The following is a 558277-nucleotide window of genomic DNA, read 5'->3' as shown; positions in this document are numbered from 1 at the left end:
CTGATACTTACTTCCATTTCGAGGTAACTTCTGTTACAGTCCTGCCTTGCTCTGCCCTTTTACTCCTTCCTGAGTGAGGAAAAATGAAAGAAGAGAATTACAAGATGCCTTCTTATAGAAATATATGTTCTGTTTTGCCTTTCCATGCCTTTGGTTTATAAGGACGGGCTCCATGGGAGAGGCTTACAGTTGTCCCATGCTGCCAGTGGATGACAAAGTCTGTCTCAATGCAGTGTTAAGAAGCTAGCTGTTGCCACAGACATAAGCCATGTTCTCTAATATGTTTCATCAGTAATAGTGATATATCCATCTGCCTGAAGGCCTGCGCCTATTTCTGAGTTAGTAGAAACAGAAGAGAATGGTGATGTTTCTTGTGCTTCCTCAAACCCCAGCTCAACAGTGCTTGCTCGTTAAATAGTATGGACAGTTTATAAAATAGCAGCTCTTTGGAATTCTAATCAAAAAGGAGGGCAACTCTGACCATTGTGAATTAACCTAGAACAACATGCCTTCTCTGAATGCAGTCTGTTTTTCTGCTATACAGTGTAAACATTTTTAAACTTAAGATTTGTTTTGCTTTTAGACGTTTTTCTTGGATGTCCGACTGGTCATTTCGTTTTTATTTGACATCATGCTAAAACAGGTAACACAGCATCCTTGTAGGCTTCCTGTATAAGCAACAGCCAGTTATAAAATATTATAGAAAAAAGATCCTATTTATAATACCATAACTTCAAAAAAAACTATTAGTAAACAAAATAAAAAATTATTACCACCTATACAAATAAAACTTTATAATATTACTAAAGAATAAAAATGAAGACATGACCATCTATGAAGAGAATAATAGTGCTTATGTAAGACGATTCAATATTATAAAGGTGTCACTGCTTCTTATATCAAATTCTAATGTTTATAATTTCCATAAACATACCAAAGGAGGTTTTATTTTAACTAGTGAAGCTGATTCTAACACTCATACGGAAAAATGATCATGCGAGGAGAACCCAAAAAAATTGTGAAAAACAAATGAAGTTATTAACTCCTACTAAGTACTAAAATACATTATGAAACTATGTAAATTAAAACAGCATAGTATGGGCATATGAGCAGAGAAACTGACGAATGAAACAGAATAAGGTCCAGAAATAGACCTATATTAGAGTAAGGACATCTGATTTAATAAAAAGTAACTAATGTCTCATACAAAGTGCAAGTTTATTTCTCATTTTCATAAAGTCCAGAATGTGTTTCTGCTCAGCAGACTTTCCTCTTCACAAGGATTCTGGACTCAGGCTCTTTGCATCTTTGGCTTTCCCATCCTTAACAAGTGGTTTTCAAGGTTTTCTTAGAGAATATCTCTAATCCACCTAGCAAGAAGGCAAAGAGGATGGGGCATCTTTTGGGAGGCTTTTATCTGCCAGGCCTATCAGTTCCTAACTGCAGGAAACCTGGGAAACGTAACCGGTTGTATGCCCAGATAGAAGAAAGAGCAGGTTTGGAGAACACCTACCTTTCTCTCCCACAAGACCCAAGTACATATGGAATTTGGTATACAATCCAGGTGGCATTTTATATCAGTGGGGAAAGATGAGTTAGGAAGTTGCATTCCCAATTTACTCCTTACAACAAATTAATTACAATTGAATCAAATTTTAATAAAGTGAAAGAAAAGAAGGAAGGAAACTTTCTAGATCACAGGAGAAAAGGAAAGATTCTTAATAAATAAGCATGCTTGGTTTTTTGTTTGAGACAAGATTTCACTCTGTCACCCATGCTGGAGTGGTGTCATGATCACAGCTCACTGCAGCCTCCACCTCCCAGGCTCAAGCAATCCTTGCATCTCGGCCTCCCAAGTAGCTGGGATCGCAGGTGCGTGCCACCATACCCAGCTTTTTTTTTTTTTTTTTTTTTTTTTGTAGAGATGGGGTCTCACTGTGTTCCCCAAGCTGGTCTCTAACTCCTGGGCTCAACTGAACCTCCCACCTTAGCCTCCTAAAATGCTGGGATTACAGGCATGAACCACCAGAGCCAGCATGTTTTTTTCTTTTCTTTTTTTTTCTTTTGTTTTTTGAAGATTCAAATGAATATGGGATTCAAGATTGTGTAGCATGATCATTCCAGGTTTCACAGTCCTACTGCTTCCCTTTCTGGGCCCTGAAGTTAACATAGGACATCTGCCCTGGGTGTGAATTTGGCATCCGTTGCAGTGCTGACATTTTTATGATTATATTCTGAGTCTAATATGCAGCATACTCTGCACTCCTGCAGCAAGAGATGAGGATCTAATTAAAGTTGGCCATGAAAGCCTTTGGCTTTCATAGCATGCCCTGAGTTGATAATTGGCTTACCTGCTGTTCTCTGTGCTATTCTCTTCAAGGACTCCAGAAAAGTTTACAAAAGGCAGCCACCTCCACAATCCTTCCCTAGCCGAGTGCTTCCCCTTCTGCCTGTACCTCATCCTAAATAATCATTGGTGAAATTCTTAGTAAACATGCTAAGCCACGGGCTATCACTTCCCCCACTTAGACCAGCAGTGAGGTTCTTGTTGCTCCTGACCGGGGCGTGAGCAAATTCTCATATCCCATTCTGAGGGTCTCCTTTATAGGACCAGCTCTAGTACCATCCGTCTTAGTTTAGGTTTCCCCAAAAGCAGACATTAAGGCAAGGATCTGGGTGAATGTAGTTTATTTGAGAGGTGATAGCAAGAAGTGAGGGAGTGGGGAAATGAGATAAGGAAGGTAGCAAAGTGATTAAAGGATGTACTAACAAGATTACTGCTTTAGCCAACAAGAGCTCAGTTTCACTAGGATCCCCAAAAGAACTGGTAGGAACATGCTTCAGAATTGCCTGCTGAGACATGGGAATTTTGCACATTTATCCGTTGGTTCTCTTTCCTCTTTGGTTGAGGGTTGTCTCTGAGAAGCTGATAGGTTGTTAATTCCCAGCCACCCTGGGAAGCCCACCCTTGGATGGGCTAAGCAAGTTACTGTGACACCTCAAAATGACTCAGGAAAAGAAGCAGAAAGATACAGACACACGTTGGATGCTGTCAGGATGGGCAGTAACCATCCTCTGCAGGTAAACTTGGAAGGGAGATGGAAATACTGGATGGGACATCTGCAGCATCTGCTATAGCAAGAATTGAGAGGCCATTTCTGTATTCCTTTCTGGCAGTTTTAAACCGAGTGTGTTCCTGAAGGTGTGGGAAAACAAGCATGCTGATATATTATTGTTAAAAATACATATTGGTGCAGCCTCCGGAGGGCACTTTGGTGGTAGCTATTAACATTGAAGTATACTGCATACACTTTTAAATTCAGATTTTAGGAATTTCACTTCCAGGAATTTATCCTGCAGATACTTGTGCAAAGACTGACACCACCTTTGCAAAGATTCTCACAATGAGAGAAACGTGACATGGCTGGCTCCATCTTGCTTCTAGCCTCACAGGCTGTTTTTGCTCATTCCTGAGTGTAGGCCAAGCTAACCATGAGAGGAATTTAGTTTACAGCTTAACTTGGAAGCAAGGATGATAATAGTCCCTCCCTACAACTAACCTCTTCCTTGCTCAGGGACCAAAAACTAATGAAAGTCCACGAAATTAGCATTATGGGAGGGGACGGAATTCTGCTAAAATGTGGGCATAGTTTTTATAATCCCCTACTGCTCAGGAGTCGTGTGGCCAGAGGTCACAAGGTTTGTGACTTCCTCAATTGCTCCTATAGATAACAACACTATTGTAGAACCCAAGACTGGCTTTTTTTTTTTTTTTTTTTTTTGAGATGGAGCGAGCTCTGTCGCCTAGGCTGAAGTACAGTAGCACAATCTCAGCTCACTGCAACCTCCACCTCCCAGGTTCAAGCGATTCTCCTGCCTTAGCCTCCCAAGTAGTTGGGATTACAGGTACCTGCTACCACACCCAACTAATTTTTATATTTTTAGTAGAAATGGAGTTTCATCATATTGGCCAGGCTGGTCTCGAACTCCTGACCTCAGGTGATCCACCTGCCTCAGCCTCCCAAAGTGCTAGGATTACAGGCATGTGCCACTGCGCCCGGCCCCAAGAGTGGTCTTTTGAGATGCTTTTCAGACTTTTGCATTCTGGCAACTGACTGACCCCATCCAGACTCGTGACCTATGACTCAACCAGTCCTGTGGCCCCACACCCAGAAGAAGGCTCAGTGCAAAAGGACCATTTTCCACACCCCTATGATTGCATCCCCAACCAATCAGTAGCATCCATTCCCTAGTTCCCTGCCCATCAAAGTATCTCTGGAAAACCCTAATCTTCAAGCCTTTGAGGAGACCGATTTGAGTGATAACTCCAGTTCTTCTGCTTAGCTGTATTAGTCTGGTCTCACATTGCTATGAAGAAATACCCAAGACTGGGTAGTTTATAAAGAAAAGAGGTTTAATTGACTCACAGTTCTGCATGACTGGGAAGGCCTCAGTAAACTTACAATCATAGTGGAAGACAAAGGGGAAGAAAGGCACCTTTTTCAAAGGGCGGCAGGAAGAAGTACCAAGAAAAGGGGCGGAAGCCCCTTATAAAACCATCAGGTCTTGTGAGAACTCACTCACTATCACAAGAACAGCATGGGGGTAACATCCCCCATGATTCAATTACCTCCCACTGGGTCCCTCCCACAACACGTGGGGATGATGGGAACTACAATTCAAGATGAGATTTGGGTGGGGACACAGCCAAGCCATGTCATTCTGCCCCTGGCCCCTCCTAAATCTCATCTCCTCACATTTCAAAACACAATTATGCAGCCGGGCACGGTGGCTCATATCTGCAATCCCAGCACTTTGGGAGGCCAAGGCGGGTGGATCACCTGAGGTCAGGAGTTCAAGACCAGCCTGGCTAAATGGTGAAACCCCATTTCTACTAAAAATACAAAAATCAGCTGGGTGTGGTGGCACATGCCTGTAATCCCAGCTACTCAGGAGGCTGAGGCAGGAGAATCGCTTGAACCCAAGAGGTGGAGTTTGCAGTGAGCCAAGACTGCATCACTGCACTCCAGCCTGGGTGACAGAGGGAAACTCTGTCTCAAACACACACACACACACACACACACACACACACACACACACACACACAATTATGCCTTTCCAACAGTCCCCCAAAGTCTTAGTTCATTCTAGCATTAACCCAAAAATTCAAGTTCAAAGTCTCACCCAAGACAAGGCAAGTCCCTTCCACCTTTGAGCCTGTAAAATTGAAAACAAGTTAATTACTTCCTAGATACAATGGGGGTACAGGCATTGGGTAAATATACCCGTTCCAAATGGGATAAATTGTCCAAAACAAAGGGGCTACAGGCCCCATGCAAGTCTGAAATCCAACGAGGCAGTAATTAAAGCTCTGAAAAAATCTCCTTTGACTCCATGTCTCCTATCCAGGTTATGCTGATGCAAGAGGTGGGCTCCCATGGCCTTGGGCAGCTCTGTCCCTGTGGCTTTGCAGGGTACAGCTCCCCTCCTGGCTGCTTTCATCGGCTGGCATTGATTATCTGTGGCTTTTCCAGGTGCTCAGTACAAGCTGTTAGTGGATCTACCACTCTGGGGTCTGGAAGACAGTGGCCCTCTTCTCTCAGCTCCAGTAGGCAGTGCTCCAGTGGGGACTCTGTGTTGGGGAGCCAACCCCACATTTCCTTTCTGCACTGCCCTAGCAGAGGTTCTCCATGGAGGCTCCATCCCTGCAGCAAACTTCTGCCTGGATATCCAGGCATTTCCATACATCCTCTGAAATCTAGGCAGAGGTTCCTAAACCTCAATTTTTGACTTCTGTGCACCCACAGGCCCAACACCACATGTAAGCCACCAAGGCTTGGGGCTTGCACCCTCCAAAGCAATGGCATGAGCTGTACATTGGCCCCTTTTAGCCACAGCTGGAGCTAAAGCAGCTGGGATGCAGGGCACCATGTCCTGAGGCTACATAGAGCAGGGGGGCCCTGGCCCAGGCCTACAAAACAATTTTTCCCTCCTAGGCCGCTGGGCCTGTGATGAGAGGGGCTGCCACAAAGATCTCTGACATGTCCTGGGGACATTTCCTGCATTGTCTTTGCTATTAACATTCAGCTCCTCATTACTTATGCAAATTTCTGTAGCCTGCTTGAATTTCTCCCCAGAAAATGTGTTTTTCTTTTCTATCGCATCTTCAGGCTGCAAACTTTCCAAACTTTTATGCTCTGTTTCCTCTTGAATGTTTTGCTGCTTAGAAATTTCTTCTATCAGATACCCTAAATTATCTCTCTCAAGTTCAAAGTTCCACAGATCTCTAGGGCAGGGGCAAAATGCCACCAGTCTCTTTGCCAAAGCATAGCAAGAGTCACCTTTGCTCCAGTTCCCAATAAGTTCATCATCTCTATCTGAGACCACCTCAGCCTGGACTTCATTGTCCATATCACTATCAACATTTTGGTCAAAACCATTCAACAAGTCTAGGAAGTTCCAAACTTACCCACATTTTCCTGTCTTCTTCTGAGCCCTCCAAACTGTTCCAACCTCTGCCTGTTACCCAGTTCCAAAGTCACTTCCCCATTTGTGAGTATCTTTATAGCAGCACCCTACTCTCTGCTGTATTAGTCCATTCTCACACTGCTATGAAGAAATACTTGAGACTGCGTAATTTATAAAGAAAAGAAGTTTAATTGGCTCACAGTTCCGCATGGCTGGGAAGCCCTCAGGAAACTTACAACCATGGTGGAAGGCGATAGAGGAGAAGGCACCTTCTTCACAGGGCAGCAGGATGGAGAAGTGCTGAGCAAAAGGGGAAAAGCCCCTTATAAAACCATCAGATTTCATGAGAACTCACTCACTATCATGAGAACAGCATGGGGGTAATCGCCTCCATGTTTCAATACCTCCCACTGGGTCCCTCCCATGATATGTGGGGATTATGGGAACTACAATTCAAGATGAGCTTTGGGTGGAGACACAGGCAAACCATATCATTGGCCTTGCATTAAACTTTCTTTACTGCAGTACCACAGTCTCAGTGAATTGCATTTGTCTGTGCAGCAGGCAGGAAGAACCCATCAGGCAATTGCAAGACTTTTATACAAGGATTTTCATTGTGACAGTAAAAGACTGGGGAGGAAGGTCTTTCAACAGGGACTAGTTAAGTTATCAGACATCCATATGGTGGTACCCTTACCACCATAGAAGGGGGCTCCTGTCTGTGTACTGATATTGAAAATTCCACTAGGAGGAAGAGAAAATATAAAATGATTAATAGTATATACAGGATGCCACTATGTATTTTCTTTTTCTTTTTTTTTCTTTTTTGTGTGTTCTAGGAGGCAAGGATGTATTTTATTTTTCTTATAACTTTTCTGTCATTCCTAGGGATTTGAGATAAGAGGGGGAGGCTCCAGGGTATGATTAATCTACCACATGATAGATTATGAAACTAATATGATGAAAACTTACAAATAACAACAAAGTTCAACAAGGTGGCTTAGATAGCAGATGGACATTCATAAATTAGTAGTTTTGTGATACACCAGTGATATGGTTTGGCTGTGTCCCCACCCAAATCGCATCTTGAATTGTAGTTCCCATAATCCCCGTGTGTCATAGGAGGGACCCAGGTAGTTGTCATAGGAGTTAATTGAATCATGGGGGTGGTTATCCTCATGCTGTTCTTATGATAGTGAGTTCTCATGAGATCTGATGGTAAGGGACTTAAGAGTGCCCTTTGCTCAGCACTCACTCTGTCCTGTCATCCTGTAAAGAAGGTGCCTGCTTCTCCTTTGCTTTCTGCCATGATTGTAAGTTTCCCAAGGCCTCCCCAACAATGTGAGACCGTGAGTCAATTAAACCTCTTTCTTTTATAAAATACCCAGTCTCAGGTATTTCTCCATGGCAGTGTGAAAACAGACTAATACAAATAGCAATAGATGGAAAATGTAATGGAAAAGAATTCACAACAGAACCTAAATAATAAATATAGAAGATCTTTACAAGGAAAAATGTAAACTTTATGAGATGTAGAAGAAATCCAAAATTGAGAACATTATTGGTTATAGACGATAAATTTCAGTATTTTAACATGCCAAGCTGGGTGCAGGGGCTCATGCCTATAATCCCAGCACTTTGGGAGGCCAAGGCAGAAGGATCACTTGCGCCCAGGAGTTTGAGACCAGCTTGGGTAACATGGTGAGACCCTTTCTCTACAAAAAATACAAAAATTAGGCCGGGTGTGGTGGCTCACGCCTGTGATCCCAGCACTTTGGGAGGCCGAGGCAGGTGGATCACTTTGAGGTCAGGAGTTCAAGACCAGCCTGGCCAACATGGTGAAACCCCATCTCTAATAAAAATACAAAATTAGCTGGGCATGGTGGCACACACCTGTAATCCCAGCTACTCAGGAGGCTGAGGCAAGAGAATCATTTGAAACTGGGAGGCAGAGGTTGCAGTGAGCCAAGATCATGCCATTGCACTCCAGCCTGGGCAACAAGAGTGAAACTCCATCTCAAAAAAAAAAAAAAAATTAGCTGGGTGTGGTGGTGCATGCTTGTAGTCCCAGCTACTGGAGAGCTTGAGGTGGGAGGATCACTTGAACCTGGGAGGTGGAAGTTGCAGTGAGCAGAGATCATGCCACTGTACTCCAGCCTAAGCAAAAGAGCGAGACTGTCCAAAAAAAAAAAAAAAAAAAAAGCCAGCTCTCTGCAAGTTGATATGTAAAATGTAATCCCCAAAATAACCCAACAGTCTTTAGCATACAATTTGGCTAGCTAATTCAAGAATTCATAAGTAAGGCTAGAAGTGTATGCGTGTATGCATAGCTTAGACAATTTTAGAAGGAAAAAATGGGAGAAACTTGCCCTGGCAGATATCAAAGCATGTGTTTAATATTGTTTAAAATGTCATATTGATGCATGAATAAACAGACAAAATTAGTGAAACATGATGAAGACTTCAGAAAAAAGTTTCCACGTACATAGGAATTTAATATCTAATAAAGGTTGAAATTTATCAGCGGTGAAAGGCTGGACTACTCAAGAAATAGTATTGGGAGAATTGGCCATGCATTTAGAGAAAAAAACGGTTGGTCTCTAACTCACACTTAATAAAAATCAATTGCATATGGATTATATATCTCAGTAAGATTATAAAAGTATTATATAAAAACATAGGAGACTGTGTTTATGACTCTGGGGCAGAAAAGCCTGAATTAAGGAAAGTTGCAAGAGAAGAGATTTGCATAACCATGTCTAAATTTAAACCTTGTAAAAACCTAAAGGCATAAGCAAACTTAAAATATAAGTATTAAAAAAGTGCAAACTAGAAATAAATATAACATATAACAAAAAAATTTAATTTGGATATGTATAAGAATAAGACAACTCAGCAGAAAAATGAACAGACAAGGTGAACTGTCAAGTCACAGAAGAGAAAATATGAATGATCAGTAAACAAAGAAATAAATTTTATTCTCCCTAGTCATGTACAGACATGTAAATTAAAGTAAGATGTAACTTCTCACCATATAACTGGCAAAGCATTAAAAAAAGTTGGTAATACTAATCAAGAATGTGGAGAAATGGTACTTTCCTACTAAAACTGGAATAAATTACTTCAGCTTCTCTGAAAAGCAACTTGGCAGTAACTCAAAATAGTAACTATTCTCAGTGACCCAGTGATTCCATTTCTCAGTATCTATCCTATGGAAATACACAAATATGTATTTGAGGTGGCATGCACAAAGATTTTTTTCTGTATAGTTTGTAGTTGAAAAAAAGTGGACAATAACCTGAACATTTACCAATACATAATATAGCAAAGTTTAGAATGTGTTCAATAGCATTGCATTTATGAAAATATAAAGACCTCAAAAACTATATTATATGTTTGTACAGGTACTTACATACACAAGTGTTGGGGCTCAGAAATTGATGCCCCAAAGTATGGTGCTTTGGCATGCTGAGTGCTTTTCACTAAAGGAAAATCAAGGTCTGTCTCCCTCCTTCCCTCCCAAAGCGCCAGAGTATGGCTTTCTCTGAAGTTGCTCTAGAAGGAATACAATTGTGAGTCCCTCCCTATAATCCCATTGAACAGGGAAGATTAACTCACAGGAAAGGAGCCTAAACACAGGCCTAAAGTATTCTTTCGAAGACTGCTACCTGGAAGACTATCTGCATTACAACAAAACCTCTGCCAGACATTTTCAACCTTAACCTTCCATAATTTGATGCCACCTCCCCACCCCTGGAAACCCCAAACTACTATTTCTTTCTGTAGCCCAAAATGCTATTTAAGCTTCAGCCATCTGGTCCTTCTTTGAGTCTCATAGTTTGTGGGACTCCCATGCATATGCACATAATCAATCTGTACGCCTTTTCTCCTGTTGATCTGTCTACTGTCCAATTTATTCCAGAGACTAAAATTATCAAACCTTCAGAGGGTGGAAATAAAGTTCCCTTTGCCCCTGAACATAAGTATATATATAGATATGCATATATATATATTATATATATGCATATATATATAATATATATATATGCACACACACAGACACACACACATATTATTTTATTTTATTTAACTTTATTTTATTTTTTGAGATAGGGTCTTACTCTGTCACCCAGGCTGGAGAGCAGTGGCACGACCTACAGCCTCAACCTCTCTGGGCTCAGGTGATCCTCCCACCTCAGCCGCCCAGATTGTTGGGACTGCAGGGGCAGGCCCCCATCCCTGGCTAATTTTTTATTTCTGTATTTCGTAGAGACAGGGTTTCACCATGTTGCCAGGCTGGTCTTGAAATCTCGGGCTCAAGCATCTGCCCACCTCAGTCTCTGAAAGTGCTAGGGTTACAGGCATGAGCCACGGCACCCATCTTATATACATGTATATATATATATTTTATTTTAAAGGATATTCACTGTTTAGGGTGATAGCCACTAACTGTATGTAGCTATTTTCATTTACACTCGAATTAATTTAAATTTAATTTAAAATTCACCTCCTGGTCTCACTAGCCATGATTCAAGTGCTCAGTATCCACACATGGCCTGTGGCCACTGTATTGGGCAGTACAGACATAAAGCCCTTCCAGTATTTCAGAATATTCTATTGAATGCTGATCTCAACTCTTAGTAAAAATCTATAATCTTCCTTATCAAAGAGGGCTCCATAAACCTGGAGCATCAGCATCACCTGAGCACTGGTTAGAAAGACAGAATTGCAAGCCCCTCCCAAACTTACTAAAACCAAAGTCTACATTTCAACAAGATCCTTGGGTAATCTGTATGCACATTAAGGTTTAAAAGCACTGCACTAGCATCATCCTCATGAGCTTTGAGAAGCTCCTTTAGCAGTCGATCCTCTTTTGCACCTGGCAAAGACTTTCCAGAGACAAAGTATCTGGCCATCTCCCACTGCTTATCAAGCAGTAGCAACCTGGTTTGAATTTGCTCAATTATATGAGTTTGAACAACTTTGCATGCTTTGTAGGATGGAATTGATAAAAATTAGGTAAAGAAATTCACACAGATTTACTAATTATTCCTAGAAGATGGCTTCACAATTGCAAGATATTATAAATAAGCCATTCACAGAGATCGCTGAAAAGAGATACAGTAAGTGGTTGTTTTGTAGATAATGAGCAATATATGAGTACTTGGCTCAGAACAAAATTTCCAGCAATATCATCACATACAAGTTTCTACTCTCTTGAAAATTTAGATGGACTTGAAGATGATGGCCTCTTGAAATGTGTTAAAAGACTCAAAAAGTGATGATGAAACTACTGATAACAGGCATTTCTGCTACTAAACAGCTTTCTATAAAAGACTTATCTTCTGCAAACTTGCACACTAAAAATAACAGGGCTTATGGGGGAAAAGTGTTGAAGCAGGCCACTCAAAGCCTATACAGTTTTATAATGAGAATTCTTTAAAAGCAGAACCCTGTAAGAAATACTAGCATAATAATAAGCAACACAGTAAACTCTTAATAGAAAAATACTACAGTAAGTATAGAATCTTACCTTTAAAAAAAAGAGCTGAAAGTAGCTTGATGGAAGAATGTGTAGTAAGGAATTGGGGCTTCTGGGATGTACAACAAAAACAAAATGCACAAAGATGGTGGAAACAGTATTTTGCACAGCCGAGACACAGCATGTGACCGAAATGAGCAAACAGGAAGAAGAGGATGTGAAAAAATGCAAAGTATGAAAGAGTTAACTATGCCGGGCGCGGTGGCTCATGCCTGTAATCCCAGGCACTTTGGGAGGCTGAGGCGGGCGGATTGCCTGAGCTCAGGAGTTCGCGACCAGCCTGGGCAACATGGTGAAACCCCCGTCTCTACTAAAATACAAAAAATTAGCTGGGCGTGGTAGCGGGTGCCTGTAATCCCAGCTACTCGGGAGGCTGATGCAGGAGAATCGCTTGAACCCGGGAGGCGGAGGCTGTGGTGAACCAAGATCGTGCCATTGCACTACAGCCTGGGCAACAAAAGTGAACTCCGTCTCAAAAAGAAAAAAAAAAAGAAGAAAAAAAAGAAAAAAAGAGTCACTATAGCATGCTACCCTTCATGTAAAAAAGAAGTGGGGGTGGGGGTGGGAGGAGCCAGGCACGGTGGCTCAGGCCTGTAATCCTAGAGATTTGGGAGCCCAGGCAGGAGGATTGCTTGAGCCCGGGAGTTCAACGCCAACCTGGGCAATGTAGTAAGACCCCATCTCTAAAAAAAAAAAAAAGGAAAACAAAAATTAAGAAGGGAGTATAAGAGAACAGATTTCTTATTTGTGCAAAAAATATACAGAAAGATAAATAAGAAACTAAAGAGATTGTTTACCTACAGGGTATGGGTAGCAAAGGGGTGAAAAATGGAGAAATTCGAAAGGAGTTACAGAGAAGGGAAGGAAGTAGTAATGACTGAACAAATTAAATATACTACAAGTGACTCATGACCATACAGAAGGAGATGGGGAAGAAAATAATTAAGTAACTTTGAAAAACAGTATTTTGCCTGGATACTGAAAAGCTAATGGCAAAATGAACTATTTACAAATACTGTACTCGGCTGGCCGTGGTGGCTTACACCTGTAATCCCAGCACTTTGGGAGGCCGAAGTGGGTGGATCACTTGAGGTCAGGAGTTCGAGACCAGCCTGGCCAACATAGTGAAACCCTGTCTCTACTAAAAACACAAAAATTAGCCGGGTGTGGTGGCACACGGCTATAGTCCCAGTTATTTGGGAGGCTGAGGCAGGAGAATTGCTTGAATCCGGGAGGTGAAGGTTGCAGTGAGCCAAGATTGCGCCACTGCACTCCAGCCTGGGCGACAGAGCAAGACTCCGTATCAAAAAAAAAAAAAAACCACAAATACTGTACACTAGTTAGTAAATTAATTTATCATAGGGCTATGGATTAGCAATTCAATAAATACTTTGTGTATATACTAGCAATGAATAAATAAATGAACATTATATATAAGAGCCATGTGTCTCTCAAACAAATAAGTTACAAGGAGGGAAAGGGAGATGGCTAGAAAGAGCCTTGTGTTAAACTGGAATCAGATATATCAGTATTACGATCATTTTTTTTTACATTTTGTATTTATTATTTTTATAAAGATGGGGTCTTGCTATGTGGCCCAAGCTGGTCTCAAACTCCTGGCCTCAAGCAATCCTCCCACTGAGGCAGGACTGGTAGTCAAGGAATTGACCATGTTCTCAGGACAAACAACCATGGTGAGCATACAGTCAACACAGTAAGCCTCAGCATTTGCACTGGGCTCACTCAAGCAAAGCTGTCTTCAGCAGGGACTTTCCCTTCTAGAGCGCATGCATATTTGGATTTTACCCATCCTCAAACTGACCCTTTGCTCATTATAACAGTAAAAAACACACCCCGGGTGGAGATTTAAGATGCTAATGAGACATGCAACATATGAACAAGCATGTACAGTTACTGCGCACGTGCACCCAGAGGACCCCCTAGTACATGCTTACTAGCAACACCTCTTTCCAACTCCTTATGAATAATCATGGGAGACTCCCATAAAGGAGTCTCCCTAGCGCCAGTCCCTGCTGTCTCATCCTTATGAGCAGCCCGCCCTGAATCCTCTCACTCGGTGTACTGTCTATTCTGTACCTAACTTCCAAAATATTCTTTTTCTTTTGCAATAAATGACTCTATGCTGCACTTCTTTTGCTGTGTGTCTCTTGCTTAAATTCTTTTAAACAAAGAAGACAAGAACCAAGTTATCACATCAGCTATCAACACCACTTCGGCCTCCTAAAGTGCTGGGATTATAGGCATGAATCATTGTGCCCAGTCCAAAATAATTGTTTTTAATATATCAAATATACACATACACACACCTTTACATTTAGATGTGTGTATATGTATGAGTTAGTATACATACATAAATGTCCTAGCTCTGTCTGCTAAGAGTGCCTAAAGGCAATGGTACTCCAATGGCTATAAGCATACCTAGATCCTAGGTCATGAGCTCCAAACACCATTCTCCTGTGAAAGGAACCAAGTCTCCTTTGCAAAATGCAAAATGAGCCTGGAATAGGTTATTGCACTAGAAAATAAGGAGGTGCTTGAAAGGATGGAAGCATGTTGAGAAGACACAGGAACTAATGTGAAGGAGAGCTCTCAATGGACAAAGCTGGAACAACTGGCATAACCAAATTAAAATAGTATTGGATTTTAGCTCAGAATAAAATAAATTTCCATGAGTCCACACTGATACAAATAAGTGATTGAATAAATAAATAAATGGGAGAAACAGGGTATTTATTCCTTACAAATAATTCTAATTTTAAAACATAGAAGGAATAATAGAAATACAAAATTACTAGGCAAACACCACCATAATTGTTGCAGGCATGATTCATCTGATGGATGCTAAAATCGGTCATGAATATTGGAGGAGAAACAGGATATTTCGCAGTATCAAAGTATCTCTCTGAGATATTTATCATTTACAGAAGACATTTCGTGCAGAACGTTATTGAGAAACCACAGTAACAAAATTATCAAGGTTAACATCACCAGTAATGAGTCTCATTGATGTCATTATGTTCTGACATGACACAACATCACTTCTGGGGTAATCTTACCAAAAATGCATAATCTCAATCTAATCATGAGAAATCATCAGAGGAATCCAAATTGAGACATTCTGCAAAGTAATCATTAGGTCATGAAAGACAAGGAAAGACTGAGGAACTCTCACCGATTGGAGGAGACTAAGGAGATGCATGATTTAGCAACATGGGATCCTGGATTGGATCCTGAAACAGGCAAGGGGCTTTAAGGGAGGAAACTGGTGATATGTAAAGTCTGGTTAATAGTATGGTACCAATGTTATTTTCTGGTTTTGATAATTGTGTAAGTTAAAATTGGAAGAAGCTGGGAGAAAGGCATATGTGAACTCTTTGTGCTATTTTTGCAATAATTCGGAAAATTATTTCAAAAGGAAAAAGGAGGGCATGGAGAGAAAGTGCACTGGTTTCAATACTGTACTCCTTTGTATTTGGGGTATTCAGCTGTGCTCATGTGCTTGCATCCTGCTGCTCTTTCTTGGCGGCACAAAATATTACATGCTGGGCAATTTTGCAGATGAACCAATATAGTTTCCACAGCATACTGACCTAATTTCTCTACTTTCAATCTCATAGGAGCTAATCCACCTTAAATAACTGTAGCAGAATAAACCATATTAAAATTGCATGTGATATGTTTAAAATGGCATCATTGGCCAGGCACATCCTAGCACTTTGGGAGGCTGAGGCAGGTGGATCACTTGAGGCCAGGAGTTAGAGACCAGACTGGACAACATGGTGAAACCCCGTCTCTACTAAAAAAAATACAAAAATAAGCCAGGCATGGTGGCATGCGCCTGTGATCCCAGCTACTCAGGAGGCTGAGGCACGAGAATCACTTGAACTCAGCAGGCAGAGGTTGCAGTGAGCTGAGATCGTGCCACTGCACTCCAGCCTGGGTAACAGAGTGAAACTGTGTCTCAAATATATAAATTAATTAATTAATTAATTAATTAAAATAAAATGACATCATGAAGAATAAGTGGAGGGAAATCAGTATTTTAAAGTTAATATATGAGCACAAATAGCCAAAACAATCTTGAAAAGAAGAACAAATTTGGAGGACTCACACTTCCTAATTTCAAAACTTGCTACAAAACTAAAGTAATCCTAACAGTGTGGTACTGGCATGAGGGCAGACATGCAGACCAAAGGAATAGACTAGAAAGCTCAGAAATAAACTCTCACATATTGGTCAATTGATGAAAACTGACCATATGTAGGTGGGTGCCAAGATCATTCGATGAGGAAGGAACAGTTTTTTTTTAACAAAAAGTGCTGAGAAAACTGTATATACATATGGAAAAAAATGACATGGAATCCTTACCTTACACCATATGCAAAAATTAACTCAAAATAGATCAAAGACTTAAGAGTTAAAACTATAAAACTCTTAGAAGAAAATATAGGGGAAAATCTTCATGGCATTAGCATTTGCTAATAATTCTTGAATATGACAACAAAAGCATGACCAAGAAAGAAAAAATTGGACTTCATCAACAACTTTCATGTGTCAAAGGACATCTGCATTAGGGTTCTCCAGAGAACCAGAACCAATAGGAGAGAGATTCACAAACACACACACTCATGCACAGAGAGAGGGTGAGAGACAGTAAGGAATTGGCTCATATGGTTATGGAGGCTGAGAAGTCCCACAATGCACTACCTGCAAACTAGAGACCCAGTGGTGTAGTTCTAGTCCAAGTCTGAAGGTCTGAGAACCAGAAGAACCAATGGTGTAAGTCCCAAGGACAGGAAAAGAGCAATATCCCAACTCAAGCACTCAGACAAAGAGAGCAAATTCTCCCTTTCTCCACCTTTTTGTTCTATTCAGTCCCTCAACAGATTACATTATGCCCACCCACATTGGGCAGAGCATTCTGTTTAACTCAGTCTATCCATTCAAGTGCTAATCTCCTCCAGAAACACCCTCACAGACACACCAAGAACTATCTGGACACCCTGTGACCCAGTCAGGTTGACACATATGCAATCAAGAGAGTGGAAAGAGAATCCACAGAATGGAAGAAAATATTTACAAATGATATATCTGATAAAGGATTAATATCAAGAATATATAAATAGGGCCGTTTCAGTGGCTCACGCCTGTAATCCCAGCACTTTGGGAGGCCAATGCGGGCAGATCACAAGGTCAGGAGATCGAGACCATTCTGGCTAACATGGTGAAACCCCGTCTCTACTAAAAATACAAAAAAGTTAGCTAGGCGTGGTGGCGGGTGCCTGTAGTCCCAGGTACTCAGGAGGCTGAGGCGGGAGAATGGCATGAACCCGGGAGGCAGAGGTTGCAGTGAGCCGAGATCGCACCACTGCACTCCAGGCTGGGCGACAGAGGAAGACTCCATCTCAAAAATAAATAAATAAATAAATAAATAAAAGAATATATAAATAGCTCCTACAACTCAACAACAAAAAAGAAACAATTCAAAAATGGGCAAATGTCTTGAATAGATGTCTCTATATAACTGGCCAATAAATACATGAAAATATGCTCAGCCTCATAAATCATTAGGGAAATGCAAGTCAAAACTACAATGAGGTATAACTTCAAACACATTAGGATGGCTATTATCAAAAAAGCAGAAAATGAGGAGTGTTGGCAAGAATATGAAGAAACTGGAACTTTCATGAATTACTGATGGGAATGTAAAATGGTACAGCTTCTGTGCAAAAAAGTCTGGCAGCTTCTCAAAAAGTTAAACATGGAATTACCATATGGTCCAGCAATTCTACTCTTACATATATACCCGAAAGAATTGAAGCATTATTCACAATATTCAGAATGTGGAAACAAACCAAGTGTCCATCACAGATGAATGAATGAATAAAATGTGGTGTGTGTATATATATATATATGATGGGATATTATTCAGCCACAAGAAGGAATTAAATTCTGATAGGCTACAACATGGATGAACTGTAAAAGCATATGCTAAGTGAAATAAGCCAAACACAAAAGGACAAATATTGTATGAAGTACCTATAATATGAGGTACCTATAATAGGTATATGATATGGTTTGGCTGTGTCCCCACCCAAATCTGATCTTGAATTGTAGCTCCCATAATTCCCACGTATCATGGGAGGGACCCAATGGGAGGTAATGGAATCATGGGGGTGGGTTTTTACTGCTGTTCTCATGATAATGAGTAAGCCTTATGAAATCTGATGGTTTTATAAATGGGAGTTCCCAAGCACACTCTCTCTCACCTGCTGCCATGTCTTTGCAGACATGTCTTTGCTCCTCCTTTGCCTTCTGCCATGATTGTGAGGCCTCCCCAGCCATGTGGAACTGCAAGCCGATTAAATCTCTTTCCTTTATAAATTACCCAGTCTCGGGTATGTCTTTATTAGCCGTATGAAAACACTAATGAGGTACCTATAGTAGGCAAATTGATAGAGTCAGAAAGTAGATAAAGCCTAGCAGGGGCTGTGGGGAGGGAGCAATGGGAAGTTATTGTTTAATGAGTATAGAATTTCTGTTTGGAATGATTTAAAAGTTCCAGAAATCTGCCAGGCACAGTGGCCCATGCCTGTAATCCTGGCACTTTGGAAGGCAGAGATGGGTGGATCACCTGAGGTCAGGAGTTCGAGATCAGCCTGGCCAACATGGTATAACCCCGTCTCTACTGAAAACACAAAAATTAGCCAGGTGTGGTGGCGCACGACTGTAATCCCAGCTATTCCAGAGGCTGAGACAGGAGAATCACTTGAACCCGGGAGGCAGAGGCTGCAGTGAGCAGAGATTACACCACACTGCACTCCAGCCTGGGTGACAAAGCAAGACTCTGTCTCAAAGAAAAAAAAACAAGTTCTAGAAATGGGGAGTGGCGATGGTTGCATGGCATTGTGAACGTACTTAATGCCACTGAATTGTACACTTAAAAATGGCTAAAATGGTACGTGTTGTGTTTATATAGAGTATAAATATGTGTGTGTTTTTATATAGTAACACTATAATTTGATTTAAAGTGCATATGTATAATCATAGTAATAGTAATTATAAGTTGGTATTTGTCTGTTTTGTCCACATACCCCAAAGTCTATCCATTCTCGTGTCCAAAAAACATTTTGGGGAACCTATTATGGGGAAAATGAGGGATCTCCCAGATAGTGTCTGTCTTATCTACGAGCGTGCAGGGGTTTGTGGATGATGACAAATAGAAGAAAGGGGAAGAGGGTGCTGGCCTCTCCATAACTGAAAGAAGATCATCCTTTTTGCCCTGCCTAGGAAAAAGGACACTACCATGGGAGACTTTGAGAATGCTCCAGGAAAGAGGGAAAGCACACATTCCCAACCTCAAACAGAAGGAGGGGAGATCACCACAAAGCCTGCGGCAGTAGCTTTATGCTGATAAACGTGACAAATCAGATGAAAGGAGTTTCTTGAAAAACACAACTTACCAAACTGATGCAAAAAAAAAAAAATTGAAAATCTGAATATATTAATTTTAAAAGTTGAATTGAGAATTGAAAGCCATCCCTCAAAGAAAACTGAAGACCCAGATGGTTTCCCTTGGGAATTCTCCCAAACATTTAAGGAAGAAATAATACTAATCTTACACAAACTCCTTTTTTTTTTCTTTTTTTTTTGAGACAGAGTCTCCTTCTGTCACCGAGGCTGGAATGCAGTGGCGCAATCTTGGCTCGCTGAACCTCCACTTCCCAGGTTCAAGCAATTCTCCTGCCTCAGTCTCCTTACAGGCGTAAGCCACGCTCCCGGCCACAAACTCCTTTAGAAAACAGTTTCTTGGCCAGGCCCAGTGGCTCACACCTGTAATCCCAGCAGTTTGGGAAGCTGAAGTGGGAGGATTGCTTGAGCCCAGGAGGTCAAGGCTGCAGTGAGCCATGATCACGCTACTGCACTCCAGCCTGGGCAACAGAGTGAGACCCTGTCTGAAAACAGAGAGAGAGAGAGAGGAAGAAGAAGAAGGAGAAGGAGGAGGAGAAGGAGAAGGAGGAGGAGAAGGAGAAGAAGGAGAGAGAAAGAGAGAAAGGAAGGAAGGAGAAAGGAAGAGAGAGAGAAAGAGAGAAAGATGGAGAGAAAGAAAAGAAGGAAAGATAGAAAAGGAAGGAAGGAAGAAAGAAAGAGAGAGAGAGAGAAAGAAAGAAAGAGAAAGAAAGAAGGAGAAAAAAGGGTGGGAGGGAGGCAGGAAGGGAGGGAGGGAGGGAGGGGAGGGGAAGGGAAAATAGAGTGTTGAAAGGAGCAATACATGAAAAGGAAGGATAATACATTGTGACTAAGTCGGGTTTACTTTAGGGATGCAAAGTTGCTTTAACACTTGAAAATCAGTTGTTGCTATTTGTCACACTAACAGAATAAAGGAGAAAAATCATATGATCATCTCAATAAATGCAACAAAATGCCTGTGACAAAATTCAATAATAGCCATCATGATTTAAAAATGAAAATCTTTTAGTAAACTAAGACCAGAAGGGAACTTCTTGATAAAAGTCATCTAGGAAAAAACCTAAAGATAATAGCATACTTAATGGTGAAATATTGACTACCTTTCCCTTATGGCTGTGAACAAAGCAAGAATGTTCACTTTCCCCACCGTTATTCAGTATTATACTGGAGGTCTTACCAGTGTAAAAAGGTAAGAAAAATAAAGTCATACATATTGGAAAGGAATAAATAAAACCATTACCATTTTTTTCTTTTCTTTTTTTAATTTTCCAAAGGGCCAGGTAGGCATTACCTTTTTTTTTTTTTTTTTTTTTTTTGAGACGGAGTTTCGTTCTGTCGCCCAGGCTGGAGTGCAATGGCACGATCTCGGCTCACTGCAAGCTCCGCCTCCCGGGTTCACGCCATTCTCCTGCCTCAACCTCCAGAGTAGCTGGGACTACAGGCGCCCGCCACCACGCCTGGCTAATTTTTTTGTATTTTTTAGTAGAGACGGGGTTTCACCGTGTTAGCCAGGATGGTCTCGATCTCCTGAGCTTGTGATCCACCCGCTTCAGCCTCCCAAAGTGCTGGGATTACAGGTGTAAGCCACCACGCCCAGCCGGCATTACCATTTTTAAAAGCATTAAAATTTACAAAATACTTAGGAACAACTTTAACAAAAGACATGTAAAACCTCTACAATGAAAACTATAAAACACATACTGCCAAGACTTATGCTAGCAATTTAATGACTGCTGTTTATTAAAATACTTTAATAATTTTAATTATTAAATATTTAATTAAATTATTTTAAATAATTATTGTTATACTTATTGTTAATTACTAAATTTATTAATTAAAATTATTAAATTTTAATTAATACATAACTTTAAGGAGGTTCTTGGAGGTAATGTTTTCATGAAGGCTTCCTTAAACTGGAGAAAAGCCTTACATAGGTCCTGGAAAGACTCTCTTTACCACTATCAGCACTATTAACAGTTGCTAAAGCATTTTTATAACAGAAATAATTGAATACTCAATTATTATTAACAGTTGAATATTCTAAAATGATTCAATTACTTTGAATAATTCAATTCTCTTTTTTCTCATTCTACCTAGATAATACTGATGTCCCCTTACCATAGCCCCTTATATATGACATTCCAGAAAAGGCAGGGCAGCACTGTTGAAAATCCAAGCACTTTTTCTGGCTGATTTTCCATTGAAGTTAGATGAGCATACACTGCCTACATTCACAGAAAAGAGAAGGACGGTGTTTATCTTCCTCACTCTGAAGGCCACTTCAGGAGCAACCCATTCAAATCTCCTGGGTATGGAGGGTCACTCTTGCTCTTGCTGGCCAATGACCAATATATGCAGGGTGTTCACCTGCTACTGTGATGAAGAGGTACAGGTAAAAAACAGACCCCCGTTATCTTCCTCTTTTCTCCTTCTTTATCCCTTTCAGAGGTCCCTATTTTTCCATTTTTGTGAGCTTCATTCTAACTAGTTTGCAGATAAAACCATTTTGCCCAGTAAACAAACAAACAGACAAACAAACGAAACCTTCTACTTGTGTGCTTCGTGTACTATCAAGCAGTATTTGGGCTTACACCTGTCTTTGTCAACTTGAATTAATTTAAGATAAACATTTTTTAATATTTAGTTTGGGTTTTTCTAGCTAAGATTAGTAAAGAAAGCATAAATAAAAATTCACTGTGGGGATTTTTAAACCCTTGGTTAATTTTACAGGCATTGGCAGAAGCAATGTTTCTCTTCCTGTTCATCGATTCCAAGTTACAAATAGGGACAGAGAAACAGTTTAATGTCTTTCCCATTTAACTGAAACTTAAAAAGTAGCATATTTGCCTCCAGAAAAAACTAATGGACTCTACGATAGGCAAAAAATGTCTTTTCCCCAAAGAGGGCCTTATCCAAATCTCCAAAACCTGTGAATAGGTTACGTTATAGGGCAAGGGAGAATTAAGTTTGCAGATGCAACTAAGAAATCCACTGATGACCAGGTGCAGTGGCTTATGCCTATAATCCCAGCACTCTGGGAGGCCAAGGAGGGAGGATTGCTTGAGCTCAGGAGTTTGAGACCAACCTGGCAACACAGCAAGACCCCCATCTCTGTTAAAAGAAAAAAAATCCACTGACTTTGAGATGGGGAGAGTAGCCTGGATCATCCAGGTGGGCCCAGAGGTAGCGTCAGAGGGGTGCATCATGGAAAAGACTCAGCAGTCATCACTGGCTCTGAAGACAGTAGGGGACTGACCGCCAAAGAATTCAGGCAGCCTCTAGATGGTAGAAAGGGGAAAGACATGGATCCTCCTCTACGGCCTTTAGAAGGAACAGAGCCCTGCTGACACCTTGATTTTAGAGACCCATTATGAACATATGACCCTAGAATTATAAAATAATAAACTTGTATTGCATTAAACCACCAAGTTAGTGATAATTTTTTACAGAAGCAATAGGAAACTAATACAGAATCTTTGTTCATTAACAGGTGCATGCCACCACACCTGGCTAATATATTTTAAGTTCTAATCTTTAATTGTGGGAATATCTTCTTTTAATTAGGGAATTTCAAGTTTAAAAGAGTAAAGCACTGTCCTGCTTTCTGTTTCTATGGATTTGCCTGTCTGGACGTCCCATAAGTGGAATCATACCAGGAAAAAAAAGTATCCTTTTTTCTTTGCTAAATAACGTAATTAAATAGTTTGGACACCAGGTGGCCCTAGACTACCAGATTTATCAAAGGAGTGCTTTTCAGTTTTATGATCTTAACATATTACTATAAAGGCAATGATGCAATTTTCTTTTAATAAGAAGAATGTTAAAAAACATCCCATTACATTTGCATCTAAGTTTTTTGACTATTGCTGGTCAGTCACTTAAATTAGTCTTGACAAATCTTTAAGTTGGTTTCTGACAATTGTTGTGTGTGTGTGTGTTTTTTTAATCTAGAAAGATGAACTAAAACTGAATAGGTGTCACTAGAATATGACACAAGGGTAAGAACTTTTTTGGTTCCCAGTGCCTTGAATACTGACAGCATCCCATAGCCGGCACCCGATAAATAACAGTTGAATGAAAGAATAGCTCATGTCCAGTTTGCACATATAAATTTGTTTCTGAATAATCTGGAACTTGAAGAAAATCCTTTTGTCCAAGAATTTTTAATTTAGCACTATTCATAGAGCACTCATTTCTTTAAATGTGCTTGCAATGCATTCTCCTTTATGCTAGAAATGAACAGCCATTCCTCATTACATGATTACGTGCAGTCCGGCCTGCCCCCGACCCAGGTGTTTCCAGTTCTAACCCAACACCCCTAGGCTTCCTACTCTCCTCCCAGTGTCTGTGAGTGATCTTGGGGGAGAGTGTGGTCAGGTCCACAGTGGACCAGAAGTCACCCACCTCCCTGGATGCAGGGGCTTGCACAGTACCTAGCTGTGCCCTTGGATACTTTGTGCCCCTCTGCATTAAGCCCTCTCCTGTTGCCTGTCACGCCCTCCAAGTCAAAGTGAAAAAGTGTCCGCTTCAGAGACTTCTTCCCAGTTGCAGGGATGGAAAAATAATTTTCTCTCTACCCTTAATAGGTCTTAATTGGGACTACCTCTAACAAAAGAGAGATTAACATGAGAAAAACAAACAGTTTATTACCGTATATGCCTCATGTATATTTGGGAGGAAACTCTGAGAAATGCGTCAATATTTAGAGTGGATCTCAAAAGAAGCATTTAAACTTCAAGCTTAAATATCATCATTCCGGGAAAAAAAGAAAGAAGGGTTTGGGGAAAGGTCTGGAAAACACCATAAAACAAAGGTAAGGTTTTTTGTGCAGATTTAAATGTAAGCCTTCTCCATTGGTTATGAGTCTCTACTGATTTACTCTTCCTTTTTCCCTGGTGCAGAGAGAGACACTGTTACAAATGGAGACTGCCTTTAAAGATGTAAATTTCTTTTTTAAAGGGTAACTTTTCAGAAATACTCCTGTGTCTGCACTTTCTCAAAATAACCAGCTCAAAATAAGCAACATGCCAAGGAGGCATATTTTGGGGTGGCATATTCTGGTCTCTTACAGTCATATTTGGTGTGGTATGTTCTGAGCCCCAACACAATGTACTCTGTCTCCAGATATCTTGTAAATTCTGATTCCTTCATAGTACTTTGTTCTCACTGTGTTCAAATTGTTTTATATTTAGTTGTGTACAGTGGCACCAGATTATAATTTCTGTAGATAAAGGGTAATACTTTATCCTTTTTTATATTCCCAGTACCAAGCCAATATTGGGAATAAATAGGAGGAAAAGAGAGGAGAGGAGAAAGGAAAAAGGAAAGGAGGAAGGAAAGGAAAGGAAAGGAAGGGAAAGGGAAAGGGGAGGGAGAGAAGGCTGTCCTATCATCAGGCTCAGACTGCAGATGGGTAAAATAACTGCTGCTGATTTCTTAACATTTAAATATGGGTGTGTGGCCAGGTGCGATGGCTCACACCTGAAATCCCAGCACTTTGGGAGGCTGAGACAGGCAGACCACCTGAAGTCAGGAGTTCAAGACCAGCCTGGCCAATGTGGAGAAGCCCCATCTCTACTAAAAATACAAAAATTAGCCAGGCACGGTGCCTGTAATCCCAGCTTCTCAGGAGGCTGAGGCACAAGAATTGCTTGAACCCAGGAGGTGGAGGTTGCAGTGAGCCAAGATCGCGCCACTGCACTCCAGCCTGGGCACCAGAGCAAGACTCCATCTCAAAGAAATAAAAAATATATATATGTGTATGTGCATATATGTTTAATCCAGGAAAAGCATAAACAGAATTACATTTATCATTTCGATATAATTTCCATTTGCAAACTCTTGGATGGTAAATATAATGAGACCTAAAATTAATGCTGCCTTTCCTCTTTAAAAAAGATAAGGAAGGAATTTGAATGCAAATTGTAATATTTTTCTTCAAAGGGGAATGATTTGCCACTCTTTAATTTGATAAAGTTCTTTATGCTTCAAATACATATCCAGGCTTTAAATATTAATAAACCTCAGAAAGCAGAAATAAAATCCTTAACCCTTCATGAATTAATTACCACAATTTAAAAACTCCAGTTTTACAAAGCATATCACAAAGTGCAAAATGGCTTTGCCAAATCATGTCTTCTTTGTGGTAATAACTCATATGATTAAATAAAATTTTACATGTGTTAAACTGAACATCAATGCTATAATTCAAAATTCTGATTTTGTGATATTGTATAATTTCAACTATAAAGTTTTGCATCATATAAAATAACTGTAATTATTATTTTTAATCAACTTTTATTTTTTATCAAAGTGCTATACTTGAATAGTATGAAAAATCAAAGATTGATCAGTGCAGTGGCTCACGCCTGTAATCCCAGCACTTTGGGAGGCCAAGGTGGGCAGATCACCTGAAGTCAGGAGTTCGAGACCAGCCTGGCCAATATGGTGAAACCCCATCTCTACTAAAAATACAAAAATTAGCCGGGCGTGGTGGCGTGCACCTGTAATCCCAGCTACTCTGGATGCTGAGGCAGAAGAATCACTTGAACCCAGGAGGCGGAGGTTGCAGTGAGCCGAGATTGTGCCACTGCACTCCAGCCTGGGTGACAGAGTGAGACTCTGTCTCAAAGAAAATCAAAGATTACGAAAATTGATTTTTACAAAATAGCCCCTTCTCTTCACTAGCCTACTGCCACCATTCACCAGTAACTAATTTCAATTTTTGTAAGTTGTTTTCACTGATTTTACTTTTTTATTTCTAAGTAATGTGTACATACTGTTGTTGTCTCTTGGTTCATCTCAGTAGACATATCCATTGATTTCCAGTTAGGAGTAATAAGGATTTTAGCTTACTTATATCTTTTCTTTTCCTTTCACCACCTTCCCCAAAAAATAAAATCTCAAATATCTATTTATTTATTTATTTATTTGTATTTTATTTACTTATTTTTTGAGACAGAGTCTTGCTCTGTCACCCAGGCTGGAGTGCAGTGGCACAATCTCGGCTCACTGCAACCTCTGCCTCCCAGGTTCAAGTGATTCTTATGCTTCAGCCTCCTGAGTAGCTGGGATTACAGACATGTGCCACCATGCCCAGCTAATTTTTGTATTTTTATTAAAGACAGGGTTTTGCCATAATGGTCAGGTTGGTCTCGAACTCCTGACCTCAAGTGATGCACCTGCCTCAGCCTCCCAAAGTGCTGGGATTACAAACATAAGACATTGCGCCTGACCAAAATCTCAAATATCTGTAAAATTTATATTCAGTGTTTTTATAATTTTGTCTATGTATATGTAGTATGCAGTTTACTTCTGAGCCTAGTAGCATGATTATATATCCTTCCTTATGCAACTTGGTTTTTTCTGGGGTTAATGATTGCCTAATTTAAAGACAGTTTCTTAATTTTCTTTGGACAGCTGACTATTTCCACACCCTCAACAGCTCTGTAAAATGATTTTCAATTAAACTTTATACAAAACATGTCAGATAATTAAAGAATTACATCACTGTCTGCCCTGCTTCAGTTCCAGACTCTTCCTAGTGCCCCCATGTTCCTATTCCAATCTGGATGGTTCCACTGTGGGCTTGTTGCTTAATTGTTGCATTGGAACTTCCATTTCCCATCACCCGGGAAATTCTTTTTGCCTCTCTTGGATCCTCTGTTTCTTCAATCCCATGTATTCCAAAATCCCAATATCTTCCTCTTAATTTAGTTTTTTTTATGTGTGAGAGAGTGTGTGTGTGTGTGTGAGTGTATGTGCATATATGTGAATGCTTGGACACATCCTTAAACAGCTTTCTAAGAAAGGCAATTGGGAGTGTCAACCTTAAATAATGAGATTCAGAAAATACGATGAAGAACAGAGTTTGTTTGAATGCAAGGCTTAAGGATGACCACCCGGGAACACTGACTCCAAACTAACAGGATTGGCATTCCGGAGTGGAGAAGTTAAGGTTTCACTAATACATGCAGAGACAGAGAAATTTTAGCAGATTACATTTTCCTTAAAAGACCAGTGCATGCATTACAGTGATTTGATTGGTTATGGATTGTTACATTCCAAGGCAGATTACTTTATACTCTGTGAGAAGGAGTAGTGAGAGGGTCTTTCCTCTGGTGATATTTAATCTTCCTAATTATTTACAGAAGAAAAAAGGCAGAAGTTGCAGCTGCATGCGGCATGACTCAGGCCACATAGCCACATTCCTCTCAAGGCTCAGAATAATTTAAAGTTCCAACAGCTTTAAGTTTGAATTGTTTAATTTCACATTTCCCTCTTTTCATCGATCTTTTGAAGAAACCATCATAGATGAACTCAAATAGTTTTGGTTCCTTTTAAGTTCAGGAGCTTAGTCCTGTGTTGCTGGGTGGGCTCATTCCTAGAGTGTCATATCCCATGGCAGGAGGAATTTGTCAGGCAATAAAACTGTTGGGGTGGCGGGGCAGTGGCTCCTGCCTGTAATCCCAGCACTGTGGGAGGCTGAGGTGGGGAGATCACCTGAGGTCAGGAGTTCGAGACTGGCCTGGCCAACATGGCAAAACCTCGTCTCTACTAAAAATATAAAAATTAGCCAGGTGTGGTGGCGTGCGCCTGTAATCCCAGGTACTCAGGAGTCTGAAGCAGGAGAATCACTTGAACTGGGGAGGCAGAGATTGCAGTGAGCCGAGATTGCACCACTGCAGTCCAGCCCAGGAGACAGAGTAAGATTCCATCTCAAAAACAACAACAACAACAACAAAACTGTTGGGGTGTAGGCTGAATTTAAAGCAACATGAAGGAAGTGATTTTGTGACCTGAGTCAGGCTACATAGTTGCATCTTCGATTAATGCAATTCTTTGAGCAACCATTATTTTAGTTTTTTCAGTTGTATGTTGACTCCATTGCAAACCAATGCCACAGAAGTAATACAGACAAAAACAGGACAAAATACAACAAATGCTTATAATTCCAAGAACGCATAAGAGCTTCTGTGGCAAAGTTCCCCAAGATCTAAACCTGCTTCTTAGCCAATCATTTAGAGTGGGTGTAGGATCTTAAAGTTTAGTTATTTAGGTTTTCATATCAGCCATTAATTTAGTGATGTTATCTGATTCTTCCAGAACAGAAACACAACACTTTGTCTTTATGATAACATGGGTTCCCCGTGTATTATCACAGGGGATACAGTGAGTATGTTTAAAGCCATATGGTTCTGTAATGCAGCCTTTCTCTCTTTTGTTTTTTTGAAACAGTCTCATTCTCTTGCCCAGGCTGGAGTACAGTGGTGCAATTTCAGCTCACTGCAACCTCCACCTCCCAGGCTCAAACAATTCTCCTGCCTCAGCCTCCTGAGTAGCTGGGACTACAGGCGCACACCACCACACCCAGCTAATTTTTGTATTTTTAGTAGAGACGCATGCCCAGCTAATTTTTGTATTTTTAGTAGAGACGGGGTTTCACCATGTTGGCCAGGCTGGTCTGGAATTCCTGGCCTCAAGTGACTCGCCCACCTCAGTCTCCCAAAGTGCTGGGATTTGAAGTGGTGTTGTTTTCCTGGGATAATACGGGAGGTTTGTTGTCGGATGACCATGGAAAACTAGGTCGCACACACACAAAGAGTGAAGTTAAGAGTGGAGGTTCAATAGGCGAAAGAGAGAATAGCTCTCTCTTCTGCAGACAGAGGGGTCCCGAATGGGTTTCTGCTACCACCATGAAATGCAGAAGGATTTATAGATGGGTTTGAGGAGGTGGTGTCTGATTTACATAGGGCACGAAAGATAGGCCAGGCCATTGCGCCATTTGCATGGCACACAAAGAATTGGTTAGGACTAGGTGTGATGTTTGCATAGCACCCTGATGAAGCTGGCCGCCCCACCCTAATCTTTTATGATGCAGATGGGTTCTCTACCCAGCCATTGCCATGTTGCCTACCTTTTTTTTTTTTTCCTTTTTTTTTTTTTTGAGACGGAGTCTGGCTCTGTCATCCAGGCTGGAGAGCAGTGGCATGATCTCGGCTCACTGCAAGCTCCACCTCCTGGGTTCATGCCATTCTCCTGCCTCAGCATCCCGAGTAGCTGGGACTACAGGCGCCTGCCACCACGCCTGGCTAATTTTTTGCATTTTTAATAGAGACGGGGTTTCACCATGTTAGCCAGAATGGTCTTGATCTCCTGACCTCGTGATCCACCCACCTTGGCCTTCCAAAGTGCTGGGATTACAGGCATGAGCCACCACGCCACGCTTTGTTGCCTACCTTTTTACTATACACGTGGTGACAAAGAAAAGGAAAGATGGGGCCTCCATGTTGAACATACCTGGCTTCCAGGTAGCCCTTTTCTATTGGCACAGCTGGCCAGCATTCACCTGTGCAAGCTTCCAGCTTGCTTATCTGTGTCTGCAGCTTGATTTTTTCAGGCTGCTCTTTGTTAGAAAAGAAATAATTTTGTGGCTGCTTTTTGTTAAAAGGGAAATTCCACCAAGAACTCTGTTGCCCTTACTATCTAAATAATTTCTTTCTACCTCCTGTTTCAGGGTTACAGGCATGAGCCACTGCACCTGAACAATGCAGCCTTTCTCATAAGAGAAACTTTATTGTTTAATAACAAGATAATCATGAAACTATCATTTAATGTCTTTTTTGTGTAATTGGTTAAGGCCTTTACATGCCAAAGGACCTCTTCAATACCCCATTGTGGCAGAAAGATGGAAGCTAATTGATCATACCAATGAAATACAGAACAAACCCAATAAGATTATAAATGAAGAAGATTTGCAGGCTTTGTAACTTACAAGACTGTAAATTATGCAATCTTGTGCCCAGGCATAATGCAAAGAACACTGCTCTAACCATCCTGGGAGTAACCATGGCCATAGTTTGATGCCACATAGTCAAGATGTCCAGTTTGGAGCTAGCCAGTGTTGGAAATAAATGCTCAGTGCTGCAAAGAATCAGCCCTCCGGCAAAAAGCTTTCTCAGCAAGTGAATTTACCTCTGCAGAAAGGTGTCACTTGCGCCTGGCATGGTCACAAGAGCACACTGAGTGGGATAGGGCAGGGGTTTTTATCTCTAACGCAGCAGCTCCTGTAGCTGTGTCCTTTCCCCACTGACTGGAGTCAGACCACACTATCTAAGCTGACCTGGTTGGCTACTGTTTAAAATTGAACAGGGCTAATTAGGTGGGAAGGGTGAGGCTGTTTGTTACAGTACAAGGCATGTTTGGTCATGTTGGGGCACAGTAAAGGTGGAAGGATGTTTTGGTGGGAAGGACAATTGCAGAATGGGTAGCTGAGGGGATAGATGTGAATTACAGATTAGGGCTGGCTGGAAGGTTATTTACCATAACTAGGGGCAAGGAGAGGTACAAAGAATGAGGAAATTAGGCTTGAAAATAGAGAACAAGGAGCAAGGAAGCTGAACAAGCTGACTCTTTGAAGAGGAGCTTACTGTACCTAACACCAGTAAATACCTGTGCCCCTTCAGTGGCATGTCAATCAATACTGTGTAATATAATGGTGTGGATGCACTGTTCCTTGAGTATCCATCCCATATCTCTTGTACTACTGGGCTGTGTATCCTTGGTGTAATTCTTTCATTCTCAACATTTAGGGGCAAGCTGACTGAGCTGACTGAATAGGGAGTAAGCCAGATAAAACCATCCCAAATTTGCGTTATACTATCTTGAAATTGAGTTGTCTTACCTCTCATTTTGAGCAGTACCAGCAATAAAGCTAATGAACTGGACTCTTTTTCTGAAAAGCCTTCCTATGTCCCTATGTCCTTTGCTCCTTTGCTTTTAATGTTTTGTTTTGTTTTGTTTTGTTTTGTTTTAAGACAGAGTCTGGCTCTGTCACCCAGGCTGGAGTGCAGTGGTGTAATCTCCTCTCACTGCAACCTCCACCTCCTGGGTTCAAGCAATTCTCCTACCTCAGCCTCTGGAGTAGCTAGGATTACAGGCGTGCACGACCACACCTGGCTAATTTTTTTTTCTTTCTATATTTTCAGTGGAGATGGGGTTTCACCATGCTGGCCAAGCTAGTCCCGAACTCCTGACTTCAAGTGATGTGCCTGCCTCAGCCTCCTATAAAATATTATTAAAAAGGCCCAGACATAGTGGCTCATGCCTGTAATCCCAGCACTTTGGGAGGCCAAGGCGGGCAGATCACTTGAGGTCAGGAGTTTGAGACCAGCCTGGCCAACATGGTGAAACCCTGTCTCTACTAAAAATACAAAAATTAGCCGAGTGTGCTGGTGGCCGCCTGTAGACTGAGCCCGGGAGATGGAGGTTTCAGTGAGCCAAGATCATGCCACTGCACTCCAGCCTGGGCGACAGAGTGAGACTACTTCTCAAAAAAAAAAAAAAAATTATTGGCCGGGCACGGTGGCTCACACCTGTAATCCCAGCACTTAGGGAGGCCGAGGCAGGCAGATCACCTGAGGTCAGGAGTTTGAGACCAGCCTGGCCAACCTGGTGAAACCCTGTCTCTACTAAAAATACAAAAATTAGCCAGGTGTGGTGGAACATGCCTGTAATCCCAGCTACTCAGCAGGCTGAGGCACAAGAATCGCTTGAGCCCGGGAGGCAGAAGTTGCAGTGAGACAGGATCGCGCCATTGCACTCCAGCCTGGGCGATAAGAACAAAACTCTGTCTCAAAAAAAAAAAATTTATTAAAAGGCCAGTGATACTTATCATTTCTAGTCATGCTAGTGTTAAGCACCAATGAGTATTCTTGAGAAATACAGATATATTTCTTTCTTTCTTTTTCTTGCTCTGTTGCCCAGGCTGGAGTGCAGTGGCATGATCTTGGCTGACTGCAACCTCTGGTTCCCAGATTCAAGAAATTCTCCTGCCTCAGCCACCTGCGTAGTGGGGATTATAGGCACCTGCCACCATGCCCAGCTAATTTTTGTGGATATATTTCTGACATTCTATCCAATTTTGTTCTTGGAAAGGAGATATCCACCATGTTAAGCCAAAACCACCAGAAAAGGTCATAAGACCACACACCCAACAAGTGTTTTCTGTAATCCATTTGCATTGTCCTGAGCCTACTCCAAGAAGAGGTTTGCTTCATGGACAATAGCTTGTGACAGTAGCAGCAAAACATAAGAACTAGGAATGAAAAGAAAGAAATTTGATAGGTGGGGCACAGTGGCTCACACCTGTAATCCTAGCACTTTGGGAGGCCAAGACAGGCAGATTACGAGGTCAAGAGTTCGAGACCAGCCTGGCCAACAGGGCGAAACCCTGTCTCTAATAATAATACAAAAATTAGCTGGGCATGGTGGTGGGTGCCTGTAGTCCCAGGTACTCAGGAGACTGAGGCAGAAGAATTGCTTGAACCTGGGAGGCAGAGGTTGCAGTGAGCCGAGATCGTGCCACCAAACTCCAGCCTGGGTGACAGAGTGAGACTCCATCTCAAAAAAAAAAAAAAGAAAAGAAAAGAAAAAAAAGAAAGAAAGAAATTTGGTGAGAACTTGCAAGTGAACACCTTCTCCATCTATTAGTCATCATTAACATTAAACATTTTCCGGCAGTAAATGAGTTTAATAAAATTAAATATTCATTTAGAGATACGGGCCTCGTCCAGTGTCTTGGGAAAGCTGACTACCTCAGATGTCATCTTTTTCTTGTTCTTGTTGGTTCTGGAGAATTTCCATTTTAGCTCACTGGTTTGAGATGAAGTCCAAATTGGCAAAATGGCTTTCTTTACATGGTGATGTATATCCAGGAATCATTGGTTGGCACAAGAATTTTTGGGGCACCTGATAAGATTCCTTCCACCTCGATTGGTAAGAGTCCTTTAAAAGTAGCGTTTCCAATCAACAAAATCTCCTGGTTGAAGTCCATGGTCCTTGAGTTTTTTTGTCTCCTGGGAGCTCAGTGTGGAAAGAGTCTTTTACTAACTTACAGTTTTTAGTTAGCTGCCTTATAAGGCTACTGCAATAATAGAACATATCCCCTTTTAATATCATAGATTCACGGTTTCCTAGAGACAATTTAATAGGTGTGACTGTAATAATTTCAAATGGAGACAACTGACATTTACCAAAAAGGGTCAATCTTAGGTTAAGCAAAGCCAATGGAAGAGCTTTTGGCCAAAGGAATTTCTCTGTTTTTTTTTTTTTTAGATGGAGTTTCGCTCTTGTTGCCCAGGCTCGAGTGCAGTGGCACGAACTCGGCTCACCGCAACCTCTGCCTCCAAAGTTCAAGCAATTCTCCTGCCTCAGCCTGCCGAGTAGCTGGTATTACAGGCATGTGCTCCCACGCCCAGCTAATTTTGTATTTTTAGTAGAGATGGGGTTTCTCCATGTTGATCAGGCTGGTCTCGAACTCCCGACCTCAGGTGATCCGCTCACCTCAGCCTCCCAAAGTGCTGGGATTACAGGCATGAACCACTGCACCCGGCCTTGGCCAAAGGAATTTTTAAAACCTCGGTTAATTTTTGCCAGTTGAGTTTTGGTGATTCTGTGTGTGCATTTCCCTGTCCCAGGTGACTGGGGGTGATAGGCACAATGGAAACATTGGAGAATGAGCAAGATTTTACATGCTGACTGGATTATTTGTCCAGTAAAATGAGCACATCTGTCCACTGTCACTGTGAAGTTGTAAAGGGACTACCCATGTTGCAATAATTTTTTTCTAAAAGAATTTTACTTATCACTAAGGCTGTTGCTCTTCTGCATAGAAATACTTCCACCCTATGACAAAACATACAAACCATTACTAGAACCTACTTATATTCTTGTAATGGTGGTAGCTGAATAAAATCTAGTTGCCATACCTCAATTAGGCTTTCTGGTAAAGGAAAATGACCCGGAGAACTATGTAAAGGTTTCCCTGGATTATGTTTTGGACAGATGTGGCAGCAATTATATATCTTATGAGCAACAGTTGGAGATTTCTAATAATCTTGTTTTTCTCAAGCAATCGTCTTATCAGGGCTCCAATGAGTTAAATCATGCACATGAGTTAAGAAAGATAACTGTAATTTGGTTGGAAGCATAAGTAGACCATTTGGTCCATATCATAGCCCAGTCTCAGAGAAGTACATTCCCCCTTTACTTTCCCAATTTTCTTGTTCTGTTTTTGGAGCTTTGGATTGAGCTAATTTTATATCAAAATCAAGTGCTTTCTTAAAAGCTAAAATGGGTTTTCTTGTTCAGATGCACTTAGTACAGCCCTTTTTGCTGTACTATCTGCTAATTGATTTCCTTTGCTTTATGAAATATTTGACTTTGAATGGCATGGAAACTTGATAAAGGGTAAGGATTTGGGCAATAATATAGCTTCCAATAATTCTGAAATAAGGTGTCTATTTTTTGTGGACTGACTGGAAGAGGTTAAAAATCATCTTTATTTCCATAGCATTCCAAAGTAATGAGCTACTCTAAAAGCCTATCAGCTATTTGTATATATATATTAGCAGTTGTTCCTTTTGCCAATTGGCAGGTTTTAATTAATGCTATTAACTTTGCTTTTTGAGCTGAGGTCTCTCCTGGAAGATAAGCATTTTCTATTTCCTCAGTCAAGGATACTATAGCATCACCTGCATGGTAAATTTCAGATCTACCCTTTAAGTAAGATCCATCCGCAAACCAAATAACATCAGCATTAGTAAGGAGGGTTTCTTGCAGGTCCATCCTAGGAGAGGAGCTGGTTGGTTAAGATTATGCAATCATGTGGTGTTTCATCTGAAGGCAGGGGCAGTTGAATTTAGAAAAATTTAGACTTTTACATCTGGAGATTGATTGGGGAGCAGAAAGAAGAACTTTTTATGAGAAGCCAGTCTACTAACTAAATAGTGTTAAATGTGGTGCAAGTTAAGAAGTGCTTCCACAGAATGTGGAATGAAGACTGAGGGGAGATCCTATCACTGTTTGTTTGGTCGCTGTAGGGACAGTAGCGGTTATTGCTGTCATGCAAGGTTGCAGTTCTTTAGCTGCGGGGTCCAGTTGTTGACTGTAGTATCCTACAAGTCTATTTTGATCTCCATGTTTTTGAGTCAGAATGCCTAAGGCAGTCCATGAACAAACAACGAAAATGAAATGTTACAATTCAGATAACCTAACACTGGGGCATCTATAAGACTCTTAAATTTCTTCCAGTGTTAGCCAGGGTTGGTGGCTCACCCCTGTAATCCCAGCACCCGAAGTCAGGAGTTTGAGACCAGCCTGGCCAACATGGCAAAACCCCATCTGTACTAAAAATACAAAAATTAGCCAGGTGTGGTGGCATGCACTTGTAATCCCAACTACTTGGGAGGCTGAAGCAGGAGAATCACTTGAATCCAGGAGGTGGAGGCTGCAGTGAGCTGAGATCACACCACTGCCCTCCAGCCTGGGCAACAGCAAGACTCTGTCTCAAAAAAAAAAACAAAAATTTCCAATGTTAACTGATTTTCCTCTGTTCATTCCAGGGGGTCTAGTTTACCTTATTTAAAAAGAGTATATAAAGGTTGAGTTTTTAAGGAGAAGTTTGGAATTCAGTTTCCTCAGTATCCTGTTAACTCCCAAAATTCTCTCAGTTGTTTCTTAGTTTTGGGGGTAAGGAAGGCCAATATTCCTTTTATTCTTTTTTTTTTTTTTTTGAGAAGGAGTCTCACTCTGTCACCCAGGCTGGAGTGCAGTGGCGCAATCTCAGCTCACTGCAACCTCCGCCCCCTGGGTGCAAGCCTCAGCCTCCCGAGTAGCTGGGATTACAGGTGCCTGCCACCACGCTCAGCTAATTTTTGTATTTTTAGTAGAGACAGGGTATCACCATCTTGGCCAGGCTGAGTCTTGAACTCCTGACCTCTTGATCCACCTGCCTCGGCCTCCCAAAGTGCTGGAATTACAGGTGTGAGCCACCGCACCCAGCCCAATATTCCTTTTATTCTAGCTGAATTGATAAAGAGGCTTTCCTTTGATATTAGGTAACTTAAATATCTTACTTGTTTTTGACAGAATTGAAGTTCTTTCTTTGAGGCTTTGTGTTCCTTTGAAACTAATCATTGTAATAAATAAATTCCATCCTCTATGGAGGTTTGTTTATCTCCTGAGCAGAGAAGTAAATTGTCTCCATACTGTATCAAGGTGTATTTCTTAAGGAAGTCAACATCTGAAAGGTCTGCTATTAATATTTGTGAAAAATAAGTTGTACTATCAGTATATCCCTGAGGCATAACTGTTCATGTGTATTGTCTATCTTCCCAAGTGAAGGTAAAGAGAAATTGATTATCTTTATCCACAGGAATGCTGAAGAATGAGCTACATAGGTCTCTTACAGTAAAGAACACACCTTCAGTTGAGATGGCAGTCAACACGTATGCAGGTTTGGTAACCATTGGATGTGAGGAATGACGATGTTATTAATTGCCCTCAGATTCTGTGCAAATCTCCACCCTCTACTGTTTGGAGTATGAGCTTCTATAAAAAATAATCAAGCCTCTTTTCATATAATCCAATAGGTCTTATCCCTTCCTATGCCTCTGATCTTAGAGAATATTGTTTAAGGTTTGGAAAAGGTTTTGATGGATTTATTTGAATTTTAATTGGGGCAGCTAAGATAATTTTTCCAATATTGGTGGAGAATTTTGACCACAATGGATCAAGTACTAGTTTTAATCTTTAAAAAAAAAACTTTTACTAATATAAAATATGGAACATTTCATGAATTTGCATATCGTCTTCATGCAGAGGCCATGCTAATCTTCGCTGTCATCCCAATTTTATTATATGTGCTGCTGAAGGAAGCACTCAAGTACTATTTTTAACAGCTCTTGTTACATAATTCTTCATTATTTAACAGTCTACTTTCCTTCATGACAATATTAATTGCTAGTTGTGATTTAAAAGCATCAGAATTTGAGAAAATTTTGGACCTAATAATTCTATTTTATCTTCTAATTCTAAATACATCCCCACCTCCTTTTCGTTTGAGATGGAATCTTGCTCTGTCACCAGGCTGGAGTGCAGTGGCACAATCTCAGCTCACTGCAACCTCCCCTTCCCAGGTTCAAGCGATTTTTCTGCCTCAGCCTCCTGAGTAGCTGGGATTACAGGCGCATGCCACCACGTCTGGCTAATTTTTGTATTTTTAGTAGAGACAGGGTTTCACCACGTTGTCCAGGATTGTCTCAATCTCCTGACCTCATGATCTGCCAGCCTCAGCCTCCCAAAGTGCTGGGATTACAGGCATGAGTCACCGGACCCGGCCTTCCCCCTTTTGAAAGAAAGATATGTGAGTATTATATAACTCTAGGAAATCTCTCCCTATCAGATGTTTGGAGGCTGAGGGGGCAAAGAGGAAGACATGTTAGGTTCCCTCTAGGGGAGCTAACTGAAAAACTATAGGTTGAAATTGATGTAGTGATACAGGAGTATTTATTTCACCCATGATTTGTATTGGTTTTTTACTCTGAGGAATGTAACCTCATAATAAGGTGAGACATATCACTGATAATGTAGCCCCAGTGTCATTAAGAGTTTGTATTTGGTCTCCATTTAAATTAATTCTAACCTTCCCTAAGGTATTTATAAGGAGGTAAGAAAAGGTCCATTTGGTTTCCTCAGAGCATCCTTATTCTTTTTCTTTGACCTGTTGCTGTCATTTCCATTTTAGTTTTCTACAATCCATTTTGAAATATTCAGGCTTTTTGCAGTAATTGCAAAGCAGGGGATTGGGTCAGTTTGGGAACTTTTTAGGCTGTTTAGGGGTTACAAATTGGTTGGACAATTGTTTTAATTGTAAACTCGTGATCTTATTTGCTTTTCCTCCCTGCTTAACTTCCCTTTCCTTTTATTTCTGGGTTAGGGTACAGGACATTTGATCAGCAAAATTAACTAGATCATGAGTTTGAGAGGTACCCCAAATAGGGCATTGTCTTTTTGTTATAACTGCCAATTCTTCACTTAATCCATTTACAAAGCTTGAGTTAAGGAGAATATCATTTTGGTGATTAGTATAACTTTCTTCTGATAAGCCTGAATATTATTTAAATGTTTTTCAAATTTTTCATAGTATGACATTACAGCCTTATCAATATTTTATTTGCATTGTTGTATTTTGCTCCAGTCTTTAGAAACCAAAGGGAATAGTGGCAAGTAAAACTTTGGCAGTATTGCAGACCCATTCATGATCCTCTAAAGGATTTCTCCAACTTGCCTTTGCTATCTAATCTTTGGCTTTAATTTCTTTTCTTTTCTTTTTTTTTTTTTTTTTTTTTTGAGACGGAGTCTTGCTTTGTCACCCAGGCTTGAGTGCAGCGGAGCGATCTCGGCTCACTGGAAGCTCTGCCTCCCAGGTTCACACCTTTCTCCTGCCTTAGCCTCCCAAGTAGCTGAGACTACAGGTGTCCACGACCACGCCCGGCTAATTTTTTGTATTTTTAGTAGAGACAGGGTTTCATCATGTTAGCCAGGATGGTCTCGATCTCCTGACCTCGTGAACCACCTGCCTCAGCCTCCCAAAGTGCTGGGATTACAGGCGTGAGCCACATGCCCAGCCTGGCTTTACTTTGTAACACTAAATGTGAACCAACTGATATAAATCAGAAAATCTAGGATCATAAGCGTGAATGTTTAATTCAAATTCTCTAGCAAATTGTGCTCACTTCGGCAGCACATATACAAATTCTCTAGCAAATTAACCAGGCATTGTGGTGCATGCCTGTAATCCCAGCTACTTCGTAGGTTGAGGTGGGAGGATCATTTGAGCCCAGGAGGTGGAGGTTGCAGTGAAGCGAGATTACACCACTGCACTCCAGCCTGAATGACAGAGCAAGACCCTGTCTCAAAAACAAAACAAATTCTCTAGCAAATCCAGTAGGGTCCTGAAGAGGATCCAGGAATTCTTTAAACCAAGGCAGATTCTCCTCTACTGGACATAGGGTATTCCCAAAATGGAGTCAGAACAGCAGAAGGAGGAGGCAGAGGTGAAGGAAGGGAGGAAGGGAGGAAAGGAGGAAAGGAGAAAAGGAGGAAAGGAAGAGGGAAGGAGGGAGGGAGGGGTGAGGAGAGAGGGAAGGTAAGTCCAAACAAAGAAGTTTTGACAAAAGAGAAAGAAGAGCTGAAGAAGGAGAAATTTCAGCAGTCTTTTTCAATTTAAAAATTGTTTTAGGGCCGGGTGCGGTGGCTCATGCCTATAATCCCAGCACTTTGGGAGGCCGAGGCGGGCGGATCACAAGGTCAGGAGATCGAGACTATCCTGGCTAACACGGTGAAACCCCATCTCTACTTAAAAAAACAAAAAATTTAGCCAGGCGCGGTGGTGGGCACCTGTAGTCCCAGCTACTTGGGAGGCTGAGGCAGGAGAATGGCGGGAACCTGGGAGGCAGAGTTTGTTTGCAGGGAGCAGAGATCGCGCCACTGCACTCCAGTCTGGGCGACAGAGCGAGACTCCGTCTCAAAAAAAGAAAAAAATTGTTTTAGGCACTTTTGTTTTCTCCTTGCAAAGAAATGATTTTATCAGAACCTCTTTTGAAGCTTCCAAGTACCACTGAAAATCAATCTGCCAGTTGCTTTATTTTATTTTAGTGCCAGCTTTTTCTAATTGAGTGTGCAGACTAGGTTAGGTACTTAAAAGGTACCCCCATTTGGCCATTATAATTTGGTCATTGTGAGTTGTGTGAGACCATTTTTCTAAATATTTGCATATAAAGATGCCATAAATATTAAAAATGAATCTAGCTGATGTTTCTAAGGGTGGATCTCTCCATAAGGAAGAAGACTCAGTTTTAGAAGTATGATTGCTCAGAATTTAGACTTTACTTTTGAATGACCAAAAAGACCTAGTGGGAGGTGTTTTGGATTGAGTGTGCTGATTGTGGGAATAGCTCTTCAAAGTATCACCCTGGAGTCAGTTCTCCTCGTTTATGTGTCTTGGTGGTCCCAAGACACTTGAGTGCTTAAGGCACTAGGTGATCAACTTGTATGTGTGCTCACAGGATTAAGCAAAGTTCCCCATATATTCTTCTGAAGGGATTCCCTTTAGAACAGTTTATGTCATCAGCGATAAGCTCCAACACTCCCTCAAGACCTTACTCACTAAAGGTGCCTTTTGGCTGGGAAAGACAATGTCTCTTATCTTCAGGACTTATCTTATCCTCATAGAGAGCCTTTTGTAATATTGTCACTCCAAAAAAAAAAAAAAAAAAAAAAAAAAGCTTAGATTTGTCAATTGAACCAAGCTTCAGAATCTGACCAGCTCTAAAGTTTATAAAATTTTCACTTAAGCCACAGAGATTCACTTCCTCTTTTCAGAGAAACTGTTTTCTCCCTAACCAAAATTTGGTACAAGAGAAAAGGTTGAAAAACTCCAAGCAGTAGTTCCAAATAAAACCTTAAGCTCAGAGAAAAGTGAAAATTACAAATCTGCAATTATCAGAATCTCTAGAGAATAACAAACCAAACTCCTACCTTGTTGTAGAACTTCAGTTCCAACCCCATTGAGTTAGGAATGTGTGTAATGCAAATAAAGTCTGCATCCTCAACCAATCCAGGAAAACTCAAACTTGAAAGGGGCCTTACCAGAGATTTGCATAGCCTGTGAAGTCAGGAAAATGAAAATCATTTGTGCTGGTACCAAGGCTCAAGTTGTTGACAAAGCAATGAGGATTGCTGAAGTTCTGCTTCAAGTCCCATCATGGTCGCCAAAATGTCAACCTTAAGTAATGAGATACAGAAAATATAAACTTGTACAGAGTCTATTCAAACACAAGCCTTGAGGATGGCCGCACGGGAACCAGTGACTACAAACAAACAAGGTCAGAATTCCAAAGTGGAGAAGTTAAGGTTTCAGGCCAGGCGCGGTGGCTCACGCCTGTAATCCCAGCACTTTGGGACGCCGAGGCGGGTGGATCACGAGGTCAAGAGATCGAGACCATCCTGTCCAACATGGTGAAAGCCTGTCTCTACTAAAAATACAAAAATTAGACTAGTGTGGTGGCATGCACTAGTAGTCCCAGCTACTTGGGAGGCTGAGGCAGGAGAATCACTTGAACCTGGGAGGTGGAAGTTGCAGTGAGCTAAGATCGCGCCACTGAACTCCAGCCTGGCGACAGAGCAAGACTCTTGTCTCAAAAAAAAAAAAAAAAGTTAAGGTTTCACTTATATAGGCAGAAACAGAGAAATTTTAGCAGATTACAGCATTTTCTTTACAAGACCATTCCCTATATGAGAGCAATTTGATTGGTTACAGATTGCTACATCCCAAGGAAGATTACTCTATTGCTCCATGAGGGAGGTAGTGATCTGAGGGGGTCTCATGTCTGAGGCCATTTGGTCTTCTTAATCATTTACAAGAAAACAAGGCAGAAGTTGCAGCTGCATGCTGCGTGACTCAGACTACATAGCCACCCTCCACTTGAAGCTCAGAATAATTCAAATGTCCAACAGCTTTAAGTTTGAATTATTTAATTTCACAGGAGGTACATTTTTTGAAGACTTGTATGTGTAAAAATGTCTCTTTTCTACCCTTTTACTTGATAGCAAATTTGGCTAAATATGTAATTCTTGGTTAAACAAAAAAATAACTTTCCCTTGGAAATTTGAAGGTATAGCTCCATTATCTTCTACCTTCCATTTCCATGAGAAGTTTGATGCCATTCTTATTCACAATCTTCTATTCATTAATTTTCTGTCTCCACCCTATTTCTCCACTCCTACCAGAGCTTTTAGAGACTTCTGTTTATCCCTAGGGTTTGAAATTTTGTAATAATAAGTCCTTTGTTGTCACTGGTTTATGTTATTTGATGGTAATTTTTTTTTTTTTTTTTTTTTTGAGACGGCGTCTCACTCTGTCACCAAGGCTGGAGTGCAGTGGCATGAGGATGGCCCATGGCAGCTTCGATCTCTTGGGCTCAGGTGATTCTACTACCTCAGCCTCCTGGGTAGCTGGGACTACAGGAATGTGCCACCACGCCTAGCTAAGTTTTTGTATTTTTTGTAGAGACAGGGTTTCACTATGTTGCCCAGGCTGGTCTCGAACTCCTGTGCTCAAGCAATCCTCCTGCCTTGGCTTCCCAAAGTGCTGGGATTACAGGCGTGAGCCATTGTGCCTGGCCTTGTGGGATATTTGTTTGTTTGTTCATTTGTCTTTTACTCATTGGGCTAGATACCAAAAAGGTCTTTTTGAGAAAAGGCTCATGTTCTTCAGCTCTGAAAAATTCTCTTACATTATTTTATTAATACTTTTCTCCAGCAGTCTTTTCTGTTCTCTTTCTGGCACTCCTATTAATTAGCTGTCAGGCTTCCTGGATTGAGCATCTAATTTCTTATGTTTTCTCTCTTATTGTCCAATTATTTGCCACTTTGCTCTGGTTTTGGATTCCCTAACTGTACCCTCTACTTTACTATTGAGATTTTCATTTCTGCCGTCTAATTTTTATTTTCCTGATGTTTTTGTTGTTGTTATCTGAATACTCTTAAGTCCATTTATATTTGAGAATGGAACACAGAAAAGCTGAGAGCTGGCCGGGCGCGGTGGCTCACGCCTGTAATCCCAGCACTTTGGGAGGCCGAGGCGGGCGGATCACGAGGTTAGGAGATCAAGACCATCCTGGCTAACATGGTGAAGCCCCGTCAATGCTAAAAATACAGAAGAATTGGCTGGGCTTGGTGGCGGGCGCCTGTGGTCCCGGCTACTCGAGAGGCTGAGGCAGGAGAGTGGCGTGAACCCGGGAAGTGGCGCCGAGATCGTGCCACTGCACTCCAGCCTGGGCAACAGAGCAAGACTCTGTCTCAAAAAAAAAAAAAAAAAAAAAAAAAAGCTGAGAGCTGTGTTTGTGAACAAGTGTGTCGAGAGTGATCAGGTGTGGGCAATGACCATTATCTCAGGGAACTCCCAAAGGCCAAAATGTGGAGGTCTTTTCTCTATGACTATTTAATTTCTCTAGAGGAGGAACCTGTAATTTCTTGCCAACCTGGTAGATAACCTTGCTGCTGGCCTTCTGAGAGAGAAAGAGAGAGTTGGGGTAGAGATGGGAAGAATAATAGTCATGTTTCTTCTTGATCATCCTACAGCAAAGAAGAAAAAGTGACAAGCCACAATAACAAACCTAGACTTCCCAATTATCTGTTCAATACCTCACTTTAAAAAATATGTACATTTGTACAGATAATCAGGGACCCTAGATATCTGTTTTTACATCAGTTCTGTTTTCAGTCCCACTGCTTACTCTTGTCCACCAATGTATGTCCACTCTTTGCTCCCAAAGTTCTTCAGGGTTCTATCAGTCAAATAATCTTCCTTTTTGCCCATAATTTCCTCTGGAAACCCTTTAAGATATGCCTACCTCTCACTCTACATCAACAACCACTCCTTTGTCTGGTGTTCATCAACTGATAGCCCTTCTACCCTTTATATCATCATTTGGGCTTACATATTTTCCTTTCATTAGCTGTCATTACAGAGGAGTCTCAAAAGAGACAAAAAATAAACAAGTAGATCAACTATTTTTCATCAAAAATATTTAGAAACAATAAGATCTTTTTGCAGAGGGTCATAGCATGTTTTTTGTTTTTGTTTTTTGAGACAGAGTCTTACTCTGTCTCCCAGGCTGGAGTGCAGTGGCACAATCTTGGCTCACTGCCACCTCTGTCTCCTGGGTTCAAGCAATTCTCCTGCCTCATCCTCCCGAGTAGCTGGGACTACAGTCATGTGCCACCACGCCCGGCTAATTTTTTTTGTATTTTTAGTAGAGACGTGGTTTCACCATGTTGGTCAGGCTCGTCTCAGACTCCTGACCTCAAATGATCTGCCCACCTTGGCCTCCCAAATTGCTGGGATTATAAGCATGAGCCACCGCGCCCGTAGTGTCTTAAGTGTCTTAAGCCCATAGTGTCTTAAGATTGCAGTCAAAGAGAAATACTTTAACGAAAGCAATATTCTGTATGAAAGCATATATGCTAAGTTATTCATTCTGGCTTTACTACCTGCTAGTTATACGATTTGGAGCAAATTATTGGATCTCTCAAGAGCCTCAGTTTCCTGCACTTTAAAATGCAATTCATAATACCTCAAGTATTGTCAAGAGTTATGAGCACATATAATGTGTTCAGTCAATATAAGTTCCCTTTTTGCTTTGAAATGAACAAGTAAAAGATGACAAGGAGTGATAAAGCTCATCAAGACTGGACTTCTTTGGTAAAAGCAAAGCTCAAAAGAGTAGGTTGATGACTACTTTACTTAGTGACATCTTACTAGGGGGTCCATTGCAAAGAAAAGAGCATTTTCTTTTTGATGGGTTTTACTCAGTTGTTTTCTTGTTAAGTGTTGCCTTTAAAAACCACATTGTTCCTTTCTCTTCCTCAAGCCATTTTCTCCCTTCTTTTTTCTGCTTCACTAGTCTTACTTGTTTGAAATAAAGAGAGATGAAGTGTGTCAGCCATGATCCCAGCAGAAAGCAGGCTTCACTTAACCTAGTTCCAAAGACAGGACTTTAGTAAGGGAATTTTTTTCAGAGATATGGATAAAGGAACCAACAAAGGTTGTGGAGACACCCAGAGGCTAGCAAGCAAGAGTAGCCATGACCACATGAAGGGCAAAGGAGACAGGGGGGAGGAAATAGAATTCCTGGAGTCTGGTGAGAGCTGGAGATGGGAAGGTGCCATCCAGCAGAATCGATAGTTGTGGAGAGGTGTCACTACTATCAGAGGCCTAACACCAAAACAGAGAGGAAGAGGGGAACAAATAACCCATATGTTTCTCTTCTCCCACCTTCTGATCTCCTGCTAGGGTATCCCATTGGCTACTGCAAGCCAGTTGTCAAGAAAGCCTGGGATGCTGGGCACAGTGGCTCACGCCTGTAATCCCAGTACTTTGGGAGGCTGAGGTGGGCGGATCACCTGAGGTCAGGAGTTCAAGACTAGCCTGGACAACATGGTGAAACCCTGTCTCTATTAAAAATACAAAAGTTAGCCAGGCGTGGTGGCGGGCACCTGTAATCCCAGCTACTCGGGAGGCTGAGGCAAGAGAATCACTTGAATCTGGCAGGCGGAGGTTGCAGTGAGCTGAGATCATACCACTGCACTCCAGCCAGGGTGACAGGAGCGAGACTCTGTCTCAAAAAAAAAAAAAAAAAGAAAGAAAGAAAAGAAAGCCTGGGAGATATCCTCCCAGGGCCCTGAGCAGAGCTGAGAGAGCCTCTGCAGGGGACAAAAGGAGAATATCAGTATATGAAGATTCTAAAAATATCTGTTGCATTACTTGGGGGGGAATCAAGATGTGTGAAAAGCCTAAACATTCTCAGTAATATAAAGTGGTTGAAATAGAAAACGTTAAGCCATCTTATGAAAAAAATATTATTCACTTTACCTTTGATGCCTGTCATATGTAGAAATAGATTAGAACAGAAATGCAGGAATTTCTATTTAGCAAATAATATTTTTTCATATTGCATGTTTCATGCCTTAAGGTGACTCCTAATTTATCACCTCAGTGAGGGAACCAACTGCCACTCAGGGAAAAAAAACTCAAGAGCAAAGGAGTCAGCTCTGCCTTAGTGGAACAGACCAGGTTAAGGTGTCAAGCAACTGTTTCTATGAGTGCAATTTCAGGAAATGTCTCAGCCCTGTCGTGGATGTCTCTAAGGATTTGTTTAAAAATTCAAATGCCATTGATTTATCTATTGTATGCTGAGAAATCCACTGTGCCTTCAGTCATAAATTCTAGATGATGCTTAGTTTAACTTGCTCCTGGAAGTGAGACAATTTATTCCTTGCATTTTACTTAAAGCCTAATGGTATGCCAGGCTGCTTTCCCCTTTATTGACACAAAAATCTATTATAATATTTTATCTAAAAAGTATGCCCCGCTTTAAAAAGCTGTGGCTAACATTTTGGTGCATTGTATCCAGTGAAACTATCTGTCAAACAGTGTGTCCTCTTTCAAGCTAGTAGTGTTTTGTTTTTGTTTTTTAACCAGGAATCAATAGATGGGACACAGAGGCTGGGAAACTCCAAAAATTGATTGCAAAATGTTTGGCATGCATGCAGTTTTTCTGGGAAAAAAGCTATTGTTCCCATAAATACTCAAACACTATGCCTTCCTCTGCTTCTAAATCAATGAGCACTCCTCTATCAAGTTTTCATCAGCCGATGACCTGTGTACCTTTTATTTCATTATTTTGGCTTATATACTTTTCATTCATTAGCTGTCATTACAGAGGAATCTCAAGAGAGAGGAAAGATACACAAATATAATCAGCTCTTTTTAATGTTAAGAGCCATGGCTGAATATAAATATATTGAAAGGAAAACATGGGTGAAGGATGAGAAACTAGAAAAAGCTTTTTTTTTTTTTCCGCAAAATGGGAATAAAATATGTAACAAAGATACCCTTCCTGACAGTCTTATTGGCTGGCCTTACAGTACTTTATGTAAGAGAGTTTGGAGTATAAGAAAATAGCCAGGTGTGGTGGCTCACGCCTGTAATCCCAGGACTTTGGGAGGCTGAGGTGGGCAGATCACTTGAGGTCAAGAGTTCGAGACCAGTCTGGCCAACATGGAGAAACTCCGTCTCTACTAAAAATACAAAATTAACCGGGCGTGGTGGTGCATGCCTGTAATCCCAGCTACTTGGGAGGGCGAGGCAGGAGAATCACTTGAACCTGGGAGGTGGAGGTTGCAGTGAGCAGAAATCATGCCACTGCACTCCTTGGCAGCAAGAGCAAAATTCCATCTCTAAATAAATAAAATAAAAAGTGAGACAATATTTTTGCTGAAAATAATGATTTGTCCCTGAACAGGAGTAGTCTCATGATTCTGGATTATAACCCATTCTCCTTTTGAGACTTCCATCATATTTATTCAGGGGTTTTACATGATGGTTGGGTGATATTCCTCACCCTGACGAGATAACTCTAGGCAGTCCCATTGATGAAACAGTTCGTATACCTAGGAATAGTGCATTGATATAAAGCAATTGCTTTCTGCTTTGGCAGGTATTATATAGACATGGAATAAGAAAGGGATCTCAAACTCAAATGCCTATTGGGAAGCGGGGCCCTTATGAGGTAGGCAAGTAGTATTGAATTAAAGAATTTATGCTGCATCTGAAGGGGGCAGCCTTTACTCAACACCATTTTTTTGGGGGGATAAAAAATTACAATGTGCAGAAGTTGGCATCTAATTCAAAACATTTTACAACACTGTGTGGGATGAACATATGTTTTGAGGGTGTGTTTGGCCCAAGGGCTGCTGGTTTGGGTCTCTGGTGTAAAGTAGTTGTTCCCAAGCCTGGCTGCAGATCAGAATCATCTGTGGAGCTTAAAAAACACAGATGCCCAGTCCCCTCCCCAGATTTGCTGAATAGAATCTCTGGGGGTGAGGCTGAGGCACAGCCAAGATTAAGACTCACAAAAGCAAAGAACCGGTGGATGAAACAGCATTTACCATCATTAAAACTATAAAACTTAAAAATGATCTCAGTAAGTCCAGGCGCAGTGGCTCATGCCTGTAATCCCAGCACTTTGGGAGGCTGAGGCAGGCGGATCACCTGAGGTCGGGAGTTTGAGACCAGCCTGACCAACATGGAGAAACCCCGTCTCTACTAAAAATACAAAATTAACCGGGCATGGTGGTGCATGCCTGTAATCCCAGCTACTTGGGAGGGTGAGGCAGGAGAATTGCTTGAACCCAGGAGGCTGAGGTTGTGGTGAGCCAAGATCATGCCATTGCACTCTAGCCTGGGCAACAAGAGCGAAACTCTGTCTCAAAAAAAAAAAAAAAAAGATCTCAGTAAGGGAAGTCGGAAGACAAGTGAACAAACTGTCCCATGGAAGAGAAAAAACGGTGAAGGACTATAGGAGTGCCTTTAAATATTTTCCTGTTTCAAATTTTGTTTTTCTCATCCTATTTTTATAGAGCTATGCTTTCCAATATTGGAAGGCACTAGCCACATTTGGCTACTTAAATTTAAATACAATTTAAAGTTCAGTCCTTAGTTGCACTAGCCACATTTCAAGTGCTAAGTAGCCACATGTGGCTCGTGGCTCCTGTACTGGACACAGGTATAGAGATTATATATGAATATCAAGAGAACTTTATAGACCTTTTAAGCCATTCTTGTGGGACTCTGATATTTCAAGGTCTGCTAATTTTTTTTTTGTTTTTTTGCTTTTGTTTTTTGTGTTTTGTTTTTTGTTTTTTTTGTCTGAGACAGGGTCTTGTTCTGTTGTCCAAGCCGCAGTGCAGTGGTGCCATCTCAGCTCACTGCAACCTCTGCCTTCTGGGTTCAAGCGATTATTGTGCCTCAGCCACTCTAGTGTCTGGTAGCTGGGATTACAGGTGTGCACCACTACACCTGGCTAATTTTTGTATTTTTTTTCAGTAGAGATACGGTTTCACTGTGTTGGCCAGGTTGGTCTCAAACTCCTGGCCTCAAGCAATCTACCTGTCTCAGCCTCCAAAAGTGCTGGGATTACAGGTGTGAACAACTGCACTTGGCCAAGAACTGGTAATTATTAATACAGAATACAACATTTCTAAAGTTCACAAGGATTTTTCCCCTTAGAAGCAGTAATGCTGGCTGGGCAGGCACAGTGGCTCACATCTATAATCCCAGAACATCCGGAGGCTGAGGCAGGAGGATCGCTTGGGCCCAGGAGTTCTGGGCTGCGGTGAGCTATGATTGCGCCACTGCACTCCAGCGTCAGCAACAGAGGGAGACCCTGTGTTTAAAAAAAAAAAAAAGAAGAAGAATGCCTCATTTAATGCAAATTAATTAGTAAATGTGGAGATATTTTTAAAGTAAAAAAAGGATTTGTGCAATCACTGGATAAATATTTACCCAGTGCTTTCTAAATGCCAATCACTCTGCTTTTTGTATTTTGATTCGTGGAATCAAGGTTAAAAATTGGCTTGGGCAGCTTCCAAGGGATATTCCCAGGTATGCATATTACCCTAGTTTTTGGTCTACATTTCCCCTTTAATTACATGGAATTTCCCTTAATACAATAGCTATAATTAGGTTAAAACATGTTGTTTGGTGTATGTAAAGTAACCTAATGGTTAAAAGGAAGGTGAGAAAAGCAGCAATGGCTAACAGCAAAGAAGTGTTCTCTTCGTCAAAAAGTGCACCTTTCCTAGTGATGAGTTTTGATCTGACCATGGCTAGATGTAGATGTGACTCTCCTCTACCCAGCAGTGACCTTCTAACACCATCTAACTAGAGTAGCATTCCACAAAGCCATTAGTCACAGCCAATGCATATATCTGACTCCTATTCAAACTATATTCTGGAGGATAACAATCTATAAAGATAGACAAGACAGGTAGAGCCCTAAAGTTAAGGGTTTCAAGCGTTGGGGTTAAGTGTACACTTTTAAATTTGTACAAAAATCTGGATTATTGGGAAGTAGAGCATCTTAAATTTAAAAGCAGACTTTAAAGTACAAAAAGAAATCATAAAATGATATAGGAGAAAACACCATTGGATAATAAGAACCGCTTAATATAATACATCTTTATGGAGATCCTGATTAAGGTAAGACCAAGGTGAGTGAGAAATAGCTGCAGGGCACAGGATAGGAGTAAGGGTGATGCTGCACGGTGGCTCACACCTGTAATCCCAGCACTTTGGGAGGCCAAGGCAGGCGGATCACATGAGGCCAGGAGTTCGAGAGCAGCCTAGGCAACATGGCAAAACCTCATCTCTACTAAAAATACAAAAATTAGCCGAGTGTGGTGGCGTGCGCCTGTAATCCCAGCTACTCAGGAGGCTGAGGCAGGAGAATCGCTTGAACCTGGGAGGTGGAGATTGCAGTGAGCTGAGATCGCACCACTGTACTCCAGCCTGGCGGACAGAGAGAGACTCTGTCTCAAAGAAAGAAAAAAAAAGAAAATGGAATGGCTTGGTGCCTGGGAGTCTTCTCTAGTCATGAACTGTTAATAAATTCCTCAGGGACATATGGACTAAAATTTAAAATGGCCTAACAAGTTAATGTATTTTTTGTCGGTGGTATAAATTTCATTGAATATTTTATAGTCTCTATGTGACTCTTAGGATCATGATAAAGGCTGAGGCTGCTTCTGGGATGCAGTTAATACTGGAGTCCTTATGTCTGACATGGTTATGTGTCTCTGATAGTGTCAAGGTGTCATTACTAAGGAACTTAATTCTGGAGTTTTGCTGCTAGTCTCCTTTTATATTAGAAACTTTGGTTCTCTAATCTTATTTGAAGTATGAGCTACTTTTTTTTTTTTTTTTTTTTTTTTTGCGACAGAGTCTTGCTCTATTGCCCAGGCTGGAGTGCAGTGGCGCGATTTCAGCTCACTGCAACTTCCGCCTCCCAGGTTCAAGTGATTCTCCTGTCTCAGCCTCCCGAGTAGCTGGAATTACAGGCATGTGCCACCACGCCCCGCTAAGTTTTTGTACTTTAGTAGAGACAGGGTTTCACCGTGTTGCCCAGACTGGTCTCAAACTCCTGACCTCAGGCAATCCACCCGCCTTGGCCTCCCAAAGTGCTAGGATTACAGGCGTGAGCCACTGTGCCTGGCTTTTTTTTTTTTTTTTTTTTTTTTTTTTTTTTTTGGTAATGTCAGCCAGATCTATGGGTTCACCATCATCAATGAATGACTTGCACAAAATAAGTACCATCGTCACTTGCATCTCTCTCATAAACACATGTGCTTACATCTATCTGTATTTATAATTTACATGACACACCAGGCTCGGTGATAGGTGATGGGGGAAAATATCCACAAAGTACAGACCCTCTCTTGAGGATTTCATATTCTTAAAGGGGAATCCTATGTGTGAACAAATAATTACAATATGAGGAGGTACAACATTGAGGGGATGACATAAATACACATAGGTGGAGATTGTGGAAAATAAGTCCTCTTTGACTTGATGTTGAGTTTGCAACAGAGATAAAGAGCAACAAGAATGGGGGTATTTTGGTGTATGTTCAGTCTAAGGCTGCACAATCCTGGTTTAAATCTTGGTCATCATCCTGGATTGAAATGGCCCTTAAACCTCCTGCACATAGACTGAAAGCAGCTGAAGGAAGAACCTGAAATGAGGCCAAGAGAGAACTAAGTAGTGAATGGGAACTAAAGTCTTAAAACCCGGAAATGTCAGAGATATAAAACACCAAATAGGTGAGCCTATTATTTTGGCCGGACAAGAGAGGGTGATACTGGCAATGTGGAGTGGCACATGGTGAAGAAATACTGTCAGGAGTAGTTCCATGGACTTGTCTTTCAAAATAGCAAGTGGGGAGCTGACTGGTTTATTGTGAGGAGCAGTGACATGGAATGGCACAAAATGCAGCTAGATCCATTGAGCAAGTTTACACAAATATAATTCAAGAAACAGAGGCAAAACCCTGGGTTTTGGCTAAATTGCTAAGTGACATTATTCATGTTAGGTAAACTTGGCCATGGGTGAATAGTCATGTTTGTATCCATAGTATGAAAACCAGTGCTATTGGCCGGGCACGGTAGCTCACGCCTGTAATCCCAACACTTTGGGAGGCCAAGGCGGGTGGATCACAAGGTCAGGAGTTCATGACCAGGCTGGCCAAGATGGTGAAACCCCATCTCTACTAAAAATACAAAAAAAATAGCAGGGCGTGGTGGCCGGCGCCTGTAATCCCAGCTACTCGGGAGGCTGAGGCAGAGAATTGCTTGAACCCGGGAGGCGGAGGTTGCAGTGAGCTGAGATCACACCACTGCACTCCAGCCTGGGTGACAAGTCGAGACTCCCTCTCAGAAACAAACAAATAAACAATAAGCAAAACATAAAACCAGTGCTATCAGCTGTAATTATAAAATATGGGTGAGGTAAGAAGCTTAAATAAATCTTTTTTTTTTTTTTTTTGAGATGGAATCTTTCTCTTTCGCCCAGGCTGGAGTGAAGTAGTGCAACCTCGGCTCACTGTAACCTCTGCTTCCAGGGTTCAAGCAATTCTTCTGCCTCGGACTCCCGAGGAGCTGGGATTACAGGCACCCACCACCACCCCTGGCTAATTTTTAAATTTTTGATAGAGACAGGGTTTTGCCATGTTAGCGAGGCTGGTCTCCAATTCCTGACCTCAGGTGATCCGCCTACCTCAGCCTCCCAAAGAGCTGGGATTACAGGTGTGAGCCACTGCACCCGGCCTTAAACAAATGTTTACTAACTGAGAATATCCTAAGTCCTTTACTTTTTCTCAGCTGGACAGCAAGAACTCTTGCTAGGAACTGTTTGTTCCCTGAGTGGTCTTGTCCCTGCCACAGTTCATCTAGTGTTATCACGTTGTCTAGGATTGAGAGTTCTCAAAGGTAGAACTTGTCTTTCACATGTAGCACTAAGCTTTAAATATCCCCAGACAAGGCATGTGAATCCTGTTATCTGTTTTTCTGCCCAGTATTCAACCAGCATGCCCTGGCACCACATTTAGGCTAGGTGTGTTTTGATGGCTGGGTGTACTCGCTGTACCAATTGTTGAATATTTTGAATATAATAAGTCCTCATATAATGTAGTTGCTAGGTTCTTAGAAACTGCAACTTTAAGTGAAATGATGAATAATGAAACTAATTTTACCCTAGGCTAATTGATATAAACAAGAATTAAGTTGCTACGACATATTTCTGGTAACAAAAACATTACCAAATTTCTTTTTTTAAGACGGCGTCTCATTCTGTTGCCCAGGCTGGAGTGCAGTGGCATGATCACGGCTCACTGCAGCCTCAACCTTCTGGGCTCAGGTGATTCTCCCATTTCAGCCTCCAGAGTAGATAGGACTACTGGCTCACACAACCACATCTGGCTAATTTTTTAGTTTTTTGTAGAGATAGGGTCTCACTGTGCTGCCCAGGTTGGTCTCAAACTCCTGCCCTCAAGCGATCCTCTCTCCTCTGCCTCCCAAAGTATTGGGATTACAAGAGTAAGCCACTGCCCAGGTTGGTCTCAAACTCCTGCCCTCAAGCAATCCTCTCTCCTCTGCCTCCCAAAGTATTGGGATTACAAGAGTAAGCCACTGCCCAGGTTGGTCTCAAACTCCTGCCCTCAAGCGATCCTCTCTCCTCTGCCTCCCAAAGTATTAGGATTACAAGAGTAAGCCACTGCACCAGGCCCAAACGTCTAAAAAAAGACCAAAACACTTCTAATTTTAAATACTGAAATAAATGTGAGCTATACATACATTTAAGAGAGACGATAAAAACAAGTAAGATCATCGCTTATTCCAGTTTGGGGTCACAGGTGGCTGGAGCATCTCCCGGCAGCTCAGGGTCCAAGAGGAGCACCAGCCTGGATAGGACGCCATCCCATCACAGGGCTCACTCACACCTACATCCTGACTGGGACCATCTAGACATGCCAGTTCACTCACTTTCACAACTTTCAGATGTGGGGGAAACCGGAGTACCCGGAGAAAAGTCACACAGACATGGGGAGAACATGCAAACTCCAGACAGACAGTGGCCTCAACCAGGAATCCATTTTTCTTCTTATGAACATTATAATGAAACAACATTGAATGAAATAACATTATTTGAGGACCTGCTGTATTCACCTCACTGTATTAAGAATAGGTAGGGATGTATATGATATGGAAGAATAAAATAAGGCAACTACTGTTTTGTTTTGTGTTTTTTTTTTTTTTTTTCTGAGACAGAGTCTCACTGTGTCACCCAGGCTGGAGTGCAGTAGCACGATCTCAGCTCTCTGCAACCTCTGCTTCCTGGGTTCATGCAATTCTCCTGCCTCAGCCTCCCAAGTAGCTGGAATTATAGCCGTGCACTACCATTCCTGGGTAATTTTTTGTATTTTTTGTACAGATGGGGTTTCACCGTGTTGGCCAGACTGGTCTCAAACTCCTTACCCCAAATGATCTGCCTGTCTTGGCCTCCCAAAGTGCTGGGATTACAGGCGTGAGCCACCATGCCCGGCCAGCAACTGCTTTTAACAGATACACTTAAATTTGTACTTTCAACTTGACAAACTTTAAAATAATTTTCTTGGATGAGTCCTTTTCAGAATATTTTAAAAACAACTTTAAATTTTTTTCCTTCAGATATTCCTGGAAGGAAAAGATTCATTTGGATAAGTTGTGGCCTGATGGTTAAGAAGAAATGATTTATAGTATTTAAAGTTGTAAGGCCAGGCACTGTGGCTCATGCCTGTAATCCCAGCACTTTGGGAGGCCGAGGTGGGCGGATCACCTGAGGTTGGGAGTTTGAGACCAGACTGACCAACATGGAGAAACCCCGTCTCTACTAAAAAATACAAAATTAGCCGGGCATGGTGGTGCACACCTGTAATCCCAGCTACTCAGGAGGCTGAGACAGGAGAATCGCTTGAACCCAGCGGGTAGAGGTTGCGGTGAGCTGAGATTGTGCCATCGCACTCCAGTCTGGACGACAAGAGTGAAACTCCATCTCAAAAAAAAAAAAAGAAATAAAGTTGTACTTGTTTTAAATCTCATGTTGTTAGATCATGGTCGGATCATGTTGTTAGGAACTGCAAACACCTTTCTTTTGAGCTGCACCCTATGCCGCAGAGATGGAAAGTAGATCACACACTGTGACAGTGTTAAGTCACCCCTAAATATAAGCACTAAAACAAAACAACACTGAAAGAGCTAAAAACGTGTAATTTTTCATCTTTGTGCTGGCGCAGACATATTTGTGGCTGAGAGAAAATGTAAGAAGCTACCCTTATTCAGTCTGTAAGTTCAGCTCTCTGCTAACTCAGGTGAAAATCTACCATGAGGATCTGTACTCCTCATGCTTGCTATCTGAGGAAGTAAGCATGAATTCCCATTACGAGAGGGGCAAGAAGAGAGATAATTTGGCACGGGTGTGTTGGCTCCAAATTCCCAGCAATTTTTGAGGCTGAAGTGGGAGGAGTACTTAAGCTTAGGCATTTGCGACCACCCTGGGCAATATAGTGAGACTTCATCTCTACAAGAAATTAAAAAATTAGCTGAGTGTGGTGGCCCCCCAAAGTGCTGGGATTACAGGTGTGAGCCACCGTGCCTGGCCCTTTACCCTCTTTTTATAGATAAGGAACCTATGACTCATGGAGGCTGAGGGATTTTACTCATGGCCACACATTCAATGTGCAGCTGAGGACAGACCCAGGACCCCAGCTCTCCATAGTTCTACAATGTTCCATGGAAGTGAGCAATAAGGAAGTCCAACCCCAAGGTCCATTAGGTAACATGGCTGGTTCTGTACTGGATCTGTGGCTACTGCCATGGCAGCCAACTGAGCTACCCTTTGGTATGGAAGAGTTTCATGCTTGCATCTCAGGCTATTCTCTGCCCTCTTGCAGAGTCAGGACTTACACTGTCTTAGTATATGCCCCCTAGTTCCTAGCACAGTGCCTGGCATATACGAGGCACCCGACAGGTGTTTGAGTAAAGACCTTGAAATGTTGCCAGGGCATAAAAGAGAGAGCTGGCCTTGCTACTGAGCTCACACAATCCAGGCCTCAGCTGTTAGCACTCTATGGGTTGACCCACATTTTGCCAGCTCAAGATGTCTCCTTCCTTGGACATTGGGGCAGGAGGCAGAGTTGCTTTCCTTTTTAACCAGAGGAGAGTAATTGTGACTGGTCTCATCACTGCCCAAGTACTGGCAGCCACGCGGGAAATGAAGGAAGTCCACTCAGTAAGTTTTCATTCATTTGGAAATTTGGCTTTGTTTACTCAGTCCCAAGGGCCTTACTGTAAATGTAAGATGAGAGAGCAAGGTCTCCAGAAGTTCCTCCATTTACAGTGGGCTGCTTGTGTGTGCGTTTATGGATGGGCCGGGGAGTCAGACATCCCCCTCTGTCTTTTGGGAGAGCCCACCCTGGAGGCTGTGGGAGTGTCTGCAACACCAGCTCTGCCAAATGAACTCAGCGAGGGATACCGCATTTACGGAAAGAGCTCGCAGAAGCAGGGAGAATTCCCCATTCTATGTCACATCAAACTTCACTTTTTAATTTGCTGCTCTACATTGCTACCTAGTCCTAGACCACTAACTGCCAAGCTGTCGCAATAAAATATGCCTGTACCATTAACCCAGTTTTGCCCTGTATAAGCCGGAAGTTACTCTGGGAGAAAAGTTGAAACATGGGCCAAATTCCAAGTTGCTAAGAGTGCTTAGGCAGTCTCCAGCTTCAAGATGGTATCTCTGACACACACACCTCTTACATGACATCAATAATTCTTTTTAAAAACTGTTTTAAGTCTGCTGTGGTAGTGTGTGCCTGTAGGCAATCAAAGCTCCCTGCACCCTCGAACTTTTGGGCTCAAGCACTCCTGCCTCAGCCTCCCAAGTAGCTGGGACTAGGTGTGCACCACCACACCCAGCATTTTTTTAATTTTTTTTTTTTTGAGACAGGGTCTCTCCATGTTGCTCAGGCTGGTCTCAAACTCCTGGCCTCAAGCAATCCTTTCCAAAGTGGTCTCCCAAAGTGCTGGGATTATAGGCGTGAGCCATTGCAACCACCCAGTTTTTTTTTTTAAGGACTAAATGTTTATTTTATTTTATTTTTTATTTTTTATTTTTTTATTATACTTTAAGTTCTGGGGTACATGTGCACAACGTGCAGGTTTGTTACATAGGTATACATGTGCCATGTTGGTATGCTATACCCATCAACTCATCATTTACATTAGGTATTTCTCCTAATTCCATTCCTCTGCTAGCCCCCCACCCCTCAACAGGCCTTGGTGTGTGATGTTCCTGGCCCTGTGTCCACGTGTTCTCATTGTTCAACTCCCACTTATGAGTGAGAACATGTGGTGTTAGGCTTTTTCTTCTTGTGTTACTTTGCTGAGAATGATGGTTTCCAGTTTCATCCATGTCCCTGCAAAGGACAGGAACTCATCCTTTTTATGGCTGCATAGTATTCCATGGTGTATATGTGCCACATTTTCTTTATCCAGTCTATCATTGATGGGCATTTGGGTTGGTTCCAAGACTTTGCTATTTTGAACAGTGCTGCAGTAAACATATGTGTGTATGCATGTGTCTTTATAGTAGAATGATTTCTAATCCTTTGGGTATATACCCAGTAATGGGATTGCTGGGTCAAATCTTACTTCTAGTTCTAGATCCTTGAAGAATCACTGTCTTCCACAATGGTTGAACTAGTTTACACTCCCACCAACAGTGTAAAAGTGTTCCTATTTCTCCACGTCCTCTCCAGCATCTGTTGTTTCCTGACTTTTTAATGAACACCATTCTAACTGGTGTGAGATGGTATCTCATTGTGGTTTTGATTTGCATTGCTCTAATGACCAGTGATGATGAGCATTTTTTCATGTGTCTGTTGGCTGCATAAATGTCTTCTTTTGAGAAGTATCTGTTCATATCCTTCACCCATTTTTTTGTTGGGGTTGTTTGTTTTGTTTTGTCTTGTAAATTTGTTTAAGTTCTTTGTAGATTCTGGATATTAGCCCTTTGTCAGATGGGTAGATTGCAAAAATTTTCTCCCATTCTGTAGGTTGCCTGTTAACTCTAATGATGGTTTCTTTCACTGTGCAGAAGCTCTTTAGTTTAATTAGATCCCATTTGTCTATTTTGGCTTTTGTTGCCATTGCTTTTGGTGTTTTAGTCATGAAGTCTTTGCCCATCCCTATGTCCTGAATGGTATTGCCTAGGTTTTCTTCTAAGGTTTTTATAGTTTTAGGTCTAACATATAAGTCTTTAATCCATCTTGAGTTAATTTTTGTATAAGGTGTAAGGAAGGGATCCAGTTTCAGCTTTCTGCATATGGCTAATCAGTTTTCCCAACACCATTTATTAAATAGGGGATCCTTTCCCCATTGCTCGTTTTTGTCAGGTTTGTTGAAAGATCAGATGGTTGTAGATGTGTAGTGTTATTTCTGAGGCCTCTGTTCTGTTCCATTGGTCTATATATCTGTTTTGGTACCAGTACCATGCTGTTTTGGTTACTGTAGCCTTGTAGTATAGTTTGAAGTCAGGTAGCGTGATGCCTCCAGCTTTGTTCTTTTTGCTTAGGATTATCTTGGCTATGCAGGTTCTTTTTTGGTTCCATATGAAGTTTAAAGTAGTTTTTTCCAATTCTGTGAAGAAATTCAGTGGTAGCTTGATGGGGTTAGCATTGAATCTATAAATTACTTTGGTATTTTATAGTATGGTCATTTTCACAATATTGATTCCTCCTATCCATGAGCATGGAATGTTCTTCCATTTGTTTGTGTCCTCTTTTATTTCCTCAAGCAGTGGTTTGTAGTTCTCCTTGAAGAGGTCCTTCACATCCCTTGTAAGTTGGATTCCTAGGTATTTTATTCTCCTTGTAGCAGTTGTGAATGGGAGTTCACTCATGATTTGGCTCTCTGTTTGTCTGTTAATGGTGTATAGGAATGCTTGTGATTTTTGCACATAGATTTTGTATCCTGAGACTTTGCTGAAGTTGCCTATCAGCTTAAGGAGATTTTGGACTGAGACGATGGGGTTTTCTAAATGTACAATCATGTTATCTGCAAATAGAGACAATTTGACTTCCTAATTTTTTAATAATAAAAAATTGTTTTTGTTGTTGCAGCATTACCATTTGTATCTTCAAACTACAACAGTTCTTGGCAACTACTAGCAGCTCACAATGATTGGCTTGAGCATTCTAGCACGAGTCATTGTTTTTCCTCTTCTTTTCCTCTCAAATCCCCACTGGAACTCTTCAGTGGATTCTATGGGCATGGAAAGCCTTTTGAAGGACTGCTAGAAAATAGATAAGTGGAAGGAGAAATTATGCTTAAAAAAAATCTCAGGCTGGGCGTGGTGGCTCACGCCTGTAATCCCAGCACTTTGGGAGGCCGAGGCGGGCGGATCACCTGAGGTCGGGAGTTTGAGACCATCCTGGCGAACATGGTGAAACCCCGTCTCTACTAAAAATACAAAAAATTAGCCGGGCGTGGTGGCGGGAGCCTGTAGTCCCAGCTACTCAGGAGGCTGAGGCAGGAGAATGGCGTGAAGCTGGGAGGCGGAGCTTGCAGTGAGTGGAGATCGTGCCACTGCACTCCAGCCTAGGCAACAGAGCGAGACTCCGTCTCAAAAAAAAAAAAAAAAAAAATCTCACTGTGCTCATCTTAATTTCTGGGTCAGTAGATTTCCTTCAGGGAGCTTTGATTTTTAATTAATAGCAAAAGCATGAGCCTTGGTCAAGACCCCAGGTGCACATATAAACCACTGTGGGAAGATCCTGTGAAAATCACTGTCATTTGAACATTGTAAGGCACCTAGCCACAAAAACACAACAACAAACCCCAGTGCGTTGTGAAAGCCAGGAAGCCCTGCCTTGTGATGTGGGCAGAGTGAGATGTGGCGTTAGCGTGTGCCCCTGGGTCGCGCAGCCCCTACATTAGTGAAACTGGCTGGCTGTCTACATCTGTAATTGCACTAAAAGGCCATTAGCCTAGGCTGCTTCCAGTATTCCTCTCTCTAGGCAGCTATACCAGAGAGTAGGAGCAAGGAAAACTCAAGGTTATTTCTTGAAAACAAAACAAAACAATGCAAAACTGGGATTATTGTGACAGGCTGGGCTTTACCTATTGGTCTTGGTCGGTAGTTGTGGGGAAGACACTCATAGGATAACAAGCTGTTCCCAGGCATGGGGCTGGCAAAGGGGCTGGACTCATCTTTGAATATCTCACAGGGAAAATACACAGGGGTCCTCTCATCCCAGCAAGGAGCGTGAGATGCCCTCGTTTCCAGCCATGGGAAACCAGAGTGACAGGCAGGGCACCTTGTGTTGTCAACTCTTGATGCCTTCTCCAGTCGGGAGCCACAGGGAGCTGGCGCAGGGCTTAGGCTGTTCACAGCAGCACCTTGTTCTGAGTTCGGAAGAGCTGTGGAGCTCTTTGTTTTTTGGGTGCCTCTGAGGAGTTGCCCACACCTAGCAGAATTCCTCAGAGGCTCGGGAGAGAAAAAGGAACTCTGTTCTGTGCCCAGGGTCTGTGGCTTTGGTTTACTGAACCACCTGACCTAGCTCACACTTGATCTTCCTCCCAACTTCAATCCCCTGTTCCCCTGGGCGATCCAGCTACAGCGTTTGCTTCCCCACCTCCTTGCTCAGAGGCTGCCCTCCCCTCCCTTCTCTGCTCATGGCAGCCTATCTCCTCCTGTTGTTTGACCTCAGCACCACCCCGCCCCCGCCCCGCTTTCATGCAGTCATTTCTTTTCTCAGAGTTTTCACACCCTGTGAAGAGCCTCTGGGTCCTGCCTCTCTCTGGCCCCTGTTTGCGCTCTTCTATTCTTATTAAAAGTTGATTCTCTGCCGGGCACGGTGGCTCATGCCTGTAATCCCAGCACTTTGGGAGGCCAAGGCAGGCGAATCACTTGAGATCAGGAGTTTGAGACCAGCCTGGCCAACATAGTGAAACCCCGTCTCTACTAAAAATGCAAAAAATTAGCCAGGCATGGTGGTGGGTGCCTGTAATCCCAGCTACTCAGGAGGCTGAGGCAGGAGAATCGCTTGAACCCGGGAGGCGGAGGTTGCAGCGAGCCGAGATCCATCTCAAAAAAAAAAAATAAATAAAAAGTTGATTCTTACAAAGTCAGCACAGTTGTCACTTGATTCTACTCGGATGCCTCTCTAGGTGCTAGAAACTGCTTTTTTCACATGTGGGCAAGTACAGAGGATTTGTGCCACTTGGCTTCCTGTGCCAACCTAACATGGCTGCCCAGGTAGGTAGCAACAGGTCTTGGCCAAAGATATACAATGGAAGCTGCCTAAGGCTGTGCATAACCTTTGTTTTTTTGTTTTGTTTTGTTTTGCTTTGTTTTGAGGCAGAGTCTTGTTCTGTTGACCAGGCTGGAGCGCAGTGGTGCCATCTTGGCTCACTGCAACCTCTGCCTCCCGGGTTCATGCGATACTCCTGCCTCAGCCTCCCGAGTAGCTGGGGTTACAGGCGTGCACCACCATCCCTGGCTGATTTTTGTATTTTTAGTAGAGACGGGGTTTTACCATGTTGGCCAGGCTGGTCTCGAACTCCTGACCTCAAATGATCCACCTGCCTCGGCTTCCCAAAGTGCTGGGATTATAGGTGTGAGCCACCGCACCTGGCCTGTGTATAACCTTTGGCTCAGGAATGATTAAAGATGGGAAATCCCCTCCTAGTAAGCTGGGAGTTCTGGGATGGATTCAGCTACTAGAGAGATAGACGTTCACCTTGGCGTTATTCCTTCCCAGCCCACAGCCCAACTCTGCCAGGCCGCTGGGAAGCTTCAGGTGGAGGTGGGACATAGTGATGCCAGGCTGGATCTTTCTTCCTTTGGCAGAATGAAGTGGCTAATCACACACATAGAGGGAGGGGAACTTTTAATTGTGAACTGAAGATCAAAATGACCAAGGACCCAGTGTCAGTGAGGCCAGGAAGTCCATGTAGAGAGAAAACACCAAGAGCGGCTGGGAAAAAGTGGGCCTTCATGGCAGGTGGTAGAGATGGTAAATGGAGAAGGGAGTGTGTCCTGAGCTGAGCCCTCTAAGAAGTGGACTCTGAGATGGAGATTTGCATGTGGTAAGTTGATCAGGGAGTGCTGCTGGGATCAACATCCGTGGAAGGTGGGGAAGGAAGCAGAACTGGGCAGAGGGAGGAGTTGGTCTGTGATGTGGTCTCAGCAGAGGTCTCAGCTAACCTTCCGGGGAACTCAGAAGCTGGGATAACTCTGGGACAACTCTTCCTGAGCTAGGGCAGGCAGGGGCCTGGATCTCTATTGTGCCTTAGGAAGCGGGGTGTGTCCTTGGGCAAGGCAGCTCTTTTTAGCTAAGGTAATTCCCACAGAGGGCTGACACCTGAGCGTTATCCCTGAAAAGCGAGATCACAGAAAGCAGTGCATGGCAGTATTCACTGCACTGTGGAACCTGAGGACTAGCGGCCAGGACACTCAGAAAAAGGAACTCTCTAGAAGCACTGTAAAGAATTAACGAAGAGGCCAGGCGCGGTGTCTCACGCCTGTAATCCCAGCACTTTGGGAGGCTGAGGCAGGCAGATCACTTAAGGTCAGGAGTTTGAGACCAGCCTGGCCAATGTGGTGAAACCCCGGCTCCACTAAAAATACAAAAATTAGCCCGGGTGCGGTGGCTCACACTTGTAATCCCAGCACTTTGGGAGGCCGAGGCGGGTGGATCACCTGAGGTCAGGAGTTCGAGACCAGCCTGGCCAACATGGCGAAACCCCATCTCTACTAAAAATACAAAAATTAGCCAGGCGTGATGGTGGGCACCTGTAATCCCAGCTACTCAGAAGACTTGAACCAGGGAGGCAGAGGTTGCAGTGAGCCAAGATCGTGCCATTGCACTCCAGCCTAGGCAACAAGAGTGAAACTCCATCTCAAAAAAATAAAAATAAAAACAAAAATTAGCTGGGCGTGGTGGTGCACGCACCTGTAATCCCAGCTACTCAGGAGGCTGAGGCACGAGAATTGCTTGAACCCAAGAGGCAGCAGCTGCAGTGAGAGTGAGCTGAGATCATGCCACTGCACTGTGACCTGGGCAACAGAGCAAGATTCCATCTCAAAAACAAACAAATAAGAGAGTTTAGAGAACCGTGGGGGCCAGAAAGGTCTTCCCCACCCTGTCTCTCTGTGTCTTGTTTTCCTTGGTAATGGAAGCAATGGCAATATGGTTAGAAGGAGAGTGGCCTGCCAGGATTTTAGCTTGCCTGGGATCAACAGACAGTTTTTGACTTCATAATACGCAGGGAGTCACTCCCTGATGTCCAGGTTCCTGACATTGGGTTTTCTTGTATGACATCTTTGTATGACATCTCTCAAACTGTCAATACCACAGGTTACTAGAAGATTGCCAGTTTTCTATTGTTTAGAGGGCCATTTTGGGATAAAGATGAGTCTGAATGAATTCTTTTACCACCCAGCTTCCATGTGCCAGGATGTGCATGTGAAGAAAATGCCCTGTTTCATCTCTCCGTCTGTCTCCAAAGTAACCTCCCAACATCACCTGTGATCAGGATCAGGGCTGGACTGGTAACTTTTCATAGTGCACTTTAATAATTGATATCACAGGGCCGGGCATGGTGGCTCATGCCTGTAATCCTAGCACTATGGGAGGCTGAGGCGGGTGGATCAGGAGGTCAGGAGTTCAAGACCACCCTGGCCAAGATGGTGAAACCCCGTCTCTACTAAAAATACAGAAATTAGCCAGGTGTGGTGGTGGGTGCCTGTAATCCCAGCTACTCAGGAGGCTGAGGCAGAGAATTGCTTGAACCCAGCAGGCAGAGGTTGCATTGAGCCAAGATCACGCCACTGCACTCCAGCCTGGGCAACAGAGTGAAACTCCGTCTCAAAATAATAATAATAATAACAATTGATATCACCTATGTTTCAATTGTGTGTGTGTCTAAAGCAATGCTTGTCCATCACAAGCAATGCCACAGCCTTCATTTTGTGTATGATTTTCTAGCGGAAAGTTCTTTGCAAACATATTAGACAGCATCATTCATTTTTCCAAAGATCTTATATTTTTTTGACATTTAAATCATTGTTTTTTGAAACCCACATTCTGTAACCATCCTTGTTGATTTTTCTTCTCTGAAAGTGTACTGTTTTACCCAGTTTGTCAATGTTTTTTCTCTGCATTTCCAGCAATACTTTAAAACTTTTATCTACTTACCAGATACTTCCCAAACACATTTTTTTTTTTTTTTTTGAGACAAGGTCTTGCTTTGTCGCCCAGGCTTGAGGATAGTGGCATCATCACAGCTCACTGCAGCCTGCCTCCACCTTCTGGGCTCAAGCCATCCTCCCACCTCAGTCTCCTGAGTAGCTGGGACCGCAGGTGTGCACCACTAAGCCTGATTAATTTTATTTTTTCTAGAGACAAAGTCTCCCTATGTTTCCCAGGCTGTTCTCGAACTCCCTGACAGGGACGCATTTGAGAATGTTCTCCCATCTGGCTCCTCCAGGTTTCTTCCACCATTCTGCACTTGTGTCCTCCCACCCCTCACTGTAACGTAGTAGTCTCTGTCCATATCATTTGCTACTGATAGTTTCAAATGTAAGGAGCTCCCTTCTGATGATGGATGTTTCCTTTCTTCAGTCTTTCTAGCCTCTTCATGACTCACTTTAAAAAAATCACAAATCATCATTTTGAACACTTGAAGCATTTTTGAATGATTTTATTGGTTTCTGAGCTAGGATTCAGTCAGTTTATATGAAACTGAATGTCATCTATAAGCTCGATGGGTCTTGGAGAGCCAGACAAAGGGTGGATATTTCACAGGTGCCACACACACACGGCCGATGACACTCATGTGCATATTCCCTTCTGTCCTCTGCCTTGTCTTCCATTTATTTATAGAGTTGCCCATTTATTTATAAAGTGTGATAGAAAGAAAGATATTCGGCTGGGTACCGTGGCTTATGCCTGTAATCTCAGTACTTTGGGAGGCCAAGGCAGGTGGATCACCTGAAGTTAGGAGTTCGAGAGCAGCCTGACCAACATGGTGAAACCCCATCTCTACTAAAAATACAAAAATTAGCTGCGTGTGGTGGCGCGCGCCTGTAATCCCAGCTACTTGGGAGACTGAGGCAGGAGAAGCGCTTGAACCCGGGAGGCAGAGTTTGCAGTGAGCCGAGATTGCGCCACTGCACTCCAGCCTGGGCAACAAGAGTGAAATTCTGTCTCCTCAACAACAACAACAACAACAAAAGACATTCCAGGGTGCCTTGGCCTCACAAAGGGCATGTAACTTGTTTTGGGTGACTTAGAGGTAATGGAAACAAAGGGAAGTCCTTCTTTGGGACAGAAATAGTGCAGTGGTTAAAAGCATGGACTTGAGGGTCAGGTTTCTGAGGCTGGAATAGAGCAATTAAAGTCAAGCCATTTAAGATGGATTAAAATTTCAAGTGAGGCTTTTTTCTTTTAATGAAAAATGAAGCTATAAATTATAAAAATAACATTTCATCTCATCCAGTAGAACATAGATTATAATTGCAACTATGTGCTCATTCTTAGAATGAATAAAAATAAATCTCATGTGGATTTTTTGGCATAATTTTTAAACTAAAATTATACGATAGCATGATACAACAGCCTTCACTTTGTCTATGATTTTCTAGCAGAAAGTTCTTGGCAAACATTAGAGAGCATCATTCATTTTTCCAAGGATCTCTCATAATTTTTCGACATTTAAATCATTGTTTTTTTGGAAACCCACAGCCTGTTACCATCCTTGTTGATTTCTCTTCTCTAAAAGTGAACTGTTTTACCTAGTTTGTTAATGGTTTTTTTCATGCATTTCTAGCAATACTTCAATGCTTTTATCAACTTCCTAGACTTCCACATCTTTTGAAGTAATTGCAAAGATACTTTGTAATCAATTTGCATTTTATTTGCATTGCATTGTTTTTCTACTTTTTATCTTGAAGTAGTTTTAGACTTACAGAAATCTGCAAAAACAGTACAGTTCCTGTATACTCTTTTCCCAGATGCCCTAAATGGTAACAATTTTCATAATCAGAGAACAATGATCAAGCCCAGGACATCAACACTGGCACATAATTTTTTTTTTTTTTGAAACAGAGTCTCACTCCATTGCCCAGGCTGAAGTGCAGTGGCACAATCTCGGCTCACCACCTCCCAGGCGCAAACAATCCCCCCATGCCAGCTGCATGTTACCATGCCTGGCTAATTTTTTGTAGAGATGAATTCTCACTATATTGCACAGGCTGGTCTCAAACTCCTGGACTCAAGCAATCCTCCCACCTTAGCCTCCCAACCTGCTAGGATGTAAGCATGAGCCATTGCGCCTGGCCACTGGTACATAATTTTTATCTCAACTACAGGCCTTATTTGAATCACACCCGTTGTGACACTAACATGCTTTTTCTGTTTCAAGATCCAATCCAGGATCCCCCGTTGTGACACTAACATGCTTTTTCTGTTTCAAGATCCAATCCAGGATCCCACGTTGTGTTGAGTTGTTGTGTCTCCTTGTCTCTCTCAATCTGTGACAGCTCCCCAGGCCTTCCTTATCCTTCCTGGCTTTGGCATTTTGGAAGACTACAGGCCAGTTGTTTTGTACACTGTCTCTCCATGTGGGTATTTCTGAAATGTTCCCATGACTAGATTGAGGTGACAGATTTTTTGTAAGACCACAGAAGTGATGTGTCCTTCTCTGTGCATCCTGTCTGGAGGCACATGGTGTTGCTATGTTTTACCATTGATGAGGTTAACTGTCTGCTGGGTTTCTCCACTGTAAAGTTACTGTTTTTCTCTTTGTAATTAATGAATATCTTGAGAAAGATACTTTGAGAGTATAAAGTAGGTAAGTATCCTATTTTTCCTTAAATTTTCATTCTCTAATTAATAAATGTAAAGGTAATGAGGGAAATAGAACATGCCAGACACCACAGTAATAATTGTTGCTTGTGATGCATAGGTGGACCTTGGATGCAACAGTTATTACCATGGTGTTTGACAAATGGTGGTTTTCTATCCATTTCCCTCATTCCTTCTACATTGTTTTGTTGCTGGTGTTTGTTTTGTTTTCTTTTGTTTAGAGACAGGGTGTCACTCTGTCACTCAGGCTGGAGTGCAGTGGCATAATCATAGCTTACTGCAGTCTCAAACTCCTGGGCTTAAGTGATCCTCCCACCTTAGCCTCCCAAGTAGCTAAGACTACAGGTGTGTGTCACCACCCTGGCTAATTTTTCATTTTTTTGTAGAGACAGGCTATGTTGTTCATGCTAGTACTGAACTGGGCTCAAACAATCCTCCTGCCTTGGCCTCCCAAGGCAAGAGGCCTGCTGGGATTATAGGATTGAGCCACTCTGCCCAGCCTTCTACATTATGTTCATTGAAATTTGGATTTTGAAGACTTAGTACAAAAAATGAATGTAAAATAGCTTATTAATAATTTTATATTGATTGCATATTTAAATGCCAGTTTTTAAGGTGTATTTGGTTAAGCAAAATATATTACTAAAATTAATGATCATGCCACTGCACTCCAGCCTGGGCAATGGAGCCAGACCCTGTCTCTAAAAAAATTAAATTAGGTTTCCTTGTTTCTTTTTACTGTTTATAATGTGGCTACTAGAAAACTCAGAATTACATCTGTAGCCCAAATTTGTGGCTCGCATTATATTTCTATAGGACAGCACTGTTCTGAGGACTTAGATAGTGAACTCTTGTGCCTATTTCATAGGACTATTGTGAGAATTAAATGTGAATTTTATATAAAGTATTTGGCATAGTGCCTAGAACATAATAAATGCTCAATAAAAATTAGCAATTAGTACTAAGATATGAAAGGACAGCCACTCTTAAGGACTCTTGACTGTTCTCTGGGGAACCAGAGTGTTTTCATTAAGAATATCAGATGATCAGGACTACCCTAAGAGGAGGATTGCTGAAGACACTGAGCTCCTCCTCAGACCTGGAGGCCTTGTGTTGTAGTTGAAAGCCAGTGAGTGGCTGGGCACTGTGGCTCACACCTGTAATCCCAGCACTTTGCGAGGCCGAGGTTTGCGGATCACTTGAGGCCAGGAGTTCGAGACCAGTCTGGCCATCATGGCGAAACCCCGTCTCTACTGAAAACACAAAAATTAGCTGGGTGTGGTGGCCCACACCTGTAATCCCAGCTGAGGCTGAGGCAGGAGAATCACTTGAACCCAGGAGGCAGAGGTTGCAGTGAGCCAAGATAGCACCACTGCACTCCAGCCTGGGCAACAGAGTGAGACTCCATCTCAAAAAAAAAAAAAAAAGGGAAAAAGAAAAAGAAAAGAAAGAGAGAAAGAAAGCCAGTAGAGAAAAACCAAAACTTGCTTATAGAAAGCTGGGTGGGTCATTGATTTGAAATGGGAAATTGAAGAAGAGGACAGAGGGAAGAGCACACAGTAATTCAGCCTGTTAGGAGTGCAAAGATGCATTTGCTCGTGGGACGGATGCCTAAGTGAAAAGACCTTTGTGTATGATGGATGGGGAATCACACTAGGCCTTCAGTCAGCAGTGAGGGATGTCTGCTTAAAAGGCCTCTCTTCACTGCATCAGGCCTGTAGGTAAGGCCACCTGGTGCTTCACCTTATTCTTTGGGCATAACTGATTAGCTGCCAGGCTGAGGCCATGGACCAGAATGTGCTTTTCCAATTATCAGCATCCAGTTATATTCTTTTCCTGATGACAGCGAAGACACAAGCCAAATTCCCTTGATCTAATAATTGGCAGTGCTAGCACAGAGGATCTGTTATTTCATCCCAGAAGTTATTTGGGCTACAGCCAAAAAATGTTAAAAAAAAAACTGATCAACATTCCAGATAAGTCTATCTAAAGATACATGAATAATTACTAAAATCACTATGTTACTGAATGACTTACACAGTCTTTACCACATACTAGGCATGTTCAAAGTGCTTTCCTTATAATAAATCATTTAATCTTCATGTCAACCCTATGAGGTAGACATGATCATCATTCCTATTTTACAGATAAGAAAACAGAGGCACAGAGAGGTTACATTACTTTTCCAAGATCACACAGCTAGTTGCTAGCCGACTTAGAATTCAAATACAGGCAGTCTGGCTTTAGAGTCCATGCCCTTAATTACAACTCACACTGCCTCTGTATGGGACCTACCCCCTGCCTAATAAAGGAGATATAACAACATTAGTTTTGCATTTGAGGTTCTTAAATTGAGGCTTGTGGAGATTTTTGCTCACCTTAATGGGTGGTTGCTCACCTTTCTGCCAATGGGTAGAACTCCATTTTTTCAGAGAGGGAAATTGAGATACACAATAGAGTGATGGGTTGTCTGTGATTTGCCTGAAGCCTTGGACAGTTGCTTTTAAGACAGAGAATTGATTCGTTGGGAGGATAGAGGACCTTCCACACTGGCTGTCTCTTGGCTCTAAAGAGTGAATCGGTTCAGCTGGGTGGATATGTCTCTCTCTAGTTCTTTGGCTGTCTGCGTTTTGTGTGTTATCATTTGCTAAAGATATGACAATGTGCTCTTTGCTTGGGTTTGCAGCTAGGAGACCTAGGTGTGTTTTCCCACTTCCCCCAGGAACGCAGCCAGAAAAAGCAATGACATCCAGGAGCCATCTGGGAATGCTTCCCAGACCTGCTCTAAATTGGGGCACAGAGCCAGCTGCACACTCCTGAGCTTTGGAGTTCACCTGGATTAGACTCACTGCAGAGGGGTTTATCATCAAGGATGATTTATCTGGGGTCCCAGCTCTCCAGCTTTTGGTGGGTGGTCCTCTTAGAGGGAAGTAGCCATGATGTAGCTCTGAGCTCAGTGGGTAGGGTTCGGAGAGGAGGAGCAGCTCTGACTTTGCCACTGCCAGCCTCTGGAAGCATGGGTTCATGCCTCAGATTGCTTCCAGACTCCTTTGGCCTACTGAGAAATGGGAATAATGGCACCTAACCTCATGTGACATTAACTAAGCTTGCAGACGTACTCAGACTACCAGAGAGATCTACAGAAGCAGCAAGCACCTCTTGAAATATTTTCATTATATTTATTTAGGTGATGGAATTGTATGAGTCAGGGTTCTATCTGAGAACAGTGTGCACACTCAAGCAGGGATAATTGAAGAGAGTTTAATTGGCAAAGGTGTGGACAAATTAAGAGAAATCAGCGATAATGGAGCCTGCCACATCTAGCGAGGGCAGGGAGCTGTAACTACCACAGGCTAGCACAAGCAAGAGGAAGGAGTACCTGCAGAGGGAGGGCCCGGGAGAGTGGCAGGTTAAGGAGCCTCCCAGTAGGAGCTATGACCTTAGGTAGTGGGGCAGTCACTGTCAACCTGCAGCCCAGGGGAGGGGAGAGGTGGGAGAAGATTAATATTTTCTCCTTGCTCTCCTTCTTCCTCCAATCTCTCGCCGGTGGTACCCATTGGTCAAACCCAACCAGAAGGCAGATGTCAAAGGAACATAACAGGATGTCAGCCTCCTAGGACATACAGCAGGGTAGAGAATAGAGGGCTAGCAGAAACCACTGCACAGAAGAGCCACGCGTTATTATGATTTTAGGCTCCTGGGCTTGGATACTTTTTTTTAAGGTCTCACACTACGAAAAGCCAATTATGCCTGTTATAGATGGCCAAAGAGAAGAAATCAATTGAAGAACAACTCACACTCCATGTTACAAGAATAAAATGTATTATTGGTCCTCAGTTTTTTGCCAAATCAAGAAATCCAGAAGTAATTCGAAGTCAGGGCATCATCATCGTCGTCATTAAAAATATAAATGGTCTCTACTTTTGCCAGGACTAAGCAATTAACTAAATTGAATGTGTATATTTCCTCCCATTATCCTCACCACAACCCTATAATGTTATTGCCAATCATCCATTTATTCAATAAATATTTTCTGAGTATCTGTCATGTGCCAGGCTGTGTGTCAGGTACTGAAGATTACTTTTCTGAATCAGATAAACAAAGATTTTTCTATCATGAAGTCTTCAGTCTAACCACACAAGCAAGTATTAAACAAATCATTTCAAAAAATTAAGAGCATTTGAGATAAGAGCTTTAAAATAAAAGTGCAAGCCAGGGATGGTGACTCTCATCTATAATCCCAGCACTTTCGGTGGCCAAGGTGGTGGATCACTTGAGCCCAGGAGTTTGTGACCAGCTTGGGCAACATGGTGAAAACCCTGTCTCTACAAAAAACCCAAAAATTAGCCGGGCGTGGTGGCGTGTGCCTGCAGTCCCAGCAACTTGGGAGGCTGAGGTGGGAGGATCACTTGAGCCCAGCCAGTCAAGATTGCAATGAGCCATGATCATGCCACTGCACTCCAGCCTAGACAACAGAGCAAGACCCCTATCTCTAAATAAATAAATAATAAAAGTTCACGCCCAAGGCAGTGGCTCACACCTGTAATCCCAGTACTTTGGGAGGCCAATGTGAGGACTGCTTGAGCCCAAGAGCTCAAGAACAGCCTGGATGACATAGTGAGACCCAGTCTCTATAAAAAAAATTTTTAAAGAAATTAACTGGGTGTGGTGATGTGTGCCTGTAGTTCTAGCTACTTGGGATAATGAGTCAGGGGAATCCCTTGAGCCTAGGAGTTCAAGGCTGCAGTGAGCTATGACTGTGCCACTGCACTCCAGCCTAAGACCCTGCCTGTAAAATAAATAAACAAATAGGCCGGGCACGGTGGCTCACACCTGTAATCCCAGCACTTTGGGAGGCCGAGGCAGTAGGATCACCTGAGGTCGGGAGTTCGAGACCAGCCTGACCAACATGGAGAAACCCCATCTCTACTAAAAATACAAAATTAGCCAGGCGTGGTGGCGCACACCTGTAATCCCAGCTACTCGGGAGGCTGAGGCAGGAGAATTGCTTAAACCCGGGAGGCAGAGGTTGCGGTGATCCGAGATCGTGCCATTGCACTCCAGCCTGGGCAACAAGAGTGAAACTCCATCTCAAAATAGATAAATAAATAAAAATGAAATAAAAGTACGTAGTGCTCTGAAACAGGGCACCTAACCTAATCTGAGAGAAATAGAAGGCTTCCTGGAGGAAGTGAGGTTTAATCAGGGTCCTAAAGACTAAGTAGGAATTGGATGAGGGACAAGTGAGAAAGAAAAAAGAGCCTCCAAGGCAAAAGAAACAAAGTATTCCCAGTTCTGTGGTGTGGAAGAGCACAGTGCACTGGAGGGATGGAAAGGCAGACAGCACTCTAGCACTGTTGGACTAGGCGAGCAAGGAGTATACATACAAGGTGAGGGTGGAGAGGTAGACACAGGGCTACTCATGTGGAGCCTTGCAGGCTGGACTAGGGACACTGCATTTTATCCTGAGCGTGATGTTTGTGCTCTGATGAGTTTCCGAGGATGGTGATAAGACGTTTTAAAAAGATGTGTGAGAACAGAGTACAAGGTTTGGTGCACGATGCATTCAGGACATTCTTGCAACTTCTCCTGTAAAGGAAAAGCTAGTAAATATTTTCAGCTTTATGGGCCTCATGGACTCTGTTGCAACTACTCAACTCTGCTCTTAGAGTGCATGCAGCCATAGACAGTCCATAAATGAATGAGCACAGCTACATTCCAATAAAACTTGTTTGCTGGCCCAGTGCGGTGGCTCACTCCTGTTATCATAGCACTTTGGGAGGCCGAGGCAGGCAGATCACCTGAGGTCAGGGGTCTGAGACCAGCCTGGCCAATATGGTGAAACCCCGTCTCTACTAAAAATACAAAAATTAGCTGGGCATGGTGATGCAGGCCTGTAATCCCAGCTACCTGGGAGGCTGAGGGAGGAGAATCACTGGAACCTGGGAGGCGGAGGCTGCAGTGAGCCGAGATAGTGCCACTGTACTCCAGCCTGGGTGACAAAACGAGACCCCATCTCAAAAAAAAAACAAAACAAAACCTGTTTGCTGGAAAAAAAAAGCTTTGTTTTGAAACAAACATTAAAGAAAAAACTTTCATTTATAGCAGAAGTTCACCAACCTCTGCTGTAAATAAAAGATGAAGGTAGCTTGGACCAGAGAGGTTTAACCAGCAAGTACTTGAGAAAGAACTGATAGGATGCACTTTTTGGATATGAGACGTGAGGGACACTGAGACTTTTGGTTTGGACAGCTCGGAGTATTAGGACCCTCTTACTGGAATGGCTAACAATAAGGGATAGATTTTGTGGGGGGAAAGTTCATGAATTCAGTTTGTACTTCAGTAGTTTGAGCCATCTGTGGAATATCTAAGTGGAGAGATGCCACCTCCAGGAAGGAATAGGGAGGTGGTCGCTTGAGCCCAGGAGGCAGAGGTTGCAGTGAGCCAAGATCACGCTGTTGCATGCCAGCCTAGGTGACAGAGTGAGACTCCACCTCAAAAACAAACAAACAAAAAAACCAAAAACAAACAAAAAAACAAGGGAGGTGGGTGCTTATTCAGGGAATACCTACTAACCTGGAGGTAGAAAGTTAAGGGGTTCCTATCTGATAACTTTTATCTGGGCATTTTAAAATAAGGTCATCTTCAGTTAAGAAGAGGGTAAGAAGAAGGTAATACAAGAGGAGTCAGAAATTTTACACTATGCAGAAGGTTTGAAATACTTATTGCATACATGGGGGAATGGGTTGATTAGAGAAATGGTTCCTGGACATTGTTGAGAGCCAGTTGAGATGGGCAACCAGGAATTCACCATTTACCCAGGTACATATTTTTTTTCCATCAGTGCTTTAACTTCAAGGTACAAGCCCAGGGAGGGCAGGTTTCATCCTAGATTGCAGTTATCCAAGTAGATGCAACCAAAGCACAAGAGAATTTAGATAAGAAAGTGATGGAAATGAGAGGCCATGGAACATATGGGCATGGGAGTCCCTCACACCACTCCTGACCTTGAATTATAAGGTAATGTGTGTTGTGATCAAATAAACAGACTAACTAGAGAGAGCTGCAGGGGAGGCCATGTCTTCATTGAAGGATGAGGATCTAGAGATGGGAAGGAAGAGGAAATGGGATACGTGTTAATTACAGCAAGGGAGTGCTAGTTGGTGCAGGGGTTTGGGAGGCAGTGAGGGAGAGGAAACTGCATCAAGGTCGAGACAGAGCATTATGGGGATGAGAACAAGGCAGACGGTGCAGAAGCAAGGCGTACAGCAGGCATGGACCAATGAAAACATTTTCAATGTCTCTCGGAGGCTGCTGAGCACTCCGCCTACCAGCACTCCATTGAGGTGTAGAAATTAGAAAGCATGTGTACAGTGCTGCCAGACCTGCCTCTGCGAATCATCTGTGCAGTGTTGACAGCTGCGTGTTGCTCGGTGGCCTGTATGTGGTCATTCACGAGGGAAGGAGGGAGGTGAGCAGGGCAGGCAGCCGCAGCATGGCATCATGGGGTTCTGTGTCTGGATCCAGCCTGCCCAAGGTCAAGCCCACAGTCACTGGCAAAGCCCAGGCTGATCTCTGTGCTGTCAATCACTATTGCTACCCTCCCCTCTGCTGATCAGCGCCCAGACCTTTCAGGATGTCTTCTGCATTCTAAGTGCTCTGTCAGAGAACCAGGACCAAGGATAGGGTTATGCAAGAGAGGAAGCTAGGGAAAATTTGAAGGACAGTGAGATGGGAGGAACAAGTTCCAGTATTTGACAGCAGGGTAGAGAAATTATAGTTAACAATAATTTATTGTGTATTTCAAAATAGCTACAATAATTATGTTGTTCTCAACATAAAGAAAAGAGAAATGTTTGCAGTGATCGATATCCCATTTACCCTGATTTGATCATTACACATTGCATACAGGTATGAAAATATGACGTGTACCCCCCAAGTATATACAACTATGATATATCAATTTTAAAAAATGTTAAGAAGGCATTCATTCTCAGTGTTGTCCACCCACTCTCAGGGCTGACTCTGAAAGTGGGTGCCTCCTTAAATTTTGTGCCCTAGCACCTCTCTTGCCTTGCCCTGGTTCTGACCCAGCAAAGAACTGTAATATGAAGTGGTGTCTATGGGACTATTCACTTTGATTTTACGTAAAGGTTTGTCAATTAACAATTCCAGGAAAAAAAGTACCTTTTTTTTTAGTAGATTGTGAGCCCTTGTTAGAAAAAAAAAATTATGTGTCTAGAATAATTCTCAAACTTTGCTATATGCCATTCCACATTACTGCATTTTCTGTGGACTCTTTTGATCTCTAAAAGCACTATCTTTCAGATTCATGCAGAGATACAATATTGATAAGCCCCATGACATCCTGACTGATAGTACACATCACGTAAGACTTTAATAAGAAAAACATCATTCTTTGAGGAGCATTTGGAATTTATCATAAGGAATTAATTTATAAGTCTGCTACCTTTATTGGAGAATATTTCCTCTACCAGGGCATAAAGCAGAGATACATGTGCACCCTTCAATGACAGGGAACAGGAATGACATTAGTCCTTGAAGTCAGTCTCCATCTTCAGAGCCCACTGTCCTGAGACGTGGCATCTTGACTGTGAAAACCAGGCATTGGATATTATGCAAGAGATAGAATTAGCATGGCCAAAATGATGGGCGGAAAGAAAGGTCACCTGATCCCACAGGGTCTTTCTTCGCCACCTTTCTAAAATACATGCTGTGTCCCCATGAAGAGTGCTTCCTAGGCAAGCCACAGAACCAACCTGGGCAACGTGATTCCTACGATGTCTCCTTTGGGCTCTAGAATTCTGGGATCTTGTCATCTTCGGAGTGGCCTTCATTCTCTGGTTTCTCCTTTCTTTATTTCCAGGTGGTCTGATTAGGTAAATTACAATAGCAAATTATTTAAAAGCAGTTTGGGCTATTTGCCTGGTTGATAAGCACACAGGAAAGCAGAAAAGATGATTCACAAAAAAAATCAACAAATAGAGAAAATGGGCATTGCAACATTTTTTGTGGCATTCTGTTAACTAGAAATGAGAGTGACCCTGTGACTTAAATAAAGGCCAACCACGAGCACTATTGGCTAGGTTTTTTTCAAGAAATAGCTCAATTGGGAGACCATTCCAATGGGCAATTAGAGAGGAGGTGGTTGTCAGCATTTGCTAAAACCAAAATAATAATAAACATTCCTATATATCTTCAAATGGACAAAGACTTTGCTTTTACCAAATCTGGCTTTTTCAAGTCTCCTCTAGCATTTTCCCCAAGGTTGCACTTTCTGTGGATTTCATTGACCGGTGCTCTTGAGTACAGCAGAGATGTAAAATGCATTTCTTGTTTGGCTCGCTAATTCATACTTCATGCAAATAACTTGTGAATGATGATTTATCAATGGCCTCATCAACTGCACTTGGTAATTCTTGCTGTACATTGAGATGAAATGTAAACCATCTTATTCATGTACATTTTAGGACAAATTGTTATCCCAAGAGCTGTTGCTCTCACATTCTCTCATTTGAAGAGACCTTTAAATTTTTCCAAAGTACTTTCCCATTTATGATCTTGCTGTGGACCCAAGATCCTAAAAGACTTTTAGAGATAGGTATTATTATTCCCATTTTACAGAAAGGGGCCCAATGTTACTCAAATTTTACTGTGTTATTGTGATTGGTCACAGAACACAGCACTGGGTCTCTGTTGCTTTTTGGGCTGGGTATCATTAAGCTGACTTTTAGTTCCATGTTCATGTTAGCTCTACCAATAAAGGCAGGTGCTAAGAGAGGCAAAAAGATACAAAGAGGAGTGAAGAAGTACAATTTTTTAAAAATTTAAAAAATGGCAGGGTGTGGTGGCTCACGTCTGTAGTCCCAGCACTTTGGAAAGCCAAGGCAGGAGGACTGCTTGAGTCCAGGAGTTCAAGACCAGCCTTGGCAACATAGTGAGATCCCTTCTCTACAAATAATAAAAAAGTAGCTAAGAGTGGTGGGATGCACCTGCAGTCCCAACTACTTGGGCGGCTGAGGTGGGAGGATCGCTTGAGCCTGGGAGGTTGAGGCTGCAGTGAGCCATGATCATGCCACTGCACTCCAGCCGGGGTGACAGAGTAAGAACCTGTCTCAAAAAACAAACAAACCAACAACAACAACAAAAAACTCCAAAGAAAATGGAATAGATACATAAGAAATATAATTTATTTTTATAATTACTTTTTTTGAGATTATTCAGTGGAAAATATCTGGAAGTAGAAGTATCTGATGAAGGAGTAAAAATAGCATGTGATTGACTTAAAATAATCCCTTTCCATAAGTAAGTAATGCAGAACAGAACAAGAATGATCAGCAGGGGAGATAGGAATTAGGGATGAGAATATGTTGTGCAAATAGCTTACCTAAATCCTGTGGTCTACAAATTTGGATACACGGTGATTTGACTGAATTCTAACATCCAGGGAACAGGGAATGGGGGAGAACCCAAGCTTCCCAACTTTGCGGGGGGCACTACTGTGCCTGGGTGACAGAAGCTGCAAGCCCCAAGAAGACTCAGTGCCATGTCCTGTCTCTTGTGTAAACCAAAATAAAGACAAAGGCCAAGTATAAAACAAAACCTATGTGTGTGTATAACTAAAACAGCTCTCTTTAGATATACTGATAGCAGAGTACTGGTTATGCTAATCAGAACTGAACCTCTGTCTTTCTATCTTTTTTTTTTAGTAGGTTTGTTTTGCTAGTGTCTTTTGTTTTTTGAGATGGAGTCTTGCTGTGTCTCCCAGGCTGGAGGGCAGTGGTGTGATCTTGGCTCACTGCAACCTCTGCCTCCCAGGTTCAAGCGATTCTCCTACCTCAGTCTCCTGAGTAGCTGGGATTACAGGCACCTGCCACCACACCCAGCTAATTTTTATATTTTTAGTAGAGATGAGGTTTCGCCATGTTGGCCAGGCTGGTCTTGAACTCCTGACCTCAGGTAATCCACTCACCTCGGCCTCTCAAAGTGCTGGGATTACAGGTGTGAGCCACCACGCCAGGCCTGTCTTGCTGGTGTCTTAATGTGTGTTAAGCAAGTAAACTCAAAGGTAAATCACATCCCACCACAGTCCAAAAGAATCTACTTGGATAAACACTACACTCTATCCTATTGCAAAATGATTGAATCATCTATATAAATTGTGAAAGTCATACGTGGTCTGTAGTTACTAGTTTGTAATTCAGTTTTTTCTGCCAAAAATTGTATAAAAAAATTACCCTGGCAACCAATGCTTCAATAGTACAAATGGAAGGCTGAGAGACAAAGATATAAAATAATGGGTTGGCTTGTAAGGGGAAGCCCAGGAGAAAATTACAAATTCTTCATGTGCAGTATTATTAGACCACACTGGAAACAATAAAACACATTTGCATAAAATCCAACGTCATGCTCATGGATACAGTGAAACTCATTTTCAATGTACATGGATGAAAAGTGCTTACTTAAACCTTTCCCCTAAATATATATTTTAAGACAGTATGGGCTGGGTGCAGTGGCTCACGCCTGTAATCCCAGCACTTTGGGAGGCCGAGGCAGGCGGATCACCTGAGGTCAGGAGTTTGAGACCAGCCTGGCCAACATGGTGGAACCCTGTTTCTACTAAAAATACAAAAATTAGCTGGGTGTGGTGGTGGGCACCTGTAATCCCAAGTACTCAGGAGGCTGAGGCAGGAGAATCACTTGAACCCAGGAGGCGGAGGTTGCAGTGAGCCAAGATCACGCCATTGCACTCCAGCCTGGGCAAAAAGAGCGACACTTCATCTCAAAAAAAAAAAAGAAAGAAAGAAAGAAAAAGAAAAAAACCAGTATGCATCAAATGCAGGTCCTTTTTTGTGTTTTGGCTAAATAAAATATTTCATCTGAGACGGGATAAATATTACAACATTTTTATCAATGTTTAAAATAAAGTCTTATCTCTACAGTACTATGACCAAACACTGGAATGTGACCTTGGGCACCCTCTCAGCTGTCATGTCACTCTACTTCAGTGTTTCTCCAAGTTATCCTGTGTGGGCCACCCAAATTACAATCACTGGGGTTCTGGTTAAGGGGCATCCAGGGGCTCCCCAAAGACCAAGTATATAGTGATCTCAGGGGGTGAGTCTGGAGTTTTTAAAATTTCCAAATCTTCTGGGAATCCTTAAGCGTAGTCCAGACTGAGATCCACTGACTTAATGTTTTACTACCATCGTCACTCATTTGTTCTTTTTTTTTTTTTTTTGAGACGGAGTCTTGCTCTGACTCCCAGACAGGAGTACAGTGGTGTGATCTTGGCTTACTGCAAACTTCACCTCCCAGGCTCAAGCAATTCTCCTGCCTCAGCCTCCCCAGTAGCTGGGATTACAGGCGCCTGCTATCATGCCCAGCTAACTTTTGCATTTTTAGCAGAAGCTGGGTTTCACCCTGTTGGCCAGGCTGGTCTCGAACTCCTGACCTCAAGTGATCTGCCCTCTCGGCCTTCCAAAGTGCTGGGATTACAGGCATGAGCCACGGCACTTGGCCTCATTTGTTCTTTTTAAGCCCCTTTCTTGGCCAGGGGATGGCTCGTTCTAGCGTGAGGTCATGAATGGAAGAGTTAGTGGCCAGGAATTTGTGGAAGAAAGAAAAAAGGGTAATTCGCTAGGTAAACAGGAAGCTAGAATCTGTTTTGGAGATAAAATGAACCCACAGAGGCTGGGAGGAGAAAGGGAATTGAGCCAGTTGTTGACTAAGGCTACTTCTCCTCCCTTGAAATTTACTTGGAAGAGCAGCTGAGGCGGAAAGATGGAAAGCAGTCTTTTCAAGAGTTGGTAAGCAAACCTCCAGTTTTAGTTTCAGCTGCCTGGTCTGTAGATTTTTCTTCATAGAGGGAGAAAGCTCAGAAGTAAACCACATGGCACTGCAATCCATGAGAATCTACTTGGACTCACCTAAACCACGCTACATTCTGTCACTGATATAGCTTGGGATCACACATTTTTTCTTTGTTTATCATTTTAATCTTCCTTTGCTCTGAAGTCTTAGATATTCTATATACAGCCTCCTCCTCCACATCACATATATTATGAGCAATAAGTTAAAATGGCAACTTTGATAGAAATACTAATCTGTGACTAAATGTTTAACAAGGGGGCAAAAAGGATTTACATTTTGATCTTCAAACATTGGAAAATAAATGCCCTCAGTTGTCAGCTTTCCAAATTGACAAGACTGCAAGGGCAAAACAAAATTTCCATGCATTTGATTGACCTCTGTGAATTGAGCTATTATTAGCAGATGAGAACTTGCCAAAAATATCTGGAAAATATCAGCTGAAAAGTGATTGAAACGAAGTATTTAAAGCAGGTCAGCAGGGCCACGTCTGAAGGAGACAGATTATAAAATACATCTGCATATATTGTATTTATACATAATATATGCCACATATAACATACATATATATACCTAACAATTCATTTTAATTCAGCAAATATTTATTGAGTGGCTATTGGGTCGGACACCATGCCACCCTAGGCTTTGGGAACACAAACAATAAGCTTTAAGTTCTCTTACCTCCAGGAACTCACAAGCTAGAAATATGTGAGACAAAACGCCATAATTCCTACAACATAATACACCTGACAAGGGTTAGATGAGCAATTTACATAAAGTGCTACCATTGCAGCAATTAACAAGGCAGAGGAAATGTGATGTTTGTTCTGATGATCAGAGAAGCCTTTCCAGTAGAGATGACATTTACCTCCTTGGGATTTCAGCAGACACAGGAGAGTGAGAATGTCACTCTGGCAGAGGAAACAGAATTTACAGATTAGGAGTACATGGCTGGAATGAAAGAGTTGGGGATGGAGTGGATAAGAAATAACAGTGACTACAGTTTGAGTGATACATTTCTTTGCATATTCATTGATTCAGCAAACTTTTCATTGGTGCTGAGGGAGGTAGGCCCAAGGTATGTGCTGGGTACAAAGGCTGAGAAAACACGGGACAGAGTGGTGGAAGATGGGCCTCGGATTGTGAAAAAAACAGAAAGCACCAGCCCTGTTTGATCCTTCTAGAAGGATTTTTTTGTGGTGTCCCAATGATACCTTTCATTGATAATGGTTACCATTTCATTGAGCACCTCCTAAGTGCTGTGCTGAATAGCTGTGTTACTGCTAGTTCCAGCAATCCTGCATGTTAGGTGTTTTCTCTATTTACACATAGGAAGAGAAGCTCTGAGTGCCTGAGTGCCCAGCTTGTCATATACGATGCTTGGATTTGGGCAAGCATTGATCTCAATGGCCTGGTAATTATAAAAGCTGAAGAACAGCTGAAATCAAGAACTTCTCCACCCCAACCCCTGAGGAGAATACCACCTCCAAATGCCATGGGCCCACTCTGGTCTCTGGTATGGTGGGACAGCGCTGTCTGGTCTGCGCAGGTGATTTATGTCTGCCTGCTTTTCGGAGAGGCCAGAGTTTATTGCCTTGCTGGGCAGAACTGCAGCTGGGGCCTGCCCTGTCCCATCCCCATCCCCCCGAAAGCAAAGATTTCCAATTACTGTTCTGTAGAAAATGTCAAAAGCATTATTCAACTATTCATTATCCCAGGTTTTGCAATTTTTCATATGTTTTTACTCTTATCTGCCAGCACTTGAAAAAGACCAGCTTTTTCCTCTTAAGAGAGCTTAATTTGCAGAGCTGTGCAGTCTTCCTATTATGTTCTTATCATCCTCTCCCTGTGGTAGGCAGAATGACAAGGATGACAAAAAAAGAACCAAAAATATTTGAAGGCCTTCCTGAAAATCCACCGGAATGAAGGATCCCAAAAGCCTGAGGCTCCGTTCCTCGAGTGACCTGGACGGGAGCCAAGGGCAGCTGGCATTAGCTCTCACAGTCCACTCGGCAGGAGCTCGTGGCTAGTGCTCATGGGACCAAAACCACCACCCCAGGGCCATGGGATTTCCCCCAGGGGCTTAACTGGGGGATTAAGCAGCTCTGAGGTGCCAAGAGGTCCCCTCTCCCCGAAATCCTCGTACCAGTGCTAAATTACCTTTGGTATCCCAAGGACCAGAGGCTAAGGGTAGCCTGGGGTGAGTGGTTAGCTCTTCCCCCATCTCCTCTGGCCCCTCCGCCCCATTCTTTGATAAGGTAACTGACATTTTTCTCTTTGCTATGTAAAGTGCATTGCAGAGGCAACTTCACGTCCCCTAGCTCGCTCTGTTCCACCTAGATGGCGCCCTAAGCCCCGCCTGTATGGAGATTCGGAGCAGCCATCTCCCTGGATGCCTTCCTCCCACGATCCCCAGGTTTCTGAAGCGGGCGCACCAGGACTCCTGGCTCACCCAGAGAGACGCCTTGCCCGCGGCGGGGCTTGCTCGGGGAAATCCCCGCCCACCTTGTTATTCCTGCAGGGGAATCCCCGCCCCCCGTCCCTGTCACTCGGGGAAGAGAGTTCCCGCCCCTCGAGTCAACCAGGGGGAGGGAATCCCCGCCCATCCTGGAGGCTCGGCGGCTCCCCTGCGCAGCGAGGCGAGGAGCGGACCCCAGCGCCGGTGCGTGCCGGCCCCGGGCAGCGGGACGCGGCGGGGCGGCGGCTGCAGGCAGCCGAGGAGCCGCAGGCCGAGCCCAAGGCACCGGGATTGCGCCTCCCGCGGCTGCCGGCGAACCGCGGCTCTGCAGCTCGGGGCAGGCGCGGCGGCGGCACCGGTGGTGGCCGCGGTGGCGGCAGCTGCGCGGGGACCCGCCGGGCGGCGCCTGGGTCTGGACGCGCGAGGAAGCCGCGGGAGCCTCGGCCAAGCCGCGAGCAGGTGAAGCGACCGTCCCGCTGCAGCCGGGACGCGCGGCTCCGGGTGGGCAGGGGATGGGGGAGGCCCGGCACCCCCGAGACCGTGTGTGCCCAGGAAAGTTTAGCGACAAATCCGGGTGCGGGAATCCCAGCCCTGGCAGGGCGGGGAGTGAGGACGCCGAACCGGGGTCCCACGTTGGGCGGCGCAAACTCCTCTAGCATCCGGCCGGGGACGGGGAGGGCGCAGCGCAGGGGAGGGGGCTAGACAGAGCGGGACCGAGACAGCGGGACAACCGGAGACGCACTGCCGGGGGTACTCAAGACAGGGCCGGGACCTCCTGCCCGGGCGCGCATCCCGGGTCCCCATCCCTGGGCCGTCTTCTGGTCCCTTCCTCCGACAGGAGTGGAGGTACTCAGGTACTCCGGCCTCAGGTAATGTCTTGGGGACCATCCTCCCTCGGGCTTGTTTCATCTCTCAACCCCCGCCTCTTTGCCCAGATGAGACGTTAGACGCGGGGCGAGGGAATGCAGGGGGCGCGCAAAGATCAAGGGCATCTTAGGGCCGGTTATTGGCGTCTGCCGGGGAGATGGGGAACATAGTGATAGGGAAATCCTGCTCTCTCTCTGAAGTCGAGTTTCTCCTAAAATCTGGTTTCCCCCTCCCTCTGTTCCTCTCTCCCTCCCTCGGGTTTGCGTTTGTGTTTTAAGTCTTTGAGCTGCCTGTGGTCCCCGCTATTTGGAAAATCCATTAAAGCGCAAGGCTGAATTCAGCAGCAGGAGGGTCCAGGACCCCTGGCAGGAGTTTGCCAGAAGCTGTCCTCGGCAGCCCAAATCTATGCAGAGACCTTCATAAGGGACACTGGAGTGGGAAGAGGACAAGGTCTGGCATGGGCTGGTCGCAGAGACTGGAATGGCAGGCACGAGGGCATTCCAGAGCTCCAGACCTGCCCTGGGACTGGCCGTTGGGCAGTGTTGGGGGATGGAGCTGAGTCTGAGTCTGACCCCTGCAGCTGGCCTAACCTCTTGCCTCCACCAAAGGTAGGGTAGGTGGATATGTTTGCCTTGACAAATCGCAATGAAACTACTGGAAGTGGTTGCTGAGTGGCTGCAGTAAGTGATGCCCTGATCTGTCCTTGCAGAGAGACCCCCTGGACCTTCAGGGCCTGTTCTCCAGTGGGGTCTCTTAACACTGGAGGGCTTTAGGGGCCTGGCATCTCTACTGGGCCAGCTTTTGTGGGTTGTGACTTCTCGGTGGTGGCCAGATAGGTAGAGGTTGGCAGGTGTGAAGTGGGAGTGCTGCTTGTGGGGGCAGAAGAGAATGTCTCAGAACACACCCCTGGCTGTAGGTGGTGGTTCTGGCTTCATGAATTCCTTCTTCCATTAGGATGGGCCCAGAGCTGCTGCTCCTATAATAACCACCTAGTTGTGTGAGTGAGTGTGTGTGTTGCGGGGGTTAGGTGTAGGAGTAGGGGGGTGGCAGGTGCTAGGAGAGGAAAAATCAGAACCATGTAAAGTATATAAATGTACCTACCTTGACATAGTTAATATGCTCCTGGAAAAATATTGAATTATACTTTAAATCTATCACTGAAATTGATTTTGCATGTACTTTATGGCAGTTTACTATTTAAGGAAACTTATGATAATTTCTCTGTTCATTTCAATCATTTTATTTTTGGAATACCTGTGGTTTGCTGTGCTGGAGGCTGAGGAGGCTTCGAGGTTCCAGGATATGCTTAGATGAAAGATGCTCCCTCGCTGCTGTCAGTTTGTCAGTTTCTGTCCAGCAGGAGAAGGGAGAGAAGCCTGCTAAGCACTATGGTGCAGACCAGTGCACATGCTGCATGTAGTAGACGCCGTGTGTTTATTGGATGAAGGAGTGAAGAGATAATTAAGTGAGTAAAGTACCTGAAGAGTGGTCCAAATAAAACATTTTGGGAGTATGGAGGAAAAAGAAGTCACTTATGCCAGAGAGGATCTGAAAGGCTTTGTGGAGGAGCTCTTAGGTAGAAGTCGAGAGGTTGATCCTGAGTTAGGACTCAGTGCTAAGGACTCAGAGGAACTAAGGACTCAGAGGAACTTAGTTCTCCAGATAGTAGGGAGATGTGTGGGATATTTTTTTTTTTTGAGACTGGGTCTCATTGTTGCCCAGACTCAAGCAATCCTCCCACCTCAGCCTCCCGAGTAACTGGGATCACAGGTGTGTATTACCACAACCAGATAATTTTTGTGTTTTTTGTGGAGATGGGTTTCACCATGTTGCTTATGCTGGTCTCGAACTCCTGAGCTCAAGTGATCCTGGTGTCTTGGTCTCCCAACGTGCTGGAATTACAGGCATGAGTCACTGCGTCCAACCTGGCCCCTCGTTCTGCTCCTACACAACCCTTTAGCACACTCACCATGCTGCCCTGGGTGTGTTTCTTTAGGGCCTTATTTTTTTCATACCCAGATAAGGCCTGGAACAGTTGCTAATCAACTTCCTCAGGTTGGACAGGAAAAGAGGCAGAGGGAACACCCCAGACCCCACTACCCCCGGCTGATCATACTGTAGGGTGTTGTGGAAACCCTCTCCCAGAGGCTCCAGGCCTGGTGAGCTAAACAAGATAACACAGAGCTGTGGATACTCCCTTGCCTTTGATCATGTGGGCCTAAGTGACTCAGACCATGGTGGTGGGGGCATCTCTGTTGGAAGGTGGCTCCAGGTCTCTCCTACTGCACCATCCACAAGGGGACAAATTCCAAAGATGAACCCACAAAAGGTCAGGAGCAAATCCAAAGAGAGGCTGAATCTCTTTAAGAAGACAGACTTAGAGACTCAAGTTTTCAGCCTCTTTCTTCTGCCCTCAGACACATCCCCGCAGCACCAGGGAGGATGCTGAGGTCAGAGTTGAGTTTCAAGGACAGGAAGAGCTATGCAGACAAGCCCATGAGAGAGGTTAGCAGACAAGTGGAGAGGCAGGGATGTCTCAGAGACGCCCATCCCCAGAAGGATGATAGGAAAAGGCCACTGATAGAACAGTGTCTGCAAGGGGTGTTCATGAAGCCAGGCTGCAAGGGAAGAAGGAGACAATGATTGCCAAGACAGTGAAACTGCAGGTATAGACACTGGATCCAGAAGTGTGCTGTTTGAAAATAATCCACAGAGTATTTTGAGGAGGTTGTAGCATTGAAGGAGGGTTTATTCATGAGAGTCCCTCCATTCTCCCTCCCAGGCATGTTTGGTAAACAAAAGAGATGTGGGAGAGAGTAGAGAAGCTAGATCAGGGGTGTTTGGGCTGGAAGAGGTGAGCAAGTGCAGGGAAAGAACAATCCTGGCATCTGCCTTCTCTGGAAGGCCAGAGGGAAGCAGAGGTTGGTGAGGCCCTGGAGAGAATGAGGAAAACAGGGGAGGCATTTGCTGAGACCTGGGGTCACTTTGTGAAGCTGGGGCCTGGAGGAAAGGGCTGCAGTACTGCTGCCTGCCAGGGGAAGCAAACCTGGCACCTGGCACCAGTGGAGGCAGCCAGGAGGGAACGGAAGGACTCCTGAGTTGGGGTCAGAGGCTTTGGCTGGAATCCTAGCAGTGCAGAGAACTTCCTGCTGGGCCAGATGATTAGAAATGTTGAAGCCTCCATTTGCTCATGTATAAAATTGATGCAGTCGCTACTTCACAGGGTTGTTCTTAGGAGGAATCGAAAGAGGTACTAAGGTGTGTTTGGAAGGCCCTCCATGACCGCATCTGCTGTATAGGGGGTCCTTTTGAATAGTGTGTCCAGAAATGCATAAACCTCTCACCAAAGTCAGTGAGAGCCCAGTGGAATGGAAAAGGCAGGAGTTTTTAGCAGACTTGCCTGAAGCTTTCTTTCAGCTGTGGATGAAAAGTTTTGGACTACTCTGAGCAGTTGGGTCTCCCTGTTTGCACCTTGACAAATCCTTCAAGATTTCTGCCTTTTAATCCATTGGCTTGTTGCAGTGCTGCGTCTAAATTTGATGTCCCTCTCTTTTGCAAAGATCCAGTTACCAAGTGCAAGGCAGGAAGAGGCTGGACAGTCTCCTCTGTCCTCCATGGTTTGGAAGGGCATCATGCACTCACACTCGGTAACACCTGCATTTGAGGAAGCTAAGGCCCAGAAAAACAGAGAACTTGCCCCATTAGACAACCAGAACTAGAGTCACAAAACACAGTTGCTTGATCTGGGGAACTCTTGTCTTTCAATAGCAGTGGTGTTGGCCAAGATGCAGGTGGCTGAGGAAGAATTAAAAATCTGCAATCCCCCTTGGTTTTATTAATGGGTCTTTGATTATAGTTGAAAAGATGAAAAAACAGTCTCACTTATTAGTGAAGCGGGAAAGAAAAGGAGCATTTGACTTACTAAACACTAAGTAGATATGTGCCAAATTAAATGAAATTGGGGAAAATGTGAATAATTTTTTTTTTTTTTTGAGACAGGGTCTCACTCTGTCACCCAGGCTGCAGTGGCATGACCACAGCTCACAGCAGCCTTGACCTCCCCGGCTCCAGTGATCCTTCCACCTCAGCCTCCCAAGTAGCTGGGAAGCTGGGACTACAGACACCACCGCACCTGGCTAATTTATTATTTTTTAAAAATTTTTTGTAGAGATGGGGTTTTACCATGTTGCCCAGGCTGGTATCAAACTCCTGGGCTCAAGCGATCCACCCACCTCAGCCTCCCAAAGTGCTGGGATTATAGGCATTGAAGAATGTTTTTTAAGGAAATTAAAGTATAGAATTATCTGGAAAATTTTCTGAAATTATTCCTTATTTTCCAACCGGATGGTCTATGTCTAGATTTGGACCTATGCATCGGTTGCATATAAAAGGATAGATATTTTTATGGTATCTAGAAATTTGACAATCTTGATCTCCTATTATCCATACTTTAGAAATAGAGAAAAGATGGAATTGGAAAAGAATACATTTCCCATGGGTTCTAGCGGGGAGTGTTTGAAGCCAGGTAGGTCATCCGATTCAGTCTGATTGTCTGAGAGCTAAAGAGTTCTGCGTTCTATTTACAAATGTGTTCAAGAAGACACTGGGAGCATTTACAATTTGAAAACTTAATAGTTGAAGAGGCCTTTTGTGGTCTGATAAGGCAGCTGAGCCGAGAGATGGTTTGTTAAGACACTAAGCATGCGGAGAAGACACATTTGTCTTTTAAGCCTTTCCGGCTCCAGGAAGAGGCCTACCCCTGGCCGTGGCCTCTCTCCAATGCCAGTAGTGTGTTCACCTCACACTCTTGATGGGGCCAGCAAACAATCTCCATTCTGAAAGTTCTAGCTGCTCCATGCATGCATTCCCTACCAGAATGTGTTCTGAGTGAATAATGAGTGGTCTATGAACTTCCAGAAAATCAGAAACTTAAGATTCTCAACTCTCTTTATGAAGCCATTGAATGAAACCAGATAGCATTGAACACCTGGCTGACAAAGTTATTCTTGGATTATAGGTTTTTATATACAGTGTTTCTGGGGCTCATCAAGCCCTCTAGGAGGCCTGAAGAGGTTTTGGAGAAGCAGCGTTGGGGGAACCGACTTCACAGCACAGAGGATTAATTTTGCACACACAATTGTTGCGAGCTCTGAATGAAATAATAGCAAGGAGATGGGGGAAGTTTTGTTGTCTTTTAAGTCTAAGAAGCAGCCTGAAATGCCTAGATATCCACAGGAGGATTTTAAAAATCACAAATTCTTAAGGATCTGCAAGTCCTTGAAAGGGCATTATCCAATCTCTTGCCTTCAGGGAGGAATAAACTTAGCTCATTCCAGTTAAGGATCTATGGTTTTAACAGCTTCCTGAGGAAGGGGCGTCCATGGCATATTTGGCCCTTAACACAGTGATGCCCCAGACTGGTTCTTTGAGGTGTTTTAGCAGGAGTCGAAATGGATTTCAGAGGGGTTACTCTTGGTCTCTTTTTTTTTTTTTTTTTTTTGAGACGGAGTCTTGCTCTGTCGCCCTGCCTGGAGTGCAGTGGCGCGATCTTGGCTCACTGCAACCTCTGCCTCCCAGGTTCAAGTGATTCTCCTCCCTCAGCCTCCTGAGTAGCTGGGACTACAGGTGCGTGCCACCACACCCAGCTAATTTTTGTATTTTTAGTAGAGACGTGGTTTCACCATGTTGGCCAGGATGGTCTTGATCTCTTGATCTTGTGATCCGCCTGCCTTGGCCTCCCGAAGTGCTGAGATTACAGGCGTGAGCCGCTGTGCCTGGCTGGTCTCATTTTTATCAACACTTGGACACCTCTAGTACTTGGCTTTGCAAGCCCTAGACTTTATCATCCAAGTTAACACAACAGACCCTGTTGTCCTGGCCTCAGGACAGCCATCATCCTGCTTGGCTAAAAATAAAGACAGCACTCATATAGTGTAGAATTAGTATTCCTACCGTGAGCAGGGGCATGCTTTGTGCTGTGGCTACCCCAAAGTCAATTCCCTGGCTGGGACCTGCCAGCTCAGGCAGTGGGAGTTGTACTGGGAGGAGGGTGGGAGAGATGGTAAGTTTGGATCTCAGTGTACTTAGTAGGGGGAAAGCGGGTGGGGAACTGGGCTGCCTTACATGGGAGGCCTCCGGGCATTCCCAGGCAGCTGGTGGGAGGAGAGAGGGTGTCAGGGAGCTTTGCACTGCGGGGGGCCTTCTCACTACTGTCACTCCTAGGGAGATCTCAGGATACCTAGGGGGAACAAAATAAACACCAACTCTTTTGTCCCTTTCACCAAAGGCCAGCATTTTTCCGATGCCTGTCTAAGGTGAGCCTGGCTTGTCCTGTTTACACGTCCTGGGAAGTTACTGTAATTCCAGTATTCCAGAAGACTCTGTTTCTGGAGAGTGGAGAGGCAAGTGTATTTTGGGGTAGCCATAATATCTTGGGTTGGTGGGTACAAGTTTGAACACCTAGTAATGCCCCTTACCCCTGAGGAATTCCAGGGACTGAGCCACCACAAATGTCTTCAGGAACCTGACCCCTCCATGTCATGAACACTAAGTAGCTCCTGACACTGCTTATGTTTGCATGCAGGTGATCAAATGGAATCATACACTCTCTCCAAGAGCACGAAGGTTTCTTTTTCTTTTTCTGTTTAATAAAGCAAGATGTCAATAAACTCTACATTTTTGTGTGTTGGCCAATGGACACTTATAAAATGTCTGATTTCAGCTGTGTTTTCAGTTGAACACCCCCCACCACCCGCCCAACACCCTCTTTCTGGCACAGTGTGTTTTATGGAGATTTGGGTAAAACTAGATTGTGCTATATGGGTCTCCTGATGAAGAGAATTCACTTCCAAGGCTAAAGCAGCCATGCAAATATTATTACAAAACCACTCAGCATACAAAATTGGCATAGCTTTCCTCCACAGTTTGCCACTGCCCACTCTCCACTCCTACCCCGCCCTGGCCACCTTAATTCCCAGTATCATTAGGCTGAAAGAAGGGACAGCTGTCTCCAGAAAATGTGCTCCGAGTGTCCCCATCAGCGTGGATTCCCAAGAGAGAGCAGGCAGTGAGATGGCACAAGGAGAGGAAGGTACTGGAAAGAATTGCATTAACTCCTCTCTGGACTTACTGCTCGTCTTTAAAAACCTAAGCAGATGTCAGGCTTATTGATTTCTTTATTGGTGGCAGCTGTGGAGCTGCAGTCCACTATTTTTGGCACCTGGGAGATGCACACGGCCCCTGAGCACACTTCCCGCCTTCTGATCCCTCACCTGCTCAGCTTCCCAGGCTCCGTCTTTATCTTGAGGATCTCTGAAGACTGCCTCTTCCCCTGTACTCTTCAGGATCCAGTACAATGCCTAGTACATGGGTAAAAATTAAAATTATTTGAATGTTCACTATTTGGCAGGCACTGTTCTAGACACTTGCCACATACAGCTCATTCAGTTCTCATAATCTGATGAGGTACATACTGTTATTACCCCATGTTCATTTCCTGGGGCTGCCGTCAGAAATTAGCACAAACTTGTTGTCTTAAAACAACTGAAATTTATCCTCTCACAGTGTCCTCTTCACAGGTCGGAAGTCTGAAATCAAGGTGTTGACAGGGCCGTGCTCCTTCTGGAAGCTCTAGGGGAGAATCCTTCCCTGCCTCTTGCAGCTTCTGGGAGCTGTGGACATTCCTTGCACTGCTTCAGCCCAGTCTATGCCTTTGTCTTCACGTTGCTTTGTCTGTGTGTCTGTGTCTTCTCTCTTGTCTGCATGTCTCTACTTTGTGTGTCTCATTTATAAGGACATTTGTCATTGGAGTTAGGGCTACCCAAATAATTCAGGATGATTCCAACTTGAGATTTTTAATTTAATTACATCCGCAGAGACACTTTTGCCAAATAAGGACACATTTGCAGGTTTTGGGATGTGGGTATGTCTTTTGGGGAGCGACTATTCAACACAGTACAACCCCTTTTGTGATGGAAAAATGGTGATACATTGTGGTTACGGAATTCTCTGAGGTTACACAGCCAGGAGTTGGTAGAATTGGAATTTACACACAGCAGCCTGGCTCTAGAGCTTGCATATGGACCACTACTCTCTCTTGCCTTTTAGTAAATGTGCTCCGTGATTGTTCACGGTATGAATGGAGGGCAGCATGGGTGGGGAAATAGATGGATAAAAAGATGCTGGTAACAGTAGTTGGCCAACATTCTCCTTCTCAATGTATTGAAAATAGTAACAACAACTGATATTCATTGTTTTATGCTCTTGACCCGGGACTCGTCCTTGGATCCTCTTTTTTGGCTATTCTAGGGAGAGCTCAACTATCTCGAGGCATTGCCTACCATTTATGCGCTTCTGCCTTCCAAATTTATGTCCGTAGCCTTGATTTCTCTGCTGTGTTCCAGACTCATGTGCCCCACTGCCCCCTTACCATTCCAGTGGGGGCGTTATAGGGATCTCTAACCTAACACAACAGAATGCAATCCTTGATATGTCTCTTTCAAGCTAGTTCTTTCCTTCTCCTCCTCCCGTCTCAGTAAATGGCACCACCATCCACCCAAAGGCTCATTCCCAAAACTAGAAACCACTCTTCATTCTCTTTTCCCGACACTCTGTATCCAAATCCAGGAATAAGTCCTGTTGGCCCCACCTCCAGCCTCCACCTTGTTCTCCCGCCTCCACAGCAGCCGCCCTTGTTAAAATCACTGCCATCTCACCCCTGGACCCATGCTGCAGTCATCTTCTAACCGGGCCACCTGAGGACACTCTTGACCCCAGTCCTTTTCCTCCGAGCAGCCAGAGGGGTCTTTTATTTTTTTAAGACTTTTTTTTTTTAAATATAGCAATTTTAGGTTCACAGCCAAATTGAGAAGAAATTACAGAGATTTCCTGTATACCTCTTGCCCCTACACATGCAGAGCCTCCACTCTCATCAACATCCTTCACCACATAGTTCATTTGTTACAGTCGATGAACCTGTGTTGGAACATCGTTATCCCTCGAGTCCATAGTTTACCTTAGGGTTCACTCGTACGTTCTATGGGTTTGGATAAATGTATAATGTCATGGGTTTGGATAATGTGTAATGTCATGTATCCACCATTATATTATATGAGTAGTTTCACTGGCCTAAAAATCTTCTGTGCTCTGACTCCTATTCATCCCTCCTGCCCCGCTAACCCAGAGGGGTTTTTTTGTTTGTTTTTTTAAGAGATGGGGTCTCACTGTGTCGTGCAGGCTGGTCTCAAACTCCTGGGCCCAAGCGGTCCACCCGCTTTGGCCTCCCAGAGTTCTGGGATTACAGACATGAGCCACTGTGCCCAGCCAGAGGGGTCTTTTAAAAACACAAGTCGTATCACTCCCTGGCTTCAAACTGGACATTTCTCGTTGCCATTTCAGTGTGATTCAGGCTCCTTGCCCCAGTCCACCTCTCCTATGACTCCTTCTCTTAGCACTCATTGCCCTCACTCCATGCCTGATATGCTGTACTTCTTTCAGTTTTGGAACACACCAAGTTCTGTCCCATATCAGGGCTCTTCTTCTGCTTGGAAACATCTTCCCCCAGATCTTCACAAGAACATATGATCTAACAGGAAACAGGACCACCCCCAGGTACTCCATCACATGACTCCTGTTTGAAATAAAATCTTTGATTTATTCATTTATTATCTGTCTTAGCTGTTGGATCATACGCTCCATTAAAGCAAAGAACTAGTTTGTGTATGTCACATGCTGAAAATAGTTCCTATTTCTGCCTTTCCTTTAAGGGTTCAAGGAAGAGGGTTTAAAATATCAAGTCTCGGCTGGGCGCGGCAGCGCATGCCTGTAATCCCAGCACTCTGGGAGGCCAAGGCAGGCAGATCACGAGGTCAGGAGTCCAAGACCAGACCAGCCTGGTCAATATGGTGAAACCGCGTCTCTACTAAAAATATAAAAATTAGCCAGGCATGGTGGCGCGCGCCTGTAGTTCCAGCTACTCAGGAGGCTGAGGCAGGAGAATCGCTTGAACCCGGGAGGCGGAGGTTGCAGTAAGCTGAGATCACACCACTGCACTCCAGCCTGGGCGACAGAGTGAGACTCCGTCTCAAAAAAAAAAAAAAAAAAAAATTAAGTCTCAGGGCAAATCGGAAAAAATCTTGAGCCTCAAAGTAGAGAAAAAGAAATGATATTCTTAGTGTCTCAAGATTAAGTCCCAGGCCAACTAGAGAAATAGTACATTGGGAATCTGAGTGAGTATATTTCTTCCCTCTGTTAATAATCTGAGTGAGTATATTTCTTCCCTGTGTTAACAATCTGTGTCCTGGGTTTATGAGCAGGAAAATGAATTATCTAATAGACACTCAATAAATGTCTGTTGAACCAGTCAAGCACTTAAAGCATTTCAGGCACTGTTCCCAGTTATCCTTATTTTTCAGATGAGGAAACAGAGGCTTGGAAAGGCTAAGTGACTTGACTGAGGTTACATATCTATTAAGAGTTGGAGCAAGAATTTGAATCCAGATCTCTCTGTCTACTAAGCCCCTATTCCCAACCACGATTCCATACAGAATCTCTGAGAAGCAGGAACTGCCTGGGATCCCTAAAGTCTCTACAGAGCCCTGAGTTTACTAATTCCTTTTCCCGCTCATAAACCCAGGACACAGATTGTTAACACACAGGGAAGAGATATACTCACCCAGATTCCCAGTGTACTACTTCTCTGAAAAGTTGGCCTGGGACTTAATCTTGAGAAGCTAAGAAGTTCATTTCTCTTTTTCTCCACTTTAGGAGTTTCAGGCTCAAGACTTTTTCTGATCTTTCTTGCAACTTGATGGTTTAAACCCTCTTCTTTAAACCCTTAAAGGGAAGGCAGAGATGACCAGGTTGAGTCCTTATATGCAAAGGTAGAATTTTTCTGTAATCAGAAAAAGCTCTGAGGTCTTCTTCCTCCTGATGTTCCTTACACATGAAGACTTTTATGTAGTTTGGTCTTTTCGGCCTCCGCGTTTCTTCCTAGCTGATAAGAGCCCTAGGGTGAGAGCCTGGACTCCATTTTCAGATTGGCTATTAGCGAGAACCTCTCCATTGAGTCTTGCTAAAAGACTGGTCCATTTCTTGGTCACTAGCTTTGAGCCAGTCATGAAAGAAGACAAAGGACAGGTTCTTGCCAGGTGTAGGGCTCAAAGTTTGCAGACTAGGGAGAATGAGAAATCACCTATTCATCTCTTTCCCTGTTGTTGGACCTCCTTTTAAAAATAACTTCCATCTTGAGAATTACATCAGCATCCCGTAAGTAAACATTGGACAAAATACTACTATTTCAGGCAAATAGTAATTGTGAGGATGTCCAAGACCCATAACTGTAGGTTGGGCTTTTATTCATAGAAAGGTCTATAGTGGCTAATTTTTAGTGTATCTGGCAAATATAGCTGCTCTCCTGCAGAAAGGTAGAACTCTGGCCATTTGATATATCATGCACTTCACCTCTGCTGTCATGAGTGGGATTTGCTATGGTAACTAGAACTTTGCCCGAGGATTGTGCATGTAAGGTGTCACTCATTGGTAGTACTCTTTATTTTTAGCATAAACCAAAGAGGAGCTGCTCATTGTTCCTGCTAACATGCAGGTGGGTAGTCACAGTGGAGCCTGGGAAGAATTGTATGTGCTGTTCTCATGGGGAATGTCACCACCCACCACAGTTCTCATTTGTTGGAGCAAGATGTGCTTCTGGATTTCCATTGGTTAAAATCTGTGCTGAAAGTTGTGCACTAGGATAGTTGGACTTGCTTTATTTATTTATTTATTTATTTATTTATTTATTTATTTGAGATAAGATCTCCCTCTGTTGCCCAGGCTGGAGTGCAGTGGCATGATCTCGGCTCACTGCAGCCTCAACCTCCCAGGCTCAAGTGATTCTCCCACCTAAGCCTCCTGAGCAGCTGGGACTATAGTATGCACCACCATGCCTGGCTAATTTTTTTGTTTGTTTGTTTTTGTTTGTTTGTTTGTTTTGAGATGGTGTCTTGCTCTGTCACCCAGGCTGGAGTGTAGTGATGCAATCTTGGCTCACTGGAACTTTTCCTGTCTCAGCCTCCTGAATAGCTGGGATTATAGGTGCGCACCACCATGCCCGGCTAATTTTTGTATTTTTTTTTTTTTTTTTAGTAGAGACAGGGTTTCACCATGTTGGCCAGGCTGGTCTCGAACTCCCGACCTTGTGATCCGCTCGCCTTGGCCTCCCAAGATGTTAGGATAATAGGCATGAGCCACTGCGTCTGGCCTGGGTTTTTTTTGTTTTTTGTTTGTTTGTTTGTTTGTTTTAGAGACAGTGTCTTGCCATGTTACCCAGGCTGGTCTTGAACTCCTGAGCTCAAGTGATCCTTCCGCCTTGGCTTCCCAAAGTGACAGGATTACAGGTGTGAGCCACCGCCCTGGGTCTGGACTTGATATTTTAAATAACTCTTTCTCAACTGCTCCTCCCCATCTTCATCTTAGCATAGCATGTAAGGTTTGCCAACAATGGCGGTCCTGCAGATAGGAGGTGGGTGCTTTCCATAAAGCCACTGGAAACTATGAAAGCTTAGCAAACATTTGAAGGAGGTAGTATTATCTTCTCAACATGACACTCATTTCTTTCTGAGTGCTTATACTTTGTCCTCACTGCCCCCAAATCAACTTTTTTCCTTTTTTCATCCAACTAATGTTTATTTAGCACATGCCACATAGAGAAAAGATATATATACTTCATATTCTCAGTACAGGGAATAAAAATAAAATTCAGTTTGCCTTGAATTATCAATTGCATCAAATTGTTTGGCTGTCTTCCGGACCAGAGGGAGGAAAAATGGTGAAAACATTGCTTCAAGAACATAGTGGCCAGGCGCAGTGGCTCACGCCTGTAATCCCAGCACTTTGGGAGGCCGAGGCAGGCGCATCACTTGAGGTCAGGAGTTCGAGACCAGCCTGGCCGACATGGTGAAACCCCACTTCTGCTAAAAATACAGAAAAGTAGCTGGGCATGGTGGTACACGCCTGTAGTCTCAGCTGCTTGGGAGGCTGAGGTGGGAGAATCGCTTGAACCTGGGAGGTGGAGGTTTCAGTGAGCCGAGATCGTGCCATTGAATGCCACCCTGGGTGACAGACTGAGACTTCGTCTCAAAAAAAAAGACCAAAAAACAAAAAAACACGGTGAGCCTCCTGAACCTCACTTTGCTGGTGACTTGGAACTGGCTGGGATCTCCTGTGCCATATTTGCTGATAGATATGTATATCTAGGACCGAGTGAATCTGGAGCCATGTAACACTGTACTCCATCACCTGTGAGTTTGGTTGAGGATGCAAACTAGTCCAAAGTGAAGCTGCAGTTCTTTTATCAGTTGATATCAGCTGTGGGGCAGAAACACTAGACTGGAAGGTTCTTCCAGGCACAGACTATATCCTGTTTGATGCTGTGACTCAAGTACCTAGTGCAGTGCCTGTACTATAATAGGCCCTTCATGAAGGTTTTTTAATGAGTGAGATTAGCATCAGATTGGCACGTCTGGGTGGGAGAGAAGAACCTGGGCTATACGTCAGGTCCTACTTATAAGGAATCCATGAAGATCCCCATAGTCTGAAATAGTCCTGTCCTTCAAAAACATATAATCTAATGTGAGAGGGAGGACCTCTGAGGCAGCGCTAGTTATGACTTAGGATGTATGGGAAGATGAATCTTCTGATAAAAGCATCTTAAGAATTATCCTGACATCACCAGTTTTCTTTTCAAATGGAAAGATTTCACTTTACATACTGATCATTTTAGATGATTTCATAAACTATCACACTTGTGCAGCCCAATTCATTCATTCAGTAAATCAGATCTTTATTTGACACCTACTATGTGGTACCCCCTTAGATTCTAGTAGGGAAGACAGACATTCAGTATATGTTTTTTGTTTGTTTGTTTGAGACAGAGTCTCACTCTGTCACTCAGGCTGGAGTGCAGTGGCGCGATCTCAGCTCACTGCAACCTCCACCTCCCAGGTTCAAGCGATTCTCCTGCCTCAGCCTCCCGAGTAGCTGGGATTACAGGCGCCCGCCACCACACTCAGCTAATTTTTTATATTTTTAGTAGAGATGGGGTTTCACCGTGTTAGCCAGTATGGTCTCGATCTCCTGACCTTGTGATACGCCCACGTTGGCCTCCCAAAGTGCTGGGATTACAGGCGTGAGCCACCGCGCCTGGCCCCAATATATGTTTTAAGCTGAGTCCAGAACATGACCCCATAGAGAAGTGGTTCTCCACGCCAATGCACATTAGAAACTGCTCCTATCGTTGTTGTGAATGACATCCATGCCAAGGATCAATTCTGAGCCTTTTACTTGATCCCTCAAAGCATTTGACACACACACAGGTCATCCCTCCCTTATCATTGAAACACTGCTTACCTTGGCTCTCTGGATACCACACTCTTCAGGTGTTCCTCCTGGTGCCACAGGAGCATTCCTTCCTCGGTTTCTAGGCTGCCTCCTCTTCCTCCTGACCTCTTAATAATGCTGGAGGGCCCAGGACTCAATGGTTGCACTTCCTGTCTTTTCTCTCTGTGATTCCTGTCTGCGATGTCTGTCATCCTGATGGCTTTAAATGTTATCCGTAAGCCGAGAACTCCCACCGATCTATCTCCATCCTGTACTCCTTGCATGTATAATTATCTACTTGACCCTCCTGCTGAAGGGTCATCTCAAACTTTAACATCTGAAACTGAATTCTGATTCCCACCCTGCCCCTTCCAGATGCTTCACCTCTTGTTCGCTCTTTAAAAATCATTCTTTAAAATACAAGCATTGCTCCTCACTTCTCCCCTCATGGAAGCTACACTCATCTCTCAATTGGGCTATTTTAGGAATCTCCCAGTTGCTGTTGTTCCCTTTCCTCCTCATAGTCTATTCTCAACAGAGCAGGCAGAAAGATTCTAGTAACATGGAAATCATTTCCTGTCAGTTCTCTGCCCAGACCTTCCCAGGAGCTTCCCATCTCACTCAGAGGAAAAGTAAAACTCATTACATAGCCCACCAGCCCCTTGGTGGGTTCTCCCCTCCCCTTGCCCTTCCTGTTCTGATTTCATCTCTTGCATCTGTCCCAGGGCCATTGCACCTGCTATTCCCTCTGCCTGGAATGCTCTTCCTTCATGTAGCAGACTCTCCCTCACTTCCTTCAGGTCTGATTCAAATGTCACCATCAGTGGAGTCTTCCGTGCTACCCTACACTAGCCCATGGCTTCATATCCCTCTTCTCAGCTTTATTTTCTCCATTGCACATTATCAGTTTTTTGTTTTGTTTTGTTTTTGTTTTTGTTTTGAGACGGAGTCTCACTCTGTCACCCAGGCTGGAGTGCAGTGGCGCAATCTCAGCTCACTGCAACCTCTGCCTCCCGGGTTCAAGCGATTCTCCTGCCTCAGCCTCCTGAGTAGCTGAGATTACAGATGCACACCACCACGCCCAGCTAATTTTCTGTATTTTTAGTAGAGACGGGGTTTCACCATGTTGGTCAGGCTGGTCTTGAACTCCTGACCTCATGATCTGCCCTCCTGGCCTCCCAAAGCGCGGGGATTACAGGCACGAGCCACTGTGCCCGGCCTAGTTTTTTAATATATCATATATTTTACTGACCTAATTTGCTTCTCTGCTTGCTTCTCGCCATTACCATGTAAAATCTATGAGGGTATTTTTTTTTTAGAAGGTGGTGTCTATTTGGTTCATTGATGTATCATCAACACTTAGAACAATACTTGGCTTATAGCAGGCACTCAGAAAATACTTGTCGAGAAAGTGAATCAGAATCATTGGTATTTTTCATTTAAATACTGATGCCCCAGGGAGGGTGATTTCATTGGTATGAGGTATAGCCCAAGCACTGGTATTTTTTGAAGACTCCCCAGGTGATTCTAAAATGAAGCCAGCATTGCAAACCACTGCTTTCCAGATCTGAACTCTGTTGTTTTTCTCCTTTTAAGGACTTTGCCTCTGTGGCATATGTTGTTGCATTCTTAGAAAATCCATTAGTCTCAAAACTTAAATTGCAGTGGATGGTAAAAAGGAAGTTTGTGTTGTGTGTGATAGCATATTAGGGTTTAAATTGGATCATCTCATTAGAGTAGTTGGAGTGGACATTCTTCCATTTATGAAACCTAGGCTGAACTTCGATGCGGAGGCATAGACCCCGTGCCGCAGAGTCGAGTGTGTTCTTTGTTAATTTCCCAGTTGAGCCTCCGACTTTTGTCTCTACGTTCAAAGAGAGAGAGGGGGTTTGAATCTGGCTAATTATAAACTTCATTTGCTCAAATGGGCTATGCGCATGTATTCCATACTCCCACCCAGAATGTTCACCTGCCCACCTGCCCACTGCCTAAATTCTGTCCATCTCTGAATGCCCAGGGAAAGTCTCATTCCCTTTGAAAAGCCTTCCCCGCCTTCCCTGGCTGGCAGCTTCCCCCGGAACACCTGGCATTTTTACTTGCTACCTAGCACATGTTGCTTTGTTGGTGAACCTTTTGATGGAGGTGTCTTCTTTTTTCCCTTCCCTCCCAGACTCAACTGGAACTTCTCCAAGGGCACTCAGCCATCTCTTTCACCTCTCTGTGTCCCCAGCAGCAGTCAGTAAAGGGATGTTGATGGATTGGTTCGACTATTCTTGTTTAATGTATTGGCAGCGTCTAAGCACCATTGCCGAGGGGAAGGGATGTCACTCAGCGTAAACACCTTGGCATTGTTCCCTCTGGTTTATCGCTGATCTGTAGCATTCTCATTTTATGATTTTTTAAAGCAACTGAATACTTAGCTTTTAAGATTTAAAATCCCAAGGTTTCAGTACCATGTTTGAAAATGATGTATTCAAGAAAGCTCAGATACAATCTCTTTTGGCTTTGTTTTCTAAATCAGATTCAAAGTAATAAAATTTTAACTGCCTTTTAGGGGCTCTAAGAGGAAGCTCCAAGACAGAGCAAAGGGGCTGCTTTATAGGGCCCCTCTCTCTCCATTAGAAGTAGTGGCTTTTCTATTGTAGTCTTATTATCAAGTTAACATTCTTCACCTCAACAGCCTGGGAGATCAGGTAACCCGATACACTGGAGAAGGAGGAGGGTTTAGAAATGAAGTTCTTAACATCTTTGTGGCCCTTTGTAGCCCTCAGCTCGGGGGTGGAGGGAGTGATGTCATACTGAGACAGGAAATATCATAAAGCTGGAAAATGTCATAAACCGATCTCCATCTGGTCGTAGATGTACAAGAAACAGCAAAGAAAAGCACATTGTGTTTTTATCCAAAGGGGATAAGGTTACTAGACCTGTATATCATGGGAAAGCTGTTGATGTAGCCTATCTGGCCTTTTCAGCAAGGTGTTTGGATGGTCCTGTGCAATGTCTTTGAGGGCAAGATGGTGCTATGTGGACTGGACAGTAGCAGCATGTGGTGATTTGCAGCTGACCCTTGAATGCCTGGACAGTGGATGGCGGACAGGTGTTCATCCAGAGAGAAAGTTCCAGAGTGAGTCCTGCACAGCTCTACCGTTGGCTTTATCCTGCTCCTGTTCAACATTTTTATCAACGATTTGAATACAGACGTGGATGACATGTTTATCCCATTTGCTTATGACCCAGATCTGGGAAACACAGTGACCTCATTTCACACCAGAATCAGAATCTAAATAGGCTTACAGGAAAGGCCAAGCCTTGCAAAAGTCAGCCAAGGGGCTCAAGTGAAGGTCCTGCACTTGAACCTGAAAAAAACCACCTGCATTTTTTATGGGATGGTCAGGAGCCTGTTTTAACAGCAGCCTTTGTGTAAAACATGGAGGCAGGTCATGAGACCGTGTGATCCATGTGCATCAGCACTGGGATGTGACTCTGAAATAAGAGCAAATTCCAGGTTTGAGGGGGCCAGGGACAGAGTGTTGACCTCGGCGCTAGTCCTGCACATCTTGACTATTGTGTGCTGCTCCCAGCAACACCCGCAAAGGAGGCATTAGTAGAAGAGATGTACAGGAAAGATAATAGCTGCCTTCCAAGTCCTACTCTTTCCAGCCCATACCCCTAGGAACCATCGCTTTATCTACTTCTTTGCCAATACTCTAACCGTCCTATCTTTTTTCCTTTAGTTGCCCCCATCCAACAAAATCTCTACACAAAATAAGTTCAACCACTGGCATTTTCTGCCCCTATGTGCTAGCTGCTAAGCATTTCTATGAAAGAAAAAATAATCACCCAGCTATTTGGATTGGTGCAATCGCAGAATAATGGTCTCTAAGCTCATCAGATCCACAGGCTGGCAGACAGGTGGACGGACAGTCTTCGGGGCCCCAGCCACCCCAGGGTCTATTCTAACTCTTCCCCTCCCCTTCAAACTTTGACCTCCCTATCTCCTCCCTCCCTCTCAGCAAGGAATCTTCATATTTTCTTCACAGAGGATGATCAGCGGAAACTCCGTTCATCCTGTTCCCTCACTTACAAAGGATCTATTTCCACCTCCAGCCTGCGCTCTTTCCTTCCTGCTTCTGAGAAAATTTCCCTCCTTTTATCAAAGATTTCCCCAGGAGCTCGGGAGCGTGTCTCCTCTCTTGCCTGTAACGATCATATTTGATCAGTATACTTTCTTTTCTGCCGTTAACCTCTCTGTGTCTGTGTTTCCTCTCCACCATGTTTAAACCTCCCCCTTCTTTAACTAATACCCCTTTGTCTTTATATCCTTAACAACCCCATGATTTGAAAATTTGGTCTATGTGGGCTGTTTTCACTTTTTTTTTTTTTGAGACGGAGTCTCACTCTGTCGCCCAGGCTGGAGTGCGGTGGCGCAGTCTCGTCTCACTGCAACCTCTGCCTCCTGGGTTCAAGCGATTCTCCTGTCCCAGCCTCCTGAGTAGCTGGGATTACAGGCACACGCCACCATGCCCAGCTAAGTTTTTGTATCTTTAGTAGAGATGGGGTTTCACCATGTTGGCCAGGCTGGTCTTGAATTCCTGACCTCGTGATCCGCCCGCCTCATCATCCCAAAGTGCTGGGATTACAGGCGTGAGCCACCACGCCTGGCCTGTTTTCACTTCTTAAATCTCTCATTAATTCCACAATGGATGGTGTAGTTTGATTTTGCTCCCAGTTCTTCCTTGAAATGCCCTTGCCGTGTTCACCAGTGGTCCTCTTCCCCTGCCTCCCACTGAATCTTTTCCATACTGACTTTGGTTGGCACTGCTCTTTTATGAAACTCTATTCTCCTGGCTTCTCTGACACCACTTCTCAGACACTGCTTTTCTCCTACCTCTTTAAATAATACTTAGTCTTAATCTCTCTGAGCTCCTCTCCATGGAGCCCTTTAATTTACTTTTGCAAAACCTTTATTCTCCCTCTACTTTTTTGATTGGTTTCATACTTTGCCTCTTAAACAAAGGTTCTCATCTCACCCTCTGGCAATTTGAGCCACATCTTCAACTTCAGTCACCACCTATGTACTGATCACTTCCAGATCTGTACCTTTAGACCCAACCCTCCTCCTGAGCACTGACTCACACATCCAAGTGTCTACCCGCCATCTCCATCTGGTTGACCCTCAGCTACTCCAGAGTAACAATGTCCCAAGCCAAGCTCACCATTTTCCCCATATAAACCTCTTCCTCTGCTCCCCAGCTTGGTCAGTGTCACCCCCACTCAACTAGCCCCCGAGATAAGACACTCAGACTCATTCCTCACCTCTCTATGGCTCTGTATACTTGTACATGGGGAGTTTGCAACCACTATCCATTGGATAAACTATTTCAGTGGCTTTTCTTGTATAGGACTGCTAAGACTTATTCTCATTTCTGGTCTGGAAGCCAGAATAAGGGCCAAAGCATTGAAGTTAAGGGAAAGACATACAGCCCTATGCCGGGCAAATTTTTCTGTCTGTTGTACCTGTCTCCAACTGGTGTGGAGTGCCTTGGGAGGTTGTAAGTTTCCTTTTCCTGCGGCAGAGGTTGGAGGATTGATGTTACAAGACTGAGCTGGGTGGCTTCAAATGCTGATACCAACTTTGAGGTTTAATTCAGCAGCTAATAAGCCCATCCTGCATACTTTGTCGACATCATTTCATTTAAGCTCCCTAATAGATTATTAGCCCTATCGAATTGAGAAGAACCAAAAGCTCAGAGGATCAAGTAATTTTCCTAAGGTGACCCAGCTGGGTAGTCAGACTTTTAAAGGAGACCTGGTGTCCCCACAGTCCACTGTTTTTGGTAAGCCACTGCTTTCCACTTGGCGTTACAGACAAATTTCAATTCAATAGATTGGAATCATCTGCATATCCTCATTGGCACAATTCAACCTTTAGGGATAATAGAAAGGAGCAATTCTTTGATTCATAGATTAAATAAATTTGGAGCCCAAGTTCTCCTTAAATATGTCCCCATATCTATTGGCATGTTATTCTTCCTCTCCATTTCTATGGATACTTTATTGTTATAACAAGTAATTCTTTTAAAAATTTTTTTATAAAAAAATTTTTTAGAGATGGGGTCTGTATTAGTCCATTCTCACACTGCTATGAAGAAATACCTGAGATTGGGTAATTTATAAAGGAAAGAGGTTTAATTGACTCTCAGTTCCGCATGGCTGGGAAGGCCTCAGGAAACTTACAATCAAGGCAGAAGGGGAAGCAAACATGTCCTTCTTCACAAGGCGGCAGGAGAGAGAAGTGCTGAGCAAAGAGGGGAAAGCCCCTTATAAAACTAACAGATCTTGAGAGAACTCACTCACTATCATGAGAACAGCAGCATGGGGGTAACTGCCACCATGATTAAATTACCTCCCACTGAGTCCCTCCCATGACACATGGGGATTATGGGAACTACAATTCAAGATCAGATTTGGGTGGGGACAAAGCTAAACCATATCAGAGTCTCTGCTGCCCAGGCTGGAGTGCAATGGTGTGATTATAGCTCACTACAGCTTTAAACTCTTGAGCTCAAGCAGTCCTCCCCCCTCAGCCTCCTGAGTAGCTTAGACTAACTACAGGCATGTGTCACTATGCCCAGTGAATTTTTTGTTTTGTTTTGTTTTGTGGAGATGGGGTCTTGCTATATTGTCCAGCCTGGTCTTGAACTCCTGGCCTCAAATGATCATCCCACCTTGACCTCCCAAAGTGCTGGGATAACAGGCATGAGCCACTGTGACGGGCCTATAAGAAGTAATTCTTGTATCCAAGTGCAATTTTCTTCATAAGCCACCACCTCCAGTTTGCAGAGGCTTGGAAAGAAACAAATGAGAAAGGGTTAGCTCTTCCATTTGCTTCGTATGGCTTTTAATTAAATGCAGGTCCTGGCTTCGGAGGTTCTGGGCTGCTGCTAAAATAGCAGCCTGTTGTGTGGCTCATGCTGAGGAGGTCAGTCCTGGGTTTTATTTTACAAACTCAACAGAAAAGATGTCATACATTACAGGGGAATTGGCTTGAGGTATAGGAAGAATATGTAAGCAAATATTTACCTTATTTTAACTTTTGCCTCTAACACATTGTCCCGGTAGGAAGCAGAGGACTGATTAAAACAGCAGATACGCATCAAAACAGGGAGGAATCAGCTTGGGACAGTCACCAGGTGGGAGGAAAGGAGTCCAAGGGGACAGCCGAGCCAAGAATCTGAAACCCAAGCTGTAGAGACTCAACTTGCAGATAACCTGTGAGTGGTTATTTTTATAGCACCCATTAGCTGACACTCTTGAAACACTAAGGAGAACTTATCCTCTCTTCTCCTCTTACACGCTCTAAAGTATGTGATCACTTTTCCATCTTGCACCTGATCCTAACTTTGTTACGTGACTATTCAGAGAGTTTCTTAGCCTTTGGGCTTGAGGATTAGGGACAGTTTGAGTAAATAAAATCCAGCAATAATCCCCAAGGCTAAAGATAGATAGAAATAAGTAGTTCCTCCCTTGGTTTTTTTTTCTTTTTTTCTTTTTTTTTCATCAGAGATATTCAGGGGCAAAAAGGTAAATGTCGTAACTGTACAAGGTGCAGGCAGGGGAAGATGATGGGAGAGTGAAAAGACTCCTGGGTGGCCCAGACACCAACACTCTCAGCTATAGTCCAGACACGTCATCCTGGGTGAGGTAGCTGGCCTCTTGAGGTCCTAGTTTCCTCACCCTTAGAAGGAAGCAGTTGCAGTTAATAATTCCTAAAGTCGGCTGGGCGTGGTGGCTCACCTCTATAATCCTAGCACTTTAGGAGTCTGAGGTGGGCAGATCACCTGAGGTTAGGAGTTCGTGACCAGCCTGGCCAACATGGTGAAACCCCGTCTCTACTAAAAATACAAAAATTAGCTGGGCGTGGTGGTGCATGCCTATAATCCCAGCTATTTGGGAGTCTGAGGAAGGAGAATCACTTGAACCCGGGAGGCAGAGGTTGCAGTGGGCTGAGATCACGCCATTGCACTCTAGCCTGGGTGACAAGGATGAAACTCCATCTCAAATAAATAAATAAATAAATAATTCCTAAAGCCTCTTTTATCTGTAAAAGAAGAAAACGTCCTGACACACAGTTGGAGCTCCAGAATCCACATGCTGCCTGTCTTAGTCCTTTTGGGCCACTATAACAAAAATTCCATAAACTCAGTGGCTTATAAATAAAATACAAAATAAAATTTATTTCTTGCAGCTCCGGAGGCTGGGAAGTCCGAGATCAAGGCACCAGCAGATTTGGAGTCTGGGATGGGTTTGCTCCCAGGCAGGGATGGTGCCTTCTAGCTGCATCCTCACATGGGGCAAGAGGTAAGGCAGCTCTCTTGGATCCCCTTTCTTTTTTTGAGACGGAGTCTGGCTCTGTAGCCCAGGATGGAGTGCAGTGGCGCAATCTCAGCTCACTGCATGCTCCGCCTCCCAGGTTCACGCCATTCTCCTGCCTCAGCCTCCTGGGTAGCTGGGACTACAGGCGCCCACCACCACGCCCAGCTAATTTTTTTGCATTTTTAGTAGAGACGGGGTTTCACCGTGTTAGCCAGGATGGTCTTGATCTCCTAACCTTGTGATCCACCTGCTGTGGCCTCCCAAAGTGCTGGGATTACAGGTGTGAGCCACCTCACCTGGCCAAGGCCCCACCTTCTAATGCTATCACTATGGAGGTTAGGATTTCAGCATATGAATTTGGGGTTGCGGGGTGGGACACAGACATTCAGACCACGGCACCACCTCTCACATGAAAACAATCATCCCTTTCCTGCCTCTCACTACTAAAGATCCATTCACGTCCACAATGCCTTGGACCTCACTTTCTGTCTTAGATGAACAAATTGATCTAAATTAAGCTACCCATAAAAAATATCCTGTTTCTGTTAGGAATAAGTTCCATTAATAGTAAAAGACTTGCAAGGCATGAAAAATTCAGTTTCCCTTCCACTGATGATGATTTCTTCCTCCAACTTTAGAGATTGTCTATTCTAATCTTGTATGTTATAAATGAACAAATCTCAACCCAGAGAGCTGAGGTGGCTTTCTAAGGGTCACACAGTGAAGACCGTTTGGTAGGACTTTTCCCCACTGCCCCAAATGGCAAGATACAGGTACTTGGCATTCAGTGTTTAAAAGGTAATTATAGAACTACTTTTAAACAGGAGGTTGTTTTACCTTGGCATTTTTTTAAGAAAAAAAATAAACAAGTGTACTAGATTTGTCCTTTTAAGCCAGTTTAAGAAGCGTGCCTTCTCTGTGCTGTTGAAATTGGCAGGCCCACATCTTGCAGACAGACTGTTCTGGTCTACTTGGTTAGTTGTTATCCCAAATGCAAATCTGACTCACGGGTGAGATCATGAGAAATCTGGGCTATTTTTCTTGATGACTTTTTCTTTCCTCTTCCAATTTTCTTTTGCGGTATTTGGCTCCGTGTGATACCCATGCTGGGGAACAGAACCTTGAAAGGGTTGTTCCTAGGATGGTCACTGCTGTCGTATGAATCACAAGACAGCTGGGGCAGGCTTGGCCCTGAACTGTTTGTGGCTTTGGTGTGGAAGTTTAGGGTGTGTGTGTGTGTGTGTGTGTGTGTATGTATGTGGGCACAAGTGTGTGCTTGCACATGTATCTGTGTGTGAGTGTGATGGCATATGGCAAAGTAAGAAGATTACTGCTTACTAGGATTTGAGCCCTTTTTCTAACCAATGGACTATTTTTATTCAACATGTGTTCACTTAATATCCAGCTTTTACTAGGCGGTGATGATATAGAGGGGTCTCTTACTGTCTAGAGAACATTATCTACAATTAAATAAGTAAATATTACCTAGCCTGTGTATTAGGGTAATGATAGTTGCTGTTGCTGTGACAATTAAACCTCCAAGTTTTTTTTTGTTTGTTTTTGTTTTGAGATGGGGGTCTTGCTGTGTTGCCTAGGCTGGTCTTGAACTCCTGGTCTCAAGCAGTCCTCCCACCTCAGCCTCCTGAGTAGTCAGGATTACTGACACGCACCACCGCACCCAGTTCAAACCTCCAAGTTTTAACGGCTTAACATAACAAAAAATCATTTCTCTCTCACAAACAGCCTAGTGCAGGGCTCAAATCCCAGGAAGCAGAAATCTTATACAGGCCAGGGCCATCACACTCATACACAGACACATGCGCATGCATGCATACACACACACACACAGGCGCATGCATGCGTACACACACACACACACACAGAAATACATGCACACACACACTAAATTTCTACACCAAAGCCACAAATGGTTCACAGCCAAACCTGCCCCGGCTGTCTTGTGATTCATACGACGGCAGAGGCCATCCTAGGAACAACCGTTTCAAGGTTCTGTTCCCCAGCATGGGTGTCATACAGAGCCAAAAACCACAAAAGAAAATTGGAAGAGGAAAGAAAAAGTCCTCAAGAAAAATAGCCCAGATTTCTCATGATCTCACTCATCCTTGGTCAGCAGGTGGCTCTCCTCCACATGGTGATTCAGGGACTCAGATTCTCTCCATCTTGTGTCCCCACCAATGTCCTAGGGCTGCGAGTACTCTGCCCCCAACTGGTGGAAGGGAGGAGATGGTGGCGAGAAGGTGCATCTACTTCTGAAGTGCCTTGGGTTGGAAGTGAAACACCTCACGTCCTCTCACATCTCATTAGCAAGAACTAACCAAATAGCCCTGCTCAGATGCAAAGGGAGCTGGAAAAGGTAGCCCGCAAGGAGTCTACACTATGAAGGGGGAATATATGGAATTGTGGTGTTTGCCTGCTATTTCTGCTACTGTCTGATAAGTACTTTACTGCAGGGGTTGCACTTGGGATACCACCCAGGCGGGTAAGAGAGGCACCTAACCTGGATTTGGTGCGGGGAGTCATCACACATTGTTCCTTATTTCCCCTCTTCTCCTCCTGAGCTTGATTTCACCTCTCCAGCCTGCCTCTTCCCCCGTGTGTGTCTCTCACACCATTGCACCTGCTCTTTCCTGTCCCTGGAATTTTTCTCCCACTTCACCTTGCCCTTCCTGTGGCTAGTGCAGTATTCCATCAGGGACAAGCGTGGAAAGCATTCCCCCAAGAAGCCTTTCCTGGACCCACAAATTCAGCTTGTGTTCTGGCCTTTTATGGAGGCAAAGAAAGGCGATTTTTATTTATTGGGGTTTGAAAGCTGATATGGTTTGGCTCTGTATCCCCACCCAAATCTCATCTCAAATCGTAATCCCTATGTGTCCAGGGAGGTACCTGGGGGCAGGTGATTGGATCATGGGGGCGGTTTCCCCCATGCTGTTCTTGTGATAGTGAGGGAGTTCTCATGAGATCCGATGGTTTAAATGTGTTTGGAAGTTCCCCTCCCCCCCTCTCTCCCTTTCCTGCTGCCTTGTGAAGAAGGTTCCTGCTTCCTCTTCACCTTCTGCCATGATTGTAAGTTTCCTGAGGCCTCCCCAGCCACGTGGAACTGTGAACTAATTAAAGCTGTTCTCTTTATAAATTGCCCAGTCTCAGGTAGTTCTTTGTATCAGTGTGAAAAAAGACTAATCCAAGAGCCCATGAAAAGGCATGTCTGCTAATCAAATGGAAGTTTTACACACATAAACTTCAGCCTCTAGAGAAAAGAGAGGCAGGGGAGCCATAAGGTGATAGGGAAGTGAGGACGGGACCTCATTCATTCACACGTTCAATTTTCCAATAGCTTAGAGGGGAGAACTCCAGCCCTTTGGAGGTGGAGAGGCAGCGTGGGCTCCCAGATCACATCAGTTCAGGAACCTACACTTCTACAAGTGGGTTTTATGAGTTGTTTCTGAGGGTTTATTTCTAGGGAATAAACGATACAAATTTTCAAATGCCAGTTGAGGAGTGGGACACCGAGATCGAGGCAGGGCCCTTCCTAGGGAAAGCGTCCTCTTTGACCAGGGAGGAGAAGGACATGGTTATCCAGCCAGCCTCAGTCTTGGAGCAGAAGGTGGAGGGAAAGTAGACTCCTCTAGGGTCAGAACAATCATGGAATGCATCTTCCAGTTCCAACAGCCCCAGGATCTTGTAAAGGAGCATGGGGTTTTAATTTTTAAATACGAGAAATGAGCATATTTCTCCTGCAGCCGAGCTTATCTCCTTATTAAAAAAAAATATTTTCTTACTAATTATTTCTGATGATCTCAAGGGAAAGCGCCTTTTGCGATTATTTTGACAAGTTCATACATGCAAGGGGCTTGCTGATCCTGCATTTACAAGGCGATGGCTGCTTCTACTGTTTAGGTTACCATTAGAGTTCCCTAAAAATAGAACCATGAGCTGGGTGCTCAGAAACAAACTTGGCAGAATGGTTTAGGAAGGGGACTGAGCTAACCTCATTGGGACAGAATACAGTCGGTTTCTCTTATTCTACGCTCCAGTCTGAAAGCATGGTTTTCTGAGGCCACGCGCTGGGCCTGTATACCATAAGAGAGTAATTTCACTGTGAGCGTAATGATAGATGCAGAAACTGCCCGCAAAATATCCAAGATATGGGGTCCATCTTTAAGATCAGATAGAGCAGTTCTTGATTAGCAGCCATTCAGGAACCCTCAGACTCTCAGCCTGTGGGTGGTCCTCAGTGTTTCTTGTGACTTCTTAGCCCAAGCCCAAACATTCACTCATTCACCAAATATTGATAGAGTACCTGCTGTGTGCCAGCCAGGCGCGGTGGCTCACGCCTGTAATCCCAGCACTTCGGGAGGCCGAGGTGGGTGGATCACGAGGTCAGGAGATTGAGACCATCCTGGCTAACACGGTGAAACCCCGTCTCTACTAAAAATACAAAAAACTAGCTGGGCGTGGTGGTGGGCGCCTGTAGTCCCAGCTACTCAGGAGGCTGAGGCAGGAGAATGGCTTGAACCCAGGAGGCGGAGTTTGCAGTGAGCTGAGATCGCGCCACTGTACTCTAACCTGAGTGACAGAGCAAGACTCCGTCTCAAAAAAAAAAAAAAAAAAAAAAAGAGTACCTGCTGCCTGCTGTGTGCCTGGTCCCCTTCTTCTAGACACTAGGGATACAGGGGTGAGTGAGACACTCAAAACGCCCAGCCTACTTAGCACCCACATTCTAGGAGGTGGGAGGACAGACACGAAACAGAAACCAGAGAATGTGCAATAAAACTTCAGGTGGAACTAGGTGCTTCTGGAAGAAAAATGAGGCAGGTTAAGGGACTACGGAGGGATGGAGGGGACCTTGCTGGATAGTGGGGGCTGGGAAGGCTGCTCTGAGAAAGTGACAATGAGGAGAGGCCTGAGCTATAAGAATGAATCAGGCAGGCACAGATTCCAGGGCAGGAGGGCCACCAAGAAGGAACAGCCAGTGCAAGGGCCCTGAGCAGGGAAAGCAGCAGTGCCCACGGTGATGGAATGGGACGTGCCTTTACCTGGACTCCCCTTCATTGCAGCGATCCTGCCCCTCAACAGCTCACTCCTGAAGGCGTAGTCATGGGCTCCCTGACCCCTGCTCACCAGAAGGCAGGAGGCAGTGGGGCAATGTTGCTGGGCCCTGCTCAGGAAGGTAGAGGGGAAGTCTGCAGAGAACAAACTGCCTTTTTTTTTCCTTTTTTTTTTTTTGAGATGGAATCTCGATCTCTCGCCCAGGCTGGAGTGCAGTGGCGTGGTTTCGGCTCACTGCAACCTCCATCTCCTGAGTTCAAGCGATTCTCCTGCCTCAGCCTCCCAAGTAGCTGGGACTACAGGCGCCCACCACTACGCCCAGCTACTTTTTGTATTTTTAGTAAAGACGGGGGTTTCACCATATTGGCCAGGCTGGTCTTGAACTCCTGACTTTGTGATCTGCCCACCTCTGCCTTCCAAAGTACTGGGATTACAGGCATGGGCCGCTGCACTTGGCCCAAACTACCTTTTTTCATTGTGTTGGTGAATGCGTGCAGAGATGGAGGTCTGCTTTCCAATCTTACAGGAATTTCCTTTTCGGTGAAAAGGAAGGAATTGATGAACACAAACAGCCTTGTGGCCCCTGTTCAGAGAAAGCCAATGGAAGTTGGTGGAAGACCAAACCACTCCTTTCTGTTCCTTAGAACCACGGGGCTGCCCACCACCGGGCAAGTGTCTGGCTCGTGAGAGTGTTCTGACTTTTCTGCAGAGAACTTCAGGTCTCATTGTCCCATAGAGCAACTTTGACCATTGCCCAAATAAATCCTTGGATCTGGCTGGTTAACAGCAGCTCTGTTGCTAATAAATCCTTTGAAATCTTTTGCCTTGTGTTTTTCATGACATATTTGCATGTCAGGATCATTTGGGTTTTGGAGTTGAGGTCTCCTGCTGTTCCTAACGTCATAAACGGATAGTAATAACCCAGGAGGGGATTATGTTTTGGGGTTGCAAGTAGATGAGCTTTAAAAACATTAATCTTATTTGTGGGCAAATATGGCTAATGATAGACTGGGGAAAACAAAATAATTCAAAATCTGCAATGAATGCTTGGTTATTTCCAAAGGGCCTGCTTTTTAATGAAGTGCAGTAAATAATGAAGAATAAGAGGGGAAAAATGTAGAAACAGCATCCCAGGAGTTTCTTGGTGTTGTTGTTTTTGTTGTTTTAATAAAAATTAAAATTAGACAAACCAAGGCAAGGGAGTAGCATTGACCTCCACTCCCAAGTGGGGCTGGGGCTGGACCTCAGGGCCGGATCCTATCTGTGGGTCACTGGTAAAAGCAAACCTCCATTACTGGGGTTCTCTGCGATGGGCGACTTTGCCCCAGGGGACACTGGCAATGTCTGGAGACATTTTTGGTGTCCCTGGGGGTGCTAAACATCTAACAGTGCACAGGACGTCCTATCTTAACAAATAATTATCCAGGCCGTGCGTGTTGCTTTATGCCTGTAATCCCACCTCTCTGGGAGACCCAGGAGGGAGGAACACTTGAGGCCAGGACCAGCCTGGGCAGCATAGCAAGACCACCTCTACAAAAAAATTTTAAAAATTAGGCAGGGGTAGTTGCATGCATCTGTAGTCCCAGCCACTTGGGAGGCTGAGGCAGGAGGATCACTGGAGCCCAGGAGTTTGAGGCTGCAGTGAGCTATGATTGTGCCTCTACGCTCCAGCCTGGGTGACACAGTGAGACCCTGTCTCAAAAAAAAAAAAAAAAAAAAAAGATTTATCCAGCCCCTAATGTCAATGTTAGGGAGAAACTCTGCTTCCCGGCTGCCGCCTGTCCTGGCCTCATCTCCCGTGTGGATTGGCTCTTGCCACACTTTTCCTGGGAGTTATTTCATCTCAAAGTGAAGCCTGCAAGGGGCCTTAACATTATCTAATACTAAGTTTTACTGGTAGGACTTGCAGGACTTCACATAGATTGAATGGCTTTCCAAAGTTCACAGTAACAGAGGTGGGATCAATCAACAGGAAAAATTATTAGGAGCATTTGTAAAAGAAGAGGCTTTACAGGCTTTTTACATTCTACTCTTGGATGCTTACTTTGCTGATGCTTACAAGAACTGTTTGTTGAGTGTCTGTTACCATCTATCTGCTCTGCTACCATCTATCACCCGAAGAAACATGAAGGCTGTCTTAAATGGGCCGTAAAATAATAATAATAGTAATAATAATGTTGAGAACATTTGCTGAGTGTTTACTCTGAGCCAGGACTATACTAAACCTTTTAATAAATCCTGGATCTCATTAAATCCTCTCCATGACCCTGCAAGCAGGCACTATTATTGTTCTCATTTTACAGGTGATAAAACTGAAACGCAGGGAGCTTAGGAAGCAGCGGGTGAGGAATCTGAGCCTTGCTCTTCTGGATTGCAGAGCGGGCACTCCTAACTGCTAAGCTCACCCCTTTTCCTCCCTGATGATTAGCAATTCAGTTGTTCCTGTAGTTAGGAGGCATTGTTTTCAGGGTGTTTGAACCTAAACTCAAGGAGAAGAAATGTACATACATTCTTCTGGCTCACACTGCTCAGGCCATCAGTGGGGTTTTTGCCAGTGTTTTGGTTGCTGCTGGTTTTGGATTTTTCAGTCATATCAGGACTTTAGTTTGACTTCCACAAATACTTTTGGTGAAGATTTACTGTGCCCAGGAGGTAGCTAAACATTGGGGGTTCAGCACTGAGCAAAATACTTGTCTTAGTTTGCGTTTATTTTATTTTATTTTATTTTATTTTATTTTATTTTATTTTATTTTATTTTATTTTATTTTGAGATGGAGTCTCGCCCTGTCGCCCAGGCTGGAGTGCAGTGGCGCGATCTCAGCTCACTGCAACCTCCACCTCCCGGGTTCAAACGATGCTCCTGCCTCAGCCTCCTGAGTAGCTGGGATTACAGGCACCCGCCACCACGCCCGGCTAATTTTTTAAATGTATTTTTTAGTAGAGACGGGATTTCACCATGTTGGTCATGCTGGTGTCGAATTCCTGACCTCGTGATCCGCCCGCCTCGGCCTCCCAAAGTGCTGGGATTACAGACGTGAGCCACCGCGCCCAGCCAGTTTGCGTTTCTTTTAAAGCAGACCTTGAGATGAGGATTTGGGGCAGGAAGTTTACTTGGGTACAGAAATGAGGAGGAAGAGGGAGGTGACAGAAAAGGGAGAGAGCTGACAAAGGGTGTGCTAATGCGGCAACTGCGGTGACAACCAGGGCTCAAGCCCTCTGTGGATCTCCAAGAGTCTATGTGGAACACATCTCAGAATTGCCCCACCAAGACCCCTGGACTCAGGGTTACCTATCAACTCCCACCCTTATTCCTTCATTGGGTGCAGGTTGCTTTTGGGGGCACGATTCCTTGGTACCTCCCAGGCCTGAGAGCACCCCCAGGGAGAGAGGCAGAACTGTCCTTAGGTGATCCAGGCAGGGTGGGTTGGGAGCTAGGACCACGATGTCTGCTACAATCCATTCCTACTCTCGAGGAACTCTCAGTCCTGTGGGCCAGGAGGATTCACAGAAGTCAGTCACAGTACAGTCAGACAATGGGAAGATAAGCGCAAGGAATGGAGTACAACCAAAAAGAGATGATGATTTCATCAGGGGCATTAAGGAGGGCTTTCCAGAGGAGGTGACATAGAAAGGGTAAGAGCAGATTGAAAATAGTTCCCTGTCACCAACGTCTTCCTTATTCTCACTGCTAGGGCATAGTGTGTGTAACGCTGTGTCCATGGTTGCCGGCATTTGTTGTCTGAGAGCTTTGAAGGCTTCTTTTCCTGTGCAATGTCATGTCAGGACACTCCTGCGGTCAGCATCAGGACTGGGAGCTGGCGTGCTGTGCTCATAGCAGCGGCACAACCTCTAAGCCATTGTCCTTGAAGTTGTGTCTCGAAGAGCCTGGTGCCAGTCCCACGGCCCCCCACATCCACTAGTGCGGCCCTCCTTCACATTCAGATCATGGTTGCTCCTGCTGTGAAATCTTGGGCAAGTGGCCAGCCTGGCTGAGCCTGAGTTTCCTGATGACTAGCCAAGGCCAGGCACCCGCGGCCTCCACTAATGCTTCTCAATGCAAAATTCAAGAAACCAGAAAGCCTGCATGCAGATCACATGGAGAGCTCGTTGAACACCGATTCCTGGGGCCCACCCCTGCAAAGGCTCTGAGTCTGTAGTTATGCGGTCAGGTCTGAAGCTTTGCATTTAAAGGGCTCCCCTCTCTGCTGAAGCTGCTGGTCTGCAGTCCTCACCTGGAGGGGTGGAGCTCTAGGACCTCTCCTCAGTTCTCTCCTGGATGTTTTCACCTAGATCAGGGGATTCTCAGCATTAGCAATTCTGATGCCTGAGGATGGATAATTGTTGTGGGAGCTGCCCATGAACAGTAGGAGGTTTAGCAGCATCCTTGACCTCTAGCCACTAGGTGCCATTAGCACCTCCCAATAGTGATGACCAAAAATGTCTCCAGACATTGCCAGGCATCCCCTAGGAGGCAAAATCACTCCACCTCGAGAACGACTGTCCTAGATGTTCTGGAATACTGCTTCTCAGACTTGAATGTATGTAGGAATCACCTAGGGGTCTTGTTAAAATGCAGATTCCAATCGGTAAGTCTGGGGAGGGGCCTGAGAGTCTGCATTTCTGTTGCCCTCCTCGCCAAAGCTGCTACAGCCAGTTGGTGGGTCACCCTCTGAGGAGCAGCAATCTACACTCCGGTGAGTGGCATGCTTTGGCTGGACCCAAAGGCTCAAAGGTGTACCTGCCAGTGTGGGATTTGGCCAGTCCCTCTGATTCCCCCAGGCTAATGGAATCCATGGCTGCTGCTTCTCTTCCCCTGCCAACCCCACCTCCAGCCCAGGGCCTCCTGCCCCACTTGTCCAGGGAGAAGCTAGCCTTCCTTTCAAAAGCGACAGGAAGTCAGTGTTCCTTCAGGGTGCATAAGGATCTCTCGGGCCCTCTCAGTACCCAAATAACCCACTTTGGAGTCTAGTATTTTTTCTTTACTCAGAATTTCTAAAGAGGAAAATAGGAGGAAGGGCACCTTCCTTATGGACAGTGACAGGCACAGGTCTGCCAACCTGAAATTCTAGGAGGTTTAGAGGAAATTGTCTCTGTGCAGTAGGGTGAGCAGGTGGTTCTCAGAGACAAAGAAGAAGCAAATATGGAACATGAAGGGCCTAAGGCATATGGGGTTGGACAGAGCGAGGGCTCCCTTTACATAACACTGAACCCCAGGAATTATTCTGATAACGAAACACTTTGTAGACTTCTAGAAATGCTGTCACTTTGCCCATTGTTATTTTTAGCCATTGTTTCCTTATTGGGAATAGGAAACATTCTTAGGAGACCTTTTTTCCATGGTTTAGTGAGAAGGTTTGAGATACTACGGGGAAAGAAAAGTGGCTACTGCCCTGTAGAGCTCCTGTACGGAAGGTACTCAGGTGTGAGGAAAGGGGAAGGGGCAGCTGACCTCTAAAAGTCAGTGGCAGGGCTCCCCTGGGACATCTCAGGTGGGAACGTGGGCTCTTTTCCAGAGCGACACGCTTCCCTCTGACCACTGGTTCTGTGGGGCTGTGAGGACAGGCCCGCCCTGCACAGGACAGTTCTGTACTCTGCACAATACAGAGTGAGTATGTATGTGTTGATGTGAGGGAGTCTTCCCCATTCCATGTTTGTATGGGGGAATGCACTGCGAGCTCCAAAATGCCAGCTGTTACTTTGGGACAAGTCACCTGCCTGGACCTGGGATGCCATGTTTGATAAGTCCTACCTAGAACAAGAGGTTATGGCTCCTTGGTTTTCCCATAGGAAGGGTGTGTGTGCATGAGGTGAGTTGGGGAAAGATTGGTGTGGGATAGAGCAGATGGGGATTAGTTAGTGCTACAAACTGAATGTTTTTGTCCCCCAACTTTATATGTTGGAACCTCAGTCATCAATGGGATGGTATTACGAGCTGGGGACTCTGGGAGGTAATTAGGTCTTGAAGATAGAGCCCTCACAATGGGATTACTCCCCTTATAAGAAGAGATACTAGGCAGGGTGCAGTGGCTCACACCTGTAATCCCAGCACTCTGGGAGGCAGAGGCAGGTGGATCATCTGAGGTCAGGAGTTCAAGACCAGCCTGGCCAACATGGTGAAACCTTGTCTCAACTAAAAATACAAAAATTAGCTGGGTGTGGTGGTGCACACCTGTAATCCCAGCTACTCGGGAGGCTGAGGCAGGAGAATCACTTGAACCCGGGAGGCAGAGTTTGCAGTGAGCTGAGATCACGCCACTGTACTCCAGCCTGGGCAACAGAGCAAGACTCCGTATCAAGAAAAAGAGAAAAGAGTTACCAGAGAGCTTGGTTCCTCTCTCTCTCCACCATTGAGGTCATAACCAGGAAGAGAGCCCTCAACAAGAACTGAATCTGCCTGAGCCTTGATATTGGACTTCCCAGCCTCCAGAACCATGAGAAATACATTTCGGTTGTTGATAAGCCACCCAGTCTACAGTACTTTGTGATAGCAGCCCAAGTGGACTAAGCCAGTCAGGAAGATGGCTTAGACCAACAGGCTTCAAATACAGTCTGTGAAAAGACAGGTACCGGTCAGCAGTGAAGTTTCAGTCTAGTGAGAAATGAGAAAAATCGAGTCAAGACAGTGACTAATGAGTAAGCTAATTACTCGCTTTAAAGAACAGAGCTTTATGCTACACTTACGGCCTTTCTCCTTTGGAGGAACTTGAACTGTCTTGTCATTAATGAGAGTATGGTGTTTCTCAATGATATTTATTTAGTATCTTTATTAGCCAAAACCAAAAACACTTAGAAATAGTTTGGTTCCAAAAATAATTTGTAAAATGTTTATTGGCCTGTGAAAGCCAGATGTCTAGAAACCGCTGAATTGGGCAATTAGAACAGTGAAGGCGCAAGATGAGAGCAGTCTGGTCTCGGGTGGTGGCTGTAGGAGTGGGGGAACCGGGGAGGGAGGACAAGATAGAATTTTGTGGCTGACTGGATGCCTCTGAATCTGGGCGACTGAGAGTGATGATGGGACCTTTTATGGAAATGTGTAAGTTGGAGAGGGAACAAGTCTGGGGACAAATGAAACACTTGGGAGTCATAAGACATGAATGGCTGCTCTTTGTGGCGGGTATGGTACTGTGAGCTCCATTTTCCATTATTTCATGTAATCAATGTGACCGCCCTTCCAGGTGGGGGCTGTTGTTGCCTCAGTGTTACAAATGAGAGCAGAGAGAAGGAGAGGCACATTGTCCTCTGACCCAGGGGGGTGGAGGACTCAAGTGTGGGACTGTGGGATCACGAAGCCCCAGAAGGCACCAGATCCCTGTTCTGTGTTAACCACCCTGTATGTGGGAACCGGGTGCTGTGGAGTGGATGGGATCTGAGGAGAGAGGATGGAAAGGGTGAGAACAGAGCTTAGAGTAAGAAAATATTTGGCTGGGGGACCCAGAAACCCTCAGATCCTGTCTCCTATCAGCCAATCCTCTAAAAGATGAGAACAGGGTCCACAGAGGGCATTGGCTGGCAAGTGGGACCATTTACTTCTGGGCACTTTTGCTCTCATTGTGCAGCTCTTTGCGTCAGTGTTGGAGGTAGGCTGAAGCCCCAAAGCTGGTGGGCTCGTGGGCTCCTTCTCCCCGCTCCCACCCATTTTCCAAGTCTGCCCTGAGTTCTGGATCTTACAGTAGGAAGGAAAGGCTGTGCTGGCCATGCCCACCAGCAGGAAGCAAAGCTTGTGGAAAGGCCTTTGGTAAGATGGCCTCGGCTGCCCAGCTCAGGGCTGCTCAGGCCCTGTCTGCGTTGGCTGCCAATCCTATCAAAGGGATAATAATAATAATAGTAGCAATGATTTTGATCTAGGCATTGTACTAAGCACTTTGCATGGAATAGAAAAAATGCTCCAAGAAAGAAACAAGCCAGAAAAGCAGTTGTTCCAGAATAGGTGCCCTTTCCACTAAGGCCTTGCACTCCAGAATCACGTGGCCCAATCGATGTCTTACATTCTATCAGTCCTTATCAGCATTCTTATCCCTTGAAGGACTTTTTTATTTTTTTATTTTTAGACGGGCTCCCACTCTGTCACCCAGACTGGAGTGCAATGGAGTGATCTTGGCTCACAGCAACGTCCACCTCCTGGGCTCAAGTGATCCTCCAACCTCGGCCTTGCAAGTAGCTGGGATGGGACTATGGGCACGCACCACCATGCCCGGCTAATTTTTCTATTTTTGGTAGAGACACTGTTTTACCATGTGGCTCCGGCTAGTCTCAAACTCCTGGGCTCAAGCAATCTGCCCTCTTAGGCCTCCCAAAGTGTTGGGATTACAGGCGTGAGCCACCGTGCCCAGCCTCCTTGAAGAACTTCGAATTCCTTACCCATAAAAACTTAGTTGAGCACTCTATGTGTTCCCAATTCATCACAGGAAAGGAAAATGCCTATTTTATACTCTTAAGTTTATCCTTTGAACAAACATTGGACTGGCCATGAGTTAGCCTTAAGCTGTTTTCATTCATTCATTCATTTATTCATGTAATTATTTATTCATTTAACAAGAGCTCATTAATCACTCAGTGTAAATCCACAGCACAGAGGGTGAAATAAACAAAAGTGTACAGTATGATCCCTGTATTTCAAGCACTCATAGGTCTTAACCTACTTGAAAAGACAGAATGCACAGGATTCAATGGACAGCACCCTTGTTCTGACACATACACCGAAGGCCTCAGAGGTCAGAAGGAGTGACAAGTGGACAAGAGGGACTGAGAGAGGCAGCATGCACTTGAAATAGACTTGAAGGCCAGAGAGATTGGGGTATGATGGAGATTGTGGGGAGGGCAGGAAGAGACATTGTAGGAAGATGAGCAGAAATATAACAGCAAAAGAAAGGGACTTGTAGAACAATTTCTTTGCTTTCTCTTTTTTTTTTTTTTTTGAGACAGAGTCTCGCTCTGTCACCCATGGCATGATCTTGGCTCACTGTAACCTCCGCCTCCTGGGTTCAAGCGATTCTCCCTCCCTCAGCCTCACGAGTAGCTGGGATTACAGGCATCCACCACCATGCCCTGCTAATTTTTGTATTTTTAGTAGAGACAGGGTTCACCATGTTGGCCAGGCTGGTCTCCAGCTCCTGATGTCAGGTGATCTGCCCGCCTCGGCCTCCCAAAGTGCTGGGATTACAGGTGTGAGCTACCGCGGCCGGCCCTGTAGAACAATTTCAAGTGACTCGTCTAAGGCATACGGCTTCCCCAGAGGAGATTTTTAAAAAGGGGGGTTTGGCTTTGAGGACTGCTTTCCCCAAGGCCAGAGACATGGCGGATCCTTTTCCTTCCCCTGCCAGGTGACTTAACTCACTCCCTTGTTCTAGGCCTTTGTGTCCCCTCGATAGGGTCAGCCCTATGAAAAAAGGATGAATCTATCTAGGAGCAAGGCCCTGCTTGGGGAAAAACAACCAAAATGAAAAGTGGTTCATGGCTGATAAGAGCTGAAAGCTTTGAAAGCTTCGGTTGCCAGGAAGGGTTGCATTACTGTCAAGCCGAGGCGGTGGGGAATGACAGCGGATTATTGTGTCCTGCCCTCCCTAGCCTTGCACTGGGTTTCAGGGGAGCTTCTGGGACAAAACCATTCAAGAGTGAGACCCTGTCTCTAAAAAAAATTTTTATTTGTTTAAAAAGGAGGTATATCCATGTGATGGAGTACTATTTAGTGATAAAAAGAAATGAGCTGTTGACACATGCAACAATGTGGATGAATCTCAGGATCGTTATGCTGAGTGAAAGAAGCAAGACAAAAAAGAGTACGTACGGCATAAATGCACTTATATATAATAAAATTCTAGAAAAGGCACGCTGATCTTTAGGGGTAGAAAGCAGACCAACGTTTAGGGGGTCGAATGGGGATGGTAGGACAGCAGCAGAGGAGGAAGGGGGGAGGACCAAGGGAAGGGAGGGACTTTGGGGGCTAATGAGTATGTCCGTTATCTTAGTTGTAAAGATGGTTTCATGGATAATGATGGTTTTATATATAACCATGTGTAAAGATGGTTTCATAGGTTAAAAGTTATCAAACCTGTATGCTTTAAATATGTGTGGTTTATTACATGTCAATTATACATCAGTAAAGGTCTTTATAAGGACTCCAGACATGGGGGACAGATGGTCAGCGAGCATTTCCCTAGGGCAGGCCTTGTGTGTTGCAGGTTGGATTCCTGGGGAAGCCAGCTTCTAGTGAGAATACCCTGGAGGAAGCTCCTGGCCAGTACCCGTGTGATGAGACCAGCTGCAGTGCATCCGCCAAGGACTCAGCCTACTCCCACTCACCCCAGAGCTCTGGGCTAGCACAGCCCTTGAGAGTTGTGATCTGGGATCCAAGGCTCTATGTCCCTATGTTGGAAGCAGCAGCTGCTGAGGGGAATTCCCTGAGAGAGCTGGCACCTGAGAGCCTTGTGGTGATACTTCTGGAGCCTGGGGACAGTCAGTTCTGGTGGGGGACGTCTGGAGCCTGGGGACAGTCAGTTCTCAGGGACAGCTGGAGCCTGGGGACAGTCAGTTCTGGTGGGGGATGTCTGGAGCCTGGGGACGTCAGTCTCTAGGGTGATTCATCACAGCACCCCCTACAGCCTGGGTGTTTTCAGTGGAATTTCTTAATTAATTAATTTATTTATGAGACAGGGTTTCGCTCTGTCGCCCAGGTTGGAGTACAGTGGCACAATCTCGGCTCACTGCCTCCTGGGCCCAAGCCATCTTCCCACCTCAGCCTCTCGAGTGTCTGGGACTACAGGTACTCGCCACCACACCTGGCTAATTTTTGTATTTTTTGTAGAGACAGGATTTCACTATGTTGGCCAGGCTGGTCTCGAACTCCTAGCCTCAAGCAATCTGCCCACCTTGGCCTCCCGAAGTGCTGGGATTACAGACAAGAGCCACCATGCCCAGACTACATTTCTTTTTTTTCCCCCCTTTTTAATTATGTCAAAGGGAAAAATAGCTAGGGTCCCACCTCATTAGGTAACTCTCCCCACTCAACTACTTTTTTTCTTCTAGACACTTCGTGATGTCAAAAAAATTTTCCCTACCAGACTATTTGGGGAAGGGAGGTATGGGCAGGATAGTGGCCTCTGACTACAGAGCCCCCCTCCACTGAACTGACCAAGGAGAAAGGCTTTCTGTTTTGTGGGAGACACTTCTCAGGGTGTTATCTTCATAGTAAGATGAATTGACAGGTGCCTGTTCTTTTCCCTGCCCTTGACTGAAAGATCCATGCTGGATTGGCACAGATTCCAGGCTTTCTTATGGAAAGCAAAATATTCTTTCGCTTTTGCGAAGCAGCTTCTGCATAAAAATATTTCCAGTAGCTTATGTTTTCAAAAGGTTCCCTCTCCAAAGCTGAGGATTTTAAAAAGTGGGTTGAAAGGCGTGGTCTCTGAGGAGGACACTGAGTTTCCCTGCAGGTATCTTGTGGGACATTGTGATCTGAAAAGATGCTTCTCGTTGTACTGTGTTGTGGTGTGTTGTGTTGTGTTGAGTTGCATTTTTTATTTTTGTTTTATTTTTATTTATTTTTGAGACAGGGTCTTGCTGTTGCCCAGGCTGGAGTGCAGTGGTGCCATCTTGGCTTACTGCAACCTCAACCTCCCAAGTTCAAGTGATTCTCCTGCCTCAGCCTCCCTAGTAGCTGGGATTACAGATGTGCACCACCACGCCCGGCTAAGTTTTGTCTTTTTTTAGTAGAGACAGGGTTTTGCCATGCTGGCCAGGCTGGTCCCAAACTCCTGACCTCAAGTGATCTTCCAGCCTCAGCCTCCCAAAAGTGCTGGGATTACAGGCATGAGCCACCATGCCTGGCCTGAATATCAGATTTTTGAAGGTTCCCCCTGGAGGTTAAGTTTCTTAGATCCTGTAGTATTGAGACTATGTAAACCTAGGGTTATTAAACTCACCTTCCAAGTGTCTGTGGAATGCCTAAACTTACATAAAAGCACACAGTTTGTAGAATTTTATCAAATCTTCGAACACCGCAGTCCTCAAAATGTTTAGCTCCAAAAGGTTTAAATGCATCTTCTAGAGCATTTTTCTTGGATATCTGATATGGAATTATTTTATATTTATAATGCCTCGCATTCATGAAATGATTGAGAAGTCTTGTCAAGTCCTCACTCATTCATTTGCTCTTTAATTCATTCATGGATGGAGTAGGTGTCACCAGAAAACTGAATGGACGGTGGGCTTGGGGAGGACAAGGCCCTCGGCTGATTGTCACAAGGATCTGCCTGGGTCCTAGGGGACAAGTCTGATGGTGACTCTAAGCTTCCCTTCACAGAAAGGCTCTTGTCAGATGGAAGGATGGAGCCGGTGGGGAAATGGCAAACTTTTGCTTGGTAGACGTTGCAAAAGAAAGACTTCCATCCATCTATCTGATCAGAGAGGAAATTAGAAGGGTTCTGGGCTCAAATAAAATTTCCGAGACCAACTGCTAATGAGAGGTGAGGATGGCTGGCTGTGGGATTCAGCCTCCTAAGATTTGAGGAGGAACTTCGCACTTGGGAAGCCAATTAAAAAAAAAAAATACTCCTCATTTATGCCAGCCTCAGGAAGCTAAGTCTTCCTCTGCTGCCCTGAGGGGCTGGAATCGACCTGCATGTGGCTCCCGTTTCTGTGGCCAGACCCTGGTGGTGAACACATTTCAGGCAGCCAGAAACAGGCTTGTTGTGGCTCTGCAGCCAGACCTGCCAGCCTTCTCGTCAGGACGTGCGAGCTTAATTATTCCACTGCCCTCTGGAAATGATGCCGGCTTGTCCTTGAAATCCCTGACCGGGCGCCAGGCCCTGCTGGATTTGTAGATACTTCCTGTTGTGGGTGCACGGAACCTCTGCCCAGCCCAGCAGCTTTTTCCCTGCAGCTCTGAGAGATGCCTGCCCCACAGCGACGGCCGCAGATCTAGCTTGTGCTTCCCTAGCCGGCCTTGGCCCCTCGGACAATTGCTGACTGTGGACACCCATTCTGGGGACTGGCCAGATCTGAATTCCTTCCCAAGATCCCCCCACCTACCCCCACCCAACTTTCTTGTCCTCAAGTCAACACCTGTAAAATAATTCCCACCATATATGCAAATAATTTTGCTTTTTCCATGAATGGAGACCATTGCCAGATATCACTAAATGCTTCTGAATATGGGGCTGCAACTTGGATGGAAAATTACTGTTTTTTTCTTTCAACATGTAATGAACATTAAAGGCTTATGACTGTTGAATCATCAGTACTTACAACATGTTTTATTTGTTTTTGTTTTTACTTTGTTTTGTTGAGACAGAGTCTCACCTTGTTGTCCTGGCTGGAGTCCAGTGGCACAATCTCGGCTCACTGCAACCCCCGCCTCCCAGGTTCAAGCAATTCTCATGCCTCAGCCTCCCGAGCAGCTGGGATTACAGGCATGTGTCACCATACCCAGCTAATTCTTTGTATTTTTAGTAGAGACGAGGTTTCGCCATGTTGGTCTGGCTGGTCTTGAACTCCTGACCTCAAGTAATCCACCAACCTCGGCCTCTCAAAGTGCTAGGATTACAGGCGTGAGCCTATACATATGTATAGGTTCCTCATATACATATACACATTATATATGTATAATATAATATATATAATATGTGCGTATGTGTCTATGTCTATCTTCCTGTCAACACCTCTCCTACCATATTGGATCACAAAATGCTATGTGGAAGAGTTTTCGAAACTATAAAACTTCTCAAAAGTTAGTTCTTATAATAAAAAGTTTACCTTAAGACAAGTTAAATGAGAGTTTGAAGATACTGACAAGCTGATTTTAGCAACTGTTTTTGCTCTCAGGGCATGTGATGCTTTTGGTGACCATAGAGACTCCATTTAAATACCCCCAGCTCCCTTGAGCTAGTTTCTCCTAAGAAAGGAATAATACGTTTAAAAGAAGGAATGCTGGAGAGGAGTTTACTCCAACTAAATATATTGTAGTGGCATAGCTTAGATTCCTTACCAGAAGCGGAAAATGCATAGTATAGGACCAAAAGAGGGCTATAATTTTTTTTGGAACATCGCATTCTTTCTTCTCCCTAAGATGCATAGATAGATATAATTATATGATTGGAAAATTAGACCCAAGTGGCGAGTTTAAAGGAACTGGGGCTGGTTAAACTAGAGGCGAGAGTGAGGGTAGCAATGATGGTCTGAAGCAGCTGCTGTGTGTTTCCTGGAGGACCCACGGGAAGGGGGAGAGCTACTACACAAGCTTCGCAGAGGGGCTTAGGCAGGGGTCAGTGTTTGAATTGGACACTCTCGCGTCTGTGGTCTGTTTTAAGTTTGGGTGTGCAAGGCCAATATGAACAGTTTTCTTTCTTTCAAGTCCGTGGTTAGGGCAAACTGTCCCCCGGGAGAATGTCGGTGCCTTAGTTGATAGCTTTGTGTTTCCGGAAGCCTGGCTTCCAATAAAGGTGGTTAATTGGGAGAAGTAGAATGGTACATTCTTGCTTTCCAATTAAGAACAAGGCTTCATTACAACAAATAAGGCCAGCACAATCCAATACTATTAACTTTGTATTTAAATAAGAGTGTAATTTTAAAGGTTAAAGAAATGTGAAAATAAGCACTAATCTCCATTTAAAGTTCTTAATAATGGTTTAATTGAACTCTGTTAATTTTCTCCTCCAAGATTAAATAGAACTAGCGCATTCTCAGTCTTTCGGCTGTGTGTGTGTGTGTGTGTGTGTGTGTGTACATGGTTTACACATTTTGGGATTTCAGGACAGCTAACCCTCAAAAGACCTGCAGGTGAATTTTTACGTAGACCAAGACGCTCCATTTCCACCACAAGCTACCTTGTACCTTTTGTATCCTCCACCCCTCCCTTTCCCCTGACTTTCCAGCCATAAGCTTACGCAGAAAGACCCCTTCTCCCGATCATGGGGAGTGTGCACACCAGCTGTGTGAACCCCGTGACACTCTCACCGCCCCCAAGTCAGATGGGAGTCATTTTTCTCTGGACCTGACCAGTACTCTGACTTTATCTCTTTGAGGCCATCTCCCCCTGACCCCTGCCATCTGGTGTTTGCTAGTAATTTGCATTCGGCCCTTAAGTTTTGCTCATTAAACACCCTCCTTGGCAGCTCTGTGGCTCCCCTGCAACTTTTACAGCTTGGCTTTGGGTACAGGCTGCTTCCAACAGAGCCTGAAGGTACAAAATCTCAGTGAGATCAGAATGTTAAAAAAAAAAAAAAGAAAGAAAAGAAAACGAATTAGAAAAGAAGGTCATAAGATTGTCCTGTAGATTTAAAGTGATTTGTCCACAGTCTTAGTGGGGATGTGGGATCATATTCTTGGAAGTTTTATTTTCTAGTAATATTTGTAAGGGTGCTTTAAAAAAATACATTCCAAGAAGTATAAAGAAAACAAAAAGGTGACCCATAATTTCACCGTTCAAATAGTCCCTACTGGTTTTTTTAAATGGGAAATATGTACATGGTTACAAAATTCAAACTACTTTGGGAATGATAAAAGATGAAAATCAAAAGACTTTGTACATGGACACTCATACATTTACATAGAAGGTTAATAAAGCACAAGAAGTTCTGTTTGCTAATTTTTCACATAACATGCCTGGGAGATAGTTTGATATCAGCTCATAAAGGTTTCCTGCATTTTTTGTATCCTCTGCAAAGTAGTCTGTCTTATGGACGTTTGATAATTTATTTAACCAGTCTGCTGTTGAGGCAGGCTTTGCTTGTTTCTAATTTTTTACTGCAAAGAGTCTGCAGCGGACATCCTTGTATCTACATCCCAGGAAATTCTCGTATGTATATCTGTTGAATAAATTAATCCAAGTAGTAGGATTAGTGGAACAAAGTCAATATGTATTTTAAATTTGATACCCAGTGCCATATTGTCCCTAAGAAAGGTTGCACAAATTTACACTCCCACCAAGAGTGTGGGAGAGCCATTTGCCACATAGACTCACCAGTATTTTTTTTTTAATTTTTGATCCATTTGGAAGTTATTTTGGAACTTGGGTGTTTTTCCCCAAAAGCAAAGGCAATTGCCTCAACACCAGTTATCAAAGGATCCCTACAGATCTATTTTCCCTGTAGATCTGAAATGCTGTCTTCATTGTATCTTTTGCTGATGCCCCCGTACAAATTTACAGGTGAGCTCCATCCTCCTGTAGCAGCCACCTGCCTACTGACAGTCCTACTTGGGTGTCTGATAGGTGTCTCAAGTGATGGATGGATATGACACTAGAGTCCTTGATTTACTGTCCCATGGGCCCTGCTCATCTTCTCTTTCTTGACTGATGGTGCCATCATCTACCCAGTTACTTTGACCAAAGCAATGGGAGTCATCCTGGATTCCTTTCTTTTTCTCCACTTCTAAGCCATCAGTATACTGGCACTGTGTTAAAGCCATATTTCAAACCAGACCACTTGTCACCATTCCTGTCACTTCTACCTCTTTTATCCCAACATCACCTCTTGGGTAGACCATTGCAAACTGGAAGTGCATTTCCAGAATATTCTTGTCGGTATAGAACCCTCTGTCTACATAGTAGCTAGAGCAGTTTTTTTTTTTTTAATGTTAAACAGATACATCGCTCTGCAAACTAAAACCCTTTAAAGTGTTTTCCATCTCAATTAGAATAGAATTCAGAGTCCTCACCAGCCACTGCAAGGTTTATATAATCTAGCCCCTGCCTATCTTCCTTGCCTCTTCTCTGTTACCCACAACCTGCTTTTTGTTTCATGATGTGTGAACTCATTTCAACCTTAGGGTCTTGCTCTTGCCTCTTCCTTTGCCTAGAATGCTTTTCCCTTGTCCTAGATCATCTGTGTTATGCTAGTTTTTAGGTCTCAACTCATGTCACCCCCGTTGCCCTTTATCTCATTGTCTTGCTTTATTTTCTCTAAAACACTTAGCACTATGTAGATGTTCTTATTTATTTACTTATTTAAGGGTAGAATCTTTGTCTGTTTTGCTTGGTGCCAATTATTCAACATGTTGAATAGTGCCTGGCACCTAGCAGGCACTGGAGCCTATTTCTGGAATTTCATGTTGCACCATTGCCCTCTCTGTTTGTTCTCCATTACTAAATTCCTTTCATTATTGTAGCTTTATAAGTTTCAATGCTTGTAAGAGCAGGCGTTCTCTGCCCTACCCGCTTGACCCCCTTCTCTTTCCTAATTTTGCTGGCTATTATGGTTATTTTTCCAGAGGAGCTTTCTAAAAATACTCCTTGTTGGTATTTTAATTGGGTTTACATTGAGTTTATAGATTAATTTGAAGTAAAAAAAAAAATCATCGAACCTTTTTATTTAAAAGCAAGCTAGACTTTTAACATTTTCTTTCAGTTTCTCAACAGGTTTTTTAAAAGAACTTTGTAATATGGAAAACTGAGAACATACACAAAAGTTGTGAAAAGAGTAAAATGAACCTTCTTGTATCTATCACACAGCTTCTACACCATCAGCCCATGCTGCCTCGTCCACATGCATACCCACTACCCTTCGTATTTATTTTATTATTATTATTTTTTGAGACAGGGTCTTACTCTGTCGCCCAGGCTGGAGTGCAATGGTGTTTTCTCAGCTCACTGCAACCTCTGCCTCCTGGGCTGAAGCATTCCTCCCACCTTAGCCTTCCGAGTAGCTGGGACTTCAGATGTGCACCACCATGCCTGGCTAATTTTTGTATTTTTTGTAAAAACGAGGTTTCACCTTGTTGCCATGGCTGGTCTCAAACTCCTGGGATCAAGCAATCCACCTGCCTTGGCTTCCCACAGTGGGATTACAGGTGTGAGTCACCGCACCCAGCCCATATTATTTTCAAACAAATCCCAGACATGGTCATTTATCTGTCAGTGTTTTTACTATGTATTTATGAAAGATGAAGACTTCTAAAAAATAGCCATAAGGTCAGGCGCAGTGGCTCACACCTGTAATCCCAGCACTTTGGGAGGCCAAGGTGGGCGGATCACAGGTCAGGAGTTCGAGATCAGCCTGGCCAACATGGTGAAACCCCGTCTCTAATAAAAATACAAAAATCAGCCAGGTATGGTCCCAGCTACCCTACTACCCTACCCTACTACCCAGGTAGTAGTCCCAGCTACTCGGGAGGCTGAGGCAGGAGAATCACTTGAACCTGGGAGGCAGAGGTTGCAGTGAGCCGAGATTGTGCCACTGTACTCTAGCCTGGGTGACAGAGCGAGTCTCCATCTCAAAAAAAAAAATAGCCATAATACCATTATAATACAAAAATTTCATATTTCTTCATTGATAGTTTTTAAGTTATTTTCTAACAGGTTAGGCATGTTTCTTATTGAATATCTATATACATATTTTAATATATAAAAAAAGTTTTCTTTTTTTTTTCTTTCTGAGACGGAGTCTCACTCTGTTGCCCAGGCTGGAGGGCAATGGCGTGATCTTGGCTCACTGCAACCTCCACCTCCAGGTTCAAGCGATTCTCCTGCCACAGCCTTCCAGGTAGCTGGGATTACAGGCACCCACCACCACACCTGGCTAAATTTTTTTGTATTTTTAGTAGAGACAGGGTTTCGCCATGTTGGCCAGGCTAGTCTCGAACTCCTGACCTCTAGTCATCCGCCTGCCTCGGCCTCCCAAAATGCTGGGATTACAGGCGTGAGCCACCGTGCCTGGCCAATATATATATTTCTTACCGAATATCCATATATCAAAGTTTTGATGTATCTATGTATCAAATCTTTTACAATCTTTTTAGTTTCTATTGAAAATAGGGATATGGTTTTCCATTATATTTTTCAAACTTATTTTTGCATATATTACAATTAACTTTTCATATGTTAATTTCATAATCTGCTACCTTATTGAATTGTCTTTGTTTCTAGACTTTCCTAGGCTTTTCATACCTCTTTGGAGGGTTCTGGAACAAGTTTGGCAAGTGCCTAACCACTCGGAATCTCTGCTCACCTGCCATGCGTGCAGGGCTGTGGAGTTGGTGCTGTGAGCCTAAAGAGGACCCCAACGAGGCTGTTATAGACACCAGAGGGAATTTTATTCATCTGGGGTGGGACATAAAAAGAGGCAAAATGATACACTCATAGATGTAAAAAAGTTCATCAGTAAATCCAAGCTACATAAACAAGTTTCCAGAAAGAATTTCAGAGTATGGGAGTGTTCATACCAAAGTCAGGTTAATCGGTAAAGGCTCCCAGGAGCTGATGGACCAAGTCTGGCAGAGAAATGCAAGAGTGTATATGAGTCCACTCAGGCTTCCATAACAAAACACATTTCTGCCAAGTTCTCTGCCACTTTATTATCTATTTTTAAAAAATAAACCCATAGTACCTAAAAAATTACAGATGCACTTTGCCATGTTATGACAAACATGGCCTTTCCTCCAGTTTCCAGTAACATAGTTCTGATTTCTGTCTGAGACCTCACCAGAATGATCTTTAACATCCATATTGATGTTATTCAGTTTACATCAATCTAGGCTTTTTCTAGCATGCACCTCCAAACTCTTCTAGCCTCTGCCCATTACTACCCAGTTCCAAAACTGCTTCCATATCTTTTGGTATCTGTTACAGCAGCACCCCACTTCTTGGTACCAAAATCTATATTGATTTGTTATGCCATAACAAAATACCATAGACTGGGTGTCTTAAATAACAGAAAAGTATTTTATCATAGTTCTGGAGGCTGGACATCTGAGATCAGTGTGCCAACACGGCCGGGTTCTAGCGAGGGCCTTCTTGGCTTGCCACCTTCTCTTCTCACTGTGTCCTCGCGTGGCAGAGAGAGCGCGCTGATGTCTCTTCCTCTTCCTATGAGGGCACTAGTTCTATTGGATCAGGGTCCCACTCTCATGACCTCATTTAACCTTAATCACCTTCTTCTTGTCCCTGCCTCCAGTGCAGTCACATGGTGGGTTAGGGCTTAAGCATATGAATTCCAGGGGACACAGTTCAGGCCATAGCAATATTTAACCTTGGAACACAATTTCATATTGGAAATCCTGAGGGCCTGAGCTGTTTTAGAACTCAGCTTTTTTTGAATCTTTAGAAAGGTCAAGCAATATATATACTGTGTTACGTAACATATCCAGTGGGGTCTGGTGTAGCACCTCACAAATAAATTAATATCTCAGCAGCCAAATGTGGAACTATTACAAGAGTAGGATAAATAAAGATGATAAATGGCCTCAGGGTGGTTGAGATCAGGCAAAGTTTTGCTGTCAGGTGCCTTACAAAAGAAAAAAAAAAAACTCAGTTGTCAAAGGTTTTTGGATCTGGAGTTGCCGATAGAAACTGTGGACCTATGAAAGTAAAGGCCCTGGTGAGACTAACCAAGTCCTCTGAGGAGGTCTTAAAGAGATAAATAGGGCTGATCCGCTTCTTTTCGGATTGGCTTCCATTGAATTAGTTGACCCAGGCTTTATAGTCTCCAGCTGTAAGCCACGAAGAGCAAACCAGCACCTTAGGCTTCTTATTGCTCCTTATCATTCTTTCCCCCTCTGTGGCAAAACCCACGGGGTCAGGTGCTGAGCTTCCAACCCATTGTCCTACGAGGTGACTCAGGGTAGGTGACGGATATAGTGCAGGCTGCACACACACATGCGCACATGTGCACACACACACATCCGGGTCCTGGGGTGCTGAGGGGATTGCTCACCAGGCTGTCTTCTCACTCCAGAAAGCTGAGGAGAACCACCTTGGAGGTGCTGATTACCTCCTGCATCCCCTCCCTTCCTTTTCTCCTCAATGAAGAGTGAATGAATATACTGCAGAGTTGACTTAATATTTGCTCTGCTTGAGAGCATTGGGTTTCCCCAAGCAGGGGGTGGTCAGCCAGGTCGCAACAGGCCAAAACGACTCTTTTGGTTTTTGTTTCCTTTCCAGGCTCCCCTGGGGGTAATTAGCATTTCCCAAGCAGCAGCATCAAGGATGTTGCCCTGCATATGGAGGCTGGCCAAGAGCTGGGAGCTCAATGGCCTAGCATCTGTGGGATTCAGGATGGACTTGTCCAGACCCTATTTCCAGATGAAGCCACATGTATCCACAAGGTTTTTTGTTTTCTTGAGTTTTGGGGGGGGTTTTATTTAGATAGAGTTTCGCTCTTGTCACTCAGGCTGGAGGGCAGTGGAGTGATCTTGACTCGCTACAACCTCCACCTCCTGGGTTCAGGCAGTTCTCCTGCCTCAGCCTCCTGAGTAGCTGGGATTACAGGCACTTGCCAGCATGCCTGGCTAATGTTTGTGTGTGTGTGTGTATACATATATACATATATATACATGTATACATATATATACATACACACATATATACATATATATACATATACACATATATACACATATATATATATATATATATATTTTTTTTTTTTTTTTAAGTTGAGACGGGGTGTCACCGCATTGGCCAGGCTGGTCTCAAACTCCTGACCTCAGGAGATCTGCCCGCCTTGGCCTCCAAAGTGCTGAGATTACAGGTGTGAGCCACCACGCCCAGCCTGCCCACAAGGTATTGCTGTACAAGCAAAACTCTGTGTTAAGTCAGCTAGCCCTTCATATGTATGTGATATGTCTAGTAAGTTAAGAATATTGGTGTCAGATTTAGCCCCTAAAGTTCCAGCCATTTGGTCTGGATTCTACTGAGGCTTGTCATGGCTGATTGTATCCTTAAAGTCCTGGGTGGAGCTAACCCTGACCTTTGAGATTCTATTCTCTGTTCCCAGAGAGGGTTCAAGACTCTTCTCTGGTGCACTGCCCTCTGGGCCAGGGAAACTTCTGGAAGGTTATGATGTTCTCCTTGTGAATCCAGTTTCCCATAATTTCTGTTCAAAAAGAAGGCAAAAGTACTCTGATATTTTTCTGCTCTGATAGTCAATGCTGAAGGGTCTCTGGGTGGGGTCTTGGCTTCAAAGTCCTTCCTTAGGAAGGAGAAAGAGAAATTCCCATAGGCCCATGTGAGCTATCTGGCGCTGGCAAACTCATCAAAACCGCTACTTGGGTCATTTGAAACGGCGTGTCCTGTCCCCACAGTTACTCATTCCCTGACTTTTACAAAGAGCCAAGTCTCAGAGACAAGTCTGGTAAAAAGATCATTTGGGATCAAAAGCAAGATCAACTCCTATGTGCAAATCCCTAAGGTGGTTGCAAATAAGGGAGACACTGTCAAAGTGCTTTTTGGTCTTCTACTTGGAGAAAGCACCCATAGAGGGTTGCATTTCTTCTGGGTCCAAACCACCCTGGCCAGTTCCTCACTAAACTTCGGTTTGCTCCTCTGTTAAGTGAAAACAACTTGTGGATTTGTTGGACAGCCTTGCCAAGTGTCTGGTGCCTGGAATGTGCTGTGCATGCTCAGGATGTGCTTAGGAAGGGCCATGGCAGATGACGAGGATGATGGTCAGCATGGTGTCCTGGGCATTTGTGTCCTGGAGCTGCAATGACAAATTTCCATAAACTAGGCGACTTCAACCAACAGACATCTGTTTCCCAGTTCTGGAGGCCCAAAGTCTAAAATAAAAGCTTTAGCAGAGACACGCTGCTTTTGAGACTGTCTTTGCATCTTCCAGCTCTGGTGGCCATACCTGTTCCTTAGCTGTGGCCAGATCACTCTAGTGTCTGCCTCTGCGGCCATGTTGCCCCTCCTCTTCTCTGTATACAAAGAGGAGAACCTCTTTGTATCTCCATGTATCCTCCCTCTGCCTGTCTCCTAAGAATCTGTGTCATTCATTGCATTTAGGGCCTGCCTGGATAATCCAGGATAAGCACCTCCTTTCAAGATTCTGAAGAACATTTGCAAAAACTTTTTCCAAATAATGTAACATTCACAGGTTCTGGGAATTAGGATGCAAACATATCTTTTTGGGGGGCCACTGTCCAGCCCACTACACTCAGTGAATGCTACCCATGATGATGATGATGATGATGACCATGATGCCACTGCCAATACCAACACAAAGCAGTAAAAAGTACGGGCGAGTCTAGCAGGAGTGTAGGGCATGGACAGCAGTGGCACCACAGAGGAGCCTAGGCTCTGGCCTTGTGTCCAGAATTGGTGGGTTCTTGGTCTCACTGACTTCAAGAATGAAGCCGCGGACCCTCATGGTGAGTGTTACAGTTCTTAAAGGTGGCGTGTCCGGAGTTTGTTCCTTCTGACGTTCGGATGCATTCGGAGTTTCTTCCTTCTGGTGGGTTCGCGGTCTCGCTGGCTCAGGAGTGAAGCTGCAGACCTTCGCGGTGAGTGTTACAGCTCTTAAGGCGGCGCGTCTGGAGTTGTTCGTTCCTCCCGGTGGGCTCGTGGTCTCGCTGGCTTCAGGAGTGAAGCTGCAGACCTTGGCGGGGAGTGTTACAGCTCATAAAGGCAGTGTGGACCCAAAGAGTGAGCAGTAGCAAGATTTATTGCAAAGAGCGAAAGAACAAAGCTCCCGTAGTGTGGAAGGGGACCTGAACAGGTTGCCACTGCTGGCTGGGGCAGCCTGCTTTTATTCTCTTATCTGGCCCCACCTGCTTTTATTCTCTTATCTGGCCCCTGCTGATTGGTAGAGCCCGGTGGTCTGTTTTGACAGGGCGCTGATTGGTGCATTTACAATCCCTGAGCTAGACACAAAGGTTCTTCACGTCCCCATCAGATTAGCTAGATACAGAGTGTTGACACAAAGGTTCTCCAAGGCCCCACCAGAGTACTAGATAGGGAATGTCAATTGGTGCATTCACAAACCCTGAGCTAGACACAGGGTGCTGATTGGTGTGTTTACAAACCTTGAGCTAGATACAGAGTGCTGATTGGTGTATTTACAATCCCTTAGCTAGACATAAAGGTTCTCCACGTCCCCACAAGACTCAGGAGCCCAGCTGGCTTCACCCAGTGGATCCCACACCGGGGCTGCAGGTGGAGCTGCCTGCCAGTCCTGTGCCCTGTGCCCACATTCCTCAGCCCTTGGGTGGTCGATGGGACTGGGCGCAGTGGAGCAGGGGGTGGCGCTCATCGGGGAGGCTCGGGTGGCACAGGAGCCCACAGAGTGGAGGGGAGGCTCAGGCATGGCGGGCTGCAGGTCCCGAGCCCTGCTTGCGGGAAGGCAGCTAAGGCCCGGCGAGAAATTGAGCACAGCAGCTGCTGGCCCAGGTGCTAAGCCCCTCACTGCCCGGGGCTGGTGCGGCCGGCTGGGCGAGTGCGGGGTCCGCGGAGCCTACGCCCACCCGGAACTCGCGCTGGCCCGCAAGCACCGGGCACAGCCCCGGTTCCCGCCCGCGCCTCTCCCTCCAAACCTCCCTGAAAGCTGAGGGAGCCAGCTCCGGCCTTGGCCAGCCCAGAAAGGGGCTCCCACAGTGCAGTGGCGGGCTGAAGGGCTCCTCAAGTGCCGCCAAAGTGGGAGCCCAGGCAGAGGAGGTGCCGAGAGCGAGCGAGGGCTGTGAGGGCTGCCAGCACGCTGTCACCTCTCAGCCTGACTCATTTTCCAACCCTTCCCTTGCCTTCTGCACAATCCCCTGCTTCCCTAGCTCTGACATCCTCATGACCTTCTGTCTCCAGCATTGTCAGGCCCTTGGGCCAGCTCACGGCAGCCAGGACACAGAGGCATTGTGCCATTCCTAGACCAGCTGAGGGACGTGGACAGTGTGAGGGCTCAAGCATGATGATATTTCCAACAGGCCTTCTTGTACATGCAGGACAGGCCAGGGCCCGTTGCCAGCACCTGAGAGGAGCTGTGATGCAGCTCATGATCCAGTGATCGCATCCAACTGGCTGCCGGCTGCTGTCCAGGCCTCCGGGAGGACCCGCAGCCTCTGTCCGGGTCAGGGGAATCGGCGTCTTTCCCAGACCACCATGAGGGCTGGCGTTCCTGCTCAGCTGTGAATGCTGCTGTTGTTATGGCTGCTGCTTGGCTTAGGTTAAGCGGCTTGTTTGTTTTCTAACTTCAGGCTGGGAAGAGGGAGCGTTTGGATCTGGCAAGGACCTTGGTGTGCAAAGTGAAGTCCCTGATTGGAAGGACGCAGCCTGGCAGGGGCCTGCTGCTCTGCTCATGATTGGATGTGAGGTTTCTGGGGCCTCTGCAAGCTCGGAGCTAAGAGTGGTGAAGAGTCTGGGTGTGGGGGCGGGAGGACAGGGAAAAGAGGACAGTCTGGGGTTGGGGGCAGGAGGTTAGTGGGAAAGCACTTTTTTTTTTTTTTTTTTTTTTTTTTTTGAGACGGAGTCTCACTCTGTTGCCCAGGCTGAAGTGCAGTGGTACGATCTCGGCTCACTGCAACCTCTGCCTCCCGGATTTAAGCGATTCTTCGGTCTCAGCCTCCTGAGTAGCTGGGACTACAGGTGTGCACCACCACGCCTGGCTAATTTCTGTATTTTTAGTAAAGACGGGGTGTCATCATATTGGCCAGGCTGGTCTGGAACTCCTGACCTCGTGATCTGCCCACCTCGGCCTTCCAAAGTGCTGGGATTATAGGCATGAGCTACCGCGCCTGGCCGAAAAGCACTTTTTTTTTCTGTCTCCTTTAGTGATGAAGCTTTGGGGCTGTACAGTCTCCTGTCATCCCCAGCAGGGAGCTCAGAGTCAAGCCCAAAGTGTCTGTGTGCACTCGTGGCTTCCAGAGATCAGCTTGAAGCCAGGAGTTACTTTGTTAGCAAAGTTTAGATGTAACTGGGAGAAAATTGCTCTCCAGTTCGCTGGCATATTCCCCATATGTAGTTAATGAAGGGACCGTCAGTCTCTATTCAGGAGCTGGGAGACTTGGATTCTAGTGCCAGCTCTGCCCTTATGGTCAGAAAACTTTGAGGAAGTTGCTTAAATGCTGAATTTCAGATTCCTCACCTGGAAAATGAGACATGAGAGAACTAACTCCTTCCTGCTTCCCAGGCTGAGGAGGAGCAAAAGGGATTTCATATGTCAAAGCCCTTTTTGAAATAGATCATCATTAACTGCGTCATAACTGCCCAGGATTGAATATTGTTTTTAAAGAAAATGGTAGAATGTACGCCACTCCTAAATAAAATGCTTCGTAATCATGTTAGCATTTAGAATGTCAGGAACAAAACAGTGCTTGTAGGCCGGGTGCAGTGGCAATCCCAGCACTTTGGGAGGCCGTGGTGGGCAGATCACTTGAGGCCAGGAGTTCCAAGACCAGCCTGGCCAACATGGTGAAACCCCATCTCTACTAAAAATACAAAAATTAGCCGGGCGTGGTGGCCAGTGCCTGTAATCCCAGCTACTTGGGAGGCTGAGGTGGGAGAATCATTTGAACCCAAGAGGCGGAGGTTGCAGTGAGCCAAGATCGCGTCACTGTACTGTAGCCTGGGCAACAGAGTGAGACTCCATCTCAAAAAACAAACAAACAAACAAAAAAACAAAAAACAATGCTTGCAGAATGTTAAAAGCTGGAAACAACCACAGGTTTGGCTGTCTTCAGCCATAGGGTGTCTTGGCTTTACATGAGCTCTTTGTGGGTAGTGATTGTATCTCTACATTTTCTCGTGTTTTTGAATCCACACTACCTGGTGTGTAGGAGATGCTTCATGAGATGCTGAAGCCTCAGCACCTGTGAGGAAGGAGGCCTTGGAGAGGAAATGGGACTGGGCACTGTGGCTGCGTCTTTCCCCAAACACACTCTGTCCTTCCAGTCCCTATACAGGCTGGGCCTTGGCCTAGATTGCCTTTACAATAAATGCCTTTTTTTTTTTTTTCATATGTTACATCCTGGATTTTATTTTATTTTATTATTATTTTTGTGTGTGTGTGAAAGCAAGTTTATTAAGAAAGTAAAGGAATAGGCTGGGTGCAGTGGCTCACGCCTGTAATCCCAGCACTTTGTGAGGCCAAGGCGGGTGGATCACCTGAGATTAGGACTTCGAGACCAGCCTGACCAATATGGTGACACCTCGTCTCTACTGAAAATACAAAAATTAGCCAGGCATGGTGGCGTGTGCCTATAATCTCAGTTACTCAGGAGGCTGCTGCAGGAGAATTGCTTGAACCCAGGAGGCGGAGGTTGCAGTGAGCCGAGATCGCACCACTGCACTCCAGCCTGGGTGACAGAGCGAGACTCCGTCTCCAAATTAAAAAAAAAAAAAAGAAAGTAAAGGAATAAAGAACGGCTACTCCATAGGCAGAGCAGCCCATCCTGCTGATTCTTCCAAGTCCACCTTGAATACTGTGTCTTCAGAGAAAGATTTTGGTCTGCCCGTTCCTGGGTGCCCCCGGCTCAGGGCTGCTGAGGAGATCTAGATTTTGGGGGCTGCCAAAACCTCAGTCATCAAAGTCAATGATATTTTGATGCCACATTTCAAAAAATAAAAATTAATGCCAGAAAATCTAGGTTGAACTGAATATTTATGTTTGAAATCAAGACAGAATCTGACCTCACACTTGTACAGCTCAGTTTCACTTACTTCAGTGTAATCCCAGTCCTGTTCTCAAATCCAGTTTTTATTGAAAATATTGACAGTTTGTTCATCATGCATTTTTGTACTAACTTGGATTTTGTCAAAAGCTGCATTGAAATATGAGTCGTCCTGAAGACTGAGTTTTCTGATGCTCCTGAAATTTTGTGCCCAAGGCCCTCTCAGCTCCCTTCTTGGTGCACACCACCTTAGGGGCTGGCTTATTTACAGGGCGTCCTTCCGCTGCACCATGAACCCCCAGGCAGGGGCAGCCTCTTTTTATTTGGGTGTAATAAAGATCTGATTGGGTCTCCTTGGTCAGCCTTTGTTCTCACCTGCCTTCTATCTTGAGAGCAGAATGTAGCACTTCCATGGTTCCTACCCAGTTCAACTTCAGAAGCCTTTGGGGAAGGGTGTCTGTTTTTCTGAAGACATGGCGAGGGAGACAGAGGTGCATAACGTCTTCAAAATTCTACCTTAGGCATCTTTTGATTCTCTTCCCCAAAGTTCTCCTCTCTTGCCAGCTGTCTTATCTTTTTTTCACCCTTCTCTATTTCCATAGCCTCTTTAAGACTTCCAGCGTTCCAGTGCCCCCCTCAGCTTGTACACCCACTGAGCAAAACAAATGCCCCACCACTATTACTCCTTAAGATTTCCTCGAGCATTGGTGGTGATGGGAATAGTGAGAGAAAGGTCCCAGTTAATCATACAGCATGTGGATGGGATGTAACATCTGCACCTAGAGGGGTTCAATCAGTGACTGATGAATGAATGAATTAAACAACAAAGTTAAACAACAAAGGAAAGGGGGTTTTACTATGGGAGGAGTTCTTCCACACCTTTTTTTGTTTTGAGAGATAGGGTCTCACTCTGTCCCCCAGGTTGTAGTGCAGTGGCACAATCATAGCTTACTGCAGCCTCAGACTCCTGGCTCAAGCAATTCTCCGGCTTCAGCCTCTTCAGCTGGGACTACAGGCACACACCACCACACTCAGCTAATGGTTTGTTTTTTTGTAGAGATGGGGGTAGAGGTCTCACGCTATTGCCAGGCTGATCTCAAACTCCTGGCCTCAAGTGATCCACAAGTCTTGGCCTCCCAAAGTGTTGGGATTACGGTGTGAGCCACTGTGCCTGGCCACCTCTCCTTAATTGAGCTGAAAATACCCTTCACAAGAGACTTGAGGGGCTTTGGCAAGTTGCAATGGTTCTCTCCCTTGCTGTCTTTCAAAAAGGATACATTTCCCTAGAAACCTGTCCTTTGGCCACACAGTGAAGTCTCTTAGCCTCAACCCCTTTCTCCTCTTTACAATTTCCAACTCTAGGCTCTTCTCCCCTACAAGCACTGACCAATAGGGACAGCTTTAGGTACCCTGAATGAGCCTCCATCCTATGTTGGAGAGACAGTCATCGTTCAGTTCACCTCTCAAAGGCTTTAGTGGTTCTGCTTGTTCATCTGAAGGTTCCAGGGTCATTGCAGCCTCCTTGAATCCCAGGCCACAGAGTTCTGAGTTTCCACTGCCAGAGACTTCAGAACAGGACGGGATGTTACAATTTAATTGTACTCATAGGGGCATAACTCGCCTGGGGGCCAGCCTGCTCTCAGCCTGAGAAAGGCCAGAGAAACTGGTCCTTTATTAAGTATAATATGGGCCTTATGCCTGTTTTCAGACCATAGAAGCATTCACTGTAGAAAGTTTAGAAAATAGGAAAGAACACAGCTGGGTGTGGTGGCTCATGCCTGTAATCCCAGGACTTTGGGAGGCCAAGGTGGGTGGATCACCAGAGGTCAGGAGTTTGAGACCAGCCTGGCCAACATGGTGAAACCCCGTTTCTACTAAAAATACAAAAATTAGCCAGGCATGGTGGCGGGCACCTGTAATTCCAGCTACTCAGAAGGCTGAGGCATGAGAATCGCTTGAACCCTGGAAGCAGAGGTTGCAGTCAGCTGAGATCGTGCCACTGCACTCCAGCCTGGGTGACAGAGTGAGACTCCATCTCCAAATAAAAAAGAAAAAGAAAAAGGAAATCGGAAAGAACATAAAGAAGATTTAAAAATCACCTGGAATCTTGCCCCTGGAGATAACCACTTACTGTTGACATGTCCTCATGTTCTCTTTTAGACTTTCTTCTGTGTCTCTTTGCAGAAAATAGTGATTTCCAAAGTGAGGAGGAGCCCACTGCCCAATCTGTTCCTCTGGCCCTGAACCAGCAGGGCAGGGGCAGAGGACATTGGCACGAAGCCCCTCCAGCTACTCCATGGTACCAGGAGACCTCTGAGATTACTGTGCTCAATAATACAACCTCCCTTCAAGCCAAGAAGCCACAAGACCTTTGGGTCTGGTTGGGATGCCCTGGCAGTGGCTGAGCACCTCTGGGCTGCAGTCCAGAAAGCAAGTCTCTGCCTCCTTCCTTATTTCTTTATTATTATTATTATTATCATTTTTAATCATTTTTTTTGAGACAGAGTCTCTCTCTGTCACCAGGCTGGAGTGCAGTGGCGCGATCTTGGCTCGCTGCAACCTTCATCTCCCAGGTTCAAGTGATTCTTCTGCCTCAGCCTCTCAAGTAGCTGGGACTACAGGTGCGTGCCACCGCACCCAGCTAATTTTTTTTTTGTATTTTTTAGTAGAGACGGGGTTTCACCATGTTGGCCAGGATGGTCTCGATCTCTTGACCTCATGATCCTGCCTCAGCCTCCCAAAGTGCTGAGATTACAGGCGTGAGCCACCACACCCGGCCCCTTCCTTATTTCTTAGATTGAATCTCACCCAGCAGGAGCTGCCTGAGTGCATTGTGAATACGAATTTTATTAGGTTCTGCCTCTGTTCTGGCAATATTGAAAAAGAGAAGGCCAGGTGCGGTGACTCACGCTTGTAATCCCAGCACTTTGGGAGGCCGAGGTGGGCGGATCACGAGGTCAAGAGATTGAGACTATCCCGGTTAACATGGTGAAACCCCATCTGTACTAAAAAATACAAAAAAAATTAGCCAGGCGTGGTGGCGGGCGCCTGTAGTCCCAGCTACTCGGGAGGCTGAGGCAGGAGAATGGCGGGAACCCAGGAGGTGGAGCTTGCAGTGAGCCGAGATTGTGCCACTGCACTCCAGCCTGGGCGACAGAGCGAGACTCTGTCTCAAAAAAAAAAAAAAAAGAAAAAGAGAAGGCTGGGTGGAACCAGCGCTGAATGTCCGCAAAGCGCTAAATGTTTTACATACATCATTCCATTTACTCCTCATCACAATATCGTGATGTGTGTTATTATTTTCCTTATATTATAAATGAGGACGCCAAGGCCCAGGAATTAAGTAGGTGGCCCCAAGGTTACACGAGGAAGTACCTGCACAAGGAAGTACCTGCAGATTCGGGCGGCAGCCTGAGGTCATCTGCCTTCAGAGCTACCTGGTTTGTGACCCCATCCGTCTTCCTTGCTGTGGTTTGTGGCAGGGCTGGAATGGCAGGCAGAGGATGTGTCTTTGCCTGGAGTATTTTCTATTCCCTCAGCAGTGGAGAAGATCTGACCCTGGCCATGAACCTGCTTTGGGGTTTGGTATTGTTGTGTGTGGACAAGGCTGCTGGTTTTCCTCCATTTGTTAAACAGATATTTGTAATACGCTGCAAGCCCTGAGCTGCCATTAGGGATAGGGAGTCTAGTATTTGTGAAGACCCTGTCTTCACTGATTTTATATTCTGGTAGGGAAGAAAGACACGTACCCAACCCATCCCGTTCATTGTGGTAAGTGCAGTGGTGCAGGGTACTGGGGCAGGGAAAAAGAGAAGCATCTAAATCAGAAAAATCTCAAGAAGGTGGTGGGCGAGGGGTGGGCTAAGGAATGGCTTCCCAGAGGAAGGAATTTTTGAGCTGAATGTTGAAGGCAGAGGCACGAAGCAGCACGGACTGTTCAGGAAAGTACCTGTGGCTCATTATGGCTAAAATTGAGGCTAGGAGTGAGAGGCAAATACGGTCTGGGGAGCTCAGAAGTGCCAGATTAGAAAGGAGGTTGAGGCCAGGCATGGTGGCTCATGCCTGTAATCCCAGCGCTTTGGGAGGCTGAAGCAGGTGGATCACTTGAGCCCAGGAGTTCGAGATCAGCCTGGGCAACATGGCAAAACCCCATCTCTAACTTATTTATTTATTTGTTTTATTATTATTATTTTTTGAGACAGAGTCTCATTCTGTCACCCAGACTGGAGTGTAGTGGTGTGATCTTGGCTCACTGCAATCTCCACCTCCCGGATTCAAGCAGTTCTCATGCCTCAGCCTCCCGAGTAGCTGGGATTCCAGGCGTACTACCATGCCTGGCTGGTTTTTTGTTTTTTTTTTTTTTTGTTTGGTTTTTTTTTTTGGTATTTTAATAGAGATAGGGTTTCACCATGTTGGCCAGGCTGGTCTCAAACTCCTGGGATTACAGGCATGAGCCACCGCACTTGGCCCTCTATTTTATTTAAAAAGAAAAGAAGAAAGGAGGTTGGGAGATTTAACTAAAGAGTCTGAATGCCATCCTGAAAGCTTGGGGAACCCTTGAGGAATCTTAAGGATCAGCTCTGTGAGTTAGAAGGACCACTTTGGCTTCAAGAGTGGAAGCCAGCCTGGAGTGGGACAGATGGAGACAGGAGTCTGTTGCAGTGCACAGGTGATTTGGCTCGAATGAGAGCCAGGCAGAGGCCATGGGAATGGACTGGGGGACACGAGATGTGAGAGAGATTGGGAGGAGGACACCATATGATGAGAAGGCAAGTTAGGCCTAGAGGGAGTAGAAGAGGAAGAAAGCCGAGATGATAATGCCTGATTTCGGGGCCAGGAGTGTATGGTGGGGCCTTTCAGGAGGCAGGAGGGAGGAGAGACAGAGGTGGAGGCTGAGGAGGAGGTGGGGTGAGGAAAGGGCTGGCCAGCAGTTGGTGGAGGATGAGCTTGGGATGCCTGTGTTAAAGAGATGGTTTCCAGTGGTTGATGAGGAGTTGGAGGTCTTTGCTTTCATCCCCTCTCCCTTTGTTCCCTTCCTATATCCCTGCTTCCTTTCTTCTCCACCCATGTCCTGCTTAGGTGGCCCCTGTCTCATCCTTGTGTGCAGTTTGTTCAGGCCAGGGTTGCCGCATTCCCTGCAAGGCCCTGCCTGCTAAGATCCCCAACATCCCTGTGAAAGAAAGTCTTATAGCCTTTCCCTTTTGCAGATACAGAAACTGAGGCATGGAAAAATGTTAAGCTGTTTGATAATAGTTTCCCAGTGAGGGAAGGGTGAAGCCATTACGTGGCTGAGGAGGAAAAGGGAAGAAGGATAGGACATTTTAAGGTGACCAGCTCATCCTAGTTTGTCAGGACTGCCATGGCATTAGCATAGGAGGGTCCCACATCCCAGGAAACCTTTCAGACCTGGGTAGACCAGGAGACTTGGTGACCTTAGCTTGGGAGGGGAAAAAGAAGGGAGTTCTTCCGAATGTCAGGAGCTAGACGTCTCTGAAAGTGGGCTCCCATCTCCTGGGGGGCTGTCTTCTTCCCAGTCCCTCTGTCCATAGGACACAGTCATCAGCTGAAGGACAGGCTGCCTCTGGCTGTGCCCAAGGGGGGACAGGTGTGCTTCTAGTGCTGGAGCCACTTGCCATCTGACACCTGAGTCTCCATTCTCCAGAGTTGAGCTGTTGTACAGACCCAGTGCTGAGCACACAGCGGATCCTCCATGAATATTTGTTCCATGGCTAAAACCTGAATTTTATATGGAAAGGGGGCAGGCCTGGAAAATATATATATATATTTTTTTTGAGGCAGAGTCTCGCTCTATTACCCAGGCTGGGGTGCAGTAGCGCAGTCTCAGCCCACTGCAACCTCCACCTCCTGGGTTCAAGTTGTCCTCCCACCTCAGCCCCCTAAATAGCCGGGCTTCCATGCGTGTGCCACCATGCCCAGCTAATTTTTTTGTATTTTTTGTAAAGACATGCCATGTTGCCCACGCTGGTCTTGAACTCCTGAACTCAATTGATCTACCCACCTCAGCCTCCCAAAGTGCTCGGATTACAGGTGTGAGCCACTGCGCCTGGCTGAGAAGTCCTTTTTCCTGACCTATTCAATGGGAGACGTCTAGCTATACACACAGGTGTCTTTTTGCTCACTATCCCTTCCACATCCTCAGACATGAAAGCCTTCTTCCTGTCTTATTTAGAAAACCCACTGCCTGTTCTAATGCACTACCTCTAATCTCCCGAAGCCCCACACTGTGCATGGGGCGACCAGTCCCCGAGGCAGCTTTGATGCCACACATTTGCATCTGGGAACGCAACTCTGGTTTTCTCTCACATTCGGAAACCATGGGGATAATGAGCAGATGTTTCCCTAATAACGAGAAGATGTGCAGGCGCCGACACATGAGAATAGTTTCCAGTCCATAAGTTAATTAGCAAGCTGGGGAGCCCAGATAAATAGAGCTTTCTGTTTCCTTTCCTGGAGTCTAAAATATCTGATCTGGAGGTTCCCTCCCTGCTTTCCCCTCCACCTCAGACATCAGGATTTGAGGGGAAACAATTAAATGCCTGATAATCTGTGTGCATGGAACTGGCTTCTAAGCAGCCACATGGCCTGTGTTCCTGAAGAAACTGCCGCTTATAGATACACAGTCAGTTCTCAGTGATTTGCTGGCTGTCTCTCTATCCCCAACACCCCCAACCCTGGCTCATTTGTTCTTCATATTTACTTTCTCATGGGCTCATGGCAGCATTCTTGGGAGTAGAGAGGGGATGAGAGTTATGGAGTTTTATGTGCCAAGCCCTTTGTTAGTGGCGTTTTTTTTCTTTGTCTCATATAATCTTTAAGCCATCCCATGAGGGAGGCATCATTGTTTTCCTTTGCTGTGCAGATGGCAAAACTAAGTCTTAGACAAGTTAAACTACTATAGCTGTTAAGCGGGGAAAGAGATTTAAAGCTGGGTTTGACATAGCAGGGCTCAAGTTCCCTACCTTAGGCCTTGGACCTGAGAGTTCAACCAGTCCGATTCTCCCTTTATTTTAAAGGTGCCCATACAATTCCCAAGGACACGCATTGACGATGATGGATCTAAGGGCAGAAGTCGGCCTTCCAGACCTCAGGTTCCACTTTGCCCACTCTGCGGTTCCTTCCCCCTACCCTGCCTTTAAAAAGTCTGCCCTACTGCTCTTCTCTCTTTTCTTTGCAAAATGGTTAAGAATAGGAAAGGTTAGTGTTTTCAAGCAGGTTAAACAGTCTCTAGAAGTCGGAGAGATAGCCCGAGATTATCTCGAAATTTCTTCCAGCCAGAAGACCCAGTGTTTCTTTGTAAAACATATAATACTCAGCATTTGAGACTCAGAGTCGAATGAGTGTGTTCCCTGGTTGATAGTGTGTTTACTGACTATCGGTGGCTGTTGCTAACAGTCCTTTGAAACAAGAGACATGTGTTTTTAATAGAATTGCAAGTTTTATGCCTTGTTAAAAATACTGCCATGGCTGCTGGCTGGGGGAATCAGGGAGCTATGAATTCCATCTTCAGTCTGCCGGGGCAGGGGAGAGGGCCTGACTGAGGATGGCCTCTGCCCTCACATTTGCTTTCCTTCCTGTGGCCCTCCCTGTTTGCTCTTGGGAATGACCACTGGTCACCAGCTGGTCTTCTCAGCTCCACTCATACATAGAAGAGCACTGGGCTTCATGCTGTCTGAATGGGAAGAACAAAGCACTTGTTTTTATTTTCAGAGAAGCTTTTGCCTTAATTGTAAAGAGCGGCCATTAGATTTTGTGGAAAGCCTGAATTACAGAGTGCTTTAGGGAAACCAACCCAAATGCCCATTGATGGTAGACTGGATAAAGAAAATGTGGCACATATACACCATAGAATACTATGCAGCCATAAAAAAGAATGAGTTCATGCCCTTGGCAGGGACATGGATGAAGCTGGAAACCGTCATTCTCAGCAAGCTAACACAGGAACAGAAAACCAAACACCGCATGTTCTCACTAATAAGTGGGAGTTAAACAATGAGAACACATGGACACAGGGAGGGGAACATCACACACCGGGACCTGTCGGGGGGTCGGGGGGAAGGGGAGGGAGAGCATTAGGACAAATACCTAACGCATGCGGGGCTTAAACCTAGATGACGGGTTGATGGGTGCAGCAAACCCATGGCACATGCATGCCGATGTAATAAACCTGCACGTTCTGCACATGTATCCCAGAACTTTAATTAAAAAAAGAGAAAGAAATGCGTCCCTCTGACTTAAGGGAATACTTTCTGCATGCTAGGACCTGGGGTAAAAGCCAGACCCCAAGCAGGATAACTGGTCATTCTCACATTGCCCAATGCAGCGCCTGTCCCCAAAGTGATGCCTAGAGGTCCTTATTTGACTTCAGCTTTCAACACAATATGTGTTCTTTTTTCCTGATTGTAAAAGAAATCACTGTATAAACATAAAGTAAATTTTCATAAATAATTTTACCCCCATAGATACTGCTCAATTTCTTTCCTTTTTCTCTCTCTCTCTCCTCTCTCTCTTTCTCTCTCTCTCTCTCTCTTTCTTTCCTTTCTTTCCTTCCTTCCCTTCCTTCTTTCCTTCCTTTCTTTCTTGATCTTGCTGTATCACCCAGGCTGGAGTGCAGTGGCACGATCATAGATCATTGCAACCTCAACCTTCCAGGCTCAAGCAGTCCTCCCTCCTTAGCCTCCTTGGTAGCTGAGACTACAGGAATGCACTGTCATGTCCAGCTAATTTTTGTATTTTTGGTAGAGACAGGGTTTCACCATGTTGCCTAGGCTGGTTTCAAACTCTTGGGCTCAAGCGATCTGCCAACCTCAGCCTCCCAAAGTGCCAAGATTACAGGCATGAGCCACTGCATCGGGCCAATACTGTTCATTTCTAAGACATTTCTTCTAAATCTTTTTCTCCTGTGTGTATGTATATATGTAAATAGAATGTCTATAACACTGGAATCATAGTCAACATTTCATATACTGCCTTTCCCACAACAAACAGCACACTGTGTGTACCTTCTCATTTCAGTAAGGACCCTTCAAAATGTGTTTCTTTAAAATAATAAGTGCATCCATCCAGTGGACACGCCACAGTTGACTTAACTAGTGCTCTTTTCCTCAAATATTTTGACTGCAGATTTTTCCTATTATAGAAAATACTGTAATATTCTTGCCCTTTGCTCTGAATTACATGAAATGTTTCTTTTGTTGGAACTATCATTGCCTTTTTCCCCATGCTAAATGATGAATGTGTTCTAGCAATGGAAATCAAATTCCCTTTTACATGCAGAACTCCCCTCACCTAAATTAAGAAAACTGGTATTGTTTGGCAAAGAGGGCCAGATCTTAAAAATAAAATAGAGAGTAAGAATCAAAGAATGCACATTACTTCGGCTCTTACAGAAACCTGGATTATATTGTGCAAATTACGAATATTGGCTGGGCGCGGTGGCTCACGCTTATAATCCCAACACTTTGGAAGGCCGAGGTGGGCGGGTCATTTGAGGCCGGAAGTTCGAGACCAACCTGGCCAATGTGGTAAAACCCCGTCTCTACTAAAAATACAAAAATTAGCCAGGTGTGGTGGCATATGCCTATAGTCCCAGCTACTTGGGAGGCTGAGGCAGGAGAATCAGTGGAACTCAGGAGGCGAAGGTTGCAGTGAGCCGAGATTGTGCCACTGCAATCCAGCCTGGGCGACAGAGTGAGACTCCATCTCAAAAAATACATGTATACACACACACTCACACTCACTCTACTGGCTCTGTTCCCTCCAGAAGTTTACCGTCTACTCCCAAGGAAGCCTGATACACACACGGGAGAGAATTAGAGAATAATTTATGAAAGACGATAACAGGGTGTCAACATGCTGGATGAATTTGTACTAAGAAGATAGAAAACGAAGAGAAAATCCTTGCATTTTCTGGTGCCATTAAAGACTCCTAGAAAGAGATAGAATTTGAGGTTGGTCTTAAATATCTAGGATTTAAAAAGACAGAAAACTACCTTGTATTGAGCTCCTACAATGTGCTTGGTATTTTATACATATCATCTAATTTATTTCTTACAGTAACTCCATCTAATTATTGTTAAAGGCAATTAGACCCTTACGAAAAATATACAGTACCATAAGTTATAGATTTGTATAATAAAATAAGATTGGAAATACTGTCAAATACAATATGACTGAAATAGACACAGGACAATAAATATTTTAGAAATGGAAGAAATCAGGGCAAAGAGAAAGTATGAACAGGAAGAATAGGATAGGAAGAATGTAAACTCTATGAGAGGGGCCGGGCATGGTGGCTCACGCGTATAATCCCAGCACTTTGGGAGGCTGAGTTGGGTGGATCACCTGAGGTGAGGAGTTCAAGACCAGCCTGGCCAACATGGCGAAACCCTATCTCTACTGAAAAATACAAAATTTACCTGGGCGTGGTGGCGGGTGCCTGTAATCCCAGGTACTCAGGAGGCTGAGGCAGGGAGAACTGCTTGAACCTGGGAGGTGGAGGTTGCAGTGAGCCAAGATTACACCACTGTACTTCAGCCTGGGCCACAGAGCAAGACTCCATCTCAAAATAACAACACCACCACCAAAAATCCTCTATAAGGGGAAGGATTATTTGCTGGTTTTATTCACTGATGGATCCCACACAACTGGATTAACGGCTGAACGTAGTAGGTATTCAATAAATATTTGTTGAATGAATGAATGAGGTGGCCAAGATGTTTGCTGTATGGTCCTGTGTACATTGCTAGTGGCCAGATGTAGTTTTGACTCTGAGCTTCCTTGTAGACAAAGCACATGGAGTAATACGTTCAGCAAAGACCTCAGTTTACGAATAAGGAACAGGTTTAGCAGGCAGTGGGGACAGGTTTTGGCCAGGTTACATCTGGGAGAGATGGGGATCTATTGAAGGGGGCAGGACTGGTATGGGCAGTAGGGGCTGGTGCGCAGGGGAGGCAGAGAAGCACAGTTCAGCAGGTAGGCATGTGGTGAGTGGGGAGGATCCTCTTGACTGGGGCCAGGAGCATGGTGAGCAGCTACCAGAGAGAGCCTGGGCAGAGTTATTTAAAAGCAAAAGCAGGCCGGATGCAGTGGCTCACACCTGTTATCCCAGCACTTTGGGAGGCTGAGGCGGGTGGATCATGAGGTCAGGAGATCGAGACCATCCTAGCCAACATGGTGAAACCCCGTCTCTATTACAAATACAAAAATTAGCTGCGTGTGATGGCAGGCGCCTGTAATCCCAGCTACTTGGGAGGCTGACGCAGGAGAATCGCTTGAACCTGGGAGGTGGAGGTTGCAGTGAGCTGAGATCGTGCCACTGCACTCCAGCCTGGCAACAGAGCGAGATTCCATCTCAAAAAAAAAAAAAAAAAAAAAAGCAATCCTGTCATTTCCTTCCTAGACCTATAACCTCTGTTTTGAACTCAATTATACCTGCCCCTCTACAAATTCATGTGTTGAAGCCTTAACCCCCAGCGTGACCATGTTTGGAGGTAGGGCTTTTAAGGAGGTAATTAAAGTTAAATGAGATCTTAAGGGTGGGGCCCTCATCCAGTAAGACTGTTGTCCTTCAAGAAAGCAAACACCGCATGTTCTCACTCATAGGTGGGAATTGAACAATGAGAACACTTGGACACAGGAAGGGGGACATCACTCACCGGGGCCTGTCATGGGGTGGGGGGAGGGGGGAGGGATAGCATTAGGAGATATACCTAATGTAAATGATGAGTTAATGGGTGCAGCACACCAACATGGCACATGTATACATATGTAACAAACCTGCACGTTGTGCACGTGTACCCTAGAACTTAAAGTATAATAAATAAATAAATTAATTAATTAATTAAAAAATAAAAAAGGACTGGTGTCCTTATAAGAAGAGGTAGAGAAACCAGTGCTTGCTCTCTTTCTGCTCACGCACGGAAGAAAGGCACAGCAGGAAGTGACAAGCCAGGAGGAGCAGCCTCACCGGAAGCTAGCCCTGGCAGCACCTTTATCTTGGACTTTAAGCCTTCAGGACTGTGGAGGAAGTAAATTTCTGCAACAAGTCACCCAGTCTGCAGTATTTCATTATGGCTAATATGAGTAATACAGTCTGTATAGAAAGATAGAGCCACACCCACGTGGAGCTACTGCAAAAGTGAACTTGCTTTTTTTTATCGGGGCTTCACTCTGTTGCCCAGGCTGCAGCACAGTGATGCAATCATACTTCACTGTAGCCTCAACTCCTGTGTTCAAGTGATCCTCCTGTCTCAGCCTCCTGAGTAGCTGAGACTACAGGCACCCACCACCATGACCAGGTAATTTTTGTATTATTTTTAGAGACAAGAGTTTCCCTACGTTGCCCAGGCTGGTCTCAAACTCCTGGCCTCAAGTGATCCTTCCGCCTCAGCCTCCCAAAATGCTGGGATTACAGGCATAAGCCACCATGCCCAGCCAGGATGTTCAGTTTTAGAAGAGACTTGAAACAACCAATTCTGAGATGCTCCTTTTCTGTCCCAAAATATATGAGAGCTGTCTTACTCCCACCTTGATAGTAACAGCAGCTCCCGGGCCCTCATTCTCAAGAGATACGTAATAATACTAGGCTGGGGGAGGCAGGAAGGGCATACCCATGTAGTTGAACCAATCAAGTCCAATCTCTTCAATTTTGGTCTGGCGTTTTTCACTGTATCTTTTGCAGCCTATTTATCTAAGTCCCTGGCCCTTTGTGGCCCTTCCCTGCCCGCCTCTGAGCACATATATGACTCACCCACAATTATAAATTAAAATTGTACATCACGGGAATAGATGGTGGGGGGACAGCAGTGGACACTGCATACCCCTCATTTACAGCATCTGGTCCCAACCATAAATGGCCCATGGGAAACCAGTGTCCTAGAAGAGGGGCCACGTGGCAGGAGCCTGGCCGTTTGTTTTTCTTTAGCTGTCTTCTGGGCTTAAATTATGCTTATTCTTTTTCAACTGACTTCTGTAGCCCCCAAAGCTCTTTCTTTCTTTTTTCACTTTGCATCCACTGAAGATCCTCCAAAGGTCTCAGAGTTATTTCAAGGAGAAATTGATGCTTCTGTTTTGTCCTAAGAGGAAATGCTATTTCTGAAAATCATGATTTATTTGTAAAGTTGGGCCACCATGTACATTATGCACTGACCAATTCAGGGAAGTAAAATTCACCCAGTCTACATCATGAATGGAGCCCTCTAGAATTGTGCAACACGATGGTCTGAGACTAGACTTTCACATGGTATTGGGCCAAAGTCAATTTGGGGTCACCTTCAGCTCAGAACTAACTGTGTGCTTTTCTGATAACCCATTAAGGGAAGCCCAGTATGTTGTCTTTTCTTTGCAACTTGGATCTTGATGGCCTGGGTAGTCCTCAGCAAATGTGTTTTTTTTTTTTTTTTTTTTTTTTTTTAATTTTTTTAGATGGAGTCTCACTCTGTCGCCCAGGCTGGAGAGCAGTGGTGTAGTCTCGGCTCACTGCAACCTCCGCCTCCCGGGTTCAAGCGATTCTCCTGCCTCAGCCTCCCGAGTAGCTGGGATTACAGGCACGCACCACCAGGCCTGGCTAATTTTTGTATTTTTAGTAGAGACGGGGTTTCACCATGTTGGCCAGGCTGGTTTCGAACTGCTGTCCTCATGATCCGCCCACCTCAGCCTTCCAAAGTGCTGGGATTACAGGCATAAGCCACCACACCTGGCCTTCAGCAGTTATTTTTAAAGATTATAATAATAAGGCCAGTTGCTGTGGTTTAGCACTTTGGGAGGCTAAGGCAGGAGGATTGCTTGAGCTCAGGAGTTCAAGACCAGCTTGGGCAACGAAATGAGACCCCCATCTCTACAGAAAAGCAAAAAATCAGCTGGGCATGGTGGTGCATGCCTGTGATCCCAGCTACATGGAGGCTGAGGCAGGAGGATAGTTTGAGCCCAGGAGGTCAAGGCTGCAGTGAGCCTTATGGCACTGCACTGCAGCCTGGGTGACAGACCAAGACCCTGTCTCAGGAAAAAAAATAAAATAAAAGGTGAGAGAAAAGGTGAGAGCTAGGGTTTGTCCTGGGCCAATTTTCTCTTCAGCACAACTTAAATGATAGGGAAATGTGGGTTCAAAAGAAGCACCTCCCCCCACAACTCTAGGGCTTTGCCTTTACCAAGCTTCCTTCAGTATCTTTTCCAAGGCCATAAAGTCATGTCGGCTGGGTGCGGTGGCCCACGCCTGTAATCCCAACACTTTGGGAGGCCAAGGCAGGTGTGTCACCTGAGGCCAGGAGTTCAAGACCAAGCTGGCCAACATGGTGAAACCCTGTCTCTACTAAAAATACACACATTAACCTGGCATGGTGGCACACGCCTGTAATCCCAGCTACTCGGGAGGCTGAGGCAGGAAAATCGCTTGAACCTGGGAGGCAGAGGTTGCAGTGAGCCAAGATCACGCCACTGCACTTCAGCCTGGGCAACAGAGTGAGACTCCATCTCAAAAAAAAGAAAGTCACATCAACACATTTCTCTAAAAACTGGTTGAGAAAGAGCCACTTTTGGAGAGTGTGCACAGGGGAGCGGCTGCTCGCCCCTGACTCTGTTCCTATGTTGGGGAGGAGATTTGGGGCTAAATGTTGAAAAGTGAAGAACCTGTGAAGGAAGTGGCTTAGAGGTAAAAGGGAATTCAAAGAAAAATAACTGGTCCACGAAATTTGGTTTGAAAAATGCATGTAAAGAGCATGAACTACTCGAACTCCCTTTTTGGTTGCTGGACTGTATTTCTGTGATCCCAGTAGCACTCTGAGACTGTCACATGGGTGACAGTTTTGCGTATTTGACATGAATTACACTAGTGAATGATGTGGAGGTAAGTGTAAGTAAATTAGTGCGGGTTTGTGGTATTAAATAAAGTTTCAATAAATCAGCGTCATTATTAGTGCAAAATCCATGCAGAACGTGGATTTTGGAGTTGGCTGAACTTCTATCCAAATTCCGGCTCTGCAGCTTACTGGTCACCTTGAGCTTGTTTCTGGCTTCTTTGACCCCTAGTTTCCTCATCTATAAGGAATAGAGATATGGCCAGGCGTGGTGGCTCATGCCTGTAATCTCAGCACTTCGGGAGGCCGAGGCGGGTGGATCACCTCAGGTTAGGAGTTCGAGACCAGCCTGGCCAACATGGTGAAACCCTGTCTCTACTAAAAATACAAAATTAGCTGGATGTGGTGGCACATGCCTGTAATCCTAGCTACTCAGAGGCTGAGGCAGGAGAATCGCTTGAACCTGGGAGGTGGAGGTTGCAGTGAGCCGGGATCGCGCCATTGCACTCCAGCCTGGGTGACAAGAGCAAAACTCCATCTTGAAAAAAAAAAAAAAAGAGTAGAGATATGAGAGGCTACCTCATTAGGTTGTTATGGGAATTAAAGGAGATAACCTATTTGCAAAGCACCTAGTACAGTGTCTGGCAGGGAGGAAGGCTTCATTTATAATAAAAAGTACATGTTGTAAAAAGAAAAAAGACACACACAAAAAAGTACATGTTGCAACAATTTCCATTCACGCCTTGTGATAGTAACTGTTGTTTGAGGACCTCTTCCCAGCTGCCGAGTCTCTCTGGGATGCCTCCAAGCCTTAGCATTCAAGCTGGGGTCAGACAGCTAAAGGCATTTCTAGACACCAGGGTCCACGCCAGATGTTCATCATGGATGGATACTGGTCAAGGGATCTGGACTGCCCTTTTTCCTAAAACAAAACCAGCAAGGCTCATTCCTAATGGCTTTGCACCAGAATTTGCAGTCCAACCTAATTAAAGGGCAGAGGGTCCATGTGCACACTACTAAACCAGAACATGTGCTGTGTCACACATGTACTGTGTGTATGTGTGACAGGGGATGGGAAGGAAAGTTAAAAACAGAGGAGAGGGTCTCTTTGCTCTTGCCTAGGGTGAGCTTTTCAGTGAACTCCTGCATAAAGACCCCAAAGCATAAGCAAGTCTATGCTTGACTGCACATGTGGCTTAAGCCAAGGGGACTTTAAAGGACACGCACAAGCTGGAGCGTGTGCAAAAGAAGCATTTCCCTGGAGCTGTCAGTGCAGAGAGGTGGAGGGAGGTAGCAGTCACTCCTGAACTCAGGGTGGGTGTTTGCTGCAGTCTCCACCCACTTCCTCTGTGACCCTGAACTAGACACGCCTCATCGACAAGCCTCAGTGTCCTCATCTATAAGATGAGCCAGATGGAACCTGTGAACTGTAGGGCCATGGCAAACTTCAGCAGGACAAGCCCCTCCCCGATCCACGATTGCCCGTGGCTGGAGCAGGGTGAGGGTTATCTGCAGCAGGCCTGCAGGCTTGTCTTTGTAAATCTGAACCAGTCACTGGCTGCAGCTCTCAAAGTCACCAGCCTCAGAAGGAGGGGGAGTTTGCCCTTTGTATTCCTTAAAAATAGAATAACAAATAGACAACACTTGGAACCTTTGAGTCTGGAAGTCAGTAATTAACTTGAGTTCTTGAGAAATTGTACATGTCAGCTTAAAGGAGGGAAATTGGTGGTGAGCTGAGGCCCAGGCTGTGTGTGATCAGAAGTGTGGCGTCTCGGTCCAGGATGCAGGTCCCTGATTTGGGTTGGACATGGTAAGGCCAGGGCACTTACAGGGATCAAGGTAAGAACCCAGAGCCCTGAGGAGCACTTGTAGTTGCCTTGGAGTGGGTCCCGTGAACAGATCATCCTGGTTATCTGTTGCTGCAGTAGAACCCATGCCAAACTCAGCGGCTGAAGAGAACAGTTATTTTATTGCTTATGATTATTTGGGCCAGGAATTTGGGGAGAATTTGGTGGGGCAGTTCCCTGCCTCACACGGCGTTGACTCGGATTCAGCTCATGTCTGGGCTGGTCGAGAAGCCCTAGGAATGTTTTGCTCTCAGGTCAGAGACCTTGGCAATGAAGAGCTGGACGACTGGATTCAGCTGGGGCACTGGGATGGCTGGGCCTGCCTCTCTCGCTCTCTCTCTCTCCCTCTCTCTCTCTCCCTATAGTCACAGGGCCTCTCCTTTTCCATCCAGTCTCTCCAGGTGGTCTCTTGAGTGGGGTCACTAGATTTCTTACATGGCAGCTCATGGCTCCCCAGAGAGAGTAAGCAAAGCTGCTAATTCTTCTAAAGGTTAGGACCCACATGGCACAGTGCATTTTTGCCATATTCCATTGGCCGAGCAGTCACAGAGCAGCTCGGATTGAAAGGAGTGGAGGAATACACTTTACCTCTCAACAGGGAAGTGACGTGTGCACAGAAAAGCGCAGGAATTGAAGGCAGCTGTCTTCAGGGGTAAAGCTGGAAAAGGATTTGGAGCCTGGGGTCGCGTTAAGGGCAATGGAGGGTAATGACGCCAGAGGGTCTTTGCGTGTGCAAGGGTGTCAGCCTAACTGTGCCAGAAGATCAAAACTCCTGACTGCAGGAGTGAGATGTACCCAACATGAGCCTTCTTTGTTCCTTGCATTCTGTAGTAAATAATTCTGACCCGGTGATCTGCTAACTCTGACTATGGCTGCCTGGACCACAGTGTTGAGAAGGATTCTGAGACTTTGTCAAGCTTCAGTGCCATAATGTATTGGTCATGTTTCTCTTGGGTATGGAATTGAAGAGTGGCCTTGTGTCATTTAGATTTATTCCATACCTGGGTCTGACCATGCTCTGGTCTCACCAGAAGGGAGACAGGTATATTCATTGGTCTCAACATTTGCCATGTGTTTTCCCAAATGCCCTGTTTGCAGGGCTGGCTTCCTTCTCAGCGACTGCCTGCAGCCTGCCTGGCCTTCGAGGTCTGCCTCCTTCTCTACGCTCTGCTGGACGACCCTAGCTTCTGGATTTCTATAACCTTGGGCTAAGTGATTTTCCACCATGAGATACTACCGTGCATTGTTAATTATCTTTTCATCTGCATACTAATTATTCCCAGTTAGGCTGCTTGATCATTGAAATCAAGAATACATCTTGGTATCTGCTATGGTTTGGATATTTGAGCCCTGCAAATCTCATGTTGAAATTTGATCCCTAACGTTGGGCCTAACTGGAGGTGTTGGGGTCATGCAGGTACATCCGTCATGAATGGCTTGGTGCTGTCCTTGTGGTAATGAGTGAGTTCTTCCTCTATTAGTTCCTGTGGGAGCTGATTGTTAAAAAGAGCCTGGCACCTCCCTCCCCTCCTAAGTAGCTGGGACTACAGGTATGTGCCACCACACACAGCTAATTTTGTATTTTTAATAGAGACAGGGTTTCACCATGTTGGCTAGGCTGGTCTCAAACACCTGACCTCAGGTGATCCACCTGCCTTGGCCTCCCAAAGTGCTGGGATTACAGGTGTGAGCCACCACGCATGGCCACTCCACTTTCCATTTTACCATGAGCAGAAGCATCTTGAGATGCTCACCAGATGCAGATGCCAGCACCATGCTTCTTGTACAGCCTGCAGAACCATGGGCCAAATAAACATCTTTTCTTTATAAATCACCCAGCCTCAGGTATTCCTTTATAGCAACACAAATGGACTAAGATGGTATCCATCCTTCTGATACTCAGTAAGTACACTGGCATTTCTCTTTAATCGCAGTGACTAAAGACAAGCATCAGGAGAAGATTTGAACCTATTGAATTTGTCTTTCCCTGCAAATAGGCATCAGTGATGGAAATAGGTTTGTAGCCACTAGGTTGGCTCAGTAAGTTTTTCCAGGAAAGTTTGCCTGGATTGGACATAAGGTTGGCCAGCTAGGGCTGAAGCAGAACTGTGGGTCAGGTACCCCCAGAGGCTGGTTCCGATTGAGGTTGTCAGGCAACCAGGGCTGATGCATGAGTGATTCCTAATGCTGTATCTGTGGGTTCCGCTTGTGTCTCGGCTTCCACAGTCCTTGTTGTTTGAATGATCATGTAGATGCTTCCATCAATATTCTGGTAGATGGATGGGGGATGTTTAAAGACTCCAGAAAGGGAAATAGTGTCATTGAGGAGGTAGGAGAAACTTTTGGAGGTGTTATGGGAATGGGAACAGGTGATCAAGCATCCCTGTTATGCAACCTCATACCGTCCAAGGAAAGGTTTTGTTTCTTTGTGTTGCTGGAGAGCTAATGTTTATCTGGTGCTTATAATCCCATATCTGCAACTCAAAACTGAGAGAGTGGATTTGGCAGAATTCCTTTGAGTCATGTACTGCTCTATTTGAGTTCATCTGTTTGGGCATATAAAGTCCCTAGAGACAAATGTGAAGAAACAGACACATAATTTATGTTACTTTATTTCTAAGAAATAAAATGCCTGGGGCCAGGCGCAGTTGCTCACGCCTGTAATCCTAGTACTTTGAGAGGCTGAGACGGGCGGATTACGAGGTCAGGAGATTGAGACCATCCTGGTTAACACGGTGAAGCCCCGTCTCTACTAAAAGTACAAAAAAATTAGCCAGGAGTGGTGGTGGGCGCCTGTAGTCTCAGCTGCTCGGGAGGCTGAGGCAGGAGAATGGAGTGAACCCTGGAGGCGGAGCTTACAGTGAGCCGAGATCTCGCCACTGCACTCCAGCCTGGGCAACAGAGCGACACTCTGTCTAAAAAAAAAAAAGAAGAAGAAATATAATGCCTGGTTCTGTGGAACCTGGGTTGGTCCATGGGTTGATAGGGCAAGGTGGGAAAAGTCAACATCTTCATTTTGGGCAGGACTCTTAGATATCCGATTTCTGTCTGTTCCTCTCTGGTCTCTGGTAGAGAGGGCTTTGTAGTAGAGAGGGCTTTATAGAAGAAGTTTCTTGAAGAAACGAATTCTTCAAGATTAGACTGGTTCTTCCCTGGAGACAAACACACATGGCTGACATACCTGGGAAGGTTCATAGGTTTTTGGATGCCCCATGGGAAAGTCATGCTTCTTTCTGGTCCAGTGATTCTATGGGTCATCCAGCATCCCCACTGAGTTTCCTTGTGCACATCCAGGAACCAAATAAATCAGGATCTATTTTGTGATCATTAAGATACAGAGGCAATTAATGTTATTTATGACATACTAGAAGCTGGATGACATCTTAAAGTAAATTCAGAATCATCAAAGGAAGATAAAATTGTATGTGGCTCAGCCACAATGTCAAATGAATTAATTTTATTGACTTTTTGGTAGCTGGTCACCTAAAAGTTGTTCACTAGAAAAGCCACTTAATCACAGACTCCATTTTACCAATTGCTAAGAACAACAGCAGTAACAAGTATAATTTGTTGAGCATTCAAGTATAATTTGTTGGTACCAGCCACTGTGCCACATGCTTTGTGTACCCACGATCTCATTTCATCATTCTGGACTAACGGGAGTTTCTGATGCCACCATTAAGAAATAAATACCATAAAAGAGCTGATTGCTTCATCTCTTTGTTTGTTTACATGGCTTTTGTGAAGTCATTCCTGAAAAGGTTGATTCTTGACTTTGATGTAGCAAATGTTGACTGAATCTTCCTGCATTCTCTCAGCCCGTGCAAAGCTCTACAGGGTATATGGAGAAGGCCCCTCTTCTGCTATTTCTTTGCTCTTCATTCTTGCCCCAAATCCATGATCTCACAGTAGATTAGGGACTGCCTATATGTGAATTTGGCCCATCTTCTCCCAAAACTAGCTTTCTCTCTCACTTCCATTCAATTTCAACATAATGACAGATAGAACCAACGCCTCTTTTCTCTCTTTTGAAGAGGATGTACTTTGCACTGCTTGGAAGGAATGAGTTGTTAATTTACAGTTATTGAATGCTTATTCACATTCAGCCATCTGTTTTAAAATGTACCCGGGATTTGTTTTAATCAGGTATGGTAAGAGACACAGACATGGAAATGGCTGTCATGAAGAAAGAAGCTTATACTCACAGATCCTTAGAAACAGAGGCCCAGAATGCCACACGGGGCCACACCGGGTCAGGAGGCAGAAGGAAATTGAGGGGAAAGTGTGGGGAAATGTCTTTATTGTGGTTTTTGAGGCAAAGAATGGGCAAGGCAGGGTAAGCAGGTTTAGAATTGGCAGTTTGTTATAGGCCAGGCGCGGTGGTTCACACCTGTAATGCCAGCACTTTGGGAGGCCAAGGCGGGCGGATCACTTGAGGTCAGGAGTTCGAGACTAGCCTGGCCAACATGGTGAAACCCTGTCTCTACTAAAAATACAAAAATTAGCCGGGTGTGGTGGTGGGCACCTGTAGTCCCAGCTACTGGGGTGGCTGAGGCAGGACAGTTGCTTGAATCCAGGAGGTAGAGGTTGCAGTGAGCTGAGATTGTGCCACTGCACTCCAGGCTGGGTGACAGAGGGTGATTCAGTCTCGGAAAAATATAAAAAATAGAATTGGCAAGTTTGAATAATTTTAGTGGCCTTTGGGGTGCAGGGGCTGTCCCTAGTGGTTTAATACCTGGCCCTGGATGATTAGGGCAGGGGGCCCTGTGTGAGAGTTCAAAGAGGTCGTTGGGGTGGGGTGGCGGAGAGAGGGGATAGGAAGGCCTCTTGATTGATCGGTTAACATATGAAAGGTGTACGAAGGTAAGTGGTTTTTTATCTCTAAGAATTGGCTAGCTCTAGAAGAGGAAGTCTCTCCCCAGCCAACAAGGCCCCAGATGCCAAAACATTAAGAATAAAGAAAATAAGAAAAAAGAGTCAATAGATCATCCTTTAAAATACTTATCCAAGAGACAGCGTGTATTGAGTGCCGGTTGTATCTGGCCTTTGCGAGTCTAGACCCAGTGTGGTATTGGAGCTAGTCCTGGGTGTGTGGAGGCCCTCAGTTAATGTTTGTTCCATACGTGCTGAATGAATGCTTCAAACTTGTGACTGGAATACATAGATGTGCCTAAATCGCTGTCTCTGCCCTCAAGGAGAATGCAGTCTAGCCTGGGAAAGAGATGCATACATATATTTATTATAACATGATCATTGCCCTATTAAAAGCCACAGTCATGTCCAAACCTACTTCTCCTAGGGTCTTTGCTACCAGAGAAAGGTGCCAGTAGCTTACCTGGCCACTTAAGCCAGAACTTGAGGGATCTTAGCTCCTCGCTTGTCCCTGCCTCCCTCCCCCTTAACCTCCCCAGCCTTCAAGTTTGGTGCATTCTACCTTCTGAAGCTGTCCCTGAATTTGTCTCTTCTCCATCTCCACTGACAGTAATGAGAGATGCCATGTGGCTGTCCTCCACCAGCCCCTCCTAGAGGCCTGGTTAGAGTGGGATGTCCCCATTCCGTTGTCCTCTGTGCCACGCAGGGCCTGAGCACTAACTCAGAGCAGCTGTCACCAGCTGCTGGTGGGCATCTGGGAGGGGACAGTGCAGGAGGGAAGGCGGGAGCCCTTCCGGGGGCTTTGCCACCCAGGGAGTCTTGCTTCAGATGCTCTGTCGTCCCTGGAAACCACTGTCTCTGGAAGGAGCCTGGAGCCAGCACAAGTCCCAGGGACAAATTTGTGGTAGACAGTTTGGCTCGGCCCCTCCCAGCTCCTCTTTGCCTCTTTTCCTCGCCTCTCCTTCTCCTAATTTCCCTTGGGGCCTTCTGAAGGGGTCTGGTTTGACAGTCCTGTCAGCTCCTCCCTATAACTCATTCTTGCATTAATGGAATTTAAAGGTCACTCTTTTCGCTGGTTTTGGTGCTGTAAAAGAGCAGAGGAAGGAAGGTAAGATGCTAAGGAGGGCAGGATGCGTGTGTCAAGGAGTGACTTCCCAGTGGGGTTGGTGAGTTGGGAATCTGCTGATTTATGGAGGACAACCCTGTGTGTTTCCCAGTGCAGGGCTGTAATTTGATCTTCCACCTTCCCAGCCCAGGGTGTGGAGAATAAACTGAGGCAAGAGGCAGATGGGCCTGGGGGAAGAAGGTTTGGTAGCCAGAAGCTTCAGTCCAGGTTGCATGGTCTGAGTCTGCAGGCTCCAATTTGAGGCTGGGAGGCCTGAAAGAAAGGCATCTTAGTCTGCCTGGGCTGCCATAACAAAGTACCACAGGCCGTGTGGCTGAACAACAGACATTTATTATCCCACAGTTCTGGAGGTTGGAAGTCCAAGATCAAGGTGTTGGCAGGTTTGGTTTCTTCTGAGGCCTGTTTCCTTGTCTTGCAGATGGCCACCTTCTTGCTGTGTCTGCTTCTGTGCTTACGCATCCCTGGTATCTCTCTCTGTGTCCTAATCTCCTCTTCTTATAAAGCCACTAGTTAGGTTGGATTAGGGCCCACTCTAACAGCCTCATTTTTTTTTTTTTTTTTTTTTTTTTGAGATGGAGTCTTGCTCTGTCTCCAGGCTGGAGTGCAGTAGCACGATCTCGGCTCACTGCAACCTCCACCTCTTGGGTTCAAGTGATTCTCCTGTCTCAGCCTCCCGAGTAGCTGGAATTACAGGCGCATGCCACCACACCCAGGTAATTTTTTGTATTTTAGTTAGAGACAGGGTTTCACCACGTTAGCCAGGATGGTCTCCATCTCCTGACCTTGTGATCCGTCTGCCTCGGCCTCCCAAAGTACTGGGATTACAGGTGTGAGCCACAGCACCCTGCCTAACAGCCTCATGTTAACTCAGTGACCTCTTTAAAGACACTATCTCTAAATACAGTCACATTCTGAGGTACTAGAAGTTAGTTTCAACATATGAATTTGTGGCAGGTGTCACAATTCAGCTTGTAACAAAAGGGTAGCACGGTGTTAGGAAGGCCTTTGAATTGGTGTTCTCAGAAATATTCAGGTGGCCAATAATTTGTGAGTCAATGGTGTCTATTCAATAAAATGTTGAGTCATTGGATTCCACTATATGATCTAGGAGCAACTTTACTAGCGGAAAATAGGATGCTGTGTGAAGTGTGCAATCTATTAGGTAAAATTCCAGCAAACAGAATGGGCACAGAAAAGGGGAAAACGTTGAACTAAGCAGACTAGAGGTTTTGAGTTTTTGCTGTAATACTTGCTTACTTGCACAATTATTTTTTCATCCACTGAACTTGCTGACAAAACAGTAGCAGGTGCCAGAGTTTTAAAGTTTCTGAGTGACAGCTTGAAACTGACAAAACTCCTTGTACTAAATAAATTATTTCTATATATTTGGAAAAACTCACTATTATTCAGTTTTAGCAATAGAAACATCACTAGTATTCCAAAGGAACATAGTTGGAGAATCATTAAGGGAAGCAAAATCCCTGTGTCTTCTCTAATTAGAAGATTTAGGGAACAAATAGTACTTTTCAATGATTACTGAAAGAAAGAGGACTTGAGAAGCTAATCATTTACAGTCTAGCTTCTCCATCCATTTTTTTTTTCATTTAGTCATTTAATCAGCAATAATTGATTGAGGGCCTTGAATATGCATAACATTTTGCTAGAGACTAGTGATAGAGAAGTAAATGAAACTCGATCTCTGCCTTGAGGACCTCAGTTACCAGTTAAGAATTTTAGTTGCAAAACACAGAATCAACTCTAGTTGGTTTAAGCAAAGAGGTTATTTATTAAAGCAGCTCCAGCAGAGGCAGAATTGGCCTGGAAGCAAAGCAGCCAGTCCAGGCAATGCACTGCCCCAGTGGAGATCTTTCACTCATATCAGTACCCTGGCACCAATGCTGGATGCTGAGTACAAGACACTACTTTAACCTGCTCAGCTGTTGTCTCCTGAAGTTGGGTGTCTGTAACTGCCTTTGCCAAAATGGCTTCCAGAAGACAATTGCTTCTCCACCTCTCTCTCTTCTAATTGGCAGAGCCCAGATCACGTGTCTACATCTTAGCTGCAAGGGCAGCTGGGAAAGCAAGTTTCTGGCATCTGCCTTAAAGATGTGCAGAATCAGAAGAAGGGAACTTCTGCAAATAGAATGTGGAAAGGCAATGAGTAACCAAAAAGCATAGCAGGTATCCATTCTAAGCTCCCAGTCTAATGGAATAAACAGACATACATTCAGAAACATCACAACATAGTGAAAAAGATGCTATACTCGAGGTATGCTTATGTCATGATGATATAGGGAAACTTCCCCTTTGCCTCTGAAGATTCACTGCAAATCAGCTGACAAAGGGCAGATTAATAGGAGAAAAAGAATACAAATTTATTTCACCATAGTTTTATGTGACACGGGAGCCTTCAGAATGAAGACCCAAAGATACAGGGGAAAGTGTCCATTTTCATGCTTAGGTTTAACAAAGTTTGGACCGCCATGAAGAAATATGATTGGACAAAAAGCATATGATCTAGCATGAACTGACTGAGTGGGGAAACCTAGCAAGTCCTATCTGTGTAACTTCTACTTGGCCTCTCTGTGCAGTGTTCTTTCCTCCTGGGGATGGGGCAGGACCCTGTCTGGAAGGGGAGTCTTATGACCTACAATCAAACAAGATAGGTCAGATAGTTTCTTTATGGACAGTTTTTACACAAAGGTTGGGGAGAAGGTGGGAGTTAGGGTAATATTTTTAGGTTTTATGGCTGGCTTTGAAGAATAGGGGTTCTGGTTTCTATGAACCACCTTGGGGAAAAGTCATTCTAGTTTCTGTGGGTAGCCTTGGGCTGGTGGGGGAAAACGAGAGAGGCAGAGACAACAAGGCAGGAGGAGGTTGGAGAGCGCTGCTTCCTATGCTTTCATTTTGGGTTATTTTCTGAGCCCCAACAGTGAAGACCAGTAAGGGAGTTGTTAACAGACTGGCGTGGTCAGGGAAGTCTTCCTGGAGGAGGTGATGGATGACTGAGCACATCCTGATGGATGAAGCAAGAGAGGAGCAGCTTAGAGTTAAATAAGAACAAGGACCCTCACTGTCTGACTTTAAGGTGCCTCCACAGTGAGTATGCCAGATTAGGAAAATGGAAACAGATGAAGCCAGAAGAAAAGACAGATTGGAGAGAACCCGTGTGAGAACTGCCTGGAAAGTGCTCAGGCCCTCCCCTCATAGGGCTGTCCACATAGTTGGCTTTGCTTGTGTCCTTCTCACTCCCAACTCTGTTTTCTTCAGATGTCCTAACAGGTTAGGGCTTCCAGTAGGAAATACACAGTGCCTTTTCAGAGGGGCTTTTTAGAAATGCAAAGCCTGACTCCAAATAACTGCCTCTTTTTTTTTTTTTTTTTTAGAAAAAGTATTAGGAAACTAATAAGGAAAGGAAAGGATAAAGTGAAACGTACAAGTCGCTCCATAACTAGCATGTATATATTTATGGGCTATCTTTAAAAAAGTAACCAACCTCAAATGCAATTAAATTATGCCTAATGCTTTGCAATTTTTTTCTGCCTTCCCTATCTTAGATTTCTTTAAAAAATGAGTCTTAGCTGTCTCAAAAAAAAAAATGAGTCTTAGCAGTGCCTTGCAGTTGTGTTTGGTCAATAAATATTTATTAATAATGAGGAGGCTAAGAATGAGGATATTTTAATGGCGGAGATCAGTTTACAGAGCTGGTGTATGGGACTCTACTTCCCCCTAAATCTGTTTCTCCTCTGGATTTCCTCATCTCCATAAATTGCATCCCTTAGTAATTGGCTTAACTCAGACACATAGCCCAGCCTTCGTTCCTCCCTCTCTCACCCCACAAGCTATCCATCAGCAAGCCCTGTCTGCTCGAGCTCAACATCATCTTGAATGTCTTCTTCTCCCCAGGTGCACTGCTTCCATCCCCAAGCAAGGCTGCTTCCTCCAGCCTAGACAACCTCACATTGCTTTTCTCTAGACTGTTCTCACTGTAGCCAAATATTTCACAACAAAAATGTCTCTTTTGCATAAAACTTTCCAGTGCTGGTTTCCCATTGCTCTTAGACAAAATTCAAGGCCTTGCGTGAGGCAGCCCCTCACCACACCGCACACTCTGCTCCTCCCTCTCACCTTGGCTGGCTGGCCACACTAACCTTCAAGCCATTCCTCAAGCACGCCCTTGGGTTCCTGGCTCAGGAGCTCTCCCACTGCCTGGAAGGACAGCCTGCCCCCTTCCCTGGAACCCTCCCACCCTCTCCACTCTGTACAGCTGATTTCTTCTTATCTTTTATGTTTTTCCCCTTCATTTTGTTTTTATTACAGCATGTTTTCTTAATTTACAGCAAGCAGAAAATAAGCTGGGTCTTGTTTTGATCCAAACATTGATGTTTTAAAAGTTGTACACAAGATTTGTTAAAAAGAACGTATAAAAATGCCTTTTTAGAAGCTTCTGCAAGAAAGAAAATACAAAGTTTAACCCCACAACTTTCCTCTTTGCTAGAACTGCAAACTACTGCTACAGTTTTTTGTGGGTTGTTTTTTTTGTTTTTTTTTTTTTTTTTTGAGACGGAATCTCATTCTGTTGCCCAGGCTGGAATGCAGTGGCGCGATCTCAGCTCACTGCAACCTCTGCCTCCCGGGCTCAAGAGATTCTCCTGCTCAGCTGCCCAAGTAGCTGGGATTACAGGTGCCCACCACCACACCTGGCTAATTCTTGTATTTTTAGTAGGGATGGGTTTCACCATGTTGTCCAGGCTGGTCGTGAACTCCTGACCTCAGGTGATCCACCCTCCTCAACCTCCCAAAGTGCTGGGATTACAGGCGTGAGGCACCGTGCCTGGCCCACTGCCACAGTTTTAAATAGACTTTTTGTTGTTTAAACTATACATCCAGGAAAATCTAAAGAAACGTGCATATGAATGATTGCATAGCACAACATGAACATTAACTGAAAACAGTAAAGAAATGAAAGTTAGAAATACTCTCAAATATACAAAGATTCTAGAATCAATCCTTTAAACACATTCCGCAAACAGTATTTAAAAACCATTGTTTTGTTCTTTACAGGCAAAGCCTAGATTACTAACACCAAAACTGAAAAAAATAATCCTTTAAAAAGAATCATTTCTTCATGATAATTCTTACTTATTTCTGTAAGCGAGCAATCTGAGATTTTTTAAGATGCTAGTTTTTTGTTTTGTTTTTTTGTTCTGGAATGAGATTGGACATGTCAAGTCACTTTTGTCCCCAAAACAGTCTTTCAGAGAAATACTAGAAATTATCAATGGTTAAAGGTATTACTTCTTTATTTTTAGTCAGGTATTACACTGATAACCAAAAACTCAAAAGATGTGACTCTTGCTTAAAACTGACTGATCCTTTTTCCAAAATTATTTTAAATTTCATAGCACCACAGAATCACCTAGAGTGAGAGTGTTGTCTTTCAACTTGCCTCTTATTTTATTATTATTATTTTTTTTTTTTTTTTGAGACGAAGTCTCGCTCTTGTCACCCAGGCTGGAGTGCAATGGCGCGATCTTGGCTCAGTGCAACCTCTGCCTCCCCGGTTCAAGTGATTCTCCTGCCTCAGCCTCCCGAGCAGCTGGGATTACAGGCGCCCACCACCACTGGCTAATTTTTGTATTTTTAGTAGAGACGGGGTTTCACCATGTTGGCCAGGCTGGTCTCGAACTCCTGATCTCAGGCGATCCACCCACCTCGACCTCCCAAAGTGCTGGGATTACAGGTGTTAGCCACCGTGCCCAGCCCTCAACTTGCCTCTTTTTGAATAAACTGAGGTGTGAAAGGCAAGCCTCTCTCATGAAGAGGCAGGAAATTTTGATATAAATGCACAGGCCAAGTGCTGTAAGCATCAAAATTTCAATTCTTTTACACTATGCACACACACACAGAACCTACTTTGAAACAATTTACTTGCTTCTAACAGCTGTAAGAAAACTAAGCAATATTATGGTCAACAATACTCCTTAAACTTTAGCGTAACTGCATCATCAACCTGCTCAAATTTTAAGGTGAGCTTTTGTGATGTTTTCTATGTTCCAAATCTTCATGGGAACCAGAAAAAAGTCATGAAGTCTCCATGTTTCAGTCAAAGACTCCATCTCCCTAAAAGGCCGGGCGCAGTGGCTCACGCCTGTAATCCCAGCACTTTGGGAGGCCGAGATGGGCGGATCACCTGAGGTTGGGAATTCGAGACCAGCTGACCAACAGGAGAAACCCCGTCTCTACTAAAAATACAAAAATTGGCTGGCCGTGGTGGCGCATACCTGTAATCCCAGCTACTCTGAAGACTGAGGCAGGAGAATCGCTTGAACCCGGGAGGTGGAGTTTGCAGTGAGCCGAGATCGTGCCATTGCACTCCAGCCTGGGCAACAAGAGTGAAATTCCGTCTCAAAAAAAAAAAAAAAACAACAACTCCCTGAAAATACTGTGTAACCCAGTTGGCATCATTCCCCAAGACAGTGGGGTTAACAAAAAAACAAATCCACACTGCATCATAAATAATGATCATGGGCCTAGACATCTTGACAAGACATAAAGGTCCACCCTGAACCTAAATGCATCTGGCCAGTCAGTGTTGTACTGTGGCTACCACCTCACTTTTGTATCATTCTGTCTTATTAGCAAGCTACATTTCTAGGTTAGCAGTTCTACCAAATATGAATATGAAAGTTTATTTTTAATAAGACAGTGTTGCAAATTATGGTCAACTAACATCTTTTCACCAAATACTTCAAGCATAAAACATGAGAATTTTTATAGAAATATACAGAGACACCACAAATTGGTAGCTGTCCATGACATTAAACAAACTGGACTCCTAAGAGTGGCTTCTCAGCCGGGCACGGTGGCTCACATCTGTAATCCCAGCATTTTGGGGGGCTAAGGCGGATGGATCACCTGTGGTCAAGAGTTCGAGACCAGCCTGACCAACATGGAGAAACCCCATCTCTACTAAAAATACAACAACAAAAAATTAGCCGGGCATGGTGGCGCACGCCTGTAATCCCAGCTACTTGGGAGGCTGAGGCAGGAGAATCACTTGAACCCGAGAGGCGGAGGTTGTGGTGAGCCGAGATCATGCCATTGCACTCCAGCCTGGGGAACAAGAGCAAAACTCCATTTCAAAAAAAAAAAAAAAAAAAGAGTGGCTTCTCAACAGCATATCGTTTTAATTATAACCATTGCCTGATACAGGGAAAACTAACAAGTGTTTTTTAAGCATCATTGCAACATTGTATTCCTGATAATTTAAGTAAATAAAACTATGAGTAAATGAATGATCCATGTCTAAAAATGATCATGGTTTATACTACCAGGGGCCACTGGACTTAGGACTAGTCCAAGACCTTGATCTAGATTTTGACCTAGACCTAGACTATGATCTTGACTGAGATTTGGATCTAGGTGGTCCTTTTTTCCTTGATTCCTTTTCATATCTTGAGCCAGACTTGTAATGTGCTTTGGAATCTGTTTTTAGAGATGCCTCTAGTTTTGGTATGAGATGCAGGCCTGCAATGTGATTTAGCCTTCATTTCTTTCTTGGGCTGGGACTTGGACCATGATCTTGAATTGGATTTAGATCTTGAAAAAGATCCACTTTGGTGTTTGAATCTCTCATTGCCGGAATGGCTTCTGCTACGCCGTGGTCTTCCAGTTGGTCTTTTTCTAGGACTATACAATCTCTTCTCACAGGGCCGTTCCTCCAGCTGCCTGGGTCTCCACTCTCTGCCGCATGCGTAACAGATGATGAAATAGGCAGTCTTGGATACTCCTGGGTCTTCCCTGCAGATGCATAATGGAGTAGAAAGCGTGCTGAACCGTGAAGGCAGGAGCACAGCTCTGGAGCCCTACTGCCTCCCCTTGGCTGTGTAACTTGGGGAAACTCACTCCGTCCTGAGCCTGCCTTTCCTTATCTGTAGATTGTGAGAAGTGCCTGCTCTGAGTTATCTTCCAGGGCCAGGGAGTGATGCTTGCACATGCCGTTGCCACCTTTTTATGCGTACAGTAGTAGTATATTACCCAGCATGGGCCGGGCGCGGTGGCTCACGCCTATAATCCCACCACTTTGGGAGGCCAAGGCAGGCAGATCACCTGAGGTCAGGAGTTCAAGACCAGCCTGGCCATCATGGTGAAACTCTGTCTCTCCTAAAAATACAAAAATTAGCTGGGTGTGGTGATGCATGCTTGTAATCCCAGCTACTCAGGAGGCTGAGGCAGGAGAATCACTTGAACCCAAGAGGTGGACGTTGCAGTAAGCCAAGATTGTGCCATTGCACTTCAGCCTGGGAGACAAGAGCAAAACTCCATCTCCAAAAAAAAGTATATTACCCAGCATGCGTAGGTTTCATTTGGGAAGAGGAGGATCAACTTGAAGATGAGAAACCCAGATCAAAGTTGCCTGGACAAAGTTTTTGTACCCCTCAGCAGATCTGGGAGGATTGCAGGAGGACAGAGGGTGGGCAGGGCCGGCCTGGGCTTAGACCTGGGGAAGACCATCCTATTTGAGGCTTTGACCTGTACACTCCACTGTGTTCTAGAGCACAAGTTTGGCCCAGAAAGCTATCTACCATTCAGATAGTAAGGAGCTGTAATAGGCCGTTGTCCCATTGCTATAAAGAAATACCTAAGACCGGGTAAATTATAAAGAAAAGAGGTTTAATTGCCTTGTAGTTCTGCAGGCTTTACAGGAAGCATGGTGCCAACATCTGCTCAGCTTCTGGGGGGCCTCAGGGAGGCCTTTACTCATGGCAGAAGGTGAAGCGGAAGCAGGCACTTCACATGGCAGGAGCATGCGAGAGAAAGGGTGGGGGTGCCACACAATTTTAAACGACCAGATCTTGCAAGAAGAGCTCACTCACTATCACGAAGACAGCACCAAGCCATGAGCGATCCACCCCCACCGTCCAAACACCTCCCACCAGGCCCCACCTCCAGTGCTGGGGATTACATTTTAATATGAGATTTCAGCAGGAACAAATATCCAAGCTATCTGAAGAGCCAAGTGAGAAATTCCTTGCCAAGAATAGGCATGAGCTTGATGTCTGCTTGACTTGGACTGTATTTCTTCATCTTGGTGAGATGCCTTTTGGGCCACTGTGAGAGTGGGGTTGGTTGAAATTCTTCTTTCCTCCAATACTACCTCCCACTGCAAATATACCAGCCTGCATTTAATGAAGCTGGGCTCTTGCTATAAGGTCACATGGCCGGGCGCGGTGGCTCACGCCTGTAATCCCAGCACTTTGGGAGGCCGAGGCGGGCGCATCACCTAAGTTGAGACCAGCCATGGTCAACATGGTGAAACCATGTCTCTACTAAAAATACAAACAATTAGCCGGACACGGTGGTGGGCACCTGTAATCCCGGCTCCTCAGGAGGCTGAGGCAGGAGAATCGTTTGAGCCCGGGAGGCAGAGGTTGCAGTGAGCCGAGATCGTGCCATTGCACTCCAACCTGGGCAACAAGTAGCAAAGCTCAATCTCCAAAAAAAAAAAAAAAAAAAAAAAAAAGGCCGGGCGCGGTGGCTTACACCTGTAAACCCAACACTTCCGGAGGCCGAGGCGGGCGGATCACGAGGTCAGGAGATGCGAGACCATCTTGGCTAACACGGTGAAACCCCGTCTCTACTAAAAATACAAAAAATTTTGCCGGGTGTGGTGTGGGCCCCTGTAGTCCCAGCTACTCAGGAGGCTGAGGCAGGAGAATGGTGTGAATCCAGGAGGCAGAGCTTGCAGTGAGCCAAGATCGCACCACTGCACTCCAGCCTGGGCCACAGAGCCAGACTCTGTCTCAAAAAAAAAAAGATCAGGCAGAAGACCGTCGCTGACCACCTATGGGCATGTGCTATAGTTGCAAAGAAGTCGAAAATTTCTTCTCTGACTCTAAAGCATGATTTCTCAGCATTATTGACATTTTGGGTGGGGTGATTCTTTGTTTGGCTGGGGTGAGGGACTTGGCAGCATCTTCTGGCCTCTATGCACTAGATGCCAATAGCACAGCACTCCCCCATGCCCCCATTACACAGACACACATGACCACTGAGTATGTCTCCAGATATTGCCAAATGTCCCCCTGGGAGCAAAATCACACACACACCCCTTGAGAAATGCTGCCCTAAGGAGAGTAATGACCCAGTAAAGAGGATGGACATTTTGGATCCTCTTCATTTCATTTGTTTAGCTTTTCTGTTATTTTTCTCTACTTACATGTATTCCTGTGAATAAATCCTTGTTACATTAAAAAAAAAGAATTTGGAAGAGGAGAAAAGGAGAAGGAGTGGCGTATTTTAAGCTGAATGTAAAACCCAAATGCTCTTATGCAAGTCATCTGGCTGTCTAGATGTTGAAGGGCACTTGATTTTGGATGCTCCTTGCGAGTGCTAATGGTGGTGGGGCAAAGATGATAGTGACCACATTCAATCTGATGCTTCTTTATAGCTTTGATCTAGCCTAGGAAAATTCAGAGAGTTACATGCTTCTTGGTTGCACAGATTTGTTTACCCATGGACATTTGTTGCAATGGCCATGAAATGATATTTCATTTATAAAATGACTAAGAGAGTTGTTGGGAGGATTGAAATGATGTATGCAACAAAGTTGGCGTCCTATTCATAGCTATTTTATGCATCATTATTGATTAATTTCTATTCCATGTGGTATTTTTATTATACCTATTATGCAATGTGCATCTTGTTTATTTTATTTTATTTTATTTGAGACAGAGTCTGTCTCTCTCTCTCTGTCACCTAGGCCGGAGTGCAGTGGCACAATCACAACTCACTGCAACCTGTGCCTCCTGGGTTCAAGCGATTCTTGTGCCTCAGCCACCAGAGTAGCTGGGATTACAGGCTGAGCCACCGCGCCCGGCCGCAATGTGCATCTTCTATGGTCTATTAGTATTTATAAATCAAATGAGATACATAGCCTTACATGAGAGTGATCGAAATCTTTTTTTTTTTTTGAGACAGAGTTTCAGTCTTGTTGCCCAGGCTGGAGTGCAATGGCACGATCTCGGCTAACTGCAACCTCCGCCTCCTGGATTCAGGCAGTTCTTAGCCTCCCGAGTAGCTGGGATTACAGGTGCCCGCCACTACACCCGGCTAATTTTTGTATTTTTAGTAGCGACGGGGTTTCACCATGTTGGTTAGGCTGGTCTCAAACTCCTGACCTCAGGTGATCCACCCGCCTCGGCCTCCCAAAGTGCTGGGATTACAGGCATGGGCCACCGTGCCCAGCCGAGAGATTGAAATCTTACATGATCCTCACAATCACCCTGCAAAATAGGTGGCACCATGCCCACTTTACAGATGGAAAAGTGAGATTTGGAAAGGTTTAGTATGTTGCTCGGATCACACTGCCTGTATAGGGTGGGAATGGTGTTTGAACTCAGAGTGTTGTACTTTCTAGACCTGCCTTTTTTCTACTACCCTGGAAGGAATGTGAGATTAGGAGTTAGGGGACTGTCCTTAGCTTTTTTTGTCCATCCACCAACTTCAGAACAATCTTTTTACCTGAGGGTTGTTTTTACAAAATGAGTGTATCTGTTTATGATATACATGACTTTTCTACCCAAAGAACTGACAGACTCCAAGAGGACAGAGAGTGTATCTTGTGATTCTTTGTATCTCAAGAGTCATACCTAGAGTTAGTTCTGTTGTTTTGTTTTGTTTTGTTTTGTTTTGTTTTGAGACTGAATCTTGCTCTGTCACCCAGGCTGGAGGGCAGTGGTGCGATCTCGGCTAACTGCAACCTCTGTCTCCTGGGTTCAAGCAATTCTCCTGTCTCGGCCTTCTGAGTAGCTGGGATTACAGGCACATGCCACCACGCCCAGCTAATTTTTGTATTTTTAGTAGAGACAGGGTTTCGCCATGTTGGCCAGGCTGGTCTTGAACTCCTGACCTCAGGTGATCTGCCTGACTCAGCCTCCCAGAGTGCTGGGATTACAGGTGTGAGCCACTGCACCCAGCCCAGAGTTAGTTATTAATAACTATTTGCTGTTTAATTTTCCTGACTCCTATGTACTTCTAGCAAGATTTAGTGTTTGAGGAGTAAAAACTCTTCGTGCTTCTTAAGGGGTGGAAATTCTGTCTTACAGGTAGGTTAGCTCCAGGAGTGAATGATTTCTTGTTGCCCTCTAATTTTAGAGCCCATGAGGAGCAGCTGTTAAAACAGTACTTGAGTCAGTATTGCCACATCATGCACACATCAATTACTATTTCCACAGGACCTAACTGTATTATCTATGAGAGGCAGAGTACATGTGATTTTGCAAGGAATTGTATCTCTGTTAAGATGGGCCACAGGAGAGGGTCGGCCCTCCAGCCTCCACTCCGCCATAAGGACAAGTCAGCCAAGGAATAAATAAATACTCCAGGAAACCAAGCCACCAGGGGTTTGTGTGTGTGTGTGTGTGTGTAAGGGAGTTGGGGTGGAGGAGAAATCTGTACTAGGTGAATAGCTACAGAGTCCTCCCACACAACAGACCTAGGGGATCTGTATTTTCAGGACGGTCTTGGAATGAGTCTCAAAATGAGAAAGTCACCAGCTTTATCATGAGATGGATGGTGAAATTATTTACATTTTAAAACATTTGATACATTATTGGTTTAAGAGGAAAAAGAAGCTTTGATTCAAGGAATCAAAGGGTGGATATTTGGGAGATAGTTCTCTTGGCCAAGCCAGTTGCTGAATCTGCCTAAATGAAATAATTGATTTTGAGGCCTTTAAATATTATTGTGTCTTCTCAAGGTTGTATGTGTCATAATTGGTCCAAAATGAATTTCTTTGCTTAATTTCTAGTTAAAGCGAAAATACTTCTCATGCCTCTGTTTGAGCTCCCAAGGTATTTGCAAGCCTAAATTGCTTGGCCTTTTGACTTGCAAGTGGTTAATTTATTTCTGCCTCTCCTGTTTCCAGCCTGCAGTTTGGGTATTCAGAGGCTAAAGAGCCTTTTCAGGGTGGCTGGTATTTTTGTTGATGTTGTTTTGCTTTGTTTTACATTTCCAAATCCAGGAAACGGCTGTGGTTAAGAGGTTAAGAGGCCCAGAATGATAGGGCTCCCATATTTACCAGGCAACCATGGTACCCAGCGCAGCACAGAACCTGCTTACTCAGGATTGGTTTTATTTATATTTTTTTAAATTGAGGTAAAATTAACCATTTTAAAGTGTACAATTCAGTGGCATTTAGTATGTCCGCAATGTTGTGCAACTGTCTGTGTAATTCCAAAACATTTTCATCATCCCTCAAAAGAGACCCTGTATCCATTAAACGGTCACTCGCTATTGGCCCCTCTGCAGCTCTTGGCAACCACTAAGCTGAACCCTGTGTCTATGGATTTAACTCTTCGGGATGGTTTATATAAGTGAAATAATACAACCTTCTGTGTATTATTCCACTTATATGTATTCTGTGACCTTCTGTGTCTGGCTTCTTACGCTTAGCATAATGTTGTCATCTGTGTTGTAGCACGTATCCCAACCTTCATTTCTTTATGTGGCCAAATAGTATTCTATCATGTGGATGCACCACATTTTGTGTATCCATTCATCTGTTGATGAACATTTGGGCTGTTTCTACCTTTTGACTACTGTCAACACTGTTTTGTTACTATGAACATCCATGTTGAGTATTTGTTTGAGTAACTTATCAGTTCATTGGGGCATATACTTAAGAGTGGAATTGCTCAGTCATATGGTTATTCTGTGTTTACCTTTTTGAGGGCTCAGCATTGGTTTCAGTGGTTTAGCTCCTGGGCTGCCATTAGGGCCATTAGAGGAGCTTTGCTAGGATCATGAAATCTGAGCATTAGAAAGAACCTTAAAAATCATGTAATCTGTCTTCTCACCCATCACAGGAAGTCTGTCTGGAACAAACCTTGTAGAGGCCCCTCATGCTCTACATGCGTAATTCTGGAGCAGAGGAGGGGCGCCTTACCTCCCAAGCCTGGCTATTCTGTCTATAGCTAGCCTGACCTGATGGCTTGCCCTAGTTCTGCCCTACAGAGAAGCTTTTTTAAACCTGGAATCCATGGACTCTTAGGGCTTATCCACAGATGAGCTTCAGTGTGGAGAGGTGGGGTAAGAGTTTGTAACTTTCATTACTGAGGGGTCCCTGACCACATTTTGAGGTGACTCAATGATGTCATCTCTTTGTCCTACCCATGAGCTTTTTGCAGGTTTGCTAGCAAACCGTTGCCTGATTGATGGTTGTTCTCTGCTCACCTTTGACCTCAGATGCAAAGACCGGCACAGGGAGATGTTTTCTCAAATGCCCACCTCTAAGAGGATGAAGCCCAGGCCAGAAGGCTGAGCAGAAGGAGGTGGGAGGCCAAAAAACATGGCAGGTCCCTCACATGGGCCCCACTGCCTATGAACTTGGCCACCTGTGGTTTACTGCAGATGCTTGAAAGAATTTGCTATCTAAGAGATTGTTTCCTTGGAGAAGGCCATTTCTAAGAGAGCTGAGAAGGTTCTTGAAAGTTCCATAATTTATGATGTTCATAGAGTAGGGAAAATATCAGGAGCAGCTTTTTATTTTTATTTTATTTTTTGAGACAGAGCCTCACTCTGTCACCCAGACTGGAGTGGAGTGGTATGATCTCAGCTCACTGCAATCTCTGCCTCCTAGGTTCAAGCAATTCTCCTGCCTTAGCCTCCTGAGGAGCTGGGATTACAGGCAGGAGCCACCACGCTTGGCTAATTTTTGTATTTTTAGTAGAGACAGGGTTTCGCCATGTTGGCCAGACTGATCTTGAACTTCTGAACTCAGGTGATCCGCCTGCCTTGGCCTCCCAAAGTGCTAGGATTATAGGCGTGAGCCACCGCGCCCGGCCGGGAGCAGCTTTTTAAATAAACTTTTTATTGAATTATAATATGCACACAGAAAAGGGCACAATCACAATATAGTACAAGCCGTGATTCCATTTATGTGAAGTATCAGAACAGGCCAAACTTACCTGTGCTGTTAGAATTCGGGGTGGGTTACCTTCCAGTGGATAGTGCCTGGAAGGGAGTACAGGGGCTGCCCTGGGGTGCTGGTGATGTTCCAATTCTTGATGGGAACAACGCTTTGTGATTTAACAGAATTTCAAACCGTATTTAGCATGCATCAAACTGAGGATGAAAAAATCCTGGGGGTTCAAATGGTTGACAGCTAAGGCTTGTGCTTTGGGGATATCTTTCGTTTCTGTCTTTCTGGCATCTTTCCCCCGTTCTCTTGCTTTGGAGCTCATTCTTTCTCACTCTCAATCCACGTGCTGCGTGTGGTCTGACCCACACTCTGGTCCCAGGAGCAGGCAGAAAACTCAGGGACTGGCTAAGTGATAGGCACATGATCCAAGTCAGACAATGAGTCTATTCTGGGACTTTTTCTGGAACCAGTGTGAAAGAGGCACATGCTCTCAGCTGGGGTTTCCAAGCTGGTACGATAGAAGCTTTGCCTTCTGGTGGCTGTCTTTACTCCCATGTGCAGAGTGCCAACTGGGAACGAAGCCAGTACATTCAGAAAAGTCGCGATTCCTGGTGACGGTATATGCAGATCCAGCTGTGTTGAGAGCTATCGCTGTTCCTGTAATGCAGGAAGATCCAAACTGTTTTCTCCTACTATCCTCTCACTCAACACAACACAGAACACTTCTGTAACCAGATATGGGGATTTCTTCATACACATGAATTCTCCAGTGGGCACCAACTAGGTGTCTTGCAATTTAATTCAATTCTGACACTGTCTACCTGGAGTTACCGTCAGACCTCACAGGTTAAGCGCACAGTCTCCCAAGACTTTTCCCATTTCAGATACCAATATGAAGTCCCAGGTTTTCACCAGTACTTCTGACTGACCAGCTGTAAAATCAGAATTTCCAAAACCCCCTTCTTGGGTTCCATAATTTGCTGCAATGGCTCACAGAACTCAGGGAAATACTTACGTTTACAGTTTATTGTCCAGTGAAAGATAGGATAAAGGATACAGATGAACAGCCAGATGAAGAGATGCATAGGGCGAGGTATGGGGGAAAGGGTGCTGGACTTCCATACCCTCTCGGGGTGTTCCACCCTCCTAAAAAAACCTCTGAATGTTCAGCAATCTGGAAGTACTCCAGACCCTGTCATTTTGTTGTTGTTGTTGTTTTGTTTTGTTTTTTGAGATGGAGTCTCGCTCTGTCTCCCAGGCTGGAGTGCAGTGATGTGATCTCAGCTTACTGCAGCCTCTGCCTCCCGGGTTCAAGCGATTCTCCTGCCTCAGCCCCTTGAGTAGCTGGGATTACAGGCACCCGCCACCACACCCAGCTAATTTTGTATTTTTAGTAGGGACAGGGTTTCACCATGTTGGCCAGGCTGGTCTCGAACTCGTGACCTCAAGTGATCCACCCGCCTCAGCCTCCCAAAGTGCTGGGATTACAGGCATGAACCACCATGCCTAGCCCATTTTGGGTTTTTATAGAGGCCTCATTATGAGGCTTGACTGACCTTTGGCTTCATTGACCATTGGTGACCAACTCCAGCTTCAGCCCCTCTCCCCTCCCCAGAGTTTGGGAAATGGGGCTGAAAGTACCCAATCACGAGGTTGGTTTCCCTGAAAACCAGCCCCCATCCTACAGCTATCCAGGAGCCCTCAGCCACCAGTCATCTCATTAGCATAAGAAGAAACATTTATCATTTCAGAGACTTCAAGCGTTTTAGGAGCTATGCCAGCAACGAAGAGCAAATATGTATTTCTCATTGTAAATGACAATATCACAATTCCTCGAGGACTTTTCGTTTACATGCATCAGTAAATTCCTTTGTCTGTCTCTGCCCTTCAGAATGGTTGCTATCCCTTGGCTCCAAGGTTCTGACTACATAAAGAGATTCATTTCTCGGTCAGGTCAGTTGGAACTGCTAATATACTTGTCCAGCGTTGAACCCTCCACTGTATCTCTCAGCCTCTCCATGAGCCGTGGAGCGTGGATATGATGGCAGCTCAAGATTGGTGGGAGAGTGCGGTAGAAGGGGAGGGCTTCAGAAGTAGCTGGTGGGTTGGAGGGATGAGCTGAAGGGGCTGGTTCTGAAATTGTGTTGGCACAGCTCACGCACTATTTTTGCCTAGTGTGTTTATTTGGGATGGTGTGGTGGGGGCACTTCGTGCTGTCACTGGGTCACTGCTGCCTCCTATTCTCCTGGTAGTTGGATCTCGATGCTTTTTTAAAATCTGTAAGATAAAAGTGTAAGAGATGAGAGTATGTAGCTTGATGGGAGCTTACCATCTGGTAAAGCTAACCAAGAAGAGCCCAATAATGACCTTCCATGACCCATTTGTAAACTCTGTATTTTAAAATATTCCAGGCTGGGTGCAGTGGCTCATGCCTGTAATCCCAGCACTTTGGGAGGCCAAGGTGGGGTGGATCACCTGAGGTCAGGAGTTCGAGACCAGCTTGGCAAACATGGCAAAACCCCATCTCTACTAAAAATACAAAAATTAGCCTGATATGCACCCGGGCTCAGTGGCTCACCCCTGTAATCCCAGCACATTGGGAGGCCAAGGCAGGCAGATCACGAGGTCAAGAGATCGAGATCATCCTGGCCAACATGGTGAAACCCCGTCTCTACTAAAAATACAAAAATTAGCTGGGCATGGTAGCATGCGCCTGTAGTCCCAGCTACTCGGGAGGCTGAGGCAAGAGAATTGCTTGAACCTGGAAGGCAGAGGTTGCAGTGAGCCAATATCGCACCACTGCACTCCAGCCTGGGGGATAGAGTGAGAATCTGTCTTAAAAAACAAAACAAAACAAAAAAAACTCCAAATTATATAGAGCACAAAGGAATTCTAAGGTGACAGTTTTCAGAATACAGCTGTTAAGGTGGTCCTATCTGGGGGCAGAGGGATGCAGTAAATAAAAATCATCTAAAACGGAGGTAATGCTAACAGTATCTTGTGTTTTGCTATGCAGTTTTCAGCTATTCACTGGGTGGAAAATATTCTTCAATAAAATATTTGATGATTTGAGGCAACTTTGTCAGTAAACATAAAAAAGAATATCATTAAAATAATCAATAGGCTTCCTTATTTTTGGCTTATCTTCCTGTCACTGCTCGCGTTCTGCCTGGAAGTCTGCACAGGGCTCGTGGGTGCTACGGCAGTGTATGAGGATCTGTTACAGGCTCGGCTGTGAAAGCCACTCAATAAGGACCTGTTGGCTTGACCTAGTTTGATGCAGGTTTTCTGCAGTGAATCCACAAGTCTACCAACAGCCCATAATCTTGTTTCAATTTCTCATTCTACCTTCTTTGACCCATTTGCCCACCCTAATGTGAACAAAGAAAACATTTCACTAAATCTACAGGAATAAATATTTTAGATCTTAAAACTGTTTATGCAGATGGAACTACATATTCTTATAATACTGAAAAGTTTAGAGATGAGCACTGGTTAATTGCCTTATTTTATTGGTGAGGGGAAGTGACTTGCCAAATCAGTGGCAGAACAAGGTTAGACCTCAGATCTATGGTGCTGCCTAACCTGAAGGTATGGCCACTGATAGTGTGGATATTTGTCCCAGCCCAAATCCCCAATGTTGGAGGTGGGGCCTGCTGGGAGGTGTTTGGATCATGGGGGCAGATCTATCATGAATGACTTGGGCCATCTCCTTGGTGATAAGTGAGCTCTCACTCGGAGTTCACACAGGATCTGAGATCTGGTGGTTTAAATGTGTGTGGCACCTCCCCCCAATTCTCTTTCCCTTACTCCCATTTTCACCATGGGACGTGCTTGCTCCCACTTCACCTTCCACCATGAGTAAAAGCTTCCTGAGGCCTCCCCAGAAGCAGATGCCAGCACTATGCTTCCTATACAGCCTGCAGAATCATGAGCCAATTAAACCTCTTTTCTTTATAAATTACCCAGACTCAAGTATTTCTTTATAGCAATGCAAGAATGACCTAATATGCCCACTTACACCTTAGCACTGGGGTGGATGCAGCCATTTTATGGAATGTCAGAGCAGTCTACTTCTTTTTTTTCTTTTTTTTTTTTTTTTGAGATGGAGTCTCGCTGTCTCCCAGGCTGGAGTGCAGTGGCGCAATCTCAGCTCACTGCAAACTCCTCCTCTCGGGTTCACGCCATTCTCCTGCCTCAGCCTCCTGAGTAGCTGGGACTACAGGCGCCCACCACCACACCCAACTAATTTGTTCTATTTTTAGTAGAGATGGGGTTTCACCGTGTTAGCCAGGATGGTCTTGATCTCCTGACCTCGTGATCCGCCCGCCTTGGCCTCCCAAAGTGCTGGGATTACAGGCGTGAGCTACCGCGCCCGGCCAGAGCAGTCTACTTCTTATAGGGAAAGGATCTGAGGCCAGTCCTGCTACTGTACAGCGTTCACACTAATGTACATATCCTCAAGAGATGCTAAATGGGGACCAGAATGGCCATAGGTCATTCAATAACTTCACTTTTAGCCGTTGTTACAAATTCCTCCTCCTGTATGTGGCTTATCGGAGTGGCTAAAATAATGCAGATGTCCTCTTGAGGTTTCATCTCCTTTCTTCTCCTTCCTCTGGTGGGGAGGCTGGAGAGCAGTAGTATCCAGAAGGAAAATGTGCCAATAATTTCTAGCTGGATAAATCTGCTTTAAAACTATATCATGACCACTTAGAATGAAATAAGCACTTGTTCAGGGCTCTTTATAGAGCAGGTGTCGTGCAAAGTGCTTATGTGGATTATTTCATTAATTCTCATAAGAACCGTATGAAACAGACATTGCTACTAGCCCTACTTTTCTGATGAGGAAACTGAGGCTCAGAGATGTGAAGTAACCTGCTCAGGGCCACCCAGGTCTGCCTAAGTGCAAGCTTCAGTCACCATGAAAGACAACAGACCTGAAGGGTAGCAGTGAAAATTACATTTTTGGAATGTTCGAGAGATCACAAGATATGAAATCTACAATGTATTCAGATCATGGGAATTTTTCCCAGAATCGTTTCGTTCCAGAGAGCTGAGAAAATGATAGTGCACCTCACCACACATGGAGTCCTCAGCTTTAACCTCAGACTTTCTCACAACTGCCCAGTCTGATAACAGAAATTCTTCACCTGCAGTGAGTGGAAATCTTGATGATCCTTGGAGGGGCTTCTGGGTGGCCAGCCGTGTGTTGTTGCTTGGTTGTGCTTTTGGGGTTGTCTGGCTTGTGTGGGTGCTGGGTTTGTCAGTGCAGAGAGCACAGCTGGTTCCAGGCTGGCTTCAGAAGGCTGCAGGCAGATTCCTGGGGAGAGGGTGACACTATAGCGCCAGTTCTTCTTACAGTCTTGTTGTGCACTTTCTAAAAATATTCCTGACAAACAGCTAATGGTCATTTTGGCCATTCTATTGCCAAACTATTGCTGCCATTTCAAATGGAATGCTTCTCCTTCAAGCCTGTTCATCTTGATTTATATGATGGGGATAGATTCATCCGTTTCATGGGACTTCACAACAGCCCACTCACCAGAGGCTCTTTGAAAACAATCAAGTGCATTTTTGCCTCTTTTAGAAAATGTTGCATGTTTATTTCTAGTCAAAAATAAATGAAATGAAATGAAATAAAAGCTTCATTGGGAAGAACACAGCTGCAGTTATTGCCTAAGTATCGTTTAGTGATACACAAGGAGAGGGAGCCCCATCTCTTTAGAAAAGTGGTTGTTTCTGAAGTTAAGGAAGACTAAGGGGCAAATACAGGATTTTTAAATATATATAGATTTTTTTTTTTTTCAGACACAGTCTTGCTCTGTCGCTCAGGCTGGAGTGCAGTGGCACCATCTCCGCTCACTGCAACCTCCGCTTCCTGGGTTGAAGCAATTCTCCTGCCTCAGCCTCCTGAGTAGCTGGGACTACAGGTGTGTGCCACCATGCCTGACTAATTTTTGTATTTTTAGTAGTGATGGGGTTTCACCATGTTGGCCAGGCTGGTCTTGAACTCCTGACCTCAAGTGATCCACCCACCTTGGCCTCCCAATGTGCTGGGATTACAGGCGTGAGCCACCACACCGGGCCAAATATGCACAATTTTAATGTAAGTGGCTACTGCCTTTTTTGGAAGGCATGTGTGCAATATGTGCAAAGAGTCTCAAAATGCATGCCCTGTCAACACATGATTCGTTGTCTTTAAATACATCCTACAGAACTAATAGGAAATAAAGGCAATTTTTTATTCATCAGAGCATCATTTATGGTAGCAAAAAAAAAATGGGCCATAACCTAAATTCTCAACAATAGAATTAGCAGAATAAATTATGGTGATCCATTTGTTGTAGTATTATATAGTTATTAAAATGTCAGTCTTTGAAGAATTATAATTATATGATAAAATGTTTAAGATAAAAGAAGGGAAGATATGAGGAGACTTCAAAAAGTTAGCAGAAAATGGAATTAAAAGATAAAAATTAAAAAAAGATAAACTTTATTTCCCAACAGGAACTCCATCAAGTTCAAGACACTATTGTAAGCCATAATACCAGCCGTTTAATTCCTCCCTAAAGAGCTGAAGGTCTTGGATATTTAACCATGTCACAGCTTTTCAGTGTATTATCAAATGAAGAAACATGGATGCCCTCTAAAGGTATTTTTAAGATTAGGAAACGAGAAGTCAGAAGGAGCCACATCAGAACTATAGGGTGGATGCCTAAAGATTTTCCATTGAAACTCTCACAAAATTGCCCTTCTTTGATGAGAGGAAAGAACAGGAGCATTATTGTGGTGATGAAGGACTCTGGTGAAGCTTTCCTGGGTGGTTTTGTGCTAAAGCTCTGGCCAACTTTCTCAAAATACTCTCATAGTAAGCAGATGTTATTGTTCTTTGGCCTTCCAGAAAGTTAACAAACAAATGCCTGGAACATCCCAAAAATCTGTTCCCATCATCTTTTCTCTTGACCCATCTGCTTTTGCTTTGGCTGGACCACTTCCACCTCTCGGTAGCCATTGCTTTGATTGTGCTTTGTCTTCAGGATTGTACTGGTAAAGCCATGTTTCTTCTCCTGTTGTGATTCTTCAAAGAAATGCTTCAGGATCTTGATCCTACATGTGTAAAATTTCCATTGAAAATTCTGCTGTTGGCTGGGTGCGGTGGCTCAAGCCTGTAATCCCAGTACTTTGGGAGGCCGAGGCGGGCAGATCACAAGGTTAGGAGATCGAGACCATCCTGGCTAACATGGTGAAACCCCATCTCTACTAAAAATTAAAAAAAAAAATTAGCTGGGCATGGTGGCAGGCGCCTGTAGTCCCAGCTACTCAGGAGGCTGAGGCAGGAGAATGGCGTGAACCCAGGAGGTGGAGCTTGCAGTGAGCCGAGATCTTGCCACTGCACTCCAGCCTGGGTGACAGAGCAAGACTCCGTCTCAAAAAAAAAAAAAAAAAATTCTGCTGTTGTCTGCAGCTGACCTGGGCATAAGGGTTTTCGTACCCACTGACTGGAGAGTTTGCTCAACTTTAATTTTTCAGTCAGAGTTGTATAAGCTGAACCAATTGAGAAGTCTATAATCTTGGCTATTGTTTGTGGTGTTAACTCTTGGTCCTCTTCAATTAGGGCAAGAACAAGATGAATTTTTTCCCTTGCAAATTGGTGTGCATGGTTCACCACTGCAGGCTTCATCTTCAGCATTGTTTCATCCCTTCTTAAAAATGAGTTATCTATTTGTAAACTGCTCATTTCTTTGGGGCATTGTCTCGTAAACTTTTGTAAAGCATCAATGATTTCACCATTCTTCCACTCAAGCTTTACCATGAATTAGATGTTTGTTCTTATTTCAACTTTAGCAGAACTCATGTTTCTAACAGGGTTTTTCAAACTGATGTCTTATCCTTCTTAGTGCCTCAAACTACATCCTGTTCAGACATGTTTTAACATGCTAGTAGAAGTCTATTTGGGGGCAAAAAATTGTTTGAAATCCATGCATAATTTTTAATAATATACATCTCCCATGTACTTTTTGAAGACCCCTTGTACAAGCTTTAAAATTGCACTTATAGTCAGATCTTGTACAATAGTCTACACACACACACACAGACACACTTCAGAAAAAGATTGAAGAAATAACTCAAAATTGTGGTGGTTTCTGGTTGGTGAGATTGTGGGTGACTTTATTTTCTTTATGCATTTCTCTATTTCCCCCAATTTTTGGCAATGAAAATTGATTCAGTTTAAAGCCAAGATTTTTTTTTTTTAAAGAAAAAAGGCTCCTCCCAGAATTTTTTTTTTTAGAAGTTTGTTACATGTGCATCCATAGCTCCATGGTGAATTAGAACCTGAAGCCTGCAAGATCACAGCAGGTCTGAGTTCTAGTCTGTGCAATAAACAAGGGACTGGACTCTAGTAAAATACAAGTAAAAGCTGAACTTGGAGTCAGAATACCAGAGTTCTCATCCAAACTTCCCTCTCTTACTAGCTGAGAGCCTTGGGGAAACCATTATGTACTCTGAGTTCCTCTCATTGCCAAGTCTCTTGGAAGAGGAATGGACCCACCAGTGCCAGTTCTAGGCAAAACTGTGAAGCAGCCAAACACTTGTGCCTTTGCTTCTGTCTTGGTGTTTGTTCTCCCTGCACAGGGCTCCCCAACCCCCCAGTGCATACTCTCATGCTGCCTGCAACTCTCTCCTACTGAAAACTGCTCTTTGGAAAGAATCTGGTTCATTCCTTCAAACACATATTCATTAAGTACAAGGTGCATTGACTAGTGAAATCTTAACCCAGGACCCTGCCTAGAGATGGCTTCATTTTCTAGGGAAAAGGAAACAACCTGTAAATCAAAGGGCAGCCTTTCCTCCAGAAAACTGCATAGTGGAGGTCTCTGACCAATGTGGTGGAACTCAAGTCCAGCCTTGATTGCTTCCCTGCTTTGGGCCAGGACTTTGAATTGAGGCCCTCTTCTTATGAATAGGTACAGGAAAGTCAATTATCTTTTCTAAATGGGACTTAACCATGTCATTGCAGTCTTCTATTACATTAGTCTTCTAATCCTTCATGGATTCTGTAGCCACACATAAGAAGTCATCCTACTTTCTTCACGGGGTTATTGCGAAAAGTGAAACAACACAGGTGAAATAATTCTTGGCAAAGTGTAAGGTAAAGGTTGCCTCTTGGAAGCACGTGGGCTGAGCTTGATGCAGATGGTTTTGTTGAGTTTGCACAGTGGTTACTTTTTATTTTTTATTAAAGACTGAAATGGTTGTAAATATTTGAAAATTAAGAGATATTATGTTTGAAAGTGTGATTTTTTTTTTTTTTCATTTCCCCGGGCCCTGACATTCTGGCATGGCTCTAATCTGTTGGAGCTCAGTTGTAGCCCATCACTATTAGGGGAACCCAACCCTCAGCAACCCCCTCCCCCAACTACCCCCTCCTCACCCCATTCCCCCGCCACTGTTTCTACCCCAGGGGATGGTGGTCTTGAACAGCTGAGGCTGTGGATTCAGAGCTTCCTGCCCTGAGTCTCTGCTCTAGCATTTGCTGGTTGTTTGACTTTGGCCAACCTAGTAAACTTGCAGAGCCATAACTTGCTAGGGCCTCTGTTTCTTCATCTGTAAAGTGGAATAATATTCGTGTCTTCCCAGAGGACTGTAGCAAGGACTAGGAAAAATGCTTGTGATACACTTAGAACAAGCCCTGGTACACAAAGGGCTTTGATCAGTTACCTGCTTGGTCTCTAAAAGCATTTGGCTTACCAACTACTGCTGGAAGATGTGAATTAAATGAAGATTATTGTTTCTTCTGTTTGTCGACCTAGTACTTTTTCTGCTATGTGTTATTTGGTAGTGCTAGATAGAAAATTGAGCTTCTAAGTAAATTCAGAAACTTTTCCAAATATTCTTTCTGATTAGCCAGTCCATCTTCACCTTTGGAGGATGTTATATGAATAGCATTAGTACTCTTTTCCCCTGCTGAATTCTGCCATACATACATTGATTTTGACCTACTCTGAATCTCTTTAGTGTTGAGTATGTCATGTATTTTCATATTAGGTTATATTCTTTTTTTTTTTTTTTTTTTTGATACAGAGTCTTACTCTGCTGCCCAGGCTGGAGTGCAGTGGCACAATCATGGCTCACTGAAGCCTCAACCTTCCCGGGCTCAGGTGATCCTCCAGCCTCAGCATCCCCAATGGCTGGGATTACAGGCATGCGCCACCATGCCCAGCCAATCTTTGTATTTTTTTGTAGAGATAGGTATTCGCCATGTTGCCCAGGGCTCAAGCATTCCACCCATCTCGGCCTCCCAAAGTGCTGGGACTACAGACGTGAGCCACTGTGCCTGGCCTATATTCTACTGCTTGTCGTTGCTTGTATTTTCTTTTCAGCTACAGTGGAAGTCTGTCATATTTTTATGCTATTGTATCTTGCATGATGCCTAGCATATTGAAAATAATAAATAAATTGCTCATGGAATGAATAGTTAAAATCATCGCTAGAAATAGCGGAATGGCTCTTTTGAAGGCAGGCCTATGGCATCCAGGTTCTTTTAGGACAAATCTTTCACCTGTTCCTTCATCCTTCAGTTCATCCATTCATCTGTCCATCTATCCCCAGCAACCACTGAGAGGGTGGCCACTCTCTGTCAGATTCTCAGCTAGGATATTGGTGCCTCAGATATGAAAGAAATGGAAGAAACATGCCCCACGGAAGAAACTGAAAGACCAGGTATGTATGATGTGTAGTTTGCTAATCCAGACAATGACTGTGCATTTTGAGAGGCTAGTAGGTGAGAAAATGAAATAAAGAATTCTAGACTCAGCTAATTGGCTCAGGCGACATCAAATATAGAGTTTTCTGTCCTAGTCTTTCCTTTTCTTCCCTTTAATTGTGCCTGTTTGATAACCAAAGCACAAGTAACTTCTTACTAATGTGGTAAGAGCTTTATACAGGGCTGATCTGCAAAGCAGAACTGGTTTGTCTGGAACTTTCTGAGGTGGTTACTTTCTAAAGAGTTTATAGGTGGAATCTTTTTCTTGGCATCATTGAACCATGAAGTCTGGTCCTTTTGAGGTCTATGGCTTGGTTGTTGACTTAACCCTGCTCTGATGTTGTTTCCATTTCTAAATCACACTCATGTACTGAAAATTATCGGTTCCTTGAAATTGGGCAGAGTTGTTAGTTTGGCTTTTTTCAAAACTAGGGTGGGACTTTGCCTTGCGCATGTTTACTGGCCACTAACAAAGGAGGGTCAGGAGCAGGTCTGTCACATCCTTACTAGGTAAAAAGTCCCTTCTTTCACAGCTGGTGTCCAAGAGAGGGTCTTAATTCACTTCCAAAAAAAAGAAGGAAAAGAAAAAAGAAAACGAGTTGTTTAAAGTGCCTTTTGATATTGATATCATTTGAAAGAATTATATAATCTTTTTTTGACATGTATTCTCCAATATTAGCTCGATTTGAATTCTGAAAAAAAAAAAGGAAGAAAGATTTTTCCCCTTCATGGTTGAACAGGAAAGAATCTCACTGTAAAAACACTGTATTCTCTTTCTTCTTTTTTGCATGCATAATTATTGAGTCCAAGGATATAGTCAAATTATTTCAGAAGGTTTTACTGAACAACTGAATAGCTTAATCATTCTAAAAAGAATTTTCCCTCTGCTAGGATAAGAAGCTCTGTGTGGCCAGGTGCGGTGGCTGACGCCTGTAATCTTAGCACTTTGGGAAGCTGAGGCGGGCGGATCTTGAGGTCAGGAGATTGAGACCATCCTGGCTAACATGGTGAAACCCCGTCTCTACTAAAAACACACAAAAAAATTAGCCGGGCGTGGTGGTGGGCACCTGTAATCCCAGCTACTCAGGAAGCTGAGGCAGGAGAATGGCATGAACCCGGGAGGCGGAGCTTGCAGTGAGCCGAGATCGCGCCATTGCACTCCAGCCTGGGCGACAGAGGGAGACTCCGTCTCAAAAAAATAAATAAATAAATAAATTAAATAAAAAAATAAACACCAAGTGTCCCTGAGATACCCACTGCCTTCTCTCTTGTGTCTCAGTGCCTTCTTTTTAATGTTTAGTTTTTAAGCAATATTTTTCATATTAATAAAGAAATCTGTGTTTATTGTAGAAAAAATAGACTATGTGGATGGACCCAAAGGGGTATAAAGACCAATAACACCACCATCCAGATAAAAACACTGGTCACACCTCTTCGTATGTGTGGGTACAGGTGTGTAGAGAGTTTTAGTTCCGTTTATTTTGTACATTGTTTTATCCCCAGCATCTAGAATAGTGTCTGATACACAGTAGGTGCTCAATAAGTATTTTTTGATAAAAATAAATGGATTCAAGTGGATGTGGGAAGTCTTTGTCCTCCAAGAAGCTCTCACACACGCCCTGGAGAGACATCCTTGCCCAGGTCTCACTGACTGTGAAGCCCAAATCACCTTCGCTCATGCTTTCACGCTCCCTCTCACCTTTCAATACCAACATGCTCATTAGAGTCATCCATTTTTGCAAAAAGCATTCCATTAGCCTTTTAGCCTTCCTGTTTTAGCATCTTCCCCTCTTTGGAGGTGAAGACTTCTTTGTAAGGTCAAATTTCTTCTATTTCTAGTTGTATTAGGTCACTGTGTCCTATCTTAGTGAATGTTCAGTGATCATCTTATAATTTTGTGGTAAGGTGTTTCCTAACTCATGTAAATGATTTTTTTTTTTTTTTTTTGCTAATATTAAGAAATAATGGGTCTGTTCTAGGAAGCAGAATGTTAAATTTCAGCAGAATTGGTCTGAATTGTGCCTTCTACTATAGCCAGAATCTGAGAGGGACACAAAATAACCTAGCGAAACTTGATCCATAGAGCCAAGTGGAGGGCCTAGCATTATAGCAAGCCACTGCATAGATTGTTTCTGAGAGCAGCAGAAGCAACCAAGTATAGGGCTCTAAATAGAACTGTGGAGCTCTAGCTGGTTTGGTCTGATTGGAAGTCAGAGACTGTTGGTTGGATTCTGGGCATCCTGGGCAGAAGTCACTGCCAATCCCTAAAGAAATGAGAGAATAATCTTGGCTTTGGCCAAGACAAATGCCCAGGTTCAACCAGGGCAGCATTTTTATGGCTCTGCCTTCATGGCCTCAGGAAGTTGAAGTCCTTTTGAGTAGCTTCCTGAACAGATGAGGTATAGACCAGCGAGGGCAAATCAATGTCAATTTTTGCATTGACTCATTTTCTTGGCGGTCTGAATTGTTTTGAGAAGATTCTATGGCTTTGTCTAGGATCAGCAGGAAACAGAGCTGTGATCCATTAACAACGTCCATCGTGGGTGCAGAAGTGGGAGTGGATTGGTGTGCCAACTGTTTGTCATTCTTGGTATACACAAGGGATTGTGCTCAAAAATAGAATTTTAAATAATCGCCTTGGCAAAAATATGTTACAAAGGGCACGGTGACCAGTGATTTTTCATAAAATTAGGATACTTGAGAGTAAAAGGGGTGCTATTATCCAAGGACAACAGGAGCAAACAAGTACCTATGACACTTGGTTCATTGCAAATAATCCTCAAATGGAAAGGTGTTCTGTGTGTCCTCACCCCGAGTTTCAGAGGCCACTTGGGCAAGGCTTTTCCACTGTGCTCTGCACTCTTTCCAGGGAACCCTTTGATTTCTTCCCAAAGAGGAGGAAAGATTTATTTCCTTACCCATCACTAGGTTCGTGGCAGGAGTCCCTGTAACGAGACAGGTTAACAAGAGAAAAGCATACAGTTTTATTTCATATAAGTTTTGTAGGTCATGCGCTGGGCGTGGTGGCTCACGCCTGTAATCTCAGCACTTTGGGAGGCTGAGGCGTTGGGGATCATGAGGTCAGGAGTTCGAGACCAGCCTGACCAACATAGTAAAACCCTGTCTCTACTGAAAATACAAAAATTAGCTGGGTGTGGTGGTGGATGCCTGTAATCCCAGCTACTCGGGAGGCTGAGGCAGGAGAATCGTTTGAACCTGGGAGGCAGAGGTTGCAGTGAGCCAAGATGGCACCATTGCACTCCAGCCTGGGTGACAGAGCAAGACTCCATCTCAAAATAAATAATTTTAAAAAAAATTTTACAGGTCATGAGAGCCTTTGGAAATGAAGACCCAAAGAAATAGTAAACGTGTAAGTTTTTTGTGCTTGGCTTTCGTGAAGCATGGATAGTCATGGAGAAATAGAATTGGACAAAGGGGGTATGATCTAATGGTAGAAAATGGAGCGGAGGGAACCTAGCAAGGCCTATTTGTTCAGATTCTTCTCTGTGTCCCTGTGTCTTCAGTGATAGGATGCTCCTTTCCTCTGAATGTAGGGACAGCAAGGAGAAGTTAAGAGTGGGCTCCCTGCTTCTGCTGTTTTTTCAGGTGACAAGGTGCTGTGTTTTGGGGTAGTGTGTCCTGAATACCATCAGTCTCAACTCGCCAATCTGACAGTGAGTGACCCAAGCATCCACCTCCTTTTGTCCTCCATGTTTGTGTGAAGGAGTTCACAGTAAGAGTTCCATGGCTTGGGGGCTCTGGCCAGCTTCCCGGGCATGTCCAACTCTGACTTCTGCTCCGCCTGGTGGCAGAACCATCCAATCCTTGTACCATGCTCAAGGAGTTGTTTTCCAAATGCCCAGGTCGCATTCCCACTCCCTGTGGTGTGAATAGCTGTGCCACTGGACCTCAGAGAACTAGCTCCCCAATACTCCAGCCCCATAATCCTGCCCCAGGAACCTGCCAGCCAGCATTCTCTACCACATGGCAGAGTGCTCAAGCATGGCCCATAGACCTGTTGACGGAGCATGAGAGTTGGGATTCCCAAGGTATGTGATTGTTTTTTCTCTGTTAAAACTCTGGATCTACTTGTATTCCCAAGAAGGTCCTCATTCCTTAGATTACCATGAAAAAGTTCAGACTATGTGGGACTGAAGTCACAAATTTAAAATGATACCATGGGTGGCTGGCCCTTGCCAGCAGAGGTACATTCTGGAAATGTCTAGTTGGCTGTCTTCCTGGTTCATGTGTTGGCCTTGCTCAGACAAGCCACTCGAGAGTGCTAGCTCCATTTTCCAGACTGAGCAACAAGATATTTGATCAGACAAATAATATCCTTGACCTATCACGACATATTCATTTTTTTGTTTTGCTGTTGTTGTCGCATCTATTTGCCAACAGGAGATGAGAGCGTTGGAGTCAGAAGACTTGGATTCTAGACCCGACTTGCTCACAAATTATTTGTATGACTATGGACATGTCATTTCCCCAGCCACTCCCCATTCTTCATCTGTAAAGTGGCTGGGGGAACCAAATCAGTGGTCATCAAGCTGTTTCAGAGACAATATCCCCCTTTCAAAACATAGCACATAATTCCAACAGCCCAAACCCAAGCTGCTCTCATTGAACCTTCAGGCTCCTCTTCAGAGAAGGCAGGATGGGTCTTTCTGACGCCCCCAGCAGCAGAAGCTGTGGGGTTTCTCTCCTGCTGCCTGCCTTCTGGCCATCCTTCTGGGAAAGGCTGTTCCCTGCATGTAGGCATTCCTGGCAAGGGGTGGGTGGGAAAATTAAAAGGAGATGAAATTTAAATCTCTCCAGTTTGCTGCTCGTCAGCAGCTCTGATCACACGCTTGGTTGGGGTGGAGTTTGAGACCAAAGACTTGGAAAAGGTTTTAGGTTATCTGTGCATTTGCAGTTCCAGGTGTGAGGTTATCTTCACATTGCAATGACAGATTTTAGGTTACCTGGGCATTGCAATTCCAGTGGGGCTGGGCTTGTTGCACCCGGGAGTGTGTGATGTGGGTGGATTGCCCTGTTCTGTGTCTCTGCCTAGCACTGGTCCTCCAGAGCACTGGTTCTCAGGCCTGGAGTAGCACTGGAATAACCCTGACCCTAGAGTTCTCCAGTCCCTTGTCAGCACTCACTAAAATTAGGAGCAGCCCTAAGCTAGCAAGATCAAAGAACTTCATTAACTCTCTATTTCATAGGGGGGGGCCTTAATTTGTATTCACTTCTTACATTTTGCAATACTGTGAGGTAGGGCTTATTGTTTTAAAGTTGTTTCCCTGCTTATCTGTCTCCTGGTAGCATTGAACATGCCTTGAGAGGCAGGAAGGATATTTCACCTGTGCATCTTTTGCCCTAGATCAGTGACACAGCATAGGCCCACAGATACTTGTTTGTTTTCCATGCCTTGTATTGGTGAGTAAATAAGAAAATGAAGCTCAGAGGGGTTAAGTGATTAGCATGGCAGTAAATCTGGGGTAGACATCTGTCTCCATTGTGCCTAGCTGATTCAAGAGTGCAGAAGGTCACTATGTGATTTTTTTTTTTTTTTTTTTTGAGATGGAGTTTTGCTCTTTCACCCAGGCTGGAGTGCAGTGGCATGATCTCAGCTCACTGCAACCTCAGCCTTCCAGGTTCAAGTGATTCTCCTGCCTCAGCTTCCCGAGTAGCTGGGATTACGGGCGCCCACCACCATGCCTGGCTAATTTTTGTATTTTTAGTAGAGACAGCGTTTCACCATGTTGGCCAGGCTGGTCTCGAACTCCTGACCTTGTGATCTGCCTGCCTTGGCCTCCCAAAGTGCTGGGATTACAGGCATGATCCTCCGCACCCGGCTGTGACGGTGTGATTGTACTGTCTTCACCTTCCTGGTGCTCAGCTGCACTCCATTATGCTCTCCCCAAGTGTTCCTGGGTTGCTCCACAGGCTTTTCCCATCCCACAGGACCACTCCTTCCCCCAGGTGAGCCGCGCGTGGCTTCCCCTTCCCGGTGAGGCTCTCAGTGGGGATAAGGAGAAAGACAGTGTTCCTTAGAAAACTGGCATCCCGCTATGATGTTGTTTATCTTTGGGCTTGCAGGGTCCTCTGTACAGTGGCTCCGAAACCTGGGGCCATCCAGGACTGCGGAATCAGGATTTCTGGAGATGCAAATGATTTTTAAAACAATCAGCCCTTTGAAGCCCACAGCAGCTTATCCTGTCCTTCTTGTCCAACTTCATCATCATCTGCCAGGAATCCCCAGGAACTGACTTTAGGGTCACATGGGCCAGTTTGCCATCTCTAGCGCCTGCCATGCCAAATCCTACGCTTCCAGTCATGGCTTTTCTCCACTTGAGAAAGTCCTCACTCTTGTCTGACTTGATCTCCACCACCAGTGGCCTTTGGAGCCCATTGTGCCCCCCAGCTCCCTCTTGCCTGCTTCAGCTCCCCTGTACATCCTCCTTTCTGAGTTCTGTTAGCTCCTCTGGGCAGGGCCCTACAGATTAGCTCTTATTTCAGTCATGCAGTAAATAGCAAGCAGTTGTCATGTACCGAACGCTCACCAGATGCAGGAACGCTACAGCGAACAAAACAAACAGGAACCCTGTCCCCGTGGAGGTAGAGGAGACAAAGCATGAACACAATGTGCAAGTGCATGTGTAACATGAGGGTCCGCCAAGGATGGGTGCCGGGAGGGTGAGGAGTGCGGTCCTGAGGGGCGCCGCTCCAGGGAGGATATTTGGGAAGGTCCGAGTGGGTGCTGTGACGGGGAGATCCACGGATAGTTTCAGGCAGAGGGAACAGCAACTGCAAAGGGCCTGAGGCAGGGGCACTTTTCCTGTATTCAAGACAGAGCAAGGGGCCACTCTTCCTGGTGCATTCCCACCAGTGAGAGGGGCTGCCGGGCACTTGGCAGGCGCTCAGTAAATACCTGATTGACTGTGGCTGGAGTGGAGTGAGTAGGGTGGGTTGTGGGGAAGAAGTAGTCAGGGGTAATGTTATGCAGCACTTTGAAAGCCACGGTAAAGACTTCAGATTTCATGCTAGGTATGAAGGGATGCCATTTGGTGGTTTTGAGTAAGAGTAGCATGGGCCAGGCACGGTGGCTCATACCTGTAATCCTAGCACTTTGGGAGGCCAAGTTAGGTGGATCACCTGAGATCAGGAGTTCGAGACCAGCCTGGCCAATGTGGTGAAACCCTGTCTCTACTAAAAATACAAAATTACCTGGGCGTGGTGGCACGCGCCTGTAGTCTCAGCTACTCGGAGGCCGAAGCAGGAGAATCGTTTGAACCCGGGAGGCGGAGGTTGCAGTGAGCCAAGATCACACCATTGCACTCCAGCCTGAGCGACAAGAGCGAAACTACATCTCCAAAAAATGAAAAGAGAGTGGCATGATTAAATTGACTGTTTCTCCAGTGTGGAGAATAGGCGATGGGGGTTAGAGCAGGAGCAAGGAGACCAGTTAAGAGGCCCTTGCAGGGGACCTTGCAATTAAGAGGTCTAGGTGGGAAATGATGGGGGCTTGTGCTATGATGACAGCAATGAAGCCAATGAAAAGACTTTGGACCCACGATGCATTTTGAAGGTGAGAGACTGGGTTTTGAGGATGGATAAGGTGGGGAGCCAAGTCTGAACTCTAAGGCTTTTATATCAGGAATTGCGTGGAAAGATGATGGTAAGCCCATGTGTTTGCTAATTTCCTGCTTGTAAGTTTCCTTTGGATGAAAGCAGGATCCATGCCTCATAATGAGGTATACCCCTAGCAGGGACCTGGGTCCCAGCTGGTGCTGCATTAAATACCGGGGACATGAGCAGCCAGGACTGTGGATCGGTAACACTGAGCCTGCCCCCAGTTCCTTGGCATCAGCATCCTGGGAGAGGTGGTTTGGATGCTCTTGAGGCATGAGATTTTTGTGAGGGTGGCCTTTCTGCATCACTCAGCTGTCATCAGGTAGTTAAGATGCCGCCTCTGCCTCTTTGAAGCTGGGCTGGGGGAGGAGGTGGGAACAGAATCCAGAAGTTCAACTGCCTAACTCCTCCCTTTCCAAGTTTAACCATCTTTGAGGGAGGATTTCTCACTGTTCCCTGCACCCCAATGCTTCTCTGCCTTTGTACATACTCTCCTCATTTTCTCTCGAGCAGATTTCTCTCTCTCTCTTTGTATTTTTTGTTTGTTTGTTTTATTGTTTTGGTTTTTTTTTTTTTTTTTCTGAGACAAGGTCTTGCTTTATCAATCACTTAGGCTGGAGTGCAGTGGTGTAGTCATAGCTCACTTCAACCTCGACCTCCTGGACTCAAGTGATCCTCCTACCTCAACCTCCCAAGTAGCCAGGAGTACAGGTATGTGCCACCATGCCCGGCTAGTTTTTAAAATTTTTTTGTTGAGGCTGGGCACGGTGGCTCATGCCTGTAATCCCAGCGCTTTGGGAGGCCAGGGCAGGCGAATCACCTGAGGTCAAGAGTTCAAGACCAGGCTGGCCAACATGGTGAAATCCCATCTCTACTAAAAATACAAAAATTAGCCAGGCGTGGTGGTGGACACCTGTAGTCGCAGCTACTCGGGAGGCTGAGGCAGGAGAATCTCTTGAACCTGGGAGGCAGAGGCTTCAGTGAGCTGAGATCGTGCCACTGCACTCCAGCCTGGGCAACACAGGGTCACTCTGTCTCAAAAATAAATAAATAAATAAAATAAAATCGGCGTTTTTTTCCCCCCCCCAGAGATGGAGTCTCCTTATGTTGCTCAGGCTGGTCTCGAACTCCTGAGCTCAACTGATGCTGATACCTCAGCCTTCCAAAGTGCTGGGATTATAGGCATGAGCCACCATGCTTGTCCTTGAGCAGGTTTCTCTTGATTTTCTTATTTACTTGTCAAGATATCACCCCTTCTTTGAAGCCTGTTTCAAATACTATTTCTTAGATATGGTTTTCCTGATGTCTCAGCCAGATGTGGTTGCTTCCTCCTCTGAACCCCATAGTGGTTGGTGCCTTTCTTATGCCAACATCTTCTCAACGATCATACCCAGTCTTCTGAGCTGAAATGCTCACAGTGAAAGCCATGGGCCTTAGTTATCCTTGAACCCCTCCTCCAAGGCCAGCACAGCCTCTTGACCCTAGTAGGCACTTGATGATTATTATTTGAATTAAAATGGACTTTCCTTATGATTGGTATTTTCAGCAGCTGCTGTAGGACACTTGTCTCCTGAAGGAAATTTTGATTAGAAATCAAACAATTAAATGTCTATGAGGTATCAGTTGGATAACATAAATAAATGAAGTGAGATAAATATAAGAAAAATTTTTATAGAGGTACCATTGTAAGACAGATTTCACTTTCTTCATAACGCTCTTTAAGCAAAAGCACAAGACAAAAGCATACGTGCATGATGAGGGGCACGGATGCAGGTTTTCTATGCCAGGAGGCAATAGGGAGTGGTGGAGACTGGGGTAAATAAGAGAGCCTGTGCACCATTCATTCATCTAAAGTTGCCAGCAGGGCGGATCACTTTAGGTCACGAGTTCAAGACCAGCCTAGCCAACATGGCAAAACCCTATCTCTACAAATACAAAAATTAGCTGGGCATAGTGGCACGCACCTGTAGTCTCAGCTACTCAGGAGGCTGAGGCACGAGAATTGCTTGAATCCAGGGAGGTGGAGGTTGCAGTGGGCTGAGATTGCACTACTGCATTCCAGCCTGGGCAACAGAGTGAGACTCTGTCTCAAATAAGTAAATAAATAAATAAATAAATAAATAAATAAATAAATAAACAAACAAACAGTGAAGTTTGGCTCCAGATAACCCACAGTATTGCTGGATAATAGATTTTTCGAGAGAGGCTGCAAATTAAGTCTTTTTGCGTGGACGATCCTGATTTCTAGATGTTAGCAAGTGATTCCATTCTTTTCTTTTCAGGCAGCATCACTGGGAGAGCCCTGTTACCAGTTTGAGACCTCACAGAGGTGTTAGGCCTTCTCCCGCTGAGGAAAATAAATAAACTTATTTCAAAATCTCCAGGACATCTAGATGCTTCTCCTACAAGGAGGATGTCTGCATCTTGTTTTTATTCTCCAGCATTAGCATCCCATTGTTCTGCTTCCCACTGAGTGAGAACCCCAGGGTTACTATCATTATTGTAAGCCCGAATCCCAGCTTCATGTGGCATAAGTGCTTCTCTAGTTTGCCTTGAACTCTGTATCACAGGCTTTTTCTTTTCCTCTAGGAGTGGTTTAAATGGAGGCTGCAGCCTTCTGTAAAGTATAATTGAGTTTAAATTGTAGGTTTAATAATAATGATGTTGGGCTCAACGTGGTGCCTTGCAGCCTCTGCCTGCAGCCCTTGGCAACCAGTCACTCATTGATCCTCACGCCCTCTTCAGGAGGGGACAGCTGAGGGACCTGTGCACCCCCCACCCCATCCTGATATGGAACCACAGGGATGAGAGATCAGATGCCCCCCTGTAGCCATGGGCCGTCAGAGGAGAGGGCGGATGATGGGCATCCCTTTGTGCCCCAGGCATGAAGGGTCTGAGGCTGAATTTTCGAGGCTCTCGGTTGTCTTTTTCCTCTCCTTCACCTTTGGGTCTCCCCACGGCTCATTAGGGATTCTATTGGAAGAGACGCAAGGAACTCAAATTCCACAATTTGGTTTCTGTGGAGAAGGTTTAATTAGGAGGATGTATTAACTTAATTGGCTATCATCAGGCTTCCAGCTTCTTTGTGTATTTTAAGTAATTTTCTCTCCTTTTTTCTTACAGCCAGTAGAGCATGCCTTTAAAAGATTAAGTCTTTTCTTTGGTCTCCTTGAGTAAAAAAAGCTCTGGTTCAGAAGTCAGAGAGCCTGAATTTTGATTGTGACTCTTTCTGGAAAGATCTGTGTATACTTAGATCAGATACTCACTCACTTCTCCTGGCCTCATTTCCACACTGGCTAGATAAGTAGGTTAAATTACAGGACCACGAAAGTCCCTTCCGGTGCTTGCAATGCATAACCTAAGTGTTTCTGTGAAATGACATGAAACTCCTCCTAGAACAACATTTGGTGTGTTTCAAAAGTCAATAAAAATACCAATCTACATATGTTATACAACAGACTAACTGAGGCTTGGACAAGTGAGGGCTTGTTCAGCAAAAACTCAACATTGATGTTATAAAAAGCGCAGAGAAGGATGTTGATGTTGTGTGATGTGGGGCATCCTGCTTGAAAATTACAGGCAGCACAGGCAATGACAGGGCAGCAGCAACCCGTGGCCGGCTGATGGCCGCCTTGTGTAGGTTTCCCAGGGTCCACCCTCTGGACAAACCGCAGATGTTCAGAACTCGTGGTCTGGTTCCCCACCGATGACAAACAGCTCCTTATTTGTGCTGGTTTCTGAGCTGCCTTTGCTTCGACCCCTGTTTCTGGATGTTTTTTTGTTTTTATTATGGATGGGAGCAAATTATAACATAGGAAGAATGGGTAGGGGTAAAAACGGAAACATTAAGCCTGAAGAGGTTTCTTTGGGCTTGGAAGTCGGCAATGGCCATTTTAACCGGCATTTCGGGGTGGGGGGCGGTGGCGCTTGCACAGTTTGAAGGTAGTTGGCGTAGGATATCCCATTTTGTACAAATGTCACCTACAACAAAGCTAATCAGATGGCTGTATTCTGCTTCTCTCTCTCCTCGAATGAGTACGCTTTGTTCCTGGAGGCTCCAACTCCATGCATCAGTAAACGTTAGCTATCTAGATCACTTAATTTTTTTTTAATCTTTAGGTGGTGTGTCTTTTTTTTTTTTTTTGCAGCTTTTGTTTTCTCAAAGTAAACATCTTTAAAAAGGACTGAATCTAACATAAGTAATAGATTCATTGGTAAGGGAAAACATGCCCCTCTTTTCCTGAAACAAAATTTGCTCATCTCTCCGTGAAATGGAATAAAAGCTTCTAAATGGCAGCTATTAACAGCTGATGAACGTGGCCTGGCTGGGCTATGTCATGAGTGGGCAGGAGAGAGGAGGAGCGGGGCCAAGCAGCGGAGTAAAAGGCTATGTATTTACTGCTCTTAAGAGTTAGACGTGGCCTTGGCAATAGACAACAGCCCTCATTGACTCCAACTCCTAGTGTTGTTGGGTCTCGGTATTTGCTACAGAAAACTGCCTTCAGATGTCTTTAAAAGGCTTGAAAATGTGCTGACCACTGATGTGTGAAGGGCTGCAATTTAGACCTCCAGAAATGCCTGGCCTGTAGAGGAATGGGACACCCGAAAGGTCAGTCATGATGAGGAAGGCAAGGACAGCACTCAGAAAGGATGGAACGGGGAAACGCAGAAGCCCCGGCCCCTCCGGGACCCGGGGGTGCCTGTGCCTGGCTCCAGGTCATGCACTCACCTCTAACGTAAGAGATGCTTGAGATGCGGCCTGGAGTGAAGGTGGCTTAGAAAACGTCAGACTTTTCCTAAAGGCCAGTGTGCACTCAGAGAAAGATCCAGAAGCTGTCTTCTCTCTGAGGATAAGGACCATTTCTAGTTTGTTCAGCACCACATTCCCAGCACTACCAATGCGTATTCTTATTCATTCATATTTGTGAGTAATTAAATAAAAGGAAGGGATAGAGGAGCTTGGCAAGACCTCCCAGCAGCACTCATCAGCCATGTCCTTGGGCCCACAAGAAGTCCTGTGGCCACTGTGGGCCTGTGGCTGGGGGAGCTATGGGGACACTCTAGTGCTTGGTGGATACCAGACCTCCTCTGGATACTCAGAGCAGAAAGAGAATGGATTATAGGATCCTGGGCACCCCACAGAGTGAACAGGGGGATGAACATAGGAGCTGGGTAAAGGTGGTGGCAGTGTGACAGCTGGGACCCTGGCAGAGATGGTCTGGGCGACACTGTGCTGGCTCAGTATCCACAGCCCTGCCAGGCACCACTGGACACCTGCACTGCCTTACATGTGGGGAAGGCCCAATTTCTTCTAAGTTGGCCCTGCTGGGTGCCATGCAAAAGACACACATGCCCTAGGGCAGGCATTGGAAGAGACAGTGCTATGAGGAATCCAGTTAATTAAGCAAATATGAATAAAGAAACAAAGTAAAAACACCACTATATACATTTTGGAATTTAATTTTGTGTCCACAGTTGGCCAGGGCCTGTAGTTACAGCATATTAAGAATATGTGGCTGGGTCGGGCGGTTCATGCCTGTAATCCCAGCACTTTGGGAGGATGCAGTGGGAGGATCACGTGAGGCCAGGAGTTTGAGACCAGTCTAAGCAACATAGCAAGACCCTGTCTCTACAAAACATTTTTAAAAATTAGCTGGGCATGGTGGTGCATGCCTATAATCCCAGCTACTCAGGAGACCGAGACAGGAGGATTGCTTGAGCCCAGGAGCTCCAGGCTGCAGTGAGCTATGACCGCACTACTGCACTCCAAACTGGATGACAGATGAGTCCTCTTCTCATTTAAAACAAACAAATAAAAGGCCAGGCACGGTGGCTCACGCCTGTAATCCCAGCACTTTGGGAGGCCGAGGCGAGCAGATCATGAGGTTAGGAGATCAAGACCATCCTGGCTAACACGGTGAAACCCCATCTCTAAGAAAAATACAAAAAAATTAGCCGGGCGTGGTGGCGGACACCTGTAGTCCCAGCTACTCAAGAGGCTGAGGCAGGAGAATGGCATAAACCTGAGAGGCGGAGCTTGCAGTGAGCCGAGATTGCGCCAGTGCACTCCAGCCTGGGAGACAGAGCGAGACTCTGCCTCAAAGAAAAAAAAAAAAGAATATGTGAATGGAAGTGCTGAGTGGCTAGTGTGGCTAATTGGCTGAGGTGACGCCGGCTAACTGGCTGAGGTGACGCCGGCTAATTGGCTGAGGTGACGCTCCTGAATAGCTCAGCACATTCTTAAAGAGTCTTAAGTGAAAGAGAATGGTCACAGGTGGTTTTGTTATGGGCTCAGGACAAGTCAAAACACTGGAGACACCTTCCCTGTCCAGGCTGTCATTTGCCACCTGTGAGGTCAACACCAACTCTATCCCCTTCCCTCCCCGCGAAGCCACCGGCACCAGCTGTGCTGGGCTATTGTTTTTCTGTGGGCCCAGCCCAGCTTCATGCCCTATAAAGTGCTCTGGCTTCTGAGGGTGAATTAACTCTTGTTTTTATTGCACTGTTAATTCCAGCTCTTGTCTGTCTCCCTAATTCATTCCACATGTCTGGTCCCTTCTGCCCACAGCAGTCCCTGCCCAGGCCGGGGCTCATCTGTTTTGTACGTCTCGCCTGACAGGCGCTGGCAGCTCTGTCCAACAGCTCCCAGGGTTTTTCAGGTGCCTCTCTCAGGGCATGCCTCCTCCTGCCCTGGACCGCCCTGGATTCTAAACTTTTCAAGAGCCTGGACCTTTACACTCATTTGTATTTTGTGTCTTCTCTGAGCCTGATACTTAGCAGGGGCTCAACGAATCTTGTTCAGTCCATGAATGCTTCAAAGCACCTTGGAAGTCGTGCCCAGTGACTGCTGGAAAGAGTGCCGATGGCACTGGAGATGGAATGAGGGTTGGGCAGCCTTACAGGCCAGGGAGGTGCCTCCATGAAGGGCGCCCCAGAGCTCAGCAGATGCATGTGGGGCCTGGAAATGGACCACAAAGGAGCACGTCCAGGCCCTACCCTGAGGGACAGACAGCACATGTGGTGTGGGCGCAGGTTCTAGGCTGAAAGCACTAAGAGGGGAGGAGGGACATGACTGGGCCGATGGGCCCCGGAAGATTCTACTCTCACGCTCGGGCCCTACACATGCCTGCCTGGTACAAACCCTTAATCATGCATTACCTTCAAGCAGGAAGGGACTTAGAAATGCCTCTGATTTTGAGTTTCCCAAGATGTGTTCCTTGGAAGAGTCCTCCTCCCTCCCTTTCCTCCATCCTCATCTTAACCTGGCCCCTTCCATCTTCATTCTCCAGAGTTTGAAGGGTGGAGAAAGCACCCCAGGTGGGTAGATGTGTCCATTTCAGAATCTACCCATTTCCTCCCAAAGTATGGAAAGTGTATGGCCTCTGCTTTGAAAGCAAAATGGTAGAGCAAAAAAAGTGTTAGAGAAAGCATCCTGCTGTTCCGCACCCGCCTCCACATGCGTTCCTTGGCTACACTGTGTTCCTGGTCCTGCTTGGCTGTGTTTCCCACTCCCTCCTCCTCTTCCACCTCCATTTCCAACAGGTCCTCACACTGGATGAGCCATTAGCTCTGCCCCAATTTTAACCCCATGAGCAAGACTCTTAGAACCCAGGAGTGGTGAGCTCCCCTACGCCAGCACTTCTCATCATCGGCCCCCACCTCCCCTTGCCGTGCCCACCCCCTCCTCCACCTCCTCCCATTGTTGTTATTTCTGGGAGCTGGGGAGGAACAGCGTGAACTAGCTACTGCAGGATTGAAGTGTATTGTGACCACCCTGCTCAGAACCACAGAGTGTTTGTAAAAGGATGCATTTGAACAGCTGGTAGTGCACACACACCCGGCTCTTCGAGGCTTCGGGGGGAGTGAAGTTTCCTAGTATGAAATTAAAAGATAAGTTCTTTACTCTTTCATCCTAAATTTTGCTTTAGCCTGATTTGCTGGCGCTGTAGTCAGAGGCCAACATGTGGCCCATGGAACATTGTTAGGTGATTCTCCAAAAGTGGGAGGTGGGAATGGTTTGGGAAAACACAGATACACATACCCAAAACCTCCTTGCCAAGGGACTTCTCAGAACTTTTTTTTTTTTTTTTTTTTTTTTTTTTGAGACTCACTCTGTTGCCCAGGCTGGAGTGCAGTGGTGTGATCTCAGCTGAGATCAGCTCACTGCAACCTCTGCCTCCCAGGTTCAAGCGACTCTCCTGCATCAGCCTCCTGAGTAGCTGGGATTACAGATGCATGCCACCACTCCTGGTCAATTTTTGTATTTTTAGTAGAGACGGGTTTCACCATGTTGGCCAGGCTGGTCTCAAACTCCTGACCTCAGGCGATCCTCTCACCTCGGCCTCCCAAAGCGTTGGGATTACAGGCATGAGCCACTGCGCCTGGCCTCAGAACTCTCAATAGGGTGTGTTTGGTAAGAGCAAAGACTGTGTCTTTGTCATTCATTCTGATGCCTTCAGATAAAAGATCATCAAAAATGAATACATGTATTATGAATTTCCAAAAGGAGATATGGTTTACACAGCATCTTCCAACCTCAGGACTCTGCATTTGCAGAGCAGCTCAGGGGTGCAGCTTCAGGTTCTGCTCCCGGTAAAGCAGATGGGAGGAGGAGTGGGGAGTGTTTGCTGGCACCTCTTTAAGGAAGCAGACCCAGAGTGGGAGGAGAGTTGTCCTTAATTAATAAAGTGGCCATTGCGTTGGTGGCTCTTATGTTGAACTCAGGCACAATTGCATTAAAACACATATTTACTGAGCATCTACAGGGCACTCAGCATGATTCTCAGGAAATGTGCTGACAGCATGCTAGGTGCTTGAACAACAATGAACCAGACATAGTTTCTGGCATGAAATAATTTCAGGAGTTGCATGAAACAAGCCTAGAGGAATAATCAGAAAACAATTCAAGGCAGTATAAAATTGTGAGCCTAGGTGTACAGTGCCAACAGTAAGCACCATGAACTATAAAAATAAGGAAGAAATTAGACATGCCTAGGTTATCATGGAGATCTTTGGGAGAAAGTGGGATTCGAGGTAGATTTCAAAGAATGGGATGGGTGTGGATTGTAGAGCAATAGAAAGGCAGCATCCTCAGGGAGAGATCTTTATGTTGTCCACTCATGTATCCTAAGCACTTAGTCCCCAGCACAGAGTCACTGCAATAAATATTTGTTAAGTGAGAGGCCAGGCGTGGTGGCTTATGCCTGTAATCCCAGCACTTTGAGAGGCCAAGTCGGGCGGATCGCTTGAAACCAGGAGTTCAAGACCAGTCTAGCCAACATGGTGAAACCCCCATCTCTATGACAAATACAAAATTAGCCAGATGTGGTGGTGTATGCCTGTAATCCCAGCTACTTGGGAGGCTGAGGTGGGAGAATTGCTTGAGCCCACGAGGCAGAGGTTGCAGTGACCCGAGATCACACCACTGCACTCCAGCCCGGGCGATGAGAGCGAGACCCTGTCTCAAAAAAATAATAAATAAATAAATAAATAAATAAATAAATAAACATTTGTTGAGTGGAAGAGTAGAGGAGGGAGGAAGAGCATTCTAGAAGTCAACAGTCAGGCAGAAGCTCTAGGTGGGAATGTGTTCACTCCGTGTGGGGAGGGGGACACAGTAGGGGTGGTGGTGATGGGAGTGGTGCTGTGTAAGAGCTGTAGGTTGGAAAGGTGGGGGTTGAACTGTAAAGAGTCTTGAATATCAGGATGGAAAATTCAAATGCGATGTTGTAGGTTCTTCATTTAGGGAGATAACATGGGAAAGCAACCACAATGAAAAGTCACCCAAACGGAAAAATAACAATGGCAGCAGCGTTTTAGTCTGGAATATTAGTTTGGTGACTGACTGCAGGATGAGAGAAAGGGAGGATCCAGATTCTTCCAAATGGGGTGGTAGCAGCGGGAGTAGAGAAATAAAAAGATAACGTGAGAAATGTTCCAAAGCAAAGACATAGGGCTTGGGGGATAAAGGAAAAGGAGAAAGTTAAAAGTAAAGACGACACTAAGAATTTGAATAATTAGGAGAATGTTGGTATTCTCGGGGGAAAAAAATGAGAATGTATTATAGTCCAGTCTCACATTGCTATGAGGAAATACCTGAGACTGGGTAATTTATAAAGAAAAGAAGGTTAGGCCGGGCACAGCGGCTCATGCCTATAACCCCAGCACTTTGGGAGGCCAAGGTGGGCGGATCACCTGAGATTGGGAGTTCAAGACCAGCCTGGCCAACATGGTGAAAGCCTATGTCTACTAAAAATACAAAAAGTAGCTGGGCATGGTAGTGGGTGCCTGTAATCCCAGCTACTTGAGAGGCTGAGACAGGAGAATCGCTTGAACCCAGAAGGTGGAGGTTGCAGTGAGCCAAGATCACACCGCTGCACTCCAGCCTGGGTGACAGAGCAAAACTACATCTCAAAAAAAAAAAAAAAGAGGGTTAATTGGCTCACAGTTCTGTAGGCTGTACAGGAAGCATAATGCTGGCGTCTGGGAGGGACCACAGAAAACTTACAATTATGGCGGAGGGTGAAGGAGAAGCCAGCACCTCACATGGCTAATGCAGGAGGAAGGGTGGGGAAGGTGCCACACACTTTTAAACAACCAGATCTGGTGAGAACTCACTCTGCAGTACCAAAGAGGAAATGGTGCTAAACCATTCATGCAAACTCCACCCTCTTGGTCTAATCCCCTCCTACCAGGCTCCACCTCCAACACTGGGGATTATAATTCAACATGAGATTTGGGCTGGGACACAGATCCAAACCATATCATCAGTTTACTTTCCAAAAGGTCAGAAACCACAGCTGAGATATGGGCAGTTGGTTTTGTTTTTTGTTGTTGTTGTTGTTGTTGTTGTTTTGAGACCAAGTTTCACTCTTGTAGCCCAGGCTGGAGTGAGTGCAATGGCACGATTTCAGCTCACTACAACCTCCACCACCTGGGTTCAAGCCATTCTCCTTCCTCAGCCTCTCAAGTAGCTGGGATTCCAGGCATGAGCCACCACGCTCGCCTACTTTTTGTATTTTTGGTAGAGATGGGGTTTCACCTTGTTGGTCAGGCTAGTCTCAAACTCCTAACCTCAGGTGATCCGCCTGCCTCAGCCTCCCAAAGTGCTGGGATTACAGGCATGAGTAACCACTCCTGGCTCCTATGGGCACTTCTTATGCTAGCACAGGCCTTGCCTTCCCTTCAGTGTGACTGTTTGACACTTGAAGCAGTTCACAGCTGTGCATCAACTTCGATGGAAGCCATGTGTCGTGGCGGCTGTTGAGTACAGTGGGCTGAGTGCAATAATTGGCCATAAATCAAAGCTCATTAGATGGAACCATTAAGTAATCTCAGGATTGGGGAGGGAGGATATTGTAAATTGGGAATTGGATTTGAGAGGTAATCCAGTCTGCTGTCTCTAGTGGCCTTCCCCTGTGGAGTGCTGCCTTCCGCTGTTTCAACTTGGCCTGACATTTATAGGCATTTTTGGCCCCCTCTTCTGCCCCCGACCCCTCCACCACACACTTCCCCTCAGCAATGAGCAAACTGGGAATCATTGGACTTGAAATCAAGGTGGAGCTCAGTAGAGTGGTTAATTAAGAATGTGATTTTTAAAAGCACTTTAGGGAGTTACTAGAAATCGGAAATGCCTTTTTCGTTTGATTAAGAGTTACTGGTTTGTGAGGGCAGTGACTGAGATGTCATTATCTGTGTTTTTGGAAGCTGCAGGGCTCTGAGTCTAGCCCTCAGGAGCTCTTAGCATCAGTGAGCCTTGCCAGCATCAGCAGGCCACCAGCTCCTGCCCACAGAGCACCTCCCTGCCAGGGGCCACAGTCCCTAGGACCTCCGGTATCAGGCGGTCAGGATGACAGTATCCTAAGAAAACCCTTTCCCCTAGCCAGTCCCCAGCATGCGGCACACTGTCTACCTCAGCCATGAGCCTCTGTCCTTGTGTGTGTGCAGTTTCTTGTTTAGAGCAGACCCACAAGAAATAACGAAACTCATGAACCTCAACAAAATAACCACCTACTGCAAGGACAGAATGATGTTTACGAGCCACAATGGAAGGAAGGAACCACTTTGGCAAATTCATCACTGGAATTTGAATGATGCGTATGTGTTCTTACATATAATTTGAAGTTGAGAACGTGGAACATTGAGAAGAAGAGACTGAGAGGTTGTGACGTCATCAAGAAAGCAGAAGAGGTAGCCCCAGACCCTCTTTCCTGGCATGGAGACAGTGACTCAGCACCATGCAGACCAGTTCTCTTTGTGAAAAATCCAGAAACCAGAGGCTCCTATACCTCAGGTGAGCGCTTCACCAGCCTCATCAAAGCTGGTCATCTGACATCAAGCTGGAAATGGCCAACTGCAAGCAGTCTTCAAAGGATCTGAAAATACAAAGAATTTGAAAGTAAAGGAGAGGAGGCAGCCCTCTGATTAAAAAAAAAAAAAAAAAGTCATAGTGTAGACCTTTAATCTCTGAGAGTAGTGAGCTCGGGCTCTGACTTGACTGAAGGCACCAAAATAGCTAAGCCCAGAAGGTTATTTATTATATACGAATGGGATGGTCTGGCCGTGGAATTCCTCTGGAAGACAAGCTGCGGAACTGCAGGAGAGGGCACCTGCTGCCCGTCACAGATGTCCACCCAATCCTGCTCGGGACGAACTCGAGTCTCAGGGAACCTGAAGCTTTTTACACACTTCCATCCACACTCATTCCCTTCACGGCATCAGCCCATCATTTCTCATGATAAAGTAAAGCATGATTCTGACCCCTCAAAGTAAACGAGATGGAATTTTCCTTCCTTCAGATGTGAAAACAATTTGGAAGCTCCAGATGATAGTTTTTCTAGAGGGATTCAGAGTGCTAATTTCCTGTTTTCGTCCTTCACGCCCCTTCATCTTTACTTTTCCTCTCAAACCTTCAGGAATCAGGGATAGAAAATAAACCCTTAGAGGATTTGCCTCTAGATCAGATGTCCAAAAACTCTCCTGGAACTTCTGGAATATTTGCCTCTAAGAAGTAGGGCAACCTCAAGTCAAAGCCCCTCCTGCCCTCCTGTACACATTAAAGATTTGAACAACAAACAAAACTTTCTTCCTCTTCTTTAGGAGTGTTCGGGAAATCTGATGGCAGAAAGGACTTTTGTTTCCTCTTCTAGGAATTCTCTCCTCCCTGAAAAAAAGTTTTCCCATGTCAGTATTTTCCAATGTCCACTTCATGCTGTCTCAGACTCATGTTCTGGGTCTTCCTCCTCTTCCCGTTTTTCATCATGTGTTCCTTTGGCAAATGCCCTGATGCCCAGTTTTCCTGAATCGCCTTGGCAAGGTTGTTACCATTGCTTCAGAATTGCCCAAAGGGGCTGGGCACAGTGGCTCACACCTGTTATCCCAGCACTTTGGGAGGCCAAGATAGGCGGATCATTTGAGGTCAGGAGTTCGAGACCAGCCTGGCCAACACGGAAAAACCCTGTATCTACTAAAAATACAAAAACTATCTGGGCGTGGTGGTGCATGCTTGTAATCCCAGCTACTCGGGAGGCTAAGGCACGAGAATTGCTTGAACCCGGGAGGTGGAGTTTGCAGTGAGCCGAGATCGTGCTACTGCACTCCAGCCTGGGCCACAGAGCAAGACTGCGTCTCAAGAAAAAAAAAAGAATTACCCAAAGGAAGAGGACAGAGACTAAATTGGGGTTCTCAGGCCCATTGCTGATGGCACTCTCTCCTGGAGCCCCCTCTCTAGTTATAACCCAGACCTCATCCACTGCCACATCAGAGGACCACTGGCATTCCTTCAACACCACTGCTAACGGTAACCAGATTGTCAGAGCTCTGGAGAGGAAACTACATGTACTCCTCGCTGGAGGATGCTCTTCCTCCCTCCCAGAACATCGGTGACCACACTTCCCTCTAGTTTGCAGCCTCAACCTTCAACTTGAAGCCCAAAAGCTACCATTGGGAAAGGACTGCTTATTGTTTTAAGTGAAGGATTTTGAAGATGGTAACTTAACTTCTAATGAAGATAAAAATCAATTTCCTGCCCGCCCCTGTTCTCTCTCTCTTTCTGTCTTCCTCTGGCTCTATTATCTGAAAAATGCAGCTCGGGAAAATATGGCTCTGGGGAATAATGGAAGTGAGAAAGCTGTGTAGCCTGAGCTGAAAAGCAATGAGTTGTCCCCAAGCCATCTCCAAACTAGCAGAGGCGCATCCCTGAGGCCGGAAGACATCACTGTGATTTAGTTCTGTGTTGGTCAGTTTGCTGACAGCATGCTGTGTGTCCTGGGGCCCCATGAAAAGTGGTCACCACTTCCCTAGCTGGATGGGACCTTTGCAGGGCCTCAAGAGTCAATGGGTAAGAAAGAAGACCAAGGTAGACGAATCTTTGAATATGTGGCTAGTCGTGAGCTGCTGCTTAGATTTTAAAACGGTAAATTAAGATTCTGAGACCAGGCGTGGTGGCTCATGCTTGTAATCCTAGCACTTTGGGAGACTGAGGCAGGTGGATCACTTGAACCAAGGGTTCAAGGGTTCAAGACCAGCCTGGGCAACATGGCAAAACCCTATCTCTACAAAAAAATACAAAAATTAGCTGGGCATGGTGGTGCACACCTGTAGTCCCAGCTACTCAGGGGGCTGGGGTGGAAGAATTACCTGAGCCCAGGAGGCTGAGGCTGCAGTGAGCAGTGATCAGGGTATTGCACTCCAGCCTAGGCAACAGAGTGAGACCCTGTCTCAAAACAAACAAACAAACAAAAATTCTGCCTGATTGGTTTTTGCTGGACACTGCTTTATGTCAGGAAAAAACAAACAAAAGTATTCCCTTTATAGTATTGTTTTCTACAATGTGAAACTCAGATGTCCATATTTGAAGATGCTAATATAAAAAAAGAAGTCCATGGTCAAATAAGTTTCTTTTTTATTATTGTATTCATTTTATCTTATTTTATTTTTTGAGATGGTGTCTCACTCTGTCGCCCAGGCTGGAGTGCAGTGGCGCGATCATGGCTCACTACAACCTTGACCTCTATAGCCTCAGATGATCCTCCCACCTCAGCCCCATCATCCCCGAGTAGGTGGGACTACAAGTGTATGCCACCATCCCTGCATAATTTTTTTGAATTTTTAGTAGAGACGGGGTTTCACCATGTTGCCTAGGCTGGCCTCCAACTCTTGGGCTTAAGAGATCTCCCCGCCTCAGCCTGCCAAAGTGCTGGGATTACAGGTGTGAGCCACAGCACCCAACCTACATAAGATTCATAAGTTCTTTTTTAAACCTTAAACAGAATTTTTTTTTTTTTTTTTTTTTTTTGAGACAGAGTTTCGCTCTTGTCTCCCAGGCTGGAGTGCAATGGCGCATCTCAGCTCACTGCAACCTCTGCCTCCTGGGTTCAAGTGATTCTCCTGCCTCAGCCTCCTGAGTAGCTGCAATTAAAGTGCCCACCACCACTCCCAGCTAATTTTTATATTTTTAGTAGAGACTGGGTTTCATCATGTTGGGCAGGCTGTTCTCCAACTCCTGACCTCAGGTGATCCACCCACCTGCCTCCCAAAGTGCTGGGGGATTACAGGTGTGAGCAACTGCACCCAGCCTTTTTTTTTTTTTTTTTTTTTTTTTTTGAGACAGAGTCTCACTGTGTCTCAGTGGAGACTGGAGTGCAGTGGCGAGATCTTGGCTCACTGCAACCTCTGCCCCCTGGGTTCAAGTGATTCTCCTGCCGTAGCCTCCCGAGTAGCTGGGATTACAGGTGCCCGCCACCATGCCCAGCTAATTTTTGTATTTTTCGTAGAGACGGGGTTTCACCCTGTTGGCCAGGCTGGGCTCCAACTCCTGACCTCAAGTGATCCACCCACCTCGGCCTCCCAAAGTGCTGGGATTACAGGCGTGAGCCACCACGCCCAACCCCTTAAACAGCTTTTAACCATACAGGACTTCTCAGAGACTTCAACAGGAATGATGCCTTGAAGAAGACCATGTGGTAGACGGCAGTTCTCAGATGTGTCTGCCAATGGTCACCTGTTTCAGGAAGGCAGCTCATGGAACTGTTTTTCAGTATCACATGTTTTGCTGCTGTATACCTGTTCCTCATTTCCAAGACCTTCATTTTTCTGTTGATGTTTCAAACCAGATGACTCATATCTTGTAGTCATTTCTCCTTTACAGGATGATTTTTGAGGTAATTGACCCATTTCTGACCACATTTTATAAAAGATCAGTCCGTCAACTTAACGTAAGATGGAGACTATTTAAAGTTTTCAGATGGCCATCTCCTCTGCAATATTGATGGGGCCTGGAGACTTGAAGCAATTGCCCAGGCCCCTCAGTTTCCATGCATGGCCTCCTTTGAGCCTGAGAACAAGGTTCCTGGCCTGTCCCTAGTCTCTCCTTGATCCATACTCCTTAAAAGGATTTATTCAGGCCTCTTCTGCCAACTGCTATTTAGTCATTTTCACTTTGTCCAATTTTGAATTGGCCTATTCCTTGCCAAATATTTTTTGGTAACATACTTGAAAGCAAAGTGATAAATTGGGAACAACCAGATCATTCCTTTGGAACAGTGTCTTTTTTACCAGCCAGGCTTTCCACCTGTGAGGTCAGCTCTTCCTTCCAGGATTGTCACCACATCTAGAGGCTTGGCCCAGCCAATGGCAAGAGGATGAGAGGCACCAACTACACAGAACTGGGACCTGGAGTTAGGTCTCTCCATTGAGGTGGGGTAGGCAAAGTCTCACGTCAAAGAGGTTTAGCAACAGCACACTGTGGTTCAGGCAAACAGTTGGCACCAGAGTCTCCAAAGGCTGGGAACTCCGTGAAAGGCAGGCGAGCAGGCAGCTTGCAACACACTCCAGCCATCAGCCCAAGGGACAGGGTGATATTCTGGATGCTGCAGTGGGAACTAGAGATAGATGAGGCTTCAGGGATTAGAACCGAGACACAAGGCCAGGCTCAGTGGCTCATGTCTGTAATCCCAGCACTTTGGGAGCCTGAGGTGGGTGGATCACAAGGTCAGGAGTTTGAGACTAGCCTGCCCAACATAGTGAAACCCCGTCTCTACTAAAAATACAAAAAATTAGCTGGGCATGGTGGCACGTGCCTGTAGTCCCAGCTACTTGGGAGGCTGAAGCAAGAAAATTGCTTGAACCCAGGAGGCGGAGGTTGCAGTGAGCCAATATTGTGCCACTGCACTCCAGCCTGGGCAACAGAGCGAGACTCTGTCTCAAAAAAAAAAAAAAAACTGAGACACAAGATCAGGACTTAAGCAGTGATGAGGCTGAACTCATGCCTGGTCGAAGGGTATGACACTGAGCAGCTCTTCAGTGATCCCTGCCTCATGTCATGATTGCACCAGAGATTTCTAGCGGCACTGGAGCAGGGACAGTGGTGGAGGGGTAAGGGGATCCCATGTAGGAACAGGGACAGGCAGAGGCTGAGAACCAATAGCGCTCCAACTTCGCTGTGGTAATACTGGGAATCCTTGTCTTTCTCATCACCCTCACAAATTTCCTAAAGGTGGGGACAATGTCTGTTTCCATCACCTGCATGTTGCCCATGCTGCCCCCAGGTGTCAGTAAATTCGTCCAGAATGAATGAGTGAATGAACTGAACTACTTAACAGCAGTGGGGATGGAATTCGGTTTGCAGGGGAGACGATGCTCAGGACGCTGGAGATCCACATCCCTGCATTGCCGAGGGCAGATGCAGCCGGAGAGCCCCACTGGGACACAGTGATTTTTCCAGACCCTTCAAGCCATGTGGCTTGTGTGTAGGTCCGTACTGACCAGACAGGCCGAAGGTGGCATGAAGCTGAACAAACCTGGATCGAAGCAAATGCAGTTGGATCCCAAGGTTGCAAGTCTGTTTCTGTTTTGAACAATTTGTCTGGTAAACATTTAGCAGGACCTGTTTCACCTCACTGAGGATAAAAGAGAAGCTTTGGCTCAAAATCCTAGTGCCAGAATTTCTGGCCAGCAGGGACATTTCTAAAGTCACCAAGCAAATGTTTCTCGATTACGAATTGTAATTTGGGATTTCAATGTCGGGAAAAGGACAGCAGATCAGACGTTTTAAAAATGCACAGCCTCCAAGGTAAAAATAGTGGAGGAAAGTCAAGACCAGCTGAATTTTGACTAAAAGAGCCAGGTTTCCTCCTAAGCTAGGTGCTTGGCTTTTATTTTTAAATTGTTTCTCCTGATACTTTGAAACGCTGTTGTGTTCTGAGTCACTGAAGAGTTGGAAGAAGTCAATTAATTTTTAATGCAAAATGCAGAATTTGGAAGTGCCTGAGTGGGTTTTGGAGGGTGGCAGGGTTCCAGGCCGAGGCCACAGAGTCTAGAGTTACAGGACTTGGGTTGTGGTGAGGAACTTCAGAGTCACTTAGCTCATCAACACCATCTTGATGGTATTCTTGTTGATGAAAACTTTCAGACTAAATGCTAATTACTTTCAAGAGGTGGAATCTGGATTTTGTTATTGTTTTGTTTTGTTTTTTTCTTGTGCTAGGTCAAAGTGTCTTATGAGTCCCCAAGTGAAGTCTTTGTAACTCATCTGTCCTCTTCGGTCATCTCACCAACACTTAGATTCTCTGGCAGCCTGAGGCAGACTCTTCTTTTCCGAAAGATGAAAAGCATGTCACTGGAAATATTAGTCAGGCTGAAGAAAAAGCTTTGTGAGTTCTGCATAATCACAAAGAAAGGGAAAGTAGGTCACATTTGGAGCTTGTTCTGTTTGTGGAGGAAAAATAAAAGAGGATGAAGAAGAAAATGTCAGATAATTTAGTTCTACCACAGCTTCTTAAGCCAAACCGATGGTGTCAGAGGTTTGAGATCTGACACCATCCTCACACACTCAGGTCTCCCACAGGTTTAAAGAAAATCTCCCAGGGCTGGGCTCAGAGATACTGCCAGACAACGGGAACTGACGGAACCAATTGAATAGGATTCCCCATATGTGCTTCAGAGAGAATTCATTTGCAGCTGAATGGCAGGCTTTTGGATTGGAAGAGAGTATTTGGAGGGCTTGTCTGAGGTTGCAGAATTCATCCTGAGTAGCTGCCATCCCAGGTCACCCCTGAGTCACCCCCAGTTTCCAGTTCATTGGCTGCCATTGGCTGTCAGTGGGGTCAGGAATTATTAACAGGACTACAATACTCCGGGGACCCAGAGTATGTTCTAATTCCGTTGGTCTTTAGGGTTGTGAGATTTCTTGGTCCAGGCCAGATTCCTGGAAGGAGATGCTACTAGCAAGCTATGGCCACCCCAGAATAGCCTGATGTAAATGGAAGCCAGTGGCTGGGAGAGCTCTACACACTGGGGTTCAGAGGGATGCTTTATGTGCAAAGCACCAAACCAGGGCAGTTTCTCTGCTGTGGCTCCAGCTCTCTTAGAGCCTCAAATTTAGAAAAAAAAAAAACCAAGATGCCATGAATGGCCTCAGCTCTAGGTCTTATCTTCTGTCTTTTCACTTTTTTTTTCCCTTCTATTTTTCATTTAAGTGCCCCTCAGGTTTTGCAGGAGTTGTAGTCTTGAAAATGTATGTGCTTTTTTTGCTAAAGAAGCATGTATGGTTGAATCATTAGGGAAGCTTGCTGTTTATGGAAAGACTACCGTGATGCAATTTATGAAGGGAAAATCCTTTGGATGTGCAAATAAGCATGATTTAATGAAACTGCCCCAGGATGAGCTTTGAGTCTAATGTATTTGCTGTTTATAAATTGGGAACCTCTGTGACAACAGATATAGTTCTGCTACTTTCTATTTGACAAAACAGGAAATCAGGAGTGATATAGGGACTGTCTGTGACTATTTTAATATTCATGTAACTATTCAGAGCTAGGGGAGATCTCAGTCTGTGTGGATGTTGCAGTATATTTTGGTATTTATCTTGTGCATAGCTACCTGTCATCCCTAAGCTTATCATCAGCACCATTAGTAACACTGAGTCAGTGCCTACTATGCATGGGGCACTGGGTTTATTAAAGTCTATTACATCCTGGGCTGATGAGAGTGTTTTCGAAGTTTTCAGGGCCACCAAGATCTATGTAGATTTGCATTGTGTGTGCACTGTGTAGATTTGTGTGGTTGGGGGAGACAGAGGGTATGGAGTTAAGATGAGGTCTGGCAGGTCTGCTGTTGGATTGGCCAGGGTCCAGGAACAGGAGGCCTAAGTCAAAAAGGAGGCCAGTGTAGGTACTGAAGCCCAGACCCAAATTGAAAACAATCACTTACTCATCAGCAAGAACAAGAACAGTGTGACAGACCAGAAGGACAGGAAGATTGCATGAGGCCAAGGTTAACTGCCTGGCAAGTTAAAGGACGTTTGATGCAAGAGTGATTGGGTGTGGTTAGTAAAGGACAGTTGACGCAAGAGTGATTGGATGTAGTTAGTGGGCAGGCCTGGCTCCTTCACTCACTGCCTGGGTGACTTTTCCCTTCTTAGGCCTCAATTTTTTTAACCTATTAAATGAGATAATTAGATTAGATGAGAGATTTTCAAATATACTACTTTTTAGGCACTGGAACTCTTTCTTAAACTAAGATTTTTGATATGGAATCACAATGTGTAAATCAATGAAGGTGGAGATGCCCCATCTGGTTGGTGTGGGGGTGGGGAGAGGAGCAGGATTGGGCATGATGGATATAGTGAGTTCTAAATTTCTCTTCAAAGAATCAGTATGTCAGAATGTTCAGTTCTTTGTCCTCCATTTTGAAGTTTAACTTCCTCGTAGTTTCAGTAAACAACCTTTTCCACCAGTTTTAATCAGTAGTTCACATCTGTTTCCCGGGTCACCAGCTCCATCCTAACTCATCCTGGTCACCTGCTCTGACCTAAGTCACCTTTAGTTACCTGTTCTATAACCGTCTTTCCTGCCAAACTGCTCACCCCGCCACTCTGGGTCATACCCTTGCTCTCTTTAAAATAGCCAATAGGAATTAGCTTAGACTGTGTGGTCCAACCCTAGCCAACAGGAGAACAACACAGCAGTAGGGGCTACCTGCATCAGGAATAAGAACCCCTTCCCCTCCGTTGTTCAGGTGTGCTCTCGCCATTGCCCCATCCGCGAGTTGCACCCTTCTATGGAAGTAAAATTGCCTTCCTGAGAAAATTCTTTGAGTGCTAGTTCTCCTTTTTGGCACCAAGGAACAAGTATTTGTTTCTAACTGGCACCTCAACTCCAACCACTTGGCCCCTGTCTTACGGATCTAGGTGGTTCCTTGACCTTCCAGATGCAACATTAGAATATACTAGAATGGATAAATTTTAAATTTCTATCTTAAAAATTTGGTCAACAAGACTTTGGAATCAGTGCTGCCTTTTTATTTTCATGGTTTCCTAGACATTTGTGCCTGGAGGGCACCTCCTGTTTTTAGAAGAATTACATCTGCACAGAATCAGGCCTTTCCATCAATCACAGACCAACCAGAAGTTTCTGCAGGCCAACTGAGTAACTGGAGCAAGGAGACCATTGATTGAAGCTGGACTATATGGTATGGACACACATGTTGCTCACTGTCTGCTTGAGAAGGTTCCATGGAGTGTCAGAAAGCCCCTCCTGTCCCGGCTTTCTCATGTTCATGTGAGACAGAGGACTTTGGAGGCAACATGTAGTTCTTGAGAGTCACAGTCTATGGGATTAGGAAGTGAAAGCCATTGAGAAGCAACATGTCTGTAACACCAACATTCACCCGACAGTCAAAAGTCGTTGGTACAGGGAGCATGTAGGAAGTAGGAAAAAACAAGATGGAGTTTTATTTACTTTCCTGCAGAGACCATAAACTGGTTCCAAAACCAAGTCAACTTGGGGCTAGTAGCCCCTTTCCTTTACTCAAAAAAGCTCCTAGACTTATTTAATCATGAGACAATGGGAGCTCGAGTTTCATTCTAACTATTCAGCAAGAAATTTGGGGTCTTATGATGTATTCAATATAGTCTAGTGAAAGGCAGATGCGGTGGCTCATGCCTGTAATCCCAGCCCTTTGGGAGGCCAAGGCCGGCGGAACACTAGAGGTCAGGAGCCCGAGACCAGCCTGGCCAACATGGCAAAACCCTGTCTCTACTAAAAATACAAAAAAAAAAAAAATTAGTGAAGCATGGTGGCGCATGTCTATAGTCCCAGCTACTTGGAGGCTGAGGCAGGAGAATCGCTTGAATCCAAGAGGCAGAGGTTACAGTGAACCAAGGCCATGCCACAGCGCTGCAGCTTAGGTGACAGAGCAAGACTCTGTCTCAAAAAATATTTATTTAGATATATTGATTTATCTACCTAGAAAGAGAGAGAAACAGAGAGAGGGAGATAGTCTAGTGGAAAAAAAGCCTGAAATTCAGTATTAATACCTGGATTATTGTCCCAGCTCAGCTCCTGGCTGTGTGACTTTAGACAAGTCACTTGGGCTCTCTGGGCCCGTGTCTACATATTTGTTAAATTGGGAGAGCACCCAATCATGGCAAGGATACAGTGAGATCATAGATGGAAGAGTGTTGAGAGTGATCTACCCGCTTTACAGATATCAGGAATAGCTAGCATGCAGCTGGTGAAAACCGATGTCGACACCTAGAGGAATGGTGTTCCAGCCACAGAGTCCCAGGGTGACCTGGGCAGTGACTCCTGTTCTCCCCAGCTGTTCATCCCTCCTTTGTTAAATCACCAATAACAGCTTTATGCCCAGAGCAGAGGTCCAGAAGCCAGCTCACCCCAGCCCTAAGCCCGGTGTGGGCTGAGCTGGGGCTGTGTCTTCCTGGAGCCTGGCATCTGCTCACCTGTTCTTATTTCCCGGAGTTCCACTTCACCTGGGGGTAGATGGGTAGTTCAGATTTGAGTACCACCCTACACAGAGGGTAAAAACCTGAGAGGCCAGGGCAGGAGTAGATGAAAGATGAGGAAAGGTGTGAATCAGAGCTCAGAAGGGAAAGAAACCACCCCCTTTGCCAAAAAGTTGATCATTGTGCAGAGAATACAGGTTCACTGTAGAAAAAAGAAAACAAGTCAAAGAAGATAAAAACTACTTGTTAGTGGCTAGGTGTGGTGGCTCATACCTGTAATCACAGCACTTTGGGAGACTGAGGCAGACAGATCACGTGAGGTCAGGAGTTCGAGACCAGCCTGACCAACATGGTGAAACTCTATCTCGACTAAAAATACAAAAAAAGTAGCCGGGTGTGGTGGTGCACGCCTGTAATCCCAGCTATTTGGGAGGCTGAGGTAGGAGAATCGCTTGAACCTGGGAGGCAGAGGTTGCAGTGAGCCAAGATCACACCACCTTTGCACTCCAGCCTGTGAAACAAGAGCAAAACTCCGTCTCAAAAAAAAAAACAAAAACCAAAAAACTGCTTGTTAGTCTCACCACCCAGAATGAAAACAGTTAGTGTTTTAATGTTTTAGCTATTTTACTTCCTGACTTTTTACACATACACCAATGTGTATATAAATAGAACTTTAAAAATGGAAAGGGATCATACTCCTTAGTGTGCTGTTAAATGTTTAACAAATGGCTGGCAGGGAGGGGCCATCCTGATTTGTAGCATTTGCCAATTTCTGTGGTGTAAACACTCCCACCATGGCTGGTTTCAAAGTATCAACATGATGTCAACCAGCTTGCAAACTTCCTGAAATTTTAACAATCAGCTCTTGGGAAACATCGAGAGCCAACTCCAGCAGGCTGCCAACTACATTTTGTTTTCTAATTAGCCTTTCTTCCTCACGCTATAGTACAAACGTCTTCATGCCTAAACTTTTCAAAAGTTGTCTTTCTCAAATTACTTATTTGAGTCAAAATTGTTTTCCTTTGGGAATCTGGAGCCGATTGTAAATAGTGTCCTCTAGTTAGAATTTGCCTGTTTCTCATGTTCCATAGATCCTTGTCTGAGTGGGGAGTGGATCCACACTTTTTATTAGGTGGCTGGAATAGAGATGTAATTGAAAAAAAAAAAAAAGATTAATGTGATGCTGCAAAAGCATGTGGTGGCTTGGTAGTTCATTATCTGAGGACGGATTTGACGTAATAGAGACAATTTTCTCCTTTGCAGCTCCTTCTCCTTGGCCCAGCCAGCTCAGTTCTATACTTGTCACTCATTTCCCTTGGCCTTTCTGATGGAAATTGGTCCCTACTCCAGTCTGCCTGATGAAAGTAGGGCTGCAACTGTTTGGCCCAAGTCAAACCTCATAATCAGATCCATGTTTTCCTTGTTGAATGGGAGCTTTGGGAAATTGGAAGGGGAAGAGGGAGTGGAGAGCTGCACTCACAGAGCGTGTGTGTGTGTGTGTGTGTGTGTGTGTGTGTGTGTGTGTGTAGTCATCTCCCACTTGGCTCCAGGGTAACGCGTTGGCCTTCCAACGCTGGTGGACTGTTAGATCTGTGCTGAGAGCCTAGTAGGTGGAAAAACTTGGTGCCAAAGGTCTCCCACACTGGGCTTTTAATTGCTTTAAAAGAGGCTGAGCTTTGTGAACTTCCGGTAACAAACCTGGCTCTCCTGGGCCCTGTGGATTTAGATGGGGAGTTTTGGACTAAGGCTTCATGAGTGTGGCCAGCATGCGTTAGGTGGACATGGGGGAGGGGCAGTCCACTGTCACAGTAAGAAGGAAAGCCTTGGCCATTCCCACTAGGTCTGAAGCTAGCCAATGGAACAGAAAGGCAAGAAGTCTGGTTTGGAGTCCTGACAAGAGTGCCAAGCTCAGATTCCTGGAGTGTAAGAGGCAAAGGACAAGGCCTGTGTGAATAAGGGGCCTTCACTGGCAGAGCCCCTAGGTCTCTCCAGTTCCCTAGGTCATCTTGGACTCCTCCTCTTCTCTATCCCCTTCCCCACTAACCTCATTCCAAGTGGTCACCAAGACTAGTTAACTGTGCCTCTGAAACTGTCCAAGATGCCAGCCCCTTCCCCCACCATCCCATTGCCACTCCCCTATCCAGGCAGTCACTGGATCCCATCTGAGCTATGAGGAACAGTCCTCCAACTGCCTCCCTGCCCTGTGGTCTCACTCAGTGCACAGACATCCTTTCGGGTCCCTACCCTACTCCCCATACATTGCGTTTTTATTTTATTTATTTATTTATTTATTTATTTTTAGTAGAGACAGGCTACTTATGTTGGCCAGGCTGGTCTCCAACTCCTGATGTCATGATCTGCCTGCTTCGTCCTCCCAAAGTGCTGAGATTACAGGCATGAACCACCACGCCTGGCCTTATTTTTTTTTATTTTATTTATTTATTTATTTATTTATTTATTTTGAGACGGAGTCTTGCTCTGTCGCCCAGGCTGGAGTGCAGTAGTGCAGTCTTGGCTCACTGTAACCTCCACCTCCTAGGTTCAAGCTATTCTCCTGCCTCAGCTTCCCGAGTAGCTGGGACTGCAGGTGCACTCCACCCTACCCTGCTTGGTTAATTTTTTTTTTTTGTATTCTTGGTAGAGACAGGGTTTCACCATGTTGGCCAGGCTGGTCTTGAATCCCTGGTCTCAGGTGATCTGCCTGCCTTGGCCTCCCAAAGTGCTAGTGAGAGGTGACAACGTGCTGGCGGCCCTCACTCACTCTCAGCACCTCCTCGGCCTCAGGCGTGCACTCTGGCCACACTTGAGGAGCCCTTCAGCCCACCGCTGCACTGTGGGAGCCCCTCTCTGGGCTGGCCGAGCCTGGAGCCGGCTCCCTCTGCTTGCTGGGAGGTGTGGAGGGAGAGGTGCGGCCGGGAACTGGGGCTGTGCACTGGCGCTCGCAGGGCAGCGTGAGTTCCGGGTGGGCACGGGCTCGGCAGGCCCGCACTTGGAGTGGCTGGCAGGTGCCACTGGCCCCGGGCAGTGAGGGGCTTAGCACCCAGGCCAGTAGCTGCAGAGGGGGTGCCAGGTCCCCCAGCACTGCCGGCCCACCCGCACTGTGCTTGAATTCTTGCCAGGCCTCAGCCGCCTCCCTGCGGGGCAGGGCTGCAGCCTGCCATGCCTGAGCCCCCCTCCCCTCGCCCCACCCCACCCCACCCCATGGGCTCCCACATGGCCGGAGCCTCCCCGATGGGCGCCGCCCCCTGCTCCGTGGTGCCTGGGCCCATCGACCATCCAAGGGCTGAGGGATGCAGGTGCGTGGCATGGGACTGGCGGGCAGCTCTGCCCGTATGGCCCCCACGCGGGATCCACTAGATGAAGCCAGCTGGGCTCCTGAGTCAGGTGGGGACTTGGAGAACTTTTATGCCTAGCCAGAGGATTGTATATGCACCAATCAGCACTCTGTGTCTAGCTCGGGGTTTGTGGATGCACCAATCAGCACTCTGTATCTAGCTAATCTGGTGGGGACTTGGAGAACTTTTGTATCTAGCTAAAGGATTGTAAATGCACCAGTCAGTGCTCTGTGTCTAGCTCAAGGTTTGTAAATGCACCAATCAGCACTCTGTACCTAGCTAATCTGGTGGGGACTTGGATAACATTTATGTCTAGCGAAAGGATTGTAAATGCACCAATCAACACTCTGTGTCTAGCTTGGGGTTTGTGGATGCACCAATCAGCACTCTGTATCTAGCTAATCTGGTGGGGACTTGGAGAACTTTTATGTCTAGCTAAAGGATTGTAAATTCACCAATCAACACTCTGTGTCTAGCTAAAGGTTTATAAACGCACCAATCAGTGCTCTGTGTCTAGCTAATCTGGTGGGGACTTGGAGAACTTTTATGTCTAGCTGTAGGATTATAAATGCACCAGTGAGCACTCTTGTGTCTAGCTCAGGGATTGTAAACGCACCAATCAGCATTCTGTGTCTAGCTAAAGGTTTGTAAATGCACCAATCAGTGCTCTGTGTCTAGCTAATCTAGTGGGGACTTGGAGAACTTTTACGTCTAGCTGGAGGATTGTAAATACACCAATCAGCACTCTGTGTCTAGCTCAGGGATTGTAAACACACCAATGAGCACCCTGTCAAAACGGACCAATCAGCTCTCTGTAAAATGGACCATTCAGCAGGACGTGGGTGGGGCCAGGTAAGGGAATAAAAGTAGGCTGTCCCAGCCAGCAGTGGCAGCAGGCTCGGGTGGTCTTCCACACTGTGGAAGCTTTGTTCTTTCGCTCTTTGTAATAAATCTTGCTGCTGCTCACTCTTTGGGTCTGCACTGCCTTTATGAGCTGTAACACTCACCGCGAAGGTCTGCAGCTTCACTCCTGAGGCCAGCGAGACCAGGAACCCACTGGGAGGAATGAACAACTCTGGACGGGAGGAACGGACAACTCCAGATGTGCCGCCTTAAGAGCTGTAACACTCACCATGAAGGTCTGCAGCTTCACTCCTGAAGCCAGCGAGACCACGAACCCACCAGCAGGAAGAAACTCCGAACACGTCCGAACGTCAGAAGGAACAAATTCCGGACATACCATCTTTAAGAACTGTAACACTCACCATGAGGGTCCGCGGCTTCATTGTTGAAGTCAGTGAGACCAAGAACCCACCAATTCCGGACACACTGGGATTACAGGTGTGAGCCACCGCACCCAGCCACATGGTGTTTTTAAATCAGTAAAGTAATAAATGTTCATAAGCATTTAGAAGATCTAGATATTTAAAGGTGAAAAATCACTCATAGATTTCCTTTCCTGAGATGAAAACAGTCATTTTAGTGAATATCCTTCAAAGACTTTGCATATCAATTTCATTTTTAAAAATGAAAACAATCAAAACTACTTTGTAACCTACTTTCTCCTCACATATTATGGCAAACATTTTCTCATATACTTTTCTAAAATGAAACCACAAATCTGGTTATATCTCTCTCTTGCTTAAAAAAAAATTAAACCACCAATAACCAAAACCCATTACCTATATGACAGAAGTCAAACTCCATGTGCACTCTGCCCCAAACTACACCTGTACACTAACTCCCAGCCCCACCACTGCACACACCCTGCACTGCGCACACCCTCCACGCCAGCCCTCCTTGCCTGTTGCATCAACATACCACCTGCATGTTTACCTTCAGGATTCCACAGGACTGGGCTTGTGTAAATGACTTCTATCACCCTCAATTCCACCTAGTGAATTCTGCCATCCTTTAACGTTATTTATGTAGCTGTCCCTAGGAAAATTGTGAATCTCTTTTTTTTTTTTTTTTTTTTTTTTTTGAGATGGAGTCTTGCTGGTCGCCCAGGCTGGAGTGCAGTGGCGCAATCTCGGCTCCCTGCAAGCTCCACCTCCCGGGTTCACGCCATTCTCCTGCCTCAGCCTCCCGAGTAGCTGGGATTACAGGCGCCCGCCACCACGCCCGGCTAACTTTTTGTATTTTTAGTAGAGACGGGGTTTCACCGTGTTAGCCAGGATGGTCCCGATCTCCTGACTTCGTGATCCGCCCGCCTCGGCCTCCCAAAGTGCTGGGATTACAGGCGTGAGCCACCGCGCCCGGCCAAAAATTGGGAATCTCTTGAAGCCAAAAACAGAACCTGTTCAGTTTGTATTTTTAGCAATTTGTGGTAATGCCTGGCACAGGGTAGTGGGCACTCAGTAAATATTTAGGGAATTAATTGGCCTCAGTTTGGTATGCCTGTTCTCATCTCCTTGGCAGCTTCACGTGTTCGTTTTTATTAGTGTCCATGATTAATCTGTATTATATTTTCTTGCCCATTTTGGCTGTTTCTGTCTTGCTGTGCTGGAATAAGCACTCCTGAACTGGAGCCATTCACTGCTTTAGTTGTGTCTTCGCTAGAGGATTGAAGATGTCGCCAGTTTCTGGTGGCTTTACTGTACCCCTTAGAAGCCCTGAGAAGCAAGCTCACTTTTCCAGAGTCAATAGTCCAGAGTCAAGCCTCCAGACCTCTTCTGAAGAGTTGACTTAATGGGTTTATGGAACTGCATGAATGGGAGAAGCAGCATTGGTAGAAAGTTTGCAGAGTGGGAGTTCTACCCTTGGAGCCTGGGGACGAGCTCAATAGTCACTGGAGGGGAACGCGGCAGGAAAAGTCAAGCACGTGAGAGTGGGGTGGGGGGTGGAGTCGGCACAGGAATCTATCCATGGGCTGTGGGATTCTGCGCCTTAAGGATGCCGGGGGGGCTTCAGCCTCTGCCTTTGCTTGTGTTCCAAAGTTAAGTTCACAAGGCAGTTCAAACACCTTGTGCTTTTTCTTGTGGTTCGGAGAATGTTTAAATATGGAGGTTTTGCCAGAAGGAGGAGTAAGTTTATTTTTGATATTTCATCAACAAACATTAAAGTAGAGCATTTTTATTCAAAGTCAAAGAAAAGCGAAAGCCAGTGTCTATAGAGAAATAATGATGAGCACATTTCTGCCCTCTGGGATAGAAATAAAGACAGGTAGATCCACTTTTATTGCTGCGAATCTCAGAAGTTTACATTTGCATGTCTGTCTTAGACATTTCCTTTTAATATACAGCTCCAAGCACAGAAGCACACATATAACAGGATGTTTTCAAGAGGCTGGTTACAAAAACCCACCCCAAACCGGCTTCAGCAGGAAGGATATTCAGTGGTTCCGCGGTGTCCTCAGGGTCCCGATCTCATTTTCCCTCTCACTCTGTGATCCCCAGGATTAAGCTTCATTTAGGCTGGAGCAGGGTAGCAGCAGCAGTTCCAGGCGTGTCACTGAGAGCTGATAACATCCAGAGGAAGAAGAGAGACTATCACATCTCAGCACTTTGTCTTAGGAGCAAGGCAACATTCTCCAGAAGATTCTAGAAGGCGTCACCTCATGTCTCATTTCCCAGTGTTGGGTCACCTGCTCATTCCTGAAACCCTGCTGCAAGGGGAGGATGTCACTTACACCACTGATCAGTTAGGCCCTTCTTTAAAGCTGAGGCCCCTGATGGGTGGAAGAGGATGGTTGAATCCTTACACAAAAACTGGGATTCAGGCTGAGCCCAGTGGCTCACACCTGTAATCCCAGCACTTTGGGAGACTGAGATGGGCAGATCACTTGAGGTCAGGAGTTCAAGGCCAGCCTGGCCAACGTGGTAAAACCCTGTCTCTACTAAAAATACAAAAATTAGCTGGGTGTGGTGGTGCACGTCTGTAATCCCAGCTACTCATGAGGCTGAGGCAGGAGAATCGCTTGAACCCAGGAGTTGGAGGTTGCAGTGAGCTGAGATTGTGCCACTGCACTCCAGCCTGGGCGACAGAGCCAGACTCCGTCTCAAAAAAGCAACAACAACAACAAACAAAAACCCAGGCTTCTGTTAGGGGGTAAAAAGGGAGGAAGTGGTGGGTATACAGTGCACAGTGTTCTCCACAGGCCATTGTGAGCATCTCTTAGAACTGGTCGCCAACTCTATACTTCAGTGTGTTAGCTGCTTAAATTCATTCAAATAAAATCTTACCCAGAAGCATAAGCAAATGAAACTAATAGAATCAGAGCAGCTGTGTTTAAATGCTGTACGTAGTCCTAGGATCATGATTTGAAAATCACTGGTGGATTACTTCTTGTAATTACTTCAAACATTTTTCTATTTCTGATCTTTTCTTTCTGTTCCTGATCTTCTTTCATCCTTATAACACAGTTGTATAATGTGAGACAGACGTCTCATTTTGTCAGTGCCTATTTCAGGAGGTCAGCTGGCCAGAGGGGACTACTGTTTACAGGGTTTGGGCGAATAGAGGCATTTAGGGAAGGCAGCTGGGCTGTGAGGAGCAGATTTGGGCATATGAGACCAGAGCCTGCGATAACAGGGGGCCAGGAAGAGAAGTTCCTCCAAGTCAGGTGATGAGCTGTGATCCCAGGTCTGACTCATTCACTCTATGCTGGCACAGTGTGGGTGGCCGTGGCCCATGGGTGCTATCTGCATTCAGGAAGAAGTGAAAGGCCTGTTGAGGCAGGGTAGGGGTGCCGGCTGGGATTCCATATGTCACAAAGGCAGACAGGCATGCAGGTCACAGACTCTGACAGCTTCATTTTGGGGTGGGGTAGAGTAGGGTTGCCACATAAAATACCAGACACTCAGTTAAATTTGAATTTCAGATAAACAATGAATAATATTTTAGTACAAATATGTCCCAACTATTACATGGGACATGCCTACATTAAGATATACTACAATATTTGGAGCATACTTATATTAAAACATTATTTGTTGTTTTCAGAAATTCATTTTTAACTGGGAGCTATACATTCTTATTTGCTGAATCTTACAACCCTACATGGGTGGGAAATGAGGAGTCTCCGGAGACATTAGGATGTTAAAATTAACTTTCTTCCTGTGGTCCCAGTCTCAGTCATGCAGGAGTTGGCACCTCTTGTTCTAATTGATCAACAGTTTCCAGGACCATGTTATACCAGTTACCCAAAACACTCATTACAAGTACAGGTATCTGCTCGCTACCACCACCCCCAGTTCTTGGGAATCAGAATCTCTAAGGATTGGATCTGGATCTAGCCTATCTTTAAGAAGCCCAGATGATTCTGGGGTTCAGGCTGGCTTGGAAAGACCACTTTAGATTTTTTTTTTTTTTTTTTTTTTTTGAGAAAGAGTGTTGCGCTATCGCCCAGGCTGGAGTGAAGTGGCACGATCTTGGCTTACCACAATCTCTGCCTCCCAGGTTCAAGCAACTCTCCTGCCTCAGCCTCCCGAGTAGCTGTGATTACAGGTGCCCGCCACCACACCCGGGTAATTTTTGTATTTTTAGTAGAGACGGGGTTTCACCATGTTGGCCAGGCTGCTTTTGAACTCCTGACCTCAAGTGATCAGCCTGCCTCAGCCCCACAAAGTGCTGGGATTACAGGCGTGAGCCACTGTGCCTGGCCACCACTTTAAATTTTAAGTTCCCAAAGGTGAGGACTTTTATTTAAAGTTGATTTAAACTTTATTTTAGATGAAGTTGGTTTAAACTTTATTTTAGATAAAGTTGGTTTAAACTTGATTTATTGCACTCAATAAATATTTGCTGGATGAATGAATGATTCCTGCCTGAGGAGTCATTCCTCACTGGCTTAACCAGTGTTTATCTTGTGGAACTTGGGAACACCAGAAGCATGCACGCGTCTTTCTTTCCATTTTTTTTTTCTGGTCTTGAGACTCGTGGGAAAGGACTTGGGTGGAAGGTGTCATGGAGAGAGCCTTGGAGAACACGGGAGGGAAGGATGAGGACAGGACTGGGCAGGAGAGCACCTGAGCTTGCCAGGCAGGGGGCTAGAGCATGCGCATCGGGGAAGGAGGCCAAGTTTTTAATCACCTCCTCAGGCGAGAAGACTTGAGATTTCAAGTTGAGAACAAGTCTTCGGTTATTTTCACATAGTTTCTTTAGTGTCTCACTTGGCACAGTCTGCGTGCTCAGCATCACAAAGAGATTGATACTGAACTTGGAGTCGTCCAACCAGGGTGCTTAAAGTATGTTGGAAATGCTTCAGTGGAACCTGGTGGGTGGCAGGTAATGGCCATTTTGCTAATCTTGGTAATTCCCCAGATCGGCAGCGTGCCTGAGAGTGTCTATTTCCTATAGCACCTCCCTCTGAGGCCTCAGCAATGGAAACACTAGACTCCTGTCCTAAATGTACCCAACCGTCTACATTTCCCCTGTGGAGATGTGCCCTTGTGCCTATGTTGTCTCTAATACAAAGAAGTTTTATTTTTTTCCCGCTTCCAATTTCCTGGAGAAAGCCTTTGCTTAATGGATGAGAACCTGCCTTCCAATCTGCAGGGAGTTTTTGCCGAGTGACGTCATGGACACATAGTGCTCTGACTGTCACTGAGTCTCCGGTCCCCTCTCAATCTGTTCCCTCATCTGTGGCACTGGGACGCTGCCACAGGGCCTCAGGACTCTGGAAAATGCAGGAGCTGTCTGGAAATTCAGAGCATAAGGCTCCTCAGTAGGGCTCCAGGTCAAGAGTGGAAAAAAGAACATGAAATCCCGGCTTTGCTTGTGACTTTAGTTCTGTCCCTCCCGTCCTCACCTCCTGCAGGCATTCACAGACACCATTCTGAGCACATCAAAACTGCCTGTGAGTGCCCCAGATGGCCACTTTGCTAGCTCCTGTAGTTACACTAAATCCAGAGGTGTCCTCGGGACCTGGGGCAATAGTGAGATCCCTTCTTCGCAGCGCCGAACTTAGACATAAGGAAGTCAAGTTTTTATTTTGAGAATTAAACTAGTAAATACAACATACAGGGTTGGATAGCCAGTCTCCAAGTTTCCAAGGTAAGACATTGTCCTTGAATGCATGTAGAAAACAAACATCAAATCACAGTGATCTTGTGGAGGATGGACTGAAATGGGATTGTGCTTGTAATTCAGAGAACAGAAATCATTACTTATTGATGTCATAATGGGCACTTTGGAGAAAGTGGGTATGAATAGAAGGGGGGTGGTCAGTGCAAAACAGGGACAAAAACTCTAAGAGTAAGAAGTTAGTGATGCCTGAGGCTAGGCGTGGTGGCTCACGCCTGTAATCCCAGCACTTTGGGAGACCAAGGCAGGTGGATCACGAGGTCAGGAGTTCAAGACCAGCCTGGCCAATATGGTGAAACCCTGTCTCTACTAAAAATACAAAAATTAGCCAGGCGTGGTGGCACATGCCTGTAATCCCAGCTACTGGGGAGGCTGAGGCAGAAGAATCGCTTGAACCCGGGAGGTGGAGGTTGCAGTGAGCCGAGATCGCACCACTGCACTCCAGCTTGGGCGACACAGCGAGATGCCGTCTCAAAAAAAAAAAGGTAGTCATGACTTTTCTAATGTTTTCTAGTAGTGGGGAGTCTTGGCTAAGTAGACTATTTCCTTTGCAAAGCCTCAACTACAGTGTGGGAGAGGGAGTGCCTGAAGCAACCTGAGCTAGAGCCCTTCCTGTACTCACCTGGGTCTCCTTAGTCCAAGTTTGCCTTTGCAGCATCCTGCCTTCAGGGTAAGCATGCATTGATTATGTGGATGCAAACGTCCTGCCCATTTAGTAATTGTCTTTCCAATTGAAAATGAATGAATGAGCTTTCTTGCTGGTAACTGTATGTTTACACATGAGAAATAGATGCCCTTGCAATGTGCTGACAGAATTCATGTTTCCGAGCCTTAGAACCTGAAGACATGGATGGTAGGAAGTTCACCAAGATCAGGGTCACCTTGTGGCACCTCCCTGGCAGTGACCTTTCCCAGCCCATATATATATATGTCATATATATATTTCCCATATATATGTCATATATATTATATATATATACATACATATATAAATATATTGAGACAGGGTCTCACTCTGTCACCCAGGCTGGAGTGCGGTGGTATGAGCATAGCTCACTGCAGCCTTAAACTGCTGGGCTCAAGAGATCCTCCCATGTCAGCCTCCCGGGTAGCCGGAACCACAGGTGTGCAGCACCAGACCCAGCTAATTTTTCAGTCTTTTGTAGACACAGGGTCTCGCCATGTTGTCCCGGCTGCTCTTGAATTCCTGGGCTCAAGTGATCCTCCTGCCTCAGGCTCCCAAAGTGCTAGGATTACAGGCATGAGCTACTGCACCCTGCCCAGCCCTGTCTTTTAACTGTGCACATGCCCCTACCACAGCAGGATCTAGAGTGACGGTGGATCCAACCTCATGATTTCCCCAGACCTCGCCCCAAGGTTCGGTGGTTTTCGGCCTAGTTCCTCTCCATTTATGCTATCTCACGTCTTCTTACAGTCGCTCCACATCACTTCTCTCCCACCCTATTAAGGGCCATGATGGCACATGAATAGCAAAGGGGTCATGGAGGGACTCGGGGTTAGTATATTCGCCTACCTCCTCCGAAATCTTTCCTTCTGAATTCTGAGTTCCTGACTGAAAGAGGTCAGCTGAGGATTCTTGTTCCTCTCACTCCCATGGACTTTGACTTTCCTTCTCATTGTCTGAGGCCTTTCCCACAGCAAGGCCTGGGAAATGGGGGAGCTTCTCAGTTGACACAAGGTTGAACCTTTGTGCTCCGTGATCTTTTGGTTTCCTCTGAGAATTCATTCTCTGCATCAGGCACTCCAGCCCTAGCTCCTGCAAGCAAGCAGGCGAGCAGTCCAGGGAAGGGAGAGGGTGGACGTCAGTCTCCGCACAGTTTAGGCTCTTGCCAAATTAAAGAGGCTGTGGGGCCTCAGTGGAAACCCCAGATTTCCTATTGTACCCCACCCCCCAGGCAAGTTCTTCCCCACTTCTTGAAACCTTGGTTCTATTGCTGTTCCAAAGAGCTTTCATTCAGTAGGATATATTTCTACTTGTATTCTGGAAAAGCTGGGATAGGGTTATAAGCACATAAATATAAAACCACCCCTGGGGCTCCCCTCCTCCTTTGTCTTGGCAGATACTCAAAGTCTGATAAAGCAATTTGGCCTATCTCCTCTGCAGTTCAAAACTTCCATGGTTGTGTATATGCTTCCTAATGAGGCCAGCTACTTCATCCCTGCCTCGCTAACTTAGCTCCAAGATTTGGGGGGGTGTAGGGGGAATGCCGGAGCTGGAAAGAAACTTAGTAAAACCACCTCATTTGGCAGGTAAGGAAACTGAGGCTCAAAGATTTTACATGACTTGCCTGGGGCCTTACAGCTAGCTAGTGGCAGAGTGTATTACTGGCTCTTATAAATATTTGAATCATTGTTAATTAATGATGAGATCAGATCCTGAGTAGTTACATGCTAAGAATTTAAATACGGTAAATAGATTATGTACTCAAAAGTCTAAACACCAGAAGCATCTAACAGCACACTTGGTATGAAAGGATTTGTAAAATATCTATCCTGTTTTAAAAAAAAAAATCACTCTGGTGTAATTAAAGAATATGTGATAATGTTATATGTGGATGATGTGATCTACTGGGTTGTGAATGAGTGGGTTGGTAGTATCATGGCTGCCTGATCCATACCACATGGACAGGATGATCAGAAGGTAATGGGCAGTCACAGTGACCTCATGGCTCTCTTGCTGCTAACACAGAAGCCCTGACTGTTCTCAGTCAATTACCTATTCAGTAGATAGCAACTGTTTCAAAGCATTGAACTGCCATTGTACAAATATGCACATTGCCTTGTAAATGCCCTCTTTCCTCAATTAGTATGCTCTTTTAGAATTGAGATATCTAAACTCTAGAAATATTATTAACCCAGAACTGGCCAAATCCTGACATCCTGAGTAAACAGTCTTAAACCGCAGAGCTCACAGTTGAAGCCACAGCAAATATATTTTAGAAGTAGGTAGGGAACAGAAATAACTTCTAATATTCATTAGGGTTTTTTGGCCTTCAATATTCATGAGTCTACCTGCAATTTCTACTCATTCCCATTTTTATATGGACAGATAGTCCATAGGACATATAATATCTTCAGGTAATAGAGTCTCAAAATAGCTGCCAGGTTATCCTTTTCCATTTCATTCATTTTTTTTTTCTTTTTCCTATTCTTCAAAGGTCATCAAACCCAGAAATTGAAGGATCTTGGGCCTGCCTTGATGTTCATTTCTCTCATGTATAAAATTGAAGGCTGGAGGAGGTAATCCCTGAGGTTCCTTCTAGGTTCTTACCTTCTATAATTTATTAATATATGGAAACACCTCTCTCATCCCCTAAAACCTCAGCATTGACCTTGGAAAGCCTCACTTCTCAGAATCCATCCTATGCTCCCAAGTGCACCTTCCATGGGTCTTTACGCATTTTATTGTTGCTGTTTATTTTATGGTCTCTTTCTCCAGTGGACCGCAGCCTCCACAGGCTGTTCATCTTTTCTTTTCTAGCCTAGCACAGTGCCTGGCAGAAACAACCCTTGTTGCATAAAAGGCTAGGTCAAATTCTCTGCCTCATACGCACAGCCCTTCATCTAGTGTAGAGTCAGCCATGTAGGCAGATACAAATTAGCTCTCCCAGGCCGGGCGCTGTGGTTCATGCCTATAATCCCAGCACTTTGGGAGGCCAAGGCGGGTGGATCACCTGAGGTTAGGAGTTCCAGACCAGCCCAGCCAACATGGTGAAACCCTCTCTCTACTAAAAATACAAAAATTAGCTGGGCATGATAGTGGGTGCCTGTAATCCCAGCTACTCAGGAGGCTGAGGCAGGAGAATTGATTGAACCCAGGAGGCGGAGGTTGCAGTGAGCTGATATCGTGCCATTGTACTCCAGCCTGGGCAACAAGAGTACAACTTCACCTCAAAAATAAAAAAGGCCGGGCGCGGTGGCTCACGCCTGTAATCCCAGCACTTTGGGAGGCCAAGGCGGGCGGATCACGAGGTTAGGAGATCAAGACCATCCTGGCTAACATGGTGAAACCCCGTCTGTACTAAAAATACAAAAAATTAGCCGGGCGTGGTGGCGGGCGCCTGTAGTCCCAGCTGCTCGGGGAGGCTGAGGCAGGAGAATGGCGTGAACCTGGGAGGTGGAGAGTGCAGTGAGCCGAGATCGTGCCACTGCACTCCGGCCTGGGTGACAAAGTGAGACTCTGTCTCAAAATAAATAAATTAAATAAATAAATAAATAAATAAATAAATAAATAATAAAATAAATAAAATAAAATTAGCTCCCCCAAAACCTAAGCTGACTTAAGGGAGTCTCAGTAGTTTGTATTTGCACTGTTTCTCAATCAGTTGTATGTTTGTGTGAGACACCTGGGACTGCACAATTATGCTAATGTATCACTGGTTAAGTTTATGTGTGCTTTCAGCTTTTTAAGGGGCAGACACATGCTCTGTATTTTTTGGCAACCCTCAAATCGAGGCAGGAACTCAGTAATAACTGCTAACTGGAAAAGTAGCAGGACTGAAGTTGAAGGACTCAGGATTATGTTCAGGGCCTTGAATCTGAGGGTGAAAAGTGAATGAAAGCAATATATTCAGTAAAGATTTTATTCAGCTATAACAGAATATCTAATTAACAGGGCTTAGACAAGATAGGTGCCTGTTTTTCTCTCATGTAATAAGAAGTCTGGAGGTAGAATGTCTGGGGCTGGTATAGCTGCTCAAGGTCACAAGATGGTTGCTAAAGCTCCAGCCATCACATATGCATTCTAAGCAAGAAAAAGGAAAAAGAGACCCTATATGAAAGGAGCCTCCCTGGATGCCTCTCCCAAAAACTTCATGAGCCAGGACTGTATCTTATGTCCACTCCTCTCTGAAGGTACATTAAGAAATGGCTTTTTGGCTGGGCACTTGCTCCTCGAACACAGGTGGGTTTCTGTTAGTAAGGAAAAAGCGAGCAGGATACTCTGTAGGGAACTAGAATTCTCTGCCACAGTCCCCTTCTTTGGTTACTGAGACATACCCTTCTTTCCATTCAAGGCGTAGGCCAAGGGAGGTGGCACCCAAGCCTCATCCAGGTAGCATTTCCAGACTAGAGCCCCAGACCTCTGGGTGTTATGTGGTCTTCTCCATCAGCGCTAGATAGGGCTCCTTGTGAGCAATCCCAAAATACAATACTGGAAAAGGTATAAAATAAGTACAATAAAAACTTCCGGGCTGGGCGTGGTGGCTCATGCCTATAACGCCAGCACTTTGGGAGGCCGAGGCATCCGAGTCAGGAGTTTGAGACCAGCCTGGCCAACGTGGTGAAACCCCGTCTCTACTAAAAATACAAAACTAGCCGGGTGTGGTGGCGGGCGCCTGTAATCCCAGCTGCTTGGGAGGCTGAGGCAAGAAAATCACTTGAACCTGGAAGGTGGAGGTTGCAGTGAGCTGAGATTGCACCACAGCATTCCAGCGTGGGCAACAAGAGCGAAACTCCTTCTCCAAACAACAAAAAAAATTCCATTTATAAAAGAAGAGATGGAAAATATCGTGGTCACTGTCCATAGCTATGACCAAATCCTTCTGGCCAAGAAGAGCAAGGGTCCTCACTCTGGCCACCCCTTGCTCTGGTGGAAGGAACTCCTTGTTTATGGCCTTCCATGGCCCTTGCCTCTTACTGGGAGGTCTGTTTGTTTGTTTGTTTGTTTGTTTGAGATGGAGTCTCGCTCTGTCACCAGGCTGGAGTGCAGTAGTGCAATCTCGGCTCACTGCAACCTCCACCTCCTGAGTCTCCTGCCTCAGCCTCCCGAGTAGCTAGGACTACAGGCACCCGCCACCATGCCTGGCTAATTTTTGTATTTTTAGTAGAGACAGGGTTTCACCACATTGGCCAGGATGGTCTCAGTCTCTTGACCTCAGGCGATCCTCCCACCTCGGCCTCCCAAAGTGCTGGGATTACAGGCGTGAGCCACCGCTCCTGGCCCCGGGAGGTCATTCTTCATTCCCTGTCCACCATGGCCACTTTTGTGATGGGCACAGGAAGGACACCTTTTCTGGGGGCTGAACATTTTTTGAAGCCTTACTTGTTGATGTCAGTTGCAGGTGAGAAAGAGGGAGAGGAAGAGTTGCAAGGTTGCTGTAGAGATTAAAGCATCCCAGGCTGTTGTGGACCAGGGTTGGAGTTTTTTTTAAGGTATCTAGTCTGTGTGTTTCTGGTCAATTCCTTATGATTTGAATCCTTTACTTTTTAACTTAGAATCCGCACTTATCTCTCCAATTTTTTTTTTTTTTTTTTTTTTTTTTTTTTTTTTTGAGACAGAGTCTCACTCTTTCGCCCAGGCCGGACTGCAGTGGCACGATCTCGGCTCACTGCAAGCTCCGCCTCCTGGGTTCATGCCATTCTCCTGCCTCAGCCTCCTGAATAGCTGGGATTATAGGCGCCCACCACCGCACCCAGCTAATTTTTTGTATTTTTAGTAGAGACGGGGTTTCACTGTGTTAGCCAAGATGGTCTTGATCTCCTGACCTCGTGATCTGCCCGCGTCGGCCTCCCAAAGTGCTGGGATTACAGGTATGAGCCACCGCGCCCAGCCTAAATTTTAACTTAATGTATGCTACTTAATGTATGCTGCTGAGAACAGTTGAAACAGTGGTTTCTGCTGGGTAATCACATTTTTGCCAGCAGACTTACAAACTCCGGCTAGTAGGACACCACTTGTCTGCTTCTGATAAAGCTGATTTTTGTAACCCTGCAAGCGTCCATAATGTGGGCTTCCCAGGCAATTTAGATTGCAGACTCAATGTCAAGAGGGCCATTCTAAGCAAAGTGATAGTTCTCTTTATCTCTGATTGCTTACTGAGTTGGGGAGCTGTAGGCTTTGCTGAGAGTGAAAAAGCACCTATTGGCGAGGCGCAGTGGCTCACGCCTGTAATCCCAGCACTTTGGGAGGCCGAGGCGGGCAGATCACCTGAGGTCAGGAGTTCGAGACCAGCCTGACCAACGTGGAGAAACTCCACCTCTACTAAAAATACAAAATTAGCCAAGTGTGGTGGCGCATGCCTGTAATCCCAGCTACTCGGGAGGCTAAGGCAGGAGAATTGCTTGAACCCGAGAGGTGGAGGCTATGGTGAGCCGCGATCGTGCCATTGCACTCCAGCCTGGGCAACAAGAGAGAAACTCCGTCTCAAAAAAAAAAAAAAAAAAAAAAGTTAAAAAAGAAAAAGCACCTACCAATATTCTAAATTTTTCTTACCATTTTTCCTAGCTCCACAACCTCAGTCAACATGTAAATGACTTTGCAACATCCAGCAGTAGGCAATTTGACCAGATACTTCACATTGAACAGCTAGGGTCAACACTTTCCAGTCCGCAAATTTCAAGTCCTTAACGTCTGCTTCCTGACCCCTCCTGCTCATCCAATTCCACATTATAGGTTCTGTTACTTTCAGTTCCCCCAACTTCCAGGCACTGAATTCTGTGTTTGGGGTGTAATTCAGATAATTGGTTGGATTGGTAAAAATCCACATAACAGCGACTTAACGACACAGGGGTTTATTTTTCCTCTAATTTCTGCTCTTCCCTAAAGGAATGTTGGTGTAACCCTACCCAACAATTTCCACTTTCATCCCATTGGCCAGAACTATGTTGTATAGCTATCCATACCTGCAAGAGAGACTGCATTTTAGTTTAATTCATTGCCACTCCCAACAAAATAAAGGAAGAGAGAATGAATATCAGGTAGAGAGCCACACGCTTCTGACACAAACTACATGTTTATCATATGAGGCCCATCCGTGGCTGAGGAGCAGGGACCACCAGGCTGGGTGCTGGCCTGGTTAAGTCAGGTATAGTTCAGGGGGGCAAGGTCATCAGAAGCAGGCAGGCAGCAGGCTGATGTACAAGGAGCAAGGCCACGTCCAATGAGTCTGGGTTCTAGTTCTGGCTCTGTTACTTATGAACTGTGAGACCTTGGGTATATTAGTTTGCCACTTTGATTCTATTATTATGGTTTGTTTTGTTTTGTTTTGTTTTTTTAGACAGAGTCTCACTCTGTGGCCCAGGCTGGAGTGCAGTGGCACAGTCTCAGCTCACTGCAACCTCTGCCTCCGGAGTTCAAGCAATTCTCATGCCCCAGCCTCCCGAAGAAGCTGGGATTACAGGTGCATGCCACCATGCCCAGCTAATTTTGTATTTTAGTGGAGACGGGGTTTCACTGTGTTGCCCAGGCTGATCTCGAGTTTCTGACCTCAGGTGATCCGCCCACCTCAGCTTCCCAAAGTGCTGGGATTACAGGCATGAGCCACTGCACCCAACCTTTGATTCCATTATTTATCTGGGCCTATAAAAGGGGGAATACTAACAGTGTCTCCCTGCAGCACCACTGTAGCAGTTAAATAAGGTAATCCATGGAAGGTGCTTATTTAATTTAATTTTATTATTATTATTATATTTGAGACAGACTCTCATTCTGTCTTGCCCAGGCTGGAGTGCAGTGGTGTGATCTCAGGTCACTGCAGCCTCCACCTCCCCGGTTCAAGCAATTCTCCTGCCTCAGCCTCCCTAGTAGCTGGGATTACAGGTGTGCGCCACCACAACCAGCTAATTTTGTATTTTTAGTAGAGATGGGGTTTCACCATGTTGGCCAGGCTGCTCTCGAACTCCTGACCTCAGGTGATCAGCCCACCTTGGCCTCCCAAAGTGCTGGGATTACAGGCGTGAGCCACTGGGGCCCGGCCAAAGGTGCTTATTTAGAACAGTGTCTCACACACAGTTATGCTCAGAAAACATTAGCCAATGTTGATAAAATAGGGCCAGACATCCTTGTTTTATAAGGTGGTTGTGAGGATTGTGGGGTGGGGGGTGGGGGAACAGAAGAAGAAAACAAGGAAGCTCCTAGCAGAGTGGGGGCACTTCCCCCTCATTTCTTCTGTAGCTACATCTTTCCTCTTTCATCCTCAGGCAGCCAGGCAAGTCTTTACCCCAGGGCCTTTGCACCTGCAGTTCCCTCTGCTCAGAACAACCTTCCCACAGATATTCTTGTGGCTCAGTGTCTCACTTCATTCAGGACTTGTTATTGAGCAAGAGAGGCTGACTGCCCCATGCACTAGAAAAGCTTTATAATGGCTGGATGCAGTGGCTCATACCTGTAATCCCAGCACTTTGGGAGGCTGAGGCAGGCGAATCACTTGAGATCAGGAGTTTGAGACCAGCCTGGCCAACATGACAAAACCCCATCTCTACTAAAAATACAAAAAAATTAGCTGGGCATGGTGGCCTGCGCCTGTAAGCGCAGCTACTTGGGAGACTGAGGCTGAGAATCGCTTGAAACCGGGAGGTGGAGGTTGCAGTGAGCCCAGATCGCGCCATTGCACTCCAGCATGGGCAACAGAGTGAAACTGTCTCAAAAAAATTTTTAAAAGCTTTATATTGAAAGTTGAAGGAAACGGGAGGTCTGGAAAGTCCCTTGGGCACGCACAGTTGTCTCTTCGTGCTAACTCACGGGTCATGTGTGCAAATTTGGGCAGAGTTAGCATGAAATGTGGTGGAAATTCAGGCTGTGATTTCAGCGTGCTCATTCTTTGCAAACTCCAGGTGGCCATATTAGTTTGAAGCAATTTCAGCCAGTTCTTACAGCTCATGTGCAGGGAGTTTTAGTTTTCAGCAAGTTACTTCTTTTAAAAAAAATCTGTCATCCTACCAACACAAAAATTTCTGTTATTGGTTTCTTTAATTCTTTGGGGCACAATTTCAATCTCTCAAATGTCACCTTCTCGCTATCCTCTGACATTACCATAGTTACCATCACAGTACTGTCACCATCTGACGTCATAGTATTTCGCATTTGTTTAATAATTCACCATCTTCAGAACACAGGCTTCAAGAAGCTTTCTGGGACATTGTTTTGTTCAGGACCCAGCACGTGATAGACACTCAATCAACATTTGTTGAAAGAATTAATAGTAGATATTTAATCATAGTTGGTTTCTTTCTTTCTTTTTTTTTTTTTTTTTTTTTTTTTGAGATGGAGGAGTCTTGCTCTGTCGCCCAGGCTGGAGTGCAGTGGTGCGATCTCGGCTCACTGCAAGCTCCGCCTCCCAGGTTCACACCATTCTCCTGCCTCAGCCTCCCGAGTAGCTGGGACTACGGGCGCCCACCACCACGCCCGGCTAATTTTTTGTATTTTGTTTAGTAGAGATCAGGGGTTTCACCATGTTGGACAGGCTGCTCTCAAACTCCTGACCTCAGGTGATCTGCCTGCCTGGGCCTCCCAAAGTTCTGGGATTATAGTCGTGAACCACCACGCCCGGCCCATAGTTGGTTTCTTTTAAAAATTTTTTTTTTTTTTTAATTTTTGTGGGTACATAGCAGGTGTTTACAAAGTTAGTTTCCTTTTAAAATGATAGCATTTTCTAAAAGTGAGAAGAGCATAGGAAGATTAGGTGAAGGTCGAAGAACTTGGAATTTAGCAGAGGTCAGAGTAGGAGAACGTCTAGAATCCAGGACATCTGGAAGGGAGAGCTAGTACATGACAGCCCGGTGTGAATCTGATTTTAAGGCAAGGTCTAGATAAACCAGAGGATCCTTTTATACCCCCAGCCACGTTAAGGATCTAGGCTCTGAATTTCGGGTGACCCTAGGCCTATAGAAGATGATTAGCTTCAGTTAGTTCATTGGTTCTCAACCCTTTTATTGTCCTCACATCCCTGCCTGGAGAAAAATTAAATTTAACTTCTCTGTAACATGAGAAAATAAATACTAAGGAATAAGATTTTGTTGGGTAGGATCGAGCTTTGGTAGGAGGAGGAGGGGTCTGCTAACCATTAGAGCATCTAAGACTTTTTTTGCCTCCCTCAACTAATTTTCACCCCCTTGTGAGTAATGTCACCTACTGAGAATGCATGGCTTAGCTGAGACAGGATCCAAGAAAGTTGGTAGATTTTAACACCGTATCAGTAAATTATCTCAGTAACAGAAGTATTTATTTTGAATGCTAAGGCTATCAGCTTCAAGCGATTCAAAATTAATTTAAATTATCACAGCTATTTGCTTGAGATGGGAATCTAATTGGAGAATTATTTATGATACACAAAAATGGACTGGGCTGTTGCAGTGAACCTCCATGTCCAAAAATTGTGCTCACTGTTGAGATGGATTGACCTTCAAGATGGGAAGCTTGTAGGCCTTTGCACAGACTAGCCATCCAGGGAGGTCAGTATTTCTAACTGCAGATTTCTGTTCTGTATCTTCCCTGAGTCAATGTTTTGCGCACTGGAGTGTTTTATTGGATCTTGTGGAACAACCACACTTTTCATAGTATTGCAACATCTCTGTCTTTTCTTACGCCCTGAATCATCTCAAATCATCGCGAGTGGATATTGATGCTTCTACTTCCCTTATTTATAGAAAAATCCCAGGAAAATGAGTTGATAGAATAAAGGGCTGGAAGGATTACTGGAAAGCCCTCAATTATAGGTATGGGATTGAAAGGCTGTGTAGCCCATGGACACCTAAGAATAAGACTAAGTGTCTTTGAGGGTGTCCGTGTATTTCCAACAATTTTTCCTCTTCTGAAAACTGCTTCCCTGTCCATCCCTCCGACCCTCTTCTAGGGCCTGAGGGTGGGCTCTCAGTGGCCCTGTTGCTATCCTGTGGCCCCACCCTCTTGGCCAACAGTGATTGGACATCAGATCCGAGCTGAGCCAATCAGCTTCACTCACTTGCAAAGTAGTAATTAACAACTCAAGTTGCAAAGAGTGGAAAACAACTCAAGGTAAAGTTTATTTTCATTTAAAGTTTTGTTTAGGTTCATTTTGCTTTACCTTTTTTCTTTCATTTTAAAGTCGTCAAAATCTTACAATGTAATTTATTGTAAGGATCGATGCTGTCTTTCTGGTTAGGGCGCGGGCAGCAATGCAGCCCCGTCCGGGATGGAGGAAAGTGAGGACGAGAAAGCTGTGGGGAACCCAGGGGCGCTCTCTCCCCGTCCTGCGCTTCTGCCCGCCACCGATCAACTTCTCTATTTCTTAGCAGGATGACTTTCTTTGCTACTCAATCCACACAGGAGATAGAATCGTTCAAAAGTTCGTTAGTTCAAAAGCTATGACTCCTGCCACAGGGTAGAAACTAGGACTCTTTCAGAGTCGCAGTACTGAGGTCTCGGGGAAGAACCCTGATTGTCCCAGCTTGGGTGAGATGTCAAGCTCTGGACCATCCCCACGAGACGGGAGGGGAGCGGGGGAGGTGTTATCGTAGACCTATTACACACTAATTTCCATTTATTTATGTACCTCCCCACTAGACTATGAATTCCTACAGGGCAAGGAATTTGCCTTATTGCTGGTATATAACCAGTGCCAAGTTCAAGGACTTGATAAATGTTCGATAAATACTTGCTGAATGAATCAAATGAGTGCAAATTGACACCAGGAAAACATTTCCTACTACTCTTCAGTTTGGTTTTCCTCAATCAGACTTATTTAAAGAGCATCTTGACCAAGATATTTACGGGGTTTTTTTTGTTTTGTTTTGTTTTGTTTTGAGACGGAGTCTGGCTCTGTCGCCCAGGCTGGAGTGCAGTGGCGAGATCTCGGCTCACTGCAAGCTCCGCTTCCCGGGTTCACGCCATTCTCCTGCCTCAGCCTCCCGAGTAGCTGGCACCACAGGCGCCCGCCACCACACCCGGCTAATTTTTTTTTTTTTTTTTTTTTTTTTAGTAGTGACGGGGTTTCACTGTGTTAGCCAGGATGGTCTTGATCTCCTGACCTTGTGATCCGCCCGCCTCGGCCTCCCAAAGTGCTGGGATTACAGGCGTGAGCCACTGCGCCCAGCCTGATATTTACTGTTTTTATATGTATGGAGCCATCTCAACTGTGACTAACATCCTGAATCACAGGCTGTTAAAATTGTAATGTAAAGGATCTTTTAAAATGTCTTATAAATTATTAGGAGTCTACGATGTGGTAGGTGCTGTGCTGGAGTAGTAAATATATTGATGAATAAGACAGTGACCAGCCTGGCCAACATAGTGAAACCCTGTCTGGGATTACAGGCGCCTGGGATTACGGGTGCCTGCCACCACACCGAGCTAATTTTTGTATTTTTAGTAGAGATGGGGTTTCATCATGTTGGCCAGACTGGTCTCGAACTCCTGACCTTGCGATCCTCCCGCCTCACCCTCCCAAAGTGCTGGGATTACAGGTGTGAGCCACCGCGCCCAGCCTTGCATTTCTTTTTAACAACCATATGATTATATAGATGATATTTGCTAAGCTTTTGATTTATTTGGAACCAATTAATAGCTGGCACTCAAGTTCTTTGGAAACGCAAAGCACGCTATATTGGAAATTTCTTTTTGGTTACTGAGTAATAAGGTCATTTATTATTGACATGGCTTCTGACACCTCTCCCATGCATTATTATTCCTTGTTAAATCACTTCCTGAGAAGGCTGGAGAATGTTTTCCACGTTGGATGGCACGGTTTATATTGACTTTCTCTGGGAGAAAGTGAAGTTCAGAGAAGAGCGTGAAAGGGATCACTTTTCTATGTTTATGGAGAATGGAGGTGAAATTTTTCTTTGGTGGAGAAGGCGAGTTGGCAGTAGAATTGAATTAACCTTTCACTGGGGACTTAATATGTACCAGGCACTGTGCAGAATTCAGAGGGAGTGTGAGGCTTTAGCTCTGGTGGGAGCCGCTGGCCCTGCTGTCTGCTGACTGGTGTCACCACTGTATATAATGTGTTTAAAAGCAAGGCAAAGAAGGCACCTGTCTTCTCGCCCAGGCATTTGGAGGAACATTCCTCTGGAGGGGATGGCTTTTAGGTTGGCCTGAAAATAAGTCAGTTTTAACCATTTACCAAAGGAAATGTAGAGATGATACTAAAACCTGGGCTGCAAAGAGCCAGACTTCCCTCTGAATCTACAGGATGGCGAAGTTTAGGAATGGTGTTGCCCTGGGACGGAGGTGGGATCTCTCCATGGTGTTGATCGGATCTTTCTTCTCTGGGTAGTGTTGTCAGAACAGATTTCTGGAATGGAGAGGCTTCCTGTGTGTACAGCTGGGCTGACCAAGGCAAATCAACATAGATTTTCTTTTTCTAGGAGTGTAAGATTTTAAATATATGCAGATCCTTCCACGGCCTTCCACGGGGTCTTGTCACACAGCCTTCTGGTTGGGTGTGAGTTTGATAGTATGTTGGTGAGGGTTGTCTTGGCACAAGTCATCTGGTTTCTCTGCTGATCCAGGAAACTTCCTGGAGAAGGCCAGTGTTCCAGAGGCGTCTGTCTGAGAGAAGGGAGTGTCCATACAGCATGGAGGTAGCCACACGGGGGAATGGGGAAGCATTAGGTTCTGGGTTTGTGCTTGGTGCCTGAAAAGTACACATGGTCCTTCTGTAACACAGGAGGCTATGTTTTCTAGGTGAGAAGGCTCACTGTTGTAACTGGAGCTTTTTGTGTTTTCCTCTTCCTCTCCCAGGTGTGAATGAGCCCAGGGAAGGACACACAGCCACTGCTGGAGGGATCCTCCATTCCTGTGTCATTTGCCTGGGTCCTGCTGTGAAATGAACCTGGCAGGGACTTGTTAGACACTTCCTTCCTTCCCTCATTGAGCACTCCAGCACCATTGTTCCACAGTTGTTCTAATTGGGTCCTAGCTTCCTCCTGCCAAGGCAAACAGCATAGTCTCGAGTAGGTGTCCCTAGGCTCATCTGCCAGCCTGAACATGAACACAGGCAAAGCTGATGATGGCCAGGGACCCCAGGGGACGTGGGGCCCTGTGGGGTCTGGCCCCCAGGAGCAAGACCTCTGATGATGCTGGTGTCTGGGAGTGAGCACCATGCCCATCACCCAGGACAATGCCGTGCTGCACCTGCCCCTCCTCTACCAGTGGCTGCAGAACAGCCTGCAGGAAGGTGGGGACGGGCCGGAGCAGCGGCTCTGCCAGGCGGCCATCCAGAAGCTGCAGGAGTACATCCAGCTGAACTTTGCTGTGGATGAGAGTACGGTCCCACCTGATCACAGCGCCCCCGAAATGGAGATCTGTACTGTGTACCTCACCAAGGAGCTGGGGGACACAGAGACTGTGGGCCTGAGTTTTGGGAACATCCCTGTTTTCGGGGACTATGGTGAAAAGCGCAGGGGGGGCAAGAAGAGGAAAACCCACCAGGGTCCTGTGCTGGATGTGGGCTGCATCTGGGTGACAGAGCTGAGGAAGAACAGCCCAGCAGGGAAGAGTGGGAAGGTCCGACTGCGGGATGAGATCCTCTCACTGAATGGGCAGCTGATGGTTGGAGTTGATGTCAGTGGGGCCAGGTAAGTAGGGGGAATGCCTGCTGGCACAGGGGCTGGACACGGGAACCCGGTGGTTCCCAGATCTGCAGCTGCAGAGGTTTATGAATCCTGCCAATAAGAAGCTGATGGCATAAGAAATGTCTCATTTAAACCCCCTCATCCATTCAACGCAGCATCACATCTTCAACTGGAGCACCAAAGGTTGGGTCTTGGATGTGTTTTCATCTGCCTATCCCATATCACCTTAGTCCCAGCAACCATGAGGCTCCCAGACTCACAGTCCAGAAGCCCCACCCTGGAAGATCCACTTTGATCTTATCTGAATGCATTGAATACTCTCGAGCATATTTCTGTTTTCTACCCACATGGCCACCCACCACCATATTAAGTTATTGGACTGTCTTCGTGTTTCCCAGGTGAATCAGGGAACAAGACCCCAAGGGCCCCAAGACCATTCTCAGGTTCAGTGATTAACTAGGACTCACAAACTCAGAAAAGCAGTCATATTTCTAGTTTCAGTTCATTACACCGAAAGGACACAGATAAACATCAGCAAATGTAAAAGACACAGAGAGTAGAGTCCGTGGAGACCAGGCACAAGCTTCCAGTTGTCTCTCCCAGTGGAGTTGTGCAGACGGTGCTCAGTTCTCCCAGCAACGATGTTTGACGCCAACCAGGGACACTCACTCAAATCTTGGTGTCCAAGGTTTTTTCTTGGGGGTGGGTCATGTAAGCGTGGAGTACCTGTGTGGTTGAGCTTAGCTACTCCTCTCCAGTCCCTCCAGAGGTCAAACTAATGCCACATGACCCAAGTCTTCTACCATAAGTCATATTCTTAGCATAAACTCTCTGGCAAGGCCAAACACCCCCAGGTATACAAAGACACTATTGTCAAGCAGGATATTCTAAGGGGTTAGATCTTATCTCCCAGGAGCCAGTCCTTTCTTTGGAATGCACATGGTCTCAATACCTCACCCCTGGTGAGTTAACCCTTCACTACACATCAGGGTTTTAATGATAGGTATATAGGAAAGAGACTGGGAAAGAGAATTTGAGGATATTCTGAGTGAGATCCATGAATTTTGTCAAGCTTTCAGGGGCTCCTGGGAGTAAGGCTCCTATGTCCTAGAAGGAGAGAATCGTGGAGAGAAGGCCACCTTGAGAAACGTAGTGACCTTTGGATGATGGAGACAGCTCATCCGAGGAGACTCTGCAAGGAGAGAACCAGAGCAGAAATACCTTGACCTTAATCTTCATCCTCCCTCCAGTGTCAGAGCCTCCCATCAGTGGAAACCAGCCAGGGGCAGGGGAGTCCATTGATTTGTCTATATGTGTCAGTGCCCTGGTGCAAAGTGCAGGGTGGAGAAGAATGGAGATTGGATGTGGTGGGTCAACAAGCAGTCATTGGGCACATACAACATGGTCCAAATTCAAATGATCCAGTACATGGAAAGGAAGTAGCACAGAGCTGGCTCACAGGTGTGAGGACTTATGCAGTAGACACTCTCACCAGTATTTCCTTTGGTTTGCCCCTTCAACTGCAGAGATGCTTTTAGCCAATGGCTAGGTGCCTGACTGGCCGTTACTGGGAAAAGCCACTCATTTTCAAGGAGGGATGAAATGATTTTATTTGGGATTAGAGATTGTTCTCAGAAAAGGAGCAACGCTGACCACCACCAGGCTCAAGATGCTGCAGGGAGTTGAAAAAGTGACTCAGCTTCCTGGAGGCTGGGTCCAGGGTTAGAAGTGGGGATTGCCATGGAGCTGGAGATAGTTCTTTGAAAGTGGTCCCTAAGAGCCCCTACCGTTTGCAGCTATCTGGTTGGAAAGAAGCTGATTTGGATAGAGAGGTAGAAGGAAGATCAGGGAGGGGACATCCAGCAGGAGGACGAAGTAGTCAGGAGCTCCAGCTCCAGAACAGATAACTGGGGCTGCCTCCTTGGGTTCCCTTTACTAGCTGCTTGATCTTGGGAAAATTGTACCTCTTAGCCTCAGATTCCCCATGTGTGAAATGGGAATCATAAGACTGTTGATGCCAATAACTAAATGATTAAATAGTACATATAAAGGGCTCAGCACTATGTCTAGTAAGTAGTAGTCTATATGTATTAATAGCATCATTACTACCATAATGGAGAGTGTTTGGGAGGTTGCTGGAGTCTTTAGGAGGCAAAGTTTTCTTTCCCGGCCTCTAAGAACCTATCTACCCCTGGGATGAGATGACTTTCCAGCTACCAATGGAGGATTCCTTGATGTTTTCATTTACTTGCTGGGGGAGTGATAGGATGATGCCCAGTTTTGCAAAGAAAGATTAAGAGGAATAGAAGGTGATGGGCCAGGGTCATGACAGAAGGTGGAACATAGAACTAGAATCTTTATTGAAGCTCTGAAGAAGGATCACATGTGGTGTGATGGAGGGAGCAGTGGACTGGGTTTGGGATTCCAGGTTCTCTCCAAGGTCTTCTAGCAACTAGCTTTGGGACCCTAGGTAAGTTTGTTGGGATGGTGGTATTGGGGTGGGAGGGAGGTTCGCTGTAGCTGCCTATGCTAAAATACTAGGGGTGAATCTGTGAGACACTTTTTTATCTATCTGAGCTAGTGTTATTGTTCCAGAAGCCCATAGAGGTTTAGTGGTGTTCCTGGGATGCCGCAGTGATAACTGGCAGAGCCGAGGCTCAGGCTCCATCTCTGACTCCCAGCCAAATGTCCTATTCGGTGCACCACTCCACTTATGGGCACTCCGAAAGAAATGCTTGGATGGGTGTGACCTCTTGGTATCTGGACTCAAATAGCTGAAGCTGAGGAGCTTAGGAAATAGGAATAGGAGAAAATGTCAGGGAATAGACCAGTGGGATTCGTTAATTGTTACAACTGGCTGTTCTATAACGTACCTGAGATTTGTTTTAATCAGATATGGTAAAAGATGCACACATGAGCCGTGCGTGGTGGCTCACGCCTGTAATCCCAGCACTTTGGGAGGCCGAGGCGGGCGGATCACGAGGTCAGGAGATCGGGACCATTGTGGCTAACACGGTGAAACCCCGTGTCTACTAAAAACACAAAAAATTAGCCGGGCGTGGTGGCGGGCGCCTGTAGTCCCAGCTACTTGGGAGGCTGAGGCAGGAGAATGGCCTGAACCCAGGAGGCGGAGCTTGCAGTGAGCCAAGATCGCGCCACTGCACTCCAGCCTGGGCAACAGAGCAAGACTCTGTCTCAAAAAAAAAAAAAAAAAAAAAAAAAGACGCACACATGGAAATGGCTGTCACGAAGTCTCAGATCTGTAGAAACAGGAGGCACGCCACACCACACAGGGCTACACAGGGAAGTGCAGGGGTCAGTGAGGAGGCAGAGAAGAGAGAGGAGAGCATGGCCCAGAGCCTTTATTTTATTTTATTTTTTATTTTTTTGTTGCAGACAGCATCTTACTCTTATCACCCAGGCTGGAGTGCAGAGCCACAGTCATAGCTCACTGCAGCCTTGAACTCCTGGGCTCAAAGGATCCTCCCACCTTAGCTTCTCTAGTAACTGTGTCTGCAGGTGTGCACCACTGCATCTGGCTTTTTTTTTTTTTTTTTTTTTTTTTTTTTTTTTTGTAGAGACGGTATCTTACTATGTTGCCCAGGCTGGTCTCAAACTCCTGGCCTCAAGTGATCCTCCCACCTCATCCTCCAAAAGTGTTAGGATTACAGGTGTGAGTCACTGCACCCGTGGGGCTCCATAGGCTTTATTGAGGTTTTCATGGGAAGGAACAGAGGAGGCAGGGTAGGTGGCTGAGTGTGCTTAGGATTGGATAGTTTGAATAATTTCAGTAGGCTCCAGACTATATGGTCCTTAGTTGTCCCGGTGTCTGGCCCTGGAGTGATTTGAGGCAGGGAGAATATTGGCTTGGTGTGTGAGTTTGATAAAGGAGATAATTGGGTATGGCTCTGGGTTGGTTGGTTTGTATGTTAAAGCTCTACTCACAAGGGAGTCCTTTGCTATCTTTAGGAATCAGCCACCCCTGGGAGGGGCAGCCTGTCGATGTTCAAGACTCCAAATGTCAGAGCATCAAGAATACAGAAAATAGGGGCAAGGTAGCTGACGCCTGTAATTTCAGCACTTTGGGAGGCCGAGATGGGAAGATTGCTTGAGCCCAGGGGTTCAAGACCAGCCTGGGCAACATGGCAAGTCCCCATCTCTATAAAAAAAATTTTTTTAATTAGCTGGGCATGGTGGTGCACACCTGTAGTCCCAGCTACTCGAGAGGCTGAGGTGGGAGGATTGCTTAAGCCCAGGAGGTCAGTCGAGGCTGCAGTGAGCCATGTTTGCACCACTGTACCCTAGCCTGGGCAACACAGCAAGACCCTGCCTCCAAAAAAAAAAGGATACAGAAAATAAGAACATATAATGAAAACGCTGGGCTTCTGGAAACCTTCCACAGCTGAGGAAGTAAAATCTCGTTTAGCGGTCAGCAGTCATGACTTTGAAGTTCCTTTCTGTGTTGAAGCAGCCGTGTGTGTGCTAGACGATGAAAGCCAGGTGAAAGAGGGTGTATCCTGAAGCCACTGAGATGTAGTGGTAGGAGAAAGGGAAGGCCAACACCTATTACTTGGTCTTCATGAAAGAGAGCTTGAAATTGAATCAAGTAATGAGGCAAGGAATCCTCAAGTCCTGGGCTCCTATTGCCTTATAACAATCAAGGAGTTAACAAGACAGACTAGCTTGATTTTTCACTCCCTATTTCTCTTGAATAATTACAAGAAGTACCATTTATTGAGCAGTTTCTACCGTAGAGGATGTCTGCCAGCCACTGTCTCATTTAATAGCGACCACAATTCCATAAAGGACAGCCTTTGATGAGAAACCTTGGCTGAATATCACTTCCCCACGGTCACCTAAGTAAGAGGCAAAATTAGATTTGAACCCAAGTCCTTCTGGCTCCATTGTCTGTATTCCTAACCACTGCATTGTACGACCTCAACTTCTGCACCAGATCTGTACTTTGGTCCTTGTGCGATACTACCTCAACTTCTGCACCAGATCTGTACTTTGGTCCTTGTGCGATCTGGTGCATAATTTCATGGATGGTTTACATCTTCACAAAATACCTCCTCAGTATAATCACAGACACCAGGGAAGAAAATGACTTATGAAGAACAAACTATAAGGTTTCTTTTCTACCTGCCCAAACTGACAAGGAAAACAAGCCCCCTGCTTCATCTTGTACAAGGAAGCCCGGCCAGGCGTGGTGGCTCATGCCTATAATCCCAGCACTTTGGGAGGCCAAGGCGGGTTGGTCACCTGAAGTCAGGAGTTTGAGACCAGCCTGGCCAACATGGCGAAACCCTGCCTCTACTAAAAATACAAAAAATTAGCCAGGTGTGGTGGTGCATGCCTGTAATCCCAGCTACTCGGGAGGCTTAGGCAGGAGAATCACTTGAACCCAGGAGGTGGATGTTGCAGTGAGCCTAGATTGTGCCGCCATTGCACTCCAGCCTGGGCAACAGAGCAAGACTCTGTCTCAAAATAAATAAAATAAAAGGAAGCCCAATTGTAATATAGACTCCTTTTGGCAAACTTAGCTCTAGCCAGAGCTTCGGGACTAGAAGCACTTTGCAATTTAGGTAGTAGGGAGTTGAAAGTGTTTTGAATGTTCTCAAGTGTTCCTTTTCACTCTTTGTGACTGACTGTTTCCTTCAGTGCTAAATTTTCCCACCTACCTATGTGAGTTTTGTCTTAAAAAGTGGTAAGTAGAAATTAGAGTTCTGTACAGACCCCAGTGTACCTCTCTGCCTCCCAGCAAATGGTTCCTCGGTTGATGGTTGCCTGTTCACTCTTACTTGTAAGCAGTGGGTTTCAGGGGTCAACACACCAACTTACCTGCCAGCGTGATAAATGGTCCACACTAGCATATACAGCTGTCGTATGAAGGACTCTCTTGCAATCTCTTCTGCTCCCTGTCTGGAGTTTGATTTTGAATTCAAAACTACCTTAGATGATGTTATGGGTTGAATTATGTCCCCCCAAAATTCATATGTTGAAGTCCTAGCCCCCAGAATATGACCTTATTTAGAAATAGGGTCATTGCAGGAATAATTAGTTAAGATGAGGTCCTGCCGGAGTAGGTTGGCCCCTATTCCAGGATAACTGTTGTCTTTATAAAAAGGGCAAATTCGGACACAGACTCAACACAGGAGTAACACCATGTGTGATTGGAGTTATGCTGCTGAAAGCCAAGGAACGACCAGAAGCTGGGAGAGAGGCTTGGTACAAACCCTTTCCTAGCCTCTCCAAACTAGGGGAGCTTGGCTCTGCTGACACCTTGAGCTGCAGCGTCTCACCTCTAAAACTGTGACACAGTAAATCCCTGTTGCTTAAGCCTCCTGGTTTGTGGTCGCCCTAGAAAACTACTAGTACAGGTGACATTTTGTCCCTGTCACCTTATAGGAATCCATTTTTCGGATGATTTCCTCCCCGACACTGGACACTTTAGAGCACTGTGGATGTTTTTTGATGAGGACACTCTGAGAATCATGTGTGTGTTAACTGTGAAAGGAGCAGTTACAGTATGTGGAAGATGAGGTCATGATTTGCTTATTTCAAAAATTAGTTTAGGGTCGATTTGGAATGTCCATCCTTTGAGAAAGAACAAAAAATTCAAGGCCATGGGTTTGACAGAACTTCTGTACCCCAGACCCGCTTTAGAGCCTAAACCTGTGACTGCCTCCAAATTACAGACCCCGTTCCTGATTCCTACCTTTTCACTGGCTGGCACTCCTGATCCCTAGTAATCCTGGGAAGCCTTCATTCTTTTGAGTGTTAGCAGCTTTGTCCTGGTGGGAACTTCTAGAGAACTTTCTGGGAAGGGGAGGTATTCATGGTGTTTGATGTCACGTGCCCCATCTTGAAGGCATAGCTGATAACTCATGGAGGAAAGTTTTTGTTTGTGAGCTCCATCACATCCACTCTGGGGACTTTCTGGAATGTTCTACTTACTTGTTTGGTGCAGGGAGAACTGGGAAGGTTTTCTAGATTCATTCCTACAAAGGAATACTTTGTAACGCCAGTCACTCCCTAGCTTTCTATAAGTAAACCAGATCTGTTCCCTAAGGACAGATTGTTCCAAATTGGTCGCAAAATATGGAATTAATTAAAACAAAACCCACACACCAAAACAGAAACAAATGTCTTTTCTGAAAAGTAAAAGTCTTTTCGCTTAAAACACATTTTTGCAGAATGTAAACTTTGGGCGTCTTTGTTTTTTTTTTTTTTTTTTTTTTTTAAGACGGAGTTTCACTCTTGTTGCCCAGGCTGGAGTGCAACGGTGCGATCTCGACTCACTGCAACCTCCACCTCCCGGGTTTAAGTGATTCTGCTGCCTCAGCCTCCTGAGTAGCTGGGATTACAAGTGCCTGCCATTATGCCTGGCTAACTTTTTGTATTTTTAGTAGAGACGGGGTTTCACCATGTTGGCCAGACCGGTCTTGAACCTCTGACCTCAGGTGATCCACCCATCTCAGCCTCCCAAAGTGCTGGGATTACAGGCATGAGCCACTGCACCCGGCCATCTTTGTACATTAATAAACGTGAGCAGAGCACAGTGCAAAGAATGCGGGCCTTGGAGAGAGGTGTGTCTGGCTTTTGGACCCACTTAGTGGGTGTGTGATGGGGGCAGGTGACCTCAGCCACAGGCTGTTGCTGCTACTTCCCTAAAGGGGTTGTTGAGTGGATGACAGATGATTTACCTAATGTACTGAATACAGCATCTGGCACATGGTAGATGTTCAGCCAGAGGTAACTTGTAACACCCCACCCAGTCAGCCTCAGGCAACCTGGACCCAGAGCACAGCATGCATCTGAGAAAAGCCCTTTGAGTGTGAGGGAGAGAGAAGAGCCTCAAACTCTGCCTGTTCACTCCACAGGGAAGACAAAGAATAATCTTTGGTCCAGACACTGGGGTCCATTCCAATATTGAGCGAGTGGCGTGGCATGGGGACCCACCATTTGGAAGGGATGCTGGCGGATGCAAGAACCGGGTCCCGGAGCCTGCAGGGCCTGACAGCACCTTTGAGTTCCGGGAGTGTGAGAAGTCTGTGTGGTCCTAGAAGAGGGGCCAGGATGCTGGGCTGGCAGGAGGGGGCTGGGGGGCTCAGGGCGACAGGCCAATTGGTACGGAAGTATGACATGCTGTGAGGACCAGTGGAATGTCAGCCCTGGTCAGAAGTCACCTTCAGCACAGTACCCGCTGCCTTGAACTTGCATGTAAAATTAAATTTAGGGTTGTTGCAAGCTTAGGCTCTGGTTACCCATGGCAACCTTGAGTTCTGTCTGCATTATAGCAGATTTTAAACAGTGTCAAGAGGCTGCTAGAAGGTGTTACTTGGAAAAATGACTGCAGGTAGTGATGTAGGTAGGAGATGGTAGAGAGAAAGAATTGCCAATTGTAGCTTGATACTGTAGTCTCTGGGGCCATTTAGCATAAGGGTCCTGCCTACCTGAATATGCTCAAAGGTGCCTGACGCTCTGTGCAGGACTGGATATATAGTAAGAGGTCGTCATCACCATGACTTAGAGACATTAAGGAAAGGTGAAATTATACTCAGCTTGCTGTTTAAAAAGCCAGAGAAGCATGTAATACCCTTTAGAAAGATTTCCCTTACCGGTTAAAACGAAAACAAGTTTCAGCATTTAAAATTCAATTATGTGGAAAACCTGCCATGTGGAACAGCCCATTCCCCAAGGATGAAGTGTAAATGAAGCATTATGGACTGTTTGTTCGTGACCCGCTTCATTCCTTTCAGACTGCTGTCTCCACGTGCTGTTTCACTCCAGGACTTGGTTTCCGGAAGGTATCCCAGGGTTCATCCAAGTCCTGTTTTCTCACTCTACCAAGGTGGAAACTGAGGCTTCAGGAGGTGGTTTCCTGGGGTCAAGTATCATCTTAGAGAAGAGTGACGCCTAGAATTCATGCCCTCTGACTCAAATTCTAGAATGTTTTCTTTAACATCATAAATAACAACTAATGAGGCTGGGCATAGTGGCTCATGCCTGTAATGCCAGCACTTGGGGAGGCTGAGGCGGGTGGATCACTTGAGGTCAGGAGTTTGAGACCAGCCTGGCCAACATAGTGAAACCCCATCTCTACTAGAAATACAAAAAATTAGCTGGGCATGGTGGCACACACACCTGTAGTTCCTGCTATTCAGGAGGCTGAGGCAGGAGAATCGCTTGAACTGGGAGGCGGAGGTTGCAGTGAGCTGAGATCACACCACTGCACTCCAGCCTGGGCAACAGAGCATGACTCCGTCTCAAAAAAAATAATAATAAAAATAACTAATGAAATTAGGATGGTTTTTTAACAGTTTATTATTTACATAAAAACATAGAAAATCTATGTTTTTACCTGTTCTGAAAATGGATAGTTACATCTAGAACCTTCCATCTCAACAAGAGTGTAGCTTATAGCTGCCTCCTAAGAGTGTGGCGATGGCCATTGGAGAGGACAGTGGGAGCTTGCTTTCCTCACCTCTTGGGAGTGCCATCTGACAAGCTGTGAGGATCTGAGGGCTGTCGCCTGCCATCTTGTGGTTGAAATCGAGCACAGTGAGAGAAAGTGCTGGGAGCCCCAGTCCAGTTTATTATTCACAGGCTGTGTGTGTTTCACCGCCGTGCTGTTTGGCTGATGTTTTCAGCCTTCAGAGCTCTCTCTTGAATGGCAACATCTGAGCTATCCTCTCCTGTCTGTGACTGGTGTTTTTTCCTGTGGCCCTGGGAGGTGCCCCATTCGAGTCCCTTCACACACACAGCCTCGGCCCTCAGGCGTCGCACTAATGAATGAGGAGCTGATCTGAGAAATCCACCTGTGCTAAGCTCTTGGTGATGGATGACAGAGGGGAGTTATTCGTTCCCAGCTTCTCTAACTCTGTTCTGGAATCAGAAGCCTTTTAAGGAAAGCGTGAGCAGCAAGACAATTTCCAACACTACAATGGCCAGTGGGGTGGGTTCTTCCAGAAAACTGGCAAACTTGGCCACACCCTCCGTCGCAGCCCACAGATCATTGTTGAAAGCCACATGCACAGCTGCTTTTCAGGGTCCACTTGTTTTTATGAGGGAAGAGATTCCATAAAAAGAGCGACTTTCCATCATTTAAAGAGGATTGAGGTTTCAGAGCCAGATCCAGAGATGCTCTTTAATTTTATCCCAGTGACCTGCTCCTCCTCTGGTACCCTGGTCACAACCTTTCTGAATGGGGGCAGCACAGCCCCTGGGTGATTAACTTGAGCCATGGAAGATGGAAAACCCAAATACCTACATAAGACACTCGCTTTTAAACTCTTAGCACTACTTTCGGGAATTGTAATGGTAATTGTAAACCATACAGAGAAGAAAGATAAAAGCATCTTAGTGTGGTTATAGTGTTACTGGTCCAACTTCATACCCTTCTATAGGCACCCCCGGGCCATTTTCAGCAATCCTGACTTCTACTTTATCTTTTGTGTCCAGGTACTAAATACGTTATGAACATTTTTATTCTCTCGTTTTGAGCACCAAATGCCCTCAAAATGGCTTTTTTTTTTCTTCTCCAGAGATTTTTTTTTTTTTTTGGGGATGGAGTCTTACTCTGTCGCCCAGGCTGGAGTGCAGTGGCGCGATCTCCGCTCACTGCAAGCTCTGCCTCCCGGGTTCATGCAATTCTCCTGCCTCAGCCTCCCGAGTAGCTGGGACTACAGGTGCCCACCACCACGCCTCGCTAAATTTTTGTATTTTTTTAGTAGAGACGGGGTTTCACTGTGTTACCCAGGATGGTCTCGATCTCCTGACCTTGTGATCCGCCCACCTTGGCCTCCCAAAGTGCTGGGATTACAGGCTTGAGCCACCACGCCCGGCCGCCTCCAGAGATTTTTGAACTTCAGGCTTTGGCACCTGTTTTGGCCCTTGGCCCTTTCTTAGTTACTGTGGAAGCAGAGGCAGGTAACCGACTGCAATGAGTAGGTGAGCCGTTCCTATGAACTTCACTCCCATTCCACCTGGGTTTGCCGAGTACAGAAATGAACAGACTTGCGCTTGCATCTTCTGGTGTTGGAGGGCACCAATATCAAAAGGTGACCTCTTGCTGGAGGACAACAATATCTGCTATTTAAGGACCCAAATATATAACTCTTGTACAATGTAAAATGAAACAAAGCTTTTAAACAGTTATATAGATTTCTTCATGGGATTCTTCTTTGAGATGTGATCTTTCTCCAAAGATTTTGAGGATGAGAGTTTGTTTAAATGTTCTGAAGCTCTGATACTAGTGGCCTTTTCATTTTTTATTTTTTTGAGACAGAGTCTCGCTGTCGCCTAGGCTGGACAGAGCACAATGGCACAATCTTGGTTGGCTCAATGCAACCTCCGCCTCCAGGTTCAAGCAATTCTTCTGCCTCCAGCTCCGAGGCAGCTGGGACTACAGGTGCACACCATGCCCGGCTAATTTTTTGTATTTTTAGTAAAGACAGGGCTTCACCATGTTGGCCAGGCTGGTCTCGAACTCCTGACCTCAAGTGATCCACCCACCTCGGCATCCCAAAGTGCTGCTGTTACAGACCTGGCCTTACTAGTGGCTTTTTTGATAACTTGGAATAACAATGTTGAATTATATGGAGCAACAATGTTGAATTGTATGGATCTCTTATCTTTGAGTCACAGAAACTTGGATGCCAGGTCTGCAGTGATGGTATAATAGCTGACTCATCCCTCAGGGCTCTTTGTTCACCAAAGGAAAGATGATTCTATCATTTGCAATGTCTCTGACTTAAATTTAGCCATTTCCTTTTGGGGAGGAAGGCTGGGCTAGTTCCATAGCTGAAGTGCATGTCTCCCCAGCCCTTAGGCTGGACTATAAGGTTGATCGGTTTAAATGGGGCTGGGATTTATTAAGAAATTTTGACCTTGGGAATCACAAATGTATCTTCACAAATATTCCTGAAAGGAGGCCTGAACTATTATGGGGTCGAGGGGAGTGGATAGCCTTAAAATTTCAAGCTCTAGCCAGGCATGGTGGCTCATGCCTGTAATCTCAGCACTTTTGGAGGCCAAGGCAGGTGGATCACTTGAGGTCAGGAGTTGGAGACCAACCTGGCCAACACGGTGAAACCCCATCTCTACTAAAAATACAAAATTTAGCCAGGCATAGTGGTGCGTGCCTGTAATCCCAGCTACTTGGGAGGCTGAGGCAGGAAAATTGCTTGAACCCAAGAGGTGGAAGTTGCAGTGAGCTGAGATCGTGCCACTGCACTCCAGTCTGGGCAAGAGAGTGAGACTCTGTCTCAAAAATAAATAAATAAATAAATAAAAATTCAAGCTCTGTTAAGTACAGGTCTCTGTTAAATTCCATGGCAAGTCTTGAGTTTTTCCCTGACTCAAGGGTTTTATTTAGTCCAGATATCCACTCCTGTGAAGTCCTCATTTGAACCAGTGTAATGGGCAGAAAGAACTTACATAGAAGTCACCAGAAAATGGTTCATGCTCTAGAATGGTGGTTGCTAAGGTGAGAAGCCTGAGAAGATCCATGGGTAAGAGGAAAAATTATCAGTATCCCCAGAAATTTTTTATCTTTAAAAAAATTTGAGTTTGACCAATAATTTAGATATGGATTGACACTGGCTTCCTTGTTCAATCAAATGTCAGAGAGTCCCATTTTCTGTGTAGTCCATGACATATGCTGAGGGAAGGGGAGAAGGTCCACAAAGGCCCCCTCACTGGTTAATATACAACCCTCTTTTTTTTTCTGTCCCCCAGGCTGAAGTGCAGTGACACAATCAAAGCTCACTGCAGCCTTGAACTCCTGGGCTCAAGTAATCCACCTATCTCAGCCTCTCAAGTAGCTGAGACTACAGGTGTGAACCATGGCGCCTGGCCTGTTTAATCCACTTTGGGCTTATGTCAAGGGACTGGAGTTTATGTAGGCTCACCTGATGAAGCGGGTTTATGGATTAAATTATTTTGTTTTAACTGAGTTAACCTTTACCAAATGGGCAGAAAAACTAAAGAAATTTCTTATTTTTATTTTTAATATACAGAGATGAGGGTCTCACTATGTTGTCCAGGCTGTTCTCAAATTCTTGGCCTCAAGAGATCCTCCTATCCCAGCCTCCCGAAGTGCTGGTATTACAGGAGTGAGCCACTGCTCCCGGCCTAAAAATACTACAATTAATGCAGGTGTAAGCAAACAATAAGAAATGACTGGGTTAACACTTTTCTTCCTGCTACCATGTGCTAGTTATGAAGTAAAACAGTGACAATCTACGTAGACTGAGAAGTCAGACAAAAACATAAAATTCATCAGGAGACTATGTGAAATATAAACTTACAACCACTAGCATTAAAGAAAAACCTCATCCTAAGCATAGATTGTGCCTTATGGTAATACTTGACGATATGAGACCATCATAATTAGCAAGATATTTAAAATCTAAGTATTCACGGCCGGGTGCGGTGGCTCACTCCTGTAATCCCAGCACTTTGGGAGGCCAGGGCAGGTGGATCGCGAGGTCAGGAGATTGAGACCATCCTGGCTAACACGGTGAAACCCCGTCTCTACTAAAAATACAAAAAATTAGCCGGGCATGGTGGCAGGCGTCTATAGTCCCAGCTACTCGGGAGGCTGAGGCAGGAGAATGGCGTGAACCCGGGAGGTGGAGCTTGCAGTGAGGGGAGATTGCACCACTGTACTCCAGCCTGGGCGACAGAGCGAGACTCCGTCTCAAAAAAAAAAAAAAAAAAATCTAAATATTCACAACATGAATACAAATAGTTTAAAATGTTTTAGCAGTGTTTAAAATTACGTGTTACTAAATCTAGTCCAGGATTTTAGCAAACTGAATATTTAAGAGCCTGTTTTGAGGGTTTTTAAAAACATAATTGCTTAAGGTAAAAAGCTACATACCAGTAGAAAAACAGCCTTCCTGATGTGGTCAAAATAGCTAAAATAATACATGGAAAACAATATAGCTGCAAAATAAAATGTACGGTTTTGTCAGCAAATTCCGATGCACAGACCCACAGATGTGGAAGATGCACAGAAATATTGCTGAAGTTTCAAAGAAAGAGTGTAGTGGGGGAGATCTGCTGGGCAGTTGGACTTAAGTACTGCTGTTTCGCACATGTTCCAATTAAGAGTATTTGCTTGATTCTGGCCAGGCACGGTGGCTCATGCCTGTAATCCGAGCACTTTGGGAGGCCAAGGTGGGCAGATCACTTGAGCCCAAGAGTTTGATAACAGCCAAGTCAACGTGGTGAAACCCCATCTCTATTTTTGTAAAAACTTTTTTAAATAAAAAAGATTTTTAAAAAAGAATATTTGCTTGTGTCTGTTTCAATAATGAAATAGACCTATTTATTTGTGAGGTCACTAAAAGAAAGAGGTACCAGAAAAGATGTATTTTTCAAAATTCAATGCCTTTGTTAGTTAAAACAATGGTTTATGGGAAAATTATATCAGGTAACAAGTAGCTTTAACTAGAATAAAAAGGAATTCAGGATATCCCAATTACACTGATTTGAGTTTTACAAATTATATGTTGATGAAAAGAGTCAAACTTTGTAAAATATTTAGAGTTTTATTCTGAGCCAAATATGAGTGACCAAGGCCTGAGACATAATCTCAAAAGGTCCTGAAAACATGTACCCAAGGTAGGTAGGTTACAGCCTGATTTTACACCTTTTAAGGGGACAGAAGTTACAAACAGACACCAATCAACATGGGGACAGCCTTCCAGGTCAAAGGTGGATTCAAAGATTTTCTGATTGACAATTGGTTGAAAGAGTTATTATCTAAAGACATGGAATTAGCCCTGGTGTCGTGGCTTACGCGTGTAATCCCAGCACTTTGGGAGGCCAAGGCTGGTGGATCACCTGAGGTCAGGAGTTCGAGACCAGCCAGGCCAACATGGTGAAACCTCGTCTCTACTAAAAAAAAAGAGCCAAGCAAGGTGGTGGGTGCCTGTAATCCCAGCAACTTGGGAGACTGAGGCACAAGAATCGCTTGAACCTGGGAGTCAGAGTTTGCAGTGAGCCAAGATTGTGCCACTGCACTCCTGCCTGGGTGACAGCGAGACTCCATCTAAAAAAAAAAGAAAGAAGGAAAGAAAAAAAGACCTGGAATCAATAGAAAGGAGTGTATGGGTTAAGATAGGCGGTTGTGGAGGCCAAAGTTCTTACTATGTAGAAGAAGCCTCCAGGTAGCAGGCTTCGGAGAGAATAGATGGCAAGGCCGGGGGCGGTGGCTCATGCCTATAATCCCTACACTTCAGGAGGCTAAAGTGGGTGGATCACCTGAGATCAGGAGTTTGAGACCAGCCTGGCCAACATGATGAAACCCCGTCTCTACTAAAAATACAAGAAAATGAACTGGATGTGGTGGCAGGCACCTATAATCCCAGCTACTCAGGAGGCCGAGGCGAGAGAATCACTTGAACCCAGGAGGCAGAGGTTTCAGTGAGCTAAGATCGCGCCACTTCACTCCAGCCTAGGCAACAAGAGCAAAACTCTGTCTCAAAAAAGAAAAAAAGAAAAAGAATGGGTGGCAGATGTCTCTTAATCAGATTGTAAAAGGTGCTAGACTCTTAGTTAAATCTCTCCTGGATCAGCAAAAGACCTGGGAAAGGAAGGGGATCCTTTATAGGATGTAGATTTTCCCCACAAGAGACAGCTTTGCAGGGCTGTTTCAAAATATGTCAAAGAGATATATTTTGGAATAAAATGCTTCAATTTCTTTCAGCGCCTGCTGTCTGTCATGTGATGCTATACTAGAGTCAGGTCAGCATCTGGTGTCTTACTGCTACAAAGAGTCTGTTTTGTCTGTCTTGAAGTCTCTTAATGTTAACGCTGGTCTGTTGTGCCTGAATTCCTAAGGGAAGAGAATATAATGAGGCATGTCCTACGCCTTTTTGCCTGTCATGGCCTGAACCAGTTTCTCAGGTTTACTTTGGAATCCCCTTGGCCAAGAAGCAGGGTCCACTTAGTCAGTTGGAGGGCTTAGAATTTTATTTTCGGTTTACATATGAATGTATTAAATAATCACATGAACCCTGAAAATTTTGTAAAAAAATGTGTAAATAAAAATTTTTTTTTAAATTTAGGTAAGTTTACAAAAATAGGCCAAGAGCATGAAATTGATTCAGCCATTTCATCCTCTTGGCCTATTTCAGGGAATGATGATGAAAATATCTTACTACATAGAGGTTTGATGTTTATTTCTAAACAAAGCATTTATTAGAGTAATAGAACTTAAACATGACTGGGATTGGGCCAGGCGCAGTGGCTCATGCCTGTAATACCAACATTTTGGGAGGCTGAGGCAGGCGGATCACAAGGTCAGGAGATCGAGACCATCCTGGCTAACACGGTGAAACCCCGTCTCTACTAAAAATACAAAAAATTAGCTGGGCGTGGTGGCAGGCGCCTGTAGTCCCAGCTACTCGGGAGGCTGAGGCAGGAGAATGGCATGAACCTGGGAGGCGGAGCTTGCAGTGAGCCGAGATCGCGGCACTGCACTCCAGCCTGGGGGACAGAGCCAGACTCCATCTCAAAAAAAAAAAAAAAAAAAGATGGCTGGGATTTTTCTTCTATGAAAAAGATAGCTGATTCAAATTTGAGGACCTTATCTCTGAAGCCAAGTACAGTAGTTCCCAGTGGCCTCCCTGGAGGCTATTTTTGCAAGGACAAACACATGTCTCTCCAAGGTAAAGATGGTGTTGTAACGATAAATAAGAACTACTTTTCGAAAGAAAGTCATGCTATGCAAAGGGCATTTTCAAGATGGATATTAGGAAATGTTTCCATAGTGATATGACTTTTCTTTTTTTTTACAAAAATGTTAACATTTGCCAACAAAAAGTTTCAGATGCATCTTTAAAATCTTGAGAGCAAAATTTTATATTTTTAAATCTTCCAAAAAATTTTAGAGGAGCTATATGTTAAAAACTATTAAAAGTACAGTAGCTTCAGAGTTTGCAAGAAAAACTTGACAAAATCAATGCACAATTTCAACCAAAACCAAAGCACAGGTGGTGGATAGGGTTGGAAAATGACTATTATGATTGATTAAATCATAATCAATGCCACTAACATATTTCTTCCATTTGAATCTATGTATCCTTGTGAGGTATCTTCAGCTATGGCAGCTGTTAAAAGCAGCATCCAGGCTGGGCGCCGTGGCTCACGCCTGTAATCCCAGCACTTTGGGAGGCCGAGGCAGACGGATCACGAGGTTAGGAGATCGAGACCATCCTGGCTAGCAGGGTGAAACCCCGTGTCTACTAAAAATACAAAAAATTAGCTGGGCGTGGTGGCAGGCGCCTGTAGTCTCAGCTACTCGGGAGGCTGAGGCAGGAGAATGGCGTGAACCCAGGAGGCGGAGCTTGCAGTGAGCCGAGATCGCGCCACTGCACTCCAGCCTGGGCGACAGAGTGAGACTCCATCTCAAAAAAAAAAAAAAAAAAAAAGCATCCAACCTGGTGTGGTGGCTCACACCTGTAATCCCAGCACTTTGGGAGGCTGAGGTGGGCAGATTACTTGAGGTCAGGAGTTCAAGACCACCCTGGCCAAGATGGTGAAACCCTGTCTCTACTAAAAATACAAAAATTAGCCGGCCATGGTGGTGGATCCCTGTAATCCCAGCTACTTGGGAGGCTGAGGTGGGAGGATCCCTTGAATCCAGAGGCAGAGGCTGCAGTGAGCTGCGACTGCACCACTGCACTCCAGCCTGGGCAACAGAGCGAGACTCTATCTCAAAAAAAAAAAAAAAGCACCCATTTGTTATGAAATTACTTGAAGCTATACTTCTGGATTATCACATCCCAAAATGTTAAACCAAGTTTTTGAAAATCTTGAAGTATATTTAACTACATAGCTTTTAAAATATTAAGCACTTCAGGTTAAATATATCTATCTATCTATCTATCTATCTATCTATCTATATATATATATATTTTTTTTTTTTGAGACAGAGTCTCACTGTCTCACCCAGGCTGGAATGCAGTGGTGCAATCTCGGCTCACTGCAGCCTCTGCCTCCCGGGTTCAAGCAATTATCCTGCCTCAGCCTCCCAGGTAGCTGGGACTACTGGTGCACACCACCACGTCTGGCTAATTTTTGTATTTTTGGTAGAGACAGGATTTCACCATGTTCGTAAGGGTGGCCTTTAATTCACAACCTCAGGTGATCCGCCTGCCTTGGCCTCCCGAAGTACTGGGATTACAGGCGTGAGCCACTGCACCTGGCCATTTTTTTTTTTTTTTTAGACAAGGTCTATGTCTGTCACCCAAGCTGGAGTGCAGTGGCACGATCATGGCTCACCGCAGCCTCAACTTCCCGGACTCAGGTGATCCTCCCACCTCAGCCTCACGAGTAGCTGGGACTACAGGTGCGTGTCACCAGACCTGGCTAATGTTTTGTGTTTTTTTTTAGAGATGGGGTTTCGCTATGTTGCCAAGGCTGGTCTTGAACTCCTGGGCTCAAGCAATCCACCTTCCTCAGCCTCCCAAAGTGTTGCGATTATAGGCGTGAGCCACCACACCCAGCCTCTCAATTTTCGTTTTTTACTGACAGGCATGAAAAAATCAAAATTTCGAAAGTAGTCATCTCACAAGTAGAGAGTTTAGCCCTGTCCTCCTAGGGAAGGTGTCTCTTTTGAGATCTACAGGATCTAGATGTCTCTCATCCACCCTGTGCCTGCCACCCATCCTCCCCAGAGAACTGGTTTTCTTTGGGATCTGCAAACCAGACCTTCTAACTTCTCCACCCTAGTTTCTCCTCTCTTGTTCTCTAGGTCTGACCCTTGAGTTCCCAAGGAGAGGAGTCAGTGTGTCCTGGCCAGCTACCCTACCAGGCACAGATGCACTGGCACCTCTTGCTGAGTGCTTGCTCCCTAGACCATTTGCAAGCTCTCTGTGGCTCGTTCTTCTCCTGTTTATTCATTTTAGAACAACATATTTATAATTCTATCACTTAATTCCTCAGATACCCCGTCTCTCCTCCCACACTAATTTTTATTTATTTCAATGGCAACATTAAAACAGCATTTTAAAGAAAAGAACAACTTGTGATTCGCCTACACTAATTCTCCATTAATTTAATTTTTCTATGTTAAGATCTAATCTGTGACCATGTGCCTACAGCTCTATCATGCTAACTCAACAGATATAATTTTTCTGTTTCCTTCTAATCTATGTTCATTTGCAATATATATATTTTCAGACTACCTTTGTTGATTATTTTCATTGGAAAAGATTGTTTTACCATGTGCATGAGATAGAATGGAAGGACAGTGAGTGAAAAGTTTCCTCAGTTCAGACCTCCATTCTCTTGTCACTACAACCAGCTATACCCCGAGCCTCACTCTGTTACCAGTATCTTTCCAAGGATTCTCTAAGCATCTACAAGTACTCTGTTAACGTCTTTTTTACACAATGGGGCACATGGTCCACACTATTCTGAATCTTAACCTTTTTTAAAAATCTTAAAAACCCATCTTAGCACTTGTTTCAAATCAGAACATGTCACTTTGTCTCTCGTTCTTTTTAACAGCTGTATAGTATCCCACTGGAGGTTCCTCATGTGATTTATTTGATCAGTCACCAACTGGTGGGTGTTTTTATTGTATAGTCTTTTTTGCTGTGTCCAGAATTCTGGGCTGGGTGCGGTGGCCCACACCTGTAATCCCAGCACTTTGTGAGGCTGAGGTGGGTGGATCACCTGAGGTCAGGAGTTCAAGACCAGCCTGACCAATATGGTAAAACCCCGTCTCTCCTAAAAATACAAAAATTAGCTGCGAGTGGTGATGTGCACCTGTAATCCCAGCTACTCAGGAGGCTGAGACAGGAGAGTCGTTCGAACCTGGGAGGCTGAGGTTGCAGTGAGCCGAGATCATGCCACTGCACTCCAGCCTGGGGGACAGAGCAAGACTCTGTCTCAAAAAAAAAAAAAAAAAAGAATTCTGCAATACATTTTATGTTCATATGTCTGTGTATATGTATGAGTATATGTAATGGATACATTCGTAGAAGTGGGATCCTCAAATGAATCACATTTTAAATGTGTTACTCCTATTGCAAATTGCTTTCCCCAAGAGATTATACTAGTTTGTATCCCCAGTGACAATATACAAAAGTGCTGTTTTTCTCACAGCTTCACAAACACCACAGGAATTACTTTGAATCATACTACGTGCAGAATTCTCTATTATCCTTTTCTTACCCACACAATGGGTGGGTTCAGTCACTTGACAGGTGACAGCCTGATGATGACAATGAAGGAGGATTTGGCAAGGGATTTTATTCCTTGCAACAAGTCAAGTAAGGAGAATACCAGGGATAGCTCCCAATGCAGTGCCTCCCCAAGCTGGGGGCTGGGTCCGGTAATGAGGTGTAACCTGATTGGATCTTGCAATGAGGTGATGCTGGGATACTTGATATAACTGGATGTGGCCATGGGGTAATGCCAGAGCTCAATCTGATTGGATTCTGGATCCTGCCATACAGTGTCCCCTTCTTAATTTCATCCCACTCCTCAGCCCAAGCACTTAGGTTCTTCCTGTGGTTGCAGGCTTGGTTCATCTAGGCATGCTGAGGTCACATGACTTGAGGGACCATGGCAAACGAAAAACAGCTCTCCATCTTTTTACATAAAAGTGGAACCAGATTGGTCTGGTGTGGCTACACTTTTTCACTTAACACATTTGAACACGTTCCTCCTTATTAAGTGGTCTTGATAGGTATAATCATCACTGATAATTTAGGTAAGCATGTTCTTTCTGTCCTTGCCAGTTTGTCAGTGTTAACACGGCATTTTTTTTTTTTTTTACTTTTTTTAATTTTTATTTTTTCATCCTTGGGCAAGGGCCATGCTAATCTTCTCTGTATCGTTCCAATTTTAGTATATGTGCTGCTTAAAATGCTTGTGATCATGACTATTTTTTTTCCTTTTGAACCATCCTTTTAGGACAAATTTCATGGAGTGAAGGTATTAAATCAAAGGACATTTTTGCCAAATTGTTTTATACAAATTATTTTACCAAATTACACCCCTACCAATAATGTATGAATGCCAGAGTGCCAGAAGCATTTCCAGGTTGGGTATTATAATTTAAATTTATGTTTTCTTAATTGAAATATGGCTCATTTTGTAGTTTTAATTTGCACTTATTTGATCAGGAAGTTTGGCCATTTTGCCCTAATTTTTTTTTTCTATTTTATTTTACTTGTCATCTAAACAATCTATTCATGTCCTTTGTCCATTATCTCTTGGGGCCCTCATCTGCAGCATTGGATATGCATTTAAATATTATAGATCTTAATCTTTTTACCCCATGTGGTTAAAATTCTCCTTAATCTTTTAAATGTTGTTATTATTATATGGAAGTTTTAACTGTCTCTGTAGGCAAGTCTGATTTTTTTCTTTTATAATCATCTTTTCACTTCTTCAGATCTTAGGATGATGTCATTTTCCCAAAGACCCACAACTCTCTTCTACCAATTTTAGTGATTACGTTTTTAAATTTATCTTTAAAATTTAAATTTAAATTTAATGGGCATTTATTTTGATGGAAATTATAAATCTAATTTTTTTGTAAATTACTATCTGATTATCTAAATACCATGTAATCATTAATTTTTCTCAATTTGTGAGGTTTGAGTTATTATTATTATTTTTTTTTGAGATGGAGTCTCACTCTGTCACAAGGCTGGAGTGCAATGGCGCGATCTTGGCTCACTGCAACCTCCGTCTCCCAGGTTCAAGTGATTTTCCTGCCTCAGCCTCCTGAGTAGCTGGGACTACAGGCGTGCACCACCACACTCAGCTAATTTTTGTATTTTTAGTAGAGACGGGGTTTCACCATGTTGGCCAGGATGGTCTCGATCTTTTGACCTCGTGATCTACCTGCCTCGGCCTCCCAAAGTGCTGGGGTTACAGGCGTGAGCCACTGCGCCCGGCCATGATTTTTTTTTATTACACTTTAAGTTCTGGGATACGGGTGCAGAATGTGCAGATTTGTTACATAGGTATACATGTGTCATTGTGATTTGCTGCGCCCATCAAGCCGTCATCTAGGTTTTAAGCCCCACATGCATTAGCTATTTGTCCTATGCTCTCCCTCCCCTTACCCCCCATCCCCCAATAGGCCCCAGTGTGTGATGTTCTCCTCCCTGTGTCCATGTGTTCTCATTGTTCAACTCCCACTTATGAGTGAGAACATGCGGTGTTTGGTTTTCTGTTCCTGTGTTAGTTTGCTGAGAATGATGGTTTCTAGTTTCATCCATGTCCCTGCAAAGGACATGAACTCATCGTTTTTTATGGCTGCATAGTATTCCATGGTGTATATGTGCCACATTTTCTTTATCCAGTCTATCATTGATGGGCATTTGGGCTGGTTCCAAGTCTTTGCTACTGTAAATAGTGCTGCAATAAACATATGTGTGCATGTGTCTTTATAGTAGAATGAGTTATAATCCTTTGGGTATATACCCAGTAATGGGATGATTTATTATGATTTATATGTGTACATACACAAACTTTTTTTCACGCAATCTTTTTTTTTTTTTTTTGAGAGAGTGTCTCACTTTGTCACCCAGGCTGGAGTGCAGTGGCATGATCTCAGCTCACTGCAACGTCTTGGGCTCAAGTGATCCTCCCACCTCAGCCCCCCAAGTAGCTAGGACTACAGGTGCACACCACCACACCTGGCTAATTTTTTTGTAGTTTTTTTTTTTTTTTCCAAATCAATAGGTCTTTTATTGTATCATTTAAATATCACATATAGGTCTTAGGAAGCATCCGGCATCTTGTTTCTGTAGCTGGACAACTCTTAGATCTTATTAATCAGCCTCCTGAATGGTTCGTTTTTTCAGAGACATAGATACCATCCAAAAATTTCCTGATATCCTTGTTTTTAACCTTGTGGCTTGCTGAATCAAAGCCGCTGAATTTGAAACAAGCTCAATGTCATTTCCTTCAAGGATTAATTCATCTTTCTGAGTTTGAGATACTGAACAAGGAACACCTGGCCTCATCCAAACCCTGCAGATGTATTTTTCACCCAAGAAATTTCGGATTTCAACAGAAGACCAATTCTCCTGGATAATGATGTTGATGGGGAAGTGCACATACACAGACCTCATCTTGTAACGGAAGCCCAGTGTGACACCCTTGATCATGTTCTGTGCATAACTACAAATAGTCCGAACTGTGGCCAGCTCCTTTCTGTTACCCCACCATTTGTCAACCCGGGGCCTCTTTTTTTTCTTTCCGAGAAGACTGAGTTCTACGTTGATGTGATTGAAGTCCCTCCGCAGGGTTCCTCTGGGGCCCTTCACAATAACTGTGCATCCCTTTAGAGTAATATTGACATTTTCTGGAATGTCGACAGTCTGATTGCTGAGAATGGTCTTCATTCTCGCAGTAGACGTGGCAAAAAAAAAAAAAAAAAAAAGCAAGCATCTTTTGTGGCTCACGCCTGTAATCCCAGCACTTTGGGAGGCCAAGGCAGGTAGATCACGAGGTCAGGAGATCGAGACCAGCTGGGCCAAGGCATGGTGAAACCTGTCTTTACTAAAAATAGAAAAAAATTAGCTTGGTATGGTGACGTGCACCTGTAATCCCAACTACTTGGGAGGCTGAGGCACAAGAATCATTTGGACCCAGGAGGCGGAGGTTGCAGTGAGCCAAGATCGCGCCATTGCACCCCATCCTGGGAGACAGAGTGAGAGTCTGTCTCAAAACACAAACAAGCAAAACAAACAAAGCAGAAAGTTTGGCCGGTAACAGAAGTAACACTCAGAAAAATGCTCCAGCTGACCTAGAGGAAAGCAAATAACCTCCACTGTCAACTGCAGATGGAGAAGTGCAACCTCTAGGAACTGAAAGCAGTCCCTGATTGGCAACTCACAGGAAAAAGATACCTCAGGCCTACAACCACAAAGAATTGAACTCTGCCATCAAGCGGTGAGCTTGGAAGATATAGGAGCAGGAAAACCACCTCCATCCTCTTACGGTCCTGAGAATTGAGATAAGATAGATTACAGGAAAAAAGCATACACATTTCTTTACAGATGTTTTACAGGAGTCCTCCTAAAATAATGAAGACCCAAAGAAGCAGTTATTGTCAGTTTCTTCCATTCTGGATTGGACGCAATAGTAAACTGTGAACATGTGTAAGGCGAAGGGGCTTGCACTAGGATAGTAAATAGGGTAGGAAAATAGCTAGGAAGAGAAAGGCTTGTTTGTACAGAATTTCCTTGACCTCAACTTTCTCGTCCTTGATGGCAAGGATGTTGCATCTTACTAGTATAGGGAGGGCGTCTTTCACATGAGAATTTAATCTTCTGCTTTTAAGAAACAGCATGAAGGTCAAAGCGATCTTTTTGCACCTGCTGTTTTTCAAGTGCCTTTAACTTAAATAATCAGTATTCCAGGATAGCATATTTTAACTCCTTCAAAAAGGTCCCTGAGCCCCAGATGAGATTGTTGGCAGCTCCAGTCAACACAAGCCCAGCCATGTCATAGCTGTATTCTTACCTACAGAACCGTGAGCTAATAAATGGGTATTGCTCCAAAGCTTCTACATTTGTGGTAATTTGTTACGTAGCAATAGAAAACAAATATAATGGCAACATGCAATTTAGTACTTGATCCCTCTCCTGTCATTTACTCATTGTTTTGCATGTATAAATCTTGCCTTCCTTAACCAGATTATAACCTCCCTGAGAACCAGACCAAATTTGATGTTTTTTCTGCATAGCCAAATTATCTACCATGCCATAGGGGCTACACTGGGAGGAAGGTGGGGTGAGTGTTTAACATCCTGGCTTTAGAATCAGCCTGCCTTGATCCTTTTGTAGTTCGTGAGTATGATGACTGGGTGTTCACGGCCGTGTGTGAGATGTGCCACCCTCAAACCTTGTTGCAATGTCAGTGCATTACCTGTCTAACCTGAAAAAAAAAAAGAATCAGACTGTCTTGGCTTAAATCTTGGCTTAAACTTTCTAAGCTTTAGTTCCCTCATTTTAAAATGGGAATAAAATGCATTAGGAAAATTATGGAAAGATACACAAACATTGTTATCAGCAGTTACTTCAGAGGGAACAATTGCAGGATCAAATATCATAGGAGGTTTTTAGGATTAAATGAAATGATGCTTAGAAAGTTCTTAGGACAGTGCATGGCACATGGTAAAGCTCTATTAATACTAGCTCCGTGTTTGTAGAAAAACAGACCCTTTGACATGCTCGCCCTTCCTGCAGTTCCATATGTGCTAAATTTGTTTAGTATCACATGACACTGGCCCTGTCTCCCTACACACACCCACGCATCCCCACCTCCACCTCCTGGCCACCCACCAGGGATAGATAGACTAAACCCAGCTATTAGACTTGACTGACAACCAGTTTAATCTCCTGAAAATCTGGAATCAAGCCAGTGAGAGACCAAGCTGCTTTGCTGTGTGGGATGAGCTGGAACACCAAACGGAACCACATCTGGATTCATGTCCAGAAAGAGCCAGAGCCACATGCCCGTACTACAGTTACAGAATGGCAGATGTCAAGAGGAAGCTGGTTTCTTTAGAGGAACACAGAGTGGACATGCAGAAAAGGACAGGGATGAAAGACAGTGTCCCCAGAAAAAGGGATGGGACAGTACCTTCCAGGGGCTGGCAGTTTCCAGCACCAGTTCCCACAGTGCCTAGCTGGACTTGTTTCCCCAAGATCTCCATGTCCTCATAAGTGTCCTTTGCAAACAAATAAGCCCTAGCCAAAGAAAGGCTGCTGTGGGTGACAAATCAGACAGTCGGTCATGTTCTAATACATCCTGGGACACCGGGCTCTGGTGCTGACTCCACATCAATGTACAAGACAATTAAATGGTATTTGTAGTCTTTTTCCAGACCTTTTTTCAACTGTCAGCACAGTTGAATTCCCAGTGGCCTCTGGAGGGCACTATTCAGTTAAGTTTATTCCACGGTAGTGAGCACTACACCAGCAGAGCATTTAAGGAAAAGGTGTTTGAAATAATAGTTACCATTTCCTGAGTACCAACAACATGCTAACCACGGTGCTGCTTGCTTTACGTATATTATATCTTAAACAATCACAACGACTGTTTCCATCCAGCAATTGGAGATTGCTTTCGAGCATGGTTACTTGTTTCCACAGGCATGTTATTAACAGGTGTCAAGCAAAAGGAAAGCTTTTTTTTTTTCTCTTTTAATGAACAGGAAGACTGAGTTTACAGCTCCTGATGCGAACCAGTTCAAGTTCAGTTGCCCCTCAATGTACTCCTTTTTAATTAGAAAAACAACGAATGTAGCACCATTGCAACACAGAGGGGAAAAGATATTTGGTACGGGGGTATAAATATCTGGGTCCCTCTTCTCTCTCAAGGTGAGGCAAAATGTTTCCTGTCTCCTGCCTTTTATCCATGCCCCCAAGATAATCGTGTTGGTTTCATGCCCGGCTGTGGGCTGCTAGGGAGTGGGAGCTGCTCCACAGGGAAGGAGTTTTTGTTCTCTACCTTGCTCAATGCCACCGTGGTGGGGAGGGTAGGAGTGAGGCTCCAAACCTTTTCAGGTAACAGTTCCCTGCAAAGTCAGAAAACAACCACTGACCTGTCTCCCTTTGATTTTTTACAAGATATTTGAGGCCAGCCACGGTGGTTCATGTCTGTAATCTCAGCACTTTGGGAAGCCGAGGCGGGCGGATCATTTGAGGTCAGGAGTTCAAGACCAGCCTGACCAACATGGTGAAACCCTGTCTCTACTAAAAATACAAAAAAAAATTAGCCAGCTGTGGTGGCACGCACCTGTATTCCCAGCTACTTGGGAGGCTGAGGCAGGAGAATCACTTGAACTCGGAAGGCAGAGGTTGCAGTGAGCCGAGATCACGCCACTGCACTCCAGCCCGGGTGACAGAACAAGACTCTGTCTCAAAAAAAAAAAAAAAGATATATGAAACCTGTTTGTTTATTCGATATTATCAATGTAAATTAAAACATTTATCAGATATTACCCAAATGAGCCACATGCATTAGGTATATGCTTCTCATTTACTTCTTACAACATCCCTATGAGGTAAGAGGCAAGTATTATTACCTGCATTCACAGATGAGGAAATATAGGCTAAGAAAGATTGGATAAACCCATCTATTAAGAGACAGAGCCTGGAATCGAGCCGGGGTGACCTGCCTCCAAGACCTGAGTCTTTTTTTGCTGGGTTGCTCTGTCAATTGCTACCCATATGCCAAATAGTGTGTCTGTCCCTATAGACAGCATGTCCATTCCCCAGAAAGGAGCGTAACCTTCCTGTAGGCAGCAACAATTCTGTAAGTGGCATCCTGGCCAGGGAACCTTGCTCTTTATTCATGAGGTCACTGTCTTGCCACTTCTCCACTATGGAGGGGTGAACCGGGAATCAGAAAATCTGGGTTCTGAACACTTTCTTAATCTATATTTATTCATTTAAGGATATTTACTGACCACCTACTGTTTCAGCTCTGGAACTGCATATTGGGGAAATACTCTTCTATAAAACATATAAAGTCCCTGGTTTTCTGGGGCCTTTATCCGTGCCTTGGAAAACTGACTTATCCTTGTAGGCGTAATTGTGATTAATAACGATATGAAGGAATTTTTAAAGTAAGCTTTCTTGTTATATAATAGCTTTCCTGAGGCTGGGTGTGGTGGCTCATGCCTGTAATCCCAACACCTTGGGAGGCTGAGGTGGGTGGATCACTTGAGATCAGGAGTTCGAGACTAGCCTGGCCAACATGGTAACACCCCATCTCTACTAAAAATACAAAAATTAGCTGGGCATGGTGGCATGTGCCTGTAATCTCAGCTACTCAGGAGGCTGAGGCAGGAGAATTGCTTGAACTGAGAGGCAGAGGTTGCAGTGAGCTGAGATCATGCCACTGCACTCCAGCCTGGGTGATAGAGCAAGACTCTGTCTCAAAAAAAAAAAAAGTAAAAAATAAAAATAATTTTAAAATGGCTTTACTGAGATGTTCACCTACTATAAAATTTATCCTTTACAATGTACAATTGAGTGGTTTTATAGATTCACAGCATTGAATATCACCAATATCTAATTTTAGGACATTTTTATCCTTCCAAAAAGAAGACACATACCTATTACAGGGATTCTCCATACTCCGCTTCTCCAAGCCCCTGGAAACCTACTTTCTGTTCCTATAGATTTACCTATTCCAGATATTTCAGTACATGGTCTTCTGTACTGAAAGTGTAATGACTTCAGTGCTCATCTGTGTTTCAGTATGATTCAGAACTTTACTTTGTTATATTGCCAAATAGTATTCCATATGTTTAACCACATTTGTTTAACCATCCATCCATTTGTGGACATTTGGGTCATTTCCACTTTTTGACTATTATGAATCATGCTGTGAACATTGGTGTACAAGCTTTTGTGTGAGTATGTTTTCAGTTCTGTTGGATATATATGTAAGAATGGAATTGATGATGATATAGTAACTCTATGTGTAACTTTTTGAGAAATCTCCAAATTGTTTTTCAGGACTATTTTACATCCCCACCAGCAGTGTATAAGGGTTCTAATTTCTCCACATTCCTGCCAACACTTGTGACCTGTCTTTATGAGACCAGCCATCCTAGTGGGTGTGAAGCTGTATCTCACTGTGACTTTGATTTGTATTCTCTAATGATTAATCATGTTGAACACCTTTTCATGTGTTTTTGAACCTTTGTATATCTTTGGAGAGATGTCTGTTTATTTTATTTTTTAAGACAGGGTCTTCCACTGCCACCCAGCCTGGAGTGCAGTGGCATGAGTGCAGTGCAGAGGCTCACTGTAGCCTCAACCTCCTGGGCTCCAGCAATCCTCCCACCTTATTCTCCTGAATAGCCAGGACTACAGGCATACGCCACTACACCTGGCTAATTTTGTAAAAAATTTTTTTGTAGAGACAGGGTCTTGCTGTGTTTCCCATACTGGTCTCAAACTCCTGGCCTCAAGCCATCTTCATGCCTCAGCCTTAGAAAGCACTAGGATTATAAGCATGAGCCACCATGCCCAGCTAGAAATATCTATTTAAATTCTTTACCCACTTTTACATTGAGTTGTAAGAATTCTTTATATAGCCTAGATACAAGTTCCTTAGCAGATATATGATTTGCAGATATTTTCTCAGGCAGCTGCACATATTAAACAATTGCCATGGATTGTTTTCAACAAATAACCTAGGGACAAGGATGCTTTTGCAGCATCAGCTCTGAATCAAGTCAAGTAAAGAGAAACCTTGAAAATGGAGCCTTTCAGAGAGCTGTTGGATAGGTCAAGTAATAACAATTCTGTGAAGATAGAGTTTTTGGGGGCCTCCAAACTTGTTCTGCCTCAGTGGCTGCTAGTGATGTTTCAAGCTTTTGGCTAACTTCCAGAGTTCTGAAAAAGTTGATTTTGGTCATTTTTTCTAGTGTTTTTGTTACTCTTATAGAGGTGTGGATTTTTGGAGGTCTTTATTTTTATCATTCCAGAAGGGCTTTTTCCAGTAAACTTATCTTTGAAATATGATATACGTAAAGGCACATATCAAAAGTATTCAGCTTAGTGAATTTTTTTTTTTTTTTTTTTGAGACAGTCTTGCTCTGTTGCCAAGGCTGGAGTGCAGTGGTATGATCTCAGCTCACTGCAACCTCTACCTCCCAGGTGCAAGCTATTCTCCTGTCTCAGCAGAGTAGATGGGATTGCAGGCACCACACCTCGCTAATTTTTGTATTTTTAGTAAAAACAGGGTTTCACCATGTTGGCATGGCTGGTCTCAAACTCCTGACCTCAGATGATCCACCCGCCTCGGCCTCCCAAAGTGCCGGGATTACAGGCATGAACCACCACACCCAGCCCAGCTTAGTGAATTTTTATATTAACCATCACCCAAACTGAGAAACAGAACTTAACTAGTATGTCAGAGCCCTCCTTCTTACCTCTTACCAGTTACTAACCTCCCTTTACCAAAGTAAAGTGGTATCCAATAGCTGTAAGAACTTTCCTATCTATGGCTGGGTGTGGTGGCTCATGCCTGTAATTCCAGCACTTTCGGAAGCCAAGGTGAGTGGATCACTTGAGGTCAGGAGTTCAACCTGGCCAAAATGGTGAAACCCTGTCTGTACTAAAAATACAAAAAATTAGCCAAGTGTGGTGGTAGGTGCCTATAATCCCAGCTGCTCTGGAGGCTGAGGCAAGAGGGTCGCTTGAACCTAGGAGTCAGAGGTTGCAGTGAACCAAGATCATGCCACTGCACTGTAGCCTGGGTGACAGAGCGAGACTCCATCTCAAAGAAACAAAAAACAAAAAACTTTCTTGTCTAGTACCATTCTGATTTTTTCCAACTGTTTCATTCTACTTGTTCACATTTTCCCTCCAAACCACTCCCTTAATACATTTAATCCAATGGCTTTTTTTTTTTTTTGAGATGAAGTTTCACTCTGCCGCCCAGGCTGGAGTGCAGTGGCGCGATCTCGGCTCACTGCAAGCTCCGCCTCCCGGGTTCACGCCATTCTCCTGCCTCAGCCTCCCGAGTAGCTGGGACTACAGGTGCCCACCACCACGCCCAGCTAATTTATTTATTTATTTATTTATTTTGTATTTTTAGTAGAGACGGGGTTTCACCGTGTTAGCCAGGATGGTCTTGATCTCCTGACCTCGTGATCCGCCCGCCTCAGCCTCCCAAAGTGCTGGGACTACAGGCGTGAGCCACTGCACCTGGCTCTGATGGCATTTTTAACTTGTATGTTTTATTTTTTTAATATTCAACTTTTAAAAAATTATGAACTAGCCTATTTGGGACATCCATTTGTTTCTGTCAAGCTCCTCCTGCCTCCCCAGATTCCTCTGTCATCACAGCCATTTCCCTATCAGTAAGCCAGGCCCTGGAGTATTGGCTGTTAATTCTCCTCTATCCCTTTTTCCCAGACTTGCAGACACCCTTGATCATCCACATAAAAAGGGAAGCTGAGATGTCTTCAGGATAAAGTTACATGTTTTTTCATGAGACTTCTGCACAGTGTCCAAACACTCTGATCTGTACAGACAGAAAGGACACTTCTTGAGAGTCTTTTGGGAGAAGCCTTATCCTGCAATTCTGATTTCTTTGCTTTTCCTGACCAAGGCTTCTCAGGCTAATTCAGAGCCATTGTGGCACAGCTCAGACAGCAAGCAGTGACATTCTGAAGTTGCTTCTTCTGAGGAATTCACCCAGTGGGAAAGCAAGGGAGGATGGAAGACTTCTTGGGCAGTTTACGAAGTGTGGAGACCCAGTTCCCTGTTAGTGCTTTTCCTTATCAGAGATCATTACCTGGTAGAAAAGGAGATGTTCTGATGGAGGATTAAGCTAGATATAGTAAATCACAGTGATATGGACATTTGAAAGTAATTGCTTGGGAAATGTAAAGAGGTCACAGTGGTTGAACTTAATGGTACAAAGAATAACCATGGGGCCAGGTGCAGTGGCTCACGCCTGTAATCCCAGCACTTTGGGAAGCTGAGGCAGTGGATCACGAAGTCAAGAGATCGAGACCATCAAGGCCAACATGATGAAACCCCATCTCTACTAAAAATACAAAAATTGGCCGGGTGCAGTGGTTCACGCCTGTAATCCCAGCACTTTGGGAGGCCGAGGCGGGTGGATCACGAGGTCAAGAGATCGAGACCATCCTGGCCAACATGGTGAAACCCCGTCTCCACTAAAAATACAAAAATTGGCCGGGTATGGTGGCTCACGCCTATAATCCCAGCACTTTGGGAGGCCGAGGCGGGTGGATCACAAGGTCAAGATATCAAGACCATCCTGGCTAACATGGTGAAACCCCGTCTCTACTAAAAAATACAAGAATTAGCTGGGCATGGTGGTGTGTGCCTGTAGTCCCAGTTACTTGGGAGGCTGAGGCAGGAGAATTGCTTGAACCCGGGAGGCGGAGGTTGCAGTGAGCCGAGATTGTGCCACTGCACTCCAGCTTGGTGACAGAGCAAGACTCCGTCTCAGAAAAAAAAAAAAAAAAATTAGCTGGGCGTGGTGGCACTCACCTGTAGTCCCAGCTACTCAAGAGGCTAAGGCAGGAGAATCACTTGTACCTGGGAGGTGGAGGTTGCAGTGAGCCAAGATTGCCCCACTGCACTCCAGCCTGGGTGACAGAGTGAGACTGTTTCAAAAAAAAAAAAAAAAAAGGAATAACCATGGGGTGGGGAAAAGTATAAATGGAGTGAAAATTTTGGGCAAAGATAAGTGACTCAAAGTAACTAATAAAATGATTAAAAATCAATTCTGACTTTTAGTGGGTTTTTGTTTTGTTTTTTGTTTGTTTGTTTTAGAGATGGGGTCTCACTATGTTGCCCACGCTGGTCTCCAACTTCTAGACTCAAGTGATCCTCCCACCTTGGCCTCCCAAAGTGCTTGGATTACAGGCATGAGCCTGGCGTGATTCCATTTATGTAAGGGTCCTAGAATAGTCAAATTCATAGAAACAGAAAATGAAATGGAAGTTACCAGAGGTTGGGAGAAGGGATGAATGGAGAGTTATTAGTGGATGTAAAGTTTCAGCCTGGTGTGATGAAAAAGCCCTGGAGACGGGTAGTGGTGATGGTTGCACAACAACATGAATGTATTTATTGACACTCAACTGTACACTTGAAAATCATTCAAAAGGGTGCTTGCTTAAAATAATTCAAAAGGGTGCTGGCTTTGGCATCACCTATACTAAAATTGGAACAATACAGAGAAGATGAACATGGCTCCTGCTCAAGGATTTTTAAAAATAATAAAAATGGGTCGGGTGCGGTGGCTCATGCCATTAATCCCAGCACTTTTGGGGGGCCCAGGCAGGCAGATCACCTGAGGTGAGGAATTTGAGACCAGCCTGGCCAACATGGTGAAACCCCGTCTCTACTGAAAATACAAAAATAAGCCAGGCACGGTGGCAGGCGCCTGTAAACCCAGCTACTCAGGAGGCTGAGGCAGGAGAATCACTTGAGCCCAGGAGGCGGAGGTTGCAGTGAGCCGAGATCGCGCCACTGCACTCCAGCCTGGGTGACAGAGCGAGACTCTGTCTCAAAAAAAATTAAAATGGTCAATTTTATTTTATGTATATTTTACCACAGTAAAAAGATGTGCAGTTAAGTACAAACCTAGTGTGTGAGGAAAAGTTTGGGGTCACAGGTGGCCAAGGCCTTGGGGAACACATTGGTGTCTTTAAGGAGGTTTTCCCTCGTTCCACAAGTCTCATGAGCAGGCCTGACCAACCCACTGCCACAGTGTCATTAACACTGTTAGCACAGTCGGTAGCCACTGTCTGTGCCTGGTTGATTAATAAGAAAGTACTTAGCTTCCTTCCAAAACTCTGGAAAAATGAGACAATGTCATTAAAAGGTTAAGACACTTGTTGCTAATATCTCAAAAGTGGCCACTAGAAACAAAGGTGGAGGCTGGGCCTGGTGACTCATGCCTGTAATCCCGGTGCTTTGGGAGGCTGAGGGAGGCAGATTGCTTGAGTCCAGGAGTTTGAGAAAGCCTGGGAGACATGGCAAAACCACGTCTCTACAAAAAATACAAAAATTAGCCAGATGTAGTGGCACATGCCTGTAGTCCCAGCTACTGAGGAAGCTAAGGCAGGAGGATTACTTGAGTCTGGGAGGCAGAGGTTGCAGTGAACTGAGATGGTGCCACTGCACTGTAGCCTGGGCAACACAGTGAGACGCTGTCTCAAAAAAAAAAAAAAAAAAAAAAAGAATGGCCTTGATCTCCTGACCTCGTAATCCGCCCGCCTTGGCCTCCCAAAGTGCTGGGATTACAGGCATGAGCCAGTTGCAGTGAGCCGAGATTGTGCCATTGCACTCCAGCCTGGGCAACAAAATGAGACCCTGTCTCAAAAAAAAAAAAAAAAAAAAGAAAAGAAAAGAAAAAAGAAACAAACAAAGGTGGAGATGGAAATGTGAATCCATTTCAGTTACCTGGGCCCTCTAGAGACCTCTGTAAAACCTTTAGGGCAGAGCTTTCTACCGTTTATCCTGAAGGCTGAGACAATCTGGCGACAACCTCAACTGGGACCTTGAGAGCAGCAGTGACCTAGGCTCAGACTCCCCTGGTGGGGACTATGGCCATGGTGACATCATGAGGCTTCCTTGGCCCATCAACCTGTACCCTGTGCCTGCTGGGCAGTGCGGGGTGGTTGAGAGGCCAGGTTAGCCACCAGGATGCCACCATGCCAGAGATGAGGGATGCCTCAGAGGAGAAAGTTCTATGGGGTGTCCACTCTTCCTCCTCTGATGCAGAATTTGATGCAATGGCTGGACATTTATAGGCCATTTTCTTGGATGATGAATTCTGTTTAATACAAAGGAACTTCAAGAAGAAGAAGCACTGGAAGCTAAGCCAGGTTTTGTTGCCAAGAGGAGGAAACAACCAAAAAGGGTTCCCCTACCCTCTGACTCCTTCTTTAAGGGACCCCACAGCTCAACAAGCCTGTGTCCAGTTGGAGCACCTGCCCTGCTCTCCTCCACTGCTAGCTGGCCGCCAATTCCAGGTTTGAAGATATGGAACAGGATATGCCCATATTCTCCATTTTTAACTAATAACCCTTTTAGTGAAGAGCTTCTGCCCGAAGAGGGTTCCTGGAAATTAATATGGTTGATTTCATGACAACTAGACATCAGCTTAAAGATGAAGTGGCAAAAAGTTTCTTGAATTTATGAACACTCTTCCCCCCAAAATTTGAACTATGCAACAGAAATAGAAGATAGAGAAAAGGATCTAAACTGTTGCTTAACAGCGAAAGTCTTTGCACATACCTTTCTGCTACCCAGCACATTTTGTGTGGTGCTCATTCCTGGGGAAGTTTTTTCATTTTGGTATTTCAAGCCCCACAGGTGGCAGATGACCTCAGCTTGTGGAGGAAAAAAAAAAATCAGTGATTAGGGATCATACCTTTAAGAGATTTATCTCATTTGGAGCATTGCACACCGGGGCCTGTTGTGGGGTGGGGGGAAGGGGGAGGGATGGCATTGGGAGATATACCTAATGCAAATGACAAGTTGATGGGTGCAGCACACCAACATGGCACATGTATACATATGTAACAAACCTGCATGTTGTGCACATGTACCCTAGAACATAAAGTATAATAAAAATATATATATTTGTATATATATAACTAGATATATATATATAATCTCTTTATGTATATATAAAGAGATTTATCTCATTTGATCTTTAGTTGGTCTAAATAAGGAGTGATCAAAAAGCGAGAAACATGAACTCTTCAGGAATATTTGCTTTTGAGAAATATGTGCTAGTGTTTCAAAACTTTGATAGCCTCGTGAAGTGGATTCACCTCTTAGATGATTTTGAGGCAAAGAAAAAACATTCTGTGTGTTAGAGGAAGACACTTCAAATCACTGCTGTGCTGACTTCTTCTTGTGTACATAATCCAAAGGTAGTGGAGCCGAAAGGTGGTCACTGATGTGTGGTCATCATTGAGATGAGATCACTGCAAGTTATTATCCCTCGAATATCTTCCACACCTTTCTTCTATGTGCTGTGCTGTTCTATTTAATGTTTTCAAAAGTGTTTCTTTTAGGGCCAGGAGCAGTGGCTCACACCTGTAATCTCAGCACTTGGGAGGCCGACGCAGGTGAATCACTTGAGGTCAGGAGTTCGAGACCAGCCTGGCCAACATGGTGAAACCCTGTCTTTACTAAAAATACAAAATTAGCCAGGCGTGGTGGCAGGCACCTGTAATTCCAGCTACTTAGGAGGCTGAGGCAGGAGAATCGCTTGAACCTGGGAAGCAGAGATTGCAGTGAGCCAAGATCGCGCCACTGCACTCCAGCCTGGGCAACAAAAGTGACACTCCATCTCAAAAAAAAAAAAAATGTATCTTTTAGCTTCAAGGACCCTGCCTTACTGACCAAGAAGATAAGAATTCATCTAGGGACAGTTACATGAACTCATCTTCTCAGTCTTGATTTCTAGAGCTGATGTTTAACTTTTCATCAATTGGACTGAGAAAACGAGAGCTTCATTGTCTTGGGTAGGGTCAGCATCTCTAACTAGCACAGCACCTAACACCTAGTGAAAACTCAACAAATGTTTGTTGAGTGACATAAGCGTTCCTTCTGAAAATGCACGTCTTGGGTTTGTGTATCTTCTTTCACTGGTCCTGAATCAGTCCTATTATTTCCAGCAGGCTCATCACTCATTGAGAATGTAGTCATAAACCCTTGTGGGTCTCAATTTGGAATGTCCATGATTGTCCACCTAAAAATAAATAGAAGTATTATGTGTTAAGTGCTTTTTAAATCTGCTATGTTTGCAAAAAGGATTCTGCGTTGGTGCTCCCAATTTACCAGTCTGACTTAGATGTTTTGAAATAGAGTGAAATGTATCTTTATTAAAAAACAGCACAGTAATGGTATTTGTGTAAGCTTGTTTCAATGTTTTCTCTATAAACCAATAGTAACTTTATTGGCTTTTTTTTTTTTTTTTTTTTTGAGACAGAGTCTTGATCTGTGGCCCAGGCTGGAGTGCAGTGGAGTGGCATGATCTTGGCTCACTGCAACCTCCACCTCCAGGGTTCAGGCAATTCTCTTGCCTCAGCCTCCCAAGTAGCTGGGATTACAGATGTGCACCACCACACCTGGCTAATTTTTGTATTGTAAAGACGGGGTTTTGCTGTGTTGGTCAGGCTGATTTCAAACTCCTGACCTCAAGTGAGCCACCTGCCTCGGCCTCCCAAAGTGCTAGGATTATAGGTGTGAGCCACTGCGCCTTGCCAATTTTATTGTTTTTGAGGGAAAAATCCACGATTTTTACAAATGTCCCCAACTTGATCTAAATCCTCCTTTCTTTTACAACCTCTCCTAGAGATGATGCTCTAATGACAAAAGCAGAGAGGTAGGCAAAGGTTTTTTATGATCCCCTCTAGAAATTTTGTTTAGAAAAGGGTACCTCATCTGTCCAGGATTAGTAAAATAAATTATGTAGGCTGGGCGAGGTGGTTTATGCCTGTAATCCCAGGACTTTGGGAGGCCCAGGTGGGTGGATCACCTGAGGTCAGGAGTTCAAGACCAGCCTGGCCAACATGATGAAACCTAGTCTCTACAAAAATACAAAAATTAGCTGGGCATGATGGTGGGTGCCTGTAATCCCAGCTACTCTGGAGGCTGAGATGAGAGAATCGTTTAAATCCAGGAGGTGGAGGTTGCAGTGAGCCAAGATCACACCATTGCATTCCAGCCTGGGCAACTGAGCGAGACTGTCTTAAAAAAAAAAAGTAAAGAAAGAAAGAAATTAAAAATAAATAAATAAATCATGTAGACTAATCCACTTCTGGAAGAAGAGGAAAGGTGTACTTGAGTTAATTCCTGCTGTGTAATAAGATTCTATATTGAATTCTCAATGAGAATATCAGCCTGGATCCCTCCCCACAAAATGCAGACTCTCCACACCTGTGCTGTGCATTCTTGAAGGTGAACTAGTCTCATACACACACTTTGCTGATGAGAAGCTCCAAGCCCAGTAGGTGAAGAGACTCCCTTTGGGTACCAGGGGGAGCAGAGTCACGACAAGCAGCTAGGCCTCTGGACTTGCTGGAGCCTTCTTGCCAGGGAACAGCAAACTCCCACCTGCCAGCTGAGAATGGTTTTATATTTTTAAACGACCATAAAGAATATGAGGCCAGGCACAGTGGCTCATGCCTGTAGTCCCAGCACTTTGGGAGGCCGAGGTGGGCAGATCATTTGAGGTCAGGAGTTTGAGACCAGCCTGGCCAACCTGGTGAAACCCTGTTTCTACTAAAAATACAAAAAATTACCCAGGCATGGTGGTCCATGCCTGTAGTCCGAGCTACTCGGGAGGCTGAGGCAGGAGAATCACTTGAACTTGGGAGGCAGAGGTTGCAGTGAGCCGAGATTGTGCCACTGTACTCCAGCCTGGGTGACAAGAGTGAGACTCCATCTCAAAAAAATAAAAATTAGCCGGGCATGATGGTGTGTGCCTGTAGTCCCTGCTGCTTGTGAGGCTGAGTTGTGAGGATCACCTGAGCCCAATAGGTAGAGGCTGCAGTGAGCTGAGATCGCACCACTGCACTTTGGCCTGGGTGAGTAACACAGTGAGACCTTGTCTCAAAAATAAAAAGCAAAAAGTAAATGAAGTAAGACTAAAGAAACTAAGATGAACAGCTAAAAAAGAGCAAGAAAATGTATATACACATGGTATCTGTAAAGTTTGGAAACAGGTAAAATACACAAAATTCTGTGAGATCTTCAATCTGTAAAAAATAAAATTATATTAAAAATTATATCCTGTGTTTATACTTTATGGACCCCAGGGTCCACTGTTGGAGTGCAGTGGCATGATCTCAGCTCACTGTAACCTCCGCCTCCAGGGTTCAAGCAATTCTCCCACCTCAGCCTCCCAAGTAGCTGGAATTACAGGTGCCCTCCATCACACCCAGCTAATTTTTGTATTTTTATTAGAGATGGGGTTTTGCCCTGTTGGCCAGGCTGGTCTTGAAGTCCTGACTTCAAATGATCTGCCTGCCTCAGCCTCCCAAAGTGCTGGGATTACAGGCATGAGCCACCATACCCCACCGAGGTATATTTTAATCCCCAGAAATCCATGGAGCTAGAAATGCTCCTCAAAGAGATCCATATAATCACGTGGCTCAGCAGCACAAACAGCCTCTCATCTCTGGAATCACAGTCTAAAAGATTTTGATAATTAACCTTCGTTTTCTACTTTGAAAAAGAAACTCACCCAAATTCAAACAGATAAACAGTCATGTCAATTTGCAGGTGAGTTTTCAAAAGCTGATCTGGAGGCATTGTTCTGTGAAAATAAATTAAATAGAACAAAGGCTAGGCAAACAAGTCATCGTTATTTTCTTCACAAGGCCATGGTTTTCAGTGGTAGTTTTTCATTGACTTAGTAGAGTAGGCTGATATCCATATAAATGTAACTCTAAAACCTCCCTGCCACTCTCACGTTATAGCACAGTCAGGGCATCTAGGCAAGCCACGGAGAATTCCAGGTCTGGGGCATTCCCAAGAGGCCAGGTCTGTGAACACATTCTGGACACCTGGCTTAGCTGACCTCCACATCAATCCTGTTGTGAGAGTTTCTTCATCTTCATCATCTGAAGTCTCTCTAATGGGTTGGGAGAGAGGGCTCAGTCTCTGCATCCCCCATTCTCCCATGTGGCGTCTCAGCACGTGTCCCTCCTGCCCTCCAGATCATCTGTCCTGCAGGGACCCCAGAAGCTCTCACCAGAAAGAGATTTGGGTGCCTGTTCTGCGTACAGGTTGCCCTCTCCTGCCATCCCTGCATTGTTGTTAACTGCAGAAAGACAGGAAAAGGTCATCGCTTTTGAGTTCCTTCAGTTTGCTTTCAATTCTTTTACTCCCCTCCAGAGGTCATCTTTGAAGACGAGTTTTGTTGACAGGGGGTGCAAAATCTTAATTTATCTTTGTAGTGCTCCTTGAAGAAGACTTCGGAGTTCAAAGCAAACAGTAAGAAGAATGTTTGCTTTAGTGATATTTATCATTTTATCCTCTGTAATGACCACAGAAGAGAAAGGAGTTTGCACATAAGTTATAAATAATCATGTCAAGGGAAAATGTGGTAAAAGAAAAAAAACAGATTTTAAGAACTCATTGGTGTTATTATAGAAGAAATAACTGGCAAATATTTGGTTCATGAGCACATTTAAAGTTTAGAACTGAGATCTGCCTAAGAGACAGAAACCTGAGCTTTTAGGTAGAAGGGAGATGGAATATAATCTTTATTTTCAAGAAGCTTGGGCTGGACATGGTGGCCCACGACTGTAATCCCAGCACTTTGGTAGGCTGAGGTGGGCAGATCGCTTGAGCATTACAGGTTCAAGACCAGCCTGAGCAACATGGCAAAACCCCATGATGTGGTTTGGCTCTGTCCCCACCCAAATCTCATCTTGAATTGCAGTTCCTATAATCCCCATGCGGAGTGGGAGGGACCTGGTTGGAGGTAATTGAATAATGGGGGCAGTTAACCTCATGCTGCTGTTCTCATGACAGTGAGTTCTCACAAGATCTGATGGTGTTACAAGGGGCTTTTCCCTCTTTGCTCAGCACTTCTCCTTCCTGCCATCATGTGAAGAAGGACACGTTTGCTTCCCCTTCTGCCATGATTGTTACGTTTCCTGTGGCCTCCCCAGCCACGTGGAACTGTGAGCCAATTAAACCTCTTCCCTTTATAAACTACCCAGTCCCAGGCAGTTCTTTAAAGCAGCAGAGAATGGACTAGTAAACCCTGTATCTACCAAAAAATACAGAAATTAGCCAGGCATGGTGGCATGCACCTGTACTCCCAGCTACTCAGAATGCTGAGGTGTGAGGATCACCTGAGCCCAGGAAAGCAGGCAGCTTGAGACTGCAGTGAGCCATGATCACGCCAATGCACTCCAGCCTGGGTGAGACCCTGTTTCAAAACAAAACAAAACAAAACAAAACAAAAAAACCACCTCATTTTATTCTGAAGGTTTCTTTGACTGGGGGGGAAAAAACCTGAAAGTTTAATTACAATGGGCCTTGCAAATGCTATTTATATCTCCTATCACCCACACTCATTCAAAGAGTAGTCATTTTCATTATATATATATATGTTTATAGTCCAGAGGTCTTTTTTTTTTTAACAGTAGCTATTTTGCCACGAATTCATAGGGAATGGGTTCCAGCAGCTCAGGCTCCTTCCCACTGGTTCTCACAAAATGTGCTTCTCTGAGTGGAGCAGGCTGGCACTTCAGTTGAACCCAGGTACCTTTCTGTTGGGCTTCTTTCTTTTTCTGATCATTTTCCTCACGCGTTTCAGGAAGCTGTCTCGGCTCTTAGAGTGCTTAATGTGCTCAATACGCACATTAATTCTCTTGGCAAGAATCTTGCCCTTAACTTGTTTGTTTACAACAATGCCAACAGCACGCTGGGGAACATTGTAGACTCTTCCAGTTTTGCCATGGTAACACCTGTGGGGCGTTCCTTTTTGAACAGTACCCATTCCCTTGATGTCTACAATATCACCTTTCTTATAGATTCACATATACATGGACAAAGGAATAACTCCATGTTTTCTTAAAGGCCTGGAGAACATACTGGGTGTCTCTCCTCTTTCTCTTTGTGTTTCTCATTTTGGCGAATTACTGGAGGATGGCGGTTCCACTCATTATATTTTTGAAGCCTCATTTTGGTTTACGTTTTAAAGTATGTTATCAAGAGGAAAAACATTTAAATTATAAAAGCACTACTACTGAGTTCAGTAAGGCATAAAGAAGAAAGTAAATATTACTTGTCATCCCATCATCCAGTGGTGGGATATTACTAATATCTGGTCTATTTTGTCCTGAACTTTCTCTGTGCACATGTGTACACACACACACACACATAAACACACACATCTACAAGAATGCGTGGGCTACACACATCTGTGGGTATGAACTTAATGAGTCCTGATTCTACCACTTACCAAATGTGTGACCTTGGGTTATTTCTTAACCCCACTAAGCCAGGCTTTCCCTAACTGTAAAATGGAATCAAGAACAATACTCAGCCAGGCATGGTGGCTCACACTTGTAATCCCAGCACTTCGGGAGGCCCAGGTGGGCAGATCACGAGATCAAGAGATCGAGACCATCCTGGCTAACATGGTGAAACCCCGTCTCAACTGAAAATACAAAAATTAGCCAGACATGGTGGCGGGCGCCTGTAGTCCCAGCTACTCTGGAGGTTGAGACAGGAGAATCACTTGAATCCAGGAGGCGGAGGTTGCAGGGAGCCAAAATTGCACCACTGCACTCCAGCCTGGCGACAGTGAGACTTGTCTCAAAAAAAAAAAAAAAACAAAGAACAATACCTGGCTGGGCGCGGTGGCTCACACCTGTAATCCCAGCACTTTAGGAGGCTGAGGCAGGCGGATCATGAGGTCAGGAGTTCGAGACCAGCCTAGCCAATATGGTGAAACCCCATCTCTACTAAAAATACAAAAATTAGCCAGGTGTGGTGGTGCATGCCTGTAGTCCCAGCTACTCGGGAGGCTGAGGCAGGAGAATCGCTTGAACCTGGGAGGTGGAGGTTGCAGTAAGCCGAGATCATGCCATTGCACTCCAGCCTGGGTAACAGAGCAAGACTCCATCTCAAAAAAAAAAAAAAAAAAAAAGAATAATATCTAACTCCTAAGGCGATGAAAGATTAAATGAGGATCTGCATGTGAAGGCTTATTACAAGTACTGACACCCCATGAACACTTAATGAAGGTGAGCCATTAATTTGTAACTTTCTCTTGTCACTTTAAAAACACATATAGCTTGATAAGCCTTTTTGTAGCTTTGAAAAACTACCAGTTCTCCTCCATTTCATCCCTGTCTTAGCGGGGATTTGCATATATTTGAACTCTTCAAGTTAGAATCCTGAACCTACAATTACAGTCATTGTTAATATAATGTTTATGCACACTTACAGTTATGTGCCAGTTCATTCTAGCTCACAACACCTCTGCGAGGTAATTGTCATTATCCCCAGTTACAGACGAGAGAATCCAGGCTGGTAAAGGAGGGCTGAGATCTAAATCCAGGCCTCCTGGCTCCACGGCTCTGTTCTTCTCGCCCGGCCGCTCATTCTGACACAGCCCATCCCCAGTCAACCGCACAGCCTTCCAAAGGTACTGGGTTAAGTCTGAAAGCAGTTTCCTGGCTCGAATCTGGCTGGTTCCTAATAGAGCAACTGCTATCTGCTAGGCAGGGAAGGCCCCTGGACCAGAAGTCAAGAAACCTGGGTTCCTGGAAGTTCCCATATCCTTTTCACAGTTTCATCACTTGCGGAGTGGGTAAAATAATATCTGTCATTCCTTCTTTGTGGGATGAAGTGATAGCCAGATAAAAGTGATGATAATACTAACAATATGACAGGAGTTTAAGAAGTTATAGAAGTCTTTTGTGACTATGTACTGATACTTTTATGACTAATTACTAATACTTTCATTACTAGTTACTATAAACCAATAATAATGAAAGTTTTTGTTTTTTTACCACCCATGTTTTTTGTTGTTGTTGTTTTGTTTTTTCTTTTTTCTTTTTTGAGATGGAGTTTTGCTTTTGTTGCCCAGGCTGGAGTGCAATGATGTGATCTTGGCTCACTGCCACCTCTGCCTCCTGCGTTCAAGTGATTCTCCTGTCTCAGCCTCCCGTGTAGCTGCGATTACAGGCATGCACCACCACACCCGGCTAATTTTGTATTTTTAGTAGAAACAGGGTTTCACCACGTTGGTCAGGCTGGTCTCGAACTCCTGACCTCAGGTGATCCACCAGCCTTGGCCTCCCAAAATGCTGGGATTATAGGCGTGAGCTACCGTGCCCAGCCTATCACCCTTGTTTTTAATGATATTCTTCATGACTCTGGTAATTCAAAGTGTTTTCCCACCCTGGGCATATTAACAACAACTTTTTCTTTCTTTTTTTTTTTTTTAGATGGAGTCTTGCTGTGTCACCCAGGCTGGAGTGCAGTGGCACAATTTCGGCTCACTGCAACCTCCACCTCCTGAGTTCAAGCAGCTCTCTGCCTCAGCCTCCCAAGTAGCTGGGATTACAGGTTCCCGCCACAATGTCCGGCTAATTTTTGTATTTTTTAGTAGAGATGGGGTTTCACCATGTTGGCCAGGCTGGTCTCAAATTCCTGACCTCAAGTGTCCACCTGCCTTAGCCTCCCTAAGTGCTGGGATTACAGGCATGAGCCACCACGTCCAGTCATTAACAACTTTTTCTTGATATCATCATGTCCTTCATTCCACATTAACCAGCCTGCCCGAGTTTCCACCAGATCTTGCTTGCTACCCTGATTCCGAGTCTCCCCCACACTGCTCCATGTGTAAACTGGAAAGTAGTCCTAACAGGGTCACAGCAACCCTTCATACCCTTTCCCCGCAGACTGCATTTATAAATGGGCTAAACTCCACCCTCCTTGGGGTTAAAGTGAGGTGGGCCCTTTGTACAGCGCCACATGTAAACAACGTGGCTTTTGAGATGTCCCCTAAAGCCTGGAGAGGAAGCCACGTTTTTCATTTGTGAGAAAATTATTCAAGGTTCTATCTGGTCCTTTGCTTTTCCCAACTAGGAGGTTTTTCAGCTGATGGAGAATGGTGGTGGACCAGATAAGATCAGAACTGAGGCTGGAGTCCTAAAGTTGCTTTTCTGGAGGATTTCCTAGAGTTGGAGAACATGGAATAATTAGGAAGGGGCATCTGATCCTTGAGGTCAATTTGGAAGAATTGAGGGAGCTACCTACCCTCAATTCAGTGTTTCCTGAATGTGGTTCATTGACTTGTAAAGAGGAGACATTTTGATATATCATTGTAAGAGAGCAAGTCAAGGTGAAACGCTCAATTGAATGGTAATTGCTTGGGAAGAGAAGAAGGGTCAAAGTGGTTGAACTTAATGATGCAAAAAGAATGATCATGAGAAGAGAATTATAAACGGAGTGAGAGATGTTAGGCAAAGGTGAGGGACTTCAAGTCAGCTATAAAGAAAATGATTAGAAACCTATTCTTGGAAGCAGATGTCCATCAGAGTGAGAAACAGAGACCATAAAGGAATATCTTCAAGCTTCTCGATTTTTAACAATGTGCATATGTTTTGTTTTCCATATATTTATGTATTACTGAGTATAGAAATGATTTTTGTCAAGACCAAGTGGTAAGGACTTGGTTGTTATAAAATAAGATTGTCAGATTTAGCAAATGAAAAATTCCATGTGATTTTTGGGATCTACTTAGAGTAAAATAATTACTCATTTTTCATCTGTGATTCAAATTTAACTGGGTCTCCTATATTTTATCTGGCAGTGTTAGTATTAACCTGTGTAAGGAAAGGCACCAGCCCCTGCTAGATGAAGGTTTGCTGGGGAAAGGAACAGTCTCTGGGATACTATCCAGCTTCAACTCCTTTATAGAAGGCCCTTCATGGTAACACAGCACTCACTATTATAAAACCATCTGGCAGGGCTGGGTGTGGGCCCGGCCTAGAGGTGAGCAATGGCTGTAATTGATTTTCTGCTTCTGAGTTTACGTTGCCCAATGCCCAGTTCTCAGGGATAGGTCAAAGCAGAAGACCTCTGTGAGTGGGAACAAGTTTCTTTAAACAAGAAACAAGTTTCTTTTATCATATACAACTGAGCACAAATTATTCATGTTTTCGAGACTGTGAAAGGTAGAAATGGAAGAAGATATTGTTACCACGTCAGAAGAATGGGAGATGAGAAGAATTCTTTCTCTCTCTCCGTCAGATGCCAGTAAGCAATCGGACTATCAAACATCTCCAGACATTGCCAAATGTCCCTGCGGGGATAGGGGAAGGGTGTGTAAAATACCTGATTGAGAATCACTGGCTTACAATATCAGGCATCATCCTAGACACTCAGCCTCTCCTCCTCAACAAGCCTTTAAGGTAGACGGTTTAAATATAAGGACAGGAAACGTCAAATGACTTACCCAGAATCTCACGGATAATCATTATGGGATTTGAACTTTAAACCTAGGTCTTTCTTATTCCACTACGTCTCCACACTGCCATATAACACACAGTTCCAACACCAAAGGAACTTCAGAGCTATCTGGAGAGGTGTGATGTGAACCAAGTAAGTTTCAGTGCGTTCCCTGGAGAATGAGTGATGTGAGCACTCAGAAGAGAGAGGTAACAGTGGGAGGGAAGTCAGGGAACGTGTCCTGCACAGATTAGAATGTTCTTTGCATATTTGTGGGCAAACAGTGAGTTTGTGCAGAGAAGTGGCAGGAAGTAAGATCCGGACAGATAGCACTGGGTAGCAGTTAAGAGTAAGCACTGGTTCCAGGTAGACTCTCAGATCCAGCTCCTCTACTTATTAGTTGTGTGACCATGAACTACTTAGATAATCTTGTCCAGTTTCATTGCCTGTAAAATGGGTTGCTGTAATAATAGTACATATTCTAAGATTGTAATAGGGATTTAATGACCTAATACATAAAAGGCTTAGAACAGGTCTTGGCATCCTGTATGTGTTCAATACATGCTAGCTACTTAGTACTTGGTTCTGTTGGACTTCAAATAGAGTTTAGAATCTATATTGTAAATAATGGCAGCTTTTGAATCAAGGCCTGCAAAGATGTTCCAGAGGCACCACAATCCCCCTTCCTGTGTGCATTGGAAGATCACAAATTAGTATATCTTTGGATCAGAAACCATTCTCCGGTTCCATGAACTGTTCTGTTCCTGGGGAACTGTGTCAAATGGTTCAGCCCCTCTGTGGTGGCTTTGGGTTTGAAGCATTTTGTTTGTTTGTTTGGTTGGTTTTTTTCTTTGAGACGGAGTCTCACTCTGTTGCCCAGGCTGGAGTGCAGTGGCGCAATCTCGCCTCACTGCAACCTCCGCCTCCTGGGTTCAAGTGATTCTCCTGCCTCAGCCTCCCGAGTAGCTGGGATTACAGGCGTGCACCACTGCACCCAGCTAATTTTTTGTATTTTTAGTAGAGACAAGGTTTCACCATGTTGGCCAGGCTGGTCTTGAACTCCTGACTTCAGGTGATCTGCCCACCTCGGCCTCCCAAAGTGCTGGGATTAGAGGCGTGAGCCACCACGCCTGGCCGGGTTTGAAGCATTGAGGACATCTTCCCAACAGAGCTGCAAAGAGGGAAAGAGACATGGGCATCTGTTCAGACGTCATTCACTCATCCATCCATTCAATCAACATTTACTGAATACCTTTTTAATTCTGGGCATCATGTTTCCATTAACTATATCTGGAACACCAATAAGTCACCACCCCGTCTGTGTGTCAGCTGAAAGTTGATTGGATAGAATTGTCATTGTTTAGTTTCAGGACAATTCAAAGTTATATTTGTGGATTGTGTCAGAATCCTGAGGTTTCTTCTCATGCTTTGCTTGGTGCCACTGCTGGGCCTTGTGTTTGTGGAGAGCTGGTGGCCCTGGATGTGGTCGGGGATCTTCTCCTGGGAATTTCCGCTTTCTTTCTCTCTTCAGCTTTTTACAGCTGCATAAGGTTTAGATCTGTTAGCAAACACTTGTATAATTATGCCCCTCTCTGTTTACAGATTTAGGATAAATTGTCCTAATGGGAAAATATCTGTCCTTTAGAGTAATTTGGATCAAGGCTTTTTATTTTTTGTTTGTGTCTGGTTCAGTTGCCTTTCTAAAAATCATTTTGCTGTCTGTTTCACTCATGAATCATCTATCGTTGATATACAACAGCACTCAATAAACCTCGTTAAAAATCTTGTCTTGATCTAAAAGGAGTTGACATTGGGGAAATATGTGACCCATCCATATGCTGTCTCATAGATACTGAATTGAAGGAAACATTGGATTGTAAGGCTCTTTGGGGACATCTGATAAGAAGCCCACAGAAATGACAAGCCAGAGGTCTGTGCTGAGCTGTGACATGAGTCTCTGTTCTGTAGGGTGGGGTTTGTTAAAGTTGTCAGGAATAAGGCCTACTTTAAAAGATACAAAATGAAATTTAGAAGACGACAAGAGGGTAAAACCGATTACTATGCTAAGAAACGCTTGGTGATAGAGGATAAAAATAAGTACAACACACCCAAATACAGGATGAGAGCTCGCGTAACAGAGATATCATTTGTCAGATTGCGTATGCCCATGTAGAAGGGGATATGATAGTCTGCACAGCTTATGCACACACTGCCAAAATTTGGTGTGAAGGTTGGCTGACAAATTCTGCTGCAGCATATTGTACTGGCCTGCTGCTGGCTCGGAGGCTTTTCAGTAGGTTTGGCATGGGCAAGATCTAGGAATGCCAAGTGGTGGTGACTGGAGATGAATACAATGTGGAAAGCATTGATGGCCAGCCAGGTGCCTTTACCTGCTATTTGGATGCAGGCCTTGCCAGAACTACCACTGACAATACAGTTTTGGAGGCCCTGAAGGAAGCTGTGAATGGAGGCTTGTCTATCCCTTGCAGTACCAGACACCCTGGTTACGAATCTGAAAGCAAGGAACTTAATGCAGAAGTTAATGCATTGGAAGCACATCACATGTCAGAATGTTGCAGATTACATGCGTTACCTAATGGAAGATGAAGATGCTTACCAGAAACCATTCTCTCAATACATAAAGAACAGCATAACTCCAGACATGATGGGGATGTATAAGAAGGCTCATGCTGCTATGCAAGAGAATCCAATCTATGAGAAGAAGCCTAAGAAAGAAGTTGAAAAGCAGAGGTGGAACTATCCCAAAATGTCCCTTGCCCAGAAGAAAGATCAGGTAGCTCAAAAGTAGGCAAGCTTCCTCAGAGCTCAGGAGCGGGCTACTAAGACCTAAACCAAACAATTTTCTATGACGATTTTTCAGATAAAGACAATCAACTTATTTACTAAGCAGCTGAAGAAAAGGAAACAGGAAATGACCGACCAGAGCCTTGACCACCATGCTGGAAAACCTCATTTCAGTTCATGTGTCTTAAGGCATCACAGTCAAGAAGCATTTGTATTCATTCATGCCACAGTCACACCTACTGTATGCAAAGTTAGATTACAGCTGAATAATTAAATGTATAAAGGTGAACCTTGATTTGAATTCTTCAGCTTTGTGGGAGATAGCAATGCACCCTCCCTACCAGAAAGTGAACTTGGGGCCTGGCGCTGGCTCACGCCTGTAATCCCAGCACTTTGGGAGGCTGAGGTGGGCAGATCACCTGAGGTCAGGAGTTTGAGACCAGCCTGGCCAACATGGTGAAACCCCGTCTCTACTAAAAATACAAAAACCAGCCAGGTGTGGTGGTGGGCACCTGTAATCTCAGCTACTCAGGAGGCAGCGGCAAGAGAATTGCTTGAACCCGGGAGGCAGAGGTTGCAGTGAGCCAAGATCGTGCCATTGCACTCCAGCCTGGGCGACAGAGTGAGACTCTGTCAAAATAAAGAAAAAAGAAAATGGGCCGGGCACGGTGGCTCACACCTGTAATCCCAGCACTTTGGGAGGTCTAGGTGGGCAGATCACGAGATCAGGAGATTGAGACCATCCTGGCTAACACGGTGAAACCCCGTCTCTACTAAAAATACAAAAAATTAGCCAGGCGTGGTGGCAGGCGCCTGTAGTCCCAGGTACTAGGGAGGCTGAGGCAGGAGAATGGCGTGAACCCAGGAGGTGGAGCTTGCAGTGAGCTGAGATCTTGCCACTGCACTCCAGCCTGGGTGACAGAGCGAGACTCCATCTCAGAAAATGAACTTGGTCCTTCCTTTCCTCTGTTTTGCTGGGAAAAGATGATTATTTCCCCAGGCAATGTAAACCTGTGTAAAGCTTGCTTTTCAATCAGTTTGGCCAATAAGCATGAATGCTTCTTTTTGCAATGTTTCCTCCCTCTGAATAGCTAAAAATACCTAATGATAAGAGGCAGTGGTGTAATGATTAAGCACACCCTTTTGAGTCAGACCAAATGGGTTTGAATTAGGACTCCAGCATTTATTAGCCGTGTTACTTAACCTCTTTGTGACTCAGTTTCCTTGTGTTAGAATAAGACTAATAATTATACCCACTTCACAGGGCTACTGCAAAAAAATGAGATAATCTAAATAAAGTACTTAGCACAGTGCCCAATATAATTATAGTAAGAGCTTAATAAGTCATAGCTATTATTATCATTATCATCATCAACTAATTATTTAAACCCATTAAAAAGCAATACGTCCCGTACACAGAACAGGAGCGAAGCTATGAAATACACTTACCAGGCTGGGTGAGGTGGCTCATGCCTGTAAGCCTAGCACTTTGGGAGGCAAAGGTGGGTGGATTACTTGAGGTCAGGAGTTCGAGATCTGCCTGACCAACATGGTGAAACTCTGTCTCTATTAAAAATACAAAAATTAGCCAGGTGTGGTGGCATGCGCCTGTAATCCCAGCTACTATGGAGGCTGAGGCAGGAGAATTGCTTGAACCCAGGAGGCAGAGGTTGCAGTAAGCCGAGATTGCGCCATTGCACTCCAACTTGGGTGATGGAGTGAGACTCCATCTCTCTCTCTCTCTCTCTCTCTCATATATATATATACGTATATATACACGTATACATACACGTATATATACATGTATATATATGTATACATACACGTATATATACGTATATGTGTGTGTGTGTGTGTGTGTATATATATATATATATACTTATCATCTAGTTAATGTCCACAGTTGGGCATATTTTTAGCGATGCCCATCCCAATAAGGAAAACAAAGGTCCGATGTTTTGAGAGAACATTACATTCTCATGGCACCTTGTTTGTGAGTTAGGGAACACAGAGGTTCAGGATCTTTACTCCCACATATGATGGAATAACAGTGGAACGCTATAGTTCTAGAAGGGAATAGAAGGCGTTTTCTAGCCTCACTTCTGCTTAAACATGCAAAACTATCACTTAGGATGGAGTCTGATAGATGGAGATTGCACAGTGTTATCAGATGAGACTATCCTAAGGTGAAGTCAGTTACCATTAGGATTAAGCAAGTCGACTTTACATTGTACCCAAATTCTTTTTTTTTTTTTTTTTTTTTTTTGAGACAGAGTCTTGCTCTTTCACCCAGGCTGGAGTACAGTGGCGCCATCTCGTCTCACTGCAACCTCCGCCTCCTGGGTTCAAGCGATTCTTCTGCCTCAGCTTCCCGAGTAGCTGGGACTACAGGCGCATGCCACCATGCCTGGCTAATTTTTTATATTTTTAGTAGAGACGGAGTTTCGCCGTGTTAGCCAGGATGGTCTTGATCTCCTGACCTTGTGTTCCACCCGCCTTGGTCTTCCAAAGTGCTAGGATTACAGGCGTGAGCCACTTTGCCTGGCCTCCCAAATTCTAAAGTTGTATTTTGAGTCTCTTACCTCTTATGTCCTCTGTAGAGATGATGAACAGCTGGTCGGTATCCTCTTTATAATAACCCTTCAAGTAGGAAAAGGCTGTTAAGTTTGCCTTTAGGCATTTTTTTTTCACTCTAGACTAAACAACTCCAAATCCTTTAACTTCCCCTCGTAAGTTCTATTTTCTGTCTCTTTAATCATTTAGGTTCTCCTTTGGAACCTTTCCAGTGTCTCCACATCTTCCTTACAATAAGAGGCATCAGATTGGACATACCCCCACCCCCCCCAACCCACCAGTAAGAGTCTGTCTGCTGTCAAATTCTTTATTATGGGGTAGGGAGAAGGGGGGCACTTCCCTTTCCTGTCAAACTCCCACCAGCGTGAATTCACCCCAGCACTGCATTGCCTATTTCTTATCAGTGCAATATGCAGATTCCTATTAAATGCATGATCTGCTGTGATCCTCACCTCTTTGTCAGTTTTTCTTGAATCTAGACATTAAGCCCCATTTGTGCCTGTCATTTTGATCATCACCCCTGAGGATACCACTTTGAAATCAGCCATCATGCTGAACTCTAAACTGTTTTTAATGAACCATTTCCTTAATGTGTGGAAGCTACTTTGGATTCTGTTAACGTATCAGCAGTTCCCACTCAAATTAATGTTATTTGTAGACTCTGGGTATGCATATAGCAATTTCAAGTATTATTTAAACCAGACCCAAGACAAAATCGTAGACCACATGCTAAGCACCCCTTTGTTTACTGGGCCATTGATCTCTTTTCCAGTCAGCAGTGAAACCTCAGTTAGGGAAAAGACGCACCAGATCATATCTTTCTGGCCTGCTGATGAGAATGGCATATGCATGCAAAAGCTTTCCTGAAATTAAGGTATTAGGCAGATGTGGTCACATTTTTTTTTTTTTTCCCTGAGATAGAGTCTTGCTCTCTTGCCCAGGCTGAAGTGCAGTGGTGGGATCTCGGCTCACTGCAACCTCCACCTCCTGGGTTGAAGTGATTCTCGTGCCTCAGCCTCCCGAGTAGCTGGGATTACAAGTACCCACCACCACACCTGGCTAATTTTTATGTTTTCAGTAGAGACGGGGTTTCACCATGTTGGGCAGGCTGGTCTTGAGCTCCTGACCTCGTGATCCGCCTGCCTCGGCCTCCCAAAGTGCTGGAATCACAGGCATGAGCCACCGTGTCTGCCGTGTGGTCCCATTTTCAATTCCCAGCACTTACGTGCCCCAGACTGAGCTGAGGCAACAAAGATGAGGATGGGGGCAGAATATTTCTTTGCATTATACTCAAAACCATACATTTATTTTTATTATTTATTTATTTTATTTATTTTTGAGACTGAGCATTGCTGTGTCGCCCAGGCTGGAGTGCAGTGGCGCAGTCCGGGCTCACTGCAACCTCTACCTCCTGGGTTCAAGCTATTCTCTTTCCTCAGCCTCCCAAGTAGAGTAGCTGGGACCACAGGCGCGTGCCATCACGCCTGGCTGATTTTTGTATTTTTAATAGAGATGGGGTTTCACCATGTTGGCCAGGCTGCTCTCAAACTTCTGACCTCAAGTGATCCAACTACCTTGGCCTCCCAAAGTGCTAGGATTACAGGCATGAGCCACCGCGTGCCTGGACTTTATTATGTATTTATTTTATGTTTTTGAGTTGGAGTCTCACTCTGTAGCCCAGGCTGGAGTGCAGTGATGGGATCTCGGCTCACTGCAACCTCTGCCTTCCGGGTTTAAGCAATTCTCCTGCCTCAGCCTCCCGAGTAGCTGTGATTACAGGTGCCCACCACCACACTCAGCTAATTTTTGTATTTTTAGCAGAGATGGGGTTTCACCATGTTGGTCAGGCTGGTCTCGAACTCCTGACCAAAAGTGATTCACCCACCTCGACCTCCCAAAGTGTTGGGATTACAGGCGTGAGCCACTGCGCCTGGCCCATACATTTACTTTAAACAGCATTGATGTACACATCATCAATTATGTACCTGGATTGAAGGAGTGGAGAAAGAAGCTAAAACATTGGGAAACTGTTGTGGAAAAAACACTCAGAAAGGAAGCAAAGGAGCACTTCTCAAATTATTATTAGAAAATTATTCAATTTGAACTTAATTCCCATAAAACGTATAGGATGCTAATGAAAGACTACACTTCCTGGCAGAAGAGTGGGAAAAGGGAAGGGGGTGGAGCCAGCATTCACTGAGACCCTTATAATATGTGTAAGCCAGACACTTTGTGTTAGAGAGTTCTAATACCCTTGGTTTTTTCTGAAATCATCAGCCTAATTTGCTTTGACCCAGGAATTGCGATGTTTGGAGGACTGGTCTACAAAGCTTGTTCTCACTGGGCACATGTAGTGTTCTCCTAAACTCCATGAGGTGTTGTTGGTTGCAGTACCCAAAACTTCTTGAAATAAATCTTATCCTGGGGTTCTGTTTCCTTTTGGTTCTTCCGAAGGAGGAATACCATGACCTGACACTCCTTGCCTGTTTCTGGGTTGGCTGTTGTGCCGACCTGAATGAAGCAACTAGGGGTAATTCCAGGACTGGTAATGATGATAATTATTTACTATGTGCTCTGGGGCTGCTTCTGAGAGTGGGCAGATTTCCAGCCCAGGCTTGACATGGGTTGGCCCCTCCTAGGCTTTAATTACCCATTCCGGTGGCAGTAATGGTACTGGAATTGAAGCTTTCTTTTGCCTCCTCCATTATAATTAATTGCTTCGAATTCCACCAGATCTGTCCGTTGCAAAGCTCATTTACTTTTAGGGGCTGCTGGATGCCCACAACCAGAGCTTAGAGCCAGAGGGGTGGAGTGGGACTGGGGTGTGACTCTAACATGAACCCCAAGGAGTGGAGTGTGTGCCTGCCTGTGCAAGTCCCGGGAGGGAGGCCCAGGGCTTGAGTGAGTTTGTTTGCACTGAGATTGGTGCCATCAACCTCAGGAGCTCTCCATTCCTCTAGCTCAGGTCCCTGGGAGCTCCACCCTGGGTGCCTTTTGAAGCCAGGTGAAATGTGTTTTGAGCAGACGTTCCATAAAGGCTTGAGGTTTGGCACCAGCGACGCTTTTACTTTTCAACAAGTGTCAGGAGTGGAAAAATGGAAAAGAATACAGCTGAAGTTTTGAAAAGCAATGAAATGTGGGGTGACTCCCCCTCCCGCTGCCAGCCCCCCTCCCCTGCTTTAAGAAAAGCAAACACTCTTTTCCTGTCTTATTTGTGTTCCCATTAATTTAAGACAGGAAGCCTCAGTGGGTGTGATGTAAACAATTCGGCCTCGTGGGTCGGGCTTCCTCATCAGTTTGCAGCTGGAGCGATGGCTGCAGGGCCCAGGCCCACTCAGGCCTCCTGGGGGAGGGCTTGTTGACTGAACCCCACAGAAGGTGGGAGGGGTAGGGGAGCGGGAGAAGGTATAAAGGAAATGCTTCAGTCCTGCAGTCACCGGCGATTGTAATTCAGCGGTGTTAACTTTGGTTACTCCAGCAGAAAGGCTCTGACCGGGGATTTCTGGAAAGTTCCCTGACATCCTGCCCCATGCGATGGTTGTGATTTTAGCTGGGGGCTCCACCCCTGTAAGAACTCAGGCTGCCGCGGATTATGAAACGGAGTGGTCATGAAGTGAATTGATGTGGGAAGGTGGAGCTTCTTGCAATGGCTCGGAGGGAGAACTTTTGGTGCAAACGAGGGTCTAGGGTAGGGCGCTTTTTCCTCTAACCTGCTCCAGGTTTGCCCCAGGAAGCTCCTGAGCCCTCGGTGTAAACAAAGGTGTCTGGAAGAGAAGCCCCAAACTCCCTGAAATCCTCCCCAGGGCGGTTTCCTTTTCCCGGCGAGGGGAGTGACCGGGGAGGGGATCTTGGAATGCCGTGGGGTTTTGACAAGTGAGCAGGGGAGTGGCGAGCCGAGTTTAGGATTGCATTACAGGCTTTTCCTAACCTCCTCCACCGCGGCGCGGAGGGAGGAGGGGGGGTCCTCCCACAGACCTGGAGCTGGCGGAGAGCAGCCTTCGGGAAGTCCTGCAGGAGCCGCGTTCCAGGAGGGCAGCTGGCAGCCGCCCCAGGCCCCCCGGCCGCCTGCAGGTGATTAGGCTTAATGAGCTGCCCCGGGGGCGCGGAGACTGGCCTGGCGAGCGGATTACCCGGCGCCCAGCTGCTGCCGGCGGAGACTCCCGGGAGCTCCGGAGAGGAACCCTCCGAAGGTGACTTCAGAACTGGAGGTAGGAAATCGGCTTCTCAGGCGAAAGCCTCAGGTTTTCTGATCTGATCCAGGTCGGGTGCAGACTGGGGCTGAATCCACAAATGTGGAGATTTAGCCACAGCCTCGGAGGCGCGGAGCGGCCACCTAAGCGTCTGCCCTTCTCGTCTCCCGGATCACTGGGGTGTGTTGTTTTTAAAGTGGGGGATTTGCGTGTTGAGAGACGGTTTGTGTTCCTCGGGAGGAGTAAGTGACTTGGAGCTGGTTTGTCAATGGCTGGACGGAAGGAGGCGCCCCGGCTGTGTGTGACGGGCAGGGAAGGGGTGCCCAGAGGGGACAGGTAATAGGGGGTTCCGGAGCCACGGCGGCTTCAGAACCTTGGGGGCTGTGCCGTTGAAGCCCCGGTAGGGGCGGGGGGCATGGCAGCAGCCCGGGAAATCTGTCATACTGTCCCCCATCCCTCGCTAGCAGCAGAATGACTGAGACGGAGCAAAGCTGCTTTCTCTACCCGCGGGAACTGTGGATGATTTCACAAGAGGTCGTGATGGCATTTGGAGACAGATCTTTGCCCCCAAATTACTAAACAGCCTGCTTGGACAACAGCCCCACCACTGATTCCCAAAATGTTTTGATTATAGGATCCACAAATCAAAGATATTTAAAGATGCAGGATGTTTGGAAAGAGAATGGCATTTTCTGTCCTGTAGCTCCTCTCTACTAGGTAGTTGATAAACACCAGAAGTGAAATGAAGTCAGTCTTGTCTCATGAGATGGAGGGAAAGAAGGCGGTAACTACAGCTGTCATCCTGGGAACCATGTCTGGGAGAAAAAGACTGTGAATGTAAACAGTAAACAAATGCTTTTCATAGAAATAGGCCAGGCTGAGTTTGATATCATAAGGGGATATAATAAACTCTAAATAATATAGACATATCTTTAAATACATACAAAATAATACTTTCAGAGTTTGCACTCTTACACTGTTTTGTAACTTTCAATTCAACTTCGCAGGTGAATTGCAAGGGCCTCATTTCGTCCCCAGCTGCTAATCTGGCCATTGAATACTAACCTGTAGGCCTCCCTGGCTCCTTTTGCTGAGATGTTAATGGAGTTGAGAGGATACGGGACCCACCCACAGTTAATCCAGGATCTTCAGTCAAACCCAAGGCTCCTGGGTGCAGCTGCGGGACTCACAGACAGGATGGCCTTTGGGGAAAGAGGCCTGTGTCAGGTCTTAAGGAAGAAAAAGAGTTCTCAGAGCGGGCCACAAACAAAAGAAACAAGAAAGGGAAAGTGATGGGGTTCGGAATCGAAGTGAGTTTAAGGCTTATCTGGGCCCTCACCCTCTCGGCGCCTGCATTGCTGGGTGTAATTGCCAGCCTCCCTCTTATCTAGAGTGAAGGAAAGATGGTCTAAGAGCAGCAAAGTCACCAAACTGCCTTTCTGCCTCCTCACGTCCCTAAATTTCCCAGCGGCGCACCTGGCACGTAGTAGCGCTTCCCTTGAGCCTCTGTTCCTGCTAATCTCTGTCACACTTAGGGATGGTGTCATTGAAGAGAATGGTGAGTCCATTGCACTGTTTCCTGGGACATCAAGGTCGCTTACCTGCTCTCCCCTTTTGCCTTCTTCATCGTCTTCTGTTTCCCAGAGGTTTGGCCAAGTGCCTGTTGCTCTGCCCTCCAGAGGGTGGGTGCTTCCTGATTTTACTGGATTTTCATTCCAGAATCAGACTTATAGCGTGAGCTTCCCTCCTTATCAAAACTATATATATATATATAAAACTTTAAAAAGTCAAATATGTCTACAAGGCTTATAACTAGGGACAGTACTCACTCACCTTACCCCTTACCAACTTCCAATTCTTTGTCTTTTCTAGAGGCGTGGTCTTGTTATGTTGCCCTGGCTGGTCTCAAACTCTTGGGCTGCCTCAGCAAACCTCCTGCCTCAGCCTCCCAAAGTGCTGGGATCATAGGCGTGAGTTACCACACTCAGCCTCAACTTCCACTTCTGTGCCCCAGAGACAACCATTTTCAACTCTTTGCACTTATTTCTAGTTAGCAAGTACATACTGCCCACTGGGTCCCTCCCTCATGAGAACTCTGTCCTCCTCCGCTTGCCGCTCTTGAGGCCAGTTGCACATCCATCATTGTGGGGCCTCCTCTCACTATTATTATGAGAATTCATTTTGCTGATTTCTCATGTAGCATCCCGTGTGTTTTAGACCCCATGTCTTCCTTTTTCTTTACATTCTTTTGCTGGTAAAACACACCTTCCAGAAGTTCCTGAGAAAGAGGACATGGGAGGCAAGTTTTTTGAGATCCTCCAAGGTTGACATAGGTTGCATGGAGTAGGAACTCTAGGTTGGAAATCCCTTTCTCTCAGAAGTTAGAAAGCATTGCTTTTCTAGATTTCAGAATTGCCATTGAGATGTGTGGTGTCATTCTAAAGGCTTATGCTTTGAATGGATATCCCCTCCTGAAAGTTCTTAGGATTTCCTCATCATCCTCTAATATTCTCTCTGTTGTCATGAAGTTTCATTGTAAGACTTGGTGTGAGTCTTTTCCCATCCATTTTACTAGGCTTCCAGTGGGCGTTCTCCATCTAGAAACTCTGCCCTTCCATTCTGAACAGTTTGCTAGAGTTTTGTTGGTTTCGTGTGTGTGTATTTTTATTTTTATTTATTTATTTATTTTGGAGATGGAGTCTCGTTGTCACCCAGGCTGGAGTGCAGTGGTGCGATCTCAGCTCACTGCAACCCCTGTCTCCTGGGTTCAAGTGATTCTCCTGCCTCACACCCCGAGTAATTCGGACTACAGGCATGCACCACCACACCCAGCTAATTTTTGTATTTTTAGTAGAGACGGGATTTCACTTTGTTGGCTAGGCTGGTCTCGAACTCCTGAACTCAGGTGATCTGCCCACCTTGGCCTCCCACAGTGCTAGGATTACAGGTGTGAGCCACCGCACCTGGCCTTTTTTTGTGTGTTTTTAGTAGAGGCGGGGTTTCACCATTTTGGCCAGGCTGGTCTCGAACTCCTGACTTCAGGTGATCCGCCCATCTTGGCCTCCCAAAGTGCTGGGATTATAGGCATGAGCCACCGTGCCCAGCCAGTTTCCTAGAGTTTAAAAAAAAAAAAAATTCCTTCCTTCTCCTCTGGAACACCCAATTAATTGGAAGGAGACCCGCATGGATTGACTCTCGAATTTTCTTACTTAAACCTCCTTTGCAAAAATTAGTACAGCTGTGATAGTGAAAGAGATGTGATCTGACTCCATCTTGCTTCTAACCTCCAGGTTGCCCTGATTCATTGCTGAGTGTAGGCCAAACTAACTTTGGGAGGAACTTAGTTTATAGTTTAACTTTGAAACAAAGATGATTACAGCCCTTTCCCAAAACAAATCTCCTTATTGCCTGGGGACCAGACTGCCTTTGTAGGACTAACAAATTAGCCATAAGATTTGCAGCTTGATAACATCACTATTGTAGAACCTAAGGTTGGCCTTTTGAGATGTCTTTTCAGGTTTTTGCATTTCTCTTTTCCTTCCTTCATCCCTCCCTTCCTCCCTTCCTCCCTTCCTCCCTTCCTCTTTATGAGATGGAGTCTCCCTCTGTTGCCCAGGCTGGAGTATAGTGGCATGATTTGAACTCACTGCAACCTCTGCCTCCCGGGTTCAAGTGATTCTTGTGCCTCAGCCTCCCAAGTAGCTGGGACCACAGGCATGCATCACCTTGCCCAGCTGATTTTTGTATCTTTAGTAGAGTCAGGGTTTCACCATGTTGCCCAGGCTGGCCTTGAACTCCTGACCTGAAGTGATCCGCCTCAGCCTCCCAAAGTGCTGGGATTACAGATGTGAGCCCCCGAGCCCAGCCAAGGTTTTTGCATTTCTGACAACTAGTGGCTTCACCTAGACCTGCCAAGTGGTCCTGTGGCCCCACCCAGAAGTGGACTCAGCATGAGGACCATTTTCCACACCCCTATGATTGAATCCCCAACCAATCAGCAGCACCCATTCCCTAGCCACTCCCTCCCCCAAACTATCCTTAAAAAAACATAGCCTTCAAATTTTCAGAGAGACTGATTTGAGTCATAAAACCCCATTCTCTTGTTCGGCTGGCTCTGTGTCAATTAAACCTTCTCTATTGCAATTCCCCTGTCTTGATAAATTGGCTCTATCTGGGCAGCAGGCAAAATGAACCTGTTGGGTGGTTACATTACCCTTTTTCTTATACTTTCTATCTCCTTTTAAAACATTTCTACTTCCTGGGAAATTTCCTCATTTTTGTCTTCCAACCCATATGTTCAGTTTTTATGTCTGTCATCATATTTGTAATTCCCAAGAAAGCCTTAAAAATATCTGAAATTTTCTTTTTATAACCTCCTGTTACTGTTTCTTGGATGAAAAGCTTCTCAATTCTCTGTAGATCTCAATTACAGCTTCTTTGAAGCATTTCTCTACTCCCTGCACTCTTTGTTTCCTCTGATTGCTAGTTTTTTGTTTGTTTGTTTGTTTGCTTTTGGTTTTTAATCACTTCCACATTAAAGGCTTTCTTCAAATGTCTGATGATCCTTGACTGATCACTCACTAAAAAGCTAACTGGAAGGTCTACATAGATGAGATATACCCAAGAATAGTTCCTTCTTACTAAGAAGGAGGCATAGAACAATGTCTCAGAATCTAGAACAATGCCTGGCACACACTAACCTTTCCATACATGTAATATTTGCTGAGTAACTGAATGACATACACTCTTGCTGGGGCCCCGGGTAGTTGCCAGTATTAAAAGCTCTCAGGTGATTGAAATCTGCGGCTAGCACAGAGGACCTCTGCTGTAGGATTAGCTCATTGGTGGTTTCATTGGAGGACTCACACCTGATAGTGGAAAGTCTTTGTTCTCTGGGGAAACTGGGTGAAGAGAAATCCCCTATACTGAGGGGAGTTGGTTGGCTGCAGTGTTCTGGGAACCAGATGAGAAGGAGACTTGAAGTCTAACTATTTGGTATGATGACTGTCCTATTCACCTGTTTTTTCGCCCCTGCCTCAGCTATACCTGGTGTCACTGAGTCCAGAGTTGCCGAGACACAGCAGAGCACACAGATTGCAGAATTTCAGCCTTCACTTGGTACCTAGGGCCAAGGTGATTTAGGGTCCCTTCCGCCTCAGTGCATGTTGCCCCCAGTTCCAGAGGCATTCTAGGGCATAAATCCCAAACTGGCTTTCCATACTGCTGTGCTAGGTTTTCACTTTCTCCCACCTGCTAAGTTACCACTAGTTTGTCTACATTCCAGCTTCCAAAATTGTGTTGCAATCATTGTTTCTCCTGTTCTCTGTATCTTTGAGAGGCTAGCAATCCTCCCTTTACCCTCACTCATGTCAGACCATTGTGTTTACTGGCAAATGAGTCTCCCTGCCTGATGTCCCAACTTTGCCCCAGAACCCTCCTCTCAGTTTCTCCTTCTGTTGCAGGTGCCCACTCGGGGCCACATTTCAGGTAGGCTACATCGAACTTTCATCTCAGCAGTAGTCATTAAAAACCAGCTGCTGAAGAATGGTGGCTGTTGGTCATTCCTGTTGGCATGGTAGCGTCTTCTTCATTGGATCATTATGCTGCTGCTTCTGTACGGAGTATTTGGCAGAAGGCATTTCTGAACATACTTGATGCTATGACTTATCAGGGTTCTGTTTGTGTGGATAACTGTACAGCACATTAACTTTGAAATATATTCATGTCCATTTCCTTCTTTGGCCCTCAGGAGCAGCCCATTGCGTGGTGGTGTGGTCAGGTGGACATGGAAGCATTGTTCTCTGAGATGATTAGCCCATTCAGGTCACATATCTCCATTCCATGCCCCAGAGACAAGCATAGGAAAGAGCTCGCTATCAAAGGCTAAGCAATAAAGAGTAAAGGAAAGTCTGTCGTGGAGTTTCTAGGGAAGGTATGCCCACTACCAAGAAAAAGACGCAAAATAGATGACCCTTTTGCTTTCTCCCTGTGTTGCTGTGTAAACTGGCATAGGCATCTTGTCTCCAGCCTTAGGATGCAGCCACTGTGCAAGAGAGAGTAAGTAGCAGGTCCCAGAGAAGCACAGCTCAGAGCCCCACCCTTCCTCTGCACTTCCTGGCATGTGAGATGATTAATTTTCTCCCTGTTTAAGCCACTTTGAGTCAGGGTTTGATATCATTTGCTGCCAAAGTGATACAGGTGGAGATTTATTTATGCATCGCTTATCTCCAAAAAGAGTTGAGGCAGACCGTGGGCTCACTCAGATTTGAGCTGCCCAATTCCTCTTCTGATTCTCATTCTGATTCCAAGTAGAATTCCTCTCTACTCTATTTTCTAGGCAGATGAAAGTAATTTTATTCTTTCTTCCAACTTCAAAGGAAGGAATAACTATTGAGACATTTGGGGAAAAGGGGGAGTTCCTTGCTTTGGAGATTGCCGGCTGAACCCAGGGAGCAAACATCCTGGGCTGTCACTGAAGTGAGGACTGCTTTTAAATGACACAGCACTGAAGACACTTCGTGCTTCTGCTTGTGAAAAGCCAAGCACTAGTTTTCACTCCCTCCTAGGACTGTGGAGGCTGAAAGGTCTGCCTGCAGACTTGGTATGGTTTCTTCCGTCTTCCACCCTTTGTGCCTCCCAGACTTTGGGAAGTTTTGAAGATGAAACAAGCTCCGGAAGTGCTTGGTGGTGTCAGGAAGACCAGAATACAGGAGAAAGTACCCTGTTTGTTCCTGTATTTTCCGGTCTGACTCAAGTGGCAATGATGTACTCTATTTTTATGAATGGAAGGCCTTCAAAGCCTGTTCTATACTGTATAAATGTATGCCTTATACTATATAGTTCATCATTATATCCTGAACATCCTACACCATCTGTGATATACAACTGGTATTCAAACATTATTGTGAATGAACAACACAAGGATTGCTCATGTTAATAGACTCAATGTTTTTTTTTTGGGTTTTTTTTTTTTTTTTTGAGATGGAGTCTCGCTCTGTTGCCCAGGCTGGAGTGCAGTGGCACAATCTCAGCTCACCCCAACATCCACCCCAGGGTTCCAACGATTCTCCTGCCTCAGCCTCCCAAGTAGCTGAGACTACAGGTGTGCTCCACCACACCCGGCTAATTTTTTTATTTTTAGTAGAGACGGGTTTTGCCATGTTGGCCAGGCTGGTCTCAAACTCCTGACCTCAGATGATCCACCCGTCTCGGCCTCCCAAAATGCTGGAATTACAGGCGTGAGCCACCATGCCAGGCCCAGACTCATTAATTTTAATGGCAGCATATTTTCCCATTGAGTTGAAGGACCATAATTTGCACACCTATATCCCCAGGACTGGACATTTAAGTAGTATGGGCTAGAATATCTGAGACATGCGGTCATTAATTGGGAGACAACCATGACACCTTTTTTTTCTTTCTTTTTTTTTTTTTTTGAGAAGGAGTTTCACTCTGATCCCCAGGCTGGAGTGCAGTAGTGCAATCTTGGCTCACCGCAACCTCTGCCTCCCAGGTTCAAGCAATTCTCCTACCTCAGCCTCCATAGTAGCTGGGATTACAGGCATGTGCCACCAGACCCAGCTAATTTTTATATTTTTTTTCCGAGACGGAGTGTTGCTCTTTCGCCCAGGCTGGAGTGCAGTGGCCTGATCTCGGCTCATTGCAACCTCTGCCTCCCTGGTTCAGTGATTCTTCTGCCTCAGCCTCCTGAGTAGCTGGGATTACAGGCACGCGCCGCTATGCCCAGCTAATTTTTTTTTTTTTTTTTTTGATAGAGACAGGGTTTCACCATGTTGGCCAGGCTGGTCTCAAACTCCTGAGCTTGTGATCTGCCCGCCTCGGTCTCCCAAGGCGTGGCAATCCCACGCCTGCTGGGATTACAGGCGTGAGCCATGGCGCCCAGCCAATTTTGATTTTTATTTTTTAGTAGAGACGGAGTTTCACCATGTTGGTCAGGCCGGTCTCGAACTCCTGACTGCACGTGATTCTGCCTGCCTCGACCTCCCAAAGTGCTGGGCTTACAGCCATGAGCCACTGCGCCCGGCCATGAGGCCTTTTTTTGACTGTTCTGTTTCTTCTCCATCTTCCTGACCCCCTAACCTTCTGAGAGGCCCTAATCATCCCAGTTCCAGATTGCCATTGACAGCAGCCGAACTCAGCACAAAAGTAGATTGGCATTTTGGAAGCACTGATATTTTTGTAGCTTTTCCCAGGGGTTCCTGTTAAGCATTAGTTGGCAGGGAATTGCCACTTGAAATGTGCATCCCTGAAGTGGTGCCTGCCTAGCGTGGTTTTCCAGGTGGTTTCTTCTCACATATCTTATTACACTTTTGAATCTAGAGATTATATACCTGTCTCTTTGATTTGTTAGGACTTTCTGCTGACCTCTGAGATGCTTGTTTTAATTGCCAACTGATAGAAAATGTAAGTGGGAAAATGCATTAGGGTGCAAAGTTTGGAGTTGGTTTTATCTCTGGAAATTGGTGAGCTTGTGGGGATAGGGGATGAAGGAAAACTGTTAGAGACAATTTTGTCTGGTTAGTGGGCTGTTGTCTTAACAGTTTCACTTGTCAGTCCCTCTGTAAGTATACCATTCCTTAGACAATATAAGCATTCCGTGGAAGTTTACACATAAAGAAATTTCTGTTTTTGTAACTTACATCTGAGATATGCTAGAAGACCTTGATGTTTCCATTTAGATTAATCCTATGGTGAAGACCTTTTGTAGAACAAATAATTTTTTAAAAAAAGTCAAAAGACATTTGTCCCAAATACATAACAGATATATATATGCATGTGAGCGTAACTTACAGTTGTGTATGTGTTGTCATTTCTTCCCCCGCCCCCAATTCATTCTCTTTCTTCCTCTGTACTAAGAGGATTGTGTCTGTGAACTGCAGCAGCTGGACTCCTTGCTTTTTGTGTTTCTGGTTGGGTTCAGCCAATGGGAGGCACTGGCAGGGGATCAGAGGAGGAGGAAAGAGCATCTGGGTATTTATCTCCCTAGCAGTCCCCCTAACCTTGCTGGGCTTCTGACGATGGCTGATTTCTTCTAAGCGCTTGAGGCACTTTCCTAGCTCCAGCTCCTGCATAGTCTGATAATGCTGCTTCCTTCCCATGCTCTTCAGACCTAGAGGTCCTAGCAGTTTCCCTTCTGTTGTTGCTAGCCCCAGGGTGCTGCACTCTGCCTGTCTCCGGTCTGCACCTCTGTAAACAGTCCCTGCCTAAAACAGTCTCCAGCGAAACCTTTTTTAGTGTGCCTTCTGTTTCCTGCTGGACTCTGACTGATAGTCTATGTCCATTTCTTTCTCATATATAATCTTAATTGTCATGCTTGGCTCTAAAATGCCAGTTACGTTTACTACATCTGAATTTGAATTGCATCCTTTTTTTTTTTTGGAGACGGAGTTTCGCTCTTGTCGCCCAGGTTGGAGTGCAATGGCACAATCTCAGCTCACTGCAACCTCTGCCTCCCAGGTTCAAGTGATTCTCCTGCATCAGCCTCCCGAGTAGCTGGGATTACAGGCATGAACCACCACGCCTGGCTAATTTTTGTATTAGTAGACACAGGGTTTCACCATATTGGCCAGGCTGGTCTCAAACTCCTGACCTCAGGTGATCTCACCTCAGACTACCAAAGTGCTGGGATTATAGGCATGAGCCACAGTGCCCAGTCGAATTGTATCTTGTGTGAGATTTGTCATTTTTTTTTTTTTTTTTTAGACGGAGTCTCGCTCTGTCGCCCAGGCTAGAGTGCAGTGGCGTAATCTCGGCTCACTTCAAGCTCCGCCTCCTGGGTTCATGCTGTTCTCCTGCCTCAGCCTCCCGAGTAGCTGGGACTACAGGTGCCCGCCACCACGCCTGGCTAATTTTTGTATGTTTAGTAGAGACGGGGTTTCACCTTGTTAGCCAGGATGGTCTCGATCTCCTGACCTCATGATCCGCCCGCCTCAGCTTCCCAAAGTTCTGGGATTACAGGCGTGAACCACCGCGCCCAGCTGAGATTTGTCATCTTATTCTTGTGTCTATTCTGTCCTTTTCCAATAGATTATGAGTCCTGGGGGAGGAGGAAAATGATTCAGCCTTCTCCCTCCAATGTCTTACACTGTTTAACATAGAGGTTACAACAATTGGCAACTCTTTTTTGTTGTTGTTTTTGTTTTGTTTTGTTTTTGGCTTTTTTTGAGACAAGGTCTTGCTCTTTCTCCCAGGCTGGTGTGCAGTGGCGCCATCACAGCTCACTGCAGCCTCGACCTCTCAGGCCCAAGTGATCCTGCCACCTGAACCTCCCAAGTAGTTGGGACCACAGGTGTACACCACCTCACCCAGCTCATTTTTATTTTTTTGTAGAGATGGGGTCTCCCTGTGTTGCCCAGGCTGGTCGTGAACTCCTAGGCTCAAACAATCCTCCTGCCTCAGGTTCCCAAAGTGCTGGGATTACAGGTGTTAGCCTGTAATCTGTGTCTACTGGCAACTTTTTTTTTTGAGATGGAGTCTTGCTCTGTGGCCCAGGCTGGAGTTCAGTGGCGCAATCTCGTCTCACTGCAAGCTCCGCCTCCCGGGTGCCCCATTCTCCTGCCTCAGCCTCCCAAATAGCTGAGATTACAGGCGCCCACCACCACGCCCGGCTAATTTTTTGTATTTTTAGTAGAGGCTGGGTTTCACCGTGTTAGCCAGGATGGTCTTGATCTCCTGACCTCGTGATCTGCCCGCCTCGCCCTCCCAAAATGCTGGGATTACAGGCGTGAGCCACCGCACCTGCCTTTTTTTTTTTTTTTAATCCCCTGGGTTTACCAGGTTGGCAACTCTTGTTTTTGTTTTTGTCTTGTTTTGTTCTTGATTTTGGTTTTTTTTGAGATAGGGTCTCACTGTTGCCCAGGCTGGAGTACAGTGGCACAATGAGAGCTCACTGCAACCTCCGCCTCTCTGGCTTAAGCAGTTCTCCCACCTCAGCCTCACGAGCTGGGACTGCAGGCGGGGGCCGTCACACCTGGCTAATTTTTGTCTTTTTTATGAAGATGGGGTTTTGCCATGTTGTCCAGGCTTGTCTCGAACTCCTGAACTCAAGCAGTCGGCCTGCCTCGGCCTCTGAAATTGTTGGGATTACAGGCATGAGCCACCGCACCCAGCCTCAGGATGGCAACTCTTGAAGTAGAATAATAACATACATATCAAAGCCCTGTGTGTGTTTCCTGTTAGTGCTGTTGGCAGTGCCTTCCAGTAGTGCTGCAGCTGAGCTCAGACTCTTAATTCCTGCTGTCGGCCCGGGCATCTGAGGGCAGAGAGAGGGTGGGTATGACCCCCTGCAGAAGGTGGTGATGGCGTCTGGGAGGATTCGTGCCCTCACAGCTGCTTAGGAGCCTCCCCGACGATACTCTGCCACCACCCTTAAAGGCATCATACCACAAGTGTGCAAATTATTTTTTTAAAAAGAAGAGAAAGGGAAGACAGAAAGCTGCTGACCCTGCCAGCTGACCTCATGTTGGCCATGCTGTCCTGTGGGAGAGGCACCTGTTTCTGTTGCTGTGTTCTTGGGACCCAACGTTTTGGATTCTAGTCTGTATGCGGGTATCATATCTGTGACTGTTAGTGAATTTTCATAACTTTGATTTGTGTCCTTATCAGTGTCAGTTCATTCGTGCAGTAAGCAATTACTGAGTGCCAGTTACAGGCAACACACTGCTAGCAATTAGCTGTCATGTTTTTCAGAGTCAGGGGTTCCTTAAGGAACTGAAATAATAGAATTTTCTGCTAGAAGGGATCTCAGAGCATGTCTAATCCAGCTTCATCCTTCGAAGGTGAAGTTCAGCCCAAAAGGTTCAGGGCTTTGTCTGGAGCACAGTAAATGCCGTGGATGGTAGCAGACCTCCATGCCTTGACTCTGCCTGGAGTTCTTTCCTCATTTTGCTCTGGTTACACCACCTGGTCATTTCCTGGGTGCTTTCTGGTGCAACTAACCTCCACCAGGTATCCTTTAAAAAGCTTCTTTGCTGCTCTTTATTGCTTCCCTCTGGCTGCAAATGCAAACCAGAAAGTCATGCTCTTGAGCTCATAAAAAAACCTAATGGGATGCAGACAGCAGATTCCAACCTAGACTTCAGCGCAGCCCCAGTGTATACAGTTGGGGGCTATCCAGACCAGCCCACTGCTGCTCTGGAGCATCTCTCCACCTTTAAACTTCAGAGCAGCATTTTATGTGGGTATATGAGGTGCTGGGGTTGGGCTGGGTGAGTTAGTTATAAGTTGTGTGGTTTTTGGAGCCAGAGCCTCAGCCTCATCTGCAGAAGAAGTGGTTTCCTTCAGGCCAGGTGAGGGCTGCTGGCAGAGCCTTTCTCTGGGAGGCCTTTGCTGCTACACGGAGATCGGTGCAGCTTCTGGTTTGGCCCTTCACGGGTCTATATTTAGTTCAAGGACCAGGGTATCAGGTGTCCCCTACAAAATCAAAATATTTTGGCTCCACTAAATCTACAGCTTCAAGTTGGATTCAGATGGACAAGAAAAAGCCTTTCCTTAATGAAGAGACGCAAAGCAAATTAGACTGCCTGAGAGCAAGCCGAGGTCTGTGTGTGATGAGGTGAATCCTAGTTACTGAGTGTTCCGCCCTCCACGTGTTATATTCTTCTACATATGTGTGTCAGCCAGAGTCCTGAAAAATCCTTACCCGTAACTATCAGACATAGGTTCAGGAAGATTAGGGAAAGGAAGGCAGCAGGTGTGGGGTGGGGCGGGGAGGGGCGGGGCGGGGCAGGGCAGAGCAGGGCAGGGGGAGCTGGTAACCTTTACTGAGTGCCTGCTATTTGTCAGGATTTGTGCTAGGAGTTTTAACTGGGGGATCTCACACCTAGATAACTAAGGGTTATCATTTTGCAGATCTGGGCCTGAGGCTCAGAAGGGCCTTGACATACCCTGTGTTGCATAGGTAAGTGGTATGTCACATGGTCACCTCTGTCTGACCCCACACACAAACCATCTCAGTGAAGGAATATTGTTCTAAAAGCAGCTGTTGGCCGGGCGCGGTGGCTCACGCCTGTAATCCTAGCACTTTGGGAGGCTGAGGTGGGTGGATCATGAGGGTCAGCAGTTCAAGGCCAGCCTGGCCAACATGGTGAAACCCTGTCTCTACTAAAACTACAAAAATTAGCTGGGTGTGCTGGCGTGTGCCTTTAATCTCAGCTACTCAGGAGGCTGAGGCAGGAGAATCGCTTGGGCCTGGGAGGTGGAGGTTGCAGTGAGCCAAGATCGCGCCACCTGCACTCCAGCCTGGACGACAGAGCGAGACTCCATCTCAAAATAAATAAATAAATGCAGCTGTCCCGCGTGAGTTTGGGAAAAGCTAGTTAGCATACCTGCCTTGCTTTTCTCAACAATAAAGCAAGGATAAAGTTTGTCACTCCCTCATAGGTTCATGGTGAGGATGGAGTGGGTGAGGGACTGCGCGTAGTGTTCATTACTATGCCGACCGTGGATGCCCTTGATAAAACTTAACTCCTGGGCCCCTTGTGCTGGGTTTGCTGCTGCTGCTTTTTCTAATGGGTTTTGTCACTTTGGAGCCAATTGTTAACATTCTTGAATTACTTTGCTCATTCATAAAATGAGGCTTGCGTTAAAGGTGAGTTTTTTTTGTTTGTTTTTGAGACAGAGTCTTGCTCTTTCACCCAGGCTGGAGTGCAGTGGCACGATGTCAGCTCACTGGAACCACCGCCTCCCGGGTTCAAGCAGATTTTCCTGCCTCAGCCTCCAGAGTAGCTGGAACTACAGGCGTGCGCCACCACTCCTGGCTAATTTTTTTATTTTTAGCAGAGATGAGGCTTTGCCATGTTGCACAGGCTGGTCTTGAACTCCTGGCCTCAAATGATCTGCCTGCTTCGGCCTCCCAAAGTTCTGGGATTACAGACATGAGCCACCATACCCAGCCAAAGGTCAGTTTTCTTAATGGAGAAAATCCCAAAGAGAAAGAGGCAAATCCCCATCTTTCATGTTGTAACTATCAAAGTTCCAGACATGCTTTGTCTGTATCTTCCTTCAGGACAAATCCATTTACTTCTACTGGTGAGAGGCTGGACTTGGTCAGCTGTGCGGGAGGAACCTGTGCTGTCTGTAGGTAAATCCCAGCCACCCTCCTCAGCCCTCACCGCTTGGGCTTCCTCTTCTTCCTGACTCACTGTCCCTGTGACGTATATTCATCAGCACAGTCCATCTCTTTTTTTCTGCCTCCCCCACCCCTTGGAACAGAAATGTATTGGCTGCATACAAAAATTAGCCGGGCATGGTGGCAGGTGCCTGTAGTCCCAGCTACTTGGGAGGCTGAGGCAGGAGAATGGCCGTGAACCTGGGAGGCGGAGGTTGCAGTGAGCCAAGATCGCGCCACTGCACTCCAGCCTGGGCGACAGAGCGAGACTCTGTCTCAAAAGAAAAAAAAAACAAAAGAAAAAAGAAATGTATTGACTGCGATGAGCACCTTTTATAGCTTGGAATATTGTCCATTGTCCTTTCCACTTCAGTCACTGAAATAGGTAGTGACGGGGACTCCCTTGAAGATCCCAAGGTATTACGCCTTTCTTCAGGATGTTCCAGAAAATTCTCCGTCTCTTACAGCCCTCTCTGGCTCTTGTTGCTATTGGCAGTGCCTTCTAGCAGTGCTGCAGCCGAGCTCACAGTCTTAATTCCTGCTGTCGGCTCTGGCATCTGAGGGCAGAGAGAGGGGTGGGTCTGACCCCTTGTGGAAGGTGGTGATGGCATCTGGGAGGATTCGTGCCCTCACAGCTGCTCAGGAGCCTCCCCGGCGATACTCTCCCACCACCCTTAAAGGCATCATACCACAAGTGTGCAAATTATTTTTTAAAAAAGAAGAGAAAGGGAAGACAGAAAGCCACTAACCCTGCCAGCTGACCTCATCATGTTGGCCATGCTGTCCTGTGGGAGAGGCACCTGTTTCTGTGTTCTTGTGACCCAACACTTTGGATTCCTCCGGAGTCCCCTAGCTCTAGCTTGGGGAATTCTACTCAGGACTTAGTACCATACCGTCTGAGCCACCTGCTGAGGGAAAAGGGCATTTGAGAGAAAATGTGGAAAATAAGTTATATAGCTTACTACATATGCCCACATATAAGGTGGAGAGTCCACCCCGGCCCCTGCAAAAAGTTATCAGAAATGAGACAGTTGCCTTATATTTAAGTCTCTATAAATTCTCTCACACTGTGGGAGCGTCTTACAATTATTTTATTTTGAACGAAGTATTATTTAGAGAACACACATTACCTTGAAATGACCTCAGTCAGTGCTGGTTTGGATGCTTTAGAGGTCAGCTAAGGAAATCATATTTTTAAAAAGGAAGAGGGTGGTTTTAAAAATCTAGTAATATCCCAGAGCATCTGAGCTCACAGTAGCAAGTGTCAGGTTTCTTTGTAAACAAGCCTTTTTTAAAGATCATTTTAAAATGGAACAAGTTGGCCAGGCGTGGTGGCTCACGCGTATAATCCCAGCACTTTGGGAGGGTGAGGTGGGTGGATCACCTGAGGTCAGGAGTTCGAGACCAGCCCGGCCAACATGGTGAAACCCCCATTTCTACTAAAAATACAAAAATTAGCCGGGCATGGTGGTGGGCACCTGTAATCCCAGCTACTCAGGAGGCTGAGGCAGGAGAATTGCTTGAACCCAGGAGGTGGAGGTTGCAGTGAGTGGAAATCACACCACTGCACTCCAGCCTGTGCGACAGATCGAGACTCTGTCTCAAAAAAAAAAAAAAAAAAAGGAACAAGTTAAGAACCTTATTCAAATAACTTAGATCAAAGTGAAGAAGATATGTTCTGGAAAACTCAAAATGTAGCTGTAATCACAGGAAGTGGTGTAAAAATGCCAATGCCACTGTAGACTTTAAATAAATGTTTTCTTAAAGTGTGAGAGCGAGAGTTGGGAAGAAACCAGAAATCTTTCTAAGTTAGCATTAATTTATATAATGTTTACATATTCATGTATATAATATACAAGTGTATATGCGTTACTCTTAATACCTTAGATCTTAAGTGTATCATATTTTAATATTGTAAATGGGATATTTGCATCTAATAATATAGATTCTTTCATTTACATTTATCTAATCAAATTGCCCCCAAAACGTTTTCAGCTGTCACCTAATTGGGATAGTAGAGGATCACCTGTATTTGGAATAGCCTTTTGATCTAATGGAGAAGTCTTTAATTCACCCCAATTTTATAGAAAGTGCATGTCAAGAAGTATTTTAATAATATATATTGTCATCTTGAATCATTGCTTCCATACCTTCATTCTCATTTCTTGCTTGAGCTTTTTTTGTTGTTGAGACAGTCTCGCTCTGTCATCCAGGCTGGAGTGCGGTGACATGATCTCGGCTCAGTGCAACGTCCGCCTCCTGGGTCAAGTGATTCTCCTGCCTCAGCCTCCTGAGTAGCTGGGATTACAGGCGTGTGCCACCATGCCCGGCTAATTTTTGTATTTTTAGTAGACTGGGTTTCGCCATGTTGGCCAGGCTGTTCTTGAACTCCTGACCTCAAGTGATCCACCTGCCTCAGCCTCCCAAAGTGCTGGGATTACAGGCGTGAGCCACTGTGCCTGGCCCGTACTTGAGCTTTCATGATTTGCAACAGTCAAGCCAAAATAAAATGAACATAAATACAGGTTTTTTTGTTTGTATTTGTTTTTGTTTTTGTTTTGAATCAGAGTCTTGCTCTGTCACCCAGGCTGGAGTGCAGTGGTGCGAACACAGCTCATGGCAGCCTCAACCTCCTGGGCTCAAGTTATCAACCCTCCTCGGTCTCCTAAAGTGTTGGGATTACAGGTGTGAGCCACCATGCCCGGCTAAAAAAGCAGAATATTAAAATGACTCAAATATATTTTCTTTGAAATCAAGGGATCTACACTAGGAAAAGGGGTACCAACTTATCTTTGGGAGTCACTTCATATCAGGGCATGTGTGGTATTTGGAGTTGTGTTGAGCAGATTAAGGTGAGTGGTGTGTGTGTGTGTGTGTGTGTGTGTAAGTAACCAGCCCACCTGAGGCTGCTGACAACTTGTGGGCAAAGCAGAGAGCCCAGCCATAGAAGGTGGTAGGGCAGTCTAGAGAGTGCTCCATCTCAGGGTCGGTCAACTTGAGGTTTTGGTGAAACAAACACGGAGAATTTCCCTGGGGAAAAATCATGGGTACAGGAAGGACACAGGTCACTTCTCTAGCTCTTCTTCATCTGCCTCCATGGGAGTGTGGACATGCATTCCCTAGAAAGCATCTTGCCAATAAGTAGTCACAGGCAGACAGGGAGATTGCCACTAGGAAACACACATCCAACAAGAGGCCACCTGGCTGAAGAAGTTTATCTTTTCATGAGATACACTTTCCTTGAAAACAAACACAATATATGTTTAGACCCACTGAGTCTATGTTAACTGGCCTGTCATTGCTCCTTCCTCCCCCAAGGCAGGCTTTTCTGCCCTTTTCATTGTTACGAACATTGTATTTATTGTAGCCATTTAGTTGTGGAGAAACCATGGCTGCCCCCAAACTTGAAACATCGGCATATTAGTCAGGGTTCTACAGAGAAACAGAACTGAGAGGATATATATGCACACACATACATACATATATCTACATACGTGTGTGTATGAGTGTGTGTGTACAGTCATGCACTGAATAATAACGTTTCAGTAACCAGTGGATTGCATATACGATGGTGGTCCCATATGACTATAATGGAACATATACAAAAAAACCTGCTAATGGCACTTGATATTGGCGTTGCAGGACTAGTAGGGGAGATGATTGATAGTAATGGTGCTGAGACATTTGGTTTTCCATATGAAAAAATATATAAATAATCTAGTTTTGTGTAAGTACACTGCGTGATTTTTACACAATGACAATTACCTGACGACACATTTCTCAGAACATATCCCTATCATTAAGCAAAGCATGACTACATATGTATATATGTGTGTACATATATATATGTATATAGAGAGATCCTGAGAGCAATTGAGATTTAAGAAATTTGGTCACATATCCTAGCACTTTGGGAGACTGAGGCAGGAGAATTGCTTGAGCCAGGAGTTTGAGAACCAGCCTGGGCAACATAATGAGACCCCGTCTCTACAAAAAATTTAAAAATTAGCTGGGCATGGTAGCATGTGCCTGTAGTCACAGCTACTCAGGAGGCTGAGGTAGGAGGATTACCTGAGCCCAGGAGGTGAAGGCTGCAGTGAGTCATGATAGAGCCACTGCTGTACTCCAGTTTGGGTGACAGAGTGAAGCCTTGTCTCACCAAAAGAAAAAAAAAAAAATTGGTTCACAGCTCACATGATTGTGGAGGATGACAAGTCCCAAATCTGCAGGGCCAGCTAGAAGATTGAAAATTCTTTTTATTTATTTATTTATTTATTTATTTATTTAATAGAGCCAGGGTCTTGCTATGTTGCCCAGGCTGGTTTCAAATTCCTGGGCTCAAAGCGATCCGCCTGCCTTGGCCTCCCAAAGTGCTGGGATTACAGGCATGAGCCACTGCACCTGGCCAGAAATTCTGATAAGAGCTGACACTGCAGTCTTGAGTCTTTTTTTTTTTTTTTTTTTTTTTTTTGGACAGAGTTCCGCTCTTGTTGCCCAGGCTGGAGTGCAATGGTGTGATCTCGGCTGCGGCAACCTCCACCTCCCAGGTTCAAGCCATTCTCCTGCCTTAGCCTCCTGAGTAGCTGGGAGTACAGGCATGCATCACCATGCCCAGCTAATTTTGTATTTTTAGTAGAGATGGGGTTTCTCTGTGTTGGTCAGACTGGTTGAACTCCTAACCTCAGGTGACCCGCCCACTTTGGCCTCCCAAAGTGCTGGGATTACAGGCGTGAGCCACCGTGCTTGGGCGCAGTCTTGAGTCTTAATTGGGTGCAGGCTAGGCAGGCTGGATACTCAGGCAGGGTTTCTACATGGTAGTCTTGAGGGGACAATTCCATCTGCTTCAAGAAACCTCAATCTTTTCTGTTAAGGTCTTCAGCTAATTGGATGAAGCCCACTCACATTATGGACTCAGAGTTTACTGGTTTAAATATTAATCACTGCTAAAAAAATACCTTCACAGTGACATCTAGATTGCTGCTTGACCAAACAACTTGGGCACTATAGCCTGGCCACATTGGCACATAAAACTCAATAATCACAGGTGAGATCAGTAACCATTTATTTGTCTGCCCTGTTTGTGTTACATGTTTTGAAGCAAGGATGGGATTATAAATAAAATACTGAATTGATAAGTTGATGAAGAAACACTAGATTTAACGTATGCATTTTTAGAATTCTTTTCAAAACTTAGAAAATGCGGCCAGGTGTAGTGGCTCACACCTGTAATCCCAGCACTTTGGGAGGCCAGGGCAGGTGGATCACCTGAGGTTGGGAGTTCAAGACCAGCCTGGCCAACATGGTGAAACCCCATCTCTACTAAAAATAAAAAAATTAGTCGGGTGTGGTGGCACATGCCTGTAGCCCCAGCTACTTGGAAGGCTGAGGCAGGAGAATTGCTTGAACCAAGAAGGCAGAGGTTGCAGTGAGCTGAGATCGTGCCACTACACTCCAGTCTGGGCAGCAGAACACGACTCTATCTTTAAAAAAAAAAAAAAAAAAAAAGATGCAAAACGGAATCTAGCAAACATCTATATGTCTGCCACTCAGATTTGATGGTCATGAATATTTTGCCATATTTGCTTTTAGTCTTTGTTTAAACAACAACAACAACAAAATTATAACAGAAGTCCCCTTTAACCCTGGGAAACCCCAGCTCCATTCCATTCCAGTTTAGTGCATATCTTTCCAGTCCAAGTTTTGATGTTTAAATGCTATGTACTGTTTATAGATAAGCATGTGCATTTTTATGTGTATTTTAGTTGACATAAATAGTATTAATGTATCACGTCTTGCTTTTTATGCTGCTTATTTTTTCCTTTTGAGATCTGGCCATGTCCATGGAGTCATTCATTTTAACTGCCTTTGCTGTTTTGTTTTAAGAAAATTCTCTACATCCTCTATATCTTTCTTCCAGTAATTTTTCATATTTAGGGCTTTTTTGGCTTTCATGTGGAAAATATATAATTAGATCTTCCCTCTGAAGGGAAAAACAAATTTAAGATGAATTAAAAATATATTTCAAGGCCAGGCATGGTGGCTTATGCCTGTAATCCCAGCACTTTGGGAGGCCGAGGCAGACTGATCACTTGAGGCCAGGATTTCGAGACCAGCCTGGCCAACATGGCGAAACCCTGTCTCTACTAAAAATACAAAAAAATTAGCTGGGCGTGGTCGCTCATGCCTGTAATCCTGGCTACTTAGGAGGCTGAGATGGGAGAATTGCTTGAACCTGGGAGGTGGAGGTTGTAGTGAGCCGAGATCACACCACTGCACTCCAGCCTAGGTGACAGAGTGAGACCCTGTTCAAAATATATATATATTTTAAATATATGCTTAAATATATATATAAATTTAATATATATTTAAAATATAAGCATATAAATTTAATATATATTTAAATATAATCTATTTGGGATTATATATATACACACACCCCAAATCAATTAAAAATCCAGTGCAGTGATTAACATGGTCTTGCCTCACATATATAGTCCCTAAAAATATATAGGTCAGTGTTACGGTTCTTTATTCTCTTCTGATAATTTGTCTATTCCTGCATCAATGTTATGCTAATTACTATAGTTATCTAATGTGTTTTAATATTTGATAGAATGAGTCCATCCTTTCATACTCCTTTTTCACAGTTGTCTTATTCTCAGTTCTTCCCATATAAACATTAAAATATTTTTCAAGTTTCCTAAAAATTCTTGTTGAGAGACTTACTGGAATTTCACTGAAGTTATTAATTGGGAAATATTGATATCTTTAAAATGTTGTCTTCTCTTCTCCATAAATAAGGTTTATCACCTCATTAATCCAAATATTCTTTTGTATCCTTCAATAAAGTTTTATGATTTCTTATTAAAGTTTCTTTTAGACTTGTGTCTATGTACTTTCTAGTTTTGGTTACTATACCAGCCAGTGTTTTTTCTTAGTATTGCATTCTCTATTTGGTTATTGCTAGTGTAAAGGAATGCTCTTGATTTTTGAATTTGAATTTTTTTTCTTTTTTTTTTTTTTTAAAGACGGTCTCACTCTGTTGCCCAGGCTGGAGTGCAGTGGTGTGATTTCAGCTCATTGCAACCTCTGCCTCTTGGGTTCAAGCGACTCTCCTGCCTCAGCCTCCCAAGTACCTGGTGTTATAGGTGCATGCCCTCATGCCTGGCTAATTTTTGTGTTTTTAGTAGAGACAGGGTTTCACCATGTTGGTCAGGCTGGTCTCAAACTCCTGACTTCAAGTGATCCACCCACCTCGGCTTCCCCAGTGCTGAGATTACAGGCGTGAGCCACTGTACCTGGCCTGAATTTGGGTTTTTGTTTCCAGTGATCTTGCAGCATCCTCCTATTCTAATTGTTTGGAGGTTGGTCTTGATAATTAAATGTAATCAACTGTCTGCAGGTCTTCAATACTATTTTGAAATATAAACTCTGTAATTACAATGTCATCCACAATTACGTAAATTTCCCTGAGTATAATATAACACAGGGCATTGACTCTGGAGTCAGGCTATGTGCCAAGCGACATAAAGATGAAAGCAATGGAGCCCCAGTTCTGGGTGGTGAGCAGGTATGGCCTCAAATTCACTCCTTAAAAAATTTCAGTGTCTGTGCAGCTTTTCAAACCACTGGGTTCTGAGACTGCCCAGGTTCTAGCATTTTCACATTTGCATGCCTTGGAAACTATCTGTGCCTCAGGTTTATCTATAAAATGGGGATATTAAAATATCTACTCATGGGAGGTTGTGATGATTCAATGAGTTACTGCATGTGTCCTGCCTGGTTTAAGCTGCTGATAAATGATGATTGTTACTCTATAATAGCATTACTGCATTTTAAAATTTCAGCTGTGTTAAACCTTCTGAGTAGCATAGGATTATTAACAGTTTAGATTCATTAGTACTTTATCAGAAAGTTGTTTTTTTGTTTGTTTGTTTGTTTGTTTTGAGATGGGTTCTCTCTCTGTCACCCAGGCTGGAGTGCAGTGGTGCAATCTCGGCTTACTGCAACCTTGGTCTCTCGGGCTCAAGCGATTCTCCCACTTCAGCCTCCCAAGTAGCTGGGACCACAGGTGCATACCACCACACTGAGCTAATATTTTTTGGATTTTTGGTAGAGATGGGATCTTGCTGCATTGCCCAGGCTGGACTTGAACTCCTGAGCTCAAGTTATCTGTCTCCCTCGGCCTCTCAAAGTGATAGGATTACAGGAATGAGACACCATGCCTGGCCCAGAAATTCAGTCTTTTCTCTTTCATAATTTGTTTTAAAATGCTGTACTTTGTTCATTGTCATATCACTTCTGGTAAGGTCACGCCTGGTATCCCTAATGCGGGTCAAAAGGAAAATTGCTTCACAGAAATTTGCTTGAGAAACTTTGCTGAAAGGTCTATTTATTTATTTATTTATTTATTTATTTTGAGACAGAGTTTTGCTCTTTTTGCCCAGGCTGAAATGCAGTGGCATGATCTTGGCTCACTGCAACCTCTCCCTCCAGGGTTCAAGTGATTATCCTACCTCACCCTCCCGAGCAGCTGGGATTACAGGTGCACACCATCGCACCTGGCTAATTTTGTATTTTTAGTAGAGATGGGGTTTCACCATATTGGCCAGGCTGGTCTCGAACTGCTGACTTCAGGTGATCCACCCACCTTGGCCTCCCAAAGTGCTGGGATTACAGGCGTGAGCCACCACGCCTGGACTATTTTTGTTTATGAAGGTATCTTACAACTCTGTATTAATTAGGTCTAGTCCTAGTATTTTCATAGAGTGATAAATCAGAATGCAGAGATTTGAAGTGGTTTGCATTTTATTTTTTGAGACAAGGAGAAAAATACCATGACTGTAATTGATAAGCTCAACAAGCACCCTAGCACCTCACATGCTCAGATTGCTTATGGTTGGTGGTAACTGAAATGTGTGACAGATAGCAGAGCAAGCCTGGGAGCGCTATCCTGGGCCACTTCATCCACTGGAGATGCCCTCTGCTCCATGCCTTCCCCAGGGGCTTTTTTCTTGGTCCCTGACAACTGGATCCATCCCTTCCCAGTGCTCCCATCAACCAGCCTATTTTACTAGAATGTGCCTTTAAAAGCACTATTCTCTTTTTCTGAACTTCAGAAGAACATAGACAAGCCCAAGACCATGAATGGCATAGCTTGCTGTGAAGTTTCTGGGCCTCTTGCTTAGAGGGACCACAAATGAAGGATACCTGGAGAAGAGCATGGACACGTACAGGTCCTTTTCTTTGGTGGTCAGATGACCTCGGCTTTTTTTTTTTTTTTTTTTTTTTTGAGACGGAGTCTCGCTGTCGCCCAGGCTGGAGTGCAGTGGCGCGATCTCGGCTCACTGCAGGCTCCGCCCCCCGGGGTTCATGCCATTCTCCTGCCTCAGCCTCCTGAGTAGCTGGGACTACAGGCGCCCGCCACCTCGCCCAGCTAATTTTTTTGTATTTTTAGTAGAGACGGGGTTTCACTGTGTTAGCCAGGATGGTCTCGATCTCCTGACTTCGTGATCCGCCTGCCTCGGCCTCCCAAAGTGCTGGGATTACAGGCGTGAGCCACCGCGCCCGGCTGACCTTGGCTTATTTTGCAATTTGTTAGAAAATGGCTAACCCAGTGTTTAAATATCTGTTATTGTCTACCCTTCCTCCATTAGCTAACTAACTGCATAGACACGGCACTGTCCAACCATGTAGGTGGATCAGCAGTTGGACCAGGACATTGATATGGTCATTCACTGGGGGTGGCCACCCGTTTATATTCTAATTACTGTCAGTGGTGGAATGCTTAAATGGATGTTAAGAATGGACGTTTCTCGGGCCGGGCGCGGTGGCTCACGTCTGTAATCCCAGCACTTTGGGAGGCCGAGGCGGGCGGATCACGAGGTCAAGAGATCGAGACCATCCTGGCTAACACGGTGAAACCCTGTCTCTACTAAAAATAGAAAAAATTAGCCGGGCGTGGTGGCGGGCGCCTGTAGTCCCACCTACTTGGGACACTGAGCCTGGAGAATGGCGTGAACCTGGGAGGCGGAGCTTGCAGTGAGCATAGATCGTGCCATTGCACTCCAGCCTGGGCGACAGAGCGAGACTCTGTCTCAAAAAGGAAAAAAAAAAAAAAATGGACGTTTCTCTTCAGGTGTGACCCCAGCAAGTTGTCACACACACTATTTTTTTTAGAGAATAAAGGCTAAGATTGAGAGTAACTGTAAGTTATTTTGATAGCTGTTTGCTGAGTCTCCTTTTAGCAGGATTTGCAGAGCATCTAGCATTCTTATGAATGGTCAAATCGGTTTCAGCAAGAGGCAAACTCAGTTTGTCTGCTGGTTGGTGTTTCGTGCCTACATTTCTATTGCCTTGTCCTTCCTTTTTCTTTCCTGTGCAGCAGCCTTCAGAGATGTATAAGGATTGGAGAATTTTTTCCCTTCCAAGGCAGATTTTAAAACGTTTTCTTCTTAGCTTTTCTCATTATCTTCAGGGTCTTTGTTAGATAGAGGAAAAAATGTTTATTTCTGGAATTGAAAAAAAAAGTGCCTTCAGTGACCAAACTGATCTGTGATTTAATCACTAGATCTGATTTTGGCTCTGCTAAACTGCCTACAGTTTTCTTAGCAATACCTGCCTTTTTTTTTTTTTTTTTTTTTTTTTTTTTTAAGACGGATTCTTGCTCTTGTTGCCCAGGCTGGAGTGCAATGGCACGATCTCAGCTCACCACAACCTCCGCCTTCCAGGTTCAAGCAATTCTTCTGCCTCAGCCTCCCAAGTAGCTGGGATGACAGGCGCCCACCACCACCACCACGCCTGGCTACTTTTTGTATTTTTTTTAGTAGAGATGGGGTTTCACCATGTTGGCCAAGCTGGCCTTGAACTCCTGACCTCGTGATCCACCCACCTTGGCCTCCCAAAGTGCTTGGGATTACAGGCGTGAGCAACTGCGCCCGGCCAATACCTGCCTTTAAAAGACGAGAGCAATGATGGACATTTTGTTTTATGCTTTATATGAAACTCCATTAAGATTTTTCAAATTTGGCTAATTTGAAGACACAGATGATTAAATTATTATTCAAATCCTTGAGGGCATATCAAGATTCCATGCCACGTGGATTGCCCATGTCTCAACATTCTGCTGTATATAGGGCATTTCATCGCTGCTTCAATAGTCCTCTGTATGAATGGATAGAAGTAAGCTCGTTCAAAATTCTATGAACAGAATGTTTTCTCTTTCTTGCTTTTCCAGAGTTGGCTTTAGCTTTTATCCTCATTTGCAGAGATCAAAATCTGATCTGCAGGAACCCTATTTTGATTGGCTGTTGGGCATTCATAGCTCTGTACTAAATACCAATGTATGAAATAGTTATTGTTCCCTGGAGTGGTGGGTCTGGGCCAGAACACATTCTTTTTGATTTCAAGGGGGCCAAATGGAAGCTGTAAATATCCTGGCGGCCAAGTCGGGTAAACATGAGCTCTTATAACCTCAGACACAAGAGTAGAAAGGTAGCTTTCTTTTTTTTTCTTTTTCTTTTTTTTTTTTTTGAGATGAAGTCTCGCTCTTGTCACCCAGGCTGGAGTGCAATGGTGCAATCTCGGCGCACTGCAACCTCCGCCTCCCAGGTTCAAGCGATTCTCCTGCCTCAGCCTCCTGAGTAGCTGGGATTACAGGCGCCTACCACCATGCCCGGCTAATTTCTGTATTTTTAGTAGAGACGGGGTTTCACCACGTTGGCCAGCCTGGTCTCGAACTCCTGACCTTGTGATACGCCCGCCTAGGCCTCCCAAAATGCTGGGATTACAGGCATATGCCACCACGCCTGGCTGAAAGGTAGCTTTCTGGCTATGGTTTAGAACTGGGATCTCTGATCAGCAGGTTGGCATTTAACTGAAAGCTCTTCATAAATCTTTTTCTCTGTGGTCTAGGAGTTCTAAGACCTACATCTAATAGTTGCCATTATGATTGGATTTGACTTGCTTTGTAAATTAGGGTTAGTCTCCCAGGAATGTGTTTTTAATGACACTGACTTGTCTCATCCCATTTCCATATATATATATGTGTGTGTGTGTGTGTGTGTGTGTGTGTATATGTGTGTATATATATATATATATTTTTTTTTGAGATGGAGTTTTGCTCTTATTGCCCAGGCTGGAGTTGGAGTGCAATGGTGCGATCTCAGCTCACTGCAACCTCTGCCTCCCAGATTTAAGCCATTTTCCTGCCTCAGCCTCCCAAGTAGCTGGCACTACAGGCCCATGCTACCATGCCTGGCAAATTTTATTGTATTTAGTAGAGACGGGGTTTCACCATGTTGGCCAGACTGGTCTCAAACTCCTGACCTCAGGCGATCCACCCACCTCAGCTTCCCAGAGTGCTGGAATTACAGGCGTGAGCCACTGTGCCGGGGCATGCATATACATACACACAATACACACACATATATATATACACACTTTTTTTTTGAGATGGTGTCTCACTCTGTCACTCAGGCTGGAGTGCAGTGGCACGATCTCAGCTTACTGCATCTCCGCCTCCTGAGTTTAAGTGATTCTCCTGCCTCAGCCTCCCGAGTAGCTGGGACTACACGCATGCATCACCATGCCTGGCTAATTCCTTTGGTACTTTTTAGTAGAGACGGGGTTTCTCCACGTTGGCCAGGCTGGTCTCGAACTCCTGACCTCAAGTGATCTGCCCACCTCGGTCTCCCAAAGTGCTGGGATTACAGGTGAGAGCCACTGTGCCCAGCCCCATTTCCTTATATTTAATAGTGCTTAGTTTGACTCCATCCCGTTATTCTGGGTGTGTAAAAACCCATCCTAAAAGTTGACAGCTTAATGGACCATCATAACTGATAAACTCTAGTGATTCCGTTTGTGTGGCATTACGCTAAGCCACATGCATACATCGACACTAATCCTTTCCACTGTTATGAAGCATAAGGCCTATTGCTGTGTCCTCTTTACAGAGGAGGAAGCTCAGACTTAGATCCCATAAGTGGCTCACCTCCTTAAGTTCCCACAGTTGGAGTTAGAAGAATAGCAGGCAAGACAAAAGGACCTCAGACCAAAACACAACTGATCGAGGCTGCCCCATCTCTCCTGGGATTTTTATAAAGGGCCCCTCAAGTACCAAATTCCTGTAAAACACAGGGATAATAATTAGAAGCCTGGACAGTTCCATAAAGAAGGAGAGGGAGGAGAGGGTGTTTTCAGCAGTATTGCTCTCACTTATTCCATGTGGATTATTATCCAGACCCTGAGATTTCTGCCTGCCTTCCACTTTTCAGACCATTCACGAATGGACCAGCTATTCTAGCAAAGGTTACATTAATAAATGCAGTTGAAATTTATAAAAATAAGTAAATTGGATCATTTTAGGCTTGCTTTTAGCTGTAGTGAATAGTTTTGGAGGTAATGGTTGAAGTTATTTAGCAAATATTTATTGAAACCTACAATTTAAAAGGCCCAGGTCTGGGCCAGATACAGTGGCTCACATCTAAAATCCCAGCACTTTGGGAGGCCGAGGTGGGCGGATCACTTGAGGCCAGGAGTTGGAGACCAGCCTAGCCAACATGGTGAAAACCAGTCTCCGCTAAAAATAACAAAAGTTAGCTGAGCCTGATGGTGAGTGTCTGTAATCCCAGCTACATGGGAGGCTGAGGCACGAGAATCGCTTGAACCCTGGAGGCAGAGGTTGCAGTGAGCCAAGATCCTGCCACTGCATTCCATCCTGGGTGACAGACTCTGTCTCAAAAAAAAAAAAAAAAAAAAAAGGCCCAGGGGGCATAAGAAAGAAGGACAGATAAGAATTCCCTGCTCTCAGGGAGCTTATATTGTGATGAGGAGAGACAGGAAGTTAATGCATTAATAGCTAGACAGTCATGATAAATATTCATTAAAATGAGTTTTGAGTGAAATTATGAGTTTATTAGCATGCTACCTTTTTTTTTTTTTTTTTGAGATGGAGTCTCACTCCGTCGCCCAGGCTGGAGTGCAGTGGCACAATCTCAGCTCACTTTAGCTTCCGCCTACTGGGTTCAAACGATTCTCCTGCCTCAGCCTCCTGAGTAGCTGGGATTACAGGTGTGTACCACCAGGCCGGTTTAGTTTTTGTATTTTTAGTAGAGATGGGGTTTCGCCAAGTTGGCCAGGCTGGTCTCAAACTCCTGACCTCAGGTAATCTGCCCACCTCGACCTCCCAGAGAGCTGGGACTACAGGCATGAGCCACCGCGCCTGGCCAGCATGCTACTTTTTCTTTGAAAGAAAAGTACATGAATCAGATGCTAAGTTGCTGAGTTTTGTTTTCAGATCAAATTTGAATTAACCAATCCTCTGTAATTTTTTTTTTTTTTTTTTTTTTTTGAGACAGATTCTCACTCTGTCACCCAGGCTGGAGTGCAGTGGCTTAATCTCGGCTCATTGCAACTTCCACCTCTCATGCCTCAGCCTTTTGAGTAGCTGGGATTACAGGTGCCTGCCACCATGCGGGGCTAATTTTTGTATTTTTAGTAGGGGCGAGGTTTCGCTGTGTTGGCCAGGATGGTCTGGAACTCCTGGCTTCAACCGATCTGCCTATCTCACCTCCCAAAGTGCTGAGATTACAGGTGTGGGCCACAGTGCCTGGCCCTATTCTCTATAATTTAAATCCTGTGTTAAGGCCGGGCGCGGTGGCTCCCGCATGTTATCCCAGCACTTTGGGAGGCCGAAGAGGACAGATCACCTGAGGTCAGGAGCTTGAGTCCAGCCTGGCCAATGTGGTGAAATCCCATCTGTACTAAAAATACAAAAATTAGCTGGGTGTGGTAGCAGGTGCCTGTAATCCCAACTACTCAGGAGGCTGAGGCCGGAGAATCGCTTGAACCCAGGAGGCTGAGGTTGCAGTGAGCCGAGATTGCTCCATTGCACTCCAGCTTGGGCAACAGAGCGAGATTCCATCTCAAAAATAACTGCATGCATGCATACATACATACATACATACATACATACATACATACATCCATCCATCCATCCATCCATCCATACATCCTGGGTTGGGTTCACAGACACGTAACAGAGACCTTAGGTCTGGCCGATCTTGTTTCTGTTAGGAGGCCTTAGGCTTATCCCTCTGGTGGCTTTTATCCTAGATTTCTTCATTTGTTACATGAGGGAATTGGACTGAATCTGTGGTTTCAAATTCTGCTCTTAGAAGCTCTGAGAAACACTTTGGAATCAAGATAGAGGAATTGGTGAGACCCTAGGATGCCCATTCAGTCTCAGCCAGGGCAGGTCTGCTGTTGTCTGCTGTTTGGGATTCCACTGCACTCCAGAAAGGATTCTACTGTTGACAACAATTTGGACGTCATTGTATTGTGTTTTTTTTGTTTTGAAGCAGAGTCTTGCTCTGTCACCCAGGCTGGAGTGCAATGGCGCGATCTCGGCTCACTGCAACCTCCATCTCCCAGGTTTAGGCGATTCTCCTGCCTCAGGCTCTCAAGTACTGGGACTACAAGTGCCCGCCACCATTCCTGGCTAATTTTTGTGTTTTTAGTACAGATGGGGTTTTGCCATCCACCACCACTCCTGGCTAATTTTTTTATTTTTAGTAGAGATAGGGTTTTGCCATGTTGACCAGGCTGGTTTCAAACTCTTGGCCTCAAATGATCCACCCACCTCAGCCTCCCAAAGTGCTGGGATTATAGGTATGAGCCACTGTGCCTGGCCGGCCACTATATTGTTAATAGGAAGCTACCACATTGTTTGTGGGACGATGCCATAAGTAAAGTTTTAAAGTGATAGACCAAGAGAAACGTACAAAACAGAATAGATGATGGATTAAGTGAATACATAAAAATGTGTAAGTTAATGAGTAAAATACCCAGAAGAAAAACGGGTGGAGTGTATGAAATGGCAACTCCCAGAAGAAAAAGTGCAAACGGCAAAAAAAAAAAAAGAAAAAGAAAAAAATGCTTGAGCTGTTAGGTAATCAGAGAAATGCCAATCAAAGCAGTGGGATTTTTTTTTTTTTTAATACTACTCTTTACTATCCAATTTAGACAATGTTAGAATTAAGGTTAGGCTTAGGTAAAAAATTAAGAATGATAGAAGCAAGCAGGCTAGAGTTCGGGTCTTTGTATACTGTCAGAGTGAGACACGTTACAGGTATTTTGTCATCTGTTAAAATTGTACATATTCTTTGACCCAGAAATTGTACTTCTAGAATTGTGTTCTAAAGAAATACTTGCATCCAAACACATATTCACTCCAGAAGTGTTTGAAATGGGGACAAATGAAAACTAAACATTTATCAAAAGAATGAATAAAATATGTAAGTCCACATTACAGAATACTATGTGGCAATTTCAAAGAAGGAAGTGCATTTTTTTATATGGATGTAATGATCTCTAAAACATCTCTCCCTAATCAGCCACAAGTGTAAAAAAAGAAAAATAATAAAACATATCACTAAGGAAAGAGAAACATAGTATAGCATAAGTACACTATGTAGCCATTAAGTCAAGTGATGATTTTTTTTCTATACGAATATAGCATTAGATAAATGCTGTGTCCAGAAGGTTGACATGAAAACCAGAAAACAGCAATTATCTTGGGAAAAGAGAGTAGAATTAGGAGATTAAGCATTATCCGTATAGTTTGTTTTTGATTTTTTTGTTTGTTGTTTTTGAGTTAGTTTTTTTTTTTTTTTTTAATAATTTCTCTTTTTCTCCAGGCTGGAGTGCAGCGGCTCACTGCAGCCTCTGCCTCCCGGGTTCAAGTGATTCTCCTGCATCAGCCTCCCAAGTAGCTGGGATTACAGGCACCCACCACCACACCTGGCTAATTTTGTGTTTTTAGTAGAGACAGGGTTTCACCATGTTGGCCAGGCTGGTCTGTAACTCCTGACCTTAGGTGATCCGCCCGTCTTGGCCTCCCAAAGTGCTGAGGTTACAGGCGTGAGCCACTGTGCCCAGCCATTGTCTATACAGTTTGAATAACACACTGAAAAAACAGATGAGTGCATATCTTCCACAATTAACAATGCATTTGTTTAGAGCATGTTGCTGCATTGGGTGAACTCTCAGGCTGGTAGCGACTCCAAGCTTTGGCTGAGTTTGCTAGTGCCAAGTTGTTTATGTGCCTCCCCTTGGCCCCTTCCTTCCCTGCCACTCCTTCTTCCTCCCAGCTTGCTGAGCTTGCTGCCCGGACTCCCTTCCTCTCTCCTCTCTGCTGAGGTTCTGCCCGCTGGAGAAATTCCTCCCTTTGCCCCTCCACCCTTCTGAGAACTGTGGGTTGTCAGGAGACCAGGAAACTCCCTGATGGAAACTGCTTTTGTGAAGGATGCTGAGATGTGTGGGCCCTCAGCCACGGCCCAGGGAGGAATTGAGGTCTTATTGGAGGACCCAGTGACTGTTACAGGTCTGTTACAGTGACTGTTACAGGTAGAGCCCAGAGGCACTTCTGCATCAGGTAGATTCTGCACTTGTCTCTGTCTCTCTTTTTTTTTTGAGACGGAGTCTTGCTCTGTCGCTCAGGCTGGAGTGCAGTGGTGCGATCTCGGCTCACTGCAAACTCCGCCTCCCGGGTTCACGCCATTCTCCTGCCTCAGCCTCCCGAGTAGCTGGCACTACAGGCGCCTGCCACCACACCCAGCTATTTTTTTGTATTTTTAGTAGAGACGGGGTTTCACCGTGTTAGCCAGGATGGTCTTGATCTCCTGACCTTGTGATCCGCCCACCTCAGCCTCCCTAAGTGCTGGGATTATAGGCGTGAGCTACCATGCCCAGCCAAGACCGAGTCTTATTCTGTCGCCCAGGGTGGAATGTGGTGGCAGGATCTTGGCTCACTAACCTCTGCCTCCTGGGTTCAAGCCATTCTTGTGCCTCAGCCTCCTGAATAGCTGGGATTACAGGCACCCGCTACCATGCCCGGCTAAGTTTTTGTATTTTTAGTAGACGGGGTTTCACCACATTGGCCAGGCTGGTCTTAAACTCCTGACCTCAGGTGATCCGCCTGCCTCGGCCTCCTGAAGTGCTGGAATTGTAGGCGTGAGCCACCACGCCTGGTCTCTGTACTTATTTCTTGAATGCCGCCTGGGTGCAAGAACCAGTGCCAGGCTGTGCCATGCATAGTTGGACTGGCCTGTTCCTTCTATGCTTGCTTCCTTGATGTTTGCTATGGGCTGGGCTCATTCTTACTGTGGATTTCTGTATGTTGACCAGTTCAATGAGTTCTGAAAATCCTACAACGTAGTGGATATTTTTAAGTACACACTTGGTAGGCTCTAGGGGAAAAGCAGATTTTACACACGCACACACAAACACACACACACACACACAAAATCGATATGTAGTGTGAATGGAGAGGCAGTGACAGAGTGGGAATTGTGTTAGGAAAGTGACTCTTGCTTCAGAAATGCTTGGAGCACTTTTGGTGTCCTGGGTCACCCTCTCTGGAAGGGCTTTGGGTGTCAGTGGAGAGACCACATTTGGAGCCTGAGAGCGGTGTGCACTTTTCATCCACAGGCTTAATTTTGTTTCATTTTGCTTTTTGAGATGGAGAAAGCAGTGTTGAGGATGGAGGAGGGCTAGGAGGTTGGCAGCTTTTCCAATAGGAACCATTTTTACAGCAGAGAAGTGCCATTCCTGAGATGTGCAGAGTCTGCTTCTCTCCTCTCACTGTCCTGATTATCAATTGTCCGTTGTTCTGTTGGAACAATGGGGCTGATTTTTCTGTAGGAATCTGACAAAATTTCGCATAGCTGTACAGAGAACTGCCAGTTAGGGGGACAGTGTCAAGAATGACACAGGCCCAAATGCTGAGGGTTGCCTGTGCATGCCCTGTGTCTCAAAACTGTCCTACGCTTTGCTTTCAGTCATCAGTTTTATGTGCGGGGGAGGGGGGGAACAGCACTTTTTCTAAAGGAAAAATAAAATGGATTGGTCTATGGGGGGACAGTTACACATAGCTTTGAAAGGCTGCTTAGCTGAAGAGTGGCGAGAGTCGGGGAGGGAGTGGGAGTTGTTCAGCATTGTTAACTTCCAACACACGATGGGCGTTTGGGCACATCAGAGGGATACAACCCTATTTTTCGAGCCTGGGTTCCAGGGGTGCAGCTGTTTTGGGCCATTTACAGCAGTGGAATTTGGATGGCGCAGATATTGCCCATAGAAGCTTTGCCTGCCTGCCTTCCTTTCTTGTTTTGTTTCCTTTTCTTTTTCTTTTTTATTTTCTCTTCTTTCCTCTTCTCTTCTCTCTTCTCTTTCCTTCCTTCCTTCCCTTCCTTCCCTCCCTGTCACCCAGGCTGGAGTGCAGTGCTATGATCTCAGCTCACTGCAACTTCCGCCTACTGGGTTCAAGTAATTCTCCTGCCTCAGCCTCCTGAGTAGCTGGGATTACAGGCGTGCCGCCATGCTTGGCTTAATTTTTGTATTTGTAGTAGAGATGGGGTTTCACCATGTTGGCCAGGCTGGTCTCAAACTCCTGACCTCAGGTGATCTGCCTGCCTCCGCCTCCCAAAGTGCTGGGATTACAGGTGTGAGCCACCGCACCCAGCCCCATTGAAGCTTTTCTAAAAAGAAAATGGGATTGGATTGGTCAGGGCTATGTACTCCGATTTGTGAGGCAGTGGTGTCTTTGTAGGCTTGGCTGTTAATGAGGTGGTTTATACTCTACAAGGCATGTGAAATTATTTGAGGGAGAGGGGAGAATGTGTTTTTCTAACCCTTACTATGTCCTAAACACAGAGGGTAATCAATAACCAACTGTTGAGGTTGTAGTTTTTCTTAACACTAAATCATTCCCTGAGAGAAGTCCGTAAGCTTGACTGATTTTAACTGCCTGTGAGTTGGAAATCTTTGATAAATGCTCTGAGGGATGGGAAGTCAGTCTGGGATGATACAGGGCGTGGGATCTCACCATCGGGAGAGTGGTCCCATTCGATAATGGGAAAAACTCATGTTGGATGGAATGGAAATGTTCCCAGTCAAGACACCCTCATGCCCAGAGCCAGGAGAAACTTTAGACCAACCTCCGTCGGCTTCAGTTTCTCCTTCCTCAGTTTCTTGATGCTCCTCCCCGAGCCCCCTCCCCTATCACGTATGTTTTGCGGGTTGTTCTGTTGTTTGTCTTTGAAAAGATTGATTTATACATTTGTACAGAAAATCCCAGAGCCTTTTCCTCTTCATGCTATAAAGTTGCTATTTAATGAGGCGTTTGGAAGGCCACCCAGCCACTTGAAATCTGAAGTGTCACGCTGAGGGATTGTTACCAAGAAGTATTTACATTGGAGCCGTGGTTTTAGCTCTCTTTTGGCAATTGATTAATTTAGTGCGAGAGCCAATAAATCCCTGGACAGATGAGGAACAGATTGGAGGGGAGGAGCTTCTGTTTCGGCCTTTTCTTTTGGAATGCTTTTAACACTTGGCCGGGGGAGGACTGTGTCCTTTTGTTTTGTTAAATAGTTCAAGTTGGCCATTTTCTGGTGCTGTTCAGAAAGGCCTGTCAGGCCAACAGGAGGGAAGTGATTGGTTGTCCTGGACCCTGGCTTTGCACAGACCTCACACTCCTGTTGAGAAAATGTTTGAAATGCATTCTCTTAAAAGTAGGACTGTGTAAATAATAGATTAGGTCTGAAAGGGCCATCTGAGTATAAAGGCAGTGGGAGCCAAGGGGGAAAAGCCCTTTACTCGCCAACACTTGCTTTAAGTGTCATCTTTCTAGAATTTGAAAGAGGGCCTGGTGGTGGCCCACTGTGTCCGAGTAAGGGACTCCTCTTCTTGGAGGCATTAAGACACACGGGGGCCGGGTGCAGTGGCTCATGCTTGTAATCCCAATACTTCTGGGAGGCTGAGGTGGGCAGATCTTTTGAGGTCAGGAGTTCGAGACCAGCTTGGCCAACATGGTGAAACCCCCGTCTCTACTAAATGTACAAAAATTAGCCGGGTGTGGTAGTGCACACCTTGTAATCTCAGCTACTCGGGAGATTGAGGCAGGAGAATTGCTTGAACCCGGGGGGGCAGAGGTTGCAGTGAGCCCAGATAGTGTCACTGCACTCCAGCCTGGGCGACAGAGTGAGACACTGTCCCCCCTCCAAAAGCAAAAACAAACACCCCCCCACCCTCACCAAAACAAACAAACAAACAAAACCGTACGAAACATTGCCCTCCTGAGCATTGACAAGGCTGGGTTGTTCTTTTTTGTGATTTTTTTTTTTTTTTTTTTTTTTTGTGGAGAGAAATCCAAGAGAAGCTGTGGAGCAGCACTGTCCAATAAAACTTAATGGGTGATGGCAGTGTTCTTTCTGTGAGGTGGCCGATACGGCAGCCACTAGCCACGTGCGAAATGTGACGCACATGACCCAAGAATTGAATTTTTCATTTTAATTAGGTTTAAATAGCAGCATGTGGCGAGGGTGTATGGTATTGGACAGCGCAGTTCTGTGGTGGCTTTTTAATACTTTTGCAAGATAATTCTGTTAACCCCCTTTGATTTTCACAGCCTGCTCACAAGGGACAGAGGTTTGGTAGAGGGTCGATTCCCAGTAGGGAAAAATGAAGAAACCAAATGAATGGTTCAGATCGTGGACTAATAAAAACAGCCGAGCCGGGCCTAGAGCCAGGGCCCCTTCTTCCCTGACTCTCACCCCTTCCAGCCCCTCAGAACCCAGCTTTAGATGTTAATTGCTAGTACTACTTAGCAGGGGACCCCAACCACAAAGAGAACGCTGGCTTAACATCTGGAATCTTGGCTGTGGGCTGTGTATTTAATCTTCTCCTTTTAAATCAAACAGGCTTAATGAGTGGCGAGAGTTGGGAAGTCCCTGTGGGCCCCTAAATCCAAGGAGGAGTTTCTCTGGAACCAGAGGAAACAGGCCAGACAGGTGGAGTAACAGTAACTCCCCTCCCTCTTGGCCGCCTTTGCATGGCCCTGTCTGTGGCAATTAGAAGCAGAGAAGGACCTGTGGAGACTTGTGGTCCTAGTCTATCCTTCATACCCTGTAAAAAGGCCAGACCCCAGGACAAATGGCATCCACTTGGATAATTCCGATGCTGTCAGTGCGTCTGGCAACCGTATTAACACGCCCCTTGCCACACCGTATCAGCCAGAACCCTGAGCTGAGTGCCTTAATTGGCTCCAGCTCCATCCTCACCTTCTCATTCTCGCTGCTTCCTCTCATCCTGGAGGATTGTAAGCAAAGCTCAGGGGATTTTCCTTTTTTTTTTTTTGAGACGAAGTCTCGCTCTGTCGCCCAGGCTGGAGTGCAATGGCGCGATCTCGGCTCACTGCCCTCTCAGCCTCCTGGATTCAAGTGATTCTCCTGCCTCAGCCTCCTGAGTAGCTGGGACTATAGACATGTGCCACCATGCCCGGCTAATTTTTGTATTTTTATTTTTATTTATTTTTTGAGACAAAGTTTCATTCTTGTTGCCCAGGCTGGAATGCAGTGGCGTGGTCTCGGCTCACCGCAACTTCGCCTCCCAGGTTCAAGCGATTCTCCTCCCTCAGCCTCCCTTACAGCTGGGATTATAGGCATGTGCCACCACGCCCAGCTAATTTTGTATTTTTAGTAGAGACGAGGTTTCTCCATGTTGGTCAGGCTGATCTCGAACTCCTGATCTCAGGTGATCCGCCCGCCTCTGCCTCCCAAAGTGTTGGGATTACAGGCATGAGCCACCATGCCCGGCCGGTTTTTCCATTTCTAAGGGCACTGGAGAAGTGGTGGCATTGTGGGCAGGGTACTGAGCCACTGAGGCAGGGAGGTCCAGGGTGGAATGGTGAATGCTCACCAACGCTGTCAATCCCAGCAGAGCTTTCCCCACTGCTCCCAATACATTTTAGCCATTGCCAGCCTCACCCTGTGCCCAGATCGTGCCAGTGTGCTCAGTGGAGCCAAGGAGAGTGAAGGCTGATACTGTTACCAAAGGGTTAATGAGATAATTAGGAAATCTGCTGTGACAAATCCAAGCTACCTCTACCAGTCATGCCTTCTTTTTTTTTTGCGGAGGGACAGGGTCTCACCCTGTTGCCCAGGCTGGACTGCAGTAGTGCGATCATAGCTCACTGCAGCTTCAACCTCCCAGGCTCTGACAATCCTTCTGCCTCAGCCTCCTGAGTAGCTGTGACCACAGGTGTGCACCACCATGCCTGGCTAAGTTTTTTAATTTTTTGTAGAGATGTCTCATAATGTTGCCCAGGCTGGCCTTGAACTCCTGGGGTTCAAGCATTTCTCCCGCCTCAGCCTCCCAAAGTGCTGGGATTACAGGCATGAGACACTGTGCCTGGCCCCAAACTCTTAACAAAACTAATTTCTGGATTACCTTCTCCTCAAGGTCTATCTACCCAGCTCCCTAATGTACCTATTGCTCTGCTGACCAGCAATAACCACAGCAGGTCAAAGGACATGATCTTAAAAATAAGACTCATAAACCAAGAGCAAGATTTATTTACTGTTTACTGACAGGGTGATCATAGGATTTATTGCACACACAGGGCACCTCTGAGAGTGAAGGAGAGCACTGATAATTAGGCTGGGATAACCAGTTTAAACCAGGATGATCCAAGAACAGCAGGGCAGGTTGGGCATCTACTGTGTGCCAGGCTGTGCCTGAGTTTGGGGTACACAGGTGTAGTGGGCCTAGTTTCTTTTGTGGCGGGGGTGGTGTAGGGGAGTCTTGCCCTGTCACCCAGGCTGGAGTGCAGTGGCGGGACCACAGCTCACTGCAGCCTCGACATCCCGGACTCAAGTGATCCTCCCACCTCATCCTCCCTAGTAGCTAGGTCAACAGGTGTGCACCACCACACCCGGCTAATTTTTTGTATTGTGGGTGGGTGGGGGGGGGGGGTCTCACTATGTTGCTAAGGCTGGTTTTGAACTTCTGGGCTCCAGCAGTCCTCCTGCCTCAGCCTCCTAAAGTGCTGGGATTACAGGTGTGTGCCACTGTGCCCAGCTGGGCCTAGTTTCTTATGGAGCTCACAGCCTGACGGTGGAGACAGGTGTGTAGACACACGCAGTGCTACAGCATGGGTGCTGAAACAGGTGTGAACAAAGTGTGGCGTGGGAGGAGCAATGGAGAGGGCAAGGGAGGGTTTTCCTAGAGGGAAGCAGACAAAAACTAAGCTTTTCTTTTTCCTGTCTTGGCTTATTTCTCCAAGAAAGAATATTTTTTTGGATAATCTTGAAACTATTAAACTTGTACCCACTGACCAGGACCTTTCGCCCTTGCCCTTGTGAGGGTTGTTTGTGTAGGCCTTGGCAGAGTCACATCTTGGTGAAGACCATAGATAGCAGCAGTCCTTGAGACCATCCTGTCCCCACGTTACTGCTTAACCTGCCATTGATTGTGGTTTGCATTTAAAAACAAAAACCTGGCTGGGCGCGGTGGCTCGTGCCTGTAATCTCAGCACTTTGGGAGACCAAGGTGGGCAGATTGCTTGACCCCAGGAGTTCAAGACCAGCCTGGGCAACATGGTGAAACCCCGTCTCTACAAAAAACAAAAATTAGCCACACGTGGTGGTCCACACTTGTAGTCCCAGCTACTCAGGAGGGCTGAGGCACGAGAATCACTTGAACCTGGGAGGCAGAGGTTACAGTGAGCTGAGATTGCATCACTGCAGTCCAGCCTGGGTGACAGAGCGAGACTCTGTCTCAAAACAAACAAAAAGACAAAAAAACAGGTGGATAATGAATTTCCATGAGTATAAAGAGATTTTCCGGTGGAATAAATGTAGCGATCAGCTATGTCTAAGTCTGTCTTAAAGTATAAATCACCTTGTGTAGGCTCTTATTCTATTCTTCTTATACTGGGGACTGTTTAGTTTCTCAGCAGGGATTGTGTGTCTATGTGTCTGTGTGCTACAGTTACTAAAAATTTCAGACTAGTTAGAAAAAATTGGCTTAGACATTTGTTCACATGAAGTTGTACAGAAATTCCTGGGTTTGGTCTGATAATCAGCACATTTATTTATTTGTTTGTTTATTTATTTATTTATTTATTTATTTTGAGACGGAGTTTCACTCTTTTTTTTTTTTTTTTTTTTTTTTTTTTTTTTTTTTTTTTATAAAGAGATTTTTTCTTTTTTTTCTTTTTTTTTTTTTAATTGATCATTCTTGGGTGTTTCTCGCAGAGGGGGATCTGGCAGGGTCACAGGACAATAGTGGAGGGAAGGTCAGCAGATAAACAAGTGAACAAAGGTCTCTGGTTTTCCTAGGCAGAGGACCCTGCGGCCTTCCGCAGTGTTTGTGTCCCTGGGTACTTGAGATTAGGGAGTGGTGATGACTCTTAACGAGCATGCTGCCTTCAAGCATCTGTTTAACAAAGCACATCTTGCACCACCCTTAATCCATTCAACCCTGAGTGGACACAGCACATGTTTCAGAGAGCACAGGGTTGGGGGCAAGGTCACAGATCAACATGATCCCAAGGCAGAAGAATTTTTCTTAGTACAGAACAAAATGAAAAGTCTCCCATGTCTACCTCTTTCTACACAGACACGGCAACCATCCGATTTCTCAATCTTTTCGCCACCTTTCCCCCTTCTTTCTATTCCACAAAACCGCCATTGTCATCATGGCCCGTTCTCTCAATGAGCTGTTGGGTACACCTCCCAGACGGGTTGGTGGCCGGGCAGAGGGGCTCCTCACTTCCCAGTAGGGGTGGCTGGGCAGAGGCGCCCCTCACCTCCCGGACAAGGCGGCTGGCCGGGCAGGGGGCTGACCCCCCCAACCTCCCTCCCGGATGGGGCGGCTGGCTGGGCGGGGGGCTGACCCCCCCCACCTCCCTCCCAGACGTGGCGGCTGGCCGGGTGGGGGGCTGACCCCCCAACCTCCCTCCCGGATGGGGCGGCTGGCCGGGTGGGGGGCTGAGCCCCCCACCTCCCTCCCGGACGGGGCGGCTGGCCGGGCGGGGGGGCTGACCACCCCCACCTCCCTCCCGGCTGGGGCGGCTGGCCGGGCGGGGGGGCTGACCCCCCCACCTCCCTCCCGGCCGGGGCGGCTGGCCGGGCAGAGGGGCTCCTCACTTCCCAGTAGGGGCGGCCGGGCAGAGGCGCCCCTCACCTCCCGGACGGGGTGGCTGGCCGGGTGGGGGGCTGAGCCCCCCACCTCCCTCCCGGACGGGGCGGCTGGCCGGGCGGGGGGCTGACCCCCCCCACCTCCCTCCCGGACGGGGCGGCTGGCCGGGCAGAGGGGCTCCTCACTTCCCAGTAGGGGCGGCCGGGCAGAGGCGCCCCTCACCTCCCGGATGGGGCGGCTGGCCGGGCGGGGGGCTGACCCCCCCACCTCCCTCCCGGCCGGGGCGGCTGGCCGGGCAGAGGGGCTCCTCACTTCCCAGTAGGGGCGGCCGGGCAGAGGCGCCCCTCACCTCCCGGACGGGGTGGCTGGCCGGGTGGGGGGCTGAGCCCCCCACCTCCCTCCCGGACGGGGCGGCTGCCCGGGCGGGGGGCTGATCCCCCCCACCTCCCTCCCGGCCGGGGCGGCTGGCCGGGCAGAGGGGCTCCTCACTTCCCAGTAGGGGCGGCCGGGCAGAGGCGCCCCTCACCTCCCGGATGGGGCGGCTGGCCGGGCGGGGGACTGACCCCCCCACCTCCCTCCCGGACGGGGCGGCTGGCCGGGCAGAGGGGCTCCTCACTTCCTAGTAGGGGCGGCCGGGCAGAGGCGCCCCTCACCTCCCGGATGGGGCGGCTGGCCAGGCGGGGGGCTGAGCCCCCCACCTCCCTCCCGGACGGGGCGGCTGGCCAGGTGGGGGGTTGACCCCCCCACCTCCCTCCCGGACGGGGCGGCTGCCCGGGCGGGGGGCTGACCCCTCACCTCCCTCCCGGACAGGGCGCTGGCCTGGCGGGGGGCTGACCCCCACCTCCCTCCCGGACGGGGTGGTTGCTAGGCAGAGACGATCCTCACTTCCCAGATGGGGTGGCAGCCGGGCGGTGGGGCTCCTCACTTCTCAGACGGGGCGGTTCCCAGGCGGAAGGTCTCCTCACCTCTCAGACGGGGCGGCCGGGCAGAGACGCTCCTCACCTCCCAGACGGGGTCGCGGCCTGGCCGAGGGGCTCCTCACATCCCAGACGGGGCGGTGGGGCAGAGGCGCTCCCCACATCTCAGACGATGGGCGGCCGGGCAGAGACGCTCCTCACTTCCTAGATGGGATGGCGGCCGGGAAGAGGCGCTCCTCACTTCCCAGGTGGGATGGTGGCTGGGCAGAGACGCTCCTCACTTTCCAGACTGGGCAGCCAGGCAGAGGGGCTCCTCACATCCCAGACGATGGGCGGCCAGGCAGAGACGCTCCTCACTTCCCAGACGGGGTGGCGGCCGGGCAGAGGCTGCAATCTCCGCACTTTGGGGGGCCAAGGCAGGCGGCTGGGAGGTGGAGGCCGTAGCAAGCCGAGATCACGCCACTGCGCTCCAGCCTGGGCACCATTGAGCACCGAGTTAACGAGAGTCCGTCTGCAATCCTGGCACCTCGGGAGGCCGAGGCTGGCGGACCACTCGCGGCTAGGAGCTGGAGACCAGTCCGGCCAACACAGTGAAACCCCGTCCCCACCAAAAAAACACGAAAACCAGTCAGGCGTGGCGGCACGCGCCCGCAATCGCAGGCACTCGGCAGGCTGGGGCAGGAGAATCAGGCAGGGAGGCCGCAGCGAGCCGAGATGGCAGCAGTACAGTCCAGCCTTGGCCCGGCATGAGAGGGAGACCGTGGAAAGGAGAGGGAGAGGGAGACCGTGGAAAGGAGAGGGAGAGGGAGACGGGAGAGGGAGACGGGAGACGGAGACGGGAGAGGGAGACAGGAGAGGGAGACAGGAGAGGGAGACGGGAGAGGGAGACAGGAGACGGGAGAGGGAGAGGGAGAGGGAGCGGAGTTTCACTCTTGTAGCCCAGGCTGAAGTGCAATGGTGCAATCTTGGCTCACTGCAACCTCCACCTCCCGGGTTCAAGCGATTCTCCTGCCTCACCTTCCCGAGTAGCTGGGATTACAGGCATGCGCCACCACGCCCAGCTTTTTTTTTTTTTTTTTTTTTGGATTTTTATTAGAGACAGGGTTTCACCATGTTGGCTAGGCTGGTCTTGAACTCCTGACCACAGGTGATCACTCATCTCAGCTTCCCAAAGTGCTGGGGTTACAGACGTGAGCCACCGTGCTCAGCCAGCACATTGCATTTTAAGGGTGCTCTATATTAGTGGAATTTGCACTGAAGTTTCGACCAAAAGACATTTAGTCTTCAACCTTTCATTCCCCTAAGCTCTGGCCACAGCTGCAGCTGCAGCTGCATCTGGCGTACTCTTGAATGGACTGGAAGCCTGGCACGGTGGGGTGTAGGATTTCAACAGTGGTCTCAGTCCAGATTTTCCTGCTGTGGGCTGAGTGACATCAAGGAGATAGGGCCGTTCTTGATGTTTTTTCCCTTCCAGCTTTTATGTATTGCACTAATTTAAGATCAGAATTACTTTAAAAAAATAATCTTTAAAGGGAAAATTCTCTTCAATCCCACCACTCAGTACATATCAAGTATATTTTGCTTTTCCAAGCGCTTCCAGACCCCTCTCTGCATGTACACTTATAACATGGTTATAATTAGCGTGTGTCCCGACTTCATTTTATTCTGGTTTTTCTATAGTCTAAAATTAAGTTTGGGGTGAGCTGGTGTGACCTGAAGGGTTGAAAGATAATGTCGTAAGTATGGCTGTATCCTCAGCCCAATGCTGCATGAGGGAAATGCCCCAGAAGGGGAACCAAAGGGTTGTTCAAGTGCTAGACAGTTATTCTGGAGTTTGTTACCTCATTTTCTCAGTCTTGTCCCAGTCTTGCTCTCCTTTCCCTTTCCCTTCCCTTCCCTTGATGGAGTCTCACCCCATGGCCCAGGCTGGAGTGCCATAGCATGATCTCGGCTCACCGCAACCTCCGCCTCCTGGGTTCAACTGATTGTTCTGCCTCAGCCTCCCGAGTAGCTGGGATTACAGGCACCCGCCACCACGCCCACCTAATTTTTGTATTTTTAGTAGAGACGGGATTTCACCATGTTGGCCAGGCGGGTCTCCAACTCCTAACCTCGTGATCTGCCCTCCTCGGCCTCCCAAAGTGCTAGGATTACAGGCGTGAGCCACCGTGCCTGGCCGCCCTTTCTTTCTTTTGCCAAATGCAATGGACTGAATGTTTTTGTCCCTCTACAGTCCATTTGTTGAAATCCTAACCCTGAAGGTTGAGGGTATCAGGAGGTGGGGCTTTTTGGAGGCACTTGGGTTGGAGGGTAGAGCTCTCATGAATGGGATGAGTGCCATTATGAATGAGGCCTGAGAAAGACTCCTTATCTCCTCTGTCATGTGAGGATACAGCTGGAAGACAGCCATCTATGAATGACCTCTCACCAGGTACTGCCAGTACCTTGATCTTGGCCTTCCTGGCCCCAGAACTGTGAGAAATACATTTCTACTGTTCATAAGCTACCCAGCCTATGATATTTTGTGATAGCAGCCCAGATGGAAGAAGATACCAAGATACTTTTAGCTCACTGACATGTCTTCTGTTGGGATTTGTCAGAAAGAGGATCTTCTCATTTGGCTGAGCTGATAGAGTGACTTTAAATTCTGCCCAGAGCCTTACATGAACATATTGTAAATCCCCTTCCTCGTTTTTTCACTCAGCCACAAAATACACATACCTCCCTCATGAAGGCGCCTCTACCTTTTCCCTTCCTCACTCTGTCTGCTCCCACCCCTTCCAAAAGACAGTGTTATTATGTTGATGCCTGAGCAGCGTAGCCTTTTCCCCACCCTGCCTCTGTCCTTTCTTCATGGCTGTAGATAATAGGTGCCATGTTTCAGCCTCTGTTGGGGAACTGGCTTTACTAAGCTCCAGCGATGTGCCAGGGCTTTTTCATACATTCTCACTGTAACCCCCCCAGCCACACTATGCAATAGCGATTTGTTCCACTTTGCCCATGTGGAGGCTGCAGGTTGGAATTTAAGAATTGTGCCCAAGGACACAGACTCGGGAACAGTAGGATCCAGAGCTGGCTGACTTCAGATCCTGGCATTCTCCATTGGACCATGCTTGCACGTGACCCTCTCTGACACCTCCCAGGTATTGTGACGGAAAGGTAAAAAATAAATACACTACTCTAGGCATATAACTGTGAGGTGGGGTAGAGACTTGAGAGTCCATGTCAGCTGGTTTCTTGCGGGTAACTGCTGGCAGAGTTAGCTCATCCTAGGTGACTTTATTGCCTCATCAGATTCCTATTTGATACTCTCATGTGTGTGTGTGTGTATGTGTGTGTGTGAAATATCCACCTACCTAGGGTCACAGTTTAGTGCCTAGGTCTTGGGCTCACCCACCTCAGCAATGTTTTAAACCTTGGACTTTACCCAGCTCCTTTCCCCAGATAGAATTCATCCGCTCAGAAAAAGTTTAGTGAACTGCTGCTATGTGCCAAGCCCTGTGCTAAGGGCTGGATATTAAATCCAGAGAGACTGTTAAACAGGTTAAAGTTCTGTTTCTCAAACAAGGGTTTCTGAGTCTTTAGAGATACATACGAATTTTTAAAATTGTGTGTGTTACAATAATCTTATTTTACTGGCTGAGTGCTATGGCTCATGGCTGTAATCACAGCACTTCACCAGAGGCCAAGGTGGGAATATTGCTTGAGTTCAGGAGTTCGAGACCAGCTCTGGCAACATAGACCCAGTCTCTACAAAAAAAATTAAAAATTAGCCAGGCATGGTGGCATGCACCTGTGGTTCCAGCTACTTGGGAGGCTGAGGTGGGAGGATTGCTTAAGCCTGGGAGGTCAAGGCTGCAGTGAGCCATGATTGTGCCATTGCACTCCAGCCTAGGTGACAGACTCTGTCTCAAAAACCAGTTACAAAGAAAACTTCTTTTATAGCAATACTTTACAGCTGAAAGCGCAATAAAATCATTTTATTTTCTTAAATGTTACTCAAATGAGATCTCTGGATGTAGGGTGGGGATCTGGTGAGTTTTTTTTTTTTTTTCTTTAAAATGTCTATACATCACTCGTGAAAAATAAAAGGTTAAACTATTTTTTTCCTGCTGCAGAAACATATTTATATTTAAAAATACTTTTTGAATTAGCACCTAAATCAGTGAACTAACTCAAATCTTGAAATTTAGGGCACCAGGAGTATGTCAGGCTGATGGGGAAGATATTCCTGAGAAAGTAAACCTCGAGTATCTCTTACCACAGTGTGAAAATTGTGTTCTGCTCCTAGAGTCTGTGGACAGCCTGGACTGGTTTTCATCTTCTCTGTGGAACTTAACTAGCCAGCCAGTATGATCCCTTTGTCCTCTCAGCCCTCAGAGTGTTGTACACACCTCTGTTATTCCCTGTGTTGTCTGATGTTCAAATATAAGTCGCAAGTGATGTGTGTTCGGAAGAATCACTGGCCGAAGTTGCACTTGAGATCCCAGTTGTCACTGGAGTTGAATCTCTCTGTCCCCCAGCATCACTGAGTGCTTCCTATTGATGTGAAAATATTCTCTTTTTCTGGGGATAGGGCAGAAAAAGAAGTAGCATGCAGAAAGTTTCCAACAACCAACACATCAGTCTAGTTAAGTACAGAAGAGACGCATATGAAACATGAAACATGCAGATGATATAAGGTCTCATTTTGCTTGACTGTTGGCTTTTTTTTTTTGAGACGGAGTCTCGCTCTGTTGTCCAGGCTGGGGTGCAGTGGCGAAATCTCAGCTCACTGCAACCTCTACCTCCCAGGTTCAAGCAATTCTCCTGCCTCAGCCTCCTGAGTAGCTGGGATTACAGGTGCCTGCCACCACATCTGGCTAATTTTTTTGTATTTTTATTTTTCAGCCGGGTTTCACGATGTTGGCCAGCCTGGTCTCAAACTCCTGACCTCAGGTGATCTGCCCACCTTGGCCTCCCAAAGTGCTGGGATTACAGGCATGAGCCACCGCACCCAGCCAGTTTTGTGTATCTTTTCTTTCCCCCTCTAGAGGGTGGACACTCATCATTTGTCTCCTCCCTGGAGCCAACTATATTACAGGCATTTTGTTTAGTGATGAACTCATATGAATTACACCAAAAGTACAGAGTATGGTCGGATCCAGAGCTGGCTTGCTTCAAATCTGTTAGACCATTCTTGCCTCTGTAGGATTATCTGCTTCTACCAGTTTATCAGGTAACTGCACATAATAAATGGCCAATGATAAAAGTGGATATACAGCTGTAAAGCTAGGCTTCAGGACAGTAGGAAGGAGCACTGGTAGATTAGGCTCCTCCAGCCAGTTGCCAGGGAGGGACAAAGGACAAGAGATGGCTTAAATAAAATGCTGACACGCCCAGGGTACTCCTGTTGAAGCTGTTGAGTGAAAGTGAGTGCTTCAGGGATTTGGTGCAGAACGCTTTTCTGACAGCTGCTCTACTGCCTTTTCCTTTGAAGGCAGCTTCCCACCTTCCCCCCCGATTGTCTGTAAGCTTTGGACTTGGCTGTCCTTAGAGGCGCAGTACCACTGGTATGCGTTGTTTGGTGTGAACTGTGCTCCCCTGTCACATGGCAAAGTGATGCTTGCACATAGTGTGTGGATGCCGAGAGCTTCCTGAGCCAACCCTTTTCCAGCCAAAACTTTCCTAGCTGTGAGGGACAGTTTCCTTCAAATGTGTGGGAACTCACTAGACAGGTCATCCAGGATGGCTTTGGGATCCTTCTTAAGGATAGATGGAGCCTCTCTTCTTCTTTTTTTTTGTTTTTTTGTTTTTTTTCTTTGTTTGTTTGAGATGGAGTCTCGCTCTGTCGCCCAGGCTGGAGTGCAGTGGCGATCTTGGCTCACTGCAAGCTCCACCTCCTGGGTACACGCCATTCTCCTGCCTCAGCCTCCCAAGTAGCTGGGATTACAGGCACGTGTTACCATGCCCAGCTAGTTTTTTTTGTATTTTTAGTAGAGATGGAGTTTCACCATGTTGACCAGGCTGGTCTCGAACTCCTGACCTCAAGTGATCCGCCCACCTCATCCTCCCAAACTGCTGGGATTACAGGCATGAGCCACTGCGCCTGGCTGGAGCCTCTCTTTTCACAAGGGAAAGCTCTGGACCTCTAGCATTGCCCTGGAAGGTGAGCTTCCTGCTGACAGTACAGTCTCAGGATTGGCACCTTCTGTCTTCTGTGATTTGGCTTCAAGGATGTGGTGTCCCATCACAGCTCTACCATGTGTGTTAGCTGTGTGGCCTTGGATGAGTTACTTATTTTCACTGAATGTGTTTACTATGATCGAATGTTTATGTGCCCCCTAATTCATATGTTGAAATCCTAACCCTCAAGGTGGTGGTATTGGGAAGTGGGGCCTTTTGGGAGGTGATTAGGTCATCAAATCATCATCAAATTAGAGCCCTCATGAATGGGATTAGTGCCTTCATAAAAGAGGCCCAAGAGAGCTCATTTGCCCCTTCTACCATGTAAGGACGCAGTCAGAAGACACCATCTGTGAACCAGAAAGTGACTGTTGACACTCAACCCGCCGGGGCCTTGATTTTGGACTTGCCAGCCTCCAGAATAAATTTCTGTTATTTATAAGCCACCTAGTTTATAGTGTTACGGCAGCTTGAACAGACTAAGGTGGTGTTTTTCTGTCAATTGAGAAGAATAACACTCAGATTTGTTGCCGGACTAGAATGGAAGAATGCATATAGAGGCACTGACATAATGCCTGGCAGGTGGCACACAGCAAATGACGTAGTGAATGGTGTCACCAGGATTTTGAGAATGGCAGAGGGTGAGCATTGGGGTGGATGGTGGTGTATCCTCACATGTATCCCCTCTGGTTCCTTCTCTCAGCTGGAGATTCTAGGGAGGTGTGGGTAGCGCTGTGTACCAGCTTTCCGTAGTCCTGGGGTTGTGTCAGGCAGTCAAGAAACACTTGTAAATAGATGTGATCTTGGCTGAATCTGTTAATGGATTTGCTGACTGTTATCCTTACTATATAGAAAGCCATTTACATGTAGACCAAATTGTAAAGGGCTCACTGTTGATGGCTGATGAAAGTCAGCCAGCCTTCCTTACCTGAAGGGGATAGGGGAGGGACTTCGGGCCTGGAACGAGGATCAGCTCCAGGCTGCCCGAGGCTAGGTTTTCTTAAGAAGGGAAAGGGGTCATGTCAAAGGCTCCTGCAGGATCTGGCCAGTCCTTCCCACACTCTGCTTGGGTCCTGTTGTTGAGCATCTGTCTGCCTTGACCTGAGGAAGCAAGGCCCTGCCGAGAGGCAATGAGCCTGGGGACCATAATTAGGTGATTTCATGTAAAATGCTCTTCAGTTATTTCTTGAGAGGCTGAAGATAGAAAAATATGCGAGCCTCCAGAAGTCCTGAAGCCATCTCTAGATTATCACCCCGAGGAACAGCTAGTTTTCCTTCCTTGAATTTTTGTTTATCTGTGTAATAGACTTGCTTGTTAGTTGTTGCCAGGCCCCAAGGTTTCTGTGGGTGTGTGTGATGAGGAGGAGGAAAACCCCATCGAAAATGCTTAAAGGATTTTGCTGACAAATTTTCTACTAAAAGTGAGTTTCCTAAATCTTCCCGGACAAATACTTACAACTCATTAAGAAATAACTTAATTTTTCTGGTTTTCTCTGAACACTAGTGTGTTGCCAGTTTAGAAAAGGGGAAGGGGAGTTGGAGGCAAGAGCTGACCTTTCTAAGAACTTTCTATTATACTTGCCAAGCATTTTAAATACACATTTAGGCTAACAGCTATAAAAACAGGTGACTTTGGCTGGGCATGGTGGCTCATGCCTGTAATCCCAGCACTTTGGGAGGCTGAGGCGGGCGGTTCACTTAAGGTCAGGAGTTTGAGACCAGCGTGAACAACATGGTGAAACTCCATCTCTACTAAAAATACAAAAATTAGCCAGGCGTGGTGGCATGTGCCTGTAATCCCACCTACCCAGGAGGCTGAGGCGCAAGAATTGCTTAAACCTGGGAGGTGGAGGTTGCAGTGAGCCAAGATCATGCCACTGCACTCCAGCCTGGGTGACAGAGCAAGACTGTCTCAAAAAAAAAAAAAAAAAAAAAAAGAAGAAGAAAGGTGACTTTAAGTTAGCTTTTGTGAATCTTGATTGTTGTCTGTTTCAAATTGGAGAAATGAATACTTCCCCTCAATCAATTTTCAGTACCTTTGTGAGGGGACATACACTGTTGGGGAGTCCACACACTTACATCTGTCCTCCTAGGAGGTTTTTTTTAAAAAACAGTTTTATTGAGATTACATTATTACACATTTCATGCATTTAAAATTTACAATAAATAGTTTTTAAGTAAATTCAAGCAGATCTGTAGACATCACATTATCTACTTTTAGAACATTTTAATCACCCCTAAAAGAAACCCTCCATCCATTAGCAGTCACTCCTCACTTCCCCTACAAACTCCTCAGCCCCTGTCAACCACTCTTTGATTTGCTATCTCTATAAATTTCCTTTTCTGGACACTTCATGTAAATGAAATCTATGTGGTCTTTTGTGACTGGCTTCTTTCACTTAGCACATTTTCAGTGTTCATACACATGTGACATCTGTCACTACTTTGTTTCTTTTTATCACCAAATGGTAGTCCAATGTTATCTATTCACCAGGTGATCGATATTGGGGTTGTTTTCACATTTTGGCTATCGTAAATAATACTGCTACGAACATTCATGTACGAGATTTGTGTGGACATAATGTTTTCGTTTCTCTTGGGTATATACCTAAGAGTGGAATTGCTGGGTCATATGGTAATTCCATGTTTAACATTTTGAAGAACTGCTAAACTTTTCCAACATTACTGCACAATTTTACATTCCTACCAACAATGCATGAGGGTTTCAGTTTCTGTACATCCTCACCAACACTTGTTGTTATGTCCTTTTAAAAAATTATAGCCAATCTAGTGTGTATAAAGTGGTATCTCACTGTGGTTTTGGTTTGCATTTCCCTGATGACTAATGATGTTGCACATCTTTTCCTGGGTTTGTTGTCCATTTTTGTATATCTTCTTTGGAGAAACATCTATTCAGATCTTTAGCCTGTTACTCAGTTGGATTGTCTGCTTATTATTGAATTGTTAAAGGGTTTGATTTGGATACTTTTTTTTCTTTTTTTTTTTTTTCAGACAGATTCTCATTCTGTCGCCCAGGCTGGAAGGCAGGGGCGCAATTTCAGCTCACTGCAACCTCCTCCTCCCAGGTTCGAGCAATTCTCCAGCCTCAGCCTCCCGAGTAGCTGGGATTACAGGCATGCACCACCATGCCTGCTAATTTTTGTATTTTTAGTACATGGCCAACATGGTGAAACCCCGTCTCTACTAAAAAAAATAAATACAAAAATTAGCCGGGTGCAGTGGCACGTGCCTGTAATCCCAGCTATTCGGGAGGCTGACATAGGAGAATCGCTTGAACCTAGGAGGCGGAGGTTGCAGTGAGCCAGATCACGCCACTGCACTCCAGCCTGGATGACAGTGAGACTCCATCTCAAACAAACAAAAACTTAAAATTTTATTAAGGGCTTTATTTCTTTGCATGTCAATTTCTCATTGTTCCAGCACCATTTATGAAAAAGATGGAAAGAAATGTTCTGCAAATAATATATATGATAAGGGATTTGCATGCAGGAGGGAAAAAAAAAAGTCCTACAACTTGAAAGTAAAAATTACATTTTGGGAGGCCGAGGTGGGTGGATCACCTGAGGTCAGGAGTTGGAGACCAGCCTGACCAACATGGTGAAACCCTGTCTTTACTAAATACAAAAAATTAGCCGGGCGTGGTACTGCATGCCTGTAATCCCGTCTACTTGGGAGGCTGAGGCGGGAAAATCGCTTGAACCCGGGAGGCAGAGGTTCCAGTGAGCTGAGATCACACCACTGCACTCCAGCCTGGGCAACAAAGTGAGACTCCATCTAAAAAAAAAAAAAAAATTAAAATTAAAATAAAAAAATATTATTATGTAATCTAGGGGTAGAAAGAATAGGAAAGGCCGGGCATGGTGGCTGACACCTATAATCCAAACACTTTGGGAGGCCATGGTGGGAAGATTGCTTGAGCCCAGGAGTTTGAGACCGACCTGGGCAACATAGTGAGACCCTGTCTCTACTAAAAATACAAAAAATTAGCTGGGCAGGGTGGCACATGCCTGTAGCCCCAGCTACCCAGGAAGCTGAGATGGGAGAATCACCTGAGCCTGAGAGATGATGCAGTGAGCCAAGATCACACCACTGTACTCTAGCCTGGGCAATAAGAGTGAGACCCTGTCTCAAAAAAAAAAAAAAAAAAAAAAGGAAAGAAAGAAAAAGAAAGGAAAAGTCATTGTAAATTAGTGAAAAACATTTTTTGTTTTTGTTTTTTTCTTTTTGAGACGGAATTTTGTTTTTGTTGCCCAGGCTGGAGTGTAATGGCGTGATCTCTGCTTACTGCAACCTCTGCCTCCTGGGTTCACGCAATTCTTCTGCCTCAGCCTCCCGAGTAGCTGGGATTACAGGTGCCCGCCACCATGCGCAGGAAATTTTTGTATTTTTAGTAGAGATGGGGTTTCACGGTGTTGGCCAGGCTGGTCTCTAACTCCTGACCTCAGGTGATCTGCCTGTCTCAGCCTCCCAAAGTGCCAAAGTGCTGGGATTACAGGCATGAGCCATTGCACCCAGCCACTTTTTTTTTTTTTTTTTTTTTAGTATTTTAAAGCAGTGTATTTCTTTCAATTGTATGTGTTTCAATTAGCCAAAATACAAACAAAACCAAACCAGCAAAATAACCAATAAGTCTTTATCATGAGATTTATTCAACATTAAGTTATGCCACTTCTTATAAGCTCAATTAATAAGAACTTACTACATCTACAAATTACAAGTTGCTGAAGGTTAACATAGTGAAATCAGCCACAAATGTTAAAAATCAAGGAAAAGTTTATTTAGTCAACAGTCATTCAATAAACAAACATTTAATGAGCACTTGCTGTGGGCGAGGCTGGTCATGGATGAAGCCAAGAAAATAGATCTCTTATCTTCCCAGGGCCTTTTAAATGAACCAGTATTTATAAACATTCCAATACATTGCCTGAGAAAACAATTAATATTGCTATTATCATAACTTAGATGCTGAGATGTGAAAACTTGAGTCACTGGAAACCAATACTTGTTAATATGTCTTTTATTTATTTATTTATTTTTTTGAGACAGAGTCTCGCTCTGTCGCCCAGGCTGGAGTGCAGTGGCACGATCTCGGCTCACTGCAAGCTCCGCCTCCCGGGTTCACGCCATTCTCCTGCCTCAGCCTCCCGAGTAGCTGGGGCTACAGGCGCCCACCACCACACCCAGCTAATTTTTTTGTATTTTTAGTAGGGATTACAGGCGTGAGCCACTGTGCCTGGCCAATATGTCTTTTTTAAAAATTAGTAGTAGATGGTGAATATTATTGGAAAGGTACAGATACAGAATTCTGGGCACAATTGCATCGAATAAGGCTGAGGTTATAATTAAGCATTAGGAAAAGAGCAGCACATCTAAATGTTGCTGCTTGTGTTTCAAATTCGCCTATAAAATTATGCAAGTGAGTCTGCTTTTACCAGAAGGAGTGAATTTGTGTGTGTGTGTGTTTTGTTCTTTTGTTTTTTGGAGACAGAGTCTTGCTCTGTCGCCCAGGCCGGAGTGCAGTGGCCCGATCTTAGCCCACTGCAACCTCCCTCTCCTGGGTTCAAGCAATTCTCCTACCTCAGCCTCTGGAGTAGCTGGGATTACAGGCACTCGCCACCACGCCCGGCTAATTTTTTGTATTTTTTTTTTTTTTTCTTTAGTAGAGAGGAGGTTTCACCACGTTGGCCAGGCTGGTCTCAAACTCCTGGCCTCAGGTGATCCACCGCCCTCCTCAGCCTCCCAAAGTGCTGGGATTACAGGCGTGAGCCACCGCACCTGGCCAAATTTGTGTTTTGATCAGTGTCCCTTTCTTCTTTTTAAGTGGTTGAAGCAATGCATAGCAAACCTTTCTACTGCCTTGCAGGTGTTCTAGTTTAAGCTGAAGTGGCTTGATAGTCTCTTTTTCCCCTTCTCTACCTGCAACCTGAGGATGCTGGGGTTGCTTTTCTTCCTCTTCTAAGCCAGTTAGTGTAATCTTCCTCCATGTTCTTGGCCTGCATTTTTCCCCTCTGGGGTGGAGTTCAGTTTACCACTGGAAGATGTTTGCATTTTCCAACCCAGCAGACCCCTGGTCAAACATTAAATATAGCTTCATGCTAGCTCTGTGTATCTTCTTGGTCAGGAAAGTATTTTCTCACTACAGAGTTAACCTTCCCACTAAGAACTTCCCAGAGTAAGAGTGGATTTATTCAGGTATTGGGTACCTTCTGAGGATGTGGATTTCTGTCAACACTGATCTATAACTTTTCATTTTGAAAGGCTTGAAACAACCCATTCAGAGCCTGGAGGCCATGGCTCATGTGCTAGAAGTTGATAACTTTTGTTATTGGACTTTGGACGGGTAGGGAGTTTGCTTATTGTTATCATCTTTCCTTGGTAGAGTGCACTTACACATCACTATTTTATATCAGCTCCCCTCCCCCATTATTGCCTAACTTCAGTGGTGGTTCTTGGTTTTTAAGTGTGTATTTGTGTTGCTAAGAGTGAAATTGAGGTTATTTTATTTTTATTTATTTTTATTTTTATTATTATTTTTTTGAGACAAGAGTCTCGCTCTGTCTCCCAGGCTAGAGTGCAGTGGCACCGTCTCGGCTCACTGCAAGCTCCGCCTCCCGGGTTCATGTCATTCTCCCGCCTCAGCCTCCCGAGTAGCTGGGACTACAGGTGCGTGCCACCACGCCCGGCTAATTTTTTTTGTGTGTATTTTTAGTAGAGATGGGGTTTCACCATGTTAGCCAGAATGGGCTCAATCTCCATTGATTACAGGGATTACAGGCATGAGCCACCACGCCCAGCCTTATTTTATTTTTTTGAGATGGAGTCTCACTCTGTCACCCAGGCTGGAGTGGAGTGGTGTGTTCTTGGCTCACTGCAACTTCTGCCTCCCAGGTTCAAGCTATTCTCCAGCCTCAGACTCCCAAGTAGCCGGGATTACAGGTACATGCCACCACACCCAGTTAATTTTTGTATTTTTAGTAGAGATGGGGTTTTACTATGTTGGCCAAGTTGGTCCAAACTCCTGAACTCAAGTGACAACCCACCTTGGCCTCCCAAAGTGCTGGGATTACAGGCATGAGCCACCACACCTGGCCTGAAATTGAAGTAATTTTAACTGAGATACCACACAAGTAAAATATACTTCATGTTACCGATGTCCAAATGTTAGTTGGTTTTTTGTTGTTGTTGTTGTTGTTGTTGTTTTGAGATGGGATCTCACCCTGTTGCAGAGGCTGGAGTGCAGTGGTAACCCTGACCTCCCCAGGCTCAGGTGATCCTCCCACCTCAGTTTTTGTATTTTTGGTAGAGACGGGGTTTCGCCATGTTACCCAGATTAGTCTTGAACTTCTGGGCTCAAGCAATCAGCCTGTCTCAGCCTCCCATAGTGTGAGGATTACAGGTGTCAGCCACCACGCGCGGCCTTAGTTTGGTTTTTATCAATGATGTAGGAAATCTATTAAGAGACTATTTATAGCCGGGTGCAGTGGCTCACCCCTGTAATCCTCGCACTTTGGGAAGCTGAGGCGGGCAGATCATCTGAGGTCAGGAGTTCCAGACCAGCCTGGCCAACATGGTGAAACCCCATCTCTACTAAAAATACAAAAATTAGCCGGGCATGGTGGCACGTGCCTGTAGTCCCAGCTGGTTGGGAGGATAAGGCAGGAGAATAGCTTGAACCCAGCAGGCGGAAGTTCCAGTGGGCCAAAAGTGTGCCACTGCACTCCAGCCTGGGCAACAGAGCAAGACTCTGTCTCAAAAAAAAGAAAAAACAAAAGAGACTACTCACAATATCTAGAATAGAATATTTGAACATATTTTCCACCTTTGGATGGGCTCATATCCAATAAGAATTAGATTAAATGTTATGTCTAAACTTTGAAAGTTGTACTATCCATCTAATTCTGGGTAGAATGCTTGGTTAGCCCAAGCTGATAATCGAGAACTGAGAAAAAGATCAACACAAAGGGATTTGTCTTGTTATAGTGGATGATTGTTTTGTTGACAGTTTGGTTATGATGACTTCTTAATGTTTTAAGTGGCCGTACTCCTTACCTGTCTTTGTGCAGGGTGCCATAATAAAATACTGCATGGCTGACATGATAGACATTTATTTTCTCGCAGTTCTGGAGGCTGGAAAGACGAAAAGTACCAGCAGCATGGTTGGTTTCTGGTGAGGGCTCTCTTCCTGGGTTGTAGATGGCTGTCTTCTCACTGGGTCTTCACATGGCAGGGAAAGCAAGGAAGCAAGCTATCTGGCATCTCTTCTTATAAGGGTACTAATCCCTTCATGGGGTCCCTTCCTTGACCTCACTGAAACCTAATTACCTCCCAAAGATCTTATCTCCAAATACTATCACATTGGGGATTAGGGCTCTAACATGTGTATTTTGAGAGGGGACACAGTTCATAGTATTAGTCATAAATGACATAAAAGCTCTGGTTAATACACCCGTCTGGGTTATTGTGCCTTTCCTTCAAGAGACCCACTAATAGCTACATGTAGTGGATTATCAGGCTGAATTCATCCATCTATTTCCCATGAAATACAGATGAGAGAGGACACTGTGAAATACAATATTTTATATGTTTAATGTTTCATGCCTTATGAAGAAAGTCTTGCTATTTTAGTTGGATTTTATTCCTTAATCCCCACCCCCCACTCCCAGTTACGTGAAGGCATAAGAAAAGGATCTCCCAATTAAATGAAGGCATAAGAAAAGGATCAGGTGGCTGGGCCCGGTGGCTTATGCCTGTAATCCCAGCACTTTGGGAGGCTGAGGCGGGCAGATTACGAAGTCAGGAGTTCGAGACCAGCCTGGCCAATATGGTGAAACCCCGTCTCTACTAAAAATACAAAAATTAGCCAGGCATGGTGGTGGATGCCTGTAATCCCAGCTACTCAGGAGGCCGAGGCAGGAGAATTGCTTGAACCCGGGAGTCGGAGGCTTCAGTGAGCCGAGATCCTGCCATTGCACTCTAGCCTGGGCGACAGAGCCAGACTCCGTCTCAAAAAAAAAAAAAAAGAAAGAAAAGGATCAGGTAGTAAATAGAATCGAATAACATCTTTATCCATGTTGGAGATTTTATGTATATTTAAAATGCACAAAGATAGTCTACATTTCCCTCTATTTTCTTTTATTTTTGGTTTGATCCTTTTTTTGTTTGAAATTTAAGCAAGGCCCCGCCCCCGCTCCCCATGAGCGCAGCTCCAAGCTCCGGGCTCCTAGAAGGCAGCGCCACTGGTCGTCTCCCTTTAGCTGCCATCGGCCGCCATCATGATTATCTACTGGGACCTCGTCAGCCATGATCAGGTGTGTTCATGAGATCCGGGAGATCCCAGACTGGCTGTGCGTGAAAGTGGAGGCAAAGATGGTCTGTAGGAGAGAGGGTAACACTGATGACTCGCTCATTGGTGGAAATGCCTCCGCTGAAGGCCCCGAGGGCGAGGGCACGGAAAGCACAGTAATGGCTGGTGTTGATACTGTCATGAACCATCACTTTCAGGAAACTAGCTTCACCAGAGAAGCCTACAAGAAATACATCAAAGGTTACGTGATATCAATCAAAGACAAACTTGAAGAACAGAGACCAGAAAGAGTAAAACCTTTTATGACAGGGGCTGCAGAACATGTCAAGCACATCCTTAGTAATTTCAAAAACGACCAGTTCTGGCCGGGCGTGGTGGCTCACGCCTATAATCCCAGCACTTTGGGAGGCTGAGGTGGGAGGATCACTTGAGCTCAGGAGTTTGAGACCAGCCTTGGCAACATAGTGAGACCCTGTCCCTACCAAAAATACAGAAAATTAGCTGGCTGTGGTTGGTGCACACCTGTAATCCCAGCTACTCGGGAGGCTGAGGTGGGAGAATTGCTGAACCCGGGAGGCGGAGGCTGCAATGAGCTGAGATTACTGCACTCCAACCTGGGTAACAGAGCAAGACTGTCTCAAAACAAACAAAAAGCTACCAGTTCTTTCTGTATTGGGGAAACCATGAATCCAGGTGGCATGGTTGCTTTACTGGACTACTGGGAGGATGGTGTGACTCTATATGTGATTTTCTTTGAGGATGATTTAGAAATGGGAAAATGTTAACAAATTTGGCAATTGCTTTGGATGTATCACCTGTCATCGTAACTGACTGCAGCTTGTCATCCACACAACAACAGGACTTAAGAAAATGGGAATGATGTCATCTTGAGCTCTTCATTTATTTCGACCATGCTTTATTTGGAATGGAGGCATTGTTTTAAGAAAAGCACGTCATGTAGTTTGTCTAAAAATAAAATGCATTTAAACTCAAAAAATCTAAGCAAAAGAGATCATAAGGGCATTAATTTGGGGAGCAGGGACATGTGGTTAAGATGCTTTTTGATAACAGTTTGAATTTTCTATGCTGATTAAAAAAAGAGAAGAACATTTTCTTTTACCCCATACAGTAGAATATAAACCCCATACATAATAAGCAAGAGCTACAAAAAGGTTTTTGGCCAACATTAATATACACGAAATACTATATTTAGTATACTAAAAGGATAACAATTCAGTTTACTACTAATAATACAGTGATGTACATGAAATAGTCATGTATAGCTCTAATATTCACATATATAATTAAAATCACATTTAAAATTTAAATGACATTAATTTTGAATATTCCTTTTCCCACTCATATAGTTTATGAAGCAAATTTATTCAAATAATCAGAGCCAAATTTTGAGTCAGCTGAGTCAGTTTTAAGGGTGTATTGCTTTCCATCTTTATTATTTGAAAGACTGTAATATTTATATTCATGTATGGTGCTGTCACTGGACATTTTATCCAAGACCACAAGTATTCATATGACCCTGCCACAGTTCCTCCATACCTTCATCCCTTCATCCTATAATTGAAAATAGCTTACGTTTATGGATGCGTTTACTACGTGCCAAATACTGTCATCGGTGCCTTACATGTATTAACTCGTTTATGCAGAGAAATCTGTGAGATTGATACCTTATCTCACTTTATTCAGGGAACTAAGGTTCAGAAAGGTCAAATAACTTACCTATGCGCTCAAAGTCACATAGTTCATGAAAGGCAGAGCCAAGATTCAAACCCAGCTGTGGAGCTCCAGAGTTCCTGCATTTTTTTTTTTTTTTTTTTTTTTTGGAGACTTAGTCTTGCTCTGTCGCCCAGGCTGGAGTACAATGGTGTGAGCTGGCCTCACTGCAACCTCTGCCTCCTAGGTTCAAGCGATTCTCATGACTCAGCCTCCCAAAGCATCTGGGATTACAGATGCCCCACCACCATGCCTGGCTAATTTTTATTTTTTCTTTTCCTTTCTTTTTTTTTTTTTGAGACAGAGTCTCACTCTGTCAACTGGGCTGGAGTGCAGTTGCGCAAACTCTGCCTCCTGGGTTCAAGCGATTCTCTTGCCTCAGCCTCCTGAGTAGCTGGGATTACAGGCACCCACCACTACCCCAAACTAATTTTTTTGTATTTTTAGTAGAGATGGGGTTTCACCATGTTGGCCAGCCTAGTCTCGGACTCCTGACCTCGTAATTCACCCACCTCGGCCTCCCAAAGTGTTGGGATTACAAGCATGAGCTACCACACCCAGCCTTTTTTTTTTGTATTTTTAGTAGAGACGGGGTTTCACCATGTTGGCCAGGCTGGTCTCGAACTCCTGACCTCAAGCTATCCATCTGCCTCAGGTTCCCAAAGTGCCGGGATTACAGGCATGAGCCACCACGCCCAGCCAGTTCCTGCTTTTAACCGCCATGCTACTCTGCTACAAGAAAATATAGCACTTAAAATGGTGAGATTATCTCCCCTAGGCATAATTGTTAAATTTAATATTAAATTGATTTCCCCCCTTTATTTTAAACCAGTTCTGTTTAAGCATCTAAAATTCCCATTGATATGAGATAATTGTGTCTTCTCCCAATAGTAATTTGTCATCCAAATTAATATAATTGAAAGAGGTTCATAATATAATTTGTACAGACTCAAATATGTAACAACTTCCTCTTTTATAATAATGTTAGAGAAGAGAAAATATAACCTTATATTTTGACATACATGGTATGTAAGCCAAATCAATTTGTGATGATTTGATGGGATAGTTACACTATTTCTGAAACAACTGCTGGTCACTAGGCACTGTACTAGGCTGTTGACATATTACCTATTTTCTCTGAAACTCTATAAGGAAAGTAGCATTGTTCTAGTTTTGTAGATGAATTAATTCAGGCTCAGATAATATGAGAAACTTGTCCAGCACAATACAGAGCCTGGGGCAGTAGAGTTGAGACTCACCCTTTGTGGAGCCATCGCTAAAGCTTCTGTTCTGTGGATGCCACCATGTGGCTTCACTGGACATACAGAACTGGGTTCAGAAGCCCCTGACTTGGAGCACATGGCCACTGCATCGCCCCTGTCAGCTGACTCCTACAGTCCTTCCCGCTTTCTTTCGTTTCTCTGTTTTCTTGCCGAGTCTGGCAGGACTTTTGGCTGCAAACAACAGAAATTCCTGTAGCTAGTTTAAGCAGAAAGGGATGTGTTAACGGTTGTTGGTTAGGTGGTTCACAGAAGTTCTGGGAAGAACCAAGAATCAGGCTTGGATGTGATGGAGCCAGGAAAGGAGCCAAACCATACCATGGGTCTGTTCTAGCAGAAAAATCATGCTGCCTCCGCTGGCTGCTGAGTCCCCAGGAGCTGAGGGAATGAATGCCAGGACTGCGCTTCTCTTCTGCCATGCTCCTCAGAAGGCCTGGATCACAATGGGTGACCCTTGCCGCCTCTGTCACTCACACTGCATCCAGGTTATACTGGGATGCTTCTGATTGGTAGAAATAAGCTCACATGCCTGCAACTCTGGCTGCAATGGGGTATGGTTGTTTCACATTTTCTGCTAAATGGGGATTGAGTGAATCAGTCTACAGTGTCTGCCGTACTTAATCCACCCTGGTCCCGGCCCCAGCCCCAGCCCCAGCCCCAGCCTTGGCTCTACTACACAAAAGACCAGACAGTGTCTTAGTCCATTTGGTCTACTATAACAAATACCATAAATGAGATGGCTTATAAGTAACAAACTTATTTCCCATAGTCTAGAGGCTGGGAAGTCCAAGATCCAGGTATTAGCTGATTCAGTGTCTGGTGAGGGTCTGCTTTCTGGTTCATAGACGGTGCCTTCTTGCTGGGTCTTCATATGGTGGAAGAGGCCAGGCAGTTCTCTAGGGTATCTTTCATAAGGACACTAATCCCACTCATGAGCGCTCCTTTTTCATGACCTTATCGCTTCCCAAAGGCCCCACCTCCTAATATCGTACCTTGGAGGCTGAGATGGGCCTCCCAAAATTTGTATGCTAAAATCCTAACCCCCAAGGGGGTTCCTCCAATTTTGGAGGAACACAAAGATTCAGACCATAGCAGATGGGTATCCCATTTGTGCCTCATTCTCTAGTGCTTTGGTGGATACAGACTGAATTGATTGACATTTCTGTGCTTGTCTAAGTGTAACCAAACCCCGCAATTGACACGCTAGAGAAGGTTCGCCTTGTTCTGTTTCTCCTCCTGTAGCCGATATGGCTAACAGTGGGACTAACATGAGGGTCCAAAGTGAAAAAACTGCTCAACCACTCAAAGGAAACCCACTCCATGGAGGTGTCTTTCTAGCATGATGATCTTTTTGAAATTACGTTTTGTTTTAGTGGAGGAAGGCTTTCTTTTGAAGTCGGTATACTATTTGGAGTTCATAGGGTGAAGAACATAACCTTCCATTCCCACGTTTCTCTCTGAAGTTCGGGCTTTCATCTGCTGGGTCCCACATGCTGAGTGCAAGGATAACAAATGTACCCAGTGAACAAAAGTTTAGCGTCTTTTTTTATATGAAAAACATTGCATCCTTCTTTTAGGGTACAGGTTTTCAGTTGCCTTTGAGAAAAGCATCACATGTAGGCCCAAGATCTGAAAATAAAGGAGACTTGAAGAAAATACTGTTGATTAGAATAGTATCAGGCCAGATGTGGTGGCTCATGCTTGTAATACCAGCACTTTGGAAGGCTGAGGTGGGTGGATTGCTTGAGGTCAGGAGTTCAAGACCAGCCTGGCCAATATGGCAAAACCCTGGGCATGGTGGCACATGCCTGTAGTCCCAGCCACTCAGGAGGCTGAGGCACAACAATTGCTTGAACCCGGGAGGTAGAGGTTGCAGTGAGCTGAGATCATGCCCCTGCACTCCAGCCTGGATGACAGAGTGAAACTTCCTTGGGAAAAAAAAAAAAAAAAAGAATAGTATCAAAGGGAAAGAAACACAAAGCTAAGATTTAGCCCATGGTCTGCATTACTGAGGACTTCAGGCATATTGAATTCATATCTCTGATTAATTATCTAGTTTGTACAATTGAAAAATACAAAGGCTAAGACCCTAAGAGTTACTATATGAAATGTACAAACTCTGGATGCAGTGTCTGATTCATACTATTATAATGTTAACTTCTGGGCATTTCTAGAAGCTATGAACCTACTGGGTGGGGCTGTTCGTCATGGCTCTTGCTGCCAGTGTGGGTTTCTGTCTTTCTTAGTTTGGTAATCACATGGATAGTTGACATCATCAGGTGAATAAGCAGGTCAAAGTTGAAGGGGGAAAAACCAAATCTGTTTCTTTAACACCATTGTTCACTATGGCCAGGGTTTAGAGCTTACACAGTATTAGAAGTAGAGTCGTGAAGGATTTTAGTTTGCATTTTTCTGGTTATCTTGAAGTCTTGATTTTGCCAGAGGCTTGCAATTTATGTATTAATTTTCCTTCAGGTTCATTTAGCAGCAAGCGGAGGAACATTTGCATTTTAATTGTGTCATTCTCCAACCTCTCCCCTACCCCCAGCACACACTCTCTACTGCTAAAAGCTAGAGCCGGATGTCACTCCCTGCCTCTGGGTGACAGGAATGTCAGTGTCTGTAACTCTTCAGTGGCTACCAACCCAACCACAGTGTGCCCCAATGAACTTTTCCAGTGCCACGTGATCCCAGAATTAAACAGCTAATGAAATTCTCTGCTCAAGTGGCACATGCCTACACGGCTCCAAAACATTAAAACTTGGAGGTTTTTTCAAAATTAAAATGACTAAATAAAGTTTATTGCATTGTCATTCCAGTAAGTCATACTCAAGATTCTGATCCTGGCCGGGCGCGGTGGCTCACGCCCGTAATCCCAATACTTTGGGGGGCTGAGGCGGGTGGATCACGAGGTCAGGAGTTCAAGACCAGCCTGGCCAAGAAGGTGAAACCCCGTCTCTACTAAAAATACAAAAATCAGCCAGGCATGGTGGTGGGCACCTTAATCTCAGCTACTCGGGAGGCTGAGGCAGAGAATTGCTTGAACCCAGGAGGCGGAGGTTGCAGTGAGCCGAGATTGCACCACTGCACTCCAGCCTGGGTGACAGAGTGAGACTCCATCTCAAAAAAAGAAAAAAAAGATTCTGATCCTAACACAGGGATCTCATTTTGAAAAGGAAAAATTTAGGAGTAGATAGAACATGTCTCAGAGGACAACTTTGAAACTTTCAGAGGACAGATGTCAATGTGAGAAAGGGTACTCCAGTGAAATCTGGTGCCATTGCTAATGCCATTTTCTTAGATGATGAAACGGAGACAATAATTCAGTGACAAAGACTGTTTTTGTTCCAGGTGGTATTCTATTGAAATTGAGGCTATGCTGTGTATAGGACCACTTCTTAACACAGAATTGACATAGAAAGCTGGTGAAGCAAACCTAAATTCAGGCTTAGCAGCCTCAGTAATTCTGACATGTGCTCATACAGGAGTGGAGGTAGCATGAAATATTTACAGTGAGCCTGGCGGGGACTAGTGTATACAGAGGTTAAGTTCAGCAAAATGTAGGGGGTGGGGAAAGCCTGAAGTGGTGAAAACGTGTACCTAGTTGTCCCTGTGAGAGAGGCAAAGTTTTGGAGTTGAATTCCTATTTCTTTTAGAAGCTGTAGGGGGTCTTCATTGGATACCGTTACTTTCTAAACAACAGAGAGTATGTTGGGTGTTTCCAGAACTGTGCAATGCTGCAAAGGAATACTGGGACCAGATGCCACCTACCCTCCTGATGCCTACTTTCCAATTGGAGAAGCATCCCTCACTTGAAATCCCCACATTATTAGATTGCCGCTGTGACATCCAGGCAAAAAAATGATGAGCCCGTGGCATCTACACTTGGCCCTTCCTATCAGATTCAGCTTCGTGGCCCCCAGATTCTGCTGATTCCCCAGTTAACCAGTTATGGACCTTCTGTGCTAGGGGGTGTTCTCCACAGAGACAGCAAACCCTGAGGCCAGGAGTCTCCTCTATTTCTTGCTAGTTGTCCTCTGGGCTCTTGACTAAAAGAACCGTCTTTGTCTTGCGTCCAGACATTTCAGCCTAGAAGCAGGCAAACTCTCCGGGAAAGCCCTGCTGTGTCCCCAGGAGAAGGGCATTTCTGGGTTTGGGAGAAAACACCCTGAAGGCGGGCAAACTTACCATTTGCTCTATATACAGGCCAGAGAGTTTCAAAGACCCAGGGCCCAGGATGTGAGAGAAGGGAATTCTGATTTGTGTGTGTGTGTTAATTTTTTTTTCAAACACTTAACTCTTCGTAGAGACAAATATTACTCTTTTCAGGTCTGTTTTTGAAAAACAGATGAAAGGACCAGTAGTATGTAGACAGGTTAATATCCACTTGGCCTTTCTATCTGAGCCCAGTCCTGATTTCATTCTGTCCATGGGGAAAACTTCCTTTTTACAGTGTACCTACAGAGCGGAGCTTTGTTCCGGAATCTTTTATTGGGAACCTTTTGTTTTTAAGAATTTATTGGAGATTGGCTTGGCAGGGACTCCAAGTGTCAGCTTATATGTGTGTTGGGGGGACAGTGGGAGAGAGAATGTTGGATAGGGGCCCCATATGTGTTCCTGATGATTGTAGGTGCTCCTAAAGTCTAAAGACTGAATCTGTAGAGGGTAAACAACTGTTTTTTGTTTTTTTTGTTTTGTTTTGTTTTTAATGCTGGAATTTATTTTTCCATCTTGTTTTTTCTCCCGGACATTTTCCAGCTGCAGAACACTGGGTTTACAAAATAAAAAGCCTTCATCATTAGTCCATCCCGGAAGAAGGCATTGGTGTCTGTGTTGGTGGCTTTGGTTGCCCTGCCCGGAGCAGGCTCATCTCCCTCGGTGTCATTGGATACAGTTGGCTGTATCTAAGGGTTGCCTTCCCTACTTCAGTTGCATTTGCGTAGAGCAGGCTCAACCCCTCCAGGGGAGGGTGCCCTTGCGTACCCACAGTCAGGTGTAGAGGCCTGGTTCTACTCCCACTGGGTCCCCGATTGCCCTTGAGCAAGGGTTGAATGACAGTGCCTGTTCATCTTTTTGTTGCCTCATACCCGGAGCGCTGGCTGTCCCAGCCCAGCAAGTGAGGCCAGGTGAGTTAGGTGTGGTGTTCTTGTGCCTTCTGGCACCTTCTGATGTCCCAATTCAGGTGCATCTATTTTTAGATTGGGCTTGCCCTGGCTCGAGTGTCACTTTTGCAAGACTGTGACCTTGCACGTGTTCAGCTGTTTCTTCACGGATCCCTGGGTGTTCCCTGATTCTCTTTGGAGGCCTTGTGCTCTGCATAGAGCCAGTGCAAAACCCCCTTGCTTAGCTGTTCCTGGGCAAGGGCGTTTCATCTAGCTAGAGGTAAAAATTAGTGTCCAGATGCCTGGGGAAGGGAGGGGGCTTACAGGCTTGACGGGACAGTTCACTTGAGTGAGTGTGAGCCTCCTACTAGCATCCATATGGTTTTAGTGAGAGCCCTGTGCTAATTGTCATCATGACAGGCCCAGTTTGTGTGAAACTGTTTATAAACTCCATAAAACCATGTGCAAATGTGGGGAACTTAGGCTGGCACGAGTGGAAGGAGGTTGATGAGGGACAGGCACTACCTCTTAAACAAGGGTGGGGACACAGTATCTTGCCACACAAGATGGAGGAAACCAGATGGAGCTGGCAAGGAAAACAGGGTGAGCCACTTGAAGTGTTTAGTGGCCACATTCAGGAGTTTGCACTGGATCCAGAAAACCCTTGGGAGCCACAGGATTGGGACGATTATTGCATCTGACACTTGTCAGGTAGAGAATATTGTAAACTTGTGGCCAAGGAGAGTTAAGAAGGAAATAAAAAGTGAGATCTGGATGGGTGCAGTGGCTCACGTCTATAATCCCAGCACTTTGGGAGGCCAAGGTGGGAGGATTGCTTGAGGCCACCCTGGGCAACATGGCAAAACCCTGTTGCTACAAAAAATACAGAACTTACCCTGGCATGGGTGCCTGCAGTCCCAGCTACTGAGGAGGCTGAGGCAGAAGCATCACTTGAGCCCAGGAGGTTGAGGCTGCAGTGAGCCATGTTCACACCACTGCACTCCAGCTTGGGTGACAGAGTGAGACCCTTTCTCAAAAATAAACATTAAATATCCCTTTCCATTGAAGGATGTATAGAAATAAAGAAATTCTGGAAGGATTTCCCAAGAGCTCAGAGTAGAGGTGCCTGTGAGACTTGTATTAGTCTGTTCTCACACTGCTCTAAAGACATACCTGAAGCTGGGTAATTTATAAAGAAAAGAGGTTTAATTGGCCCACAGTTCTGCAGGCTATACAGGCTTCTGGTTTTTTTATTTTTATTTTTTAGAGACAGAGTCTTGCTCTGTCGCCCAGGCTGGAGTGCAATGGCGCGATCTCGGCTCACTGCAGCCTCTGCCTCCCAGGTTCAACCAATTCTGTCTCAGCCTCCCGAGTAGATGGGACTACAGGCGTGTGCCCCTACACCCAGCTAATTTTGTATTTTTAGTAGAGATGGAGTTTCACCAAGTTGGCCAGGCTGGTCTCAAACTCGTGACCTCAGGTGAGCCACCGTGCCCGGCCAGGCTTCTGCTTCTGGGGAGGCCTCAGGACACTTACAGTCATGGCAGAAGGTGAAGGGGAAGCAGGCACATCTTAAATGGCCGGAATAGGAGCCAGAGAGCAAAGGGAGAGGTGCCTCACACTTTTAAACAACCAGATTTCATGAGAACTCACTATCATGAGAACAGCAAGGGGGAGATCCACCCCCATGATCCTGTCACCTCCCACTAGGTCCCTCCTCCAACAATGGGGATTAAAATTTACATAAGATTTGGGCGGGGACACAAATCCAAACCATATCAAGACTGAAGAGGAGTCCCTTGGGGAAAGGAAAGACACTGAGCTGGGTGAAAGGTCACTGGCATGTTCCATTGGAAATGTCAATTCCTTACATATGACACAGAACCAACTAGGGTGAACAGAGTTCCTGGGATTGAAAAGTGAAGATAGAGAAAGAACCATCTGGAAATCATTCATGGGCGTCATTTTGGGCATTTCAGAATTCTCCTTTGAGGTTTATTATAGTCAGCAAATGGAAAGGACAGAAAAAGACGCCTGGTGTTCTGACTGTCTCAGGGATAACCTTTCTTTTTAAATAGTATGGTTAATCATGCTGGTTTAAGCTTCTCTTTTGATTTTTAGGGTAGCCTTAATCATTACAATTCTTTTATCTTCCATTAGACTTAGCTCATCCCTAGCCAGTAAATAATTTGGAAAATAAAAAAGATGAAGGTTACAGTGCACCTGAGGAGGGAAGTGCAGTTCCCTTCTGAGTGGACCCCAAGATCTCATTGATGGCACCGGCACTTAGCCAGCAAGATGACCAGGAGGCTTTTCTGTGCTACTCCAAGAGTGGGTGTTTTGTGTAGCTTTTCCAGGGGAATCCTGGGTGGCATGTGGTTCCCGGCTTCCTCCTCTTGTCAAGTAACTAGTGGCCTAATTGGAGCTGGCAGCCCCTTTGGGAACCGCCGAGTGCTGACTTCTGAGTCTTTCACCACGGCTGTGCACTGAGCTCTCTGTTTTCATTTCCCACTTTCCCCTTTGTCACTTTCAATTACACCAGGACAAGCTATGTATAATTTGGTTAGTGATGTAAATAAGCCAAAACAGCAGAAAGATTGAAATGTGAAGAAACTGGTGGAGGAGTGAGTAGGTTTTACTGGAGAGTCACTGTAACCACAGCTTGACAAATGCCCACTGTGGCCGGCACTGAGATGATCTAAAGCACTGTCTCTTGATTTTAGCAAAACCTCTGCAGCTACGTCGCACATTTTCGTATGAGGAAACTGAGGCATTGAAAGAGTTATTATTCATATGGCTAGTGAGCAGGAATGCTAAGTTTAGCCCCATAGTTGTTTAACTGAAGCTCATTGTCTTGTCTTTTTTTTTTTTTTGAGACGGAGTCTCGCCTAGGCTGGAGTGTGGCGGTATGATCTTGGCTCACTGCACCCTCTGTCTCCCAGGTTCAAGCGATTCTCCTGCCTCAGCCTCCCTAGTAGCTAGGATTACAGGTACACGCCACCACGCCCAGCTAATTTTTGTATTTTTGGTAGAGACAGGGTTTCACCATGTTGGCCAGGCTGGTCTCAAACTCCTGACCTCAGGTGATCTGCCTGCCTCGGCCTCCCAAAGTGCTGGGATTCAGGTGTGAGCCACAGGGCCTGGCCGTCTCTCTCTTAAGACTTAATTTTTTTAGAGCAGTTTTAAGTTCACAGCAAAATTGATAAAGAAAAAAAAAAAGGAAAAAAAAAAAAAGGCCAGGCACAGTGGCTCACACCTGTAATCCGGGTTATAGGGGAGAATGAGACAGGAAGATCACTTGAGGCCAGGAGTTTGAGACCAGCCACCTGGGAAATATAGTAAAACCTGTCTCTAAAAAACAATTTTTTTTTTTTTAATGAACCAGGCGTGGTGGTGTGTGCCTGTAGTTTCGGCTGCCTGGGAGGATGAGGCAGGAGGACTGCTTGAGCCAAGGTCTTTGAGGCTGCAGTGAGCTATGACTGTGCCACTGCATTCTGGCCTGGGTGACAGAGCAAGACCCAGCCTTTTAAGTTTTTTTCTGGCCAGGGGTTTTGGGAGGCTAAAGTGGCCTTCTTGAGCTCAGGAGTTCGAGACCAGCCTGGGCAACATGACAAAACCACGTCTCTACCAGAAATACAAAAGTTAGCCAGGCATAGTGGCACGTACCTATAATCCCAGCTACTCGGGGGGCTAAGGTGGGAGAATTGCTGGATCCCAGGAAGTTGAGGCTATAGTGAGCTATGAGCGCGCCACTGCACTCCAGCCTTGGTAACAGAGTGAGACCCGGTTTCAAAAATAAATAAAAATAATTTTTTCTGAGCAAAAGATAGAGATTTCCTATATATCTCCTTTTCCCACACATGTACAGCCTCCCCCATGATCAGCACCCCTCACTGGGGTGGTGCATTTGTTAAAATTGATGAACCTCCATTGACATCTTTTAATCACCCAATGTCCACAGTGTACATTAGGGTTCGCTCTTGGTGTTATATATTAAAAAAAAAAAAAAAAAGTCCAGGCACGGTGGCTCACACCTGTAATCTGGGCTATAGGGGAGACTGAGACAGGAAGATCACTTGAGGCCAGGAATTTGAGACCAGCCTGGGAAATATAGTAAAACCTGTCTCTAAAAAACAATTTTTTTTTTTAAATGAACCAGGCGTGGTGGTGTGTATAATGACACACCAAATGTATAATGACATGTATCCATCATTATCATACAGAGAAGTTTCACTGCCCTAAAAAACCTCTGTGCCCATTTTTCCCTTTTTCCCTCCAACACTTGGCACCCAGGGATCTTTTTACTGTCTCCATAATTTTGCCGTTTCCAGAATGTCATATAGTTGGAATCATACCACAGATGGCCCCTTCAGATTGGCTGCTTTCACTTAGTAACATGCCTTTAAGTTTCCTTCATGTCTTCGTTCCTTGGTAGCTCATTTCTTTTCAGTGTCATGTAATACTCCATTGTCTGCGTGTGCCGCGGTTTATCTAGTCACTTAAGGACATCTTGGTCATTTCCAAGTTTTGGCAATTATGAATGAAGCTGCTGTAAACATCTGTGTGCTCACTGTCTTTTCACAAAACATTCTGTCCCCCTTAAGAGGTTTCATGGAGGACTCGCTTAGATCCTCTGTGACAAACGGGACATGGTCAAAGCCTGGTGCCAGAGAAGAAAGAACATAGGATTTGTTATCAGGCAGATCTGATTTGGTTGGGAGTCTGAATCCCAACTCTCCTCCATCTGTGATTTAAAATCCTCAATATTCTCTGCCATTAATGTACAGTGCTCTATGAAGCATTTAGCCTTCTGTGGGCACGCTGAAATTCATGTGTGAACTATGCTCAAATGGTTGTACAGGTAAAAAAAATTTGAAGCTCTTAAGGCCGGGTGCAGTGGCTCACGCCTGTAATCCCAGCACTTCGGGAGGCCAAGGCAAGTGGATCACTTGAGCTTAGGAGTTCGAGACCAGCCTAGGCAGCATAGTGAAACCCTGTCTCTTCCAAAAATACAAAGAAAAAAAATTAGCTGGGTGTGCTGGTCTGCCCCTGCGGTCCCGGGTACTCAGGAGGCTGAGGCAGGAGGATCGCTTGAGCTTGTGAGGCAGAAGTTGCAGTGAACCAAGATTGTGCCACTGCACTCCCACCTGGGTGACAGAGTGAGACCCCATCTCAAAAAAAAAATTTTTTTTTGAAGCTCTTGAGCCGAATATCTTTTCTTACAGAGTCTGATATTCTTGCTACTTAGATTATGAAGGCTTTTTGCAAACTTTTTTTCACAGGTCATAGAAAATTTAAGCTTTAGTTGCTCAGTGCTGGGAGGATTACACTTTCTTAGTTAAATACAAACCAGAGAGGCTTTGCCCTAGTGCCCGCCCTCCTCTGAGGTACTAGAAGTACTAGAAGTTCCACACTTTGGCTGTTGTTCTTACTACCAGAATTTGCATTGTTACAGGCCAGCCAGGCACATTCTTGTGTCTTTTGTTGTCAAACTGTTTTAGATAGAGTTTAAGACCTGGAAGTCACCATTGCCTGATTCCCATGGGAAATCTCCTCCAATTATTTAGAGAAAATTCTTCTTGTGGGAAAAAAGGGGGAAACAGATAACTGATTGTTTAGAGGCTCATAGAAAGAAATGTCCATATATGACCCAACTTCCTTGCCAATGTTTCAGAAGGCTGTGGTTTTGTGAGTCAAGTTCCTGCTACCATAGAATGGACGTAATTCCAGGAGAGGATTCTTCATGGTAAAGATGAGAAATACCTTGAAAGTACAGCTCTGAGCCCAAACATGTCATTGAGCGTAATGTGGTTTTTGATAGATTTCTTCCTCCACAGGCTACGCTCTTAATCTTCCCCACTTGAATAAGAAAGACTTATATGTATATATATTTTTTATCATAATGGAGACTTAGTAAGCTTAAGGGTCTGTTTTTTGTTTTTGTTTTGTTTTTAAGAGGAATTATTTTGAGATCTGGAAATTACACCCTGAATGCAGTAAATTTTTAAAACTGAGCATCACTGGGAACTGAACGTTGCTACTGTTAAGCTTACGGAAGAGCAGAGGGAGACAAGGAAGGAAGGGGTTGATTAGCCACGGAAACTACTCTGAAAGACACACCTTTCCAGTTCAAAGAAGCTTCACTAGCCTTTTGTTTTGTTTTGTTTTTTGAGATAGAGTCTTACTCTGTCTACCAGGCTGGAGGGCAGTGGCTTGATCTGGGTTTGCTGTAACCTCCGCCTCCTGGGCTCAAGTGACTCTCCTGCCTCAGCCTCCTGAGTAGCTGGGACTGCAGGCATGCACCTCCAGGCCCAGCCGATTTTCGTATTTTTAGTTAGACATGGGATTTTACCATGTTGGCCAGGCTGGTCTTGAGCTCCTGACCTCTAGCGATCCACCCACCTTGACCTCGCAAAGTGCTGGCGTTATAGCCCCTGAGCCACCACACCCAGCTCTTCACTAGCCCTTCAAAAATGCGCTTGCAGGCCGGGCGTGGTGGCTCATGCCTGTAATCCCAGCACTTTGGGAGGCCGAGGCAGGTGGATCACCTGAGGTCAGGAGTTCAAGACCAGCCTGGCCAACATGGTGAAACCCCCGTCTATACTAAAAATGCAAAAAATTAGCCAGGCTTGGTGGTGGGCACCTGTAATCCCAGCTACTCAGGAGGCAGAGGTTGCAGTGAGCTGAGATCGTGCCATTGCACTCCAGCCTGGGCAACAAGAGTGAAACTCCATCTCAATAAATAAATAGATAAGTAAAAATAAAAATAACTTCTCCCTTTCGGATTCCCGATGTGGTGGTTGCTGTAAGGGGTCCTCCCTGTGCCACACGGCCGTCGCCATGGTGAAGCTGAGCAAAGAGGCCAAGCAGAGACTGCAGCAGCTCTTCAACGGGGGCCAGTTTGCCATCCACTTGGGCTTTATCCCTCTTGTGATTTACCTGGGATTTAAGAGGGGTGCAGATCCTGGAATGTCTGAACCAACTGTTTTGAGCCTACTTTGGGGATAAAGGATTATTTGGTCTTCTGGATTTGGAGGCAATCAGTGGACAGCATGAAAGATGTGTGCTCTGGCTCGGATAAGAGATGGAACATCATTCAGTCACTATTTGGATGGCACAAGGCTCTTCACAGATGAACCTGTAGCAGAGTGGAACTTGTACTAACTTATGATAGAATGTATCAGAATAAATGTTTTTAACAATGTTAAAAAAATAAAAATAAAATACACTTGCAGATAAGTCACAGTGGCATGAGGTATTTGTTGAATGCACACTCTGTACAGGTGCCTGGAGAAGCACAACATCAGTGACTGCCCTTGACCACTTCGGCACACTGGTGAGAGTCAAGTTTCAAGCTTATTCCCCCGTTGAATGAGAAGAACACTAGAATCGTGTCTCCTGCTTCTGACCCACCTGGGCTGCACCTCCACACTCGGTGGCGTTAAGATGCACCACATTCAGGGGAGTCATTAGGGAGGAAACAGCCACATCGCCTTGAGTTTCTGAAAACCAAATGAATGGCAGTGCTTTCACTGACAATGACAATTCAGTGCAGTAAAGATAAAATACAAAGAGTTGGAGCTTCCAAACTCTCCCCACAGTTCCAAGCTCTCCCCACAGTCTTAGTGGAATTGCGATGGGCCTTTGGTCTGCTGGTCCAGTTAATACGCTCCAAGTAGCATGGGCAGCAGTCTGAACCCAAACCCACTTGGCTGCCGTCCTTCCCAGAATGCCTGTTCCACAAGCCTGCCATTTGGCTTGTTCTCCCTGCTGTGCGGTGCCAATTAGGTGGACTGAGCTAGAATGTAATTGTCTCCAGGTACAGCTGCTGTGAGGAGTAGCCCACTTTCCTTTTGTCCATGATGGGGAGAAGCTTGGAACTTGGGCCAATGTCAAGAGCAAGAAACCAGCTTTGAGGCTTTCCTGAAGACGCACTTCTTCTGAAAAATCGCTCCTGATTCCCCCAGCCCATGGTGATAGGTCCCTGTGGAAACGCTGGAGTCCCCACTGCCTTTATCCATCACTTCACGTTTGGCGTGTGTTGCCTCGTAGTGGTGGGAATCTTTTCATCTGGATATTCTTCATCTTCCCAGCAAGTTTATGTGGCGCATGTGCTTAGAGGAGACACTTGTTAATTATTTGTCTGATTCTGGTCTTGAGACGTAGCCAATCTCATGGACACCAGCAGGATCATACCCCAAAGATTTTATCTTTAGAGATTCTTAGCAAAATTGATTTCTTAGAGCTCCCAGAGCCTTGAGGCATTAGACAGAATTCTTGAGCTGAAATTGACTGGTGATATTGGCCCAGAAAATTCCTTATTCCTTCTGCCCAGTAGAGTGTGTGTTGTCACCAACACTTGGAGCCTGTGCCTGAGGGTCTTCATGTCTGTGGCAGGATTCCTGGGAATAAGTTCAAGTCCTGGTGGAGCTGGATTGAGTTTCCAAAACCAAAATTGTCTCCATTTCTGTGAAGAAAGAAACTACCCCTAACTCAAAGGATTGATTGGACTGACAAGCCAGGCTGGAAAATAGGGACTGAACACTTATCTATGTCCTGCAGTGACTGGCAGGAGGGTCTAAGGGGCTAAGGAGGCACAAATGCCTTTAAGTGAGGCCATGGAAAGTCATCCTAAGTAAAAAGAACAAAGTCAGAAGCATCACATTACCTGACTTCAGACTATACATAAGTCTATAATAACTAAAACAGCACGGTACTGGTACGAAAACAGGCACACAAACCAATGGAACAAAATAGAGAACCCAGAAATAAAGCCACACATCTAAGGCCGTCTGATCTTCCACAAAGTTAACAAAAACAATGAGGAAAGGACTGTCTATTTAATAAATGGTGCTGGGATATCTGGTTAGCCATATGCAGAAGAATGAAACTGGACCCCTACCTTTTTACCGTCTTCAAAAATTAACTCATCGTGGACTAAAGATTTAAATGTAAGACCTCAAACAGTAAGAATCCTAGAAGAAAACCTAGGAAACATCATTCTGGACATCGGCCTTGGAAAAGAATTGATGGCTAAGTCCTCAAAAGCAGACACAACAAAAACAAAAATTGACAAGTAAGACCTAAGTAAAGAGCTTCTGCACAGCAAAAGAAATTATCCACAGAGTAAACAGACAACCCACGGAATGGGATAAAATATTTGCAAACTCTGTTTCCAACAAAGGTCTAATACTAGAATCTATAAGGAACTTAAACTAGCCAACAAGCAAAAAAAAAAGATAACCCATTTACAAAGTGGGCCAAAGACAGGAAAAGACATTTCTCAAGGAAGACATACAAGTGGCCAGCAAACATGAAAAAATGCTCAACATTGCTTATCACCAGAAAAGTGCAAATTAAAACCACCATGAGATACCATCTCACACCAATGGCAGTTATTTGTGAAGTCAAGTGCCTCATACCTATAATCCTAGCATTTTTTGGAGGCTGAGGTGGGAGGATCATTTGAGGCCAAGAGTTCAAGACCAGCCTAGGAAACGCATAGCAAGACCCTGTCTTGACAGAAAGTAAAAAAAATTAGCCAGGCATAGTGGCATGTTCCTATAATCCAGCTACTTAGGAAGCTGTGGCAGGAGATCCCTTGAGCCCAGGAGTTTGAGGCTGAAGAGAGCTATGATTGTGCCACTGTGCCCCAGCCTGGCCAATGGAGCAAGACCCTGTCACTTAAAAAAAAAAAAAATTAAAAGCCAGGCCAGGCATGATGGCTCACGCCTGTAATCCCAGCACTTTGGAAGGCTGAGGCGGGCGGATCACCTGAGGTCAGGAGTTCGAGACCAGCGGCCAACATGGCGAAACCCCATCTCTACTAAAAATACAAAATTAGCCAGGCATGGTGGTACGAGCCTGTACTCCCGGCTACTCCAGAGGCTGAGGCAGGAGAATTGCTTGAACCCGGGAGGCAGAGGTTGCAGTGAGCCGAGATTGCACCACTGCACTCCAGCCTGGGCAACAAGGTAGAAACTCCATCTGGAAAAAAAAAAAAAAAAGAAAAAAAATTAAAAGCTAAAAAATAACAGACGCTGGGGAGGCTTTGGAGAAAAGCGAATGCTTATACACTGTTGGTGTGAATGTAAGTTAGTTTGGCCACTGTGGAAAGCTGTTTGGAGATTTCTCAAAGAACTTAAAACAGAACTACCATTCAACCCAGCAATTCTATACTAGGTATATACCTGAAAGAAAACAAATCATCCTGTCAAAAAGACACATGCACTTGTATGTTCATCTCAGCACTAGTCACAATGGCAAAGCCATGGAATGAACCTATGTGCCCATTAATGCTAGATTGGATAAACAAAGTGTGGTATATATACACCATGAAATACGACACAGTCATAAAAAAAATGAAATCATGTCTTTTGCAGCAACATGGACGCGGCTGGAGGCCATCATCCTAAGCAAAATAACACAGGAACAGAAAACTAAATACCGCATATTATTCTCACAAGTGGGAGCTAAACATTGGGTATTCATAGACATAAATATGGCAACAATAGATGCTGGAGACTACTAGAGGGGGTCAGGGCCCAGGGTTGAAAAACGTAACTATTGGGTACCATGCTTAGTACCTGGGTGACAGGATCAGTTGTACTCTATACCTCAGCATCATACAATATACCCAGGTAACCAACCTGCATATATACCCCTGGATCTAAAACAAAAGTAGAAATTTTAAAAAATTAAATGTAAAATAATAAAACACAGTACCATGTTGCATCATGGGAGAGAAAAAAAGTGAGGGCAGGGCTGGTCCAGCTCTTTCTGGTAGAATGTGTCTGATTGTTTGGTAGTCATAAAAACCTTCTGCTACTTTGTTTTTTGGGTGTTTTTTGTTTGTTTGTTTGAGACAGGGTCTCACTCTGTCACCCAGGCTGGAGTGCAGTGGCACTATCTCGCTCACTGCAGCCTTCGCCTCCCAGGCTCAAGTGATTCTCCTGCTTCAGCCTCCCGAGTAGCTAGGATTACAGGTGCCTGCTACCATACCCAGCTAATTTTTGTATTTTTTAGTAGAGACGGGGTTTCACCATGTTGGCCAGGCTGATCTTAAACCCCTGAGCTCAGGTGGTCCACCTGCCTCAGCCTCCCAAAGTGCTGGGATTACAAGCATGATCCACCGCACCTGGCCTCCTGCTACTTTGTAGTTAGACTCTCCTTGCCCGAAGTGACTGGCCCTTTTTTCCATCTAGCTCCAGAAGATCTATGCTTATCTTTTTCAATGGACCTAATAGTCATTAATGGACCTTGATTCTGAAAACTAGCCAGAGGTGACCCATGGGCCTAAGAGATGTGTGTCCTTGTCTAGGACCCAAGTCACTGGGCCACACCGACGTGCACTTGCTCTCCAGCTATACCCCCATTTCACAGGGTGACTCATTGCCTTCCTCCATCTTCACCAAGATGGCTCCTTCTTGAAGAAAACCAGGCCATTTCAGTATGCCTACCCTCACTGAGAATATGTAAGGAGGAAAGAACAGGTCTCTGCCTGAGGGATGGGGACTGAGTTAGGATGAGCTGGGACTTCTCTGCACACAAATGGAAGTTTAAACTGAGATGGCCTTCTGCTGAAGGAGAGTGCAAATCAGACAGCCAAGGAGAGTGCTTGAGTATTTCACAAAGTCTTCAAAGCGCTGCTTCCCTAAATATTAAAATATTTCACTATAAAAAGATGGGGTGGGAACCATTTGATAAAGTAAGATTTGGTCACACCAGTTAAAGGAATAGCTAGTAAACACTTCTGCTGACCTCAGGTGATCCACCTGCCTTGGCCTCTCAAGGTGCTGGTAAACACTTCTCAAACCCATTTGACCACAGAGTTAAGGAGCATTCTTTCATAGAGCATCTCCTTCTTTCATAGAGCATTTCCCAAAATATAGAATGTATTTTTGGAAAAACTAGATTAAGGTCATTAGAAAAATTACAAAGAATTTTTTTTTTTTTTTTTTTTTTGAGTCAGAGTCTTGCTCTGTCATCCAGGCTGGAGTGCAATGGCTCGATCTTGGCTCACTGCAACCTCCGCCTCCCAGGTTCAAGGGGTTCTCCTGCCTCAGCCTCCTGAGTAGCTGGGATTACAGGCATGTGCCACCACACCTGGCTAATTTTTGTATTTTTAGTAGAGATGGGGTTTCACCGTGTTGGCCAAGCTGGTCTTGAACTCCTGACCCCAGATGATCCACCCACCTCGACTTCCCAAAGTGTTGGGATTACAGGCCTGAGCCACCATGCCGGGCCAAGAAAAGAACCCTTGAAAAGAAAATTCAGAAGCACAGGAAAACTGTATTAAGGATCTGAGTTGAGAGTTTTGCCCTATTTTTCCATTTACTTATGAGAACTTAGGAGTATGCTGGACTCTGAAAGGAAATGTAAGAGGGTATGTTAAGGATCTAAGTTGAGAGTTTTGCCCTATTTTTCCATTTACTTACTAGAACTTAGGAGTATGCTGGGCTCTGAAAGGAGATTTAAGAGGGAACTTTTCAATAAATATTGATCCATACTTGCAATGAAATAAGTACCAGAAACAAACTGTCCCCCACCCTTGCTTGGGAGCCTCGTAGAAGCTGTGACCCATCCACCTGCTGCATGGCTGTGCTCAGCGTCGTGGAGTTTTGAATCTGAATGCTTTAGAAAGGGCATGTTGGCTCCAGACTCAGCGTCTGCTGTTGATTTTGTCTAACCTGCTTCTCTGATTCACTTAATTTTCTGCACCCTGTCAGCATTTATGCTTGCAGCCCATAGAATGAAAGCAATCACGGTAATAATAAATGCAGCATAACCTTCTAAGAACCTGTGTCACGGTGTGTGCTACAGATCATTCTTTGTGGGAGGACTGTCTTGCATACCATCAAATGTTTAGCTGCATCTCTGGCCTCTGCCACTAGATGCCAGCAGCAATGCCCCACCCATCCTAGTTGTGACAGTTTAAAATATCTGCGGACAGTGCTAAATGTCTCCTGTGGGACAATATCTTCCCCAGTTGAGAACCACTGGCATATGTGAAAGCACAGATACATGAAAAAGAGCAGTGGAAGGCCAGGAGCAGTGGCTCACGCCTGTAATCCCAGCACTTTGGGAGGCCGAGGCGGGTGGATCACCTGAGGTTGGGAGTTTGAAACCAGCCTGGCCAACATAGTGAAACCCCGTCTCTACAGAAAATACAAAAAAATTAGCCGGGTGTGGTGCTGGACATGTGTAATCCCAGCTACTCGGGAGGCTGAAAAGAAAAGCAGCGGCTAGCATGACTATCTGTGGGTTTCATGATGTGGGCATTGATATAGTTTGCATGTTTGTCCCCTCCAAGTCTCCTGTTGAAATGGGATTTCCAACGTTGGGGGCTGGGGCCTGGTAGGAGGTGACTGGATCATGGGGGAGGATCCCCCATGAATGGCTGAGCACCAACCCCTTGGTGATAAGTGAGTTCTTACTTAGTTAATGCGAGATCAGGTTGTGCAAAGGTCTGGGACCTCTCCCCTCTAGCTCTTCTTGTGCCATGTGAAGTGCCTGCTTCCGCTCCCTTTTTGCCTTCTGCCATGAGTAAAAGCATTCTGAGGCCTCCCCAGAAGTCAGGCGGGTGCAGGTACCACGCTTCCTGTACCGCCTGCAGAACAGTGTACCAATTAAACCTCTTTTCTTTGTACATTACCCAGTCTCAGGTTTTTTTTTTTTTTTTTTTGAGACGGACTCTCGCTCTGTCGCCCAGGCTGGAGTGCAGTGGCATGATCTCCGTTCACTGCAAGCTCCGCCTCCCGGGTTCTTGCCATTCTCCTGCCTCAGTCTCCCAAGTAGCTGGGACTACACCACACCTGGCTAATATTTTTGTATTTTTAGTAGAGTTTCACGGTGTTAGCAAGGATGGTCTCGATCTCCTGACCTCGTGATCCGCCCGCCTCGGCCTCCCAAAGTGCTGGGATTACAGGCGTGAGCCACCGTGTCTGGCCAGGTATTTCCCTATAGTGACACAAAAGCCTGAATAACACAGGAATAGATGAAGAATGGTCTCAAATACGCATCAAGGTGTTTAGGCGTTATCCTTTGGACAATGAGAAATTATTTGAGTGTTTCAAGCAGATGTTACGTATTTGCCACCGGATACCTCTGTGTGCAGGATATACTGGAGGGGTAGACAACTGAGGAGGTGAGAGCAGTCTAGAGTCAAGGCCCTAAGGTGTGACTCAAAACAGCAGAAGGGGACCTCAAACTTGGTGTGCCCTAAAAAACCCACTATGCGACCAGACGCGGTGGCTCAGGCCTGTAATCCCAGTACTTTGGGAGGCCAAGGCTAGTGGATCACTTGAAGTCAGGAGTGAGAGAGACTGAAGAAGTGGAGTTGACAGGACCTACCAGCAAGGGTGGAGGGGAGAGAGGAGCCAAGGGCGACTCAGTTGTGCTTCAGTGACAGGGAATTGGCATGAGTTGGAAGAGGAGATACAGGAGGGGGAACCTGTCTGAGGGAGAGCATAATGGGATTGTTTATTTGAGGCAGGGTCTCACTCTTTTGCCCAGGCTGGGGTATAGTGGCACGATCTCAGCTCACTGCAACCTCTGCCTCCTGGGTTCAAGCAATTCTCCTGTCTCAGCCTCTTGAGTAGCTGGGATTACAGGCATGTACCACCACGCCTGGCTAATTTTTGTATTTTTAGCAGAGATGGGGTTTCACCATGTTGGCCAGGCTGGTTTCGAACACCTGACATCAAGTGATCCACCTGCCTCAGCCTCCTGAGTAGCTGGGATGACAGGCGTACACCACTACGCCTGGCTAATTTTTGTATTTTTAATAGAGACGGGGTTTCACCATGTTGGCCAGACTGGTTTCGAACTCCTGACATCAAGCGATCCACCTGCCTTGGCCTCCCAAAGTACTGGGATTACAGGTGTGAGGCACTGCACCTGGCCGCATAGTGGGTTTTTTAGGGCAGGCTGAGTTTGAGGTGGCTGCAGGACACCCAGCTGCAGCTGGGCAGGAGGTGAGGGTCTGAGCTCAGAAGAGAGATGGAGATTGAGGAGCTGGTGGCTCTTACTTGGTTGCTGTAGCTATGGAAGTAGATGGGATAATCCAGGTGACAGGAGGGAGGAACGAAGAAGCTGGTGCCCCTCCAAGGCCCACCCTGGCCTGGCAGGACGAATGAGACTGAAAAGAGGGGGCCAGAGAGCTGGAGGCAGCTCTGTCCACTAGAGGCTTATGGCTCATGGGACAGATTTGACAGCTAAGAAACAGATCTGTATACGATGAAGGCCCCAGAGCATGATGGTGTCAGTGTATGCTGCCGGCATTGTGTGAGTTGAGGGTGTGTGAACTCCAGGAGGGCTGGATGGGAGGGGAGAAGTGGGCCACAGCCACACGGAGCTTTCTCGGGTGTGATTCTGAACCCTCTCCATTAATGGCAGAAGTTGGAAGGGAGCTGCTTCCCCACATTTGCAGGCCAAGGTCCTCCCCGCTTGCACAATCGGCAGGGTGTTCCCCATCAGCGCTGACATTATCATCTCCCATCAAGGGGCAGGAAAACAAACCTTGTTTGCTTTCATAACTTTCTGTGTGTGATTTTTGACTGGGGGATGGGAAAAGGAGAGAAGGAAATGTTAGTGCTTCCTGTTGTTTTTAAGACCATTTATGAATTGCACTTTATGGTCTTTTCATTTTGTGACATCAAGCATATGAAGCATGATAGCCATAGAACTGGCCAATGAGAAAATGTAAAGAAAACCAAACCGGGTGCAGTGGCTCAGGCCTGTAATCCTTGTACTTTAGGAGGCCGAGGCAGGCAGATCACCTGAGGTCAGGAGTTCGAGACCAGCCTGGCCAACATGGTGAAACTCCGTCTCTACTAAAAATACAAAAATTAGCTAGGCGTGGTGGCATGTGCCTGTAATCCCAGCTACCCGGGAGGCTGAGGCAGGAGAATCGCTGGAACCCAGGAGGCGGAGGCTGCAGTGAGCCAAGATTGCACCACTGCACTCCAGCCTGGGCGACAGAGCAAGACTCTGCCTCAAAAAAAAAAAAAAGAAAGAAAGAAAGAAAGAAAATCCAGGCTCCATTGACTTCACACACTTAATATAAAAGTTCTCATTTTAATAAATTTAAATGTATAGTTTTGTGGCATTAAGTACATTCACACTGTTGTGTAACCATCACCACTATCCATCTCCAGAAGGCTTTTCCTCTTGCAAAACTGAAACTCTGGATCCATTAAGCAGTAACTTCCCATTCCTCCTCTCCCCAGCCCCTGGCAACCACCATTCTACTTTCTGTCTCTGTGAATTTTACTATTCTGAGTGCCTCATACAATTAAAATCATATAGGGTTTGTCCTTTTATAACTGGCTTATTTCACTTAGCATAGTGTCTTTTTTTTCTTTGTTTTTCTTTTTTTTAAGACAGAGTTTTGCTCTTGTTGCCCAGGCTGGAGTGCTATGGCGCAATCTTGGCTCACTGCAACCTCTGCCTCCAGGGTTCAAGCGATTCTCATGCCTCATCCTCCCGAGTAGCCGGGATTACAGGTGTGTGCCACCACGCCTGGCCAATTTTTGTATTTTTAGTAGAGATGGGGGTTTCACCATGTTGGCCAGGCTGGTCTCGAACTCCTGACCTCAAGTGATCCACCCACCTCGGTCTCCCAAAGTGCTAGGATTACAGGCATGAGCCACCGCGCCCGGCCAGCATAGTGTCTTTTCAAAACTCATCCAAGTAGTAGCATGTGTCAGAATTTCCTTCCTTTTTATGGCTGAATAGTATTCCATTGTACATATGTATCACATTTTCTGTATCCATTCATCCATCAGTGGATGCTTAGATGGCTTCCACCTTTTGGTTATTGAGTGAACAGTGCTGCTACAAATATCGAGGGTGTGAATATCCATTCGTGTGTCTGCTTTCCGTTCTTGGGTTTATACCTGGGGTGTCCCTTGGCTTTTGCTGTATGATTGACTCCTGCTGGGGATTTCTGGGATTGCCCTCTTTGTTACCTTTCTGTTTTAGCTTCTGGGAGAATCTTAGGTGTGTCCCTAGGCTGGGCTTTGTGACCAGCTGGACAGCCATTACTGAGCCCCTGCCTACAAAGATCCACACCTTGTCCACTTGGCACCATCTTAGAGTTTGAATCAGGAAGATTTACGTTGTAACCTCAGTACTTCCACTAATGTGCCCTGTGATGTTGGAAAGCTTCCTCATGTTCCTGTGGGCCTCTGTTTCCATACAAACGCAATGAGAAAGTAGAACTCAGTGATCTTCAGGGTCCCTCCCAGGTGATGGACAGTGAATGCACAGTGGTCTCCTAAGCCCAGTGACCAAGGAACCAAGGTAGACACGAAGAAGGCAGAGCCCCAGATGCCTGTCATGGATAATGCAATTCAGCTTCCCAGAAACTTGGGGCAGTTAGGTGGCTTGTGTACTTGCTGAATTCTGGTACATGCTACGTGGCTCGTTTTGTGAGTAAATGTAGCAGTAATTCCCCTTAAAGCAAAACTATATGTTATATATTATCCACCCTTCGTTGAGAGAACGGGACAAAGAGAGGCGGGATAACTGGTTTTACCATAGATTTTTGGCAGATGTCACCAACTAATACTGTCAAGAATATTTTATAGGCAAATTTTACCTCTTGTTAGGACTGCAGTTTGGTCACAGGCCAAGGCAATTTTAATCTTTTTCCCTCACTTCTTTTAAAAGAAAAAAAACTAAAGAGCAGACTTCCTTCTCCTTGGCTTGAACTGTGAGCAGGAGTCCACGCTTTCCTGAACGAGGAAGGTGAGTTCCAGGAAGTTACCCACACGATCAACTTTCAGGCCTCTTGAATGCACACAAAAAATGTGGACTTGCCTGGGGCTCCCTGCTGGTGTTTGGAGACTAGGAACTAATCCTCCCATTAGTTCTTTCTCTGCCGCACCAGGGAAACATCATATATACTAGTGACTTTCTGTCTTCTTCATCTCATCAGTAAAAGGCAGATCCTGTTTTTGTTTTCAAGAATGTGTTAGGGTATTGGGATGGCTAGAATCCATTTGGAGCACATGAGAAAATGTATAGCATTTTCTGTTTAGGAGACATTTGAACCATCTAATTAAAAAATAATAATAAAAAGACTGAAGTCCAGATACTAGACCACCAGTTTTTTAATACATGGAAAATTTAGAAGCAATTTCAAAAATGTGTCACTGTGACTGGAACTAGGTTATGTCAATACAAGGGTCCTAGGGGAAAAATTTATACTGGATAAAACTCTAAAATAAATGAATATACTACAAAACACCAAAAATCTGGCCAGCAGTGGTGGCTCACACCTGTAATCCCAGAACTCTGGGAGGCCGAGATGGGCAGATCACTTGAGACCAGGAGTTTGAGACCAGCTTGACCAACATGGTGAAATCCCATCTCTACTAAAAATACAAAAAATATCTGGGCATGGTGGCGGGCGCCTGTAATCCCAGCTACTCCAGGAGGTTGAGGCAGGAGAATCTCTTGAACCCGGAAGATGGAGGTTGCAGTGGGCCGAGATTACTCCACTGCACTCCCACCTGGGCAACAGAGCCAGACCCTGTCTCAAAAAAAGAAAAAAAAAAGAAAGAAAATAGAATGGCTGCAAGAAGTAAACAGAGGGTGTTTGCTCCTATTTTGTTCCTTACAAGTATAGCTAACAAAGGACCTTGTGAGTATTGGAATAATAAAATGTCATTCCCATTTAAGTTGCACATGTACATTTTTATACCTACACCAAAGGTTTTTGGAATCTTTGTCTCTGGCTGTTGGATCATGAAAGACCCCTTTGGCTTCAGCTGTAAAACAAGGCAAATTTTACACATAATAGAAACCACTATATATGTGTGTTGGTTTAGGGAAGCCTGTTTTTTAACATTCTATTTCCTGATAAAACCTTAGAAAAATCATATTGTGTTTAAAAGTTGAGGATGTTCTCAGCAACTCAAGGGCTGACTGATAATTTCTGGTTTTGCGAGTACTTGTCTACAATGGAAGTTGGAAGCTTAGTCGGAGTAGAAAAGTTGTAAATTTGGTGTCATCAAGACAAATGGCTTTTATTTCCCAACAGACTTCTTTATAAAATAATTTAACCCCTTGATTTTTGTTTGCATTTGGATGCAATTTAAAAAAAAATCTGGCCCTTTAATAAGTGCAAGACAGATTAAATGTATTGTGAAATATCAGGTCACTGAGTGGAAAGTTTCTTCACTGATCATCCTAGCTTCACATTTTTAGTTATGTGAAGTACACATTTTGATAATATTTTGGTTTTCTCCTGCCTGAAATCTTCAGTCCACCTCCCCGGCAGTCTGTAGAATGAAGCAGCTGTGGTCCAAGTGTGCGTGGCCAAGTGTGCGTCCTTTGGTGATGGAAGAGCTGATCTGCAGATACCTGCAGGAGGAAGCCATGCATGATGTCTGCTGGGATATGATTTCCCCCCATACTCCTGGAAAATTAGAACCGTTTATAGCAGCCTGGTTCCAATACACTGGCAGGGCAAGGATTGGCTCGTTCTCTTACAAACACAGCGTGGCTGGATGCACTCATAAATGAAAAATGATCTGAGTGCTGTGGGTGGGTGGGGCTCTGGAGCTCAGGAGGTGAAGCCGGGAGGAGAGAGAGAGAATCTGCTCCTCAGCTCCACAGAGCATGGGGAGCTGGCAGGAAGTTGGAGCACGCATGGCGCAGCTTGTATTTTTGTTGATAGTTAATAACCCAGGACTTTAAAGACCTGAATGGAGAAGGGAAGTGAAGCACACCAACTTTGGAGTCTGTCCCATTCCAGAGGCTGCTGAAGCACAGCAGAGCACGCTCACCTGACCAGCTCATAAAGCAGGTAGGACGGGAGACCTGAGCGGTGAAGAGAATCACATTTTCTCTCTGAACACAACTTACAGGTCTTCCAAGGGTTTATTATTTTTTAATTATATGAGAGATGAGCAGGTAATAATAACATAAAAGACTCAGCTTGAATTGTGCTGATATCTGCCCAAGCAACAGTTTTCTGAGTTACTAGTGTGATGACCAAATGACAGTTTTATTCTGAGAGTTGCTTTAAAAAAAAAAAAAAAAAAGCATGCAGCATTGAAGCTTTTTTAATTTAAACTCATTTAAAAATTGGCAGATGATAAATGAACTGCAGACACTGTGTTTTAGAACAAATACTTTGAAGGGAGTCAACCAGAAACTGATTTTCAGGCTTGACTATGGCTCTATTTTCATATTTCAGAGCCAACGAGGTGCTCACTAATTTTTGCTGGCTTTTGTAAGAAAGGAGGTGGATGTATAACAGCTGTGAAATATCCAGAAATTGACTGGGATCCAGAGTGAAGCCCGAATGCACTAATGTTTTCTCCATTAAGGCAGGCTGCCTCTGCTCGGCTTCTAAGTCAAGGGATTGGAAAGCAGTGTGAAAGTGAAGTGTGAATCCTGAATATTTGTCATGGAGTGGGGGGAGTGCAGAGGGTTGGAAACTGTCACAGTGACGTTTCACACTCAGAAGTAGAAAATAAATGGGGAGGACCATGGGTGGCAGCCACATGCAAGGATAATTTTAAAACTGATTTTTGATTCCCATGATTGTAGCCGAGTCTCAGGGTGTTCCTTCTGTTGTCAAGGTTTGGGGCTTGTGATGAGAGAAGTAGAACAGAATAAAGATCATCTCCAGCCCCAGGTTCTGAATCATTTCTAGGCCTTGCTTCTCCTGGGCACTGGGATGATCTGACATGTTTTCCCTCACTAATGAAGTGGCCAGGGTGTTGGGGGATTGGGCTAACATGGAGGAGGTTGGATAGAAATGGTGCGTGTGGTCAGCCTGAGAAGAACGTCAGAGGTAGGTGGAGAATTTTGTTTCGGTAGAATAGCCCAGCCTGAATCCTGGAACTCTTTGCGTTGAGGTTTGGAGAATGCCCCGTAGCCACAGGGGTGTGTCTGAAAAGGCAAAATTGGGAGCTGCTTGGGTTACTGCTTACTGCCTGGCTGGCATCCTCATGCTGTGGTCATCCTCATGCCGTGGTGGCCACGTTTTGTGGCTTTGCATTTTAGTCCTGGAGGGCTGGGGGATGGCTGTGTTTAGTCAAGCAAGCCCACACATCATTGCTAGTCTCTCTTTCCGTGTGATTTCTCAGCATTACACAGCTAGCCTTCTATGGGAGGAGGAACAGCACCTCCTGTGGTCTTTTAGAAAACTTTTTCACCCCATGTTCCTACCATCGCCACCCCAACTCTTGTCCTTTCTTGCCTACTGTTCACCTGTTGTGTGTGTCCCCTTTGTCTCCCATCCTTCAGACCGATCTGTCCCAGGTGCTATCTGCAGTGACTTAGAAGCTGTGTTGGGGACAGGTTCCTTCCCAGGGTTCCTGCTGGAAGCGGTGTTCGGCAAGCTATGGCCCTTAGGCAAATCCAGACTGCCCTAGCCTGTTTTTGTATGGCCTGGGAGCTAAGAATGTGTTTTATGTTTTGAAGAGTTGAAGAAACAAAGAAGAATATAGGACGGAGATAGTGACCCACAAAGCCTATCTGATCTTTAGAAAAAAACATTTGCTGGTTTGCTGGTTGGTCTGTTGATTTCCGCCCCCGTTTAGAGACAGTTTCACCATGTTGGCCAGATTGGTGTCAAACTTTTGACCTCAAGTGATCTGCCCACCTTGGCCTCCCAAAGTGCTAGGATTACAGGCGTGAGCCACTGCTCCCAGCACCCCACCTTGACCTGTTGATTTTTTAATATCATTGGTGAATAATGTGATCAGTGGGTTGATGCAGCAAATTAAGCCCTCAGCAATTTGAATGGGCTCTTGTTTGGGAAACTGATTTTAGTTTCTTAGTCTGTATTGGTGCTATCGCCTCCAAATGGGTAGATTCAGGAGTTAGGAAGTTGAAGCTTTTCTGCAGGGTCCCAACAATAGTAAAGAAATATTAGATGAACTATGTGCCTGTGGTTGGATTTTCACCCTCTTTCCTGGTTTATGAACCTGCTGGAGAAGACACCTATGGGTCCAGCCATGTAATGACTGTGTGCCCTACTGGAAGAACCCAGTGGGGACCAAAACTCTGGTAATTCACACAAGTCATTCACTTCTTTCTCTCTTGCATACTGAATGCTGGCTAGACTTCCACAATCTGAGAGCATTTGGTATTGCCACTTTGGAAAAAAAAAAGATGTTTTTTGCAATTATAAAAAAAAGACAGCTGAATACCATGTTTTCTCATATTTAGAACAATGTTTCTTTATTGCCCTCTAAGAAAGCTTACTGTAGGCCCTCCAACCTTACCTCTGAACATGCAGTGCTCCTCTACCCAGCACAGTATTTCATTGTTATGTCATTTCTAATAAAGGAAGAGGAAAATCTGGTGACCTTGTTCATGTTTAACTTGTGTCGAAACTTCAGGCCTCGGTATGGAGCCGTCTTGTGTAAGTAGCTTTTTGTCCATTGCAGAAACACAGGAAAGCATCTCACAGGAGATTGTTGTTTACTACCGGGACATTTCAACCATCTTTCCTCCTATATTTGGAAATTGGATGTTGTCAGTAGAGAAGAATGGGGGTGGGGCCCAGTTTGACAAAACAAGTGAGGAAGGATGAAAATATGAAAAGTATGGCGCCCCACCGGAGGTAGGGCCTGGAAAACAAGATGGCGCGTGTACGCTTGATGAGCCAGGTTGTCAGAGCTGGGAGAGGTGGGTCCTTTAATCTACCATGGGAGCTGGGCAGCACTTTCGTATTTAGAAAAGGGGTTGGCTCTGAATTTAGAGATTAAGCAACCTGCTGTTCCTGTATGCACTGGAATTTCAGACACAGTCAGAAACCTGATTTGCGTAACTGCTGAAACTCAACTGGAAACCAACCAGACTGAGGTCTGGACTCCCCAGGCCAAGGGGCAGTTAGGAATCAGCACGTGAGAAAGTGTGTTAGGCTTGCCCAAGAGGGAGTGGTGCTGTGTGGCCAGATGCAGTGAGGCGGGCTGTGGGGTGAAGGGTTGGCTTTGGGTTCCCAGAAGGCTCAGGCTGGAGGGTGAGTAACCTCTTCCTCTGCATGGGTAGGCAGTGTGTGTCAGAATTCTAAAACTACCTGGTACCACATGGTAGCACGTGGGACCTTTTTGCTTCTGAGCCATGCAACCAAGCTGGCTCCTAAAGAGACAGAAACCACCAAAGTCTAATCACTTTGGCGTGCAAACCATGAGCAGCCCTTAACAAGCCAACTCATCTATACAGTGTTGTGAGGGCTGAGTGTCCAGCCCAAAGCTAAAGCATCTGTCATCTCCCTTTGGCTATGGAAACAAGGCTGGAATCAGACATCTATTTATCATTTTTTTCCTTATGGTGAATAGAATCAAAGACCAAGCCAGACGTCTGCATATATGCACAAAGTGTATAAACCTAGAGGAGAGGAACAGCCAGACAAAATAAAAGTAATGATTCTGAGTTCAAGAAAACTTGTGACCGTGTCTATAAAAGGGAATCAATAATTTCGTGGCTCAGTGGCCAGCAGAGGATTCCTTTCTGTGGCTTTGTGTTTACATACAAGCTGTGCCCCTCTTAAGAGCTTTTGTAGGTGATATAGTCTCTCACTTCCAAACATGAGTTCTTCACATTACCTACGGTGGCACTGGGGGTGGAGCACAAGGTCCCTCATGCCATGGAGATCCTGACTGGAGCCCTGCCTTTCCTTGGTGACGGGGGAACAAGATAGCAACATTCTCCCTCCATGGACATGGCAACTGTTCCTTGCAGCAGGGCATACCCCTTTGTGACTTCTTCTGTTGTCTTTGCTGTCCCTTGTAGGCCCATCTGCCCAGATTGCCTTTGTTAAGTGCATGGGTGCCTCACTGGATAGCCACACTGTGACTCCACAGATGGCCTCAGCAGGGCACATTGTCAGCCCTGCACCATGAGGTCCCTGTACCACGAGTCAGGCCATGACAGTTGTTGACTTGGGACTGTAGATCTGCCTTCCCTTTCTTTCAGGATCTCTTCCTGTAGAATCAACCCAACTATATTTTACATGCAGCAGAGGAACTTGGTCCTTAAAGGGACCAAAAGTGACTCATTGGTAGAAGAGAAGGATCACCCTATAGTCTGTATTTTTGGTAATTTTGAGGTTTGGAGGTTGTCAGGTAGCCTAAAGCCACATACACCCAGACCATCTCTTTGCCTTTCTCATTTCAACACTTCCCAAATTAGAAGATGGAAACCAAGTTGGAAATTGGCAGAGTAAGGTGAATCTGAGGAAGGCACGAAGTGGCCCTTGAGAATCCGTTTGGTAAAAAGTCTCTATTTCAGTGAGACACCTGAGACCGCAGGGGCAGAACATCAGTGCAGATGACTCCCAGTGAAGGGCAGATAAATGTTCTTGTGTTTATGTATTGTGTTTTTCCAAGGCTTGCCCTTTTAACAAAAACTTAAAATTCTTACAAACTCTCCTTCCCATCCCCATGCCCCCCCACCAAAAAAAAAGTGGTTCTGCAGTGAACAATTTAGATTTCCACACAAATCATAACAAAAATAGAAGACCACAAGCCATGAGGTGAGTGGCAGGAGATCCAAGGGTAGTGGAGTTGGTCTTCATTTGAATGGCACGAATCCCAGAATTCATCATGGTGCTCTTTAATGGAATAGCAACCTTTTGCTCTTGCCTTTTGCACCAACATTTCTGCCCCTTTGGCAAACGTGTTCATATTTTCTCTTGCTGGCCACTTCCACCAGCAAGAGGAGGATCTGCTTTCCAAGGAGCCCCATCTTTGACTTGCCAAATTCCACCTTCGCCATGAGTTTGCAACACTTTGACTTCAGTTCCCAGACGACTGCCCATGGGATAGAGGCTTGACTTTTGGCAGTAAGCTGCTGGCTTTGGAAAACATCACAGATATTTTATTGTAACAGATGCAAGACAGTTTTGGCAGGGGAGCAATAAAGACCTGGAGGGGAAACAGAAAATTACATCTAAGTGCTGTAGGAAAGAAGGTGGCAAAAATAAAGGATGCAGTTTGGATTTGTAAAGCTAAGTCCTTTGCACAATCTGTTTTACAGGCTAGAACTTGCTTGACTTCAGTTTATCCCTCAAGTGAGTCAAGGAATGTTAGAATGAAATGCTGAAGCTGTGAAATGTACGTACTTGGGGACAACTTGGTGTTTGAGGATATTATTGGGGTCCCACTGGCCCATCCAAACTTTGTGTGATGAAAATTCTGCTGTTTTCATACTGCTGAGACATTAGATGCTCTTATGCCTGTGTCTAATTAGACATTTGTAATGAGTTTGTTAGGGTAATAGAAATTTAACTTCTCATCTTAAAAGTGAACGGATTCAGCCATTTCAGTAGAAGAAACATCAGTCTTCGCTATAGTCTCTGGTGGCTTCATTCATTACATTTGTTGCCACCGGGATTTCAAAATGGGGATAGAATCTGCTGTCAGTTTTAGTATGTGTTTTGTTTTTTAATTCTGTGGGTTCTTCATCTACTCCAGAAACAACCTCTGGGTCACTCTAAAACCTAAGCAGTCTTGAAGCCAGGATCTCAAACCTTGCAAGTTAGTCACTATTCTAGGCCACATCACAGTGAATGATATAGCACTGATTTTTAAAATCGTTTTTACTCTGTGATTTACTATGATAGACTCTTGTTATCCACAGATTGACTCTGAAATCTGTGAGGTTTCCTCTGCTTTCAACCTATTTTCTTTTTTATGGCCATATCTAACATGATTAGCCCTGGAACCAGGATAGGTGGAGAACTAGGTCAAGATGATAATGCAACTGACTAGTCTTAGAATGTTCAGACTGCAAGGTTTAGAGATGTATTTTTCGGGTGACCAAACCTAGATAAAGAGAAGCTAAGTGTGAGTGCTATCCTTTGTGTGTGTATGGGCGTGTGTGTGTGTGTGTGTGTCAGGGAGGGAGAAATGTAATTATTTCATGGCACTCACATGGACCTGGAGACATGGCTCTTTTTGAGCAAAACTTTTTTTTAAAGATACAGAGTTTCACTCTATTGCCCAAACTGGCATGCAGTGGTTCGATCCTAACTTGCTGTAACCTTGAACACCTGGGCTCAAGTAATCCTCCCGCCTCAGCTTCCCAATGTACTGAGATTATAGGCGTGAGCCACTGCACCCGGCCAAACAAAACTCTTTATGTAAGACTGCGTCTCAGTTTGTAGGTCTGCCTTCTCTTTTGTAAACATGTGGTCCAAACACACTCACATGGTTTGTTTTTGTTAGAGAAATGCCTCATGGTGTCGTGACTACTTTTCGGTGAGAGTTCAAACCAGTGTCAGATGAACTCCCCAAGGTTGATGTGCTCAGTTCCATTTTGCTTTCATGGCACTTGGGATGATGTGAGGGGAAAATAGCCTACAGAACAGTCTAAGATGCTTCGGATGTGTAGTTTTGAAATACAGAGACAAGGCCGGGCACGGTGACTCACGCCTGTAATCCCAGCACTTTGGGAGCCCAAGGCGGGTGGATCACCTGAGGTCAGGAGTTCGAGACCAGCCTGGCCAACATGGTGAAATCCCGTCTCTACTAAAAATACAAAAATCAGCTGGGCGTGGTCGCACGTGCCTGTAATCCCAGCTACTCCTGAGGCTGAGGCAGGAGAATCTCTTGAACATGGGAGGCGGTGGTTGCAGTGAGTCGAGATTGTGCCACTGCACTCCAGCCTGGGCGACAGAGCAAGACTGTGTCTCCAAAAAAAAAAAAATCAGAGACAAAATCGATTTTGGCTTTTCCTGAAAATGGATCTTATTTTGAGAACCACAGTTGACACGGCTGTGGGAAGTGTTGCTTATTCTTGGCAAGAAAACTACCCTGAAAAGGTGCTTATGATCCAGGAGACAGAAGCCTGCCCTAGGCCCTCTGGCAGAGCTGGGGGAACCTTTCAGAACTCAGCATCAGTAGTTTGTAGTAAATCCACATTGGTATGGTAGGACCCACCCAGATGAAGAAGGCGCATCCTAAAAAGCGGGGTTATTTTAGTTACCCTGTGTAATGGTATTCAGAATGTAACATGGGAATGTACATTCGGAATGTAATATTTCTGCTTCAGAAATATTTAGAACCCAACCTAGAGGGTTTAATCCAAAGGATGTATTAAACACTTGCGTGCTTAGCTACGTAGAAGCCACAAGACACAAAGAAGCCGACGAGGCAAATGCAGTCGCTATCAGAGAAGGAAGTGATTTGACCAGCTTGTCCTCAAACTAAATCAGACAGAGAGACAGACAGATATAGGGCACAACACTCTCTTTATTCCTTTTGCGCAGGATCTTTAAACATCTGTCTATCTTAACCTGGATTCTGTTAGTAGATTTCAGAGGGACTGTGAACCTAGAAGGGAAGAAAACTGAACTGTAGCTCAAATTTGGTATTTCCTTCAATAATGGATGTAGGCAACAAAGGACAGTAGTATTAGCAGTCCTTATGTCTTTGTCACCAGCACAAATGATATTCATTATTTGTAGCAGATAAATCCCAATATCATCTACAGTCATTACTACTTTGAGAATATGTCAGTTAGTCTGTTTAGCAACTATGTTGCTAGATCTTTGAATTCAGTGTAACAAGCACATGCAGGTTACTACATTACAAATCTTTAAATATTTAGGGTATTGTTTTTCCAGATAATTGGTTTTCTTTGTAATCCTATGCATTTTATACATTTAAAATATAATTTTTGAAACTTTACCAGGTAGCCAGAGAGTCTATGGCACAAAATAATGAGAGAAGGAAGAAAAGGAACCCTGTCTTAAGGGCTACCATTTGATATTTACTTAGATCTTCATTTACTGGGGAAAAAATAAGAGCCCAGGACAGTGTGGTATGTTCTAGCCTCTCCCCAGGTGACTGGGGGATCTTGATAAAATGCTGTAGGCCTGGAGTGGGGCCTGAGACCTCTGCTTTTCTAACAAATTCAAACAAATTCAGAATAGCCAGGCTGTAGCCTACAGCAATTCAGATAAGAACCTCTGTTTTCCAAACTCACTTCCTATAATTTTGATAAATCTTAGTTGTAGGTAGCTTAAGTATTCCAACATGTGGTTGTGGGAAGAGATGTTCCAGGAGAGGAAATGTGGGAAAATCCCAGAAAACAGACTTCGCCTGCTTCCAAGTGTGTACGTTGCCTCCTTTAGATCCCAGAGTAACTGCCCTGTTGGGGTGTTAATTAGGTGGAAGCTCAGGCTCTGGGAGAGGCTGCCAAGGTGGAGGGTGGGGTGGCAGCGTGTGCACGTGTGTCCCCAGGTGACTCTCTCATGGTGTGCATTCCCTGGGAAGCAGCTGCAGCTGCGCCTTGGAGGGGCCGCTTCCTGGCCTCATGGCCCGTGTGCACCAGGTGAGCTGTGAGCTGAGCCGTGCGCAGCAGCTGCTTGCCTGTAGCCAATTACCTCAGCCCTGCTGGGTGCAGAAGAGGGCAGATTACCATCTGATCCCATACATGTGTGCGGACCAGATGCTCTGCGCTCAGGAGGATTGTGTATATGGCTTTCTTCTTTCCAGAAGGGAGATTTATTAAGTGTGTCATTGGATGATGCAAGTTGTATATCTTTGTAAGATTTTCATGGACGTTTGCAAGTTAGAGAAAGGTCCTTTGGCAGAGTATCAGGGAGTAAAAATGTCCCTGTACTTCCGCAGCCCAAGCAGCTCCAGCACCCCGAGATCTGACTGACTATGCCCTAATGGTGTGCTTTTGGCCTTGGTCAAACCACTTATGTCACAGGCCAACTGGTGGCTTCACAGGGTGGCGCTTATAAACAGAAATCCAATTTTGTGTGTTTATCAGAGGTTGTCAGCGGCCTGGAAACTGACTCATGCTAATCAAATTCCCAGGAGACTGGCATTGAGCAGTCCAAAGCCAGGTTATTGATTCCTAGTGAAGGAGGGATTCTTCCACTGGCCAAAGATGTTATTGCCATCTCTTGTTTGTTTCTGCTATCTTGGTCCTATCTTCTGGGGAGAGAGGTGGTTGACTATGAGAACATCATGCGGAATATGTCTTAAGGAATGTTCTAGGATTCTAGATACAGCGTCTCCGTTTATGTAGAGGGCTGAACCACATCAAAATTGTCTTTGAGTTTGGCTTTACTAGATTCCCTTGAGAAACTCTCCCCAACCCTGTTTTTCCCCCTTGTTCTCTTCCCTATGGGAACCCCCTAGGGTGTCCTGCCGCAGCTTTCATAGTTTCAGACTCTACCTGCCTGAGACCACATCGTCTTCCCTGGCTTGGATCCAGGTGCTTCCTGGGTCTCCTCCCCCAGGAAGAGTCTTTAAGGAGATGGGCATTAGGATGGGGACAGGTGCACAGCCATTATAGGGTGATCCTTACTATTTCTGCTATTCCTACTCTTCCTTTTTTCCTCTTTCTATTTCTACTCTTGAGGTAAACTCTCTGTAGCCCCAAGAGTGTTCATCTTAGTCTTGAGGAAGCACAGGTGGCACCTCATGACTGGAAGAATTCTCCCTGGCAAACATGCTGTTTTATTTTCATTTGTTTTTGTTTCTCTTTTTGAGATGGAGTCTCCCTCTGTCACCCAGGCTGGAGTGCAGTGGCACGATCCAGGCGCACTGCAACCTCTGCCTCTCAGGTTCAAGGGATTCTCCTGCCTCAACCTCTTGAGTAGCTGGGACTACAGGCGTGCGCCACCACACCTGGTTAATTCTTGCATTTTTAGTAGAGATGGGGTTTCACCATGTTGGCCAGACTGGCCTTGAACTCCTGACCTCAAGTGCTCTGCCTGCCTCGGCCTCCCAAAGTTCTGGGATTATAGGCGTGAGTCACTGCGCCTGGCCAAACATGCTATTTTATACCAGTCTCTGCAGGAAGAGTCCCTATTAATTATCTGTGTTCTTGGTTCCCAAAATCTATTGTGTGAACCTGACTGCATCTCATAAGGCATTTCAGGAAATACAGATTGTTGGGCCCTCCGGCGGGTCTGGGTGGGGTCTAGAGTCATATTTGTAAAACATTCCTTGGGAATAGAGGAATTCCTTGGATTGTGCTCCCCACCGCCATGTCAGAATGTTTTTATGGCACTGCTGTCCTACCACCAGTGAGTAATAGATGATTAGGAGGTCCCTTATTTATACTTGTTTGCTTAAATCTTTACCGAACAACTGTCATTTTACAAAGCAGTCCTTTTTTTCTTCAAAGAAAAGGCTCCATAGATTATTCTTTTTGTTTCGTTTTGTTTTTTGTTAAGAAATGGTATCGCTCTGTTGCCCAGGTTGGAGTGCGCTGGTGCAATGATAGCTCACTGTAACCTTAAACTTCTGGGCTCAAGCAATCCTCCCACCTTATTTTCATTTGTTTCCCAAGTAGCTGCGAGTACAGATACACACCACCACTGGCTAGTTTTTAAAAATATTTTTTGTAGAGACATGGGTCTTAACGACATTGCCCAGGCTGGTTTTGAACTCCCGGCCTCAAGAGATCCTCTCACTTCTCCCTCCCAAAATGTTGGGATTACAAGCATGGGCCACTAAGATGTCCGGCTAAGATGGTTCTTTTGATCAGTCAAATTTGGAAACCACCACTGTAGACCTGGTATCCCAGACTCAGAGCCCTGATTTTATGGATGAGGAAACTAAGGCCTCAAGAAAGAACGGGCTAACTGGTATCAAGGGTGCCAGGACTGACCCTCGGTTTAGAGGGACAATATACAAAGGTACATTGGATCTACAAAGACCAGAGTCTACAAAGACCAGGTTCTATGTGTACTCTCTGGTTGTTGATGAAATCCACTATTCTAAGCCCCGGGGGCCTTGTTTCTGGGCTGTCGCGTTAGAATGGCCATGATGAAATGCCCATGTATGCAGGGTACAGAAACAAATTTAACCTGAGCATCCTTTCTCAGTTCTAGACTAAAACTTGAGTGACGTCAACCATCCTGATGTTTCCACAGCTGACAGGCCCCTGGAATGCCCCAGGTGCCCTGCCTCTTCAGTAAACCATTTCATCCTTCAGTGCCTCAACTTCACCGTCTATAAAATAAAGATAAATCTATCTGTGCTACCTCTCTTACAAAGTTGATATGAAAATCAAATGAAACATAAGCCAGGTGTGGTGGCTCATTTCTGTAATCCCAGCAGTTTGGGAAGCTGAGGCAGTTGGATTGCTTGAGCCCAGGAATTCAAGACCAGCTTAAAAATTTTTTAAAAATGCAAAAATTAGCTGGGCGTGGTGGCACAAGCCTCTGGTCCCAGCTACTCAGGAGGTTGAGGCTGGAAAATCGCTTAAACCTGGGAGGTGGAGGTTGCAGTGAGCCAAGTTGGCACCACTGCATTCCAGCTTGGAGGATAGAGTGTGACCTGGTCTATGCGTCTGTTGGTGGGGGGTGGTGGATGGGGACAGTGAGAGAGAGAAAGAGAGAGAGAAGTAGGGGAGGGAGAGAGAGGGAAGGAAGGCCAAGCGAACAATGTATGTGAAGGGCTTTGGGAAAGAAAGTGCCAAGCATTATATAAACTTTAAGGGTGGTCTCATTATCATCATCCCTGTTATATATTATCTCCAGAGATTTTACATGTCTGCTGAGTGGCTCCAAACAGAATCAGTACAGGTGGAAGAAATACTTTATTATAACCCAATGAAAGGTTACTTGGGAGGAGTCAGGATTTCCATAGAAGTACATCACTTCTGAATTTCCTGAAGTAGCTCTAATGGCCCATTAGTGAATCATTTCACACCCTATGCCCTTTTTGTGGTGGCTTTCCAGCTATGCTCCAGAGTTCGGAGTTGTTTGGGTGAGCAAGCTGGGACATGTAAGTCAGAGGATGTTTTTTTGTCTGCTCAGGGGCAAGGGCTGTCTTTGATACCTCTGCTGCTGCCGTAGATGGTGCAGATGCTCCAAGATTTGTCATTTTGAGAATGGCAGGCTTTTCGACCTTGTTTTCCAGACTAGATTAAGAACCAGACAGATTTTAATATCTGTAAAGAGTTTCTGCAACTGTTCCAGCAAAGAGATATCCCTAGAACAGATAAAGCTTTTTTTCCTCCCCTGGAAATGATAGAGCTTGAGAACAACAGAACTCAGTCTGTGGTATAATAATTAACCTTAATGATCTTAAGTACCAACGAGGTCTCCATAGAGTTGCTTAAAGAAAACATACAGATTTGCAGACATAAGGTATAAAAAGAGAAAAATAAAATACGAGAAATTCTAATAAAAGGAGTATGTGATTTAATGATATGATGTAAATGGCCTGTGCTTCCTGGAGGGTACTTCTGGCTCTGAGGTCATGTGATTCTGTAACAGTCCCAGCTTTGAATGGTTGGGTGGAGTAGGTGAGAGAACCACTTATATATATAAATTGTTTTAGGCTGGGTGTGGTGGCTCATGCCTGTAATCCCAGCACTTTGGGAGGCCAAGGAGGGTGGATCACCTGAGGTCAGGAGTTCAAGACCAGCCTGGCCAACATGGTGAAACCCCATCTTTACTAAAAATACAAAAATTAGCTGGGAGTAGTGGCAAGCGCCTGTAATCCCAGCTACTCGGAGGCTGAGGCAGGAGAATCGCTTGAACCCAGGAGGTGGAGGTTGCACTGAGCTGAGATCGAGCCACTGCCCTCCTGCCTGGGTGACAGAGTGAGACTCTGTCTCAAAAAAAAAATATATATATATATAGTGTTCCTGGCTGGCTTCTTCTCACCCCCACTCCCATCCCTAGATTTATTATTACAGAATCTTGGAAGCAGTAGAAGGAAGATAGAGAATCTCTTTTTTTTTTTTAAGTTCTTCACGTGCAACCAACATTAGGAAGTATGCAACTTTCTAAGAACTTCATCCTCATGTGTGACCCAAGGACAATGTAAAATAGCACTTCAAACCCCAGTTCCCCAAATTCATGCAATTCTAACAACTGGAGTTCGAGATATGCAACAGAAAACAATTCTGGCTCATTTAAGCAGAAAAGAAATTTAGTGACAGAATTTTGGAAAGCTCACAGATACCAATGGAAGTGTGAAGGTCTGGGCTTAAGAGAATGGGCAAAAACCAAGGGGGACTAGGTGGCCAAGGGCGAGTCCAAGGTCATGGCACGGGAGCCATCTGCTTAGGACACTACCACCATTACTAGACTCTTGTACCAGTCTTCATCTGTCCCCATGTCTATGTCTTCATGTCCCTCCCTTATAATCCAGAATGCCAGGCAAGGTCTCCCAGGGGGCCAAATCTAGATCATATGCCTGTTACTCATGCCTGGGAGTGGGAAGAGAGAATAGACATCTCTTCTCTATCAGCTCTCTTATAACAGGCACTTCCCCCAACTCCAAAGGGTGATTAGATAGGTGCTGGATAGCCACAAAACTGTTCATCTTCCCCACCACGTGGGCAAAATGAGTTGGAGAGATGTGTCTCATCTTTATCTGCCATCTTTTCTTGGGTCCACAGCTTTCTCTTTCCTGACCTTGCTTTCCTTCTGTGCCTGTCCCAGATGGTCACCCTCTCAGGCTTGGCACAGCTGATAGACCACCAAGCTCAGTGTAATTGGCTCACTGTTGGTCATTTCTCTTTGCTCTTCTCTTCTCTTCTCTTCCCTCTCCCCTCTCCCCTCTCCCCTCTCCCCTCCCCTCCCCTCCCCTCCCCTCCCCTCCCCTCCCTTCCCCTCCCCTCCCCTCCCCTCCCCTCCCCTCTCCTCTCGACAGAGTCTCGCTCTGTTGCCAGGCTGGAGTGCTGTGGCTGATCTCAGCTCACTGCAACGTCTGCCTCCCATATTCAAGCAATTCTCCTGCCTCAGCCTCCCTAGTAGCTGGGACTACAGGCGTGCACCACCACACCCAGATGATTTTTGTGTTTTTAGTGGAGATGGGGTTTTACCATGTTGGCCAGGATGATCTTGATCTCTTGACCTTGTGATCCACCCGCCTCGGCCTCCCAAAGTGCTGGAATTACAGACGTGAGCCACTGCGCCTGTCCAGTCATTTCTCTTCCTGTTAGTCCTTTCACTCAGCGCCCCCTCCACCAGCCAAGTCAGAAACCCCGACTGCACCATCCCTGGTGGCCTCCATGCCCCAGCAGCCATTCCATCAAGGGACAGCCCTAGGTGTTTAAAAGTTTTTGTTTCATGAAGCCAAATATCTTCTGCCCTTTAATCTTTTTCTCATTGGTACTAGTTCTGTTACCTGTGGCACCCTGAAGTGGTCTACCCCATTCTTCTTGTTCATATATTTTTTGTATGAAACCATCATATCCTATCCCATACCCCATCCTCCACCCAGATTGTCTTCTTCGGGGTTAAGCACCTTAGTCTCTTCAGCTGCTCATCGTAAGATAGCATTGCCATTTTTAGCTTTTTTTTTTTTTTTTTTTCCAAGACGGAATCTTGCTCTGTCGCTCAGGCTGGAGTGTGGTGGTGCGATCTCAGCTCACTGCAACCTCTGCCTCCCGGGTTCAAGCAATTATCCTGCCTCAGCCTCCCAAGTAGCTGGGATTACAGGCATGCGCTACCACACCGGCTATTTTTTTTTTTTTTTTTTTTTTTAATTTTTAGTAGAGATGGCGTTTCAACAGTTGGCCAGGCTGGTCTCAAACTCCTGACCTTGTGATCCTCCCACCTTGGCCTCCCAAAGTGCTGGGATTACAGGCATGAGCCACCATGCCCGGCTGCCATTTTTAAATTTTAATGCCAGAACTGCATCAGATTCTCTATATGCAGTCTTATCCAGAAGAGGCTTATTACCTCCTCCAGTGATGTGGACAGTTGACTTCTCTTAATGCAGTCAAAGATTGCAGTGCCTTTGTAGTTGGCTCTGTCATGAACTTAAGCTTACCATCTATGAGACCCCATAGGTTGTGCCTGAAACCATGTAGACTTGTTCAGAATATCCTGTGGGATCAGATTCTGATCCACGAGCCTGGGCCCATGATCCTGGCACTAGCATTCTACGCTGTTAACTTGGTTTGCTTGAGAGAATCTCCCCATGGCCCTGTGGAAGGACTGAGAAGGTGAGTTGTAGATTGCTGGAAAAACGAAAAGCTCTAACCAATGAGGAAGGCTGGGTTTTATATACTTTATTTTCATTAAGTGGATCCTCATTCCTAAGCAAATAACTGACGTGCTCTTGTTGGATAGAAGATGGTATGGGAAGACAGGGTGAGGATTGGTTTGCATTTTGAGTTGAGTATTTTTTTATTATTATTAAGTCAGGTTTATTGAGATATAATTTGTTTACTCTTCAGCATGATAAATTTTCCCCAATTCCAGAAGAAATTAAATGGAGTTACATTCACAGTACAAAATTGAGATATTAGACTAAAGTAAGAAGCTAAAGGAAGACCTCTTTAGTTGTACCAGTCTGTAAATTGTGGCAAACACAAGTCTTGTGAATTACCACCACACTCAAGACAGAGAACCATTTCCTCACCCTTGAAAGTATCCCCCAGAGTCATCTTTTTCCTAATCTCCAGTCTCTGGCAACCATGATATATACTCTCTTCCTATTTTGCCTTTTTCAGGATGTCATGTAAATGGAATCTTAGTCTGCTTGGATGTCTATTAAAAAATACCTTAGACTGGGTTGTTGATAAACAACCGAAATTTATTGCTCACAGTTCTGGAGGCTGCAAAGTCCAAGATCAAGGCACCGGCAGATTCAGTGTCTGGTGTGGGTCCTGTTCCTCATAGATGGCACCTTCTTGCTGTACCTGCACATGGTGGAAGGGGCAGATAAGCTCCCTCAGGCTTGTTCTTTCTTTTCTTTTTTGAGATCCAGTCTCACTCTGTCTCCCAAACTGGAGAGCAGTGGCGCCATCACAGCTCACTGCAGTCTCAACCTCCCGTGCTCAAGCGATCCTCCCACCCACAGCCTCCCTGGTAGCCGGGATTACACGTGTACAGCACCACACCCAGCTAATTTTTAAATTTTTTTAAGAAACAGGGTCTCACTTTGTTGCCCAGAATGAACTCAAACTCCTGGGTTCCAGTGATCCTCCTGCCTCAGCCTCTCAAAATAGTGGATCTACAGGGTTGAGCCACTGCACCTGGCCTTCAGGCTTCTTATGTAAGGGTTCTACTCTCATTCACGAGGTTCTCTAATCTCATGGCCTAATGACCTCTCAAAGGCTCGACTTCTTAATACTATCACATTGGGGATTAAGTTTCAACATAAGAATTTGGGGAGACACAAACATTGAGTCCACAGCAGAATCATACAGTTTGTAGCCATTTGAATCTTCTTTCACTTAGCATAATGGATTGAGTCATCCATGTTGTTTCATGTTTCAGTAATCCATTCCTTTTAATTGCTGAATAGTATTCCTTTGTATACATGTGCCACAGTTGGTTTATCTGTTTGCTCTTAGAACGTGCTGTTACATCAGGTAGAAGTTCGCATAGCATCTCATGAAAGAGAGGTTTTGTGCCCTTTCTCTCAGAAAAATACGGTGAATTGGACAAAGAAACTTTTGCTCTTGTATGTGATCACTGCATTCCAGTCATGCTAGATTGTCATCTCCTAAAGCTTTGGAAAAAAAGTATGAAAAGTAAAGTATTTGAAAAAGAGTATGTATGTTTTCTTTTTCTTTGCCCGCAAGCGTCAGCACTAGATTTTTGTCAATTTTTTGTTTTTGTCTTAGATTTTTGTCTATTTTGAATACAGATCTTATTTCTCTCTCTCATTACACTTTGAAACAGGTTTAAACCTTTTTGGATTTTGTTCTATTTAAAGAAAGATCTGGTCAGTATCTCTAAAGAAAATCTGTCACTATTTTATGTCTTTATTAAATTGTAATTATTACATAAATAGGGATGCCAGAATTAAACTCTTTTTAAGTACTGTTTTCAGTTTAAAGTTGGACTTGTTCCACTGTCTGTGGTCATAATTTTGAGATATCCATGCCAAGAGATACATCTTAAACACTGCATTCTGAAATGCAGGTTAGAGTGGAGAAAGGGATATCATAGCAGACAGTGATTTGAAATAATTATGTGATGGGAATGTCTGAATTTGTAATCTCTGTGTCCCTTTGATTTATGAACTGGTAAAAGTAACATTAGAAGAAAATCTTGGATTTCAGAACCTCAATTGAAAACTTTTGGGATGCTGATTACAGCATAAAAATGTACTTTAAAGATTCAAAAGTGACCACTAGGGCTGGCTAAGTGAATTATTTGTTTGCTTATTAATGGGGCCAACCTTAACTTATTGCATTCTTAAGTAAAGAACAGTAGCTCAGATTGTGTATCTACAACCATAGTTCCTGTAACTAATAAATGGACCCTGCAGACATTCTTTTAAGGACACCAGATTCTACTGTCTTCCTTTCCTATCTATAAATAAATACAGTTTCCATCAAATCTGAAAAGAATTTATTTGGAACTTGAACAAATCAACTAAAATTCATATAAAAGAGGGGAAAGTGAGTGAATAAGAAATATTTGAAAAATAAGAAGAATAGCCCAGGCACGGTGGCTCATGCCTGTAATCTCAGCACTTTGGGAGGCCAAGGCAGATGGATCACCTGAGGTCAGGAGTTAAGAGACTAACCTGGCCAACATGGTGAAACCCTGTCTCTACTAAAAATACAAAATTAGCCAGGTGTGGTGGTGCACACCTGTAGTCCCAGCTACTTGGTAGGCAGAGACAAGAGAATTGCTTGAACCTGGGAGGCAGAGGCTGCAGTGAGTCATGATCGTGCCACTGTACTCCAGCATGGGCAAGACAGAGAGAGACTCCATCTCAAAAAAAAAAAAAAAGAAAGAAAAATAAGAATAAAGAGGGGTTCTCACCAGACAGCAAACTGTACTTTAAAGTTCTAGTAATTAAAAGAGTGTGGCATAGGAACTGACACACAGATCAGTGGAACAGAATAGGGAATCCCAAATTGGCCCATATGGGACAGGAAATTTTATATATGGAGAGGAAGTATTTCAAAAGCAGAAGATAAAAGACAGTCTGTTTAGTAAATTGTATTGAAATAATTGCCTAAAACTTTGGGAAAAAAGTATAAAGTTAAATCCTACACACAAAATTCCAGATGAGATAAAAATAGCTAAACATAAAATCTGTGAAAATATTAGAAGAAAATAGGATTTTTTTATTATCTAGAGTGGCTAAGCCTCCTGAAGTAAGACTATCAGTGCAGGAAGTCATAAAGGAAAAGATAAACTAAACCGATGTGTGCTAATACACCACAAAAAATAAAAGTTGAGACCTGGCATGGTGGCTCTCACTTGTAATCCCAACACTTTAGGAGACCAAGATGGGAGGATTGCTTGAGCCCAGGAGTTCAAGATCAGCGTGGGCAACATAGCAAGACCCTGTCTCTTAAAAAAAAAAAAAATTTTTTTTTTTTTTGAGACAGTCTCAATCTGTTGCCAGACTGGAGTGCAGTGGCACAATCTCGGCTCACCGCAACCTCCGCCTCCCAGGTTCAAGCAATTCTGCCTCAGCCTCCCGAGTAGCTGGGACTACAGGCACGTGCCACCATACCCAGCTAATTTTTGTATTTTTAGTAGAGACGGGTTTCACCATGTTGGCCAGGGTGGTCTCGATCTCTTGACCTCATCATCTGCCCACCTCAGCCTCCCAAAGTGCTGGGATTACAGGTGTGAGCCATCGCACCTGGCTAAAAAAATTTGTTTTTAATTAGCCAGGCATGGTGTCTCTAGGTTATAGTCCTAGCTGCTCTGGAGGCGGAGACAGAAGGATCACTTGAGTTCAGGAGTTCAAGGTTATAGTGTGATATGATCGTGCCACTGCCTTCCAGCCTGGGCAACAGAGTGAGACACTGTCCCTGTCTCTTAAAAAAAAAAAAAGTGACAGGAATGGTTTTGCGAGTGGTGTGAAGGAGTAACTTGGACATTTTACTCAGTCTGCTTCTCCACCACATGAGTTTTGTTTTTTGTTTTTTACAAGAATGTATTTACAAATTGCATGATTGCATGATTTCCTCAACGTTCTTGCCGTAGTACATAAACCATGGTTAACACTCATAAATTATAGAAGCTATTATTATTTTTAAACTGCTTTCCTCACAGTGATTCATATTTAGAAAATGTGTCTCCATGTCTAAATGTGTTTTTGTAAAATTTTCTTATGGTTTGAATAGCATTGCCAGTTTGTTGTTGTGGTTGATACCCTGTGTTTTTCTGCCATTCCTCATTACTGCTCAGTGCAGAGGGTAAAAGATTTAATTATATTATTAAATGCATTGTGACTATTGGCTTTGGAAGAGTCAGGGACACGAGGTTACAAAAGTACCATGAACCCTCTTCAAGGTGTACACAGTCTTGTTTGACATTATGTTCCCATAAAAACCACTAAGAGGGGCTGGGCGCAGTGACTCACACCTGTAATCCCACCACTTTGGGAGACCGAGGCAGGCGGATCACGAGGTCAGGAGATCGAGACCATCCTGGCTAACATGGTGAAACCCCGTCTCTACTAAAAATACAAAGAAAAAATTAGCCAGGCGTGGTGGTGCATGCCTGTAATCCTAGCTGCTCAGGAAGCTGAGGCAGGAGAATCGCTTGAAACCCGGGAGGCGAAGGTTGCAGTGAGCCGAGATCGCGCCATTGCACTCCAGCCTGGGGGACAGAGAGAGACTCTGTCTCAAAAAAAACAACCACTAGGGAACAATTTGAGAAAGTTTTCTCTCAAGTGCCAAATTGAGTGTAATCATATCCCCGCCGGGGTTGAGCACTGGAGCATCCCCAAGCCCCGTACCCTGTGGAACGTCTAGAGAGGACCTGTCTCTAGGAGCTGGGAAGAAATGGACCAAGGAGCCGAGAATGGGATACAGATGTTTCTGAGAACTTTCCCTGTCTTCTTTCTTTTTTGGAACAGGCTTCTTTCTAGCTGAGCCTATGCGCTGACATTGGGATGATTCACATGTGACCCTCTAGAATGCTAGATTAGAAGGTTGGCAAGAAAAGAAGGATGTTGGTTGGCCTCCATCTTTGGTGGGTTTTTTTTTTTTTTTTAATTGAGACGAAGTCTTGCTCTGTCTCCCAGGCTGCAGTGCAGTGGCATGATCTCGGCTCATTGCATCTTCTGCCTCCCAGATTCCAGCAATTCTCCTGCCTCAGCCTCCTGGGTAGCTGGGATTACAGGCATGCACCACCACGCCCAGCTAATTTTTGTATTTTTAGTAGAGATGGGGTTTTACCATGTTGGCCAGGCTGGTCTTGAACTCCCAACCTCAGGTGATCTGCCCCGCCTCGGCCTCCCAAAGTGCTGGGATTACAGGCGTCAGCCACCATGCCCGGCCCTTTGTGTTGTTTCCTAGTCTCTCATTTATCTTTCCCTGACCTTTATGATTTTCTTCCTTCTGCTAACTTTGGGCTGTGTTCTTTTTTTTTCTTTTTTCTTTTTCCTCTAGTTCTTTCAGATCAAAACTTAGGTTATTTGCAATCTTAATTTTTTCTTAATTTAGGCATTTATTGCTATAAACTTTCCTCTTAGAACTGCTTTTGCTGTGTTGAAGTTTGGGTATGTTGGGTTTCCATTTTCACTTTTCTCAAGATATTTTTAAAATTTCCTTTTTGATTCTTTGACTCATTGATTGTTCAGGAATGTATTAATTTCCACATATTTGAGTTTTTCCATTTTCTTCCTATTATTTGTAGTTTTATACCATTGTGGTTGGAAAAGATACTTGATGTGACTTCAGTCTTCATAAATTGTTAAGACTTCCTTTGTAGCCCAACATATCTATCCTGGAGAATGTCCCATGTGCACATGAAAAAACTGTATTCTGCTGCTGTTGGATGGAATGTTCTAGATATTTGTCTGTTAGGTCCATTGCTCTATAGTACTGTTCAAGTCCACTGTTTGCTTATTGATTTTGTCAGAATGATCTATCCATTGTCCAAAGTGGGGTATTGAAGTCTCCTACTATACTGCTGCTTATTTCTTTCTTCCGTTCCGTTAATATTTGCTTTATATGTTTCGGTGCACCAATGTTGGGTGAAAAACAACAGAAAAGATCAATGAAACTAAGAGTTTTTTTTTTTTTTTTGAAAAGATAAAGTTTAGCTAGACTACCTAAACATTGAGAGGAGACTCAAAATTATAATGAAAGAGGAGATGTTAGTCCCAGCTACTCGGGAGGCTGAGGCAGGAGAATGGCGTGAACCCGGGAGACAGAGCTTGCAGCGAGCCGAGATCTCACCACTGCACTCCAGCCTGGGCGACAGAGTGAGACTCTGTCTCAAAAAAAAAAAATAAAATAAAATAAATAAATAAATAAAATAAAAATACAAAAATTAGCCGGGTGTGGTGGCACACGCCTGTAGTCACAGCTATTCAGGAGGCTGAGGCAGAAGAATCGCTTGAACCAGGGAGGTGGAGGTGGCAGTGAGCCAAGATTGCGCCACTGCACTCCAGCCTGGGCAACAGAGCAAGACTCCGTCTCAAAAAAAAAAAAAAAAAAAAAAAAGGGACAAAGAGGAAACTGATTTCCTCCCAAAGCTTAGGTTCCTTTAAGCAACCTGCGTGAAGCATGGATAGATGACTTTGACATCTCCATTAGGTTTGTTTGCCTTTTATTTTTATTTCTTTTTTTAGAGATGGAGTCTTTCTGTGTCACCCAGGCTAAAGTGCAGTGACACGATCATACCTCGCTGTAGCCTCGAACTCCTGTAACATCTTGGTTTACTGTACCTATAGGAGATCACTGGTTAAGACAAAAAGTATAAGGGACACTGATGAGTCAAATTAATGAGGCGCAAAACAGTTCTGATTCTCTATGTTCTCAAGATGATCTTCACCAGCCTGGAACTCCTGGGCTAAGGGTTTCCTTTCACCTCAGCCTCCTGAGTAGTTGGAACTACGGGCATGAGCCACCATGCCTGGCTCATTATTTTTAAAAAATAATCTCTGCAGTGTGTTTAGTGAGGAGACCAGCTGAAATGACAGCACACTTAATGCCTATTGGCTCCTTGCCCCAGGAGGACATCGCCAATCACACAGTGGTTCAAGCTCTAGGAATTTAATCTAGCACAAGAGCCCACGCTCGGTCAGGAGGTTGCACATCACAGACCAGTGCCTGGGGTGTTACGGGGCTGACCAGGGTAACATTCATACATGAACGAGTCAACTTCACACGCATTACCGAAAATCAGAAAATAATTGCTTAAACATTTTCCCTCTGAAATAGAAAGGTTTGAGAATCAGAAGCTGGTACTAAGTGGGAGAACAGTGGATGTTATGACCCAGATATCCAGTTCATCCCTCAGGTGATCAACTCTAGCCTCTGGAGACCAGGGGGTTGCCCATTTATATGGCCTTAAGTGGTTTCTCCAGCTTGGTATCATAACATCTTGGTTTATTATTCCCGTAAGAGAACCATTGGTTAGGACAAAAGGCTTCATGGACACTGATGATTCCAATTAATGAGCATAACAGTGATGATTCTCTGTGTTCTCCTCAAGATGACTTCCACCAGACCTTCAAGTTGGAGTCATCCGATCAAAATATTTATACAGGAGCAATCTCTTGTTGTTCTGTCCAATGTAACTGCTGTTTGTTGAGGTAAAGGCTATTCATCCTTGCAATATATACATTGAGGCGGTGTGATTACAAGTCACAGCTGGAAATCTCTTTTGTCTTGCCACCTAGACACCAAACATCATAATTTTAAAAACAAACCCGGAAATTTTGTACCATTTAAATGCAAAATTTACGAATGTCCGAGAATTAAAGCAGCAGGGCTTCCGTATTATTCATGTCATAACACATAGGTAATTTTTCTCAGAATTTTAAAAATGTACACATTTAATATGTTTAAGTGATATATATTTACATTTTAGTAGCTCATCTTTGGTCTTATGTATTAATCTGAAGTAAATGAAATGGCAGGCATCATTTGTGAAATAGAGGAAATTATCTTGATATTTTTGTTTGCTTTTTGTTTTTTTTTTTTGAGACGGAGTCTCACTCTTTTGCCCAGGCTGGAGTGCAGTGGTGCAGTCTCAGGTCACTGCAACCTCTGCCTCCTGGGTTCAAGAGATTCTCCTGTCTCAGCCTCCTGAGTAGCTGGGATTACAGGTGCCCGCCACTGCGCCTAGCTAATTTTTGTATTTTTAGTAGAGATGGGGTTTCATCATGTTGGCCAGGCTGGTGTCGAACTCCTGACCTCAAGTGATCCACCTGCCTCAGCCTCCCCAAAGTGCCGGGATTACAGGTGTGAGCCACCACAGCTGGCTTATCTTGATATTGTTAAGGACTGTACTGCATTTTATTTATTATTAGTTTTAAAGACAAGTTTTAAAGTACTCCACCCCGCCCCCGTCATAGGATCTTGCTCTTTCACCCAGGCTGGAGAGCAGTGGTGCCATCACAGCTCACTGCAGCCTCGACCTCCTAGGCTCAAGCAATCCTCCCACCTCAGCCTTCCAAGTAGCTGGTGCTACAGATGGATGCCACAGCACCCAGCTAATTTTTTAAATAATATCTTTTGTATAGATGGTGATCTCATTTTGTAGCCCAGCCTCTTCTCAAACTCCTGACCTCAAGCGATCCTCCTGCCTTGGCCTCCCAAAATGCTGGGATTACAGGTGTGAGCCACCCGGCCTTTAAAGCACTTGATTGACTGATTGATTGATTGATTGAGATGGAGTCTCGCTCTGTCACCCAGGCTGGAGTGCAGTGGCGTGATCTCAGCTCTCTGCAACCTCCGCCTCCCAGGTTGAAGAGATTCTTCTGCCTTAGCCTCCCAAGTAGCTGGGACTACAAGCGTGTGCCACCATGCCCGGCTAATTTTTGTATTTTTAGTAGCAACAGGGTTTCACCATATTGGCCAGGCTGGTCTTCAACTACTGACCTTGTGATCCGCCCTCCTCAGCCTCCCAAAGTGCTGGGATTACAGGCATGAGCCACTGCGCCTGGCAAAGCACTTTAATATATATATTTATATATATATATAAAATAATATATTTACTTAAAATGACTTTGTTATATAATCATGCAATATGTTATTTTTAACAGGTCTTAGGGTTGTACCAGACCACTTATTGTGAAAAGTTTGTTTGTTTTTGAGACAGAGTCTCACTCTGTTGTCCAGGCTGGAGTGCAGTGGCATGATCTCAGCTCACTGCAACCTCCTTCTTTTGGGTTCAAGCGGTTCTTCTACCTCAGCCTCCCAAGTACCTGGGATTACAGGCATGCACCACCACTCCCAGTTAATTTTTGTATTTTTAGTAGAGACAAGGTTTCACCATGTTGGCCACGAACTCCTGACCTCAGGAGATCTTCCCACCTCGACCTCTCAAAGTGCTGGGATTACGGGCATGAGCCACTGCACCTGGCCTGTTGTGAAAGTTCAAGAGTCAATAAAGCTTGGAAAAATCTAAAGCGAGGGAAGAAGCCTATGTTACCTTTCTAGGACAGCCATAGCAAACCACCACAAATTGGATGGCTTAAAACAATACAAAGTATTCTCTGACAGTTCTAGAGACTTGAAGTCTGAAGTCAAGTGGTCAGCAAGGTTGGTTCCTTATGGAGGCTTTGAGGGAGAAACCCACTTGGCCATACCTCTCTCTCAGTTTCTAGTGGTTGGAGGCATTCCTGGCATTTCTCGGCTGGTAGACACATCCCTCAGTCTCTACCTCCATCTTCACATAACCTTTTTCTATCTCTGCGTCTCCTTTTCTATCTCTTATCAAGACACACTCATTGGATTTAGGGGCTGCCCTAATCCAGGATGATCTCATCTTGATCCTTAACTAATTATATCTTCAAAGACCCTGTTTCCAAACAAGGTCACATTCTGAGGTTTCAGGTGGACAGGAATTTTAGGAGGGGTGCTGTTCAACCTAGATGCTTGCTTGCTTTCTTTTCTTTCCTTCCTTCCTTTTCTTTCCTTCCTTCCCTTTCCTTCCTTCCTTTTCTTTCCTTCCTTCCTTTTCTTTCCTTCCTTTCCTTCCTTCTTTCCTTCCTTCCTTTCTTTTGACGAAGTTTCGCTCTTGTTGCCCAGGCTGGAGTGCCATGGCGCGATCTCGGCTCACCACAACCTCCACCCCCCAGGTTCAAGAAGATTCTTCTGCCTCAGCCTCCTGAGTAGCTGGGATTACAGGATTACACCACTACACCACGCCAGGCTAATTTTGTATTTTCAGTAGACACAGTTGGTCAGGCTGGTCTCGAACTCCTGACCTCAGGTGGTCTGCCGCCTCGGCCTTCCAAAATGCTGGGATTACAGGCATGAGCCACGGTGCCCGGCCAACCCAGATGCTTTCTACTCCTCCATTTCCAGTTGGAGGCAGAGTTAGAATTCATAGTCCTAACCCACTCTCCTCTCTCCTCCACCTAGATCCTGTGCCTTCACCTCCTCCCAGCTTAGCTAACTCCTGCTGGACCACGAACCACTGCCACTTCCTAAGGAAAACCTTGCTATCCACATCTACCCCCAAAGCAAGCCAGTCCCCCTTTTATAAGCTTCTGAAGTAACCCGTGCTTCTGTTGAAGCATTCTTCATATAATTAGTGTTGTTTTTTTAATTTACGTAATGTAAATTTATATTATATATTTTGTACATTCTATTTAATATTTTATGCTATGTAATATTTTATATAAAGTATAATTTTGTTAACAAATGTGTATAATTCTTTTAATGAATTACATATTGACTGTAAACTCTGTGAGGGTGTAGGGATCGACTGACTTATTCATTGCTTTGTACCAGCACTGAGCCCAATGCCATCACTCAGTTTTTGAACCATATTCTCTTTATAACATCACTTTAATTTTTCAGAGAAAATCTGCTCCTCAGCACAAGACTGACCCCCTTCTAGGTCTGCTATTGAGTGCCTTATCAGGAATTCCCCTTTTGGGGATGCAGGCTGGGGGAGTTATGTGTTTTCTTTATTCAGCCTTCATGTCCCACAAAGCAGGGAAAAGATCTATGGTTGGATTTTGTGTTGTCTGAGGGATGTCTACATTGCCTTGAAATCTGAGGCAGGGCATTTAAAATACAGCTCCTTTGCCTGTAATCCCAGCGCTTTGGGAGGCCGAGGCTGGCAGTTCACTTTGAGACCAGGCGTTTGAGGGCAGCTGGGGAAACATGGCGAAACTCCATCTCTACAAAAAAAAAAAAAAAAATTAGCCAGGCATGATGGTGTGCACCTGTAGTCTCAGCTACTAGGGAAGCTGAAGTGAGAGGATCCCTTGAGCTCAGGAGGTCGAGGCTGCAGTGAGCTGTGATCACACCATACACTCCAACCTGGGCAACAGAGTGAAATCCTGTCTCAAAAAATAAAATACAATACAGCTTCATTCATTGATCCTATTGAGATTTAAGAAAAGAATAGCATAAGGAAGCTCACTTTTCTTATTTGTTCTTCCTCTCAGTTGCTTTGTTTTGTTTGTTTTTTTGAGACGATGTCTTGCTCTGTCGCCCAGGCTGGAGTGTGGTGGCGCAATCTCGGCTCACTGCAGTCTCTGCCTCCGGTTTCAAGGGATTCTCCTGCCTCAGCCTCCTAACTAGCTGGGATTATAGGCATCCACCACCACGCCTGGCTAATTTTTGTATTTTTAGTAGAGACGAGGTTTCACTATGTTGGCCAGGCTGCGCCCACCTTGGCCTCCCAGATTCTGGGATTACAGGCAGGAACCACCAAGCCTAGTCTCAGTTGCTTTTTTTACCCTTTCCCTCCCACCTTCTATCCACCACCCTGGCTCCAGGTAGAGAGAGAATTGGGTCATCTAAATTTTAAAAACAAATTTTCTTTAGACAGGGTATCAATAGTCTCCGATTTGGAACTTTAGCCATATGAAAGGGCCTTGTAAGGGTCCTTTAGACTTAGTCACACGTTTGTTTTTTGAAGATGTTCCCAATGAAATTGGACCTTATAAACTTTGTGCCTGATGATTTAAAGAACCCCCTTTTTCAGCTCTTCTCTTGAGAAATAGTGTTGACATTTTCCACAGATCTGCTTGTGTATCTTAACTTCTCTTTCCTTTAAGTCATTTCTGACTTTTAGCAGTCTTTCCTTTAACTCCTCTCCTTTTGCTCAAACCCAAAGTACCTGGAGGCCGTCCCTTTTGAGAACAGGTGGTGCCAATACGTAAATCCTTTAGGGAAGTTGGACAGGAAGGGAAAATAAATCTCACCTGACACTCTCAGCAGGCCTGAAGAGCTTGTCTCAGAGGGCTGCAACGAGTCTCTTAAGAGGAAATGTCTGCAGAGAGTCAGGGTGTGAAGTGTTAACAACAGCAAGAACCCCGTGGTTGAGTGGTGCTCTGCCCTTGGCAGTGCAGTGTCCTGGGCCTCCCCTGGAACCTATTTTGAGCCTGTTAAGCATCTGGTGAATTGTGTATCTCAAGTCCTGAACTGGGACTGCTGCCACCCGCATAAAGCTCCAATCTGCACGGAGAAGGAGTGTGGTTTGCACCCCAGCCTGGGGAGCTAGAACAAGTTGGGATGCCCCTGTATCTGTGAAGAGTATTTGTGAGTCTCAAGGGAACAGTGCCACAAGGGAAAACTCTCTTATCAAGGTTTCCTCCCTACCCCACCCAGAGATTTGAGGAACTCCTCTGTTCAAATGCTTTTGTTTCTGTCCCCTTCCAGATTCTTCCAGATCACACTCTTCCCGGTGTGAAGTTCAAGAAATAATTTTTCTCGGTGTTTGTTTTTCCATGCAGGCCCTGGCTTTGATTTTGCTTTTGGATGCTTTCCGTTTTCTCTAAATAGGAGGGTTCCAAGTCTAGTGTGTGCTGTCTGCCTGTTATTTCCTGCTGAGAACACTTGGTAATGAAGTGAGTTCCTAGTACTCTAAAACATGTTTGTGGCTCAAAAGCCCATACCTGCTCATACCTCTGAAGTCAGGCCAGACAAGAGCAGAGGCCCCAGCTATTCATGCTGTGGGCATTTTCTCCCAGAGCTGGAGTTTTATGTCTGCAGAGACCTTCTCTTGACATTTAAAAACCATCACAATGTTGACTGACTAATGGCATTGTAATATGTTTAAACATTTAATATTACCACAACAGAGCTTTTGAAACTCCTGCCTCAGGAAAGGGAAAAACTTGATTTTTTCCTTTTAAAGGAGGCAGATGAGCCAAAAGGAAGGGCTTTTGCCCAAATATTTGTGACAAATGGAGGGAAGATAAGAAAGCAGCTTTTCTGACCGGTAGGCCAGAACAGGGTGGGTGCTGGGAGAGGCGGGAGCTGTGCACACACACACACGTGCATCTGATTTATTCGTGGTAGTTGCTTGTGTCCGTGGGAGCAGCCTAGCCTGCATGTTTTACAGAATATTCAGGGGTCAGCTGATCCCGCAGCCTCGCTGGGATGGGCAGCCTCCCAGGCTCCACCTTGAGTCTTGGGGCAATTCCAGGACCTCTGGGATCATCCTCGGAGTTCAGGTCAGGCCAGAAGGCGTTCTGTTGCCCTGGGAGTTGAGTCAGACTCCAGCTGATGGACCGGGAAGCAAAACAAGAGTCCAACATTGGTCTGTATTTTGAAAAACATCTGTCTCATCTCTCTCTGGCAGAAGAGCGTGGCTTGCAGTTAGCCCCACTCTGTGCTTAGGGTCTATACTAGCTCAATCCCCCAATGCCCAGCACCCAGTCATGCCCACACACACCCCCATCCTTCTCAGTGCCATGATGTAGGCCCACCCAGCCCTCACAATACGTCTTTGCCTCAAGGGGCCAGCAGGGGCTCTGCCTCTAGGGTACATTTGCCCCAGCTTTCCAGCCCTCGAGTTTTAGAGTCCATTTCTGACTCTCTGCCTGTTCATGTGAACTTGATTTTTCCAGAGATCCTTTTTTTCCAGACATGGCTACAGTTCCTTTTGTCCCACTCCTACCACAGAACGTGTTTGGACCCACCACCCTGTGTGAGTTCACTTTTCAGGGCTTCCAGCCTGGACAGTCACAGCAGACCAGTTTAACTAGTTGACCTCTGATTACTCAGAACATTTCTGACTGAGAAAGAAACTAACGGTAATTGGTATTTACTGTGTGGCAGGTGGGAATCTCACCATCTGAGTCCATTATCCCATTGAAGCCTCCTGTAGGTAGATGAGCCTGAGGGACTCATCTCTGAAGTTATATGGCTTTTCCAAGGGCCCAAATGGCAGTGCTGAGACCTGAACAAAGGATAATCTTGCACCAGATAGTTAATATTCAGATGAATTTGGATAAAGCTCTTTAGGTATTAGGGACAGAGAGTCCCAATCGGAAGGGGCCTTTTTTTGTTGTTTTTTTCCCACTACCAGCCCACAGATTGAACAGAAATCTTTGTGGATGCCTTTCATCCAACCTGGCTTCCCAAATATGCCTCCACCATCTTCTTTTACATCCAGATTAGCTAAGTCCTGTCCATTCCTGACCAGCCTGTTTTGACGACTGTTATTTCCCACCATCTCCTTTTTGGGAAATATTTGGTTGGTATAAAACTAATTGCGGTTTTTGCCTTATTTTTATTTTTATTTTTTTTGAGGCGGAGTCTCGCTCTGTCGCCCAGGCTGGAGGGCAGTGGCGCGATCTCGGCTCACTGCAAGCTCCGCCTCCCGGGTTCACGCCATTCTCCTGCCTCAGCCTCCCGAGGAGCTGGGACTACAGGCACCCGCCACCACGCCCGGCTAATTTTTTTGTATTTTTAGTAGAGATGGGGTTTACACCGTACCGTGTTAGCCAGGATGGTCTCGATCTCCTGACCTCGTGATCCGCCCACCTCCGCTTCCCAAAATGCTGGGATTACAGGCATGAGCCACCGCGCCCGGCCGGTTTTTTTGCCATTTTAATGGCACCAACCTAATACTGATAGGGCTCCGATGAGTGGAGCAACACCAGGTTCTTCCTCTCCAGTCAAATTAGATAAAACGACACGGACACACGTGGAGTGGTTTTAAGGAGTGGTAGAGAGTTTAATAAGCAAGAAAGAAAAGAGAAAACAGAAGGAAGAGGCTCTCCCATACAGAGACGGAGGAGAGCTCCAAAGCCAAAAGAGGAGACCCCCAAGTGGGGTGGAAACCAGCCAGGTATGTGTAGAGGCTGGAGGAGGCAGTGTCTGATTTGCATAGGGCACAGGGGATTGGTTTGACCAGACATGTCATTCATGTAACCTGCAAAAACATTGGCCCTCCCACCCTAGCCTTTTAATATGCAAATACAGGGCACCATGATGTTCTACACACGGGGGGATATGTTGTCAGGCACGTGTGGGGCAAGGGCAAGAAGACAACAGTGAGAATCGCCATGTTTGGGTAGACCCAGTTTCTAATGGCCTGTATTTGCATATCAAAGGTTACCGGCTCTAAGAGCTGGGGCTTTACAAAAAACTGCTTTCTGGAGCTGCTTTAAAAATGGAAACTTCGGCTGGACGCAGTGGTTCACGCCTGTAATCCTAGCACTTTGGGAGGCCAGGGCAGGTGGATCACCAGAGGTCAGGAGTTCAAGACCAGCCTGACCAACATGGCGAAACCCCACCTCTATTAAAAAATACAAAAAATTAGCCAGGCATGGTGGCACACACACCTATAATACCAGCTACTCGGGAGACTGACGCAGGAGAATCACTTGAACCTAAGAGGCAGAGGTTACGGTGAGCCTGGATCGCACCATTGCACTCCAGCCTGGGCAAGAGTGAAACTCCGTCTCCAAAAAAAAAAAAAAAAACAACAAAAAAAACACCAACCAAAACACTTAAAATGCAATCCTTTATCAAGTTAAAGTGGGGCAAGTCCTCCTTGGGTTGTTTGAAGCTGCAGCCCTTCTCCTTATCCAAACCTGGTCATGATGAGCAGCATTAGGATGGGACTTTGCCATAGGGAATCCCAAGGTCATGGTAAGGGTTTTTGTTTTGTTTTGTTTTGTTTTTTGGGAATCAGACAGAGGCAGAGTTGAATCCCAGCTCTACTGTTTTCAGCTTTCTGACCTTGGGCAAGTTAATCTCTTTAAACCTCAGTTTTCTTACCTTTAAAAGACAGATTATGAATTCTACCTTGGTAGGGTTGTTTTAGATTGAAATGAGCTGATGTGTGTGTGCAGTTAACACAGTACACAGACTATAGGTACTGTAGTTAATATTGTACCTCCCCCCATGTCTTTTATAAAACCCACATTAGTTTTTGGAACTCCTAAAATAAACATACCGTTAAAAGCAAGCTTTGCATTTTCAACATTTGTTTTTGTGCATCCAACAATTTAGGGTTTCCTTAATGCTTCACTTACCATTATTTTTAAATTAAATCCCAGTAGATAAATCCAAATGCCTCTGCATTTTCCTGTCTGAATATAACTGAGAACCAGGGGTCGCAGAGAGATTGAACCCATCACAGTTTCAGTTGTCAACAGACCCATGAAGAGTGCACTGATCAGAATCCAAGACTTAAAAGTTGCTCTGTCAACATCTGTAAAGACATGGCTTATCCGTTTTTCTAGGCCAGGGTTCTGTTGGTTTAGTTTTCTTGTAATCAAAGTCCTATAAACCAAGAGGAAAAAATCGAAAGAATTGTGAAGACAGATGAACAACAGGGAAAATATCCGACTAACTTGGCTTCTAAGGAGTATCCTTTGCTTGGGGAGGAAGGTCACAGAACTTAGCAAGCCAGTCTGCATGAGCCATCGTAGATTAGGGGACTTGCCGGCCCCACCAGCCTGCCTGCCACAGAGCCTCTGAAAAGAAAGAGAAAATCAGATCTTCAAAAATGCTCCGTACACTGTAGAGAAGAGATTCAGGAGAACAGTGCGTGACCTTAGCCAGAACATGTTGATGGGGATAGTCATTTTTGCAATTTCTTGAATATCTTTTCTCTGCTGGTTTCAAAATTGTGAAGTAAATTCAGAAAAGAAGCCCACTATTTTGATGGAAGCTGTTTTGACATAAGTGAAACCAGGCTTGGCACAAGGTGGAAGCAGGCTCTGGCCCAGGGAATGGAGCGGACGCTGGGAAGAATTGAGGCAAGCTGGGGAAATTGTTTCAAGATGGAGCTGGATCCACTTGAAAGGGAAGGGAACTGGAGGGTACAGACATGCCGTCAATGTTTGAATTTGTGTGTGAGGAGCATCAAGTGCCTTCTGAGATACATGGACCCACGGGAATCTCCCTTCTTTTAGAGTCGCCTCTGAGGAAGGTAAGGAGAGTGGCCGCCTTTTGGATGCTGCACTATGCGGGCTTGAGGATTACTTACTGGCCCGTTGTGACCTGTTGGATTTGGCTGGTTTGGAGAAAGTCTGGCAGAAATGGCAAATGTGCCAGCAGCTCTCACAGTGGAGGAACATGGGAGATGTGGCAGGGGCAGTGTGCAACTCAGCCGTTAGATCATCTTTGACACACTTTTCAGGGTGTGGTGGCCTTGAGGTTAGAAGATACATCAGACATAATCTCTGAGATACGGTCTGCCCTCAGTTATCCCTGGGCGTTGATAGTAGCCTCTTCCAAGGCAAGGCTAAGGGCACTGCTATGTGTAGGAAAGCACAGGAATTGCCACGGGCAATGCACCTGGCAGGGCTGAAGACTTGGGGAGGAGGATGCCCTGGATTTTCTGTTTTTCAGCCCTGGGCAATCTTCAGCTCTGAAGGACAAGTCATAGCAAAGCCCCCTGTGATAGGAAATACATGTTTTTGGCTGGTCCAGGGGGCAGGGCACAGGGGAGGTTTGGAAGCTTATTAGCACATGAGCTGGGCCAAGAAAGTAGAGAGATTTGGACACAAATACATAGAGAAAGTAAAAAATAAAATGCAGTTGATATGATTGCATGGTAACATGAATATATTAGCATATACAACTGCTATAGACTGAATGGTCTCTCCACCCGGAATCGACATATTGAAATCTAATCCCCCATGCAAAAGTATTTGGAGGTGAGGCCTTGGGGAGGTGATTAGATCATGAGGGTGGTGCCTTCATGAATGGGATTAGTGCACTTATAAAAGAGACTTCAGTTCGTGACCAGCCTGGCCAACATGGTGAAACCCCATCTCTACTAAAAATACGAAAATCAGCCAGGCATGGTGGTGCATGTCTGTAATCCCATCTACTCGGGTGGTTGAGGTAGGGGAATGGCTTGAACCCGGGAGGCAGAGGTTGCAGTGAGCCGAGATTGCACCGCTGTGCTCCAGCCTGGGCGACAGAGTGAGACTCTGTCTCAAAAACAAAAAACAAGCTGGGCGCGGTGGCTCACGCCTATATTCCCAGCACTTTGGGAGGCTGAGGTGGGTGGATCTCCTGAGGTTGGGAATTCGAGGCCAGCCTGACCAACGTGGAGAAACCCTGTCTCTACTAAAAATACAAAATTAGCTAGGCATGGTGGCGCATGCCTGTAATCCCAGCTACTAGGGAGGTTGAGGCAGGAAAATTGCTTGAACCCAGGAGGCGGAGAGGTTGGGGTAAGCCGAGATTGCACCACTGCACTCTAACCTGGGCAACAAGAGCGAAATTCTGTCTCAAAAAACAACAACAACAACAACAACAACCAGACTCCAGAGAGCTCCTTTACTTCATCCACCATATGAAGACAAAACACAAAGGCGCCATCAGTGAAATGGGAAGTGGCCCTCACCAGACATCAAGTCTGCTGCACCTTGATCTTCAACTTTCAGCCTCCGGAACTGTGAGAAATAAATTTCCGTTGTTAATAAGCTACCCAGTCTACAGTAATTTGTTATAGCAGCCTGGATAGATAAAAACGAATACATATCAATACTATTACTTTAGCAGTGTTTGGAGCTTTTGTTAATGAGGAAAGACTTGGTTGCATGATGACAAAGTGGAGTTGATTTGTGACGTTGGAATGGTGGGAATAATGTGGAGAGGATGCTTTCTCCACTGAAGTGGGGTCACATGAGCAAGCTTTGGTGGTGGAAGGGGCCACCAGGGGATTCATGGCCTAAACTAGATGGAATGGTAGATACTCACTGGACTGATGTGAGGGGAAGGGATGTGTGAGATGCTAGCAGGACTATGAGATCTGTCTCTTCAGGGTAATGGGGCATGTTAGGAAAGTGAGAAGGAAAGTGAGAAAGATACCACCAAAAGGACATGTTCAGCCAGGCACAATGGCTCATGCCTGTAATCTCAGCACTTTGAGAGGCTGAGGTGGGCAGATCGCTTGAGCTCAGGAGTTGGAGACCAGCCTGGGCAACATGGTGAAACTCTGTCTCTACCAAAAATACAAAAAATTAGCTAGGCATAGTGGTGCACACCTGTAGTCCCAGCTACTCAGGAGGCTGAGGTGCGGGAATGGCTTGAGCCTGGGAGGCAGAGGTTGCAGTGAGCTGAGATTACACGACTGTACTCCAGGCTGGGTGACAGAGCAAGGCCCCCTCTCCAAAAAAAAAAAAAAAAAAAAAAAAAGGACATGTTCTCACAAATTGATATTTTGTAGGGGGTAAGTGGCTCTAGAGATAGAAAGTGGTGGCTGGGATTAGAATGGGCATTAACTGTAAAGTGGGCATGAGGGATCTTATTAGAGTGATGAAAATGTCCTAAACTGATTTATGGTGATGGTCACACAACTTGGTAAATTTCCTAAAAATCATTGAATTATACATTTGAAACAGATGAATTATATATGTTGGATATGCCTCAGTAAAGTCATCTTTTAAAGAGTCTCTTTTTTTGTTTTTAATGGATCTTTTCATGGACCAGCATTTTTTTGTGGTGCCGCCACTGTGCTGGTGCATGAGGGTGCACAGACTAAATAGTTTATTTATTTATTTATTTTTTGAGACAGAGTTTCGCTCTTGTTGCCCAGGCTGGAGTGCAGTGGTGTGATCTCGGCTCACCGCAACTTCCGCCTCCCGGGTTCAAGCAGTTCTCCTGCCTCAGCCTCCCGAGTAGCTGGGATTATAGGCACGCACCACCACCCCTGGCTAATTTTGTATTTTTAGTGGAGACAGGGTTTCTCCATGTTGAGGCTGGTCTCGAACTCCTGACCTCAGGTGATCCGCCCACCTCGGCCTCCCAAAGTGCTGGGATTACAGGCGTGAGCCACCGTGCCCGGCCCGACTAAATAGTTTTACAAAGGGCAAAAATAGGCAATTCTCAAGACAAATGACTACTAAGAATTTTGACCTCAGTAGTCATCACTGACTTGTGGATTTGAAGTAAAGTGAGGTAGCTTTTGGTTATTAGACTGGCAAGGATTATAAAGAGCGACAAGAGTGACAAGAATGTAAAGAGTCAGAAGAGCACAGTGGCTCCCGCTGGTAATCCCAGCACTTAGGGAAGCTAAGGTGAGCAGATCACTTGAGGTCAGGAATTCGAGACCAGCCTGGCCAACGTGAAGAAACCTTGTCTCTACTAAAAATACAAAAATTAACCGGGCATGATGGTGGGTGCCTGTAATCCCAGCTACTCCAAAGGCTGAGGCAGGAGAATTGCTTGAACCTGGGAGGTGGAGGATGCAGTGAGCCGGTATCACGCCACTGCACTCCAGCCTGGGTGACAGAGCGAGACTCCACCTCAAAAATAAATAATTAAAAAAAAAGAGTGACAATATTCAGGAACACATGGGTTCTCTAAGACACCACTGATGGGATTCTAAGTTGTCACCCTCTTGCTAAAGGAAAGATTGGCAGTACATATGAAAGAATTTGAATGTGCTTATGATCCAGTAAGACCTTTGACCTAGGAAATCCCCCTAAAGGTATTTATCTTCAGGAGACTTCACCATCAACATGCTGAAACTTTGCACACTTTTATCTCCAGACCAGTCTGCTGCCCCCAAATCCATTCAGATATCCAGCTGCCTCACAACTACCACATGAGCACCTCAAACTCAAGGTGTCCAGAACTTCTGAATAGATCTATGCATTCAGAATAGGTCAGATAGACCCTTCCCCAGAAAGCTGCTCTACAGCCTCAGGTGATGACTGCTCACTCCATCCTTTCAGGTGCTCAGATACCTAGACACCACCTGTCTCAGTCCATTTGTGCTGCTATAACAAAAATACCACAGATTGGGTATTTCATAAAAACAGAAACTTATTTCTCACAGTTCTAGAGGCTGGGAAGCCCAAGATCAAGGCACCAGCAAGCTTGGTGTCTAGTAAGGGTGTGGGCTCTGCTTCCAAGATAGCACCTTGTTGCTCCATCCTCCAGAGGGGATAAATGCTGTGTCCTCTTACAGTAGGAAGAATGGAAGAGCAGAAAAGGCCTTGCTAGTTCTTCCAGTCCTTTTATTAGGTAGCTAATCCCATTCACGAGGCCTCTGGCCCCATGATATAATTACATCCTAAATGCCTCACCTCTTAATGCTATCACATTGGGATTTAAGTTCCAACACTGGGATTTTGGAGGGACACATACACTAAAACCATAGTACCATCTCAACTCCTCACATCCCATATCCAATCAAAAAGCAAAAGCTGTTGTCTCTAGCTTCATAATTGATGATGATTTTGGCCATTTCTTACCATTTTCACTGCTATTCTACAGTGAGCCACCTTTTCCCTCACTGGAATTCCTGTAGATGTTATTCTCTCTGGTCTCTGCTTCTAACCTTGCTCAGTCATAGTCTATTCCCAACACAGAAACAAAGGGGTCATATTAAAACATAATACATTTCACATTCGTCCTCTGCTCAAAACTCAGTGGCTCCCCAATTTGCACAAAGGTCTTTAACAACAGCCTAGAAGTCTTTGCATAAATGGGTCTCTGTTACCTCTCCTAACTTAACTCCTATTACTCCTCACTCACTACTTTTCAGCCACAAAGGCCTCCTTGCTGTTTCTCCAACACAGCAGGTATGATTCCAGTTTACCACTTTTACGCTGGCTGTTCCCTCTGTCTGGAACACTCTTCTCCCAGGTAGCTGCATGGCCAACTCTTTGCCTTCTTCAAGTCTTTATTCAATGTATTCTTCCCAGTGGGGCTACTCTAACTGCAGAATTTAAAATTTCAACCTGACTTCCAACCCTTTGCATGCTGGAACCTTTGTAGCCTGTTCAGTGTTTCGTTTAGGGTTTCACTCCCATTGCCCAGGCTGGAGTGCAATGGCGCAGTCTTGGTTCACTACAGCCTCTGCCTCCCAGGATCAAGCGATTCTCTAGCCTCAGCCTCCCAAGTAGCTAGGACCGGAGGTGCACACAACTGCACCTGCCTAATTTTTGTATTTTTTATAGACGTGGGGTCTCACCATGTTGCCTAGGCTGATCTTGAACTCCTGAGTTCAAATGATCCACGCGCCTCAGTCTCCCCAAGTGCTGGGATTCCAGATGTGAGCCACAGCACCCAGCCTTTTCAGTGTTTTCTATTTCTTGTAGCCCATCTCACTTTCTAACACACCTTATAGATGGATGCTTACTTTAATAGGTGTATCATGTCTGTTTGCCCCACTAGATTGTAAGCTCCACAAAGACAGGAATCTTGGTTCACTTCTGTGTCCTCAAATGCCTATAACAGTGCCTAGCTTGTAGTAGTTATTCAATAACTATTTGAATGAATAATGAGTGAGTGAATTTGTAATGAACAACTAGTAATTTTATGAACAAAAATAGCATCATGTCAAGAGGAAGAAAAGTGAAATGAGTTCCTACATATGTGTTCTGATGCTCCTCAGTTCCCTGATGAGGTGAGACTGACTCAATCATGTACAGCAAAGTCTGACTCCCACCACTCCCTGTTGTACCACCCCTCTGGGAAAATGTGGCAAACCTCATCAAGATAAGTTGTGTGGTAGAGCTGTGTGGCTAGAGTTCTAATTTGATTGTGTATAGACTGCAGGTAAATCTTAGAGAATTATAAGGAACCTTGATCCACTCACAGTAATTTAATAAAGAAATGCAATCACTGGCAAATAGAAGCCTAGAGATTCTCTCTCTTTTTAGGGCCAGTATCTCTGCAGTACGTTTTATAAAATCAGTTCTCATCGTTGATCAAGAATTTTCTGCTTCATTTAGCTTCCGAGTTCCTATTTCCAACAGGTGTATGGGTACTGTAAAACGCTTTTATTGATTCATAAAGAAAGGAGGTGCATGAAAACCTTTGAGGAAACCAAATCTTCATGTAAGCTTACGTGATAGAAAGGCCATACTGTTATTCCCTTCCTGTGATGCTTTATGGGAGTTGAAATGTGCAGTGCATCATATTGGTGGAGTTACTTTGTTGTAAGAGTGTAAATTTAAGTCATTCATGATAGTTCGAGATGTGAACTTTCAAGATCAATATGAAAGTGAAACTTTGTTGCATGGAGATCAAAATAATTTTTTTCATTGATCATATCATTTAGCTGCTTTTTATCTGGTGTTTTCTGTAGTTCTCCCTCTTCGTACTCCTTAAATCTAGGAGCTCTTAGCAGTAAACAGAAAAAGAACTACCTCTGCTTCAGCACAGAGGGATATTGCAGCTAATGGTCCAATGAGTGCCAAGAGGTGGAATTTAACCAGGGAAAGGTGGAGGATGGACACTTAATGCTGATTGACACAAATGTAGCTGCTGCCTTAGAAGCTGGTATCCTGAATTTAGTTAGAGTGTTATGCAATCATAGAGTAAAATATCTATCTCTTTCTTACTCCTCTTAATATAATTCTACCTCTGTTCTCTCTTAAAGAGAAGTTTATTTTCAGCTGGACTCAGTGACTCATGCCTGTAATCCCAGAACTTTGGGAGGCCGAGGCAGGAGAATCACTTGAGGCTAGGAGTTTGAGACCAGCCTGGGCAACATAGCAAGACCCCATTTCTATCATACAAAAAATAAACTAGCTGGGAGTGGTGGCCTGCGCCTATAGTCACAGCCACTTGGGAGGCTGAGGCAGGAGGATCACTTGAACCCAAGAGTTCAAGACTGCAATGAGGTTTGTTTTGTTTTGTTTCATTTTGTTTTGAGACAGAGTCTCACTCCATCACCCAGGCTGGAATGTAGTGGTGCCATCTTGGCTCTCTGCAATGTCCACTTCCAGGGCTCAAGCAATTCTCCTGTTTCAGCCTCCCAAGTAGCTGGGATTACAGGCACCCGCTACCACGCCCAGCTAATTTTTGTATTTTTAGTAGAGATGGGGTTTCACCATGTTGGCCGGGCTGGTCTCTAACTCCCGACCTCAGGTGATCTGCCCACCTTGGCCTCCAAAAGTGCTGGGATTACAGGCGTGAGCCACCGCACCCAGCTGGCTGCAGTGAGTTATGCTTGCAGCACTGCATTTCAGGCTGGGCGACAGAGTGAGATCTTGTCTCACAAAAAAGAAAAAAAAATTTATTTTCAATATTGGTTTGAGTTTTAAGATGCGTATTGGTTTATATTAATCATTGGTATCAAGAATAGAATGTCATTGAGCTCCTTTTACAGGTTTAATGTTGGGGAAAAGACCAATTATAAACTGACTTATTTTGTGTATTTTCCCATTATACATCGAGAACTATGATTTTACTCGTAAGCTACCAAGCTAATGCACCAGAGTTTTATGGATGTCGGCAGAAGACAGACTCCTGGCTCAAAGATGAAAAACGTTCATTACTGACAGAAATAGCAGTATCCAGAGTATCAGCATATTTGCACTGGCTTCCTAAGCCCCAGTTCCTTCAGGGCAGTATGGACCTCTGTCTTGGTGTATAGATGAGTGTGACTTAAATTCCACTGCTAAACTATGTGGTGTCCGGGTGCAGTGGCTCACACCTGTAATGCCAGCACTTTGGGAGGCCAAGGCAGGAGGATTGCTTGAGCCTGGGAGGTTGAGGCTGCAGTGAGCCATGATCGTGCTACTGCATTCCAGGGACATAGTGAGACCCTGTCTCAGAAACAAACAATAAACTATGTAATGGTAACAAGATTTGGTAGCTGATAATTTGAATTGGGCATGAATGACTAATAATGTATCATTGGTCAGAAAAAAATCTCGAATAAATATTTACCCTAATTATTTCTTCACTCAGCATGTGTCTCCCAATTTAAATTTTGTGATAACAATAATTAAATGTACACATTTTGTAATGAAGAAGACATATTTGTTTATTTGTATTCTGTATTAGTTTTTCACACTGCTAATAAAGACACACCCGAGACTGGGTGATATATAGAGGAAAGAAGTTTAATGGACTTACAGTTCCATGTGGCTGGGGAGGCCTCACAATCATGGTAGAAGGCAAATGAGGAGCAAAGTTACATCTTACATGGCAGCAGGCAAGAGAGCATGTGCAGGGGAATTCCCCTTTATAAAACCATCGGATCTCGTGAGACTTACTCACTCTCACGAGAACAGCACGGGAAACACCCACTGCTATGATTCAGTTACCTCCCACCAGGTCCCTCCCATGACATGTGGCAATTATGGGAGCTACAATTCAAGATGAGATTTGGGTGGGCACCCAGCCAAACCATATCATATTCCCTGCTCTAGATTCCAGATAAGGGAGAGGAGGGAGGCGGTGCTCAGCCCCAGCCGTTTATGCTGAGTAGAGGAGGTGAGAAGTAGTTGGTAGTGGCTTCCTCAGTCTCTTCCTTCAGAGAGCAGTTGGAATGCACTGTTGTAGTCACATCTACTCCTAGGCCTAGACTCTGACCTGTTTTCAAAGTCTCATATACCTAAGCCCTGGCTCACTCTCTCTCCCTTTCTTTATTAGCAAAGAAATCGATTATCTTCAGGAAAGGTATTATGAGCACACTGAAGATATCAGTCACTTTTTTTTTTTTTTTTTTTTCAGACAAGGTCTTACTCTGTAACCAAGGGTGGAGTGAGGTGGCAGAGTCATGGCTCACTGCAGCCTTGACCTCCTAGGCTCAAGCGATCTTCCCGCCTCAGGCTCCCAAGTAGCTGGGACTACAGGTGTGCACCACCACACCTGTTAATTTTTTGTAGAGATGGAGTCTCACTATGCTGCTCAGGCTGGGATGTCAGCCACTCTTACCAGACAATATTCAGCCAAAAAAATTCCACCTTGAGTCCCTTAAGGACAATTTGACTCTGTCTAGGGAGGCTTGTGGAATCTGTGAGGAAATTCAGTGTAGTAGGGAGGCGATACCTGAGAGAGAGTGCCCTTGGCAACCTGGGTCCCATCCCTCTTATGGAGCTGTCCAAACTTGCCCCCATTTCTCAGCTAGGACTTCCCTGGGAAATTAATCTGTATAGATTTAACACTTCCTCTCAACCAGTTGTTCTCTGGGAACCTGTAGATTTACAGCATCAGACAGTTCTCTGAGTTAATTAGGCTTAGCAGGTTTTCAAAAGACCACAAACAGCTTTGTAGCCTCCCATTACTTCTTAGGGGAGGGAAAATCCTGGGCACAAACAATTAATTGCTCTCCATCCATCCTGTGTGTCCAACAAGGTGACTATTAGCAGCTAGTACTGTCCTATAAACTCAGACCCTGTCATAATAACTCATCTGTAAACATCCCCTTGTGGTTGGTGTTTATTCTCCTGTTGTCTATGTAGGGACCTGACATACTCAGATGAAGTAAGAGTGCCTGCTTCGGTGAAAAGTCTTCAGAATTCTCTTGTGTTTATGTCATTGTAGTACAAGCCAGTGTCCAGTGGTGGTGATACAAGTTACTTTGTTTTTTTGTTTCTTTCTTTTTTTTTTTTTTTTTTTTTGTGGCAGAGTCTCCCTCGGTTGCCTAGGCTGGAGTGCCCTGGTGCCATCTCGGCTCACTGCAACCTCCGACTCCTGGGTTCAAGCAATTCTCCTGCCTCAGCCTCCTGAGTAGCTGGGATTACAGGCGCGTGCCACCACGCCCGGCTAATTTTTGTATTTTTAGTAGAGATGGGGTTTCAGCATGTTGGTCAGGCTGGTCTCGAACTCCTGACCCCATGATCCACCCGCCTTGGCCTCCTGAAGTGCTGGAATTACATGCGTGAGCCAACACACCTGGCCATTTTTTTTTTTTTTTTTTAAAGTAGAGACAGCTTCCTGCCATGTTGCCCAGGCTGGTCTTGAACCCCTGGGCTCAAGCGACCCTCCTACCGTGGCCTCCAAAAGCTCTGAGATTACAGGTGTCAGCCACAGCGTCTGCCCCCAAGTTACTGTGAATTGCACACATAGACACCCATGGTTCAACTTGGCAGTACCCGCCATGGGTTCACACTATGTGCCAGGCATTAATAATTGATGGCTGAATGCCCAAGATGATTTTCAGAGGTACCTGGAAATTGTTTCTTCCAAAGGTTTTGGCAAAACAGTCAAATATCAAAACTATACAGCTGCCTCAAGCCCTCTTTTAATAGAATCCCGGCATAGATAAATTATGTAAGTCTTCAGCCTTCTGACATCTCCCTGTATTTGCCCCTCTCTTATCTATTTTCTTGTCTTTCTTGGTGTTTAAACTCCAGGCAGCTTTATTCCTCCAGCTTTTCTAAGCCCCCACCCTCACCCGCCAACCTCTTCCCGGGACTCCCACCCTTGGAGAGCCCAGACTCCAGAATTATGATAGAGCATCAAGGGACAGAGGAGTTGCTCAAAACTTTCTGCCTGGTGAGGTAAAGAACTGCAACTGGCCAGACGCAGTGCCTCGCTCCTGTAATTCCAGCACTTTGGGAGGCTGAGGCGGGCGGATCACTTGAGGCCAGGAGTTCGAGACCAGCCTGGCCAACGTGGCAAAACCCTGTCTCTACTGAAAATACAAAAAATTAGGCAGGCATGGTGGTGTGCACCCGTAATCCCAGCAACTTGGGAGGCTGAGGCAGGAGAATCACTTGAACCTGGGAGGTGGAGGCTGCAGTGAGCTGAGATCACACCACTGCACTCCAGCCTGGGCAACAGAGTGAGACTGTGTCTCTTAAAGAGAACTACAATAGATTTCAGAGGGAAAGTTCTAGGTTAAAACTCATGAACCTCATTTCTGGATACTGTGGTCTTTCCATTTGTCTTAAAGTCATCCTGCAAAGGTCAAAGTCAAATAAATCTTAATTGAATTAATAATTTTGCATGCCAGAGGAAAATTGCAAATTAAAAAAATATGTGATGGAGAAGTGTCTGAAAGACTAACCATACCTGTTTATGGAGAGGAAGCCTTCTGTTTTTCTAGAGGACATGATTGTATTACATTTCTTTCTCAAATACTGACTTCAGAGTTTACTGTAATGATTCTAATGCTGGGTAAGGATCCTACTGAACAGAAAAAGGGACTTGAATGTATGAAATAGTCAGAAGGGGTTGGAAAAGTTACATAAATCATTTAAATACACATGGATGGAGAATGCGGAGGCCTCATGTTGAAGGTGGTTTAAAGAATTCTAAGAATGGCCAGGCATGGTGGCTCACGCCTGTAATCCTAGAACTTTGGGAGGCCGAGGTGGGCGGATCACGAGGTCAGGAGATCGCGACCATCCTGGCTAACACGGTGAAACCCCGTCTCTACTAAAAGTACAATTAGCCAGGTGTGGTGGCAGGTGCCTGTAGTCCCAGCTATTCAGGAGGCTGAGGCAGGAGAATGGTGTGAACCCGGGAGGCGGAGTTGGCACTGAGCCAAGATCACACCGCTGCCCTCTAGCCTGGGCGACAGAGCGAGACTCCATCTCAAAAAAAAAAAAAAAAAAGAATTCTAAGAAAATACCCCCCATTTAAAGTCTCTTTCTCACCAGCTTGCTGCAGCATCCGTAATTCATTCATTGCCCTTTGTCTGCAGGAAGACCTTAGAAAATTCAGTGTCCAGGAAGGAATAAAATAACCTGTCATACAGTTCCTTTAAGGTGACAGGGTCTTATTTATTGCCAGGAAGCTGGAGAGGACAGGGAGATGGTGCTGAACTCAAACTCCTCTTGGCTTTGTCATTTTGCCAAGAATGGACCCTGCAGAAGAAGTAAAATACTGTCTCAGTCACAGGCACCTTCCAAGGTTCTTGGAACTTCCATGAGAGTACAGGGGAGAAAGATATCTAAGTTCTTATACTCTGAATCAATAGGCCAGACTTTTTGGTACTGAAAAGGTCTCTGCATACCACTCATCGTGCTGTTTAGAGATTTAACGTATTTAATAAAAAGTAGATTCCCAAAAAGCAATTTTAAATGAACTTTGTCTCCAAGCTAAATCTTTTTCAGGATGATCGTAAATGTTTCAGAGGCCTAAGACAACTTGGAGATAAAATGAATATTTCTGGCCAAGAGTGGTAGCTCACGCCTGTAATCCCAGCACTTTGGGAGCCTGAGGTGGGTGGATCACCTGAGGTCAGGAGTTCCAGACCAGCCTGGCCAACATGGTGAAACCCCATCTCTACTAAGATACAAAAAAATTAGCCGGGCATGGTGGTGGGCACCTGTAATTCTAGCTACTCGGGAGGGTGAGGCAGGAGAACCCCTTGAACCCAGGAGTTGGAGGTTGCAATGAGCTGAGATTGTGCCACTGCACTCCAGCCTGGGCAACAGAGTGAGACTCTGTCTCAAAAAAAAAAAAAAATTCATTTTTTCCGGGTTTATGTTTTGTGCTGTGCACCAGATCAATACTGTTGGGATGACTTGCTCCTCTTATCCCCAGAATTCTTCCTGGGAAACTAGTGTTCACAATTATTAGAATGTGAAAACAAATGAGATGATCCATTTTAACACCCTCACTTTACAGATGAGGAAACTAAAGTGCAGGGTTGACCATGACTTAAAGAGAATTGCACAGTGGACAGAGTATAGGCTTTGGAATCAGGCAGGTTTGGATCTGCTGCTCAGTAGTGATGTGAACTTGGGCAAGCTGATTGATATTTCCAAGCTGCAGTTTCATCTTCTGTTAAGACCGTTCTTAGGTAAATAGTGTCTATGAGGCACCTACTCAAAGAATGAACTCAAAATTTGCCCATAATAATACTGTATTCACTATGAACACAAAATTTGCCCAATAATACTATGTTCACTGTTTTTTAAAAATCGAGACATATTCACATAACAGAAAATTCACCATTTTAAAGTGTACATTTCATTGAGTTTTAGTGCTGGGTTGGGCAACCATCACCACTAATTCCAGAACATTTCCTTCACCCCCACAAAACCCTGGATCTATTAGCAGTCCCAATTCCCCTCTCCCCCAGCTCCTGGCAAGCACTAATCTTTCTGTCTCTATGGATTTGCCTGTTCTGGACATGTCATATAATGGAATCATGTAGCTTTTTGTGGTCTGACTTCTTTCACTTTGCATAATGTTTCTAGATTTCACCCATGTTGTAGCATATAATTTATTCCTTTTTTACTGACAAAGAATATTCCATTATATGGATATATCAACAGTTGTTTATCTGTTCATCAGTTGATGGAATGGAAGACCCAGCTGTCAGGTGTGATGGAAAACTGTTGCCATTGTTTTAATGTTAGGTCAAAGCCAGAATGAGGACTTGGGCATCCCACTCTCAATCTAGTCTTGTGTTTATGCCCTGCACTGTTTTTCTTGACATCTGAGCACATGTATTTTAAATAGTAGTGCTTTTCTGAAAGAAAATCTTAGAACCTGGCTACCTACTTTTAGGATTTTATACCTCTCCATGGATTTTTCCAGTATGGAAAAAATGTTTACAATGTAAAGAAATGAAATCTATACGTTATAGAAAAATTGTGCTGAGAGACAGGTTTAATTGTTATTTTTGAGACTAGTGGATGGTGTTTGTTTGTTTGTTTGAGATGGAGTCTTGCTCTGTCGCCCAGGCTGGAGTGCAGTGACGCGATCTCAGCTCACTGCAACCTCTGCCTTTTGGGTTCAAGCGATTCTCGTGCCTCAATTTTCTGAGTAGCTGAGACTACAGCCGCGCACCACCATGCCTGGTTAACTTTTGTATTTTTAGTAGAGACGGGGTTTCACCATGTTGGCCAGGCTGTTCTGGAACTCCTGACCTCATGTTATCCTCCTGCCTTGGCCTCCCAAAATGCGAGGATTACAGGCATGAGCCACCGCACCTGGCCTAGTGGATGGTCTTAATGCCTCTTTGTCCCTCTGTATTTTGCAGGGTGACCTGGCGTCTGTACAGTATCTTTTATCTGCCTGTTTTTGTACATGTAAGTTTACTACCATGGTTTCTAGCCTGGGATCAAAGAAGGTTTGGTTGATGTTTGAGTCATGAGTCCCCCCTCCCTTTTTTTTTGTTCACTTTAAAAAAAATTAAAATGGTCACTGTCATTCCATTAACGTGACCATTAGGTATGGGGAATATATGCCTTTGGGCCAGAATTTAGTGCATTTCAAGCACATCTGGTCACCTCTCCTTCCCGCTCCCTTGCATGCTACCTAAGTGAAAGCTCACTATGAGATGAGAGGAGGCCTTTGATGATCTGGCCTCCTTCCAATGTAATGTAATGACTGCCCCAGCTCTCAGGTCTGATTTCCCTGCTGACAAGATCCCAGAAGGCATGTTAATGTCTGTTTACCTGCAGTCATCATTTCTTCAGAGGCAGCATTGCATGTAGCCCCAGGCTTTTGCTGCGTGAGCATATGAAGTCCAGAAGCAGATCTGATTTGTGAAGGATTTGGTTGTTGACACTTTTGCTTGGGAACGAGTGATGTGTAGAATGTGGCAAGATTCCAGTGGAGAAGGCGTTGTCCTGGGTTCATCAGGGATTTGTGCTGCTTTATCTTAGGTAGCATGAGTGGAGGGTCCAGCCCAGCCTGGTTTCCTGACTTTGCACAAGGGTTTTCTTTGCCCAAGCTTTGATGATCCGGTCCCGAATACCCCTAATTACTCATTTCATTTGATGTTGTATTTTCTTATCGTTTTTAAGATCTGGAGCAGTTATCATGTCATGCTTCACATACCTTATCTCCTTTGTATTACTTCCTGCTTCTAAATACCTGCCAGCCCTCACATATATGAAAAAGCGACTGACCCTGACCCCTCTCCATGCTGAGTGTCCTTTATTCCTCCGACTGTTCCTGGTTGACACAGTCTCCAACAGCCTTTTGTCCTGGTCCTTCTTTGTCTATGTGTTTTCCACATTGTCAGTGCTCCTCCTAATGTGATGTCCAGACTGGAAATGACACTCCATGTGTGCTGTGATCAGCCTAAACTGGGACTGTTACCAAGACGTGAGCCTGATCCTCATTCAACACAGTGTACTGTTGCCACCAGTGCCTACTTAGCCAGTTGCCTATTTGTTTTGTTTTGTGTTTTTGGAGACAGGGTCTCACTCTGTCACCCAGGCTGGAATGCAGTGGCGTGATCTCGGTTCACTGCAGCCTCTGTCTCCCAGGCCCAAGTGATCCTCCCACCTCAGCCTCCCGAGTAGCTGGGATTACAGGCAGGGACCACCACACCGGACTAATTTTTGTATTTTTAATAGAGACGGGGTTTCGCTATGTTACCCAAGCTGGTCTCAAACCCCTGGACTCAAGCAGTCTGCCCACTTGGCCTCCCAAAGCGCTGGATTACAGGTGTGAGCCACTGCACCCAGCCATCAGTTGGCTTTTAATACCAGTCATTACCTGTTACCCCTGCTCAGTGAGGCATAGGCTCCCATTGTTGTGCTGTTGATTATTTGCTCCTAAGAGCAGAACTTTATACTTCCCCTAATCCACTCTATCCATTCTTTACCCTGGGGACTCATAGTTTTATTCCATTGCAACTATATGGATGGGAGCCTAGCATAATTCTGATGCAAGAAATGGTTGGAGTGAAGAAGAATTTTATTTTTTAATGATATGTTAGCATTGGCTCTGTTCCTAGAAAAATCCTTCTCCAACTCCTGATCCTACGGTACTTAAATTAGTCATTTCTAGTTCATGGGGTTTTGTGTTTGTTTTGGGAGTTTGGGGGTAATTGTTTGTATCAATTATTACATAGATGAAAAGAATGAATTGGGTGTTGAATCTCTTTAGGAAGCTCAATACCTCAGTCCATCGGCCAACTTGTCATCACTTGGGTGGACCCTCGAACGCGTCTGTCTGCTGTGCTGTGTAGGAAGGGTGTGTGGGGTTCTAACTGGCACCTCTCTGTCTGTTGCAGTTACCTGGCTGAGCAGTGCTGGAATGGCGGCTTTATCTACCTGATCATGCTGCGTCGCTTTAAGCACAAAGCCCACTCCACTTATAATGGCAACAGTAGCAACAGCTCTGAACCAGGAGAAACACCTACCCTGGAGCTGGGTGACCGAACTGCGAAAAAGGGGAAACGAACCAGAAAGTTTGGGGTCATCTCCAGGCCTCCTGCCAACAAGGCCCCTGAAGAATCCAAGGGCAGCGCTGGCTGTGAGGTGTCCAGTGACCCCAGCACTGAGCTGGAGAACGGCCCTGACCCTGAACTTGGAAACGGCCATGTCTTTCAGCTAGAAAATGGCCCAGATTCTCTCAAGGAGGTGGCTGGACCCCATCTAGAGAGGTCAGAAGTGGACAGAGGGACAGAGCATAGAATTCCAAAGACAGATGCTCCTCTGACCACAAGCAATGACAAACGCCGCTTCTCAAAAGGTGGGAAGACGGACTTCCAATCGAGTGACTGCCTGGCACGGGTAAGGTTTGGTTTGATTATGGAACCAGAATTTTATTTATCGTGTGTGTTTGTTTGTTTTTGCAGCCCAGCCCATGCGGGAAATACAAGCTGGGCTCAGAACCAGAATTTTGAAAGAAATATTGTTTGAAGTTGCTTTTAAGGTTTAAAAAATATACCTAAGATGACCTCGCATTGAGAAGCCAACAAATGCATTAAGAAAAGTGATCAGAGGAGAATGACAAAAAAGCTCCAGTCATTTTATCCTACTTAAATAAAGAGCTAGTCAAGTGATCCTAAGTGGAAAACTCAAGCCTTCTGTGTTAAAATTTGAGTCATGTGAGGTCCAGATAAAGTACTTCGCTGCATCGTTATTTATCGCTGCTGTCACCAGTGGAATCGCTGCTGCAAGGCCAAGAATTCCTGATGGCAGCTGACACCACAAACATCTAAGCCTCAGTATTACACAGGAAGGGTATTCAATACACAGGGAAGCATCTGCTTTTATTTTTAGCAGTTCAAAATTAGTGATGTTTTCATGGGATCACGTTATTACATTGCTGAGTTCTAGGGAAGTTTGGAAGCTTGACAAAAATCTCTGATACTATGAAATCCAGCTGTGAGGGTCAAAGTTGGTTACCACACCTGCTTTGCCTTTAGGTGTATTCTGAATGATAAGGGGTAAGCTTCTAGCCTCAAATGGTCTCCCTCATTATAACCAACATTCTGTCCTATGAGAATTGCATTTCTTTAGGGTAGACATGTTCATTCCAAGAATCTTCTTAGATATTCCTGCAGGCTCCATTTGAAACGATAAACTGCCTACGTGGATGCTGACTGGTTTCTTCTCTGACTCAGGAGATGCCCCTTAGGGATGAAAGAGAAAGTTATAAAGATCAAAATGGGCGTAGGAGTATCAAGTTGAGGCCAGGCGTGGCAGCTTGTGACTGTAGTCCCAGCACCTTGGGAGGCTAAGGATGGTAGATCGCTTGAGCTCAGGAGTGTGAGACCAACCTGGGCAACATGGTGGAACCCTGTCTCTACCAAAAATACAAAAAATTAGCTGGGGGCCTGAGTGAGAGGATCGCTTGAGTCTGGGAGGCGGAGGTTACAGTGAGCCAAGATTCTACCACTGCTCTTCATCCTGGGTGACAGAGCAATACCCTGTCTCAAAACAAGAAAAGAAGTATCAAGTTGAGTTTTGTCTGCTGAGAAATGGTGCCCTGGGGGTAAGTGTGATTTCTGCCATTATAGCCAAATGTACAATGGGTTGAAAAGAATTACAATAGCCCCTCTCTCAAGAGATTATGTTCCTTCATTTGAGGAGCTGGGTGATCTTCATAAAGTTGGACACAGAGAAGGCATTATTTGTAAATAGAATGTATGAATAAGAAAAAAGTTGATGTCTCCATCAATGATTTGCTACTAATTTTATGAGTTCCCCCAAAAAGGATTAAGGACAAAAAAAAAGATTATAATATACACCTCTTCCAAATTAAGGGCAGTGAAAATATTATAATGTGTTTCTTATCAGTGCATACCCTATCTTGATAGGATTTCTTCCCTAATGATTAGATTGTGCATACACAGAAAGCCTAATGTGAACAAAATAAGGTTGTGGGTATTGGCTCCCTTAATCATTTGAAGGTTTAAGGCACCAAAGAAGGTTGAATCTCACATATAGTCCCAAGAATAGGCCTTCATTTGACCTAGGACACAGTGGAAATAATTTGGAATGATTTTAAAACAAAGGGCCAGGTGCAGGGGCTCAGGCCTGTAATCCCAGCACTGTGGGAGGCCCAGGCAAGTAGATAACTTAATGCCAGGAGTTCAAGACCAGCCTGGCCAACATAGCAAAACCAAAAATACTAAAAATACAAAACTTAGCTGGGCATGGTTGCACATGCCTGTAATCCTAGCTACTCAGGAGGCTGAGGCACAAGAATCACTTGAACCTGGCAGGTGGAGGTTGCCGTGAGCCAGGAATCGCACCACCACCCTTCATCCTGGTCAACAGAGTGAGACTGTCTCAAAAACAAACAAAAGCTAAACTTTTAAGAGATTACTCATCCTCTGCTTACCTTAATTAAATGTAATAATACTATTAATAATAAATTTAATTAAAATTGAACTTCTGGCCGGGCGCAGTGGCTCACGCCTGTAATCCCAGCACTTTGGGAGGCCAAGGTGGGCGGATCACCTGAGGTCAGGAGTTCGAGACCAGCCTCAACATGGAGAAACCCCGTCTCTACTAAAAATACAAAATTAGCCGGGCATGGTGGTGCATGCCTGTAATCCCAGCTACTCGGGAGGCTGAGGTAGGAGAATTGCTTGAACCTGGGAGGCGGAGGTTGCGGTGAGCCAAGATCGCGCCATTGCACTCCAGCCTGGGCAACAAGAGCGAAACTCTTGTCTCAAAAAAAAAAAAAAAAAAAAAAAAATTGAACTTCTGGAGTCGCTATTTGAAGACTACACATATCACAGTTCCTTTACGTTGTTTTTATGCTCAAGGTCAAACATCCTATGAGGTGTAAATGAAAGAGTGAAAACAACCAAACTGATCCATTGCCTTTAGGGCATTTTTTTTAAAAAGCCGTATGCCTATAGAAAGGGGAGACTTGCCATCTGGAATTTGCATTCTTTGTAACTGTTTATAATTCATATTCTGATTTTTGGCCCCGGGTCATACTTTTTGTCTTGGTAAATCAGAATGGACCACACATTTTCTCAGGCTCGAATATTTTAGCACCCTTTTCAACCATAAAATTATCTTTATTAGGTGCATTTGCCCAGGATTGATAGGGTTGGCAAAAAGTAGATTTTCACAGCTTTCCCCCACATTCTGATGGCACCAAAATTGGAACCAATAGACCTTCATACAAGATTGTTTAAGTTCTTGGGATTTTTATTTTTAGTCCAGGACAGAGATCAAGGTCTTGCTAAAATGGAATTTCCAGAAAAACAGAAAATGCCTATTTACCTCTTAAGCCTTTGCGGGGGGCAGGGGGGAATTTCATTCCATTTGAATAATGGGAGATTAAACATGTCAGTATTTTTCCATTTCTGTCTTTATAATGATTTAATATAGCTGCAAAAACTTAATAAATGACAAAAGAGCTCATAATCATTCAGACCATTTTTGTTTGTCAGGTACTTCTTTTTCATAGACTGTTACTTGTTCTAAGAAAATGTTACATTAAAATAAACCCTCAGTCTTTCCTTTTCCATCCAGTTCCCTCTTAACAGAGCAACAGGAAATATATTTTCTTTAAACAAATTTTTCTTTTTAAAAAATGGTATTTTCTATAAAACATTAACTCACAATAATACATATATAAGCAGATGACTATTTAAAAAGACAAAGTTGGGTTTGTCCTCTAAAACAGAATCTCCTAGGACATAGACAAACTATTTTAGGCATGAGTTCAAAGTTCCTCATTATCTTCTTAGCAAAGATCTTTACTACTCTGAGAGTTTTTGCGAGTCTGCTTATATAGAATGTAATGTATTTTTGTAATGCTGCATGTTGAAAATGAATACAACCAAATGTAGTCACATAGCAAAAAAAGAACCCTACCACTTGCCAAGCAGACGAGTTTATTCATGACTGGCATGGGTATGTCTATGGGTACATTTGTGGTCTTTCCCTAGGAATCGTAATCTACCCTGTACACTACCAGACCCTTTTCCTATGCCTCCTCTGTAAGTGGTTCAGCAGAGACCTCATGCAGGCTTCCTGGATCTGCATCTGCAGAAACGGGTAGAAAACTCAGAAGGAGCGTCACACTCAGAACATCTCCCTGATGAGCCCTCACATTTGCATCAGAGGCAGCCTGAGGATGGTCCTTTTCCAGGAAGCCCCCTTGGTCACTGGGTGAACTCACATTGTCCTACATGGTAACATCTCCCAAGTCTGTGTCTGAGCCCTCAGCTCTCTCCTGAGCCCCTGAGTTTTGTGCCAACTGCCTGCAGGATGTCTCCATCTTGGATATATTTCACATCATGCCTAAAACTCAGCACATCATTTTCCCATACCGCTGAACCCACTCCAGTGCTCCAGGTCTCCCCATCCCCAAAGTTTGCCCAAGCTGGAAGTTTGATGAGATTCATTGGGGGTGACCAACCATCCTGGTTTGTCCAGAACTTCCCCTGGTTTCTCACTGAAAATCCTGGGAAACCCTCCGTCCTAGGGAGAGTGGGACAGCTGGTCATCTTGGAGTCACTTGAAGCACTGCCCACTGCCTTCTGCCATGTCTGGTCAATCACCAAGTCCCCTCAACTGTAGCTCCTTTTGAAATCCTGCAGCTCAACCTGCCACTCTCTTTACTCCCATAACTTCAGGTCAGGGCTAGGCTGCTTTCATTTTGCCCCCTGGGCTGTCACAGTACTCCCCTACCTGGGGCATCGCCCCACTCCTATCCCATTCATCCACTGTCCCAACTGCCACCAGAGGGACCTTTCTAAACAGCACATCTCATTACTCACACACATACACATAGGTGCACAACATACATGTGCATGCACACACACACACACACTGTAGCTGAAACCCGTTTGGTGGGTCCACTTTGCCTTCGTGGTTGTTACCAAACCCATTGGGATGTCATTTGAGGCCCTTTATTATCTGATTCCTGGTTAACTGTCTGCCTCCATCTCTCACTGCTTTCTTTTTTTCTTTTTTACCTTTACCAGTTTATTATATAATAAAGAATACAGATGAAGAATTACATAAGGCGAGGTCCAGAGGGTTCCCAGCACAGGAGCTTCTGTCCTTGTGGAGATGGGGGGGCGGGGGTGCATCACCCTCCTGGCATGTGGATGTATTCACCATCCTGGAAGCTCTCCAAACCTCATACTCTAGGGATTTGTATGAAGGCTTCATCCTGAAGGCATGATCATTTGTTAACTCAAAATCCAGCATTTCTCCCCTGACTCCAGAAGATGGGGGTAGGGCAGAAAGTTGCAAGCTTCTCATGGCCTGTCCTTTCTGGTAACTCACCCCCGTCTGGAAGCTATCCCTGATATCCAGTTTCTTACTCCCTGATTTGGAGTGAATTCACTGCAAGCTTTTTCAAAGGCCATACTTACTGTCACCTCTGAGCCTTTGCGAGTGCTCCGCTCACTACCTGGTTTCTTCTCCCCTCTCCCACGTCGCTTAGCTTCTACCTTTCCTAGGGGACCAAGCCTCAAGACACCCTCCTGTAGGAGGCCTCTGTGACATTCCTGCCGTCTGCTCTGTCATTAGCCATCTCCTCTTCAGTCTCCTGCGGTACCCTCTGCTGGTCTTCATTCATGCCTGAGCCCCACGTATTCCAATTACCATTTGGCTCATCGTGTTCCCAGTAGACTTTAAGAGCAAAGCCTTTGATTTTTTTAAAATGTTTTATATATTTGGGGGATGGAGGTGCGGATTTCTTCAACACATATATTACGTAGTGATGAAGTTCAGGCTTTAACGTGCCCATCACCTGAATAGTGAACATTTTTCTCGATAGATAATTTTTTAGCTCTCACCCTGCTTCCCCCTTTTCCAGTCTCCAGTGTCTGTTATTCCACTCTGCATGGACAGCCATTGTTCACCTCCCACTTATGAGTGAGAACATGGAGTATTTGACTTTGTGTCCTGAGTTATTTCACTGAAGGTAATGGCCTTTGGTTCCATCCATGTTGCTGCAAAAGACATGATTTAATTCTGTTTTATGGCTGAGGAGTATTCTGTGGTATATACCACATTTTCTTTTCTTTTTTTTTTTTTTTTTTTTTGAGACAAAGTCTCACTCCGTCACCCAGGCTGGAGTGCAGTGGCGCGATCTTGGCTCGCTGCAACCTCTGCCTCCTGGGTTCAAGCAATTCTCCTGCCTCAGCCTCCCAAATAGCTGGGACTATAGGCACACGCCACCATGTCCAGCTAATTTTTTGTATTTTTAGTAGAGAGGGGGTTTTACCATGTTGGCCAGGCTGGCCTCGAGCTCCTGACCTCTAGTGATCTGCCCACCTCGGCCTCCCAAAGTGCCGGGATTACAGGCATGAGCCACCACACCTGGCCTGGTGTATACCACATTTTCTTTATCCAGTCAGCCATTGATAGACACTTAGGTTGATTCTGTATCTTTGCTATTGTGAATAGTGCAGGGCGGGGCCTTCTTTGTCTTTGTTTCCCGTCTTAGCTCAGTGCCTTGTAGATATTTATTAATCAAGGCCCCAAGAATACTGGTCCTGGGAGATGGGACCCTGAAGTTCCTGCCTCAGTTCTGCCATCCCCAGCACTGTGGCCTTCAGGTTGCTGCGGCCTTTCTCTGGCCTTCTGTTTTCTCACCTATAAACTGAGCATTTTGGTCTGATGACTAAGGGACTTCCAGCTCTGACATTATGCTCACCCATTTCTTACTGATCATTCTGAATAAGAAGGGGTAAGCAAACGGTTTCAGAAAAGGTTTGCAACTAGCGCCAGAGTATTTACGGCAGCAAGATTCTGGTTGGATTGTGTCTTCTCACATATGGGGCACAGTTGCTGTTGTAAAGTTTTATTTTTGGTTCCAGCAGTAATGAGGTCATTTAAATGCTGTGAGACAGCTCCCTTTAATGTACCGCTCCTGTTTTGGTAAATAAATCCCTTCGTTGGCTTCAGTGAAGGGATGCATGTGTGAACTCACGCAGTAATTGGCAGTTTACAGGAAAGGGTAACACCCCAACAACATTAGTGCAGAAGTCCATAGCATCCCGTTTTTCAGGGTTTGGCTTTTTCTCAATAGGCTGACAAAGTCTTGTTGCCCTTTAAGCTAATATAAAAGAAAACAAATGCCCAAACCATCTGTCTAGACAGGGTCTGTTGCAGAACTCGGTCTCTCCAACTGGACCAGGGTTCACACAATGAACACTGGCAAACAGACAGATCTCCCATCTGTGTGAGCTTCTTAACCTCAGTCGCAAGGACCATCATGGAACTGTAAGATTAGCGGATAAACATTCTATATTTGTTCATTCAGTGCTATTTATGGGATATTATTATGTGGTAGACACTGTTCTAATTGCTAGAGAACTAGTTGGTAAACAAGACAGACAAGGTTCTTATCTCACAGCATTTATAGCATACCACAAACAATAAATAAGCAAATCCACAAATCACAGTGTCAGAAGCTGATGAGTCAATGAAGTAAAACAGGGTGAAGTGAAAGCTGGCCGGGCAGTGTCATGGGCAGGGGGCTGGTTGATGTTGGGTGTCAGAGCAGGAAGATCTCAGTAAAGAGGCGATGTTTGAGCTGAGGATTGAGTGTCAGAAAAGGGCAGCCCTGCATAATCTGGGGCAGAATGTTCCCAGGGAAGAACCAGCAAAAGCATCTGCCCTCAGGCAGGAATGACAGAGTGTTCCATGAGAAAGACACTGGGCACCAGGAGATGATTCAGGAGGTGTGGGCAGGGCTGGTTACAGAGGTTCGCATATGCCACCTTGGAGTTTGAACCTTATTCTCGGTCCTGTGGGAAGTTGTTGGAGGGCTTATGCTGAGTGCATCACAGCCTATGTTTTTTAAACCTTCCCCTTGGATGTTTGATGGAGGATAATGGATTGTAGGAGGTGAAATGTAAAAGGGAGACCAAACTGGAGGCTATTGTGGTCACCCAAGCTAAAGATGCTGGTCACTTTGACGGGGGAGGTTAGGGAGAGGAGAAGGCCAAAGTCGGTGGATGTGGCATCTATTTCGGAAGTAGACTCTACAGATGGTGCTCGTGGTTCAGATGTGGGAGATTAAACAGAAGGAATCAAAGATACTTCACGGACTTTTGGCTTGTGGATCATCTTTAGCCTGAGTAGAGGATAATGCTGTTTCCATTGAGATGGGAAAGCCAGGAGTAAGAGAGGAAAAAAGTCCAGTTTTGATTGTACTAAGGTGTATATCAGATACCCAAGTGGAATTGTTAAGGAGGCAGTTGGAAATATCCTTAATATCGTTATATTTAAGTTGGCCTGTTAGATTTTGGCCAGTACAAGTTTTAGCCTAGTAAATATCAGACACTGATTTATTTTTTACTGAACGTTGCTGTAGGCAAATACATTTAAAACTGACAATTGTGGGCCTGGCACGGTGGCTCACGCCTGTAATCTCAGCACTTTGGGAGGCCGAGGTGGGCAGATCACCAGTGGTCAGGAGTTCAAGACCAGCCTGGCCAATATGGTGAAACCTTGTCTCTGCTAATAATACAAAAATTAGCTGAGTGGATGTGGTGGTGTGCACCTGTAATCCCAGCTACTCGGGAGGCTGAGGCAGGAGAATCGCTTGAACCCAGGAGGCAGAGGTTGCAGTGAGCCAAGATTGTGCCATTGCACTTCAGCCTAGGTGACAGAGTGAGACCCTGTCTCAAAAGAAAAAAACAAAACAACAACAAAAAAAACTGCTAACATTTACTTCTTGTTGCTTGTGTCTTCCTTTGTAGTCCTCTGAACTCCCTTCATTAGATGATCAGAAATTCCAAGGTGAGGAAACTTGCATTAATTTATTTGGACACTCCCCTCCTATCTCCTACTTTCAATTAAAAAAAAATTATGTTATCGGATAAAAGTGAAAAAGAAGGTCTGTTTCTTGACTAGTGTAGTTGGGGGCTGTATTACAGATTAGTGATTTCTGCCCTCTGAAGCCAATTTTATTTGTTAAGTGTTTTGCATGACTTTATTTTTAACGAGTTTTGTGGTTTGGGGCTGGGGGCAGGCAAGTGGAGTGGAAATGTGGGTGCTCTTGATGGAAAGTGTCTTGAACTCTTCTGTCAGTATATATATATACATTTGAGCTGATATTGTATTCCCATGAACATCGTTTTGCATGTTTCTTGTCACATGTCCTACTTCTAAAAGTATTTAAAAATTAGAAAGGAATGTACCTAGTATTGTCACATCCTTTCTTAACCATACTTACATGTTTTATTTAACAAAGAGGAGGGGAAAAGGGGAAAAGAATGGTGGTGTAAACTAGTAAGGGGGATGGATAGGTTTTTACTAATTTGCGCTAAAACCCAAATAGATTTTCTTATTTCTGGACTCTAAGAATGGTCCCTGTTGCTCTTGGGAAAGAGGTTCACAGCTTTTCTGTCCTGGGGGAGGAAGAAACACTCATCTTCTAGACCCCAGCAGCCAGAGCATATCTTCCACGGAAAAAAACAGCCAGCATCCTTCTCTCAAGTGTGCCTCTTCCATGGAAAAAAAAAAAAAAAGCCACCATCCTACTCTCACGTGTGCCGTGAGGCAGCCACAGGGCTGCTCCCTGTGCTGGCGTGGGAGGCCCAGAAAGCCAGGACAACATCCAGTCAGCACATCCCTGATTCTGTTCTTTTCAATGGTATCCACTAGGCCATCGGGCCCCATTGGAAGTGTTGAAAGTTGCCATCTTGGCGGTTGCACTGCTCCTCAAGGATGGCTTTTTGGAAGTAGTAGAGCCATGAGAGACTTCGAAGGCCAAGGAGGATGTTTCTGAATGGGGAAGGGAAAGGTGTTCCAGAGGTCAGAGGCAGCAAACCAAAAACCATAGAGTCCAAAATGAGGTGATTGGATGAAATAGAGATCATTGACAAGTTCATGAACTACTGTGGTAAGCCAGTGACTTCTGAAGTTACATTTGGCCAGACAGGCTTCATTTGACTGTGGTCAGGGGATGGAGGAGACAGTTGGCACCAGCGTCTGTTCCTGGGATAGCGGAGCCCCACCGAACAGCACGCTACCCGAAGGAGTGTGGGATCCAACAGGTCTCTGTCTGCTAATAATTTCCCCAGACATTTCTATTGCTGCACATCAATGACTGCTCAACATCTGTTTTTTTTACTGTTGCATAAAGTTTCATTTCAGTTTCTGACTGTGTATTTCAGATTTTCTAAATGCCACACATTCTTTCTCCTTTGCAAGCAGCTGGAACAGGCAGGTTGCCTATTTCTAGGGGGATGGTGGCTTTGTCCATGTTGTACCTTAACGGTTCCATTGGACTTTTCATGATGGATGTTAAAAACAGATGGCTTTTGTTTAATATATCATATGTCATTTGTTTCATATGAAGATGGCTTTTGTTTCATATGTCTTGTGACTCAGGCCCATATAGCTAGGGCTAAAAAGAGCTACAGGGGTGAGTCTGAAGTGAGACCCCAAAGTAAATCACTTTGGAAAGTTTTGCTTTCATTTCTCTAAATAGCTAAGGACTTGGGGGAAGTCAACAGTTTTGCAGTGAGCCTATGTGTGTGTCCTTGGAGTGAAGTAAGGAGACAAGCAGAGGATAAACCAAGGTGGAAAAGCTATCAGCAATCAGATGGCTTAGAGACATTGATTAGTTTATTTATTTATTTTTTTTGTTTGTTTGTTGGGGGGATGGAGTCTCACTGTGTCACCCAGGATGGAGCACAGTGGTGTGATCTCGGCTCACTGCAACCTCCACCTTCTGGGTTCAAGCGATTCTCCTGCCTCAGCCTCCTGAGTATCTGGGATTATAGGTGCCCACCACCACGCCTGGCTAATTTTTTTATATTTTTAGTAGAGATGTTGGACAGGCTGGTCTTGAACTCCTGACCTCTGGTGATCCCCCCACCTTGGCCTCCTCAAAGTGCTGGGATTACAGGCATGAGCCACCACGCCCAGCCTGTTTTTTTTTTTTTTTAAAGATTTTTATAGGGGTTGAAGCATTTCTTAAATGTATTTAGGGAACGTGCAGCCCAGTGTCTGTGGCAGTGGGTATCAAATTCATCAATTAATTTTTTGTTTCGGTTTCTCTACCAAACGTCTCATTTATATGTTTTAAGGAAGTTTGAGATTCAATTCAATATGGTGTTTTTTGTTTTTTTGGTGATGGAGTCTTGCTTTGTCACCCAGGCTGGAGTGCAGTGGCACCATCTTGGCCCACTACAACCTCCACCTCCTAGGTTCAAGTGATTCTCCTCCCTCAGCCTCCTGAGTAGCTGGGATTACAGGCACTTGCCATGATGCCCAGCTAATTTGTTGTATTTTTTGTAGAGACGGGGTTTCACCATGCTGGCCAGGCTGGTCTCAAACTCCTGACCTCAGGTGATCCACCTGCCTCGGCCTCTCAAAGTGCTGGGGTTACAGGCATGAGCCAAAGCACCTGGCCCTCAATATGGTGTTTTTAACATACATATGCTTATATGTGTATATATAAGTAATATAGTTACCTATCAACATTTATTTACTGGGTGTTGTACTGCCACCTATTTGCACAAATATCTCATTTAATTCTAAGAACAAACCTGGAAAGATTAAATTCCCAATTTGGAGGCAAGGAAACTGAGACTTTTAAGCATTAGGTGGCTTTCATAAGTTATAAATGGCAGAGCTAGGTTCCAACTAGTTGAAGTCTCCTGGCACCAAGACCTGAGCTTTGCCTTCCTTTCATCTTTGTTAATTAGTAGCTGTGCAGAAGTCAAAGGCCCCCAGAAATAGCCAGTGTTGACGTGCACAGTGGCATCCGGGTTTCAGGCAGAAGCAGCTTCACCTAACAGGACCCTGTTCAGGAAATTTAATCACTTTGCTGTGCTGCCCATAGCATAGTCATTAGCCACAGGTGGCTCTTGAAATTTAACTAGAATTCAATTCAGTTACAAATTTCAGTTCCCCAGTTGCCACTAGCCACATCGCAAGCACTCAATAGCCACCTGTGGCTGGTGGCTCCGTCTTGGATGGCTCAAATATAGAACATTTCCATGATCACAGAAAGTTCTATTGGACAGCACTGCCAGCCAGAGACTTGGGTCCAATCGGCAGAATTCTTTTCTCCTGTGATAATCTGTGATATCTGTGGACAAGTGATGGATATTCGGCCAGACGTGACAGCTCCGTTCTCCTGTGTCAATGCCGTGTGTCTGTCAACCTCCTTCATGGTGTGCTCACTTTTTCTTCCAAGGAGGAAGTTGGCCGAATATGGAAGATGGAGCTGCTCAAAGAATCGGATGGGCTGGGAATTCAGGTTAGTGGAGGCCGAGGATCAAAGCGCTCACCTCACGCTATCGTTGTCACTCAAGTGAAGGAAGGAGGTGCCGCTCACAGGTGACTAGATAACTCCCCCCGCTCCCCCATCCCTCTGCCTCCTCTCCTTCCCTCTCCCTCCCCGCTGGTGCAGGTGCTCTTCCACTTGTTCAAAGCCCTGGCGATTATAGTTCATAAAGATTATGCTGGAGCACAGGAGGAAACCAGGCAAGAGTGGTTCGAATTGAACACAACCTCTGAGCACAGGAAGTGGCTAACTGCAGAAGATATTGCAAGATCTTCTAAAACAAGGAGAGAGTGGATCTCTTTATAGTCCAGTTTTAGTTTCAAGTGAATGTTACATATCCTAACTTGCTGAGATGATATGAGGCTACTTATTGAGAATATGCTGCTGAGTAGAACACCGCATTCCTAAGATCTTAACTCCCGTAAGACTTGACGAATGACCCGGGAAAGTGATTGGTTTTCGGTCCGACCACAGTTCATGCACTGGGGCTCCACTTGTCAGGTCTATCAGGATTTCAGGCATACTTAGATATATGTATCTCTGTCGTGCAGATGTGGAAGGGAAATTAAGTAAATGTGAATTTTTCTCCTTGCGATCTGAAAACAATTCATACCTCAAAACTTCTTTTGTAGGCCAGGCGCAGTAGCTCACGCCTGTAATCCCAACACTTTGGGAGGCCAAAGCAGGAGGATTGCTTGAGCCCAGGATTTTAAGACCAGCCTGGGCAACATGGTGAGACCTGGTGTTTACAAAAAATAAAAATTAAAAAATAGCAGCTGGGTGCGCCTGTAATGTGGGTGCTCTGGGAGGCTGAGGCGGATCACCTGAGATCAGGAGTTCGAGACCAGCCTGGCCAACAGGTGAAACCCCACCTCCACTAAACTTACAAAGACGTGAGCCAGGTGTGATGGCGTGTGCCTGTAGTCCCAGGTACTTGGGAGGCTGAGGCACAAGAATGGGTTGAACCTAGGTTGTGGAGATTGCAGTGAGCCAAGATCGCATCACTGCACTCCAGCCTGGGCAACAGAGTGAGACTTCGTCTCGATTAAAAAATAAAATAGAACAAAATAGCTGGTCATGGTGGCACACTTCTGTAGTCCTAGCTACTCAGGAGACTCAGGTGGGAGGATCACTTGAGCCCGGGAGATCGAAGCTGCAGTGAGCCATCACTGTGCCAGAGTACGCCAGTCTGGGTGACAGAGCAAGAGACTCTGTCTCAAAAAAACAAACAAAAACTTATTTTTTAATCTGAACAATGATCTGGAAGTAAGAAGAGGAATGGTGTTTAGCTGGAGCATGTGCAAAACAGTTTATTTTGAGTAAGAAGGATGTAGCTGTCCCAAAATGTCAGGCAGGCTCTTGACTGCTAGCTAATTGCTTCCACGCACATAGGGTGTCTACTATTTGCAAGGCCTGCTGGGGCGTGTACGTATGTTGTATGCCCACACATATACAGTAGGCATATAAAAGGAGAGTTTCAATGATAAGCGAGTTGATCATCTTTTATCTAGTCCGGAACTTGGTGTTCAGCTCAGGTACCCTGATTCTAAGAGGGGTGTGGCAAACCAGACTGGTACTGGCCTGCCCAAGCTTGAGAGGGGACACAGAAGGATATCACATGAGGTACAGTTGAAGGAGCTGGAGATAGTTAGTCTGAAGAATGGAAAACTAAGAAGAGGACCAGGGCACAAACCAGCAAAGTCTTTTATGCTCATCAGTTCTTTTATTACAGAATAGGATGCTAATCACTAAAGTAGAGATAAGATTAACTGCAATTGTTAGTTGTCTGGGTGGTAGTAATTATTGAAGGATTAAGACCTTAGGTGGTTTTTACTCCAAAGAGCATTATTTAACTTCCAAAATGACATATGTTTTGAGGAGCTCCTGTCAGATAGACAGTTTCCCATTAATCATAGGTCTTAAGTTCTAGTCTTCCTTTAACAAGTTGGCCATTAGGAAATTCCTGTGCCCAGAGATAAACTTACAAAGAACTGTTCTTGTCTATTTTCCATCTGAGCCATTTCTATTGGGTCTCATCCTTTTCCTTTCATTCTTAGCCTGGAGTTGTGTGTGTGTGTCTCTTTGAGCCTCTGGGGTATACGATTCACAAGCGGGGCATTTTAGTTAATAACAGGAGATGAGAGAAATGAAAGAGGGAAATAGGAAAAGGGATGGGGATGGTCTTTTTTTCTTTTTTGAGGTGAAGTCTCGCTCTGTTGCCTAGGCTGAAGTGCAGTGGCGCGATCTCGGCTCACCACAACCTCCGCCTCCCGGGTTCAAGTGATTTTTCTGCCTCCACCTCCCAAGTAGCTGGGACTACAGGCGCTTGCCACCATACCCGGCTAATTTTTGTATTTTTAGTAGAGACGGGGTTTCACTCTGTTGGCCAGGCTGGTCTTGAACTCCTGACCTCGTAATCCACCCATCTCAGCCTCCCAAGGGATGGAGATGGTCTTGATGGCATTCTGAATAAGTAAGCCCAGGACACTGGTCTGAACCATTGTGTTCTTGATTCCTCAATCCCTCTCCTCCCACAGGAAACAGCTCCTGAGTGGCCCACTCACACAACTCCTGAGATTCCAGCTTGTTTCTTCTGTGGTCTTCCCATTCCCCTTCTCCCACCATTCCAAACAACTAGTGGGGCCCTTAGCATTTCTCTGCTTCAGGAATATTTGAAGGACAGAAACAGAGACTATCAGAATTCTCTGGTGCCTCCTGTCTCCTGTTAAAGCCCAAATTCATAGAAAAGACAATGGCACATGCCCTAGAGGAAGGATACAGAAAGTGAGAGAAAAGCTATTGAAGGAAGGAAAGGGGAGGGAAGGATGGAAAGAGAGAAGTCAGTTGATTGATTGAAAGAAAGCCAGGGGAGAGCCTAGAGACTGGAGACAAACGGAGCTTCTGGGCGTGTTGGAGGCGTGCATGTGTTTCATGGCAGCACCCTAGGTGCTGATGTGAACCTTTAGAACAGAGAAGTCCAATCTTTTGGCTTCCCTGGGCCACATTGGAAGAGGAAGAATTGTCTTGGGCTACACATAAACTACATAAACACTAACGATAGCTGATGAGCTTAAAAAACATCACCAAAAAATCTCATCATGTTTTAAGAAAGTTTACCAATTTGTGTTGGGCCATGTTCAAAGCCATCCTGGGCCACATGCAGGCCACAGGTTGGCCAAGCTTGGTCTAGAGGATGCGGTGGGATCCGAGGCTCGAGGTCCCTCTGCCTCACCAGCTTTCCTATCCCACATTCAGCCATGTCTGGCTCCTTTGGGATCCTGGGAGATCAGAGCACTGGAGGCTCTGGTGGAATCCACAGAACTGTTGACTCACCACGATTGAAGGGGCCTGTCCAGTGCTCTGGCACAGTGTGCCATGCCGAGCCCTGACACTCCCTAGGGGATGCAGTCTCCATGACACCTGAGTCTCTTGCCAGCCCAGTGGGAAGAAAGTTGAGTCAGGCATAATTTAATTTAAGGGAAAGAAACAGAAAATGTTTGTGTACACCGTGTTTGTAGCCCAGGTCTGATACCTGCAGTGACAGCAGTTTAGGCAGTTTATTTGTTCTTTTCCTTTCTTAATTGCTTTTTTTTGGGGGGGGGGGCGGGGTTTGTTTTTTTTTTGTTTGTTTGTTTTGATTCATCCTTCTGTACATGAAGTTTGGCTGGAGAGACTCAAGGATGAAAAAGGAGCTGAAACCAGGCCTGGTGGCACGCACTTGTAGTCCTAGGTACTCAGGAGGCTGAGGCAGGAGGATCACTTGAGCCCAGGAGTTCCAGGCTGCAGTGAGCCAGGATTGTGCCACTCCACTCCGGCCTGGATGACAGAGCAAGACTCTGTCTCAAAAACAAACACACACACAAAAAATACTTTAAGAAAAAGAAAACAAGGTGCCGAGAGTGAGAGACTTTACCCTCTGGGACCTGTAACTCTGTTGGGAGATAGAGACACGTGTAGTGTAGTGTGAATCACAGGTGCCCCAGAGGACATCTGGTCAGGGTCACGTCCCTGGGAAGAGAGGAGTGCAGTGCATTAGGTAAGGAATGCAGGTGGGCTTAGGATACCTCTGCTGTTTCTGAGCTTAGCTCAGTGACTCAGTCATCAGGGCAGGATGGCAGGGAGGATTAAGAAAAGAATGACTCGACTCTCCTCAAACCTTGGGGTCTTGGTTCCTCTATCAACATCTCCACCTGGATGGGAGTTTCACTGACATTGATGCCAGGTAGGCCGGTGACCTTAATGTGCATATTGCTGAGCCACTGCCTGAAATCATGGAGGGAATCCTCTAATGGGAATCTGGACACATGAATAAAGCAATTGCATCCCCAACTGCCTCTGGCTATCACAGTATCCTCTTTAGCCCAATCTTAACCGTCCCTCCTCACAACCCTCCCTAGCTCCAGAAAATGGCCCTTCTCAGGCCCAGAATGTCTTGACAAGGGATCTTTTTCCCATCTCCCTTTCCTCAGGGATGGCAGGCTGTCCTTAGGAGATGAGCTGCTGGTAATCAATGGTCATTTACTGGTCGGGCTCTCCCACGAGGAAGCAGTGGCCATTCTTCGCTCCGCCACGGGAATGGTGCAGCTTGTGGTGGCCAGCAAGGTAGGTCGTGTTTGTTTTTTGGTACTCGTAATGGTGGCAGTGGTGAGTTGGGGTTGAGCCCCACCTCCCATGCCACACACACACACAAAGACATGTGTGCACTTGTACGTTTGCCTTGGGCCATTGAAACAGCCTTGCTTCCACAGGGCAATGCTATGTGGAGACCCTTAGCTGAAGTGCAATTAGTTACTTGGCTTTCCTTAAGAAGTTTTTTTTGTTTTTGTTTTTTTTGAGACGGAGTTTCACTCTTGTTGCCTAGTCTGGAGTGCAATGGTGCGATCTCAGCTCACCGCAACCTCCACCTTCCGGGTTCAAGCAGTTCTCCTGTCTCAGCCTCCCAAGTAGCTAGGATTATAGCCGCATGCCATCACACCCGGCTAATTTTGTATTTTTTATAGAAATGGGGTTTCTCCATGTTGGTCAGGCTGGTCTCAAACTCCTGACCTCAGGTGATGCACCTGCCTCAGCTTCCCAAAGTGCTGGGATTACAGGCGTGAGCCACCATGCCTGGCCCTTTAAGAGTTTTTATAGGTATATGTTAGGGCAGGTGTCCCCAACCCCTGGGCTGTGGATGGGCACTGGTCCATGGCCTGTTAGGAGCTGGGCTGCGGAGCAGTAGGTGAGCGGCCTGTGAGAGAGCGTTACCTCCTGAGAGCTCCGCCTCCTGTCAGATCAGCGGCGGCACTGGACTCTCATAGGAATGCGAGCCCTATTGTGAACCGCACATGCAACAGATCTAGGTTGCACGCGTCTTATGAGAATATAATGCCTGCTCATCTGAGGTGGGACAGTTTCATACCAAAACCATCCCTCTTGCCCCTACCATCCTTGGAAAAATTGTCTTCCATGAAACTGGTCTCTGGTGCCAAAAAGGTCAGGGACTGCAGTGTTAGGGGATGGAAAGGAAAGAACAGAGCTAAAGAAAAGGTAAGAATGGTAAGGAAGGACAATGTGGAGAGAGTGGCAGCTCTTTCAGGAGGAGCTGAAGAGGAGACTTGGAAGCCTGGGCAGCTGGAAAGGGAAGAGAGGCTCAGGGGCCGCCGAGGGCAGCCTGTGGCTTCTGCTCTCACTTGTGGCCTCTTGAGTGTTGGAGCTGGAGGAGGTGCTGTGAATCCTGTTTGCCCAGCCAATTTACAAATGAGACAGTGAGGCAGAGCTTCCATGGCCACTACCGTCTTGCAGAGGCCATGATGCCATCAGCAGCGCCAGGACCCGGGCCCTAACGCCCAGCCCAGTGTCTGTCCCCTGTCTCCCTGCCGCCTCTTCTCCACGGGTCCTCCACAGGTCCTGACGCCCCAGGCAGGCCAGAGCTTCTTTCACACCCACCCTAGAGTGCATTAATATAGTGCCCAATTCTGAGCCTCAGCATCTCCTTCTTAAAGCACTGGCTAGTCTGCAGGACTTCACAACTGTGGTAAGAAAGAGGAGGCGTTGACCTCTGGTGTGTCTGAGCTGTGAGCCGATGTGCTGTTGATGAGACTAGGGCAGCATCTATGTGGCCTGGTGAGAAAGAGGAGGCAGTGACCTCTTGTGTGTCTGAGCTGTAGGCCGATGTGCTGTTGATGAGACTAGGGCAGAGGCTATGTGACCGAGGAACTGGTGAAGTGGAGCCATGAGGCTTTATTCCAATTCCAGCCGGGAAGGACGGGATGAGGCCACACCCTCTTAGCCCTGTGCAGCATGACGCTCTTGCTAATATGGGGAATCCTTTTTCCATGATCTCTGTTGTTATTTCAAACTTGGCGTCATAGGTCTCTTTATATTTTCCCCCTTGAATTGCAAGATCAATTGCTGATTTTCGGAGTATTGAACAAATAGATTAGAAGAACATTTTGGGCTATCCAAAAAATCTGCTTTCCTTTCTTTACACCTTTTACCCCAAACCCTTGACCTAGACTCTCAGACTTCCAAAGAGAATCTATCTACAGAGTTCTGGTGAAGACTTGGCAGGAAGAGGGGGCGTCTGAGTCCCTGGAGGTAGGCATTGAGACCACTGTCCATTCATAGGTCCTTTCCTCCTCTTCCAGAGGTACCAAGGGACACCTTGGGGTGTCTCTTGAGTCCATCGCGCTCCCTGCATGTCTTCACCCAGAGCGTCTGCCTGTGGGCTGTCTGTAGCCCCTCGCTGGAAATGGGGCAGCAGAACAAACCCCGGGATTCTGTCAGCTGGTGAATTCCACCAGGAGGGAAATGCTGCAAGAGAAGGAGAAACTAGTTCATTATTTTGCCAGATGAAGTGGGAGCCTGAAAGCATCTTTGGGTCTTATACAAACACACACCCCCCACACATACCACACACACACACACCCCACACACACACCACACACACACACCAACACACACCACACACACCAACACACACACACCCCGCATACCACACACACACACCACACACACACCAACCCACACCCCAACACACACACCCCACACACCAACACACACACACCCCACACACCACACACACCACACACACTACACACCACACACACCACACACACACCAACACACACCCCACACACCCCACCACACACACACGCCACACACACCACACACTACACACCACACACACCAACACACACCAACACACAACCACACACACCAACACACACCACCAACACACCAACACACACCACACACCAACACACACACCACACACACAGACCACATACACCAACACACACACCACACACACACCACACACACCAACACACACACCCCACACACCCCACACCAACACACACACCACATACCACATGCATATCACACACACTACACACACCACACACACATCACACACCCACACACCAACATACACTCCACACACACACGCCACACACACGCCACACACACACCACACACACCACACACCACCAACACAAACACACCACACACCACACACACACTACACACACCACACACAATCACACACCCACACACCAACATATACCTCACTCACACCACACACGCCACACACACATGCCACACACACACCACACCAAACACCCCACACACACCCCACACACACACCCCCCACCACACACACACCCACCACACACACACCACACACCACACCACACACACACCACACACACACCCACACACGCCACACACACACTCCTCCACACACCCCTACACACTCCCCCCAACACACACCCACCCCCCACACACCACACTACACACACACCACATCATAAACAAACACCACACATATGCACACACACACACAGAGGCATGTGTCTGCAGAGAACGCGTGTTTCATTTGCACAGCCCACCTCAAAATCGTGTGCTGAAGAACATGGGTTTCTGCACGAGCATTCTACCATGTACTGCTAAACCTGCATTTCTTGTGCTGACTTCCTTCTCTTGTTAGTTTTTTTGTTTTTGTTTTTGTTTTTTGTTTTTTTTTTTTGAGACAGAGTCTCACTCCTGTCACCCAGGCTGGAGTGCAATGATGTGATCCTGGCTTACTGCAACCTCTGCGTCCCGAGTTCAAGCGATTCTCCTGCCTCAGCCTCCCAAGTAGCTGGGATTACAGGTGCCCACCACCACGTCTGGCTAATTTTCGTACTTTTAGTAGAGACAGGGTTTCGCCGTGTTGGCCAGGCTGGTCTTAAACTCCTGACCTCAGGTGATCCACCCACCTTGGCCTCCCAAAGTGCTGGGATTGCAGGCATGAGCCACTGCATCCAGCCTCTCCTGCTAGTTTGGAAAATGGGGAAGGGGATGGCTTTTCTTTGTCAAGCCATTATCCAGAAACACAAAACATAAGATTAAAAAAAAAAAAAGGTGGGGGGCCACTTATGAGTAAAGCAAATAATGAAGGGGTTTTGAAAACTTGGAAAACTGGTTCCTCGATGATGCCTGCTCCCTGTGAGACACACCGACTTAAAGGAAGAAAGCACGCTGCATGTACCAGGTGCCCACAGGGTGCCAGGTGGTTTTAGTTCTTTTTATTCAGTGAATGGTATTAAGTTCCAAGTGGTTGGACTGGGCATGGTGGCTCATGCCTGTAATCCCAGCAATTTGGGAGGCTAAGGAGGAGGACTGCTTGAGTCTAGGAGTTCAAAACCACCCTGGGCAAAATAGTGACACCTCTTCTCTACAAAAATAAAAAACAAAAAATTAGCCATGCATGGTAGCACACACCTGTAATCCGTGCTACTTGGGAGGCTGAAGCAAGAAGATTGCTTGAGTTTAGCAGGTCAAGGCTGCAGTGAGCCGTGGCCATGCCACTACACTCCAGCCTGGGTGACAGAGCAAGACCCTGTCTCAAAAAACAAAAACAAACAAATCCCAGTGGTTAATTAACTTGCCCTGAGGTCACACAGCAGTAGAAACCAGAATCAGGTTTTAGCCTGAGTCCACCAGACTTCAGAGTTCAAGCTGCTTCTCGTGCACCAAGCTGCCTTTATGCAAATAAAATATAAAGAACACTAGAGCCAATGGTATTAGAAAAAGATAATGTGTTCCTGCTAGAGGCTTTGACTTTTAGGGACGCTTGCTTGGGTCCTCGTGGGGCTGAGTAGCATTCCAGAACCAAAGGATGGGTGTCCATCCAAGTTCTCAATCCATTGGCCCTTGGGCATCTGTACTGAGCTGAAGTGCTAAAGCTGACCCAGGCCTCAGAAGAGTGAGGCCTTTCTCTTCTTCCAATACACTCCATTTTACAATTAGGCACTAAACTGCTACAGCAGCTGCCTGCTGCTCCTAAACTTCATCTACACCATCCAAGGTCCTCATCCACATAGGAGAAAAAAGATAGCAGCCTTCATGTGCCTCTTGACATGTTTCTCTTCTTTCTCCAACAAGAGCAAGTAATCCACAAGCTTCCTTGCTGTCTTCACACTTGAAGAGGGAGGGGAGAGCTTTTGACTTGCTGAATATAAAGAATAACAAAAATGTAAACTAGTCTTATTATGGATAATAGTCACCTTGTTGCAAAACTTTTAAGGCATTGTTTTGGAAATACAGCAGTTACTTTCTTGTGGAGAGGATGCCTTATGTTTCCACACAAATAAATTGTTTGCTTATAGTAGGAGCTTAGGAAGTTTTTATTGAATGAATAAACTCAGAATATACAAGTTAGTTTTGATATGCCTGGAAGCAACATATATCAGTACAGATCTCTTGCTCACTTTTTTGCTTTTTTCACTCTTGGTTTTTATTAACAAGTAATATATATGTATTGTATCAAATGTAGACAACCCAAAAAAAAAAAAACAGAGAAGAAGAAGATGATGAAATTCTCATAATACCACCAATAGTACTTACTATCCATTAACTGGAGTGTCCTTCCAGCTGGGAACATCTGTATGTGTGTGCAACATGTACATACATGTTTTCTGTAAAATGGAGTCAAATACAAGGAAACGGCATATATACCCTGGAGGCAGTCCCACCTGGACTTAAATCGAGCACAGCCCTTTAAAAGCTGCATGTCCTGGCCAAGTTGTTACCTCTCCTAATTCTCCGTTTTCTTCCCTGTACAGTGAGAATCAGTAACTACCTCATGAGGATGATGTTAGGAGAATTAAATGAGATATCAAGGGGGCAGGTGCAGTGGCTCACACCTGTAATCCCAGCAATTTGGGAGGCCAAGGTGGGCAGATCACTTGAGGTCAGGATTCGAGACCAGCCTGCCCAACATGGTGAAACCCTGTCTCTACTAAAAACACAAAAATTAGCCAGGCATGGTGGCGTGCACCTGTAATCCCAGCTACTAGGGAGGCTGAGGCAGGAGAATCGCTTGAACCCAGGAGGCAGAGGTTGCAGTGAGCTGAGATCGCGCCACTGCACTCCAGCCTGGGTGACAGAGTGAGACTCCACTTCAAAAAAAAAAAAAAGATATCAAGGGCCCTGAGCAGTGTAGCTGGTTATAGCAAGAACTGGATAAATGTTTGCCTTATGGTTATCACAGTTTATTACCTTTAGCTTATTATTACATACATTATTAATATAGTTATTACATATTACTTTAACCTGCTTTTTCACTGAGTAGCATACTGTAAGAATCTTTCCATGTTAGGAAGTACAATTTTTTTTTTTTTTTTTTTTGAGACAGGGACTTGCATTTTTGCCCAGGCTGGAATTGAGTGGTGTAATCATACAGCTCTCTGCAGCCTGAAACCTGAGGCTCAAGTGATCCTCCCATCTTAGCATCCCAAGTAACTGGGACTACAGACACGTGCCACCATACATGGCTACTGTTCGTTTGTTTGAGACAGATTTAAACAATTTTTTGTAGAGGCAATCTCTCTCTGTGTTGCTCAGGCTGGTCTCAAACTCCTGCCCTCAAGTGATCTGCCTACCTAGGCCTCCCAAGGTACTGGGATTACAGGCATGAACCACTGCCAGGCTCAACACCTTTTTTTTTTTTTTTTTTTTTTTCCTGAGACAGAGTCTCGCTCTGTCACCCAGACTGGAGTGCGGTGGTACAATCTTGGCTCACTGCGACCTCCGCCTCCTAGGTTCAAGGTATTCTGCCTCAGCCTCCTGAGTAGCTGGGACCATAGGCACGTGCCACCGCATCTGGCTAATGTTTATATTTTTAGTAGAGACGGGATTTCACTATGTTAGCCATGCTGGTCTTTTTTTTTTTTTTTTTTTTTTTTGAGACGGAGTCTCGCTCTGTCTCCCAGGCTGGAGGGCAGTGGCGCCATCTCAGCTCACTACAAGCTCCGCCTCCCAGGTTCACGCCGTTCTCCTGCCTCAGCCTCCTGAGTAGCAGGGACTACAGGCGCCCGCCACCACGCTCGGCTAATTTTTTTTGTATTTTTTAGTAGAGACGGGGTTTCACTGTGTTAGCTAGGATGGTCTCGATCTCCTGACCTCGTGATCCACCCGCTTTGGCCTCCCAAAGTGCTGGGATTACAGGCTTGAGCCACCGCGCCCGGCCTGCCATGCTGGTCTTAACCTCTTGGCCTCAACTGATCCACCCGCCACAGCCTCCCAAAGTGCTGGGATTACGGGTATGAGCCACTACACCCAGCCCCAGCACCATTTTTAATGGTCACAGAGTAGTCTATCCTGTATCTGCTAGGCCTTTACTTCACAGTTGGGATTTAAAAAAAAAAACAAAAAACACTCTTTTCGGTTAATCTAGCAGAAGTAGAATTGACATCACAGAAGAGGACTGAACTCACTTTTTTTTCCCTTTCCTTAGATAAGGCCTAACAATATAGGATTCACAATTACTGATCCAAATTATCTTCAGGTACTTTGAAGGTGGAACCAACGTGAAACTAGTAACAGACATCACTGTCGCTAGATGCCAGCTTGCTAATATTTAGTAACATCCATTGTTTAAGATGGGTTTCATTCATTTATTTTTTGGTCCTCTTTTCTGTTAAGCCTCACGCAATGTGATTAAATATGATTAAGACGTTCTGTGTGTTTCCTTCCTTGTGGAAATGGCCAACGCAAAGGACTGAGAGAATAGGTAGCTCTTCTTGCTCTTTCTAGAGCCATGGATTCGCTCTAGAGCCCCAGCCCCCTCCCTGGCCCCCTGGCCTTCTTGTGCTGCGGCATTTCCCCGGAGGGCTCTGGCTCCTGTGTGGTCCACATTTGCAGCAAGGCCTTCATGATCTCACCTGCGTCTTACAACCTACTCTAGCCTTACCTGTACATAAGATCAAAGGGCTGTGTGTTGGCGATGCCCCTTCAGAATCTTATCCAAATGGAGTCTGGGCCAGGCGCGGTCCCTCATGCCTGTAATCCCAACACTTCAGGAGGCTGAGATGGGAGGACCACTTGAGGCCAGGAGTTCAAGACCAGCCTGGTCAACATAGCGAGACCCCATCTCTATAAAATAATAATAATAATAATAATAATAACAACAACAACAACATAGCAAGACCCCATCTCTATAAAATAATAATAATAAATAAATAAATGGAGTCTTATTCCATGTATTTTTGTTGACCTTTAAAAGTTGTTCAAGGACTGCCTTCATTGAAAAAGACCTTATCTGACATTTTGATTGAACAATCTAATCTCTTTTGTTTCTTTTTTTTTTTTCTTTTTTTTGGATGGAGTTTTGCTGTTGTTGCCCAGGCTACAGTCTCAGCTCACTGCAACCTCCGCCTTCCGGGTTCGAGGGATTCTTGTGCCTCAGTCCCCCAAGTAGCTGGGATTACAGTTGCCCACCCACCACACCTGGCTAATTTTTGTATTTTTAGTAGAGACGGACGGGGTTTCACCATGTTGGCCAGGCTGGTCTTAAACTCCTGATCTCAGGTGATCCACCCGCGTGGGCCTCCCAAGTGCTAGGATTACAGGCATGAGCCACTGCGCCCAGCCAGTTGAATCTCTTTCTAATGACCATATGCTGGGGAAATGAGCACAGGAGCAGGAAGGAGGAGATCATGGATATGTGAGCTCTGGGCTAGGCCTGGGGACACAGCAGTGAATGGAAATGGTGTTAGGTGGGAGCAATTCTCAGACATGCAGGGGAGATATACAAGTAGACACACTGCAAGGGGATGAAAGCAGTAGTCAAAGACTTTAGAGAAGAAAGGAGAGGCAAATGGAGTGGCTCCTGAGATGACCCAGGTGGGTTTCGGAAGGAGAGGTGTTCAAGCCTTGCCCGCGTGGGCCTCAGTCGTGAAAGGAAGGGTGATCCCAGCAGAGGGAGCTGATGGCGGAAAAGGCAGTGGGCAAGGAAGAGTCCAAAGGGTTTGGAAGGCAGTGTGGCATCAGAGTGGGTTGGTGGGGAGACTGGAGGAGGGGGATGAGTTTGGAGAGTGGGGCAGAAGCAGCTCTAAAAGATGCTGATCTAGCCGGGCTCGGTGGCTCATGCCTGTAGTCTCAGCACTTTGGGAGGCCAAGGCAGGCAGATCACGAGGTCAGGAGTTCGAGACCAGCCTGGCCAACATAGTGAAAACCCCGTCTCTACTGGAAATACAAAAATTAGCCAGGCATGGTGGCGTGTGCCTGTAGTCTCAGCTACTTGGGAGTTGAGGTGGGAGAATCACTTGAACTGGGGAGGTAGAGGTTGTGGTGAGCTGAGATTGTGCCACTGCACTCCAGCCTGGGCAACAGAGCGAGACTCTGTCTCAAAAAAATAAAAATAAAAATTAAAAAATCAATAAAAAAAAGATGCTGACCTCTTTAGACAGCATCCTGAAGGCAGTCCAGGGGAGGCCAGCAGAGGATCTTGGGCCAGGTGTGGTGACTCACTCCTGTAATCCCAGCACTTTGGGAAGCCACGGCAGGAGAATGGCTTGAGCCCAGGAGTTTGAGACCAGCCTGGGCAACATAGTGAGACCTTGTGTCTACAAAATAAAAAATTTTAATTAGCCAGGCATGGTGGTGCATGCCCTGTACTTCCAGCTACTCATGAGGCTGAGGCAGGAGGACCACTTGAGCCCAGAGGTTTGAGGTTGCAGTGAGCTATGATTGCACCACTGCACTCAGCCTGGGTGACAGAATGAGACCTTGTCTATTAAAAAAAAAAAAAGATTGTTTTATAAAGGGATCTTAAATTCAGGGAGCTTGGATTGCCCATAGAAACACTGAGCTAAAGGCCGGGTGTGGTGGCTCACGCCTGTAATCCCAGCACTTTGGGAGGCTGAGGCAGGTAGATCACTTGAGGTCAGCAGTTCGAGACCAGCCTGACCAACACGGTGAAACCCCATCTCTATTAAAAATACAATGCCAGGTGTGGTGGTGGGTGCCTGTATTCCCAGCTACTTGGGAGGCTGATGCAGGAGAATCACTTGAACCCAGGAGGCGGAGGTTGCAGTGAGCTGAGATCACACCACTGCGCTCCAGCCTGGGCAACAGAGCAAGACTGTCTCAAAAAAAAAAAAAAAAGAAAAAGAAAAAAAAGAAACAGCTAAGAATCATACATTCTCTGTGGGGGAAAAATGGGTTTGGGTTTAAATTGGGTCCACACCCCTGGCCTTTGAGGTAACCTTGCAGACACACAACATTTACTCCATGTAGTCTTTGGTTTGGGAGCATGTAGCTTGACTGTGCCAGGTTGCCTTCAAGAACTGCTTGGTTCTGGGGAGTAATTCATGGATGGGCCTTTAATTGTGTCCCCATAGGAAAACTCCGCAGAGGACCTCCTCAGGTTAACATCTAAGAGCTTGCCAGATCTGACCAGCTCGGTAGAAGATGTGTCCTCCTGGACTGATAACGAAGACCAGGAGGCAGACGGGGAAGAGGACGAAGGAACCAGCTCTTCTGTCCAGAGAGCAGTAAGTGGCTCTGTGCTCCTGGCTTTCTGTTGGAATTACTTTTTTCTGAAGTCCTGGGCGCCAGGATTAGGGGATAAATGCTTGAGATAGTATGATAGAGACCATGATGGGAAAAGACACCAGTGCATTCTTTCTATGTTTTTCTCGGAATCTCTGAGAAAAATCTGTGAGGGTGATATTTTTCCTTTAAGGAAAAAAATGAAATGGTAAACAAGATAAGCAACCCAGGGGGCTGGGCACAGTGGCTTACACCTGTAATGCCAGCACTTTTGGAGGCTGAGGCAGGTGGATCACCTGAGGTCAGGAGTTCAAGATCAGCCTGGCCAACATGATGAAACTTAGTCTCTACTAAAAATACAAAAATTAGCCAGGCATGGTGGTGCAGGCCTGTAATTCCAGCTACTCAGGAGGCTGAGGCAAGAGAATCGTCTTGAGCCCAGGAGGCAGAGGTTGCAGTGAGCTGAGATCTCGCCACTGCACTCAAGCCTTGGCTACAGAGCGAGACTCCCTCTCCAAAAACCTCTCAAAAAAAAAAAAAAAAAAAATGGATATTGAGTTCAGTGCATATATTAATTTCTAGAATGCTTTATAATATATACAAGGATTTTGCTGCTATGCCTTGCTAGTGTGTTTGACAACTACTATTAGTGAATTTAGACTTGGATGGAGAGATTTCTGGTTCAAAGTGGAATGTTAAAATAACACAAAAAGGCTAGGTGCTGTGGCTCACGCCTGTAATCTCAGCACCTTGGGAGGCCAAGGTGGGTGGATTGCTCGAGCTCAGGAGTCGGAGACCAGCCTGGCCAACATGGCGAAACCCCATCTTTACAAAAAATACAAAAAAAAAAAAAAATTAGCCAGGTGTGGTGGGGCATGCCTGTAGTCCCAGCTACTCAGGAGGCTGAGGCGGGAGGATCACTTGAGCCTGAGAGGTCAGGCCTGCAGTGAGCTGTGATCATGCCACTGCTCTCCAACCTGGGCTACAGAGCAAGACCCTGTCTCAAAAAATAGTAATAATATAAGGCTCTGTGTTCTCTTCTTTGCGTCCCAAATCTGAAAGATGTGTCATTTTTAGTGTGAACTCTTATTAGCCCTTGTTCCCCATCTAAACAGCTGTGGGGTGGGTGGGCGCCCTCTCTCTGCCCCTTGGAGCCCCTTCCTCCTTCCCACTCTCCTGAACCTAGGCAGCATAGGTAAGCACTGGAAAATCAGCTTTGCTTACAATAAGGCCTTACAAGATGAAAGATGTATCTCATTTACCACAGTAAGCTATATTTAAAGGGGGAAAAGTTGCTTTTCGTCTTCCTTTTTGTTCCTGGAAACCTAGGGCTACCAAGCATGGTTGTGCAGGTTGTGGACTGCACAAAGGTGTCACTTGTAAGGGTGTACCATTCACATCATTAACATCATAAGCTTTTAGATTTATTATAACCGTTTTCTGAAGGATGGCAGTATAGGGGCTCCCTGTGCTCTGTGCTGGCACGGCAGTTACCCTCTACTCCTTGTTTTCCATGGTTACAAGAAGGGAAATGATGTGGCGGTACAACAGCAGACTTCAGCTCCAGCACAATTCCAGCATTCTGACCTTTCCTTACTGTATATCCTTCACTAGCAACTCTCCAGCCCAGGGGGTTCCTCATTGCTCTCGTCCCCTCCTGTTCCCACAGTCTAGAGGGCTCATCCCTACTGAGCAGGATCTCATTGCTCAGCAGTTGTGCCCGGAGACATCTCAGCCAGCTTTCAGTGGAAAGCTAAGCAAGCCCTGGGTCTGCGGCGAGGACAGCCCTGCAGCACGTCTGCACCCCCTCTGCTGAGCCTCCAAGCCATTGATGGAGCATAACAGCTCTTTGTAGAGAGCTTACAAACACACATATTTAAAAAAAAATTTTTTTTTTGTTTTTTAGAGACGGAGTCTTGCTCTGTCGCCCAGACTGTAGTGCAGTGGTGTGATCTTGGCTTGCTGCAACCTCTGTCTCCCGGGTTCTAGCAATTCTCCTGCCTCAGCCTCCCGAGTAGCTGGGACTACAGACGCACGCCACCGTGCTTGGCTAATTTTTTGTATTTTCATTAGTAGAGACGAGGTTTCACTGTGTTGCCCAGGCTGATCTCGAACTCCTGAGCTCAGGCAATCCACCTGCCTCAGCCTCCCAAAGTGCTAGGATTACAAGCGTGAGCCACCACACCTGGCCCAAAAAAATTTCTTCAGTCATACTCTCTTGCAAAAAAACTGCAAGGAATTATTTAATTCGAACTTCATATACTGAATACTAGTATATGAAGCTCTAATAAATAACCTATCACATATATTAAATATATTACATGTCATATAATGTATTTTTATTTAAGTTATTATTTAAACTTACAATTTAAATAAATTTATTATAATTCTAATGACTACATATAATTTAAATTATGTGTAATTCATATGAGTTTTTCCGAGTATAAAAGTAATGTTTTACTATGTAAATGTTTTTGACCAAAAAAATCCTAAAGACAGGATAAATCACCAACAATTCTATATTCAAAGATAGCCATCTATAACATTTTGCTGTGGCTTTCTAATTTTTTTTCTTTGAGCATATTTGTATTTTTAATTGACCTTATATTAACATGCTTATGAAACGCTATGGTCTTAATGACATAATCATGAATGTATCCCTATGTCATTAAAGGGTCTTCTGAAACATGATTTATAATGGCTAATATTCCTTAACATAAAAGTGCCGTAATTTTTTTCACAAATGTACTTCACATTTTGTATTCAAATTTTTTTAATGTAATTTCGTATAGAACATCTTTGCTCCTATATCTCTCTGTGTTATCTTTTTTTTTTTTTTTTGACATTTCCTTACATGGCTTATAGCAGTAAAATTGCTTAGTCAAAGGTTTTTTTCTGGGGAGATTATAGTAATTTACACTTGTAGGATAGGCCAGTTCCCACCATCACCAAAAACATTATCTTTAGAAAAGTTTACCAATTAATCACACATTGTTTTATGAGTTTATTACTGTAGTTTTTTCAAGGGAATTTCAATGCATTTTGTCATAACACACTAGATTTGGGAAGCTTTGTGTTGCCTTTAAGGGGAAGCTAAGCCTCTTGGCAGTATTTCACCACCGTTGTACCTGTTGTCCTGGCTCTATTTCTGGGTTTCTCTGTCATGCCACCAGAAGCTCTTAATACACTGATCCTAAGCCCATTATCTTCGGTGGAGAAACCAGCACTGATCCTACTTTGACAATTCTCCTTCCCTTGTGCACCAGACGGGACACCACCTCCGCCTCCCTCCCTTTCTGCTCCACCCCCATCACAAGGCACTCACGGAGGAGGTGGAACAGGGCTTCATGCCTGGCCATCACCAAAGCCTCAACACCCATCATTTCTCAGCCCTCTCTTGAGCTCTCGTTGCAGCCCAGGGGAACCAGGCCTGAGACAGAGCCCTGCAGGGGGCAGGAAGTGTGGGCAGCCAGGAGAGGACATTTTCCAGGCTTCACAGTCTACCAGGGTCGGCCCTGCTGTGCCTTATAAAGGTGCTGAACTACTGAAAAAATGTTCTTTCTTTTTTAGTTATATGTTCACAATCTATGATTCTTTGTTTCAGCGTTTTTAAAAATGAAAGGACCACTTAAAGAAATGTGGTACTGTTTTAATCACCTGAGTTACAAAAAGCCTTTTAGTTCACAGATGATGATGATGAAACCTGCCGCCAAATTCTAGCCAGACATGGACTATTTTTGCACCTGTATGTCGTGGTGTGCTCCGAGCACTTAAGCTGAGCAAATGCAATACAAATGCTGAGGATCTGCCATGCGTCCCCTTATGATTTATTTTTAATGGCTACAATAAAGAGCAATGAGATTTTCCTCTCAGAAAGCTCCATCCATGCTTAGAATAAAACCATATGGTGAATATCAAGTTTAAGGAGTAGAAGCCAGTGAAAAAGAGAATGGGAACAGGATGGTGAAACCCCACAATCATTTGCATAATTGTCAGTCAGCTCAGTGGGGTCTGGCTTCAGTGACAGGGCTCACCGTCTGCCACGACTCACCCCCACTGTCACCACCAGCACAAGATTAAAGACTGCCAATTTGGTCTCAGAAATATCAAAGTCTAGCCCTTCCCCCATACCACCCATGGCACTGTTCTACCTGATTGGCCGTTCTTCTCCGAATCTCTCTTCATTTTCTGCTCTGCAATGACAATTTCTTTTTTTCTTTTTCTTTTTCTTTCTTTTTTTTTTTTTTTTTTTTGAGATGGAGTCTCACTCTGTCACCAGGCTGGAGTGCAGTGGCGCAATCTCTGCTCACTGCAACCTCCACCTCCAGGGTTTAAGCGATTCTTCCGCCTCAGTCTCCTGGGGACTATAGGCATGTGCCACTATGCCCACCTAATTTTTGTATTTTTAGTAGAGAACGGGGTTCCACCATGTTGGCCAGGATAGTCTCAATCTCTCTCTTTTTTGTTTTTTTTTTGAGACGGAGTCTCACTCTGTCGCCCAGGCTGGAGTGTAGTGGCGCAATCTCGGTTCACTGCAACCTCCGCCTCCTGGGTTCAAGCAATTCTCCTGCCTCAGCCTCCTGAGTAGCTGGCACTACAGGCACCTGCCACCACACCCAGCTGATTTTTGTATTTTTAGTAGAGATAGGGTTTCACCATGTTGGCCAGGCTGGTCTTGAACTCCTGACCTCAGGTGATCTGCCCGCCTCAGCCTCCCAAAGTGCTGGGATTACAGTCGGTAGCCACCGCAGCTAGCCTGACAATTTCTTTTTTTCTAGAGACAGGGTCTTGCTCTGGCGGTACCCAGGCTGAAGTGCAGTGGTGTGATCATAGCTCACTGTAACCTCAAACTCCTGGGCTCAAGCAGTCCTCCCACCTCAGCCTCCTGAGTAGCTGGGAGTACAGGTGCACACCACCACATCCTGCTAATTTTTTAAGTACTTTTTTTGTAGGGATGGGGCGTTGCTATGTTGCCCAGCCTGGTTTCAAACTCCTGGCCTCAAGTGATCCTCCCACCTCGGCCTCCCAGATGGCTGGGATTACAGAAGTGAGCCACCTCGCCTGGCCATGCAGTGACAATATTTTAAATGAGAACCTGGCATGTCACTTAAATGTTTACGATCTCCAATAAAATGAGTGGCACATGCATTGTGATTATTGGCTATTCAAAAAAGATATGTGTCCTTTCTCAAGTGTAAATAATTTCTTTGAAAAAGAAAGAGATTTTTCATGAGAAAAATCTATTTTCTAGCCTTCTGAGAGAGAAACTTTAAAAGAGAAGAGGAAGAGTTTCAGTATAATAGGGTGTGAAATGGGTGATACTTATTAAGTGATTGGAGCCTGTCTCCCTTTTTATATTTTAACAAAGAAAAAAAAAATGGAAGTAATGGTTGTCTTTGCCAAATCTGCAATTGTAAAGCTCAGCTCGGAAGAGTTTGTTTAGCACATCAATCAGGAGACCCATATCCGGCTTCCTTTGCCATCAAGCGAATCAGTTCTAACATTTTTGGAATCACAAGTTTGGAAAAATCTTGGAGAACTTTTGGGCGATTCAGGAATAAGGAATTAGAAGGAATAAGGGACCTGTTTCTTACAAGGAAAGAAGAGCAAAGCAGGACCTTCCGATTCTGTGAGTCTGATATGGGTGTTTGATTCTTCGTTGGTGGAACTGCCAGGGGTATGGGAGCCTGAAAGCCAGTACCCTTGAGTGTAGACATGAGGCCTGTGGAAAGAAAGGAGAGGACCTCTTGTGTTTTATTTGGACTGAATAATTGATCAAATGTCCGCTCTAAATGTCTCCAAATGTGTCCGGGCAGTAAGGACTTCTGTTACAGCATCTGAATGTATCATTTTTGGTTGATTTGTGGTATCCTAGATGGGAAACTCTCTCTTGTTTCGGGGTTGACCTGGTTTTTTCTGGCAAATTGAACTTAGAGTCTAATACAAAGAACAATGAATACCAAGGGTGTAAACCTGTGATTAACATTAAAACAGAAAGACATAGAGTCTGACTGGAAGGCAGATCTTCAGAGTAGAACTGTTAATCCTGAAAGACACCAGCATGGAGCTCTGCATATATGGGGAGCGCATGTTCTTCCCCTGAGGCCTTGAGGATAGAGGGTTACCACTTAGGCTGCTTCTATGGGCAGTGTGGGCTGAGCTCACAGTCTCTCTGAGCCCAGGGCAATCACAGCAGCCTCTGCTTATGGATTCCCCACTCTGCACCTGGGTCAAGAACAGTCTGCCCTTCTCTTTGGACTTCCACTTGCTATTTATGTAACTTCAGGATTCACCTCTTCCAGGAAGTCTTCCCAGAGCCATACATCCTACCTGCCTGGGCCCCCAGCATGCAGTGTGCCCTATGTTGTCTTCCCTGGCCCTTAACTCAGATCGTAGTGACATTGTTATTCAAGTGACAGCTCATTTAATGTCATCCTCCATGAGTTGGAGGCTCCACGGGGGCAGGGCCCCTGTCAGGTTTGCTCACTTGCATCTCCCAGGTCCTCACTGTCACTGTGTGTGTATGGAGATACATGGATGGTTGGACAGATGTGCAGATGGGGGATGGTTGGTGTACCCTCTCACCATCCCGCAATGCCCCCTGCATACCTCTCGTCGTAAGCTTTGGTCGCCTTCCACTGTCTTCCCCAGCATACCATGAATTTAAAATGGCCTGGGCCGGGCACAGTGGCTCACACCTGTAACCCCAGCACTTTGGAAGGCCTAGGCAGGCGGATCACTTGAGGTCATGAGTTCGAGATCAGCCTGGCCAATACGGCAAAACCCCATCTCTATTAAAAATACAAAAAAATTAGCCAGGTGTGGTGGTTCACGCCTGTAATCCCATCTACGAGGGAGACTGAGGCACAAGAATCGCTTGAACCCCGGAGGCAGACGTGGCAGTGAGCCGAGATGGGTGCCACTGCACTCCAGCCTGAGTGACAGAGCCAGACCGTGTCTCAAAAAAAAAAAAAAATTAGAAAAAAATAGTTTAAAATGGCCTTGGCACATAGTGGACATTTGTTTCTGTCCCCAAATGAGAGAAAGTCTCTCTGCTACGCCCTTCTGGGAATTTCTCCCTGGGATAAGAATATCAGTGATTTAGACATCATTTTTTGAAGTGTAACAATGGGAGAACACAGTGTTCCTTCCCTTAAAATAGGATATTTGTGGTAGCATCTCATTAACAGATAAGTGATTTCTTCCTTTTTGTTTGGTTAAGGTTAGAAACCTGCAAGCAGCTAGAGGGAATTTAGGACTTGGTTTTTTAATGAATCAGCAGCAAAAACAAAGGATTAAACATCCCAGGGGGAGTTGGTGAAGAAATAAGTGGGATATAAGTGAAAAGACCAAAAAGGCACCAGGGCAAAGAGCCCAGAACTGTGAGTGTCAGAGATGTGGGTTGTGGTAAACAACCATAAAGTGTCAGAACTGCAGGGAACCTTGGGGAGTAACTGGTCCCAACCTCGCATTTTATAAGCTGGAAGATCCACAATGAGAGGGAAGACCGCAGGGCTCCACTGATAGCAAACTTGTTCCCCTGGAAAAGTCACATTATAGCTCAAGGCAGCTGTGAGGGGAAAAAAAGAGCCAGGACAAAGAGATGAATGCAGTGCTAAGAGTTCACAGACTGTACCGAAATGCAGAAGGATCACTGTTTATGCAAAAGCATGAATGGGCGCAGGGAGCTTCCACACTCCTGCATCCGGCTCATGTGCGCTCTGGAGAGGCCTCCTTGGCAGGTCTGAGTGGAGTAGGGCCCAGGAGTCTGTGTTTCTGGTGATTCTGAAGCTCAGTGAGATTATAAAAAGTGAAAGTGGCAAGGCTTCTAAGAGTCTCCCAGCTAGGGGCTGGGCGATGCCCAGGGACCTCTGTGTGCACGGCGTTGAGACAAGGGGAGGTTTTAGGCCCCCAACTGTCTCCCTATTTTCTGCAGTTCAGGGACAGAGGGAGTGAGGCCAAGGTGTTTGTGGTGCTCGTGGGAAACTTAGAAGCACAGATCCCCCAACCTGCTGCGGATCCTCATGAGCACAGACTGGCTTGCACATCATTGTTCTCATTGCCTTCCCAGACACCAGTTCCTGTTATATAGACCAGAGCTGCTGATGCAGAAACTGCCTCATTCTCGGCACAAACCCGCAGCAGGCGGCCACACTTGCCAATCCACAGCTCCCTGAGTTGTGCATTTTCTCCCCACTGCCCCAAACTGAACTTCTCTCTCTCCCCCACCTCAGCCCGGGACTTCCCAAGTAGGTCTCAGTTCACTTAGACGTTCCTTAAGCAACACTTCAGCTGGCACAGGACGTATAAAAGGTTGCTTGAAACTCAATGCCTTATGTCGGATTGCCAGAGCAAGATAGGAAAGACAAGACTGCAATGATTGCTGGTCTGAGAAAATAAGATTTACATTTGGGGGTGGTTTTTGTTTGGTTTGGTTTTATATTTAAGAAGATGAAGTGATTATTTAAGTGGGTGGAGGAAGAAAGGAGATAAGAGTAATTACTTGGGCGAGATGAATTGCCTGGAAAACTGCTGAAGTTTGAATCCTGTGGCACACTCTCAGGGGCCTGTTCCAACTGGCTACCTGGCCTTGCTGCATTTTTATCTAAGGAGTTTGCAGTTCTCTAGGTAAACAGCTCATGTCATTTGCATAGAAAAGCTTTTTTTTTTTTTTGAGACAGGGTCTCACTCTGTTGCCCAGTCTGGAGTGCAATGGCACAATTATGGCTCACTGCAGCCTTGACTTCCTGGGCTCAAGAGATCCTCCCACCTCAGCCTCCTGAGTAGCTAGGATTACAGTTGCATGCCACCATGCCCAGCTAATTTCTTTGTATATTTTGTAGAGACGGGGTCTCCCTATGTTTTCTAGGCTGGTCTCAAACTCCTGGGTTCAAGCAATCCTCCCGTCTCAGCCTCCCAAAGTACTGGGATTGCAGGCGTGAGCCACGTTTCCCAGCCAGAAAAGCAAATATTGTATTTCACATGGATCCTCAAAGAGCAGTGGTCTCCATAATAGAATAGGCACACCCAGAGGAGAAGCCAGATGATCCCTTGGGGTGTGGGAGGAAAATAGTAGAATGTATGTAGGTCTTACCATGTTTTAGATTGTTTTGTTTTATGTCTACGTTAGGCGTGCTTGATGGCTTCTCAGCCTAGAAAGACTGACATCATAGCATGGAGCATTAGGAAATACAGTTTTAAAAATTTCCTTTGTATGCAATCAACTTTATTATCGTTCTTTGGATTTGAAAAATTCTTTCAGATTTCAATGAAAATAAAATATGAATCATTGGAGCATATAATAAAGTTTCTTGGCCCTCAAGTTAATTTCTTTTATGAACATAATATGTAGAAGTCATGTAATGACTTTCTCACGGGAGGTAAGCTTCTTCCTGTCTTTGCGCATTTCATTAGTCTTCCAAGAAGGCTTCTCACCCCTGTTCCAAATTTTCCTCTTATTTGTACCACTCCTATTTGGTTAATTTCAGTTTATATGTCCTTAAGGGGTTTATGTCTGTGGTCCACAAGCTGAAATGTAAAGTAGAATATATATATATACACACATATATATATATTTTTTAATTTAATTTTTTTTTTTTTGAGACAGAGTCATCCTCTGTCACCCAGACTGGAGTACAGTGGCACAATCTCAGCTCACTGCAACCTCCACCTCCATGCCTAGCTAATTTTTGTATTTTTAGTGGAGACAAGATTTCACCATGTTGACCAAGCTGGTCTCAAACTCCTGACCTCGTGATCCGCCTGCCTTGACCTCCCAAAGTGCTGGGATTACAGGCGTGAGCCACCACCATGCCCAGCCAAAATAGAATATATTAAGACTCAAAGGAAGATGGCTGTTCAGAAATGAAACTGAAATAAAAATTTCTTCTGCCATAGACAAAATTATGGCAATAACCACACGAAGTGGGAACAGGGTAACGTGGCTCATTTTTGCACCATGTATCTCAGGATAACTCTGTTTATGAGCTTCGCTGAGCCTTTAAGGTAACAAAAATCCTTGAGATGTGTCTTCTGAGACTGTAATGTAGATAATGTTGCTGCACTGTCAGAATCTTACTCTTAAGAGGAACAGGAGATCCTCACTTAGTTTCAGTTTCAGTTATTGTGCTGGATTATAGGCAAATGACAAAATGATCTTTTTTTTTTTCTTTTTTTTTTTTTGAGACAGAGTCTCACTGTCACCCAGGCTGGAGTGCAGTGGCGCGATCTCGGCTCACTGCAACCTCTGCCTCCCAGGTTCAAGCGATTCTCCTGCCTCAGCCTCCCAAGTAGCTGGGACTATAGGTGCACACCACTATTCCTGGCTAATTTTTTGTATTTTTAGTAGAAACAGTGTTTCACCATGTTGGCCAGGCTGGTCTTGAACTCCTAACCTCAAGTGATCTGCCCACCTCAGCCTCCCAAAGTGCTGGGATTACAGGAGTGAGCCACTGCACCTGGCCAACAAAATGATCTTCAACGGTGCATAGATGAGTTAGATAAATGGGCATTGGGTGCCGGGGGGAAAAAACCCCCACCTTACTTAAAGACTTCATGTGCATTGAAGATTTGGAATTTTTTTTTTTTTTTTTTTTTTTTTTTTACATTTTCCTCTTTTTAGCCACATCTTATGCAACATGGTAGCACACAGCCTGAGAAATAAAGCAAAATACAAGAGGTCAGAAGTTCCCCTGTGGAATCCAGGGCAGAAATTTCACAAAGAAATGGAGCGATTTAGGACAAACTCCTCACCCCACCCCCTACCGTTACTGTTTGCTTGCCTTGATTTTTTTTTTTAATTGTTGTTGTTTTTGAGACAGTCTCGCTCTGTCACCCAGGCTGGAGTGCTGTGGCATGATCTCGGCTCACTGCAACCTCTGCCTCCCGGGTTTAAGCAATTCTCATGTCTCAGCCTCCTGATTTCAAGCAATTCTCGTGCCTCAGCCTCTCGAGTAGCTGGGATTACAGGCACCTGCCACCATGCCCGGGTGATTTTTGTATTTTTTAGTAGAGATGGGGTTTCACCATGTTGGCCAGGCTGGTCTTTAATTCCTGACCTCAAGTGATCCACCTGCCTCAGCCCCCCAAAGTGCTGGGATTATAGGCATGAGCCACCGCATCTGGCCTCCTGACAGAGACTTTCTAACTCCTCCACGCCTTCAGTAGTCTCTCCTTTCTCTGATTGCCAGTCTTACCTGTTTCTCACATTTTAGCACTTAAAATCAGAACGTCAGCTCCCGGTTTGTTAATGGGCAGGTGTTTTCCAAAATTTGTTGATAAAGCTTTTGTTTGGATATTCAAATTTATTTCCCCTTGAAACAAATATATCTACTTAGTAAATATCTGTGGAATTATCTTTTAAGCTATGAGTAGCAAAAAGGTGGCCTTTGTGTCACCCACTTACCCCTCCTCTTTAGCTCCTGGGGCAGACATCTGGAATTCTTCCTAGCACTCTTCCTGCTGATACCAGATATAACCGCAGTAGTTCATAACATGACCCTGCAGGTGCCCACAACCAAGGCATTGTACGAATCAATGCTGGATGATGGCCAGCCTGACATCTCCGTCCACACTCAGCACTGTGCTGGGTGCTTTGGGGATACAGAGATGGCAGACCCAGTCTTGTTTCTTCTCTCATGGCATTTTTTATATTCCATAATGAATTATGATTATTTCTGTACTTCTTCTTTTTTCGTTTTTTTTTTGTTGTTTTTTTGTTTTTTTTGGAGTGGGGGGATGGAGTCTCACTGTTGCCCAGGCTGGAGTGCAGTGGCATGATCTCTGCTCACTGCAACCTCTACCTCCCGGGTTCATGCAATTCTCCTGCCTCAGCCTCCCAAGTAGCTGGGACTACAGGCGCACACCGCCACTCACAGCTAATTTTTTTTTTTTTTTTTTTGGTATTTTAGTAGAGATGGGGTTTCACCATGTTGCCCAGGCTGATCTCGAACTCCTGAGCTCAGGCAATCTGCCTGCCTCGGCCTCCCAAAGTGCTGGGATTATAGGTATGAGCCCCCGCACCCAGCCATTTCTGTACTTTTCATAGTCCCCTTTTCAGCATAATGAATCCTCAAGGAGCCATGTGCAGTACTGACCTAGAGAAGAGATCTGATTCCTTCTGGGGATCAGCAGGGGTTCAATGGATGGGTGGCATTTGACTATTCCGTAGGACTTCCACAGGAACACCTGCAGAAACTGATGACATTCTGGAACAGAAAAATAACATGTACAGTGGTCCTCAAATAGGAAATTTTGAAGTCTGTCCACAGATCCACAAAGTCTATTGAGCAAAATGTTCAGCCCATGCTTCTAGTTTCAGACTATGGAATTTTGACTTCTTTTGCAAGGAAAGTGACTCACTGATGGCTTTTCAGTTGAGTGACAGGGTCAGAGTTTTTAAGATTACTCAAGCAGCGGGGCAGAGGAGGAGTGGGATTGAAGAAAGGCAGGATGGAGGTGAAGAGATGGATTTGGAGGCCTTTGCTGTACCTAGTCCCATTGAGAGGTAACCAGAGCCTGTGCTGCAGGAGTGATGGTCATGAGGATGGAGAGGCAGGAAGCCGTGTGAGTGACAGGCAGTGGGAGGTCACCTGCCAGTCGGGGTGCTGGCTTCTGGGAGCAAGGGCCCCTTGGCATGGAGGGAGAGGATGAAAAGTTTCCTTCCCTTTTTTCCTGAAGGCAGGGCTGGCCCTATGCAATATTTTGAATGGGTTTCTATTTGCCTTTGAACCCTTGTGTCATCCCCTCCTGCTCACTTGATGCCGGCTGTCTTTACAGGCCCCCGGAGCCCAGAGCTTTCATCCTGGTCTGAACTCTCCACTGAGGTCCCCACCGTCTCCCCTCCCAGACAGCCTCTCCTTCCTCCTTCTCCAAGCCACGTTCTCTCATTGCACCACCACCAACAACCCAAAAGACCAAAAAACAAACCAACCTTTTCCATTTTTCCAAGCAGTGTGTTTGTTAGGAAAGCAATCTGACTTAAAACCTATTTAAACAGTGGTAAGTGATTCTGGGACACTTAGCAAAGTATGTACATTTTAAACAGAGAATCCTTCTTAAAGAGTTTATCTGTATCATTTAAAAATGAAATTTAAGATAAAATTACACAGAATCCTGGATGACAAGGTTGCTTTTAGAGGAAATACCATGCTAGCTTCTTGCCTAAGATGTCTCTCTCTGTCACTTCCTTCCCTTCCACTTAACTAAGTCATATTTTCTGAAAATTCTCAAGTCTTCATAATGACTCTGGGTACAGATGGCAGTGGGGAGATGGGTAGGGCTAGAGTATGAACTATTCCTGACCGTAGCCCCCCTTATCCAGAGTTTTGCTTCCTGCAGTTTCCTTTACCCACAGTAAACCTCTATCAGAAAATATAACTCCAGAAACAAACAATTCATAAGTTTTAAATTGTGTGCCATTCTGACGAGAGTGGTGAAATCTCATGCTGTCTTGCTCTGTCCCGCCTGGGACGTGAATCACCCCTTCATCCAGTTTATCTACACCATCTACACTACCTGCCCATTAGTCACTACGTAGCCAGCTCCATGATCAGATCAACTGTTGTGGTATCACGGTTCTTGTGATCAAGCAGTTGTATTCTGCTTCATGATTGCCCCGTCGTGCAAGCAATGATGCTGGCAATGCAGATATGCCAAAGAGAAGCCATGCAGGGCTTCCTTTTGGTGGAAAGTTTCTTGAGGAAGGAAGGAAAAGTCATATGCTGAGGTTGCAAGATCTATGGTAAGAATGAATCTTCTATCCTTGAAACTGTGAAGAAGGAAAAAGAATTTTGTGCTAGTTTTGCCATCACCCCTCAAGCCGCAAAAGTTACAGCCACAGTGCATAAGCGCTTAGCTAAGATGGAAAAGGCATTAGATTTGTGGGTGGAAGACGTGAACAGAAACATGTTCCAATTAACGGGGCCGGGCGTGGTGGCTCATCCCTGTAATCCCAGTACTTTGGGAGGCCAAGGCGGGCAGATTACCTGAGGTCAGGAGTTTGAGACCAATATGGCCAACATGGCGAAACCTCATCTCTACTAAAAATACAAAAATTAGCTGGGTGTGGTGGTGCACTCCTGTTATCCCAGCTATTCAGGAGGCTGAGGCAGGAGAATCGCATGAATCCGGGAGGTGGAGGTTGCAGTGAGCCAAGATTGTGCTATTGAACTCCAGCCTAGGTGACAGGGCAAGACTTCATCTCAAAAAAAAAAAAAAAGAAAGAAAGAAAAAAGAAAAGGAAAGAAAGAAACGTGGGGTTTGGCACATATGCCCCATGGATGGGGGCTCCGTTGTAGATGAGGAGTTACAACTGAAGGGCCACATAATGAGCATTTCAGGCTTTGCTAGCCAAACAGTCTTTGTTTCAACTGCTCACCTCTGCCTTTGTACTTTGAAAGCAGCCATAAACAATAAATAAATGGGCATGACTGTGTTCCAGTAAAACTTGACAAAAACAAGTGCTGGGCCGGATTTGGCCCCCAGGCATGTTGGCTGAGCCCTGCTGTAGGTGATCATTTGTGAGCCTGGAACAGCCTCTCTTTTTGCTCCTTCCTGTGGGCTCACCAGCATCTCAGCTTTCCCAACAGATTATCTTAAAGAAGCGCCTGCCCTTAGAAATATATGTCAGCAAAGCCCATGAACTCAACACTATTCCTAGAAAGAAAGGAAGGAAAAAGAAGGAAGGAAAGAAGCAGCAAGGAGCTCATATTGATCTGGGGAAGGCAGCGGAAGGCCAGAGAGTGCTGCCTGGAACTTAACAGTGAGCCCTGGCCGGGTGCGGTGGCTCACATCTGTAATCCCAGCACTTTGGGAGGCTGAGGAGGGCGGATCACCTGAGGTCAGGAGTTCAAGACCAGCCTGACCAACATGGAGAAACCCTGTCTCTACTAAAAATACAAAATTAGCCGGGCGTGGTGGCACATGCCTGTAATCCCAGCTACACGGGAGGCTGAGGCAGGAGAATCACTTGAACCCAGGAGGTGGAGGTTGTGGTGAGCCAAGATCGCGCCATTGCACTCCAGCCTGGACAACAAGAGTGAAACTCCATCACAAAAAAAAAAAAAACAACAACTAGTGAGCCCAAATGTAACCATGATGCTTTTTTTTTTTTTTTTTTGAAACAGTCTCACTCTTGTCACCCAGGCTGGAGGGCAGTGGCATGATCTCGGCTCACTACAACCTCCACCTCCCGTTTCAAGTGATTCTCTTGCCTCAGCCTCCCTAGTAGCTGGGATTACAGGTGCCCTCCACAAACGCCCAGCTAATTTTTGTGGTTTTAGTAGACACAAGATTTCACTATGTTGCCCAGGCTGGTCTCAACCCCTGACCTCAAGTGAGCCACCTGCCTCAGTCTCCCAGAGTGCTGGGATTGCAGGCATGAGCCACCAAGCCCAGCCCACGATGTCTTACTTTTCACCTAAAACCTGCCTAAATGGCATGCCCAGTTAAAACAATCTTTTTCTGTTACAATAATCCATGTAAGAGTATGACACATTTTCTGAAAGATTTGTCTAAAAAAAGCCTGGTGTGTTTACTGTTGCTGCTGAATTGGATTTGACTCCGCTGCTGTATCAGGGCCCCTTCTGACAATTCACCTCTTGCTTCCTTTCCTGCTAATTGTCCTGTTGACTACTTTTTTTTTTTGGTAACAGTGTCTGGTTCTGTCACCCAGCCTAGAGTGCAGTGGCACAATCTTGGCTCACTACAACCTCCATCTTCTGGGCTCAAGCTATTCTTCCACCTCAGCCTCCCGAGTAGCTGAGACTACAGGCATGTGCCACCACACCCAGCTAGATTTTGTATTTTTTGTAGAGACGGGGTCTTGTGATGTTGCCCAGGCTGGTCTTGAACTCCTGGGCTCAAAGCAATCCGCCTGCCTCCGCCTCCCAAAGTGCTGAGATGACAGGCGTGAGCGACTGTGCCCAGCCCTGTGTACTTCTTAGGGCTCTTTTACATGCCTTTCTTTTTTTAACAGCCTTCCCACCTCTACCTTTTACATGTCTTGAGATTTTCCTGTATGCATGTGTATGCGTGCATCTGCACGTGCGTGCACACACACACACCTGATTTTGTCATTCTGGTGTTTAAAGCATATCATAGTCCTACTTCCAGAAATACGTCCAATGCAATGAACCTGGTAGCCAACCCTGCTGAGAAATGACCCAAGGGTCTACCTTGAGTAGCCAGCCCCCAAATCCAAAGAATAGCTCCAGACCCCATAGTTTTCTCACCCACTAGGTCATGGGACCATGGCAAGAGTGAGAGAGTTCCACTTCCCAGAGAATGCCTGTTATTACCTTACCTCAATTTGAAATCTGTACTAAGGATGAACACATGCATTCTCCTCCTTGACATCCACATCCCCTGTTGTTTCCTTTTTTTGTTGTTTTTGTTTTTTGTTTTTGTTTTGAGACAGAGTCTCGCTCTGTCGCCCAGGCTGGAGTGCAGTAGCACGATCTCGGCTCACTGCAGTCTCTGCCTCCCGGGCTCAAGCAATTCTCCTGCCTCAGCCTCCTGAGTAGCTGGGATTACAGGTGTGTGCCACCACGCCCGGCTGATTTTTTGTACTTTTAGTAGAGACGGGGTTTCACCATGTTGGCCAGGCTGGTCTTCAACTCCTGACCTCAGGTGCTCCACCCGCCTCGGCCTCCCAAAGTGCTGGAATTACAGGCGTGAGCCACCATGCCTGGCCCCCCTGTTATTTTCAAAGAGCTGAGAGTTACTAGAGGACACTAGCCTCTCTTGGGAACATGACACATACAAACCCACTGCAAGAGGGTCAGTTACAAGCTAATGACTGATTACATTCCTGTGCCCTTAAAGGTGATTACCTCAACTTTCTAAGGAACCAAGAGATCTCTTTAAATTTCAATGCATAAAAATAATCACTCTCGATGTGTGTTAAGCCCATTCAAATTGTTTGGGGATGATGAATGGGAGGAAACTGGAAATGGGCTTAGCTAGAACAAGGGCAGTATTAATTCATTTGCAGAGCCACAGCCTGAGCGTCGCAGTGGGCATCAGCTGCAGCTCCCCCGACTCCCAGCTGCATCTGACAACCTCTGATCTATGCACACATGCCCGGCGTGTACCAGAGCACGCCCAGGGTTGACGAGTTTGACTTTGTGGTGTTGCTGTTTTCCTCTTTAGTTCTGAGTTACTCTCTTGATTGGAAAGCAGTGGGTCGAGTGTAGCAGTAGATTCCTGTTTTAATTTCTACACGTAACTTGCAGGCTTCTTGCTACTTTGTGCTGATTTATTGTTGTCCTGATTCCCATTTTCTGAATGGTTATTCATTCCCAGCCCAGGCCTCTCTGATGACCATCTGGTTCTCCTTCGGTCACTCAAACATCTGCCCCAGAGACTTGGAAAATGAGCTTCCTTTGGCAACCTAAAAATAATCTTAGTGTGACTGAAGCCTGAAAGGGAAATCACCGCGTTCCACTGTCCTATGGACACTGACCAGGGGAATGAGCCAACAGAGCTTCCTGGGGATTTGGAGCTTAGATGTCTTCTGTCACATCTGCAGATTTTTTCTTTTTTTTTCAAGTCTTGGGAACCATAAAAACATGGTGAGAACTGGGTGCAACCAGTCCTGAAGTTTTCTTTGGGACTAGGCATGCTTGCACAAAGGAAACAGCTGGAGATAAAAGCCACGCTTTGCATGGTTTGTTTGTAAGGCTGCAAGAGCTGGCTGAGAAAGACAGAGGATACTCAGGATTGCGACATGCTATTAGTCACAGTGTGTTCCAGGAGAGCTCACAAATGCTTTGAAACAGTTACAGGATATTTCTAAGGACGAGACTTTTAGCTTGGACCTAAGAGGCCTGTCTCATGGGCAATGATGGTTTGCCGCCCACCCCTAGAAGACGAAATTTGCCAGAAACTAAAACTCAGTCCCCGTGGTATTTCTCATCCAAAATTATTTCTAGCCACATTGTCTAGTGCAACTTTTCAGAGGTTCTGCAATGATATAAAATGTCAACATTATAATGTTCAAATAAATTAAATGCCCTTGTAGGTCATAATCCAAAGATGTTAAAATCTAAAGTAATTAACATCTCAACTTAAATTTCCTTGACTTTTTGTGTTTAAAAAAAACCAAAGCCCTTAATGGCCTCCTTTGATCTCTCCTATTTCTTATTTTGCTCCTTCTATTTTTTTTTTTTTTTTTTTGAGACAGAGTCTCGCTCTTGTTGCCCAGGCTGGACTGCAGTGGCACAACCTTGGCTCACTGCAACCTCTGCCTCCCGGATTCAAGGAATTCTCCTGCCTCAGCCTCCCGAGTAGCTGGGATTATAGACATGTGCCACCACACCCAGCTAATTTTTGTATTTTTAGTAGAGACGGGGTTTCACCAGGTTGGCCAGGCTGGTCTGGAACTCCTGACCTCAAGTGATCCGCCTGCCTTGGCCTCCCAAATTGCTGGGATTGCAGGCGTGAGTCACCGTGCCCAGCCATTATTTTGCTCATTCTTAGTTAAGGAGATCCTTGGTGCTGGATGCTGGAAAAAGATTGTGTTTTTCAGCATCTGCAGCCTGGGCTGTTTTCCACAGGAATAAATACAGTTTTTTCCAGCTCCAAGAAGACTGAATTCATTCAACAGCAAGTCTCTCATGTGCTTTACTTTTTAGTGATATGCAAATAAAAAAAAGTAAGTGGACCCTCAATAGTATCAAAACATTGTCCCCACGCCCTTAACATTTAGAAAGATGACCCAAACCCCAGTCCCTAGACAGTTGTCCTAGGCAAGATTCTGTTCTTGGGACCTTATTTAAATTTGCCAAAGGTGGTATCAAGAACTGTAAAAAAAAAAAAAAAAAAAAAAAAAAAAAAAAAAAAAAAAAGCTTTTCCACTATAGTTTCATGGATGCTGGCAGGAGACTTGAGATTCCTGAGTCAGAGACAAATGACTTTTTATTACTCATGGCACAGCAACTAGATTTTAGCTTCCCTAATCCCAGTTTTTAGGATTTAACCCCAGTTTATTTAGGGCTTTATGTTCACATCATTTCCCCTTCCCACCACAAGTCCTGTGGCGGTGACACAGGCTCGGGGGTGTGCACATGCAGTGGATTTGCATCACAGCTGAGGATCCCTCACCATAGGCAACCTCAGTCTTTTATGATGGGCTAGAAGCAGACCTGACCAACCTTTGCACCAGAGGAAGGAACCTGTCCCTTCCTCCTGAGACACTATCTAACTTTCAAGCCTGTTCACTCTACAAACATCCCTGGAAAGACAGATAATTCCATGTAACAACAGCCTCTGTCTCTGTTTGCACGCCATGCAGAAATGCAAGAGACCCAGGGAGAATTACCTCCCAATAGGGCAGACCAGAGAGACTCAGTAATATCAAGAAAAGGCAGGTTGATGAGGAAAAGATTCCTGGCTTCTCTTAAAGATGCCAGTCAGTCTGACAGTTGTCTGGAGTTCACGACCATGAACTTAAAGCCAATTGGCAGGAATCTTCCTCCCAATTGGAGTTGGAGGGAAATCAACCCGGTCCTACTTCAAGTGCTTTCTGTGTGTATTCAGTAGCTTCTTGACTGGCATTTTCACTTTGACATAAAAGTAAAGGGCTTCATGGCGTGCTGCATTGGGTGTAGATGGTGCCTCTGATGGAGCTCTACCTTCTTAAACGCAGCAATGTTCAGTCAGTCCTGGGCCACATTTTCCATTTCCACTGCCTCTTGGCATGGAAGTGCTTAGACTGAAGAAAGCTTCATCTCTCCTTCCACATTTGTTGAGCTGGAAAAACACCCTCCGCAGATTCATGATCCAGACCTTCTGTTGATGATTCTAGAGCTTGTGCCCCTAATGAGCTAGTAAGGGCTAATACCTCTGCCGCCTCTTCCTTGGGATTAGTTTTTTCTCAGGTTTTGAGTGTCCCAGGGATCACGTGGCATTGCTTTCTCCTACATATTTTGGGGCAGTAATTGGATATGTCTGTAGTGATTCATATCCTTCCCCTTTGGGAAAGACTTAATTGAGTTTCCTTTTTACCTGCTGCTTAAATTAGTTCCATTTCTTCTTTATAGGTTTGCGTGCTGAATTTGGGTGTTTTTTAAAAAGTATTTCTACTGTTTCTTTGCTTTCTGACTCAGACCTTTTTTCCTAACATACTAATCTAGATAATATACGGGGTCCATCACTGTGAAAGAGATGAAATCAATGACTCTTCTATTTAGTGAAATATCCATTGTTCAAATGCATGCTGACCACCACTGGCTCTGCGTTAGCTAATTCCACCTAGGAAATGTTCTCCTATCAGACCAGCATCAAGTTCTAGCCTATTCTCCTCCTGCCAGGCCCCGCCCCCTTGGTATTTCTCTTATTTACTCCCTTTAGAGTCCCTCATTTCATGCATTTCTCGGCCCACTTTCATCAGAGCAATGACCGATAACTGTGTTCTGTTAGAATTTACTGAGGATTTTTTTCATTCTTCTCGGTCTTCCCTGCAGTTTTGCCTTCAAGTCTGTCCGCATATGCTGATCTCTCTTGGGAGAGCTGTCCCAGATTATCCTTCCAAAGCTCTTCCTCTGCAGTCTTAAAATCATTTCTCTCATGTTTTCTGGGCCTGGAATTCCACTCTCTTCCCTGTGGTTTTGACTCTCAGGTAGCTTTCTTCAGGTCCCAGTCACCCCCACTAATTTAGGAATAACATAGCATCTCCCTGCTTTTGTGACAGACCCTTTAAGATAGGAACCGTCAAGAGTCTTTTCCATACATCACTGTGCTCTGGGACTTCACAATCCCAGTTACTCATCAGACTCTGGAGTCTGTTGTCTAAGATCTCTTTTAAGGAAGTATCCCTTTTTCTCTAGTTAGTCATCATGTATTTCTTTATTTTCTCTTTTCCACTGCGCCTATTCTGATCAGGGACCAGAGCATGTTTTCAAATCCTCCTTGTTCTTGTGCGCAAACCTGATTTCTAAAAACTGAGCATTTCAGGCACATGCCTTTAAAAATGCCTTCTTAGCTGTGAGTTTTGCAGTAATTTTATTAAAGGGTTTTTTTCCCCATCTTCAAAGAAGATAGCATGTCTTTGGATCTCCATTGGTTTCTCTTTATTCTTTAATGAAATCTGCCACTTTCCATAGGTATGAAGTTGAAATGTATATCTCTGCAGTCTAGAGCCACAGTCTATGTAATCATCAAATCTGGAGGCACCCTGAGACCTGGGGGGAGAAAGCTTGGGCCTTTTTATTTCTTTAATTTCGACTAAACCTTACCTATATTCTTATGATACACATTAGGTACTCCACAGTGAATTTCTTTTTAACCCTCATGATAACCCTGTAAGACAATTGCAAGGTATTTTTAACTCTTTAAACATAAATACGATTGTTCCTATTTCACATAATGAAAAAACTGCCTTGGATATCAATGATCAATATGTTACAGGCACAATCCGTGCTGCTGCCTATGGCACATGTAAATTGCATTATACTCTGCATACACCTCCCGTGCTTATAGTTTATACATTGAGCAGAACAAGTTTCCATAAATCGCTGATTAAAATATGTATACTCTGAATAGGGAGCAACATGACAGTCACCCTTATTTGTTGGCTGGTGGGCTACTCAGGTACAGCTGAGAAGCTTTCATTTCTTCTCTTCTTCATTTCTGAAGTAAACGTGGGGGAGAGCAGGAAGAACTGGGAAGTCGCAGCTTAGTTCCGTGTCCAGTTCCACTGGAGGCTGGTTCTGTTGGCCCAGGGCAGTGGTGAATTCCAGAGGCCCAGGCCCTGTTCCTCTTCCATGAGCCTGGTCTCTGTGTTCTTTGTTAGCTTTCCTGCTGATTCTGATGCACCTCAAAGTTTCCCTAGGCCATTCTCAGCCCCTGAGAATCTGCCTCGGAATCAGACCTGTGTAAATCAGTGGCCACGTCGGTCACTTTCACTCTCTCGGTCGTTCCTTGGGCCACTGCTTCTGCCTTCATGCCCACTTCCAGAGGTCCTCTTCTGGCAACTCCTGAGCTTTGGGGGAGTTCTCTGTGTGAACGTTCAGCCTTCTCCAGTCCACACTTAGGATTCAGCTTTCTCAAGTCAGATCCATTGCCACGTGGTTGTCAGCTTGCTGGTTTCCAGAATTTGTTGCTTTTGTCTTCTGTTTTCTTTATCCTTGTGAATTATGTCTGTCTTTTCCTAAAAAAAATTTTCCCTGTCATGTTAGTGTGGTTTCAAAGGGAAATCAGGAGAAATCTGCCACCTTTAGTCAGAAACCTATGTTATTTAATTCCCAAATGCAGGCCCATTTTTCAGATGAGGACACTGACGTTCAAAGAGGTTGACTGACGTGCCTAAATTGCAGTAAAATGGTATAATCAGGATTTGTGCCCAGGTAGCTGGCCGGATTCTCAACCACTCTGCCCCACTACCTCTCTACAAAATCAGATGCTAAAGATGCTTCTTCATTGAGTGCTGTGTATGCTACAGGTGTGGAAAATGATGCAAACAGGAAGGCTCTACCATGGAAATTGGCAAATTCTATGAGACTCCATTAATATAATGGGATTGTTTTGTACTACACTTGATGTTAGCCAAGAGGCCGAGAAGCAATAATGGCATTGTTTTGTAACACATGAATTAGAAACTGCTCATGAATAATAGATTTTATCAACTGTTTCGTTGAACTGAAGGCCTTCCAGGAGAACATTTTGCAAATTTCGTTTCAGAACAGCTAAAATGACATCATTTCCAGAACAGTTTGCTCTGTGCATTGGGAACAAAACCACACACAGAAAAGGGACTCTCTTAGAGTGTGGACATTTTCAGACAATAGTCAAAGTGTAATCAAAATTGCATTTTATTTTGCTACTTCCTGACATAATCTGGAATGAATGTGTCTAAGCAACCCACTTCCTGTTCAGTGAGTTACAAGTCATCTAATATCACAACAAACTCAACGAAAAAACAGTTTTTTGTTATAAGAGGAAACAGTTCCATTTAAATTCATTCCCCACTGCTAACCCTTTCAGTGGGTTCTGAAATAAGATGTCACTCCTTCCTTGCTCAACAGCAAGAGCTCTCTGCTTGCAACTCTTTGAGATATCTCTAGGTCCATTCTTACTGGCTCTAGCTACAGGCATTAGGTAGCCACATACACCATCTCTCTTTTTTTTTTTTGAGACAGAGTCTCGCTCTTTTGCCCAGGCTGGAATGCAGTGGCACGATCTCGGCTCACTGCAACCTCTGCCTCCTGGTTTCAAGCAATCCTCCTTCCTCAGCCTCCCAAGTAGCTTGGACTACAGGCGCTCACCACCACACCCGGCTAATTTTTGTATTTTAGTAGAGATGGGGTTTCGCCATGTTGGCCGGGCTGGTCTTGAACTCCTGGCCTCAAGAAATCTGCCCACCTCGGCCTTCCAGAGTGCTGGGATTACAGGTGTGAACCACCACGTCTGGCTCACATATACCATCTTTAGCATAAGATTTCTTTGACGTAAAAAACCTACTGGCATTTTGTAGATCATAGAAACTGAATCTGTCTATCATGACCAGAAACCTTTCAGGCAGGCTCCTTTCCTTCTCAGGTGCTCAGAAGTGCTTGTATCATCTCCAAAATGTCTCTGATCCTATGAAAACCTGGGGCTGTGTTGGGAAAATAAAGGAGAAGACAGATGCAGAAAACTTCCTAAGTCCAGAAACAATAGGCTGGCATGGTTTTCCTCACTCCGCATGAGCATCTCAGACAGACTTTCCAACGTTTGGGACCTTGGCCACTGTGTAATAAGCTACCCATTTAGTAGGCACCAAAGGCGGTAATGTCTTACAAGCCAGGGAATCCCTTACTCTGAACGTCGATAGCCTGGGTCAGGTGGTATTATCAGAAGGAACCAGGAATTTTTTTTGTTTTTTTTTTTTTGACACAGAGTCTCGCTCTGTCACCCAGGCTGGAGTGCAGTGGCGCAATCTCAGCTCGCTGGAACCTCTGCCTCCCAGGCTTGAGCTATTCTTGTGCCTTAGCCTTCAGAGTAGCTGGGATTATACAGGCACGTGCCACCATGCACAGCTAATTTTTGTATTCTTTGTAGAAGTGGGGTTTCACCATGTTGGCCGGGCTGGTCTTGAACTCCTGGCCTCAAGTGATCCACCCGTCTCCGCTTCCCAAAGTACTGGGATTACAGACGTGAGCCATCACACCCAGCTGGAACCAGGAATTTAACTCACTCTCTGGTAATTGCTGTTCACAGTCTGGAGACAGTATGGAAAGAACCTGGAGACAGGTTCTTTGCATAAAGTTTTTAAGTCAAGCAAAGGGGAGGCTCTAAGGCTTTTCTCTGGATTCTTCCATTTGTATGTGGCCCAGAGCTCAGGATGTCTCAGAGATGGCTCTTTCTTCTCTGTGTACATATTGATGTCAGGATTTGGGGTTGGGAAAGACATCCCTCCAGGGAATCTCTAAAATCACCCTCAAGATTCTGTTCCTGCTTTTTCTTCACAATTTAAACCTGAACACCTGCCAGTTCCTGATAAGGTAATATGAATGCAACAGATTTATTACCTTTGTTTTTGTATGTCAGAATTAATTTGTTTTCTCAATGCCCCTTTCTCAATTTTGCCTACGTTTCCTCATTCTCAGACCTTTTTATTCCTCTTTCTAACCCAGAAAGATACTTGAACTTGAGGAGGAAGAGGGAATCTTCCAAACTTTACATATTGTATACAGAATTTGTATATAAACAATTATTTCTTAGAAGAGATTACCTACGTAATTACTCTAACTGCTTACTTTATACGTTTTTATGTATTGAATTTTTTTTTTTTTCTTTTTTGAGATGGAGTCTAGCTCTGTCGCCTAGGATGGAGTGCAGTGGCATGATCTCGGCTCACTGCAACCTGCACCTCCCAGGTTCAAGTGATTCTCCAGCCTTAGCCTCCCAAGTAGCTGGGATTACAGGTGTGTGCTACCATGCCCAGCTAGTTTTTGTATTTTTAGTAAAGACAGGGTTTCACCATGTTGGCTAGGCTGGTCTTGAACTCCTGACCTCAGGTGAATTTTTTTTTAAGAGAAAGAAAGGGTCTTGCTATGTTGCCCAGGCTGCTGATGTTGACCTCCTGGGCTCAAGTGATCCTCCTGTCTCAGCCTCCTGAATAGCTGGGACTACAGACACCCGCCACTGTACCCAGCTATATACTGAATTTAATATACAACATATAATTTTCATTACCTGTTAATTTGAGGTGAGAAGTGACACTATAATTACATCACCTTTTGATAACTGGTAAGAGAAAATGCAAATCAAGAAGCTTTTGAATACATACAAAAAGCACTTTAAGTAGGACCAGGTTGATTTCTCCCAACCCCAACTGGGAGGAAGATTCCTGCCAGTTGAGTTTAACTTCATAGTCATGAACTCCAGACAACTGTCAGGCTGAATGGCATCTTTAAGAGAAGCCAGAAATCTTTTCATCATCAACCTTTGTTTTGTTTTGTTTTGTTTTGTTTTGTTTTGTTTGTTTGTTTGTTTTGAGACAGTCTCGCTCTGTCGCCCAGGCTGGAGTGCAGTGGCGTGATCTCGGCTCACTGCAACCTCTGCCTCACGAGTTCAATCAGTTCTCCTGCCTCAGCCTCTCGAGTAGCTGGGACTACAGGCACCCGCCACCATGCCCGGCTAATTTCACACCCGGCTAATTTTTTGTATTTTTAGTAGAGACGGGGTTTCACTCTTTTAGCCATTAGCCAGGATGGTCTCAATCTCCTGACCTCGTGATCCGCCCACCTCTGCCTCCGGGCATGAGCCACTGCACCCGGCCTCATCAACCTTTCTTTACTTGATACCTTATATGCCTTTTTAAGTATGTATATCTTACTTAGTGAGAATATTACCTATTTTAATATAAGACTGTTTTCCTCTAGAACCTCAAAGGAAAATAAAATTTCAAATGGGAAGATTTATTGTTTGATGTATCTCAAAAGTCTTGTACATGTAAATTTACCCCACAATTTTTTATAAACACTCTGAAGTGCATGTGTCTCATTTTCTTCTCTAGTAAATGGGGGTTTTGTTTTGTTTTTAGCATGTTGGGTTTCTCTAGGATGGAGGACCCAGTGAGCCTTGGGATCAGACTTTGTGCATCACCTCCTGGGGTCACACAACTTCCAGATGTGTGGGCTGACCTCATGTCGACGCCTCCAGGGTGCCTGGGGCTGAGCTTGATTCCAGGAGCCGTCTGATCAATACTCACTCAGGAGCATAGCACACAGAACATTTGGTTGACTAAAATGTATAGCTGCCACAAAATCAAATTTTTACTGTGTTTTAGAAACCTTAGAACTGGGTTTGAATTTCTGGTTTAATATTTGTTGCAACTTGCATTGTGGGAAAAAGCACTGGCCTACAGGTCAAGAGACCTGGGCTTGCATTGTAGCTTTGTAGTTGACCACTGGGAGACCACCTGGGTAACTGATCAACAAGTGTCCTCAGCTGTAGGATGGCAGACGAAGTGGCCCTGGGGGCCCTGGTTCCATGCTGGGCGGTGAGACGCGTACTGAGGAGGAATTGGCCAATGCAAGGCGTTGCGAATGCAGCTTATCTGAAGGGCTGTGCTTTGATCCCGTGGTCCTTCTTCTCACATAACACCTGTATTGCTGCTCCTTGAGCCTTGAGATAACATTGTGGAGGGGGACAGCATAAGTCATCGCAGGGCTGGGCTCTCCCATCAGCTCTGTGCTTTCTGCATTTCAGATGCCTGGGACAGATGAACCCCAAGATGTGTGCGGTGCTGAGGAATCCAAGGGGAACTTGGAAAGTCCCAAACAGGGCAGCAATAAAATCAAGCTCAAGAGTCGCCTTTCAGGTAGGTGGGGGCTCTACCTGATGCAGCCTGTCTAGGATGAGTTTTCAGCCTCAGGAGCAGGGAGATGAAGCCATTGCCGGGATGAGCTCCCGTCTTCCTTAAAACCTCAAAATCATTTTTTCCTTGGATGGTGCATATCCCAGGCATAACAACTGCATTTAGCCTCCTGCCTGTGTGAATTTCATTTTTTTTTGAGTCATAACAAAGTGGATGTCAACATTCCTGTGTGTCTCTGTGTCCTGAAACATGACTGTCTTATGTTTGGTTCGTTTACTTCGATCAGATTTCACATGATCCTTTCAATGTGGAGTTAATATCAAATCTGCATTTCAATAAGCAGGAGAAAGATGGGATGGAGTTGCAGCTTTTGGAGCAAATAGACTCTATCTCCTGGGCATTTCCTTACGGCAGCTGGCCTGGGCCCAGAGAGAGAAAGTCAGCATTGAAAGCAATGGCTGTGTGCAGGAGGCACCTTAGAACTTTTGTGTATCATTATGAAAGGCATTTTTTTTTTTTCTGAGATGGAGTCTTGCTCTGTCACCCAGGCTGGAGTGCAGTGGCACGATCTCGGCTCACTACAACCTCCGCCTCCCGGGTTCAAGCAATTCTCCTGCCTCAAACTCCCGAGTAGCTGGGATTACAAGCGCCCGCCACCGTGCCTGGCTAATTTTTTTGCATTTTTAGTGGAGACAAGGTTTCACCATGTTGGCCAGGCTGGTCTTGAACTCCTGACCTCGTGATCCGCCCACCTCAGCTTCCCAAAGTGCTGGGATTATAGGCGTGAGCCACCGTGCCTGGCAAAAGGCATTTTTTAGGCACATGATGGGTCTTTTCCTCCATTAAAAAACAAAAAAAAAAGTAAAAATTGTATTTTATGGCTGTGTTGGTATAAAGATACAGCTGGAGGCCGGGTGCGGTGGCTCACACCTGTAATCCCAACACTTTGGGAGGCTGAGGCAGGCAGATCACGAGGTCAGGAGATCAAGACTATCCTGGCCAACATGGTGAAACCCCGTCTCTACTAAAATACACACACACACAAAAATTAGCTGAGTGTGGTGGCGTACGCCTGTATTCCCAGCTACCTGGGAGACTGAGGCAGGGGAATCACTTGAACCCAGGAGGCTGAGGTTGCAGTGAGGCCAGATCACACCACTGTACTCCAGCCTGGCAACAGAGCAAGACTCCTCTCAAAATAACAACAACAAAAAAGATACAGCTGGATTCATTAGTGTCTATTCATTACTATTACGTTTATTTTTTTTTCTGCTTATTTAAAAAGATATTTAAAAGGAAGCACTTTTATGGGTCCCTGAAGGTGGCATGGGCCCTCAGCACTGTGCCTGCTGGCTTAGTGGGAAAGTCAGCCGTGGCTCCCCCTACAACAGTCATCTGGTATGGCAGGAAAAGGAAGAGTTTTGAAGCCTGGCAGAACCAGGTTTAGCCCTCAGCTCCTGAGTTTACCTTGTGACCGTAGGCTAATGATTTAATCTCCCTGAACTTCCACTCCCTCACCTGAAAAAAGAGGAGAACACCCTGACTTTGAAAGGCTGAGCAGATTTTTAAGAAATGCACACTAAAGCATTTAGCACAATGTGTAGTACGTTAACGTTCAAAAAACATTCACGTCCCCTTCCGGCCACCCAGATTGGTGGAGAGGGCATGCCCGCACTGCTCCAAGTTTATTCTCAGAAAGATGGCAGGTTTAAGACGGTGAAATACCTGTTTTTAAGAAAACATCCCCCCTCTCCCCCTCTCCCCCTCTCCCCCTCTCCCCCTCTCCCCCTCTCCCCCTCTCCCCCTCTCCCCCTCTCCCCCTCTCCCCCTCTCCCCCTCTCCCCCTCTCCCTCTCTCCTTTCTACGATCTCCCTCTCTTGCCGAGCCTGGACTGTACTGCCATGATCTCGGCTCGCTGCAACCTCCCTGCCTCGGGCTCCCGTGATTCTCCTGCCTCGGCCTGCTGAGTGCCTGGGATTCCAGGCACTGCACCCCCACTCCTGATTGGTTTTTGTATTTTTGGTGGAGACGGGGTTTCACCGTGTTGACCGGGCTGGTCTCCAGCTCCTGGCCTCAGGTGATCTGCCCGCCTCGGCCTCCCAAAGTGCTGGGATTGCAGACGGAGTCTCGCTCACTCAATGCTCAATGTTGCCCAGGCTGGAATGCAGTGGCGTGATCTCGGCTCGCTACAACCTCCACCTCCCAGCCGCCTGCCTTGGCCTCCCAAAGTGCTAAGATTACAGCCTCTGCCCGCCCGCCACCCCATGTAAGAAGTGAGCAGCGTCTCTGCCTGGCCGCCCATCATCTGGGATGTGAGGAGCCCCTCTGCCTGGCCGCCCCGTCTGGGAAGTGAGGAGCACCTCTGCCCGGCCGCCACCCTGTCTAGGAAGTGAGGAGCCTCTGCCTGGCCGCTCATCGTCTGGGATGTGAGGAGCACCTCTGCCCGGCCGCCCCGTCTGGGAAGTGAGGAGTGCCTCTGCCCGGCCGCCCCGTCTGGGAAGTGAGGAGTGCCTCTGCCCGGCCGCCCCGTCTGGGAAGTGAGGAGCACCTCTGCCCGGCCGCCACCCCATCTAGGAAGTGAGGAGCGCCTCTGCCTGGCCGCCACCCCGTCTAGGAAGTGAGGAGCATCTCTGCTGGACTGCCCATCGTCTGGGATGTGAGGAGCGCCTCTGCCTGGCCGCCCCATCTGGGAAGTGAGGAGCGCCTCTGCCCGGCCACCCCGTCTGGGAGATGAGGAGCGCCTCTGCCCTGCTGCCCCATCTGGGAAGTGAGGAGCGCCTCTGCCCGGCCGCCCCGTCTGGGATGTGAGGAGCACCTCTGCACGGCCGCCACCCCGTCTGGGAAGTGGGGAGTGCCTCTGCCCAGCCGCCCTGTCTAGGAAGTGAGGAGCGTCTCTGCCCGGCTGCCCCATCTGGGAGGTGTACCCAACAGCTCCGAAGAGACAGCAACCATCGAGAACAGGCCATGATGACGATGGCAGTTTTGTCATCAAGAAAAGGGGGAAACGCGGGGAAAAGAAAGAGAGATCAGATTTTTACTGTGTCTGTGTAGAAAGAAGTAGACATAGGAGACTCCATTTTGTTCTGTACTAAGAAAAATTCTTCTGCCTTGGGATGCTGTTAATCTTTAACCTTACCCCCAACCCTGTGCTCTCTGAAACATGTGCTGTGTCAACTCAGGGTTAAATGGATTAAGGGTGGTGCAAGATGTGCTTTGTTGTTAAACAAATGCTTGAAGGCAGCATGCTCGTTAAGAGTCATCACCACTCCCTAATCTCAAGTACCCAGGGACACAAACACTGCGGAAGGCCGCAGGGACCTCTGCCTAGGAAAACCAGAGACCTTTGTTCACATGTTTATCTGCTGACCTTTCCTCCGCTATTATCCTGTGACCCTGCCACATCCCCCTCTCCGAGAAACACCCAAGAATGATCAATAAATACTTAAAAAACAAACAACAACAACAACAAAACTATAGGTAAATAAATTTGAAAAAGCAAGCAAAAAAAAAAGAAAGAAAGAAAACATCAATTGCCGGGCTCGGTGGCTCACGCCTGTAATCCCAGCACTTTGGGAGGCCGAGGTGGGCGTCTCACGAGGTCAGGAGTTCGAGACCATCCTGGCTAACACGGTGAAACCCTCAGGAGATCGAGACCATCCTGGCTAACACAGTGAAACCCTGTCTCTACTAAAAATACGAAAACAAAAAAATTAGCTGGGCATGGTGGCAGGCACCTATAATCCCAGCTACTCGGGAGGCTGAGGCAGGAGAATGGCATGAATCCAGGAGGCGGAGCTTGCAGTGAGCCGAGATTGCACCACTGCACTCCAGCCTGGGTGACAGAGTGAGACTCTGTCTAAAAAAAAAAAAAAAACATCTGGCCGGGCATGGTGGCTCACGCCTGTAATCCCAGCACTTTGGGAGGCCGAGGCGGGTGGATCACCTGAGGTCAGGAGTTCGAGACGAGCCTGGTCAACATGGCAAAACCCCATCTCTATTAAAAATACAAAAAAAAAAAAAAATTAGTTGGGTGTGGTGGCATGCGCCTATAATCCCAGCTACTCGGGAACCTGAGGCAGGAGAATCACTTGAACCCAGGAGGCAGAGGTTGCAGTGAACCAAGATTGCACCACTGCTTTCCAGCTGGGCAACAGAGCCAGACTCCATCTTAAAAAGAAAAAGAAAAAAAAGAATGTGATTGACAGAATGAGTTATTTTGTGCTCATGACTCAGAATAATTAGGCGGTGTTACACTTGAACGAGTTACAACATGGATTGGGGACTGAAAGGAGTGGTGATGACCAGAGGCTGAAAAGGAGAAGTCTGAAGGGAGCCGGTGACCAGCCCCTTCCAGCCCTGAGGAAGAACAAAGAGAAAGTCATTTAAGGCCTTTGTGTTTGGGGCGAGGGAGTCACAAGGGCACAGAGGAGGCCTTCCTGTTGTCCATCTTGGCAGAGTTGTTCAGGACCTTATAAAGGGTTCCCAGGGAGGTGCCCAGAACTCTGAGGAAATACAGGGGCCTCTGAAACCAGCGAGGTCACATTCCTCATTTTATGGATGAGACCAGAGAAGTTCAGAGAATCCCAAAGGTCACTCAGTCAATGCCGGGAAAAAGATCTGCCTCCCAGACAGAATTCTCCTTCCCTGCCCTTTGGCTTCTGGGGAATCTTGAAAAGAATTCTATTCCAGGGAATCTTGAAAAGAATTCTGTTCCCCGATCTGGGGCTTTATCAATACAGATATGGGGAGGGGGCGCTGGAGGGCCTCCCAGATGTGTGATACTCTGACTCTGATCCTACTACTTAATTCAGAACAAGTGGCATATTTGGCTGAGTAGCTATTCCAAGGCTGGCCACTGTTTGCCACAAATGGATGCCACCCTCTCCTCCTGTGTCCTTCCCAGACATTCAAGGCCACAACAAGGAAACGTAGCATGGAGGAGGAAGCATATGCAGGAATCCAGCAGAACAGGGTCGGTTCCCACATCCACCACCTCTGGTTACATGACCTGGGTCAGGTGACTTTCTTGGATCTCAGTTTCTTTATCCGTAAGGGTTATGTTTTGTATTTATTTTGCCAATAAACATGAGTGCCTTCTAGGTGCTGTGCCTTGTTGAAAGGTTGCTTTGGAAGAATGCATATGGCACTACCACTCCATGGTGTGGCAGCAAAAAGCCCTCGCCATGAGGCGGCTGCCACTGTTATTACCACTGTCATTTTCTTTTTCTTTTTCTTTTTGAGATGGAATTTTGTTCTTGTCTCCCAGGCTGGAGCACGGTGGTGTGATCTCAGCTCACCACAACCTCCGCCTCCCAGGTACAAGTGATTCTCGCGCCTCAGCCTCTTGAGTAGCTGAGACTACACGCGCAGGCTACCACGCCTGGCTAATTTTGTATTTTTAGCAGAGACGGGGTTTCACCGCGTTGGCCAGGCTGGTCTCAAACTCCTGACCTAAAGTGATCCACCTGCCTTGGCCTCCCAAAGTGCTGGGATATCAGATGTGAGCCACCGTGCACGACCTAACCACTCTCATCATTAATATTATGTTCGTTGTCATTTTTATTTTCATTCTTATTGTTCTCCTTCCATCTCAAGAGAGGAAGAATGGGTTTGAATGGGTTCAGACAGGAAGGCCTTCTAGGCTGGGCTTGGTGGCTCATGCCTATAATCCCAGCACTTTGGGAGGCTGATGTGGGCGGATCACCTGAGGTCAGGAGTTCGAGACCAGCCTGGCCAACACGGTGAAACCTCATCTCTACTAAAAATACAAAAATTAGCTGGGCATGGCGGCAGGTACCTGTAATTGCAGCTACTCGGGAGGCTGAGACAGGAGAATCGCTTGAACCCAGGAAGCGGAGGTTTCAGTGAGCTGATATTGTGCCACTGCACTGCAGCCCGGGCAACAAGAGCAAAACTCCGTCTTAAAAAAAAAACAGATGGCCTTCTAAAGAACTTATAGTCCCAGTGGGAGGTAGTACACACATACACATAGTGATGGGCACCATGAGGCACATACGAGAGGTACAGGGAGTGGAAGTCTGTCTGGATCTCAAGGATGCAAGATAAAGAGAGGCAGTATGCTGGGGGAATTTGGTAGACTGGAAGCAGGGGACAGCGGTCTAGACTTAGGACAAAATGAATGAGAGATGTTTAGGGATAATGGGAAAAAAATTAATTCAATAAGTTTTTGGCAGCTGTTTTTCCTCCCCAGCCACTTGAAAAAGCCAAGAGAATCTGACAGTCGCAATGCTTCAGTCCAGCAGAGTTTGTCAGAGTCATTAGGGAAACGGACATAGCAGAATTTTTGGGTGGGAGATGATGGTGCAGGGAAAGTTGGGTAAAACTTCACGTGATATTTATATGCTCCGCAGTTTTGGAAAGAAGAGGACAGATCTCTCCTTTGACAAGCATCAGGATAGATCAGCGAATAGAGTGGATAGTGGAAGATAAGTCTGGAAAAGTAATTTAGAGACACATTAAAGAGGCTTAAGGAATTGGGCTTTGATTCAGTGCTGTGAAATATGTTCATTCTAAAGATATTTACATGCAGATTTTTAATGTGATCAGCTCTTAATTTGTCCTGTAAACTTGGATATTTAGTTCATGTTTTCTTAAAATGAATCACTCTGGTATCCACATATCAGCATAGATGCTACTGTATGTGGTTTCTCTTCTGTTGATGACAAGTGCCTCCCTGTCAGCTCAAAAGGAATTTTCTACTAATAAATCTTTTTCAGATGAGTAAGCGTGCCAAGAGAGATTAATCTGGTCCTGAGTTAGTATTAAGTCATGAATTATTAAAGAGCTCCTGTAGAGGTTCCAACTCTTTCCACTAAGGTTTTGCCCAGACTGGCTCCAAAATGGCTAAAGCAACATCATCTCTCATTTCATGGAACATTTTTCTGATATTCTAACCTGGGTTTTCCTTACTTCATACCCCTTTTTTGTCAGCAGAGTTTCCTTTTAATTTTGGTACTTTCAGTTTATCTATGTTAATATCTTAGATTTGTGATCTTTCTTTTTTTTTTTTCCCCAAGACGGAATCTTGCTCTGTTGCCCAGGCTGGAGTGCAGTGGCGTGATCTCAACTCACTGCAACCTCCCCTTCTGGATTCAAGCGATTCTCATGCCTCAGCCTCCCATGTAGCTGGGACTACAGGCACATACCACCACGCCCAGCTGTTTTTTTTTTTTTTGTATTTTTAGTAGAGATAGGATTTCACCATGTTGGCCAGGATGGTCTCGATCTCATGACCTTGTGATCCACCTGCCTCAGCCTCCCAAAGTGCTAGGATTATAGGTGTGAGTCACCGCGCCCAGCCTATGATCTTTTTAAGAACAAAATTTGTCTTGATTGCAAAGCAATTTCATATGTTTAAAAACCTGTATCACAAAATAAATATTTAACTTTAAAAAAAAACAAACCTTTAATGGCATTCATTGCCATATGACTGTATAAGCTTTCTTCCCACTTTCTATCACTTTTAATAACTCATCAATACTTTTTAAAACAATAATCTTGTTTTATTCAGTGCAAAACTTTCAGAGTAATATTTAGGTAAATTGAAATTTTAGGTAATCAGATGAAACATTACCTAGTCTAGGTGATGAACTTGATATATGAGGAATCTGTATATACACACAAACACATATGTATATACATGTACACACGCAGATAGGTATTGTATATCATATAAACATTGTAATATGATTATAGCTATATTCATATGTAGTTGATACATCATTTAAGATTAATGTCCCTTAAATTATTTTAAAATAACATAATATAGACTAGGTATTGATAAAGTCTTTAAAATTGTTACTATAGAAGTTTTGTTTTTGTTTTTGTTTTTTTGAGACAGTCTCTCACTGTGTAACCCAAGCTGAAGTGCAGTGTTGCGATCTCAGGTCACTGCAACCTCAGCCTCCTGGGTTCAAGCAATTCTCTGGCCTCAGCCTCCTGAGTAGCTGGGACTACAGGTGCACCCTACCACACCTAGCTAATTTTTTGTATTTTAATAGAGATAGGGTTTCACCATGTTGCCCAGTGCAGTCTCGAATTCCTGAGCTCAGGCGATCGGCCCACCTCGGCCTCTCAAAGTGCTGGGATTACAGGCATGAGCCACTGCACCCAGCCTAAATTGTTACTATAGAAGTATCTTTAAAAGAACACAAAATTTTAAACCATAAAGTTTTTAAAAAGACGTACTGTACTACATTAAAATTTTGAACTGTTTTTTCAAAATATACATTAAGACAGTGAACAGGCAAAGCGTAGACACGGAGAAGATATTTACAATCCATAGATCCCATAAAAGACCCTTATTCAAATTACATTAAAAATTTGAAAAAATGGGCCAGGCGCAATGGCTCATGCCTGTAATCCCAGCATTTTGGGAGGCCAAGGCAGGTAGACCACCTGAAGTTAGGAGTTCAAGACCAGCCTGGCCAACATGGTGAAACCCCATCTCTACTAAAAATAAAAAAATTAGCTGGGCATGGTGGCGTGCACCTGTAATCCCAGCTACTCGGGAAACTGAGGCAGGAGAATCACTTGAACCTGGGAGGTGGAGGTTGCAGTGAGCAAATTGCACCACTGCACTCCAGCCTGGGCAACAGAGAGACTCCATCTCAAAAAAATAAAAAGAAAACACCAATAAATAAATAAATAAATAAATAAATAAAAATGCCTATCAATCGATAAGAAAGACATCCAATTTTAAAATGGGCAAAAGACTTGTTCAGGCACTTTACAACTTTACGAAAGGAACACAGCCAATGAATGTATGAAAAGAATCTTGATCTCGTTAGTCATCAGTGAAATGCAATTTAAAAAAAACAAATGAATACCGTCATATTTTCCAGAATAGCCAAAATTAAAGACTGACACTGCCCAGTGTGACAAAGATGTGGAGATTCTAGAACTTCCCTCTGCTGGTGAAACAGCATGGGTAAAGCTGGACAGATGCTCGTAGTGTAGCCCAGAGACCCCACTCCTAGGTGATATCTAATGACATGTGAGAGAATATTTAGCAATGGGATATTCTAGATCAAGGTTCAGCAAGCTATAGTCCACAGCTTTGTTTGTAGGGCTCACAAGCTAGAAATGCTTTCTACATTTTTAGTGGGTTGTTAAGAAAAAGAAGAAGAAAAAGAATATGCAACAAAGGCCATTTGTGGCCCACAAAACCTAAAAACGTGGCAAAAAGCTTGCCAACTCTTTACCAAAAAAAGTGAACATACCAAAAAGTGTTGCCAAAAATCTTTGCTGACCCTTGTTCTAGATCTAAAACTGGAGACACAAGCCAAATGTCCACCAACAATAGAATGGATAAGTAAATTGTGGTATGTTTAGACAACAGAATGTGTTTAGACAATGGAATAGCCTACAGAATGGGGATGAACAGGCTATTGGCATGCAATACCGTGGTTGAATCTCATAAACAAATGCTAAGAACAGGAGCCAGACAAAAAGCATGTGTTGTGTGTATTCATTGATGTAAAATTAAAAACAGATAAAAGTAATCTGTAATGTTAAAAGCTGGGATAATGGTTACCCTTGGGTGAAGGATGGTTAGTAGCACAAAGGGTGTTTTTGAGGTTCTGGTTAATATTCTGCTTCTTGATCTAGGTTTTGGTTATGGGTATATGAAATTTCATTGAACTGTATATTTATGATTTGTGCACATTTCTATAAGTTGTTATACTTTAATTAAAAGTTTATTTTAAAAGTCGTGCCTATACTTGGAAAAAAAATATCTGCACCAACAATGAAACTATACCAATCACAAAATGATATTCCTCCATCATCAGGAAAAATTCTAATAGCCTTCTCACTATTCCCTTATCCACTAGAGCTACATCTTTTTGGGAACACACATTTACATTGCCCCTCATCTAATCTGGTCATTTCAAAAACTGGCAGTTTTTTCGTAGCCTGACACTAATGGCTTCAGCACGTAACTAGCTTATGCAGAGATTGCTATTAGGATGGGCTAGGCTCTGTGCTTTGAGTGTATTGGACGCTAGGCTTCTCAAAACCATGAAGGTGGGTGTAAATACAATGAGTTTATGCCTCTGGATGTGCTTACGATTCTTTTTGTCCCATATCAAACTATGTTTTCTCCTCTGTTTTCTCAAGGGGGTGTACACCGCCTTGAGTCAGTTGAAGAATATAACGAGCTGATGGTGCGGAATGGGGACCCCCGGATCCGGATGTTGGAGGTCTCCCGAGATGGCCGGAAACACTCCCTCCCGCAGCTGCTGGACTCTTCCAGTGCCTCACAGGTCCGACCAGGGCTGTGGATCTTTTCAAAGACCATAAGGGCTTACATGTTAAGAAGAACTGCCCATCCATACAGGCCAGGAGTGTCTGGGGCTAGAGAAGTGGGATAGAGAGAGACAGCAGACAAAGTGAGGTCTACCCAGAGAGGCTACAAAGAAGTCGGCCTAATACTTGAAAATAGTGGGGGGAAGATCCCTTATTGGATCTCAAAATCTTCATCTCCTTCCTACTGTGTGTTTTGGAACCTAGAGGTGCTTTCAATTGCCAGGAGACGATGGCGTCTCATAGTCTGTGGTGAACCAGCATTGCTTGATTAATAGGAGCAGCCTGTGTCAGTGTAACAACTGTGTGGGTGGGTATGGGCACATGTATGAGAGAGGGAGTGTGCGTGTGTGCCTGTACATGCATCCATGGCTCACCTGGAGTCCTACCTGTTACACAGTAATGACTCAAGCAGCCAAGGTCATGGGGGGCTGTAGAGGGGGGCTGCACTACCTGCTCAAGTTGATGTTACAGAACCTGCTCCCGTCTGAGATCTGGACTCCACAGCCCTGCATGAGGGCCGCTCCTCCATCTCAGCATCCTCAACCTGGTAGAAACTGGGCAGGTGGTCTCCTAACCAAGGCTAAGGCAGGCTCAGTCCCTGAGAAACCTGTGGGGTATTCTTTGAGTCCTGGCACCACTAACCAAGGGGCTCAAGAGGAACCGTTAGCAGCTTGTCCCCAGCCCTATGATGAAGCAGAGATAGAGGACGGGTGTGGCAGCAACGACATCCACACGTGCTTGGAAAGCTGTAGAGGGTAGAGTTCTAAAGGACCTGGGTCAGGGCATCTGAGGCAGGCCCTTACTTCTGGTGTGTTATGACCCATTTACAGATGGAGCAACTGAATCTCAAAGTATTTTGGGTTAAGTATTTTGCCCAAGGTGATATGCCAGAACCTCTGTAAAGCTTTAAGGGTGCTCGAATCAGTCAATTATGTGTCAGGATAAAGTATTTCTGTTGCTTCCGATGCCCTTTATCTGACCAGGAGAATAACATGTGCCCATGTTTCAGGGACAGTTGCTCATCAGCCCATTTTGGGTTGAATTCACCCAAAGGCAACTTGAGGGGCATTGGGGCATTGAGTAAAAGCAGAGAAAAAACTGGCATGGGACCAGTCAAACTTGTCCAGGCCCAGGACTGCGACCTGCTCAGAATGGTCCTGTTGGACCCACAGAGTCAGGGGAGATCAGAACATTGGAAGATGGCCTGTCAGTCGTTCTATTTTTTATTTTTTGAGACTGAGTCTCACTCTGTTGCCCAGGCTAGAGTTCAGTGGTGCGACCTTGGCTCACTGCAACCTCCACTTCCCGGGATCAAGCAATTCTGCCTCAGCCTCCCAAGTACCTGGGATTACAGGTGTGTGCCACCACACCCAGCTCATTTTTGTATTTTTAGTAGAGATGGGGTTTCATCATGTTGGCCAGGCTGGTCTCAAACTCCTGACCTCAAGTGATCCACCTGCCTCGGCCTCCCAAAGTGCTGGGATTACAAGCATGAGCCACCGTGCCCGGCCTTGTCAGGCTGTGTGAAAGATGAGAGAGGGTTTACAGCCATCATGGCCACAGATCGAGTGTTGAGGTAATTTCTTAACTGACCTGCTGAGGAAACCCGACAGCATTTGTAGCCCAGAAGCATCCATTTCTAACCACACTTCAGGGATCGGGAAGCCCAGGCCAGGGTAGAAAGTTTGAAAGGAGAGTTTTTCCCTCTCTTTTCAAGAAAACTGTCCTTTCTCTTGTCTCCTCTTTTTATTTTCTGCCCTTTTTCTCCCAGGATTTATCTTTCTTTTTTCTTTGTCTCTCTCCCTCCACTATAAAGTATTACCTAGAACCAGGCTCATGCCCGTAATCCCAGCACTTTGGGAGGCCAAGGTGGGAGAATTGCCTGAGCCCAAGTTCAAGACCAGCCTGGGCAACATGGCAAGACCTTATCTTTAGGAAAAAAAATTTTTTAATTAGCTGAGTATGGTCGTGCATACCTGTGTTCCCAGTTACTTGGGAGGCTGAGGCGGGAGGATCGCTTGAGCCCAGGAGGTCAAGACTGCAGTGAGCTGTGATCACGCCACTGCATTCCAGCCTGGGTGATAGAGTGAGAGACCCTGTCTTAAATAAACAAATTAAATAAATAAGTATTATCTAGATTCGACCTCTCCAGTAAAACTTTCAGCAATGATGGAGATGTTTTTTATTTGTATCGTCCAATATGGTAGCCGTATATGTCTACTGAGCACATGAAAAGTGGCTAGTGGGGGGTGTATTTTTAATTTTAATATAGATACCTACAGGTGGCAAGTGGCTACCATGTTAGCACAGGTCTAGAAAGTTCAAGGAGATCCTGGAAACTCTCTGAGAGATTGGTGAAGCCTACAGGCCTTTGGTTCCTTCTGGTTCCCAAAAGAGAGATGGAGTGAAGTACTGCTGAAGATTGGTGACCAGAGAAAGAGTTCCCTTAGGAGTTCACACACAAACCTCTGTATTCAAGGACTGAAAAACCCAGACTATGTTTGGCCATCACTGCAATGGTTTCATTAAAAGGGCAGTAACCTTGCCAAGCCCACATCATTTTTTTTAATGATTGAAAGTCTGGGAGGCCAACATTGTTGGCAGATATTTTGTAAAACTGCAAAAAAGAAATAATAATAATTGTTCTAAGCTGCCAAAAATACAAAAATATCACTGGGGACATCTAATTTTTGTGTTTGAATGTAGTATACACAGAGATTCAGGATAAAACTGTTTTGTGATGTCTCTTTTCTCATATTAAACATAAAGTGATTTTTTTGGCTTAGGTAGAATATCTGCATCAGTGAAGAAGTTTATTATTCTAAGAAGAATAGCAAGGAGCAAGATTATAGAAGTGCTTTGGTGATAGAGTCATTTGATCTCTTTATGTTCCAAGGAGCGCAGCCTGCTTACACGCATGTATATTATGGGTGATGGACACAAAAAAGGGGTGAGATTGGAGCTGCTGCGTGTCAGGAAGGGAAAGTGTGGCTCATTATGGGAAAATACTTTATTTTCCAAATGTGAGAGATGAGAACTGAAGCTGCTGCCGTCTCTCAGTGGGATGTTTTATGTGGAATAACAGTTGTCTGGGTTTGTGGTTTGGGTTTTATAAGAAACAAGGGCTTGCTGAGTTTTTGATCGAGTGAATTAAGCTTAAAATGGCAAGATACTTTCTAACCATGATGGTGAACTTGGGATGGAGGCAGGGGTGACTACCAAGGGAAAGCCCGACCACAGGTGGTCATCCTGTATCACTGAGGCCTCTTGTTTCTGCTTCCTGACTCCATTCCAGATGTAGAATCTGTGGAAGGAGGTCAAGGAAAGAGCAACACAAGGTGCTTAAGATCCCCAAGCAGTTCTTTATGTGGGGGAAGAAGTCATGGCAATCTGTTGTAGTAGGGGCTGTTCTTCCGATAGTTTTTTTGAGACGGAGTCTCACTCTGTTGCCCAGGCTGGAGTGCAGTGGCACAATCTCTGCTCACTGCAACCTCCACCTCCCAGGTTCAAGCGATTGTCCTGCCTCAGCCTCCTGAGTAGCTGGGACTGCAGGCATCCACCACCACACCCAGCTAATTTTTGTATTTTTATTAGAGCCGGGGTTTCACCATGTTGGCTAGGCTGGTCTCAAACTCCTGACCTCAGGTGACCCACCTGCCTTGGTCTCCCAAAGTGCTGGGATTACAGGCATGAGCCACGGTGCCCAGCACCTGCGATAGTATTTATAGGAAACTTTTTTAAGTCACTGAACCAGAGAGAAATGTCTAGTACTGAAGACATCTAAGATTTTCAAAGTCTGAGTGTATTTTTCTGCCAGATACCACAATAGAACAAATGAGAGTAATCTCTGACCTTGCCGTGTGCTGACTTTTAGGAATACCACATTGTGAAAAAGTCTACCCGCTCCTTAAGCACGACTCAGGTGGAATCTCCTTGGAGGCTCATTCGGCCATCCGTCATCTCGATCATTGGGTTGTACAAAGAAAAAGGCAAGGTGAGCTCTTTTCTGCAGACTGTTCTGCCTTCTGGGTGAATCTTAGCACACATTTTTTGTTTTATTTTATTTTATTTGTTTTTGTGTTTTTGTTTTTAGAAACAGGTTCTTGCTCTGTTGCCCAGGCCGGAGTGCAGTGGTGCAATCATGGCTCACTGCAGTCTTAAACTCCTGGGCTCAAGCAGTGCTCCCACCTCGACTTCCCAAAGCACTGAGATTATAGGCATGAGCCATTGCACCCAGCCACACATGTTCTTTAAATGGTTACTTTTTATTTGTCTTTACATGAAATGAAAAGTAACAGGTATAAAGAAGGACCGCTAAAGTGGCCTCTGTATGGATTCAAGTGGATTCCCTGGCATTCTGTACTATAGGTCTCAGTGTGAGATGGCCATGCCCTCTTTGCTCCTACGATGTAAGGAGTCACCAGCACTTGGCTGCTAGGGCCAGAACCAAGGGTGCAATGAATGACCCTCAACTTTTATCTCCAGTGAAAGAAAAGCAGAGCCTGCAGCTTCAGGGAGTACCCTTGGTTATCCTTTTGAATGAATTTCATGGCGTTGCCATTATCATAAAGGAAATGATATGAATAACTTGACATTACACAAAAATCAAAATATTCATTTTGATATTATACAAAATGGAAAGACTAAAACAAAAGAAAACAAATGTGGCACCTGCATGTAAGTGGGAAATGACTCTTAAGAGCTATTTAGTGGATCCATATGAAATTGCCATTTGTGGAGGTCAAAGATTGTCAAATATTGGCAATTTGGTATGTTTCTGCCTAAAACTTTTTCCCTTAATGTAATGCATGGCTAGTGCAGCGTAAATAGATCTGAGGAGGGGAATAAGGAAGAGAACACAAACTTGAGTTTGCAGCTAGTTGCCTAGTTTAACTCCAGGCCTGGTTAGGGAGGGCACTTCAGTTAAATACTACAATGGGACAGATGCCTTCAGTTAAATACTACAATGGGAAAGATGCCCTCAGTTAAATACTACACTGTCAATCTGGACTCTCATCTGCTTCGGATCTAGGGCCTTGGCTTTAGTATTGCTGGAGGTCGAGACTGCATTCGTGGACAGATGGGGATTTTTGTCAAGACCATCTTCCCAAATGGATCAGCTGCAGAGGACGGAAGACTTAAAGAAGGTAGGGGAAAGCCTCTTGTATCCTCAGTGACAGTGACTTTGATCCCATGAGAATCTGCCTCTTCACAAGATGTGAGTGAATGCCACAGTACCTAGTAGACCTGGGCGGAATCTGCCTGGCATAGTCAGTGTAACCTGAGCTTCACTTTCCCTAGTTGTAAACTTGGAATATTAACACCTGCCTTGAAGAGTGGTTGTCAGGATTACATGAGATAATATGTGGAAAGTGGCTTAATATTTCTGTTGGGGTCTTTAGTGTCTTATCTTGTCAACTTGGTCTGATCATGTTCCTTTCCCTGAAAATTTTGAGAGTTTGGGGTCCATTCTTACCTTAGGGCTGGTGTGGAAGCAGAGCGCCTGGTCATTAGTGGATATTTAATATCTTGCTACAGAAATCAACCACCACATAGTCTGGTTCCTAAATGAACATCTTTTTTTTTTTTTTTTAATGAGACAGGGTCTCAATCTATCACCCAGGCTGGAGTGCAGTGGCATGATCATGGCTCACTGCAGCCTCAACCCCCTGGGCTCAGGTGATCCTCCCACCTCAGCTTTGCGAGTAGCTGGGACTATAGGTGCACACCGTCATGCCTGGCTAATTTTTGTATATTTTTGTAGAGACGAGGTTCCACCATGTTGCCCAGGCTGGTCTCAAACACCTGGGTTCAAGTGATTCGCCCACCTCAACCTCACAAAGTGCTAGGATTACAGGCATGAGCCACTGTGTCTGGCCCTAAATGAACATCTTTTAATTCTCAATAGCACCTGCCATTTTGCCATATGCGAATATACTAGACAAGTGCTTCTGAATGCAAATTAAAGTAATATTGAGGTGCCAAGTTCTACCTTGCAAATAATTTTTTTAATGTTTAAATATATCATTTTATAGTGCTTTAAACACTTAAAAAGCAATTCCACATATTCAATTATTTCACTAACTGCCTTGCAAACTTGTCAAATTGGCATTTTGGAGTGACCATCTTAGAAACAGAAAAGTGACACTCAGAAATGTTAAGTGACTAGAAACTTGTCCCATCCTTAGTAAAGAGCAGAAGTGAAATTTAAACCCAGCTTTGTGATTCCAAGTTCAATTCACGTTCCCACCTTACTTGAGAAAATAAAATATAAATAGGCCAAAGTTTCCTTTCTGTACAGACACAATAGCTGCTTTTGATAGAATATCTAGAATAGATATACATATCTTTATATTTTCTGTGAAATGTTTATCTGGATTAAGATTATATACTTTTTATAAAGAAGAATTGCCCAGAAGTTCTGAACACACACACAGGTATATACATATATACATTTATTTTATTGTACTTTAAGAGGCAGGGTCTTGCTCTGTCATCCAGGCTGGAGTGCAGTGGTGTGATCATAGTTCACTGCAGCCTCAAACTCCTGGGCACAAGGGATCCTCCTGCCTAAGCTTCCCAAGTAGCCAGGACCACAGGTGTGCACCACCGTGCCCAGCTAAATTTTTTTTTAAGAGATGGAGTCTCGCTATGTTACCCAGGCTGATCTCGAACTCCTGGCCTCAAGTGAATGTCCCACCTCTGCCTCCCAAAGTGCTAGGATTACAGGCCTAAGCTACAGCACCTAGCCTGCACATATTTTAAATAGCATTCACCAGAGCATGAATCCCGATTTTTTCCTCTCACTTATTAATATACTTCCTTCATGAAATATTTAAAGTAGAATATTTTTAGTTATCTTCAAAAATGCTGTGACTGTTCAGTTCAATTGACCTAAACTTCAGGTGCTTTTGTGTTATACGGGTTCTTTTTTTGGAACTGATGAGAATGAATTGGAATCTCCTATTTTTTAGGCAGAGCAACCATCGAACCCTGTATGCTAACAATAAGACATGACCAGGCTTCATTCTCCCACGGCAGAATATTTATTTCTGTCTCTTAGAGGAAGGGTTAACTCCCAGGTGGTGTTTGTGTTGAGTTTTAGAACAATATAAAATTCTAGCAGAGCATTTTTATAATGGATGTGCCATGTGTTCACTTAATTGAAACTCATCCTGCAAGGCTGGTAAAATGGAGCAAAACGGGGGGAAAAAATCAATAGTTAAGAAAGGTTAATAGCACTTGATTCTCCTAAATAGCGTTTTTTTCATATGTGTTCATTTACAAGAAACGTAAGTCATTGGAGTGGATTTCAACCTGTTGAGTGATACTTCTTTAAAAAACTTTGCATACATTTTAAGAGTGCGAGTAATCATTTTAATATTTGCTCCTTTTCCCCTATGGAAACAACCTAAAAACATCCACCTCCTCACCTAATTGAGTAATTGGTTATGCCAGATTTTTAAACAGAGATTACTTCACTTATTTTATAGCTTCTGTAATTGCATTAAGGGGAAGCCACATAACAAATGCATGGGGCACAGCTACATTTTTGTAACTCATCTACAGGATTCCTTGAATTGTGCACACAGTGTGCTCCTGGGATTGGCTGTCTGCGAGAGGTGACAATGTGTGTTCTTATGCTGCTTTGCACTTTCTTATAGGTGTACAGAGTCCCTCTTCTCTACAGCAATGCTGTGCAAAGTTCATCTGTTCTTCTCTCTGGGGCATCTTTGTAGTGTTTTTGATGAACTGTTATTCCAAAAAAGCAGGCCATGTCACAAGAGTGCAAACCAGAAACGAGCTCTGATAAGTCAACAGGATGTCCAAGTTCTTTTATATTCCTAGCAGACGCTATCAACAGCTTGAAAAACGACCTGACTGTGCCGCCTTAGAGTTAAAAATAATAGGAGAGCTGGGGCAGGGGGCCATGTGCGAGCATATTCCTGCACATGCCTGGCAAATTAACATGACCCTGCAGTCATCTCTGAGATAGAAGCTTATAGTAAACTTGCCAGCTTACTGACAGAGAACCTGGAACTACATCAGTAAGATTATTTTTGGGCCGGGAGCAGTAGCTCACACCTGTAATCCCTGCACTTTGGGAAGCCGAGGCGGGCAGATCACTCAAGGCCAGGAGTTCAAGACCAGCCTGGCCAACATGGTGAAACCCTGTCTCTACTAAAGATACAAAAAAAAATTAGCCATATATGGTGGCGTGCACCTGTATTCCCAGCTATTCAGGAGGCTGAGGCATGAGAATAGTTTGAACCTGGGAGGCAGAGGTTGTAGTGAGCTGAGGTCACGCCACCGCACTCTAGCCTGGGTGACTGAGCCAGAGCAATACTCTGTTTCAAAAAAAATTTTTTTTTTTAGTAAAAAAAAGACTATTTCTGGGCTGCCATTGCTCAGTAATATTTTAGCAAGTTTTTGTTATCATTAAAGCCATTTTCCATACACCATGCTGATTCTCTGTGCTTGGGGAACTTGTCTTTCTACAAATATAGGAGTGACTTCTCAAATGTTATATGTGTTCATGCCTCATTGCCAGTGGGTTTAACTTTTTAAACAATGACTATGAGGAACGCCTTTGAACTAGATTTCTGCAGTTTGATTTCGAAACATAGGACATCTGTTGTCAAACTTGGCAATGGCTAAAAAAATAAGATTTTCATGCTTCCCATAGTTATTTTAATTGAAGATTGAAATACAGAATTACTGCAAAAGAATATGCGTTGTCATTAATTGTCCCATTTTGTGACATTCCTGGGAGCTAAGCTAAACAATAAAAGTTATTTTATATGGTAGTAAATCAGGGACCATATGGTATCCCATAATAAGTCTGACTGAGCAGTTAAATTCCAGGAAATTAAAGGCTAATGTTAATGTAATTCTCACATTTGATCACTAGGGGATGAAATCCTAGATGTAAATGGAATACCAATAAAGGGCTTGACGTTTCAAGAAGCCATTCATACCTTTAAGGTAACAACATTCTTATTGATCTCCTTTATCCTATTTTCCTTCCTTTATTTCCTTCTGGCTTGGGTTTGGTGAGTTTTTTTTTTTTTTAACCCTTTGATATAAGGACATTCTAAATGTTTCAGCCCACCTTTCCTCACTGTTTTCTCAGCAAATCCGGAGTGGATTATTTGTTTTAACGGTACGCACAAAGTTGGTGAGCCCCAGCCTCACACCCTGCTCGACACCCACACACATGAGCAGATCCGCCTCCCCGAACTTCAATACCAGTGGGGGAGCCTCGGCGGGAGGTTCCGATGAAGGCAGTTCTTCATCCCTGGGTCGGAAGACCCCTGGGCCCAAGGACAGGATCGTCATGGAAGTAACACTCAACAAAGGTGATAGCAGCTATTCCTTACCTTTGTCTCATTTCTTGAATAACATTTTGGAATCTGTTGTTAGCTTAATTCTTCCTTGTTGTTCTATGAATTATTCCTTTGGTACAATCTTCTATCAACAACACGTGGTCTCTGCATGGGACAGTGAGGTCAGGTAGAGAGATGTTAGTCACTTTAGTCAAAGTGAAGGGAAGTTACCAGTAGCATGGAGCTCTCTAAGCTCTCCCCATGAATCACTGTGTGTCAGAGGCTTGTGTTTAGAAAAAAAAAAAAAAAATCACTGGCCAGGCACAGTGGCTCATGTCTGTAATCCTAGCACTTTGGGAAGCCGAGGCAGGTAGATCACCTGAGGTCAGGAGTTTGAGACCAGCCTCCCCAACACGGCGAAACCCCGTTTCTACTAAAAATAAAAAAAAATTAGCTGGGCGTGGTGGCAGGCGCCTGTAATCCCAGCTACTCAGGAGGCTGAGGCAAGAGAATCGCTCGAACCTGGGAGGCAGAGGTTGCAGTGAGCCGAGATCGTGCCACTGCACTCTAGCCTGGGCAACAAGAGCAAAACTCCGTCTCAAAAAAAAAAAAAAAAAATCACCGATGAGCTTAAGTCTAGGGCTAATATAAAATTTTAAAGAACAAAAGATTATAGTTAAGTGTGCAGTTAACACTAGCAACTAGAATTCATGCATGGTCACCAAATCTTACTGCTTTTCATCCCTGTTTCTTTTTCCTCCCCACCTACTCTAGAAACATGATGGAAGATTAAACAACCAAGAGAGTATTTGTTAAAAAGAAAAGCAAAAGAAAGCTTGAGTTTGTGTACCTAGAATAAAAACATTACTTATAGCCTGTCTATTTCTAAAAACAGATATGAGGAGGTTAGTTAGACTAAGCAGAGAGTTGACCGTTGGATAATTCAGTCCGTAACTAGCTCCCAGGTTAGCCATGGGCTCATTCTATTAACAGCAGTGGCAGTGTTGACAAGGAAAAGCTGGATTTACATTCTGAGTCTGGACCAGAAATAAACGGTTATTGGTCTGAATAGATATTAATTCTGTTTCAAATCAGTTACACATTTTTTCTAGTGATTGTGTAATTTTTGTTTTTATTTTCTTTGAATGGTGCCTCTCACAGAGCCAAGAGTTGGATTAGGCATTGGTGCCTGCTGCTTGGCTCTGGAAAACAGTCCTCCTGGCATCTACATTCACAGCCTTGCTCCAGGATCAGTGGCCAAGATGGAGAGCAACCTGAGGTTTGTTGTTTGCCTGATAGTGTAAGGTTCTGGAGTGTTCATAAATATGAAATATACACGTGTGATATTTGTTCTATTACTTTCCTTTGAGGGATGTTGAAGCTTTGAATTCTTTCCAAGAACGTAGCCAAGACTACAATTAATAGCATCTCCAAAAATGTAAATGTTAATATAAATGAAATTTGGTTGAATTTGAGAACTCTAGATCTTGGCTTCCCTACTTATTTTGTTCTATTTGGTCTCAGAAGTCCAGTTTCAGAAACTTGACAAGATACAACTCTACACAGATATCTATGATTAGCTCAATATTTTCTTTCATTTTATATTCACATATGTAAAATTCATATGAAATACTGGAACTGCTGAAATGGTTCAGAATCACTTGATGCCAAACAGTCCTGAAATTGTGCCCTTGAATAGGAGGCATTTCTTATTAAGTATGCTCTCAAACTTTTCCTGTCATTTTCATTCCTTGTTGAATGGCCATGTCTAGGTGTCTACTTACTGAAGTCACTGAGTGTCTGATTTCTTAATCCAGATAGTTGAGTTGTAACATGGGCGTTCTGTTTACACAAGAAATATCTAGGTGTTCTATTATATAGAAATTGCAGTGAGTCAGTGCCCACCTAAACATCACAAGAATGTACGTGTATTGCACAAAGCACCCTGTGCTAACAGTTTCATCTTTCCGCCCTGTAAACTTCCAAGTCCTTTAGTGGTTAAGGGATTGTCAAAATGGCATTCATTGAGGTTGCCATTTTGGGGCCCTGTTAATAGCTTATATTATGTTTTTAGTTAATCATTAGAGTAAATTTCCATATGAAAAAAATTTAGCAAATCATCCAAAGTACATTAAAGAAAATATACTTTTAGAACCCAAGGAAAAAAATCCTTTAATGACATCCCAAGATGATGTTTCTTTCTTGAATGATTCCATATGTCTGGAGCCTGCCAAATGAACATTCTTCAAATCCCATATAAAGAGTCTTTGTTCTCTCCTACTGACTTCTCTCCCTGTAATTTCAGTCAAAATGGGCAACTTGTCCCCAATTTCTCATTTGTTCAAATTTGAAACGTTTTTACAAATGCTTGGGTAACCTTTGAGCCTCAGCTATTTCCTCCTTAAGTTATATTATAATAATCATTTCAAGATGGTAGGAAGAGAGAACTGCTGGTGGTCGAGGGGTTCTGTCATGTGATGGTTGACAGTCAGACGGACCCGAGTTAGTTCAACAGTGTGTGACATCTGGGTGACCCCTCTGAGCCTGTGTTCCTATCTGCACAATGGGAATAATTTTACTTACTCAAAGCTTTGTTATACAGCATGCTTTGTATAGTGCCTGGCATATAGTATATGCTCAAAATATGGTAGGTTTCATCATTGTCCTTATTATCAATTTTATTTGACTTTGCTGTTTCTGAAAATGCCAGTAAATATGCATAATGACCTTTGCCCACTTAAAATCGAATGTGTTTTTATGAATGTGTTGCATTTTTACATGTATGCCAACGGGAAAAGATATCATGTGCTTCTTTAAAGTATTCAGAAAAGATTTCATATTATAAACCTATCCTAGCAAGAAGGCTATTTTAGCTTTAAGAAGCTGGCTGCTAACACAGAGTGTGGATTCTGTTGCCCTCCCTAGCCGCGGGGATCAAATCCTGGAAGTGAACTCCGTCAATGTCCGCCATGCTGCTTTAAGCAAAGTCCACGCCATCTTGAGCAAATGTCCTCCAGGACCCGTTCGCCTTGTCATCGGCCGGCACCCTAATCCAAAGGTGAGGTGGTCCACCCTCTTCTGAACGTGGGAAGATGATACACCTTCCTAGGATATCGTATACTCTTTGGTGAGATGGTTTTCCCAGCTGGGGATAGGCAGGCAACCTACGGGTGGTTCATGTGGGAAATGAATCTCTAACCTGGACTTTGTCTTCACAGTCTTAGAAAATCTTACTAGAACATTTTGACAGTGTTACCTGGTAAATCTGAAACTTGTCTGGTGGAAAGTAAGAATGCTGTGTTCTGAGTACTGGCTTTTTGAGCTCTGGTGAGATACTTAACCTCTTTGGGTTTTTGCAACAACAGAATCTGCAAGCCTTGGACTGGACGATCTCTATGACCCTGTCAGTTTCAAGATAAGAAGGCTTTTCTTACCACATATTTTGTTTGGCCATATGTTGGGAATGCTCTCATCTTTAAGTTTAATGTTGAATAATTAATTTATTTTTAAAACAGTTTCAGTGAATTTTAAACTTTGTTCAATTAAGAAATGAGGGCCAGGCTTGATGACTCACACTGGTAATCCTAGCACTTTGGGAGGCCGATGCAGGAGGATCACTTGAGCTCAGAAGTTTGAAACCAGCCTGGGCAACATAGTGAGACTTCATCTTTATTTTTTTAAAATAAGAAATAAAAAGAAATGAGAAAGTGTCAAGATAAGTGTAAAAATAAATTGTTCATAATAGTTGGAAAGAAAACTATTTAGAATTTAACTTAAACTTGGGTAATATACTTAACTAATTTAAACTGTTTCTGTGTTTCCATAGAATTTCTAGAGTAGAAAGTTTTTCAGTTTACTTTAAAAATTTTTTTTTTTACATAGAGATGGGGTCTTGCTGTGTTGCCCAGGCTGTTCTCAAACTCCTGGGCTCAAGCAAGCAATCCACTTCGGGCTGGGATTAAAGGTGTGAGCCACCATGCCCCACGTTAGATACTTTTAAAGGACAAATAAATGTCTTCAGATTTGTGGAGGAATGTTTCCTTCTTAATGTTCATTTAACTGTTGAGTCAGAAAAATACCTGTTTATCTTATCAAATGATTATCTTGAAATTTAAATAAATGAAAATAAGATGAAATCTGGCTTTGCAGACCAAATGCTTATTTGCAAATGTTACTTTGTAGATTTTGCTTCCATCAAAGTTGGGGAAAAAATAAAGCCCAGCATTTCAAATAAACTATAATGGAAAAGTTATTTGTTAAGTTTATGCAAAATTATGAAGGATACTATTTTTCTGATAGATCAAGTCCTCAAGACTAAATTTTTTTTTTTTTTTTTTTGAGACAGGGTCTCCCTCTGTCACCCAGGCTGGAGTGCAATGGCACAATCATGGCTCACTGCAACCTCGACTTCCCGGGTTCCAGCGATGCTCCCACCTCAGCCTCCAGAGTAGCTGGGACCATGGGTGCGTGCCAATACACCTGGCTAATTTTTACATTTTTGGTAGAGATGGGGTTTCACCATGTTGCCCAGGCTGGTCTCGAACTCCTGAGCTCAAGGCATCCACACACCTTGGCCTCCCAAAGTGCTGGAATTATAGGCACGAGCCACCATGCCCGGCCAAGACTAAATTTTTAAATTCATGCCAGGATCCTTTTCATTAACTACTCACACAATTGTTCTGTAATCTACCTAAGCAGCATAAATATGTATTGAAATTCTCCTGACCATGACATTTAACATGCATTCACATTTTCCAGTACTGGTTTTGCTTGTTCCTCTAACGACACATTCTGAAAGTGGGAGTTCTTTCTTTGGTTTATCTAATACAGATGGCTCCACGGGAGACCAGAGGAACCACATGGGGCCTTGAGCCAACGGACACAGTATATCACTGCAGCTCCTTACATTTTGTCATTGTAAAGATACCCATATAGTCTTCTGTTGAGAATGAAATATTATTATTATTATTATTATTATTATTATTATTATTTGAGACGGAGTCTAGCTCTATAGCCCAGGCTGGGGTGCAATTTCGTGATCTCAGCTCACTGCAACCTCTGCCTCCTGGGTTCAAGTGATTCTCCCACCTCAGCCTTCTGAGTAGGTGGGATTACAGGCGTGTGCCACCATGCCCAGCTAATTTTTGCATTTTTAGTAGAGACTGGGTTTCACCATGTTGGCCAGGCTGGTCTCAAACTCCTGACCTCAAGTGATCCTCCCACTGGATGATGGGATTATAGATGTGAGCCACCACGCCCGGTCTGAGAATGAATTATTAAATGACTCTTTCTTACTTACAGGTTTTACTTGGAAGGAAAGGGAGAAGATCCTTCAAGTCTAATGTTAGCGGCTTAGCCTGGGTACCACCAGCCCATGTGAACCTGGTATTGAACAGGAGGCAGAGGCACCAAGGAGGCCCTGGGGGTGAATTGGGATGGGTGTGGAGGTTGTGAAGCAGGCAGGCAGGCTGCCAGGCATCAACAGACGGACTATTCTTCCCTGTCTCCCTCCAGCCAGGGCGATTCAGATCATCTATTCTCATCCTATATCAAATTCATTACCTAAACATTTATTGAGCTTCTACTGGGTGCCAGGCAGTGCCAACATACCAGGGATACACAATTAATTCGAACGTATCTCAAGAAACTTGCAGCCTACTCTGAACCTGAAGTTCACGGGACCTTTACCAGGACATTACGAACTACACAAATGTGGGAATATATTTGCAATTGTGGACGGAATCAATAGCTTCTATCAAATTCTCAGTCATTCGTGACCCCAAGAATGTTAAGCATTTTGTTAGAGTGTGAGGATGTTACTGTTGTTAGACTGATGAAAGACAAGACCCAATTTAAAGAGTGGCTCCTCCTCTGTCTAAGCCAACCTTGACCTGAGCAGAGTACTTCTGTAATTAAGGCCTAAGAGCCCACTAATTTTTTTCTCAGCATCAGCGTCACACTCTTGACCCATACGGAAGTTGCGATAGTCATGGTCCCTACATTGTTGGACTTGGCTGTTATTTGGTTGTATCTCTTCTATACTTGTACAGTTGCCTTTAACTTTTTGAAGCTAACCATAGGACACTTCAGCAAGTTCAACTCAACCCAATTTTTTTTTGTTTGTTTTTGGACGCACACAGGAAAAGAAGGAACCAACTCAATTCACTTTTTTTTTTTTTCTTTTTTGAGACAAAGTCTTTCTCAGTTGCCCAGGCTGGAGTGCAGTGGTGCAATCTCAGCTCACAGCAACCTCTGCCTCCCAGGTTCAAGTGATTCTCCTGCCTCAGCCTCCCGAGTAGCTGGGATTATAGGCGGGCGCTGCCACGCTCCACTAATCTTTTGTATTTTTAGTAGAGATGGGGTTTCACCATGTTGGCTAGGCTGGTCTCGAACTCCTAACCTCAAGTGATCCACCCGCCTTGGCCTCCCAAAGTGCTGGGATTACCAGCATGAGCCACCACGCCCAGCCTCAATCCACTTTTAACACTATTTTTTACTCTTTTGAGCGCTTGTTGTAAAAGTCTTTTTAAATTAGCTTACCTCTAATGTTGTGGTTAAGTTGTATTTAAGAAAATTTAGCGGCCGGGCGCGGTGGCTCACGCCTGTAATCCCAGCACTTTGGGAGGACGAGGCAGGCGGATCACAAGGTCAGGAGATCGAGACCATCCTGGCTAACACGGTGAAACCCCGTCTCTACTAAAAATACAAAAAATTAGCCGGGCATGGTAGCGGGCGCCTGTAGTCCCAGCTACTCGGGAGGCTGAGGCAGGAGAATGGCGTGAACCCGGGAGGCGGAGCTTGCAGTGAGCCGAGATCGCGCCACTGCACTCCAGCCTGGGCGACAGAGCGAGACTCCGTCTCAAAAAAAAAAAAAAAAAGAAAATTTAGCTTTTCCTTTCAGCAACTCAAAATGTTCACTAAGGGCGGGTGCGGTGGCTCACATCTGTAGTCCTAGCACTTTGGGAGGCCAAGGTGGGTGGATCACTTGAGGTCAGGAGTTTGAGACCAGCCTGGCCAACATAGCAAAACCACGTCTCTACTAAAAATACAAAAATTAGCCGGGTGTGCTGGCGGCTGCCTGTAATCCCAGGTACTCAGGAGGCTGTGGCACGAGAATCACTTGAACCCAGGAGGTGGAGGTTGCAGTGAGCCAGGATCGTGCCACTGCACACCAGCCTGGGTGACAGAGCAAGACTTTGTCTCAAAAAAGTAAAAAAATAAAATCAAAGTGTTCATTAAGACTGTTACCTCTTGGCCGGGTGCAGTGGCTCATGCCTGTAATCCTAGCACTTTAGGAGACCGAGGTGGGCAGATCACTTGAGGTCAGGAGTTCGAGACCAGCCTGGCCAACATGGCAAAACCCTGTATCTACCAATAATACAAAAATTAGCCAGTGTAGTGGTGCATACCTGTAATCCTAGCTACTCCAGTGCTGAGGAAGGAGAATCACTGGTACCTGCGAGGTGGAGGTTGCAGTGAGCCAAGATTGTGCCACTGCACTCCAGCCTGGGCAACACAGCGAGACTTTGTCTCAAAAAACAAACAAAAAAAATACTTCTTACCCATGCCTGTCATATGGGCATACCTTGGTATTCCTTGTAGTGTTGCTTAATTACATCCTAAATGTTCCCAGGCTACTGTGCTTGATGGACTGGTATACCACTTTAAGAGTAAGAAGTCTATGCCAAGAGACCTTGTGAGTCCCTCTATGTGCCATATCCGAGATTTCTTGGTGGCATCAATTTAGACACTCAGTGATGTTCATTTGTGGTCCTGGTCCTCCCCAGGATAAATTAGTGCTATCAAGCTATGGCTCTATGTCTTGATCTGGGGATGTGATGTCAACAACAGTGCTGGGACAAAATCGCCGTTAGACTAATGCAAAGGCAACTCTGCTTTTCTTCAGATTGTGTTCCCTATATGCATCCTCAGAAAGGTCTTGCATCCAGAGTTTTTTGAATAAATAATATAAAACCAGGCCGGGCTCTGTGGCTCACGCCTGTAATCCCAGCACTTTGGGAGGCCAAGGCGGGTGGATCGCCTAGACCAGTCTGGCCAACATGGGTAAAACCCTGTCTCTACTAAAAATATAAAAATTAGCTGGGCATGGTGGCAGGCGCCTGTAATCCCAGCTACTCGGGGCCGAGGCAGGAGAATTGTTTGAACCTGGGAGGCGGAGGTTGCAGTGAGCCGAGATAGCACCATCACACTCCAGCCTGGGGGACAAAAGCAAGACTTGGTCTAAATCAATCAATCAATCAATCCAAGTACCAGCTGGGTGCAGTAGCTCACATGTGTAATCCGAGCACTTTGGGAGGCCAAGGCAGGTGGATCATTTGAGGTCAGGAATTCAAGACCACCCAGACCAACATGGTGAAACCCCATCTCTACTAAAAATACAAAAGAAATTGTCAGGTGTGGTGGTACATGCCTATAATCCCAGCTACTCGGGAGGCTGAGGCAGGAGAATTGCTTGAACCTGGGAGGTAGAGGTTGCAGTAAGCTAAGATCACGCCACTGCACTCCAGCCTGGGCAACAGAGCGAGACTCTGTCTCAAGTCAATCAATCAGTCACTCAATCCAATCAAACCAACCAAGTCCTGCTTCCACGTTTTTCTGTTTTTTCCTCCTTGTCACCTCCCATTTTTCTCCTTTCTATTCTGTGGTTCTGACATCTTCACTTAAAATCTGTTCTCTTTTGTTTCACTGCTGGCTCTCTTTGCCTGAAGGTTGCATCTAAAGCAGTTCTCAGCTCCTTCCTCCAGAATCTCCCGTTGGAGTCTACCACCCACATCACCTCCTTTCACCTCGGGAAGCAGTCCAGTAACCTGTGGCTGCCCTAATACATCCGTCAGCAATGTTACAGAAAACTGAGTTTTCAGTGGTTTGCAGTCATTGGCTTCAAAGCATGTCTGACTTCAAAATAACAGCATAACATGGGTCACAATTTGTTCAGAGGTCTAGTTCATCTCAGCTCCAAAACTCCTGTCTATTTTGCCAATACAATCAAACATCCAAATGGCATTTCAGCGCAAAGCATCATATCTGGTGGCCGCCATGCCATTGACCATACAGGTTCATCCATGTTTCTAGCCACAATAAAATGGTCGTCTATGATAGTGTTGGAGCTATGTCCGGCAAAACCAAATGCCAGTGTTTGTTTGACTGGATTTCACGTTTCTTCCTAGGTAAACGTGGTGTTCTTAGTTGTAACCTCATGCTGTATTTTTCTTTTGGTTAAGATTCCATTTTATGTTTAATGTATTTTTGTACCACTTAGCCCAGCATTTCATGCCAATGGTACATTTTGATACTGAATGTATGTGCTTGCTTAGTTTTCTTGTTATTCCAAGAGAAATACCACAAGGATTTCTTTTCTTCTGTTTCTCATAATGTCTGGAGCGGTTGCTGCCCAGTTGGGTTACTTAAGCCTTCCAGGTCTAGTCAGGCTGAGATTTGGACTTGCTGGGATAGCAGCTTCTAACTTATGTTAAGTGGAAGAAAGTAATAGAAGTCCATTTTTCTCCTAGTCAAAAAAAAAAATTGCAAATATTGAAAGTCTAGTATTAAGAAAGACAGCAACCACTCTTTAAGCTGATATTTTCCCTGACTCATTTATGTAAAATTATTCTTTACTATGTAGAGGGGGGTGTGTGTGTAAGTATATATTCCTGAGTGCATGTATGTGTACATATTTTATTTCCTGTGAAGCCTACCATAAAGCATTACATAAAGGCCACAATGTCATCATAATTTACCTGTTATGATAAAATATAGTGCTGAATTCTATATAGAAATATTTATTAAGACAAATTGCTATGCTTATCCAAACATTGCTTATGCCAAATATTATTTTAGTACATAAAATTACCATTCTAAGTTTTAAATACTCCTACCTTTAAAAAAGAAACTCCACATTTTCTTACTATTTTAATCAATATATTTCAGTATATATCAGGCTTTTTAAAAAAATCTTCCCATGAATAATGACAGTTATGGATAACAACAGAAAAACATCCGTGAATCTGCCATGATACTAATAAATATAGAAGGAATAGAAAACTTATAGAAGCACTGTTTTGAAAGCTTCATAGTCATACTTGATTTAAGCAATAATAGTCAATGATGCTAAAACCATGGGGTACAAATATATTGGAGAGCGGGATATTTACATAGTCTCAAACTGTTTCTTCACAGATTACTCATTAATGACTGAAAAAAATTCCAGTGGAGAAATCTGGCAAATTCCATCCCTAATCAAGAGATCAAAGTTATCACCGATTATAAGACACATTGACCCTTAGTGCCTCTGAATGCACTGAGAAGGAAATCATTCTTGTACTTTTTCTGCCAAAAAAAAAATGCGTAATCTGAATCTAAGCATGAGGAAACCATCAGACAGATGCTAATTGAAGGTTTGGATTGGCCTGGTTTCTTCCGAGATATCAGTGCCATGAAAGACCAAGGAAGATTCGGGAGCTGTTTCAGATTAAAGGAGACTAAAGACATACAACAACTAGATCCTGGATTGCCAAAAACAATTTTCGTAATAAAACATCACTATGCAAAGAAGTTGATCCATGGCAGCCTGCTACAGGTCCACAGCAAGATGTGTTTGCACCAAAATGTAAACATTGTGTCACCATGCACACTATTAATAGTTCAGCTGACATTTTTTCCTTAGCATGATGATTTTGATGAAGCCGTATGCTAATTTGCATTCTGGAGTTAAGTTCTTATCTCATCACAGGCTGGCATTAAACTTTCTGTGAGCTAGTCCCAGACTACAGACACACTTTGAGTAGTACTTGCAAAGGACACTATTAGAAAAGTACTGTCAATATGCAGTATTTAGTCACACTGGAATATGAAATCTATGTTACACAGTCATCAATGTTGCATTTCCTGAATTTGATAATAGTACCATGGTTATTTAAAAGAATGTCTTTGTTTCTAAGAGACCCATGCTGAAATATTTACGGGTAAAGGGTCACGATGTCTGCAACTTACTCGCAAATGGTTTAGCAAAAAGCTGTAATTCTGTGTGCGTGTGTGTGTGTGTGTGTATGTGTCTGTGTAGGGAGGACATGCATGTAAATGTGGCAAAATGTTAAAAATTAGTGATTCTAGGTGAAAAGTATACTACTCTTGCACTACTCTTACATGTTTTATGTAGGTTTAAAATTGCTTAAAAAGAATTAGGCCGGACACGGTGGCTCACACCTGTAATCCCAGCACTTTGGGGGGCCGAGGTGGGTGGACCACAAGGTCAGGAGTTCAAGACCAGCCTGACCAATATACTGAAACCCTGTCTCTACTAAAAATACAAAAATTAGCCAGGCGTGGTGGTGCGCGCCTATAGTCCCAGCTACTTGGGAGGCTGAGGCAGGAGAATCACTTGAACCTCGGAGGCGGAGGTTGCAGTGAGCCAAGATCAAGACGCTGCACTCCAGCTTGGGTAACAGAGAGACTCTGTCCAAAAAAAAAAAAAAAAAAAAATTGAAGTGAGTTTTCCGGAGAGGCAGATATCAGCTGTGTTGTTGGTAATCATAGCACTGAATGCTTTGCTTAATGAACTTGGGCACCAGTTGAAAAGTCTTGTTATGTGTGTGTTGCTGAACTTCTTACATGCTCTGAGTTACAGCTTCAGAGGATGGTCATAATCCTTGGCCCTGTGGTTTGCCTCTTTATCTGCACTTGACTCTGACTCTGGTCCTAGGTACTTTCATTGGGAGAAATAAATAAATAAAACCATCTAATCTTTGCTTTCTGCTGAAAATCAGGTTTCCGAGCAGGAAATGGATGAAGTGATAGCACGCAGCACTTATCAGGAGAGCAAAGAGGCCACTTCCTCTCCTGGCTTAGGTACTGTAATCTCACATTTTCATTCAACATTCAGAAGAGTTTCTCATTAAGTTCACCCACAGGCACTCCCCAGTGCAGTATTATTGGATTCTTGGTAATTATCAGGTTTGGCAAAAGTAGCTGTCAAAGACAGTCTATGCTTTCTCTTGGCTGCTAGTTTTGATTTCTGCAGTTATTTAATGTGCTTCATTAAAGATCTAATCATGCATGCTTGTTATACTACTTCCAAATAATTTGCAAAGGTAAGTTAGAAGTATTGCATGTATTTATGCTTGATTCATTCGAAATGCTAAAGATGAAAGGGAAACGATATCCAGAATTTCAGTAGTTTGGTAGATGCAGAGTATTATCTACCAAAAGGCCTGAGATTTCTTTACATGAATTAAAAAGTTTCCATTCAAAAGGGTAATAGAGGTAGCAAAAATCATGATTTCGCTCAGGTGGAAAAGTTCAGGCAGAGAAGGCTTGAGATATTAGGAATTTCATATGAATTTAAAATATGAAACATTATATCAAGTCTTAAAAATAAAGTTTCCTTTAGCATGGAAGCCTAAAGGGACTCTTCACACATTTCTGAGCTTGAGATTATACTGACGTTCAGATTGCTACCTGGGAGGAAAAGGAACTGAGACATAAGTTATTAGTTGTCAGAGGAAAAGGAAAGCATAGGGTTTTTTGGCAATCATGAAATACCCTGATTATTTACATTCATAATTAATATATTTGAAGTGGACACAGCCATCATAGGCTTTCTATTCAACCAGTTCATCATCCCGACCTGCCTGAAAGCTGTGCTCTCATAATCCCAGCATTTCCACTTGATCATTTATAAAGAGTTTATTAAGCTGTAACCCTCATGCCCAAAATCCCTTCTGCTTCATGGCATATGGTTTAAATCCTGAGCCTTTTCACCCTACAGTTAAAAACTAAAATAGATATTCAGTCATCTTCTCAGTTCTTTCATGAGTTTCTTGGGTGATGTTCATTTGTTCATTCATACTTCAATCCATTCAGCAATTATCACCGAACACTTAGTAGATATGAAGTACAATGTCCAGCTCCATGGAGCCGGGCGCCATGGCTCACGCCTATAATCCCGGCACTTTGGGAGGCCAAGGCGGGCGGATCACCTGAAGTCTGGAGTTCGAGACCAGCCTGACCAACATGGAGAAACCCCATCTCTGCTAAAAATACAAAAGTAGCCGGATGTGGTGGCGCATGCCTGTAATCCCAGCTACCCGGGAGGCTGAGACAGGAGAATTGCTTGAACCCGGGAGGCAGAGGTTGCAGTGAGCTGAGATCATGCCATTGCACTCCAGCCTGGGCAACAAGAGTCCAACTCTGTCTGAAAATAAATATCTAGCTCCATGGGGTCAGATCAGTCAACATTTCTGCTCTGTAGATTGAAGAAGGGAGACAAGACACATCCACTCATACATTATATGATGTACATGGAAGTTGATGTGTGGGTAGGATAAAACACTTTGGAAATTCAGAAGAAATTACTTCTAACTGGGATCATCATGCAGGTAGTAGCATCTGAGTTAGGGCTTGAAGCATCATGGCAGATGGGATGGGGATGAGGATCAGGTACCCAGGTAGACTGCATGCACGTCTAACCCTGTGCATGCAGCCCATCATCAAGCAAAGGGAGTTTTGTTTACTGTGTTTGCCACCTCCTTTTTTAGTTAAGGATGTGAGCCTATTTGTGACTTGAGCTTTATTGTTTTGACAATATGGTGAATTTTCCCTCCAACAGGTACCCCCTTGAAGAGTCCCTCTCTTGCAAAAAAGGTGAGTCAAGGTGAACTGCTACCTGCCTCCCTCAGCTGGACCATAAACTAATTCCTGGAGCCCACAAGTCAAGCCGGAGGGCCCAGTCCCTGTTTCTGCCCATGAGTCATTTTTGCCACTTTATACAGGAAATCGCAACAATGCTCATTTGAGAATAGATGCAAAAATGTGTGTTTCTTTTGCTAAACACTTATCCAGGAAAAGAATAGAGCAACAAAATAAAAGAACTGAACTACAGTTTGCAAAATAAGTTTTCAAACTGCTCCATAATAAAGCAGCGTGAGTCAGGACTCGGGGCTTTAAGGAGGCCACGCAATCTTCCTCAGCTAGGCTCTTGCTGAGTCTCAGTGCGTCGGGGTGCAGGATTCAAACTCCCCTGGTTTTTGTTCACCATTTGGCTAGACTGGTTGGCTTGAATCACATTTGTCTTTCCCATCGCATCCCCCCAGTGTTTTTCCTGGGATGGCTGATGTGTTGCTGCTGTGGCTTTTCCGATCATTGCCAAAAGTTTAGCCAAAAACAAAAAGTCTCTAAAAACATTGTCTGGCAGCAGTCACCTTTTTATTCACTAGTTGTCAGTTTAGCCGTTCTGAGGTAAATGGAGGTTGGCGTTTACTATCACAGCTATTTCAAGTGACCGTGGATTAGAACGAACTGTTCTTGGAAAGATAGGACGTCATAACCCTTGGAAGTCTGCTTCTGCTGTGTTTTCTTAGTTATCGGATGTTTTCTTCTTCAACAGGACTCCCTTATTTCTGAATCTGAACTCTCCCAGTACTTTGCCCACGATGTCCCTGGCCCCTTGTCAGACTTCATGGTGGCCGGTTCTGAGGACGAGGATCACCCAGGAAGTGGCTGCAGCACGTCGGAGGAGGGCAGCCTGCCTCCCAGCACCTCCAGTAAGCAGGGGTGCCCCAGAGGGCCTGGGCTCTGCATTCCAGTCAGCAGTGACTGGTTTCCACCTCTATGCTGGCGGCTACAGTGGTTTAGCTACCCTGGCGCTGTAATACGAGAAAAGAGCTGGAGACCAGGCCGGGCGCAGTGGCTCACGCCTGTAATCCTAGCACTTGAGGAGGCCGAGGCGGGGGGATCACTTGAGGTTAGGAATTCAAGACCAGCCTGGCTAACATGGTGAAACCCCATCTCTACTAAAAATACAAAAATTAGCCAAGCGTGGTGGCACGCGCCTGTAATCCCAGCTACTTGGGAGGCTGAGTGGGGAGAATTGCTTGAACCTGGGAGACAGAGGTTGCAGTGAGCTGAGATCGCACCATTAGACAATGCTGTACCCTGAGAGCTTACTCTTGGAAAATGCAGCCACTGTTAGTGACTGGCCACTCAGTTACTCAGTAAATGGGCTGGATACACATTCTATAGTCAGGTGTGGATGGTGGCTAAACCAGACCTCCTTTCAATGCCCTTTACATAATGTAGTCTTGAATTTTATGGCATCAAATCAGGATGGGCAACCTGATGCCCTTACATTTTAGGGAATCCAGCCAGATTCCAGGTCCCTTCCCTCACCAGGCCCTAGCTTCATTCTTTGTAGAAGGCTGTAAATTAAAGATTAAGAACTCATAAGAGACATATTATCAAAAGATTTTTTAAAAATCTCATTGATATATCAATTCAAGATAATATGAGATGATAATCTGATACAATCCATACCGATTTCTCAGACTTCTTTCTGCTGGTGAGGTTTCCTCTTAATTTCTAGCATCTGAAGAAGAAAATCCCCTTGTTTTAGGAGAGGCAGGCGACGACCACTCTGACTCATTTGGAGCTATCGATGAGTTTGCTCTGTTCTTATAGAAACATTTCAAGGTGCAAACGTGTAATTTTTCACTGCATTTAACAAGATATAAAAATTGTTGCAGATTCAGGTTGGCATTGTTCTAGAGTATCTTTAAGACATAGCACAGTTCAGGCTGCAAGCATTCACGTGCCTGTCAATCAAGCCTCCCTTTCTGCAGATGAAGGAAGGACCTCAAGGGGCCAAGAAGGCAGCCCAGGTGTGTGGGACATGTCATCAGTCCCCGGGCATCCTTCTATGGAGGAATTCTCAGCAGCATTTAGGTTAAACCCTAACAATGTGTTAGATAATCATGGAGGTGGAAGAATTAAGTTTCTGTCTTCCAACAGCACACGTTTGAGTTAATCCAGAGGTTGGGGTTTAAGAAAAGGGGGTGGGGGTAGGTCAGTAGGGAAAAGAGAAAGACAGCCCGCCTATCTACTCCATATAGCCTCCAGGAAGCCATGTTGCCTAGGCCTTGTGTCCAGTGGCTGAGGCTGTGTGTCTGGTGTTAGTGAATGTGGAAATGCTTATGTGTAATGATGGGGTCAGATGATAAGACAGGGCCAAGCGGGAAGCTCAATTTCACTTGACTTTTCTGTCCCCACCTCCGCCAGCTCACAAGGAGCCTGGAAAACCCAGAGCCAACAGCCTCGTGACTCTTGGGAGCCATCGGGCCTCTGGGCTCTTCCACAAGCAGGTGACAGTTGCCAGACAAGCCAGTCTCCCCGGAAGCCCACAGGCCCTCCGAAACCCTCTCCTCCGCCAGAGGAAGGTAGGCTGCTACGATGCCAACGATGCCAGTGATGAGGAAGAGTTTGACAGAGAAGGGGACTGCATTTCACTCCCAGGGGCCCTCCCGGGTCCCATCAGGCCTCTGTCAGAGGATGACCCAAGGCGTGTCTCAATTTCCTCTTCCAAGGGCATGGACGTCCACAACCAAGAGGAACGACCCCGGAAAACACTGGTGAGCAAGGCCGTCTCGGCACCTCTTCTTGGTAGCTCAGTGGACTTAGAGGAGAGTATCCCAGAGGGCATGGTGGATGCTGCGTCCTATGCAGCCAACCTCACGGACTCTGCAGAGGCCCCCAAGGGGTGCCCTGGAAGCTGGTGGAAGAAGGAACTGTCAGGATCAAGTAGCGCACCCAAATTGGAATACACAGTCCATACAGACACCCAGAGTCTGACGAACACTGGGAGCCCCAGTTCCCCCCAGCAGAAAAGTGAAGGCCTGGGCTCCAGGCACAGACCAGTGGCCAGGGTCAGCCCCCACTGCAAGAGATCCGAGGCTGAGGCCAAACCCAGTGGCTCACAGGCAGTGAACCTGACTGGCAGAGCCAATGATCCATGCGATCTGGACACGAGAGTCCAGGCCACTTCTGTCAAAGTGACTGTTGCTGGCTTTCAGCCAGTTGGAGCTGTGGAGAAGGTAACTGACTTTCTCTTAGTTACTTGGAATGGAAGTGCATGAATATGTGTGAGTGAAGATGGAGTCTGTTGTAAAGCATGGGTAAGCTGCCAGTGGGAAAGGATGATGGCTGGAGAATTATCTTTCAACAGAGTCAGTCACTTAAATACCTGGACTGCTTGGAAGCCTTTTTTTTTTTCTTGGAGATGGAGTTTCGCTCTGTCACCCAGGCTGGAGTGCAGTGGCGCAATCTCAGCTCACTGCAACCTCTGCCTCCCAGGTTCAAGCGATTGTCCTGTCTCAGCCTCCCGAGGAGCTGGGACTACAGGCGCACACCACCATGCCTGGCTAATTTTTGTATTTTTTAGTAGAGACAGGGTTTCACCATATTGGTCAGGCTGGTCTCGAACTCCTGGCCTCAGGTGATCCACCTGCCTCGGCCTCCTGAAGTGCTGGGATTACAAGCGTGAGCCACCGCACCCAGCCTAGGGAGCTTATTAATGTATCAGCAGGTTGTTAGTCATGAGATCATTTGGCCAGAAGATACTATAGAATCTCTGTCTTACCTGTACACAGCACCTGTGGCTGATGATGGAAAGGCAGTGTGGCACAGGGAAAGTAAAACCATGGGCCTGGCATGAGCTCCACCGCTGACTAGTTGGCACTGGTCGAGTTACAACTTGGGCAAGTTATTAAACGTTTCTGGGCTTAGTTCTCTGGGCTGGTGCTCTCTGCCTTGGTCATCTCACAGAGCTGGAGGCACCATCAAATATATGTTAACAGTGATTCCCTCCAGCTGATAAGGTTATGAGTGATCCTTACATTTTTCCAAATTTCTACATTGGTTATATATAATTATAGCCACTCATAACCTTGCTGTGGTATCATATGGAATAACAGGAATGCATTCACTTAGAAATTGATAATGTACCACATTAAATGCAAGTTAATATTGGTTATGTTACTACTTGGTTACGAGTATGTTAGAATTATCAAATTGTTCATTTTTAAAAATGTTCAATATACCTCTACTTTATCAAGGAGACAGTATGAGAAATCAATGTTGTTTATAATCTCCTTAACATAAATAACTTCTCTCTCTCGCTCGCTGAACAAAGAATCTGAGATGACTTATAAAGCCATATTATTACAGATGTGTGTTCAAGTGGTTTATATAAACATATATGTCAATAGACCTGGAAAATGCTAAGTCGTAAAAATTATACCAGGCAAAAGTCGTTTTTTTAACCTTATTTTTGTTTTAATAGAAATGCACATCTTTTTTCCTTCTCCTCAAATATCATATTTTACCTCCAACCACTACCTGTGTTTTAAAATATAATGTTTGGCCATTGGGTAAATTTCTTCTTTTAAAAAGCATCGGCCGGGCACAGTGGCTCACGCCTGTAATCCCAGCACTTTGGGAGGCTGAGGCAGGTGGATCACCTGAGGTCAGGAATTCGAGACCAGCCTGGCCAACATGGCAAAACCCCGTCTCTACTAAAAATACAAAAATCAGTCAGGTGTGGTGGTGTGCACCTGTAATCCCAGCTACTCGGGAGTCTGAGGCAGGAGAATCTCTTGAACTCGGGAGGTGGAGGTTGCAGTAAGCTGAGATCGTGCCACTGTACTCCAGCCTGGGTGACAGAGCAAGACTCGGTCTCAAAAAAAAAAAAAAAAAAAAAAAAAAAAAAAAAAATCACAAGTTTTGGATAACTGTATAAAGGCAAATTAGGATTTTTATTCATAATAATTTATATCTATTAAAATAAGAGTTTTTGTAATTCTAAATTAATACTCTCAGAATGAACTTTTGAGCAGCATTTGAAACTTGTACAACAAGACTAATTTTTCTCATAAAAATTTTAGTTACAAAATTTGATTTTATTTATATCTGAGAAAGAAAATAGAATGGATTGCTACAAAGTATATATCCTCAAATATTGAAAGAAAAAACCTTCCTCTTTTGGTAAATGAGTTAAATTCTGTTTTTATTTACTACTTGATTTAAATTGAAGTGAAATTCATATAACATGAAATTAACCATTTTGAAATGTACAATTCAATGGCACTTAGTACATTCAGAATGCAATATGACCCACCACCTCTGTCTAGTTCTGAAACTCCTCTACTGTTTTTATGTTACATTTGTGTTACTAATAAATAGAAAATTAACTGAGTTAAACCCTATCTAGGTTTCCCTCAGCTGGTAACTGATATTTTATGAAAAGATTTCTTACCAAAGCTGCTGAAAGACACATTATCCCTTTCACCTCTGTGCTCTGCTGCCACCTTTGGGCCACTTTATGACTCACAATGGATAAATTTCACATGAATCTGATTTAACTGTTAGTTTTAGAATTTCATTGCATTGAATGTTAGGTAGAAGAAGAGAAAGTAATGGACACTTAGCCAAAGTGAAGTCTTGAAATATGAAATGTCAATTTTGTTTATCCAGATTCGTTCATTCCCTCACTACCAAACTAAGGAGTTAGTGTTATAGTCTTGAATATCTCTATGCAATATAATAACAATACCTTACATCTGTCTAGCCTTATATGTGCTGTTTTTATAACTGTTCTCATTTAATCATCTTCTTTTAAGCTCTATGAGTAAGACTGGGAATGTTTTATGCCCATTTTAGAGTTGAAAAAATGGAGGCTTGGGGAAGAATGATAAGACCATTTAATTCCTAGCAGACCTTAAACCCACAATCTGGATCTGCTGGCTCCTAGTCCAGGGCCCCTTTGCCTTTTCCTAAACTAGCTCTGCTCTCTATATATGATCTCATCTTATGGTGCAGAAAGCCTGAAGTTATTTCAAGTGGCTTGTGGTTGTCATTGTGCCAGGAATCTCTGGGAAAGCTGACCACTGGAGATGCTTGTGTCTCTACCAGCTGTGCACTAGCCAGTGCTCTGTCCCATCCGGATGCCAGCCACCTCACAGAGAACCTGCCCAAAGCTGCATCAGAGCTGGGGCAACAACCCATGACTGGTAAGATTATTTTCCCATTTGTTAATCTTAAAGTAGGTGGGGAGATACCCTAATGAAAGCATTATACAGGCCAGGCGCAGTGGCTTACACCTGTAATCCCAGCACTCTGGGAGGCCGAGGTGGGCGGACCACTTGAGGTCAGGAGTTTGAGACCAGCCTGGCCAACATGGTGAAACCCCATCTCTACTAAAAATACAAAAATTAGCCGGGCGTGGTGGTGCGCACCTGTAATCCCAGCTACTTGGGAGGCTGAGGCAGGAGAATCGCTTGAACTGTGTAGGCGGAGGTTGCAGTGAGCCAAGGTGGCACCATTGCACTCCACCCTGGGCAACAAGAGCAAGACTCTGTCAAAAAAAAAGAAAAGAAAAAAGAAAGAAAGAAAGGAAATTGATATTTTTAAGGAGAAAAATCTTTTACACAAATTAACATTTAAATACTGCCTGCATTTAGCACCTTTACTATATCATTGGGCCTAAACTCATCGTTTTCATGCCATGTTGAACACATCCATTTTCAGTCAGTTGACGCTTTTTACCCTTTTGTGACACCAGCAAGACATAAGATGAATCAAAAGGACTTCCCACCCGTCAAAATCTCAGCACTCTGCCTACGTGAAATCAAATGCACTGAGAAATGGCAACAAAAACCTCCACAAAGGACAAGTGAAATGATACTGAAAAACCACACATAAGTGTTGATGAGAGATTAAGTAACATCGTGGAGGCAGAAGTCATCTCAGTATTTATTTAGGTGCCAGGTGCAGTGGCTCATGTCTGTAATCCCAGCACTTTGGGAAGCTGAGGCAAGTAGATCATGAGGTCAGGAGTTCAAGACCAGCCTGGCCAACATGGTGAAACCCCATCTCTACTAAAAAGACAAAAAAATTAGCTGGGCATGGTGGAGCATGCTTATAATACCAGCTACTCAGGAGGCTGAGGCAGTAGAATTGCTTGAACCCGGGAGGTGGAGGTTGCAGTGAGCCAAGATCATGCCATTGCACTCCAGCCTGGGCTATACAGCGAAACTGTATCTCAAAATTAAAAAAAAAAAAAAAAAAAAAAAGGAAATTAGTTAGATGTGGTGGCATGTGGCTGTACTTGGGAGGCTAAGACAGGAGGGTTACTTGAACCTAGGAGTTTGAGACTGCAGTGAGCTATGATCACGCCACTACACTCCAGCCTGGGTGACAGAACTAGACCCAATCTCTGGGGGAAAAAAAAAAAAAAGTGTGGGGTGTGTATGTGTGTGTGTAAAATTTGGCTACCCATCATCTAGTAGTTGAACAAAATAATATTGTAAAACATGATTTTTAAAAATCAACTGAATTAAGTGATTTTGCTTCCTTGTTAGTGGAGACCTTTATTGAAAATTTGGATTCTGGTGGGGCGCGGTGGCTCATCATGCCTATAATCCCAGCACTTTGGGATGCCAAGGGGGGGCCGATCACTTGAGGTCAGGAGTTCAAGACCAGCCTGGCCAACATAGTGAAACCTCACCTCTACTAAACATAAAAAAATTAGCGGGTGTGGTGGCGCATGCCTGTAATCCTAGCTACTCAGGAGGCTGAGACACGAGAATTGCTTGAACCCAGGAGGCAGAGGTTGCAGTGAGCTGAGATTGTGCCATTGCACTCCAGCCTGGGGGACAGAGTGAGACTCTGTCTCAAAAAAAACAAACAAACAAAAAAAAAGGAAATCTGGGTTCTAAACTTGCACTCTGTGGGTAGGGGACACTCTTCTCAGTGGCTGGTGATGACTGTGATCCCACTTGTCGAGCTCTGTGGGAGTCCCGGCAGTCCTCCGCAACTGTCGGCTGGTTGTTACTGTCTCAGCGCCTGCCTTCTGATTGGTTAGCAAACTACGGTGGTAGACAGAAAAAAGATAGCCTTACTTTTTAGGGCTGTCCTACAAAATAAAAATGTGGGCCGGGCGCGGTGGCTCACACCTGTAATCCCAGCACTTTGGGAGGCTGAGGCGGGTGGATCCCCCAAGGTCAGGAGTTCGAGACCAGCCTGGCCAACATGGTGAAACCCAGTCTCTACTAAAAATACAAAACAAAATTAGCTGGGCATGTTGGCGGGCGCCTGTAATCCCAGCTACTTGGGAGGCTGAGGCGGGAGAATCGTTTAAACCCAGGAAGCAGAGGTTGCAGTGAGCCGAGATCGAGCCATTGCACTCCAGCCTAGGCAAAAAGAGCGAGACTCCGTCTCAGAAAAAAAAAAAAAAAAAAGAAAAAAGTGAAACCCCAGAATATCTATCCCATACCCTGATGGCTACTCACAGAAAAAATACAGGCCCCTGATGTCTCTGTTCTGTGATCCGAGGCTCTTTGTTCCTTTGTTAGTGATGAGGCTGTTACTGTGGGTTCTGGTTTCTCTTTCGGGTTCACATTCACTTGCTGGACAAACACTAACAGGCATTGTTTTGTTAGCAATTTGACTTTACTGCAAAGAGTGTTAAAAAGGGTTCTATTTGGCCGGGCGCAGTGGCTCACACCTGTAATCCCAGCACTTTGGGAGGCCAAGGCGGATGGATCACAAGGTCAGGAGATCGAGACCATCCTGGCTAACACAGTGAAACCCCATCTCTACTAAAAATACAAAAAATTAGCCAGACGTGGTGGTGGGTGCCTGTAGTCCCAACTACTCAGGAAGCTGAGGCAGGAGAATGGTGTGAACCCGGGAGGTGGAGCTTGCAGTGAGCTGAGATCACGCCACTGCACTCCAGCCTGGGCGACAGAGCGAGACTTCATCTCAAAAAAAAAAAGTGGGGGGTTGGGGGGGTTTCTATTTGAGGGAGATGAAGTTACATTGAGGCAGCCTTCAATGTCACCTTTCAAAGTAAGGCTTCATTTGAGGCCAGTATCTTCATACATTTTAAGAGTGCATGTTCTACATAATGGTCCTCTGGAAGTTTTCTTGGAATCCAGATTTGCTTTGGAATAGAAGAGGGACAGCAAAGGGTTGGTTTTTTTTTCACTAAACCAACATTTCCTATTTGCAACCTCATGCAGAACATTCTTTCCTTTCTTGCCACTGAGGAATTTCTTATTCTAGGTAGGCCAGTTTTTGTCAATACTGAGGTTTTCATCAGTGTTAGAAAATGTAGTACATATACACTATGGAATACTATGCAGCCATAAAAAGGAATGAGATCATGTCCTTTGCAGGGACAAGAATGGAGCTGGAAGCCATTATCCTCAGCAAACTAACACAGAAACAGAAAACCAAACACCACATGTTCTTACTTATAAGTGGGAGCTAAACAATGAGAACACATGGACACAGGGAGGCGAACATCACACACTGGAGCCTGTTGCGGATGGGGTGGTGGGGGGAGGGAGAGCATCAGGATCAATAGCTAATGCATGCAGGGCTTAATACCTAGGTCACGGGTTGATAGGTGCAGCAAACCACCATGGCACACATTTCCCTGTGTAACAAACCTGCGCATCCTGCACATGTATCCCAGAACTTAAAAAAAAAAAAAAAATACTGCGGGTTTGTACCTTAAGTAAGTGGGTTGCTGCATGTCAAGTTCTCTTGTGTTATAGTGTAGAGAGAATTTCGTCTCCCAGCCCCGTACTCCCTGGAGCTCTGTGCACCTCTCTGACCGTACTGACCCCGGTGGGTGCAGATGTTTGGATGCTTTTCTGCCTTGCCCTCTCTGGATTTCCCATAGATAATGAGCCTTGAGAAAGGTGCAGCTGTGTGTCCCTTACACCCACTGAGCAGCCAGGAATGCTAGACCAGGAACTGATTATATTTAACAGGCAATGATATATGTGCTATATTTAGTTAACATGTCAAAACATAATATATTAGTTACCATTTAATTCTTTAAGGGTCCTCGTCAGGATTGATCGAGTTGCAGTGACACACTGGTACCCTCAAGGGCTTTTGGGGTGTATCTGAAATACTCGATTACCTGATCTCTAAAAGATTTTAGAGCTTCTGTCTCCTTTTGTTTAGGTATTTCTCTCTCCTTCCCAATGAAAAGGCTATCTGTGACCAGTTGGTCCTGCTGAGTACTTGAGTGCTCGTAGCAGTTCTTCTTCCAGTGTTATTACAAATAGCTGCTTTCCAGTATGTAAGAAGGATGTTCTTCAAAACATGTCTTTGGTTTTGTTTTGTTTTGTTTTGTTTTGTGGCGGAGTCTTGCTCTGTTGCCCAGGCTGGAGTGCAGTGGTGTGATCTTGGCTCACTGCACGCTCTGCCTCCCAGGTTCACGCCATTCTCCTGCCTCAGCCTCCCGAGTAGCTGGGACTACAGGCGTCTGCCACCACACCCAGCTAATTTTTTTTTGTATTTTTAGTAGAGATGGGGTTTCACCGTGTTAGGATGGTCTCAATCTCCTGACCTCGTGATCTGCCCACCTCAGCCTCCCAAAGTGCTGGGATTACAGGCGTGAGCCACCGCGCCTGGCATATCTTTGTTTTTTTTTTTTTTGAGACAGAGTCTCCCTCTGTCACCCAGGCTGGAGTGCAATGGCGCGATCTTGGCTCACTGCAACCTCTGCCTCCAGAGTTCAAGCAATTCTCCTGCCTCAGCCTCCTGAGTAGCTTGGATTACAGGTGCCCACCACCACGCTCGGCCAATTTTTGTGTTTTTAGTAGAGACGGCGATTCACTATGTTGGCCAGGCTGGTCTCGAACTCCTGACCTCAAGTGATCCACCCACCTCAGCCTCCCAAAGTGCTGGGATTACAGGCATAAGCCGCTGCACCTAGCCAAAACATATCTTTTTTAAAACTGAAATATCCAAAAATGCATAAGTGATCAAAGAAGGAATACCTTATCATTAAAAAAAAATCCAAAATGACCCATACACTGCACGGTGGTTAAGCACACAGGGGCATACGCAGGCTGCCAGGGCTCAGATCTGAGCCCCAACTTTGACCAGGGAAGGGACCTTGGATTAGTCACTGTTGTCCTAAGTTACATACCTCATGGGGTTGTTGAGGAAGAATCAATGACATTTTCATGTGTAGCATTTGGAACACAATCTAGTACCTAATATGTTGAGTAAGTTATATTACGTGTGTGTATGTGATTTTCCTAAGAGAAACATATATGTGTGTATATATCTGCCTAGTATATGATACACAGTAAGATACGTGTGTGTATATATATGTGTGTATGTATACCTACAAACATGATTTTCCTAAGAAAGTTTTAGAAACTTTAGAAACACAGGAGCAAATGGCCGACCAAGATGTGTTGATTGTGAGGTCTGATTTTAGAGCCATTTAGCTTTCTGGCAGCAATTGACTCTGTCTGTTAAATGGTGGCTCTTGGAAACCAGAACGAGAGGAGGTGGTAGCTGTTGGAAAAGCTGTCAAAGCTGTTGTGAGAAACTGAAGCAGTGTGGGGAATCCAGGCCCCTTGTTTGTCACTAAATGTTTAACTCTGTTATGGACGGGATACATGTTTATTCTAGAAACTTAAGAAATTACAATTGAGAGGGAAGTTTTGAAAGATAGCATAAAAATCACCTAAGCCCAAGCGAAAAACCTCTGTTAATATTTTGGTCTGTATCATTTGAGTCTTGTGCGTATATGGGTGTGAATAAATATATAGTCCTGTGCTTTTTTTGTCTTTTTGCCAAAAAAAAAAAAAAAAATCCACTGTGGTAGTCACCAGTACCTAACAACCTTTTTAAACCTCATACATCCACACGAAATAATATTTGAGCAGCCTGCTGGCATCAGTAAGACTGCTCCTCAGCCCATGGGCCTGACCTAGCAGGCTGTCCCTCGCACTGACCACTCTGGTGTCAGCACACCCATAGCCTACTCTAGGAAACCGCACTGCTATCCTGCAGGCTGTTCTACACCCGACATCACTTGGAGAGGCTGCTGGGCCTTCCACCCCACGGATGTGCTGTAACGAGTCAACCTTCCTCCCATGATTGGGCATTTCGAATGTTTCCAGAGAAAAGGTTGTCTTGAAAGGTGACAACCAAAGGCTGCCTCAGTGTAACCTCGTCTCCCTCAGATGAAGACCTTTTAAGTTACAGACTTTGCAATAAAGTCAAATTGCTAACATGAATTGCCTGTTTAGGTTTATTCAGTGAGCGAATATGAAATTTATTTATTTTTGAGACGGATTCTTGCTCTGTCGCTCAGGCTGGATGGAGTACAGTGGCTCGATCTCGGCTCACTGCAACCTCCGCCTCCCAGGTTCAGGCAGTTCTCCTGCCTCAGCCTCCCAAGCAGCTGGGATTACAGACGTGCACCACCACACCTGGCTAATTTTCGTATTTTTAGTAGAGATGGGATTTCCCCATGTTGGCCAGGCTGGTTTCGAACTCCTGACCTCAAGTGATCTGCCTGGCCTCAGCATCCCAAAGTGCTGGGATTACAGGCATGAGCCACCGCCCACGGCCTGAATATGAAATTTAAAAACAAGAGTTTAAATCCCCTCCTTTTGTGTCATTGCTACTCCCCCCCACCACCCGCACTACCACCCATATTTGCTGTCACCAGAAGCAGGAACATTATGCTTAAGGGGAAGTTCAAAAAAGGTTGAGCAGAGAAGGAGAAGAGCACGTGGCTTTGAGTCTTGGCAGGCCCCTGGCCTTCCACAGTGGGCCTGGAAAGCTAGTAGCTAGTACGGTCTCCATGGGGATCTCGACGATCCAACCTTGTGATTGCCAAGGGCTCTCCACGCAGAGGCCACACAGTCAGGGTTTAGGCAGTAGCATGGGCTGCGGAGCCAGCTTCCTGGGGCGACCGCTGGCTCTGCCACCTGTGAACTCTGACCTCAGACACATTGCTTAACCACGCTGTTTCTCCGTCCTCATCCTTCCAATGCAGATGGTCACAGGACATACCTCAGTGTTAGGAGGAAAATTAAATGTGTACAAAACTCTTAGCACAGTGTTAACTCCTTAATTATTGGAAAACCTCTTAACACAGGGCTGAGTCCTAATAATTAGTTCTTAATTATTCACATAGCAAGGTCAGGAGGTTAAAAAAATGCAATTAAGATGATTTTATGTGAGAGCTGTGGAACGAACATAATATTTGGGGAAGAGTTGGTTTGACTTAATTCTCAAACCAAGAGCTTTCATGGAACTTCATTTTTCACTCTAACCTCAGACCCATAGTTCCTAAGAAAATAGCTTTGTTCTTTCTGATGCCAGATTTTTTTTCCCTGTTGCAAGATGCTGTGTGTCTGAGGTGGAAGATTAGCCCAAGACTATGCAGGGCCTTATGAACAGGCACTTTCAGGAGTGAGTGGCTGTTGGAACCCACCTCCTAGATGACTTCCCACTGTCCACTGGCACACATCCCCTTGCCCTGCCACCTCCAAGATTTCAGGCTCTTTCTTGCTTCTCTGCTTTCATTCTGTTGCCTTTTTTTTTTTTTTTTGAGACAGAGTCTTGCTCTGTTGCCCAGGCTTGAAGGCAGTGGTGCAATCTCAGCTCACTGACCTCTACCTCCTGGGTTCAAGCGAATCTCATGCCTCAGCCTCCCAAGTAGCTGGGATTACAGGTGCATGCCACCATGCCTGGTTAATTTTTGTATTTTTCATAGAGATAGGGTTTCACCATGTTGGCCAAGCTGGTCTCAAACTCCTGACAAGTGATCCGCCTGCCTTGGCCTCCCAAAGTGCTGGGATTACAGGCGTGATCCACCGCGCCTAGCTGCCTTTTTTTTTTAATTGACACATAATTGTACATACTTATGGAGCACAAAGTGGTACTTCAGTACATATATACATTGTGCAATGATTAAATCAGGGTAATTAGCATATCCATTTGATACATCAAATGTATCATGTCTTTGTGGTAGGAACATCCCAAATTCTCTCTTCTAGCTATTTCAATAAATGTAATACCTTATTATTATTATTTTTTTTTTTTTTTTTTGAGACGGAGTCTTGCTCTGTTGCTCAGGCTGGAATACAATGGCATGATCTTGGCTCACTGCAACTCCACCTCCCAGGTTCAAGCAATTCTCCTGCCTCAGCCTCACAAGTAGCTGGGATTACAGGCGTGTGCCACCACACTCAGCTAATTTTTGTATTTTTAGTAGAGACGGGAATTTCACCATGTTGGCCAGGCTGGTCTCGAACTCTTGACCTCAGGTGATCCACCCGCCTTGGCCTCCCAAAGTGCTGGGATTACAGGCGTGAGCCACCATGCCTAGCCCTGTTTTTGTTGTGTTGTTGTTGTTTTGTTTTGTCTTTTGTTTTTTTTAAACTCAAACTGCCTTGGCTATTCAGAGTCCTTTGTGGTTCCATGCACATTTTACAACTGTTTTTTTTTTCTATTTCTGTAAAAAATGTCATTGGAATTTTGGTAGGAATTGTACCCATCTATAGATGACTTTGGGTAGTATGGACATTTTCACGGTACTCTTCCATTGTCTTCCTTACCTTCCTCCTCCTCACTCTCTGGCCAAACTCCCCTTGTCAGCCCCATTCATGTCCCCACTTCCTCTGTCAAGGCTTCCTGGGACAATCTGGCTTCTCACTCTCCCACTCCTCTGAATTTGTCAAGACAGCCAGAGCTCGGTGTAGACCTGTATCCCAGCTTTCGTATTCTGTATGTTTTCCCTAGTTAGCCTCAGCCCCTGCACTAAAAAGGAAGCCTCTTGAGCTCGGCACTTGGACTGTTTTACACTGAAGTACATCATTCACATCCCCCCAGTGTGAGCCAAACCCACACACCACTGGCCAGATACTGGGACTGAGAGGGCCAGGAGGGCCCTGCTGCATCCGCGCAGGAGTAGGGAACCAAATAGAACAAGAGCCTGATGCTTGCGGTTTTGCCATCAGAGGGTGAATGGCATAAAGAGACCCAAGTGTGCAATGATTAAATCAGGGTAATCAGCATATCCATCACATCAAATGTATCATTTCTTTGTGGTAGGAACATCCGCCATCATAGAAATACCAAAAGAGAGAAAAATGAGCAGATGTAAATGTTTCTTCTGCCGGTTAATCTGAGTTCTCTTAGAGAGTCTAAAGCAGGGTGGTATTTGTTAGATGTGGGTACTCTATAATTTTAGACAGAAAACCAGAAAGACAAGAAGGGCCTTCATTTAGGCCACAGAACGCCGTTTTTTTGTTGTTGTTGTTTTCTGAGACGGAGTTTCGCTCTTTTTGCCCAGGCTGCAGTGCAATGGCACATTCTCGGCTCACTGCAACCTCCACCTCCCAGGTTCAAGCAATTCTCCTGCCTCAGCCTCCCAAGTAGCTGGGATTACAGGTGCCCACCCCCATGCCCAGCTAATTTTTTTTTTTTTTTAGTAGAGATGGGGTTTTACCATGTTGGCCAGGCTGGTCTCGAACTCCTGACCTCAGGTGATCCACCCGCCTCAGCCTCCCAAAGTGCTGGGATTACAAGCATGCACCACCACGCCCGGCTTTCTGAAAAAGAAAAAAATATTTGAGGTTGTTTATAATTTTCTAGTTTTTAATAATTGAGGGGCTGCTTTCTTATGTTTTCCCTTTTATCTCCCCTACAACCTCTCCTGTGTATGTACCTTCTGTTTACGTTCTCCACGTAGAACTGGACAGCTCCTCAGACCTCATCTCTTCCCCAGGGAAGAAGGGGGCCGCTCATCCTGACCCCAGCAAGACCTCTGTAGACACAGGGCAAGTCAGTCGGCCAGAGAATCCCAGCCAGCCTGCATCGCCCAGGGTTGCCAAGTGCAAGGCCAGGTCTCCAGTCAGGCTCCCCCATGAGGGCAGCCCCTCCCCGGGGGAGAAAGCAGCGGCTCCCCCTGGCTACAGCAAGACTCGATCAGCATCGGAAACCAGCACACCCCACAATACCAGGAGGGTGGCTGCCCTCAGGGGAGCGGGACCTGGGGCAGAGGGAATGACACCAGCTGGTGCTGTCCTGCCAGGAGACCCCCTCACATCCCAGGAGCAGAGACAGGGAGCTCCAGGTAACCACAGTAAGGCTCTGGAAATGACAGGAATCCATGCACCTGAAAGCTCCCAGGAGCCTTCCCTGCTGGAGGGAGCAGATTCTGTGTCCTCAAGGGCACCGCAGGCCAGCCTCTCCATGCTGCCATCCACTGACAACACCAAAGAAGCATGTGGCCGTGTCTTGGGGCACTGCTGCCCGGGGGGGAGTAGAGGGAGCCCTGTGACGGACATTGACAGCTTCATCAAGGAGCTGGATGCTTCTGCAGCGACGTCTCCGTCTTCCCAGACGGGGGACAGTGGCTCTCAGGAGGGCAGTGCTCAGGGCCACCCACCAGCCGGGGCTGGAGGTGGGAGCTCCTGCCGTGCCGAACCAGTCCCGGGGGGCCAGACCTCCTCCCCGAGGAGGGCCTGGGCTGCTGGTGCCCCCGCCCACCCACAATGGGCCTCCCAGCCTTCGGTTTTAGATTCAATTAATCCCGACAAACATTTTACTGTGAACAAAAACTTTCTGAGCAACTACTCTAGAAATTTTAGCAGTTTTCATGAAGACAGCACCTCCCTATCAGGCCTGGGTGACAGCACGGAGCCGTCTCTGTCATCCATGTATGGCGATGCTGAGGATTCTTCTTCTGACCCTGAGTCACTCACTGAAGCCCCACGAGCTTCTGCCAGGGACGGCTGGTCCCCTCCTCGTTCCCGTGTGTCTTTGCACAAGGAAGATCCTTCGGAGTCAGAAGAGGAACAGATTGAGATTTGTTCCACACATGGCTGCCCCAATCCACCCTCGAGTCCTGCTCATCTTCCCACCCAGGCTGCCATCTGTCCTGCCTCAGCCAAAGTTCTGTCATTAAAATACAGCACTCCGAGAGAGTCGGTGGCCAGTCCCCGTGAGAAGGCCGCCTGCTTGCCAGGCTCATACACTTCAGGCCCAGACTCTTCCCAGCCGTCATCACTCTTGGAGATGAGCTCTCAGGAGCATGAAACTCACGCGGACATAAGCACTTCACAGAACCACAGGCCCTTGTGTGCAGAAGAAACCACAGAAGTCACCAGCGCTAGCTCAGCCATGGAAAACAGTCCGCTGTCTAAAGTAGCCAGGCATTTTCACAGTCCGCCCATCATTCTCAGCTCCCCCAACATGGTAAATGGCTTGGAACATGACCTGCTAGATGACGAAACCCTGAATCAATACGAAACAAGCATTAATGCAGCTGCCAGTCTGTCCTCCTTCAGCGTGGATGTCCCTAAGAATGGAGAATCTGTTTTGGAAAACCTCCACATCTCTGAAAGTCAAGACCTGGATGACTTGCTACAGAAACCAAAAATGATCTCTAGGAGGCCCATCATGGCCTGGTTTAAAGAAATAAATAAACATAACCAAGGCACACATTTGAAGAGCAAAACCGAGAAGGAACAACCCCTAATGCCTGCCAGAAGTCCCGACTCCAAGATTCAGATGGTGAGTTCAAGCCAAAAAAAGGGCGTTACTGTGCCTCATAGCCCTCCTCAGCCGAAAACAAACCTGGAAAATAAGGACCTGTCTAAGAAGAGTCCGGCAGAAATGCTTCTGACTAATGGTCAGAAGGCAAAGTGTGGTCCGAAGCTGAAGAGGCTCAGCCTCAAGGGCAAGGCCAAAGTCAACTCTGAGGCCCCTGCTGCGAATGCTGTGAAGGCTGGGGGGACGGACCATAGGAAACCCTTGATCTCACCCCAGACCTCCCACAAAACACTTTCTAAGGCAGTGTCACAGCGGCTCCATGTAGCCGACCACGAGGACCCTGACAGAAACACCACAGCTGCCCCCAGGTCTCCCCAGTGTGTGCTGGAAAGCAAGCCACCTCTTGCCACCTCTGGGCCACTGAAACCCTCAGTGTCTGACACGAGCATCAGGACATTTGTCTCGCCCCTGACCTCTCCCAAGCCTCTTCCTGAGCAAGGCATGTGGAGCAGGTTCCACATGGCTGTCCTCTCTGAACCCGACAGAGGTTGCCCAACCACCCCTAAATCTCCTAAGTGTAGAGCAGAGGGCAGGGCGCCCCGTGCTGACTCCGGGCCGGTGAGTCCGGCAGCATCTAGGAACGGCATGTCCGTGGCAGGGAACAGACAGAGCGAGCCGCGCCTGGCCAGCCATGTGGCAGCAGACACAGCCCAACCCAGGCCGACTGGCGAAAAAGGAGGCAACATAATGGCCAGCGATCGCCTCGAGAAAACAAACCAGCTGAAAATCGTGGAGATTTCTGCTGAAACAGTGTCAGAGACTGTATGTGGTAACAAGCCAGCTGAAAGCGACAGACGGGGAGGGTGCTTGGCCCAGGGCAGCTGTCAGGAGAAGGGTGAAATCAGGCTCTATCGCCAGGTCGCAGAATCATCCACAAGTCATCCATCCTCACTCCCATCTCATGCCTCCCAGGCAGAGCAGGAAATGTCACGATCATTCAGCATGGCAAAACTGGCGTCCTCCTCCTCCTCCCTTCAAACACCCATTAGAAAGGCAGAATACTCCCAGGGAAAATCAAGCCTGATGTCAGACTCCCTAGGGGTGCCCAGAAACAGCATCCCAGGGGGCCCCTCGGGGGAGGACCATCTCTACTTCACCCCAAGGCCAGCGACCAGGACCTACTCCATGCCAGCCCAGTTCTCAAGCCATTTTGGACGGGAGGGTCACCCCCCACACAGCCTGGGTCGCTCTCGGGACAGCCAGGTCCCTGTGACAAGCAGTGTTGTCCCCGAGGCAAAGGCATCCAGAGGTGGTCTTCCCAGCCTGGCTAATGGACAGGGCATGTATAGTGTAAAGCCGCTGCTGGACACATCGAGGAATCTTCTAGCCACAGATGAAGGGGATATCATTTCAGTCCAGGAGACGAGCTGCCTAGTCACAGACAAAATCAAAGTCACCAGACGACACTACTGCTATGAGCAGAACTGGCCCCATGAATCTACCTCATTTTTCTCTGTGAAGCAGCGGATCAAGTCTTTTGAGAACCTGGCCAATGCTGATCGGCCTGTAGCCAAGTCCGGGGCTTCCCCATTTTTGTCGGTGAGCTCCAAGCCTCCCATTGGGAGGCGGTCTTCTGGCAGCATTGTTTCCGGGAGCCTGGGCCACCCAGGTGACGCAGCAGCAAGGTTGTTGAGACGCAGCTTGAGTTCCTGCAGCGAAAACCAAAGCGAAGCCGGCACCCTCCTGCCCCAGATGGCCAAGTCTCCCTCAATCATGACACTGACCATCTCTCGGCAGAACCCACCAGAGACCAGTAGCAAGGGCTCTGATTCGGAACTAAAGAAATCACTTGGTCCTTTGGGAATTCCCACCCCAACGATGACCCTGGCTTCTCCTGTTAAGAGGAACAAGTCCTCGGTACGCCACACGCAGCCCTCGCCCGTGTCCCGCTCCAAGCTCCAGGAGCTGAGAGCCTTGAGCATGCCTGACCTTGACAAGCTCTGCAGCGAGGATTACTCAGCAGGGCCGAGCGCCGTGCTCTTCAAAACTGAGCTAGAGATCACCCCCAGGAGGTCACCCGGCCCTCCTGCTGGAGGCGTTTCGTGTCCCGAGAAGGGCGGGAACAGGGCCTGTCCAGGAGGAAGTGGCCCTAAAACCAGTGCTGCTGAGACACCCAGTTCAGCCAGTGATACGGGTGAAGCTGCCCAGGATCTGCCTTTTAGAAGAAGCTGGTCAGTTAAGTAAGTATCTGCCCCCTACTTTTATTTCAGATAAACTTGTTTCATTTTGGAATAGTTTTAGATTTATTGAAAAGTTGCAAAGATAATGCAGAGTTCCCACTTACTTTTTTTTTTTTTGAGATGGAGCATTGCTCTATCGCCCAGGCTGGAGTGCAATGGTGCGATCTCGGCTCACTGCAACCTCTGCCTCCCGGGTTCAAGCGATTCTCCTGCCTCATCCTCCTGAGTAGCTGGGATTACAGGCGTGCACCACCACGCCTGGCTAATTTTTGTATTTTTAATAGAGACGAGGTTTCACCATGTTGGTCAGGCTGGTCTCAAACTCCTAACCTTGTGATCTGCCTGCCTCGGCCTCCCAAAGTGCTGGGATTACAGGCTTGAGCCACTGCACCCGGCCACTTCTTACCCACTCTTCCTAATGTTCACATCTCTCATAACCACGGTCCATTCGTCAAAAGTAAGAAATTAATGTTGGAACAATACCATTAACTACAGACTTCATTCAGATTTTGCTGAATAAATTCTGCTAATATCGTTTTTCTGTCCCAGGATCCAGGATACTACATTCCATTTTAGCGCCCTTGGTTTTTAATATCACTGCTGGAAAAATAAAAGTGCCTGCAGGGAAACATGTTTACCAAAGTGTCGCTCTGAGGAGAGGCTTCTAGAGGACATGGCACTTAAGCAAAAGCAACATGAGAGGGGCGTGCAGAGGAAGAGAGAGCGCAGCACAGGGGGGAATTTGGACCTTTGGAGGTGGCTGGAGTTAAAGGGAGAATTTCTAACATATTTAAAAATATTTCACTTGAGGCCAGCCGTGGTGGCTCACACCTGTAATCCCAGCACTTTAGGAGGCTGAGCCGGGCAGATCACTTAAGGTGAGGAGTTCAAGACCAGCCTGGCCAACATGGTGAAACCCCATCTCTACTAAAAATACAAAAATTAGCTGGGGATGGTGGCAGGCGCCTGTAATCCCACCTACTCGGGAGGCTGAGGCAGGAGAATCGCTTGAACCCGGGAGGCTGATGTTGCAGTGAGCTGAGATCACGTCACTGCACTCCAGCCTGGGCAACAGAGTAAGACTCAATCTCAAAAAAAAAAAAGCCAGGCCCAGTGGCTCAGGCCTATAATCCCAGCACTTTGGGAGACCAAGGCAGGCGGATCACTTGAGGTCAGGAGTTCAAGACCAGCCTGGCCAATATGGTGAAACCCTCTCTCTACTAAAAATAAAAAATCAGCCAGGCGTGGTGGCAGGTGCCTGTAATCCCAGCTACTCGGGAGGCTGAGGCACGAGAATAGCTTGAACCCAGGAGGTAGAGGTTGCAGTGAGCTGAGATCGTGCCACTGCACTCCAGCCTGGGTGACAGAGCTAGACTCCATCTCAAAAACAATAAAAATAAAAATATTTCACTTGAACCTATGTATTGAATATTTTAAAACATGTCAGAAGTGTCCTGTTAAGCTCCGGCATTGGTCCCATAACTTCTTGAGGGGATCTCTGAATTCATAGCAGTTCCCCTTGCCATTGGCAGTGAATGACATTTCTGTTCAGCACTCAGGATTTATTCTTCCATTAGTTTGGAATGGAAGTTTTGACCAAAAGAGAGCAGAAAATACCTGCAGTATAGTAGAAAGGAGATCATTTTAAATGCATTCTTATAAAATGAAGAAATTGCTTTTTTCTTTAATGTTCTTCAAATATATTTATATTATTTAGTTTGGATCAACTTCTAGTCTCAGCGGGGGACCAGCAAAGATTACAGTCTGTTTTATCGTCAGTGGGGTCGAAATCTACCATCCTAACTCTCATTCAGGAAGCGAAAGCACAATCAGAGGTGAGTGAAACACAGAAAGCTCAGGAACATGAACTGCGGCCACGTGAGTGCCCAGGTATGTGCCGCCCGCCCAGACAGCCAAGGAGAGCCCACCCCGAGTTCTGGAGAGGGAGGACTGCCTTGGGTTGCGAGTTTCACAGCTCAGTCTGACTTTGGCCTCACGTGCTGCTAGCCAGCTTCAGAAGCTAGATCTTGTCTTGAATGTTCATGTGCCAGATGGGTGTCACTGCTGTTTTCATCCCCCAAGTAGCAACTAGTTACCATTTTCCCAACTCCTACATGTGGAGTTTGTTTGCAGAGAGTCCTCAAAGCAGAGCTAGTCATCTCAGAAATATTGCAGAATGACCTCAAGTACCTCTCGCCACCTAACTGTGGACATAAACTAGTCAAGGGAGCCACCTGCTGGTGAGAGAAGAGTTACATTGGTGTAGTCCCGCCCTTGCCCTGAAATACGGTGGACCCTTGAACAACATGAGGGTTGAGGCACTGACCTTCGAGCAGTGGAAAATCCGCATATAACTTTTAACTCCCCCAAAAACTTAACTACTAACAACCTACTGTTGACCGGAAACCTTACTGATAACATAAACAGTCAATTAACACAAGTTTTGTCAGTTATATGTATTATATATTGTCTTCTTACAACAACGTAAGTTAGAGATAATAGAACGTTATTAAGAAAATCCTAAAAGGCCAGGTGCAGTGGCTTACACCTGTAATCTCAGAACTTTGGGAGGCCAAGGCGGGCAGATCACTTGAGGTCAGGAGTTCAAGACCAGCCTGGCCAATATGGTGAAACCCTGCCTCTACTAAAAATACAAAAATTAGCTGGACATGGTGGTGGGTGCCTCTAGTCTCAGCGACTCAGGAGGCTGAGGCGAGAGGATTGCTTGAACTTGGGAGGCAGAGGTTGACATGAGCTAAGATTGCACCACTGCATTCCAGCCTGGGTGACAGAGCAAGACTTCATCTCAATTAAAAAAAAAAAAGTCATAAGAGAAAGTGTATTTACTATTCATTAAGTGGAAGTGGTTCATCATAAAGGGCTTCATCCTTGTCATCTTCACACTGAGTAGCCTGAGAAGGAGGGAGGGGTTGGTCTTGCTGTCTCAAGGATAAAGAGGCTGAAGAAACCCTGAGTGTGAGTGGACCTGTACAGTTTGAGCCTGTGTTGTTCAAATGTCACCTGTAGAAGAGCATCTGAACCCTGGAGTACAAGGAATTACAAATAAAATCTTTCAGTAAATCAGTTGTGACAATAAACATTGACAGAAGAAACCACAGGTTCACATCTAGGATACTAATCTGAAGATCAATTTCTTGGGGCTATACGTAGAGATTTGAACCCTAATGAATGAATATTTTCTATTTAGAGAAATAAATATGAATGTTTCTTTAGTGGTAGTATACCTGGGTCACTGAAGTCATCTAAGAATGCTGTTCCAGAAATTCAAATACAGAGGGGCTATGTGGTTTCTCAGCCAACAGCCAGCCTTGGCACCTAGTAAGGAGTTGGCCAGGAGGTGAGGAGAGAGGTTGGAATAGAGGAAACCAGTCCCTTCAGGTTCCACTCCCTTCTGATTCTCAGCCGCTGATTTGGGTCTGTGCAGTTAAGACATGCCTTGACAGGAGGATCATCTGAGGCCAGGAGTTCGAGACCAGCCTCATCAACATACTGAGACCCCCTCATCTCTCAAAAAAAAAAAAGATTAAATTTAAAAAATTAGCCAGGCGTGGTGGTATATGCCTGTAGTCCTACCTACATGGGAATCTGAAGCAGGAGAATCACTTGGGTCCAGTAGTTTGAGGCTCAGTGAGCTATGATCGTGCCAGTGCACTCCAGCCTGGGTGACAGAGCAAGACCCTGTCTCTGAAAGAAAAACAAAATGTCTTGAGATGCTAAGCACTTCCGCTTTCAGTAAAAGGGAATAGCCCCTCATCTCTCTTCCTCCTCCCACTTGTTATTACAATAAGGAAGGATTTCATGTGTGAAAGTCTCATTCTGAGACCACCAGTCAAGGGGGCACAGGTGGGGTCACACGTTGCCAGGCCCCCTTTACCCCAGACATTTTAGTGTTAGATGAAATGTCAGAGGAGAAGACCAGACTGTCCAGCCAACCACAAGCAAGATGTACATCTCCAGGAACCTCAAACAAAGTATGGCCAGCATGCCACAGTGCTGCCCGAGGGTGGCTTATTCTAGGGCCTTCCTAACCCCCTACTACTCAAGCTCACCACGAGGCAGGGTTGTGGTTTGGTTTGAAGATCATTCCTATTTATCAGAACACGGCGTTCTTTTCCCTTTATTTTCTCACTGTCTTTCAGAGAGGAGCGTTGAGCAGGGCTATCCTTACTCTGCCATCCTCAGTCTAGAAGCTTCCTGCCTTGCTTTTTCCAATGAGTATGGTTTGCAGGTACTAAAAATAGAACTGCACAAAACTATTTTCTGTGTCCTTGGCAGTGCTGTGAGAGATTCGAGGCTTCGAGGCTGAAAACAAACCCTGGCCTCCTGACTTCAACACGCCCAAACCTTGGAGAGCTCTTGATGGTTGCTCTGGCCGCCCTGAGACTGTGCTGAGGCTCTCAGAGGCAAAATTTGGCCCAATAGTCAGCTTCTAGCATATCTGTGTCCTTAAACACCACTGGAAAAAAAATGTGAATACATTGAAATTTTTGTGATTTAACTTGTCCTGGAATGCAGGAGGGCCTCATTTTCTTTTTTTTTTCCTTCTCCTTTTTTTTTTTTCTTTTTTTGAGATGGAGTCTTGCTCTGTTGCCCAGGCTGGAGTGCAGTGGCGTGATCTCGGCTCACTGCAATCTCCACCTCCTGGGCTCACGCCATTCTCCTGCCTCAGCCTCCCGAGTAGCTGGGACTACAGGTGCCCGCCACCACGCCCGGCTATTTTTTTTTTTTTTTTTTTTTTTTAGTAGAGACGGGGTTTCACCGTGTTAGCCAGGATGGCCTCCATCTCCTGACCATGTGAACCACCTGCCTCCGCCTCCCGAAGTGCTGGGATTACAGGCGTGAGCCACTGCACCCGGCGTAGGAGGCCTCATTTTCAAATATTGTCTCTTTGCTCCCATAAGACACTGAAATATCTGAGAAGTGTTCCTATTTTCAGCACCACATTACCTCCTAGAAGCTGGACAAAGACCATTTACTGGGTCCCGTATTCCCATTTTTGTTTGGAAAGCTTAGTCAACCTCTTTCTCCCCATCAATCCGTGTGTGAGCATACATATGGTTGAAGGTGCCCATGAAGTCAACCTCCCAACTCCCCCAAAAGTTCTGCAGGACAGTCTAGGTTTTGGTTTGAGTGAACTTTGGGGGTTTTTTGAGACAGAGCCTCACTCCATCACCCAGGCTGGAGTGCAACTGGCATGATCTCCACTCACTGCAACCTCTGCCTGCTGGGTTCAAGCCATTCTCCTGCCTCAGCCTCCCAAGTAGCTGGAATTACAGGTGTCCGCCACCACGCCCGGCTAATTTTTGTATTTTTCAGTAGAGACGGGGTTTCGCCATGTTGACTAGGCTGGTCTCGAACTCCTGACCTCAGGTGATCCGCCCGCCTTGGCCTCCCAAAGCACTGGGATTACAGGCGTGAGCCACTGCGCCTAGCCATGCTATTTTTTTGGCATCAGTTAATTAATTGCACCTGAAATCCAATGATGGGGAGGGAGATGTAGAAAACATGGCCTTGATATGCTCTTATCCTGCCTCTTGCCACTGACGCTTATCTTTCTGCTGTTGTCAGGACTGGCTTTGCTAAATTGTAGACTTAAAGAATTATAGAATAAAGGATTCCCATCATGATCAAATTATGTACTATGATTTTTTTTTTTTTTTTTTTTTTGAGACAAGGTCTCACTCTGTCAACCAGGCTGAAGTGCAGTGGCGTGATCATGGCTCACTGCAGCCGTGACCTTCCGGGCTTAGGTAATCCTCCCACCTCAGCCTCTTGAGTAGCTGGGACTACAAGTGTGCACCACCACACCTGGTTAATTTTTGTAGAGACAGGGTTTTGCCACATTGCCCAGGCTGGACTCGAACTCTTGGGTTCAAGAGATCTGCCCCCCTTGGCTTCCCAGAGTGTTGGGATTACAGGCATGAGCCACCATGCCTGGCTGAGAGCCAAAGAACCTTTAGGGTCTGCAGTGAAAAGCCCCTCCAAGAGGATTGACATCAGAGCTTCCTTACTCCTGGCACAAGGGGATATGTTTTTCTTTCTTAATTTTTTGCAGCTCCAGCTCAAAGGATAACTTTTGTTTGTTTTCACTAGAATAAAGAAGATGTTTGCTTCATAGTCCTGAACAGAAAAGAAGGCTCAGGTCTGGGATTCAGTGTGGCAGGAGGGACAGATGTGGAGCCAAAATCAATCACGGTAAGTGACAGAGTCATTAGGCTCTCAGGAAAATCCCCCCTTAAGCAGCCTCAGAATGTGATCAGGGCACAAATTCCAATCAGCGGGTTCAGAGATTGCTGGATTTCATTCCCAGCTACCAACATAAAAAGGGAGAAGTGGGAGAAGTAGTACGTAAGGTTTTCGTTGACAAAAGACAAGCATTTTTAACACAGAGCTGACATGTATAGGCCATTTCCAATCCCTATAAACACAATTCGCTATAGCCTTATAATTTACCTCCACATTTTAAGCAGTAGAAAACATTAGAATCAACTGGCCAAACTTGTGTTTATACAATTACTCCTTTCTCAAAAAGTCACTCAAAATTTTACATCATTCAAAAGCCTTCAGGACCATCCAGAGGGTCACCTTCACTGCACGAGCCCAGGCCTCATTCATCTTTGTATTCCCATTGCCTCCTGGATGCCAGGCCCACGTCAGACACTAAAAAGAAGTTGAGTTAAAAAAAAAAATATGTGGAGACACTGGCATTGACATTTGTGATCCATCCCCCGCACTGAATGTATGTTTTTTTTTTATAAAGCAAGTGTCTACCTTAAAAAGTTCCTTTACTACAAGACCCGGCACGGTGGCTCACGCCTGTAATCCCAGCACTTTGGGAGGTCGAGGCGGGTGGATCACCTGAGGTCAGGAGTTTGAGACCAGCATGGCCAACATGGTGAAACCCTGTCCGTCTCTCCTAACAATACAAAAATTAACCTGGCTTAGTGGTGTGTGCCTATAATCCCAGCTACTCAGGAGGCTGAGGCAGGAGAATCGCTTGAACCCGGGAGGCTGAGATTGCACCACTGTACTCCAGCCTGGGTGACACAGCGAGACTCCCTCTCAAAAAATAAAAATAAAAAAGGAAGGTTCCTTTACTACAGATACGCAGTTAGTTACTGTCTCCCTTTTACCGGAAATCTTAAGTGGATCTGGTTTTTGTTCCCTTTTCCTTTCCTCATCCCAGGTCCACAGGGTGTTTTCTCAGGGGGCGGCTTCTCAGGAAGGGACTATGAACCGAGGGGATTTCCTTCTGTCAGTCAACGGCGCCTCACTGGCTGGCTTAGCCCACGGGAATGTCCTGAAGGTTCTGCACCAGGCACAGCTGCACAAAGATGCCCTCGTGGTCATCAAGAAAGGGATGGATCAGCCCAGGCCCTCTGCCCGGCAGGAGCCTCCCACAGCCAATGGGAAGGGTTTGCTGTCCAGAAAGACCATCCCCCTGGAGCCTGGCATTGGTAAGATGATCATTTCAACAACCAGCAGGCTGTGAGCTACTGCAGAAAGAGGAGATTCTGGTTGAACATGAAGGAAAATAACAGCTAACTAACTTCTAGATCTGAAAAATTAAATGTAGTGAAGTCTAGTGTGTTTGGATGCTGCTTACAAAAGCAGTGTTACAAATAAATTAGAAAAAAATTAGAAAATTAGAAAAATTCCCCCAGTAGTTCAAGCTATACTGTGGAAGATTTAAAATGACTGCGTAACAGTTTCCCTAAGTGTCCTAAGAAGGAATCTCTTTTATATTCACACCCTCTTGTTAGGACTGGTAAGGAAAACAGGAAACTACGTGATGGGGCAAGCAGTGTTGAAGGAGAAATTCCAGAACTAAGATTTATCCTTGGGAAACAGCAAGGTTGTATTCTTTCCTGGTTTAGAAGAACAGAAGGAAATGAGGGGGCAAGAGTATTTTGTGTCTGAAAACAGAAATTGCAGCCTTAGTCAACCAAGAACAACTCACTGGAAGAGGTTTAGAAAGAGATTTTCTACGTTCCGTCCATATTCAGAGCCTCAGAACCATGTGCAGCGTCTGTTTCTGCAGTGCGAGCTGTTTAATGCCCTGTTAAGTACTGCAGATGTCTGGAGTGCCGTGCATCTTGGCATTCAGGGGTGACGTCGTTTTTTATTCGAGAGGGCAAAGCAGAGGGTATGGGTTAGGCAGTGCCTTCTGGGAGGGGCCTTTTGTTCCTTCTCCACATCTCTCCCTGATAAGGGTAGCTGGATTCCTTTCTACAACTTGGCTTCCTTGTGGCCTGAGCTGTTTGTAGTCCTTGCTGAAAATGGCTCCGATTCCATTTAACAAATGAGAAACACTTCTTGTCCAGATGCCTCCATGGTCCCCAGTCTTCCTTCTGTGTCATTTCACTTTCCCTCTTCCAGAGGGCTGAGGCCCTCCTCAATACAGGGAAACACCCTGGTCATCAGATCTTGTCATGCTTGCCTTTGCCCCAAAACTATCTCGACCACTTGGTGCACTTTCAGTGGGATCCTTGTAAACTGTCAAAGGAAACCACTTCATCCTCACAGCTGCCAGTTTTTAAGCCTCGTGAACTCAGATCTGGATGGTCCTTCTGTCATTTATAATCAATCACTCAGTATTCCTGCAGCAACTTCAGGGCCTCTGGTCTTGAAGCAGACCCTGCAGAGCAATCAATCAAACGCTGAGCGCCTGGAGGGCTTAACCTCGCTCAGTTTCCTGTTCTTCAGTCTCCCTAACCCAGGTCTACCCGGTCCTATGCAGTTATATTCCTTACCATACACTGACAGCGTCCAGCTGGGGGCCCGGTGCAGTAAGCTGCACAGTAGAGACGCTGGGACGCTTTTAAATTCCTGATGCCCAGGAAATTCCCAGCTTAATTAAATCAGAAATGCTGCAGTGGGGGCCAGACACCGTTTCACGTTCCCAGGTGACTCCAGTATGCAGCCAGACTCGAGCCACTGCAATAGACCCATTTTCCTGTTGAAAAATCATGCTCCCCCCAGTGTTAGTAAATGTCCTTCAGACCCTGTGGAGTGGCCTTCTTTAAACCACGACAATGGACTGGCCTTTATGTCCAAAGGAGACAATGCTAGCTTGGCTTCAGCCCTAGTGAACACAGTGAACACAGGAAGCAGGCAGTTTAATCCATCCGTGGTCCTTCCTCTGCCTCCCAATTAACTAAGTGTGCCTTTGCAGTCAACTCTGACGTCGTTGGCTGATAGGCAGGCAAGGGAGGGAAGTACAAGGCAAGTTTACAATCCTGATTCAAACCAGCCCACTATCCCGAAACCAGCACACAGAGCCGGCATCACCATGGAAACGCATTTCCTCACAGTGGAGCAAGATGCCAGTAGAGGCAGCGAGTGTGTTTGTGAAGACAGCCATAGCCAGGGGCAGGGTTTCCCTTTGCAGGAGCAGGAGTGGCAGGAGCGGGGAGGCAGGAAGCTCTCTGGGTTCCTGGGGGCTTTGGAGTCCATTCTAACAGTCTCACATGAGGCTGGGCATTTTGGTGCTGCCAAGTCTTGGTACCAGAGGATGATCTTCTGCTGCCATTAGCAGCCAGGGTTGGCAGAAAATCAAATTTGGAGTCCCCAAGTGTGACTTCAGTCCTGAGAAGTGCACAGCTGGTGTGGGGGGCTTAACAAGAGCACTTTGCTTTCTGGGGATTTCTGCTTGGGCATAAAAGCCATTTGCCAATGCTTGCAGAAAACACAGAACAAAGAATGCAAGTACAGCAGCAACACAGCCAGGAGGGCAGCCCCAGAATTGGGAGGCCAACAGTGCTACTGGGCTCAAGTGCTGTTATAAGTAAGTGCCCCAGGGTAGATGGGACTTGAGTGTGCCAGAAGTACATGGGGCTGGAGGCGATGCATCCTGGGGGACTTGGACATGTGGCATGATGAACAACCCTGTCATTTTCATCTTGGTGCACGCTGCGGCTGCAGGGAGAAGTGTGGCTGTACACGATGCTCTGTGTGTTGAAGTGCTGAAGACCTCGGCTGGGCTGGGACTGAGTCTGGATGGGGGAAAATCATCGGTGACGGGAGATGGGCCCTTGGTCATTAAAAGAGTGTACAAAGGTAATGTTCTAGACAACTCAGTCAGCCTTCTCTCACCTGTCATTTTTCCATGGATGTCTCAATGAAAAAAATGCCTTCCATTTAGAAATCAAAAAACCTAAACTGTTTTTAATGCTTTGTGACATACAAGGTTTATTCTGTATGGACATGTATTAATTCATGCCATCCACGTGGCAACTCTATCGGGTGGGTGTCATCATTATCCCTATTTTACAAAAGGAGAAACTGAGGCACGTAGGGTCACACAGCTGTAAGTGGCAGAACCAGGCTCCAGCCCAGGCAGTCTGGCCCCAGAGCGTCTGTCCCTGACCCCTGTACTGCAGCAGTTCCTTACTCCGGGCCCCTCTCTCTCTGATGTGAACACACCACACTAAGTAACACCACTAGACTTGCCAGTCAGGAGTACTTAATACTGGCCAAGATCTCATTGACTTAAAATACTAGACTTGTAAATGCTAGACTGCAAGAAAGGAATACAGTCCAAGCATAGCCTTTGTGGGAAAAAAAAGATGGGGGATAGATATTATTGAAATGCTTGGTAAATATACATCTCTTTATCAACTTGCATAATTCATTTTTTGGTCTTGGGCAGTTTTTCAAAATCTTATATTAACTCATAATTGTACTAATAATATTAACAGTATAATTGTATGAACAATATTGATATGTAATTATACTTGCAAATAGATCAGAAACCCATTTAAAGTTACAGTATGTAACAGAATAAGTAGGTCAGCAAATAACAAGGTCAATTCTTCTTAGCTAAGGATTGTTGTTTCTTTAAATGACCATCTAGTTAATGACCTTGAGATATTTCTACAATTGCATAGTAATCCCAAAACCTCTCTCCACTCTTGACCTATAGTGTTAATAGGAAAAAATACTTTTAAAAATGTATAGTTACACTTAAAAAAAAACCCTCTATGGATCAAAAGTGGAAATGAAGCCTCTGTGGTAAGCAGCGCTGCATCCTTGGGGCCCAGAGGAAGCGGAGGATGACAGAGAAATGTGCACTGTAGGCTGGGGCCCACCCAGGAGCAGGGGCGCTGCAGACTCAGTGCCCACCCAGGAGCAGCGGCTCAGCACCCCTGTGGGCAGCCAGAGCGAGGCATCTCGTGATGCAGAGGCCTGGGACCTGCTCTTTTGCCAGTAAACTGTGGTCACAACAGGTCTGCTTTACTCGAGTGGCCGCCAGGATAGGCTGCCTGCTCCCAACGCCCGGAGCAAGCAGAAGACAGGCATAAATCAGGAGTCAGGTCTCTGTTATGTGTGAACCTATGGTACCAGGGTGAAGAGAAAACCTCAGACTCATCAAGTTAACTGTTCAAGTTGACAGAGCAGCAGAAGGAGGAGAACTAGGCTCAGGCAAGCATGTGGCAACTCGACTATAAGAGCCCTCACAACAGAAAGCTCTCAGACGAAGGGTACAGGGCAACATCCATTGCCAGCAGACCCGAAAAACAGGACACCCCATTCATGACAGAGGCAGGAATGTTACCCATGAAACAGGACCGAAGAAGGTATTCAGAAGGAGCAAGCAAATATGTAAAAAAAACAAAATGCAGGCTGGGTGTGGTAGCGCATGCCTGTAGTCTCAGCTCCTTGCACTGCTTGAGCCCCAGGAGTTCAATACCAGCCTGAACAGCAGAGCAAGACCCTGCTTCTTTAAAAGTAAAAACTAAATGCACATACACCCTCATTAGTGAAAATGGAGTTAAATGTATTTTTAAATTAATGAGTAAAAGTAAAAAATAGACTAAATCCATGTGAAGATAGAATTTGTAAAAACAGAACAGAAGAAACCATTAAAAAATGCAGTATAGGGAAATAAAGAGATGACTACAAAAAGGTAATGAAAGAGTTCCAGAAGGAAAAAATAGAATGAGAGGAAATATTTGCAGAAATCATGACTAAGAATTTTCCAGAAGTGAAAAAATGACAGGACTATGCAGACTGAAAAACTCATCAAGGGGCAAAACAGTCTGAATGTATTTAAAAAAAACAAACAAATAAAACACAAGCCTTGTTAGGCAGAGTGGTGCACACCTGTGATCCCAGCTACTTAGGAGGCTGAGGCAGAAGGATCGCTTCAGCCCTGGACTTGGAGGCTGCAGTGAGCAGGACTGCACCATTGCACTCCAGCCTGGATGACAGAGTAGGACCCTGTCTCCAAAAAAAATAAAATTCAAACCTTGATATAATAAAGTTTCAGAATATAAAGAAGAAAATCTAGAAAGCCAAGAGAAAATTCTAGTTTGCTCACTGCATACAACAATCAGAGTGGCGGCATCAATGCCTGAAGCCAGCAACACCTTCAGAGGACTGAGGGAAAATGTCCATCACCTGAAAACCCAGCACCCAGCTAACCTGTCATTCAATAGGGTAGCTAAAATGGAGGTATTTTAAGACACTCCTGAGGGGAGCGGGAGTGGCCGCCTCCGTGGTTGGTCACAGGACACGTAGCCTCTGCAGTCCAAAGGGACACAACCCAAAAAAGCGTGTGAGCCTGCGAACCGAAGGACCAGGGCAGACGCTGACTAAAGCAGCACATCGGCTGGGGAAGCCAGGCTTCGGGACCCCACACTAGAAGAAGCCACAGGAGAGATGACATCCTTCAGATCTGCCTCCAGCAAAGCAAGAATATGACGTCCTGGACAACTTCTCAGCCTTTGTCTCTAGCATCTGGCCACAAATCTGTGAAAACTGCTATGGAAATGGATAGAGAAGAAGAAAATTGTCGGTCCCACAGACTAGCGCTTTAGATGCTCTCGTGTGCAAGCCTGTGGTTTTGTTCTTGGGGAAAGCCATTCAAGTATTTCTGAGTATGATACGGCAGATCCCACCTTTGGAAACTAGTGAGACTAAAGATGTCATTATCTGGCCGGGCATCGTGGCTTATGCTTGTAATCCCAGCACTTTGGGAGGCTAAGGCAGGCGAATCACTTGAGGTCAGGATTCACCTTATCTCGTATTTCATATTTACAAATTTCATGAGTACAGGTTTTCTGTTCATTTTGTTTTCCTGTGTCTTTTAGCTCAAGCATTAGAAAACAATATAGCAAGACTGATTTCTTTGAGTAAGGTTATTACAGAATAAGCATTTAAATAATAAAGAATTTTTTTTTTTAACAGGGTCTAGCTCTGTCACCCAGGCTGGAGTGCAGTGTCACAATCTCTGCTCACTGCAATCTCTGCCTCCCAGGTTCAAGTGAGTCTGGTGTGTCAGCCTCCTAAGCAGCCCGAGGTGGGTGGATCACCTGAGGTCAGGAGTTAGAGACCAGCCTGGCCAACATGGTGAAACCCCGTCTCTACTAAAAATATGTTAGCTGGGCATTGTGGTGCATGCCTGTAATCCCAGCTACTCAGGAGGCTGAGGTTGCAGTGAGCCAGGACCACACCACTGCACTCCAGCCTGGGGTCAGAGAAGGCTCCATCTAAAAAAAAAAAAAAAAAAAAAAAAAACATATAAAATGTTCATTATATGGCAAAATTTATAAGCAAATTCAAAAGTAAGTGATTAGAAGATATTTACAATATATTTAATAAACAAAGGGTTGATATCCAGAATAGGCAGGGTACCGTGGCTCACACCTGTAATCCCAGCACTTTGGAGACCAAGGTGGGCAGATCACTTGAGCCCAGGAGTTCAAGACCGGTCTGGGCCACATGACGAGACTCCACCTCTACAAAAAATACAGAAATTACTCGGGTGTGGCGGCACGCACCTATAGTCCCAGCTACTCAGGAGGCTGAGGTGGGAGAATCATTTGAGCCCAGGAGGTCGAGGCTGTGGTGAGCCATGGTTGTGCCACAGCACTCCAGCCTGGGTGACAGAGGGAGACCTTGTCTCAAAAAAAAAAAAATCAATCAATCAATCAATCAATAAATCCAGAATATATGAAGAACTATATAATTCAGTAAGAAAAATACAAGAGAGAAAGTTTGGGTAAAGAAAGCAGTAGCAAATGGACAGAAGTTAAAACCTAGGTGGCCAAGAAACACAGGAAGATGCTCAAACTTAAATGTATTGGATGAAAATTAGAAATATTATAAATCATTCTTTTAATCTATCAAGTTGGCCAAAAATAAAAAATCTCATACTATGATGTGTTGGCAAGGATGTGGAGAAAGGAAAACACATTTTTTTTCTCATGCAAGTATCTACTGGTTAATCTTTAAGGAAAATTTTAGCAGTGCTTACGAAAATGGAAGCTATGAAACAATTTAAATTTCTGTCTGTAGCAGAATAAAATATATTCATCTAAAGGAAAGCTAAATAGCAGTTGAAAAAATAAATTACATCTCTCTCTATATATTAACTGGGACCAGCTCAAAAACAGTGTTGAATGAAAAAAAAGCCAAATGCAGATTGTGCACTGTGTGACACCAATTCATGGTAAGCATAAGGAACCTAAGAATGTGTTCAACAAAAGCTATGCAAGACCTTTTTGGGAAAAAGCATAAAAGCTTTCTAAAGGACATTTTTTAAAAATCTATGAGTAAATGGAGAGAGAGACATATCCTGCTCAAATCTGTTAAGATTCAGTTTGGCCTCATGTAATAGGAAATCCAAAATAGCAGTGGTTTAAACGAGAGAATTTATTTCTCTCTTGTGTAAAAAGTCCAAAAGCTGGCAAACCTCTGCTTTGTACAACACTGAATGTTTCCTAAAGGAGCAGTCCCCAAGCTTTTTGGCACCAGGGACTGGTTTTGTGGAAGACAATTTTTCCATGGTGAGGGTTTGGGTGGGGGATGGTTTCAGGATGATTCAGGTGCATTACATTTATTGTGTACTTTATTTCTGTTATTACATTTTAATATATAATGAAATAATTATACAACTCACCATCATGTAGAATCTGTGGGAGCCCTGAGCTTGTTTTCTTGCAACCAGGCATCCCATCTGGGGGTGATGGGAGACAATGACAGATCATCAGGCATTAGATTCTCATAAGGAACATGCAACCTAGATCCCTTGCAAATGCAGTTCACAATAGGGTTCACACTCACGTGAGAATCTAATGCTGCTGCTGATCTGACAGGAGGCAGAGCTCAGGTGGTAATGTGAGTGACGGTGAGAGGCTGTGAACAGAGGAAGCTTTGCTCACTCACCCACTGCTCACCTGCTGTGCAGCCCTCCTGCCACCAGTCTGTGGCCCAAGGGTTGAGGACCCCTGTCCTAGAAGACTTTCCTCTACTTCATCTCATTCAGTCCTTCTAACAACCTAGTAAGATAACAAGACAGATATCATCATCACCATTTTGCAGATGAGAAAACTGGAGTTTGGAGAAATCTGTAACTCGCCTGAAGTCACAGATTTGAGACTAAACCCAGTCTGATTGCTCCTTCAGTGTGCGTCAGGCTGTTCTGGTTGCCTGGAACCTCCCATGTCCTGAAGCCCAGGTGAACACTCAAAAAATTCTTTTGTTTCACATAACCTGAAGGCCTTCAGTTAATATGCTAGAATAGGACATTGGGTACTAAGTTAACACAAATATAATTGGTTCTTTGGTCCTTCCAAAAATGTATCTCAAGAAAAGCAAGGACTAGGGACCAAATCATTTTCCTGGGGCCCACTACAGGGCTGATATTGGTGAGGTCTCTCTTCTAATGTAACTAACTGCCTCTATCATTTACCACAGAAAATGTTTTTGTCCTTGTGTGGGCTGGATTTCTTCCAAGCTGTATTTTTATCACATAATATTTATTTCAATAATTTCAATAACGACTTTCAGTAATTTAGGATGAAATCGATACATCTGCTCAGTCTTTTGATGTCTAATCAAAATTTCTGAGAAAATTTTTTTCACACTTGGGACTTTTTCTTTCAATGCCATTTTTTTTCCATAAGATGCCTCCATAGCTGGTGTACCTTTAGAAGTATATGTGTGAGAACGCAGATGGAGGGTTTACACTTGCATTTTTTTCAAAGCTCATACAAAGCTAGACAAAGCTATAATGTGAACATGCTAAACTCTGTAAGTAGTCTCCATGGTCACTAATGAGCACATAATCACTGATTCTCAGAACTTGCATATATCAGCCAGAATCTGTTAACAATTAGAAGCTGACAGCCTGGGCAACATGGCAAGACCCCATCTCTACCAAAAATATAAAAAAAAAGCTGTGCATGGTGGTGTATGCCTGTGGTAGCAGCTACTCTGAAGGCTGAGGTGAGAGGATCGCTTGAGCCCAGTGAGGCGGAGGCCGCAGCGAGCCAAAACTGTACCACTGCACTCCAGCCTGGGTGACAGTGTGAGGCCGTCTCAACAACAACAAAAAGAGTTGAACCTGCTTTTCTGTGTTTACTGGCTGTTTGGATTTCAGCTGTTGATTTCCTTACCCCAACTTTATTTTGTGTTATTCTTGTTGACTTGTAGCTCTTTAGTCTGGATGTTAACCATTTGTTGATTAAATACATAGAGAGTATCTTCCCCTTGTCAGTTTATTTTTATCTTATCTTACAGATTATGTTTGGAGGGGCGGCAGGAGGGCTAGAGTTGCACTGTTTTCTGTAGACCAGTTTACTTTTATGGATATATGCTTTTTGTGTTCTAAGAAATATTTCTCTATTCAATAATATATTATTATTTAGATATTTTTATCACTTAAAAGTTTTTAGTTTACTTAGGATTTTTGAATACTATGAAACTGCCAAGCTATTATTCTGTGTTTATTCTCGCAGGTGGTGCGGCTGAACAAGCTGGAATAATAGAAGCTGGAGATGAAATTCTTGCTATTAATGGGAAACCTCTGGTTGGGCTCATGCACTTTGATGCCTGGAATATTATGAAGTCTGTCCCAGAAGGACCTGTGCAGTTATTAATTAGAAAGCATAGGAATTCTTCATGAATTTTAACAAGAATCATTTTCTCAGTTCTCTTCTTTCTTTAGCAAATCAGAGTGACTTCTTTAAATCACAGGTTGTTGAAATGGCCAACACTGGTACAGACACGGACTGTAAAAATCTCCAAGCTTGTGCTTACACATGAAGCCTGACTTAACTGTATGTGCAACAGCAATGAAATTAACTCCAGAAGCCTTCCACCTGCGTCACCCAGGCCGGGAGGGTTCCTTCGTTCCAGTGCCTGTCCCCTACCTTTATGTTTACTGATGGGGATACAAGATGTGACACACCCTTCTTTATTTGAAACAAACAAACACTTAGCTAGACCTTTGCTTCCTTCTTGCCAGCTCTCCCAACATACCCAATCCTGGTGATCAGGGAACTAAAAGTCTGAGGGGGACACAAATGTCACACCTAAGAGGACTATCAATCATTTTGTATGATTTTGTAAGTAAGTAAATGACAGAATGCTTTTAGGCACATTCAATGGAAGGAGGCGATGTAGGTCTGTATATGTTACCCCGAAAAGAGAATAAGACTTAAAAAAAATGAATTATGACCTGTTAGGCTGAGCTCAGGAATTGTCCAAAAAGGAAAAAGCAAAATAATTGAGAGTATTTTTTAGTGAGTGTAATGTATAATGTACGTATGCAAAGTTCAACTCAATAGGTTATTGATCACCATGAAGTATTGATCATTTTCTATCTCAAAAGTGTAAGCCATAAGGCTGTTTTACAGAATAGCACTTCTGATAAGCTGTATTAAACAGCCATGAGCTTCACTGCTTAGAGGGAGCAGAAAGGTCAACATCTAAAAGCACCTTACAACTAGTTTTTGAACCTGTCTTGATAAGTGCTTGAATTCAAGACTGGTCAGTACAAGAGCAGACAAAAATATCACAAGTCAGTCACTGGGTTTCCATTTCTGAATTTTATGCACTCCAACCATGAATTTAAACTAAATTTTTAGAAATCAAGTATCTTTCTAAGTGTCCTTGGATTTATAGACAATGTATGTACAATCCAAATAGAGGAGCTTAATGGAATCCTTTTAGGAGACTGGTTGGTTTTTTTCCCTCTTTCCCAACATGTTTAAGAAATGTAACATTCTAAGTATTGGATCTCTTTTCTTGACCTAGTATAATGACAACTGCAGTGACTTTAAGTTTTTGCTGTTTTCGTTTTCCCGCTTTGCAATTTCCTCCTTTTGCCAAAAATGTTTTCCTACAGAAGACTGTCGTGACTCACGCTACTTGGGAAACTCACTCTGGCCACTCCTCCTCTGGTGGCATGAGCTGCTTCCCAGTAGCTATTCCGATTGGATATTCCGTTCGTCGTCACATAGCTGGCTTTTCTCTCCTCATGATGTACCTTATTTTCTTTTCTTAGGTAAATTCCAAACTCTCATCGGGTCATAAAGAGGAGGAGAAACAGGGTGAGTCAAGGTAAAGGAGCAGAGATGTAGTTACAAGCCAGGTCGTCTTCAGTGGCACAAACCAACCCGTTGAGCCCTGACAACATGAGTGGAGAGTGCATTTGCCATACCTGTGTGCATGACACTAAGATTTTATGTTGGAGATACTTCTTTAAATAACCTACAGCTTGGGTCTATGGCTGTGACCCCCAGATTCATGGAGGGGCTTTAGCCATCAGCTTTGTACATCATTTTTCTGAATGACCAATCCCACTAAACATCTTTGAAGTCGGCCTAGAGAGGTCCTTCAGATGAGAGAGAAATAGCTGGCTTGTCTGAGTCCAGATTTCTCATCAACTGGCAATACAAAGGAAAATATAGTACAGGAGTTAGTTAGAAAGGTCTTATTGATTTTACTTCTACTTTTCACTACAATTACAGGTAGAATACTGTAGGAAGTCAGTGCAAGGTGCATGCTTGATTGATTGATTGTTTTTCAGTCTCTGGGGTCAGTTTTGTGGTTTCTGCTTTCTTGCCTAAATCAAAGACTATTTCAAGTCAACACTGAAAACTGCTTTTCGCCTCCACTCTTACAGCTGTGCCTAATAATTAATAAACATAATAATTAATAAACGCACAGCCCTATGTGAACAGACAGGAATTTCTTGTGCAATGTGGAGCAAATGGAATGGTCTCCTTCCGCAAGTCTTTAATCCTCATATCTGGAGTACAAGGGTAGACCTCTGGCTTACCACATACACTATGCTAAAGTCATCAGCCACTGCTACTACATCTTGCCAGAAGGTTTCCCTCGCCAACAGTTGAAATTTAAGGGAAGAAGCAAAAGCTAAACTGTCTTTGACCCTAAGATAGAAAGCTATTTATTTGTCTTCAGTGTTCAAGGCATGACTAGTATTTCTAATTAGCCTAATAAATTCCCACACTTTCTGAAGTGAACACTAATGGTATTGTCCTACTAAAACTGTCATTGTTTCTTTTTTTTTAACTGGTCAGTCATTCACAATAAGCTATGAGGGTAAATATGTGTTATAACAAGTAAATCGTAGTTGCAAGAATATACCATGAAGATTAAAGTAGGCTGGGTTTCATTTCCATCTTCCCACACATCTCATTGAATTTGATGGTTGACTTAATTGGCACCATAACTTTGTATGATATTATACATTATCCTTTATTTATGTAAAGTAAAATGCCTTATATATTAAAGAGTAAGTGCAATAATATGAAATAGCCTGTACATTTTAAAAATGTTGTCACCAAGTTATATAAATCCACATCTCTGTAAACAACCTTTTTTAAGTAATTTTAAAAAAATAAATAAACACTCTGCTTACTACTTGATTTTTTTTTCTCTTTTGGCTGTTTGTTTGTTAATAGAGTAATATTAAGATGAGAAATGTTTATTGTCACCTAAATGCATCAGAGGTACAAAGGCAATAGAACTCAAATTAGCCACCCTTTTCCAGGCCACACTCACAATCTTGACACAATCCAAAACTTTTCCACCTCTAAATCTTTCTTACAATTGAACATCCTACTCTTTGACCACACGCTCCCAGCCTCCTGGTCACTTCCTCCCACGTCTTCACTTTCAAAAAGCCCTTGACAGTTTTCTCCCTATCAGAACTCCACCCTTCCATTCCCTTCTCAGACCAGAACCCTAGTGTAGCACAGCAAACTCTGCCCAGCCCACAGGCTTAGATCCCTTGCCCCACTGTTCTGTCTTACCAGGCGATTCTGGACCCTTCCAAATAGCCAGCATCTTGGTTCCTATAACCGTATTCCTAGAGAAAAATCCCACAACTAGACAGAACGCTGCTGCTGTAAATTCACGGTTTCTAGCCTTAACTGGACCCTCGCTGCCACTCAGCACTTGTTTCCTTGTCAGTTTTTTCTCTCATTTTTCACAATAATGTTCTTTTTCTCAAAAACCCTACCCATTCACCTTCCCCCTCCTACTTGGATGATCTGGGATCCTACCTCACAGAGCTCAATAAAAAGCATCTACTTGGCCGGGCGTGGTGGCCCATGCCTGTAATCCCAGCACTTTTTGGGAGGCTGAGACAGGCGGATCACGAGGTCAGGAGATTGAGACCACCCTGGCTAACACGGTGAAACCCCATCTCTACTAAAAATACAAAAAAAAAAAAAATTAGCTGGGCGTCATGGCGGGCACCTGTAGTCCCAGCTACTTGGGAGGCTGAGGCAGGAGAATGGCATGAACCCTGGAGGCGGAGCTTGCAGTGAGCAGAGATCGTGCCACTGCACTCCAGCCTAGGCGACACAGCGAGACTCCATCTCAAAAAAAAAGCATCTACTTTATTTAGGTGCCCTGGTTTTAAGATGGAGATACCAACCTACAGTAACGCAAGGAAAAAGGCAAGATGGCCTCTTGAAGGAATCTCAGAACAGGACCCAGCATGTGACCTGGCCTCAGACGGGAGGAACTCTGCTTCACCTAGCACCCTCCCCACTTCAGGTCTGTTTCTGCTGGTCACAGCATCCTAATCCCCAGTCCTTACCAGTTCTTTACCTAGAAATCTCCTGTGAAAGCCATTTGTCATTTTGGCCCCATTCAATACCACAGAGTTTCTCTGGACGTAACAAGCTGTTGCCTGCCTGATTTTCTATATACTTCCCAAAATTGAAATTCTGATTGGTTCCCTGCCCCTACTTGGGTAGAGCTTTTTCCTAGGAGACAGAGTGCTTGTTTGCATAATTCCCCTCCTCGAAACCCAATGAAATGAACAAATACAGAGGGAAACTCTGGTAGTTTTAAAATGGAAATAGCCACAAACCCATTATATGAAATGGAAAACTACATACCATGTATAAGATGTAAAACCAGGCTGGGCACGGTGGCTCACTCCTGTAATCCCAGTAGTTTGGGAGGCCAAGGCAGGAGGATCACTTGAGGTCAGGGGTGGCAGGCCAGATTTGAGGGGAACCCCCACCAAACAGGAACCTGCAGTTAACTGATTGA

At 45.0% G+C, this 558277-nt stretch overlaps 2 protein-coding genes, 2 non-coding genes and 5 pseudogenes across 8 annotated transcripts; 6 read left to right on the top strand and 3 right to left on the bottom strand.

Annotated features, from left to right (window-relative positions):
* Positions 1-37117: 37117 nt before the first annotated feature.
* On the bottom strand, positions 37118-37222 carry LOC112439904 (U6 spliceosomal RNA). Its single transcript, XR_003028133.1, has one exon. It is a non-coding gene; the product is annotated as a U6 spliceosomal RNA (small nuclear RNA).
* A 44989-nt stretch (positions 37223-82211) lies between these two features.
* Positions 82212-556630, top strand: PDZD2 (PDZ domain containing 2). 5 transcript variants are annotated; one of them, XM_055112465.2, is made up of 26 exons: positions 82402-82519; positions 215330-215480; positions 241573-242408; positions 429805-430306; positions 442167-442309; positions 446726-446858; positions 456908-457060; positions 483753-483864; positions 494002-494147; positions 498065-498184; positions 499223-499337; positions 503102-503175; positions 503324-503549; positions 504678-504795; positions 506442-506574; positions 515300-515381; positions 517141-517175; positions 517918-518074; positions 519585-520396; positions 523225-523369; positions 532888-536932; positions 538650-538767; positions 543047-543148; positions 544140-544410; positions 546878-547012; positions 553699-556630. In XM_055112465.2, exons 3-26 carry the CDS (start codon positions 241933-241935, stop codon positions 553863-553865), a joined length of 8520 nt encoding a protein of 2839 aa, XP_054968440.1. In that variant the 5' UTR covers positions 82402-82519; positions 215330-215480; positions 241573-241932; the 3' UTR covers positions 553866-556630. The 5 variants fall into 5 exon arrangements, with proteins under 5 accessions (XP_008970091.3, XP_063460594.1, XP_034816113.2 ...); XM_008971843.5 differs by lacking the exon at positions 215330-215480 and having other exon boundaries at positions 82212-82519; XM_063604524.1 differs by lacking the exon at positions 215330-215480 and having other exon boundaries at positions 82276-82519; positions 519585-519934.
* Positions 260369-267533, bottom strand: LOC129397791 (large ribosomal subunit protein uL6-like; annotated as a pseudogene).
* On the bottom strand, positions 263208-263304 carry LOC112439909 (U6 spliceosomal RNA; annotated as a pseudogene).
* LOC112439987 (small nucleolar RNA U13) lies at positions 267233-267336 on the top strand. Its single transcript, XR_003028201.1, has one exon. It is a non-coding gene; the product is annotated as a small nucleolar RNA U13 (small nucleolar RNA).
* On the top strand, positions 275100-275196 carry LOC112439925 (U6 spliceosomal RNA; annotated as a pseudogene).
* Positions 289866-292347, top strand: LOC134730403 (large ribosomal subunit protein uL18-like; annotated as a pseudogene).
* LOC129397792 (translationally-controlled tumor protein-like) lies at positions 341472-354945 on the top strand (annotated as a pseudogene).
* Positions 368899-369335, top strand: LOC117980319 (mitochondrial import receptor subunit TOM7 homolog). The gene has a single exon (XM_055112467.2). It carries the CDS (start codon positions 368952-368954, stop codon positions 369117-369119), a length of 168 nt encoding a protein of 55 aa, XP_054968442.1. The 5' UTR covers positions 368899-368951; the 3' UTR covers positions 369120-369335.
* Positions 556631-558277: the final 1647 nt, after the last annotated feature.

This window comes from Pan paniscus, chromosome 4 (genome assembly GCF_029289425.2).
Source record: "Pan paniscus chromosome 4, NHGRI_mPanPan1-v2.0_pri, whole genome shotgun sequence".
Classification (NCBI taxonomy): Eukaryota; Metazoa; Chordata; class Mammalia; order Primates; family Hominidae; genus Pan; species Pan paniscus.
This window is presented reverse-complemented; position numbering and strand designations above follow the sequence as displayed.

Bases quoted from the DNA above. Each gene is read 5' to 3' on its own strand.
- LOC117980319 (XM_055112467.2), top strand. From the start codon at position 368,952: ATGGTGAAGCTGAGCAAAGAGGCCAAGCAGAGACTGCAGCAGCTCTTC.
- PDZD2 (XM_008971843.5), top strand. From the start codon at position 241,933: ATGCCCATCACCCAGGACAATGCCGTGCTGCACCTGCCCCTCCTCTAC. The intron at 536,933-538,649 runs GTAAGTATCTGC...TATATTATTTAG, and splicing joins AGAAGAAGCTGGTCAGTTAA to TTTGGATCAACTTCTAGTCT. The intron at 544,411-546,877 runs GTAAGATGATCA...CTGCGGCTGCAG, and splicing joins CCCCCTGGAGCCTGGCATTG to GGAGAAGTGTGGCTGTACAC.